Source organism: Microcaecilia unicolor, chromosome 5, assembly GCF_901765095.1.
Source record: "Microcaecilia unicolor chromosome 5, aMicUni1.1, whole genome shotgun sequence".
Lineage (NCBI taxonomy): Eukaryota > Metazoa > Chordata > Amphibia > Gymnophiona > Siphonopidae > Microcaecilia > Microcaecilia unicolor.
Genome location: NC_044035.1, coordinates 187,904,535 through 188,481,250, shown reverse-complemented (window position 1 = coordinate 188,481,250; position 576,716 = coordinate 187,904,535). Strand labels below are relative to the sequence as shown.

Genomic DNA, 576,716 nt, shown 5'->3' with positions numbered 1-576,716 from the left:
GAGATTGGAAGGTTTAGTTTTGGTGTGTTTATAGTGGTAAATTCATTCGTGTTGTATTGGGAGGTGAGTATCAGGCATTGAGTTTTTTCTGCATTTAATTTCAGACGAAATGCATCTGCCCATGTGTTCATGATGTGTAGACTTTGATTGATTTCGTTGTGGATTTCTTTGATGTCTTGTTTGAAAGGGATGTATATTGTTACATCATCAGCGTATATATATGGATTGAGGTTGTGGTTTGATAGGAGTTTTGCCAAAGGGATCATCATTAGGTTGAAAATGGTTGGTGAGAGGGGTGATCCTTGTGGTACTCCATATTCAGGTGTCCATGCAGTAGATGTGGTTGAATTTGATGTAACTTGATATGAACGCTGGGTTAGGAACCCCTTGAACCAGTTCAGGACATTTCCTCCTATGCCGAAATATTCAAGTATGTGTAATAGGATTCCGTGGTCAACCATATCGAAGGCACTTGACTTGTCGAATTGTAGGAGGAGTATATTGTTACTGGTAGCTATTATTTGTTTAAATTTAGTCATAAGGGTGACTAATACCGTTTCTGTGCTGTGATTTGATCGGAATCCTGATTGGGCATCATGCAGTATTGAGTGTTTGCTTAGATAGTTTGTGAGTTGTTTCGTTACCATTCCTTCAGTTATTTTGGTTATTAGTGGTATGGATGCTACTGGCCTGTAGTTGGTTATTTCGCTCATGCTTTTCTTTGTATCTTTAGGAATTGGAGTGAGTAATATTTTTCCTTTTTCTTTTGGGAAGAGTCCGTTTTGTAGCATGAAGTTTACGTGGTTCGTTAGGTCTACTATGAATTGTTGAGGAGCAGAGTTCATGAGGTTATTTGGGCAAATGTCTAGTTTGCAGTGGGATTTGGCATATCTTTTAAGTGTTTTAGAGATGAGGTCTTCTGATAGTAATTCGAATTCGGTCCAGGTTCTGTCTGCTGGATATGTTCCTTCTTCTGGATCTAGACAATCTAGAATTGTGGCATATTCAATAGGGCTAGTAGGTATTTTGAGTCGTAATTGTATGATTTTCTCCTTGAAGTATTTTGCAAGGTTGTCCACATCTGGTATGTCTTTACCGTTGTTTGTGACTGGTGTGGTGTCTAACAGTTTATTCACAAGGTTGAAGAGTTTATGTGTGTCTTTGTAGTTTGGTCCTATTATTGTTTTGTAATGTAGTCTTTTAGTCTGTTTTATGGTATATTTGTATTTTCTCCGAAGTAGTTTCCAGGCGTTTAGTGTTTGTTCGTCTCTCTTTTTGTTCCATGCGCGTTCTAGTTTCCTGACTTGTGTTTTAAGTTTTTTTCAGCTCTTCGGTGAACCATGGATTTGATTTTTTCCTGTGCGATGTTCTAGTTTGGAATGGGGCGATTTTGTCTAGTGTTGTTGTACATAAGTCGTCCCATTCTTGGAGGAATTGGATGGTGTCAGCATTTGTTGACCATTCGTTCTGGTAGATCTGTTGCCAGAATATTGTGGGGTCTATTTTTCCTCTCGTTTTGTATGTTGTTCGCTCATGTTTATTGGTTGTGTTTATGTATGTTTTTCGCCAGCAGAGATTACCTATTGATTACCTTTGGAAGTGGATTAACACAGCTACCACATCTCTCTATCTTAACTGTTGTAATCTGCCTTGGAAAGCCTGGTGTTATAAAGATGGGATATACTGAAATTAAATGGATGTAAAATGAAACTCTCCTTTCATGAGGGCACATGGCATCACATCTGCATCTGTGTTGTACAAAATCGTTCCGTTTCGAAAGTTCATTCTGTTTCTTCTGGGGTACCACAAGGATCGGTTTTATCACCAATTTTGTTTAATCTATACATTAGTCCTCTTTCATTACTTATCCAGTCTTTGGGTATTAGTTTATATTCGTACGCAGATGACTTTCTCTTGATCCATTATGTGAAACCATTGGACACTGAGTTAACACAAATTCAAAATTGTCTAGATGGCTAGTTGGCTTAAAAGACATCAATTAGTCTTAAATCCAGATAAGACTGTTACATCCTGGATAACAGGTCGTGAAGTAGTTCCTTCTGTAATACCTACACTGTTTAATAAACAGATACCAATGGTACAATCTTTTAGATATTTAGGAGTCATTATTGACTAAGCTCTATCATTTAATGAGCAAACGAGAAATATAAAATGCCCCAATCCATCCACCCTATCAGATTAACTGTTCACTCGTCCTCTAGCTTGTTCACTTGTCTTTAGATTGTTCTCTTGTCTTTTAGATTGTAAGCTCTTTGAGCAGGGACTGTCCTTTCAATGTTTGAATTGCACAGCGCTGCGTAACCCTAGTAGCGCTTTAGAAATGTTTGTTAGTTAGTTAGATAGTAAAGAAATCTTTTTATCATCTACGAAAACTGCGTTCAATTAGAAATTCGATCGACAAAGATTCGCTATGTACCCTAACATATGCATATATTATGACACGTCTGGATTATTGCAACATCATCTATGCAGGCCTTACTAAGATCAATATAAAACGGTTACAAATGATACAAAATACAGCAGCCCTTATTATTTGTAGGACTTCAAAATATGATAGGATTACACCTCTCTTATACCATCTTCACTGGCTCCCAGTTGAAGCCAGAATAAAATTTAAGATTCTCACTCTGACACATAAAGCCTTACATGTATTGACTCCATCATATTTAGCCAATCTCATTATACCATACTCTCCCATATGAACACTTCAATCACTGACAGATTGAGTGGAGGAGTGGCCTAGTGGTTAGGATTGTGGCCTAGTGGTTAGGATGGTGGATTTTGGTCCTGGGGAACTGAGGAACTGAGTTCAATTCCCACTTCAGGCACAGGCAGCTCCTTGTGACTCTGGGCAAGTCACTTAACCCTCCATTGCCCCATGTAAGCCACATTGAGCCTGCCATGAGTTGGAAAGTACAGGGTACAAATTTAATAAAAAATAATAGATTAGTAATTCCGTCACCCCAAAAGGCCAGATGGGAGTCTACCAGAACCTCAGCTTTCTTTTTTCTAGCCCCTTCATTTTGGAACTGTCTTCCACAAATTATTAGAATAGAAGAGTCCTATATTCACTTCCGTAAATTCCTGAAAACATATGTTTCAGAATACGTTCGACAATAATCTGGGATGAAAGGGAAAAACAGACAGAATGAATATGTATTAACTAGTAATATGTATAATTATATTTTTGGCATGGATGGTTGTCTATTGTCTACATACCTTTTAATATGGATGTTTTTTGTTTTGCTGTGCTTTTCTATCAAATTAATGGATTTCCTGTAAGTTTATAATATAAATTTTATTTTTTAAGATGTAAACCGTTCTGTTTTGCGAATGCAATAAGAAACGGTATAGTAAATAAATAAACGATAAAAATTTACATTTTAGATACACAAATGGATTATTAATTTTTTAGGCATGTTTCAGGGACAAGTGGTTTTATAAGTAAAAATAAACAGGGAGGTCACGTGGTGGTTTGAGGGAGGAAGTTGCGTCTTCCATCTCTCCGGGACACCCCCTCTCCCTTTTCACTTAAAAAGAACTTCAAAACGAGCAGGTTTACCCCCAACGCGAGACAAACACTGGCGGAACCGATGGATCACTTTGTGACCCGAGAAACGAGGGCAACGCCGAGCAGAATGGCGAAGGGCGGGGATGTGAAAAGCGGGCCTGGAGAAACCAAGATGGCGCCTAGTCCGTTCCCGGACCCACCTCCGCAGTTCCACCCGCAGCAGCTGCAACAACTCACTGAAGCAGTGAAGACAGCGCTCGACCCCCAGCTTTCCAAGCTATCAGAACAGCTAGCTGGAGTAGAATCACTACTAGGGGAGACAACGCGCCGAACGGGGGAACTGGAGGTACGAGTATCCGAGCTGGAAGACACGGCCACAGACGAGCAGAGAAATAAAAAACCTACAAACCGCACTGGCAGCACAAGCGCAGCACCTAGATGACATAGAAAACAGATCTAGAAGATCGAATCTGCGCCTGATAGGCATCCTGGAATCGATCCCAGATCGCAAGCTGTCCATGCAACTGGAGCGCTGGTTAAAATTGGAATTCGCGCTATCCGACAGCATTGGCCCCCTGTGCCTGGAGAGAGCACACAGGTTGGGCAGAAAGACCAGCGATGGCAACAGGCCCTTGGTAGTTATAATTAAAGTCCACAATTTCTTACATAAGGAAGAAATTCTAAGAGGCGGCCGGGCAAAATGGGACACTTTGACCTATGATGGCGTGGGAGTAAACATTTTTCAAGATTACTCCGCTGCATTGCAGGAGCGCAGGAGGGCTTTTGGCCCAGTGTGCCGACACTTGGCGGGGAAAAACCAAAGATTTATGCTGCTATATCCTGCCCGCCTCAAAGTTCTTATGGAAGGTGGGTGGAAGATGTTTCAGAGCCTAGAGGAAGCCCAAGATCTGCTACAGGGTGAGTCACCTCCAAATGCCTGACAGTATGGATGAAGGACACATTGGAGATTTGGAAGAGCCTAGAGGACCTGGACGGACATACTCGCTAGGAGGTGAACTGTAATGATCCCCTGCCCCGGGACTAGTGATGCCTGTAACAGGCAATGAAAGTACATGTATGACAAGGTTGAATGTGAGGATGAATGCGAAGGGTGGGGGAGGTTAGAAAATGGGGGGGAATTAAAAACTAGCTGAGTAGCACTGGGGCCAGGGGATAAGAGAAGTGGAGAGGGGGACCCGTAATCACAAGACTTCAGAATTCCTACTACATGGAGTAGGAAGGCTAGGGGCGGACAAGAGGGAGAAAGTAGAGGGGGAATGGGAAGGAAGGTTGAAGAGGGAGGGGGAGGGAAGAAGTAAGGGGGGAGGGAGGAGGGAGACATCAAGGAAAGAGAGCAACAGAAGTCAGATCACAGAACCTATAAGCACAGACACACAGCGCAACTCCAAAGTTATCACACTAGAGGGCAGCTCCAGGCGGGGACAAACAGACAGGGACAAGTAGGGAGCCGGGTGAGGTTGGGCACCCGAATCCCACCCATAATACATGAAGGAACCATGCAATCAGACAAAGATCAGAAACAGGGATGGTACGGGTGACTCGTGTGGTGTCCTGAAATGTAGGAGACATAGCTACACCAGTGAAAAGGGCTAAAATATTACAGGCTTTACAGAGACACAAGGCAGATGTGGCATGCCTCCAGGAAACGAGGCTCACAGAGGAAGAACATCGTAAACTACAAAGAGCATGGGTGGGGGAGGTGTTCTCTGCATCTGCAGAGGGCAGGAGGCGGGGTGTAGCGATATTAATTAGAAAAGGCATTGCAGCAAAAGCAGAACTTGTGGCTGCAGATATACAAGGGAGATATGTAGCAATACGTTTGTGGCTCCAGAATAGAGAATTCCTGGTGGTTTCACTGTACGGCCCAAATACCTATACACCCACATTTTTCCAATCTATAATAAAGCAGTGCACTGCGCATCCCTCGCTGAAACTGCTGGTGTGTGGCGACTTTAATCTGGTAGCAGACCCGGGGATAGACACCACTAGGCCCAGGGAAGCACCGCAAGGCGGGAGCGGAAAAAGGGCGCTCCCTGTGTTCATGCGCACTTTGAACTTAGTGGATGCATGGAGGGCCTTACACCCAGAAACACAAGACTACATGCATTTGTCTAGGGCGCACGGCACCAGCTCCAGAATAGATTATATTTTGGTGGATAGGCTGGCCTTCCCATGGGTACATAGCACAGGTATAGGACCTACAGAGATATCGGACCACGCGCTTATCTGGCTGGAAATAGAGGCTCCAGAGTATTACCAGCGTAGGGGGGTGGTGGAGATACCTGGGATATCTCTTGGGAAATAAGGAATTCACACAATATGTGAACACTAAGTGGGAGGACTATGAAAAGTACAATGGGCAACATGCGGACGACCCCAAGCTGTATTGGATGGCGTCTAAAGCGGTCATACGGGGAGACATAATAGCATATGTACAAGCAAGAAAGAAAAAAACAGGCCAGGGCGATTTTATACTTGGAGACTCAACTCCAGAAGGCCAAAAGAAAATATGCAAATGCCCTGACAACAGCAAATAAAGAACATTATCTAGCTGCACAGGCAGTGCATCTTTTCTAGCAAAAAAGGTGCCGGTACTTAAATGCTAGGCCACCCTTCAAGGGTGGGGTGATCACTGAGGGATCCACCCCACAATAGCCAGGCCCCCTGTAACCAGTCACAGAACCTATGACAAGGCAGAATTGGTGTATAGAGCCTGAGCTCTTTCATTAAAACTTGGGGTCCTTGGGTCAATTTTAGCAGACAATGGAAAAGGTGCTGGTACTCAGTACCCCCAAGTACCCCCACAAAAAAAGCCCTGCGCACAGGTGACACTCAATATCCTAATACACGAACAAACGTTGAAATCTCTCACATTTTACAAATGTAGACTACAGAGGTTTGGTAATAAAGGGGGCGCACTGCTAGCAAGGCTAGTGGACACCGGAAGAATGGGGAGAGTAATCACGGCGATACAGGACCCTAAGGGTGGACTAAAGCACAAGAGTGAGGACATAGGAAAAATTTTCCATGCCTACTTTAGTAACCTTTATGGGGGAACACCGAACAGGGACCGGGGATCTTTAGAACAATACTTCGAGCAGGTAGGTACCCCCAAGCTCCAAACACAGCACGTAACAATGTTAAATTGCCCCATCAAAGGAAAGAGATACAAGATACAATAAAAGCATTGGCCCTGAACTCGGCCCCAGGGCCAGATGGATTCATGGGAGAATATTATAAGATTTTGCCAAAGGTAGGATTGGAAGCGATGAGGAGATATCTGGAACAAACCATTCAGGACAGGAGATTCCCGCAACACACAAATGAAGCCCTGATCACGCTGATACACAAACCGGGGAAAGATGGAGTGTATCCAAGTTCTTACAGGCCCATTTCGTTGATTAATGTAGATGTCAAGATCTTGGCCCGTATCCTCGCTATACGCTTAGGACAACTCCTCCCTGACCTCATAGGAAAAGAACAAGTGGGCTTTGTAAAAAACGACAGGCAGAAAGTAATGTCAGACGCCTTTTGTTAGCAACGGCAAAGTGCCAGCAGGAAAAGGAATCAACACTGATTCTTAGTTTAGATGCCGAAAAGGCGTTTGACAAAGTAGAATGGGAATACTGTAGGGTGAAAATAAGTAATTAGGGCAATAATTATTCCCTGATAATACTTATTACAAGGTTCCTCGCTCAGTCTAGGGGATATTACTACTACTACTACTAACTAGCATTTCTAAAGCGCTACTAGGGTTACGCAGCGCTGTACAATTTAAACATAGAAGGACAGTCCCTGCTCAAAGAGCTTACAATCTAAAAGACAAGAGAACAATCTAAAGACAAGTGAACAATCTAGAGGACGAGTGAACAGTTAATCTGATAGGGTGGATAGATTGGGGCATTCTATATATCTCGAGCAGTTAGGCGCCGAAGGCAGCATTGAAGAGGTGAGTTTTAAGCAGAGATTTGAAGATGGGTAGGGAGGGGGCATGGCGTATGGGTAAAGGAAGATTGTTCCAGGCATAGGGTGAGGCAAGGCAGAATGAGCGGAGCCTGGAGTTGGCAGTGGTGGAGAAGGGTACTGAGAGAAGGGCTTTGTCCTGTGAGCGGAGGATACGGGCGGGAACATAGGGGGAGATGAGGGGGGAGAGGTAGTGAGGAGCCGCAGACTGAGTGCATTTGTAGGTAAGGAGGAGGAGCTTGAATTGTATGCGATATCTGATCGGAAGCCATTGAAGTGATTTGAGGAGAGGGGTGATATGAGTATATCGGTTTTGGGGGAATATAAGACGTGCCGCAGCGTTCTGAACTGATTGAATGGGGGGTAGATGGCTGAGTGGGAGGCCGGTGAGGAGTAAGTTGCAGTAATCAAGGCGAGAGGTAATGAGAGCGTGGACGAGAGTTCTGGTGGTGTGCTCAGAGAGGAAAGGGCGAATTTTGCTGATGTTGAAGAGGAAGAAGCGACAGGTCTTGGCAGTCTGTTGGATATGCGCAGAGAAGGAGAGGGAGGAGTCGAAGATGACTCCGAGGTTGCGGGCAGATGGGACAGGGAGGATGAGGGTGTTATCAACAGAGATAGAGAGTGGAGGAAGAGGAGAAGTGGGTTTAGGAGGAAAGACGAGGAGCTCGGTCTTGGACATGTTCAGCTTCAGGTGGCGGTTGGACATCCATGCCGCAATGTCGGATAAACAGGCCGATACCTTGGCCTGGGTCTCCGCGGTGATGTCAGGTGTGGAGAGGTATAGCTGGGTGTCATCAGCATAAAGATGATACTGAAAACCATGAGACGAGATCAGCGAGCCCAGGGAAGAGGTGTAGATTGAGAAGAGAAGGGGTCCAAGGACAGATCCCTGGGGAACTCCAACAGATAGTGGGATGGGAGTGGAGGAAGATCCATGGGAGTGTACCATGAAGGTGCGGTGGGAGAGAAAAGAGGAGAACCAGGAGAGGACAGGGCCTTGGAACCCAAAAGAGGACAGCGTGGCAAGAAGTAAATCATGGTTGACAGTGTCAAACGCGGCGGAAAGATCGAGGAGGATGAGGATGGAGTAGTGACCTCTGGATTTGGCCAGGAGCAGGTCATTGCAAACTTTAGAGAGTGCTGTTTCTGTCGAGTGCAGAGGGCGAAAACCGGATTGAAGTGGATCGAGGATGGCATGAGAGGAGAGAAAATCAAGGCAGCGGCTGTGAACGGCGCGCTCATGTATTTTGGAAAGGAAGGGTAAAAGAGAGATGGGGCGGTAGTTGGAGGGGCAGGTAGGGTCAAGTGAAGTTTTTTTGAGGAGAGGTGTGACAACGGCGTGCTTGAAGGTGTCAGGGACAGTTGCAGTGGAGAGAGAGAGGTTGAGGATGCGACAGATAGCGGGGGTGACAGTATGGGAGATGGTGTTGAGTAGGTTGGTGGGGATGGGATCAGAGGAACAGGTGGTGCATTTCGAGGAGGAAAGAAGGCGGGAAGTTTCATCCTCGGTGATCTCAGGACAAGAGGAGAAAGAGACCTGGGTAGGTTGGTTGAGGGAGAGGGTTAAAGGGTGAAGAGGAGGTGGTGGCTTGGTCGTGAACTCAAGGTTGATCTTTTGCACTTTGTCGCGGAAATAGTCGGCCAGTGATTGAGGAGAGAGAGAAGGGGGAGTAGGAGTGGGGGGGGCACTTTTAGGAGGGAGTTAAGGGTGGTGAAGAGACGACAAGGGTTGGAGCTGAGAGAATTGGTCAATTGGGTGTAATAGTCCTGTTTTGCACGGAATAGGGAGGAGTGGAGGGAGGATAGCATGAATTTGTAGTGGAGGAAGTCTGAAAGGGTACGAGATTTCCTCCAGAGGCGCTCAGCGGATCGGGTGCAGGAGCGAAGGTAACGGATGCAAGGAGTCAGCCAGGGCTGGGGATTGGTGCGCTTTGTGGGACGGGAGATGGATGGCGCGAGGGTGTCCAAAGCAGAGGAGAGAGCGGTATTGTAAGCGGAGACCGCTTTGTCGACAGTTTCGGAGGACGTGATGGAGGGGAGGAGATTAGAGATAGTAGATGATAAGGTGGAGGGGTCAATAGCCTGGAGGTTCCTGGAGGTGGTGGTTAAAGTTGGACGGGGTGGAGGGGGGGGGTGAAGAAGTGTGAATGTGATCAGGTGATGGTCGGAGAGAGGAAGAGCCGAGACGTGGAAATTAGAGGGTGAGCCGGAGGAGGAGAGGACGAGGTCAAGACAATGGCCGTCACGGTGAGTAGGGGTGGTGGAGCACAGCTGGAGGTTGAAGGAGGATGTTAGGGTGAGGAACTTAGAAGCATGGGGGTCGGATAGGTCTCCAAGAATGAGGGACGGAGATGAGGGGTCAAGAAAGACAGAGAGCCAAGCATCAAAGTCGGTAAGGAAGGAAGGGAAGGATTATCAGGGGGGCGGTAAATGACTGCCACTCTGAGTGGTAGCGGGTAGAATAGCCGGATGGAATGGGCTTCAAAGGATGAGAAGCAGTGAGACTGCGGTAGGTGGAGGGGTTGGAAACTACAGGAGGGTGAGAGTAGTAGCCCAACGCCTCCGCCGCGGCCAATTGGGCGGGGCGAGTGGGAGAAGAGATAGCCTCCATGGCAGAGGGCTGCAACTGAGGCAGAGTCTTCCGGGGAGATCCAGGTTTCGGTTAGGGCGAGCAATTGAAGGGAGCGAGAGATAAAGAGATCGTGGGTGAGAGACAGTTTGTTGCAGACTGAGTGGGCATTCCACAAGGCGCATGAGAAGGGGAGGGAGGAGGGGGGAAGGAGGGGAATAGAGACGAGATTGGAGACATCCCGGGATCGTTCGCAAGGATAGGACGGGGACAGGTGAGGGGGACCTGGATTAGGGTTAATGTCTCCCGTGGATAGCAGGAGGAGGAGCAAGAGAGTGCGGAGGAGGGTGGGGGAGGTCGGGCGACGAAGGCGACGAAGACGGGGTGTACTTAGGAGGAAAGGGGATGGGTTAATGGCAGGAAGGAAGTGCCGAAGGTTGAGAGCCAGGAAGGAGGAGGGGGACAAGAGGGATGGTGAGGTGAGGGATGGAGGTGAATAGGGTATTGCGGTGGCGGGCAGGGTGGGAGGGCAGCGGGTAGTTCTAATGGTAGACAGTGGGAGTGGGGGGGGGAAGAAGATTAGGAAGGGACAGGGCAAGGAAGAGAACATGGACAGGGGCCATAGGTGGTGACTGAGGTGTAACAGGTGACTATGTAGTGACTGAGGTGTTAAGCAGTTAACAGGTGTTAATGGGTGACTATGTAATGACTGAGGTATTAAGCAGATAGATAGGGCTTGAAGCTTGGTTTTGGGTTGGCGATTAGGTAAGTCAATGGCTGATAAGCTAGCAGGCAGGTAGGTAAGTTAATGGCTGAGAGGCTCGCAAGCAGGCAGGCAGGTTACTCAATGTGTTAACAGGCAGATGGATTGGAGCAAGCCGGAACAAGCTGAAACAAGCAGGAACAAGCCGGAACAGATGGACAAGCTGGAACAAGCAGGAACAGATGAACTGTGTCAGGATGAGCAGACGGACAAGCTGGGATCAGGAAGACTGGAATGAGCTGGGATCAGGAAGACTGGAACGAGCTGGAACACGCTGGAGCAGAAGAATTGGAGTAAGCAAGGAGAGGCTGGGTCAGGCAGGCTGGAACACACTGGAGCCGATGGACAGCAGGGGGAAGGCTGGATCGGCGGCTGGAACTAGCTGGACACGCTGGATCCGGTGGACTGGGGCAAGCCGGAAGAAGCTGAATCAGGCGGACTGGAACACACTGGAGCCGATAGACTGGAAGGATCAGGCGGGCTGGAACACGCTGGAGCCGATGGACTGGAACAAGCGAGGGAAGCTGGGTCAGGCGAACTGGAACAAACTGGGATCAGGAGTACTGGAACAAGCTTGGAGCGGATTGACTGGAGCAAGCAGGGATTGACTGGAACAAGCTGGAGTGGGCTGGATCAAGTTGGAATGGGCTGGAACAAGCTGGAGCATTAGAGCAGGAACGAGCTGGCACACGGGCTGGAACAAGCTGGAACAGGCTAGGCCAGATGGCAGGGCCGTGCCTAGGGTCTCTGGTGCCCCCCTGCAGACTATCGGTTGGCGCCCCCCCCCCTCCCCGTCCAGCAGAGCAGGAACAGAAGGGAGCAGGCAAGTAAGCCGGACCTCATGAAAAAATAGCACTGTAACATAGTAACATAGTAGATGACGGCAGAAAAAGACCTGCATGGTCCATCTAGTCTGCCCAAGATAAACTCATATCTTGAATTTGTACCTGACTTTTTCAGGGCACAGACCATATAAGTCTGCCCAGCAGTATTTCCTATCCCTCATTGATAAGTCTCTGACTCTAAAGTTTAGCAATTTCATTAAAGCAAAATGTATTTTCACATATCACATCCTATCCAAGGAGAATGTTTTATATATGTCACCCGTCTGTGGTAAAACTTCACACAGTATCAAAATACCTCTAATATGTAGTCGTGCCAGCCGAGGAAACTAACTGTGCTCAGCTCACAAGAGACAGAGTGAACATAAAATAAAACTTCATCCTTAAAAGATAATATCGGATGAATGCATGAAGGTGAATATGAATTCCTGTGAATGGAATCAATTTGATTTACAATAAATCCAGATACTACGCCCTCATATATATAACAAAAAATTATTTAAGTGGAATGGAATTATTTGACTGTACTGGTAAACAGAAAGAAATACTCTATTGCATTCTAATCTCCTTTGCACCAAAGGATATAATTCAGATCAAACATTTATCTCTGATCAACTATCTCGGATCAAATATTTATTACAGATCAAATATTAAGGTTTCCTTGCTTACAGTCACTTAAATCTACCTAGCCTTTATATAGCTTACAGGATTTAAACACTCTTAAACTGAAATTCACCCTTTTCTATTCTTCATAAACTTCAAGTAATCCTGAACTATTCAGATCCTTTTCTCACTAGATAAACTTCAATCGCCACCAATCTCTTTTCACTTATATTTTCTCATTTACCACAATCAGGCACTCTTTTATAACTTCAGTCAACAAACACGGGAAGTCACAGCTGGATGTCTCTCTTGGCAAAGGACAGCTCTCACTCTGTTCACTTCCCGGGCAGATTTCTTAACAGAAGCTGATCATCCAATCAGAGAGCTCTATTTGAATGCAGAATAACATACAGACACTCATGGGAATGTTTAGTGAAAAACACCGGACTAATTTGCATATGATTTAAACAAATCTGAGCATATGACAACCAAGTACAGACTCCCAGCACCTGAATTCTGCAATTAGATTTAAGGCAAATACTTTTAAAACTTATTTTTAGCACTTTTAAAATTTCAGGTTCTCTTTAATTTGAATGCTGTTTCAAGCTCTGAAACTCACCCTGACTGAGGAGCTATCCCCAAACCGAAGCATAAATAGCAATCTGGTTGTATTCTCACGTAATTTGAAGAGCGTGCCTGCCTCAATTAATACTGCTCCTTTGCATGAAAAGGGGAGGGCAGCGGAGATAGGAGAATCACAAGTTCAGGTGAAAGATTTTGCAAGTGAGCAGACGGACGGCAGGGCAGTGGCGCCCCTCGAAGGCAAGCGCCCCCCTGCGGCGCTTACCTCGCTTACCGCATCAGTACGGCCCTGCCAGATGGGCTGGTATAAGCTGGATCAGATGGACTGGCGCAAGTTGGAGCAGAAGACAGCGGCGCTGCAGGACTGGAACACGCTGGGACAAGCAGGTGCAGATGTACTGGAGCAAGTAGGAACAGACGGACTTGGACAAGCAGGTGCTTGCACCCTGCCAGTGTTTTGTTCACTGCCAAAGAACCAAAGCCACATCACAGATGATAATTATTATTATTTATTACAGGTAGAAAAATAAAACACTCTGCAATAGCTTATATGCAATATAATATCTCTTACTGATATGCACACTAACAAAATATATTGTCTAACTACACTCTGATTATCCTGAGACTACGTACAGTAATGATTAGAACAGTGCAAATGATATCCTAATGATCCTTATGAAAACATATCACATCTTATGCAAAATACACATTAGCAGCTGTCCCTGACCAAGAGCTGACATAAACCAGCCGTACTTAGATAAAACCACTGCCTAACCCCAGACTAGGAAATATATCACTGTGATCTTACCACGCTGTCCTGATGACGGCTTCAGATGAGACCGGAGCAGAATCTCCACAGGCGCTATCTCAGCTGTCTGTGTCTTAGATATAGTGCAGGTCTTACTCAGCAACCAAGCAGGTTTCCGTCGCTCCGTTGGTATTCAGAGCCAATATCTCTGCCACACGTATTTGCACCAGTTATGCAGGTCACAAGGTTGGTATCATACAGTCTCTAGCTCACCCCGAGCCTTGCTGGATTTCTCAGGTCCTTCACAGGTATTCCTCCTCCAAGGGTCTCCGACTAACTTCTCCCACTCTTCCAGCGTTCTTCCAGACCTCTCTGTCGGGTGATAGCCTGGACCAATTAGCCTCTCGTACAGTCCAGTGCATGGGCAAGAAGTGTTCTTTGTTTTGTGACCTTGGAGATGGTAACTTCTGGTGCCATGAGTATGACTCCCTTCCCAGCGTCTCAGAGATAGAAGGGGGATGGTTGGAACACAGAATGTCCTTGGCTTCAGCAAGCCTGTCAGTGATTTTCCACAAGCTGAAGCTGGATCTTGCTGACACAGAGATGTGCAGGTCAGAGGGTTGCAGCAGCCATCTTATTGTACCAAGATGTCATAGGCTTGTATAGGCCAAGATCAGCTCAGGCTAGATCACAGGGAAATACCCCTACAATACCTGTTCGGGCTGTTAACATATATGGGAGTCCAAGGGTGGTTTGGGGATGCGTTAACAGCACTGTACAATAAACCCCAAGCTGCAGTTCTGGTAAATGGAGTAAAGGGAGACCCCTTTGACATCCAACAGGGGACTAGACAGGGCTGCCCTCTGTCACCCCTCCTCTTTGTGCAGGGCCGTGCCAAGGGTCTCTGGTGCCCCCCTGCAGACTATCAGTTTGTGCCCCCCCCCCCCCGTCTCGCTTCTTCATTAGATGTTTCTCCATTGCTACCTGTCTTTCCTTTAGACTGAAAACTACAGGCCCAGCCAGACCTGACAAAAGGGTCTACCACACCCTTCAATGTCAAGCATATACTAGAAAACTGTAAATTAGCTTACACAGGAAAGCAGTTTAAAAAAATAAACACAATTCCTGCTGTTTCTTAACACTACTCTCCAGAGAAAGCACTGCCTTTATAAAGAGGCTTTTCAGTGGGACTTAGCCTATTAAAAACTATTAGCATAATTAGGAATGGCCAGCCCTTGTAAATGCAGAGACCTAAGCTTTGATTATGCATGTCCCTGTCTTTGTTACAGTGTGGGGGGGGGGGGGGGGTCTCTTCATCTCATTTACACAGTCTGACCTCCCTGGCTCACTGGGAGCCCAGTCTCTTGGAGACTGCTATACATTGCAAAATAAGATAGCAGATGTAAATTCTCAAAGTGGACATATTCCAAACACTAAAATTAAAATAAAACAGTTTTTTTCTACCTTTGTTGGCTGGTGACTTTCTTTTTCTGATCATGCTGGCCCAGTATCTGATTCTGTTGCTGGTATCTGTCCTCTTAACTCTGTTTCCAGGGCTTCCTTTCCACTGTATGTATCCCTCATTGATAAGTCTCTGACTCTAAAGTTTAGTAATTTCATTAAAGCAAAATGTATTTTCAAATATCACAAACTCTCCCTATCCAAGCAGAATGTTTTATATAAAAACAAACACACAAAAAAAAGCAATCAGATTTTTATTTACCAGCTATTCTACACTATACATCAGCTAAACTTCCTCAGCCAATTAAATGGATTTTAGCTGTAGCTATGATAATTATGTACACATCATTGCAGTCATGCCCTCCTCTCAATGTACATGCTAAAAAAACAAAAACTTTGAACCACTTACAGATAACAATTACACTATTTATATTTTATTTCTCCCCAGTCTCACTTGCACACCTGCCTCCAAACCTGTTCTCTTTAATTTGAATGTTGTTCCAGCTCACCCTGAATGAAAGTTGTTCACACACCAAGGCCATAAATAGCTGCTGGTTGTACTCTTTGAAGCAGCTTTAGCAGAGCAGCGTGTCTATCTCGGCTACCTTCACTTCCTGATGCGGGAAGGGCAGGGGAGAGAGGAGAATCACAACTGCAGGTAAAAGATTTTGCAAGTGAGTGGCGCCCTCTAGAGGTCCGCGCCCCCCTGCATTGCTTACCTCGCTTACCGTGTCAGCACGGCCCTGTCTTTGTCTTAGCAATGGAACCTTTACTTCGGGCTTTGAAGGCAGATGGAGGGGTGCGGGGGGTGTGGTCAAGGTCTTGGCATTCGCTGATGACTTACTTGTGATCACACAACAACCCAAGCAATCTATACCTAGGATTTTAGGGGTGATTCAGGACTTTGGGGCACTATCAGGTTACACACTGAATATTCAAAAGTCAAAGGCCTTGGAGGTGTTGCAGGGAGACTCCATCCGGCAAAACCTGACACTACCCATAGAGTGGGAAGCTGATGCCATCAAATACTTGGGAGTCCAGATACCTCAAGAGCTCTCTCAAGTGTATGATTGGAATGTGTGAAAGTTGTTACATGAAGCAAGAATGAGCTTGCAAATGTGGCAAGGGCTCCCCATATCACTCCTAGGAAGGATAGCTTTGTATAACATGGTGATAGTACCCAGATGGCTGTATGTATTTCAGACTCTCCCCCTATACCTGACAAAAGCAGACGAAAAGAAACTCAATAGGATGCTGCAGGTCTTTTTGTGGGCGAAGAAAAAACCTAGAATAGCGCTGACTACCTTACACCTCCCGGTGGAGTATGGAGGCTTGGGCCTGCTAAACATGCGCTACATGATGATAGCCAGTGGACTGAGACACTTGAATGATTGGCTTAGGGGCACAGTATACTTTATCCCCTCCGACCTTGAGATGAGGGAGACTGATCAGCGACACATCAGCTATATGTTGCACAGGAAAAGCAAGAGAAAGACCAATTTGTTAGCATCAGCGCAGCTTCTACTGGCAGCACAAGCGCCTTGGTGCTGGCTTTGTCGGCATCACAGATTTTCCACCTGTGTGACTCCTTACCTTCCAATCTGTGGCAACCCAGATTTCCCGCCAGGACAGATACATGTAGCCTTTGCATGCTGGAAAGATAAAGGGCTGGAATATTTGTTGCAGATGATAGATACAAATGGTAGAACTAAACCTTGGTCTGAACTCCAAGCACAGTTCGAGCTACCTCCATCGGATTGGTTCCATTATTACCAACTCAAACATTATATTGCCAGCCTACCACAAGTAGCGTTAGCAGAGGACTTGCAAGAAGAGCTGGGCTTGGCGCTCTCCCTGGGGGCGCAACAGAAAGTCCCATTGACATACTACCATAGACATTTAAAGGACATGGCAAAAGAGCCAGATTTTGTAACGCTGGCAAACCGATGGAGCGAGGAGTTGGGGACATAAATCACTGCAACTATGGTGCGGGAGCATCTGCTGGGATACCGCAAGAATACAGACCAAGTGAGATATTGGGAGATACAATTTAAGTTTACACTGAGAGAATACATCCCACCCAGATGAGCATTTCATATGGGACTCTTGCCGGATGGCGCATGCCCCAAGTGCAAAGCAGTAGAAGCAACGCTGGACCATATGTTTTGGAACTGCTCGAGGGTAAGGACATTTTGGACAGCACTGATTCAACAGATAGCTGCAATTTGGGCAATAAATTGGCGAGCAGAAGCGAAGCTCTTATTTGGCCTCCCAAGTGAGTGGGCCTCTGCCTAAGGGATGCCGTGCATTTGTCTCTCGGGCTATAATGGTGGCGAAGAAAATCATCCTGCTGGCATGGCTATCGGAGGAAGGGCCCACAGTATCCCAGTGGAGAGGCCAGATGATCCACTTATTACGGATGGAGAGAACGGGTCTCAAACACCGCAAACCATTGACCTCCACACTCTTTTGGAATTGTTGGACCCCATTCTGGATGACGCTGTCATCGCACGCCAAAGGACATATAATGAATATGTGATACGGAAACTGAAGCAAGAAAGTCTGCGCGTGAGGACTGTGAACTGAGAGAGTTGAAATATGGGAGGAAGGGGGGGGTGGGAGGGAGGGAGAGAAGCGGGGAAGGGGAGAAAATGGAAAATCCAGGGAGAGGAAGATGCTAGAATTACAAACTGAAAAGGCGGGAATAGAATTTTTTGATGTTAGCGATCAATCACTGAATTTGTAAGTAAAAGCTCAGATAGCATTCTCTGTTAGATAATTATGGTGACAAAGTTCCTGAAGGAAATGTTATTTTGTGCCTTCTCCAATAAAAATTATTGCAACATAAGTCAAAATAAACATAAATATTTTGTTTGATGCAGATCTCTCATTTGTTTAAGTATGGGCTATAAGCCATTGGTCCGTTGGTTTTCTTATATTTTGTTCTTGTGCTGACTTATACTGTGCCAAAACTGAAGACTCTTAACTCTTCTAAACTGTCGATAATAAAAGGAGCTCATTTTGAACACTATCCACCCTAAAAAGTTGTTTTCTGGCTGTACATGAGGAATTGTGATATTGAATAAATAAGCATTTGTTTGTGTCCCTAGTCATGCATTCAAAGGTTATATCATTCTTTCAAGATAGCCAGTTAATCGTTTAACTTATTAGTGGAACATAACCACAGAGGCATGGTATGGTTGCATTTTCAATGTGGTAATACTAGGGCCCAGCTAAGCAAAAGGTTATTTTGAGTTAGTCTTCACTGGACCAAACTTGCTTTCATTGTGCCGTCACCATTCCAGCTGGATAGGCAGTGTCTTAAAAGGTGGAAGACAAAGGATTTTTGTTTTATGTTTAAATTTGTTTATTAAAGTTTACAATATACACAAAAGGAAATAGCTAATACATAATACAACCTGTGACACAGTATCCAGTACAATTCAAGATAATACATCGCAAAGGGCCTTGTGTCTGATAGCCCCCTGCCTATATACCCTTCCTCTGTGAAACCCATCGTTACTTGCACACTGTGCATCTGAACCAGTCGTCTACTTAAGGGCGGCTTACTAAAAGAAGCTGTTACTTAGAAGATTTTTCATACAGAGATTGATATCTGCTAGCTTCAATTATTCGCCACTTTGTGGTACAAAGACTTTAAACATCTCAATATTTTAACAACATCTCAAAACAGTCGAAACTTGTCCCCCACCCAAACTGATATATCAGCCCTGCACCCAGTGAGTTGCAAACTTTATAACCTAGTGTTCCCTTTTCCCCCTTCCCCGCCCCCACCCCCCAAACTCCCTCCCCGCCCATTCCTAGTTAATCAAAGCCCAGTTGGGAATAACCTCAGGAGTCTCGAACAAACCTCTGTAGCATTTAACTGGTGTTAACAAGTAAACTTCTCCCCCTCGGGCTCAGCATTTGCAGATATGGGCCCATACTTGAAGAAATTGCCTTCTACGTTTGGCTGATGTTTTAGAGTCAGGAGCTTCCCATGAAGCCAAAAGATGTACTTGGTTTCTCCAATGCCAGTATGCAGGGTCTTCCGTGGAAGTCCAGTATTGCATAATACATTTGCGAGCCACCAGACTCAGTTTCCTACACAAAAGAGCCGCCGGCACCTTTAGGGGGGCAAAGGCCCTAGATTGGTCCAACAAAAATTGCCTTTCAGTTCCCTGGATTTTATTGCCCAGCTTTATAAAAAATCCACGGACACGCTGCCAAAATGTCCGCACCTTTGGGCATTGCCAGAAGGCATGGTAAAACGAGCCTGGGCCTCCGTCACATTTGGAGCAATTAGCACTCTCTGTCCTCTGCATATGAGCCAGCTGTATTTTGGTCATGTATCCCCGTAGGATCACCCTGTATCCGCACTCTCTCAGTCTTTCATCCATAACTAACTGTTGGATCCCCTTCAGTGAAGCTGCCACATCCCAGGACGCTAATGAAGTCCCAAGATCCTGCTCCCATTTAAGTTTAATATCTTCATATTGTTTTATTGGTCTACCGCGGACCAAGGCCCCATATAAGTCAGAAATCGCGTGTCTCTCTGAAGCCAGTTCAGCGAAGAACCCTCATATCTTTTCTCCTAAACGGCCCCCCAAGGCAGCCTGATTCAATGTCTGCTTATAGTGTTTAATTTGTATATAGGCAAACCGATTCCCCCAGTCAGATCCTATCTTGTCTTGTAAAACTTCATATGGTAATAATTCTCCATTCTCGTGCAGCAGGTGTTTCAATTTTGTAATGCCTCTCCATCCCCAGCCTCCAAATATCGAACTACCCATTCCAGCTTCGAATGCCATGTTGCCCACAATTGGGATTTGATCAGAGACGCTCGGATTTCCCCCCAATTGTCCAACCCACCACTGCCATGTCACTCGAAGGGGGTGGAGTAGTATGCTCCGTTTGAAATAAGGGGGTAGTGTATTACGCGGTAGATGACATAGGGCAATCATGTCATGCAGCGCAAAAAAGGCTCGCTTGAACGATGTGGGCTTATAATAATGCGTCTTGAGAAGCCAATCTCTCACATGCCGTAGTAGGCATGCTTGATTATATAAAAATAGGTCCGGGAAGCCTATGCCTCCTTGCTTCCAACCGCCTATTAACAAGTCTTGCCGTAATCTTGCCCTCTTGCCGGCCCAGCAAAACTGGCAGCACAATCGATTTACACATTTCAAATCTTTTTTTGACAAGCGGATGGGCAGGGTCTGTAAGACATATAGCCAGTGCGGAAAAATCACCATCTGAATCAAGTGTACTCGCCCCATCAAGGATAGTGGTAGCCCCCTCCAAGAGTCTAACTTTTGTCTGGTGTAGTCTAAAAGGGCTCTGACATTTCATTGATGTAAGTCTGTGGTGTTCATTGTGAGTCTAATCCCAAGGTATTTAAAGGATTGGTTTGCCCACCGTAAAGGAAAGTCATCCCCCCAATCCTCTCCGCACTCTAACGAGGATGCCAGGGCTTCGGACTTATCCAAGTTAATTCGAAAGCCCGCATAATCTTCGTACTCTTGGAAGGACTCTAGCAATGTTTCTAACGACACTTTCGGGGACGTGAGGTGTACCAAAAGATCGTCCGCAAACGCTGCAATTTTTTTTTTTGTGAGAAGTCTTTATTAAGCTTTCAAACTTTACAACAGAGCGCTTAAACAAACAATCTTCACACTGTTACATGGAAACCACAAGTAGTCTATATACCCAATGGTATGTTTCGCTGCCGCCCTCATTGTGTCAGCACTGTACCGTCTTAGACTTCAACAACTTTATTACATTTTAGCTGTTATTTTCCCCCACACACACCAAAAAAGAGAAAGAAAGAAAGAAAGAAAGAAAGAAAGAAAGAAAGAAAGAAAGAAAGAAAGAAAGAAAGAAAGAAAGAAAGAAAGAACATCCTCTCCAAAAACCCCTCCTTCCCCCCTCTATCCCAGTTCCCTCCCTTTAGCTTTACCTTTCTCTAGTCTTCCACACTCAATGACTGCATTCACTCTCTCAACTTAGTTAACTGCATTTACAAAGAACTGCCATATTGAACTCCATTGTCCTGTCCGATGTTGTCGTACTGCCAGGGCCGGTCTTAGGCCGAGGCGGCCGCATAGGGCCCCGCGCGGCACGCCTCAGTCAGCCTTGACCTAGTTTCGCCCGGGGATCGCCACCGCTCGTCTGAACTGCCCGCCCTCTTCTCTCCCCCACGATCGATCACCGATCCCTTTCCTTTCTCCAAAGACAAGCAGGCCGATATTCTCACAAGTGGGTGACGTCACGTCGGCCCCGGAGGATTTTAAAGCAAAATCTAAAAATCTCTTTTACGGCGTTCCGTCGCGCGAGCGACCGTACTGCGCATGTACGCACACATCTTCCCGCTCGCTGTGCGGACACGCTCTCAGTTTTTCTTTTTCCGCGTCTGAGGAGACACGGAGTTTGTTAGTGCTTCGTGTTTTCTTCAGGTCCTCGGAGTAAAATCTCTTTTTTTATTTATTTTTTTTTTTACCCTTTTGGGTGTTCTTTATTTTTTTCATTTGTACTTTTTCATGGCAGGCTCATTGTGGCTTATATATACAGGTACTTTTTGTACCTGGGGCAAGGAAAAGTTAAGTAATTGCCAGAGTCACAAGGGGCTGTGCCTGAAATGAAAACAAAGCATATAAGCTTCTCTTTTTCTTTTTTCTTATTAAAAGTGCTGGTAAATTGTTATCTGTGGGCTCTCTCTCGCCAGCAAAGTAAAACAAGCCCACATTTTTAGGATCCATTTATTAAAACTTAACAAATGGCTCTCGAGAGCTGTGAGAGCCTGCTTCAGCACACCACTGTCTTTAAGCCTCACAAGTGGTGAAGGTGTATGTCACAGGAGAAAAGCAGGAACCTAAACAGGTGCAACCCTGGTCAGTCACTGAATGGGCAACCTGGTGACACAAAATCAGTGGTGTAACCTTTGAAGTGAGTCTCCACCCGCCTCGGCGCCTCCTGCTCTGCAGGTCATTCGGGCGCATCGGCGGATGTGTCTTGGGCCGGATCATCTCCCTGAGAAGTGCAAGTAGTGTCTCAAAGACGAGACGTATGCTACTTGCCAGGGATGCCCAAAGGAGATCAATTTTGGAGTCCGACAGAGACCGATGCACGCTGGGTATAGTTATGCATCGAGTAGGTCTCCACCTGCCTCGGCGCCTCCTGCTTGGCAGGTCATTCGGGCGCATCAGCGGGTGTCAGTACCATCGGTGCCCAGAGCTTTGCTCCCTCTGTTATGGAGGTATCCGGGCTTCAGACATCAGTCGGTGCCGAGAGCGTTGCTCCCTCTGTTATGGAGGTATCCTGGCATCGGACGTCGATACACCGGTACCAGGTATCAATGGTGCCATCGGTACCGGGTATCATCGGTGCCATGGATACCATCGGTACCGGGTGTCATGGGTACCGTCGGTACAGAGTATCATCGGTACCATGGGTGCCGTCGGTACCGAGTATCATCGGTGCCATGGGTACCGTCGGTACCGAGGAGTGTCGGTACCAGGAACATTGGTACCATGGTCGGTGCCATGGGTCCCGTCGGTACCAGGTATCATCGGTACCATGGGTACCGAGTGTCATCGGTGCCATGGGTGCCGTCGGTACCAGGTATCATGGGCACCATCGGTATCGAGTATCATGGGTACCATCGGTACCAGGTATCATCGCCCATCGGTACCGAGTATCATGGGTACCATCGGTACCAGGTATCGTCGGTACCATGGATACCATGGGTATCAGGTATCATGGATACCGTCGGTACATGAGTACCATCGATACCAGATATCATGACCAGGTACCATCAGTGCCATGGGTGCCATTGGTACCAGGTGTCATGAGCACCGTTGGTACCATGTGTACCATCGGTACCGTCGGTGCTGTTGGTGCCGGATATCATGGGTACCATCGGTACCACATGTCATGGGTACCATCGGTACCAGGTATCATGGGTACCATCGATACCAGATATCATAACTATCATCGGTACCAAGTACCATGGGTACCATTGGTACCAGGGGTCATCGGTACCATGTGTACCATCGGTACCGTCGGTGCCATGGGTACTATCGGTACCATCGGTCACATCTCTGTTATGGAAGTCATCTGGCAGTCTGGTTTCGATTCCCTTGCATTTCCAGATTTTGTCCTTGGCTTTGGGACCATGGGTACCATTGGATGCCATTGGTGCTACCACCTCCTGCGGCATCTAGCTTTTCACCTGGGATTAGATCTCCTTCACCGATGCTGCCTCTGGTATGGGTGTTCGCAGCCTACTGGGGCAACTTCTCGACCCCGTCGTAGAACTTACCGCGCCTCCATATTGGACGCGTTTGGATCTGAGCTGCTCTGTTTGAGTAGTTAGCTCAATTCAATGATGGTTCATATGATGAACATGAAGGTCATGGGATTTTTTTCTGCTGAGAATCCTCTAGATCTTCTATCTGTCTTGACACATTACAGTGGAGATTGTGAATCAGCCCAAGGCCCCAGATGCTCGAGGTCCTGGACTATCCATCTTCACCTAAGTCTTCTGCCAGAGGATTCTGCTCTCAGAACAGATAGGAGTTCTAAGAACTTGCCTCGGTGGCCCCGGGGCCAGAGCATACATCCTTAACCTCTTTTGGGAGAATGGCGTACTAGGCTGGCATGATTGCGTCAAAAATCAACTCCTGCCAGATCTTTACGAGCATTCCCGCTGGCTAACCCTTTTCACCAGGTGGTCAGGTACCACACGGTGTGTCGCAGGTTCCTGTCCAGGGGCATTTTCGACACTTGTAATGTAACATCTAGATTTCTACTCTAGGTATAGTGATGCGCAGACTCTCATGACTGTGTCCCTCTCACCTGGAGGAGGGGACTCAGCAGAAATTTGTAGATATTCTGTGCATACACTTCCTCATCTCGATTTAAGAGAAGAGTAGTTTTCCTTGTGCCTTAAGGAATCGTACGTATACTCCTACTTCTTGACAGCCGGTTCAGGCTATGCCTCAGCACGCTCGTTATAGTCAACGGCGTGCACCTAACCAAGCCCCTGCAGTTATTCCGCAGAAACCAGGGACGGGTTTTTGACTGGCTCCAATTCAGCATAGCCTATATAAAAAATAAAAAATAAAAAAAACCGTACCGGCCAATCTGCCTGTCGGGGGGAAGTTTAAATTTTCTCCACCAAAGGTGACTTCTTTTAACCTCCAACCGGGGGGTTTTTCAAATAGTCCGGTTAGGATACATTGCTCTCCACATTGCTCCCCACATTGCCCTCCACATTGCTCATTGGGAGCTTAATCCTTTAGCTTCCATCACAAGTGGGTACTTGCGGAGGAACTCTCTGCCCTTCTCAGCGACGATGCAGTCGAGCCCGTTCCATCAGGGCAAAAAGGGTTGAGATTCTATTCCAGGTGCTTCCTTGTGGGTTGCGTCCCATCATAGACATCAAGGGCCTAAACAGATATTTGATTCAGGATGCTTTCCCTGGGCATCTTTCTTCCCATACTTCAGGAAATCGATTGCTTATGCTCTCTGGACTTACAGGATACTTATATCCACTTTGCGTCCAGAATATGTTTTTTCCTAGTGCCTGGCTGTTGTTGCAGCATATCTTCATAGACTGGGAGTGCATGTCTTCCCTTAAAACGATATTGTCCGTCTCAACGGATTACAGCACAGTAAATATTGAGACTTCTAGGCACATGGCTTCCACAGTTCACGTAACTCCCATGGCACTTTTACACATGACATCCGCTCAGTGCATCCTAGCTTCCCAGCGGTAATCCCTTTACAAGTGGTCAATTCTTTCCATTTTGATTCTGAGGCGTCCCGTCCAACTTACTCAGTCACAAAAGCTGCTGACAAAGGTTGCATCCCTCCTGGCAATTCAACCAAACAATCGGGTTGTGATGTACTCGATAACAAAGGAGTACTGGATCTTGCCCTCTGAGTCAGGCTGTCATGCAGATGTAGTGGTAGGCCTGCCAACGCGGCATGTTTCTCCAAGCCAATTATCTAGTTGCCGTAAACAGCAGTCTGGCCGACAGACTGAGCAGGATAATGCTACAGTCATGGTTGTTGGCATGGCTATAGCTCGTAAGTTCTTCGGGAAGTGAGATACCCCCTCAGTGGATCTTTTTGCTTCTTAGTCCAATCACAAAGTCCCTCACTTCTGTTCCAGGCTGCAGGTTCACGGCAGGTTAGCATCGGATGCCTTTCTCCTTCATTGGGGGACAGGCTTTCTGTATGCGTATTCTCCCATACATCTGGTCGAACAGACTTTGCTAATTCTCAAGCAAGATTGTGGAGCCATGATTCTGATTGCTCCCTTCTAGTTGCGTCAGATATGATTCCATCTTCTTCTGGAGTTGAAATGTTTTCCAGCTCTCATTACGCAGAACGAGGGGGCGCTGCTACATCCCAACCTCCAATCTCTGGCTCACACGGTCTGGAGGTTGAGAGTGTGGGTTTCGTTGAGTCTTCCAGAGAGTATCTCCTGACTCTTGCTTGCTTCCAGACAAGATTCCACAAAGAGGTGTTATTCTTTTTCATGGAAGAGGTTTGCCGTCTGGTGTGACAGCAAGGTCCTAGATCCTGCCTCTTGTCTTATACAGACCTTGCTTGAGTTTTTTCTACACCTGTCTGAGTCTGGTTTCAAGACCAATTCTGTCAGTGTTCATCTTCGTGCAATAAGGGCTTATCATCAACGTGTAGAAGGTTAGCCTTTAGCTGTCCACTTCATGGAAGGTTTACTTCTCCCCCAATAGTGAAAGAATTCCTTGTATGTGTCTAGGGGGGGGTAAATCCGTTGGGCTTAGCACCCCCAATAATTTTGAAAGTTGGCTCTTATGCTTCAGTCAAAGCCCCTATCACTCCTTATCCAGTATCTTGGGGTCTCAATGTCGTTTTTATCCAGCTGCTGCAAGCTCAATTCAGGCCACTGGATTTCTGCCATCTGAAGTATTGGACCTGGAAGGTCGTTTTCCTTGGTGGCTGTTCCTTCAACTCGTAAGGTCGGTGAGCTTCAGACTCTAGTAGCTCAAGCGCCTTACCTTACTTCTCATCTTAACAGAGTAGTTCTCCGCATGCAGACAAAGTTCTTACTGGCGCTGGTATCAGAGTACCAACTGATCCAGTCAATTGTCTTGTCAACATTCTTTCTCCCTCATCTTACAAGCCCTGGCGAAAGCATGCTGCGCACTTTTTACGTGGAGCGGATGAGCTCCCTCGGGCAGTCCGCCCAGTTGTTTATTTCTTTTAATGCCAGTTGCTGTCGGAAACCAACCATTTCTTCTTGGCTAGCAGATTGCATCTCCTTCGTTTTTGTCCAAGCTGGACTGACTCTAGAGGGCCATGTCACGGCTCACAAAAATTAGAGCCATGGCTGAGTCGGTGGCTCATCTAAAGATCAGTTACTATTGAAGAGATCTGCAAGGCGTGGCTAAACAGTAAGATAAAGGAAATCATTAGAGCCAAAAAACAATCCTTCAGAAAGTGGAGAAGAGAACCAACTGAAAGTAACAGGATAGATCATAAGGAATGCCAAGCCAAATGCAAAGCGGAGATAAGGAGGGCAAAAAAGGACTTTGAGAAGAAATTAGCGTTGGAAGCAAAAATACATAGTAAAAACTTTTTTAGATACATTAAAAGCAGGAAACCGGCCAAAGAGTCGGTTGGGCCGCTGGACGAAAATGGTGTTAAAGGGGCGATCAAGGAGGACAAAGCCGTAGCGGAGAAATTAAACGAATTCTTTGCTTCGGTCTTCACCGAGGAGGATTTGGGGGGGACACCGGTGCCGGAAAGAATATTTGAAGCGGGGGAATCGGAGAAACTAAACAAATTCTCTGTAACCTTGGAGGATGTAATGGGTCAGTTCAGCAAGCTGAAGAGTAGTAAATCACCGGGACCTGATGGTATTCATCCCAGAGTATTAATAGAACTAAAAAATGAACTTGCGGAGCTACTGTTAGAAATATGCAATCTGTCCCTAAAATCGAGTGTAATACCGGAAGACTGGAGGGTAGCCAATGTTACTCCGATTTTTAAGAAGGGTTCCAGAGGAGATCCGGGAAATTATAGACCGGTGAGTCTGACGTCGGTGCCGGGCAAGATGGTGGAGGCTATTATTAAGAATAAAATTGCAGAGCATATACAAAAACATGGACTGATGAGACAAAGTCAGCACGGATTTAGTGAAGGGAAGTCTTGCCTCACCAATCTAATGCATTTTTTTGAGGGGGTAAGCAAACATGTGGACAATGGGGAGCCGGTTGATATTGTATATCTGGATTTTCAGAAGGCGTTTGACAAAGTGCCGCACGAAAGACTCCTGAAGAAATTGCAGAGTCATGGAATCGGAGGTAGGGTATTATTATGGATTAAGAACTGGTTGAAAGATAGGAAGCAGAGAGTAGGATTGCGTGGCCAGTATTCTCAGTGGAGGAGGGTAGTTAGTGGGGTCCCGCAGGGGTCTGTGCTGGGTCCGTTGCTTTTTAATGTATTTATAAATGACCTAGAGATGGGAATAACTAGTGAGGTAATTAAATTCGCCGATGACACAAAATTATTCAGGGTCGTCAAGTCGCAGGAGGAATGTGAACGATTACAGGAGGACCTTGCGAGACTGGGAGAATGGGCGTGCAAGTGGCAGATGAAGTTCAATGTTGACAAGTGCAAAGTGATGCATGTGGGTAAGAGGAACCCGAATTATAGCTACGTCTTGCAAGGTTCCGCGTTAGGAGTTACGGATCAAGAAAGGGATCTGGGTGTCGTCGTCGATGATACGCTGAAACCTTCTGCTCAGTGTGCTGCTGCGGCTAGGAAAGCGAATAGAATGTTGGGTGTTATTAAGAAGGGTATGGAGTCCAGGTGTGCGGATGTTATAATGCCGTTGTATCGCTCCATGGTGCGACCGCACCTGGAGTATTGTGTTCAGTACTGGTCTCCGTATCTCAAAAAAGATATAGTAAAATTGGAAAAGGTACAGCGAAGGGCGACGAAAATGATAGTGGGGATGGGACGACTTTCCTATGAAGAGAGGCTGAGAAGGCTAGGGCTTTTCAGCTTGGAGAAGAGACGGCTGAGGGGAGATATGATAGAAGTGTATAAAATAATGAGTGGAATGGATCGGGTGGAGGTGAAGCGACTGTTCACGCTATCCAAAAATACTAGGACTAGAGGGCATGAGTTGAAGCTACAGTGTGGTAAATTTAAAACGAATCGGAGAAAATTTTTCTTCACCCAACGTGTAATTAGACTCTGGAATTCATTGCCGGAGAACGTGGTACGGGCGGTTAGCTTGACGGAGTTTAAAAAGGGGTTAGATAGATTCCTAAAGGACAAGTCCATAGACCGCTATTAAATGGACTGGAAAAATTCCTCATTTTTAGGTACAACTTGTCTGGAATGTTTTTACGTTTGGGGAGCGTGCCAGGTGCCCTTGACCTGGATTGGCCACTGTCGGTGACAGGATGCTGGGCTAGATGGACCTTTGGTCTTTCCCAGTATGGCACTACTTATGTACTTATGTACTAAGGCTGCGGTGTGGTCATCAGTCCACACATTCACATTTCACTACTGCCTTCAGCAGGATAGCCGACGCGACAGTCGGTTTGGGCAGTCGGGGCTGCAGAATCTGTTCGGGGTTTAGAATCCAACTCCACCCCCCTAGGCCCATTTTTATTCTGTTCCAGGCTGCACTCATTTAGATGTTTCTTCTTTTCAGGTCAATTTTTTATTCTGGCCTCGCCGTTGCGAGACTCAATTGACCACTGTTTGTTGTGTGGTGTAAGCCTGGAAGCTAGGGATACCCCACTTGTGAGAATATCAGCCTGCTTGTCTTTGGAGAAAGAGTAGTTACTTACCTGTAACAGGTGTTCTCCGAAGACAGCAGGCTGCATATTCTCACAAACCCTCCCACCTCCCCTTTTGGAGTTGTCTCCTTCATCTTTTGGATTTAACTGAGGGGCGTGTCCGCACAGCGAGTGGGAAGATGTGTGCGTACATGCGCAGTACGGTCGCTCGCGCGACGGAACGCCGTAAAAGAGATTTTTAGATTTTGCTTTAAAATCCTCCGGGGCCGACGTGACGTCACCCACTTGTGAGAATATGCAGCCTGCTGTCTTCGGAGAACACCTGTTACAGGTAAGTAACTACTCTTTTTCGCCTTTAAATTTACCTCCAGTCCGGCAGCGTCAGTGAAAGCGCTCCCAGCCAGTAAAAGCGTTTCTCTTCGCCGTGTCCCGCCTTCTTCTGACGTCATGACGTCAGAAGAAGGCGGGACACAGCGAAGAGAAGCGCTTTTACTGGCTGGGAGCGCTTTCACTGACGCTGCCGGACTGGAGGTAAATTTAAAAGCGAAAAAGGAAAGGGATCTTTGATCGATCGTGCATCGTGGGGGACAGAAGAGGGCAGGCAGGGGAAAGAGAGACATGGATGGGATGGCAGGGCTCAGGGAGAGAGGGGAATTGCTGGATACATGGGCGAATGGAGGGGGGGCAGGGGAGAGAGGAACAGATGGGAGGGCAGGGCCCAGGGAGAGGAGAAATTGCTGGAAATGGAGGGGAAGGGAGAGGGGACAATTACTGGATGTGGATGGAGAAGGGAAGGGCAGAGAGGGCCAAGGATGGACTTGGATGGGATGGCAAGGCCCAGGGAGAGAGGGGAATTGCTGGATACATGGGTGAATGGAGGGGGGCAGGGGAGAGAGGAACAAATGGGAGGGCAGGGCCCAGGGAGAGGAGAAATTGCTGGAAATGGAGGGGAAGGGAGAGGGGACAATTACTGGATGTGGATGGAGGAGGGAAGGGCAGAGAGGGCCATGGATGGACTTGGATGGGATGGCAGGGCCCAGGGAGAGAGGGGAATTGCTGGATACATGGGTGAATGGAGGGGGGCAGGGGAGAGAGGAACAGATGGGAGGGCAGGGCCCAGGGAGAGGAGAAATTGCTGGAAATGGAGGAGAGGGGAGAGAGGAGAATTGCTGGATGTGGATGGAGGAGGGAAGGGCAGAGAGGGCCAAGGATGGACTTGGATGGGATGGCAGGGCTAGGGTTACCATATGGCTCCAGAAAAAGGAGGACGGATTGAGCCAGCCGGGTTTTACTTCCATTGCTTTCCATTGAAAGCAATAGAAGTAAAACCCGGCTGGCTCAATTACTTCCATTGAAAGCAATTGCTTTCCATTGAAAGCAGTGGAAGTAAAACCCGGCTGGCTCAATCCGTCCTCCTTTTTCTGGAGCCATATGGTAACCCTAGGCAGGGCCCAGAGAGAGGAGAAATTGCTGGAAATGGAGGGGAGGGGAGAGAGGAGAATTGCTGGATGTGGATGGAGGAGGGAAGGGTAGAGAGGGCCAAGGATGGACTTGGATGGGATGGCAGGGCCCAGGGAGAGGAGAAATTGCTGGAAATGGAGTGGAGGGGAGAGAGGAGAAATGCTGGATGTGTATGGAGGGCAAATTGTTGAATTTAAGGGCTGGATCGGAACACTTTGAAGGCAGATGCTGAAACTGGAGAAAGGATAGGGACAGGGGGCTTCAGATGGTAGACAGAACACATAAGGACACAGGAGGATGGTGGACACGGTGAGAGAAAAAATATCAAACGGAAAGAAGACACTGCATAAAACAGAAGACACTGGGACCAAAGCGAATAGAAAAACTAAATGATCAGACAACAAAGGTAGAAAAAAAGTATTTTATTCAGAATTTATTAATTGGAATATGTCAGCTTTTAGAAATGTGCATCTGTGATATTTTGCATGTAAGTTTCAATTTTTCTAGTATTGCTGCATGCTGAGCCTGACTTCTTGAGGTAACTTTCCATTCAGTATTTTGCCTTCATATTTGTTGTGTCATGTGTTTTACATGTGTGATCAAGGTACAGTATCCTGCTAGCGTATAGTATTTGCAGCCCTTTTTTTTTTTCACAAGGTAGTGTATTGGTGTTATAGAGCCTGGTGTAATTACAGTTCTGCCTTTCCATGCATAAGGTTGTAGCTCGTCCTGTCCTTGGAATTAGTGCTGTTATGGTTCGGTAAGGTTCTGACTGTGTTTTTGCACAAGTTTGTGTATAGTGTTTTGCAGTGGAGAGATTGTGTGTCCGCACCTCTGACCCCCCGGGGTTATGAGAATTTGAACTACTAATTGTGGACTTGAATAATTTCTTGGAAGGGGGGGTTTCATGATAGCATTGTGCTTATTATTTCAATCAGTTTTTCTGTACAAGTTTAGCTTCATTTGTCTTTATTTGAAATGTCATAAATAAAAAATTTTTCTAAAAACTGAATAATCTTATCAATGGGCGGGGGCGGGGCTAGGATAGGGGCGGGGCTAGGATGGGGCCCCACCAAATTGGTCTGCATAGGGCCCCGCACTTGCTAAGACCGGCCCTGCGTACTGCTATGAGTCTTTCCATCTCACATACATATTTTAATTTGTTTTGCCATCTCATGACTGAGGGGACTGACTTTTGCTTCCAGTGCAACGTTACTGTCACTCGGGCCACTGCTGTAGCCTGTCTCAGCAGCTGCTGTTGGCAAAATGTCAGCCTACTTACTGGTGCAGAAAAAAGGAACACACCCGGCACCCAGGGTATCGGTCGACCCAACCAGCCTTGAAGCCTATTTTGCACTGCCTTCCAGAATGCTTTAACTTTAAGGCAACGCCACCATATATGCCCCATAGTTCCTCTCAATCCACATCCCCTCCAGCACAGCCCCTCTGTTGTAGGATAAATTCGCTAGAGCCGATCCGGAGTGAGATACCACCTATATAATACCTTCACTGCGTTCTCTTTAAGCGGTACATGTAATGAAACACCCAACACCCTTCTTTCTATACTCTCCCATTCTGCCTCCCCCATGTTCATACCTAGCTCCTTTTCCCACGCCCTCCTATGGCAACTATAATTTAGAGCCTGTGCGCTGACACATCTATATAGTCTCCCAATGAGACCTCGGGAGTCAGTCAATTTTTCACATATCTCTTCCAAGGGGATAGGATTTCGTGCAATGACCTCTCTAGTTGCTGCATTCCGGAGGAGATGCGACAACTGGCAATATGCATACTCGTCGCCCTCTACCCCGGGGAACCTTGCCTTTAGGGCCGCAAAAGTTAATACAGTATTATTATCATGCAATTGACCCCATCTTCGTATTCCCTCTGCGTACCACCGAGTAAAAACTCCTGTCGTGCGCCCAGGTAGGAACAAAGGGTTGTACGCAATTGGTGTAATGCGGGACAACACACACCGGCCCCCTGGAAACAGCTTGTCCCAGTAATAGAGGGTAACTTCCACCGAAGGGCACACTCTGTCTGTCATCGTACAAAAAGACCGTGGCAACCACATAAGTGCCCCCAGCGGTGTCTCTCCGAGGGAATGCTGTTCCAGGTGGACCCATTGTCGATCTGGGTAGTCTTGGTACCATTCTACCGCTGCCTTTCCATGGGCTGCCCTGTAGTACCAATGAATATTTGGGACACTCAGCCCTCCTCTCTTTTCTCTTGATATAATAGGGTTCGCGACAGCCTTGGATGCTTTCCAGCCCAGACGAAGCGCACTATACGATCCTGCAAGGAAGCAAGAAATTGCCTGGGAGCCTTCACAGGCAGCGCTTGAAATAGATATAAAAGGCGAGGCAGCACATTCATCTTAATGATAGCTATACGTCCAAACCAGAATACCTCTAGCTCTCCCCATCTCTCCATGTCCTCCGCAATTTTTTTTACCAACCCTTTATAGTTTGCCGGGAAAAGTTCTGATAGTGACTCAGTCAGATTTACCCCCAAGTATCTAATCTGTCCGCGGGCCCATCTGAACGGAAAGGAGGACTTCAAATCCGCTACCGTTTCCTCATCTATTGTTACATTCAGGGCCTCAGACTTTGACATGTTTACTTTAAACCCTGATACTTCTGAATATTCATCTATAAGTTGAATGAGCCGTGGAAAAGTAGTCAGGGGCTGAGTCGCATAGAGCAAGACATCGTCCGCATAGAGCGCCAGTTTGTGCGTTCTCTCCGCCACTTGGGCCCCTACCAGTGGCGTAGGAAGGGGGGGGCGGGAGGGACGGTCCGCCCCAGGTGCACGCGCTCGGGGGGTGCTGGCCTCGCTGGTTTCCTGCTCCCTCTGCCCCGGAACAGGTTACTTCCTGTTCCGGGGCAGAGAGAGCAGGGAACCAGTGGGGCCGACGCAGCTCCGAGTGACGTGCACTCGGGGCGGATCGGCCCTCCCGCAGGTAAGAATGCGGTCCGGGGGGGGGGGGTTGCGCTCCGGGGGGGGGTCACGCCGTGCTGCACGCCGCTACAGCACTGGCCCCTACAAACCCCGGATCCTGCCGGATCCGCGCAGCAAACGGCTCCATAACCATAGCAAAAAGTAGGGGGGATAAAGGGCACCCCTGCCTCGTGCCTCTATGCAATGTGAACAGTCCAGAATATTGTCCATTAATTTTAACACACGCTTTGGGTGAGCTATAAAACGCCCGTATCCAACTTATAAACTTCTCTCCAAAACCCAGAACCTCGAGCACCCTGTACATGAATGACCAGTGGACCCGGTCAAAGGCTTTCTCTGCATCTAGACTTAAGAGACACAGAGGCCTCCGGTTCCTCTTTGCCAGGTACATAAGATCAACTGTGCGTCTGATGTTGTCCATTGCCTTTCTATGTGCCACAAAACTCACTTGATCAGGGTGCACAAGAGTCGGAAGCAAGGGTGCCAACCTATTTGCAAACACCTTAGCCAATATTTTAACGTCTGCGTTGAGTACCGAAATCGGCCTATAGGAGCCACATTCGGTGTGGTCCTTACCTGGCTTTGGTATCACCACTATCCAAGCATCCCGCATTGTGAGGGGCTAAATTTCCCCGTCCTCAACCTGATTGAACAAGTCTGCAAGCAGCGGTGCTAACTCGGGGGCAAATTTCTTATAAAATTCATTAGGGAGACCATCTAACCCTGGAGACACAAGTCTCCAGGGTTAGATGGTCTCCCTAATGAATGGCAAGCTTCCTATAGCCTCCTGTATTTCCTGTGGGGTGACCTGTTTCTCCAACAGCTCCCTATGCTGTCTGGTCAGGAAGGGGAGTTTGCACTTTTGCAAAAACTCCTCTATCGCTTCAGCAGACGGGTTAATTTCCTGTTCATACAAAGCTTGATAATACTCCCCAAATCTTTGGCGGATCTTCTCGGCGGGAGTCAACAAGCCTCCTCTCCCATCCTGCACCTGATGAATCGTCCTATCCACTCTCTGTCTATGCAACTTTATAGCCAAGAGACGCCCTGCTTTATTAGTGAACTCATAAGAGTGCACCCCCTGTCTGGCCCGTATTAAGTCCAAGTGCTCCGAATATATGGCATCCAGCCTCATCCGCTCTTTACATAAATCTTGCCACACCTGCTGTGGCCTATTCACCTTATGTTGTTGCTCTAGTTTATGTATTTTTTCTAGACAAGCTTTTATCAACGCCTTCCGCGCCTTCGAACGTTTACTCGCCAACTGTAAAAAATATCCCCTGGACACCGCCTTCAAGACGTCCCACACTACATGCAAGGCAGGGCCTGAGTCGACATTAAGCTCCAGATATTCTTTTAGCATCTTTCTATACCCCTCTACCACTTCATCCTCCTGCAAAATGCTAGTATTTAGGATCCATCTCTTTTCTTTTAGTTCGGCCTGTATATTCGGCAAGGTTACCCACACTGGGGAGTGATCTGACAACGTCATACTGCCAATCCCAGCATCTGGCCCCCTTTCTACTAATGCAGTGTCCAAAAAGATATAATCAATTCTGGAGTATGAGTCATGCACTGGCGAATAGAATGTATAGTCCCTATCTGTTCTATGTGTCAGCCTCCACAGGTCCAATACCCCCAAGGAGTAAGCCAGCGACTCTAGCGCCTTCGCTTCTTTTTTTCCCATCCAGCCTTGCTGCCCCTGTTTGGTCTATCTCAGGACTTATAACTGCATTGAAGTCTCCCCCCAGTATGAGGGAACCTCTGACAAAAGTCACTAGAGAATTTCGAACCCTTGTGAAGAATTCCACCTGTCCACAATTGGGAGCATATATCATTGCTAATGTGATATCTACCTGATTCAGTGTTATGTGAAGGTAAAGAAAGCGGCCCCCCGGGTCTCGTTTAACCTGTGTGACCTGCACTGGTACAGAGGAGTGAATCAATATCGCTACCCCCCCCTTTTTCGTGGCCTCTGAGGAAGCGCAGTACAACTCTGAGTAACCAGGGCAGTGTAATAGATGTTCATGTTTACGCCGCAAGTGTGTCTCTTGCAGAAATACTATATGTGGTTGTAGCTGGTGCAATTCTCTAAACAGTTTCTGCCTCTTCTGAGGCATGTTCAGTCCCTTCACATTGTAAGATATAATCTTCAATTCATGACCCATTGTGTAACTTTGTTAAGTCATACTTCCAGGGCAGTTATCGGACCTCTTATGGTGCCCTTGTGAATGTCCCTCATATACATCATCAAGGTTAAGCTTGCACCCCCCCTCCCTCCCACCATCCCCCCAAAATTACACCACCCAGAGGCCCTGGACCTCTAGGTGGGATACAGGGAAGGTAATCACCCCACTCATGACACCCCAGCCCCCCTCCCGCCCCCCAACACCTCTCACAAATCTTTACAGTCTACTGTTACCATTCCTTACCATGTCCCCACTTTCAGCATTCATGGAAACTCCCGCAAGTATTATTGTCATACTCTACCATGTCAGCTCACTTCGTTTACAGCATACATACAGCTTTTTCTCTCTCCTTTCGCACAGCTCAGAAAAAACGTAATTTAATTGGAATGGTTACCCCAGTCCAAACTTGGTCCAGTTAACAAGTCCCGCTCATCGTAACCATTGTGTCCAAGACTCCGTTATTTACAGCATCTCGCCTCCTGTGCAGTGTAGTCCAATTCTCTCATCTCTTAGACTTGCCCCGTCGCGTGTTTCCTGGGACCCGTTGCCAGCCTTGAAGTTTAGCCCGTGTTGTTGCTGCCACTTCACCTGGCGGGGCCGATGTATTCACCAGGTCAGTGGCATGTAGTGCTTCCCAGGCCTTCTGTAGCGAGCGCACTCTATATTTGCTGCCCTTCAATGCAAAGTTCAGGGAGAAGGGAAATCCCCATCTATACTGCAGGTGATTTTTATTTAAGATCTCCAGTGCTGGTTTCACCTGGCGACTTTGTTGCAGGGTGTACTGTGACAGATCTTGATAAACCAGGACCTTGGCCCCTCCAAACTCGAGATTCTGTGCTCTCCGCGCACAGGACATTATCTGCTTTTTGACTTCATATTTATGAAAGCGCACTATGATGTCTCGCGCCTGCTGCTCCTTTCGTGCTCCCAAGGCTCTATGGGCTCTGTCAAGCTCCACCGGTTTTTCACCTGCCTCATGGCCCAGTAGCATAGCACACATAGTCTGTACTATCATCAGGACATCTTCCGTCTCTCCTCCTTCTGGAACGCCACGGAACCGAAGATTATTGCGGCGTCCTCTGTTTTCCAAATCATCTAACTTATAGGCAAGTTCTGAGTTCTTTTTTTCCAGTTCTTGCAGCATGCTATTATGTTTAATCAGGGACTCCGCCTGTTCCTCCAGCTTGAGTTCTGCCTCCCCCACCCTGCCCCCCAACTCATGGAGATCCGTGCTCAGGGTGTCCATACGCTCAAGAATTTCTTCCTTTGAGTGCTTGATCTCTTCTTGGATATTCGATAAGAATATGCGCAACTCAGTAGAAATACCTTTTTTGGAGGGCGGATTGCGCGTTTCAGCACCCGAAAGGGCTGAGTCAGAGTCAGATGGGGAGGCCCGATCCGAGGACTCTTGGCACTTAGCGGTCTTTCCCGCCATGCTTTTTTCTGACCGCTCGTTCTTCTTTTTGCGCGTCACGGGAGTTTTACTCATTGCAGCGTTTGCGAGAAGGGGAATTCAGCCAGTCCGTGTCAGCGTCTTTTTCCACCAAAAGCTACTTTTTAGTGCCGTTAAATGCTTGTTTTCGGCGTTAGGGGATGGAGCTGGGGACTAGGCAGCCATTTTGTCCAGTGACGTCACTTCCCCCCCCCCCCCCAAACGCTGCAATTTTAAATGTCTGTGTGCCCAGTTTCACTCCTTTGATCAAGGGGTTCTCCATAATGTCTCTAATAAGGGGGTCTAACACCAGGACGAAAAGAAGTGGAGATAGGGGACAGCCCTGCCGAGTCCCTCTCTTAATAGGAAAACTCAACGATTCCACCCCATTAACCCACATCGTGGCGCTCGGGTTGGCATATAAAGTTTGAATCGCCTCCACGAATCTGCCCGAGAAACCATAGCTTTCCAATGTGTCAAAAAGAAAGGCCCAATGCACCTTATCAAAAGCTTTCTCGGCGTCAAAGTTAATTAGAGTGACGCCAGACCATTGCACGTGCCATGTTCTAAGGATGTCAAAATCGCCCTCAAATTTTTACTTACTGCTCAGCCTCCCACAAAGCCCACTTGACTTTCATGTATGAGGCGGGACAGCAATCTTGCCAACCTATTGGCCAAGATTTTAGCCATCAACTTGGTGTCATAGTTCAGCAGAGATATGGGGCGGTATGATGTTGGTTCCATTGGGTCCCTCCCCGGTTTAAGCAGCACTACTATTTGCGCCTTATTCAGGTCATGTGGCATTGCCTTGGAATCTATCATGTGGTTTAAGAACCTGGTTAAATCTGGTATAATTCACGCCCCCCATCAATTTATAAAATTCTGCACGTAGACCATCTGGTCCAGGGGCTTTCAACAATGGGCTCTGGGCTATTACCATGTTCACCTCCTCCTCTGTAATTGGTTAAGGCAATCTCGCTCTCGTTGTGTAAGCCTAGGGAGATTGAGGTTATTCAAATACATCTGATTAGCGAGGCCTACAACTTCTGGGGGGGGCATAGAGATCTTTATAGAAAGCCTGGAAAATGTTGCAGATATCTTAATCTGAAGTTGTAGGGCTTCCCCCCTTCCCCCGAAGGGTAAGAATATTCCTATTTCCCCCCTTTGGTTTAAGGAGTTTGGCCAGCAATTTACCCGCTTTATTCCCATGTTTATAGAGCATGTAACGGTAGTAAATCTGCGATTTCTGAGCGCGCCCATGTAGGAGTTCGTTCAGTGCTGATTGTAGTTCGAGCACCTGCTGCTTATGGCTTGCCGCATGTGTCTCCCCAAACCGTTTCCTTGCGTAGCAGAGTTGTTTACTCAGTCTTAATATGTCTCGAACCCTTGAAGCCCGGACATAATGTGCGTGACTAATTATTTCCCCGCGGAGCACGGCCTTGGCTGCCTCCCAGAACAAGATCGAGTCGTTCTGATGTTCGTGATTGTGTGCAACATAACCCTCCCAGCTGGCTTGCAAACGTCCCTTTAATGTGGTGTCTGTATAAAGCTCTATGGGGAATTGCCACCTGTTGGCCCGTCTAACCTGGCCCCAGGGCTGCCACTCCACCCGAACCCACGCATGGTCTGACACCACATAGGGTCCAATCTCAGCTGTTGTAATTTCCCCAAACATCTGTCGTGAAACTAAGACATAGTCAATACGGGACTGAGTTGAGTGAGCCCGTGAAAGGTGGGTATAATCTTTCACACCCGAGTGAAGCACCCCCCAAACATCCGTCAGGTCTAACAGCTGGCTCAACTTCAATAAGCCTTTATTGTTGTAATAGGTCGCAGAGGTGCCTGGCACTGATTTATACAGAGAGGGGTCCCAGACCGCATTGAAGTCTCCACCCACTATGATCTCAGCATGTGGTTGCTTAAGGAGAAAATTAATCACAGGTTGAAAAAAACTTCTGTCATAATTGTTGGGAGCATAAATATTACATAGTAACAATTTTTGTTTGCCCACTATGTCCTCCAAAATGACATAATGCCCCACGGGATCCACTAGAAGTGGGCTTATCGCCATAGCGATGCCTTTGCGAAACTAAATTGCCACACCTCCCTTTTTCCCCTGCGCATGCGCTGCTACACAATCTCCCACCCACCAGGTGCAGAGTTTGGCATGTTCCACCTGAGACAAATGCGTCTCCTGCAGAAGAGCAATGTCTGTATGGTGCCTATTTAATTGTTGCAGAATCTTGGACCGTTTTATAGGCGAATTCACCCCACCTACATTCCAGGTTACGATTTGTACCATATTACTATTTTAAATGAGATGGTATTTATACCAAAGAACTGTGATGGTATTGAAGGGGGGCATCCCAGCCACTGCCCTCCCTCAATTCGTGTACTCCTATCTACTTGTTGGCCATAGACCTGAACCTGTACCCCCTTCAAGTCCTCTTCCCACCAGTGAGTCCCCCCACCAACTCTTACCTTCTTTCTTCAAAGTGCTCTGTGAGACCTGTCTCCCTGCGATTATTCCCTTATATCTTAAGCCTGAATCGGCTCCATCTACCCACCCTCCCAACCTACCCCGCCCCTCTAACCCTCTCCCAAGATCCCACCTCCCACTATCCCTTCCCCCCCCCCGACCCTTGTGACCGGACCCGCTAGCAGGGACCATCACTTCCTATGTCCCTCCCTCCTCCCTCCGAAAGCCATTACAGATTCCCAACAAATCCTAACCCATGTCGTTCAAAGACCAAACCGTCACTAGCAAAGGCCCTACGGCCACCTTGTGCCCCTGAACCGTGGAACATTAACCTTTAACTCTAACATATGAATAGTCTCTACTCAGTGCTTCCTTCCACAATTAAACCTCTGTGTCACTGTCCGTGCACTGTAGGAAACAAGCTTATATACCAACTCTCCCTCTCACAGTCACTCCTTGCTCCAGTCTGTCGCCAGCAGCTGATATCTAGGCTCCCCTCTCAGCGGTCCTCTGGTGTGGCTGCTTCCAACTGCTTTAAAAACTCCTGGGCTGCGCTTGCTGTTTCATAGATTTTAATTGCTCCGTTGTGAGTAATTCTCAGTTTTGCCAGATATTGCAGCGCAAAACGTATTTTCTTCTGAAACAGCCTGGAGCATATTGCCGAAAATTGGCACCATTTTGCTGCCACACCTGCAGAATAGTCTTGAAAATACCGGACTGGCAGCCCCTCAAACTCCAAAGATTTTCCTGCTCTAAGTCGCTGCAAAATTTCTTGTTTTTGCGCATAATCCAAGAATCTTAAAATGACTACTCTGGGCTTGCCAGATCCTGTGCCTTTCTGCCCCAACCGATGGGCCCTCTCAATGCGAATTGGACCCAGGGCTTCTGGGAGTTGTAGTTCCTTAACCAACCAACTGGCCAAAAAGGTCTCCAGGCCCCGCTCCTGTATACTTTCCGGAAGTCCCACCATATGAATATTATTTCTTCTGGACCTGTTCTCGAGGTCCTCGACTTTATCTTCAAGCGCCTGTAGCTTTTCCTGCATCTGATTTTGCACGCCTTCAATTACCGTGACGCGGTCTTCCACCTCGCTGACCCTCGATTGGAATGCAGCACAGTCCTTGGACAGATCCGTGAGTTGGGTCTGTACCCGTTCAAGCTTATTATCAATAGGGGCTAGCCGACGGTCCAAAAGATCGTCCATCACTACCGTCATCTCCGCAGTGATTTCCATGATCCATGTGGACGAGACCGTCGGGCCGGGCGGGCTTGCGGGCGGTGCCATTTTCTCTTCTCCTGCCCTGGCATGGAGTCTGTCTTTCGGGGCGCTTTTTGTCACCATGTCGTTACCAAAGAGCGTAGAAAAATAACCAGCAGACCGTGGGATCTTTGGTACTCTAGTTGTTGCGAGTTGGAGTCTTATTTGCACAATTTAAAGGTTTCGAAGGGAAGATAGGAGCTGGGGAGATCGATTTATTCAACCTCTCGCAGTCATGACGTCACCGGAAGTCTAGGAGTTTTGTTTTAATATTTTGTCTCACATTATCCCAAGCAAACTCGGATTCAATGTGACTTATGTTTGAAAATACAGTGACACAGAGAAATAGAATTCAGTTATATCATGGCAGCAAGTACATGGATATGTCTGAAACACTTAACAAAGATGAGATTACCATATATACCCAGCTGGGCATTTAAAAGTCTGTCCTTTAGACTTCCGGTTGGGCAATGGAGGAGTGAGGAAGCAAGACCTCGCTGCTCTGAAGCACCCGATAGAGTCAAGGAGAACAAATCAGCTGTTTTTCCTCCTGAAAAGCGATTGCAGCAGTTCAGAAATACACAAACAATACTAAAGAGTAAAGTGACAGCATCTCCCGACACGGATGGCTTCTAAAACAGTGCGGAAGGAGAGCCGCGAGAAGGGGCGAGGAGCGGAGACAAAGATGGTGGACAAGAGTCAGCCACCATCTCCCACTCCAAGCTCGCAGTGGGCGGCTGAGATCATCAGTAAGGTGACAGAGGCAGTAGAGCACTCGGTGGACGGCAAATTTCAGCAAATATTGGATAAACTTGACGGTATGGAGGAACGGTATGCGAACATGGCGGCAGACCTGCGAGAAGTACAGCAACATGTAGGAAACGTGGAAGACACGGTGCAAAGGTCAACCGAAGAAACTCCAGCATGGCACAAGTGCATCACGATGTTAGAAGAGAAGTTAGAAGATATTGAAAACCGCTCGAGGCGGAATAATTTGAGACTCATTGGACTTCCAGAGGCTTTGGGAGATAAAGATTTAAGGAGTTTCTTGGAGAAGTGGATCCCCGAGGCGGCTGAGCTTCCTGACCTGGCAAGAGACTTTCGCGTGGAACGGGCGCACAGGCTAGGCCCGAGACATGAGGGAGAGACTCGCCCAAGAGTGGTCATACTTAAAATACTTAACAATGCACATAAATTGCGGGTATTACAAGCAGCTCGAGGAGGCAAACAGCTGCGGTATCAAAACAACAAAATCCTTTGTTTCCAAGACTATTCCACGAAGGTGGCGTCCGCTCAGAAAGCATTTGTACCGATATTCGCGCCCAGTTATTTGAACATAAAGTATACTTTAGCTTGCTCTACCCAGCAAAGCTTAAAATCATAGACCAGGATCGGGCACATTTTTTTGAATGAGTGGAGGACACTAAGAGTTTCGTGGTGCAGCTGCTGAGTAGGAGATCGGAGCCTAAATGAGTAGTAAGCCGAGGTAAGCTGACATCGATGGACGGTGATATTTGTGAAGGGAAGACTGTGCTGGAAAGGATTGTTAAACTGACTGATTCCATGACTGATTGCATTTCGTGCAGACGGTAGCTTCTACAACAAAGGCAGACTTTCATCAGCTTTGGTTTTTTTTTTTTTTATTTTACTTGAAGAAGCAGACGGGAGGCTGCAGACGGGAGGCTGCCGTCCAGCGCTAAGTGTGACCAACATTAGCATGAATGAGGGAGCTGATGGACTGGAAGTTATCAGACTTGGAATGTGTAAATCATTAAAGATAAAAGAGGAGAAGGAGGGGAGGAATACGAGTACATAGCCATATTGTTAATTTTGTTAACTGTGTGAATGGTGCGATCACAGATGACGGTGCATGGGGATTTCAAAGGGCTTAGAGGATAATTAAGTAGGAAGAGTATGCGTGGTGGATTGAATGTAAGGGATGGAAACTGGAGGAATAAAGATTGCTTGGTTATGGGGTAATGGGGGAGAGGAATTGCTGAGTTGTGATTATACTAAGGGGAGGGTTTAATTGGTGCATGATGAAGGGGAGGATTTAAAAGTGAAGAGGGAGGGGCATTTGGCTATGTTTAGGATTATTATGCGGTAAATGATTTTCTCTGATGGTGGCTATAACACGTGATATATGGAAGGGAAGGTGGGAACACGGAGTTATATATGTTATATGGAAATGCATAATTGTATAGTAGGATTAGGTCTGGTGAAAAGAGATGGTTGGTGAAGAGTGGAAGGGGGAGACAGGTGTTTAGTAGGCAATGAGGAAGGGTGGCTTCAAGCCTAGATTTGGAAGAGTTCCGGGTAGTCTCCGGACTGATAAAGGGTAGAGGGAAAGGGGGGAGGGGGAGGGAGAGGGAGGAAGGGAAGTGAGGGGAGGGAGAGGGCCACGCTTGAAGTGCTAGAGGGAATACAATGGGATTTTGCTGGTTCAAAGGTATTTCACTTCATACTGGGGGGATGGAGGCTGGGACATTTCCTTGGTGTTGAGGTGACCGTAAGTGAAGCATTGGAATTTAAAGATCAATGGGGAAAGGAAGGTGTAGGTTGAAATGTTAGGATTAAAGTTTGTCACCTGGAACGTGGGCGGGATACATTCGCCTATGAAAAGACAAAAAATATTAAAAGCTTTAAGAGACAGGGGGGCCTCCGTTGCCTTTTTACAGGAGACACATCTTTCGGCGGTAGAGCACCAAAAACTGAAAAAATGGTGGGTTGGAACCATTTATGATGCACCGGCGGAGGGGAGGAGGGGGGGTGGTGATCTTAATAAGGAAGGGCCTACAGCTAGAAACAAAGCAAATCATTGCAGACCCCAAAGGCCGGTTTATTTTGCCTCAGTGGTTTTAGAACGCCAACAGATGCTGTTATGTAATTTATACGCCCCAAACGTGTTTGAGAGGGTTTTTTTTAAGAGGGTGATTAAACAGATTTTAGAGTTGGGAGACCTACCAATAGTGATGGGAGGCGCAGGGCCGGTCTTAGGGAGAGGCGATGCCGTCGGACCACAACAACCACCAACCAACCGCGGCTGCGCCATCAATCATCATAATCCGGTCCCGCTGCTCGCTTCTCCGGACTGCGATCATCGCTCGCTCACTCCAGCCTCCCCCCCCCCGCCAGATCCCGCCTCCCAGTCCCATCCCAGCCTGGGACAACGACGATGACGTCGACAACAGAGTTGCAAGCAAATTGCAGCAGCCCGCCCCGACCCAAGACAGACAGTTGCAGCAGCCACAGGCAGCATGACGGCTTCGCTCACCCAGCTTTTCCCTTCGCCTTCCTGCTCAATGTCCCGCCTTCTGATGATGAGATACTTCCTGTTTCCGCAAGGGCGGGCGGGAGTCATTGAGCGGGAAGGAGCTGGAGAGCGTGGTCGGACTGAGTGGGAGGTGAGCGGCCTGCAGCGATCGGGAAAAGGAGCTGGAGCCAGGGAGCGTCGTGGTCTGGTCGGAGGCAGAGACTAGTCTAGAGTAGAGGTGAGCAGCCATATGTGTCTTCAGTAAAAATAAATGCTGTAGTCAGTGTTAACCTTCAAAAGCCAGTCTTAGGTCACAAACAGATTCTCCTGTTACTAACGAGCCAGAATTTGCGAGAAAGAAAAACACAGCCTCTTAAGCCTAAAGGTGACATAAGCACCCCTTGAAACTGATAAAACTTGTCTGTCGCTTTTCTAATTTAATAATAAGAAATTGCTATTCATACAAGTGTAGATATTTGAAAAAACAGTCCCAAAGGAGACATGAGAAAATTATTTATTCACTGAGAGAGTGGTTAATATGCTTGTTGGAGACTTGGAGTAAGTAACCAACTCATGTTTTTGTCTTTTATTAATCTTATTTCTATTGTCTAATGTTAAACTTGTTTTTATGAAAACTTTTTACATGTATGCTTCTAAAAGCACAGTATGTAAAAAAGCAATCAAAAAAACAAGTACTTGGCTTTTAAATCATGCAGATGCTGCCAAATTCATGGCTGGCACACATACAGGTCACTTAAGGCACAACAGCTTTTATGGCGTTTCGGCACACCTTTATGCCTGCTTCTGGAATCTTCCTGCCATTTGTTTAAGTTCGCCAAAATCTAAAAATACCAAGAAATGGGCTGGCCTTGATGGGCAGACTGGATGGACCATGCAGGTCTTTATCTGCCGACATTTACTATGTTTCTATGAATATTTACCATACCACAGAGATTTTAGAGAAATATTAGTTTTGTCATTGGCCTTTGCATCAAAGCTTACATTATGTTGGTGAAATAGGTCTCCAAGTAGCCAAACATAGGTTACATCTTTTTTAGCTACTTGCCTCTCTGGTTTGATGGGTTACAGAGTAATAGGGGAATTTAAAAGTACTGGATCTTTTCTTAATTAATATTTTTCTTTTATTCTCCTTTGTTATGAGAATTGGAACTACTAATTGTAGTGGACTTGAGCGGAATAATTTCTGGGGAGGGGGGGGGTTTCATGATAGCATTGTGCTTATTGTTTCAATCAGTTGTTTTGTACAAGTTTAACTTCATTTGTCTTTATTTGAAATTTCATAAATAAAAAAATTTTCTTAAAATGGAATAATCTTATCAGTGGGGCTGAGCTAGGGTGGGGCTGGGCTATGGTAGGGCGGGGCTAGGATGGGGCCCCACCAAATTGATCTGCATAGGGCCCCGCACTTGCTAAGACCGGCCCTGCTACCAGTCTCGGACACCCTAAAAATTCTTGGAGTCACTATTGATCGACACCTGACACTTGAGAACCATGCGAAAAACATAACTTAAATATGTTTCACTCAATGTGGAAACTAAAAAGAATCAAACCATACTTTCCAAGGACTGTCTTCCGCAATCTGGTACAATCACTAGTACTCAGCCATCTGGACTACTGTAACTCACTTTACGCTGGTTGCAAAGAACAAATACTTTAAAAAACTCCAGACTGCCCAGAACACGGCAGCCACACTAATATTCGGCAAACCAAAATACGAAAGCGTGAAACCTTTACGTGAAAAACTAAACTGGCTCCCACTTAAAGAATGGATCACATTCAAGATCTGCACCCTAGTCCATAAAATCATCCACGGCGACGCTCCAGCTTACATGTCGGACCTAATAGACCTACCACCCAGGAACGCAAAGAAATCTTCTCGTACATTCCTCAATCTTCATCCCCCTAAGTGCAAAGGCCTGAAATACAAACTAATGCACTCATCTACCTTCTCCTACATGAGTACGCAGTTCTGGAACGCGTTGCCACGTCACCTGAAAACGGTCTATGAATTGACCAACTTCCTTAAAGCATTAAAAACTTATCTCTTTGACAAGATATATCACAATGAGCAACACATGTAACTGCACAACCCTTAATACATCCAGCATTATCTTATAATGCCTTTTGCTCTTACACTATCATGTATTTCATCTTCATGTAACCCAAAACACTCTGTAAAGCCAAATGTATACTCTCTTCTATTTCAGTATCCATGACGAATTGTAAGCCACATTGAGCCTGCAAAGAGGTGGGATAATGTGGGATACAAATGTAACAAATAAATAAATAAATAATCGCTTTCAAGTGAGTTGGAAGTGCATTCCACAGCTGCATACTCATATAGGAGAAGCTGGTCGCGTGTGTTAGTTTGTATTTTCCTCCTTTGCAGCTGGGGAAGAGGAGGTTGAGAAAGATGCGGGAAGATCTTTTAGCATTTAAGTACATAAGTACATAAGTAATGCCATACTGGGAAAAGACCAAGGGTACATCAAGCCCAGCATCTTGTCCACGACAGCGGCCAATCCAGGCCAAGGGCACCTGGCAAGCTTCCCAAACGTACAAACATTCTATACATGTTATTCCTGGAATTTTGGATTTTTCCAAGTCCGTTTAGTAGCGGTTTATGGACTTGTCCTTTAGGAAACCGTCCAACCCCTTTTTAAACTCTGCTAAGCTAACCGCCTTCACCACATTTTCCGGTAATGAATTCTAGAGTTTAATTACATGTTGGGTGAAGAAAACTTTTCTCCGATTTGTTTTAAATTTACTACACTGTAGTTTCATCGCATGCCCCCTAGTCCTAGTATTTTTGGAAAGCGTGAACAGACGCTTCACATCCACCTGTTCCACTCCACTCATTATTTTATATACCTCTATCATGTCTCCCCTCAGCCGTCTCTTCTCCAAGCTGAATAGCCCTAGCCTCCTTAGTCTTTCTTCATAGGGAAGTCGTCCCATCCCCGCTATAATTTTAGTCGCCCTTCGCTGCACCTTTTCCAATTCTACTATATCTTTCTTGAGATGCGGCGACCAGAATTGAACACAGTACTCAAGGTGCGGTCGCACCATGGAGCGATACAACGGCATTATAACATCCTCACACCTGTTTTCCATACCTTTCCTAATAATACCCAACATTCTATTCGCTTTCCTAGCCGCAGCAGCACACTGAGCAGAAGGTTTCAGTGTGTTATCGACGACGACACCCGGATCCCTTTCTTGGTCCGTAACTCCTAACGTGGAACCTTGCATGACGTAGCTATAATTCGGGTTCTTTTTTCCCACATGCATCACCTTGCACTTGCTCACATTAAACGTCATCTGCCATTTAGCCGCCCAGTCTCCCAGTCTCGTAAGGTCCTTTTGTAATTTTTCACAATCCTGACGCGAGTTAACGACTTTGAATAACTTTGTGTCATCAGCAAATTTAATTACCTCGCTAGTTACTCCCATCTCTAAATCATTTATAATATATTAAAAAGCAGCGGTCCTAGCACAGACCCCTGAGGAACCCCACTAACTACCCTTCTCCATTGTGAATACTGCCCATTTAACCCCACTCTCTGTTTCCTATCCTTTAACCAGTTTTTAATCCACAATAGGACATTTCCTCCTATCCCATGACCCTCCAATTTCCTCTGTAGCCTTTCATGAGGTACCTTGTCAAACGCCTTTTGAAAATCCAGATACACAATATCAACTGGCTCCCCTTTGTCCACATGTTTGTTTACTCCTTCAAAGAATTGAAGTAAATTGGTCAGGCAAGATTTCCCCACACAAAAGCCGTGCTGACTTGGTCTCAGTAATCCATGTCCTCGGATGTGCTCTGTAATTTTGTTTTTAATAATAGTCTCTACCATTTTCCCCGGCACCGACGTCAGACTCACCGGTCTATAATTTCCCGGATCTCCCCTGGAGCCTTTTTAAAAAATGGGCGTTACATTGGCCACCCTCCAATCTTCCGGTACCACGCTCGATTTTAAGGATAAGTTGCATATCACTAGCAGTAGCTCCGCAAGCTCATTTTTCAGTTCTATCAGTACTCTAGGGTGAATACCATCCGGTCCAGGAGATTTGCTACTCTTCAGTTTGCCGAACTGCCCCATTACGTCCTCCAGGTTTACCATGAAGTCAGTCAGTTTCTCCGACTCGTCCGCTTGAAATACCATTTCCGACACCGGTATCCCACCCAAATCTTCCTCGGTGAAGACCGAAGCAAAGAATTCATTCAGTCTCTCCGCTATGTCTTTGTCTTCTTTGATCGCCCCTTTTACCCCTCGGTCATCCAGCGGCCCAACCGATTCTTTTGCCGGCTTCCTGCTTTTAATATACCGAAAAAAAATTTTACAATGTTTTTTTGCCTCTAATGCTATCTTTTTTTCGTAATCCCTCTTGGCCTTCTTTATCTGCGCCTTGCATTTGCTTTGACACTCCTTATGCTGCTGCTTGTTATTTTCAGACGGTTCCTTCTTCCATTTTCTGAAGGCATTTCTTTTAGCCCTAATAGCTTCCTTCACCTCACTTTTCAACCAGGCCGGCTGTCTTTTGGAGTTCTGTCTTTCTTTTCTAATTTGCGGAATGTGTATGGCCTGGGCATCCAGGATGGTATTTTTGAACAGCGTCCATGCCTGTTGTACAGTTTTTACTCTCTCAGTTGCCCCCCTAAGTTTTTTTTTTACTGTTCTTCTCATTTTATCATAGTCTCCTTTTTTAAAGTTAAACGCTAACGTATTTGACTTTCTGTGTACAGTTACTTCAAGGTCGATATCAAAACTGATCATATTATGGTCACTGTTATCAAGCGGCCCCAGTACCATAACGTCCCTCACCAGATCATGCGCTCCACTAAGGACCAAGTCTAGAATTTTTCCTTCTCTCGTCGGCTCCTGCACCAGTTGCTCCATAAAGCTGTCCTTGATTTCATCAAGGAATTGTATCTCTGTAGCGTGTCCCGATGTTACATTTACCCAGTCTATATTTGGATAATTGAAGTCACCCATTATTATCACATTGCACATTTTGTTCGCGTCTCTGATTTCTTTTATCATTTCTGTGTCTACCTGCTCATCCTGGCGAGGCGGACGGTAGTACACTCCTATCACCGTTTTTTTCCCTTTTACACATGGAATTTCAACCCACAATGATTCAAAGGTGTGATTTGTGTCCTGCTGAATTTGTAATCTATCTGAGTCAAGGCTCTCATTAATATACAATGCTACCCCTCCACCAGTCCGGTCCACCCTATCACTACGATATACTTTGTACCCCGGTATGACAGTGTCCCACTGGTTATCCTCCTTCCACCAGGTCTCAGTAATGCCTATTATATCCAATTTTTCATTTAGTGCAATATATTCCAACTCTCCCATCTTATTTCTTAGACTCCTAGCATTTGCATATAGACATTTCTGGGTGGCAGGTCCATGAGGTCTAGCATGTAGGTTGGAGCATCTCCGTGAATGATTTTATGGACAATCGTGCAGATCTTGAACGCGATACATTCTTTAAGTGGGAGCCAGTGTAGTTTCTTTCTTAGGGGTTTCGCACTTTCATATTTTGTTTTACCAAAAATGAGTCTGGCAGCAGTGTTTTGGGCTGTTTGGAGTTTTCATATGGAGTGGAACATTTTCTTAGTTGTATTCTTCACATGATTTTCAAGTGTAAGATTTCAGTCGATGGTGACTCCCAGAATTTTCAAATTGTTTGCAACGGGGAGGGAGAGTTTTGGGGTGGTTATGGTGGTGAAGTTGTTTGTATTATGTTGTGAAGTGAGTATAAGACATTGTGTTTTTTCCGCGTTAAGAGTTAGCTGAAATGCATCCGCCCAGGAATGCATGATTTGGAAGCTTTGGTTGATTTCGTTGGTGATTTCTTTCAGGTCATGTTTGAAAGGGATGTAAATTGTGACATCGTCTGCATATATGTATGGGTTGAGATTATGGTTGTCTAATAGCTTGGCTAGGGGTATCATCATTAGGTTGAAGAGGGTTGGTGAAAGGGGAGATCCTTGGGGAACTCCGCATTCAGGTGACCATGGATTTGATATCTCTGCATTAGTTTTATTTATTTATTTATTGCATTTGTATCCCACATTTTCCCACCTTTTTGCAGGCTCAATGTGGCTTACAATACATCATGAATGGTGGACATATATTAGAAAATAGACATTTAATGTTACAGAAGGATCTTGGGCAGCATGATGAAGAAAAAACATGATAATAGTATAACAAGCAAGTATTATAAGACAATTCAGAATATATGTGGAGTAGTTGTGTATATTCACATTGGTTGGTCTTTGTGGTATGCCTTGTTAAAGAGATGGGTCTTCAGTATTTTGCGGAAGTTCATTAGTTCATAAATCGTTTTTAAGTTGCGTGGCAATGCGTTCCATAGCTGTGTACTCAAGTAGGTGAAGTTTGACGCGTGCATTAGTTTGTATTTTAGGCCTTTGCAGTTGGGGAAGTGAAGATTAAGGAATGTGCGGGATCACAGGCGCCCGGTATAAGAGGCTTGGGGAGGCTATGCCTCCCCAGCCACAGCAGGATTGATCAGCTGTTTCTATAGAAATGCTAAATAGTATTAGTAGTAGTTCTTCTGCGAGTCCTGCTGCTCTGGGGGTTTTAAATAGCAGCAGAAGCTGTCTCTAGCCTTGTGTATAACCAGTTGTAATCTGATTATCTTACTGCTGGGAGAGCAGAGCAGGGGGGTTGGCTGGAGGTGTCCTGGGTTGCCAGGGAGATATTTAACTAGGATCATGAATTCCTGCACATGAGCAGTTCACACCAAAGAGACTTGCACTGACCCCTGAAATTTTAAAAGTGCTAAAAATAAGTTTTAAAAGTATTTGCATTAAATCTAATTGCAGAATTTAAGTGCTAGGAAGTGGGATTGGTATGCTATGTACTCAAATTTGCTCAAGCCATATGCAAATTAGTCCATTTTTGGAGGTTCTCATTTGCATATTTATGGGTAAAAAATGTTGGAAATGTTTACAGCCTTAATGTTAGGGCATGGCTCTGATCAAAAATGTGAACTTTGATCCAAAAACGAAGGGTTTAGCTAGTGTTTTTGACTAAAAATTCCCATTAGAGTGTCTGTATGTTAATCTGCATTCAAATAGAGCTCTCTGATTGGATGAGCAGCTCCTGTTAGAAAATCTGCCCGGGAACAGAGAGGAGAGGAGAGAATCAATGGGTGGATGGGTATGGATGGCTGGAGGGGGGCAGGGGAGAGGAGAGAATCAATGGGTGGGTATGGATGGCTAGAGGGGGGGCAGGGGAGCGAGGACAAGAAATGAAGAAGAAAGGAAAGGAAGAGAGCTGGTAGCTGAAGAAAGAGAATCCCCCTGGAAAGAACTGGCTAAAACCTATGGATTTGTGATGGACTGTGTGCTCAAGGAAGAAAAACAGGCTGGGGTAAGAAGTCCCTAAAGCATTAGTGTTGGACTGTGTAGCCTCAGTACTTAGAGGAACTGTGTGCAAAGAAAGGACTGGGTGTCCAAGGAAGGAAGGACTGGGTATCCAAAGAAGAAGTAGGGCTGTGTGTCCCAGTACTGAGAAGCAGGCTGCAAAGCCTGGGGTTAGAAGTCCCCAAAGTATTGAGGTTAATGCTGAGCCCAGGAATCTGTGTGGGGTGGCTCAGTGTGAAGATATGTAAATGTATATATAAGCTAGAAGAACTGTGCCCAGGGGCTGGAATAAAGAATTGCCTGAATATGCTGTTGGTAAGACCTGTTTAATTTTGCCTCTGGAGAACCAGGTCACCCTGAGCGTGAAAGGATAACATGCTAATCTGCATATAATTTGCATACTGAGAACCAGCTCACCCTGAGTGAGAAAGGGGCCCAGGAGCTTGAGTTTAGATTGCTCAGGATGCTGGGAAAAGACTGTTTGGAATCCTGTTCAGAGGCCTGCTGGAAAGTGGGCGCAAAAGCCTCATCTTTACATGGTGCATCATATAGTTCCCCCACCCACCAGGTTTTCAACTTCTCATGTTCTTCCCTTGTAAAATGCAATTCCTGCAAAAATGCAATTGACACTTTTTTTATCATTCAACACTTTTAAACATTTTTTGTCTCTTAATCAGGAAATGAGTGCCCCCCCACATTCCATGTTATACACTGCAATGTTGTCATGTCACACCTCTCTCTGTTCTGTGTCTTACTTGCAAGACTTTATTTGCACTCTTTTTTTCTTGTGTACAGAGAGAGTGTCCCAGCCTCCACCCTCTCAGTCCCTATAGATTCCTCCTTCACTCTCCTTTGGGTCACCCCTAGGTACTCCCCCATACTTCTCCCTTTCCAACCCCATGCAACAGGAATTCCCCCCTCCACTCCCCCCACCCTACCTTCCTTCCACTCCCCCCACCCTTATCCACCTCCCCCTCTGTACCCACTTTCTGTCGCCTCTTGCCTAGTGGCATAACTTCCTGTTTTCCAAGGCTAAGGCGCCTCTTGTACAACTTTTTGCTCACCAAACCTCTTGCTTCTAAGACAAGTCCAACAAATATGTCCATACTGTTCATGTCCACTTTGGTCACACTCAATTCTCCTCGGTTCAACAGCCATACCAACCACTCTCTATGCTAGTTTTCATTTGGTAGGCAGTGGCCCTAGTAGTTCCCATGTCTCAGAACCAAAACAACAAAAATTACCAACTTCGCTTGAAACTTCAACTTCTTAACCTTGCAGGCTGCCAACTCTCCTTTCTCTGAGATGATCAAAGATTGCTGGTTCCATAAACTGTCAGTGGCATTCCTAGCGTGGATGGCACCCGGGGCGGATCGCCGATGCGCCCCCCCCCTGCGAAATGACACCTTCACCCCCCCTGGCAAAATGACACCCCCCGGGTGCACACCTCTGGGGGGGGGGGGGGTGCCACGGCGCACACCTGTGGGCTCCAACTTCATTAATTTCGCTCGTTCGCCTCAGCTCCCTCTGCCCCGGAACAGGAAGTAACCTGTTCCGGGGCAGAGGGAGCTGCAGTGAACGAGCGAAGTTCGCGAAGTTGGAGCCCACAGGTGCGCGCCGCAGCACCCCCCAGCAACGTGCACCCAGGGCGGACCGCCCCCACCACCACCCCCTTGGTACGCCACTGTAAACTGTATAACAATATCTCTGTGTTATGGTCTCATTGCCCTCTTGCAACTCTCAAGTATGCTTGCCTCTCCTTTACTGAACTCCTTCAATTCCTCAGCCTTCATGTCCTGTTGCAATCATTTGCTCAACATAAGAAGCTGCCTCCTCCACTTTCTCAAAATAGACCGTTTGTCCATTTTCCATCAATTTTTATGTTTCATAATTTTTATTAGTTTATATTAAACTTAAACAGAAATACACTGTTAAGTGAAAAACAGCCACAAGAAAACATTTTTTACATATTCCATTAGCATTACTCTTAAATGGCTTCCTTAGACCTCAAAAGAGTTGGGGGAATTAGAATAAGTGAAGACACCTCTGTATTAACAATTTCAATAAATTATAAGAAAATAATGACACCGCATTCTCAATCTACTATTTGTTATCTCTATCGTTGTTTTGAATCTAGGAACAACTTAAGCTGATCAGGAACATAAAGAACATATTTAGTGCTATTAAACCTCACAATACATTTACATGGATACACTAACAGAAAGGAACCTCCCAATTCCGTTGTTTTTAATCTCATTGAAAGAAACTGCTTTCGCTTTTGTTGAGTCACTTTTGTTACATCTGGGTACAACCATATTTTTTCTCCACCAAAATTGTGATTTGTTGTTTTAAAGTAAAGTCTCATTACAGCATTCAAATCCTGTTGAAAAAGAAAAGTCACCAACAAAGTCGCTCTTTCAGTGGCAGTTTCTATTGACTGTTCCAAAATCGCTGTTATATTTCCCACATCCAATTCGTGTCCGGGTTGAACCTTTGTTACCTCATCTGTTTTTTTAATCGTATTAGGTATGAAGTAAATTTTTTCTAATGGAGGAATCGCTTCTTGAGGATATTTTAAATTTTCTTTAAGAAATCTAGCAAATAAATCTTGGGGAGATACCCCATATAATTTAGGAAAATTAAGCAAGCGCAGGTTCAATCTCCTATTGTAATTTTCAATATTTTCAAGTTTTCTCCTAATATTCACATTATCTTTTATCACAGCAACTTTAAATTCATTAGTTTGTTCCACTTCCTTTTATAAACTCTCAATTTTCTGTGAAAAATCTTGTTTAGTCATTTCAACAGAGTCTTTCAGTTCTTGAATCTTATCACCTAGGGATTTTACCTCTCCAGATGAGTGTAAAAGGGTTTTTTCCATTTCTAGCAGTTTCAGCCATATTGTCCCCAGATTGATCTCCATTTCTTTCCCAGCAGATTTAGCTGTTATTGGTGAGTCAGTCACCCCACTAGGACCGCCAACTTCCACACTTCCAGTGTCCGTCGGTTTCTCCTGCCGACTCACTCCAACCGCTGGGCCTGGAGGGATCTTCGAGAACGGCGGGGGGGAAAGAGATGTTTCACATTCCGGCGAGAGTTCCGCTCCACCCGACTCTCTCGCCAAGGAGTCCACCCCGCTTACTGCATGAGAAAGAGCGGGGAAGAAGCGCTCCAGACCAGTTCTAGCTGGCGTGGACGTCCTGGTAGGTGGGGAAACTACCCGGACTGCTCCCTTTCTTTTAGAGTGAGGCATATTTCTCAGCGAAAACAAAAACTAGCAGGACTGGCTGGAGCGATCTCACTACACGTCCGCTCTCGGCGCCATCCATTTTCCATCAATTTAAGTTTAGCCGGATAAAGGAGGCTGAATCTATACTTGAGCCCGAATAGCTTGGTACACAATGGGGAAAACCTTTGCGCGCTGCCGACACTGCTGTGGAATAATCCTGGAAGCAGAGAATCTTTTTCCCCTTATAGTCTAGGTGCTTTCCATTACGCAATTCCTGAAGGATAAGCATTTGTGTGCATAGTTTAGTATCTTAAATATTACCAATCTGGGGCGGCCTGCATCCTCCCTTCTCTGGCCCAATCTGTGTGCTCTTTCAACTTTCAGCTGCGACCCCAGCTCCATGTTGCTAAGGGTTTCCGGCAGCCATTTCTCCAAAAATGTGCACAAGGACCTCTCAGGTAGAATTTCTGGTAGCCCCACTAGCCTCAAATTGTTCCTCCTTGAGCAGTTCTCAAGGTAATCAAGCTTCGCCTCCACCTCCGCGAGGCGTGCCTTGAGTCGTGGCTGCTCTTCCGAGACCTTTGCTATGTCGTCCTCTGCCTGCCCCACACGCTGTTGCACCGCTTGTAGCTCGGTGAACAACTGTGTGTGCCGCTCTGTCAGCCCCTCCAGTTTCTCCAGAATAAGCTGCAATTTGACTCCCACCGCTTGCTCGACCGCCGCCTTCACCTCTTCGGTGATTTCCGCTGCCCACAATGAGCTTGGTATGGTGATGCCGCGGCGTGGGTTTTTCCTTTTGCGTCTTGGCGAGTTATTTTTGCTGCCATCCACTCCGCCTCGATTTCTGCCGGCTGTCGTTATTGCGGAACTTCCCCGCTTGCTCCGGTGTGTGGGTTGAACGGGTTTGGGGTGGTATGAGTGCAGATTCCTTCAGGCGCCCCGGAGCAGTCCGTCTTCACATCCTCACTGCTCCATGCTTTCACCTGAAGTCTTCTCTCCTAGTCTTAAAAGGAAGAATGGTGTTGCTATTTTATTGGCTAGAGACTTGCAATTTTCTCTTACTATCACACAGACTCAGAAGGCAGGTGGGTTAATTTGGTGTTCAATATTCACACAAGAAAAAAGCAACACTGGGCCTTCAAGAGAGAGATAACAGCCGTCCTTTATAAGGACGGCTGTTATCTCTCGCTTGAAGGCCCAGTGTTGCTTTTTTTTGTGTGTGTGTATTGTATGCTTGTATGCTGCAAAACCCTCTCTTCTGTGCCGGTGTTGAATATTCAAAATGTTACTTATGCATTTATTAATGTGTATGGTCCTAATCTTGATTACCCACAATTTTTCAAGGACTTATCTCACCAGATTTCACTTCTTACTGTTGATCACATCATTATAGGAGGAGATATGAATATTCCTATAGACTATGTTCTTGATAGAAAATCAACAGTTAAATATAAAGTTACCAATTCTTACAAAGCTCTTCATGATCTAATAGCCCAATATGGCCTGATTGACGCTTGGAGATTGCTTCATCCAGACACATTGGATTATATGTTTTTCTCCAATCCTCATAAATCTTACTCAAGGTTTGACTATTGATTTCTACTCCTTGATACGCTGTCCTCACTTGGATTTCAGGGCTCTGTTCTTTCCTGGTTTTCTTCTTATCTCTCCCAGCGTACTTTTAGTGTATACTCTAGTGGATCCTCTTCTACTTCTATCCCACTGTCAGTTGGTGTACCTCAGGGATCTGTCCTGGGACCTCTTCTTTTCTCCATCTATACTTCTTCCCTTGGTACTCTGATCTCATCCCATGGTTTTCAGTATCATCTTTACGGTGATGACTCCCAGATCTACCTCTCCACACCAGAAATCTCAGCTGAAATCTAGGCCAAAGTATCAGCCTGCCTGTCTGACATTGCTGCCTGGATGTCTCAGCGCCATCTGAAACTAGACATGACCAAGACTGAGCTTCTTATCTTTCCCCCTAAACCAACCTCTCCTCCTCCCCCATTCTCTATTTCTGTGGATAACACTCCCATCCTTCCTGTCTCATCAGCTCGTAACCTTGGGGTCATCTTCAACTCCTCCCTCTCCTTCTCTGCACATATTCAACAGACTGCTAAAACCTGTTGTTTCTTTCTCTATAATATCAGCAAAATTCTCCCTTTCCTTTCCGAGCACACTACCAGAACCCTCATCCACACTCTTATCAGCTCTCGCTTAGACTATTGCAACTTGCTTCTCACAGGTCTCCCACTTAGCCATCTCTTTCCTCTTCAATCTGTTCAAAATTCTGCTGCACGACTAATATTCCGCCAGTGTCATTATGCTCATATTAGCACTAGTCACTTCACTGGCTTCCTATCCATTTCCGCATATAGTTCAAACTCCTCTTATTGACTTATAAGTGCATTCAATCTGCAGCTCCTCAGTACCTCTCCACTCTCATCTCTCCCTACATCCCTCCCCTGGAACTCCGTTCACTGGGTAAATCTCTCTTATCTGCACCCTTCTCCTCCACTGCTAGCTCCAGACTCCGTTCCTTTTATCTGGCTGCACCATATGCCTGGAATAGACTTCCTGAGCCGGTCCGTCAAGCTCCATCTCTGGCCGTCTTCAAATCTAAGCTAAAAGCCCACCTTTTTGATACGGCTTTTAACTGCTAACTCTTGTTCACTTGTTCAGAACCCTTATTTTATCATCCTGACTTTAATATTCCCTTATCTCTTGTTTGTCCTGTTTGTCTGACATAATTAGATTGTAAGCTCTGTCGAGCAGGAACTGTCTCTTCATGTTCAAGTGTACAGCGCTGCGTACGTCTAGTAGCGCTATAGAAATGATAAGTAGTAGTAGTAGTAAATCACTTTTTGACACTTTATCTACCTCATCTATTGAACCAATACATATTTCTGATCATGCTGCTATTACGTGTACTCTGAATATTAATTCTGTGATGCAGAAATCCACAATGTGGCACTTTAATTCATCTCTATTGCAGGAAGAAGCCTTTCTTCAGAAAATCACAGATCATACGGCAACGTTCTTTGACTTGAATTAACACCACAGATGTTTCTCCCTTAACAATATGGGACTCATATAAGGCATATATCCGGGGAGTCATTATTGCTCATTCCGCATTTATTCACAAGCAACGCAAGAATGAGATACTCCAACTTGAAAAAGAAATATCTTTGTCTGAACATCAGTATATGTTATCTGGTCTGGCGGAGGATCTTATTAAACTTCAGAAACTAAAATTTAACTTTAATAAAATACTAAGCTTAAAGGCAGGCATTCAACTCTCTACTCAATCTGCTGTTTACTTTGCTGGAATGAATAGAATTGGTACAATCTTGGCCAACTATCTGAAAGGAGCAAAGAAGAAAACTATGATCCATGCTATTAAAAAGTAAATGTTAAGTAGTAGTACTGTATTGACTAAGCAAAAAGACATTTTAAACCATTTTTTGGATTTTTATAAGGACACTAGTAAAAAGGCCCGTTTTGAAACGCAATGAAACGGGCGCTAGCAAGGGAAATTCCCACCCATCCTCCCTCCCTGCCGAGTTCCATACCCTCCCTCCCAAGTTGCAGACCCCCTCCCTCCCAGTTCAAGGCCCCCTTCACGCCCCTCCCATCAAGTTGAACCTCCCCCCTTGGTGTTACTGCCTGGCCCCCTCCCGTGGCACGACCCTATGGACACCACCCTTTCATTCGGAAAACCTCCCCCGAAGCCTGTGCGTACCTCTGCTGACAGTGGCGAACTTCTCTTCTTGGCTGCGGGGCGTTCCTTGTTGAATGAGCATCTGTTGAAGTTTCTGTGGAAAGGGTGGTGTCCAGAGGGTCGCGGCAGGGGGGTCCAGGGGGCAGTAACGCGGAGGGGGTGTGCTGCAATTGGAGGGAGGGGGGAGTGTGTAACTCGTTGGTAGGGGAGCATGTTTCCCTACTCCTGCCTTTCCATTGAGTTCCTTACATTCACCGTAATTGTTCCGCCCTCGACGTCATCACGTTCGACGCGAGGGTGTGACAGAGAGACATGGTCAGTGGAGAGGCTTCACCACCACAAAGTTACGAACCCTTCATGGAAGTGGGTGGAGCTTGGGGCTTCATTAGAACGTTGGGGTTGCGAATTATGTCCGGATGGGGCGTGGCTGAGGGTGGGTGTATGAGTGAGAGTGAGTGGTGCTGACAGGCTACAACAGTACAGGGCTTCAGTGTTTCCCTGCCACACAGTGAGCTTCAGAATTGGAGGTGAGAATTATTTATATAGAAGATATAATCTTCTCAGCATAAAGTCTCTTCTGAACAAATGAGCTCTTTATTACACTCTTTACAAGGTCCAAAACTTGATACGCAATCTCTCTCCAATCTGGATGCTGATATCTCCATACAGGAACTCAAAAAAGCAATTTCTTCATTGAAACTCAGAAAATCCCCTGGTAATGATGGTTTACTATAGAATATTATCAAAATTTTGCTTCTATATTAATGCCTAGGTTATTACATTTATATAATCATTGTATTAATAACAAAGAGTGTTCTCCCTCTATGTCAGAAGCTGTAATTATTCTCTTAGAAATACCAGGAAGGGATCCTCTTTTGGCTGGTAATTACCGTCCTATATCTTTGTTAAATTATGACTGTAAAATATTTGCAAAAGTATTGGCTAATAGGTTAACATCAGTAATTGGTCATTTAATTGCTCCTGAACAAAATGGTTTTGTGCCTAATACATATGGATCAGACAGTTCTAGAGTTTTTAGTCATATATTACACCTGTCTAAACAACTTGACATTCCAACTTGTGTAATTTCTTTAGACGCTGAAAAGGCGTTTGATTATGTTGAATGGACATTTTTACTCCAAGTTTTGAAATGGTTTAACTTTGGTAACCATTTTATTGATATTGTATCTGCTTTGTATTCATCACCGACTGCTAAACATTTGATAAATTCTTCACTTTCAGACTCGTTTCCTCTCTACAGAGGCACTAGGCAAGGATGCCCCTTATCACCTTTACTATTCCTCCTGGCATTAGAACCTCTTCTCATAGCTATTAAAAGTCAGCCAGAAATCCAGGGTGTTCCTGTTGGTAATACTTCAATTAAACTTTCTGCGTATGTGTCGCGTGCTCGAGGACCTTGGCATACTGTCAGGCTTCTTCCCCGGGAGCACTGGGTTCGTGAGCCCATGGGCCACTACCGTGGAGCGGCAGTGGCAGGCAAGATCACCTCCAAGGTAGAGATGAGACAAAACTGGACCGGAACCCCGGACTGGAGTTCTACACCGGACTACACGGAACTCGAACGCACCGGACGGGTGCGCACTGGAGTGGAGCCCGCTGGACTGGAAAACACTGGAGGGTCCCACAGGACTGGAACATACAGGAGTGAAACCCGCTGGACTGGAACACACTGGACCTAGGCTTCACCTACGCTTGACCACCTTTCCCCGAGGGTTGAGCCCTCAGGTTCTGGCAGCCGGTAGGACTTACAGGAAAACCCGGAACTGGAACTTGCAAGCAGGAACAGCAGGAATGAAGATCCAGGAGTGCCCCCTGGCACCTAGGCGCAGGCAAGGCCGACAGGCAGGGACTGTCCGGGTTCTGGCAGTCAGCAGGTTTAAACACAATGACTAGTAAACTGTACCTAGGCTAATAGAAACGCTATACCCAGGCAAACCAGTCATACACAAGAAACATACACAGAGCACACTCAGGAGACTTGAAAGCTATACACCAGCTAACAACAAAGCTGTGCCCAAGCTAACAAGTCATGCACTGGAAACAAACACAGAGCACTAGCAAAGCTATACACAGGCTAACAAGCCACACGGTGCCTAAGCTGGCTAGTCTAAACAAACACAGAGCACTAGCAAAGCTATACACAGGCTAACAAGCCCCACGGTGCCTAAGCTGGCTAGTCTAACACTAGGAACAAACACAGAGAACTAGCAAAGCTATACACAGGCTAACAAGCCAAACGGTGCCTAAGCTGGCTAGTCTAACCCTAGGAACAAACACAGAGAACTAGCAAAGCTATACACAGGCTAACAAGCCACACGGTGCCTTAGCTGGCTAGTCTAAACAAACACAGAGCACTAGCAAAGCTATACACAGGCTAACAAGCCACACGGTGCCTAAGCTATCTAGTCAAACATAGAAACTCACACAGAGCAAACACTGAAACAGTGTACAGAGCACTCTATACACCAGGGCCCTAAATGAAATGCAAAGGCCCGGGCTGTAGTCTCTAAGTGATTAATAAAGCCCTTCCACACCAGAGTCACAGCTGCAGCAATCACCTTGCATCCAAACAGAGGCTTGACACACAGAGAAGTCAGCCCAGCGGGAGCCATCTTGGATACTGGCATAGAGGAGGCGGCGGCAGCCATCTTGGAAAAGGCATAGCCCACACAGGTGAGGTTCAGTAGGGCAATCAGCACACAGAGCCAGAGAGAAACTAAGACAGAGACAGACACAGAGACAAGCAGAAGCCAGCACAGCCACTGACTCCCAGAAACAGGGTAAGTCTGAGGGTGGTCACGGTCACAGACGTAACAGTATGCAGATGATATCCTGTTGTATATCTCTAATCCAGAAACATCTCTTCCTTTTCTATACAATTTGTTGGAACACTTTGGTTCTCTTTCTGGATATAAAGTTAATTGGTCAAAAACTGAATTAATGCCCTTGAACATACATTGTAATAAATCACAAATGACAGCCTTCCCTATAATGGTGTCCAACTGAAATTAAATACCTAGGAGTCTTTTGGGGGGTCTCTTGGGAAGACACACTCAAAATCAATATGGATTTACTTTTGAAAAATACTAGAGACACCTGTACTATATGGTCTCCCTTGCATCTTAGTTGGTGGGGGAGAATTGGGACTATAAAAATGGTCATTGCTCCACGTATTCTGTATATAATCAGTATGCTTCCGTTCCAATTTCCTAAGTCATTTTTTTAAGGTTTTAGATAATATTATTTCTTCTTTTCTATGGAAAAATAAGCCTGCTTGAATTTCATTATCAAAATAACGTATGCCACGCCATTTAGGAGGTTTGAAATTGCCAGACTTCTTTTTATATCAACAGGCATTTTTACTAAAAGGAGTAGTAGCATGGCTTAATTGTTCTAGTGTGCCTGTTCCTGCATGGCTTCTTTTGGAACAAAATATGGCTCATCCTCTTTCATTAGACTTTCTACCTTTATTGTCATCTTCAGCCATAGTTACCTCATGGCCCATTATTGATGACACTCTTAAGGCTCTTATTTTTGTAGATTCTACTTGTGCAATATCCTTGTCCTCTTCTCAGATGGCATCACTTTGGAGCCATGTTCACATAAAAATTGGTTCTTCTTCTTTTATTTGGAAGGAGTGGATTTCCTGTGGAATATATTGTATAATTGATCTGTGTTCTGGCACTAATATTATCTCTTTTAAAGAGCTAATGCAAAAATTTCACCTGCCTCATACTCAATATTTTAGGTATTTACAATTGAAGTCTGCACTTGCCAAATGGCTGAGGAAGTATTATAATGCACAATTAAACCCTGGCATTTTTCATATATTTGACTCTATAACTAAAACGAAGGGAACAGCCTCACAATTTTATTCTGTACTCCTACCATCTAGTCACTTGAAAATTGTGGCTCTTCAAGATATATGGACAAGGGATACTAATCATGCCATGTCTGATAAGTTATGGAAATGATTTTGGATTAAATCTATGAAACCTATTGCTTCTGCCCCTATACTGCAATCTCTTTTCTTACTTTCACATAAAGCATTATGGACCCCAGTTAAACAACATAAGGTGGATTCTACATCTTCAAATTTGTGCTGGTCTTGTAATGGAGATATAGGTACATTAGAGCCTATGTGTTTTTCTTGCCTAGATCTTCAGGCAACTAACTGGGAAAACCTGCTGGGCCCAGTTCAGGGCTGACAGTTGCTCTTTCTATCAAAGTGGTAGAAGCAACTTCTTTTCCAGCAGCAGTATTATTTGGTAGAGCACAATTCCCGCAGAACCAGAACAGTTGCTCTTCCCCTACCCCTCCAATTTCAGAAATTACACTTCTTTTAGTCAGCCATGAGTGGTCCAAAAGCAGTTAAACTGTCCTTTAGGCAAGTGTTTATCTGCCCATGTGAACCTAGAAATAGACTAAAAAGAAAACGTTCTAGAAGGCTTCTGAGCTTCAGGGAGACCAGGGAGTTGAACAAACAGGTCACAGCATTGGGGGGCTGATACAAAAGCTAGCGCAGACGGGTAGCTTGCACTGTGCACAAGTTTCTGGATCCATGATGTGGAAAGGATTTTGCTTAGAAGCTAAGCCTGCATAAAACCTTGCATATGACACCAGTTCATGGCATATTAAAATGAATGGTATTCAGGCTATTTAGTTGTTCCACCCCAGTGTAGAAAAATGTGCAGAAAACCTTTAGGGCAAATACAATACGAATTTGAATGCCAAGTCTGAGAAACCATAGAAGCAGTAGCATCTGTCAGGATGTAATCTAACAATTCTGTGCATAGGTCTGAGCAGAAAAAGTTCTCTACATATATATATATATATATATATATATATATATATATATATATATATAAGTACATAAGTATTGCCATACTGGGATAGACCAAAGATCCATCAAGCCCAGCATCCTGTTTCCAACAGTGACCAATCCAGGTCACAAATACCCGGCAAGATCCCAAAAAAGTATAATACATTTTATGTTGCTTATCCTAGAAATAAGCAGTGGATTTTCCCCAAGTCCATTTTAATAATGGTCTATGGACTTTTCCTTTAGGAAGCCGTGCAAACCTTTTTTTAAACCCCGCTAAGCTAACCGCCTTTACCACATTCTCTGGTAACGAATTCCAGAGTGTAATTACATGTTGAGTGAAGAAATATTTTTTCTCTGATTCGTTTTAAATTTACTACTTTGTACCTTCATTGCATGCCCCCTAGCCCTAGTATTTTTGGAAAGAGTAAGCAAATGATTCACATCTACCCGTTCCACTCCACTCATTATTTTATAGACCTCTATCATATCTCCTCTCAGCCGTCTTTTCTCCAAGCTGAAGAGTCTTAGCCGCTTCAGCCTTTCCTCATAGGGACGTCGTCCCATCCCGTTTATCATTTTCATCGCCCTTCTGTATACCTTTTCTAATTCCACTATTGGGCTAATTTTCAAAAGATTAAAACGTCCAAAAAGTGGCATAAATCTGCATTTGGACATTTTTCTCACAAAAATGTCCAAACTGGTATTTTCAAAACCAATTCTTAGATGTTTTTTTATGAAGACCGTCAGAAGTGTTTTCAAATCACAAGGGGGCTTGTCAGGGGCATGTTAAGGGTGGGAATTGGGCTTTCCAAACACTTAGATGTTTTTCAGTCATAATGGAACAGAAGAAAACCACCCAAGACTAACACTAAGACGTTTTGAGCTACACCTGTTTTTTTTAACGAATAAGGCACAAAAAGTTGCCCTAAATGACCAGATGACCACTGAAGGGAATCAGGGGTGACTTCCCTTTACTCCCCCAGTGGTCACTAACTCGCTCCCATCCCCCCAAAATGATTAAAAACATTACTTGCCAGCATCTATGCGAACCTCAGATGTTATACTCGCATCTATGCCAACCTCAGATGTTATACTCGGGTCCATTAGAAAAGCATGCAGATCCCTGGAATAATCTAGTGTTGGGTGCACCTGTTACACTGTTACTACCTGTTACACTTACGGAGGAAACTATGAGCCCTTCAAAGCTCACCAGAAACCCACTGTACCCATATATAGGTGCCCCCTTCACCCGTAAGGGTTATGGTAGTGGTGTATAGTTGGGGTAGTGAGTTTTGGGTGGGTTTTGGGGAGCTCAGCAGACAAGGGAGCAATGGTGAAATGTGTACCTGGGTGCATTTTATGAAGTCCACTGCTGTGCCCACTCGGGTGCCCTATTGCTTTCCTGGGATGTCTGGGGGACCAGTCTACTAAAAATGCTGGTTCCTCCTACATCCCAATGGCTTGATTTTGTGCGTTTTGTACTTGGATGTTTTTTGTTTGAAAATGGACCAAAAATCAAATCTTCCAAATTACAAAATCTTGTTCAAAACAGTATTTTCGAAAACAAAAGATAGACGTTTTTGTTTTTTTAAAATGACCTTCTTCCCTATTCAGATTTTGGATGTTTTTTGCAAAACGTCCAAAGTTAGCTTAGACGTCAAATCGAAAATGTCCCTCTACATCTTTTTTGAGATGCGGTGACCAGAATTGAACACAATATTCGAGGTGCGGTCACACCATTGAGAGATACAAAGGCATTATAACGTCCTCATTTTTGTTTTCCATTCATTTCCTAATAATACCCAACATTCTATTTGTTTTCTTGGCTGCCGCAGCACACTGAACAGAGGGTTTCAACATATCAATGACAACGCCTAGATCCCTTTCTTGGTCGATGACTCCTAACATGGAACCTTGCATTACGTAGCTATAATTTGGATTCCTGTTTCCCACACGCATCACTTTTCACTTGCTCACATTAAACATCATCTGCCATTTAGACACCCAGCATTATCCCACATTATCCCAGCAACCTAAGTTCAATGTTTTTTTGTTTTTTTTTAAATATCTATTGAGTGATAGAGGCAAATACAGTGAAATATAAGGGGAAAAATACCAGGCCCCCACAACACATTGTTACTGAGAAAGAATTCACAAACGAAGGGTAGGATGACCGGCCCATACAAAGAACTGTGCACTTAAGTGGTACAAAAGCGAAGTCGCCTCTAATACATTTTTACTTTAACTATACAAAAGTGAAATTAAATAAAATAAGGTCCCCCCCTTCCCCCACTGCCCGTCCAGAATAAGATCAACAAGCATCATCTACTAAGCACTCTGTTGAGAGCGAAGAGAGTGCTCTACCCCACAAAATTAGAAAACTTAAGGGAGGTGAGCACCCAGCTGACCATCTCCCTCATAACAACATGCCAGTGGGCCATCGAAGGGGGTTCAGGATCTACCCAGGCCTGTAAAATGCATTTTTTAACTAACAAGGTGGCTAGCAGTATGAATTTACACTGGGCCTCTCCCAACCCCTGCTCTCGAAGAGAGGATACACTTCCCATCAGCACAGCTGTGTACCCCCATTCTACTGAGCACTGCAAATACATTCAATGGTACCCAATGCATCGGACCACAACAGGAGCAGCAAGGGACATTCCATAAAGGAGTGTAAAAACGTGCCCACGTGTCTCTTGCACATATTGCAGATGTCATTATCCCATAAACCCATGACCCTCCCTTTTTGTTTGGTGATGTGCACTCTGTACAAGATTTTATACTGAATATCCTGTAGTGCTCCGTTAGGGGTCACATGATAGAAATTCTCGAACACCTCCCCCAATCTCCTCTCTGTTATGGGTTCAGCTGTGTCCACACTCCAGACTCCATCAGCGACACCAGATAGGGGGCCCTCTTAGAGTCCTGTATCAGCTGATACCACTGTGACAACTTTTTAGACTAGGGGGCAGTTGCAGAAAAACTTGATCCAATTGTGAAGGCTACCTGCACCTTATGTCTACGCTCCACACTTAGCACATAATCCCTTACTTGAAGGCAAGCGAAAAATTGTGAGTTAGGGATTGCCCGTACACGCCTGACTTGTCCAAAAGAAGGGAAATCTGTCCCCCCACAACTGCCTTAAATGCCCCAGGTATCTACACCCCCTACCCTTCCACTGACTGAACACCGATGCCCCCAACCCAGCAGGGAAATCAGCATTGCTCATCAGTGTTAAAAATAGGCTGGACCCTTTAGACGCCCCTCCATGCTCCCCCTCCACCACATCCAAGCGCATTGAGACCCCACCTGGAGTATTGTGTTCAGTTTTGGAGGCTGTATCTTGCGAAGGATGTTAAAAAAATGGACGCGGTACAAAAGCTACGAGAATGGTATGGGATTTGCGTTACAAGACGTATGAGGAGAGACTTGTTGACCTGAACATGTATACAATGGAGAAAAGGAGAAACAGGGGTGATATGATACAGTCAGTCAAATATTTGAAAGGTATTAATCCGCAAACGAACCTTTTCCGGAGAGGGGAAGGCGGTAGAACGAGAGGACATGAAATGAGATTAAAGGGGGGCAGACTCAAGAAAAATGTCAGGAAGTATTTCTGGGCTGGAGGTTGGGAGGCGGGGATAGGGCTGGGCAGACTTATACGGTCTGTGCCAGAGCCAGTGGTGGGAAGCGGGACTGGTGGTTGGGAGGCGGGGATAGTGCTGGACAGACTTGTACAGTCTGTGCCAGAGCCGGGGTTGGGAGGCAGGGCTGGGGAGGTGAGGATAGTGCTGGGCAGACATATACGGTCTGTGCCTGTGCCAGAGCCGGTGGTTGGGAGGTGGGGCTGGTGGTTGGGAGGCGGGGATAGTGCGGGGCAGACTTATACGGTCTGTGCCCTGAAGAGCATAGGTACAAATCAAAGTAGGGTTTACACAAAAAGCAGCAAATATGAGTTATCTTGTTGGGCAGACTGGATGGACCGTGCAGGTCTTTTTCTGCCGTCGTCTACTATGTTACTATGTTCATGAAGAGAGTAGTGGATGCTTGGAATGCCCTCCTGCAGGAGGTGGTGGAAATGAAAATGGTAACGGAATTCAAACATGCGTGGGATAAACATAAAGGAATCCTGTTCCGAAGGAATGGATCCTCAGGAGCTTAGCCGAGATTGGGTGGCAGAGCCGGTGATGGGAGGCGGGGCTGGTGGTTGGGAGGCAGGGATAATGTTGAGCAGACTTATACGGTCTGTGCCAGAGCAGGTGGTGGGAGGCGGGACTGGTGGTTGGGAGGCGGGGATAATGCTGGGCAGACTTATACGGTCTGTGCCGGAACCGGTGGTGGTAGGCGGGGCTGGTGGTTGGGAGGCGGGAATAGTGCTGGGCAGACTTATACGGTCTGTGCCCTGAAGAGGACAGGTACAAATCAAGGTAGGGTATACACAAAAAGTAGCACATATAAGTTTATCTTGTTGGGCAGACTGGATGGACCATGCAGTCTTTTTCTGCCGTCATCTACTATGTACATTAGAGCATATGTGTTTTTCTTGCCTAGATCTTCAGGATTTCTGGTTATCAGTTTGGGACAGAATTTGTGCAATCTTTCATTTGAATCTCCCTCTTTCATTCCATGTTATAGTTTTTCATACTGCAGGGTTGAAACAAGCAGAAGTTAAGTGTAAATATAAATTATTTGATGCACTATTAGCGGCAGCAATCTCTACTATTATAAAAAATTTGAACATTCATAAACTGGTTTCTTTTTGCTTTTGGTGGGCTACTGTATGTATGACTTTTATATATGAAAAAATACTAGCTGAACGTACCAATTCTTTACCAGTATTTCATAAAACGTGGGAACAAGTAGTCAAATGTTGTCAAACTTCAACCGTGAATTAACTCCTTGATAAGTAAACCTGTCTGTTTTGTTCTTCTTTAACCGTCTGTAATGGCATTCTATATTTAAGGATATTGCATTGTATAGAACTTTTTATGACATCCTGGCTAGGACTGTGTTTCTTTTATTTGTATATTTTTTGAAAACGTAATAAATACAATTAAACTAAACCAAAAACAAAAAGACAGCAGAGTGCTCTGTAACATTGTGTTTAGGGTGTAAAATTCTTATGCATTGAAAGGGGCTTCACATAGAGATCCATTCATATTTCTCATGGCTCTGTTATTTATAAAAGAAATATATACAGTAACAGCCATTTCATGGATTGCACTTTTCACTACATTCAAGATCATTTTTAGATGACCTTTTAATTTGTCCTTGCCAAACAAAATAAGCAGTGAAAACTACACAAAATATCAGTATTTGTACAGAAAATAGAATTACATTTGTAGCCATTAACATTACCAGGGCTTTAAAAAAAAAAAAAAAAACTAAAAGAATTTATTTACTAGCCTGTTCTAGATACCTTTCAATCTTGAGCACAGCTGTCAAACAGGCCAGGTCTTCATTAGTAAGGTGAAAATATCTCAGGATATTATATTGGGTATTTTCTTTCTAAAAGATATAAAGTATTGAAAGGACTGGTGGTAATGACCCTTTCAATACACTTCAGCCCTGCTAATTCTGTTCATATGGAAACAGATCCAAATTAAGTGGGGTTAAATCCCTTCAAAACACCAAGGGTTCTTACTACTAGCTTGTTTTAGGATAAGAAAGCTGCCTCACTTGAACATAACAGTAAAATGTATGCTTTCTTTGATTATAGGAGTATAGTTGCCACAGATGTCATCTTCTTAATTACACCTTTACTCTCTTGCTTTCTCAATATTGAATGACATGCTTTTTAGCGAATTCAGGATGTTTCTGTAGGTGTTTCTTTGAGGAGAAGCTGAAGAAGTATCGCTCAGGTTCTGCCCACCCATTTCTCCCAAAGAATCCGAACCCAGATTTTATAGCCTTAACTTTAGCCCCAAAATTGGGTTCTTGAAACTTAGTTTCAAAAGATGAGACTTTTGAAAGGCCACGCTTTACCACTGCTGTATGTCCCACAAAACAGCTGGAACCAATTCAAACATGAAAACTGAAGAGAGTTCTCCCTTCCCCTAAAGTTTTTCCACTCAATAAAAACAGGTCAGTTTTCTTGAGTTTATAAAAAAAAAAAAATAATAATAATAAAATGGGACAACTCTGAGTGGGAACTTGAGTGCTGCCAAGTATCTTCAATAATTAGGAACAGAAAATAAAGAAATAAAGTTGACCAGTTTTCAGAGTCCCAAGATAGATGGGTATTGCCAATTCTGTGGGCGTAACAAGTATATCCAGGAATGCCCCCTCCCTTCAAAACCCCAAATTTCCTTTTCAACAAGATGTGGGGGATGCCCTGTATTCTGACGACTAGTTCTAGGATGTTGTTATTACCCTCACATGCCATGCTTCTTGCGGATGACGGCTACAGAGAGTTGCCGGTCCTTCTCGCGGATCTCCTCCCGCAACTTGACCTCGGTGACGCGCAGATGCCGAATGCTGGCTTTCATCTCTTTCATCTTAACTTCCATCAGGGCTATGATGTCGCGTTGCTCGTTCAGCTTGCGCAGTAGTTCCTCAGAGGTGGTACCCGATGAGAGCGAGTAGGAGTGGTCGGAAGCGGAGTCAAAAAAAGCCGGGTATCCATAACTCGCAGCTCCAGGATCATCCCGTACCAGCACCACCCGCAGGTGCTGGTGGGCGGCGGAAGATCCGGGCCCCTCGGGCACCCCAGCTCCTTCTACCTGCACTGTCAGGTCCATGGGCTTCGTGTCCTCACCCCCTCCACTGGCCGCCATCGCCTCGGCCTCGCCAGCCGTGACCTCCAGCTGCTCCCCGACATCCTCGCCGCCCTGTATGGTAGTGACGAGTACGGCTGCCGTGCAGCCACCCCCCGGGTGCAGTCGCGGCTTCCTTCCAGTCCCGACACTCCGCCGGGTTTTTTTCTCGTTTACTCCGCGCAGCGGGAAAATGGTAGGTACCCGCACGCTGTAGGTCTTACGGCCACCCGGAAAATGCAAGCTACAGACGCGGTGGCCCGTGGTGGGATGGAAAGTGCTGAAACAGCCACTGACACCGGCCCGAGACACATTCTTCAGCCACAGCCGCCGCAGCTCCGCGTCCTTTGGGAAGGTATAGAAGTGCAGCGCCTTGTCTCGGTGCGAGTTGCTGTAACAGCCGGGCACGCAGCAGGTGAAACCCGGCATAATGGCCCGGGCTCGGTGTTCACCACCGGTACCGCTGGGCGAATTTGGACCCACGCTCCTCCGTGGCGGAGAACGACAGAGCGGAACTACAATTCCTACAATCCTTCTACCACTTCCTTTTTCCGTAAAAAAACACAAGACGCAACTACAATTCCCACAAGGCCTATTTCCGGTTTCAATCTCGCTGTCTTTTGGCCGAGATTAATAACTGCGCGGCACTACTACTCCCACAAGGCAGTGCTTCTGTGTATGGCTGCTGGGCCTGGACGAAACGGTCAACCATCACAATAAAGAACTACATGTCCCACAATTCCCTTTGCCTTTTGTGTGGTTGATACAGAACAGAAATAGTCTAGACGCCAGTGGATCCCATTAAAATGCGAATTCCCCACCAAAGAAGTAGTGTGTAGGGTTGCCAACTAGATCCAGATTCGCCTGATTCCACTTGCAATGTGTCAGATCAAAAAAGTTACTATGAAAGGGTTAGTAGATAAATCCCATGCCATTAAGGTCTGGTTTAGACTAAATATGTTCAAGCCTCTTGTGGGCTAAGGCAGTTGTTTTCAAAATCTGACAGATAAAGTTCGTGAATGTGACACACTGAACCCTAAAATTCATAGCTGAACAAAAGTAAAATTCTAAATATTTCATTGTTAAAAATTATGCAAGGGAAATATACACTTTTTTTTTTCAAGTCTTGACTACTTTATCAGTGAGAAAACTAGGTGATATGTTGCATACACTTTTTTGGTAAGGGGTTGAATGGTAGGCAAATTCAAACTAAACTTAGTGTCAACATCAAAAAACTTAACCATTTTAGAGTCTATACAGAGCTTAGTGAAGGTGTTTCCCCTTACAGTTTCAAAAATGATGTAAGCCAGTTGTCGAAAGGCTTGACACGGCTGTGATTTGGCAGGCATGCCTTGGTCAAGAGCCTTATTTTATTGATCACATAAACAAAAGTGTAAAAATTACATAAGTACATAAGCATCGCCATGCCGGGACAGAGCAAGGGTCCATCGAACCCAGCACCCTGTCTCCGACAGCGGCCAAAAGAATAAACAATTTGTCCCGCCCATCCCAGAAATAGTGCTTCCATATCATCAAGCTGATCAATCCATAGACTGGTGGGTTGTGTCCATCTACCAGCAGGTGGAGATAGAGAGCAAACTTTTGCCTCCCTATATGTGGTCATGTGCTGCCGGAAACTCCTCAGTATGTTCTCTATCTCAGCAGGTGGTGGTCACACACAGCAGCAGCAGCTCTGGCTAGGCCTCCAAGCCTAATTTTTAGGTTTTGTTGAGTGCCTGGGGTTGAGGGCTCTTTTGAGCAAGTGCAAACCTGGTGGTGCCAGGTCCCTCCTTTTCTCCCCCCTCCCGCTGGCTCCGTTGAAAAAAAAAAAAAAAAAAATTTTAAACGTCTTTAAAGGCGTTTATTTCGACGTTTATTTAAGCGTCTATTGCAGCTACTCACTGGGACACCAGGTCGTTACAACTCGGAGCGGACAGCAGGTAATTTTTACCTTTTTATAGCGGGCGGGGGTTCCCCGATTCTTCTCCTCGTGGCACATGGCGTCGGAGGGCGAGGGCGCAAAGGGTCGCTCCCCGGGTCGCTTGAGCGCTTCTAGAGGGGATGCGGGGGTCTTAAAGCCTGATTCGCCCTTGTTGGGTGGCAGTTTCGTGACCGATGAATGTCCCGGTCCTTCCTCCGGCGTGGCGGTTTTTCCCGCCATAAACGCCCATCCCCCGCTCCTCGCCTCCGCCATTTTGGCCGGCCACGCGGCTCGGACGGCTTCTTCTTGGGCCGCCCTTGAGGTTGGAGACATTAATGCCATGAACGCCCTTAATTTGGGCGACGGCACAGAAGCGGCTAAAGTTAAGAGCCGTTCTTCCCGCGCGGCTCCTTCGCGGAGTTTCGCGCCGGACGCCATTTTGGATGCGCAGCAGGCCTCTCCCCCGCTGTTGCGAGCGCCGGTTGAGAGTGCGCCTAGGGCTGTTGCCCAGGCTGCGGAAGTGCACAGTCTGGGGGGTTTCTCCCCCGAGTTTGTTTTGCTGCTGCATCAGGCCTTCCTCATGCACAACGCTGCCCCCGCTCCCTCGTCTGGTAAAGAGGTTGAGGTTCCCAGAGGTAAACGCCCTCGGGTTGATTCCCAGGCCTTGGAGGAATTTGTCTCCTCCGATGTAGATGAGGGCAGCGTGTCTGAGGTCTCCCAACGGTCCTTTGCGGATTCCTTGGAGGAGACGGATCCCCGCTCGGATGGAGCGGATGACCCCTCTGCAGCGCGGCTTTTTCGCCCAGAGGATTTGCCCAACCTGTTGTTACAGGCCATGGACACTTTGAAGATTTCCTCTCCGGAGGACGTCTCTCCCTCAGCCCCTGTTGGCTCGGCCATTATGCTGGGGACGAAGCGCCCGCCTAGAACCTTCCACGTGCATGATGCCATGCACACCTTAATTTCGGCTCAATGGGATGTCCCAGAAGCGAGCCTTAAAGTGGCTAGGGCTATGTCCCGCCTCTATCCTTTGGCTGTGAGTGAACGTGAGGCCTATCTGTGGCCTACCGTGGATTCTTTAATCACTGCGGTGACTAAGAAAACGGCATTGCCGGTGGAAGGTGGCACGGCCCTAAAGGACGCCCAAGACAGGAGATTGGAGGCGGCCTTAAGGTCGTCCTTTGAGGCGGCTGCTTTAAGTTTGCAGGCCTCAGTTTGCGGCTCCTATGTGGCCAGGGCGTGCCTGACTATGGTGCAGCGGGCTTCCCCCTCGAATCATTCCTTGAGGGATGATTGGCCAGCCCTGGAATCGGGCTTAGCCTATTTGGCAGACTTGCTGTATGATGTCTTGAGAGCCTCAGCGAAAGGCATGGCTCAGACAGTCTCTGCGCGGCGGTGGCTTTGGCTGAAACATTGGTCTGCTGACCACGCCTCTAAATCCCGCCTGGCTAGGTTGCCTTTTAAAGGCAAGCTGCTCTTTGGGGTCGAGCTGGACAAAATCGTGACCGATCTCGGCACGTCTAAGGGCAAGAAGTTACCAGAGGTCAGGGCTCGGGCTAGTGCTCGTCCCGGTACCTCCAGAGGACGGTTTCAGGAAGCCCGTCGGTACCGCCCGGGCAGGTCGGGTTCTTCTGCCCCCTCTTCCTTTAAGAGGCATTTCTCCCCCAAGCAGCGTTCCTTTCGCAGAGACCGCCGTCCCGGAGGTGCTCCCTCCGGTCCTCCCCCAGGGTCTCGTACCCAATGACGGGGTCTTGGTCCACGCCCCAGTGCAGATTGGAGGACGGCTGTCCTCGTTTCTGGGCGAGTGGACCACAATAACTTCAGACGCTTGGGTGCTGGAAGTCATCAGAGACGGCTACAAGCTAGAGTTCTGCCGACCCTTAAGAGACGGGTTTGTACTCTCTCCCTGCAAGTCTCCGGTCAAAGCTGTGGCAGTGCAGCAGACTTTGGACAATCTGATCCGCCTGGGTGCGGTCGTTCCGGTGCCAGAAAGTCAGCTTGGCAAGGGGCGTTACTCCATTTACTTTGTGGTACCAAAGAAAGGAGGTTCTGTCCGGCCTATCCTCGACCTCAAAGGGGTCAATCGGGCCTTGAAAGTGCGGCACTTTCGCATGGAGACTCTCCGCTCTGTTATAGCGGCAGTGAAGGCAGGGGAGTACCTGGCTTCCTTGGACATCAAGGAAGCGTACCTGCATATTCCCATCTGGCCTCCTCATCAACGCTTTCTGCGTTTTGCAGTCCTAGGCCGACACTTCCAGTTCAGAGCCCTCCCATTCGGGTTGGCTACTGCTCCGCGGACCTTTTCCAAAGTAATGGTGGTCATAGCGGCCTTCCTGCGAAAGGAAGGAGTACAAGTCCATCCTTATCTGGACGACTGGTTGATCCGAGCCCCCCTCTTATGCAGAGTGCGGCAAAGCTGTGGACCGGGTAGTTGCTCTTTTGAGCTCCCTGGGATGGATCATCAACTGGGAGAAGAGCCAGCTGCGTCCGACTCAGTCCCTGGAGTATCTGGGAGTTCGATTCGACACCCAAGTGGGCAGAGTGTTCCTGCCAGACAATCGGATTGTCAAGCTTCAGGCTCAGGTGGACCAGTTCCTGGTAGCCTCTCCTCTTCGGGCTTGGGACTATGTGCAGCTGTTGGGCTCTATGACGGCCACGATGGAAGTGGTGCCCTGGGCCAGGGCTCATATGAGACCACTGCAACACTCTCTGCTGCAGCGCTGGACTCCGATGTCGGAGGATTATGCGGTGCGTCTTCCCTTGGATCCAGCAGTGCGCAAGGCGCTGAGCTGGTGGATGCAGACAGACAAGTTGTCTGCAGGAATGCCTCTGGTGACCCCAGAGTGGATGGTCGTCACGACGGACGCCTCATTGTCGGGCTGGGGAGCCCACTGCTTGGGAAGGACAGCGCAGGGGCTCTGGTCTCCTGCAGAGGCGAAGTGGTCTATCAACCTCCTGGAACTCAGAGCCATTCGGTTGGCGCTTTTGGAGTTCATCCCGGTACTGGTGCTGAAGCCTGTACGGGTACTGTCGGACAATGCCACGGCTGTGGCCTATGTCAACCGCCAGGGAGGTACCAAGAGCGCCCCTCTAGCCAAGGAGGCTATGAGTCTATGCCAGTGGGCGGAAGCGAACCTGGAACAGCTGTCAGCGGCCCACATTGCCGGAGTCATGAATGTCAAGGCGGACTTTCTCAGTCGCCATACCTTGGAGCCCGGAGAGTGGCAGCTATCTGCTCAGGCGTTCTTGGACATCACGAAGCGCTGGGGCCAGCCGAGCCTAGATCTGATGGCGTCATCGGCCAATTGCCAAGTGCCGCGCTTCTTCAGCAGAGGACGGGACCCTCGATCCCTGGGAGTAGATGCTCTTCTCCAACAATGGCCGACACAAGAGCTTCTCTATGTGTTCCCACCCTGGCCCATGTTGGGCAGGGTCCTAGACCGGGTGGCAAGACATCCCGGCAGGATAATCCTGGTGGGTCCGGATTGGCCCAGACGTCCCTGGTATGCGGACTTGATCAGGCTCTCAGTCGACGATCCTCTGCGGCTGCCAGTGGAGCAGGGCCTGTTACATCAGGGTCCCGTGGTGATGGAGGATCCCTCCCCCTTTGGTCTTACGGCCTGGCTATTGAGCGGCACCGTCTGAGGAAGAAGGGCTTCTCAGACAAGGTCATCGCCACTATGCTGAGAGCGAGGAAACGCTCTACTTCTACTGCTTACGCCAGGGTTTGGCGTATCTTTGCAGCGTGGTGTGAAGCAGGCTCACTTTCTCCCTTCACTGCTCCAATTTCTTCAGTGTTGGCGTTCCTGCAAGAAGGTCTGGACAAAGGCCTGTCGCTCAGTTCCCTTAAGGTCCAGGTAGCGGCTCTGGCTTGCTTCAGGGGCCGCCTGAAGGGTGCTTCCCTGGCTTCCCAGCCAGATGTGGTGCGCTTTCTCAAGGGAGTTAATCACCTGCGCCCTCCTCTGCACTCAGTGGTGCCTGCGTGGAATCTCAACCTGGTGCTAAGAGCATTGCAGAAGCCGCCGTTTGAACCCTTGTCGAGGGCATCTCTGAAAGACCTGACGTTGAAAGCAGTCTTTTTGGTGGCTATCACTTCAGCCAGAAGAGTTTCCGAGCTCCAGGCGCTCTCATGTCGAGAGCCTTTTCTGCAGTTCACTGAGGCAGGAGTGACTATTCGCACAGTGCCTTCCTTTCTGCCCAAGATTGTTTCTCGCTTCCATGTGAATCAGCAGCTCTGTCTCCCTTCCTTTCGTAGGGAGGACTACCCAGAGGAGTACTCTGCTCTTAAATATCTGGATGTGCGACGAGTCATCATCAGATACTTGGAAGTGACCAATGATTTCCGGAAATCGGATCATCTGTTTGTCCTGTTTGCAGGTCCTCGTAGGGGTCTGCAGGCTGCTAAGCCTACAGTGGCAAGATGGGTCAAGGAAGCCATTGCAGCGGCTTATGTGGCCGCAGGGAAGGTGCCGCCTATCCAGCTGAAGGCTCACTCCACAAGAGCTCAGGCGGCCTCGATGGCAGAGGCCGGTTCCGTCTCCTTGGAAGAGATATGCAAGGCGGCAACTTGGGCTTCGGCCCATACATTCTCCAAGCATTACCGCTTGACTGTGGCTGCTCGGGCGGAGGCCCGGTTTGGAGCTTCAGTGTTGCGGTCAGGGATTTCTATGTCCCGCCCTGGGTGAGTACTGCTTCGGTACATCCCACCAGTCTATGGATTGATCAGCTTGATGATATGGAAGGTAAAATTATGTATAATCATACCTGATAATTTTCTTTCCATTAATCATAGCTGATCAATCCATAGCCCCTCCCAGATATCTGTATTGTTTTATTCTGGTTGCATTTCAGGTTCAAGTTTACTCTTCAGTTACTTCAGAAGGACTTCGTGTTCAAGTTTTTTCACTTGGATTCTTCAAGAGTTAAGACGAGTTTGTGTTACAGTGAGCTGCTGCATTCCTCTCCCCTCCGTTTTACGGGGCTGGATTGAGACTTATAATTCTGCCGGCACTCCCTCCCGCTTCGTGCGGCTGTAGGGCAGTTTTGTACCCCTCCCGCTTCGGCGGTGTTCGGGTCAGTCAGCTCCTCCCGCGGTTGCGGTTGCAGGATAAGCCAGATCCCCCCGCATCGGCGGGTGTGGTGTCCCTCCCCCGCTCCGCGGGGATGAGCTGGACGGATTCCCCTCCCCCACTTGTGTGGGGATGAGCTGGGTTAATTCCCCTCCCCCGTTTCGGCGGTGGTGAGCTGGGCAGAGTGTCCCTTCGTGGGTGTAATTCTCTAAGTGCTGAGTCCTGTGGATGGAGCTTTGATATCGACATACTGAGGAGTTTCCGGCAGCACATGACCACATATAGGGAGGCAAAAGTTTGCTCTCTATCTCCACCTGCTGGTAGATGGACACAACCCACCAGTCTATGGATTGATCAGCTATGATTAATGGAAAGAAAATTATCAGGTATGATTATACATAATTTTACCATTATTCCCATGTCCATTCAATAACATTCTGTGGCCTTTTCCTCCAGGAAGCCGTCCAACCCTTTTTTAAAGTCCGCTAAGTCAACCGCCATAACCACTTTTTTCGGCAACGAATTCCAGAGTCTAACTACGCGTTGAGTGAAGAAAAATTTTCCTCTGATTTGTTTTAAATTTACTACACTGCAGCTTCATCACATGCCCCCTTGTCCTAGTATTTTTGGAAAGCGTAAACAGACGCTCCACATCGACTCGTTCCTTTCCACTCATTATCTTATAGACCTCTATCATATCTCTCCTCAGCCGCCTTTTCTCCAAGCTGAAGAGCCCCAGCCTCTTCAGCCTTTCCTCATAGGGAAGTAGTCCCATCCCCTGTATCATCTTTGTCGCCCTTCTCTGCACCTTTTCTAATTCCACCTATATCTTTTTTGAGGTGCAGCGACCAGAATTGAACACAATACTCGAGGTGCGGTTGCACCATGGAGCGATATGTCAGAATAATATCCTCATTTTTGTTTTCCATCCCTTTCCTAATAATACCGAACATTCTATTTGCTTTCCTAGCCACAGCAGCACATTGAGCAGAAGGTTTCAACGTATCATCAACGATGACACCTAGATCCCTTTCTCGGTCCGTGACTCCTAACACTGAACCCTGCATGACGTAGTTATAGTTTGGGTTCCTCTTTCCCACATGCATCACTTTGCACTTGTTCACATTAAACGTCATCTGCCATTTAGACTCCCAGTCTCCCAAGGTCCTCTTGTAATTTTTCACAATCTTCCCGCGATGTGACGTCTTTGAATAACTTTGTGTCATCAGCAAATTTGATTACCTCACTAGTTACCCCCATCTCTAGGTCATTTATAAATATGTTAAAAAGCAGAGGTCCCAGCACAGATCCCTAAGGGACCCCACTAACTACCCTTCTCCATTGCGAAAATTGACCCTACTCTCTGTTTCCTATCTTTCAACCAGTGTTTAATCCACAGTAAGACACTACCTCCGATCCCATGTCCCTCTAATTTCCTCTGTAGTCTTTCACAAGGGACCTTATCAAACGCCTTCTGAAAATCTAGATACACAATATCAACCGGCTCACCTTTGTCCACATGTTTGTTTACCCCTTCAAAGAAATGCAGCAGATTGGTGAGGCAAGACTTCACTAAATCCATGTTGACTTTGTCCCATTAGTCCATGCTTTTGAATGTGCTCTGTAATTTTGTTCTTGATAATAGTCTCTACCATTTTGCGGTTACACCCAGCACTGGGCTCTGAAATGCTCTGAGCCCAATACTGGGTATAACCGCTCGACATATCTTAGCTATATGTGTACTATATTTGTACCAGTCTTCATTTTTACACTTTTGTTTATATGGTCAATAAGATAAGAACATAACAACAGCCATACTGAGTCAGACCAATGGTCCATCTAGCCCAGTATCCTGTTTCCAACAGTGGCCAAGCCAGGTCACAAGTACCTAGCAGAAACCCAAATAGTGGCAACATTCCATGCTACCAGTCCCAAGGCAAGCAGTAGCTTCCCCATGTCTGTCTCACTAGCAGACTATGGACTTTTCCTCTTGGAAATTGGCCAAACCTTTTTTTAAATCCAGATACATTAACCGCTGTTACTACATCCTCTGGCAAAGAGTTCCAGAGCTTCACTATTCTTTGAGTGAAAAAATGTTTCCTCCTGTTTGTGGAGGAGTAGCATAATGGTTAATACAACGGACTTTGATCTTGGGGAAGTGGGTTCAATTCTCACTGCAGCTCCTTGTGGCTGGGCAAGTTACTTAAACCTCCATTGCTCCAGGTACAAAATAAGTGCCTGTATATGATATGTAAACTTCCTTGAATGTAACCACCGAAAGGCAGTATAATTATTTATTTATTTTTGAAGGAATTCACTCAAGGCGGTATACAGTAAGAATAAATCAAACATGAGCAATAGGCAATTACAGCAGTAAAAATATTCTAATAACAATACAAAGTATGGCATAGTACAGTGATGGGCAACCTTTTGAGCTTGGTGTGTCAAAATTCGCCAAAAAACCGAGCATAACTCGGGTGGTGTGTCACTTCGAGAAAAAAACCATAATTTCGCGATATTTATAGTTTAAATAACAAAAATGTATAATTGTAATATAAAACTGTATTTAATAAACCAAAAACTAATTATTTAACTTACCTACTTAGTGACTTCTTTGTTCATCTGTCAGTCGGTTTCTTTTGTTGGTCTTGATATTATTTAACTTGTGTGGGGTGCCGTGAACTAAGATAAGTGAGGGGGAGGGGGAATTCTTTAACTAATCTGCCTATTAGTGACTTTTTTGTTGCTGAATTTCATTGGCTAAATCTTCAATTGAAGGTTGGTATTTTGTACACTTCAAGCCCAAGCAAGCGCTACTAACTTCATCTGTCAATCTGTTTCTTTTGTTGGTTTTGATATTATTTAACGCTGAGAATAAGGTTTCACAAAAGTACGTAGAGGGAAAAATTGTGAGTAAAGCCATTGCTATATTTTTCAGGGTGCTAAAAGTGTCTGGTAATCGGATCCAGGCACTCCAAATTTCCTGGTAACTCAGATATTCTCTTAATAATTGCATTTTTATTCTGCATATCGTGAAATAGAACTGGTGCACATCTTAGGAGAGTTTCTTTAATAAATTCTCCCTCACTGAGTGCTTTTCCATGCTGAGCTATGGAGTGAGCAATGCTCAAACTTGCAGATGTTAAATTTGTAGAACCTTTTACAAATTTAAGGATGGACTTAGATTGGCTCTTATAAAAGTGTAGCTGCCTGGAAATGTATTCCTTCCGTTCATCCTCACTTTTTTTCAAGAGCTGGGAATGATTAGTTTCAAAATGTCTATTTATATTCCACGTTCTGCTTACTACCGTTTCAGTACATAGAACGCAAAATGATTTGCCATTTTTTTCTATAATGCCATACATCTCGGTCCATGTCTCTTGAAAGGGTCGGCTACTGCTACTACCACTTCCTTTACTTAACCTTGGTTTTTTATTTTTTGAGTTCTCCATCAGGGGGGCAGAGACAGAAGATAGAATTATAGATAGCCTGTTAGCCCTAACTAGCCTAACTGACCACCTTATGTAAATTAAGATGGCTGCCGCTATTTCTAATGGCGGGAAACGGCACCCATAGCACATGCCCTCGCCTCTCCCAGCCTCCCCCTCACCTATCTCAGTAATGGTGGTCAATTACAAATCCACGACACCCCAGAACAGTAGATTGGATGATGGTTGCTGGTAATGGTGATCACAGGGCCCTGAGAGATGCGTCCCCCACGGCATTCCGCTGCTCTCTGCTCCGCCGGCCGGAAGTGAGGAGCCGGGGCAGAGGGAGCAGCAGGGAGGGAGCCAATAGGAGCGCACACGGCACACCCCCAGCGGGTAAACATGCACCGGGTGATTTCGCCGGGGGGGGGAGGTCGCGCTGCACCGGGGGGGAGGGGGGGCGCATCGGCGATCCGCCCCGGGTGTCAGCAAGGAACTCCGCTGCTTCTCTGTATGCGGCCACATGCGGCCGCGTGTCACTGAAAATGGCTACGCGTGTCAGTACTGACACGCGTGTCATAGGTTCGCCATCAGGGGCATAGTATATTACTTACAATGTCAACACAATACGTAATAGAACATTTTTAATTGACAGTGTAGGGTATAAGCAAAGATGGAACATATAGATAGGCAAGAGAGTAAGAGGAGTTAGAAAATCAGGTGACTAATTTAAAGAAAGGTGCACTTGAGGTCAAAGAGATGGTTAAGTATTATCCCAGTTAGAGTAGACGTGAATAAACGTGTCCTGTTGCAGTATGCAGTGGCATAGGAAGGGGGGGGGGGGCGGGAGGGGCGGTCCGCCCCGGGTGCACGCGCTAGGGGGGTGCCGGCCCCGCTGGTTCCCTGCTCCCTCTGCCCCGGAACCGGTTACTTCCTGTTCCGAGGCAGAGAGAGCAGGGAACCAGCAGGGCCGACGCAGCTCCGAGTGACGTGCACTTGGGGCGGATCGGCCCTCCCGCAGGTAAGAATGCGGTCCGAGGGGGGGGGGTTGCGCTCCGGGGGGGGTCGCTCCGGAGGGGGGTGCACCGCAGAGGGGGAGGGTCGCACCGTGCTACACCCGGGGGGGGGGTGCGCAGCGGTGACCCACCCCGGGTGTCATTAGCCCTCGCTACGGCGCTGGCAGTATGTTCAGCCCAGGCCACTCCTTGTGTGTGACTGAGACTAACAAGTTAGTTACTTCTTCTATTAAAGGCCTGGTTGAAGAGCCAAGCTTTCACCTGCTTCCTGAAGTAGAGATAGCCTTGTGTTAAGCAGAGCTTTTCAGGCAATGCATTCCAGAGTGTGGGGGCTACTCCAGAGAAGGCTCACTTGCGGGTATCACATTGTGTAATGTCTTTTGGAGAGGGTGTGGTTAGCGAGAGGACCTTAGTGTCCTTGGAGGTGTGTAGAGGATCATCCTATTCTTCAGGTACTCGGCCATTTCCTTTAAGGGCCTTGAAGATCAGACTTATAGTTTTAAATGTAGCCCTGTATTGTACTGGCAGCCAATGAAGTTTTTACAAAAGTGGTGTGATTTGGTCATGTTGCTTGCAACATACATATAACATAGTAAATGACGGGAGATAAAGACCTGTACGGCCCATCCAGTCTGCCCAACAAGATAAACTCATTTTACATGGTATGTGCTACTTTATATGTATACCCGAGTTTGATTTGTCCTTGTCTTTCTCTGCTGCATTCTGAATCAACTGGAGCTGGTGCAGGCCCTTTGTAGTCAGACCATTGTATAGTGCATTGCAGTAATCCAGTCTTGATATTATCATGGCATGCACGACTGGGATAAGATTTATCTTCTCAATGTAAGGAGAGAGGCAGCATAGCTGTCGCAAATAGTAGAAGCAGCTCTTGAAGGTTGCTTGGATTTGGGGAATCAGAGTAAGTGTTGAATCTAACTGTATTCCAAGGTTCCTGACTTGTGATTTGAGGGGGAGTTTGTACTTCCCAAAAGAGATTTTGATGTCAGTTATATATCCACTTGTGTTAGGGGTAGGGTTACCATATTTGGTCCCCCAAAAAAAGAGGACACATGCCCTGCCCCACCACACCTGCCCATCCCCTTTCACACCCTCACACCGCCCCCTGTCACATTCCCCTTCCCCCTGTCACACACCCCATCAGCCCTTCTCCACTCCCCTCCCCGTCACCCCCCTTCCCTTACTCTACTGCCCTGGTGGTCTAGTGACCTCTTCTGGGCAGGAAAGAGCCCCCTCTTTGCTGCCCGGAGCGCTGCCCTGATCCTGTTGCTGATCTCGGCACCGATTCAAAATGGCCGCCGAGAGTTGAAGTCTCGCGAGGTTGCTTCAACTCTCGGCGGCCATTTTGAATCAGCGCCGAGATCAGCAACAGAATGCAGGGCAGCGCTCCGGGCAGGAAAGAGTGGGCTCTCCTGCCCCTAAGGTGGAAGAGGTCACTAGACCACCAGGGCAGTAGAGTAGTAAGTAAGGGGAGGGGAGGACCGGGAGGCTAGCATAGGATGGCCCGCCCGCCATCCTGCTCGTTTGTCCAGAAATCCGGACAAACAGGCAGATTGGCAAAACCCACCCGGTTGCCCGGACATGTCTTCAAAAAGAGGACATGTCCGGGTAAATCCGGACATATGGTAGCCCTAGTTAAGGGCCCAGAGAAGTTCGGTTTTACTTGGGTTCAGGCAAAGTTTATTGTGTTTAGCCCATTCTTGAACTGATGTTAGACAGGTAATCAGTTTATTCAGGGGTGTAGGTAAGTCAGGTTCAGTGGGTATGAGTAGCTGCATATCATCCGCGTAGATGTAGAACTGAGTGTCCATTGACCGAATCAGCTCAGCTAGTGACTTGAGGTAGATATTGAACAGAATAGGTGACAGTATTGATCCTTGTGGGAGCCCACAGGTCAGTGCCCATGGTGGTGATGTGTTGCTGCCAAACATTATGGATTGTTGCCTGTCTGATAGATAGGATCTGAACCAAGCAAGTACTGTTCCATTGATACCTATTTATGTCAGTTGTGCTAGCATGATATTATGATCTACAGTGTCAAAAGCTGCTGAGAAATCTAGCAGTACTAACACCAAGGCAAATCCCCTGTCTCAGTTTCTGTGAAGATCATCTAGTAGGGATAAGAGGACCATTTCTGTCCATGATCGGGTCTGAATGCAGATTGACATAGATATAGCCAGTTTCTCTCTTTAGACAATCATTGAGTTGAACACAGACTGTTTGTTCTGTAAGTTTCCCTAGAAATGGGATGTTGGATACTGACCGGTAATGTCAAGTTTGTCCTGGTCAAGATTGTTTTTCTTTAGCAAAGGGAAACCACTGCCCTTTTAATGCTATTGGTAGTTGCCCATTAGAAAGAGAGACGTTCACAATTTTTTTGGTGCTGTAGGGGCATTTCCCTGTGATCTTACATAAGCTGGTCTTGGCCTATACAAGCCTATATCTTGGTACAATAAGATGGCTGCTGCAACCCTCTGACCTGCACATCTCTGTGTCAGCAAGATCCTGCTTCAGCTTGTGGAAAATCACTGACAGACTTGCTGAAGCCAAGGACATTCTGTGTTCCAACCATCCCCCTTCTATCTCTGAGAAGCTGGGAAGGGAGTCATACTCATGGCACCAGAAGTTACCATCTCCAAGGTCACAAAACAAAGAACTCTTCTTGCCCATGCACTGGACTGTACGTGATGATAATTGGTCCGGGCTATCACCTGACCGGGAGGTGTGGAAGAACGCGGGAAGAGTGGGAGAAGTTAGTTAGTCGGAGACCCTCAGAGGAGGAGTACCTGGTAAGGACCTGAGAAATCCAACAAGGCTCGGGGTGAGCAAGAGACTGTATGATACCAACCTTGTGACCTGCATAACTGGTGCAAATACCTGTGGCAGAGATATTGGCTCTGAAAACCAACGGAGAGACGGAAACCTGCTTGCTTGCTGAGAAAGACCTGCACTACATCTAAGACACAGACAGCTGAGATAGCGTCTTTGGGAAAATCAGCTCTGGTCTCATCTGCAGCCGTCATCAGGACAGCGTGGTGAGATCACAGTGATATATTTCCTAGTTGGGGGTTAGGCAGTGGTTTTATCTAAGTACGACTGGTTTATGTCAGCTCTTGGTCAGGGAAAGCTACTAATGTGTATTTTGCATAAGATGTGATAAGTTTTCATAAGGATCATTAGGATATCATTTGTACTGTTCTAATCATTACTGTACGTAGTCTCAGGATAATCAGAGTGTAGTTAGACAATATATTTTGTTAGTGTGCATATCAGTAAGAGATATTATATTGCATATAAGCTATTGCAGAGTGTTTCTATTTTTCTCACCTATAATATATAATAATATATCATCTGTGACGTGGCTTCTGTTCTTTGGCGGGGAACAAAACACTGGCAGGGTGCCAGCACCAAGGTTCCTGTATAATATACCCCTAGGCTGAGCTAGGAACCTTGGAATAAGTAATCAGTGGGTAATTATTATCTTAAGTATTATCTATTTATACCCTACAAAATGAGGGCTTTCGTTCGGGGATGTCATTCAGTTGATAAAAGTTTAGACCTGTAGGTTTGTTCCTAGGCTGCACAAGTTTGAGCTTTGTTGTTTAAATTCTCTTACTGTGTGTGTTCACTGAAGGCTGTTGAAGCGTGCCGGACTCTGGTAGTCGTCAATCTGTTGCTTTTGCCAGATTTATGACCTGGCAGTGAACCAGGTTTTTTTTTTTTGTTTGTACTAGCTGTGTTAATTGCTAGCTGGTTTTTTTTCTTTCTTTCTTTCACTTTTTCCTGTCCATTCAGTGTCAGTATGGTTGCACCTAGCCATAGGCTCTCGCCTCTAGAAGTAGCAGTGTTTGATGCAATGGTAGCAGGGGGCCAGTCTAAAACCCTTACGGAGGGCTCTCTGAAGTCTATGTTGTCCTTATTTCGCAAAGAAGATGCATAAAGTTTCAAAGCATATGAGGCGGTCTTACAGGCCATATTGAAGGTAAAGCATAGATTGACTGTTCCAGTATTAGTGGAGCTCTCATGCACCCTGCTGGCCAAAATGGAAAGTGCAGGTTGTAATCGCTCTACATTGCAAAATGAAAACCAACAGTTGCGTACTGAAGTAGACGCCCTAAAGAAAGAAAGACTTGATTTACAGGCAACTGCTGAAAGTGGGGTGATTGAGAGTTCCCATGATCATGGTACATGCGCCGAATGTGTGGGCCTTAAAGACAAATGTGCTGCTTTAGAGAAAGACAGATTGCATTGGGAACAGACTGCCCAATCTTTACAGACTGATTTGAGGCTGAAAAATGATTCCCTGCTAAATCATATCAATTAGAGGAGGTGATACGAACTTTAAGTTTGCGAACAAAAGAAGTAAATCACATTCACTCCCGGCAACAGGAGGAGAAAGAAATGCATCAGGATATGATTTCTGCTTTGCGTAGGGAGTTACAACATGAGAAAGGGAGTCATAGCTTTGCTCAGCAGGCTTGGCACAAAGCCGAGGGAGAACTAGCGGAGTCCTGGGAGAAAAACAATTCGCTTTCACTGCAGTTCTCAGGCTTTGCAGGATGTGTATAAAAGCACTCAATCAGCATAAAGGAGACCTAGAGATGTTGCGGAAGGAGGTATGTGACTGGGTGGATGAGGCTACTGCTACACCCACGGAGTTGCAGGGTAAGGATGACGTGAGATCGCCCAGCCCTGTGCTAGAACAATTTTGCCTGCCTGAATGGGTCCCTTGTAATGAAATAGAGCAGGAGTCTAATCCTTTTCAGTTGACAGCGCCTCCCCGGTACAGTACTCTTGGTCTGCAGACCTTTGACAGCATACTGGAGCACAGGCTTCGCCCAGTCCGGTCACAGAACACTGTATCCCCCCATGAGAACACTGACAGTAGTAATCAGAGACTCCCACTAGTCAGGTCCCGGAATACTATGCCCACTGATGAGAGTCATGGTACAATTGGTCCTATGCTCCGCCCAGGAAGGGCACAGCACAATGCAACTCCTGATAAGGTCACTGGTACCATTGGGCCTATGCTCCGCCCAGGAAGGGCACAGCTTTCTGTCCTGCCTGATGATGTCACCAGGAACAGTGGGCCTGTGCCACACCTAAGGAGGTCACAGCCCTCTGCACTACCTGATGACATCAACAGTACACCCGCACCATCATTTTCATCCCCTACTGGTGAGCAGCGGTATTCCACTCAGACACTTAAAAATAACATTTTATCTAGGGAACAACACTCCCAAACAATGAAGACTATTCACACTATGATCAGACCTTTTAAGGAGTCTTCTAAGGTATCCATACATGCTTATTTGCGGTCAGTCCATGAAATCTTTAAGACTTTACAGGCCACTGCAGAGTCAGATAAACTGGCTTTACTTAAGTGGACGTTTGACAAAGAGTGTCAGGTGTACTTGGAGGCTATAGTGGAAGACAGCCCAGACCTGTTTACTGTGGAACAAGCTTTAAAGAAGCGATATGGTCTGTTTGCAGATGACACGGAAGCAAAACGGGCGGCCTATAATATGCTCTGCGGTCCCAAGGAGAGTCCGCGTGAGTGGGCCTTTCGCTTGAAGCAAGCCTTTTTCCAGGGGCAGGCCATACCAGACGCAAAGGATCTCGAATTTGGTGAATTCAGAAATCTTTTTCTGAAAGGGCTGCCTGAACGAGTGAGATTTCACTTGACGGGACAACAGAAAGAACCTTATTCCAAGCTTCTGAAACAGGCAGATGAGGTTTTTGATATGTGTCGCGCCCGGCCCACGGTGGAGACACCCAAACCCGCATCAAAGCATCGCAGCCCGGGGGCTCAACCCAGTGTTTGTGCAGTTACCTCCACCCTTTCACTGGAAAACAAGGTGCCAAGTCCGTCGACACAATCACGGCCTAACCATACTCAACCTCGCCAGCCAGGTGGTACCGCGCAACCTGCTGCACGTGAAGGACAACAAGAAGACCTGAATAAGAAGCATTTTAACAAAAGGCAGCGGGCTCAGGATAAGATCAGAAAGCAGCAAGCACAGATTGAGCAACTGTTGGCACAACTTCAATGAACAAATTCTGAAACCGCACCTCAGCCATCCTCTTCACAAAACAGAAGAGGCAACTTTTCAAAGAACAAGGAGAAGCCTTTCGGGCCACCCACGACTGGGCCTAGTGTCAACTCCGTTGAGGTGGAACCTTTGTCCATGCCTGAGGAAGACCAGGCATGACTAGGCTCGGATCCACCTACACCACCATCCATGCCCACAGTGCAGGTGGAAGCTGTGTCGGCTGTCAGTGATGAGTCTCCTGTGACCCAGGCTGATGTCCACCCCTCAAACTCGGAAGGGCCTCTATTATGTGACTCGATTAAGGAAACCAGGTACTTTATGGGTCAACTTACTCCTAAAGGTTACAGATATACCGTGGAGCTGTTGATTCAACAGACATTTTCCTGTCAGGGTCTGCTGGATACAGCCTCAGAGGTGACTTTGATTACCCAAAGCCTGTTTCAGAAACTCGAGGCATCTTTGGGGGGGGAGCGGGATGTGCTGAGTGTCACTCCATGCGATTTATCCCTAATGGCCTATGGCAACCAGAGCATTGGTACTGTGGGACAGGTTTGGCTTTCCTTACAGCTCGGTGAGATGAGTATCAAACACCCTGTCATCATTACCACCAGTGCTGCCGAAGAATTCTTAATTGGCAATGATCTGTTAAAAAGATTGCGGCCTGATTTGGATTATCACCATGAAGTCATCTGGGCTCAAGTCACAGGTCCCCTTCCATATGGGAAGGTATGGCATATGAGCAGAGTCAGTGGTTCCAGCTCTGTGGGGCTTAGGGATTCTCCGTGTCGAATTAATTTCCAGACTACAGAAGACCCTCTCACCTGGGAGATCCAGTTGAGTGGTGCACCATGGGGGGAAGTCCAGAATGCTGAAGTAATCCAAGTCCAGACAGATCGGATAGCTGACATCGTCATCCATGATGACAAGTTGGAGATTGTTTTGAATAACCCACCTACGACAAATGACTCTCCAGATGATGCTACAGACATACCTCAAGAGATCACGGCATCCTCTTCCAGTCATGAGACACCACATCCTCGCAGGTTGACTGCCATCCAGCAAAAGGATGATGCTTTCACCATTCCTGTTCGGATAGCTGGCATCCAAACAGTTCAGTCCACTTTGCTGTTGCCTAGCGATGTCTCCTTCATCAGTGACACTCTGTTCTTCCGTCTGCGCAAGTCTGTGCAACTTCACTTCAGTAAGTGTTCTTCCACTTTGGTGCAGGTACCTGGACAAGATGCCAAGACGCTCGTGGGAATGTGCAGTCTCCCTTTGACCATGGGACAGAAGACGTTCACACACCACTTCTCTATTGTGAAAGGCCTCCAACAGCCCTTATGCTTGGGCTCCGATTGCCTTGTGCGACTGGGAGTTTATGTGGATCTGGTGAACCTTGTCTTATGGAGTAGACTTGATGGCAGCCCCATGGAATCCGAGGTAACGCCTGTTAGCCTGAAGTCTGGACAGACCATACCCCAGGTCTGTGAAGTAGTCTGTGATAAAGATGTGATCATTCCGGCAAGAATGAGGGATTTTTCCATCAAGCTCCGTCTTGCACAGGGACAGCGTCTGTTGGACAAAATGGTGTACTTCAACCCTCATGCTCATTTTCGTGACCTAGGGTTGTCCATCGGTGTTCTGCCATGTTTGGAGGTATCTGATGCTCCTTTCCACTTGTTGGTCACCAATCCGCAATCAGATGAAGTTGTGTCTAAAGGAGACCCTTTTGGATTTCTGGTGGGAGAGTCTTTTCCTGATGTCGAGGTAAGTTTGCCTATTATTGGCAGGTTGCCCTCCACTTGGAACACCTGCCGGGGGGGAGGGGGGGGAGACAACTGACTGTCTGTTTATCTCTCCCAGAGGCCTCATATCTCTGGAGTTCATGTGGCCATATGATGCAATGGATTCACAGGTGCAGTTGGAAGACGACTTCTTGATTTTGTCCAGAAGGATGTCTCTACCCCAGAGGGCTAAAGTGGTGAATTCTATTGAAACCTCATCTCTGCAGGCGGACATTGAAGAACAAGTGGAAATTCCATCCAACCAACCTTTCTCAGAGTTTGATGCTATGGTCAAAGATCAAGTGGAACAGGCTGATGCGTGTACTACTGTCACAGAGAAGATGCAGTTGACTGAGTTGCTGTACAAATTCAAGGAACTTTTTGCTGTAGACTCATATGACTGTGGCCTTACAGACCTGCACGTCACCAGAGTGCCTACAGAACCAAATAATAAGCCTGTCTTTGTGCGCCAGTATAAGATTCCATTGGCTTCCTATGAATCTGTGCAAGAGATTCTCAATACCTTGGAGGCCAGGGGCATCATTAGGCAATGCAACAGCACATACAACTCCCCTCTGTGGCCCATTTTGAAAAAGAACAATAGTTGGAGAATTGCCTTGGACTACCGTCAGCTGAATAAGCGAGTACCGTTGTCCAGGTGGCCGATGGCTTCACTGGATCAGAGTCTTGCTACCATCAAGGAGGCTAAGTATTTCACCAGCTTAGACTTGGCATCAGGGTTTTGGACCGTACCTGTACATCCACATGATCAGTATAAACTGGCTTTCACCTTTGGGAAGAAACAGTACACGTGGAACAGAACGCCCTTTGGTTTTCTCAATTCACCGGCTGAATTCAACATCTTCCTACACAAAGCACTTCCAGATGCTGAAGCTCGAGGAACTGTAGTCTATGTGGATGATATTTTGATCAAAAGCACTACCTTTCAAGAACATTTGTCAGAGATTGAGCACGTTTTCAGACAGTTGACAAATGCTGGAGCTAAATTGACATTGGCCAAAGGACAATGGTGCAAGAAATCTCTGAATTACCTAGGGTATGAAATTTCTGCTGAGGGTCTGCGATCACAGAAGAAGTGAGCACAGGCCTTACAACAGCTGAAACAACCTACCAATCTCACAGAACTTCGTTCCTTTCTGGGAATATGCAATTACTCCCGACAGTTCATAAATGAGTATGCAGAGATCACCCGACCATTGGTCAAGTTATTGAAGAAGGATGTACCCTGGACTTGGGGTCCAGAGCAGGAATCTGCTATGCAGGAGCTGAAGGAGCAGCTCAGCCGCATTCCATGCCTCGCGTACCCTGAGGGGGGTCGTGAGTTCTACGTTGACCTGGGATACTCCAATCACTCTATGAGTGCTGTCTTGTATCAGAAATATGATTCTGATAAGCGGGTTGTGGCCTATGCCAGTAAAGGCCTATCCGACATGGAAAAGAAGTATTCAGACTGTGAGAAATCCTTATTGACCACGGTGTGGGCTCTGCAACATTTCCGGAGTTACATCCAAGGGGAGAAGCTAATCGTGGAAACTTGTCCTCAAATCGTTAGTTTCCTGGGTAGCGACCGAATCAAATCTGGTCGGGTGTCCAACAGCAGGATAGTCTCCTGGACATTGGCTCTTCAAGGATGGCCTCTAGAGGTAAAGTATGCTCAAAAACAGCGCAATGTAGTAGCCCAAGGTATGGCTGACCTGCATGACTGTGCAGGACATGATTCCTTTGCAGGTAATCCTGAAACAGATATCCCACTACCAGAGGTAGAACCTCATCGACACCACCTGTATGATGAGAAGATTTGTACTACCATGCCCAAAATCTATGTGGATGGTTGCGCCTACCGCCGTGACACAGACCATGAGTTGGTTGCAGGTGTGGGAGTGGTATGGAATCCAACCGTTCCTGAAGAGACTTTGAAGCACAGCTTGGGTTCACAGACAAATCAGTATGCTGAGATAGTTGCAACTTTGGTGGCAGTACAGTCTGCAGTTCAGAAAGGAATTAGGGAACTAGTCATCTGTACAGACTCCGATTATGTGAGACAGAACTTTGTCTCTCATCTACCCAACTGGAAGCAGAACAACATGCTAAACTCGAAAGGAAAACCGGTACATCATGGAAGTTTGATTCTGGCCTTAGATCGTCTGGTATGGGACCATGACATGACCATCTATTGGAAGAAGGTTAAGGGTCATGCCAAAGTTGATAGTCCTTACAAGATAGGGAATGACTTAGCAGACCAACTCGCCAAGGAAGGTGCACTCACAGGAGAATTATGGCAGTTCTCAGAGTCTGAGACATTGGCAGTTCATGCTGTCACTTGACAGCAAACAAAACAGTCGAATGAGACTCCCGTGTTCCAGTGGTGCAGTGAAGTCCCATCATTTGATCTTGTAATGGCTCAGAAAATAGATCCAGTAGTTGGAAAATTTTATGAGTACATCTAGAAACTGCAAGAACATCCGTTGACGGAAGGGGAGTGTCAAACTGAAGAAATGAGGATACTCTATGCATCCAAAGAGAAGTTTAAGATCCGACAGGACCTGCTTATTCGGACGAGTAAGCATGGCATTGAGCAATGGGTCGTACCTCAAGCATATCATGGCCTTATGTTGCAACATGCTCATGATGAACCATGTGCAGGACATAGAGGTGAAGGCATCACCTATGAGACCTTGAAGCAAGTTGCATATTGGCCCCACATGCGTCAGGATGTGCGGCTGTACACACGAGGTTGCCTGACCTGTTGTCGGTTCCAGCCATCTTCTCCATCCCATCGGGCACCCCTCAGGAAGAAGGGTATTGCTATGCCCTGGTCAGATATCCAGATTGATTGGGTTGGACCTGTGGTTCGATCCACCCGAGGCAACAAGTACATGCTTACTGTCACCTGCATGTTCACCAAGTGGGTGTAGTGCCTACCTGCACCCAATTGCACCGCTGAGACTACGGCTACCTTACTACTGAATCATGTGTTCAGCCGGTGGGGTTTGCCAATGCGAGTGGATTCAGACCAAGGTTCTCAGTTTACCGCAGAAGTGATCCAACACATGTGGAAGATGCTAGGAGTGAAGAGTAAACTACACATTGCCTACCGACCGCAGTCCTCAGGACAAGTGGAAAGAGCTAATCGTACCATCGTCACCATTCTGAAGAAGTATGTGTCATCTTCAGGTAAGGATTGGGACATGAAGTTACCATTGGTCCTCATGGCCATTCGTGCCACACCCCATCGTTCTACAGGAGTGTCACCTTTTGAGATGATGACAGGTAGGGAGATGATGTTACCAATTCATTTGCTTTACAGGACTAATGATGTGAACTTATCCAGTGCTACTTCCTCCCATGAGTATGTCACCCATCTGCAGCAGCATTTGCAAAGTGCCTTCGCCTTTGCCCAAAAGAACTTGGAAAGTAGTGCTAGAGGTAGAAAAACCTACTATGATCAAGGGACTACCTCCAAAGAATACCAAATTGGCAACAAGGTATTCTATTTCAATTTTGCCAGAAACAAGGTAAAAGAAAAGAAGTTTCTGCCCAGTTGGCATGGTCCTTTCCCTATAGTGGAAAAAGCTTCACCTGCGGCTTACCAAATTCGCCTCAGAAAAAATTCTCAAGGTGAAGATAACCTTAATTGGGTCCACATCAATCGGCTGAGACCATGTCATCCCCATCATTTGGTTCCAGATTCATGCATTGTTGAAATGACCCAAACTAACCATGAAGCAGAATAGCTTCGTCTCCTTTTGTTTTTCAGCTACAGAAAAAAACAGAATCTTGAAGATTCGGTGCAGTTGCCAAGCGTATTGATCCTGTTCTGTTCCTGATGTCGTTCTTCAAGATGTTCCTGACGCCCTGCTTCCTAATCCATTGGTGGTTTTAACATTCCTTCCCCTTGTTCCTCATGATTTCCATTGTTTAGTCATGACTGTTGGAGTTTTTCTTTTCCCAAGAATCATGCTTCTTGTTGGGGGGGAATTTGTTTGGTTTTATTTTTATTTCAACCGATCCAGTGTTCCTGAAAGTGAAGTTTTGGATATGTTGTTTGTTGTGGGACATTTCATTGACTTTCTTTTGAACTGTGCCCAAAGCTTATGTTTGAAGACATTCTTCATCATCACCATTACGTGGACCATTAGTGTTCCTGTGTGATGTCTTCTTGATGTGAGAAGTTGTCCTTTTACATCTCATCATTCATCAAGGTCCACAACCATTGACTTTGTTCTATTTTGTGGAGTTCAACCATGAGTAATTCTCCACGGTGCAACAGTTTTAGTCTACTATCATATTAAGGACTAATTCACTAATGCTTTTGCCACGCAGTTGATAATAGTATGATAATTGATTGTTGATTATATTTTCATGCGTTAGGACATAACTGCTAACACCCTATGATTTGTTCCTGTATTAATGATCTGCTGTTTTAGCATTTGAATTTACGTGTGAACATAAAGCCTTGATTCATGAAGTGCATTAATAGAGTGTTAGTATGAAGTTACTGACCTGTACAGTTCTTGCTTTATTTGGTCCTGACCATGAGTTTTGATGTCAACCTGTCTAGTTGTATTGCTAGTTAGGTTGGAGAAGGCATTTACTCCTTTGTAGTAAATTCCATCTCCAAGAGGGGGGGAATCTGTAGGGGTATTTCCCTGTGATCTTACATAAGCTGGTCTTGGCCTATACAAGCCTATAACATCTTGGTACAATAAGATGGCTGCTGCAACCCTCTGACCTGCACATCTCTGTGTCAGCAAGATCCAGCTTCAGCTTGTGGAAAATCACTGACAGGCTTGCTGAAGCCAAGGACATTCTGTGTTCCAATCATCCCCCTTCTATCTCTGAGAAGCTGGGAAGGGAGTCATACTCATGGCACCAGAAGTTACCAACTCCAAGGTCACAAAACAAAGAACTCTTCTTGCCCATGCACTGGACTGTACGTGATGATAATTGGTCCGGGCTATCACCTGACCGGGAGGTGTGGAAGAACGCGGGAAGAGTGGGAGAAGTTAGTTAGTCGGAGACCCTCGGAGGAGGAGTACCTGGTAAGGTCCTGAGAAATCCAACAAGGCTCGGGGTGAGCAAGAGACTGTATGATACGAACCTTGTGACCTGCATAACTGGTGCAAATACCTGTGGCAGAGATATTGGCTCTGAAAACCAACGGAGAGACGGAAACCTGCTTGCTTGCTGAGAAAGACCTGCACTACATCTAAGACACAGACAGCCCATCACTGGGCAGGGATGGGCGCCGCCATTTGCGGCGTCGAAGGAAGAGAAGGGAGGCAGGCTGCATCCCTCCTCCAACCAAGGTAGGGGGGCGGGCAGAGAGGGAGGGCGGGCGGTGGATGGAGTGACACCATCACACAGGGACCCTTGCCAATGCTGGGGGTTGGATTGGGGAGGGGGGACCAGTGGTCCAGCTGACCTCCAGCCCCCCTGTCACTGGAGGGGGCTTGGTCGGCGCCCACTGGACCACAAGGGACCATTTGCTGGGGGGTTGGGGGGGGGGCCTGGAGACCCACCGGATCTCCAGCCCTCCCTGAAACTGGGGGGGGGGGGACCGGAGGTCTGCCGGACCTCCAGCTCCCGTTGCTCGGGGCAGGGGTAGTCAGGGCCTGGTGGTCCCATGGACCTCCAGCCCCTGTGTTTGACAGGTTTGGGCTTTTGACAGCCCAGACCTGTCAAACAAGTGTGGGAGGATTGTGCTGAGCGCATGCTCAGGCACAATTCTCCAGCACTTCTACTCCACGATCAGAGATAATTGCGCTGCTTAAATTTGCATGCATTATCTCTGATCATAGGTCTAATAGCGCCCCGTGCTGTTCCAGCGCTATTTTAGAGCGCTGTTTGGAACAGCGCGGGGCTTTTGATCATCTCCCTGCTGGTGACTGAGAGCCTCCAGGAAATCTGCTCTCCCCTTCTCACAGCTGGGGGGAATTATATACTGATGGCGAAGCCAGGGAAACTGAGCTTCATCCTTCCCTCTCCCTCTAGTGGGGAAGGGAGTAACAGGCTCACCCTGCCTCGAGCCATTGCTCCCTCTGCTGGGGCTGGGAATCCATTCCATTTTTTAAGGACTACTCTCTTCTCTCATTCTTGCAAGGACTTCTGGGACCCGTAGTTCTGGGCTCAACTGCTTCACTGGGGAATCTCTGGGGCTTGCCTTGTCACAGTATATATATGTAACTATACAACTATAATATATCCTGAGAAAGGTTACCAACTAAGCAGCAGAATTAGACTACTGACCACAGGTCTTGTGCCAACCAGTCCTTCATAGGCAAAAACTTCACTAACTAAATCTGAGCCATAAGAGGAAAAGTCCTGAATCTCACCCTTGTGGTCAATAGGTTCTGTCCAGAAGGGGTGATGAATCAGCTCCTTCTATCCAGGATCAGTGGAGTTCACCTGAGAGCCTCGTCGGTCAGGTATTAGTCCAATGTCCTTGCACGGTGAGGTTTTGGTTACACAGTCTTTGGGAAAACTGCAGAGCTGCTTCTGAACTTAATTAACCTTGGCAGCTCTTAGCACAAGGAATTACAGTTCACAGGTTTTTAGGCAAATCATTCTCTAGCTCTTCTGAGAGAGATCCGGACACTATGCCATCTTCTGCTCTCCCACTCTTTCTCTCTCTCATGCCCAGATTTGGCATTCTTCTGGGTCCAGATGACACATATGGACCAATCACTAACCGTGTACCTCCGTCCACCAGATTACCCATGGTCATGACAAGATGTGCCTTGTGAGCTTCCAGTAAGAATATCTTACTAGACATAAGCCTGACAGTAGCAAACTCCCCTCCTTGGTTCACAGATGTTCCCAGAGACTCTGTCTCTGTAAGACATGCTCCTCCACACCTTCCCAGGAGATAAATTGGATGGCTAGTGCACATACACAACAGCCTGTCCTTGGATGGAGTCACTAGCACAGCTGCACAGCTGTGCAAAGAAGTAGTTTTCCTTTGTAGAAAGCTGGTAAATGTTGTATTCAGGCCTCAGACTGCAAAATCCATATTGGTTCAGCAGATATGGTTCAGGCCTACCCAGGCCTCAGACCAGCAAAGATGAGACCACAGGAAGAAAAACCCTATAGCTCCTCCCCTGGAGGTGGGATAACTACAAGGGAGTTGATTCCATCTCCAACCTAACTAACAATACAACTAGACAGGTTAGAGCCAGGACTCATGGTCAAGACTAAAGAGATGCATCAAAATATGAATATAACAGCAAACTCAAAAGTAACACTCTTTAAAATGAAAACTAGAAGGAAATACTTCAGTCAATCATTTAGCAATGTTCAAGAGTAATTTCATAAATGCTAATATAGCAAATAATGAATACCAGAACAAATAATTTGGCATTAGTACAATGTCTTAACACATAAAATTATAATCAAATCATATGGTACTACGTACTGCATGGCAAAAGCATCAGCAAGGATTAGTACTTAACATAAAACTGAAAACAGAGAAAGCACAGTGGAAAATTAAACAGAGGCATTCTCCATGAAATCGTGCAATCTCAATGGTGGTGGACTATGACGAATGATGTATAGATAGAAAACTTCCCGCATCAAAAAGACAGCAAACAAGAACAAGATGATCCACAAGGTGAGATGGGGATGACTACAAACATGATTCATCTTCAGATGTTGCTGATGATGTTTCTACCACACGTTTGCTCATCCCCACCTTTGCCATCTTGTGGATCATCTTTTGTTCCTGTTTGCTGTCTTTTTGAATCAGTATGTACCTGGAGGGTTTGAAACAGGTCATGCACAGAATCCAGATGTGCCTGTATAGATTTACTGGAACCTTCTTTAAATGGGACTATAATCGTTCTGAGTAACTTCATTATGTGTCTGCTTTTCCAGCGATAGTGGATCTCCCTCATGTGGCTGTTTGTGGGAGAGCTTCTCACCAGTAAGATCAGTAACCTATTAAGCAGATTTACAGACAATATTATTAAATACAGATGGCCGTGACTGTAATGGGCAGAGCATGGGATCAGGATTACTGTATATGTCAAAAGACATGCAGATGGATGAGACTAATGGATGGAGCATGGAATCCTGTTGGCTGCAATATGTCATCAGGGAAGGCAGAACTGGACTTTGCAGGTCATAGTGCTGGTTCTGATACACCCTAGAATGTACATGCAAACTTTAAGAACCAGTCTCCTCCTCCTTTCTGGGGCAACGATCAGCAAAAGTGACTGTTGAATGAGTAGAGACCTACTCAGAGGGTGCAGCCCGAGACTGCCTAACATACAATCCCTCAGAGAGAGAGGGCTGCTTATCAGAGACCCCTGGAAAAATGAAACCAGTGAATGTGAACTAGAGCTACTAGCAGACTCCATCTGCAATCAATTTAGTTCACCTTTTATACAATAGACGAAGGCCAGCCTGCCAAAACACGACTGTGTCAAGCCTTTCGACAATTGGCTTACATCATTTTTGAGGCAATAAAGACCTGATTATCTAGATTAACTTTGGTTTCCTCTGTTTTTTGTCCCATCACTCCTGACGGTTGACTTTATATGCATTTGTGAGGTTCGGAGTTTCTCCTTGTTGTTTCTTACAGTTTGTCATAGAGAGTAAATGGACATAGTTATCATTGAGTGAACCTGGCAAAAAAACACAGACCACTTGATGTTAGGAGCTGTTTAATTCATTAAAGCAGAACTTACCCAAGCAACCACTTGATCGGACAGAGAGGTGGCAGAACCAAAATAGCAGCAAGGGTCTTGTCACAGAGTACATGCATAGGCTCCATTGTATGTTGTGTCAGAGGAGACAGGACCAAAAGATGCTGAGCACACAGAGAAGTGGTAAAACTAGAGGACATAATTTGAGGTTGCGGGGTGGTAATCATAGAGGTAACATCAGGATATACTTTTCACGGACAGGGTGGTGGATGCCTGGAATGCCCTCCCAGTGGATATGGTGGAGTCAAAAACTGACAGCATTAAAAAATACATGGGATAAGCCACAAAGGATCACTAAATATCAAAACAACGCATCAACAGTTATGAGTTAATTTATGATGGGCAGGAGAGGTGCTTAGGTGGCAACTCCAGCAGTGGGGAAGTGAGCCCAGTGCTGGACAGACTTTTATAGTATGTGACCCATATATGGCCAGACAGATCAGAATGAGCTGGAATGAGCTTCAATTGCAACTTTTCAGTTGGGAACTAGGGCTAGTGCAGGGCAGACTTTTATGGTCTGAGCCCTGAAAATGGCACAGACAAATCAAGTATGTTTAATTTATACCACATTCATATTGTATGCAGTGAGGGCAGGTGTTGTTAAGGGGCGGTCCTCAGAACAATCAAAGCATGAGGGGGTTGGGAGTCATGGAAAACAGCACACAGACAGGAAACAAACAAGTGTTTATTACAAAATCATGAAATTAGAAACAGAAAATAATGGCAGATAAGGACGACATGGCCTATCTAGTATGCTCATCCATACCAGATACTATCCCTTCCTCTACCTCAGAGATCCAACATGCTTGTCCCATGCCCTCTTAAATTAAAATACAGGCTTCATCTTTACCACCTCCACCAGGAGGCTGTTCCATGCTTTCCATAAAGATCATTCCTAATAATATCCTTTTGCCTTCATCATATGTCCCGTCTGGTAGCTTTCTTCCAAAGTATATATATATTGAGTCTTTCCTTAGGTGCTTTATGAAAAAAAAAAGGTGTGGGCAAAATCTAAATAAATAAATAAAAGCCAATAACCATTTTAGTATTCATCCTCTGTTTATATCTTTTTGCAAGTGCAGTTTTCAGAGATGCACACAGTACTCTAAAATGGGGGTCTTAGAATGTTAAAAAGAACTAGATCAAGCACACCACCGGTAACATTGTTTTACTAGTAGTATGCTGCAGGGATTGATTCTTGATCTGATTCTTTTTAACATTTTTGTGAGTGATATTGCTGAAGGCTTGTCTGGCAAGGTTTACCTCTTTGCACATGACACCAAAATCTGCAATAGGGTAGACTCTCCCAATGGTGTGGATAGCATGGTAATGGTCTAAATTACATTCTCTCTCTCTCTCTCTCTCTCTCTCTCTCTCTCTATCTCTATCTATCTATCTATCTATCTATCTATCTATCTATCTATATATATATATATATATATTGTGAGGAATATGAGAGTGAGAGGGAGAATGAAGGCACGTGGAGGAATGAGGAGGCTCGAGAGGGAGGGAGACTGGGTAGAGAAAGGAAGGAGTCTTTTCCCCTGGGGGATTGGAGAAAAGGAAAAGATTTCAATCCCCAACAGCCCCAGAGGAGGTCAGGAGAAGAGCAAGAGAAGGGAGTTGGAAAAACCTGTCCCAGAGAGCCAGGATGAGGGAAGGAGTTCTGAACCTGCCCAATCAAGCAAATGGAGAACAGCTGAGCAATGGGTGTGGGGAGGAACCTATGGACTGGTAAGGGGAAGAAAAGGAGGAGGAACTAGAGCAAGAGGAGCCGATGGAGATTGCTGCTCTGACTAAACTGGAAGGAAAGGAGGTGAAACAGGAAAGGGCTGCTCGGGAGGAGAGCCATGTAGAAGAAGGGAAAAGGTGGCTATCCCACAAGGGGAGCTGAGAGAACAGGTTTACCATGGAAGGGTCATGCGGGTGGTGGTCAGGGTATAATGCTGCCCTGGTTGGGGAGAAACCCTTGCCACCCTTGGTTGATTTCTTTTGAAAGGGAGAGAAAAGGAGTGGTGGTTTTAGGCATAACTGCTATACATAAACTGCTGGGAGTTTGAACCCTTTCTGAACTGCTGTGTTTGGGGAATTGTTTTGCCTAACTGCTGACATGAACTGCTGGGGAGGGTTTGAACCCTTTCTGGAGCTACTGTGTTTGGAGAATTACTTTGCATACCTGCTATACATGAACTGCTGGGAGTCTGAGCCCTTTTTGAGCTACTCTGTTTGAAGAATTGCTTTGCATAACTGCTTTATATGAACTGCTGAGATTTTGGAACCTTTTGGATTTTTTTTTGTTTTGTTTTGATTACTATGCTGTTGAACTACTATGCTTCTTGAGAAATGCTGTGGTGGGAACTACCTTTGGAGGAGCAGTTGACACAAAGGGATTACAATAAAGTATAGTGATCTGACCTTGTGGATTGCTGTGTGCTCTTTAGCAGTGGATTACAGCACACAGCTCAGCTAAAGGGCTGAGGGACTCAAGAGTCTCCCGGTGCACAAGAGTCTCCCGGTGCAGGAGACTTTTCCAAGAGTCTCCCGGTGGTGGAGACCTTACAATATATATATATATATATATATATATATATATATATATATATATATATATTTGTCGGGTTCTTGAGGCAGAACCGGAATTCGTGAGCCCTTGAGCCACTGCCGAGGAGCGGCAGAGGCAGGCAAGACCACCCTGGAACTGGATACAAGGAAAAGCAGGACTGGAACTCTGGACTGGAGTAGAACTGAGGCAGGCAACTAGAACAGGCAGAACAGGAACAGCTTCACCTGCGCTTGACCACTGTTCCTCAGGAGTTGAGCTCCCAAGTGCGGGTGGCCAGCAGGACAGGGCAGGAACTGAAGACCCAGAGGACCCACCCTGGGTCTAGGATACACGAGGGAGGCTTGGCACAGAACTAGACTAGGACTGAAAGCTGCTACGCAGCCACTAAGCAAGAAACACAAGACAGACTGAGCAGACAGGATGTGCACAAAGACTTGGCAGGAGCAGGGGCTAGGGTATACATACAAGCTTGGCAGAAACAGGGTTCAGGATATACCCTAGCTAGGCAGAAGCAGGATAGAGGAAATACACATAAGCTGGGCAGAAGCAGGGGTCAGGACATACATACAAGCTTGGCTGAAGCGGGGTTCAAGATAAGCAGACAAGCTTGGCAAAAGCACACAGAGAGTATCAGGGTTCAGACTATAGTCAGAGATAGGCAGCAAGCAGAGAATATCTGGGTTCAGGCAATAGAGACAGGCAGCAAGCAGAGAATATCCGGGTTCAGGCAATAGTCATGGACAGGCAGCAGGCAGAGAATAAACCAGGCACTAGCAGAGGTCAGGGCAATGGCTGAAGCTTCAGGAGCTAACAACCACCAACAGGGAACAAACAAGGGCTGGAAGCTAAATAACTCCAAACAGAGACAGGGATCAAACAAAGGCTGAAGCTTCAGCAGCTCCCAACACAGACAGGGAACCCACAAAGGCTGAAGATTCAGTGGCTCCAAACACAGAGTGGAGCACCAGAAGGATTAGCAGTCCACAGACACACAAGCAGAGGGGCAGGAGCCCACACAGAAGGACTAGCAATCCACAGACACAAAAGCAGATGGGCAAGAGCCCCAGAGAAAGGCTATGAGGCAGTGCAACAATACACTCACTAACCTGACGACCTTTCGGCATAACAATGCAAAGGCCCTGAATGCCAGTACAGCAGTTCCTTATGAAGGCTCTCACTGATGATGTCACCTACAGCAGGGCGGAAGCAGGAAACACACTAACACCAGAGAGAGGCTTGACACACATAGGAAGGACAGACAGGAGCCATCTTGGAAGCTGGAACGGAGCAGATGGAAGCTATCTTAGATGCTGGCTCACCAGAGAGGCATAGCCCACACAGGTGAGGTCTAGTGAGGTAATCAGCACACAGAGAGACAAAACTAACAAAGAAACAGACAGAAGCCAGCACAGATGCTGACCCCCCGAAATAATGTAAGTCTGAGGGTGGTCACGGCCACAGACGTGACAATAATAATTCGCACCTCCAACGTTCTGAAGCTGACTCCGTGGCAGTGTGGCAGTGAAGCTGTGTAGTGTTCGTAGGGTTCGTAATCACCCCGCCCTCGAGGGAACTCTGTATAGTTGCTAGGGAAAGAAACGCAACGTCAGAAGGAGAAGGGACCAACCACAGGCCTCGCACTCGCTCTCAGTGCCCCGCCCTCGGAGTAAAAGGGAAGGATGCATATAATATTCATCCACTGGAAGTTTGTTCCCTCCCTCCGAGTTCCAGGGTCGTCATCCATCCCCCCTCCCTCCCAGTTCCAGCATCTCCCCTCCCTCCCTCCCAATTCCAGGGCCCCCCTCCCTCCCAGTTCCAGGCCCCCTCCCTCCAAATTTTTATGTTTCAACATTTTTATTAAGATCCAACTGACACAGTGCAAACATTACACCATTCACAAGAAATACAAACATAGGCTTGCAGTAAGTTCACACCCTCCAATACTATTCCATATTCTATGGGATTTTTTACATGTAAAGAACACTCAAGAGTAATTCAATGTAAATTTATGTTTTAGGTGTCATCCCCTTTTCCCCTATCCCCCTCCCCCCACCCCCCTCCCAAGAATCCATCCCCCACCCACATCAATGCAACTAAAGATTCTCCCGAAGGAGGCACTTTTACATCCAAATAATACATTGTATACCTTCCCCCCTCCCCCTCCGTTATGTTCTCCCTCCCCCCCCCCAAAAAAAAAAAAAATAATTATAAGCCGTTTAACACTGAACTGCGCGCGCGTGGAGTCAGAGACTGGATATAGGATCCCCAAGTCTCCAGAAACTGTGACCTCTTCTTCTGTGAGGGTCCCACCGCCCTTCGCTCATGCAATAGAAGACTGTGAAATCTGTTCCTCCAATGCCAAAAATCAGGTGGGTCCGCGGAGACCCACCCATGCATAATCACTTTTTTCCCCATCAAACAGGCCCTGCGAATCAGCTGCCTCGAGCCCCTCTTCTGGAAGGCAAAAAGCTCATATTTATCAAATAATATCCCCAGAGGCGTAAAACTTATTCGAGACTGTACCAACCCCTCCAGATATTCTATGATCTGATGCCAGTATTTTTGTGTGGCAGTGCAACCCCAAAGACAGTGGTACAGTGTGCCTTCCTGCCTCCGACACTTAGAGCAGAGTGGATCAGGCACCCCTCCCATCTTAAACAGCTGCGTCTTGGTCATATAAGCCCTGTGTAGGATTCGGAATTGGCATTCCCGCAGACTCGCATTTACTGAGATCTCCGGGATTCGGGACACCAACTTTGTGTAATCTAAAGTCAATCCGGGTCTCTGCATGTCACGGGCCCATCTAGTGGTGATTACTTCGGTCTGTCTCTGCGGGTCTATTACCCATAGAAGCTTATGTAGACTCGAAATTGAGGGCCGCTGTCCCGGGGTCTCCTTAAAGAACTCTCTGACTTTCCTCCCATGTCCACAATTCAACTGTTCCATGTTGAGAGACCGAATATAATGAGCTAATTGCTGGTATGCAAATTCATGACTGGCACTAATTCCTACCCCCAATGCTCCCAAGGTTAGAAGGCCACCCCTCGTCCCTAATACATGTTCTACCCTTGTTATTCCCAGTAGTGCCCATCTCCGAAATACCTGATTCTCAGATCCAGGCGTAAATGTTGGGTTTCCCTGCAACGGTAATAGATCAGATATATCCGCTCCCAAACCCCAGTACCTATTTAATTCCCGCCACACCTCCCTTATTGGTCTTAGCAACAAACTACCTCTAAATTGTGACGGTACCGAACTCTGCGGACCATGTAATAAATAGTGTAAGTGAAAGGGCGCAAAAAAAGCTTGCTCCAGTTTCCGCGGTGTATAATCATGTCTGTCCAGCAGCCAGTCACCCAAATGTCTTAGCAGACAAGCCTGATTATATTTTTGTATATCTGGCAGGCCAAAGCCCCCCACTTTCCAAGTGCCCATTAACAAATTCAGCGGCAGCTTAGACTTTTTCCCCCCCCAAACAAACTTTCGTAAGTGCTGGTTAAATTTTGTAATATCTTTATTTCGCAAACGCAGTGGAAGAACCTGCAGCATGTACAGCCATCTAGGGAACTCTGCCATGCGAAATAATTGGACTCTCCCATACAGCGACAGCGGCAGAATTGCCCATTTTTGTAGCCTAAGCTGCATATTCTCCAACAGCCGTGTATAATTAAGATTATAAAATTCCGTCGTCCTCATGGCTATCTGTACCCCCAGATATGTAAAACTCCCTTTGGCCCATTTTAAGGGGAACCCACTCCCCCACTCCGCCTTCACATCATCCCTTACCGTTAGTGCCAAAGACTTGGAAAAGTTGAGTTTGAATCCCGCATAATCCCCATATTCCTTAAACAATTCTAACAGTGCCTGTAGAGATTTCTTAGGGTCCGTGATGTGTACCAAAATATCATCCGCAAAAGCTGAAATCTTAAAGCCCATCTCTCTCCATTTTACTCCTGCAATTTCCGGATGCGACTCAATCTCTCGTACCAAGGGGTCCAAAGTCAGAACGAACAGCAATGGGGAGAGCGGACACCCCTGTCTTACCCCTCTTCGAACCTGGAATTCCCGTGATTTCTCTCCATTAATCCACAGGAATGCCCGAGGATCAACATACAACGCTCCCACCGCAGTGCGGAAAAAACCCTCGATGCCCACCCTCTGCATCACAGCAAATAAGAACTGCCACGCCACCCTATCAAAGGCCTTCTCTGCGTCAAAACTTATCAGCAGAGAAGGCCGTCCCTGTTCCTCCACCTTCTCCAAGGAAGCAATAAGGGCCCTCATGTTACTTACCACCGATCTACCCCTCACAAACCCCACTTGTGGCGGCGCTACCAAACTAGGGAGCACCCGCGCCAGTCTGTTAGCGAGAATTTTCGCGTACAATTTAGCATCGCAATTTAACAGCGAAATTGGTCTATAGGAACCCATATCTTCTGGGTTTTTCCCCGGTTTCAACAACACGATCATTTTTGCTTTGGTAAAAGACTCCGGGACCTTACCAGAAAGCGCTATGGAGTTAAACAGATTCAACAAAGGCGGAGCTACCTGTTCATACATCAGTTTGTAAAAGGCTATACTATAGCCATCCGGCCCTGGTGCCTTATGAATATCACTCTGTTGCAAAGCTAATATTAATTCCCCCTCCTCTATGGGGGCATTAAGAATTTCTTTCTGTGGTGTCGCCAACTCTGGCAGGTCAATATTATCCAGAAATAACATACTATCAGGTATTATATCTGTATCTGCTTCATACAGGTTTGCATAATAATTTCGAAAACTTTCGACTATGTCCTGCTCAAGCCTATGCACTCTACCATCCGGATTTTGCACCTGCAGGATCCGGGATATCCCCCTTGACCCTCTGGCAAACCGGCCCAACAAGTGCCCTGCCTTGTTCCCATACATAAACAACTGATGTTTATAATACATAGTCGATTTGTATGCCCTCTCCTGCAAGAGCTCATTTAATGCCCTCTGAGACTCCAAGTACACCAATTTCTGTTTCTCTGTCTGGACCCTCCCATAGCTCCGCCGCTGCACCCGAACCTCCCTTTCCAAGCGCAAGATCTCCTGATCCCTGTGCCTCCGTTTCCATGCTCTATATGCGATTATTTCTCCTCTCAGCACCGCCTTTGCGGCTTCCCAATACAACCCATGTTGTTCTATATGACCCTTATTGTGGAGTGCATATTCCCTCCACTTTCCCTGAAGATGTTCCTGAAATTTTGCATCTCGGTAAAGCTCAAATGGGAAGGACCACCCCCCATAACTCCTCTTACTCCCCGCTATTTCCAGTGTTACCCATACTGGTGAATTATCTGAAATTTCTCCTGGCCCAATCTCCGCTGCCACAGTTTTAGAGAAGAGTGACCTTGAAATGAATATATAATCAATCCTAGATGAAGATGAATGGGCTCTGGACAAGTGTGTGTAATCTCTACACCCCGGATGGAGCACCCTCCACACATCTATCAATTCAAGGGTAGTGCACAAAAACGGCAATCCCCTGGAATAGAATCTCTGCCCCAAGCCCCCCTGACTTGTCTTGTCCAATTTTGGGTCATAGACCATGTTAAAATCCCCCCCTAGGACCACCGGTCCCTGTTGGTAAGGGGCTAGCAGTGTCACGATTTCTGAATAAAATTTTTTATCATAGACATTGGGCGCATATATATTACAGAAAGTGTAGGAGGCCCCTCCCAACTCTGCCTCGACCAACACATATCTACCCACTGAACTTCTCTTTACTGTTTTGATATTTAATTTCAACCCCTTCCTGAATAGGATCAGTACTCCAGCCTTCTTTTTGTGTGCTGGGGATCCAATTACAGCTTCTACCCAGCCCTGCTTAAATTTATCCTGCTCTATGGAAGTCAAATGTGTTTCTTGAAGGAATGCTATGTCCACCGCATGGCGCCTCAGAGCCTGCTGAATTTTTTTCCTCTTTATGGGCGATGAGACCCCCCCCACATTCCAAGACATTAACTTAACCTGCCCCAGCGCTCCAAGTTAAGGCTTTTCTCAATTTGTTCAATTGTCTAATGTATGGAGAGAGCACCCCCCAGCCCTCAGGTACTCCCTCGTCTAGCCACCAGATGATCCTTTGCCTCCCCCCAGCGCACGCAGTCAGTCCACCATGAATATAAACTGTCCCAAAAACAAACCCCAAAAAACTCCAGAACTCCCCCCCTCGCCCTTCCCCTATTGTACCCCCCATTCTCACCAACCGTCCGGAGTCCTTCCGGAACACTTCCATTCTGGGCCTGAAGCCACCCTATTCTACTATATCCTACCCGCCTCCATCCCCCATCTTCCCCCCTCCCATATATAAGCGGCTGACAGTTCTCGCAGTCCAAATCTCATATCCCTCCATCCCAGCTCTCCTTCAATGCATTCGTAAGACATGACCCATGCATTGTTTATGAGAGAGCCATAGACACTTTCCCTCCACTGCCCTCCTATTCACTTCTATTCCACTCCTCCCAACCTCCTTCCCTGTCCCAACCTTTTGTATTCCCTCCGAACACATGCATACCACACCCCCTCAATTCATACTCATCCTCCTCAACCATCCATTTATCCTACATACAAGTAACTCTTTCCTATAATCCCCCCTATTCAGATCCTTAGGAGCCCCAACAAACATCTCTCCCCTACTTCTGTCTTTATCTTACAGGAGACCTGCGACAGCCTGAGACATACTCTAAGGACTTCCCTCCAGTCCCCTCCATCAAGAGAAAACCCTCAAGCTCAAGTCTAAATGGTTCATTACTTCCCAGGTTAATCAATCAATACAAACGCCCCACCACATTTTGCATCTGCTGCCTATAATAACTTCTTACGAATGTCCAGCTATACCAGCTTTTCCTCTTCCTGCGTTATCTCCCGATTTCCAGTGTCTCTTAAATCTCAGCTGCGCTCTTTTTGCAGGCTTGTAGTTTCTTATCATGTTGCTAACGACAGTTCCTGCCTATGGGAACTGCCGACCTTATCAGCTGCCTATTGTCTTAGCACTTCGGCAATTTGCTCCTTCACAGTCCACTGTCAGTTTAATGATTTCCTGGGCTCAAAATTCCCTAATTCAAGGTGGAAACAACTGCTTCAAACGAAACTTGGCATCAGGGTTCTCACCAAACTACAACTTAAATCAACTGTTGTCTCGAAGTTTAACTTACTAGTCCGTCTGTCTACTGCAGACTCAGCTGCTACCTCTCTGTTGTCTGCTCGCATGTCCAACGGTTCTGCTTTCACTCAGGTGCAGCTCTCTTTTTGACCACTTCCTCCAGATATCCATTAGCGTCTTCCACTCGTTCAAAAAATAACACCTTGTCTTGTTCCATAACTTTCAGTTTCGCTGGATACAAGAGGCTGAAACGAATCTTGTGTGCAAAAAGTGCTGAGCATGCTGGTACAAATGCCCTCCGAGCTGCAGCTACTTTGGTCGAATAGTCCTGAAAACAAAGGACTTTGTTGTTCTGATATTTCAGGTGGTTGCCTCCCCGCAGCGATTGTAAAATTTTTTGCTTGTGGGCATCATTAAGCACTTTAAGGATTATTACTCTGGGGCGAGTTTCAACTGCCCTTCGCGGCCCCAGCCTGTGTGCTCTCTCTATACGGAGCTCCCCCACCAGCTCCGGTAACTTCGCTGCTTCCGGTATCCATTTTTCAAGAAAACTTCTGAGGTCTCTCTCTCCCAGGGACTCCGGTAGACCTACCAACCGGAGGTTGTTCCGTCTTGCACGATTCTCAATGTCTTCTAACCGTTCCTCCAATTCTGTGACTCGTTTTAGCAGTGCGGGGGTATCACCCGTCAGCTTCTGCACCGTGTCTTCAACACTGCTGACTCGCTGCTGTACCTCCCGCAGGTCTGTCACGATGGTTGCGTATCTCTCCTCCATGCTGTTTAATTTGTCCAATATTTTTTGAAATTTGTCATCAACCGACAATTCCACTGCCTCCGACACTTCCCGTATAATCTCCGCTGCCCATTGCGAGCTCGGAGTCGGAGACGGCGGCTGGCTCTTGTCCGCCATTTTAGCCTCCGCTCCGCGCCCTTTCTCTCGGCTCTCTTTTTTCAGTGTCTTTGACGCCATACCTCTCGATTTCTCTCCTTTTGTGTATCTCGCTCTCCTTGTTCACTCTTAACCGCTTGCTAATTGCTTTTCGGGGGGATATCAGCTGACTCTGATCAATGGCTCTTTCGGGCGCTTCAGAGCAGTGAGTTAACGCGTCCTCACTCCTCCATAGCCCAACCGGAAGTCCTCCCTCCCTCCAAATTTTAAAAGTCATCCTGACTTACCTCGTGCGGTAAAAAGCGTGCAGTCTTGGCACTTACTTCAGTTTTCCCTTCTCTGTCTCTCAGCTCTGGTCTCGCCCTCATTTCCTGTTTCCGCAAGGGCGGGACCAGAGCTGAGAGACAGAGAAGGGAAAACTGAAGTAAGTGCCAAGACTGCACGCTTTTTACCGCTGCTGCCAGCCGCTGTAACCCCGACGAGGTAAGTCAGGATGACTTTTAAAATTAGGAGGGAGGGCGCCTGGAACTGGAAGGGAGGGAGGGACGACGACCCTGGAACTCGGAGGGAGGGACGATGACCCTGGAACTGGGAAGAAGGGAGGGAAGGAGAGAGGGGGGGACCCTGGAATTGGGAGGGAGGGAGGGGGACGCTGGAACTTCCCTTAAAAACATTAATGGCAGAAGGTGATTACCTTGCTAGCGCCCATTTCATTTCAATGAGAAATGGGCTTTTTTTTACTAGTGTGTATATATATATATAGATATATATATATTGTGAGGAGGCAGGAAACTACAAGGTCCAGAACGCACTGCAGCAGGAAGGGAAGCAGAGTCAAGGGAAGGACTCTAGGCAGGAGAGTGAGAAGCCAAGAGTTGATTGGGAAATTGAACCAGGTGTGAGAGGTTTTCAGGCAGCTTTATTAAGACAATGATGGAAAGCTGGAAGGAGATGGAAGCACTGGGGAAGCTCTCTGCTGAAAAGGTGACCGCTGCACTACCCTCTGAGAGGGAAAAGTAAATGCTTTTGTTTGGCTGTTTAAACTGTGAAAGGTTGAGGAACTGCTTTAAGTCTGAAAAGGGTTTAATTAGAAGAATCTGAGTAAATGCCTTTTGTTATGTTTGAGTTGAAGAAGAAATGTTTGAGTTAAGGAAGAAATAAGCCATGAAGCTTATGTTATGTTTCATCAATTTTTATTGGTGACATTTCTTGGCAATACAACAAAACTAGGTTTAAGCCAATGGCCAGTAACAAACGTTCATTGAGCAACAAAATGAGAGATACCTTCGTCAACCAGTTTTAATAACTTTGCTCCCTTCCCCCCAACCCTCCCACCTCCTTCAGTAGCACTGAGTCCAGCTAGGTCTAGCAATTGAATGTTAAGACTACTTATAATATAGACTCTAAAACTGTATATGACATGGCTATACTAACATTGGGCATGGTAAACAAACCCGCAAGCTACTAATCGTCTATGAATTCCATGAGGTTATCTCCTTGAACACCTTTAATAGCTTGGACTCAACCCTGAGTCCTATTACCAATGTTTATGTACCTTTCATGAGCCTTAAATGTGTGGACCCTTTTATCTATTATTAATTAACAGCTCGCTATGTCCATAAGTGTCCTACAGCACCCAATAGTTCTTGGGACACCTGTCCTCCCCTCCCCTCCCTCCCATACCCATACCCTCGTCTCCCCCTCCACCCTACCCTACCTCCCCCCATCCCAGAGCCCTGCTTTTGGAAATAAGAGATCTATCTACCCCATGGCAATCTGTTCAAAATTTGGCTGCTGCCCAAGGAGAAAGTGTGTCTAGGAACCTCCGCTGCCTCCCCGGAGACCCCCCGCTCCTCTGGCTTCCCAAGTCATCAGCTCATGCAGTTTATTCCTCCAATGCCAAAAGGCAGGCGGGTGATCCTGTGTCCAATAGAGTAAAATGCATTTCCTCCATAATATGCAGCCTTACACACCCATTGTTTGGTACCCTTGTTCCCGACAGACCATTGGCCTAAAGTACTGAATAGTGCTTTCTCAAAGGTTAAAACCATTCGGATCGCTTTTTATACTGGCCACGGAACCCCTTCTGAGAGCCATTAAACACTCAGGGGAGATCCCAGGGATTCGAGTAGGGGGAGAAACAATTAAGGCCTTGTCTTTCGCAGATGATCTCATGATTATTACTACTCAGCCGCAGGCTGCTTTGGGAAAGCTGCTGGATATGATTCAAGAATTTGGGAGAATGTCAGGCTTTACTTTAAATGTGCATAAATCTATAGGCCTTAGGGTTTTCCCTACAACTGAGGGCTCACAGGAATTGGGTACTCCTCTATCCTGGGCAGAGAGTAGAATTAAATACCTTGGCACGTATATAACCCAGGATATGACGAGATTATATCATGAGAATGTAACTCCCTTGATGGAGATGACTTGTCATAAGTTGAGGTTGTGGACAGACTATCCCCTGTCCCTATTAGGTAGAATAGCGCTGTATAATATCCTGCTGGTGCTGAAGTGGATATACATCTTTCAGACGCTGCCACTCTTCCTCAGGCCAGAAGACGAGAAGAAATTGAATAAACATCTACAATGTTTCTTGTGGAGAAGGAAACGGACTCGACTTTCTATTAAGACCCAGTGTGTCCCCGTGGAGCATGGAGGGTTGGGTTTGTTGAGCATTCGTTACCTTACTATAGCTAGTAACATGCGTCATATATCAGACTGGTTTCGATCAACCTCAGCCTTTTCTGCTACTACAACAGAGACGACACTCACACGGGACACTCATTCTAGTTGCCTGCTTCATGTGGGAGGGGGCCCACTCCCACCCATATTGACTGACTCGCATATTCTTCCTACAGCAAAAGCAACATGGAGGTGGATTTGTCGTCACCATCAGTTTTCAGCAAGAACGACTCCATTTATGGCAATTTGTGGTAACCCTAAATTCCCTCCAGGGAACATTTATCCTGCATTTGCTAGATGGCAGAGGAACAGGCTACTCTATTTAGTTCAGGTACTAACAGAGGAGGGCCAGATGTGATCGTTTGAGGAGTTACAAAACCAATTCATGTTACTGCCTTCTGATCGTTTCCACTATTACCAACTGAGGCACTATGTCCATAGCATTCCCTGGACAATGCTAACAGAAGACGTACAGGAGGAGCTGTCATCAGCCTTTTCTTTACAATCACAAACAAAGGTGCCAATGCGGATGCACCACAGACATATTAGAGACTCAGTACAGGAGCCTAATTACACAGCATTGGCGGAATCTTGGAGCGAGGAGCTGGCAGTGTCAGTGTCAAGGCCAACTCTTCAAGGCTTTGTTCTCAGTATCAAGAGCTCCTCAAAGTTGGTGTCGTATCGAGAGATAGATTATAAGTTTGCAATGCGGGCACATATGTCACCCCGAAGGGCATTCTATGTAGGAGTGTCTCCGGAGGGTGCGTGTCCTAAGTGTCTGGCCCAGGGCGCCACTTTGGGCCATATGTTTTGGTCCTGCCCAAGATAACAGCCTTTTGGACTAATCTCTTACATTATATTTCGACATTGTGGCACATGGAGGTGCACTCCCCTTCTATTGTTTGGACAACCATTATTGATCACCCCTATCCCAGCAGGATATAAAGGATTTGTGTGCAGATCAACAACAATAGCTAAATCAGTCATTTTGAAAGAATGGATCTCACCCAAAAGTCCTACAATCCAACAATGGCGCAGCAAAATGATTGACTATATGAAGTTTGAGTGGAGAGTGGCTAGGTCTGATTTGAGGTTTCCAGAATCAGCCTTTTTTCGTGTTTGGACACCCTTTTGGCATACGCTCACTCCGGCCGGGAAAGGGCACCTTATGAACATGTGAATCCCTGTGAGAGACCTAGTGTATATGTTTGCAACCGTGTATCTTACCATTAAGGGAGGGAGGGGAGGGGGGGGGGAGTTTGGGAGGGAGAAAATTGTGAGCATATTTCTTACATTTGGTAGAGTTGGTAGACATATGAGAGTTAAAAGTATTTACAGTCTAAGTTGCACTAGTCATTGAAGTAATCTCAATCTTGCATACTGTCTTCTGTTTCTTTATTATATTTACTATGCTGTGATTGACTACATGACTCACAATAAACAGAAATTGAAATAAATAAAACCATTCAGATTCCCAACACCTCGCTGAGATAACAAACAATGTTCATCCTAAACGAATGGATCCACCTACAGGACCAGAGGCCATGGTAAAGCGTAGCTTCTGCCCTTCCACATTTCCTACAATTCAATGACTCCGTTGCCCCCGCATGAAAGGCTTGTCTCTGAGAAAAGTATGCCCTATACACTGTCCGATAGTTGCATTCCTGTAACTCCGCACTAAACACCAGCTGTGGACCATGTCGAAGAGCTGCTAAAAGCATTTTCACTGAGATACGTCTACCGGATTCCTTGCTCCACTTTTCTGCCACCTTCGTCAGACCCTTCTCATGATCCAATCTATTAAGCGCCCCATGAAACCATCAAACCGAGATTTGCCCTGCAGCATCTCCTTCTAGTAACTCTCGCAGTCAGGGCCGTGCCTAGGGTCTCTGGCGCCCCCCTGCAGACTATCAGTTGGCGCCCCTCCCCCCGCAGACTATCAGTTGGCGGCGGCGCCCCCCCCCCCCCCCCCCCCGTGAAAATGATCGCTCACCACTTGCCACACTGACAGGAATTGTCAGCAATATTCTTAGAAACAGATTGCTATACATTGCAAAATAAGATAGCAGATGTAAATTCTCAAAGTGGACATATTCCAAACACTAAAATGAAAATAAAATGATTTTTTTCTACCTTTGTTGTCTGGTGACTTTCTTTTTCTGATCATGCTGGCCCAGTATCTGATTCTGCTGCTATCTGTCCTCTTAACTCCGTTTCCAGGGCTTCCTTTCCATTTATTTCTTTCCTTTCCTCCTTTCTTCTTCATTTCTGGTCCTCAGCTTCTGCCTATTTTCTTCATCCACGTGCAGTTTTTCTCCTCTCTTCCTTTTCCCTCATTTCATCTCCTTCATCTTTCTTCCCTCCCCTCTATGTCCAGCAATTTCTCCTCTCTCCCTGAGCCCTGCCCTCCCAATCCATGCCCATCCATGCTCCTCTGTCCCCTGCCCCCTCCATTCATCCCTATCCAGCAATTCCCCTCTCTCCCTGAGCCCTGCCCTCCCAATCCATGCCCATCCATGCTCCTCTGTCCCCTGCCCCCTCCATTCATCCCTATCCAGCAATTCCCCTCTCTCCCTGAGCCCTGCCCTCCCAATCCATGCCCATCTGTCCCCTGCCCCCTCCATTCATCCCTATCCAGCAATTCCCCTCTCTCCCTGAGCCCTGCCCTCCCAATCCATGCCCATCCATGCTCCTCTGTCCCCTGCCCCCTCCATTCATCCCTATCCAGCAATTCCCCTCTGTCCCTGAGCCCTGCCCTCCCAATCCATGCCCATCCATGCTCCTCTGTCCCCTGCCCCCTCCATTCATCCTTTTCCAGCAATTCCCCTCTCTCCCTTCCATGACCCCCCCTCGCATCCATGCTCTCGTCTCTCCCCTGCCCTCCCGCTCCCATTGTTCAACTGCCCGCCCTCTTCTCTCCCCCCAACATCCCTTTTCTTTTTTTTTCTTTTTAAATTTACCTCCGTAGCGGTTCCGGCAGCGTCAGTGAAGGAGGCAGCGCTCCCGATGTCGCTAGCCTTCCCTTCGCTGTGTTCCGCCTTCTTCTGACGTCATTTCCTTGACGTCAGAAGAAGGCAGAACACAGCGAAGGGAAGGCTAGCGATGTCGGGAGCGCCGCCTCCTTCACTGACGCTGTGCTGCCGGAACCGCTACGGAGGTACATTTAAAAAGGAAAAAAAAAGAAAGGGATGTTGGGGGGAGGGCGAGCGAGGTGAGCATGGTGCGGCGGCGCCCCCCAGAGGGAAGCGCTCCCTGCCATGCTTACCTCGCTTACCGTGTTGGCACGGCCCTGCTCGCAGTTGTCTACCAAACTTCGGCTGTAGGTTGTTCTTCGGCAGCGATTTGACATAATGTAGGAGTTGTTGGTAGGCCAACCAAGTAGAAAGGCCTTGCCCACATTGTCTTTCGAATTCCGCATAAGACATTAATTCTCCATCCTCTTGTACGAGACCCTCCAGACTAATTACTCCCTTTGCAGCCAAAGCTCGAAAGGTCCCGCTCTCATCTCCTGGCTGAAATTTTACATTCCCTTGTAAGGGAAGCCACACACTACTGCCCGGGTTTTGCCCCCACAGAGGGAGCACCGTTCTCCATAAACACCAAAGAGGATGAAGCAGTAGGCTACCTCGGTAACATTCAGGGATGTCTCCCCTTGCGACGTGCAGTAGCGCTGCTGGCTGCCAAGGCCGAAAAAAGGCTCTTTCCAGCCCTAAGTCAGTATTGGTGTTTGAACCCAGCAGCCAGTCCTTCAAGTGGCGTAGCAGACTTGCCTGATTGTACCGCCTCATGTCTGGAAGTCCCAGTCCTCCTCATTTCAGCGCCCCCACTAAATAAACTTAGATTTCCTACCCCCCCACCACCCAACAAAATTTTCCCACTATCCTCTGAAGCACTAGCAGATCTTTCCTAACTAACCACAGCGGCAGGATCTGGAACAAATACAACCATTTGGGAAAGACCATCATTCTATAAAGATGTATTTGGCCCATGAGGGTTAACGGCAAAGCCAACCATTGTGCCAGTTTCTCTTTCGTCTCCCTCATTAGGTTTGTAACATTGAGCTGGTATAACCATGCTGGATCTATAGGTAACCGGATTCCCAAGTACTTAAATGACTCGTTAGCCCAGCGCAGAGGGAACCCCTCCCCCCAGGATCGCTTTAATTGGTCCGAACTTGGCAACACTTCTGACTTCATGAGAAATCTCCATATTCCGCCAAGCTTTCCATGAGTGCTGGGAGAGATTGCTTTGGTTCTGTGACTAGGAGGAGGAGATCATCAGCAAACGCCGCTGATTTAAATGTGTATTCTCCCATTTCCACCCCCTTAATGTCTACATTATGTTGTATCTCCCGCAACAACGGATCCAAGGTCAACACAAAAAGCAGGGGGGACAGCGGGCACCCCTGTCTTGTCCCTCGTCTAATCGGGAACCATTCTGAGGCGACATCATTAGCGTATACCTGAGCCTTAGGATCTGCATATAATGTGCTCACCGCTTGATGAAACCATCCGTCTATTCCATAGGTCTGCAGGACCCCAAACATAAACCCCCAATCCACACAGTCGAACGCTTTTTCGGCGTCGAAACTGATGAGCAAAGCCTGCTTTCTTTCCGTACAAATAGTCTCTAACGCAGCCAAAATTCATCTCATGTTTTTTGCAATTACCCTACCTCTCGTGAACCCCACTTGAGGGTCCAATAACAGTGTGGGAATAGTTCTTGCCAGCCGATTAGCCAATATTTTTGCCAGGAACTTTACCTCCGTGTTAAGCAACTATATTGGACGATATGACTCAGGACAATCCGATGACTTCCCCGGTTTTAACAGTACTATTATTTTGGCTGCATTTAAATGTTCCGGGAGGTTCTTTTGTTGGACATAACTGTTAAAAACATCTGCCAGGACCTGGCTTATCTCCATCTGCAGCAACTTGAAAAACTCATTACGAAGTCCATCCGGACCTGGCCATTTACCAAGCGCACTTTGCTTGGTTACCCACCCAACCTCATCAGCTCCTATCGGTGCATTCAACTTTGCTAGCTCTGATGCCTCAATTTTTGGCAGTGTCATACTGGACAAGTACGTCTCACTATCTAACAAGGGTGGTTCATGAGTTTTATACAATTGGGCAAAAAACTCCTGAAGTACCTTATTAATGGCTTTATCCTTGTTCTGTCTGACCCCCTTAGAATCCACCAACGTTGACATTATTTTTGACCTGCCTACCCCACCTTTCGCTAACCTCGCCATTAAATGGCTTCCTTTATTTGCATATTTATAAAGCTGAAATTTGTAATATGCCCAAGATTTCTGAGCCCCTACCTGCAACAATTCACTCAATGCTTGCTGGGCTTCCAAAAGTTGTGTACGGACCCTCAGGGAGTGAGTCCCACCGTATTGCTGCCTAAGGATGGTCACCCTCTTTTCAAGGCGGAGGATCTCTCGGTTTCTCACTTTCTTTAGGAAACTGACGTACGATATAATCTCCCCCTTGAGCACCGCTTTGGCGGTTTCCCAAAATAAACTAGGATCAGCTCTATGCTGTGCATTAGTTTCCCGGAAATGCTGCCATATAGTAATCAAATACGGTAGAAAGTGACTGTCTTTATAAAGATGCGAAGGAAACCTCCATGTACCCCTCCGAAGACTAGAGGCATCCTCCTTCACAACCATCTCTACCCAGGCATGGTCCGAAATCATAATCGGCCCTATCTTAGTAACCTCCACTTGGGTTAAAAGTTCCCTAGAAATCAACAAATAGTCCAGCTGAGACATCGTAGAATATGCTCTGGACACATGTGTAAAGTCTTTCTCGAGCGGGTGCAGCGTTCGCCACACGTCTATTATACCCAAGGCAGTGCTCAGCAGGCTCACTCCTCTTATTGTCCTAGATAATTCTCTATCTGTTGGCTGAGATCTATCCAATCGAGGGTCTGCCACATCATTCAAATCTCCTCCCAAAATTATCGGCAGCTCTCCAAAATCAAGAATTTTACTGATTACCCTCTGATAAATCCATGGTCAAATACATTGGGGGCATAGATATTGCCTAATAACAGCGATTGATGTTCTAATATTACTGAAGCCAACACAAACCTACCATCCGGGTCTGCCACCACCTTCTTGACTTCTAAATGCAGTCCCTTCTTGAACAGGATCACCACACCTCCCCTCCTACCCACCACTGGTTCCTCCAGATAATCACCCACCCACCACTTTTTGAGCTTGGCGTGTTCTTCTGCCGACAGGTGGGTCTCCTGTAAAAAGGCAACAGAGGTCCCCCTATCCTTAAGCGTCTTCAATATCTTATGTTGCTTGATGGGGGAGTGGACTCCTCCTACATTCCAGGAAGTTATTACTAGTCCCTGCAAATTAACCTATCCCCCTACGGACTTCATGGACCGAAGTACTTAAATGTAGTTCCTTAATGGAAAGGCGTCCCAGCCCACACCTCTCCATCTCCAAAAGCAGCCAAGTCCCTATTCCTATGTCTCCCCTCTCCTCCAGCAGCGCTCTATCTCTCCCCCTCCCTCCCTCTAATCCCAAACCTTCCCCTCCCTCCTCCCCCTCTTCCCCCCCGTACACGTTCCACGCATCCAAAACCATTCCGGTCCTAGGCTCAAGGCACCCCCAACCTATGTTACCTTGCCTCCCTCCCACCCCCTCCATTTATATACCCGCACTCCCCTTGCTGAAACCCTTAAGCAACACTTATATTTAGTTAATACTGGCAGTCTCATTTACACTCTTACCAATCCCCACCTCTCCCAACACTACAAAAGACATTGTTTAGTCTAGAAAGTAGACGAGAGCAAAAGGAATAATAAATGACCATAAAAAGAAAAGAAAGAATAAGACAAGAGGAGGAAGAAATATGAGAGAATACATAACGGAAATTAAAGAGAAGAAGAGGAGTAAAAGAAAGAGAAGAAAAAAAAAAGAATGAGCATACATAGAATCGGTAAATCAGTCTGTCCATGTTCTGACTTTTCATATGCCTTTTGAAACTGCTGCTTCTTGGGTTAAAGATATTCTTAGTCAGCCGTCCGTCTTCATTCCTCGGCACCGATCCCAGAGCAGCTATTTTCAATATGGTCCACAACTGGGAACTTTTGTAGAGAGAAAATTCAAAGTCGTTTCAATGTCACTCTCTGCTTACTTCTGAATCAAAACAGAGCACAGCCGATGTCCATCCCGTCTGTCTATCAATCGGACCTCCTTTATCAGTTCCGACTCATTCCGGGCCACTAATCAGCCCGCTGCTCCAAGCCTCGTGTGGGAGATGAATTAACAGCCGCCATCTTTTCTGCAAAAAGCCGTGCCTCCTCTACTTGATCAAAGTACAGCGCCCATCCATTGTCCCACACACGCAGACAAGCTGGGTAAAGAAGGCTAAAGCGGCATTTCAGCTCGAACAATCTGGAGCATACTGGAACAAAGGCTCGTCGAGCTGCTGTCACCTTTGTAGAATAATCCTGAAAGCAGAGAATTTTTTAATTTTGATAGAGTAATTGTTTCCCGCCACGCAAAGCCTGCAGGATTCTCATTTTGTAAGTATAATTTAACACCCGAAAAATGGTGACTCTTGGGCGGTCTCTTTCTGTTGTCCTTTGTCCCAGTCTGTGTGCCCGTTCCACCCTGAAGTCTCCCGCAATTTCTGGGATTTCCACTGCCTCTGGGAGCCAAGTTTCCAGGAATTTCTGCATGTCTTTTTCTAACAAAGTCTCCGGTAGCCCAACTAGTCGTAGGTTATTCCTACGGAACCGATTTTCTAGGTCCTCTAGGTTTTCTTCGAGTTCCAGCAATCGTTTGGAAAGTTTGGGTTGTTCTACCGTAAACTGATGCAACTCCTCCTCCACTTGGCCCACGCGATCCTGTATCGCCTGTACATCCGTTGCAATTGCGACATACCTCTCCTTCATACTATCTAACTTGTCCAAAATCTTCTGGAGCTTTGAATCCATCGTTTGTTCCACTGCCGTTCTCATCTCCGCGATGATCTCTGCTGTCCATTGTGAACTTGGCATTGGGAAAGGCGGCGAACTCTTATCCACCATCTTTGGCTCCACTGACCGACTCTTCTCCCGGCTCTCCTTCTTCGCCGACTTAGTAGCCATTCACTCTAGATCCATCCTCTTCACTCAGTTCCGATGTCCCTCGCCTTTCTCAAACGTTATGGACTACGTTTTGTGGGGGAAAACGATGCGTGTAATAGCTGCTGATTTCTTGGGTACCTCGGAGCAGCGAGTCTCGGCAGCCTCACTCCTCCATAGCCCAACCGGAAGTCTGCCATGAAGCTTATGTTAAATGGCAACTAATAAAGCCTTTGGTTATAAGAAGCCTGGTGTTGATGAATATTTGTGAAAGGAGAAGAGGAGGCAGAGAGCTCCCCTGTGTGTGAGGCAGAGTCCTGGTGAATCACCGAGAAGTGTAGAGCCCAGCAGTGACTGTGTGTGAAGAAAGCTAAGCAGCGTCAGCCCTGGCTGGGTCCTGGAAGGATGACCAGCTCACAATATATATATATATATATATATATATATATATATATATATATAATTTTTATTTATTTATTGCACTTGTATCCCACATTTTCCCACCTATTTGCAGGCTCAATGTGGCTTACAAAGACCTGTTATGGCAGCACCATTCCAGGGTAGCAGATACAATTGGTGATACAAAAAAAAGATTAAGTCTGACATAAAGAACTAAGCAACAGTTATAGAAAGAAGACTTTCCGAATAAGGGTGGAGTGTTGGAGTGTTATAATTAAGCTAAGGATTCTCATGGTAGGCCTTGTTGAAGAGATAGGTTTTCAGAGATTTACGAAAGTTAGTTATTTCGTTAGTTATTTTCAAGTTAGTTGGTAGTGCGTTCCACAGCTTTGTGCTCATGTAGGAAAAACTGGACGCATGTGTTAGTTTGTATTTTAATCCTTTACAGCTGGGGAAGTGCAGATTAAGAAATGTGTGGGCAGATCTTTTAGCATTTCTGGGAGGTAGGTCCACAAGGTCTATCATGTAGGCCGGGGCATCTCCGTAAATGATTTGATGCACAATCGTGCAGATCTTGAACACGATACGTTCTTTAAGAGGGAGCCAGTGTAATTTCTCTCTTAGGGGTTTTGCACTTTCATATTTTGTTTTTCCAAATATGAGTCTGGCTGCAGTATTCTGGGCTGTTTGAAGTTTCTTGACAATCTTTGCATCCAGCGTATAGTGCATTGCAATAGTCTAGGTGACTTAGTACCATTGACTGTACCGGTTGCGAAAATGGATCTTGGGAAGAAAGGTTTTACTCTTTTGAGTTTCCACATGGAGTACAACATCTTCTTAGTTATATTCTTCACGTGGTTTTCGAGTGTGAGATTTCAATCAATGGTAACTCCAAGAATTTTCAGAGAGTTTGAGATGGGGAGGGAATAGTTTGGTGTGGTTATAGTGGTGAACTTACTTGTGTTATGTTGTGAGGTGAGTACAACACATTGTGTTTTTTTTCTGCTTTAAGTTTAAGCTGAAATGCATCCGCCCAGGAGTGCATGATTTGGAAGCTTTGGTTGATTTCATTGGTGAATTCCTTTAGATCATATTTGAACGGGATGTAGATCATGACATCATCTGCATAAATGTGAGGATTGAGGTTTTGATTGGCTAGCAGCTTGGCTAAGGGTATCATCATTAGGTTGAAGAGTGTTGGTGAGAAGGGGGATCCTTGAGGGACTCCACATTCAGGTGTCCATGGGGCTGATATGGCCGTGTTGGCTGTTACTTGGTATGATCTTGTGGTCAGGAATCCTCTAAACCAGTTAAGATCATTTCCTCCAACTCCAAAGTACTCTAGGATATGTAGTAATATTCCATGGTTGACCATGTCGAAGGAACTGGACATGTCAAATTGTAAGAGAATTATGTTGTTGTCACGTCTCTCGCAGAACCTCGGGGTTAGTGAGCCCTTGGGCCACGGCTGCGGGGCGGCAGCGGCAGGAGAATCACCCAAACACACACAAGGCAAAACAGACTTACCAGCAAATCCAGGACTGGAACTACCAGGCGGCGACTGCAGTCGAGGCAACTCAAGCTGGAGCAGGCAGAACAGGAATTCAGCCCAAACTTCACCTGTGCTTAGCCACCGTTCCTCAAGAGTTGAACCCCTGAGTGCAGGTGGCCGACAGGACTTACCAGACAGGGCTGGAAGGCAGAACTGCAGGAAACAGCAGCCGGCTGGCGAACAGCAGGAAACTTCCAGAAAACACACCAGGGTCCCAGGCAGGCAGCAAACAGCAGAATAAATCAGAGGACAAGCAGGGTCAAAGCCAGAATCAGAAAATATCACAGCAGCACTGCAACAAACTCTCACCTAAGGAAACTCCTCTGAGGACCTCTGTTGCAAGGCAAACTAGAGACCTTCCCAGGTGGTTAATAAAGGCAGCATACAAGGGAGTTCACCAAGTACGGGTACTGCTTAGTTCCAAAAAACTCCCAAAACAATCTGGAAGGCTGGAAGATCCAGACCGGACCAGCATATCTTCTGGAACATGGGAAACGGTAAACCATCAGTTCACAGCAGCTACCAGGTCTGACCACCGGGGGCCGAGGTGACTGAGAGCCAGGAACCTGGGCACCACCGTAACAGTTGTAGGCAGTTGCAATTGTTTGTTTACATTTATTAATTAAAGTCACTAGTACTGTTTCCGTGCTGTGGTTCGACCGAAATCCTGATTGAGACTCGTGAAGAATTGAGTATTTATTTAAGTAATTAGTAAGCTGTTTCGTCACTAAGCCCTCTATAAGTTTGGTTATCAGAGGAATAGATGCTACTGGCCTAATATGCAAGTTGGAACAATCTGATGGACTCAAAGCTCACACAAAAAGAAAAATGTGCTGTCCATTCCACCAGGTTGAACCCTCTGGTGCTGAAAGCCACCGAGGCCTGGGATGAGGAGCACAAGTACTCACAAAAAAGTCTCACAGCCAGGACTTAATTTGTTGATAAAATGGAAGTGGAACTGTGGAGCCAGGAGAGGCTTGGGTGGGCCAGGAGCAACAGGAGAAGAGGTGCTGAATTAGGGAATAGTGACTTGCTCTTTGCTCTGCTCCAGGCTCACTAGTTCTCCTCCTCTTCCCTGCAGGCTGCTTGGAAGGGAACCTGGGAGGTGTGACAAAGCTAGCACTCGGGGCCCCACAGAGAAGCAGCTAATCCCTGAACTACGGTTCCCAGAAGCCCTTGCAAGCAAGAGAGAGGAGGGTAGCCCCAAAAGGGTGGAACGGATTTCCAACCCCAGCAGGGGAGCAGTGGCTTAGTGCTAGGGGAGCCAGTTACTCCCTTCCCCACTAGAGGGAGAAGGGGAGGTGAAGCTCAGTCTCTTAGCTGCATCCCCGGTATATAATTCCCTCCAGCTGTGAGAGGGGGAGAGATTTCTGGGTGTCTCCCAGCAGGAGGGAGAGGAAACTGAGTGAGAGAGAAGCTGCCATGGAGTAGATGGAGGACAGAAAGGGCCTGCCACTGGAGCTTCCCTGGGGGGAAGAGTAAGCTGCCATGGAGTGGGAGAATGTAAATGTAGCCCTGTCCAGCACTTGAAGACAGTGTGAGAGGCCACAAGGGGTGTGGTGCTGTGAGGTAGGAGGAAAGCTGCCAGTCCTGTTTGGTACAGGGTCCTCCTGGGTGCTGTGAAGAGGACAGGGGCATTAAGTAGTGGTTTCCTTTGAAGAGACTGTTTGTGAAAGGGTTGAATTATTGGGATGTATAGAACAGCAGGCTGAACTTTGACTGAGCCCTTCTGAGAGAGAGGGGAGGTAGTGTAAAGGAAGTGGGCCTGAAATGTCAAGGAACTGAATGTTGGCTGGAATTGTGAACCCGGCCTGAACCCTGTTTGTGAACTGCATTTCAATTTTGAGAGTGGAACTGAATTGAGAATAAAGCACTTTAGTCCTAAGTCTGTATGACAGTCTGGTTCTTTGCTGGAAACCTGTGAGCCTAACCGGGCTGCCGGCCCCAACCCAGAGCGGAGGAAGCAGACCCCTTTACAGAGGGGATAGAGCATAATGCCCCTGCAGCATTGGAGTCTGAAAATAAGTGGTGGAACTGTGTTGCAGGCCATTTCCCCACAAATTAAGCCCTGCTCACAGTTGAAATTAAACTATACATAGCTGAAATCCAAATACCAGAGATGAGGGCTTCACAGGAGAATCTGAATCTATTGTGAAGAATCAAAAACTTCTTAAATCAAAGTGTACCTTTTTATGGAGAGACTGTTGTGGCATTGGCGCTCTCATAAGCTCCTTCTTAATCCCAATAAATCTATTGCCTCCTGGATCACGGGACAGTCCTTTAGTCCATTAGTATCCCCTTCTCTCTTTAAAATTCTACACAGTTTAGATTTATTTAAGTATTTAGGGGTTTTAATTGACCATCAGCTCTCTTTTTCCTAACACATGTCAGCAACTATCAAAGAATGTTTCGCAGGCCTTCTTCAGTTTTGGATAGATTTCACTTATTCACGCTTTAGATATTTAATGATTGGTATCTTTGGATGTATTTTGTTGATTCCACTACTCCTTTGTCTAATAGAATATCATGCCATAACACCAAACCATACAGAAATTTGAAATTGCAGATATTGTTTGTATTTCCTGTTCCTTCTGCAATTGTTTTCATGCTTCATCTTTATAATGCATCTTACACTTTCCCATTCTGGTTGTGGAGGGCCTTTGCTGCCTCCATACGACTTTCCCATCATGTTGTACTCAGTGGTTTCAGGGTAAGATTGTAGGGGGTAGTTTGCAGTACTTGGACCAAATGAACTCTTGGACTCTTTAAAGTATTCTTCTTTTGTGTTTTAACCAAAGAATCAAAGTTCCTTTAATGTGCCTTAGCTAAAGAATTTACATTTACTGCTTGAACTTGCTAACTAGTGCAAATTTGTTTGCTAGCAGAATACAGCAGTCAGATAACAATCAGTAGTAGTCAGCAGTTAAGGCTTGCAAGGGACAATTAGCTCTGTCAGTGCAGTCTCATGATCAGTGAACAGAAGCTGTATTGTGTGAATGTGCTGCAACAGTGTGATAAGCTACCATTGTGTAAAGTAACATTTCCTGTGAAACTAAGGAACTGACGTATATTTTCTGTGAAAACTACAGAACTACTAATGTGTATTGCGCATGCTTGTATGGAGACTTCTGATAATGGTATAAATGTGAGTGTCAGATGACACAGGGCATGCAGTATCCTGAGACTGGACTCAGTGCTGTGTCGGCTAGCTAATAAAGTTGTCTTGCTTTGGAAGTAATCGCCTTGGCCTCCTGATTCATTTGGAAAAGGTCCTGTTACATTTGGCGAGCCAGCCAGGAGGCGGGGCCGAGGATGAGGATATTTCCTCCCCTCCCTGTCAGTGGCACGGCTACTCCGGGACCGGCGGCCCCCTCCGGCGGGCCGGTGAGTGCGCACCGCTGAGTTCAGCGTCTGGCCGCCGCGAGAGGACTGCGCAGGGCGGGGGTGGCCTGCACAAGGGTTGCGTGATCCCAGCAAGACAACTTTTTGGGTCTCCGGAGATTTCTGAATCCTGCAGCGGAATCAGGCGAGTATACTCGGGGTAGCAGCTGACCGACCCGGTAAAGGGTCGAAGAGGGGCTTGATCACCCCCTTGCCAGTGCCGAGTAGGGACTAGGTCCCGAAACCCACTAGGCTCCGGGAAGACGGGTTTCCTGTTAAGTGTGCATGAGCTGTGGAGTGGGATGTGCCTAGATGGCTTGCTTGAGAGCCAGACGGGCTGTCTAGTAGCCTAGTAAATGTAACATGCATGAAGGTGTTAACAGACACACAGGCAACAAGCTTCCGTTGTATCTCTGCATGTAGAAAATGTATAAGAGACACAGGGGAAATTTTCCTCCTGTCAGGAATGCAGCCTTGATAGGTGTTTTTCCTACAGCTAATTCTGTCACGTTATGTTGAATTTCAACTGTGTGATTTACTGTGAGGTTGCATTTGCTGTACATTTACTGTGAGGTTTATAACAAAATAGGAGTTCAGGGACTTACGCCACCCCTGTTATTAATGATGAGAAGAGTGGCAAAGTAAAAGTCCCCATTCAAACAGGTTCAGAATGATATCATGTTCATTTACCGACAGGGCAACAACAGACCACTGAACTGTGATGACGCTGTCCTTGCCCAAGCATAAAATTAGAACTACATTTATATCAAGGGCCGTGTCTTGCCTCAGATAGCCCTCATGGTCAAGAAATTTATTAAAGGAAGAATAATAAAAGTTTCTCAGCCTGAAAGTGGTGAATGCACTATGTGCCAAGTAACTGTATCCAATGCATAGACTGGATCCAATTACAAATGGCCACCCAGGGAACTACTGTATAGGTTAAAATTCTATTGGGATGAGAAAGGTGTTTGCACAGCTCATATATAGTTCTGCCTGGCAGAACCGGTGCTCTTCGGCTCTCTATTTTTTCAATCATAGGCAGTCTGTCTCCATGTGTAACTGAGCAAGAGAGAGAGAGAACTTGTTTCCTCCCGCTTCTGCACAGATACATTCATTTTAAACAGACACTGCCTTCCTCTATGTGTGGGTGTGGAAAAGGTCCAGTTTGTGCTTTTCTTCAGGGACATATCAGCTGCCTGTAGCCATGTTCCCTTGCCTCTGATTAAGTACAATAACGGTTAGTGTTTTAAGAACCTTATGCAAGTCTTATGGGTCTCGCCAGCTGTGCAAATCACAGGATGCGATTGATGACTTGCTCCCTCTGCTGACCCTTGTGTGCATTACTTACATGCACCAGTTCGCATAGTAAAAACTTTAAATTGTGTTTTCCAGGACTTCATTCTCAAATTGAGCTATTCAACAACTGTTTGGCGATTGTATTGCATTAATATTTTCTTTTGCAGCCTGGTGTTTGATAATGTGATTTATGCAAGGAATCGTTTGTCTACTAAGGTATTCAATGTGTTTAATTCATCATGCTCGTGATAAACATATATCTGTGTTACTGTACCATCCAGAGATATTGCCCCCTTTTCCAGGGTAAAGGAATCTAGCCGAATGTTCAGATTAAGAAGTTGTTACCATTTTTTAATGTACCTTGAATGAGAATGCTTTGTGCTGCTATAGAACATTCTGGACACCTGCCTACTTTGCTGAAATCATCTTTGTTCTAATTTTTCTCCATAAATGAAATATGTCTCTCTCATGATTTTGGGCGGACACTTAAACCTGGTTATCCAGAGACATGAGATGTACCATGATAAAGATTTAAATGTGTGTTTTGAATTGTAGGGAATCACAGTGAAGAAGATGGAAGCAATTTCCCAGTCATTGAAAGGTTACTGAGATGTTTTAAGCTTGTAAAAGTTATTTATTGCCAGTGTGCAAGTTGTGTGAACTGTTTACATGTTGTGAATAATCACATGGCATGCATGTTTATGTGCTACGAAGGTACACTTAAGTTAGTTAGAAGGTCTGTGGAAGTGTTTGAACAGGACTATACTCTTTTGGGATAGGCCAGAATAGCAATTCATTTTATTCTGAATTACCTATCAAATAGAACCGAGTAAAGCATAAAATCTGAGTATAGAATTGAGTTAATGACATTTGGTTAAGGGTCTGACCAGATATTGAGTAAATTATTATCTTTTATGTCTTGAGGCCTAAACAGAGAACCTGCTGTGATTAATTGATTTATTGTTTGGAGTCCTCTTTCTTGTTCTTTCAGGTTCACCAAATTGTCCTCTCATCTTATTTGACAGCCAGGATGTGACATCATTTGAACTGTGATCACTGACAGCACTAGTCATTGCTGCCATTGTGTTACAGCCTGCTGTCTACCATTCCTGAAGCAGACCTGACCACCGCATTCTCCTATGTTCTCAGGATTGTTGCCTATTACTGCAATGAACCTTTTAGAATTGTAACCTTTATATCCTCATGCCTGTAAACAACTTTGTTAAGTTTGCACCATTGCTGGAAGGAGATTTTGGTTGAACTCATTTTGTTAGATAAACTGCTGAACTCTACTCCAGCATTTAAATTGGTGGTCAATATAGGAATATTGCTAAACATTTTCAATTGTAATGATTTCTTTTTTTGCTTACTAGGTATAAGCATCACCACTGATTGTTTCCTGTATGATATTGTTTCTAGGCATATTTCTATGGTATCTCATGTATTGTCTCATGTTGCAAACACAAGATACTAAAGTTCAAACCCACCGGCGAGGTGGAAGCCATTTTCGAATCCAATCCTGGGGAATTAGCTGTAAATGCCACCCCTATCTGGATTGAACTGAAACCTAATGCTCAAATTGTCAACCAAGGCCAATATAGCTTACCTTATGCCAGGGGCGTAGCTACGGGTGGGCCTGGATGGGCCCAGGCCCACCCAGTTTAGCCTCAGGCCCACCCAGAAGCAGATCCTTGCCGTGACCGTCTCCCACCCCTGCCGCAGCGCTTCATTTAATGTTGTCGGTGCTGCTGTTAGTTTCCCACCCCCCGCAGCAGCGCTTTACACTTTACCCGACGGCAACGCTACAGATGCAGTGCTGACGTCCGACGTCCTGCTCCGGGGCCTTCCACGCTGATGTAACTTCCTGTTACGGAGGCGGGACGCGGAAGGCCCCGGAGCAGGACGTTGGACGTCAGCGCTGCATCTGTAGCGTTGCCGTCGGTAAAGTGTAAAGCGCCGCCGCGGGGGTGGGAGAGGGTGAGGAAGTCAGTGGGGTGCTGCGTGCTGGCCCAGTAAGGGGAGGCAGGGAGGGGAGGGAACAGAAGGGTGCTGGACTTGCAAGGGTTGGAGGGAAGGGAGAGAGATTTTGGGATTTGAAGAGGGGAGGTTGGAGGGAAGGGAGAGAGGTTTTGGGATTTGCAGAAGGGAGGTTGGAGGGAAGGGAAGAGGTTTTTGATTTGCAGAGGGGAGGTTGGAAGGAAGGGGAGAGGTTTTGGGAATTTGCAGAGGGGAGGTTGGAGGGAAGGGAGAGAAGTTTTGGGATTTGCAGAGGGGAGGTTGGAGGGAAGGGAGAGAGTTTTTGGAATTTGCAGAAGGGAGGTTGGAGGGAAGGGAAGAGGTTTTTGATTTGCAGAGGGGAGGTTGGAAGGAAGGGGAGAGGTTTTGGAATTTGCAGAGGAGAGGTTGGAGGGAAGGGAGAGAAGTTTTGGGATTTGCAGAGGGGAGGTTGGAGGGAAGGGAAGAGGTTTTGGATTTGTAGAGGGGAGGTTGGCAGGAAGGAGAGAGAGAGGTTTTGGGATTTGCAGAGGGGAGGTTGGAAGGAAGGGGAGAGGTTTTGGATTTGCCGAGGGGAGGTTGGAGGGAAGGGGAGAGGTTTTGGATTTGCAGAGGGGAGGTTGGAGGGAAGGGAGAGGTTTTGGATATATAGGGGGGGGTGGAAGGAAGGGGAGAGGTGCTGGATATGCAGGGGGGTGGAGGGAAAGGGGAGAAGTGCTGGATATGCAGAGGGTTGAAGTGAAGGGGAGAGGTGCTGGACATGTATGGGAGTTGGATGAAAGGGAAAGAGGTGCTGAACATGTAGGGGGGCTGGATGAAAGGGAGAGATGCTGGACGTGTGTGTGTGGGGGGGGGGGGGCTGAAGGAAAGGTGCTGGATATGCAGATGATGATATGCAGAGGGAAGGGAGAGAGATGCAGGGAGAAAGAGCCAGATGCATAAGGGGAAGGAAAGAGAGGAAGAGAAGCTGGTTGGGGGTGGGATCAGCGAGGAGAGGAACACATTGGTGTGGAGGAGGGAGAAAGGGGACCTAGGGAAGTATACAGATACAGAAGGGAGATGATGGGCATTAGGTGGGAGCATGGGGACAGGGACACAAATGTGAGATGCTGTATGGGGATGGCACATGGGCACAGAGGGGTAATGCCTGACCAAGGGGGGGGATATAGAATAGAGATAAAATGCTGGACACTGGAGAGGGGGGGTATATGGACACGGGGGGGGGGGGAGGGGGAGAGATACCAGACAAGGGAGAGAATAGGAATGCAGAAGGGATATGCTGGGCATGGGGTGCATAGGTGCACAGAGGAATGATGATGGATGAGGGGATATGAACACAGGGGAGATACTGAACAAGGAAATATAGGAAAACAGAGATGGGAGATGGATGATGGACATGAAGAAAGAAGAAATGTCAAATAGGAGACCCTGGCAAGTGAGTTAAGAGAAGACAGAGGGAAGCAGAAACCAGAGACTGGGACCAATATGATTTGAGAAAAAATGACCAGACAACAAAAAGGTATAAAAAAATATTTTATTTTCAATGTTGTGAATATAATATGTTGGATTTGGAATGTACATCTTGCCAAAGTTGATGGTAAACATGGCTGGGGTCCAGGACAGAAATCTAGGAAAGGACCCCAAAGTCCATTACCAGGCTGCGCCTTCAGCTTCCAGCATGCAGGCTTTCTCTGGCCAAGGAACCAAGCACAATTGCCCTAGTTGCAATCCCTAACACCATCCCTGGCATGTGCCATCTTTATATTTTGCACAGGAGCAAGTGCCTTTCTTTCTTGTTTCTCTGGTGGTGTACTACATGCAAGGTCTAGTTTCTTGGGGTTTCCGTTTAATTTATATTTCTAGAGTTTGTGGTCACTTATTCTGTATTTGGCATTTGTGTCTTGTGTGTGTGACTGAGGTATTCTGTTAGCATGAAGTTTCAATGTAGCATTCTGTAGTAATTTGGCTTGTTCAGCTTTCCTGATAAATGTATTTGTATTTTAGGGCCCTACTATAATATTTAAGGCACTTCTTTTTCATAGGTAGGATCTTTGTTTTTGGAAGTTAGTGTTGGCATGGTAGATTTGCTCTAGGTTCTGAGTGACTTTTGTTTTATAGATTTTTTTAAGTTAATTTATAATATGTCTGTAATTGAGATTACACTAGAAAACAAAATTTCTTTATATGATGAGTTTTATGGAGAATTGTCCTTGCTGTGCTCTGTATCCATTGTTGGTGGACGGCCAGGAGGTTCTCTGGATGCAGAATGTGTTTGGCTTCAATACCATATATGTGTTGGAGGACCATGGCTCAGTGGGGCTGAATAGTGCAGTCTATTGTACTTCCCTTAGCTCTCAATTGGCCTGCAGCCACTGAAGCCTGCACTGCAACCCTCATTGAAGTTATGGGGAGTGGGGTAGGGACAGAGCATGGGTGCATCAGGTTTGCTGTTTTTTTCTTTTTCAAAAAAGTTGGCAACTCTAGTGCCCACCCATCCAACCTGTTGGCCCACCGAAAAATTGCCTTCTGGCTACGCCACTGCCTTATGCTGCTCGATACAGTATGCAATCACACTTACAGAAACTCATACAACAGGGAGTTTTGAAGTTGACCAGATCAGCTTGGAACACCCCATTACTGCCAGTCAAGAAACCAGGAACCTCCGAGTACCGACCTGTTCAGGATCTGAGGAAAGTCAACAACCAGGTCATGGACATAGTTGCTCTTGTACCCAACCCATACTCCATTCTGGCCCAAGTGCTAGCCCAAAACAGGTGGTACAGTGTCATAGACTTGAAGGATGCCTTCTTCTCTATACCTCTCGCTGCCGATAGTCAGCAGTTCTTTGCATTCACATGGGAAGAACAGACCGGAATTAAGCAACAATTTACCTGGACCCGATTACAGCAAGGCTTTAAGAATTCGCCCATTCTGTTTGGGGAACAACTCGCCCATGATCTGAAGACATACCAAACCGAGTATGGGCCTGTTGTCCAGTTCGTGGATGATTTGTTGATAGCCAGGGAAACGTACACTGATTGTGCAGTGGCAACTTTTTCCCTCCTGAAGACTCCGGAAGCGCAAGGATACCGAGCTAGTCGGAAGAAAGCGCAAATCTGTGAAATTGAGGTTGAGTACTTGGGATTTCGCCTTCGGGAAGGTACCCGGAGGCTCGGTACACCCCGTACTCAAGCTATTTATAACCAACCCATACCAACAAATAAGAAAGAACTGCAGGCATTACTGGGGGCAGTAGGATACTGTCGCATATGGATCATCAATTTCGCTGTTTTAACCCAAGACCTGTATGCCAAACTGAAAGGACCTGAACCCGAGGCCCAACCCTTCCAGTGGGAGAAACGCAAATTGAAGGCCCTAGATGATTTGAAGAAGGCCCTTGTATCCCCACCAGCACTGGGACTCCCAGATGTAGCAAAGCCTTTCCACCTGTTTGTAGATGAGAAGAAGGGCCTGGCACTTGGAGTGTTAACGCAGACAGTCGGTACTTGGCAACGACCAGTAGCATATCTTTCCAAAAGCGTGGACAATGTAGCAAAAGGCTGGCCGGGGTGTCTCCGAAGCATTGCTGCTGCTTGTTTGCTGATCCGAGAAGCCCATAAGCTCACTTTTGGCCAAACGTTACTTGTGACTACTCCACATACCATCCGTGGCTTGCTCGAGAGTCATGGGCCCCGTTGGATGACCAACTCTAGACTAGTCAAGTATCAGGCTCTTTTGTGCGAGAACCCAGAGGTGCAAATACAAGATACCACCAACCTAAATCCTGCAACTCTTCTGCCAGCCCCCAAACCAAGGCTGCACGATTGTGAAGAAGTAATGGGCACCATTTATACTAGCAGACCCGACCTTAAGGACTTCACTGCAGGTTCAAGGAAACCCAATTTGGATACATTGGACCAGAGTGAAACCGGCTGCTGCTCCATTGCAATTAGAAAGGTGGACCGTCCATACGCCTTCGGATTCCCCTCTGCGACTGACTCTGAAAAGGAGCCAATAACTCCGCTCCACCCGTATACACTGAAGTTCAGCGGATAACCCACAGTAACAGAACAGAACATCGGTAGCTCTTTTAGTCTTTTAGAATGGCCTGTTGAGCCTAGGGAGACGATAATTCTTGGCCATTTCCTTCACTGTGATCAAATAATCGCCCTTAAGTGCCTGACATTGGGGGCCTTCCTCTATAGTTACTCTCTTCCTTCAGCAGTATGTACTCAGACATGTGACAGTTGCACAGTTCCGGTTCGGAGTGGACCACATACAGGTGGTACCATGTTTGTTGCCCATACCTCTGTTCACAAAGATTGTTGGGTTGCCCCCCCCCACCTCCTGTACTGAAGACAAAAAAAAAATATATTGGATGGGGAACTCAAGCAACAAGCATATAGATTTAGCTCCGTATATTCAGGTGCATGTCACACATGTCCTAAGGGCAGAAAGAGTGTTTGTGCCACCTATGCCGGGCAATGGGGTTTGTCTGACGGGGGAGGGAAACAGGACATGGTACAAGAGTTATTTGTAAAGAAAGCTATTGTGCGGGTCACCCAGCCTGCCCTGTCCCCTGAGAAAAACCACAGCACTACTTGATATGAATCCGTTTCACAACTCACTTCTGATTTTGATGATGTTTTTAAGCAAGGAAAAAATTTGTTTATCAACCTCTCGTATAGGCCAGGCACTTAATGTGACCAACTGTTGGATTTGCGGGGGAGCCCTGATGGGAGAGTCTTGGCCCTGGCATGGTTCCCCCGTGACTCCGGAACAATTAGTGGCATGGAACTGGACTAACAAACCCACATATACGCAGCGGACGGGGAAATGGACTCTTAGCTCTCTCGTCATAGGCCATGAATGTATTTCCTGATACCCAGATGATATTTTCACCAGTCCAGTAGGAGACACTCCATGCATGTCCATCCTCAGTGTTAATGGTTCCCAGATACGTTACTGGCCGGCAGTTACCACATGGTACCCCAGTTCAATAGCTAATAGTTCGTGCTTACCTTACAACTTTACAAGTGCTATTAGACTCTTTAATTGTTCTGGAACTAACTTCAAGGAGTACCCCGGTTGAGAGGGCGATGGTATAACCCAGGTCACCGAGGTGCTCGTTTTTGGCAGGCGCCTGATGGGTTATTCTGGATATGTGGATACAATGCGTATGCCCGATTACCAGGCATCTGGTCGGGCTCTTGTACTATTGGGTTAATTTATCCTGGTTTCTTCTTACTACCTCATTCTGCAGCTACTAACCTAGGCACACCCCTATATGATGACTTGAATCATCGCACCCGCAGGTCCTTTCCTATAGGGAGAGAACAGAAATGGGGGTCTGATGAGTGGCCTCCAGAGCGGATTATAGAAATGTATGGACCCGCAACGTGGGCCCAAGATGGGACATGGGGATACCGAACTCCTATTTATATGCTGAACCGTATCATACATTTACAGGCGGTGGTAGAAGTTATCACTAACCATACAGCTGAAGCACTTGAACTCATTGCCAGGCAGCAAACCCAAATGTGAACTGCCATATATCAAAATCGTCTGGCGTTAGATTATCTTCTTGCTGAAGAGGGCGGGGTCTGTGGGAAGTGGAACACTTCCAATTGCTGCTTAAAAATTGATAACGGAGCAGCAGTAATGAACATAGCTACTGATATCCAGAAGCTTGCCCATGTCCCTGTCCAACGATGGACATCTATGTTAGGTGATAGTTGGTGGGACTCCCTGGTTGGGGGTACTTGGTGGAAGAAATTGTTATTTTTTGGCTTCTGCTTATTTGGAGGACTCGTCTTCTTGCCTTGCCTGATACCCTGCCTATTGTCCTGTGTCCGCCGGGCAATGGAGCATATCGCTGACTAAAGAGCGGCCCTGCAGATTATGTCATTACAGATGTATTCCCCTTTACCTTTAGCGGACTCTGATCATGGGTCCTACACTGCTGAGCCCTAAGCGTTACTTCGGTGGCAGGCATGAATGTGCACTTTGTTTTTGGTGTTCTGAACCTACATTGAGTACTAACTTTTCACTCTCTTACAGGAATCAACGCTCAACCATGGGAACTATGACCATCCATCTCGTTTCCTTTTGGACATGCTGTTTAATAAAGTTTGGCCATCTATCCCTTCCTTGGCGAAGTCCGGCTACAAAGGGGGGAGAGTCCAATAGGTGCCCTCTCGTCTCAACCTCGGTGAAGACACCAACGGCTAAGGCATGGGTCTTAGGGCCTGCACATGTACCACAACACTAATATTCTGCTTTCTTCCAGTTTCTTATAGATTCCCGATGGATTGACCGATCTATGGGATTTGGATGTGATACTTTTCACTTGGACAATTGATAAAGTATCAAAGGGGGGATTGTAGGGGGTAGTTTGCACTACTTGGACCAAATGAACTCTTGGACTCTTTAAAGTATTCTTCTTTTGTGTTTTAACCAAAGAATCAAAGTTCCTTTAATGTGCCTTAGCTAAAGAATTTACATTTACTGTTTGAACTTGCTAACTAGTGAAAACCTGTTTGCTAGCAGAATACAGCAGTCAGATAACAATCAGTAGTAGTCAGCAGTTAAGGCTTGCAAGGGACAATTAGCTCTGTCAGCGCAGTCTCATGATCAGTGAACAGAAGCTGTATTGTGTGAATGTGCTGTAACAGTGTGATAAGCTACCATTGTGTAAAGTAACATTTCCTGTGAAACTAAGGAACTGACGTATATTTTCTGTGAAAACTACAGAACTACTAATGTGTATTGTGCATGCTTGTATGGAGACTTCTGATAATGGTATAAATGTGAGTGTCAGATGACACAGGGCACGCAGTATCCTGAGACTGGACTCAGTGCTGTGTCGGCTAGCTAATAAAGTTGTCTTGCTTTGGAAGTAATCACCTTGGCCTCCTGATTCATTTGGAAAAGGTCCTGTTACAAGATGTGATGTTCCCAGATGTTGTTTTAAGACTTGACATCATTGAGTGGAGGCACTGAAAAATGCATATGTACTTTGAATAGTGTCAAAGAACTTGCAAACTTCAAGATATGCAGAGGCAACATCACTGACTATTAAGTTCAATGAATGTGAACTGTATGGGACACAATTATTATTATTATTAGCATTTGTATAGCGCTACCAGACACACGCAGCGCTGAACACCTGACACAAAGAGACAGTCCCTGCTCAATAGAGCTTACAAGCTAAAAATACAGACAGACAAGACAATTAAGAGCGAGGGAAGTACTGGGTGAGAAAGGAACAAGGGGAGGGCAATTGAGTAGTGGCTAGGAGCCAAAAGCAGTGGTGAAAAGGTGGGTTTTCAGCATAGATTTGAAAACAGGTATAGATGGAGCTAGACGTACAGGCTCAGGAAGTCTATTCCAGGCATAAGGTGCCGCAAGGGAAAAGGAACAAAGTCTGGAGTTAGCAGTGGAGGAGAAGGGGGACAACAAGAGAGATTTGTCCAGTGAGCGGAGTTCACGGGGAGGAATGTAGGGAGAGATGAGAGTGGAGAGGTAATGGGGGGCTGCAGAATGGATGCATTTAAAGGTCAGTAAGAGAAGTTTGAACTGTATGCGGAAGCGGACAGGGAGCCAGTGAAGTGACTTGAGGAGTGGGCTAGTGTGGGTATAACGATTTTGGCGGAAAGTAAGTCATGCTGCAGAATTTTGGACAGACTGGAGAGGAGAGAGATGGCTGAGTAGAAGACCAGTGAGAAGCAAATTGCAATAATCCAAGCGAGAGGTGACAATGGTTTGGATAAGGGTTCTGGTAACGTATTCAGAAAGGAAGGGGCGAATTTTGCTAATGTTGTAGATAAAGAAACGACAGGTTTTGGCGATCTGTTGAATATGCGCTGAGAAGAAGAGAGAGGAATCAAAGATGACTCCAAGGTTACGAGCCGAGGAGACAGGGAGGATGAGAGAGCCATTAACAGAGATAGAGAATGGGGGAAGAGGGGAGGTGGGTTTAGGGGGAAAAATGAGAAGTTCCGTTTTAGTCATGTTTAGCTTCAGATGGCGTTGAGACATCCAAACATAAATACTTCTGAAGCAAAATGCCAAGCAAAATACAAAATAACTTGCTATAAAAATAGATTATCACCAAAATATTGATAACTAGTGTAAAAGGCCCGTTTCTGACAGAAATGAAATGGGCGCTAGCAAGGTTTTCCTCGGAGTGTGTATGTTTGAGAGAGTGTGTGTGAGATTGACTGTGTGAGAGAGAGTGAATGTGCGAGTGTATGTGTGTGACAGAGAGAGAGAGTGAGACTGGGTGCGAGTGTGTCCATGAGAGGGAGAGTGTGTGTGTGAGAATCAGAGTGTGTGCCAGGGGCCCCTCCCTCCTCGTTCCAGGGTCCCCCCTCCATCCCTCCCTCCATCCCTCCGAGTTCCAGGGTCATCCCCCCCTCCGAGTTCCAGGGTCATCCCCCCCTCCCTCTGAGTTCCAGGGTTCCTTCTAGTTTCAGGGTCCCCCCATCTTCCCTCAGAGTTTGGGGGTCCGCACCCTCCCAGTTCCAGGGTCACCTTCCCTCCCTCCCAGTTCCATAGTTCCCCCTACCAGTTCCAGGGTCCCCCTACCAGTTCAAGGGTCCCTCCCCCTCCCTCCCAGTTCAACGGTCCTGTCCCCTCCCTTCCTCCGAGGTGCTTGGGGGAGGGGGTTGCTAGAGTTTAAAATTGCTGTTTCTACCAGGTAGAATATTTTTTAAAGCTGTTTTAGTGATATTTAATTTAGATTTCATGATATTCATATGTACAGATGGGTAGCTTTCAAATAAATTAAAAAGGTGTGCAGTAAGAAACCAAAACCAAAAACCTTTTGTCCTTTACCTTTTAAGGCACAGTTTATCCAGTAGAAACAGCTTTAGACGTGTTTCAGATGGAAGAAGAAAAAAAAAAAACGTCAATGTGGATCAGCAGCTCCTAGGTGTGCTTGGTTTTGAATGTATGGGAATGACGGCTGTGTTGGGGTGTGGAAACAGAGATTAACCAATGGGCTTCCTTGCTTACAGTGTAGTTGATTGGGTCACTTTCACTCGTGTGTAGTTATCGTCCTGCTGCATGGCTAGAGTCGGAGAGGAGAGGGGGTGCGACGGAACGGTGAGCGAGCGGCTGCGGGAGGGTGGGTGAGGGGGACTGTGGGCAGGGGGATGGGGTGCAACGGCGATTTGTTTGGTTTTGAGTGTATGGGAATGACGGCAGTGTTGTGGAGTGGAAACAGAGATTAACCAATGGGCTTCCTTGATTCTGAGTGTCAGTGCTCCGCCCTCGATGTCATCACGTTTGGCGCGAGGGTGGGGCAGACACTCATGGGCAAACCGGATATCTATGCCACTTCAAGTTTCCGGATTGAGGCTTCATTAGGACGTTGGAGGTGCGTTTTATATAGAGAGATGAAATATGATTATCCTAATGGACTAACTAAATGAGTGATTACACAACCAATCACAATACTGATATCTTAATAATTTTATGAGAACTTACACCACACGTCTTATGCAAAATACAGTTAGCAGCTAAATTCACAGACCATAAGTCATGACATAAAACCCATCTGTCTCAGACAAAAGCTAAGGACTAATTATCCCCATGACCATAGGTAGTAAATCCTGTTATCTCACCCTGCTGTCTGTGGCAGACTTCCAATGATAAAGAAGCGGATTCCTCCTCTGAGACTCAAACTGAAGCCTCAGCAAGTCTCTCAGTCTAGGAATAAGTCCAAGATCTGTATTCTGGATGCAGATGACATTCATTAGGTAAGGCCGTATATTGCAGCTGAGCTAGCCTTGTGAGCTTGTTACAAGGTATGCAGTTCATTGGTGTTTAGGAAATCAGTCTCTGGCTCTTTCCGAGCCTTCTATCCACCTGCAAGTCTTCTGGTCGTCTCCCCTCTCCTTCTCCTCTTCAGTCCAACCTTTGTCATCCATCGGTCAGATGATACCTGTGGACCAATCACAGACAGTTTAATAATGTCCAGCCAGCTTCATGGTCATGAAGCAAGCCTTTGTTGTAGTCATGAAACTGTTATCGATGGCATGCAAATCTCTCTGTCTGATCTCATACTACTGGAGCCATGTGTCTCTCTCCTCCAGTCTTCCCAGGAGATAACTGGGCTAGTTTGCAACAAAGAATATGTCCTTAGATGAAGTCATCTTGGAATGCTCAGCAGTAATTTTCCTTTTTGTAACCAAGCTGGATTCTGATGGTTACTGATGCATACAGGCCACAAGCTGTAAAATCCATATGGTACAGCAATGGCTGTATAGGCCAAGACCAGCAAAGGTGAGATCTCAGGTAAATACTCCTACAGCTCTACTCCTTTGTCTGCCTTATGCAAATTCCACTAGTAATAAGCCTCTTCCGAGCTCAGATGCAGTGTTTGCTGCTCCTCTCCCACAATTGTCATTTAACCTACAGTATAGGACTGAGCCCCTTTTGTAGACCTTTCAGTTCTGTCAAACAGCCACCTCCCCTCGGACAGGACTTTCACACACCATAACCTTATGGTCCTGTCCTCCACACCAGGCTGTTAGTCCAAGTCTTTCGCTAATTCAGTGTTTCTTTACACTGGTATCTACCACAAAGTACAAAAAAAAAATCTCATCTTTCTTGAGTTTATTCAGGTAAAAGCCTTCTTGGGTTTATCTTTTTTTTAGCTTTTTCCTTGGGGGTTATGCCCTGGGATTCTTAGGCTATTCTAATCAGCTTTTCTTGTTAACCACAGAACTCCCTTTTTCTCCTTGGGTCCCCTTCACTTCTGAATTTCTTCTCCTGGGAAGTGTATTTTTATGGGGTTGTTAATAGCTTCATCGCCCCCTTCAGAGCTCCTCTTCCTGCCTCTAGAAGGGCCTAGTACCTTTTTAACTAGGTCTACCTGTTAAAAGGGAAATGCCCTCTTCCTTTCTGACATGGGCTCTCCTACTCTTAATCCTACAAAGGGCCAGACCATTTCCTTCCAGCCTTCTGGCTTTTGTCATCTGTAAGGTAGAGTTCCCTCTAGTGGGACCTTTCAGGTCATTACACCAGCTGTTCACTGGGAGAGCTCCCTCTGGTGGCCTCTTCATGGCAGGGCATGTTCTATGCTTATCACAATTCTAATGCATGCAGTTGAAAAGGGGGTGTGGCCATGGAATGGGCAAGTTGTGGGCATTTAAAAAAACTATGTGCACTATTCTAGAATACACTCAATCTGCGCCTAGCTTAGACACAGGTATTTAGGCACACTATCCTCCACACCAGCTATGAGTGCCACACAACCACCTTCAAAACGTTCCAGGATGGGATTCAGAGCACCCCAGGCCAGTGGGACAGGTCCCCTTTTTCTCTCCTCATCCTTCCAATTAATGTGTTCCCCTCTCTCTACCCCCATCCTTCCATCCAGCATCTCCCCTCTCATCCAGAGTGTCCTCCCCTTACCTTCAGCTTCAATCTGTTCCCTCCTGCTGCTTCTTCCAAACTGTAGCACCAGTGGCAAACTAGAGGAAACACGTGCAGCAGATGCCTGAGCATGTGGTCCTGCACATGTTCCTTTTCATTTTGCTGCTGCTGCTGCCGCAGGTTGGAAGAAGCAACAGTGGTAGAGGGAGGGAGGCAAGACCAGTGGATAGGAAATGAGAGGAGAGCAGGAGCAATTTGCAAGCCAGCAAAGGTGCAAGCAGAGCCAGTGTAATTGAGCCTCTACACAACTGCACCTTGTGCAGCTGCACCACTTGCACAGCCTTGGGACAGCCCTGACCCAGCCAACCAGGTGGCCTGATTTTCAGAAGGTGGCAGGAATGAGTGACAGTGAGGAGAGCAGAAGCCCCACAGGGGAGAACTCAGACAATATACTTTCTGTTCCTGCAAGACTTCGGCCATGGACAATAGCTGGGGATGGGGGGGGGGGGGGGGGGGGAGGTGAATCCCAGAGGGGCTGTGGGAAGGGCAGGGGAAGGGACTGTCCTTCCATGTTAAATTGTACAGCGCTGCATAACCCTAGTAGCGCTTTAGAAATGTTAAGTAGTAGTAGTAGTAAGGGGGAAGTAAGGCTGTAAGCTAATAGCCGTGCTGTGGTGGCGTGTGTGTGTGTGTCTGCTGGTGGAAGGGGAGTTGGGGATGTCTGCTGGAGGAAGGGGATGTTTGCTGGAGGGAGGAGGTGGTGGTGGTGGGAAATATTAGACATGTGCACAAATACAGTAGAGTCTCCATTATCCGGCGTAACTAGGACTGGCCTGTTGTCAGATAAGTGAAAAGTCAGATAATACAGAAATCAATGGGAACCCCTCACAATGCAAGGAAAACATACTTTATGCAGGAAGAACAGGCATAGGATATCTTTAATTTAAAAATATTGTTTATTAACACTAATCAGCAATGAAAAAAATAAGAAAAATTGTACAGCAGGCAATTTGAGCACAAATACAGAGCAGCATACACAGCGCAGCAATTATACAACAGAAAATGTGAACAAAAATACAGTACTGCTATAGGTACAGAACCAAGCAAGGGAAACTATATTTATCAATTGCATATACAGAAATACAGAACCAAGCAGAGCCCCATTTCACAAGATCTCTGTGTTGTCTTCTCCAGTCAAAACCAGTGTGAAACAGAAATCAAGGCATCAGAACGGAAACTGGAAACCATCCGAATCCAAGAATGAGAGTAAGAATAAAGTGCTGTAAATGTAAATAAACAGGAATCCATTAGATGTATATACGGTACTGCATAAAACTCATTGTGCACAAGAATCTTACCATGGTTCCATTTCTGCGTACTCTCGATCTGTAGGTTCAATATAAACAGATGTCAAAATCTCTCCTTGTGGAAACCGAACCTTCGCATCCAGATATGAAATTGTTTATCACTAGTATATTCAAATTTAATAGTGGGGTGACAGGCATTAAGTTCTTGTACAAAAGCTTCCAGTATGGGTGATGTGAGTCTCAGCAAGAACCGGAAGCTTTTGTACAAGAATTTAATGCCCGTCACCCCACTATTAAATTTGAATGTTAAACCTATGGATTGTAACACACTGTTAAGATACGAGAGTATGCACCCTAAGTACATTAAAAATAGCTTGCCTGTCTCCCAGTTATCATCAGATCTGCGGTACCACTGGTCAATACAGTTGATGGCTGCTGATTTGAAACATAAGTTTAAGGAGCAGGGATATCCTCGTCAGGTTATCAATAAAGCATACAAAAGAACCCTTTAGAATAACCGGGATTTATTGCTGCAACATATTCTAAGGATTAGTTGGAATCCACTTCAGTATGCATACTAAAATATTCTAATTTGTCATCTTAAATTGCAGCTATCACTAAAAAAACATTGGGGGATTCTTGCAGTTCATGAGTGTTTAGCAGACAATCGTATGATTTTGTATGCCAGGAATGGGAACCAGGCTGCAACGGCATACCTAGGTTGGCTGCCACCCAGGGTGGGTCACCACTATGCCCCTCCCGGCGCATCACCCCCACCCCTTCCCCCTCTCAGCGCATAACCCCCTCCCTCTCCTCTAAAGCGCATCATCCTCACCACCTGGGGGTGCATGAAGCAGTCTCATGTCTGTTGGCTCCGCCACTCCTCTGCCCCAGAATAGGAAGTAACGTCAGAGGGGCAGGGCAACTCATGGAGCTGACAGCCGTGCGACTACTCCATGCACCCCCTTGCTGCCTGCACCTGGGGTGGACCACCCCCACCACCCCGCCCTTGATACGCTACTGCCAGGCTGATAAATTGTGTAAATCTGGTATTAGCTCTGTTAGTGAAAAGGCTTTAGCACAAAGTTTCAGAAGATGTGGAGTTTGCTCTGTTTGTGAGCATACTGTGGATGGTACCAGTTTTGCTTGGAAATAAGGACATAGGATGGTGAGATTGAGGGGCTGTACTTCATGCTACTACTACTACTATAAATCACTTTTATAGCACTACCCGTCGTACGCAGCGCTTTACAATTGAACATGAAGAAGAAAGACAGTCCCTGCTCCTCCTGAAACATGAGTTATCTGATAACTGTCCTTGTGACCGAGTATATATTGGACAAACGTCTAGACCATTTTGGACATGGATTATTGAACATCGATCCTGTGTGTTTTTAGTTAAGTTGGAAGCACCAATGGTATGCCATTATGTTCAATATAATAATGATTTTAAGGAATTAAGATACACTGTTATTGAACAATAAAGGATCTCTCCCAGAGATGGGGATGTTAAAAAATAGTTGTTCCAAAGGGAACAGTGTTTAATTTTTCAATTTAACACTATTGAACCCGCGGGTTTGAATTTTGCTATAGAATGGCAGCTGTTTTTTTTTTATTTTTATTTATTTTATTTTCAAATTTGTTTATTACGTTTCCAAATTGAAGTAACATTAAACATGTTAAGTACATTATCTCAGCTTAATATCTTCTCTAACATACATTGAAATATAGGTCTAGCTCTACCGATAGTCCTATAACACCACGACTTCTTGAATGACCTATATATCACTATCTCCAAGCTTAACAAGTTATCATCTACTACCAGTGCTTTTTTTGTAGAAAAAAAGGTGCCGGTACTCATTATGGGCGGGGTCACCACATATGGCTCCACCCCTATGTTAGCCACACCCACATTAACCACACCCCCTATACCAGCCATGGCGCATATAAACAGACATCATTGAAAATATTACAGTACTATAGGAGAAAAAAATAACGTGATTTGCTAAGTAGTAGTAGTAGTATACCCAGTGCAAAATAAGACAGCCAATGTAAATTCTCAAATTGGCCATATTACAAACACTAAAATGAAAATAAAATGATTTTTTTTCTACCTTTGTTGTCTGGTGACTGTTTTTCTTTCCATATTGGTCCCAGTCTGTGATTCTCCTTTCCTTTGTTTTCGCTTAACTCTTCTGTGCCATTTGTCATTTTTGTCTCCTTTTTCTTTGCTTTCTTCAATATTTTTCAGGCTCTCTCTCTGTCCAGATTTAATTCATTCTTACTATCCATTCTTTAATTTCCTTCATCTACCTGTGGCTTTTCATCTTTTCCTCACCCTTGTTCTCCCCATGCCCCTTCCTCTTATTCTCCAGTCTTTCTCTATTCCCCTTTTCCATCCAGCAGCTCTGCTTTCTCTCCCCATCCTTCCAGTGTCTCCCCTATTTCTTTCTGCATTCTTCCATCCAGCGTCTTCCCTCTTTCTTTCTTTCTGCATTCTTCCATCCAGCGTCTTCCCTCTTTCTCCCTATCCTTCCGTTTTCCCTCTCTCTCCCCATCCTTCCATCTGTTTTCCCTCTCTTTCCTCATCCTTCCATCTGTTTTTCCCTCTCTCCCCAATCCTTCCATCTGTGTTTTTCCCTCTCTCTCCCCATCCTTCCATCTGTTTTTCCCCTCTCCCCAATCCTTCCATCTGTTTTTCCCTCTTTCTCTCACTCCCCAATCCTTCCCTCTGTTGTTTTCCCTCTTTCTCTCTCTCCCCAGTCCTTCCCTTTGTTGTTTTCCCTCTTTCTCTCTCTCCCCAATCCTTCCATCTGTTTTTCTCCTCTCTCCCCAATCCTTCCATCTGTTTTTCCCTCTCTCTCCCCATCCTTCCATCTGTTTTTCCCTCTGTTTTTCTCCTCTCTCCCCAATCCTTCCATCTGTTTTTCCCTCTCTCTCCCCATCCTTCCATCTGTTTTCCCTCTCTCTCCCCAATCCTTCCCTCTGTTGTTTTCCCTCTCTCTCTTTCTCTCTCTCCCCCAATCCTTCCCTCTGTTGTTTTCCCTCTCTCTTTCTCTCTCTCCCCAATGCTTCCCTCTGTTGTTTTCCCTCTCTCTCTCTCCCCAATCCTTCCCTCTGTTGTTTTCCCTCTTTCTCTTTCTCCCCAATCCTTCCATCTGTTTTTCCCTCTTTCTCTCACTCCCCAATCCTTCCCTCTGTTGTTTTCCCTCTTTCTCTCTCTCCCCAGTCCTTCCCTTTGTTGTTTTCCCTCTTTCTCTCTCTCCCCAATCCTTCCATCTGTTTTTCTCCTCTCTCCCCAATCCTTCCATCTGTTTTTCCCTCTCTCTCCCCATCCTTCCATCTGTTTTTCCCTCTGTTTTCTCCTCTCTCCCCAATCCTTCCATCTGTTTTTCCCTCTCTCTCCCCATCCTTCCATCTGTTTTCCCTCTCTCTCCCCAATCCTTCCCTCTGTTGTTTTCCCTCTCTCTCTTTCTCTCTCTCCCCCAATCCTTCCCTCTGTTGTTTTCCCTCTCTCTTTCTCTCTCCCCCAATCCTTCCCTCTGTTGTTTTCCCTCTTTCTCTTTCTCCCCAATGCTTCCCTCTGTTGTTTTCCCTCTTTCTCTCTCTCCCCATCCTTCCATCTGTTTTTCCCTCTCTCTCCCCATCCTTCCATCTGTTTTCCCCTCTCTCCCCAATCCTTCCCTCTGTTGGTTTCCCTCTCCCTGCCACGTTTCCCGCGGCACCAGCCCCCAGCGGCCGCTACACAAAGAAAAAGATAAAAAAAAAACTTCAAACCTGGCTGAAACGCAGCACACCCTGGCACTGTAGACAGCCATTAGGCATTGGCTGTTGCCCCGCAGCCGCTCCTCCTCTTGCCTCTACGTCACTGCCCCTGGAGGAAGACCCCAGAGGAGCGCAGTGACGTAAGGCAAGAGGAGGAGCGGCTGCGGGGCAACAGCCAATGCCTAATGGCTGTCTACAGTGCCAGGGTGCTGCGTTTCAGCCAGGTTTGAAGTTTTTGTTTAATCTTTTTCTTTGTGTAGCGGCCGCTGCTGCTCAACAGGAGAAGCATCAGCGGCCGGAAATGGGGGCTGGCACTGCGTCCGTCACGGGGCGGGGGGAGCAAAAAAAAAAAGGTGCCGGTACGCCGTACCGTTGCGTACCGGCACAAAAAAAGCACTGTCTACTACTAACAAATGTAACTTCTACGTTCACTGTAACTATTTTCTTTCCCTTCCCTCCCCCTTCCCGCCCCAGAGTGATGTCCACTATTCTCATATGACCAAGTGACCATTTCTCACATGTTTAAGATATGTCCTCTACCTCCTGAAGGTATTGTCTGCCAAAATGGGGTCCATATTCAAAATAAATCTTTATCCGTAAATCTTCGATCCTCTTTATAATCTGCCAGCTTCTTTTCAAACCTCATATAGTCCATGAGTAATCCACGCCACTGCTGTAAAGTGGGCACTTTATTTGTAATCCACTCTGTAAGGATAAGCTTTTTCGCTGTCATTATAGCTCGAATGGTGAAGCCTTGAAAACCTGCCAAGGTCGGCCGGACTATTGCTGGCCGGCCGAACAACAGCAGCGGTCCTTTCTTCCAGGTGGCGCCCCACATTGTTGAAGTTGCTTTAATAACCTTGTTCCAAAATTGTTGAACTCTTGAGCATGTCCAGAACATGTGTCCCAATGTTGCTCCCTGGGCTCCACATTTGGAGCACGCACCATCTGGGAAGACTCCCATATGGAAGGCCCTCCTTGGTGATATGTAAGTTCTTAGTGTGAATTTGTATTCCATTTCACTATACAGGGCCATCTTTGACAATTTGTGTATTGAGTAGATATATTCCTGCAGTATCTGTGGACTTATGTTCGTTAACAGTTCCTCATTCCATGACTTGATCAGTTCTGAATAGTCCGGTTCTTCTGTCATGTCCCTTAAATGCCTACGGTGCATTGTCAGCGACACTCTGCCTTGTGATTGCAGTGAATATGCTGAGGAGATCTCTTCCTGCACATCCTCTGTGAGACATTCCCAAGGTAAGCTGTTTATGAAATGCTTTAATTGCCAATAATGGAACCAGTCGTCCTGCTCAAGTGAAAATTGGGATTGAAGCTCATCAAATGGTCTGATCCGCCCCTCTACCGTCAAGACTTGATGTACATACACGAATCCATTCTGTTGCCACCGTCTAAATCCACTATGCAGAGTTCCGGGCGGAAATTTCGGATTGTCACAAATGGCTTGAAATGGAGTAACTCTTCCAGAGAAGAGATGATGTCGACAAACCCACCTCCAGACCGCCTTTGCCATGGGAATTATATTTGATATTTGCAGAACTGGCGGTATTTGACCTCCTCCCACATGTAATAAGCAGCTGAAATGTACTCCTTGAGTTAGGTTTGTTTCTAGTTTAGTCTCTGAAAATTTGGAGGTGGACCTAAACCAATCTGAGATGTGCCGCATTCCACTTGCTACTGTGAGATATCTTATACTGAGCAACCCCATATGCAGGGTTTGTATCGAGAGCCGCGCTCTCCATCCTTTCCACAAAAATCTTTGTATATGACGGTTTAAATGATTTTCGTCTTCTCTTTTAAGGAAGAGAGGCAGAGTCTGAAATTTGTAAATCCACTATGGTGCTATCATCATGTTGTACAAGGCAATTCGCCCCATGAGGGACAGCGGGTAGTTCTCCCATAGTCTAAGCTTTAAGCAAGTTGTCTCAAGCAGAGGTTCAACATTTTCCCGATAGAGCCTTGTTAAATCCTGTGGAATTTGGGTTCCCAGATATTTGATTTTCCCTTCTACTCTGGTTATAGGGCATCCGCCCCTGTCTTGGTGGGCTCCACTTCTATATATATCCATCACTTGAGATTTTTTTGTATTTATAGTGAAGCCCGATACCTGCCCAAATTCCCTAGCCAGCCTTAGTAACTGATTTAAAGAGTCCAGCGGCTGGCCGGAAATTATCAACAGATCATCTGCGAAGGCTAGGGCTTTGACAATATCTCCTCCAACCTTCACCCCCGGGATCCCCTCATCTTTTTGAATGAGTCTCAAGAATGGTTCTAATGACAGGATAAACAGTGCCGGAGAAAGGGGGCAACCCTGCCTTGTGCCCCTGAGAATCCCAAATGGTTGTGCTCTGACCCCGTTGACTATCACTGATGCTGTTGGGCCTGCATACAAGGTTTGTATGGCTTTGTAGTACCAACCCCCAAACCCCATGTATCGTAGAACTTTAAACAAATAAGTCCATCCCACTTTGTCGAAAGCTTTCTCCGCATCAAGCGAGTACAAAGATGTTGTGGTTTCCATTAACTGCCCGGTTACCATAGCTAAAAGCAGTCTGTGGACATTTTTGGCTGCTTGTTGAGGCTTGACAGATCCCAATTGCTCTTCATCTACTATTCTGGGTAATATTTTTGCTAGACCGTTAGCGAGCAGCTTAGCCAGGATTTTGAGGTCCACATTTATTAAAGATATGGGCCTATAGGAATCTGCCTCATGTTCTGACCGCCCTGGCTTCAAAATCAGGGAGATCAAGGCTGAGTTTGCATGTGCTGGAAATTGCCCTTCCTTCACCACTTGTTCGTAAAAATCGCATATCACCGGATAGAAGGAATGAGGCATTATCTTATAAAATTCCCAGGAGTACCCATCCGGTCCTGGTGCAGATCCGAATGGTAGGGTCTTTATAATATCTTGAATCGCCTTTGCCTCTAAGGGAAGTTCTAAATCCGCCCGCTCCTTGTCTGTTAATCTTGGGAGCCCTGCCTTTTCTAATAGATTATGTATCTCTACCTCCTCAAGATCTTCTGGGGAACTATATAGCCTAGAGAAAAAGTTTGTCAGAATTTCTGCTATCTCCTCGCTCTTATTGTGAATATTCCCAGCTTCATCTCGGAGTGTCACTATTGGCTTACAAGGTCCCCATGCAGAGACTAAATTTGCCAGCATCGCTCTGGGCTTGTTTCCAAACCTATGAAATTTAAAGCGCTGATGTGCTAAGAATCTCTTTCCCCGTTCATGTAGTAATGCATTAAGTATCACTTGCAGTGCTCGAAGTTGCTCCCTGTTCCCCTGTGTTGGTTGCCTAATATATCGGGCCTTGGCTTTCCTTAGGCTTTGTTCTAGTCTCACTATTGCTATTGATTGCTTTTTATTTTTGGCATGAACAAAGGCAATAAGCTCACCTCTGAGAACTGCTTTGGCAGCACTCCAGAACAAGATTGGTCATTCCATATACTCCCTATTATTATGACCATAATCTTCCCATTTCTGACTAATGAATTTATGCAGTTCACTGTTTCTATAAAGATAACTAGGGAACCTCCATCTTCCACCCTGTTGATAAAATTGTGGTACCTCCACATCTATCCAGATCATAGAATGGTCCGATATCTCCTCCGGGCCTATCTCTGAGGAAAGCACCCAAGGGAATGCGGACTGTGCTATTAGTATATAATCTATTCTGGAGAGCGTTCCATGTGCTCTCGAGATGTGGGTAAAATCGCGCTCTCCAGGGTGTAAACTGCGCCATGTGTCTATCAAATTGAGGGAGCGCTGAAAAGAGGAGAGCGCGTGCGCCCGGGGCCCTCCCCTTGAGGCGACTCTCGGGTTCGAACAATCAGCACTAGGATCCACTACCAAGTTGAAATCTCCCAATACTAAGAGCTGCTCAGATTTATAGGGGAGGCAGAGCTGGGCAAGACTTGTGAGAAATTTTGAATTGTATGTATTGGGCCCATACACTCCCAGCAGTAAAATTTTTCTTTGTTGAATCCATAGCCTTACTAGGACATACCGCCCTTTCGGGTCTGCACACACTAGCTCTGATTTTGTACTTATCCCTTTCCTTATCAGCACTGCTACCCCTCCTCTGCGATCTCCGGAGGATGCTGCATACACCTCCCCCACCCACTGTCTCTTCAATTTGTTATGTTCTTCCTCTGTGAGTTATGTCTCCTGGAGACAGCCTATGTCTGCTTTATGTCTTTTGAGGCTTGATAGAATTTTTGCCCGTTTTATCGGAGTCGCTATGCCCCCCACGTTCGAAGAGGCAAATCGGATAGCTTTAATGTGTTTTAATCTGTGTACCACTACATTGCGACTGACACTGGTGTATCTGCCTCAGGTGCCCAGCCTCACCCAAGGTTCTATTTGATGGTTCTCTTGCCCGATTCTCCCTTAACTTGCTCGAGGACTCCCTAGATGGATCGTGAGATATGGCCTTTACTTGTTCCTTGCTCACCCTAATTCCCCCCCCCCCCCCGTTTCAATCCCTGCCCCCCTTGTACCTCCCTTCCCTCCCCTACCCCTGTACCCATCCCTTGTGTTCTTAGTCTATTCCACCCACCCAAATAGTGAAACCTAGAGTGATCAATGATGCGGGACTCCCCCCCCCCCCCAATCTTTGTGGTATTCATAGCTTCATACCCTGTACCTCCAAATAATTGCTACAGGCCTCAGTTGTTATTCCTGTTGGTTGCTGTAGGCCTCAAGTTTCTGTGGTTTGCTGCTGGTTGTCCTTGCTCTGATATATACAAAGTGCTGCTGCCATCCACTCTTGCGCTTCCTTTGGGGACAGAAATACATTCCACTTGCCCTGATGGTGGACTCGCAGCGTGGCTGGGTATGCTACCATAAATCTCTTTCCTGCCTCCACCAGTGCTGTGCAAATCGGGCCATAGGCTCGTCTCCTTTCTTGTAATGATGGAGAGTAATCCTGGTAAATTCTGACTGGCGAATCTTCATAAGACAAAGTATCTCGCTTCAGGCGTGCGCCCCTTAAAATTTCCACCTTGTGCACAATATTGTGGACTTTAAGCAGCACCATTCTAAGCTTCTGATTGTTGTCTGCTTTTCTTCCCACGCGGTGTGCGTGCTCCAGGCAGATGGGGCCTCTGCTATCCGACAATGCAAACTCTGTCTGCAGCCACTTTTCCAGCACTGAGGGCAACACGCGTTCCGATACTGTCTCTGGTATGCCTATTATTCTCAAATTGTCTCTTCGCGATCGATTTTCAAGTTCATTTATTTGCTGCGCTTGTTTATGTACCAGGCTCCTCAGGTCTTTGAGCTGCGTCGCTGTTCCGGCCCCTTCGTCTTCTATAGTGGAAACTCGCTGCTCTACGTCACCAGTGCGTCTTATAGTGTCTGCAAGTCGATTGTCCACTGCGGTCAATTTGCCTGCCAGCTGCTGCAACTGAGGTTCCAGGGCTAATTTCACTGCTTCTGTCAGTTGTTGTAATTGCAAAGCGGTAAACATCTGCGTCGGCGGCTCCGTTGGCGGACTCGCAGCCATTTTGGTTTCAGCGACGCGGGGCCTGTCCGCTTCTTTTTTAGCGCTTTTTGGCGGCATCTTTGATTCAGGACGCGTAACAAAGTTGTCCATACAATCTCATTTACCTCTCTCCTAAAACTTTTTTATTTTGGAGCGGGTCTTCAGTTAAATATGTCGGCAGGGGGGGTTCGTCCGAAGAGGAGAGCTATTCCACCTCCGCTCTCTTCAACACATCACGTGATCTCGGCAGCTGTTTTTTAAATAACTGGAAATAACATCTCTGCTGGTTACTGGTTGGATCTTGGGGTCTGTAGATGAAGGTATATACAGAGCCATCTTGTTGCCTTTCTAAATTCAGTTCTCCTCCTGATGCAGCAGTTAGGTGAAACAAGACTCTTGTTGAGGATTTGCAGTACATGTGGACCGCTTTGAATGGATTACAAACATCAGTTGATGGAAGAAATGTTTTGGGATCACTGCTGATGCACGCTGGGGCTACAGATAAGTGATTTTGCTTGGGCATTTTTTTCTAAGCTGTGTACACACGTCTTTTTGAGTAATATTTTGATGGTTTGAACTGAATTCTCTTTGTAACTGTGTGAAATTTTGTGCTCATAGTTAAAGCCTGCCTGGTTTTTTTGAATGGAACTTTTTTCTCCCTGTGAGGGCTCTGCCCTATTTATAACTCAGGCAGACAAGAGATATAAAGGTAAAAGTAAATGTTTTTATTCACCAGAGCCCTGGGACATGTTACCTCAGCCTGGCTTTGTCTTTTAAACTTCCCAAGTATTGACTTCGCCCCTCTTGGCTCATTTCCGCCCGGGACAGGATCAGTGTTCTTAAGGTGGCCCAGTTGAGAGCCTGCCATTACTAGGTCCACCTCCCGGGCAAAAAGTCTGCATTAGCCTGCTCTCAGCCCGCTGATGTTTCACTTGATAGTGAAAAGGTTGAAGGCTGAGGTATCACCACCTTACAAGTGCACTCAAATCCTTATGTTGAGCCATCCACTGCAGGGGTTGATGGTCAGTGACCAGCAGGAAGTTTTGGCCCAAGAGATAGTACTGGAACATTTCCAGGGCCCACTTGACTGCCAAAGCCTCCTTTTCAATGACTGCATAGTTCTTCTCTCATCAGCTTCTGGCTAATGTATGCCACTGAGTGTTCTTCTCCATTCACTTCCTGGGCCTGAACAGCCCCAAGCCCAACCTCTGACACATCAGTCTGTACGATAAAGGGCCAGTTAAAACCAGGCTGATCAGTACCATCTCTGAGCAAATAGCCTTCTTTAGAGTTTGGAAGGCCACCTCCAACTGTTCCGTCCACTGAGCCTGACATCGGTGCCGGGCAAAATGGTAGAGACTATTATAAAGAACAAAATTACAGAGCATATTCAAAAGCATGGATTAATGAGACAAAGCCAACATGGATTTAGTGAAGGGAAATCTTGCCTCACCAATCTACTACATTTCTTTGAAGGGGTGAACAAACATGTGGATAACGGAGATCCAGTTGGTATTGTGTATCTGGATTTTCAAAAGGCATTTGACAAAGTACCTCATGAAAGACTCCAGAAGAAATTAGAGCGTTAAGGGATATGAGGTAGTGTCCTATTGTGGATTAAAAACTGGTTAACGGATAGAAAACAGAGAGTAGGGTTAAATGGTCAGTATTCTCAATGGAGAAGGGTAGATAGTGGGGTTCACCAGGGGTCTCTGCTGGGACTGCTGTTTTTTTTAACATATTTATAAATGATCTAGAGATGGGAGTAACTAGTGAGGTAATTAAATTTGCTGATGACACAAAGTTATTAAAAGTTGTTAAATCGCGGGAGGATTGTGAAAAATTACAAGAGGACCTTACGAGACTGGGCGTCTAAATGGCAGATGATGTTTAAGCAAGTGCAAAGTGATGCATGTGGGAAAGAGGAACCCGAACTATAGCTACGTAATGCAAGGTTCCACGTTAGGAGTCATCGATAAAGAAATAGCGGGGTTTAAAAAAGATCTGGATGGCGGTGACTGTTTTCCAAGATGGCAATGGTATAGGAAACGTCAACAGACACGCTCCTAAGGTAGACCAACTATTGCTGGAACGAGCACCTTACCCCCTCCGTGTGATGGGAAAAAGGCGAGGAAAAGTTTGGGAGGCTCCCCTTGCCCCAAGCAGAACTCCTCAGCTCAAACAGACGACGTTGGACAGCTTTGCTGCAGTGCCTGTTTCCATGTCGGCTTCTACTCCCTCTGCTCGAGTCAGCGTTTCGTTGCTGAACAGCAGTGGAGACGGGGCTTCCCTGAGCCCTGTTGAACGTGTGGCGCCTCCTCAACCCGGAAGGGAAAACCTCCGGCTGAGCCCTGATACCTCGGACTGAAATAGTAAACAGAGTGATCAGGGAGGGAGCCTGTGGGAGAGAAGAGCTGGAGCAGACAGCCAAAGAGATTCAGAAATAACATCAATTCAACCAGTTTTGTCTAAAACTGTGAGTATTTTGGAACAGGCTGTGAAAGCCCCCCAACCGGCTGTTTTATTGGGAGAGATGTAAAACCTGCCGTAGTGACCTTAGAGTCACTCTGGGACTTGACTTTTACCACTCGGAATGCTTTACAAACTTTAATTTCTCAAAATACAGAGACAATTAAAGCACTATCAGAGACTGCATTGAACCAAGTACAAATTAATCTTTCTCAAACCTCCGAAGCAAAAAAACTGACTGAAAAAATTGAAAAATTGGAACTTTTCGAACAGGCTTCAATTAAGGAGAGAAATTTCTCCTTTAGGCGTTCGGAATATCTGGAAAATCAAGCCAAAAGACTGTCTCTTCGTTTTTTAAATTTTCCTAGATCACCTTTAATTTCACCAGTCCAAATGCTTAAAAAATATTTAGTAGAGATACTAGGAATGCAGGACACATCTTTGCTGCCCATAACTAGAGCATTTTACCTTCAATTAGATGTTAAATCATCTGAAAATGTACCTTTACGGGGGGCAATGAATTTAACTGCATTCCTGGAAACATCTCTTGAAGTAATTACACAGAGAACTACACTGCTTGCAACGTTTGCGTTACAAATGGATAGAGATGCAGTTCTCAAACTATCTCTAAGGCATTTAGATTCTGAGTTTATGGGTTCAAAGATAAGGGTCTTTCCAGATCTTTCCAGGGAAACGCAGAGGAGGCGTAAGAGGTTCCTACTGCTGCGGGCTAGAACAGTAGCAGTGGGAGCGGACTTCCTTCTGCGGTTTCCCTGTGTTTGTAGAGTAAAATTTCAGTCAAAACAATATCAATTCTTTGACCCAAAGAAGAATTTCTAATTAGCAAAGAAGAGGTTAGTGTACGAGTCTAATCCCATAGGTACCACTGTATAGCAGGCTAGAGTTAACCACTTGGAATGACGCTTCCTTAGCTATTTTGTGATGTAACCGCTTAAAATAAGCAGGATAATTTTATTTCCTTATCTTGGATCACTATTTAGTGTAATATTGTGGACGATAGTAAGAAGAAAAATTTCGACATTAGATGTAAGGTTACATGTGAATTACTTTTTCTTTTTGTTTATTGACACTCATAAAAATGAATTATGTTTGTTAAAAGCTATAAATAAAGAGTTAACAAAAAATAAAAAAGATCTGGATGGCTTCCTAAAGGGAAAAGTCCATAGACCATTATTAAATTGACTTGGGGAAAATCCACTGCTATTTCTGGGATAAGCAGCATAAAAAGTATTGAACTTTTTCGGGATCTTGCCAGGTATTTGTGACCTGGATTGGCCACTGTTGGAAACAGGATGCTGGGCTTGATGGACCTTTGGTCTGTCCCAGTGTAGCAATACTTATGTACAGTGTATCTTCTTGGAGGCCTTCTTCTGCAGGAGGCAGGTTAGCAGTTCTACTTTTTCAGCAAACCCGGGAATGAACCGGCAGTAATACCCCATGTTCCTGAGGAATGTTCATACTTGTCTCTTCATCTGGGGTACAGGCACCCAGTTGATTGCCTCTACTTTACGAATCAGAGGTCTTGCGTCCTTTCCTGACTGAGTACCTCAGATATTGGACTTCTTGCCCTCCCAAGAACCACCAGATTCACTGATAACCCAATGATCCACAGACTATCCAGTACTGCTTCTGCTTCTACTTGGATGAGATGGGTCCTCCAATTTTTACTGTAAAGGACAATGTTGTCTAAGTAGGCAGATGCTTAGCTTCCTTGGGGGTTCTTGCCGGGCTTCTGGGTTTTGATAGGGACACTGCCAGACTACTACCCCTGGTTCAGTAATAATATCATGAGTTGCCAAGTAGGTCTGGCCTGGCACTTTGGAAAACATATCTTCATTCTGGCACACCAACTGCTCCAGGTTGCTCTTCTGTGAGTCAGACAGCTGGTTACTAAATGAGACTTGCGAGGGTCTGGAATCTATTGGGACCTCCGGCTCAAAGTCTTCTCTTTGAACTAAGGCTGCCGTCATGGGGACCCAATTTTTGAAAAATTTGACGTGGAAGACCTTCGCCTTTTTCCTCTTGTCCAGTTGTGCCACCCTATAATTGATAGATCCTGTTTTTTCCACAACTTCATAAGGGTCTGGAATATATTGGGACCTCTGGCTCAAAGTCTTCGCTTTGAACTAAGGCTGCTATCATAGGGACCCACTTCTTCAACAATTTGACATGGAAGACCTTTGCCTTGTTCCTCTTGTCCAGTTGTGCTACCCTATAATTGACAGATCCTGTTTTTTCCAAACTTCATAAGGACCTTGCCACTTGTATAGCAGTTTACTTTTGGAAGAGGGTAAAAAGACTAGGACTCTATTCCCCAGCTGGAAGGTTCGTTGAATGGCCTTCTGGTTGTAAGCGCAGGCTTGACCCACTTGAGCCTTCTCCAGGCAAAGCTTGGCAGCCTCACCAGCTTTCATTAGTCTCTCCTACATTGTGAGCACATATTCAGCCAAGTTCCTCTCCGGGCTGGGTTCCTCTTCCAGTGCGTCTTGAACCACATCCAGGATTCCTCTAGGCCTTCTCCCATATAACAGTTCAAATGGACAGAATCCTTTTGAACTCTGGAGCACCTCCCGGATGGCAAACAGTATGTACAGGAGTAGAGAATTCCAGTTTTTCCCATCTTCGGTCACAAACTTTTTCAGCAATTTATTGAAGCGTTCCACCAGACCATCTGTCTGTGGATGGTACACCAATATCCATAAAAGTTTCACTGTCAGCAAGGCACAAACTTGCTTTATAACTCTGGATATAAAGGTAGTACCTTAGTCCATCAATATCTCTGCCAGATTCCCTATTCCGGAGAAGACTTCCCACAGCGCATTAGTCACTGGTTATTTTCATGTTATATGTAATGCAATGGCCTCTGGATAGCGAGTGGCATAAACCAAAATATCCAGAATATACTTGTGACCATGTGGTGCGTTCCAGGGGTCCTTGAAGTTCATTGCTATCTGTTCAAATGGGCTGTCAACAAGGGGCATGGGCATGAGAGGGGCAGGTGGGGCTACTCAGCTGGCAGGTGGGGCAGGATTGGCAAAAGAGCTCCATTTGCTTAAATACACCTGGCCACAAAAAACAGGCTAAAATCCATTCCCGAGTCTTTTCCTTCCCTAGGTGACCACCTAGCAGATGACTGTGGGCTAGCTGCATAACTTGCCTATGGTAGGGCTGGGGTGCTAACAGCTGTTCCCCCTCCAAGGTTTTCCTGGCCACCCTACACAGCAGGTCATTCTTTATCATTAAAGAGGGGACCACTACCTTAGCAAGGTCCTGGTTGCCCACAGGTTTCCCATCCACTGCAACAACCCTAGCTCAGGCTGCCCTAAGGGACTCATCCTCTGACTGCGCCCTTTTGAAACTCCCTGTAGCTCCCTCACTACTCCATTTGGGTAGACTATCCAAAAGGTTGAAGTTGTCCGACCTGTCATCTTCCTCTTGCTCCAGACCTCTGTCTATGGCAGCTCCCAGATTCAGAGAGCACCACAGTTTCTCTAACCACAACTGGTGGAGGGGCTTAACCAACTTTGGGTTTTCAATATATAACTCAGGGTCCTCTAGAAGGAAGATCTCAGGAAAAGACGACTCCTCCTTCTTTGGCCCATCGATCAGCCGGGCCCAAATGGTGCCAAAATTGGGAAAATCCTGGCCCAAAATCACTGCATAACGTAGCCAAGGCAAGACCGCCCCCACAGGTGTGTTACTGGACACTTGAACTGTCTGATACTGTCTTTGATCTCCATATACACGGGCCAGAGTCATATTCCGCTGGTAGTTCAGTTGTGACAGGTTGAGTACCTCTCTCTGGACAAAAGTCTAGGTCTAGGATATCCTCTTGCTTTAAACATCCATCATATACCTAGCCTGTTTCTTAAAAACCTTTGTCCTCTGAATAGTTTCTTTTTATACGTAACAACTGTGAAAAAGGAAGACTGTCCTTGAGATTTTTGGGATGAGAACTACTATATTTCAAAAGTGTGTTTCTATCTGTGGGCTTAGTATAAATGTCTGTTATGAACTTTTTACTCTTCTGTGTTACCTTAATATCCAAAAAAGTGATACACTTATATGAACATGACATTGTAAAATTAAGATGTTCATTGCATGAATTTAACCAATGGGTGAAGGACCTTAGAACTTTTTCAGTGCCAGTCCTATACCAACTGAAAATTGCAGATGCAAAGGAAGAGCACAAAAGCCAATCTCATTCAAACTTAGACATATATAAGTTGGACACTGATGGTGCTAAGGTTGTTTCCATTGCAATGCCTGAGATTTGTAAGTATAATTGTTCTTCAAAAAAGAAAATATATCTTTCATTGTTAATTTTGCCAATTTTAACATCTAAAGCCTCATCCTGAGGTATGGAGGTGTATAAAGAGGCAACATCCATGGTTACCATCAGAAAAGGATCCTCACTGAATTCTACTGCTTCCAAGATGTTCAAAAATGTACAGTGTCCCTAAAAGACTTCTACAAAACCTATACTTTTAAGAAAAAATCTATATATAGACAGAGGTTCCAATAGTAACTTATTATAGAAAATAATAGGTCTCCCAGGTGGATTAATTGCATCATTGTGTATTTTTGGCAAAAGATATAAAACGGGTATAGCTGGATGTTGTGTATTAAGAAACTTGTAATCCTTAAAAAATAAAGAACCTTGAGTCAGTCCTGTTTTTGTGATTTTACTAATCTGAGATTGCAACCTCTTGGTTGGATTGAGTGTCAGCTTCTGAAAAACAGTGTCATAATTTAATTGTCTTCATGCCTCCTGTTGGTACTTTTCTTTGTCTTGCACTACAATAACAACCCCTTTTACTGCATTTTTAATAATGATCGTATCATCCCTACTCAAACCTCTGAGTGAAGATCTATGCTTTTTGAACAAATTATCAACAAATATATATATTTTTTTAATTTATAGCAATTTAAATTCTTACAAGTATAACTTGCAATATGAAATACAGAGAAAAATTGAATATAAAAGAAAAAAAATTATTTAGAAAATATGCAACAAGTCTCTTCCTTAGATCTCAAGAAGTTTGGAAGGGGTGGTTTACGGATGAGGAGATCAAAGTGCAATAATAAAAACAAAAATTAGAAAACAGCCTAGCCTGAATAATCCCACCCTGTTAACTTAATCAGTTATTCCCTCAGCCTACTAGAAAGCCTCTTCATATCCAAAAAAAGTTTGGAGTTGTTCTGGTTCAAAGAAAAGATATTTATTACCCAAGAAACAAATTAGACATTTGCATGGATATGCCAGTAAAATGATGCTCCCAGAGCCCTTGTCTCCTCTCTAAGAGCAAGAAACAGCTTCCTTCTGTCCTGTGTAGCTTTTGTAACGTCTGGATATATCCATATTCTATGTCCACAAAATGGTTTTAAGGTATTTTTAAAATACAGTCTCATTACCAAATTTAGGTCTTGTTCAAATACAAACGAGACAATCAATGTCCCTCGCGTGGATACTTCTGTCAAAGAATCTTCTAATAAATCTTGAATTCCAGGTTCAATTTCATGTATTTGGAGCAAATTTCCAGAACCCACAGGCTCCACTCCATACCCTTTGCCTAGCTGTATAGCAAAGCTGCTTCTATGTGTGGTTTCCCTTTACCCTTTGCCTAGCTGTATAGCAGAGCTGCTTCTTTGTGTGGTTCCCCTTTACCCTTTGCTTGCTGTATCTGATGTTTGAATCTGAGTGGCTGTGTGGCACAGCTTTGCTTCTTTGTGTGGTTTCCCTTTACCCTTTGCTTGTTGTATCTGATGTTTGAATCTGAGTGGCTGTGTGGCACAGCCTTGCTTCTTTGTGTGGCTCCCCTTTACCCTTTGAGTGGCCGTATGGCCCAGCCTTGAGGTGCTTCTTTGTGTGGCTTCCTTTTCCCTTTGAGTGACCGTGTGTCTCTGCCTTGTGTTGGTTCGCTGTGTGGTCTGCCTTTTACCCTTTATGTACTGTATCTGTTTGGATCTTGTGAGGACTGTGCTTCATCTAAGCTGTTTAGCTTAAACTACCTCTGTGTGCTTTCTGTTTGAGTCCTCTCTGTGAGGTTTCTGTTTGAGTGGGTTGCTCTTTTGTTTAGCTGTGGCTTCTAGCACAGCACTGAGCTACCTTTCTGTGTGCTTTCTTTTGAGTACTGTGAGGTTTCTGTTTGAGTCTTAGTGGGTTGCTCTTTTGTTTAGCTGTGGCTACTAGCACAGCCCTGAGTGGCCTCTCTGTGTGGCACGAGTGGGCTGCTCTTCCGTTTAGCTGTGGCTACTAGCACAGCCCTGAGCTTCCTCTGTCTGGTTTCTGTTTGAGTGGGTGGTTTTTCCATTTAGCTGTGGTTACTAGCACAGCCCTGAGTTACCTCTCTGTATGGTTTTTGTTTGTTAGTTTGGGCTGCTCTTCCATATAGCTGTGGTTCCTAGCACAGCCCTGAGCTGCCTCCCTGTGTGGATTCCCTTTAACCTTTAACTTGCTGATCCTACTATGTGAGCCTCTATGGGTTACTCATTTGTCTAACGGTGCTTTCTGGCACAGTGTGAGCTATTTCTTTGTCTGTGGCTGTCTTTTTTCCTTCAGTTACTATATGCCTGTATGTAGGGTCTTTTGACCTCTTGTTTGTAGCTTTGTTTTGCGCAGCATGTGTGCACTGCTTGGTTATTATTTGCTTAGAGGGATTTCATTCTGTTTCTTTCCCCTTTCATTCTGTTTGTTTGGGTTCTAGTTCGGCCTTGAGGCCCATATGCTTGGACACTGTTACGTGTGGGTTCCAGTTTGGCCTTGCAGCTGATATAAGTGTTCTTCCTTTTGTTCATGGTTCCTGCTACAGCCAGGCTCCGTTTCTACCTTGTCTTTAGTTTGCACTGCTTGTTGTCTGTCTTGTGCCTTGTCTTGGGTTGTTCTTTTCGTGTCTGGATCCAGTTCTTGGTCTGCATTGTCTTGTCTGGATTCAACATCTGGCTCACCTCTGCTTTGTGCCTGTGCCATTTGAGAGGATTTGTCTGCTACAGCCCTGGCTGCACTTAAAGGGCTCACCATCCCTGAATCTGTGACACTCCAAGAGTCTGTGAAGTGAATGAGAAAATATCATCTGCGTAATAGTATGAAGACCGAAATCCTGAACTAAAGTAGTGAGTGGCCTAAGATAAATATTGAATAAAAGGGCTGACAAGACAGAGCCTTATGGGAAATTACATTTCAAGGGCTTCGAGGGAGATGATGAATCAGAGGTAAAATCTGTAAAGGATCTGACACAGATGTAAAAGGAGAATCAGCAGAGCACAATTCCTGCTAGGTCTATTTACACTCACATGTGCAAATCACACTCACAAATCTCCTAGCTGGATCTACAATCATATATTTTATTTCCACTACCAGGCCCCTGCGGAACAAGAAAATCACTCCAGCTTTCCTAGAGGGGACAAGGGAGTCTACAGAGTCACCAACCCACCACTTCTGTAATTTATGATGTGCTTCCCTCCCTAAATTTCTTTCCTGAAGCAGACCAATTGAGGCCTTTGTCCAATTCAAGGTCTGTAATATTTTATGTCTCTGCTACCAATTACCAGCTTATACCTCAAGCTACCAATATAGTGAAGATACTTATCTGTACCAGGTATTCTCCGAGGACAGCAGGCTGATTATTCTTACAGATGGGTGAACGATCTGCGTCACCCCAGGAACCAGCATAACGTATAGCAAAAAAATAAAAGTTTTGCTAGAGCTTTCTGGCATGTGTGCAGCACTGCACTGCATGGACTGTATTCCCACCCACTGTGCAACCAAACGCAAACACACACACAAACGCACAAACAAACACACACACAAACGCAAACACACACACACACAAACGCACACACACGCACAAACGCACACACACGCAAACACACATACACATAAACACACACGCAAACGCACACACACAAACAACCACACACAACCACAGAAAAACACACACACACAAAAAAACACACAAAACACACACACACAAACACACACAAATGCAAACACAGAAACACAAACACACAAACACACACACAAACAAACACACACACACACACACACAAACACATACAAACACACAAACAAACACACACACACAAACAGCCTCGACGGTGCACCTCTAAGTGCCCCCCCGCCGCATCGCCACAACAACCCGTGCAACGGGGCATCAGAAAGCCCCTACCCCCCTTCCCTCCTCGCCGCATCACCCAACCCCTCCCCCGCCGCTTCACCAAGCCCCTCCCCCCCACATCGACCGCCTCGCCACCCGCGACCGCTAATACAAACTCTGTCTGGCGGCTGCTGCTGCTTCTATTCAGCAGCAGCAGCCCGTACATAAAGAAAACAAACAAACAAAAAAACAACCTCCTAAAATGCACCTCCGTGGAGAACCATCTCACATTGGCTGACGTCTCTGCAGCCGCTTCTCCTCTCCCCTCAACGTCAGTGCCCCTGCCAGAAGACCCCTGAGAAACTCCGAGACGTCAGAGGGGAGAGGAGGAGCGCATGCTGAGACTTCAGCCAATGTGAGATGCTTCTCAATGGAGGTGCGTTTTAGGAGGATTTTTTTTTTTTGGTTTTCTTTATGTACGGGCTGCTGCTGCTGAATAGCAGAAGCAGCAGCCGCCGGACAGAGTTTGTATTAGCGGTTGCGGGTGGCGAGGGGGTTGATGAGGGGGGGAGGGGCTTGGTGATGTGCCACGGTGGGGGGGGGGGTCGGGTGATGTGCGAAGGGGGGGGACAAGGGGCTTTCTTTGGGTGCTGCGCCGGCTGGGGGGGGGAAGGGGGGGTCTCGCTGGACATGGGTGGCTGGAAGGAAGCAGGGGGAGGGGAGGGGAGGGTCACTGCACATGGGTGGCTGCAGGGGGGGGCAGGGAACAGGGAGATAGGGATGGGGCTCCACACACCACATGGCTGCCTGCAAGGGGGACAGGGGATACAGGACGGACACTGCAGGGCGGGTAGGGGGACAGAAGGGTTGGTGGTCATCAGGGGGGACAGGTGGGTCGATGGACATGGCTGGCCACAGGGGAGGAACTGGGAAAAAGGAGAGGAGTGTCCTCAGACATGGGTGGCTGCACAGGAGAGGAGGGTCGCTGGACATGGGTAGCTGCAGGGGGGGCAGGGGGACAGAAGGGTCGCTGGACATGGCTAGCTGCAGGGGGGACAGGGGAGAGAGGAGGGACACTGCACATGCATGCCTGCAGGGGGACAGGAGGGATGCTGAGGGGGGGTCCTGAGACCACATGGGTGGCTGCAGGGGGAGCAGGGGAGACAGGAAGGACGCAGCAGGGGGAGAGGAGGGTTGATGGGCATGGGTGGCTGCAGGGGGATGCTGGACATGGGTGGCTGCAGGGGGAACATGGGGAGAGGAGGGTCGCTGCACATGCCTGGCTGCAAGGGGGCAGGGGAGAGGGAGGGGGTGAGGGGGTTCCTCACACCACACACGCAGTCACTCATTCTCTGTCTGCCACATACACTCTCACTCACACACTCACTGTCTTTGTCCCTCTCTTTCACACAGTGTCACACAGAAACACAAACACTGTCTCTCACACACTCTCTCTCTCGCACAAACACATACACTCTGTCTCTCTCTCTCTCACATTCTCTCTCTGACACACACGCTACATCTCTCACACACGCTCTTTCTGAAACATACACTCCAAGGGAAACCTTGCTAGTGCCCGTTTCATTTCTAACAGAAACGGGCCTTTTTTACTAGTATATAATAACACAGATACAATAGTATAGTTCAAAATTTACCCATATTTTCTATTTAAGTATCAATATTTTGATTTGTATTAATATTAAACGTCATCAAGGATTTTTATACACTTGTATGTATGTATGTATGTGATATGTTTTTAAATATCTTTGTTTTTAACCGTCTTTCACATTTGTAATTAAATATACATAAAATGTTTTATATTGTGTTTGATTTTAGACCCCAGAAGAAGGCCGGTTGGCCGAAACACGGACTGTATTGGGTCCTAATAAACTTCTTTGGTGCCCTTACCCGTTGTGGTTTCCATCTGGTCTATTTTGGTTTTTCTCCCACTATCTTTGTTATTTTGGCTTTTTGCGGGAGATCTGGACCTTCTTTGTGTTGGTTTGACAGTTCTTATCCAGAATACCTAGCCTTACAGGTAATGCGGGGTTAAGAGAATGTCAATATCGGATCCTGCATAGGGCCTATCTCACAAAGGCTCAGATTTTCAAGATGGGAGGGGTACCTACGCCCTTGTGTGGGAAATGTGGGAGGGTCCCGGGGTCTTTTTTTCCATTGTCTGTGGGGGTGTTATAAGGTGAGAAGCTTCTGGAATTCCATTGTTCAATATCTAGAATCACTTCTTGGATCGAGAATCGTGTGCTCCCCGATAGGAATTTTGCTAGATAAGCATGAGTTGTTTATTTTACAGAGTGGAAAGGCACGTCAGCTGATCAGGAAAGCTTGTTTGATAGGCAAAAGGCTTATAATGAGTCAGTGGGTGGTGGATTCCCCCCCAGACATTTGGCACTGGAGAAACAAATTACATGAGCTTATGTTATTTGAAAGGAGGGGTGTGGATGGTTCCCCTAGGCGGCGGAGGCAGTTTCTGGACATTTGAGGGCCATATATTCACAGCTTGTCTGCCAAAGGGAGGAGTTTGGTGGTCAATTCCCTTTAGGGTTACAGTATTGAGTAGGCCAGTTTGGTCGTAAATTGTTGGGGGGCTGGACATCTCAGGGGGCGGAGAGGAAATGGATGGGGAGAGGGGGGAGGTTTTTTGTCATGTTAGTAGTGATTTTTGAGATTCAGCATGGTTACTTGTAATTGTGGAGTCTCTGGGATGGGGGGTAGGAGGGGAAGAGGTTGGGGGAGGGGAGGTTTATAAAAATTTGTAACAACTTTTGATGATAAGACAATTGTTTTGCTGTTCATCAGGTGCCAACATCTCCTTTTAGTCGTCTGGGTAAATTTGAGGAAGATATTTTAGTTTGCAAAGTATTGGCACTGATGTGTCTATCATAAAACTGCTGAAATAGAGCATTAAGGGGGTCAATACAACAGATATATTATTTTGCCCAGTTGAGAAAAGTTGCTCACGGTAGAGGCAATGAGTTTTTTAGTCTGGGATTCTCAGAAACAAGGTCCCCTTTGTAGGTTCATGTTGCTGTTATGTATGTTGCCTCATGTATACCTGATTTTATTTGTTTTGCTGCTGGTTCTTGTTGTATATCTTGAATGCTAATAATAGATTTAAATATAAAATGTTAACAGGTGGATATATAGCAGAGAGAGGAGCGGGAGGGGGGGGGGGGGGGGGGGAAATAACATGATAAAAGCTTGATGACTGTAAGTAGTAAACTGTTTTACCTATGTATTTATTTAGGATTGCATTGGTAACGTTGTAAAGCTCCCGGCCACTGGGTGATTCTGCAATGCAGCCCTCTGCTGGCTGGGGTCTCACTTGCCAGTCTCCTTGGAATTCCCTTGGCACCCAAGCCAAGCTACATACTGCAATTGACCAGGCAAACTGCTCAGCCACAGGCAATTCCAACCAAAGCAGTTCAAAACAACTTGTGGTAGATCCCTAGTAACTCCAGCCAAACAGCACAGAAGCAAACAGTTCAAAACAAAGGGGTTTCCTTTATCTTCCCCTCCTCAGGGTATTCTTGAACTAAGCCCCCTTGAGATTCTCTGGCACTTGGCTTTAGGGCAATCTGTAAGATACATGCCCTTCCTGTTTTCTACCCGGCCTCACTGGTCCCAGGCTCCTAAACAAGCCTCCAGCTGGTCTTCTCCCAGTCCCTTGCAAGCACCCACCTCTATATCTGGGGCTCCTGCCTTACTCAGGGTGACTGCTCGGGCATGCCTTCCTTCGGCTGGAAATCCTCCCCTGTCCAGTCCAGTGTGCCCCGGTCACCCCTCTGATCCACGGGCTGTGACCCCTCGCACTCTCCTGGAACTTCAACTAGGATTCTCCAGCCTTCACAGATATGCAAATGAGACAGTCATCAAAATGCAAATTCAGTCTATTAGACTATACTACAGTCTTGTGGAACTCACTTCTTTCCAGCCATTGGTCATCTAGCACAAGTTCTCTCACTGAGCCCATCTACTGTGGGGAACCTGGGTCTCAGTGTCTAACAGCCTCCACCCCTGGATAGGACACTCTTCACTCTCCACAACTTTAGCGTCCTATCCTCCACCCCACGGCTGTTAGTCCATTCTCATTAGCAATTGTCCATAACAATAGTACCCAGTTCCCTCCATCCATTCTATGTCCTTAGTCCAGTAAGTACCTTCTTGGTCTTTGCGGGTTCCTTCTTCCCTTTTTTCCAAGGCATCTCCTCTACTGGGCATCAGGCTTCTGGCTTCACTGGATTCCAGTAACTGGATCTAGGTCCCCATCTGTTCTCCCCCCCCTCCTCTTCAGGAGCTAGGGTTATATAGGGCTGCTAATAGCCCACCACACCCGTTCTGGAAGAGTCCAGAGCCTTCTGGATGCCCTTCTCTTAACAGGGAATCTCTACTACATAAACTCTGGTCCCCATGTTCAGGCCTTAGCCGGAGCTCCCTCTGCTAGCTCCTTCAGGTCATTACCCTGATGTCCCATTTGGCACTCCCCCTAGGGATCAGAACAGGGCATTTTCTCTATTTCTTGGAGGAGAGCGCCATCTAGCGGCCTCCTCAGGGTAGGGCAACCACTGTGTTTATCACAACGTTTAGAATGTGGATTTTGTTTTGCAATGTCATCAATAAAAACTGTTGAACATAAAATATGTTAAAAAGCAGTGGTCCCAGCAGAGACCCCTACAGAACCCCACTATCAACCTTCTCCATTGACAATACTAACCATTTAACCCTAATCTCTGTTTTCTATCTTTTAACCAGTTTTTAACCCACAATAGAACACTACCTCCTATCCCATCACTTCCCAATTTCCTCTGGAGTCTTTCATGAGGTACTCTGTTAAATGCCTTTTGAAAATCCAGATACACAATATTGATTGGCTCACCTTTATCCATAGTAGTAATAGTAGGTTGATAAGGCAAGATTTCCTTTCACTAAATCCATGGCTTTGTCTCATGCTCTGTAATTTAGTTCTTTATAATAGTCTCTACCATTTTGCCCGGCACCGACATCAGGCTCACCTGTCTGTAATTTCCCATATCACCTCTGGAACCCTTTTTAAAAACTGGCGATACATTAGCCACCCTCCAATCTTCTGGTACCACAAATTATATATTACTAACAATAGCTCTGCAAGTTCATTTTTCAATTCCATCAATACTCTGGGATGTATACCATCAGGTCCAGGAGATTTGCTACAGTTTGTCAAATTGTCCCATTACATCTTCCAAGTTTACATAGATTTAATTCAGTTTCACTGATTTGTCAGCATTGAATATCATTTCTGGCACCGATATTTCTCCCACATCTTCCTCAGTGAAGACCGAACCAAAGAATTAATTTAGGGCCCTGTTTATTTAGGTGTGCTAGCATTTATAGCTCGTGCTAAAAATTAGCACGCGCTGTGTAGACGGCCATAGGAATATTATGGGCATCTACATGGTTAGTGTGCGCTAATGCTTAGAGCGCACTAAAAATGCCTTATGCCCTTAGTGTGGCTTAGTAAACAGGGCCATTAATCTCTCTACTATGGTCTTGTCTTCCCTGAGTGCCCCTCTTACCCCTCGGTCATCTAGTGGTCCAACTGATTCTTTTCTTGGCTCTTGCTTTTAATATACCTAAAAAACATTTTTACTATATGTTTTTGCCTCCAACGCAATCTTCTTTTCAAAGTCTCTATTTGCGTACTTTATTAGTGCTTTGCATTTAACCATTCCTTATGCTGTTTCCTATTATTTTCAGTTGGATCCTTCTTCTATTTTCTGAAGGATTTTCTTTTAGCTCTAATAGCTTTCTTCAACTGACTTTTTAGCCATGCTAGCTGTTGTTTGGTCTTCCTTCCTCCTTTTTTAATACATGGAATATATTTGGCCTAAGCTTCCAGGATCGTATTTTTGAACAGCATCCACACCTGACGTAAATTTTTTTACCTTTGCAGCTGGTCCTCTAAGTTTTTGTTCACTGTTCTTCTCATTTTATCAGTCTCCTTTTTGAAAGTTAAATGCTAACATATTGGATTTCTGGCATGTACTTACTCCAGATCTTATATCAAATTGTCCAAGCACTATTACCTTCTGCACCAGATCATGCGCTCCACTAAAGACTAGGTCTAGAATTGTTCTTCTTGTTGCCTCCTGAACCAGCTGCTCAATAAAGCAGTCCTTGATTTCATCAAGGAATTTTACCTCTCTAGCATGCCCTGATGTTACATTTACCCAGTCAATATAGGGGTAATTGAAATCACCCATTATTATTGTGTTCCTCGTTTGCTAGCCTCCCTAATATCTGATAACATTTCTACATTGTCTGTTCATCCTGGTCATGTGGACGGTAGTACACTCCTCACTATTCTTTTTCCTCTTTAAACATGGAATTTCAATCCATAAGGATTCCAAGATGTGTTTTGTGTCCTGCAGAACTATTAGTCTATTTGATTCAAGGCCCTCCTTAACATATAATGCTACCCCTCCACCAATTTGATCTATCCTATCACTGCGATATAATTTGTATCCTGGTATAACAGTGTCCCACTGGTTATCCTCCTTCCACCAGGTTTCAGAGATGCCTATTATATCTATTTTTTCATTTAGTACAATATATTTGAAATCTCCCCTCTTATTTCTTAGGCTTCTGGCATTTGCATATAGATATTTCAAACTATTTTTGTTGTTCCTATTTACATCTTGCTCAGCAGCTGACAGTGATAATGTGAAATCTTGAAAATCTGTCTGTTTTTTTAGTTAAAGACACCTGGAGGTGTATTTTCAAAGCACTTAGACTTATAAAATTCCATAATAAGCAATGGAACTTTGTAAGTCTAAGTGCTTTGAAAATAAGCACCCTGGTGTACTAGGGTCTCTATTGCAAACTTGCTATCAAGATGCCCTATCTTCCCTGTTTCAGTGATATCTTTGAAAGATACCTTATTCCAAACCATGCACTTTTGAGCGACTGTTGGCCTTCACCCAGTTTCAAGTTTAAAAGCTGCTCTATCTCCTTCCCCAGAATGTTGCCCAGTTCCTAAATCTAAAACGCTCCTCCCTGCACAATCACCTAATCCTTGCACTGAGACTCCAGCGCTCTGCCTGTCTCTTGGACCCTGTGCATGGAATGGGGAGCATTTCTGAAAATGCTACCCTGGAGGATCTGGATTTCAACTTTCTACCTAGGAGTCTAGATTTGGCTTCCAGAACCTTCCTCCCACATTTTCCTATGTCATAGTACTTACATGTACTGAGACAGCTAGCTCCTCCCCAGAAGTATCTAAAATCCTATCTAGGTAACGGGTGAAGTCTGCCACCTTCACACCAGGCAGGCAGATGACCAGGCGATCCTCAAATCCATCAGCCACCCCACTATCTACATGCCCAATAATTGAATCATCAGCTACAACAGTCATCCTAACCCTTTCCTCCTGGGCAGAAGCTCCTGGAGACACATTCTCGGTGCGAGAGGATATTGCATCCCCTGGTAGTCTGGTCCTGGCTACCGGATTACTTCCAACTTCACAAGGGTGATGCTCTCCTTTTAGGAGACCTTCTTCCTCCAAGGCATAACAGGGGCTGCCAGACTGGAGGTGTAGGCCTCCTCTATGTACCTCTCTGTCTTCCTCAGCTTCTCCAAGTCTGATACTCTAGCCTCAAGAGAACGGACTTGTTCTCCAAGACCTAGGAGCTCTTTGCATTGAGCACACACATATAACCTCTCACCAACTGGGAGATAATCATACATGTGACACAGTACAGAAGACTGGATAGCACCCCTCTTGTTGCTGGACTGCTGTCTGCATCCTAGTATTATAGAGTGTCACGTTCCCAGGCTTTGGGCAACCAGGCATGAACTCTGGAACAACCTGAGCCCTTGGCCTACTGTCATCCAGTGGCAGCAGGAGGCAAAAACCTCCAAGCAAAACAGAGCAGGATTCAGGATGCACTTGGCTTGGCTAGAGTCAGATACTTGAACAAGCTTGGCTTGACTGGGCTGGAGCCAAATGCTGGAACGGACTTGGCTGTACTGGAACAAGCTTGGCTTGACTGGACTGGAACCAAATACTAGAATGGACTTTGCTTGGTTTCCCTGGAACCGGATGCTGGAACAAGCTTGGCTTGATAGGAGTGGAGCCAAATACTGGAATGGACTTGAATTGGCTTCACTGGAACCGGATACTGGAACAAGCTTGGCTTCACTGGAGTGGAACCAAATACTGGAACGAACTTTGGCTTCACTGGAACAGGATTCAAGATACTCAGGCAGGATTCAGGATTTACAAACAAGCTTGGCAGAAACAGGATTCAGGATACTTAAACAAGGCTGAGGCAAGCAGGGTAGGGCTGAAGCTACGGACAAACTGGGTAAAGGCAGACAAGCAGGGACAGAACCAAAGCTGAAGGCTTGCAAGGCTGAGGCAAGCAGGAAGGGAACCGAAGCTAAAGACTACCAGGGTAAAGACAGACAAACAACAGAACTAAGGCTGAAGCTAAGGTAGAAGGGACTAGAACAAACAAGGCAGACTAGGCTGGACACAAAGCCAGGGCAGCCGAGAGACTGGGCCGGGCCTGGGGCAAAGCCGCCCCCGGAGCCCCACCCCTGCTGCTCTCGCCGCCCTGCCCCCCCCCCGAGGTTGCCGCTGCCACTCCCCCCCACTCCCTCGAGGTTGCCACCACTCCCCCCCAAGATCGCCGCAGCCACTGCTCCCCCCTCCACCCCCCCCCGAGGTCACCACCGCCGCTCCTCCCCTCCGTCTACCACCGGGCCAGGCCCCCTGCATTGAAATTGCAGTCTCACCTCCGTGAAAACAGCGCTGCAAAGTAGCAGAACGCCTCCCTACGGCCCTCCTTGTGTCCCGCCCTCGCGGAAGTTACATCAGACGAGGGCGGGACACAGGGAGGGAAGGAGGGCTGAAGGGAGGCGTTCTGCTGCCTGCAGCGCTGCTTTCACGGAGGTGAGACTGCGATTTCATCATTTATCATTTATTCCTTTTATATACCGTTTCTTATTGCAATTGCAAAACAGAACGGTTTACATTAAAAAAATACATCCCATAACCAAACAAATAGGAACTCCAGTCAATAATAGGAAAGCACAGCAAACCAAAAAATAATAAGAACATCCTATATAATAAAACGCATCTCCAACATTCTGAAGCTGACTGCATGGCTGAGGCATTCCTGCTCTCTGTATCCATCTCCTGAATTGACATCACGTACTTCCGGGTTCGTCACAAGAAGAAGTGACCAACTACACGAGGCTTCTTGGCTTCAGAATGTTGGAGGTGCATTCTATTATGTTTCAACAATTTTTATTGATGACAAAACAGACAAATATCTCCAACAAGTGAAATGTGCATAAAGTCAAACATCAAGATTTGTTCCCCTATAACAGAACATTAATGTCAGTCATCAAACTTTATCTGTTATCTCCCCCCCCCTTAAAGTTCAACAATTTTTTATTAATGACAACATCAATGATATAAATGCACCATAAGTCAGCAAAAATTCTCCGGTACATTTGATTCTCTACAATAGAACTCCTCAGGTACATTCCATCCTTAAGTTTTAACATTTTGTTTCTCCCCCCTACTCCATTGATTGTACCCTATCAACAGTTCCTCCGTCCTATCCTACCTTACCTATCTTAGGAATCAGATGTATAGTCTTATGTGTGTGTGGTTGTAAGCAGCAGGATATTCTTTCTTATAGTGTGTAGTATCCCAGCAGATTCACAACGTATTAAGAATATGGCTTCTACCTTTCTGAGTTAGAGTCCCCAAGAGTGGGCCCCAAATACTAAGGAAGCGCTTTTTACGTTTGCAGGATCCTCTTGCTTCCCGTGCTTCCCAGGCCATCAGTTGATGTGCTTGGTTACGCCAATGCCAATATTCTGGTGGACTCTCTGACACCCAGACCTGCAGTATGCATTTCCTGGCTACTAAACTCAGCTTACGGCACAGCAATATCTTAACCGCTGACAAACCCCCGAATGACCCCAAACAGTCTAAGATTAACTGACAGGGGGTGCCTGTTATCTGTGTTGATAATATATAAGACAAAAATTCCACTACTCCTTGCCAAAATCTCTGTGTCTTTACACATTCCCAAAAGGCATGGTAAAATGTGTTTTCATGCTGTCCACATTTCAAACACACTGGTGAGTGAATCCCTCCTGACCGGAACAGTTGTGTTTGTGTAAAATATGCCCTATGGAGTGTCCTAAAAGCACATTCCCTATACCGGGCACCCGTAATTAATTTAGGAATCCCCTTAATTTGTCTGTCAATATCCCAACTGGTTAAATCTAATCCTAAATCTGCTTCCCACCTCTGCTGAAGCTGCGCCAGCCCTTCTCTCGGAATCAAGATCCATAATTTTCTGTGAATTCCCGAAATAGATGGAGTCTCAGGCGAAATCTAATCGTAAAAAGCCTGCACCTTTTCTCCCAGATTGACCTCTAGATTCTCCTTACCCAAGGACTTAACATAATGACGGATCTGATTATATGCAAATACATCCCCCCATCTCTGTTCAGCACGTGTTAAGGTGCATTCTATTAAATAAGATTGGTCAGTTCCTTGAAGCACAGCCAGAGCTCAGCGTCCTGCACAGTAACGCTCAGACACCAGAGAGGGGGGGGGGGGCTGACACCAGAGAGAGAGAGGGAGGGGGGCCTGAAACCAGAGAGGGGGGGGGAGGTATCTCTGTCACACACACGCTCTCTCTCTCTCTCACAGTCAATGTCTTTCTCTCTCTCACACACTGTATCACATTCACTCTCTATGTGTCACACAGTCACTCACACACTCTCTTGGTCTCATACACTCAGTCTCACAGACAGTCTGTGTCTCACACACTCTCTCTCTCTCGCACACACTGTATCTGTGTGAAACACACTCTCTCTCACACTGTCTCACATACTGTGACAAGGCTACATCCCTGATGTATAGAGTGAAGCAGCAAAACCATGAACTACATATCCCAGAATGCATTTCCAGTCCTAGCAGTGAGAGCCAGGGGATAGGCAAGCTGGCCATATACCATCTCTGACCACAAGAGGGAGGGTGAATGAAGGAGCCAGTTCCCTTGGACCCGCAATCAGTATATCATGGTGCCCACCTGTAATATGGAGGGGTGGGCTGAGAAGCAGGAGGATGATTGGATGGAAGAGGGAATTAATCAGCCTGAGCAGGGGAAGAAAGCAGAATGGAATGGGAGTTTGAGAGCTGAGGAAGGCAGCCCCTGAAGGTTTGGAAACCTACATGGATTTGGAATTTATTTTGGTTTAAAGCCTGTTTTTCTTTTGGGAGACCTGTTTGCTTTGGGGAAACCATGAATGGTGGGGGAATTACTAACCTGTTTTGAAACCTGATTATTTTGAGAACCTCTGAAGTTGGAAGGCTTGTTTATGAAGGAGGGCTGCCTGGTGGGAAGAGGGGTTCAGTTCAGGAGGAGAGAAGCAGTTGCAGGCTGAAAATCCTTGGGCAAGAGAGGTTCCTAAAGTACTGTTCAGTGCAGGAGGAGAGGAGCAGTGCAGGCTGAAAATCCTTGGGTAAGACAAGCAGGCTGAAATACCTTGGGTGGGAGGAAGGCCCAAAAGTATTGAACCTCCTGAAAGTAAAGGCTGCTGGGTGATTAAGTGTTTGTCTTGAGGGGAAATCCTGCTTGTGGGACAAGTACTATTTGTTTGCTACTGACTGGGACAAAAAAGCAGGGATTTCCAAAGGACTATTGCATTCCCCTCAGGGAAGGGGGCAAAGTCTTTGTGTAATTGGCTGATGTACTAAGCAAGGCAGAACAGCCCTGCCTGAGAAGCAAGTCTCTACTCTGGAGTGAAGTTTTGTTTATGAATCTGGAAAATAAAGGAATGTTTTGAAGTATTTCCTGGTGGCAGTTTTGTGAAGTTCTGGCTATTCATGGGAGGCAGCTTCCTCCCCCATACTGGAGCAGCGGGCCTGTTTACAATACGCACTTGCACACACTCTCATTCTCACACACACACACTTGCACCCAGACTCACTCTCTCACACATACACACTTGCACATTCACTCTCTCTCTCAGGGGGCAGAAGGTCGACAACGGAGGGCGGGTGGGACTGCGGCGCCGGGCCCCCCTTGGAGGCCCGGGCCTGTGGAATTTTGTCCCCCCTGCCCCCTCCCTCTCGACGGTTATGCACAAAACAGAATTAAGGCTAAAGGCAGAGGTGCACACAGGCACCACAATTAAGAAGACAAGACACAGAAGTGCCCACAGACAAGAACAAGGCAACAAGGATCTAGGCAGAAGTGCTCACAAGCACACATACTAACCTGGGGACCTTTGGCGTTGCAAAGGCCCTAAATGAAAGTGAACCTGGTGGAAGGAGGATAACCAGTGGGACACTGTCATACCGGGGTACAAATTATATCGTAGTGATAGGGTGAATCGGATTGGTGGAGGGGTAGCATTGTATATTAACGAGAGCCTTGAATCAAATAGATTGAAAATTCTGCAGGAAACAAAACACTCCTTGGAATCACTGTGGATTGAAATTCCATGTGCAAAGGGGAAAAGGATAGTGATAGGAGTGTACTACCGTCCGCCTGGCCAGGACGAACAGACGGATGCGGAAATGTTAAAGGAAATCAGGGACGCAAACAAACTGGGCAACACAATAATAATGGGGGATTTCAATTACCCGCATATAGACTGGGTTAATGTAACATCTGTACACGCAAGGGACATAAGATTTCTTGATGAAATCAAGGACAGCTTCATGGAACAGCTAGTTCAGGAGCCGACAAGAGAAGGAAAAATACTAGACTTAGTCCTTAGTGGTGCTCATGATCTAGTGCAGGGGGTAACGATACGAGGGCCGCTTGATAACAGTGATCATAATATGATCGGTTTTGATATTGGCATTGAAGGAAGTGAAACTAGGAAATCAAGTACGCTAGCGTTTAACTATAGAAAAGGTGATTACGACAAAATGAGAAAAATGGTGAAAAAAAGACTGAAAGGAGCAGCTCGCAGAGTAAAAAACTTGCATCAGGCGTGGATGCTGTTTAAAAACACCATCCTGGAGGTTCAGGACAAATATATTCCACGTATTAGAAAAAAGGGAAAAAAGACTAAACGTCAGCCGGCGTGGCTAAACAGTAAGATAAAGGAAATCATTAGAGCCAAAAAACAATCCTTCAGAAAGTGGAGAAGAGAACCAACTGAAAGTAACAGGATAGATCATAAGGAATGCCAAGCCAAATGCAAAGCGGAGATAAGGAGGGCAAAAAAGGACTTTGAGAAGAAATTAGCGTTGGAAGCAAAAATACATAGTAAAAATTTTTTTAGATACATTAAAAGCAGGAAACCGGTCAAAGAGTCGGTTGGGCCGCTGGACGAAAATGGTGTTAAAGGGGCGATCAAGGAGGACAAAGCCGTAGCGGAGAAATTAAATGAATTCTTTGCTTCGGTCTTCACCGAGGAGGATTTGGGGGGGACACCGGTGCCGGAAAGAATATTTGAAGCGGGGGAGTCGGAGAAACTAAACAAATTCTCTGTAACCTTGGAGGATGTAATGGGTCAGTTCAGCAAGCTGAAGAGTAGTAAATCACCGGGACCTGATGGTATTCATCCCAGAGTATTAATAGAACTAAAAAATGAACTTGCGGAGCTACTGTTAGAAATATGCAATCTGTCCCTAAAATCGAGTGTAGTACCGGAAGACTGGAGGGTAGCCAATGTTACTCCGATTTTTAAGAAGGGTTCCAGAGGAGATCCGGGAAATTATAGACCGGTGAGTCTGACGTCGGTGCCGGGCAAGATGGTGGAGGCTATTATTAAGAATAAAATTGCAGAGCATATACAAAAACATGGACTGATGAGACAAAGTCAGCACGGATTTAGTGAAGGGAAGTCTTGCCTCACCAATCTAATGCATTTTTTTGAGGGGGTAAGCAAACATGTGGACAATGGGGAGCCGGTTGATATTGTATATCTGGATTTTCAGAAGGCGTTTGACAAAGTGCCGCACGAAAGACTCCTGAAGAAATTGCAGAGTCATGGAATCGGAGGTAGGGTATTATTATGGATTAAGAACTGGTTGAAAGATAGGAAGCAGAGAGTAGGATTGCGTGGCCAATATTCTCAGTGGAGGAGGGTAGTTAGTGGGGTCCCGCAGGGGTCTGTGCTGGGTCCGTTGCTTTTTAATGTATTTATAAATGACCTAGAGATGGGAATAACTAGTGAGGTAATTAAATTCGCCGATGACACAAAATTATTCAGGGTCGTCAAGTCGCAGGAGGAATGTGAACGATTACAGGAGGACCTTGCGAGACTGGGAGAATGGGCGTGCAAGTAGCAGATGAAGTTCAATGTTGACAAGTGCAAAGTGATGCATGTGGGTAAGAGGAACCCGAATTATAGCTACGTCTTGCAAGGTTCCGCGTTAGGAGTTACGGATCAAGAAAGGGATCTGGGTGTCGTCGTCGATGATACGCTGAAACCTTCTGCTCAGTGTGCTGCTGCGGCTAGGAAAGCAAATAGAATGTTGGGTGTTATTAGGAAGGGTATGGAGTCCAGGTGTGCGGATGTTATAATGCCGTTGTATCGCTCCATGGTGCGACCGCACCTGGAGTATTGTGTTCAGTACTGGTCTCCGTATCTCAAAAAAGATATAGTAGAATTGGAAAAGGTACAGCGAAGGGCGACGAAAATGATAGTGGGGATGGGACGACTTTCCTATGAAGAGAGGCTGAGAAGGCTAGGGCTTTTCAGCTTGGAGAAGAGACGGCTGAGGGGAGATATGATAGAAGTGTATAAAATAATGAGTGGAATGGATCGGGTGGATGTGAAGCGACTGTTCACGCTATCCAAAAATAATAGGACTAGAGGGCATGAGTTGAAGCTACAGTGTGGTAAATTTAAAACGAATCGGAGAAAATTTTTCTTCACCCAACGTTTAATTAGACTCTGGAATTCGTTGCCGGAGAACGTGGTACGGGCGGTTAGCTTGACGGAGTTTAAAAAGGGGTTAGATAGATTCCTAAAGGACAAGTCCATAGACCGCTATTAAATGGACTTGGAAAAATTCCGCATTTTTAGGTATAACTTGTCTGGAATGTTTTTACGTTTGGGGAGCGTGCCAGGTGCCCTTGACCTGGATTGGCCACTGTCGGTGACAGGATGCTGGGCTAGATGGACCTTTGGTCTTTCCCAGTATGGCACTACTTATGTACTTATGTACTTATAACCACTTCCTTATAACAGGACAGAAACAGGAAATACACACTGAACACCGACGTGAGGCTTGGAACACAAAGGAAGTAGAAATCCTATACTCAACACCAAAGTTAGGCTTGGAACACACAGGACAAACACAACAATGCAGAAAAGAAGCCAGCTCATGAGCTGACCAGCAGACTAAGGTGAGTCAAAAGAGGGGTCACAGCCATAGTCGTGACATAGAGTTGTTTAATTAAAGCTTCTTAAGGCACTAGGGATATTAGATGAATATAAAAAGCCTTAAGATTATATGGTATAATGTGTAATTTTAGTGTCTGCTTCTCAGAAATTAATTAAATGTAATTAAAATTCTAATGAAAACAGTCCTCTTGTTATCCTATTTAGAATGACTATAAATGAAGACTGAACTAGACCCTGCTGTACCTTCTACAGGCTTTCTGTTACTGCTGTGTCAGAAAGTTCAAGTTTTAAAACTATGGGGAAAAGAATATGGAGACTAGTTAATAAAGTTTTATATTTAAAAAAATTTTGTCTTTATCAATAACCTACAATTCCTCTTTTAAACTCCAATCTTTAAGTTACCAAAACACAGAGCAAAATAATGTTCACTCACCCAGAGAAATGTCTTCTTCTCTCAGAGCTTCTCATAAAGGCATGGGGGCGCAAAAGCAAAAGTTGATCCTGGGTGTCACAACCTCTTGAACCCGCACTGCTCATTCCCACCCACTTGGATCCAGCTCTCATTCCCACAAGAAGAGCTAGATCCACCTGGATCCAGCACTAATTCCCACCAGAAGTGCAGTATGTACCCTGATTTAGCACTTCCTGTGGGGGTGGGACCCAGAAGAGAAGGCCAGAGCAACAAAAACATAAGCAAAATTCTCTGTGCAAATACCACAAGCAAACAAAACAAAGCAGAGAAAGTCCAGAGAAGAGGAGGTCTCAAGATCAACCACAAACTAAGTTTATTGAGAAATGAGCCGACTAGGCCAAGTTTCAGCACCCACAGGAATATATGGGTGTCTCTAGCGTTATCGCGCCTTAGAAAACAGGGCCTATAATGAATACATGTATATTTTAGATCAGCAAAATAAATGTATACATTGGATAAACAGATAGGAACAAAATATATACTATACAACATATGAAATCAACATAAAAAGTTTGTATAAATGCCTGTAAATGTAAGGATATATACGAATAAACTAGAGGACATAATAAAGAACAATAAAAATTTAAATAAAAAATAGTTCCCTGGCCTAGGGTGATACTTAAAAAACAAAATTAGAAACTAGACAAAATTGAAGCTGAAAACATCTAAAGCATCTTGTCAATGCAAAACTCTACTAAAATCACTGTATGAAACTGAATACTTTTCAAGCATATACTGATCAAATATGCAGATCAGCTTTAAACTCTAAACATTAAGACCCGTAGCTAAAATAAGATAAAGAGTAGTTACTTACCTGTAACAGGTGTTCTCCGAAGACAGCAGGCAATATATTCTCACATATGGGTGACGTCACGTCGGCTCGGAGGACTTTCTAGCAAAGTCCACATCAAAATCAAAAAATGTCCCCCGTCGCGCGGGCGGATGCAGTGCGCATGCGCGCGTCCGTTTTCCCGCCCGTCGCGAGGACACATTCCTCAGTTAATTTTCAAGAATTAGAGGAATACAACTCCAAAGGGGAGGTGGGAGGGTTGTGAGAATATATTGCCTGCTGTCTTCGGAGAACACCTGTTACAGGTAAGTAACTACTCTTTCTCCAAAGACAAGCAGGCCAATATTCTCACATATGGGTATCCCTAGCCCCCAGGCTCACTCAACATAACAAAGAATGGTCAATTGGGTCCCGCAACGGCGAGGACAAAAACAAAATTGACCTGAAACCAAACACAACTAACTGAGAGTGCAGCCTGGAACAGAATAAAAATGGGCCTAGGGGGGTGGAGTTGGATTCTAAACCCCAAACAGACTCTGCAGCACCGACTGCCCAAACCGACTGTCGCGTCGGCTATGCTGCTGAAGGCAGTAATGTGATGTGAATGTGTGGATTGAAGACCACGTCGCAGCCTTGCAAATCTCTTCAATGGTGGCTGACTTTAGATGAGCCAGTGACGCCGCCATGGCTCTAACATTATGAGCCGTGACATGGCCGTCAAAAGTCAGCCCAGCTTGGGCGTAAGAGAAGGAAATGCAATCTGCTAGCCAATTAGAAATGGTGCGTTTTCCGACAGCAACTCCCCTCTTATTGGGATTAAAAGAAATAAACAGATGGGCGGACTGTCTGAAGGGGCGTGTCCGCTCCACGTAACAGGCCAGTGCTCTTTTACAGTCCAAAGTGTGCAACTTGCTTTCGCCCGGGCTCATGTGAGGAGGGGGAAAAAATGTTGGCAAGACAATTGACTGGTTCAGATGGAACTCCGACACCACCTTCGGTAAAAACTTTGGGTGCGTGCGGAGAACTACTCTGTCATGATGAAAGACAAGGAAAGGTGCATGAACTACTAGGGCTTGAAACTCACTGACCCTACGAGCTGAAGTAACAGCCACCAAGAAAATGACCTTCAAGGTCAAGTACTTCAGATGACAGGAATCCAGTGGCTCGAAAGGAGTTGTCATCAGCTGGGTGAGAACGACATTGAGATCCCATGGCACTGGAGGAAGTTTGACAGGGGGCTTTGTCAAAAACAAACCTCTCATGAAACACATGACTAAAGGCTGTCCAGAGATAGGCAAACCATCTACATGTGAATGATAAGCACTGATTGCGCTAAGATGAACCTTGACCGAGTTGGTTTTAAGGCCAGACTCGGATAAATGCAGAAGGTACTCAAGCAAGGTCTGTGCAGGACAAGAGAAAGGATCTAGACCGTTGCTGTCACACCAGACGGCAAACCTCCTCCATTTAAAAGAGTAACACTTATGTGTGGAATCTTTTCTGGAAGCAAACAGGACTCTGGAGACACCCTCAGAGAGACCAAAAGAGGCAACCTCTAAGCTCGCAACATCCAGGCCGTGAGAGCTAGAGACCGGAGGTTGGGATGCAGAAGCACCCCCTCGTTCTGAGTAATGAGGGTTGGAAAACAGTCCAATCTCCATGGCTCCTCTGAAGAAAGTTCCAGAAGAAGGGGAAACCATATCTGACGGGGCCAAAAGGGCGCTATCAGAATCATGGTTCCCTGGTCTTGCTTGAGTTTCAGGAGAGTCTTCCCCACTAAAGGGATGGGAGGATACGCATATAGGAGTCCCGTCCCCCAAAAAAGGAGGAAGGCATCCGACGCTAGTCTGCCGTGGGCCTGAAGTCTGGAACAGAATTGAGGAACCTTGTGAGTGTCCTGGGAAGCAAAAAGATCTATCGATGGAGTGCCCCAAACTCGAAAGATCTTTTTGGCAATAGTCATGTTCAAGGACCACTCGTGAGGCTGCATAACTCTGCTCAGCCTGTCGGCCAGACTGTTGTTTACACCGGCTAGATAAGTGGCTTGGAGAAACATTCCGTTTTGACAGGCCCATAGCCACATCTGCACGGCCTCCTGACACAGAGGACGAGATCCGGTACCCCCTTGCTTGTTGGTGTAATACATTGCCACCTGATTGTCTGTCTGAATGAGAACAATTTTGTTGGCTAGCCGATCTCTGAAGGCCTTCAGGGCGTTCCAGATCGCTCGCAATTCCAGGAGATTGATCTGGAGATGCCTCTCCTGAAGAGACCAAGCTCCTTGAGTGTGAAGCCCATCTACATGCGCTCCCCACCCGAGGAGGGATGCATCCGTTGTCAGCACTTTTTGAGGCTGAGGAATTTGGAATGGGCGCCCCAAGACCAGATTGGATCGAATGGTCCACCAATTGAGGGAGTTGCGAAAATTGATGGACAGCCGGATAACATCCTCTAGATTCCCCGTGGCTTGAAACCACTGAGAAGCTAGGGTCCATTGAGCAGATCTCATGTGTAAACGTGCCATAGGTGTCACATGAACTGTGGAGGCCATGTGGCCAAGCAATCTCAACATCTGCCGAGCTGTGATCTGCTGAGATGCTTGCACTTTGGAAACCAGAGACAGAAGTCTGTCCGCTCTGGGTCCTGGGAGATAAGCACAAGCTGTCTTTGTGCACAACAGAGCTCCTATGAATTCCAATTTTTGAGCTGGGACGAGATGGGACTTGGGATAATTGATGACAAACCCCAGCATCTCTAGCACCTGAATAGTCATCCGCATGGACTGCAAAGTTTCTTGCGGGGAGGTGTTCTTCACCAGCCAATCGTCCAGATAAGGGAACACATGCACTCCCAGTCTGCGTAGCGACGCTGCCACAACTGCCAGGCACTTTGTAAATACCCTGGGTGCAGACGCCAAGCCAAAAGGCAAAACACAGTACTGAAAGTGCTGTGATCCCAGCCGAAATCGAAGATACTTCCTGTGAGTTGGAAGTATCAATATGTGAGTGTAAGCGTCCTTCAAGTCCAGAGAGCATAGCCAATCGTTTTCCTGAATCATGGGAAGAAGGGTGCCCAGGGAAAGCATCCTGAACTTTTCTCGGACCAGGAATTTGTTCAGGGCCCTTAGGTCTAGGATGGGACGCATCCCCCCTGTTTTCTTTTCCACAAGGAAGTACCTGGAATAGAATCCCAGCCCTTCTTGCCCTGGTGGAACGGGCTCGACCGCATTGGCGCTGAGAAGGGCGGAGAGTTCCTCTGCAAGTACCTGCTTGTGGTAGGAGCTGAAAGACTGAGCTCCTGGTGGGCAATTTGGAGGTTCGGAAATCAAATTGAGAGCGTACCCGGACCGGACTATTTGGAGAACCCACCGATCGGAGGTTAAGAGAGGCCACCTTTGGTGAAAAAATTTTAACCTCCCTCCGACCGGCAGATCGTTCGGCACAGGTACTTTGATTCCGGCTATGCTCTGCTGGAGCCAGTCAAAAACCCGTCCCTGGTTTTTGCTGGGGAGCTGCAGGGGCCTGCTTTGGTGCCCGCTGCTGATGAGAGCGAGCGGGCTGGGGTCGAGCCTGAACCGGCTGACGGGAATAAGAAGTGTACTTGCAGTTTCTAGAAACGAAAGGAGCACTTCTTCTTCCCTTAAAAAACTTCCTGGAAGTGGTTGCAGAAGGCGCCCGGCGGGAGAGAGAATCCATAGCGTTGTCACGCTGGTAGAGATGATCAATCATCTCTTCTACCTTCTCTCCGAAAAGGTGATCCCCCCGGCATGGGATATCTGCTATCTTCCACTGAGTTCGTTCCTCCAGGTTAGAGGCACGCAGCCATGAGAGCCTGCGCATCGCTATACCTTGAGCAGAGAAGCGAGATACCACATCGCAAGTGTCAAAAACGCCCCTGGACAGGAACTTGCGACACGCCTTCTGCTGCCTGATCACTTGACGAAAGGGTTCGGCTTTCTCCTCTGGGAGTGTATCTACCAAACTCTCAAGTTGCCTCACAGAGTTCCGCAAATGAATACTCGTGTAGAGTTGGTACGACTGGATCTTGGTGGCGAGCAGACCAGCCTGATACGCCTTTCTCCCAAAAGAGTCCAAAGTTCCATACTCCCGCCCCGGGGGCGCCGAGGAGAAGCTCCTGGAACTCTTGGCTCTTCTGAGAGCGGAATCCACCACCGCTGAATCATGAGACAATTGAGCCCGCATGAGGCTGGGTTCCCCGTGGATCCGGTATTGGGACTCAACTTTTTTGGGGACGGTTGGGCAAGAAAAAGGCTTCTCCCAGTTCCTCAGCATAAGTTCCTTGAGAATCTCATGAAAAGGAACTGTGGCAGAAGATGAAGGTGGAGATGGATAGTCCAGAACCTCAAGCATTTTTAGCTCTGGGCTCATCCACAATTTCCACGGGGAAGGGGATGGCCTCAGACATCTCCCGAACAAAAGATGAGAAAGACAAGCTCTCGGGAGGAGACAGCTGTCTTTGTGGCGAGGGAGTGGAGTCAGATGGAATGCCTTGAGAGTCCTCACCAGAGAACTCCCCATGCACTCCATCATCATCCTCTGATGAGGTATTGTCAGATGGGGCTAAAAGCTCAGACAGAGCCGCCCGGATCTGAGCCCGTCTCGACGAAGAGGCTTGACGGCCTCTATGACAATGCCGAGAAGTTGACGGTCCCTGAGACTCCGGAGAAGCTTCCTGCCCCGATGTCTCGGGAGAGCCAACTCGGGAAGTCAAAGACACCGGCACCGGAACCGGTGAAACAGACCTCACCACAGGCTGAAGGCCTGATGCATAAACATTCGGCACCGGCAATGTCGATACCTCCGACGCCGTCGGCACCGGTGCCTCTGAAATCATCGACACCGGCACCGCCGACGCCGTCGGCACCGACAACCTCGATGCCGATTGCCACTGCTGCATCATGTCCATAAAAAATGGAAACATGGCCTGCATACGCTCATCAAGAGCTGCTGCCGGAAGATGCTGAGGGGTCGGTTGAGGCATTGGAGGCAAAGTCTGCTGAGGTTGGGGAGTGGGGACTCGGCTGCCAGTGACCCCACGTGTCGGAACCTCAGTAATAGAGGGGGAGCGGTCCTCTCGGCACCGACGCTTCTCGGGTATCGAATGTATCGATGACCCGGAGCTCCCGGTGCCGTGACGCGAAGGAGACCGACGACGATGCCTCTTGGCCTTTGCCCGTCGTCGAGACTCCTCGGCACCGGAGAAGAGGACGTGGAATCCACACGTCTCTTCGGGGCCAGGTCCGATGCAGGACGGTCCCGGGGGGTCTGCAAAGCAGGAGGCGCCGAGATGGGTGGAGACCCACTCGATGCATCACTGCTCCCAGCATGCATCGGTCGAATGGCAGCCTGTCCCCGGTCTCCCGGTGCCGACGCTTCCTTCGACGTCAACCTCGACGACACCGGCTTCGAAGACATCGTCCTCGACGGCACCGACTTCACCGGCACCGACTTCAGTGGCGCCGATTTGGACGGCGCCAACTTAGACGACGTTGGGACGCCGAAGCACTGGGCCCAAAAATCTTCTCCCTTTGGGCATCTCGGGAGAGCAGTGTCCGCTTTTTCATAGCGAGACACAGTTTGCAGCCCTCCGAGCGGTGGTCCGGCCCAAGGCACTGAATACACCACGAGTGTGTGTCAGTGCCGGAGATGGCCCGATGACAGCGGGCACAAGGCTTGAAGCCGCTGGGCGTCTTCGATGACATCTCGGGAAAAACTGTCCCTGCCAAATCAAAAGACGCGATTGTGTCATTGAAAGAAAGGACACAATAAAAAAAGGGGAAAAACAAAAATAAATCCCGAACGAGCGATTTAAATAAAATCGCAGGCTAAAAGAAAGGAAACTTAATAAACGAAAAAACACTAATAAACACTAGTAAGGATACTTTTTTCACTGAATTCTTCACCTCCGGGCACAGCAACACGAAGACGAAAGTCGAGCTCCGTGTCACCTCAGACGTGGAGAAGAAAAAACTGAGGAATGTTCCCTCGCAACGGGCGGGAAAACGGACGCGCGCATGCGCACTGCATCCGCCCGCGCGATGGGGGACATTTTTTGATTTTGATGTGGACTTTGCTAGAAAGTCCTCCGGGCCGACGTGACGTCACCCATATGTGAGAATATTGGCCTGCTTGTCTTTGGAGAACCAAGGTTATGCACAATGGTAAAAACATATGAAAGCTCTTAGTTGTGCCTAAAAATGTATGCTCAAACGATACTATCCAAGAAGGAAAAAAAACAAACACTATGCTAACTCTGACACGATGCATATAGAAAGCATCTATACAATATGCAAATAAATGCTATAAATCATGAGGACAAAATAACACTGTGGCAGCCAGTCACACATCCACCTGATTTAAAACTCGAAATGCCCCAGAGAAGAAACTAATACAATTAGCCTACCAGCATTAAAGAAACCAAAGGCTGCCACCATCACGATACTGTGTAAAAAAAAACGCGCTAAGATGCATTCAACGTGTCATAAAAGACGCTCATAAAACGTTTGTTAACTAATTCAATAGACTGTAATTATTCAACTCAAAAGCACTCTACATTGTATATTTTTTTATTTTATTTAGTTTTCAATATGTTATCTGTGATTACGTATTTATTTATTTATTGTTTTATGTATGTTCACAGTAGTACTAGACCCATGACGAAATTGGCCAAGTCGGGTCATTTTCCACTAAACTTCGTTTGTGGTTGAACTTGAGAGACCTCCTCTTCTCTGGACTGTCTCTGCTTTGTTTTGTTCGCTAGAGAAGAATAGAGCAAGCTTAAAAAAGTGGTTGCAGTACATCACCCGCTACTTAAATATGCATCTTAAACTCTTTCAGGGTGTGTACACCTGAGCAAATTATCGATTCTCTTCGATTCAAATAATCCCAAAACTACTCCACACACTTCTAAGTACGTCAGTATCAGTAGCAAAAGCTCAGATATACTTTTCCATTCTCCATTCGTATTCCAACCCAGCATTACAAATTTCCACGGAAATCCTTTTAGGAGACAGCTGACCTTTTTTTATTTATTTTTTTTTTTGTTAAGGTACAGAGAGTCGGAGATAGGATCAATATAAAGTACAGGAAGGGTTGGAACAAGGGAGGTAAGGAGGTTAAAAGGATTGTTAATCTTGGAAATTTATTTGATGATATCAGTTTCAATGCTACTTGCACTGTATTTGTTCCTTTTCTGTCATCGATAAAAATGATTTAAACATAAACATTTCCACGGAGATACAGAACCTAAATGGAAATCACATGCTTGGGTCTTACCCTCACTCCAAAAAAGAGAGCGAGAAAGAGCATAAAACACTTCAGCCCGCAGTTTCCAACCCATCCCAATAAGCCTCTTCTTCTGTTCTTGCCCTTTTCCTGGAAGGAGAGTCAGTCAGTATGCAGGATGTAGTCCTCGGCTCCTTTCCCATTCTCTGCTTTCAGATTGGTCTCCATTGATAGAGGACTACAGTACCCGGCGTACCCTGCAGGGGAGGCGCACTCGCGCGCGCCAGGTGGTGGGTGGGAGGTGATAGAGTCGGGGCTCGCTCGCGCTCGCGATGCTTGCCGCCATAGTTGGAAAGTAGTTGGGTGTTGTCGTGCTGGGTAAGTAACTGGAGTTTAGTGTGCAGACTAAGCATGTTTTGTGTACGGAGAATCGATGGGAAGGGAAATAGTAGCAATATTAATATCTGCAATAAATGGGTAAAGGTGGGCGAGTTAAAGGTGCTTTTAGATTTTGTTATTGAATGAGCGGAGGAGGAGGTACTGCGGCCTGTGCTTCGATGGAAGGGGCGGGGGATGGGGACCTGGAGCACGTTTTATGTTGTGGGTTTTCAGAGTTATACTTGATCCCTGTAAGAAGGAGTCAGAACTTTTGTATTTTAGGTCAGGGCTGTGCAGTCCATCATACATCAACTTAGAATCAGTATACCCGGAGCGTGTGGAGTGTTCACTGTCTATTCTCATCTGAAGGAGTATTTTTGTCTTCCACTCGGGATTATGCTGGAGGGGGTCTTGGCCAACGTTTTGTCTTTTCTCTGGAATTGGAAAGAGGTTATTAGGACTTATGTTCAACTTTTTTTCTGGAGCTTTTTTATCCATGGGTTTCAACTTCTCAAAATGATTGGGGATGCTAATAAACACAAATTGCACTTCCGTGAAGGAGGTTGGTCGATATTGGGAATGTTTATTGAGCTGGTAGCTATTCTCTTATCAAAAATCTCTTTTTTCGTGTGTGGAACCTGATGAAGGGCAGATGGTGTTATGCTGCAGAAGGCAGGTATCCTTTCTCTTTGGGTAACAATCTGCCCTTCATCTGTATTGAGGGAGCAAGGGATATACCCAGCTTTCAGCGTTGCTGCAAGTTGCATTTAATAATTATAAGTTGGAATAGTTTGTTGGAATCTGGTGAAATGCATTCATATGACTGCAGATTTATGAAAGATTGAGTCCAGGCAAGCATTACTTATTTCTATAAGGTTGTAGCTTTGTTCAGTACTTGTACAGATTTGCATAGGAGTTTACTGTGCTTATTCTTGTTAGGGTATGTCAGATAGTACGTATGAGTGGAGGACTAGGCTACTAGGCAACAGGTTACAGCCCAGAAAAATCAGGGATCAAATCTTGTTTTTCCCACAGATGATCCATATGTCTTGGGTAAGGTACAAACTTGGGGCTAGATTTAGTAACATGAATGTATTGGGGTTTTTTAAAGGCCTATTTACCAACTAAGGGCATAAGGGAGGAGTAGCCTAGTGGTTAGAGCACCAGTCTTGTCATCCAGAGGTGGCCGTTTCAAATCCTACTGCTGTTCCTTGTGATCTTGGGGCAAGTCATTTAACTCTTTGTTGCCTCAGGTACAACATTAGATTGTGAGTCTTCCAGGGACAGAGAATGCTCAGTGTACTTGAATGTAACTCACCTTGAGCTACTACTGAAAAAGTTCTGAGCAAAATCTAAATAAATAATAACTTTAATGTATGTTATGATGTGATAGTGAATCAGACCCTTTGGCTATAAATCCTTATGTTCAAGGAATGTACTGCTGACTGTATCTCATCTTGAGCTTGGATTTGTAATAGAAGTAATTCCATCTAAAATCCAAGTGTTAAGAAACGTAGTACACATCAGGTCAAAATAGGATATAAATCCTGAAAGCTCAATGAAGAGGTGTGTGTATATATATATATATATATATATATATATATATACACACACACACACACACATACAGTGTAGTCCGCTTAAGTGCAAGGGTCTGGGACCAAAGAAATGTATGCAGTTAACCGGAGCAGGGTGGCTGCAGCTTCTTTGAGCTCCATCAGAAATCTGCCTGGGGGTGGCTCCTGGCTTGCCAGTTGTTAGCCGGGGTGTTAGAGGGTATTGCAGCTTCACTTTGAAGGCACATAGGTTAGCCCTTTCCCTGCCTTACCCATGCCCCCGTGGCTGTGGACATATTAGCTTGCTTTTCCCTGTCCTTTCCCACTCAGTGGATGCAGGCACATTGGTTCGCCTTTCCCTGCCTTTCCCACTCATCTGAGCCTCCGGAGTTCTTATTACCTCTGCTTTCCTCACAGCGTTAAAAAAAAAAAAAAAATGGAACAGCGGTTTTCCTTTGATTCTTCTATGGGACCGGAGCTGTGATACTCGGTCCGGTGAGGTAAGAGTGTTTTCTAACTCCTCCGGGGTGGGCCCGCGATCGGGGCGTTTTTGGCGCGAAACCGCCATTTTGAATTTTCCCGCCGTTTTTGGCGATGGCTGCAGAGACTGTAAAGCGCTGTTCCCGGTGTGGCAAGCGCAAATCAGCAGCGGGGCTCTGTAAATTGTGCTGTACAGGTGTAAGAGCCGGCCCGAGCATGGTGAGCGATGATTCTTCCCGCTCAGAGCTGGCAGCAGACGCCATTTTGAATTCTCTGCATGGCGCGGCCTCCGTAGAGACGGAGAGCCCTGAGCCCGGGGGGGGGGGGACCTCGAATTGAGGCTATTCAGGGAGCAGCTAGCCCCGGACAGGATCTGGGTGCCCAGGGCAAGTTTTTCTCCCCTGATTTTGTGTTATTATTGCATAAAGCATACATGCTGAAAAGAGCTCTCCCTCAAGGGTTGACTGAGGCCCCTTCTATTGTCCCCCCCGATGGATTCTGGCCTGGGACTGCCCGCTGAGGCTATTTTCCCTGATAATGGGCATAAAGAAAAGCGCAGAAGGGCTAATTCCCCTTCAGATTGTGGTGCACATCCTTCCCCCCCCCCCCCCGTGGTCGGGCTGTGAGGATTCGGAGAGTTCTGGCAGGCCTTCGTGGTCTGAGGAGCCAGAGTCAGGTGCAGAGTTACCACAGGACCTGGATGATCCCTCCGCGGTGAGGATTTTCCACCGTGATGAGCTGCCAGCGCTTATTTCAGATGCCCTACAGGTCCTTTCTATTGAAGAGCCTGACAGTGGCACGGCCTCCTCTGTGAATCCTAGGATGGCTAGTACCAAAAAGCCTGCTCGAGCCTTTCCTTTGAATGACTCTATCCAAGAGCTTATTTCCACTCAGTGGGCTGACCCCGAGGGACCTTTGAAAGTTTCCAGGGCTATGGGGCAATTATACCCTCTGTGTGAGGAGCATTTGGCTCGCTTTGCAATGCCTAAAGTAGATGTCCTAGTCACTGCGGTGACAAAGAGAACTACCCTCCCTGTGGAAGGAGGAGTTGCCCTCTTTCCAGACCGTAGGCTGGAAGCAGCACTTAAACGGTGCTTTGAAATTGCAGGTCTTACTGTTCGGGCGTCTGCATGCAGTTGTTATGCTGCTAGAGCCTGCCTGGCGTGGTTGCAACAGGCAGTGGAACAGCCCAGAGATGGAGCGGAGCCCTTCTCGGATGTGGCTCCGCGGCTGGAGTCGGCCTTGTCCTTTTTGGCTGATGCCCTTTATGATATTGTCAGAGCTTCGGCTAAACAAATGGCAGTAGCAGTGGCGGCTCGCTGTCTTATTTGGCTACAACATTGGGCAGCGGACATGGCCTCTAAGCAAAGGTTGGTGAAGTTGCCCTTTCAAGGCCTTCTCCTATTTGGTGAGGAGTTGGGAAAAAAAATTGTTAAAGGCCTGGGAGATCCTAAACCCCAGCGCTTGCCCGAAGATAGGCCGAGGCCTTCCTCCAAGGGCCAGGCGGTCCACTCCTCTTATAGACCTCGCTTCCGTGAAGCTAGAAGGTACCACCCGGGGCATTCTGCTGGGTTCACTTCTCGTGCCCGTTTTTCAGCAGAGGAGCTCCTTTCGCTCGGACAAGCGTTCTGCAGCCACCGGCTCTAGGCCTGGAGTTCAGGGGCGACCCTCTCAATGATGGTGCGTCGGCCCCCTCCTCGCTTCCTGTCATCGGAGGACGTCTTTCCCTCTTTGCCGAGGAGTGGGCCAATATTTCCTCAGATCAGTGGGTTCTGGTCCTGATCAGAGATGGCTACAGAATAGAATTCAACGCCCCAGTAAGAGACGTGTTTGTGGAGTCCCGATGCGGTTCTGCCGCCAAACGGGCGGCGGTAGAGGAGACTTTGCAACGTCTGACTCAGTTAGGGGCTGTGTCCCCGGTACCTCCCGCCGAACACGGCTACGGCCGATACTCCATCTACTTTGTGGTGCCGCGAAAAGGTGGGTCTTTTCACCCTATTCTGGACTTGAAAGAATTAAACAAGTCCCTGAGAGTGCGGCATTTCCAAATGGAAACCCTGCGCTCCGTCATTGCTGCGGTACAGCCAGGAGAGTTTCTCATGTCTCTAGACCTGAAAGAAGCTTACTTGCACATACCAATTTGGCCCCCGCACCAGAAGTTTCTGAGGTTTGCGGTGTTGGGAAAACATTTCCAGTTCCGGGCCTTGCCTTTTGGCCTCGCCACAGCTCCCCGAACCTTTTCGAAGGTAATGGTGGTAGTAGCTGCTTTGCTCAGGCGAGAAGGTATCAGGGTTCACCCGTACCTAGACGACTGGCTCATCAGAGCAGACTCTGTAACAGAGAGCTATCAGGCTACAGCCAGAGCGGTCTCAGTACTTCAATCTCTAGGCTGGGTCATCAATATGGCCAAAAGTCACCTGACCCCCTCGCAATCTCTAGAATATTTGGGGGCCAGGTTCGATACAGACTCGGGCTATGTATACCTACCCGAGCTAGGGCGGTGCAAGCTTCAGAATCAGGTCCGTCTGCTCCTGAGGATGCCCTGCCCGCTAGCTTGGGACATTGTCCAGCTGCTGGGATCGATGATAGCCACATTGGAAGTGGTGCCCTGGGTGAGAGCGCACCTGAGACCTCTACAGTATTCCTTACTTCAAAGATGGTCTCCAGTTTTTCAGGATTATCAATGCAGACTTTCTTGGCTCCCTGCGGCCCGACTCAGCATGAAGTGGTGGCTCTCAGACAGCATGCTGCGGTGAGGAATGCCGCTGGCGCTCCCCGATTGGTGTCTAGTAGTGACAGATGCCAGCCTGAAGGGCTGGGGTGCACGTTGCAAGGGGAAGCATGCCCAGGGTCCATGGACACCCGAGGAGTCGGAGTGGTCCATCAACCGCCTGGAGTTGAAAGCGGTGTTTCAGGCGCTTCTGGCTTTTCAAGTGATCCTGGAAGGATTGGCTGTCAGAGTGATGTCGGATAACACGACAGCAGTGGCCTACATAAATCGACAAGGCGGCACTCAGTGCAGAGCACTGGCCGCGCAGGCCGAACAGAGTTGCCACTGGGCCAAGCTGCATCTTCAGTTTCTGTCGGCAGCTCACATTGCAGGTCAGAGCAACGTGCAAGCCGATTATCTAAGCAGGCATCAGATCGATCCAGCAGAATGGGAACTAGCAGACAAAGTATTCCTGCAGGTATGTGCCTAATGGGGCAAGCCCGTGATGGATCTTATGGCGACAAGTTCAAATGCCAAAGTCCCGTGCTTCTTCAGCAGACGGAGAGATCCTCGCTCGGCAGGGTTGGATGCCTTGACTCAGCCCTGGCCTCCAGGCCTACTATATGTGTTCCCTCCGTGGCCCTTGATAGGGTGCGTGCTCCTGCAGATTCGGCTGCACCCAGGAGAAGTGGTCCTCATCGCCCCGGATTGGCCCAGGAGGCCTTGGTATGCGGACCTCCGACAGATGCTAGTGGAGGCTCCCCTTCCTTTACCTCTGGTACCGAACCTGTTGTCATGGAGGACGCCTGCCGCTTTGGTCTTATGGCGTGGCGATTGAGAGGGCGCAATTGAGGGACAAAGGCTATTCAAACACAGTCATTTCCACTCTCCTGCAGGCCCGCAAGCGTTCCACTTCCGTGGCTTATGCCAGGATTTGGCGCCAGTTTGAGTCTTGGTGTGCTTCAAAAGCGATCACACCCATGCGCGCTCCTGTCTCGCCGATTCTGGACTTTTTTGCAGGATGGTGTACAAATAGGCTTGGCCTATAATTCCATGCGGGTGCAAGTGGCAGCGTTGGCTTCCCTTCATGGTAAGGTTGAAGGCGTGTCTTTAGCTGCTCATCCAGATGTGGCACGGTTTCTTAGTGGGGTGCTTCGGCTCTGGCCTTCCGTGCGAGCACTCTGTCCAGCTTGGAACCTGGGGCTAGTTTTGAAGGCCCTGCAGGCTTCTCCTTTTGAGCCGCTTCGGCGAGCATCGGAGAAAGATTTGACACTAAAGGCCGTTTTTCTTGTGGCCATTACTTCGGCGAGACGGGTGTCAGAGCTCCAGGTGCTGTCCTGTAGAGACCCATTTCTGCAATTCTCAGAGTCCGGGGTCACGGTTCAGTCCGTGCCTTCCTTCATTCCTAAGGTGGTTTCAGCGTTTCACCTAAACCAGCCTATTTTCTTGCTCTCCTTTGATAAGGAGGAGTTTCCAGAATCTTTTGGGCAGTTGCACCTGTTGGATGTGCGCAGGACTCTGCTGCAGTATCTGCGAGTTACTATCTCTTTCAGGCTCTATGATCATCTGCTTGTTTTGCTATCAGGTCCTCGCAGAGTGTCTCCAGCGTCTAAAGCCACTATTGCCCTCTGGCTCAAAGAAACTATCTTTTCAGCTTATCTGTTTGCCAGCCGGTCTCCGCCTGTAGCCTTAAAGGCGCATTCTACCAGAGCGATTTCTTCTTCTTGGGCTGAAACTGGAGCACTCTCTCGTCAAGAGATATGCAGTGCAGCAACATGGGCCTCTAAGCTCTCTTTTGCCTGACTTTACAGGCTGGATGTGGCTGCTAGGAGGGATGTGCGTTTTGGAGCACAAGTGCTAGCGCGTGGTGTGACCTGTTCCCACCCTATATAGGGATTGCTTTGTTACATCCCATACGTAATGGCTTCATCTGCTTGATGACAAGGAAGGGAAAATTAGGTTCTTACCTTGGTAATTTTCTTTCCTTTAGTCATAGCAGATGAAGCCATGAGCCCTCCCTGTATGATTGTCTGCATGCTGTGAATCTGTTTCAGGTTCTGTTCTTGTTTCGTGAAGTTCCTTCCTTGGGAGATAGTTGGAAAACAGTCTTCAGGATTCATGTTCACTTATAGGAGATGAGTCCATTCCCTCCAGTTTATGTTTTGGAGGATGAGTTTATTCCCTCCAGGAGGATGTGTTCATTCCCTCCTTTTGAGTTCATGCCCTTGTTAAGGGGCCATCGTTCGCTGTGAGGAAAGTTCATGTTATTCCCATTGCAGTTTGCCATACTGCTTTGGAAGCTTCAAATACTGAAGAGGCAGTGGAGCTGGCTGGCCATGAGGCACTGTGAAAAGTTGAGTGCTCTCTATCTCCCCCTGCTGGTTGATGGACACAACCCATACGTAATGGCTTCATCTGCTATGACTAAAGGAAAGAAAATTACCAAGGTAAGAACCTAATTTTTCCACAGTACTGTTTATTATACGTACAGTATACAGTCTCCGTTAACTACATAACATAGTAACATAGTAGATGACGGCAGAAAAAGACCTGCACGGTCCATCTAGTCTGCCCAAGAAGATAAATTCATATGTGCTACTTTTTTATTTGTACTGTCCTTTTCAGTGCACAGACCGTATAAGTCTGGCCAGCCCTATCCCCGCCTCCCAACCACCAGCTCTGGCACAGACCGTATAAGTCTGCCCAGCACTATCCCCGCCACCCAACCACCAGCCCCGGAACAGACCGTATAAGTCTGCCCAGCACTAGTCCTGCCTCCCAACCACCAGCCCCAGCACAGACCGTATATGTCTGCCCAGCACTAGCCCCGCCTCCCAACCACCAGCTCTGCCACCCATTCTAGGCTAAGCTCCTGAGGATCCCTTCCTTCTGCACAGGATTCCTTTATGGTTATCCCACGCATGTTTGAATTCCGTTACCGTTTTCATCTCCACCATCTCCCGCGGGAGGGCATTCCAAGCATCCACCACCCTCTCCGTGAAAAAATACTTCCTGACATTCTTCTTGAGTCTGCCCCCCCTTCAATCTCATTTCATGCCCTCTCGTTCTACCGCCTTCCCATCTCCAGAAAAGGTTTGTTTGCGGATTAATACCTTTCAAATATTTGAACGTCTGTATCATATCACCCCTGTTCCTCCTTTCCTCCAGGGTATACATGTTCAGGTCCGCAAGTCTCTCTTCATACGTCTTGTAACGCAAATCCCATACCATCCTTGTAGCTTTTCTTTGCACCGCTTCAATTCTTTTTACATCCTTAGCAAGATACGGCCTCCAAAACTGAACACAATACTCCAGGTGGGGCCTCACCAACGACTTGTACAGGGGCATCAACACCTCTTTTTCTTCTGCTGGTCACACCTCTCTCTATACAGCCTAGTAACCTTCTAGCTACGGCCACCGCCTTGTCACAGTCACACTGTTTCATCGCCTTCAGATCCTCAGATACTATCACCCCAGGCTTATTTGAAGTAATCAGTTATAGTCCTCTGTACACTAATGGGTCTGTGAGTTCCATAGACTACGTCTGCCAGACGATAAAAACTGTCATAGCACTGACATCCAGTGGCCTCCAGATAGGCCCACACGGTGTTGAGACTCTCCAGCGCTCTTGCAAAAGTGACAGGTGGAGGTTGTTGAATTTCGTCAGCATGTGCCTCGCTGCTCATTTCATCCTCTGTTGCATCATCAGCCTGCGCTTATCCGACGTGCACTTAAATGGAGTGCACTGTATGTATGTATATGTATATATATATATATATATATATATATATATATATATATATATATATATATATATATACACACTCACACATATATGTGTGTGTGTGTACAGTGCATTTAAGTGCACGTCGGATAAGTGCATGCTCTATTTAACTGCATGCTGTACTTCGGTCCCGTTTTTGGCGCCATCAATTTCTATGGGGACAAACTTCGGTTTAGCGCCCCACTGATAAGTGCAAGATTCGCTTATATGCATGGTTTAAGACCGCTCCTCTGCAGGATAAACTCCGCATAAGCACACGCACGGAATATGGATGCCGATTGGCGCGTTACAAAGGGGCGGTAAATTTGAAATCTCGTTGGTTAACTGCCAGAGGCAGATTAAGTGAAAGAATGTTGTTAGAGTGTACACTGGAGTCGTTGTCGTCGTCGCGCAACTGTAAGACTTTAACACTGGCTGAACGAATAGAAGTTCTTAAAAAATTAGAACACAAACAAAGTCAAGCATCTATTGCTAAAGAAAATGGTGTCAATCCCAGTCAAATTTTGCGTGTCTTGAAGCAGAAAAACCAGCTTCTGGAAGACTGGCAAAACAATACAAATCCACACCGGAAACAAAAACGGGCAGGAAAAGCTGAGGAGGTAGAAGATGCTCTTCTTCGGTGGTTTTCTCAAGTAAGGAGCAGAGAGTTTCCTGTCAGTGGTCCATTGCTTATGGAGAAAGCTAATCAGCTAGCTCAAAGCCTTGGACTAACTGAATTCAAAGCCGCTGTTGGATGGTTGGAAAGATGGAAGGAAAGGAACAGCATAAAATTCAAGAAACAGCGTGGTGAGAAACAAGACGCTGATGACTTTGGTGCTGAAAATTAGGTTGTTTCCGTTCTTCCTACCATCTTGAACGAGTTTGCACCGCGTGACATTTTCAATGCTGACGAAAACGGTCTCTACTGGCGAGCGATTCCTTATGGAACACTTGCATTCAAACATGCCGAAACTACTGGAGGAAAAACGTTGAAGGACCGACTGACGATCCTCCTTTGCTGCAATATGTGAGAAGTTGGAACCCTTCGTCATTGGAAAGAGCAAACAGCCCCGTTGCTTCAAGAATGTTAAGCGACTTCCTGTGTCATATGAGGCTAATGCAAATGACTGGGGAAATTTGGAAGCAATGGCTAAAGAAGTTAGACACTAGAATCCGGGCACAAAAGCGTCAGATTTTGTTGCTTTGTGATAATTGTGCTGCACACAGTGATGATGTCAGGCTGTCTTAACGTCAAGGTGGTCTTCCTGCCACCAAACACTACCTCTCTGATCTAACCTGTGGATCAGGGCATAATAGCCAATTTCAAACAACATTATCGGGCTCTTGTGCTACGTCATCTGGTGAGTGTTATGGATGACCAGACTGCCAAGGATAAACGTGCTGTTGAACTGGCTCGTAATCTATCACTGTTGGATTCCCTACATATGCAGAAAAAAGCCTGGAATCATGTTACACAGGCAACCATTGTGAACTGCTACAAGCGGGCAAGCTTTAAGGATGTGGAGAGGGACGAAACAGATGCAGCTGTTGCAAACGCGTCAGATGAACAGGCTATTGACATCCCAGCCGGTGTTACTAAAGAGGAGTTTCATCACTACGTAGCTGTTGATTACGATCTACAAACAGCTGAAGACAGCACTGATGTGGAGATATGCGCCTACACGCAGGCAACAACAGCTGATGATGCAACAGATGAATAAATGAGCAGCGAGGCACATGCTGACAAAATTCAACAACCTCCTGTCACTTTTGTAAGAGCGCTGGAGAGTCTTAACACCGTGCAGGCCTATCTAGAGGCCACTGGATGTCAGTGCTATGACAATTTTTACCGTCTGGCAGACGTAGTCTATGGAACTCACAGACCCATTAGTGTACAGAGGACTATAACTGATTACTTCAAGTAAGCCTAACGTCAGTTAACGGAGACTGTATACTGAACGTATAATAAACAGTACTGTACATATGTTTATCAGATGTCAAGCTTCACTTTTGGGTCACAACGGTTAAGTGCACGCTCCTGTTCACTGCATGTATTTCTTTGGTCCCAGACCCTTGCACTTAAGCGGATTGCACAGCAGCCAGTTTGATATTTGGTGAAACACGATTCCAAAGCGCCACACCACTCCGTGAAAAACTGCACTGGCTTCCATTCAGAGAATACATCACTTTCAAAACCTGCACCCTGGTCCATAAGATTATCTACTGTGAAGTCCCAGGTTACATGATTTGACCTGATTAATCCCCCAACCAGAATTAGTACCAGTTCATCACGGACTTACCTGAATCTCCACTACCCAAATTGCAAAGGACTTAAATACAAGACAGCCCATGTGTTCAACTTGTCTTACATAAGCACACGACTGTGGAACGCACTGCCACAAGCTGTGAAAACAATCTACGATCACGTAAAATTCAGAAAATCATTAAAGACTCATCTATTCGGAAAGGCATACCCGACTGACCCAACTTAAATGCCTCAACTCTGCAACACTTCACTACCAAAGATCGTATTGGACATTATCAAACCCTCCTTACCTTTTAACCCCATGTGCCTGAATCTTATCTTCCCTATTCCACCATAACATCTTTTGCACTTATCCCCTACCGGACTTGGTGAATGCCTTTATGGTACTATGTAAGCCACATTGAACCTGCAAATAGGTGGGAAAATGTGGGATACAAATGTAACAAATAAATATCTTTATTTTCATGTGTTCAAATAGACTAACACAGCAACCAGCTACTTTATTAATTACAACAAACATGAGAGAGTTTTTAAGACTTGTCACCTTTAAAAGGTAGGCTTTTAAGTAGTATGCCTCGAATAGGGCCTTAACATTAATTTTTTTGTGTGTACTAGAAAAACTGAAGAGTTGATCTGCCTACTTAAGGAAGCCCTCCCAACACTAAAGATCTAATTTTCTAACTTTTATTATTCTGTATTGGGGGTGGAGAAGGGAGGAAAAACTCTTAACTGTTGTTGTGCATTAGACCTTAAATTGTATTTTAACATAACCCGTTAGACCATTTGCACTAAAAATTGCAATATTGGACTTTTTTTTTTATTTTTTTATTCTTTGTTTTAAAACCTTTCATCTTAGGGTTGCCCAAAGTTTCTGCTATCATTTTCCTTTCTTTTCTCACACATCGATTTACTGAGGTGTTTTTCTATGGGGATGAAGACCTTTTATTTATTTTTCTTATAAGTTGCCTGCTAGTTCTAGAGTTAGGCAGCTGATAATGAGCAGAGACGCTGTATCTGAACCCTACTCCTGTCTTGGTTCTTCCTGTTATCTTGTTTTGGGGGAGAATTGAGGAGAAGAGGGTAAGGTAGATGAGTCAACTAGTACAACCATTTTGTGAATCCTGGATATACATGGAGTGGAAGAATAGCCTAGTGCAGTGGTTTCCAAACCTGGTCCTGGAAGCACCCCAGCCAGTCAGGTTTTCAGCATATCCATAATGAATATTCATGAGAGAGATTTGCATATATTGCCTCCACTGCATGCAAATCTCTCTCTTATGAATATTCATTTTGGATATCTTGAAAACCTGACTGGCTGGGGTGCCTCCAGGACCAGGTTTGGGAACCACTGGCCTAGTGGTTAGTGCACCTGACAACTTGCAAAGCTAGTCGCTTAACCCTCCATTGCCTTAGGTATAAAATTAGGTTGTAAGTTATATTCAGGTATACCTGAATATTTACCTGAATATAACTTTCCTTGAGCTACTACTAGAAAAGATGTGAACTAAATAGAAATAAATAAAATAAGGGAAGTATTAGACAGTCCTCCCTTGGGAGCAAGGGAAGTTAAGATAAATATTTATTAAAACCGCTTATAATAGCATAGCATATAGCTAGATAGAGGGTGGGTGGGATCAGTACTGTTGCAGTAGGAATGGAACTAGGAAAGGTAAATATTTGGTAACTTAACTCAGAAATATTCATTACAAGTAAAAAACGCTCGTTTCTTACAGAAATGAAACGGGCGCTAGTAAGGTTTTCCTCAGAGTGTGTATGTTTGACAGAGTGTGTTTGACAGTGACTGTGTGTGAGAGTGTGTGTGTGTGACAGAGAGAGAGTGAGACTGTCTCCTCTATCCCCTGCCCCCCTCCAGCCATTCAGCGATTCTCCTCTCTCCCCTGCTCCCCCTCCAGGCTCTGAGCAATTCTCATCTCTCCCCTGCCCTCCCTCCAGGCACCCACCGAGTCTCCGTCACTCCTTTGAAAGCCCTGCCCGTGTGTAGCCTGCCCTTCGAGTTCTCCTCTCTCCCCTGCTCCCCCTCCAGGCACTGAGTGATTCTCCTCTCTCCCCTGCCCCCCCTGCAGGCACCCACCGAGTCTCCGTCACTCCTTTGAAAGCCCTGCCCGTCTGTAGCCTTCCCTTCAAATTCGTTCCCTCTGAACCCTGTCTTCTGACGTCATTTCCTCTTTCCACGAGGGCAGGACTCTGAGGGAACGAACTGGAAGGGAAGGCTACAGACGGACAGGGCTTTCAAAGGAGTGACGGAGACTCGGTGGGTGCCTTGGGGGGGGGGGGGGCAGGGGAGAGAGCAGAATTGCTGGGTGGCAATGACGGACCGGGCAGGCGGGTTGGCCGTTTTTTACAGACCGTTGATTAGTTCCTTGTTCTTGTGACGTTGCGGGACAGTGAGAGCCAATGAAACGCTGAGTTACAGACTTACGAACCCTACAGTGCCACGGAGTCAGCTTCAGAACGTTGGAGGTGCTTTTTATTTTATAGGATATTCTGTACAGTTAAGTGGTTGAAAGCTCTGTAATTTGTGCTAGTGGTGGTACATATAAGAATATAAGAGTTGTGCTACTGGGTAAGACCAAGGGTCTATCAAGCCCAGTATCCTGTTTCCAAAAGTGGTTATTCCAGGTCACAACTACCTGGATTGCATGTCCTTTAACTTAAAGGGTAAGCAGTGGCTTTCCCCCGGTCTGCTTTAATAATGGTTTATGGACCTTGTCTCCAGAAATTTGTCCAAATTTATTTTGCTCGAAAGTTAAGCTCTTGAACTTACTGCCAGAGGAAATAATAAAATTGATTGTTTTTCCTGTCTTTTTAAATGTGCTACTATGTAAATTTGAGTGTCTTTTGCTAAAGCTTAGCTTGAGAGGACCCATTTTATTTCTATGGGTCCTGCTGCAGATAACTCAAGCTAAGCTGTAGTAAAAGATCCCCTTTGTGCAGTGTTCCTTAGTATTTATACTTGAGAGTTGTGTAATATGTTTACCTGTTCCACTCCAATCAGGATTTTATAGACCTCTATCATATCTCCCCTCAACCTTTTCTTCATTGGGCCCTAGGCAAACATATATTTGTGGGCCCCGCCCCCCTGGATTTACTTTTCACCCCCCCCCCCCCCCAAACATTTCACTTTTTCAGAAGTAGCAGGAAAAAGCTCAGAGCCCATCTGTGGGCATGGTGGCAGTAATACTTTGAGCAGGAGGTCCCTGCAAGCACATACTTCAAATGGAGGGAGAGGCTTAGTGGTTAAGAGCAGGAGAGCTGCCAAGTTACCCAGTTCCAGGAATGAAATTCTGAACTAGCCCTGGATTTTTGCAACCCTATCCTGGTATATTATGGGACGTGAAGCCCTAATTTAACTTGATAGTATCAGGGACTACAAGTAACACACTTGAAACGGCATGTAAGTTCAACCACCACTTTGGCCAAAAAAGTCTTCCTCTTTGAGCTTAGTAACTTGGCAGCTCTGCAGTAGTGAGCCAAGAGCCAAAGAAATTGTGCAAGTCATTTTTACCTCCATTGCATCTGGTACAAAGCAGAGGTGCTAAGGGACAGTGTGTCTGAGGTGTATATTTACAAAGTTTCACGTGCAAGAAAAGTTTCAGAAATGGAAGTAGCAAAATAAAATATTTCACTTTCTTTGGTGTTTATGAAAGAACATAGACCAAGAAAAGGCAGTATTAGGACATCTTATAAGAACATATGCGTTGCCAGCACGCCCAGTATCCTGTTTCCAACAGTGGCCAATCCAGGCCACAAGTACCTGGCAAGATCCCAAAACAGTACAATACATTTTATGCTGCTTATCCTAGACATAAGCAGTGGATTTTCCCAAGTCCATCTTAATAATGGCTTAATGACTTTTCTTTTAGGAGGATAGCCAAACCTTTTTTTAAAACCCTGCTAAGCTAACTGCTTTTATCACATTCTCTGGCAATGAATTCCAGAGTTTAATTACACATTGAGTGAAGAAATATTTTCTCTGATTTGTTAAATTTACGATTCACGTCTACCTACTCCAGTTATTATTTTATACTAGTAAAAAAGGCCCGTTTCTGACAGAAATGAAACGGGCGCTAGCAAGGTTTTCCTCGGAGTGTGTATGTTTGAGAGAGTTTGTGTGAGAGTGACTATGTGAGAGAGACAGATTGAATATTTGTGGCTGCAAGTGTGTCTGTTAGAGAGTGTTTGTGTGTGAGATTGACAGTGTGTTTTGAGTGGATATGTGAGCCACAGCGAGAGTGTATGAGAGTGAGACAGTGTTTGAGAGTGACTGTGTGACACATAGTGAATGTGATCCAGTGTGAGACATAGCGTGTGTTGTAGACAGTGTTTGAGAGTGAGAGAGACACAGAGTGAGAGAACCCCCTCCGTCTGCCTGTGCCACTGTGTTGTCGCAGGATCCCTCATCTCTCTGTCTGGTCAGTGTTCCCCCCTCCTCCTCTTATGTCTCCCTGCTGCCCTCCTGTCAGGGCTGTGGATCCCCCTTCGTCTGTGCTGTGAGGACCCCCTCCCCCGCCTCCATCTGTGGTCTCTGGACCTCTTCCGGCCCTCATCCTCCCCCTCCTTGTGTCTGAAGTTTTGCTTAACAGACTTTTGGGGAGGTGGGGGGGGGGGCGCTGTGGACAGTACTGGGCAGGCACTGTAGTTTATGCAGTGCCAATGATGTTCAGCACTGACCACCCACATTGGTCACTGGGTTAAATTAGGACAGCTCAAAATTGCATAACTCTGATTCTCTTCAAAATCCCCTGATCCCCTCCTGCCACCCCCAAAAGCTCCTGCCCTTCCTATGCTTTCCCTCCAGCCAGCCAGACCCAACACCTCATCCCTCCATGGGCTGCCATATTGTTCTGTTTTGGGTGGGGGGGAGATCCTGCATAGCGCCTCCTCCACGCGATGCACCCCCCCCTGCCGCCATCCCACCCACCGCGATGCAGCCGGCTGCTGGCCTCCCACCCATCATCGCCATTGCACCCACCATCGCGTAGTTTTGCTGGCGGGGGACCCAAAATCCCGCCAGCAGAAGTCCTGTGTTGTCTGAGTCTGACTGACTCCAGCGATCTTCGGCGTTGGTAGCCTGTGCAGGGCGGGGTTGTGTGCGTCTGACGTCCTGCACTTGCAGGATGTCAGACGCACAGAAGCCCTGCCTGCAGAGGCTTGCAACGCTGAAGATCACGCAGTAGTCAGCAGACAGGACTTGTGCTGGCGGGGTTTCGTGTCCCCCGCCGGCAAAGCAACGTGACGGTGGGTGGCTTGTGGGGGGGGTTGCACCGCCTGCATTCTGCAGCTTTGGGGGTGGGGCAGCGTGGAGGGGCCATGTTGTTGCGCCGGGGGGGAGGGGGGGCGTCATTTTTGCTGCATGAGTGTCATTGCTCCGCCCCTGCGTCATCACGTTTGACGCGTGGGCGGGGCAGACATTTATGGAGCAAAAAAGTGGTCTCAGCCGCCTCACTTTCGAACGTTGGGAAAGTGAGGCTTCAATGGAACGTTGGAGGTACGTTTTATATAGAGAGATACCTCTGTCACATCTCCCCTCGGCCATCTTTTCTCCAAGCTGAAGAGCTCTAGCTGCTTCAGCCTTTCCTCAAAGGGAAATCATCCCATCCCCTTTATCATTTTCGTCCCCCTTCTCTGTACCTTTTCTAATCCACTATCTTTTTTTTTGAGATGCGGTGACCACAGTATTCAAGGTGCAGTCGCACCATGGAGAGATACAAAGGCATTATAACATCCTCATTTTTGTTTTCCATTCCTTTCCTAATAATACCTAACATTCTATTTGCTTTCTTTGCTGCCGCTGCATACTGAGCAGAGGGTTTCATCATAGCATCAATGATGACACCTAGATCCTGTTCCTGGTCGGTGACTCCTAATGTGGAACCTTGCATCACATAGCTCTATAATTCAGGTTCCTATCACTTTGCACTTGCTCACATTAAACGTCATCTGCCATTTGGATGCCCAGTCTCGTAAGGTCCTTCAATTTTTCACAATCCTCTTGGTGATTTAATAACTTTGTGTCATCAGCAAATTTAATTACCTCACTAGTTATTCCCATATCTAGATCATTTCATTTATAAATATGTTAAAAAGCAGCGGTCCCAGGGGAACCCCACTATCTACCCTTCTCCATTGAGAATACTGACCATTTAACTCTATTCTATTAAAAATGCTGAAAAATTATCTGTGGAATGTAGGATATTAATTCTATTTTGATAAAGTACTAAGGGACCCTTTTGCTAAGCTGTGTTAAGCAGCTAACTCGGCGTTATCACCGTGGTAGAATGCAGGTCTGTGCTACTCTGTGCTGGGCTAAACCAGGGGCTTGTGTGTTAAAAATGCTATGTTAGCTGTATCATGTGAGATTGGGTCGAGTGCGAGTGTGATAGGGGTGGGAGGAGGCGTCACAAGTGGTGGCTCTCATTCACCCTACATACTACTCCCTTAGTCTTTCAACAGTATATGCTGTTCTCCAAACACAGTCACAGAACCTTTCTCAAAGGTAGCACCAATAGCAGAACATGAGGAGTAACTTGTTTTAGTTATACAAATTGTTTTGAATATGTGAATGTCATCTTTAGATGAGGACCCTCCCCTCCCAGATGCTGGCTGCTTTGTACAATGACAGAACTGGTACTCCCACTGATTTTTTTTTTTTTTTTTTTAAGTCAGAATGACCCCTCTTTGAAAAATAGTGAAGACCACTGGTCTAAAGCGATAATAAAGCATGAAAGTATATATAGCTGCACAGATAATGTGATGATATAATTTTGAAGGGTAAGGGTAATGGCCTCTCTGATAGATTCAAAGCAGTTTACAATTATTATATGCAGGTACTTTCTGTCCCTAGTGGGCTCACAATCAAGTGTTTTGTACCTGGGGCAAATAAATTGCTACCTTTTGAAATATTGCACATTAAAATGTCTGTAAAGGAACATTATCTTTTGATTACGTCACAAGTCACATGAGCACTACCTTCAGTATTAACATCCTGTTGCATCAGAACATGCAGATGACAAAATGTTAACAGAAATTAGGGGAACTAGAAAATTTGGTAACACTATAAATAATGAGTGATTTCAAGTACCAATTCAGAAAAACCCTGTTGTACCCCAATATTGGCTGGATAAATGTCATGTCTGAAATACTAGGGAGGTAATGTTCCTAGATGAAATAAGTGACTGCTTCATTGAGCAGCTGGTTTAGGAACTAACAAGAGGGGAAGCTATTTTAGATTCAGTCCTTAGTGGAATGCAAGACTTGGTATGAGAGGTAACTTACTGCTTCTGCTGGGCAATAGTAATTGCAGGATCAAATTTAAATAACTGAACTGCAACAGCATTTAACTTTTAAAAGGGAAACTATGATAAAATAAGGAAAATGGTTTAAAAAAGCTAAAGGAGCATCTGCAAAAGTTATGAGTTTAAATCAAGCACGGATGTTATTTAAAAATACCATCTTCCTTGTCATCAGCAGCAGATGAATCCATTAACTGATGGGTTGTATCCGCCTACCAGGGCTGTGGAGTCGGAGTCGGCAGCAATATTGGGTACATTGAGTCGGAGTTGGCAAAAATGTACCGACTCCTCATACATTTGAATAAAGTACTTCTCTGCTGTGAATAACGCTTAGTACCTAGTTGTTTCACTAGTGTGAAGTCCAGCTGAACTATTTTGCTGGAGAGCTTCCCTCTGCTCAGTCTCCCTTTGCATTTACTGACCTGCTGTAGAGCACCTCCTCTCTGACCCCACAGTGAACTTAAGCTCAAGAGAAGATCATTCAGCACACACAGATAAGGCAGCAGAGAGACTCCACCCAACTTCCTCTCTCTCTGCAAGAAGAGCTTTATATTTTAGTGGAAGTGGCACACCATTCACAATGTCAAAAAGAATGTCGGGAAACATGACAAAGTCTGCTGTTTATGAACACTTTACAATATCAACAGATGGGAAACATTATGTATGTCAATGTATTATAGAAGATGATGATGGTGAAAAAGCATGTGATGCAAAAATTAGCAGTTTCAGTAGTTATGAAAAAAAATGCACCTACAAGAGCATCAAACACTTGCAGCGTTTCCATCCTAAAGTGTTAGAAGCTGTGAATGAGAAAGATAGCAATGAAAACATTCCATCTACTTCAGGGTCAATAAAAGATCAGAAATCTACTGGAGGCCAGACACAACTATCAAGATTTTTTACAGCTGACAAAGTTACTATAACAATGACACCAGAAAAATTCAAAAACCACATCATTGTTTTTTTATGTGTGTTTTTTTGTTTAAACTTTAGGATTAATGAATATTTATGGTTTCTTTAATAAATAAAATAAAAAGTCACAATGACATAGATTTTAAACCCAAACATTAACATGCAGCCTTGCATGCTGCACTCTTTCAGTCAACATGCAAAAAAAATACATATTAAAACTGAGGAGTCAGAGGTACCATAAACTGAGTCGGAGTCGAAGGATTTTTGTACCGACTCCACAGCCCTGCCGCCTACCAGCAGGTGTAGATAGAGAACACTGAAAAACCATAGTGCTTCTTGGACGGCTAGCCCCAACTGCCTTCAGTATTTCTCTATCTCCCAGCAGGTGTGGACGTAGCGTGATCAGCTCCTGGATTTCAGACTGCCTGGGCTGGCTCCTGTGCTTTGCCAGTTGAGCAGGAGTGTTGTGGCTGGTGGTGCCCACTTTAAAGGCATATAGGTTCGCCCTTTCCCTGCCTTACCCATTCCCTGCCTTACCTATTCGCCCCGCCTCCCGGAGTCTCTCTGTTGCTGCCTGCCTCCAACTTTCTTCACAGCATTAAAAAAAAAAAAGAGTGCGCTTTTACTGCGTGGCTGTTCTGAAGCTTTTTCCAGAGATTCTGGTTCTGTGCAGCTTGACCGGAGCTCGTTGACTCGGTCTTCTGAGGTGAGAGTGGTGCCCAGCTCCTCCGGGGAGGTCCCAAGGACGCCATTCCGAACGGGGTAAGTTTTGGTGCGAAGCCACCATTTTATTACTATATTTCCGTCCAGTTGGGCGATGGCTGCTGAGGGAGTTAAGCGCTGCTCTTGTTGTGGTAAACACAGATCAGCAGCGGGGCTGTGTAAAACGTGCTCCTTAGACGCTCATGCTAGTATGAGCATGGCGAGCCGCTTGATGGAGCTGGCAGCGGGCGCCATTTTGGAAGCACCGCATGTCTTGACCCTCGCGGTTGCGGAGGAGTCTGAGTGCAGGGAGACGCCTCATTTAGAGGCTGCTGGAGGAGCTCCTACATCCGTTTCTCCTAATTTTGAGGCGGAGGGCCAGGGTGAGTTTTTCTCCCCTGAGTTTGTGCTTTTAATGCATAAGGCGTTCATGCTGAAAAGAGCTCTGCCACAGGTGTTTGACACTGCGTTGCATCCTGGCTTCCCACCGGGGGCTGAGGACCCAGGAATGGCTTCAGATGTTATTTCCTCCCCCGAGTGTTGGAAACACGCTAAACATAGACGGGTAAATTCCCCATCTGAAAGTGACGCACCTCCTTTATCCCCCCCCGTGGTCGAGCTGTGGGAGTCTGAGGGGTCTGGCAGGCCCTCAGGGACAGATGATCCAGAGGAGGTTGTCTGTTTGTCACTGGATTTGGATGATCCCAATGCGGTCCGGATTTTCCACCTTGATGAGCTGCTAGCTCTTATTTCTGACGCCTTGCAGGCCCTCTCGATTTGATGATCCTGCTGAAGGTGAGGTCTCCTTTGTTAATCTTAGGATGGCAAGTACTAAGAAGCCTACTCAGGCCTTTCCGGTGCATGACTCCATCCAAGAGCTTATTTCTGCTCAATGGTCTGACCCTGATGGGCCGTTGAAAATGACCAGGACTATGGGTCAGCTTTACCCTCTGCGTGAGGAGCACTTGACCCCTTTGGGGATGCCTAAAGTGGATGCATTGGTCATGGCGGTGACAAAAAAAGACCACTCTCCCAGTAGAGGGAGGGGTCGCTTTGAAAGACATGCAGGACCGGCGACTGGAGTCCGCACTGAAGCGGTCCTTTGAAATTGTGGGCGTTGCCTTGAGGGCGTGTATTTGCAGTTCCTTTGCAGCCCGGACATGTCTTTCCTGGCTACAGCAGGCTGTGGAACAGCCTGCCGATGGTGCGAGGCCCCTTTCTGAGGTTTCCCCACGTATGGAGTCGGCCCTGTCATTTTTGGCTGATGCCCTTTATGATCTGGTCAGAGCTTCGGCTAAACAGATGTCTGTGGCGGTTTCTGCCCGCCGTCTTCTTTGGCTGCGGCATTGGGCGGCTGACATGGCTTCTAATCAAACGCTGGTGAGGTTACCCTTTCGGGGCCTCCTGTTATTTGGAGAGGAATTGGAGAAGATTGTGAAAGACCTGTGGGACTCTAAACCCCAGCGGTTACCTGAGGATAGGCCGAGGCCTTCTTCCAAAGGTTCTGTGTTTCCTTCCTCTTCCAGACCTTGCTTCCGTGAAGCTCGCAGGTATCGCCCAGAGCGCTCTGCTGGGTTTTCTCAATGTGCCCGTTTTCAGCAGAGGAACTCCTTTCGCTCGGACAAACGTTCCACAGAGGCCGGGTCAAGGCCAAGAGTTCAGGGGCGTCCACAATGATGGGATGCCGGTCCACTCCTCCATGCCTGCAATAGGAGGACGTCTTTCCCTCTTTCTAGAGGAGTGGACCAAGATTACCTCGGATCAGTGGGTCTTGGACCTGATCAGAGAAGGTAACTGACTGGAATTCGGTGCCCTGGTGAGAGACGTGTTGGTGGAGTCCCGATGCGGCACTGCCGTAAAACGGGCGGCGGTAGAGGAGACCTTACAAGTCTTGCTGCACCTCGGAGCGGTGGTCCCAGTGCCTACTGCTGAATGCGGCTGCGGTCACTACTCCATTAATTTTGTCGTGCCTTGAAAAGGCGGGTCTTTCAGACCGATCCTCGACTTACGAAGTCAATGAGGCCATCAGAGTACGACATTTTCGCATGGAAACCCTGCGATCCGTCATTGCGGCGGTTCAGCCAGGAGAGTTTCTCACGTCTCTGGACCTAAAAGAAGCATATTTGCACATTCCTATCTGGCCTTCACACCAGCGGTTCCTCCACTTTGCGGTGTTGGGAAAAAATTTCCAGTTTCAGGCCTTGCCTTTCGGCTTAGCAACAGCTCCCCATACCTTCTCCAAGGTAATGGTGGTCATAGCTGCCTGCCTCAGGCGAGAGGGTATCAGAGTTCACCCTTATCTCGACAACTGGCTCATCAGAGCAGATTCGGCAACTGAGAGTCGTCTTGCCATGCCAGAGTGGTGGCAGTCCTGCAGGCGCTAGGCTGGGTGGTCAATATACCCAAAAGTCACCTGACCCCCTCTCAGTCTCTCGAGTATTTGGGGGTCTGGTTCGACACGGCATCGGGGTTTGTCTTTCTCCCCGACCAAAGGTGGTGCAAGCTTCAGAATCAGGTATGTCTGCTCCTGCGGATGCCTCGCCCACGAGCTTGGGACTTTGTCCAGCTGCTGGGGTCGATGATGGCCACCTTGGAGGTGGTGCCTTGGGCGAGAGCGCATATGAGGCCTCTGTAGATTGCCCTGCTTCAACAATGGTCTCCGATGTCCCAGGAATATCAATGCAGACTAACGTTGCTCCCTGCGGCCCGGCTCAGTATGGAGTGGTGGCTCTCCGACAGGATGCTGCGCCAAGGAATGCCTCTTGCGCTTCCTTCTTGGTGCCTGGTGTTAACAGATGACAGCCTTCTAGGCTGGGGAGCGCATTGCCAGAGAAGCAATGCTCAGGGTCTGTGGACACCCGTGGAAGTGGGGTGGTCCATCAATCGCTTGGAACTGAGAGCAATATTCCAGGCTCTTATGGCCTTTCAAAAGACTCTGAAGGGGCTTGCTGTCCGGGTTCTGTCAGACAACACGATAGTGGTGGCATACATAAATTGTCAGGGAGGCACACAGTGCAGGGCCCTGACCACCCAGGCAGCTCAGATTTGCCACTGGGCCGAGCTACACCTGCAGCTTCTGTCGGCAGCTCACATAGCAGGTCAGAGCAACGTGCAAGCTGATTTTCTCAGCAGGCATCAAATCGACCAGGCGGAATGGGAACTGGCAGAAGAAGTTTTTCTTCAGATTTGTGCCAAATGGGGGACTCCCGGAATGGATCTAATGGCGTCAAGTGCAAACACCAAAGTACCTCACTTTTTCAGCAGAAGGAGAGATCCTCACTCGGCGGAGTTGGATGCTCTGGCTCAACCCTGGTCCTCGGAGCTCCTGTATGTGTTCCCTGCTTGGCCCTTGATTGGGCGAGTCCTACTGCGGATTCGACAGCACCGAGGTCTGGTGATTCTCATCGCTCCAGATTGTCCAAGGCGTCCGTGGTATACGGATCTCTACCGGATGTTGGTGGACGCTCCAGTGCATTTGCCCCTGGTGCCGAACCTGTTGGTTCAGGGTCCGGTGTCTATGGAGGATCCCTGCCGATTTGGTCTTGGCAATTGAGAGACAAGGGCTGCTCTAACAAGGTCATCTCCACTCTCTTGCAGGCCCGCAAGCGGTCCACCTCCGCAGCTTATGCTCGGATCTGGCACAAAGTTGAGACGTGGGGTGTTTCAAAGGCGATCACACCCACGCAGGCTACAGTCTCGACAGTGCTGGACTTTTTGCAGAAGGGCTTACAAAAAGGCCTAGTTTACAGTTCCCTGTGGGTGCAAGTGGCAGCATTATCATGCTATCGAGGGAAAGTCGCTGGCTTGTCCCTTGCTGCTTATCCAGACATTGCCCGATTTCTCAGAGGGGTGCTTAGACTCCGTCCTCCCGTCCGGTTGCCCTGTCCGGCCTGGAACCTGGGGCTGGTGTTGAGAGTCACATCCTTCTCCGAAGCTTGCTTAAGCAGCTCGAAGGGCGAACACTGAAGAGCCTTCAAGACAGTCTTTTTGGTGGCTGTTACATCGGCTAGACGCATATCTGAGCTGCAGGCGCTGTCCTGTCGGGACCCTTTTCTGCAATTCTCGGAGTCCGGAGTAACGGTACATACAGTGCCTTCCTTTCTGCCTAAGGTGGTTTCAGCATTTCCACCTGAACCAGCCCATTTTCTTCCTTCCTTTTCTAGGGAAGAGTTCCTGGACTCTTTTGGGCAGTTACATCTTCTGGATGTCCGCAGGGCGCTGTTGCGGTATCTACAGATGTCAAATGACTTCAGGACTTCTGATCGCCTTTTAGTCTTGATGTCAGGTCCTCGGCGTGGAGGCCCGGCGTCTAAGGCCACTATAGCCCGTTGACTCAAGGAAGTCATTTTTTCTGCGTATCTGCTTTCAGGTCGGTCTCCGCCTGAAGCGTTTAGGGTGCATTCCACGAGAGCGATTTCCTCCTCGTGGGCTGAAACGGGTGCACTCTCTCTTCAAGAGGTCTGTAGTGCGGCTACTTGGGCTTCTCAGCTCTCATTTGTCCGGCATTATAGGCTGGATGTTGCAGCGAAGCAGGACACTATTTTTGGAGCACAAGTGCTTGCTCGCGGTGTGGCCTGTTCCCACCCTAAGTAGGGATTGCTTTTGTACATCCCATCAGTTAATGGATTCATCTGCTGCTGATGACAAGGAAGGGAAAATTAGGTTCTTACCTTGGTAATTTTCTTTCCTTTAGTCACAGCAGATGAATCCATGATTCCTCCCTGTCTGACTTGTTTTTTTGTTCAGATCTTTCATGCAGATATAGATCTCATTGGGAGAAGTTGGATACCAGTTCTCAAAATTTCTACATGATTACTACTATTTAGCATTTCTATAGCGCTACAAGGCATACGCAGCGCTGCACAAACATAGAAGAAAGACAGTCCCTGCTCAAAGTGCTTACAATCCTGTTCTACTACAGGAGGTTGAGATCGTCCCGTCTTTGTATGGTTATGGCTCCTGTTCTGGGACGTTTGTTCGCTGTGAGGAAAGTTTATGTTATTATACCTTTATGGTTCATTCTGCTTTGGAAATCTCAAATACTGAAGGCAGTTGGGGCTAGCCGTCCAAGAGGCACTATGGTTTTTCAGTGTTCTCTATCTCCACCTGCTGGTAGGCGGATACAACCCATCAGTTAATGGATTCATCTGCTGTGACTAAAGGAAAGAAAATTACCAAGGTAAGAACCTAATTTTCCCTTGAAGCCCAGACCAGTTGAATTCCAAATATCAAAAAAGTGTTAGGAACGCCACACAACAGCAGACATGGTTAAAGGTGAGGTGAAAGAGGCTATTGAGCCAGTTCATGTAGCAGATCTAGATTTTCAGAAAGCTTTTAACAAAAGTTCCTCATGAGAGGCTCCTGAGTAAATTACAAAGCCATGGAATAGGAGGCAATTCTCTGTAGGAACTAGTTAAATGCTGGAAAACAGAAGGCAAAGGAGGAAGGTGAATACTGAAGTGGTGCAACGATCTGTACTGGGGCCAGTGCTTTTTAACATTTATAAATTATCTGGAAATGGAAATTACAAGTGAGGTAATCAAATTCATGGATGAGACAAAACTATTGAAGTACTAGTAAAAAAAGGCCTGTTTCTGTGAGAAATGAAACGGGCGCTAGCAAGGTTTTCCTCGGAGTGTATGTTTCAGAAAGAGTGTGTGCAAGAGATGGAGTGTGTGTGTGTGAGAGAGAAAGAGTGTGTCAGTGTTTGTGTGTGAGAGAGAGTGTGTGTAATGAAACAGGTGCTAGCAAGTGTGTGTGTTTGTGACAGAGAGAGAGTGTGTGCCAGGTGGCCCCCTTCCCTCCCTCTTGCCTGTGTGCCAGATGCAAGTGTGTATTTGTGACAGAGAGAGTTAGCGTGTGAGAGAGTGTGTTTATGAGAGAGAGAGTGTGTGTGTGGCAGTGACTGCGTGCCTGCCTGGCTGCCTGCCAAGGGGCTTCCATCCCTCTGGCTCTCTCCCCACCTCGTAGTTCTCCTGCAGCCCTCCCTGGCACTTGAGGCGTTCTTCGGTACTCCTTCCCCTGGCTGCTAGCACTGACATGTTTTCCAGCGAGCCTGCCTGCCTACCTGCTAAGGGGCCTCCCCCCCTGTTCCTCTCTCCCCACCTCGTACTCCTCCTGCACCCCTGCCTGCCACTTGATTGGTGTGATTCCGAACTCCTCCCCCTGCCTGCTAGCAGTGACAGGTTTTACCTCCTGCTCCTCCGGGCTTCCGTGCCTCTTGATCTGCGATCGTGGTTATTCGTTCCCCTGCCTGCTACACACCCACCTTCTCCTCCTCCGACCCTTCCTGTGTGTGGATCGTCGAGCCTCGTTACTCCTCCCCATGCCTGCTACACACTGACCTTTTGCTCCAAGCGGTTTGTTTGTTTTTGGAGGGTGGCAGCTTCGGGATCGCGGCATTGTGGTGAGCTGTTTGCACGGCATAGTCGGGAGGGCGGAGGAGGGCAGCATCGGGAGGGTGGAGGTGCCTCGTTGTTTTTTGGAGGGCGGGAACTTTGGGGTCCCGGCGGATCAGCTTTTCGGACGGCACTCCACCCCCAGCGTTGGTCGCTGTTTGTCACTGTGCGTCAGGGGGGGGTGGAGACTCTGCGTAGGTCGCTATTTGTGGGAGGGAGCGTCGGAGGGCGGTGGAACTGGCGATTGGCTGAGTGTCATAGCCCCGCCCGCAACGTCATCACGTTGTGATGCGAGGGCGGGGCAGACACTCATGGGATCTTGCAACTACAAATTTACATTTAGAATGTTGGGGTTGTGAATTATGTGTGGATGGGGCGTGGCTGAGGGAGGGGTCTATGAGTGAGAGTGAGTGGTGCTGACAGCCTGGAACACTACAGGGCTTCAGTGTTTCCCTGGCACACAGTGAGCTTCAGAACGTTGGAGGTGAGAATTATTTATATAGATATTGGAATTTTCTATCTCGCCTTACGGAATGCCATCAAAGTGGCTTACAATCTAATGACGGAAGTAGAGAATGTGAAAGTAGAAAGGAAAGGGAGAGAGACTACAATCAGTAGAAAAGTGGGGAAGGTAAAACACAATGTGTAGGCTCTAATGTCCTCTCCTGATCCCCAAGCAGACATGATGAGGAACAGGAAGGTGTCAGCAGTAAGTGTTGTTAAACAGATACGTCTTAAGTTCCTTTTATACTGGATGAGGGAAGTATGGAGCCGGAGAGGTATGGTTTTGTAATTGTGGTGCTTGTAAAATAGAGGCTCGAGTGTGTTCGTAATCAATTTGGATCATAGGAGGCTAGAAAACTGAGCATCCATATGACAGATTACATTTAACATGGACAAGTATAAAGTGATACACATTGGTAAGAATTAATTCCAATTATACCTACATGATGCTAGGTTCCACATTACTCACTACTTAGGGATTTTAGGAGTGATTGTAGACAATACACTGAGCTTTTCTACTCAGTGTGCAGCAGCAACCAAAAAAAAAAAGCAAACAGAATGGTAGGATTATTAAGCAAGGAACTGAGAATAAATCGAAGACCACTGTCATACCGAAACTTTCTTGAGTATTCTGTGCAGTTCTCATCACAACATCTCATAAAAAGATTTATTGGAACTGGAAAGGGTATAAAGGCAACTGAAATGATTAACGGGCTGGACTCTCTAGGCCATGCACTTGCGTGCCAAGTTGGGAGGGGGAACAAGTGCTTGGAAGTGGAAAAAGCAAACAGGTGTGTGACAGGGTGCCTAGAAAGAGAAGAAGATGAGTGCAAAGAAATTTTAAAAAATAAAGGGAGACCAATGGAAAAAAGTAAGAAAAAAACTACAAAAATAAGTCAAATAAGATTGAAAAAGGTGGTCCTGGCTCTTAAAATTTTGACTAGCATTTTACATTAAAAAAATTTTTTTTTTTAATTTCTTTACTGTCTAGCTATGCTGTTCTGCACAAGTGGATGTTATCCCCTCCTATTAGCAGATGGAAGTAGGGAAAAAGCTTGAGTTTCATCAGTGACCTCTTTGGTATTAGCTCTTGAAATAACCAGGATTTTCTCTACGTCAGCAGATGGTAGGTAGCAGTAACTTAGATGACGGCAGATAAAGACCTGTAAGTTCCATCTAGTCTGCCCAACATCATACATTCATAGCATAAGGTGTTATATGATACTACATATGTATACTTTGATCTTGATTTGTCCTTGCCCATTTTGTCCAGCTATGATCAGGGTACAGACCATAGAATTCTGCCTGGCACTGACTTTGCTTCCCAATTACTGTTGTTGCCATTTAATCAACGCTAAGCTTCTTTGTATCCATTCTTTCTAAACAAGGTTCCTTTGTGTTTATCCCACGTATTTTTGAATTCCGTTATTGTTTTCATTACCACCACCTCCCACGGGAGGGCATTCTAGTTATCTACCACTCTTTCCATGAAAAAGTACTTCCAGATATTATTCCTGAGTTGGGCCCCCTCAGGTTGTGCTGTCTGGTCCCTAGCCTAGCTCCCAGCTCTGCTGGTCTGCTTTGGTTGAACCTAAGGGTTGCTCCTGGGTTATCCAGTCCCCAGACCACATCTGTTCATGCGCAGAACTTTGCTCCACCGTCCCCCAGACATGCTTTTTAGTGTCCACTGTTTTGAGGCTGCATCCTATAGGACCCTGCCCTCAATCCCCCACCCTCTCTTTGCCTGCTCACTGTTTGGGTATTGTCCCCCTGGGCTCCTCTGCAGCTCCCAGTCAGTAAAACAAAGAAACAAAACAAAAAAAGCTTGGCTTAGCTTTATGGCCTGCAGCAAAGTTGTTGTTGTTGAAAAAAAAAATTGAAACCAAGGCTCAAATAGCCTTGTTAAAAAAATAACAAAAAAACAAAAACACCCAAACCCAAGGGCCAAGTCAGCTCAAGTGTCAGGGCAGGCTTTCATACACTGGCCATGTGGGTGGCTATGTCTATCCTTTGTGTGATGGGCCAGTTCTGACTTGAACGGCCCTGGGGCCCTGCTGGAGCTGCTGCTGCTTAACATAGTAACATAGTAAATGACGGCAGATAAAGACCTGTATGGTCCATCCAGTCTGCCCAACAAGATAAACTGCACTTTGTGGTTTTGGACCAAATTAAGGTGAATACGGGCGGGAGCGCCTAATATTTCATTGGGACACAGTTGTCCCACGTGGGTTAAACAAGGAGATAGAGTGGTTGAACATTTAGGATATATAAACACTGGGCTTCCGTAGTCAGTCATGCGTTACGGTGGGCGTACTTTGGGGCAGCCTTACCGGCAGACTGCAGGTTGTCGAGTGCCCAACCATCTTGAAGAGCCGATAAGTAAATGGTTAGTTTCCTTAGCGTCCCTCCGGACCGGACCAGGATTGGACTGATGGGTTGTGCTCGCCTACCAGCAGGTGGAGACTGAGAAAAAACTCTGACTCTAGAGAGCCAATAGGAGCCCTGGCCATGTGACCTTAGCCTCAGTATTTTCTCAGTCTCCCAGCAGGTAGGAAGTGAGCCCATTAGTCTCTCCTTTTCTCTTTAGATATTACAGATATTTGTGATAATTCTTCTGTGCCTGGAATCTTATTTAGAGGCTTGACAGGGTTTCCTTTCTCTTCTTTCTTTGACAGCCTCGGGGGTGTTAAACTCGGGTGTCTCGAGTCCACCCCCCTTCCTCCCCATCTCCCTGGCTTAGCAGGGAATGGCCGTCCCTTTCTCTGGAAAGGTGTACCGTCTTTGGGAGAGGCAGCCACTTTTAACAGGTAGCTGCTTTAAAAGAATTAAATCAAATAAAAGTAAATTCAAAGAAGCAGCCTTTCTTTCCCCAGACTTCTAACGATCAGGCAGCTCCAGTGTTTTATTATGATTGAGGGGTTATAAAAAAACAAACAGAAGAAAATAATTCAGTATCTGTGACTTTAAACAGCGATTTTTCTCGTCAGATTTAATTTCCTCCATTTTCTTGCGTTTTGGCGGCGGCAGTTTAAACAAATGAAAAAGAAAAAAAAAAAAAAAGAAAGGTGCGAACCGCGTAAGCGCGGCCACCTGTTTTTTCTGATATGGCTTAAAAGTTCAAACAGCTGCTGTCGGTCAGCGTCGCGCAGTTCACGCAGCCGGAACGTGTAAATTTTGCTCTCCCTTCAAGGTTTCTTCGGGTCCGGCGCTGCCTCCAGTTTTTTCGGGGCCTTTTTCGCCGGCTGTTGTTTCTTCGCCGTTCCACTGGGCTCCGCTTGTTCGGAGGTGTCGGGCGCGCTGTCGACGATCGCCACAGGGCCAGTGGAGCGAACGGCGGCCATTTTGTTTCTCCCTCCATCTTATCAGTCGGGGATCTCTCTGCTGAAGGTAAGGCTGCAGTTCATAGAGCAGTTCGGCTCCAAGATGTGTACACTTTTGTATGTGCTGAACGGCGTATTCTAAAATGCTCTTCACATCAGCAGGCAATATTTGGTTGAAAGGGGGCTCCTTTCATATATGGATATATAACAAGCTTTTCTTCTTTTAAATTTCTATGTATCACGGGGCTGTTAACACTAGTTTTTTCTGGTGCTCAGTCATTTTTCATTGCCTGGTGGAAAATCTACATCTTATCATAATATCATAATTCATTTCAAGCATTTTCCTCAATAGCTGTAGTATTATACAGTGTTTTAAGAACTTTAGAAACTTTCTCTATAGGCATAGAGTAAATTTCTGTCTTTCTCATTCCCTGGTGAATAGGACTACATTGTCTAAGAGTCAATTGATTGGTACTTTGCAATTCTGACCATAATATTAGTTCCTTTCAAGCATTTTACTCCATGCGTATGATGTTATATAGTGTTTTAAGAACTTAACAGACACTCTCAGTGGCTGTAGTGTTATACAGTGTTTTCTTTTTCCGACTTTAAGAAGCCTTCTCTAGAGGCATACAGTATATTGTTCAGATGCCATGGGGATATATCAGCTCTTTCATATTCTCTGAGGGACAGTCCTGTCTACCAAGCTCCCAGTCACTCAGCTGCCTTAGCAGGCATGCTTTATTCATGTCTTCCCTTCTTTTCCAACTGCCTTGAAGCCTCTCATTTTTCATTTTAGCTTTCTTCTGGTTTTTACAGGACATATGGTCACTTAGAGAATAAAGTCATCCTTTCACTTAAAGATAGTGGACGGTCCTCAAACCATCTACTCGTGTTTGTCTCTACTCTATCAGTTCAGCATTGGCAGATTATAAACATCCTGGTTTGGTCCAGTATGCCTATACATACCATCTGCTATCTCTTCCTCTTCCTTAGAGACCTGATGTTATATCAAGCTTTCTTGAATTCAGATACAGTCTTGTCTACACTGCCTTCACCAAGTGGCTGTGGCACAACTTCACTTTTTTCGTTACAGGTAATTTCCAAGTTTGTCCTTTTTCATTTTCATTCTATGCGCCTTCACTCCAGAGTGTTCTTTCAATTGGAAGGGGATTCACTCACTTCCTGTGTATTTATACCATAGGTACATAAATATGGTTATGCTGGGTAAGGCCTAAAGTCCATCAAGTCCAGCATTCATATCTAATGGGCATAGGTACATAAGTTTTGCCATTCTGGGGAAGCTCAAATGTCCACCTTTCTACAGCCAGAACAGCATTAAAGAAAAGAAAAAAAAAAAAAAAAAACCTCTCACGAGAGTATCGAACAGAAATCTCTGCTCCAAAAGCAAGGCTTTGCAGTAATTCTGCAAACTAACGCATACAATATTTGCCATGGCTGTTCACCACTAGGAACACCGGGGGACCTGGGCCTAGGTTCGGTGTTTTAACCTGAAACAAGCTCAACATTCATATCTATTGGGTGTGAGTCTGGTACTACTACTACTACTTAACATTTCTAGAGCGCTACTACGGTTACGCAGCACTGTACAAATTAACAAAGAAGGACGTTCCCTGCTCAAAGGAGCTTACAATCTACATCTCAGTGAGGGAGGACGCATGACCGTGGTACGTGGATTAGTGGTATGTGGATTAGGGAGATCCAAGAAATTACAGGCCGGTGAATCAGACGTTCATACTGGGACAATTTTTTCTGTCCGGAGCGTACTACCATAGCTGGTGGACTCCTATATTCAGAACTTTCTATATTCAGAACTTACCCAACTATGGAACGCCATAGAGATAGGGTTGGAGTTTGTAGCCCTATTTAACTGGTGTCCTTGGTCACCCTTCCTCTTCTCCTCAGGATCCAGAGAATGGCTAGTTTTTTGCTTATGCATTAACCGGTCATTTTCAGCAGTACTCTCTCTTCCGTTCTTTTATAGATCTAAGAGGATGTTCATTGCGCTCTTAGGGTCATTTCATTCTTACCTAGACGACTGCCTAATTGGAGAAAGTCTTATCAGCAGAGTTCTCAGGTCACGCACCGGGTGTTGCATTTCTTACAGTCTCTAGGTTGGGTGGTGATTGTAGCCAGGCCTCTCATTTGATCTCTCATTTGATCTCTCATCAGATATCTCTGATTTTCTCTTTGTTTAGTCAGGTTGGCTCACAGTCTTTTGTCTCCTCTGCAAACATCCCAGTTTATATTTTTCTTGGTGACCTTGGGCCTTCGGCCATTTCCTCGCTCTATTCTGCAGAATGCAATTTTACTTTCTAATGCCCAAGAAGGAATTTTCCTTCATCCTATTGCGAATCTCAGGGTCATCAATCGCACTATTTAAGTGTCATCTAGTTATCTCAAGAACCTTAGTTCTGTCATTGGGATGCTTCGTGCAGTACACTTTTTGGCAGAAGCTTGTTTGTATTTTTTTTCTGGGGGACCTCGGCAATTCGTTTTACCTTCGGGTGAATTTTGTTTTCCCTACTGACAAACAAGGCGGAGAGAGCTATGTTGGTCCTTGCCATGGCAATGGGTTATGTCATCCGCCAAGGAGGAGTTAAGAGTATACTCTTGAGTTTGTACTCATTTTTTCTTAGTTGTGTCACCCTGCATTTAGGTGAATGGACTCTCATTTTTTTTCAGCCTTACTTCCTCACTGCGACACTTCAGGGCTATCTTTTTTTGCCTTCAGGCTCACGAACATTTCTTGCTTCTTCCGTTCAGCAACAGTCTTGACGGAGACAGGGACAGATGCCAACGTCCAGCAGGGGTTTTTCAGCCTTCTTTATGCGTTTCTTCCATCATCTCGCTAGGTGTTTACGCAGAACCAAGGCACCCTTCTACATCCGGACCCCCAGTCACTCAAACTTATGGCGTGGTTACTGGGTCTGCAACATCTTTGATATTTTCGCAGGAAGTACTTCAAGTTTTAATTGCTTCCAGACAGAAATCTACATTAAAGTCCTATGAATCAAAGTGGCGACGGTTCACTCTGTGGTACTCCTCTCGCCACTTCATTCCACAAACAGTATCCATTTTGCATGTTTTGGAATATCTTCTGCATCTTGCAAAATCTTGTCTGTCTTACTCATCCATTAGAGTTCATTTGGCAGCTCTATCAGTGATGCATGATACTGTTGACAACCGCACGCTTATGCAGCATCCACTGTCAAAGCGGTTTCTTAAAGGAGTCCTGAACCTGTACCTCCCGCTTCGTCCACCAGCTAGGTGAACTAGGTGAACAGACTCTTAAAGTTCTGTTTTCTAGTAGCCATAACTTTTTCTATAAAGTTTTCCTCTTCAAGCAGTGTTTCCCAGTAGCCATTGCAGCAAGTAGATCTATGTGTGGAATACTTCTACGGTTGGTAACTTCTTTTCGGTTTGCTGTAGTTTAAAGTTTTCACCTTTCCCAATCGGTTTTTTCTTATTGGTTTTGTCCTTCTAGCCAGTAGGCGTAAAAGTTTTTCATTGTTTCTAACCCGCTATATCGCGAAGGATCAAGGAAATGAGAATGTCTATTTCTCTTCTCGCTGAGAGGGCAGTTCCACAGCGTATTACAACATATTCCACAACTTCAGAAGCGGGCTCTATTCTTACTATGGCGATTTTTGGTGCTCTCGGTGCACATTGGTAAGTTGGCAACTTAGTCCTAGTTTCATTTTATTTTGCTCATTGGGACACACTACATGTTGTCGCCAGGTGGCCTATGCAGCATGAACATTTCTCTGCAGTTTTCATAGGGTCCCTCCCTTCAGATTACTGCTTTGGTACTTCCCATCAGTCCAATCCTGGTCCGGTCCGGAGGGACGCTAAGGAAGGAGAAATTAGATCTTACCTGCTAATTTGCTTTCCTTTAGTCCCTCCGGACCGGACCAGGCCCCTCCCATGTTCTCTCTACTCTTTAGCTTCTTTTATTAAGTAGGAAGTGTATTCAGTAGGAAGTGTATTCATTCCTTTACGATTCGTGGAACAATACTATATATATACAGAACTTTACGTGGTCTATACCACTTCTCTGGTGGTTGCTGGTGAGCTCAATTGCTGGAATCTATCTATAAAACCTTAAATACGCCATACCACTTCTCTGGTGAGAGTTGTGGCTGAGCTCAGTTGCTGGAATATCTATAAAACCTTAAATATGATTTACCACTTTTCTGGTGAGAGTTGCTGGTAAGCTCAGTTGATGGAATATATATAAAATCTTAAGTGGGCCATACCACTTCTCTGGTGAGAGTTGCTGGTGAGCTATAAGACAAGTGAGCCATACCACTTCTCTGGTGAGAGTTGCTGGTGAGCTATAGTACAAGTGAGCCATACCACTTCTCTAGTGAGAGTTGCTGGTGAGCTGTAATACATATCGGGCCATACCACTTCTCTGGTGAGAGTTGCTGGTGAGCTCTGATACTTGGCATTGCCGAGTGCTTTGTGGCTGCTAGGATTCCATACGGCACAGAAGGTCTTTCTTTCTTTCCTGCTTTGTTATTCAAATACTGAGGCTAAGGTCACATGGCCAGGGCTCCTATTGGCTCTCTAGAGTCAGAGTTTTTTCTCAGTCTCCACCTGCTGGTAGGCGAGCACAACCCATCAGTCCAATCCTGGTCCGGTCCGGAGGGACTAAAGGAAAGCAAATTAGCAGGTAAGATCTAATTTCTCCTTTGTTTTTGTACATTTTAGATTGGTTTAAGTTTATGTGTGTAGGGAATGTAATTTGAATGCATTGTTATTCCACATAGAACGCAAGACCCCTGAAGACGCTATTTGATAGCGAAACATGATCCTGTCTGGTCCTTTTGTGGCTATTTGATTGCTTGGTGTATAATACCCTCTTCCTTGTCATCAAGCAGATGAAGCCATTACGTATGGGTTATGTCCATCAACCAGCAGGGGGGATAGAGAGCACTCAAACTTTCACAGTGCCCTCTTGGCCAGCTAGCTCCACTGCCTCTTCAGTATTCTCTATCTCCCTTAGCAGGGTGGCTGCAGCTTGTTCGAGCTCCAGAAAAATCTGCCGGGAGGTGGTTCCTGGCTTGCCAGTTGTTAACCGGGGTGTTGGAGTCTATAGCAACTTCACTTTAAAGGCACATAGGTTAGCCCTTTCCCTGCCTTACCCATACCTCTGTGGATGTGGACATATTGCCTTGCTTTCCCTGTCCTTACCCACCAACAGTGGATGCAGGCATATAGGTTCGCCCTTTCCCTGCCTTTCCCACTCATCTGAGCCTCCGGAGTCTTCAATACCTCTGCTTTCCTCACAGCTTAAAAAAAAAAAAGTTGCGTCGCGTTTCTAAACGCAGAGACGCTGGAACAGAGGTTTTTGACCTGATTTTCAGCAGGATTGTAGTTGTACACTAGATCCTTTGAGGTAAGAGTGTTTTCCAACTCCTCCAGGGTGGGCCCGCGATTGGGGCGATTTTGGCGCGAAACCGCCATGTTGGATTTTACCGCCTTTTTTTCGGCGATGGCTGCGGACAATGTAAAGCGCTGTTCCACTTGTGGCAAGTGCAAATCAGCAGCAGGGCTCTGTAAATCGTGCTGTACTGGCGTAGGAGCCGGCCCGAGCATGGCGAGCGATGTTTCTTCCCGCTCTGAGCTGGCAGCGGGCGCCATTTTGCTTACACCGCATGGCGCGGCCTCCGTGGACACGGAGAGACCTGAGCCGGGTGGGGCACTTCGAGATGAGGTTATTTCAGGAGTGGCTAGCACCGGACAGGATTTGGGTGCCCAGGGTGAGATTTTCTCCCCGGATTTTGTGCTTTTGCTGCATAAAGCATACATGATGAAAAGAGCCCTTCCTCAAGGGTCGCCTGAGGCTCCTCTGATTGCCCCCCCCCCCGATGGATTCTGGCCTGGGATTGCCCAGTGAGGTTTTTTTCCTGGATGCTTGGCCTAAAGATAAGTGCAGAAGGGTTAATTCCCCTTCAGATTGTGGTGCACCTTTCCCCCCCCCCCCCCCCCGTGGTCGGGGTGTGAGGATTCGGAGAACAGACGTTCTTGGTCTGAGGAACCAGAGTCAGGTGCGGATTTACAACAGGATCTGGATGATCCCTCTGCGGTGAGGATTTTCCACCGTGATGAGCTGCCAGCGCTTATTTCAGATACCCTGCAGGCCCTCTCGATTGAAGATCCTGACAGTGGCATGGCCTCTTCGGGTAATCCCAGGATGGCTAGTACCAAGAAAGCTGCTCGGGCCTTCCCTTTGCATGACTCCATCCTAGAGCTTGTTTCGGCTCAGTGGGCTGACCCCGAGGGACCTTTGAGAGTTTCCAGGGCTATGGGGCAGTTATACCCTCTGCGTGAGGGACATATGGCTCATTTTCAAATGCCTACAGTGGATGCCCTAGTCACTGCGGTGACAAAGAGAACTACCCTCCCTGTTGAAGGAGGTGTTGCCCTGAAGAATGTTCAAGACCGTAGGCTGGAAACAGCATTGAAACGGTCCTTTGAAATTGCAGGTCTCACTGTTCGGGCATCTGCATGCAGCTGTTATGCTGTGAGAGCCTGCCTAGCTTGGCTGCAACAGGCAGTGGCTCAGCCCGGAGATGGAGCGGAGCCCTTCTTGGATGTGGCTCCGCGCATGGAGGTGGCCTTGTCCTTTCTGGCTGATGCCCTTTATGACCTTGTCAGTAGCAGTGGCGGCTCGCCGTCGTCTGTGGCTACGACACTGGGCAGCGGACATGGCCTCTAAGCAAAAGTTGGTGAAGTTGCCTTTTCAAGGACTTCTCCTATTTGGTGAGGAGTTGGAGAAAATTGTGAAAGGCCTGGGTGATCCAAAACCCCAGCGCTTGCCCGAAGATAGGCAGAGGCCTTCCTCTAAGGGCCAGGCGGTCCACTCCTCATACAGACCTCGCTTTCGTGAAGCTAGAAGGTACCGCCCGGGGCGTTCTGCTGGGTTCACTTCACGTGCCCGTGGTCAGCAGAGGAACTCCTTTCGCTCGGACAAGCGTTCCGCAGCCGGTGGCTCAAGACCAGGAGTTCAGGGGTGACCCTCTCAATGATGGTGCGCCGGCCCTCTCCTCGATGCCTGTCATCGGAGGACGGCTTTCCCTCTTTGTCGAGGAGTGGGCCAAGATTTCCTCAGATCAGTGGGTTCTGGACCTGATCAGAGATGGATACAGAATAGAATTCAACGCCCCAGTAAGAGACATGTTTGTGGAGTCCCGATGCGGTTCTGCCGTCAAACGGGCGGCAGTGGAGGAGACTTTACAAGGTCTGATTCAGTTAGGGGCTGTGACCCCGGTGCCTCCCGCCGAGCAAGACTGCGGCCGATACTCCATCTACTTTGTGGTGCCGCGAAAAGGTGGGTCCTTTCACTCTATTCTGGACTTAAAAGAAGTGAACAAGTCCCTGAGAGTGCGGCATTTCCACATGGAATCCCTGCGCTCCGTCATTGCGGCGGTTCAGCCAGGAGAGTTTCTCACGTCTCTAGACCTGAAAGAAGCTTACTTGCACATACCGATTTGGCCCCCGCACCAGAAGTTTCTGAGGTTTGCGGTGTTGGGAAAACATTTCCAGTTCAGGGCCTTGCCTTTTGGCCTCGCCACAGCTCCCTGAACCTTTTCGAAGGTAATGGTGGTAGTAGCTGCTTTTCTCAGGCGAGAAGGTATCAGGGTTCACCCGTACCTAGACGACTGGCTCATCAGAGCAGACTCTGCAACAGAGAGCTTACAAGCTACAGCCAGAGTGGTCTCAGTACTGCAATCTCTAGGCTGGGTCATCAATATGGCCAAAAGTCACCTGTCCCCTTCACAATCTCTAGAGTTTTTGGGGGCCAGGTTCGACACAGTCTCGGGCTATGTGTTCCTACCCGAGCTAAGGCGGTGCAAGCTTCAGAATCAGGTCCGTCTGCTCCTGAGGATGCCCCGCCCGCGAGCTTGGGACATTGTCCAGCTGCTGGGATCGATGACAGCCACGATGAAGTGGTACCCTGGGCGAGAGCGCACCTGAGACCTCTACAGTATTCCCTACTCCGGAGATGGTATCCTATTTCTCAGGATTACCAATGCAGACTTACTTGGCTCCCTGCGGCCCGTCTCAGCATGGAGTGGTGGCTCTCGGATAGCATGCTGCGGCGAGGAATGCCGCTGACGCTCCCCGTTTGGTGCCTAGTGGTAACAGATGCCAGCCTGAAGGGCTGGGGCGCACACTGCAAGGGGAAGCATGCCCAGGGTCTATGGACACCCGAGGAGTCGGAGTGGTCCATCAACCGCCTAGAGTTTTAAGCGGTGTTTCAGGCGCTTCTGGCCTTTCAAGTGACCCTGGAAGGATTGGCTGTTAGAGTGATGTCGGACAACACGACAACAGTGGCCTATATAAATCGACAAGGCGGAACAAGGTGCAGAGCACTAGCCGCGCAGGCCGAACTGATTTGCCACTGGGCCGAGCTGCATCTTCAGTGTCTGTCGGCAGCTCATATTGCAGGTCAGAGCAATGTGCAGGCCGATTATCTGAGCAGGCATCAGATCGATCCAAAAGAATGGAATCTGGCAGCCGAAGTATTCCTGCAGATCTGTGCCAAATGGGGCAAGCCCTTGATGGATCTAATGGCGACAAGTGCCAATACCAAAGTCCCGTGCTTCTTCGGCAGACTGAGAGATCCTCGCTCGGCGGGGTTGGATGCCTTGGCTCAACCCTGGCCTCCAGGTCTACTTTATGTGTTTCCCCCATGGCCCTTGATAGGGCGCCTGCTCTTGCGGATTCGGCTGCACCCAGGAGAAGTGGTCCTCATCGCCCCGGATTGGCCAAGGAGACCTTGGTATGCAGACCTCCGACAGATGCTCCTGGAGGCTCCTCTGCCGTTACCTCTGGTACCGAACCTGTTGACTCAGGGACCGGTAGCCATGGAGGACGCCGGCCGCTTTGGTCTTACGGCATGGCTATTGAGAGGGCGCAATTGAGGGATAAAGGTTATTCCAATAAAGTTATTTCCACTCTCCTGCAAGCCCGCAAGCGGTCCACTTCCGTGGCTTATGCCAGGATTTGGTGCCTGTTTGAGTCTTGGTGTGCTTCCAGAGCCATTGCTCCAATGCGGGCTCCTGTCTCGCCGATTCTGGACTTTTTGCAGGAAGGTGTACAAAAAGGCTTGGCCTATAATTCCCTGCGGGTGCAGGTGGCAGCGTTGGCCTCCCTTCGTGGTAAGGTGGAAGGCGTGTCTTTGGCTGCTCACCCAGATGTGGCACGGTTTCTTAGAGGGGTGCTTCGGCTCCGACCTCCAGTGCGAACACCCTGTCCAGCTTGGAACCTGGAGCTAGTTTTGAAAACCCTGCAGGCATCTCCTTTTGAGCCGCTTCAGCGAGCATCGGAGAAAGATTTGACACTGAAGGCCGTTTTTCTGGTGGCCATTACCTCGGCGAGACGGGTGTCAGAGCTCCAGGCGCTGTCCTGTAGAGACCCTTTTCTGCAATTTTCAGAGTCCGGAGTCACGGTTCGGACCGTGCCTTCCTTTATACCTAAGGTGGTTTCAGCCTTTCACCTAAACCAGCCTATTTTCTTGCCCTCTTTTTCAGAGGAAGAGTTTCCAGAATCTTTTGGGCAGCTGCACCTTTTGGATGTGCGCAGGACTCTGCTGCAGTATCTGCGAGTTACTAACTCTTTCAGGACTTCTGATCATCTGTTTGTTTTGCTATCCGGTTCTCGCAGAGGGTCTCCAGCGTCTAAAGCCACTATTGCCCGCTGGCTCAAAGAAACTATCTTTTCAGCTTATCTGCTGGCCGGCAGGGTTCCGCCTGTAGCCTTTAAGGCACATTCTACTAGAGCGATTTCTTCCTCTTGGGCTGAAACTGGAGCACTCTCTCTTCCAGAGATATGCAGTGCAGCAACATGGGCTTCTAAGCTCTCCTTTGCCCGACATTACACGCTGGATGTGGCTGCCAGGAGGGATGCGCGTTTTGGAGCACAGGTGCTAGCGCGTGGTGTGGCTTGTTCCCACCCTATTTAGGGATTGCTTTGTTACATCCCATACGTAATGGCTTCATCTGCTTGATGACAAGGAAGGGAAAATTAGGTTCTTACTTTGGTAATTTTCTTTCCTTTAGTCATAGCAGATGAAGACATGAGCCCTCCCTGTATGATTGTCTGTATGCTGTGAATCTGTTTTTCAGGTTCTGTTCTAATTTCCTGAAGTTCCTTCCTTGGGAGAAAGTTGGAAAACAATCTTCAGGATTCATGTTCAGTTTAAATTTAAGAGGATGTGTTCATTCCCTCCAGCATGTTTTTTTTTGGAGGATGTGTTGATTCTCTCCAGGAGGTGCTCCAGTTCTATAAATAGGAGGATGAGTTCATTCCCTCCAGTGTGTTGGGAGGATGTGTGATTCCCTCCAGGAGGCGCGTGTGTTCCCCTCAACTTATACAATAAGGAGGATGAGTTTATTCCCTCCAGGAGGATGTGCATTCCCTCCTTTATGAGTTCATGCCCTTGTGATGGGCCATCGTTCGCTGTGAGGAAAACTCTTGTGATTCCCATTGCGGTTTGCCATACTGCTTTGGAAGCTTCAAATACTGAAGAGGCAGTGGAGCTAGCTGGCCAAGAGGGCACTGTGAAAGTTTGAGTGCTCTCTATCTCCCCTGCTGGTTGATGGACATAACCCATACGTAATGGCTTCATCTGCTATGACTAAAGGAAAGAAAATTACCAAGGTAAGAACCTAATTTTCCCTTTGGGGAACTCTTCGATTGGAAAATTAACAGTTGACATCATCTGGAAAGTGGAGGCCTTTGCCTCGACGGGTTGTCGAAGGTTTGGTGAACAGAGATACTTTATCAATATATACGGGTGTTTTCTGAGAATCTTCAAGTTCAATTTTACTTTTTAACAGTTTTTATTGATGATACTTCAATTACATACAGTCAATACTGTGAGCAACATAAACATGAATATGTAAACAACTAAACTAGTACAACAGCATCTCACTACTGGCTATGTCATCAAAAAAATCCCCCCCCCCTCTAGAAGCAAGGTATTACCCCCTCATCCCCGCCCCCCCCCCATTTTATCCCCTCTCTCCCTCTTCCCCCCCTCTTCTCCCCCCCTTCTTGGGACAGACATTGTTACTGCTTAAACACCAGGATTCAGGGTCACCATTTTGTGTTACTTGGTATATCACGTGGGAATGTGGGGATTCCCAAGATGATTCATAATGAAACTTCGTGCACGAGGTACCAGGGCATGTATGTAATTCCTCCAGACCAGGTAAAACTCTTTTTGTTTTTTGAACCGCTGGGAAACATCCCGCAGTTCCATCAACAACAAGGCATGGAGTCTATTACGCCACTTCCAAAATGTAGGAGCTTCCTGTTTAACCCAGTTGGTCATTATGCATTTTTTCCCTATTAAGCAGGCTTTATATATCATTAAATTATGATGGACAGCCCCCGCCCCTGTTATAACGTTTACTCCCAATAGGGCCTGTTCCGGTCTCAAGGGGATATCAACATGCTCCAGATGTCCCATGAACCTTAATATTTTTGTCCAAAACTGTTGGATCTCCAGACATTCCCAGAAAGCATGAAAAGATGTGCAAGGAGCCTGTCCACACTTCCCACATATGGGGGATTCTATCCCTCCCATACTATATAGCCGCATTTGGGACGTATATGCTCGAAATAACACTCTGCCTTGGCATTTCCGCAATTTTGCACTGGTTATGCGTTTCTGAATCTGTTTGAAACTACTCAACAACATGTGTGGCAAGATCTCCTTTTTAAGGTCTGCCGACCATTTCAGTGTGAGGTGAGTCATAGTTTTATGTGTTTCATTGTGCAAAAGCCTATGGTGGAGGAGCGAAATTGATGGAGCTTCCTCAGTAGGAGTGTCATATAGTTTGTCAATCTTGCTCGGCACATCCACTGCAAGGAATTGCCTGGGAATCCCTGCTATGTAATGGGAAAGCTGTTGGTATGGAAAAACATCCATCCCTGATATCTCTCCTTTATTTATTTATTTATTTATTTTCCCATCTATTTGCGGGCTCAGTGTGGCTTACAATACATTGTGAATGATGGAAATAGTTTGTTACAATGCGATTATAGGTTACATTGTGAAGAGTTATGGAAGACAAAGTTACATTGTGAAGAGTTATGGAAGACAAAGTCAAGTCAAAACATCTTTGGGGCATGGAAATTATGGAATGTGACATTGGGGAAATGATAGGATGGTCGAATAATAGCAAGAGGGCATTAGGGTATATATGACAACTTTATCTGTGGGTAGATTTTAGGTGTGGAGAGAATACAGGGGAAGAGAATTCAGAAGAGAGTGTATTGATGCATTTCTATTAGTATGTATGGAGTTCATGTGTTTTAGTCCTTGCAGTAAGTTTTTTCAAAGAGATAAGTCTTCAATCGTTTGCGGAAGTCGGTTAATTTGTAGATCGTTTTTAGGTTGCGTGGTAGTGTATTCCAGAATTGCGTGCTCATATAGGAGAAGGTTGATGCATGTAGTACTTTGTACTTTATGCCTTTGCACTTAGGGAAGTGGATGGAGATTGAGGAAAGTTCGGGATGATCTTTTGGCATTTCTGGGTGGCAGGTCTATTAAGTCTGACATGTATGCAGGGGCTTCACCGTGAATGATTTTGTGAACTAACGTGCATACTTTAAAGGTGATACGTTCCTTGAGTGGGAGCCAGTGTAGTTTCTCACGTAAGGGTGTTGCACTTTCGTATTTTGGTTTTCCGAAGATGAGTCTGGCTGCTGTATTCTGGGCTGTTTGAAGTTTTCTCAATATTTGTTCTTTGCAGCCTGCGTATAGTGAGTTGCAGTAGTCCAGATGACTGAGTACGAGTGATTGCACTAGGTTGCGGAAGACAGATCTTGGAAAGAATGATTTTATTCTTTTCAGTTTCCACATGGAGTAGAACATCTTTTTTGTTATGCTGTTCGCGTGAGTCTCAAGTGTTAAGTGGCGGTCGATAGTGACTCTAAGGATTTTTAAATTTTCTGATATTGGCAGATTTAGTTTAGGTGTGTTGATAGCGGTAAATTTCTTCGTGTTGTATTGGGAGGTAAGTATGAGGCATTGAGTTTTATCTGCGTTCAGTTTCAGTTGGAATGCATCTGCCCAAGTGTTCATGATGTGTAGACTTTGGTTGATTTCGTGGGAGATTTCATTAATGTCTTGTTTAAAAGGAGTATATATCCTATCCCTAATGTGTCCAGTCTCTTAAGTTTACCTGAAGAGTCTACCAGGTCCTGTATATTCTTAATCCCTTTTTGTCTCCAGGTTCGAAATCTTGAATTGTCCATACCGGGGAGAAAGGCTCCATTCCCTATTATAGGCAGTAGCCCGCTCTGATGTGGGTCAAATGCCCATTGGTGACTTAATTCTTTCCACAGCAATCTAAGTGGTTTAATCAGTACATTAGCTTTTATATTCTTCGGTAAAGAGGACTGGGTGGCCTGCACCACGTACAGGAGGCACAATGGGCGAACCCACAGTTCCTCCGCTTTTCGTGGTGTGCAATATGTTGTTCCTGTCAACCAGTCCCCCAAGTGCAGTATCAGACAAGCTCTGTTGTATCGTAATAAATTCAGAACCCCAAAGCCTCCTCTATCCCAAGTATCCAACATATTTTGCCATTTGATTTGTGGGCATCTCTTATTCCAAAAAAATTTGGAAAGCAGACCCATCAGTCTCCTCCAATCCGTTTTCAAAAAGTATAATGGCAAAATTTGAAAACAATATAGCCACCTGGGAAAGAGGACCATATTAAATAAGGAAATGCGTCCTAACAATGATATTGGCAGATTGGACCATCGTTCTAAATGGCACTTTGTATACTCAAATAATTTAGTTATATTCATCTTATAGATCCTTGAAGGATCTCCAGGTAATTGTATCCCCAGATAGGTGAACGAGTTACCTGTGCGTTTTAGGGGGCAGCTCAATCGAGACCATTCTTCATCCGTCATATGCAGAGGCTGAATTTCTGATTTATCTAAATTAAGACCAAAGCCTGAGAAATCTCCAAATTCCTTAATGGTTTCCAGGATCACTGGCAGCGATATATCTGGTTGCCTAAGGAGGACCAATAGGTCGTCCGCAAAAGCGGATATCTTAAAATGTTCGGAACCCAAATGTACCCCCATTATCTCCGGCGAGCCCATTATATCACGAATTAAGGGATCTATCACCAGCACAAACAAGAGGGGTGACAGAGGACATCCCTGCCTGGTGCCTCTTGCTATCTCAAAACGTCGGGATGTCACTCCATTTACCACCACCTCCGCCATGGGACTTCGGTACAATGTTTGGATGGCATCCCCAAAAAACCCCTCAATCCCATACGTTTTCAGCACTTCAAACATAAAATCCCATCGTACTCGGTCGAATGCTTTGTGAGCATCAAAACTAATCAGTACAGATGGGGTTTTTCCTAACTTTAACTGTTCCAGTGCCAGTAAGATTTTTTTCAGATTTTTCGCCACAGAGCGGTTTCTTATAAACCCTACCTGCTGGTCCAGTACCAAGTGGGGCAGAAATCTAGCTAATCTGTTGGACAGAATCTTAGCAAATAATTTAGCTTCATAAGAGATTAGAGAAATTGGGCGGTAGGATTCTGCTGGAGTTTAATTCTATCTGTGTCATCTGTAGTAATTTTTTGTGAGCTATCGATTGTGTTCTACCATAAAGTTGTCTTAATTTCCTCACTCTCAACTCTAATCTTAGCAATTCAGCCTCCCGCACTTTCTTTTTATGGGCAGAGTAGGATATAATGTGTCCTCGCAGCACAGCTTTAGCCGCTTCCCAGAAAATGATAGGGTTTGACTGAAAACATTCTCCATTAAACTCTACATATTCCTTCCACTTTTCCTTAACAAATAAGTGAAATTGAGAATCATAATAGAGGGCCCTGGGGAACCTCCACGAGAAAGGCCTCCCAGGTTCAACCTCCCATTGCAAAGTTACCCATATCGCGTGATCAGATATCTGGGTTGGGCCTATTTCTGCCGTCTTCAGGAGGTTCACCGTATTTTGCGATATCGGTAAATAATCTATGCGTGATTGTGTGCCATGGGCGCTCGATAAATGCGTATAGTCGCGTTCCCCCGGGTGTAACAATCGCCAGGAGTCCAACAGCTCCAAAGTCGAGCACACCCAGGGTACTCCTAGAGTAATTCACCGGCCCAATCCGGGAGGGGCCAGTGCTGTCCACCAAGGGGTCAAATATCTGATTAAAATCTCCTCCCATTATCACCGGCATCTGATCAAAACTTTGCACATGCCTATGGATCGTCTGGAAAAATTTTTTTATCGTATTGATTTGGGGCATAGATGTTAACCAAAAGCATTGGTCTATTACTCAGTGTAATTTGTTGAATGATATATCTACCTTGAGGGTCCTGGATTTTATGGTGCATTTCACACTGGAGCCCTTTTTTAAACAGTATAACCACTCCCGCTTTCTTATTTGACGTAGGACTGTCCACCAAATCTCCTACCCACCACCTGCACAGTTTTTTATGTTCCCCTGCATTCAAATGTGTTTCCTGCAGCATGGCTATATGTGCTTTTTGTTTATTCAGTGCCTGCAGGATCTTAGAGCGCTTAACCGGTGACGCTATTCCCCCCACGTTCCATGATACTATCTTAACTATTGCTAGCTATATGTGTATTCATTAAGCTAGATCTGATAGAATATTCCTCTATAAAGGAAGGATATCCCAAATCCTCCCTTCGGATTGTCAACTGTGACCCTTGAATCTCGTCGTCCTTGTCTGTATCTCCCAAGTTAAAGACTCTCTGATGTTCCAAGTGCCCATTTCTCCCTTTCCATCCCGCTTCCCAGCCCCCCTGCCCTCCCTCCCCCAACTCTCTTATCTCTATTACCCCCTTACCCAATACCCCCATTTAGTTCTATGTAGAACCCGTCACGTATAGGTACCCCACCCCCTCCCTTATTACTTTAGTTAGGGCCCCATGTTTAATAGTATGTCTAAAGATGATACCTGTTTCATAACATTATACCTTTTATACCCAGTCCGAGATTAGAGAGCTGTAGCCTTTATGATCATGAAAGTCCTCTCATGGGCTTGGCTGGGTTCAGTATTCTAGGATCGGTGATGGTCCAAGCGCTCCATTATACAATGTCTATTTAACTCACATTTCCTGAACCGATACTGGTCGCATATCACCCAACCGTCCCAATGTTCAGGATTCCGGAAAGTCTCTTGCTGCTGCTGCTTCATGTCCCTCGCACTCCCCAACTGGTTCCTTGATTAATCTGGTCTTCATCTTTTACTATGTAGAATGATGATGTGCAGTCTCATCCATGTAGTAATAACCGTGTATTCTTAGCGGTCTGTTATTCCATCTAACATTATTATAAGCTGAGGCTGTCTGTCGTTGAAATGTCTAATATTTCTCCCATTTAGTTTTTGATGACTTCCAGTCTCCTATTTCGTGGTCTTCTTTCACCAGGTTAGCTGCCAGTATTAATTCATTTCGGTATGTTAGGTGGCAACGTTTTCAGAAATTCTTTAGCTTGTTCCACAGTCTTGTAGGTTTTTTCCCCACCATCTTGATAAATCTTTAACTTGGCTGGGTATATCAAGAAGAATTTAATTTTTCGGTCGTATAACTCAGCGCATATTGGAGCAAATGCACGTCTCGCCGCCGCCACCGGGACCGAGTAATCTTGAAAACATAAGATTTTCCTGTTTTCATATTGTAGCATTTGTCCCGCCCGAATGGCCTTTAGAATTACTTATTTATGGCCATAGTTTAAGATCTTAAGGATGACCACTCTGGGTTTGTCTGCCGGTTGTCGTCGGGGCCGTATCCTGTGGGCTCGCTCAATGCGCAGAGGGTCCTGTAAATTGTTTAAGTGCAATGTCTCCGTAAGCCAGCGCTCCAGAAAAGTTACCAGCTCAGCGTCTTTCAGGCAAACCCACAAGGCGTAAGTTATTCCTCCTCGCGCGATTTTCTAGATTGTCTATTTTTTGTTCCAGCTCCTTTACTTTTTTAGTACTCGTCTCTCTGGGCCCCTCCGCCTCTTGCATGCGGTCCTCAATGTCGCTGACCCGTTGTTGCATGTGGTGGAGATCTAGGTGAAAGCCATCTAATCGTTCATGTGCTTCTTCCGCTCTGTCATACAGGGCTTGTAATTTTTTATCTAATGCTGCTTCCACTGCGGCCGTTACTTCTGCTGTAATTTCTGCGGTCCATGCGGAGCATACCGAGGAGCCTGGCAGTGTTGGGCTGTCCGCCATTTTAGGTTCTGGGGCCTTATTCTCTTTGTCTTTCTTCGGGATTCTGGCAGCCATTCCGCTATGGAGAAGTGATTGAGATCTTTGTCTTGTTCGCTCACCGGTCCGGTTTACCCCGAGAGGTTCGCTGCTCAAAATTGTTCGCCCAGGTGTCGTTTTCGCTGATAATTAAGCAAGGAAGTGTGGGAGCTCCGCTTTCAGCGACCGCTCTCCACCATGGTACCATGTGACTCTTTCAAGTTCAATTTTAAAGGACATTCCAATTTTGATGGAAAATATGACATTGAATTTATTGGACAGAAAACATTTTTTTCAACATTGAATGTTTCCATTTGGGAAAAATATAACATGACATAGAATTTTTGATGTTGAAAAAGTAGAGAGGTGTGGTAGCCGTGTTAAAGGTTATCAATAGAAATCAAACAAAATAAAACATGGGAAAGAAAATAAGATAACTTTTTTATTGGACATAGCTTAATACATTTCTTGATTAGCTTTCGAAGGTTGCCCTTCGTCAGATCGGAAATGAAATAGAAATTGAAAAAGAAATAATTATTGACATCCACTGAGATTATAGTCCTGTTATATCAATATGTGGTTTAAAGGTATGGATGAGTAGTGAGGATATGAGAGTATGTTTGGGTTGAATTGTGAGAGATTTTATAACAATGTGATAGATTGTAAGTAAAGTTTAGTTATTATTTAACAGTGAAATAAAAAAGTATTTGTTTGCAATATATATACAGTTGTTGATATTTTCACGATTTTACATGGTATGTGATACTTTGTGTACACCCGATTTGTCCTTGCCTTTCTCAGTGCACAGACTGTAGAAGTCTGCTTAGTACTGTTCTTATACCTGTGCCTGATCTCTGATCTTGGAAGTTCAGCAGGGTTGGGCCTGGCTGGTTTCTACTTGGATGGGAGACTGCCTGGGAATACCAGGAGCAGAAGAAGTGGAGAATTTTGATGTTTCCAGTCTTCCTGAAGAAGTGCTGCGGAACATTGAAGCTGACAGTTACTGGTGCATGAGCAAGTTGCTTGATGGCATTCAGGGAAAAATGGCTACCACTTGTCTCTTATTTTGATACGGTACAGAGATTACAGAGATAAGTACTAAAGTCCATCTGCTCCAGCTTGTCCCAGTCCGCCTAATCCGGCTTCTCCCTGCTTGTTCCGGTCCATCTGCTCCGGCTTGTGCCAGCCCGCCTAATCCAGCTTCTTCCTGCTTGTCCAGTCCATCTGCTCCAGTTTGTTCCAGTCCGCCCGATCCTGCTCTCCCTGCTTGCTCCAGTCCATCTGCTCCAGCCTGTTCCAGTCTGCCTGATCCAGCTTGTTCCAGCCCGCCTGATCCAGCTTCTCCCTGCTTGCTCCAGTCATTCTGCTCCAGCTTGTTCCAGTCTTCCTGATCCAGCTTCTCCCTGCTTGTTCCAGGCCTTCTGCTGCAGCTTGCTCCAGTCCGCCTGATCCAGCTTGTTCCAGTCCGTCTGCTCCAGCTTGTTCTAGTCAGCCAGCTCCTGCTCCAAACCATTCCAGCTTGTTCCAGTACTGCTGCTGTGCTCTCCACCGCACTCACCTGCTCCTGCCTGCCTGCTAGCCACTCAACCTGCCTACTAGCCAATCACTTGACTGACTGACTGCTCACCCTGAAACCTGCCTGCCTCCCAGCCCATCTTCCTACCAGCTCATCACTCCCCTGCCTGACTGCTCACCCTCACCTGCCTGTCTCCCAGCCCATCTACCTGCCCCGTGAACACCTCAGTCACTACTCATGGCCCCCCATTCACATTCTATTCCTTGCCCTGTCCCTCCCTAATCTTTTCCCTCTCCCACCACTGTATACCACACGATCTCACTGCCCATCCATGTCCTCTCCCGTCCTTCTCACTACTGCAATACCCTACCCACCCCTGTCCCCCACCACCTCACCATCCCTATTGTCCTCCTCCTCCTTCCTAGCTCTCAACCTTCAACACCTTCTTCCTGCCATGAACCCTTCCCCATTCCTCCTAAGCGCATCCTGTCTTCGTCACCCTACCTCCCCCACCCTTCTCCGCACTCTCTTGCTCCTTCTACTGCTATCCATGGGAGACATCAATCCCAACCCAGGTCTCCCACCACACCTGTCCTCGTCATCATCTCATCTATGCAAACGTTTCTGCGATATCTCCAATCTCATATCTATTCCCTTCCTCCCTCCCCTTCTCGTTCGCCCTGTGGAATGCCCGCTCGGTCTGCAACAAACTTTCCTTCACCCACGATCTCTTCATCTCCCATTCCTTTCAACTGCTCGCCCTAACTGAAACCTGGCTCACCCCTGACGACTCTGCCTCAATCGCGACCCTATGCCACGGAGGTTATCTTTTCTCCCATTCGCCCCGCCCAGTTGGCTGCGGTGGCGGTGTCGGCTACTACTTTCGCCCTTCTGCAGTTTTCAACCTCTCCTCCTACCTCAGTCTCACTGCTTCTCATCCTTTGAAGTTCACTCCATCTGTCTATTCTACCCGCTGCCACTCAGAGTTGCAGTCATTTACGGCCCCCCTGATAAGTCCCTCCCTTCCTTCCTTACCGACTTCGATGCCTGGCTCTCCGTTTTTCTTGAGCCCTCATCCCCATCCCTCATTCTTGGTGACTTCAACACTGATAACCCATCCGACTCATACGCTTCTCAGTTCCTCACTCTAACCTCCTCCTTCAACCTCCAACTGAGCTCCACCACCCCTACTCACCAATCTGGCTACTGTCTTGATCTCGTCCTCTCTTCTACTTGCTCACCCTCCAATTTCCGCGCATCAGCTCTTCCTCTCTCAGACCATCACCTGATCACATTCACACTTCATCACCCTCCCCCTCAATCTCGCCCAACACTAACTACTACGTCCAGGAATCTCCAGGCTGTTGACCCCCCCACCTTATCCTCTAGTATCTCTGATCTCCTCCCTTCCATCATGTCCTCCGAGTCTGTTGACAAAGCTGTCTCCACATATAATGCCACTCTCTCCTCTGCTCTAGACACCCTTGCACCATCCATCTCTTGTCCCACAAGGTGTACCAATCCCCAGTCCTGGCTGACCCCTTGCACCCAATACCTTCGCTCCTGCGCCCGTTCGGCTAAACGCCTCTGGAGGAAATCTTGCACCCATACTGATTTCATTCACTTCAAATTCATGCTGTCCTCCTTCCAGTCCTCCCTATTCCTCGCCAAACAGGACTATTACACCCAATTGACTAATTCCCTCAGCTCTAACCCTCGTCATCTCTTCGCCACCCTCAATTCCCTCCTCAAAGTGCCCTCCGCTTCCACCCCTCGCTCACTCTCTATCCAAATCTCTGGCTGACTGCTTTCGTGACAAGGTCCAGAAGATCAACCTCGAATTCACCACCAAACCTTCTCCTCCTCTTCATCCTATAACCCACTCGCTCAATCAACCAACCCAGGCCTCCTTCTCCTCTTTTCCTGATATCACCGAAGAGGAAACCGCTCATCTCCTCTCCTCCTCGAAATCCACCACCTGTTCCTCAGACCCCATCCCCACCAACTTACTTAACACCATCTCTCCTACTATCACCCCCCCTCCCCCCATCTGTTATATCCTCAACCTCTCTCTCTCCACTGCAACTGTCCCGGATACCTTCAAGCATGCTGTAGTCACACCACTCCTCAAGAAACCATCACTTGACCCTACCTGTCCCTCCAACTACTGCCCCATTTCCCTCCTACCCTTCCTCTCCAAGATACTTGAACGCCGTTCACAGCCGCTGCCTTGATTTTCTCTCCTCTCATGCCATCCTCGATCCGCTTCAATCCGGCTTTCGCCCCTACACTCGACAGAAACGGCACTATCTAAAGTCTGCAATGGACCTGTTCCTCGCCAGATCCAAAGGTCACTACTCCATCCTCATCCTCCTCGACCTATCCGCCGCTTTTGACACTGTCAATCACAACTTCTTGACACGCTGTCCTCTTTTGGGTTCCAGGGCTCTGTCCTCTCCTGGTTCTCCTCTTATCTCTCCCATTGTACCTTCAGAGTACACTCTCATGGTTCGTCCTCAACCACTATCCCGCTCTCTGTTGGAGTTCCTCAGGGATCTGTCCTTGGACCCCTTCTTTTTTCAATCTACACCTCTTCCCTGGGCTCCCTGATCTCATCTCATGGTTTCCACTATCATCTTTATGCTGATGACACCCAGCTTTATCTCTCCACACCAGACATCACTGCGGAAACCCAGGCCAAAGTATCGGCCTGCTTATCCGACATTGCTGCCTGGATGTCCAACCACCACCTGAAACTGAACATGGCCAAGACCAAACTTATTGTCTTCCCACCCAAGCCCACTTCTCCTCTCCCTTCACTCTCTATCTCAGTTGATAACACCCTCATCGTCCCCGTCTCATCTGCCCGCAACCTCGGTGTCATCTTCGACTCCTCCCGCTCCTTCTCTGCGCATATCCAGCAGATAACCAAGACCTGTCGCTTCTTTCTCTATAACATTAGCAAAATTCGCCCCTTCCTCTCTGAGCACACCACCCGAACTCTCATCCACTCTCTCATTACCTCTCGCCTTGACTACTGCAACCTACTCCTCACTGGCCTCCCACTTAGCCATCTATCCCCCCTTCAGTCCGTTCAGAACTCTGCTGCATGTCTTATCTTCCGCCTTGACTGATATTTATTTATTGCATTTGTATCCCACATTTTCCCACCTATTTGCGGGCTCATATCACCCCTCTCCTCAAGTCACTTCATTGGCTTCTGATCAGGTACCGCATACAGTTCAAGCTTCTCCTACTAACCTACAAATGCACTAGATCTGCAGCCCTTCCTTACCTCTCTACCCTGATCTCCCCTTATGTTCCTACCTGTAACCTCCGCTCTCAAGACAAATCCCTCCTTTCAGTACCCTTCTCCACCACCACCAACTCCAGGCTCCGCCCTTTCTGCCTCGCCTCACCCCATGCTTGGAATAAACTCCCTGAGCCCATACGCCAGGCCCCTTCCCTGCCCATTTTCAAATCATTGCTCAAAGCCCACCTCTTCAATGTCGCCTTCTGCACCTAACCACTACACCTCTACTCAGGAAATCTAGACTACCCCAACTTGACATTTTGTCCTTTAGATTGTAAGCTCCTTTGAGAAGGGACCGTCCTTCTTTGTTAATTTGTACAGCGCTGTGTAACCCTAGTAGCGCTGTAGAAATGTTAAGTAGTAGTAGTAGTAAGTTCTGAAACTAACATCGAAGCCCCTTAAAATTTACACTCCAGCCCATCCCTATCTATTCAGTCACGATCAGGATATAGACCGTAGAAGTCTGCCCATCTCCCGTTTTGTTTCCCAGTTACCGGCGTCGCAACCCAATCTCCACTACGATTCCATGGAACCATTCCTTCTAAACAGGATTCATTTGTGTTTATCCCACACATGTTTGAATTCCATTACCGTTTTCATCTCCACCACCTCCCGCGGGAGGGCATTCCACATCCACCACCCCTCTCCGTGAAAAAATGCTTCCTGCCATTAGTCCTGAGTCTGCCCCCCTTCAACCTCAATTCATGTCGTCTACTTCTACTGCCTTCCCGTCTCCGGAAAAGGTTCATTTGCGGATTAATACCTTTCAAATATTTGAACGTCTGTATCATGTTACTCCTGTTTCTCCTTTCCTCCAAGGTATACATGTTCAGGTCAGCAAGTCTCTCCTCGTACGGTTTGCAACGCAAATCCCATACTATTTTTGTAGCTTTTCTTTGCACCACTTCGTCTTTTTACATCTTTAGCAAGATACGGCCTCCAAAACTGAACACAATACTCCAAGTGGGGCCTCACCAACGACTTGTAGAGGGGCATCAACACCTCCTAATGGTTATGCCCCTCTCTATGCAGCCTAGCATCCTTCTGGCCACGGCCGTCACCTTGTCGCATTGTTTCTTCACCTTCAGATCCTCAGACACCAACACCCCAAGGTCTCTGTCCTGAGTCGAGCTTACTAATATCTTCCCTCCTATCCGGTATCTCTCTCTTGGGTTTATGCACCCCAAGTGCATCACTCTACACTTTTTGGCATTAAATTTTAACTAGTAAACCATCAAGTACTCACACTACAATTGCATTATTATAATTTTTTTTAATAAAAATTACTTTTTATTGTGCTATATCAATAAATCCACTTGCCTATCCCACAACAGGAAACCCCAGAACTCCTTGCATACCAGCCCAACAGATGCTCACACTCACTCACAACTACCATTTCCATATCATCAAGCTGATCAATCCATAGACTGGTGGTGGGTTGTGTCCATCTACCAGCAGGTGGAGATAGAGAGCAAAGCTTTTGCCTCCCTATATGTGGTCATGTGCTGCCGGAAACTCCTCAGTATGTTCTCTATCTCAGCAGGTGGTGGTCACACACAGCAGCAGCTCTGGCTAGGTCTCCAAGCCTAATTTTTAGGTTTTGTTGAGTACCTGGGGTTGAGGGCTCTTCTTGAGCAAGTGCAAACCTGGTGGCGCCAGGTCCCTCCTTTTCTCCCCCCTCCCGCTGGCTCCGTTAAAAAAAAAAAAAAAAATAAAATAAATTTTGGACGTCCTTAAGGGCATTTATTTCGACGTTTATTTAAACGTTTATTGCAGCTACTCACTGGGACACCAGGTCGTTACAGCTCGGAGCGAGAAGCAGGTAATTTTACCTTTTTATAGCGGGCAGGGGGTTCCCCGATCGATCTCCACGTGGCCTATGGCGTCGGAGGGCGAGGGCACGAAGAATCGCTCCCCGGACCGCGTGTGCGCTTCTAGCGGGGATGCGGGGGTTTTAAAGTCTGATTCGCCCTTGTCGGGTGTCAGTTTGGAGGCCGGTCAGTGTCCTGGGTCTTCCTCCGGTGCGGCGGTTTTTCCCGCCATAAACGCCCAACCCCCGCTGCTCGCCTCCGCCATCTTGGCCGGCCACTCTGCTCGGACGGCTTCTTCTTGGGCCGCCCTTGAGCTGGGAGACGTTCATGCCATGGCCGCCCTTGATTTGGGCGACGGCAAAAAAGCGGCTAAAGTTAAGCGCCGTTCTTCCCGCGCGGCTCCTTCGCGGAGTGTCGCGCCGGATGCCATCTTGGATGCGCAGCATGTTTCTCCCCTGCTCTTGCGAGCGCCGGTTGAGGGTGCGTCTAGGGCTGTGGCCCAGGCTGCTGAAATACACAGTCTGGGGGGTTTCTTCCCCGAGTTTATTTTGCTGCTGCATCAGGCCTTCCTTATGCAAAACGCTGCCCCTTGTCCGACAAAGGGGTTGAGGCCCCCGGAAGTAAACGCCCTCGGGTGGATTCCCAGGGCTTAGAGGACTTTGTCTCCTCTGATGTAGATGAGGGCAGCGTATCTGAGTTCTCCCAACGGTCCTTTGCGGATTCCTTGGAGGAGACGGATTCCCGCTCGGATGGAGCGGATGACCCCTCTGCAGCGCGGATCTTTCGCTCAGAGGATTTGCCCAACCTGTTACTGCAGGCCATGAGCATTTTGAAGATTTCCTCTCCAGAGGACGTCTCTCCCTCAGCCCCTGTTGGCTCCGCCATTATGCTGGGGACGAAGCGCCCGCCTAGAACCTTCCACGTGCATGATGCCATGCACACCTTAATTTCGGCTCAATGGGATGTCCCGGAAGCGAGCCTCAAAGTGGCTAGGGCTATGTCCCGCCTCTATCCTTTGCCTGAAAGTGAACGGGAAACCTTTATTTGGCCTACCATGGATTCTTTAATCACTGCGGTGACTAAGAAAACGGCGTTGCCGGTGGAAGGTGGCACGGCCCTAAAGGACGCCCAAGACAGAAAATTGGAGGCGGCCTTAAGGTCGTCCTTCGAGGCAGCTGCCTTAAGTTTGCAGGCCTCAGTTTGCGGCTCCTATGTGGCCAGGGCGTGCCTGACGATTGTGCAGCGGGCTTCCCCCTCGGATCCTTCCTTGAGGGCTGATTGGCCGGCCCTGGAATCGGGCTTGGCTTATTTGGCAGACTTACTGTATGATGTCTTGAGAGCCTCGGCTAAAGGTATGGCTCAGACAGTCTCTGCGCGGCGGTGGCTTTGGCTGAAACATTGGTCTGCTGACCACGCCTCTAAGTCCCGCCTGGCTAAGTTGCCTTTTAAAAGCAAGCTGCTCTTTGGGGTCGAGCTGGACAAAATTGTGACCGATCTCGGCACATCTAAGGGCAAGAGGTTACCAGAGGTCAGGGCTCGGGCCAGTGCTCGCCCCGGTATCTCCAGAGGACGGTTTCAGGAAGCCCGTCGGTACCACCCGGGCAAGTCGGGCTCCTCTGCCCCCTCTTCCTTCAAGAGGAATTTCTCCCCAAGCAGCATTCCTTTCGCAGAGACCGCCGTTCCGGAGGTGCGTCCTCCGGTCCTTCCCCAGGGTCTCGTACCCAATGACGGGGTCCTGGTCCATGGCCCAGTGCAGATTGGAGGACGCCTGTCCTCGTTTCTGGGCGAGTGGACCAGGGTAACTTCAGACGCTTGGGTGCTGGAAGTCATCAGAGACGGCTACAAGCTAGAGTTCTGCTGACCCATAAGAGACGGGTTTGTACTCTCTCCCTGCAAGTCTCCGGTCAAAGCTGTGGCAGTGCAGCAGACCTTGGACAATCTGATCCGCCTGGGTGCGGTCGTTCCGGTGCCAGAAAATCAGATTGGCAAGGGACGTTACTCCATTTACTTTGTGGTACCAAAGAAAGGAGGTTCTGTACGGCCTATCCTCGACCTCAAAGGGGTCAATCGGGCCTTGAAGTTCGGCACTTTCGCATGGAGACTCTCCGCTCTGTTATAGCGGCAGTGAAGGCAGGGGAGTTCCTGGCATCCTTGGACATCAAGGAAGCGTACTTGCATGTTCCCATCTGGCCTCCTCATCAACGCTTTCTGCATTTTGCAGTCCTGGGCCGACACTTCCAGTTCAGAGCCCTCCCGTTCGGGTTGGCTACTGCTCCGCGGACCTTCTCCAAAGTAATGGTGGTCATCGCGGCCTTCCTGCGAAATTAAGGAGTACAAGTCCATCCTTATCTGGACGACTGGTTGATCCAAGCCCCCTCTTATGCAGAGTGCGGCAAGGCTGTGGACCGGGTGATTGCTCTTTTGAGCTCCCTGGGGTGGATCATCAACTGGGAGAAAAGCCAGCTGCGCCCGACTCAGTCCCTGGAGTATCTGGGAGTTCGATTCGACACCCAAGTGGGCAGAGTGTTCCTGCCGGACAATCGGATTGTCAAACTTCAGGCTCAGGTGGACCAGTTCCTAGTAGCCTCTCCGCTTCGGGCTTGGGACTATGTGCAGCTGTTGGGCTCTATGATGGGCCACGATGGAGGTAGTGCCCTGGGCCAGGGCTCATATGAGACCACTACAACACTCTCTGCTGCAGCGCTGGACTCCGGTGTCAGAGGATTATGCTGTGCGCCTTCCCTTGGACCCAGCAGTGCGCAAGGCGCTGAGCTGGTGGCTGAAGACAGACAAGTTGTCTGCAGGGATGCCTCTTGTGACCCCGGAGTGGATTGTCGTCACGACGGACGCCTCTTTGACGGGCTGGGGAGCCCACTGCTTGGGAAGGACAGTGCAGGGGCTCTGGTCTCCTGCAGAGGCAAAGTGGTCTATCAACCTCCTGGAACTCAGAGCCATTCGGTTGGCGCTTTTGGATTTCCTCCCGGTACTGGCGTTGAAGCCAGTACGGGTCCTGTCGGACAATGCCACGGCTGTGGCCTATGTCAACCGCCAGGGAGGTACCAAGAGCGCCCCTCTAGCCAAGGAAGCCATGAATCTATGCCAGTGGGCGGAAGCGAACCTGGAACAGCTGTCAGCTGCCCACATTGCCGGAGTCATGAATGTCAAGGCGGACTTTCTCAGTCGCCATACCTTGGATCCCGGAGAGTGGCAGTTATCGGCTCAGGCGTTCTTGGACATCACGAAGCGCTGGGGCCAGCCGAGCCTAGATCTGATGGCGTCATCGGCCAATTGCCAAGTGCCGCGCTTTTTCAGCAGAGGACGGGACCCTCGATCCCTGGGAGTAGATGCTCTTCTCCAACAGTGGCCGACACAAGAGCTTCTCTATGTGTTCCCGCCGTGGCCCATGTTGGGCAGGGTACCAGACCGGGTGGCAAAGCATCCGGGCCGGATAATCCTGGTGGGTCCGGACTGGCCCAGACGTCCCTGGTATGCGGACTTGATCAGGCTCTCAGTGGACGACCCTCTGCGGCTGCCAGTGGAGCAGGGCCTGTTGCATCAGGGTCCCGTGGAGATGGAGGATCCCTCCCCCTTTGGTCTTACGGCCTGGCTATTGAGCGGCAGCGTCTGAGGAAGAAGGGCTTCTCAGACAAGGTCATCGCCACTATGCTGAGAGTGAGGGAGCACTCTACTTCTACTGCTTACGCCAGGGTTTGGCGTACCTTTGCAGCGTGGTGTGAAGCAGGCTCACTTTCTCCCTTCACTGCTCCAATTTCTTCAGTGCTGGCGTTCCTGCAAGAAGGTCTGGAGAAAGGCCTGTCGCTCAGTTCCCTTAAAGTCCAGGTAGCGGCTCTGGCTTGCTTCAGGGGCCGCCTGAAGGGTGCTTCCCTGGCTTCGCAGCCAGATGTGGTACGTTTTCTCAAGGGAGTTAATCACCTGCGCCCTCCTCTGCACTCAGTGGTGCCTGCGTGGAATCTCAACCTGGTGCTAAGAGCCTTGCAGAAGCCGCCTTTTGAACCCTTGTCGAGGGCATCTCTGAAAGACCTGACGTTGAAAGCAGTCTTTTTGGTGGCTATCACTTCAGCCAGAAGAGTTTCCGAGCTCCAGGCACTCTCATGTCGAGAGCCTTTTCTGCAGTTCACTGAGGCAGGAGTGACTATTCGCACAGTGCCTTCCTTCCTGCCCAAGATTGTTTCTCGCTTCCATGTGAATCAGCAGCTCTGTCTCCCTTCCTTTCGTAGGGAGGACTACCCAGAGGAATACTCTGCTCTCAAATATCTGGATGTGAGACGAGTCATCATCAGATACTTGGAAGTGACCAATGATTTCCGGAAATCGGATCATCTGTTTGTCCTGTTTGCAGGTCCTCGTAAGGGTCTGCAGGCTGCTAAGCCTACAGTGGCAAGATGGGTCAAGGAAGCCATTGCAGCGGCTTATGTGGCCGCGGGGAAGGTGCTGCCTATCCAGCTGAAGGCTCACTCCACTAGAGCTCAGGCGGCCTCGATGGCAGAGGCCGGGTCCGTCTCCTTGGAAGAGATTTGCAAGGCGGCAACTTGGGCATCGGCCCATACCTTCTCCAGGCATTACCGCTTGACTGTGGCTGCTCGGGCGGAGGCCCGGTTTGGAGCTTCAGTGTTGCGGTCAGGGATTTCTATGTCCCGCCCTGGGTGAGTACTGCTTCGGTACATCCCACCAGTCTATGGATTGATCAGCTTGATGATATGGAAGGTAAAATTATGTATCATACCTGATGATTTTCTTTCCATTAATCATAGCTGATCAATCCATAGCCCCTCCCAGATATCTGTACTGTTTATATTCTGGTTGCATTTCAGGTTCAAGTTTAGTCTTCAGTTCCTGTTCAGGAGGACTTCGTCTTCAAGTTTTTTCAATTGGATTCTTCAAGAGTTGAGACGAGTTTGTGTTACAGTGAGCTGCTGCATTCCTCTCCCCTCCGTTTTACGGGGCTGGATTGAGACCTAAATTCTGCCGGCGCTCCCTCCCGCTTCGTGCGGCTGTATGGCAGCTTTGTACCCCTCCCGCTTCGGCGGTGTTAGGGTCAGTCAGCTCCTCCCGCGGTTGCGGTTGCAGGATAAGCCAGATCCCCCCGCATCGGCGGGGTGGTGCCCCTCCCCCACTTGTGTGGGGATGAGCTGGACGGATTCCCCTCCCCCACTTGTGTGGGGATGAGCTGGGTTAATTCCCCTCCCCCGTTTCGGCGGTGGTGAGCTGGGCAGAGTGTCCCTTTGTGGGTGTAATTCTCTAAGTGCTGAGTCCTGCGGATGGAGCTTTGATATCGACATACTGAGGAGTTTCCGGCAGCACATGACCACATATAGGGAGGCAAAAGCTTTGCTCTCTATCTCCACCTGCTGGTAGATGGACACAACCCACCAGTCTATGGATTGATCAGCTATGATTAATGGAAAGAAAATTATCAGGTATGATACATAATTTTACCATTCATACATTCAGGTCTAATTAATAGTGATCACAATGATGTTAACAAATTATATTCAGAGTTTTAACATTCGTTCTTAATATGGTAACTTTAAATCCCTGTAGAGCCAAGCAGGACTCTATAGCTTGTGTTCCAATAGTGCAATGAGATGCTAAATAAAGAAGATGTTACATTCCTCTTGCCAATAAAACTGGTTGCTCTACAACACAGCCCCAGCGTCAGGCCAGAGCTAGGCTACTGGAGAAACCGGTGAAAATTCAAACATCAGTTTCTTCTTATATCATCCTGGTCCTCAATGCGAGACCGCATTTCGTCAAATTCTTCATCAGGAGAACCAAAGCAAGCAATCTGTTGAATGAACATTTCCGTGTCATCAACAGCAGATGAATCCATTAACTGATGGGTTGTATCCGCCTACCAGCAGGTGGAGATAGCACTGAAAAACCACAGTGACCTTGGACGGCTAGCCCCTTCTGCCTTCAGTATATCTCTATCTCCCAGCAGGTGTGGACGTCGCTTGATCAGCTCCTGGAATTCTGCCCGCGGTGGCTCCTGTGCTTTGCCAGTAGAGCGGGGGTGTTGTGGCTAGTGGTGCCCACTTTGAAGGCATACTTGGTTTTGTTCCCTGTCCCTGCCTTACCCACCCCCCCCCTTCTCCCAGAGTCCCTCGTTTGCTGCCTGCCTCCAACTTTCCTCACAGTGTAAAAAAAAAAAAAAAAAAGGGCGCGCTTTTACAGCGTGGCTGTTCTGAGGCTTTCTCCAGAGATTCTGGTTCAGTGCAGCTTGACCGGAGCTCGTTGACTCGGTCTTCTGAGGTGAGTGGTTCCCAGCTCCTCCGGGGAAGTTCCCGCGGACAGCGTTCTGTGCGGGGTAAGTTTTGGTGCGAAGTCGCCATTTATTTCTATATTTCCGTCCGGGCCGGCGATGGCTGCTGAAGGCGTTAAGTGCTGCTCCAGATGTGGTAAACGCAGGTCAGCAGCGGGGCTTTGCAGTACATGCTCCCTAGACGCTCGTGCTAGTACGGGCATGGAGAGCAGCAATTCTTCCCGCTCAGTGGAGCTGGCAGCGGGCGCCATTTTGGAAGCACCGCGTGTCTCGACCCTCGCGGTTGCGGAGCAGTCTGAGTGCAGGGGGGGCGCCTCATTCTGAGGCTGCTAGAGGAGCTCCTTCTTCCGCTTCTCCTAATTCGGGGGTGGAGGGCCAGGGTGAGTTTTTCTCCCCTGAATTTGTGCTGCTGATGCATAAGGCCTTTATGTTAAAAAGAACTCTGCTGGAGGCGTCTGACACTACGTTGCGGGCTGGATTCCCTTCAGGTTTTGATAGTCCAGTGTTGGCTTCTGAGTTTCCTGCTTCCCCCGAGCGTTGGACTGATGCTAAATGTAGTCGGGTAAATTCCCCGTCTGGCGGTGGCGCATCTCCTTTTTCCCCCTCTGGTTAGGCAGTGGGGAGTCTGAGGAGTCTGGTAGGTGCTCATGGACGGATGATCCAGATGAGGGTCCCTGTTTGCCACAGGATTTGGATGATCCTAAAGCGGTGCAGATTTTCCACCACGACGAGCTGCCAGCGCTCATTTCCGACGCCTTGCAGGCCCTTTCTATTGAAGATCCGGCCAAGGGCGATGCCTCCTCGGTTAATCCTAGGATGGCTAGTACCAAGAAGCCTTCTCGGGCTTTTCCTGTGCATGACTCCATCCAAGAGCTTATTTCAGCTCATTGGTCTGACCCTAATGGGCCTTTGAAGGTAGCCAGGGCTATGAGTCAGCTTTACCCTCTGGGTGAGAATCACTTAGCCCCTTTTGGGATGCCTAAAGTGGATGCGTTGTTCACGGCTGTGACTAAGAAGACCACTCTCCCGGTGGAGGGAGGGGTTGCTTTGAAAGATATGAGGACCGGCGGCTAGAATCCGCGCTGAAGCAGTCCTTTGAAATCTCGGGCCTTTCCTTAAGGACGGCAATTTGCAGTTCTATGCAGCCCGTGACTGTCTTTCCTGGTTACAGCAGGCGGTTGATCAGCCCGAGGATGGTGCAGGTTCCCTCTCTGAGGTTGGTCCGCATATGGAGTCTGCCCTGTCGTTTTTGGCTGATGCCTTTATGATCTGGTCAGAGCTTCGGCTAAGCAGATGTCTGTGGCGGTTTCTGCCCGCTGCCTTCTTTGGCTGCGGCATTGGGCGGTTGACATGGCCTCTAAGCAGAGGCTAGTGAGGTTACCCTTTTGGGGCCTTCTGTTATTTGGAGATGAATTGGAGAAGATTGTTAAAGACCTAGGGAACTCTAAATCCCAACGGTTACCTGAGGATAGGCCATGGCCTTTTTCCAAAAGTCTGGTTTTTCCCTCCTCTTCCAGGCCATGTTTCTGCGAAGCTCGCAGGTATCGCCCGGGGTGCTCTGCTGGGTTTTCTCAACGTGCCCGTTTTCAGCAGAGGAACTCCTTTCGCTCGGATATACGTTACGCAACGGCCGGCCAACGGCCAGGAGTTCAGGGGCATCCTCCACAATGACGGGACGCTGGTCCACTCGTCGATTCCTGCAGTTAGGGGGTCGTCTTTCCCTCTTCGTCGAGGAGTGGACCAAGATTACTTCGGATCAGTGGGTCTTGGACCTGATCAGAGAAGGCTACCGATTGGAATTTGGTGCCCCGGTGGGAGACGCTTTTTTGGAGTCCCGATGCAGCACTGCCGTCAAACGGGCGGCGGTAGAGGAGACCTAACAAGTCTTGCACCTCAGAGCGGTGATTCCGGTGCCTACCGCTGAATGCGGCTGCGGTCGCTACTCCATTTATTTTGTGGTCCCTCGGAAAGGCAGGTCTTTCAGACCGATCCTCGACTTACTAAGAGTCAACGAGGCCCTAAGAGTGCGACACTTTCACATGGAAACCCATTGCAGCGGTACAGCCAGGAGAGTTTCTCACATCTCTGGACCTAAAGGAAGCGTATCTGCACATTCCTGCTTGGCCTCCGCATCAGTGGTTTCTCCGGTTTGCAGTGTTGGGCCAACATTTCCAGTTTCGGGCCTTGCCTTTCGGCCTGCCCACAGCTCCCAATACCTTTTCAAAGGTGATGGTGGTGGTAGCTGCCTTTCTCAGGTGAGATGGTATCAGAGTTCACCCGTATTTAGACAACTGGCTCATCAGGGCAGATTCGGCAGACGAGAGCCGACTTGCCACGACCAGAGTTATAACTGTTCTTCAGACTCTGGGCTGGGTGATCAATTTGCCCAAAAGTCACCTGACCCCCTCTCAGTCTCTCGAGTATTTGGGGGTCCGGTTCGACCACAGGTGGTGCAAGCTTCAGAATCAGGTCCGTCTGCTCCTGCGGATGCCTCGCCCTCAAGCTTGGGACTTTGTTCAGCTCCTGGGGTCGATGACGGCCACCACGGAGGTGGTTCCCTGGGCGAGAGCTCACATGAGGCCGCTGCAGATTGCTATGCTTCAGCAATGGTCTCCGATCTCCCAGGAATACCAACGCAGACTATCGTGGCTCCCTGCGGCCCGGCATGTATGGATTGGTGGCTCTCCGACAGGATGCTGCGACAGGGGATGCCGCTTGCACTTCCTTCTTGGTGCTTGGTGATGATTGATGCCAGCCTTTCGGGCTGGGGAGCTCATTGCCAGGGAAGCTATGCTCAGGGTCAGTGGACACCCGTGAAAGCGGGATGGTCCATCAATTGCTTGGAATTGAGAGCGATATTTCAGGCTCTGCTGGCCTTTCAGAAGACTTTGCAAGGGCGTCCTGTCCGGGTGCTGTCGGACAACACAACAGCAGTGGCCTACATCAATCGTCAGGGCGGCACTCAGTGCAGGCCCCTGGCCGCGGAGACTGATCAGATTTTCTACTGGGCCAATCTCCACTTGGATCTGCTGTCCGCAGCTCACATAGCAGGTCAGAGCAACGTGCAAGCCGATTTCCTCAGCAGACATCAAATCGACCCGGTGGAATGGGAACTGGCAGAAGAAGTTTTTCTTCAGATCTGTGCCAAATGGGGGACTCCCGGTTTGGATCTAATGGTGTCAAGTGCAAACGCCAAAGTCCCTCGCTTTTTCAGTAGAAGGAGAGATCCTCGCTGGGTAGGATTGGATGCACTGGCTCAACCCTGGCCTCCTATATGTGTTCCCTCCTTGGCCCTTGATAGGGCGAGTCCTTCTGAGGATTCGACTGCATCAAGGATTGGTGATCCTCGTCGCTCCGGATTGGCCAAGGCGACCGTGGTACGCGGACCTTCGTCAAATGCTGGTGGAGCCTCCACTACCGTTGCCTCTAGTGCCGAACCCTGTTAGTTCAGGGGCCAGTGACTATGGAGGATCCCTGCCGATTTGGTCTTATGGCCTGGCTCTTGAGAGGGCGCAATTGAGAGACAAGGAGGCATATTTTCAAAGCACTTTGGGAGGCTAAGTTCCATAGGTTTCTATGGAACTTTGGGAGGCTAAGTGCTTTGTAAATGAGCCTCAAAGGCTACTCTAACAAGGTCATCTCCAGTCTCTTGCAGGCCCGCAAGCTGTCTACTTCTGCAGCTTACGCTCGGATCTGGCGCAAGTTTGAGGCGTGGTGTGGTTGAAAAGCGGTCACACCCACGCGGGCTACAGTCTCGTCGGTTCTGGATTTTTTGCATGATGGTACAAAAAGGCCTGGCTTACAATTCCCTGTGGGTTTAAGTGGCAGCGTTGGCATGCTTCCGAGGGAAAGTCTCTGGCTTGTACCTTGCTGCTCATCCGGACATTGTCCGATTTCTCAGAGGGGCGCTTCGGCTCCGTCCTCCTGTGCGGTCGCCGTGTCTGGCCTGGAACCTGGGGCTGGTGTTGAAGGCTCTTCAGCGTTCACCTTTCGAGCCGCTTAGGCGAGCTTCTGAGAAGGATGTGACTCTCAAGACAGTCTTTTTGGTGGCCATGACATCTGCTAGACACATATCTGAGCTCCAGGCTCTTTCATGTCGGGATCCTTTTTCTGCAGTTCTCGGAGTCAGGGTAACGTACGTACAGTGCCTTCCTTCCTGCCTAAGGTGGTTTCACCTGAACCAGCCCATTTTTCTACCTTCCTTCTCTAGGGAGGACTTTCCGGATTCCTTTGGGCAATTGCGTCTTTTGGATGTTTGCAGGGCTCTGTTGCAGTATCTACAAATGTCAAATGACTTCAGGACTTATGCTCATCTTTTTGTATTGTTGACAGGTCCTCGACGCGGGTGTACAGCCTCTAAGGCCACTATAGCATATCTTCTTTCAGGACGGTCTCCGCCTGAAGCGTTTGAAGCGCATTCCACGAGTGCGATTTCCTCCTCGTGGGCTGAAACAGGTGTCCTTTCTCTTCAAGAGATCTGTCATGCGCTACTTGGGCTTCTCAGCTCTCGTTTGTGTGGAATTACAGGCTGGATGTGGCAGCGAAGCAGGACGCGCATTTTGGTGAGCAGGTGCTTGCTCGTGGAGTTGCTTGTTCCCACCGTACGTAGGGAGTGCTTTTGTACATCCCATCAGTTAATGGATTCATCTGTTGATGACAAGGAAGGGAAAATTAGGTTCTTACCTTGGTAATTTTCTTTCCTTTAGTCACAGCAGATGAGTCCATGATCACTCCTTGTCTGACTTTGTTTTTGTTGTTCAGACCCTTCATGCAGATATCGTATCGCATCTGGAGGAGTTGAAGATCAGTTCTCAGAGTTTCTACATGCAGTTCTATTGCAGGAGGTTGAGAATGTCCCTCCTTTATTGGTTATTTCTCCGGTTCTGGGGCGTTTGTTCACTATGAGGAAAGTTCACGTTATTTTTACCTTTCTTTCTCACTCTGCTTTGGAAGTTTCATATACTGAAGGCAGAAGAGACTGGCGAGCACGCTTGCGTTTGGGCGGAAAGACAGTCAAGCATGCGCAATGCACGTGGATCATGCGAGAGCTAGCAAACTTCTGTTGCTAGGAAGATCTTCCGATCCTGGGGCTGCCGTGGACATCACCCAATCGTGAGAACAAGCAGCCTGCTTGTCCTTGGAGAAATTATAATCACAAATCAACTATATGTAGCTGCTTACCACTGGGACTGCTCTCCAAGTCTGGGTCACCAGATAATGCGTAGAAACATAATGCCGTATCTTGCTATGCATGGATTTAAATATCTACCCAGGTCCTGCCCTTTAATTGACGTCATGAATCTACAACCATTCAACCTCAAGATTTAAACCCCTCGGGGTTACCGTATTCCACTGGAATATGTATTGTTGTTCTATATTGAATAATTGGGAGGGGATTTGGCTGCTGCCCAATGGGAATCCAAGTCAGGGTTATCAGAGGATTGTATTTCTGAATTGCTTGGGGGGTACTAGATTGTTTTCAGACCTGTTACAACAACAAAATTGCAGGTGGGAAGAGATTTTTAGAACTAATAAAACTCTAGTGAGAACCGAGCTACACTCAGCGGCATTAATTGAATATTGCCATGCACAGCGAGTCCCACGAGGACTACGCATTAATAAGGAATCTAGATTTCTAGGTAATGAATAGTATGTCGCTAAGTGGAATTCGGTAATCACCCCGTTGTTCATTGGACCTCATGCTACTGACCATAGATGTTTTGCAGGAGGAAATAACCAGTCTAAAAGAGGAAATTCAAGTGAAAAGTGAGAGTATTAAGCAATTTTATGATAAATCTACATTTGAAAAACATTTAGAAGATCATAATTCTAAGATTGATCAATATCGGTGTCAACAAAGAGATCTTAAGATATCAAAATATAAACGTGACAAATATGTTTATACTAAGGGATTCGTTTACAGTTGGATGGATAAACATAGCAGAGGGCGTAAAAATCGGGCAGAGGGAGGAAGGAGGGTCAATTTTAAACTATCTTCTAGTGATTCATCAGGGGAAGATAATAATTGGCATGATAAAGGGCAACAACAAACTTTGTTTAAATCTGTTTATTATCAAAAAACTTCAAAAACATATACATTAATTCTGTCTGGTTACATCACCCAACGTGGATCATGTCTGTCCATACTTATCTAGTTCCAATAAAGTTTTGTACATTTCCTCCCCAGCTAACCCGCCTCCCTCCCCATTATCCCTCATGCCCCCTTCCCCTTTATTCCCTTTAGTCCTCAAACATTTATCCTCATTTCTTTATCCCTCTTACACCCAGTGTCAGTCACAAATGTCCAGCAGAAATACTCTCTTACTCATCACCTATTCAATAACCGACTCCGTTCAGCCTGTGTCATAGTGTTCAGAAATGGACTCCAGCATCGCTGCCATCCCTCAGCTTTGGCTGACGAGAAATCCTTAATAGCTATTCGCTCTGTACGTATCAAATTAATTATCCGTGGTCTCCATTGTTGAAGTGTGGGTTGTCTGTTGGATGTCCAATTCGCTAAGATGCATTGTTTCGTGATTATGATTGATTTCCTCAGAAAACCTTTCAACCCTTTTGGGCTTGTAGGTGGAAGTTTAAAACATCCAAACAGTATCCTGGCAACTTCTCTCCCATGTCACTTGCCACAATCCAGATATGTGAGCTGCCATCGTCTTCCAAATATTTTTATACCGGCACAGAGCCACACCATGTGGCCTAGTATTGCTCCTTCCACCCCGCATTTGGGCAGGACCCTCATGGTGAGGCCCCCATGTGGAATGCCCTTCTTGGAGCTATGTACATCTGCAACGCAAGTTTATATTGCACTTCCCAATGCATCATGTAAGGCGTAACCTAGCGGATGGACATTATGTGTTCTTTCAACTCAACTGCCGTCAACTCTATTGGTAAATCTTTTTTCCAATTTAGAGCTAGCTGTCCATAGTTTATCTCTGGAAGGGTGTCTTTGATGTGGCGATGATGGAAGGCCAGGGGAATCTGTACTTGTGCTTCTAAGGAGTATGCCGCTAACAGTTCTACTTGGACGTCTTCTGTTAGATCTGTCCAGGGGAGCGTTTTAATATAATGTTGCAATTGGTTATAATGAAAGATGTCTGTTGAGGGGATTAAATATTCTGCTTGCAACTCTGAAAAGGATTTAAGTTTCCCCTCCAGCGTCAAAACTTGTAAAAGATAGACCCATTGGTGTACAGAGGACTGTGGCTGATTACTTCAAGTAAGCCTAACGTCAGTTAACGGAGACTGTGTGCTGAGCGTATAATAAACAGTACTGTACATATGTTTATCAGATGTCAAGCTTCACTTTTGGGTCACAACGGTTAAGTGCACGCTCCTGTTCACTGCATGTATTTCTTTGGTCCCAGACCCTTGCACTTAAGCGGATTGCACAGCAGCCAGTTTGATATTTGGTGAAACACGATTCCAAAGCGCCACACCACTCCGTGAAAAACTGCACTGGCTTCCATTCAGAGAATACATCACTTTCAAAACCTGCACCCTGGTCCATAAGATTATCTACTGTGAAGTCCCAGGTTACATGATTTGACCTGATTAATCCCCCAACCAGAATTAGTACCAGTTCATCACGGACTTACCTGAATCTCCACTACCAAATTGCAAAGGACTTAATACAAGACAGCCCATGTGTTCAACTTGTCTTACATAAGCACACGACTGTGGAACGCACTGCCACAAGCTGTGAAAACAATCTACGATCACGTAAAATTCAGAAAATCATTAAAGACTCATCTATTCGGAAAGGCATACCCGACTGACCCAACTTAAATGCCTCAACTCTGCAACACTTCACTACCAAAGATCGTATTGGACATTATCAACCCTCCTTACCTTTTAACCCCACGTGCCTGAATCTTATCTTCCCTATCCACCATAACATCTTTTGCACTTATCCCCTACCGGACTTGGTGAATGCCTTTATGGTACTATGTAAGCCACATTGAACCTGCAAATAGGTGGGAAAATGTGGGATACAAATGTAACAAATAAAAATAAAATCCCTCGTCGTCTCCAGCTCGTAAAAGTTGGGTAGACGCATCCTGGTTGAAACCGTGGGTTTTGTGCAATAGAAAGAAATGGTGTCACTTTTGTGGAAAATTGGTGGAGCCGGCAAATCCACTGCCAAGTGGCTTTCGCAGCACTCATTATTCCTGTGGTTTTGAGAATATTTGGTATTTCTCCTCCTGCTGTATGTAGACAGTTACTAAAATGTGTTTGTGGGAGGAGTTGTAATTCCAAGTCAGTGTTAGAAAAATCCGATCGAGAGTGAAACCAATCATTGATGTGCCTCATGCCACTGGCGACAGTGATGCTTTTTCATACTGATTAGTCCCAAACCACCATATTACACCGGTGTGTGTAAAGTCTGGAGGGGCAAGCGTGCTCTTTTCCCTCTCCACAAAAATCGTCTTAACATGTTATGTAGCATTCTCTCCTCTCTGCGTTTTAACACCAACGGTAACATTTGAAATATATACAACCACTTGGGGATTATGAACATATTGTAAACTGCTATTCTGCCTAGTAGATTTAGTGGAAGAGATTCTCACCCACACAACCTCTGTCGTGTGTCCTTCAAAAGGGACTGAATGTTTTGCTTGTACATTTGTGTCAAGTCAGCTGGTATCAGCACTCCCAAGTACTTTAGCACCCCATTTGCCCTTTAGAAGGGGAACCCCCTTATTTCATGGGTTCCTGGGCCGCCACCCACAGCCATGGCCTGGGATTTGTCAAAGTTCAACGAAAAACCAGCCATACGCTTGAAAGTCTCCAACATTGTCAAAAGTAGCCCCACTGATCGCTGTACGCCTGAGATGACCACCAATAAGTCGTCCGCGTATGCTAAGGTCTTGATGTGGTGATCCCCTACCTGCACTCCCCTCACTGCCTCCGTGTTGCATATATGCCTGATCAAAGGTTCCAATGACAGCACAAATAGTAAGGGGGACAGTGGGCATCCCTGTCGTGTCCCTCGTTCTATATCAAACCCAGATGTCAGGATGCCATTAGCTAGTACCGCTGCTCGTGGGCGATCATACAGTGCTTTAATGGCCCTCTGGAACCAACCGCCAAATCCCATGTGCGTTAATGTCCGAAAAAGGAAGCCCCAGTTGACTCTGTCAAAAGCCTTTTCGGCATCTAAGCTTAACAACATAGCGGGACTCCCCCCCTCCAGACACTGCGCGATCGCCATCAGCAGCTTCCTGACGTTCCTGACAGAGTGACGAGATCTAATAAAGCCTGCCTGGTCTGGTCCTATCAGTCTAGGCAAGCCGCTCTGCTAAAATCTTTGCCAACAATTTCGTGTCAACGTTCAGCAAAGATATCGACCTATAAGACTCTGGTAACTCTTTTGGTTTATTTGGTTTAGGTATTAAAGTTATAGTTGCAGAGTTGGCATAAAGGAGGAATGTACTAGTATCTATAACTTCTTCAAAGTATGCAAGCAATGCCCCCAGGGCCCTGGGTGGCAGCATTTTGTAATATTCCCCTGAGAACCCGTCGGGACCGGGCGCTGAGTGCAACTTTAACTGTTTGATCGCAGCCTGTATCTCCTTAAGGGTCAACGGGGCGTTCAAGGACTCCGCCTCTAGCTCGGTTAGGGCTGGGAGGTCCGCCTGAGCAAGATAGTGTGCAATTATTTGCGTATCTTCCCCTGCTTCCCGGCTATATAAGGAAGCAAAATGGGCACTGAGAATCTGTGCGATCTTTGCTGGGTTGTTTGTTATCTTACCCGATTTATCTTTAAGTGCATCTATGGTTCTAGGGCCTCCCCAAGTTTTTATGACCCGAGCTAACATCCGCCCAGGCTTATTTCCATATCTATACAGTTCATATTTCCTGTATATTAGGGAATGTGTTTCTTTTTCATGCAATAGGGTATTAAGTGACACTTGGGTTGTCTTTAGGTTTTCTAACGTTTGTGCACTAGGGCATTGAATATGTGCTCATTTGGCTTTTTTCAATTGCTGTTCTAAGAGCAATATACTAGCGGCTGCCTGTTTTTTCCTTAAACTAACATAGGCGATTATATCTCCTCTGAGCACGGCCTTAGAGGCCGACCAAAACAATTCTGACCTATCTTCTTGTGTGATGATATTTAGCATATAGTCATTCCATTTCTCCAGCTTGTACTTCTGGAATTGTTGGTCTGTATACAGGTATGCTTGGAATCTCCAGTGTGCCCCCCCCCCCCCCCCTATTTTATCTGCGTTAGATTCCACTTCAATCCATATTAGGGAGTGATCCGAGATCTCTTCTGGGCCTATCACTGCCTTATGTACTTTATCAAACAAATTACGGGCAACAAGTATATAGTCCAGCCGGGCTTGTGTCCCATGAGCCCTAGAGCGATGCGTAAAATCTTTCTCAGTCTGGTGTAAGGCCCTCCATGCATCAACCAGGTCTAACGCTCTGAGCTGGCAGCGGATGCCATTTTGAATTTACCACATGGCGCGACCTCCGCTGAGACAGAGTCCTGAGCCCGGGGGGAGGCCTCGGAGTGAGGCTGATATGAGAGCTACTAGCCCCGGCAGAGATCCGTGTGCCCAGGGTGAGTTTTTCTCCCCTGATTTTGTCTTATTAATGCATAAAGCATACATGCTTAAAAGAGCTCTCCCACAAAGCCCTGCAGGGGCCTCTTCTAATGCCCCCCCCGGTGGATTCTAGCCTGGGTATGCCCTCTGAGGCGTTATTCCCTGATAATTGGCAGAATATGAAGCGCAGAAGGGCTCTTTCCCCTTCAGAGAGTGCTGCACCTCCATTTTCCCCCCCGTGGTCGGGCTGCGAGGATTCGGAGGACTCTGGCAGGCCTTCAATGGTCTGAGGAGCCAGAGTCTGGTGCAGAAGTGACTCAGGATCTGGACGATCCCTCCGCGGTGAGGATTTTCCACCGTGATGAGCTGCCAGCGCTTATTTCTGATGCCCTGCAGGCTCTCTCTATTGAGGACCCTGCCAGTGGCACAGCCTCCTCTGTGAATCCTAGGATGGCTAGTACCAAAAAGCCTGCTCGAGCCTTTCCTTTGCATGACTCCATCCAAGAGCTTATTTCGGCTCAATGGGCTGACCCCGAGGGACCTTTGAAAGTTTCCAGGGCTATGGGGCAATTATGCCCTCTGAGTGAGGAGCATATGGCTCGCTTTGCTATGCCTAAAGTGGATGCCCTAGTCACAGCTGTGACAAAGAACTACCCTCCCTGTTGAAGGAGGTGTTGCCCTGAAGGATATTCAAGACCGTAGACTGGAATCAGCACTTAAACGGTCATTTGAAATTGCAGGGTCTCACTATTCGGGCGTCTGCATGCAGTTGTTATGCTGCTAGAGCCTGCCTGGCTTGGTTGCAACAGGCAGTGGAACAGCCCGGTGATGGAGCGGAGCCCTTTTCAGATGTGGCTCCGCGGATGGAGTCGGCCTTGTCCTTCCTTGCTGACGCCCTTTATGATATTGTCAGAGCTTCGGCTAAACACATGGCAGTAGCAGTGGCGGCTCGCTGTCTTCTTTGGCTACGGCGTTGGGCGGCGGACATGGCCTCTAAGCAAAGGTTGGTGAAGTTGGCTTTTCAAGGCCTTCTCCTGTTGGTGAGGAGTTGGAGAAAATTGTGAAGGGCCTGGGTGAGGCTAACCTCAGCGCTTGCCCGAAGATAGGCCTCGGCCTCCTCTAAGGGTGCGGCGGTCCCACTCCTCTTATAGACCTCGCTTCCAGTGAAGCTCGAAGGTACCGCCCGGGGCGTTCTGCTGGGTTCACTTCTTGTGCCCGTTTTCAGCAGAGGAACTCCTTTCGCTCGGACAAACGTTCCACAGCCACTGGCTCAAGGCCTGGAGTTCAGGGGCGACCCTCTCAATGATGGTGCGCCGGCCCTCTCCTCGAGTCCTGTCATCAGAGGACGTCTTTCCCTCTTTGCCGAGGAGTGGTCCAACATTTCCTCAGATCAGTGGGTCTTGGACCTGATCAGAGACTGTTTCAGAATAGAATTCGACGCCCCTGTAAGCGACGTGTTTGTGGAGTCCCGATGCGGTTTCTGCCGCCAAACGGGCGGCGGTAGAGGAGATTTGCAAGGTCTGATTCAGATAAGGGCTGTGTCCCTGGTACCTCCCGCCGAACACGGCTGTGGCCGCTACTCCATCTACTTTTGTGGTGCCGCGAAAAGGAGGGTCTTTTGGCCCTATTCTGGACTTAAAAGAATTAAACAAGTCCCTGAGAGTGCGGCATTTTCACATGGAAATCCTGCGCTCCGTCATTGCGGCGGTACAGCCAGGAGAGTTTTCTCACGTCTCTGGACCTGAAAGAAGCTTACTTGCACATACCAATTTGGCCCCCGCGCCAGATGTTTCTGAGGTTTGCGGTGATGGGAAAGCATTTCCAGTTCCGGGCCTTGCCTTTTGGCCTCGCCACAGCTCCCCGCACCTTTTCGAAGGTTATGGTGGTAGTAGCTGCCTTTCTAAGGCGAGAGGGTATTCGGGTTCTCCCGTACCTGGACGACTGGCTCATTCGAGCAACCTCTGCTGCAGAGAGTCAGCATGTAACAGCCAGAGTGGTCTCAGTACTTCAATCTCTGGGCTGGGTCGTCAATTTGGCCAAAAGTCACATGACCCCCTTGCAGTCTCTAGAATATTTGGGGGCCAGGTTCGACATAGCCTCGGGGTATGTGTACCTACCCGAGCAAAGGCGGTGCAAGCATCAGAATCAGGTCCGTCTGCTCCTGAGAATGCCCCTCCCTGCGAGTTTGGGACATTGTCCGGCTGCTTGGATCGATGACGGCCACCATGGAACTGGTGCCCTGGGCGAGAGCGCACCTGAGACCTCTACAGTATGCTCTACTCCAAAGATGGTCTCCAGTATCTCAGGATTATCAATGCTGACTCTCTTGGCTCCCTGCAGCCCGACTCAGTATGGAGTGGTAGCTCTCAGACAGCATGCTGCGGCGAGGAATGCCGCTGGCGCTCCCCGATTGGTGCCTAGTGGTGACAGATGCCAGCCTGAAAGGCTGGGGTGCACATTGCAAGGGGAAGCATGCCCAGGGTCTATGGACACCCGAGGAGTCGGAGTGGTCCATCAACCGCCTAGAGTTGAAAGTGGTGTTTCAGGCGTTTCTGGCTTTTCAAGTGACCCTGGAAGGATTGGCTGTCAGAGTGATGTCGGACAACACGACAGCAGTGGCCTACATAAATCGACAAGGCGGCACTCAGTGCAGAGCTCTAGCCGCGCAGGCCGAACAAATTTGCCACTGGGCCGAGCTGCATCTACAGTTTCTGTCGGCTGCTCACATTGCAGGTCAGAGCAACGTGCAAGCTGATTATCTAAGCAGGCATCAGATCGATCCAGCGGAGTGGGAACTTGCAGACGAAGTATTCCTGCAGATATGTGCCAAGTGGGGCAAGCCCGTGATGGATCTAATGGCGACAAGCATCAATGCCAAAGTCCCGTGCTTTTTCAGCAGACGGAGAGATCCTCACTCGGCGGGGTTGGATGCCTTGGCTCAACCCTGGCCTCCGGGCCTACTGTATGTGCTCCCTCGCTGGCCCTTGATAGGGCGAGTGCTCCTGCGGATTCAGTGCATCCAGGAGAAGTGGTTCTTGTCGCCCTGGATTGGCTCAGGAGGCCTTGGTATGCGGACCTCCGACAGATGCTCGTAGAGGATCCCCTTCAGTTACCTCTGGTTCCCAACCTGTTGTCACAGGGTCCGGTGACCATGGAGGACGCCGGCCGATTTGGTCTTATGGCCTGGCGATTGAGAGGGCGCAATTGAGAGACAAAGGCTATTCCAATAAAGTAATTACCACTCTACTGCAAACCCGCAAGTGTTCCACTTCCGTGGCTTATGCCAGGATTTGGCGCCAGTTTGAAGCTGGTGTGCTTCCAAAGAGATCACACCCCTGCATGCTCCTGTCTCGCCGATTCTGGACTTTTTGCAGGATGGTGTACAAAAAGGCTTGGCCTATAATTCCCTGCGGGTGCAAGTGGCAGCGTTGGCCTCCCTGTGTGGCAAGGTTGAAGGTGTGTCTTTAGCTGCTCATCCAGATGTGGCACGGTTTCTTAGAGGGGTGCTTCGGCTCCGTCCTCCCGTGCGTGCACCTTGTCCAGCTTGGAACCTGGGGCTAGTGCTGAAAGCCCTTCAGGGTGCTCCCTTTGAACCGCTTCGGCGTGCTTCAGAGACAGATTTGACACTGAAGGCCATCTTTTTAGTGGCCATTACTTTGGCGAGACGAGTGTCAGAGCTCCAGGCGCGGTCCTGTAGAGACCCTTTTCTGCAATTTTCAGAGTCAGGGGTCACGGTTCGGACCGTGCCTTCCTTCTTGCCTAAGGTGGTTTCAGCGTTTCACCTAAACCAACCTATTTTCTTGCCCTCCTTTGTCAAGGAGGAGTTTCCAGAATCTTTTGGGTAATTGCACCTGTTGGACGTGCGCAGGACTCTGCTGCAGTATCTGCGAGTTACTAACTCTTTCAGGACCTCTGATCATCTGTTTGTTTTGCTATCAGGTCCTCGCAGAGGGTCTCCAGCGTCTAAAGCCACTGTTGCCCGCTGGCTCAAAGAATCTATCTTTTCAGCTTATTTGCTTGCTGGCCGGCCTCCGCCTGATGCCTTTAAGGCGCATTCCACTAGAGGAATTTCCTCTTCTTGGGCTGAAACTGGAGCACTCTCTCTTCAAGAGATTTGTAGTGCAGCAACGTGGGCTTCTAAGCTCTTTTGCCCAACATTACAGGCTGGATGTGGTTGCCAGGAGGGATGCACATTTTGGAGCGCAAGTGCTGGCGCGTGGTGTGGCTTGTTCCCACCCTATCTAGGGATTGCTTGATACATCCCATCTGTAATGGCTTCATCTGCTTGATGACAAGGAAGGGAAAATTAGGTTCTTACCGTGATAATTTTCTTTTCCTTTAGTCATAGCAGATGCAGCCATGATCCCTCCCTGTCTGATTGCTATCTGCTGTAAATCTATTTCAGGTTCTGTTCATGTTTCCTGGAGATTCCGTCCTTGGGAGAAAGTCGGAAAACAGTCTTCAGGATTCTTGTTCAATTAAAGGAGAATGACTTAATTCCCTCCAGTTTCATGTTTTGGAGGATGAGTTTATTCCCTCCGGGAGGATGAGTTTATTCCCTCCAGTTATGTCTCAGTGGAGGATGAGTTTATGCCCTCTGGGAGGATGTTTCATTCCCTCCATTCTGAGTTAATGCCCTTTGTTGTAGGGCCATCGTTCGCTGTGAGGAAAGCTCATGTTATTCCCATTGCGGTTTGACATACTGCTTTGGAAGCTTCAAATACTGAAGAGAGGCAGTGGAGCAAGCTGGTATGAGGCACTGAAAAAAGTGTGCTCTCTATCTCCCTCTGCTGGTTGATGGACACAACCCATCTGTAATGGCTGCATCTGCTATGACTAAAGGAAAGAAAATTATCACGGTAAGAACCTAATTTTCTCATGTTGCCCCTTGGTATCTTTAGTTAGTAGATAGGCCCTTCCTGAACAAGATGGCCACTCCGCCTCTTCTCCCTGGCGAGGGGCTGCTAAAGACTTCGCCTACCCAAGTTCTTCCCAATTTGGTATGTTCTCTATCAGAGAGGCGAGTCTCCTGCAGACATGCTACATCAGCGCCATGCCTGTTCAGGGCTTGCAGTATCTTAGCCCGTTTTATGGGAGAGGTAACCCCCCCCCCCCACATTCCATGTGACTATACGCACCGGCAGAATTTAACCACCGGGGGTGTTCTGGTGCACTTATTTGGGTTTTTATTTGGCCTCTCCATGTTAATTTTTTGTTTATCCGGCTGGGGAGTCTGCTCACCAAAGGCAAGCCTAAGACACAGTGTTTGGGTGTTCGGTGAGTGTGTTTTACTTTGAGTCTGCACTAGGGATATTAAGGAAAAGTCTGCCCTGTCCTTCTCCCCCGTCCCCCCCACTTCTCTCTCCTCTCCCTCCCCTCCCCCCTTCCCCCCCTACCCGTCCCCCCCACTATGGTATCCCGTGCTATCCACATGGACTACGTTGCCCACGAGAATGCAAAGGCCAGGCTTCCCACTATGGGACCCCCACCCCAGGTTAACTCTTTGACTTTGTCAACTTTAACATCATCATGAAACATTGAATCAACGTTTAACTAAACATTTATAACAACACTTCTTTCACATTCAGGTATCTTTCAATAGGTTATTATCTCTTAACATTTTCTCTGCCTCAGTTACCGTTTGAAAAGTCTGCCAACGTTCCTGCACGTACACTCTCAATTTGCAGGATACTGTAGTGCGAATTTGATCTTATTCGCCACTAACTGTGAGCAGATCGGGTGGAACTTTCTCCGTTGTTCTTGGACTGCTTGTGTATAGTCTTGAAAGATCAGTATTTTCTGGTCTTTATATTTCAAAGAATCTCTCCGCATTCTGAATCCTTGCAGAATTTCAATTTTGTGCTTGTAATTCAAAATCTTGGCAACCACTACTCTGGGACTGGCGTTCATCTCTGGTTTGCGTCCTACGTGATGTGTGCGCTCTATTACCAGCGATCCCGCTGAGGTCCGTGAGGCCAACTCCTTCGCCAGCCAGGCCTCGAGCCATACCTCTAAATTTCGCTCCGGAAGTTGTTCTGGGAGCCCAATTATTCGCACATTGTTCCTACGCGAACGGCCTTCTAAGTCTTCGAGCGTCATCTTTTGTTCTTGAAATTGTTGTTGTAGACTTCGCAGGTCAGGGCCATAGCCACGTGTATCATCTTCAAGCGTGGATACCCGCGTTCTAGGTCACTCGTGCCAGTCCCCAATCCATCCATCGCTGTCTGTAAGTGATCAAGTTTATCATTCAACGCAGTCCACTTTGGGGCCCATGCGCTCCGCGATCGCTGCTGTTAGTTGTGCCAGTTGCTGTTGTGTAAAGTTTGGCGCCGGTGTTGAATCCAGCGCGGTCTCCGCCATTTTCCCCTCCGCGCTACTCGCCTTGTTTTTTCCTTTGTTGGCGGGTCGCTGAGTCATTTCTGCTGGCGATTTCGTTAGGTATCTTTCCATATGCTTGTAGGCAACAGTTCCACAGTGTTTGGTAGTCCGAAAATGAGGGAATTAAGTTGTTTAAGGGGTGAGGGCCCCGGAGCTGAGACACCACGCTACCAGCTCAGCTCATAGCGTCACGTGACCTCAACAACAAACTTTAATGATGCAAAAGACTCTCAGGAGTCAGATAACATATTACCGGCTTCTTTTTTACGTCTTCCGATACAAGGACAGGAAATAGAAACCGAGTCCAAGATGGACACAGGAAAATTATCCATCAAATTGAACAAAACAAAGAAATAAGTAATGTGATTAATTTGTCAACAATTAAATTAACTCAGATCACAGGATGTGTTAATTAAGGGGCTTTCTTTCGTCCCGTTTACAAAATACGATGCATTTGCAACTCGTCAAGGTTTATATAAATTTTTTAGATAACTTCACTTGCGTCTGTTTTTTGGTAGCTCTCAATCTGAGGCTCATAATGAGCAGTTATTACCTCGTACGGGTGTAAAATCAAAATGGGTTCCCTCTGGCCCCCCAGACTCCTCTATTATGGCGTTCCAAAAACTGGTATTGAATGAGCTTAATAAAATAGAAGGAATAGTAGTCCCCATCATAGTAATTTATCTACGAGTCAACGCCGTAGTATTTATCAGCTGGCGAATAATCAAAAATAATTTTGAGGGCTGACAAGGGTGGGTCCACAGTGGTTATGGACAAACAGAAGTATATAACAGAGGGTTTGAGACAACTATTACAGAAGGAATATTATGATCAGATAGATTATGAGCCTAACGGATGAACTGAAAGAACGTATTAGAGATTATGTTGATATAGATGGTATAGATATAGATGGTATTTTCCTTGTCATCAAGCAGATGAATCCATTATGAGTGGGTTGTGTCCATCAACCAGCAGGGGGAGAGCACTGAAAAACCATAGTGCCTCATGGCCAGCTAGCTCCATCTGCCTCTTCAGTATTCTCTATCTCTCCCCAGCAGGGTGGACGCAGCTTATTCAGCTCCTTCAGAAAATCTGCCTGGGGTGGCTCCTGTGCTGTTGCCAGTTGTAGCAGGGGTGTTGTGGCTGGTGGTGCCCACTTTAAAGGCACATAGGTACGCCCTTTCCCTGCCTTACCCGGCCCCCCGATGTGGATGTAGACACATAGGTTAGCCCTGTCTCTGTCTTTGCCCAAGCTGTGGATGCAGGCACAAAGGTTCGCCCTTTCACTGCCTTTCCCACGCTACTGGTCCTCCGGAATGGAAAAAATTTGCCTCTTGCGCTGTTGCCTCTAACTTTCCTCACAGCGTTAAAAGAAAAAAAAAAAGTTGCGTCGCACTGTAGCGCTGTGATCCCAGAAAAGAGGTTTTCTTCTGATTGTGCAGCAGATCCGGAGCTCTGTGGACTTGGTCTGGGGAGGTAAGAGCATTTTGTAGCTTCTCCAGGGAGGGCCTGTGTTCGGGATGATTTTGGCGCAAATCCGCCATTTTGAAATTCCCGCCGTTTTCGGCGATGGCTGCGGAGGTTGTTAAGTGCTGTTCCCATTATGGCAAGCGCAGATCAGCAGCAGGGCTCTGTAAATCGTGCTCTTCTGACGTCAGAGCCAGCCCGAGCATGGCGAGCGAGGTTTCTTCCCGCTCCGTGGAGCTGGCAGCAGGTGCCATTTTGGAACAGCATGGCGCGACCCCGGCTGAGGTGGAGGGTTTTGAGCCTGGAGGGGAGCCTTGTATGGAGGCTAATATGAGAGCTATTACCCCCGGACTGGAACTGGGAGACCAGGGTGAGCCATTCTCCTCTGAGTTGTTTGCTGCTGCATAAAGCATTATGTTAAAAAGAGCTCTCCCGCAGGGGTCTCAATCGGCCCTGCTGCCTGTGTCCCCTCCAGTGGAGCCCGGCCTTGAATTGCTGTCAGGTGCGTTTTCCCCTGACAGGTGGCCGCAGGGCAAGCGCAGAAGGGTGGATTCCCCTTCAGAGAGTGGCGCACCCCCCTTTCCCCCCCTTGGCGGGATGTGAGGAGGTCTGAGGGGTCTGGCAGGCCCCTCGTGGTCTGGAGAGCCAGAGGAAGGTGCAAGATTGCCATTGGATCCAGATGATCCTTCCGCGGTGAGGATTTTCCACCGAGATGAGCTGCCAGTGCTAATTTCTAATGCATTGCAGGCCCTCTCTATTGAAGATCCTGCGAGTGCTGAAGTCTCCTCTGCTAATCCGAGGATGACAAGTACTAAGAAGCCTGCTCGAGCCTTTCCTTTGCACGACTCCATCCAAGAGCTTATTTCGGCTCAATGGGCTGACCTTGAGGGGCCTTTGAACGTTGCCAGGGCTATGGGGCAATTATACCCTCTAAGTGAGGAGCATTTGGCACGCCTAGCTGTGCCTAAAGTGGATGCCCTAGTCACGGCTGTGACAAAGAGAAACTACCCTCCCAGTTGAAGGAGGAGTTGCCCTGAAGGACATGCAGGATCGACGCCTTAAATCAGCTATAAAGCGGTCCTTTGAAATTTCAGGCCTATCCTGACGGGTGTCCTTCATGCAGCTGTTACGGTGCACGAGCCTGCCTCGCTTGGTTACAACAGGCAGTGGAACAGCCCGGAGATGGAGCGGAGCCCCTTGCGGAGGTGGCACCGTGGATGAAGTCGACCTTGCCTTTCTTGGCTGACGCCCTTTATGATCTGGTCAGTGCTTCGGCTAAGCAGATGGCTGTGGCGGTGTTGGCTCGCCGCCTGTTGTGGCTACGGCATTGGGCAGCTGATATGGCCTCTAAGCAAAGATTGGTGAAGTTGCCCTTTCAAGGCCTTCTCCTATTTGGTGAGGAGCTGGAGAACATTGTTAAAGGCCTAGGGGATGCTAAACCCCAGCGGTTTACCTGAGGATAGGCCGCGGCCTTCCTCCAAAGGGTCAGGCGGTTCCCTCTTCTTACAGACCTCGCTTCCGTGAAGCTAGAAGGTACCGCCCGGGGCGTTCTGCTGGGTTTACTTCACGTGCCCGTTTTCAGCAGAGGAACTCCTTTCGCTTGGACAAACGTTACGCAGCAGCTGGCTCAAGGCCTGGAGTTCAAGGGCGACCCTCTCAATGATGGTGCGCTGGCCCTCTCCTCATTCCCTGTTATAGGAGGACGACTTTGCCTCTTTCACGAAGAGTGGGCCAAGATTTCCTACGATCAGTGGGTTTTGGACCTGATCAGAGATGGCTACGGAATAGAATTCAGTGTCCCAGTGAGAGACGTGTTTGTGGAGTCCCAATGCGGTTCTGCCGCCAAAAGGGCGGCGGTAGAGGAGACCTTGCATGGCTTGATTCACATAGGGGCGGTGTCCCCGGTGCCTCCCGCTGAACACGGCTCTGGCTGTTACTCCATTTACTTTGTGGTGCCGCTGAAAGGAGGGTCTTTTCGGCCCATCCTAGACTTAAAGAAGTCAATAAGTCCCTGAGAGTGCGGCATTTTCACATGGAAACCCTGCGCTCCGTCATTGTAGCGGTACAGCCAGGAGAGTTTCTCATGTCTCTGGACCTGAAAGAAGCTTACTTGCACATTCCTATTTGGCCCCTGCACCAGAGGTTTCTGCGGTTTGCGGTGATGGGAAAACATTTCCAGTTTTCGGGCCTTGCCTTTTGGCCACGCCACAGCTCCCCAAACCTTTTCAAAGGTAATGGTGGTAGTAGCTGCTTTTCTCAGGCGAGAGGGTATCCGGGGTCACCCGTACCTAGATGACTGGCTCATTAGAGCAGACTCGACAGCGGAGAGTCATCAGATAACAGCCAGAGTGTCTCAGTACTTCAATCTCTGGGCTGGGTCGTCAATTTGGCCAAAAGTCACCTGACCCCCCTCTCAATCTCTAGAATATTTGGGGGCCAGGTTCGACATAGCCTCGGGATATGTGTACCTACCCGACCAAAGGCGGTGCAAGCTTCAGAACCAGGTCCGTCTGCTCCTGAGGATGCCTCGCCTGCGAGCTTGGCACATAGTCCAGCTGTTGGGGTCGATGATGGCCACTTTGGACGGCCATGGGCGAGAGCGCACCTGAGACCTCTGCAGTGTTCCCTGCTTCAACGATGGTCTCCAATATCTCAGGATTATCAATGCAGACTCACGTGGCTCCCTGCGGCCTGGCTCAGTATGGAGTGTTGGCTCTCAGACAGCATGCTGCGGCGAGGAATGCTGCTAGCACTCCTCGATTGGTGCCTGGTGCTAACAGATGCCAGCCTGAAGGGCTAGGGCGCACATTGCTGGGGAAGGAATGCCCAGGGTCTCTGCACACCCGAGGAGTCGGAGTGGTCCATCAATCGCTTGGAGTTGAAAGCGATATTCCAGGCGCTTCTGGCCTTTCAATTGACCCTGGAAGGATTGGCTGTCAGAGTTCTGTCGGACAACACGACAGCAGTGGCCTACATAAATCGACAAGGCGGCACTCAGTGTCAAGCACTGACCGCAGAGGCCGCTCAGATATGCCACTGGGCCGAGCTACATCTGCAGTTTCTGTCAGCAGCTCACATTGCAGGTCAGAGCAACGTGCAAGCCGATTATCTAAGCAGGCATCAAATCGACCCAGCGGAGTGGGAACTTGCAGACGAAGTATTCCTGCAGATCTGTGCCAAATGGGGGACGCCCGTAGCGGATCTTATGGCCTCAAGCGCAAATGCCAAAGTCCCGTGCTTTTACAGTAAACGGAGAGATCCTTGCTCGGCGGGGTTGGCTGCCTTGGCTGAACCCTGGCCTCAGGGCCTCCTGTATGTGTTCCCTCTGTGGCCCATAGGGCGAGTACCCCTGCGGATCAGCTACACCAAGGAGAGGTGGTTCTTTTTTTTTTTTTTTTTATAATTTGTAAAGTTTATTGAGAGCAAAATATCACAACTGCGTTATAACTTGACATAACATTACATTTCATGTAATAGTGTAACAATGCTCATCTACATTTTAAACAATTTTCCCCCCGTCCCTCCTCCACCCCACTCCCTCTCCCCTCAATCCCCCCCCCCTTAATCCTCAGGATGTCATACCGTTTTCTTCTTTCCCTTTATCTCTCAGTAGTTCCTGCATTCGTACCCATTCTTTTGCCTCAGAGTTGTATCTCCCTATTCTTTTATCTGTTAATTATCCAGTTCTATGAGCTCTCTCAACTTAACCTTCCAATCAGTCTTTGTGGGCCCCAATTTGCTTTTCCAATGGCGTGCTATAACCGTTTTCGCTGCTGCGAGCCCCATCCGTTTGACTCTTTGTTTGCCATTTTTGCCCTCTATGGATTTCCCCATCCAAGTAAGCACCATTAGATTCATGTGGGAAGGGAATTTCCAAAACTATTGATAGTTCTTCACAATCTCTTTCCAATACTCTTGTATCTGGGCAACACTCCCACCATATATGATAAAATGTACCCTTCCCTTTCCCCGCATCGCCAACATTCCGCAGAAGCCCCAGGGTACATTTTATTAATTTTGTCTGGTGTATAGTACCATCTGCTCAATATTTTATAAGCATTTTCTTTGATCAACACACATATTGATGTTTTCTTAACTTCTATCACACCTCCTCCATTCAGCCTCGCTTAAAGTCTGACCCATGTCTTGTTCCCATGCTTCCATAAAAGCATGTTTTCTAAAATCTTGGCCCCGAAGGTGTCCATATATCCTAGAAATTCCCTTGCCTGACACGTCTATCTCTCCCCACAAAATTTTCGAATTTCTCATGGTCTGCTGGTGGGTTGTTTGTCCATTTTTCTGATACAATGAAGTGTTTTAACTTGCAAATATGCATATTTATCTGTCTCTTGTAAATCATATTTCTTTTGGAGCTCCCCAATGTCCTCATGTGACCCCCATCCAGAAAATCACGAAATCTGATTAAACCTTTCTGAAACCATGTGGAGAAGACCCCCGATTCTTTCCCCACCGGGAATCCCTCCTCCTGCGTAATCCACGCATATGAGGATCTCTGTTGTCTCCCCCGTAATTTAGTTTTTAGGGTTCCCCAGAGAGTCAATAGATGTGGTTATAAATGGTTTAGTGTCATTTTCCCATAATTCTGTTCTGGGATGGAGGCCCATAGGAGACCCTCCAGGTATCCCTCTTTGACAAACACTTGCTCTAATGTGGTTATGTGTGACAGATCCACCTTACACCATTCTGCTATTTGTGTGATTTGTCCTGCCCAGTAATACCATTGCATGTTTGGCATTCTCTCCCTCCCTCCTGTACTCTTCCCCACATTATCCTCTTTGATAACCTAGCCGGTTTCCGACCCCAAGCAAATTTCCCTAGTTCTGATTGTAATCTTGTCAGCTCCCTGTTCGGTACTAGTATGGGTAATGTTTGAAACAAAAAGAGAAGTCTCGGTAGTATATTCATTTTTATTACTGCTATCCGCCCCCACCACGACAGCCACCCTGACCCCCATCTATTCAAGTCCCTCCTCACTGAACTAAGCAGGGGTTCATAATTCCAGGCATATAGATTCTTTAAATCTTTGGGAATTTTTATTCCTAGGTACCGGAAACCCAATTCCGTTATTTTAAAATTGCACCTTTCCTTCAAATAGGTGTATTCTGCCTCTGTTGTTGTAATGCCCATTATTTCGGATTTATCGTAATTTACTTTAAATCCTGCTTGCCTCCCGTAAGTTTCAAGCTCTTTAATTATGATAGGTAATGTGTGTATCGGTTGGCCCACATAGAATAGAATGTCATCTGCGAATAGTGCAATTTTATGTTCCTTTCCACCTAGTCTTATTCCCCTCACCGCACTCAAGGTTCGAATTCTCTGTGCCAGGGGTTCAATGGATAACGCAAACAATAGGGGTGAAAGCGGGCACCCCGGCGTGTCCCCCTCTGAATATGAAAAACTTCGGAGTATCCCCCATTTATCTTTAATCTTGCAATCGGTGATGATATAACCCTTTTATTCCATTCTATAAACGGTATTCCCATGCCCATTGCCCTCATTACCTCCCATAGATATTCCCACTCCACTCTATCAAACGCTTTCTCGGTGTCTATTGCCAGCAGCGTCAACGAATCTCCTCTTCTCTGAGCCCCCCATATAATATTCAATGTACGTCTAATATTATCAGCAACCTTTCTATTTAGTATAAATCCGGATTGGTCTGTGTGTATAAGTTGTGGCATTATACAGGCTAAACGATCAGCCATAACCTTTGCAAGAATTTTAACATCTATATTTAGTAATGATATAGGTCTATATGATCCACAACATGTTGGGTCCCTTCCCGGTTTTGGTAATACTGTAATACCCGCTATTTCATACTGCTAGGGAGCCCATTTCCTCCAAAATTCGCATTCCAACCCTCACCAATAATGGGGCTAAGTCCCTCCCAAATACTTTATAAAATTTCTGGGCTTCCGTTACTTTGTGAAGCCCTAACTCTCTTAATTGTCTTTGTATGTCCTCTTTGGAAGCTTTATCCCCAGCCTCGTATAATTTAGAATAGTATTGCACAAAGGCTTTCCTAATATCCTTAGCTTGGTATACCAGCCTATCCCCCTGTGTTTTTAGTTTAGTTATTAAACTCCTTGTCTGTTTTTGTCTTAAACTGCGTGCCAACATGGTTCCAGCTTTATTACTGAATTCAAAAAATTTTTGTTGCATCAGGGTCCTATGAAATTCCATCTTACTCATCTGTATTTTCCGGAGTTCCCCTCTACATTGTACTAATTCCCTGAGGGTTTTTGCATCTCCATCTAGTTGATGCTGCGTTTCTAATTGGGTTAATTTTATCCTAATTGACAATTCTGTTTCTTCTCTTTTTCTTTTCTTGTATGTGCCTTTTGCTATCAGATGCCCTCGAAGCACCGCCTTCAGTGCATCCCACAATATACCCTCTGACACGTCTCCCTTATCGTTATTTTGGAGGTAGTCTATTATTATTGTACGTATATCTTGACAATCTTTTTCATCTGCTATCAGAGATTCGTTTAGCCTCCACACCGTTTCCTTTCTCTCTATCTCTATTTTTCCCGCCAAAACCCATACTGGTGCGTGGTCTGATGTATGTATACTTTCTATGCCTGAGTCTTTCATGTCCCCCCATATTGATCTACTCCCCCAAATCGCATCTATCCGTGAGTATGATTTTTGGGCATGAGAATAAAAAGAGAATGTTTTTTGACCTGGGTGTTGTATCCTCCATATATCGACCAAGTCTAAATCCTTCATTAATTTGAGAAATTTCCCCCTATGTGTTCGTGTTCCCCTTTCTCTCCCCTGTGAGTGGTCCAATCTAGAGGCAGTCATGTTGTAGTCCCCTCCCATAATTATCTGTCCCCTGACAAATTTACTTAGGCCTAAGCCTAGTTTCGTGAAGAATGTTCCCTGCCCCTCATTTGGTGCATATACGTTGATGAAGGTAATTAAGTGGTTTCCTATCCTCCCTTTAATTGCTAAGCTTCTCCCATCCTCTCCTTTATATACGTCTTCTTGTACAAATCTTAAATGTTCATTAATGTGTATCGCCAACCCACCCGTCTTCCCTCCCTTGGGATTTGCCAACCTGGTTCCCTGCCCCAGTGTCTTATAGCTGATCAAATGTTCATCTTGTCTTTGGATATGGGTTTCCTGTAGCATTATCACATCCCACTTCAATCTTTTTAGTTCTTTAAGAACTATGCTTCTTTTCCCGGGATTATTCAAACCATTAACGTTCCAAGATCCTACCTTTATCCCCCTCCCCCCACCCTCCCGCCCCCCTCCCCCTCTGTTCCCCTCCCCCCCAGTGGGCTCCTGATTTTGGCCCTGGACTCTTCTGGCCAGTGCTACCCTGGAGGTAGTGCATCTGCGCCAGAAAGCTGCCCCCATACATTTACATCCTCTTTACCCTCCCCCTCCCCCTCCCCCGTTTACATCTCCATATCCACCCTCACCAAGCATTATTTATCATTTAACCAACTATATGCTCTTATATAACATACTACCACAGTTTCATTTAGCAGTCCTCTGATTAACTTTTCAGTCTTTCCTCTCAGTTCCGCCTCTAGGCTGGCTTTTTTCGGGGATCTGCTTTTTCTTCTCTCTTTCCGATTTTCCTCCAGCTTTGTTTTTCCGGGGTCTGCTGTCTTTGTTGTTGCCTTTGTACTCCTTCCTTATCCTGTGGAATGTCCGTGCAACCCATGTCTCTCAAGCTTTTCCAGGCTCCTTCCACCGTCTGAATTCGCCTCGACTTGGCACCCACCGTTACCAGAATTCCTCTTGGATATAGCCACCTGTATCGCAATCCTGCTTTTTGCAAATATGCTGTAATGTCTTTAAATTCTCTCCGTGCTTGCAGGGTTTTTTTTAGCCAAGTCTTGGAATATTTGTATTTTATTGTTTTCCCAGGTAATCTCTCCCATGGCACGTGCTTTGCGCCACACAGCTTCCTTGGTATTATAGTCGTGGAAGCAGGCTACTATGTCTCTAGGCCCCTCAGCTCTCTGTGGCCCTAAAGTCCGATGTGCTCTATCAATTCTGTGTTTGGCTGGGTTTGGTGGGTCATCACTTTCGCTGTCCAGATCTAGGATGAATGCACAGATTGCTTGTATTACTTTTGACACATCTTTATATGACTCATCTTCTGGTACTCCTTTGAAACGAAGATTGCATCGTCTAGACCTGTTTTCCAGGTCTTCTAGTTGCATTTCCAATGCTTCTCTGCTTTGGTTCTCTTTTTGTAGAGCTTGCTGCAGCTCTTTTACCTCCTCCTCCATTCCGTCCACTCTCTCCTCAGTTTCTGCAACTCGTTTCCCCATATCTCTCAATTCCTCCCGCAGCTCCCCTATTGCCGCCTGTATTCCTTTTCTGGTGTTCACCATTTCCGCTTTAAGTTCCTGAAACCAGCGTGAAACATCCAGTTTATCCATCTCTGGATTTTCTTCCATCAATTCCTCGTGCTCAGGGTCCGATTCGGAAACTCCGTCCGCCATTTTGAAACTTCGCGACGCTACTCTCGCGCCCGCGCTTTTCCCCGTTCCGGGGTTCTCTGCGGAGTATTTAAATTTGGCGAGTTTTTTCCGAGCTGCCATTGCTTCTGGCGTTTAGATTTCTGCTTGGTGAGGTTTTTCGCCGCGTTTTCGGGGTGGTAGGAACTGCTTTTTATTCTGGCTCTATCAGAGCTCGTTCTTTAGGCAGCCATTCAGCAGCGCTGACGTCACTTCCTCAAGGAGAGGTGGTTCTTATTGCCCCGGATTGGCCCAGGCGGCCGTGGTATGCAGACCTCCGGTGGATGCTGGTGGAGGCTCCCCTGCCGTTATCTCTGGTACCGAATCTGTTGTCACAGGGACCGGTAACCATGGAGGACGCCTGCCGCTTTGGTCTTATGGCATGGCTATTGAGAGGGCGCAATTGAGAGACAAGGGTTATTCCTGTAAAGTCATTTCCTGTCTCCTACAGGCCCGCAAGTGTTCCACTTCCGTGGCTTATGCCAGGATTTGGCGCCAATTTGGGGCTTGGTGTGCTTGTAAAGCGATCACACCCATGTGGGCTTCTGTTTCGCCGATACTTGACTTTTTGCAGGATGGTTTACAAAAAGGCCTTGCCTATAATTCCCTGCGTGTTCAAGTGGCAGCCTTAGCATGTTTTTGAGGGAAGGTCGCTGGCCTCTCTCTGGCTGCTTGTCCGGATGTGGCACGGTTTCTCAGTGGGGTGCTTCGGCTCCGTCCTCCCATGCGAGCTTCGTGCCCGGCCTGGAATCTAAGTACATAAGTAGTGCCATACTGGGAAAGACCAAAGGTCCATCTAGCCCAGCATCCTGTCACCGACAGTGGCCAATCCAGGTCAAGGGCACCTGGCACGCTCCCCAAACGTAAAAACATTCCAGACAAGTTATACCTAAAATGCGGAATTTTTCCAAGTCCATTTAATAGCGGTCTATGGACTTGTCCTTTAGGAATCTATCTAACCCCTTTTTAAACTCCGTCAAGCTAACCGCCCGTACCACGTTCTCCGGCAACGAATTCCAGAGTCTAATTACACGTTGGGTGAAGAAAAATTTTCTCCGATTCGTTTTAAATTTACCACACTGTAGCTTCAACTCATGCCCTCTAGTCCTAGTATTTTTGGATAGCGTGAACAGTCGCTTCACATCCACCCGATCCATTCCACTCATTATTTTATACACTTCTATCATATCTCCCTCAGCCGTCTCTTCTCCAAGCTGAAAAGCCCTAGCCTTCTCAGCCTCTCTTCATAGGAAAGTCGTCCCATCCCCACTATCATTTTCGTCGCCCTTCGCTGTACCTTTTCCAATTCTACTATATCTTTTTTGAGATACGGAGACCAGTACTGAACACAATACTCCAGGTGCGGTCGCACCATGGAGCGATACAACGGCATTATAACATCCGCACACCTGGACTCCATACCCTTCCTAATAACACCCAACATTCTATTCGCTTTCCTAGCCGCAGCAGCACATTGAGCAGAAGGTTTCAGCGTATCATCGACGACGACACCCAGATCCCTTTCTTGATCCGTAACTCCTAACGCGGAACCTTGCAAGACGTAGCTATAATTCGGGTTCCTCTTACCCACATGCATCACTTTGCACTTGTCAACATTGAACTTCATCTGCCACTTGCACGCCCATTCTCCCAGTCTCGCAAGGTCCTCCTGTAATTGTTCACATTCCTCCTGCGACTTGACGACCCTGAATAATTTTGTGTCATCGGCGAATTTAATTACCTCACTAGTTATTCCCATCTCTAGGTCATTTATAAATACATTAAAAAGCAACGGACCCAGCACAGACCCCTGCGGGACCCCACTAACTACCCTCCTCCACTGAGAATACTGGCCACGCAATCCTACTCTCTGCTTCCTATCTTTCAACCAGTTCTTAATCCATAATAATACCCTACCTCCGATTCCATGACTCTGCAATTTCTTCAGGAGTCTTTCGTGCGGCCCTTCGAGCCGCTTAGGCGAGCTTCGGAGAAGTATGTGACCCTAAAGGCGGTCTTTTTGGTGGCCATTGCATCGGCGAGATGGGTGTCTGAGCTCCAGGCGCTGTCCTGTCGACACCCATTTCTGCAATTCTCAAGAGTCCGGAGTTATGGTACGTATTGTGCCGTCCTTCATGCCTAAGTTGGTTTCAGCGTTTCACCTAAACCAGCCTATTTTCCTGCCCACCTTTTCTAAAGAGGAGTTTCCAGAATCCTTTGGGCAATTGCACCTCCTAGATGTGCGACGGGCTCTGTTGCAGTATCTGTGCATGTCAAATGCCTTTCGGACCTCTGACCATCTTTTTGTTCTTTTGTCAGGTCTGCGCAGAGGGTCTCCAGTGTCTAAAGCCACTATAGCCTGTTGGCTCAAGGAAGCTATTTTTTCAGCATATCTGCTGTCTGGTCGGCCTCCGCCTGAAGCCTTTAAGGCACATTCCAGAAGAGCGATTTCCTCTTCCTGGGCTGAAACTGGAGCAATCTCTCTTCAAGAGATATGTAGTGCAGCTACTTGGGTTTCTAAGCTCTTTTTTGCCCGACATTACAGGCTGGATGTGGCTGCCAGGAGAGACGTGCATTTTGGAGCACAAGTGCTGGCTTGTTCCCACCCTATCTAGGGATTGCTTTGATACATCCCACTAATGGATTCATCTGCTTGATGACAAGGAAGGGAAAATTAGGTTCTTACCTTGGTAATTTTCTTTCCTTTAGTCATAGCAGATGAATCCATGAGCCCTCCCTCAGTGGTTCATTATGTGATTGATCTTGGTTTTATGTTCAGTTTTTCCTGTAGATATGTCCCCTCATTGAGAGAAGTTGGAAACAGTCTTCAGGATTTCTGTTCTGTTACAGGAGGTTGAGTTCGTCCCGCCTTTGAATTACTGCTCCTGTTCATCCACTGTGAGGAAAGTTCATGTTGTTATATGTGGCGGTGTCACACTGTTTTGGAAGCTTCAAATACTGAAGAGGCAGATGGAGCTAGCTGGCCATGAGGCACTATGGTTTTTCAGTGCTCTCTATCTCCCCCTGCTGGTTGATGGACACAACCCACTCGTAATTGATTCATCTGCTATGACTAAAGGAAAGAAAATTACCAAGGTAAGAACCTAATTTTCCCTTGACCACTAAAGAACAAAGATATTTGTGTCATCCTAAACCTAAAACTCCTAACATTTACTTCATTCCGAAAGTCCATAAGTCCACAGTGGACCTCCCTGGATGCCCCATTGTGTGTAACCCTTGTCTAAATTTATTGATAATTTACTCCGTCCATTCGTTAGTAAGGCTAAATCATATGTGTGTGATGCTACTGATTTTATACAGATCTTGGATCAGATTGATTTGGAGGAGAATTACAAGGGAGACTTTTTTTTATGGTGGGACTAGATGTTGTTGCCCTTTACACAAATCTGCCACAGAATAAATTTATACAGGTGGCTTGTAAAGATCTAGAACAAATGTCCGTTTCAAAATTATAAAAGTTGACTATACGACAGTTATTAACATGGGTCATCTGTAATAATTATTTTGAATTTCAAAAAAACATTTTTGTCCAGAAACGAGGAGTAGCCATGGGAGCGACGGTGGCGCCCTCCCTGGCGTGTCTTTACATGACGGATTTTGAAATAAAAAAACTTATATACCTTCCTATGGCACAACAATGTGGTGCTATGGAGGAGGTATATATACGATTTTATTTTGTTCTGGCTGGGAACAGAAAATGACTTAAATTCATAGCTACTCTTAATGAAGCTGTTCCTCATGTGAAATTTACCTCACGAATAGCACAAAATGAGACTGAATTTTTGGACATTAAAATCAATAGATCAGAAGTTGGGGCGATGTCGACTACTATCTTTTGGAAGCCCACTGACAGGAACACCCTACTACATTATTCTAGTCATCATGTAGCGTTGAGGAAGGGTGTTCCTGTCTGACAATTCTTAAGATTGAGGCATTTATGTTCATCTTTAGAAGATTTTAAGATTCAGGCTCAACATATGACAGGTTTAGGCAACGTGGATACCCCAATGCATATTCTTAAGAGGGCATATAAAAGAGCACGATATGCCCATAGAGCCTAGTTGTTATCCCCTAAACAAACATCTAGGTCTAGATCTTTAGCATGTGTTCTTCCGTTTTCCCACCAGGCTCCCCAAATTGGACAGGTGATGCATAAATATTGGCACGTGTTAGCCGTCCATTCGGTGTTTATAGAACACCCCAAGGTGGCATATCGCCGTAAATAGTGAGAGTTGTATACTGTATCACATGTCCATGTGCAAAATATTACATTGGTCACACTAAAAGAAAATTAAAAAACAGGTTAGTGGAACACATTAGCAATCTGAAAAATATAAAAATGGAAGCTCCGTTGGTTTCCCATTGGACTAATCAGAAACATAAAATAGAAGAACAATGGAGAAGGGTAGTTAGTGGGGTTCCTCAGGGGTCTGTGCTAGGACCGCTGCTTTTTAATATATTTATAAATTATTTAGAGATGGGAGTAACTAGCAAGGTAATTAAATTTGCTGATGACACAAAGTTATTCAAAGTCGTTAAATCGCGACAGGATTGTGAAAAATTACAAGAGGACCTTACGAGACTGGGAGACTGGGCGGCTAAATGGCAGATGATGTTTAATGTGAGCAAGTGCAAGGTGATGCATGTGGGGAAAAAAGAACCCGAATTATAGCTACGTCATGCAAGGTTCCAAGTTAGGAGTTACGGACCAAGAAAGGGATCTGGGTGTCATCGTCGATAACACACTGAAACCTTCTGCTCAGTGTGCTGCTGCGGCTAAGAAAGCGAATAGAATGTTGGGTATTATTAGGAAAGGTATGGAAAACAGGTGTGAGGATGTTATAATGCCGTTGTATCGCTCCATGGTGTGACCGCACCTTGAGTATTGTGTTCAATTCTGGTCGCCGCATCTCAAGAAAGATATAGAAGAATTGGAAAAGGTACAGCGAAGGGCGACTAAAATGATAGCGGGGATGGGACGACTTCCCTATGAAGAAAGACTAAGGAGGCTAGGGCTATACAGCTTGGAGAAGAGACGGCTGAGGGGAGACATGATAGAGGTATATAAAATAATGAGTGGAGTGGAACAGGTGGATGTGAAGCGTCTGTTCACGCTTTCCAAAAATACTAGGACTAGGGGGCATGCGATGAAACTACAGTGTAGTAAATTTAAAACAAATCTGAGAGAATTTTTCTTCACCCAACGTGTAATTAAACTCTGGAATTCGTTGCCGGAGAAAGTGGTGAAGGCGGTTAGCTTAGCAGAGTTAAAAAGGGGTTGGACGGTTTCCTAAAGGACAAGTCCATAAACCGCTACTAAACGGACTTGGAAAACTCCAAAATTCCAGGAATAACATGTATAGAATGTTTGTACGTTTGGGAAGCTTGCCAGGTGCCCTTGGCCTGGATTGGCCGCTGTCGTGGCCAGGATGCTGGGCTCGATGGACCCTTGGTCTTTTCCCAGTATGGCATTACTTATGTACTTATGTACTTATGTAGATGTTTGGCATTAATACAAATTGCACCTTCAACCCGGGGAGAAGATGTGAGTGCCCAATTATTCAATATAGAACAATGATACATGTTCCAGTGGAATACAGTAGCCCCGAGGGGTTTAAATCTTGAGGTTGAATGGTTGTAGATTCATGACGTCAATTAAAGGGCAGGACCCGGGTAGATATTTAAATCCATGCGTAGCAAGATACGGCATTACGTTTCTACGCATTATCTGGTAACCCAGACTTGGAGAGCAGTCCCAGTGGTAAGCAGCTACATATAGTTGATTTGTGATTATAATTTATAAGAGAATATATATTCTCCGAGGACAAGCAGGCTGCTTGTTCTCACGATTGGGTGATGTCCACGGCAGCCCCAGGATCGGAAGATCTTCCTAGCAACAGAAGTTTGCTAGCTCTCGCGTGATCCACATGCATTGCGCATGCTCAACCGTCTTCCCGCTGAAACGCAAGCGTGCTCGCCAGTCTCTATTTTTCCACGGTTCAGAACGGACGTGTAGCACTCGTTCTCTGCCCCAGAGAGGCCCCCGCCGCGTTCTTCGCCTCGATTTTGCGCCTTTTTGGCTGTTTTCTTCACTCTCGTGTGTTCTCAAAAAAAAAAAAAAAAAAAAGTTTCCGCTACTTCGTAGTCGTTTTCCTCCGTAAGTTTTCTTTCTTTTGCGTAAGCGGCTTTTTTCGCCGCCCGTACGGGTCTTTTCCCCTTTTTGGTGCCTCTTTTTTTTCGGCATCATCGCGTTTGACCTCGCCGGCGCGATTTTTCCTCCCATGTCATCGAAGCCTGCCAGCGGCTTCAAGAAGTGCACGCGGTGCCACCGGACGATCTCGCTAACTGATAGACACGTTTCGTGTCTTTAGTGTCTCGGGGCTGGTCATCGCCCAGACGCCTGTACTTTGTGCCTCCAGCTCAAATAGAGGACTCAGGCGGCGAGATTGGCTCAGTGGAACATCTTGTTCGGAGCCTCGTCCGGTCTTTCGACGCCGAGGGAGCCAGCAGTACCGAGGTCATCGCCGGTATCGATGTCGGCATCGGAGGGAGCATCGTCGTCAGGAGCGCAGGTGATGGCTGTCCAGAGATCCCATGCTGGTAGCAGTGAGCCATCGAGTGGGTCTCCACCTGTCTCGAGGGCTCCTGCGGTGGAGGCCCCCTGGGACCAACATCCTTCGGACCCGGCCCCGAGGCGACGTTTGGATTCCACGTCGTCCTCTTCAGTACCGGGAGGTACCGCTGGCATGCTTCGAGTGAAGGCGAAGAAGCACCGCCATCAGTCACCTTCCCGCCACGGTACCTAGAGCTTCTGGTCACCAAAGGATTCGGTACCCGTGAAGCGTCGACGCTGGGAGGACCGCTCACCCTCCATACAAGAGGTGTCAATGCACTCTGCTCCAGACAGCCCGGTACCGCCTCCGTGCCCCAGGCAGGTTCTCAGCTCGTCGCTGGTACTGGCCCCACTGCCTTGCTCGACAGCCACTCTGGACGAGCGCCTCAGAGCCATACTTCCAGTAATTCTGGAAGGGCTGCTGCGACCTTCTGCTCCGGTACCGCCGGTGCCTGCGCTGGCGGTACCGTCGACAGATGCGGAGGTTGGCTCTCCGCCCGTGGTGCGGACTGCGACGCCGGTACCGCTTGCGGCATCGGCATCTGCTGCCACCCAGGAGGACTCCCCGCCGACGTCGCTGGAGGGAGCTTCGTCGCCGCCGGTGCGGGAGTCTTCCTCTCGGCACCGCCATCAAGGACCGGGTTCTTTGGCATCGAGACGGGCTCGGCTTCAGACTGAAATTCTTGAACTTGTTTCAGATACCGACGGTGAGGCCTCGTGGGGAGGCAGAGGAGGACACCAGGTATTTCTCGGATGAGGAGTTTTGTGGTCATCCCTCCGATCCCACTCCTTCGCCAGTGAGAAAGCTTTCTCCCCCTGAGAGTCTGTCTTTCTCGTCCTTTGGGAAATGTCTACGGCCATTCCCTTCCCAGTGGTTACTGAGGATGAGCCCAGGGCTGAGATGTTCGAGGTCCTGGACTATCCTTTACCACCTAAGGAGTCGTCCACTGTTCCCCTTCATAATGTCCTGAAGCAGACATTGTTGGCGAACTGGGCGAAACCTTTAAGTAACCCCCACATTCCCAATAAGGTTGAGTCCCAGTATCGGATCCATGGGGACCTGTTGATGAGGACTCAGTTGCCTCATGACTCTGGAGTTGTGGATTTGGCTCTCAAGAAAGCCAAGAGTAGTAGAGATTACGCTTCGGCGCCCCCGGAGCGTGAGTCTAAGACTAGACTCTTTTGGGAGGAAGGCCTGCCATTCTGCTATGCTCGTGTCCAGGATTCAGTCCTACCAGCTCTATATGAGCATCCACTTGCGGAACAAGGTGCGGCAACTGGCGGACTTGGTCAGTAAGCTCCTGGCGGACAGGCCAAGCCTTTTCAGGAGATGGTCAGGCAGCTGAAGGCGTGTAGGAAATTCCTGTCCATGGGTGCCTACGATTCTTTTGATGTAGTGTCCAGGGCCGCTGCCCAAGGTATAGTGATGCGCAGACTTTCATGACTGCGTGCCTCTGACCTGGAGAATAGAGTCCAGCAGCGGATAGCGGATGCTCCTTGCCGGGGGGATAACATTTTTGGTGAGCGCGTTGAACAGATGGTAGAACAGCTCCACCAGCGGGACACCGCATTCGACAAGCTCTCCCACCGGACGCCTTCAGCATCTACCTCTTCAGGTAGACATTTTTACGGGGGTCGGAAGAATTCTCCCTACGCTTACAATAATCACAGGTGCAATTCTCCTTCCTGCCAGCCTCAGGCTAAGCCCCAGCGTGCTCGTTCCCGTCAACAGTGTGCGACTCCACAGGCCCCTGCGGCTCCTCAGCAAAAGCAAGGGACAGGCTTTTGACTGGCTCCAGGTGAGCATAGCCGAGATAAAAGTGTCTTCCGGACGATCTTCCGGTCGGAGGGAGTTTAAAGTTTTTTCACCAAAGGTGGCCTCTTGTAACCTCTGACCAGTGGGTTCTTCAAATAGTCCAGCTAGGATACGCCCCCAATTTGATCTTGAAACCTCCAAATTGTCCTCCGGGAGCTCAGTCCTTCAGCTTCCAAAACAAGCAGGTACTTGCAGAGGAACTCTCCGCCCTTCTCAGCGCCAATGCGGTCGAGCCCGTGCCACCGGGGCAGGAAGGGCTGGGATTCTATTCCAGGTACTTTCTTGTGGAAAAGAAAACAGGGGGGATGCGTCCCATCCTAGACCTAAGGGCCATGAACAAATATCTGGTCCGAGAAAAATTCAGGATGTTTCCCTGGGCACCCTTCTTCCCATGATTCAGAAAAACGATTGGCTATGCTCTCTGGATTTTAAAGGACTCCTATACTCACATCCCGATACTGCCAGCTCACAGACAGTATCTTTGATTCCGTCTGGGAACACGGCACTTTCAGTACTGTATGCTTCCCTTTGGTCTCGCCTCTGCGGCCAGGGTGTTCACAAAGTGCCTGGTGGTAGTGGGACTGGGAGTGCATGTGTTCCCTTATCTCGATGATTGGCTGGTAAAGAACACCTCGGAGGCAGGAGCTCTACAGTCCATGCAGGTGACTATTCAACTCCTGGAGCTACTAGGGTTTGTGATAAATTATCCAAAGTCCCATCTTCTTACAGTTCAAAGACTAGAATTCATAGGAGCTCTGCTGGACTCCCAGACGGCTCACGTCTACCTCCCCGAGGCGAGGACAGACAATCTTCTGTCCCTTGTTTCCTGGGTGCGAGCGTCGCAGCAGATCACAGCTCGGCAGATGTTGAGATTGCTCGGCCACATGGCCTCCATAGTTCATGTGACTCCCATGACCCGTCTTCACATTCGATCAGCTCAATGGACCCTAGCTTCCCAGTGCTTTCAAGCTGCGGGAATCTAGAGGACGTGATCCAACTGGCCACGAGTTTTCTCACCTCCCTGCATTGTTGGACAATTCGCTCCAATTTGACCCTGGGCCGTCTCTTTCAAATTTCTCAGCCGCAAAAAGTGCTGACGACAAATGAGTGTCTCCAGGGGTGGGGAGCTCATGTCGATGGGGGCTTCACACTCAAGGGAGTTTGTTCCTCCAGGGGAAACAGGTTTTCAGATCAACCTCCTGGAGTTACGAGCGGTCTGGAACGCGCTAAAGGCTTTCAGAGATCGGCTGTCTCATCAAATTATTCAATAACTTCGGTTATTGGAAAAGTAATGGAAGCCATGCTGAAAGAAAGGATAGTGAATTTCCTGGAAGCCAATAAGTTGCAAGATCCGAGGCAACATGGTTTCACCAAAGGGAAATCGTGCCAAACGAATCTCATTGAATTCTTTGACTGGGTGACAGGAGAATTAAATCAAGGACGTGCTATGGACGTCATCTACTTAGATTTCAGCAAGGCTTTTGACACGGTTCCCCACAGGAGGCTCTTAAATAAACTAGACAGCCTGAAGATAGGACCCAAAGTGGTGAACTGGATTAGGAACTGGTTGACGGACAGACACCAGAGGGTGGTGGTAAATGGAGTTCGCTCGGAGGAGGGAAAGGTGAGTAGTGGAGTGCCTCAGGGATCGGTGCTGGGGCCGATTCTGTTCAATATATTTGTGAGTGACATAGCCGAAGGGTTACAAAATAAAGTTTGCCTTTTTGCGGATGACACCAAGATTTCCAACAGAGTGGACACCCCGGAGGGAGTGGAAAACATGAAAAAAGATCTGAAGAAGCTAGAAGAATGGTCTAACGTTTGGCAATTAAAATTCAATGCGAAGAAATGCAAAGTGATGCACTTAGGGAGTAGAAATCCAAGGGAGACGTATGTGTTAGGCGGGGAGAGGGATCTTGGGGTGATAGTATCTGAGGACCTGAAGGCGACGAAACAGTGCGACAAGGCGGTGGCCGTAGGTAGAAGATTGCTAGGCTGTATAGAGAGAGGAGTGACCAGCAGAAGAAAGGAGGTTTTAATGCCCCTGTATAAGACATTGGTGAGGCCCCACCTGGAGTATTGTGTTCAGTTTTGGAGGCTGTATCTTGCGAAGGATGTTAAAAAAATGGAAGCAGTGCAAAGAAAAGCTACGAGGATGGTATGGGATTTACATTCCAAGACGTATGAAGAGAGGCTTGCTGACCTGAACATGTACACCCTGGTGGAAAGGAGGAACAGGGGTGATATGATACAGACGTTCAAATATTTGAAAGGTATTAATCCGCAAACGAATCTTTTCCGGAGAGGGGAAGGCGGTAGAACGAGAGGACATGAAATGAGATTGAAGGGGGGCAGACTCAGGAAAGATGTCAGGAAGTATTTTTTCACGGAGAGGGTGGTGAACGCTTGGAATGCCCTCCCGCGGGAAGTGGTGGAGATGAAAACGGTAACGGAGTTCAAACATGCATGGGATATGCATAGAGGAATCCTGTGCAGAAGGAGTGGATCCTCAGAAGCTTAGCTGAAATTGGGTGGCGGAGCAGGTGGGGGGAAGAGGGGGTGGTGGTTGGGAAGCAAGGATAGGGGAGGGCAGACTTATACGGTCTGTACCGGAGGTGGGACTGGTGGTTGGGAGGCGGGAAATACTGCTGGGCAGACTTATATGGTCTGTGCCCTGAAAAGGACAGGTACAAATTCAATTCAAGGTAAGGTATACACATATGAGTTTTTCTTGGGCAGACTGGATGGACCATGCAGGTCTTTTTCTGCCGTCATCTACTATGTTACTATGTAAATTCAGACGGACAATCAGGTTGCTATGTACTACATCAACAAGCAGGGGGGCACCGGATCTCGCCCCCTGTGTCAGGAAGCCGTTAGGATGTGGCTTTGGGCTCGCCAGCACGGCATGTTTCTCCAAGCCACGTATCTGGCAGGCGTAAACAACAGTCTGGCCGACAGGTTGAGCAGGATAATGCAACCTCACGAGTGGTCTCTCAACTCGAAAGTAGTATGCAAGATCTTCCAAGTGTGGGGCACCCCCTTGGTAGATCTTTTTGCCACTCAGGCCAATCACAAGGTCCCTCAGTTCTGTTCCAGACTTCAGGCCCACGGCAGAGTAGCGTCGGATGCCTTTCTCCTTCATTGGGGGAACGGCCTCCTGTATGCGTATCCTCCCATACCCTTGGTAGGGAAGACTTTGCTGAAACTCAAGCAGGATCGTGGAACCATGATTCTGATCGCTCCATTCTGGCCATTTCAGATCTGATTCTCTCTTCTTCTGGAGTTGTCCTCAGAAGAACCGTGGAGATTGGAGTGTTTTCCAACCCTCATTACTCAGAACGAGGGGGCGCTTCTGTGTCCTAACCTCCAGTCCCTGACTCTCACGGCCTGGATGTTGAGAGCGTAGACTTCGCCTCCTTGGGTCTTTCTGAGGGTGTCTCCCGAGTCTTGCTTGCTTCCAGGAAAGATTCCACGAAGAGGTGTTATGCTTTCAAATGGAAGAGGTTTGCCATCTGGTGTGACAGCCAGGCCCTAGATCCTCGTTCTTGTCCTACACGGACCCTGCTTGAATGCCTTCTGCACTTGTCCAAGTCTGGTCTTAAGACCAACTCTGTAAGAGTTCATCTTAGTGCGATTAGTGCTTTCCATTACCGTGTAGAGGGTAAGCCTATCTCTGGACAGCCTTTAGTTGTTCGCTTCATGAGAGGTTTGCTTTTGTCAAAGCCCCCTATCAAGCCTCCTACAGTGTCATGGGATCTCAATGTTGTTCTCACCCAGCTGATGAAACCTCCTTTTGAGCCACTGAATGCTTTCCATCTGAAGTACTTGACCTAGAAGGTCATTTTCGTGGTGGCAGTCACTTCAGCTCATAGAGTCAGTGAGCTTCAGGCCTTAGTAGCTCATGCTCCTTATACCAAATTTCATCATAACAGAGTAGTCCTCCGCACTCACCCTAAGTTCTTGCCGAAGGTGGTGTCGGAGTTCCATCTTAACCAGTCAGTTGTCTTGCCAACATTCTTTCCCTGTCCTCATACCCGCCCTGCTGAACGTCAGTTGCACACATTGGACTGCAAGTGAGCATTGGCCTTCTATCTGGAGCGGACACAGCCCAACAGACAGTCCGCCCAATTGTTTGTTTCTTTTGACCCCAATAGAAGGGGAGTGGCTGTCGGGAAACGCACTATCTCAAATTGGCTAGCAGATTGCATTTCCTTCACTTATGCGCAGGCTGGGCTGACTCTTGAGGGCCATGTCACGGCTCACAATGTTAGAGCCATGGCAGCGTCAGTGGCCCACTTGAAATCAGCCACTATTGAAGAGATTTGCAAGGCTGCGACGTGGTCATCTGTCCACACATTCACATCTCATTATTGCCTCCAGCAGGATACCCGACGCGACAGTTGGTTCAGGCTGTAAAATCTGTTTGGGGTTTAGAATCCAACTCCACCCTCCTAGGCCTATTTTTTGTTCTGTTCCAGGCTGCACTCTGTTAGTTGTTACTGTTAGGTGAATCTCAGTTATGCCCTCGCTGTTGCGAGGTCCAATTGACTAATGTTTGTTGTTTTGAGTGAGCCTGGGGGCTAGGGATACCCCAATCGTGAGAACAAGCAGCCTGCTTGTCCTCGGAGAAAGCGAAGTTACTAACCTGTAGCAGGTATTCTCTGAGGACAGCAGGCTGATTGTTCTCACAAACCCGCCCGCCTCCCCTTTGGAGTTGGGTCTTCCCTTGTTTTTGCTATTTACTGGACTGACAAACACGCTCGCGTTCGGGTGGGAAGATGGTTGCGCATGCGCGATGCACGTGGATCACGCAAGAGCTAGCAAACTTATGTTGCTAGAAAGATCTTCCGATCCTGGGGCTGCCGTGGACGTCACCCAATTGTGAGAACAATCAGCCTGCTGTCCTCGGAGAATACCTGCTACAGGTTAGTAACCTCGCTTATTTGTAAGATGTGTGACGTTTAGAAATTTAGGTATATGTTCATTCAACAGATTGCTTGCTTTGGTTCTCCTGATGAAGAATTTGACGAAATGCGGTCTCGCATTGAGGACCAGGATGAGATAAAAAGAAACTGATGTTTGAATTTTCACTGGTTTCTCCAGTAGCCTAGCTCTGGCCCGACAGTGGGGCTGTGTTGTAGAGCAACCAGTTTTATTGGCGAGAGGAATGTAACGTCTTCTTTATTTAGCATCTCATTGCACTGTTCATTACATTGAAAGTATTGTGATCGGTGTTATACAGAGGACATGGACAATTAAGTATTTTTGGAACACAAGCTATAGAGTCCTGCTTGGCTCTACAGGGATTTAAAGTTACCATATTAAGAACAAATGTTAAAACTCTGAATATAATTTAACACTATTGTGATCATTATTAAGTAGACCTGAATGTATGAATATGGTAGTTGTGAGTGAGTGTGAGCATCTGTTGGGCTGGTATGCAAGGAGTTCTGGGGTTACCTGTTGTGGGATAGGCAAGTAGATTTATTGATATAGCACAATAAAAAGTCATTTTTATTAAAAAAAATAAAAATGCAATTGTAGTGCGAGTTATTGATGGTTTACTATTTGCAATATTGGTACTCCGGTTAATTAAAATTTTCCCTGATAGTATAGTAATTAAATTTTAACTGCCAGGCCCTCGACCATTCTTCTAACGTTCGGAGATCCCTTCTCATCGTTTCTACTCCCTCCAGGGTATCCATTCTATTGGCTATTTTTGTGTCATCCGCAAAAAGGCACACCTTTCCTTCCAACCCTTCAGCAAAATCTCTCACAAATATATTAACAGAATGGGCCTCAGCACCGACCCCTGAGGAACTCCACTGCTCACCTTCCTTTCCTCTGAGCGGATTCCATTTTCCACCACCCTCTGCTACTTGTCGGTCAACCAGTTTCTTATCCAGTTCACCACTTTCGGTCCTAAGTTCAACCCTTTCAGCTTATTCACGAGTCTTCTGTGGGAGACCGTATCAAAGGCTTTCCTGAAGTCCAAGTAGATTACATCTAGCGTACGTCCCTCATCCAGTTCTTGGGTTACCCAGTCAAAAATGTCAGTAAGATTCGTTTGGCAGGATTTCCCTTTGGTAAAGCCATGTTGCCTCGGTTCCTGTAACCCGTCGGCTTCTAGAAAGTTAACTATTTTTTCCTTCAGCAGCGACTCCATTATTTTTCCTACCACCGACATGAGACTTACTGGTCTGTAGTTTCCCACTTCTTCCCTGTCTCCACTTTTGTGAAGAGGGACCACATGAGCTTGTCTCCAATTTCGCGGAACCTCTCCCATCTCTAAAGATCTATTAAATAAATCTTTTAGAGGTTCTTCAGTATCCTGGGATGTATCCCATCCAGCCCAATATCTTTGTCCACCTTCAGATTCTCCAGCTGTTTATAAACTCTTTCTTCCGTAAACGGCGCAGTATGCACTCCATTCCTAGATGTTCCCTCTGCAGCCAAAAACGGTCCTTCTCCAGGATTTTCCGTGAACACCGAAGAGAAATAATTGTTTAGCACGTTCGTTTTGTCTTCATCATTTTCAACATAGCCATTCTCATTATCTTTCAGTCTCGCAATTCAATTTCTATCTCTTCTCGTTTCTCCAATATAGCTGAAAAAGGTCTTGTCACCTCTCTCTTTACATCTTTAGCCATTTTTTCTTTCGCTCGCGCTTTCGCTAGCCGTATTTCCCTCTTCGCTTCTTTCAGTTTAATCTGATAATCTTTTCCGTGATCCTCTTGTGTTCTTTTGTATTTCTTGTATTTATTTTTTCAGCTACTTGTTTGGAGTACCATATAGGCTTCCCGTTTCTCTTGTTTTTGTTTACTTTCCTCACAAAAAGATCAGTTACCATATTTATAGCAGCCTTTAGCTGGGACCACGGTTTTTCCACTTCTCCTACACCTTCCCACATCAACAGCTCCTTCAGGTATTCCCCCATTTTATCAAAATCAGTATGTCTGAAATCCAGTACTTTGAGTTTTGTGCGTCCGCCTTCTTCCTTATTTCAAACCATACGGTGTGATGATCACTATTACATATGTGGGCACCCACCCGGATGTTGGAAACACTATCTCCATTAGTGAGCACTAGATCCAGCATCGACCCTTTCCTCGTGGGTTCTGTCACCATTTGTCTGAGCAAGGCACTTTGACAGGTATCCACAATCTCCCTACTTTCCGATTCTGCAGACGGGACATTCCAGTCCACGTCAGACAAATTGAAATCTCCCAACAGTAGCACCTCCCCTTTCATACCAATCTTTTGAATATCTTCTATCAGATCCTTGTCTAACTTCTCCGTTTGCGCAGGAGGTCTATAGATAACTCCCGTGTGGATACAGGTTCCGTCTTCTCTTTCCAGGACAATCCATAAAGCAGCTTCTTTTCCCCAGGTTCCCCGCATTTCAGCTGCTCTGATATTGTCTCTCACAGAGCCACTCCTCCACCTCTTCGGTCCTCTCAATCCTTCCTAAAAAGATTATATTCCGGGACGGTCATATCCCATTCATGAGAATCGTTGAACCACGTCTCCGTAATAGCAACAATATCCAAGTTTTATTCAGACATCGGGGCTTGCAAGTCTTGAACCTTTTTTTTCTTAGACTACGAGCATTTGTGCACATAACTTTCCATGTGCTTAGTGAGTTTGGGTGGTTTTCTATATTTACATGACTTTTCTCTCTGCCATCATGTTTATTCTGGGGGTGACTTTCTTAAATCCCTTGTTTCCTTTTGTCACCCCTACCCTCTAGTTTAAATGTCTAGAAACATATTGTCTATCCTTTTTCCCATCACAGAAAGATGTAGCCCATCATTCCAGTACTGCCTGTTATTTTTCCACGTATTACATCATTCTCCTATGTATCTAAAACCTTCTTCTTTACACGAGCACTCAAGCCACTTATTGAATTCCTTTGTTTGCGTAGTCTTTCCTCTCTCCTCCCTCACATAGGAATTACTTCAGAATAAGCCACAGTCCGAACCAAAGATTTCAGTCCCTCCCCAAGCTTCTGGAACGCTCTCTGTGCTGTAAACTCGCTATTGTTGGCCAGGTCATTTGTTCCCAGGTGAATTACAACAGCGTTTGAAGCCTCGCTCTCTTCTTGGATCATTTTCAGTATTTGATCTGTACATCTTGTAGCTGAACATCCTGGAAGACATTTCACTATGTTGGAACCCCTGAACTGTGTTCCTAAGTTAATGCCTCTGATAATGCTTCTGCACCTCACTCCTTCTATGTTCAATTTACTTATACACCTAATTCCTCCTTTGTTAAATTTACTTATCCGTTAACCCCACTAATATTACGTATACTACAAATTGTGTGTGTATATATATATGTATTTTTTTTGTTTTGTTTTGTTACATTTGTACAATACAAACATTGTAGACATGAACAGTTTTATCCCATACATTTCTCCCTTCCCTCCCTCCCCCCCCCGCCCCCCCCATTATTCCAACTGTCCTGCTTGGGTTAAATGATGAAATCGAGACCACAGTTCAGAAGCTGGGTTGTACATGCCCACTCTTTTGTCCGTAAGCTGCTCAAATTCTCCAACTATGGAGAGTTTCAAAATCCAGTCCAGTTGTGATGGGGCCCTTTGCTTTTTCCAGTGCAAAGCAATAACGCTCTTAGCCGCTGTTAAGCACATCCTCTTAAGGCGCCTTTGCCATTTGTTACTTCTCCTATTACCTAGTCCTAGCAGACACCATTGCGGCGTACACTTGAACTGCTTATTCGTGTTTTCAGAGATTTTTTTCGTAACAAGTGTCCAAAATGGTCTCAGAAGTCGACAAGACCACCATATATGTAGAAAAGTCCCCTCCTCGTCACCGCATCTCCAGCAAAGTGAGGAGACCAGGGGAAACATGGCATGTAAACGCTGTGGAGTATAGTACCACCTTGTCAATACCTTAAAAGCATTTTCCTTTAACAATACACAGTTTGAAGCTTTTTTAACTTCTGTTACTATAGCTTTCCACTCATTTATCGTAAATTCCTGCTGGAGGTCATGTTCCCATTGTATCATGTAATTACATTTCTCAAAAGATCGACCTCTAATAAATTTGTACAACAGGGAGATAACTCGGCCCATTTTCCCCAAGGACCCCCACAAATTTTCTAATTCTTCATAATCTTCCGGATCCCTCCTCAACCACCCTTGCTGGCTCATGTAATGTTTGACTTGTAAATAGAAGAAACTATCCCCCGCCCCACCCCCACATTGTTCCTGGATCTCATCTAGCGGCCTTAACTCCCCAGCATCTAGAAGATCCCTAAAGCATAACAACCCCTCCTCCGCCCACCAGCCTGCAACCCGATGTTCCTTACCTGCTGGGAAAGCTGGTTCCCCCCCTATAAATGCTAATGTGGAGGTGTGTCTATTCTGCCAAAACCGTGTTCTAAAGGAGGCCCATAGAGACAACAAGTGTTTGACAAATGGGTTCGTTGTCATCGTTCCATATAGCCTCGTCTCCATTGAGGCCCAGAGAACTGATTTCAGATTGTGTCCCCTTACCATCCCTTGGTCTAATGTGGCCACCACCGATGGAGACTCTTGACTCCATGCCACTACAAACTTCACCTGCGCAGCCCAAAAATACCATTCCAAATTTGGCACACCCCTACCACCCAGGTCCACCGACCTCCACATCAATTTCTTATTTAATCTATGTGCTCTGCCCCCCCATATAAATTTCAAAATCTCTCTCTGTATCCTTTGTAGTTCTTTTTTAGGTATCTGTATGGGTAAGGTTTGAAACAGAAACAAGATTCTGGGCAAGATATTCATTTGTACTGAGGCCATTCTCCCCCACCAGGATAACCAAGTCCCTTTCCAACCCACCATGTCCCTACAAACCTGTTGAAATAAAGGATCATAATTAAGATGGTATAGTTGGCTCAGTTCCGAGGGTATCTGAACCCCTAGATACTTGATGCTCCTCTTATTAAGGCGAAACGAAAACCCCCTGATGACCTCGGAAAGTCGATCTTGTGATATAGACACCCCCAACACTTCAGATTTATCATAATTAATTTTATAACCCGAAATCTTACCAAATTGATTTAGCTCCTTTACTAGATTTGGAAGGGTCAGTAGAGGATTCATAACAAAAAAGAGGATGTCATCAGCAAATAGAGCCAACTTATGTTCTCTGCCAGCTACTGTAATTCCTTTTACATCTCTCATCTCCCTTATCTTTTGCGCCAATGGTTCAATCGCCAACGCAAATAACAAGGGAGACAACGGGCAGCTTTGCCTTGTCCCCCTCTTTACTTGAAAAGCTTCCGAATAGCCCCCATTCACCTTAATCCGCGCTATGGGTCTCTCATATAGTCGTTGTAACCATCCTATCAAGCCCTCCCCAAATCCCAGATGTTTCATGACCTCCCAAAGATAAGACCACTCCACCCTGTCGAAGGCCTTTTCAGCGTCTGTACTTAACAATACCAAAGGCCTCCCTCGCTGTTGGGCCTCCCAGACAAGATGGAGTGTTCGGCGTATATTATCAGCCACCTGTCTCCCCTCCACAAACCCTGATTGATCTGGGTGTATCAACTTTGGTAGTATCCCCCCCACTTTGGATAAAATCTTAACATCTAAATTGATTAATGAAATTGGTCTATATGACCCACAAACTGATGGATCTTTGCCTGGCTTCAGGATTAATGATATACCCGCTTCGTGCATACTGGTTGGGAGTGAGCAACCTCGAAAGCATGCATTACCCACTCTCATTAATAGGGGGCCCACCTCTCCAGCAAATATCTTATAAAACTTGGCAGAATACCCATCCACCCCCGGGGTTTTCCCCCCTTTAAGCCCTTTGATGACCTGTTTAATTTCTTCTATATGGAAGGGAGCCTCTAATTTTGCGCAATCAACCTCCGATAGCTTAGGCAGATGAAGATGACGCAGTACTCTTCTGATTTCGTCTTTTTCAACACCTAATTCACTAGTATACAATGTTTGATAAAATTGCAGAAATTGATCCCTGATATCCTTGTCTTTATACAGCAGCTGATCACCCTGTCCCTTAATTTTCGTGATCAGAGAGTCTCGCTGTCTGTGGCGCAAACAATTAGTTAACATCTTCCCCGATTTATTCCCAAACTCAAAGAACTTTTGCTGGAGGCGCTTTCGCATAAACTCCACCCTTTCTACTTGTATTTGATCCAGGACCCCCCTCCACTTGCGAACCTCCCGCAGCTCCTCCTCCGTACCCCCCTCATGATGTCGGTGTTCCCAATATGCTAACCTCTCCCTGGCCTCCAGTTCCTTAGCCTCCCTTTCTCGCTTTTTCCTAGCCCCCCATTTAATTAGGTGCCCCCGTACTACTGCCTTTAAAGCATCCCATAATGTTCCCTCCGAAACTATCCCTACATCATTCGTATTACAGTAATCTTTAATCACCTTACGGATGTCCTCACATACCTTTTTCTCTCCTAAAAGCCCCTCGTTGAGTCGCCAAAATCGCTGCCTATCCTCTACTCCCAACCCTTTCAGGTCTATTTCCACTGGGGCATGATCTGAGATGGAAATAGATCCCACATCTGCATCCTTAATATGTTCCCAGAATGAACGGCTACACCAGATCATATCAATCCTCGTATAGGAGCATTGAGAATGCGAAAAGTATGTATAAGCCTTCTGAGTCGGAATGAAAAAGTCTCCACACCTCCAGTAAATCCAGTGTCGAGGTAAGCGACTTCAGTCTCCGAGCATGGGACATATGTGGAGTGGTGGACCCCTTTGAATGATCACTAGAAGTGTTCCAAATGTTAAAATCTCCCCCCATAATCATTCCCCCCCTTTGAAAGTGAAGGAGCTCTTCCTTAATATGTGCAAAGAACTCTCCCTGTCCTGAATTGGGTGCATAAATATTTGCTATGGTCACAGCTATTCCATGCAGTCGCCCTCTAATTGCTAAGCATCGTCCCAAATCAGCTCTATAGATGGCTTCAATTTCAAATGCAACCCCTCGTCGAATATAGATGACTAATCCACCCACTTTACCCCCTCGTTTATCAAAGTGCATTATACATTCACTATATGCCCTCTGGTTTAAAAGATGGGCTTCCCTGCGCCTAATATGTGTCTCCTGCAACAGGGCTATATCCCAGCCACTTCTCCGTAGTTCCCGAAACACCAAATTTCTTTTCCTTTGTGAATTTAACCCATTCACGTTCCAAGACCCCACCCTCAACCCTCCCCGTCCCTGTCCCACCCCCCTTCGTTGCTGAGCGGTGTTGCTATCCGCCAGCTTAGAGACCTGAGGAAATAACCCCTCGCCAGAGCTGTCGCCTACAAACCTCCCTGTTTCTCCTTCCCCCCCTCCCCTAAAAACCTTTCGTTCCCCAGCCCCCAACATACAACAGAACTCTTTCACATATCAAAACAGTGCAGTGCGGTGAACAACCAACATTTCAACTCAAAACAGAGTATTTCAAATAAGAGCTTGCCTTGTGGCCTTTCTGGGCCCCATGCAGCTTGAAACTTTATCAAACTAGAACCGGCAGTCTCACATACTTCCCTTCAGGGCACTCTGTCCTTTTCAGGCCTCTGGGGACCAGATTTTTTACTGGGTCCCGCCTTCTGCCAAGAAGTTCCTCTCCGTCCGTTAGCTGCGGTTCCTGGGTTCCCTGTCTCGTCCTCTGGAGGCATGTTAGTACATCCCAGCTCTTTCAAGCATCTCCACGCTTCCCTCAATGTAACCACTCGCCTCGTCTGGCCCTCCACTGTGAATTGGAGGCCGAAAGGGAACACCCAGCGGTATCTGTAATTTGACTGCTGAAGATATTTTGTCAGATCCCGAAACTCCCTTCTTCTTTGCAGCGTCCCCAGAGCCAGATCCTGGAACACTAGTACTTTTTGATTGTCCCACGGGATCTCTCCCAGTTTGCGTGCTTTGCCCAAATCATGTCTTTAATCCGATAGTCCTTAAAGCATGCCACTATATCTCTGGGCTGCTTATCTCTTCGGGGTCCCAGACTCCTGTGCACTCTGTCCAGCAATATCACGGTTTCATCACCGGGTATTGGTGCCCCCTCAGCCGCTGCCATAATAGTTGCACAGATTTCTTTAACAACTCTGGCACAGTCCATATTCTCATCCGTTTCGGGGACCCCCTTAAATCTTAAATTCTTCCTCCTGGACCTATTCTCCAAGTCCTCAAGGTCCAGTTGCATTTTTTCTTTTTCTGCACGCAGTGTTTTAATTTCAGATTGTAGTTCCACTATGTCCCCCTCCACGTGCTCCAGCACCTTCTCTGCCTGCTCCACCCTGGATCCGATATCTCTCACCTCCTGTAATTCTTCTTATTGTTACTATGTAAGCCACAGTGAGCCTGCCATGTGTGGGAAAGCGCGGGGGTACAAATGTAATAAATATAACTAAAATAAAATAAAAATAATGGAGCAGTAATAATTTTCTGCTTTTCACAATTCTGTCATTATTTGGGGGATGTTCCTGGGGTTGTGCTGCTTTCATTGCCTCTAGTTCTAACACAATACTTCTTTTTTCACCATCATAATGATGCTTCCTTGTCACTTGCAGCAGATGAATCCAGGAACTAGTGGGTTAAGTCCGCCTACCAGCAGGTGTAGATAGAGGTAAACAAACTAAAGGCAGTGATGCCAGACGGTCAGCTCCTTCCTCAGTTAGTATGTCTCTATCTCAGCGGGTGGTGGACGGCTTTTTCTCCAGCTCCTGGGCCCAAGGCCTCTGAGGGTGCTCCTGGGCCGGTGGCCAGTTTTAGCCGGGGGTGGCGGACTGGTGGTGTCCCCTTTGGCAGCATATGCAGTTGCTGGGTCCCTGCTGCACCTCAAATTCCCTCTGAACAGGCTTTTGCTGTTCCTTTCCTTCCCTGTTTGTTTCTGCCTCCTCACTAAAAAAAAAAAAAAAAGAGAACCATAGAATTTATGTAAAAGAGAAACAGAGAAGCAAAGGGAAGTGTGTTTTTGCTGAGAGCAGGTTTGTGTTACTGCTGTCCTAGACCTGTTTTCTGTTGCCTGCTTCTATGAGCCTGCCTCAAAGTGGAGTCGGAGTTTTTTTTCTTCGGCTCAGCTGTCAGTTCCCGCGTTTTCCCGGTCCGGGGTAAGTCCTGCTGGGTTCCTGTTCGGGGACGGGCAATGGCAGCGGAGGCGGTAAAACGCTGTTCCCGATGCGGGAAATGGCGTTTGGCGGCGGGCCTTTGCAGCATGGGGTGTGCTGATTTGGCGGGACTCGATAGAGCGGTGCCCCCCCCCCCCAGAGTGTGCTTTCCCGCCCAGAGCTTGGTGATTCTCGCGCCATTTTGCGATCGGTCGCGGAGCCGGCTCCGGTAGTGGTTTTGGACAAAGCTTCTCCGCTGGTAGGAGAGTCGGGGGGGCCATCAGGCACTGTGGGCGGTGGTGCAGGTGCCATGGCTGTGACCTCTTCCGTTGCGGGGGGGGGGGTTTTCACCAGAGTTTATTTTGTTACTCCATCAGGCGTTTTTGTTGAAAAGGGCCTTGCCCCCCCCCCCCCCACGCATCTGCGACAGTTTCAGCCTTTGATTCTCTCAGGGGGTCTGGGGGTAACCAAGAGATTTTGGGTTTTTCCCCAGAGGATTTCTTTTCCCTTAAAAAGCCTAGGCTTTCTTTGGGGTCTGAGGAGGGGGCCTGCATATGGTCGCCTGCAGTTTCCTCCGTGGTGGCTCTCTCGGAGCAGACGGGGGTAGAGGACGTGAGGACGATGCCCTCACTGACCAACCGGTGAACTCTTCCGCCGTGAGGATTTTCCATAAGGAGGAGTTGTCCTCCTTTATCTCTCAGGCGCTGGAAGCCCTGAATATAGAGGACCTGAGGTTGCGGCTTCTCAGGCGGTCAACCCCAAGATGGCTAGTACCAGACGACCTTCTAAGGCCTTTCCGGTACATGAAGCTATTGAAGAGTTGATTTCGGCCCAGTGGGCAGATCCGGATGGGGGGCTGAAAGTAGCCAGGGCTATGGCCAGGCTGTATCCGGTTTCAGCGGACCGTTTAGAGCAGTTTGCTCTACCTAGGGTGGAGGTCCTGGTGACGGCGGTCACTAAGAAGACTACTCTTCTAGTGGCAGGTGGTGTGGCACTTAAGGATATGCAAGACAGACGGCGGCTAGAGGCCTCTTTAAAACGTGCCTTTGAGGTGGCCGCTTTGACACTTCAAGCTTCTGTTTGTAGTTCTTATGCGGCTAGAGCTTGTCTCAGTTGGCTACATTCTGTCATGGATTCAATTTTGGAGCCTGATATGCCAGGAACTCCTCAGATGTCGCTGATGGATAATGGGCTGGCGTACTTGGCGGATGCCTTGTATGATTTGGTCCGTGCTTCGGCCGAACTCATGGCCTTGACCGTTTCCTCTCGGCGTCTTCTGTGGCTCCCGTCATTGGGCCACAGATATGGCCTCGAAGCAACGGCTCATTAAATTGCCTTTCCGAGGGAAATTGCTTTTTGGGGAAGACCTAGAAAAGATTGTTAAAGATTTGGGGGGTTCCAAATCTCAGCGTCTTCCGGAGGATAGACCCAAATCTACTTCCAGGAAGGGAGCCTCGAGGTCACGTTTCAGAGAGACGCGACGGTATCGCCCGGGGCGGTCCAATGCAGCCTTTCAGTGTCCTCGTTTTGGGCAGCTTTCTTCCTTTCGCAATGAGAAGCGTCCGGCTGGACGCCCCTCTCGTCAGGGGGCTCCTTCTCGGGCCTCCCAATGATGGGTCGCAGGTCCACTCGGGAGGAGAGCAGATCAGTGGTCGGCTTCTCTGTTTCTTCCAGAGTGGGCCAGAATTACTTCGGACCAGTGGGTCCTCGATGTGGTGCGAGAAGGTTACAAGCTATAATTGTTCTCTCCTTCACAGACCAGTTTTTGTGGGTTCGTTACTTTTTCATGGAGACATTAAGGGCAGTTATTGCTGCTGTTCAACCAGGTAAGTTTTTGACGGCTCTCGATTTGAGGGAAGCTTTACCTGCACATTCCCATTTGGCAGCCCCATCAGAGATTTCTCAGATTTGCGGTGCTGGGTCAGCCAGTTTCGGGCCCTTCCTTTCGGAATGGCCACTGCCCTACGCACTTGTTTCAAGGTCATGGTAGTGGTGGCGGCGTTCCTGTTCAAGGAGGGGATTCGAGTGCATCCATAACACGACGACTGGCTGATTCGGGCGACGACAGAGGAGGAGACTCGAGTGGTCACTGAGTGATTGCGATGTTGTAATTCTTAGGTTGGGTGGTCAATATGGACAAGAGTCATCTAGTTCCTCCTACTCACGGGTCTGGAGTATCTTGGAGTGCAATTTGATACGAAGCGGGGGAAGGTGTTTCTTCCCGAGGGGCAAAGGATCAAATTACTTTCTCAGGTACTGACCTTATTGAGTCGTTGCGCTCCCCGAGTGTGGAACTATGTTCAGCTCCTCGATTCCATGACGGCGACCTTGGAGGTCATTCCATGGGCAAGAGCTCACATGCGGCCTCTTCAGAATTTCCTTTTGAGCAGATGGTCGCCGACGTCGCTAGATTGACGCCTTCCTTGGTCGAGCCGGGCCAAGCACAGTCTCGTGTGGTGGCTCTGGTCAGCCAATTTGCTGAAGGGTGTTTCCTTGTCATCAAGCAGATGAAGCCATTACGTATGGGTTGTGTCCATCAACCAGCAGGGGGAGATAGAGAGCACTCAATTTTTCACAGTGCCTCATGGCCAGCTAGCTCCACTGCCTCTTAAGTATTCTCTATCTCCCCAAGCAGGGTGGCTGCAGGTTCTTCGAGCTCCATCAAAAATCTGCCTGGGGGTGGCTCGTGGCTTGAAAGTTGTTAGCCGGGGTGTTAGAGGCTATAGCAGCTTCACTTTGAAGGCACATAGGTCAGCCCTTTCCCTGCCTTACCCATGCCCCCGTGGATGTGGACATATTAGCTTGCTTTTCCCTGTCCTTTCCCACTCAGTGGATGCAGGCACATTGGTTCGCCTTTCCCACCCTTTCCCACTTATCTGAGCCTCCGGAGTGTTTTTATTTACCTCTTTTGCCTCTGCTTTCCTCACAGTGTCAAAAAATGAATAAATAAATAAATAAATAAATAAAATCGCGTTGCGCTTTAGCACAGCGATCTTGGAAAAGAGGTTTTTTTCTTGAGATTCTTCTGCAGGACCGGAGCTCTGATACTCGGTCTAGTGAGGTAAGAGTGTTTTCTGACTCCTCCGGGGTGGGCCTGCGATCGGGGCATTTTTGGTTCGAACCGCCATTTTTGAATTTTGGATCCTGGCATTTTGGAGTTGGCTTTGCCTGTTTCTTATCCTCCTGATAAACGCAGAAGGGCTAATTCCCCTTCTGAGTGTGGCGCACCCCCCCCTTTTCCCCCCCGTAGTCGGGCTATGAGGATTCTGAGGGGTCTGGCAGAACAGAGTCGGGTGCAGAATTGCCACAGGAGCTTGATGATACGACTGCGGCGAGGATTTCCATCGCGAGGAGCTACCAGCGCTTATTTCAGATGCCTTACAGGCCCTCTCGATTGAAGACCCTGGGAGTGGCACAGCCTCCTCTGTTAATCCAAGGATGGCTAGTACCAGGAAGCCTGCTCGAGCCTTTCCTTTGCATGACTCCATCCAAGAGCTTATTCCCTATCATCAAGCCGATTAATCCATAGACTGGTGGGTTGTGTCCATCTACCAGCAGGTGGAGATAGAGAGCAATCGTTTGCCTCCCTATATGTGGTCATGTGCTGCCGGAAATTCCTCAGTATGTTCTCTAGCTCAGCAGGTGTGTGGTCACACAGCAGCAGCTCTGGCTAGGTCTCCAAGCCTAATTGTTTAGGTTTTGTTGAGTACCTGGGGTTGAGGGCTCTTCGTGAGCAAGTGCAAACCTGGTGGTGCCAGGTCCCTCCTTTTCTCCCCCCTCCTGCTGGCTCCGTAAAAAAAAAAAAAAAAAATTTTAAACGTTCAAAAAGGACGTCCATTCGCAGCTGCTCACTGGAACAAGTCATCGCTGCTCGGAGCAAGAAGCAGGTAATTTTTACCTTTTACTAGTGGGCAGGGGGTTCCCCGAAAGGTCTCCACGTGGCTATGGCCGCGGATGGCAAGGGCGCGAAAAGACGCTCCCCAGAACGCGTTCGCGCGCCTAGCGGGGAAGCGGGGGGATCGAAGGTAGAGTCGCCCTTTTTGGGCGCCCTTTCGGAACCGGGAGAGTTCACCGGTTTTTCCTCCGGCGCAGCGGCCTTTCCCGCCTTAGGCGTCCATCCCCCGCTGGCCGCCCTCCCGGTCGTGACCGGCCACGCGGCTCGGTTGGCTTCTTCTTGGGCCGCCCTCGAGATGGGAGACGTTAACAGCTTGGTCGCCCTTGAATCGGGCGACAGTAAGAAGTCGGCCAAATTAAAACGCCCTTCTTCCCGCGCTGCTCCTTCTCGGTGTTTCGCGCCAGACGCCATTTTGGACACGTAACACGCCTCTCCCCCGCTACTGGGAGCACAGATGGAGGGCGCCTCTAGGGCCGCGGCACAGGCTGGGGGGTTTCTCCCCTGAGTTCATTTTGCTGCTGCATCAGGCCTTTCTTATGCAGAACACTGCCCCTGCCCACCTCTCTGATCGGGGTGATGAGGCCTCTATGCTTTAGCGCCCTCGGGTGGATCTTCCACCCTCGGGGGACTCGGTCTCTTCTGATGTGGATGACGGCAGCGTTTCTGAGTTCTCCCAGAGATCCTTAGCGGAATCGATGGAAGAGACTGATCCCCGCTTGGATGGAGCGGACGACCCCTCTGCAGCGCGGCTTTTTCGCTCAGAGGATTTGCCCAACCTGCTTGTGCAGGCCATGAGCATTTTGAAGATTGCCTCTCCGGAGGAAGGCTCTCTCTCAGCCTCTACTGGCTCCGCCATTATGCTGGGAATGAAGCGCCCGCCTAGAACCTTCCACGTTCATGAAGCCATGCAGACCTTAATTTCAGCGCAATGGGATGCACCTGAGGCGAGCCTGAAAGTAGCCAGGGCTATGTCCCGCCTGTACCCCTTTCCTGAGGGGGAACGGGAAGCCTTTGTCTGGCCCATGGTAGATTCCTTAATCACTGCCGTGACTAAGAAAACGGCGCTGCCGGTGGAAGGTGGCACTGCCCTGAAGGACGCCCAAGACAGGAGAATGGAGGCGGCCTTAAAGTCGTCCTTTGAGGCGGCCGCCCTGAGTTTGCAAGCCTCGGTTTGCGGCTCCTATGTGGCTAGGGCGTGCCTGACTGTTTTGCAGCGGGCTTCCCCCTCAGACCCTTCCTGGAGGGCGGAATGGCTGACCCTGGAGTCGGGTCTGGCCTACTTGACAGACTTGCTGAATGATGTTTTGAGAGCCTCGGCCAAGGGCATGGCTCAGACAGTCTCTGCGCGGCGGTGGCTCTGGCTTAAGCACTGGTCTGCTGACCATGCCTCTAAATCTCGCCTAGCCAAGTTGCCTTTTAAAGGCAAGCTGCTGTTTGGGGACGAGCTGGACAAGATCGTGACGGAGCTCGGCACGTCCAAGGGCAAGAGGTTGCCGAAGGTCAGGACTCGGGCCGGCAGTGCCCGTCCTGGTTCCTCTAAGAGCCAATTTCAGGAAGCCCGTCGGTATCGCCTGGGCAAGTCGGCCTCCTCTGCCTCCGCTTCCTTCAAACGGAACTTCTCCCCCAAGCAGCATTCCTTTCGTAGGGACTGCCTTCCCGGAGGTTCGTACTCCGGCCCGCCCCCAGGGTCGCGTACCCAATGACGGGGACCTGGTCCATGGCCCAGTGCAGATAGGAGGAAGGTTGTCCTCGTTTCTGGGCGAGTGGACCAGGGTAACTTCAGACGCTTGGGTTCTGGAAGTCATCAGAGACGGCTACAAGCTAGAGTTCTGCCGACCCCTAAGAGATGGGTTTGTAAACTCTCCTTGCAAGTCTCAGGTCAAAGCAGCTGCCGTGCAGCAGACTTTGAGCAACCTGATCCGCCTGGGCGCGGTGGTCCCGGTGCCGGTAGATCAGCTTGGCAAGGGGCGCTACTCCATTTACTTTGTGGTGCCAAAGAAAGAAGGGTCTGCTCGGCCTATTCTCGACCTCAAGGGAGTCAATCAGGCCTTGAAAGTTCGGCACTTCCGGATGGAGACCCTCCGCTCCGTAATAGATGCGGTGAAAAAGGGAGAATTCCTGGCCTCCCTGGACATCAAGGAAGCTTACCTACATATTCCCATCTGGCCGCCTCATCTGCGCTTTCTGAGCTTTGCAGTGCTGGGCCGACACTTCCAGTTCAGAGCCCTCCCGTTCAGGTTGGCTACGGCCCCGCGGACCTTCTCCAAAGTAATGGTGGTCATCGCGGCCTTCCTCTGCAAGGAGGGAGTGCAAGTCCATCCCTGTCTGGACGACTGGCTGATCCGGGCCCCTTCCTATGCGGAGTGTGGGAGAGCTACAGACAGGGTCATTGTTCTTCTGAGCTCCCTGGGATGGATCATCAACTGGGAGAAAAGCCAGCTGCGCCCGACTCAGTCCCTGGAGTATCTGGGAGTTCAATTCGACACCCAAGTGGGCAGAGTGTTCCTGCCGGACAACCGGAGCGTCAAGCTTCAGACCCAGGTGGGCCAGTTCCTAGCCTCCTCTACTCTTCGAGCTTGGGACTATGTGCAGCTGTTGGGCTCCATGACGGCCACGATGGAGGTAGTGCCCTGGGCCAGGGCTCATATGAGACCACTACAGCACTCTCTTCTGCGGCGGTGGACTCCAGTCTCGGAGGATTACGCCGTACGCCTTCCTTTGGATCCAGCGGTGCGAAAGACGCTGAGCTGGTGGCTGAGGTCAGGCAACCTGTCCGCAGGAATGCCTCTTACGACCCCGGAGTGGGTTGTCGTCACGATGGACGCCTGCTTGACAGGCTGGGGAGCCCACTGCCTGGGACGGACAGCGCAGGGGCTCTGGTCTCCTGCAGAGACGAAATGGTCCATCAACCTCCTGGAGCTCCGAGCCATTTGGTTGGCGCTTCTAGAGTTTCTCCCGGTACTGGTGCTGAGGCCTGTACGGGTCCTGTCGGACAATGCACGGCTGTGGCCTATGTCAATCGCCAGGGAGGCACCAGGAGCGCTCCTCTAGCTAAGGAGGCCATGAAGCTATGCCTGTGGGCGGAAGCGAATCTGGAACAGCTGTCGGCGGCCCACATTGCGGGAGTCATGAATGTCAAGGCGGACTTTCTCAGTCGCCACACCTTGGATCCCGGAGAGTGGCAACTGTCTGCTCGGGCGTTCTGGGACATCACGAAACGCTGGGGCCGGCCGAGCCTGGATCTGATGGCGTCCTCGGCCAATTGCCAAGTGCCACGTTTTTTCAGCAGAGGACGGGACCCTCGATCTCTGGAAGTCGATGCTCTTCTCCAGCATTGGCCGGCACAGGAGCTTCTCTACGTGTTCCCGCCCTGTCCCATGATGGGCAGGGTGCTAGGCCGGGTGGCAAAGCATCCGGGCCGGGTGATCCTGGTGGGTCCAGATTGGCCCAGACGTCCCTGGTATGTGGACTTAGACTGTCGGTGGACAGCCCTCTGCGGCTGCCAGCGGAGCGGGGCCTCTTACATCAGGGTCCCATGGTGATGGAGGATCCCTCCCCCTTTGATCTTACGGCCTGGCTCTTGAGCGGAAGCGGCTGAGGAAGAAGGGCTTCTCAGACAAGGTCATCGCCACTATGCTGAGAGCGAGGAAGCGCTCTACTTCCACCACTTACGCCAGGTTTTGGCGTACCTTTGCGTCGTGGTACGAGGCAAGCTCTGTATCGCCCTTCACTGCTCCAATATCTTCAGTGTTGGCGTTCCTGCAAGAGGGGCTGGAGAAAGGCCTGTCGCTCAGTTTGCTGAAAGTCCAGGTGGCGGCTCAAGCTTGCTTCAGGGGTCGTCTGAAGGGGACTTCCCTGGCTTCCCAGCCGGATGTGGTACTCTTTCTCAAAGGAGTTAATCACCTGTGCCCCCCTCTGCACTTGATAGTGCCTACGTGGAATCTCAGTCTGGTGCTACGGACCTTGCAGAAGCCGCCCTTCGAGCCCTTGCCAAGGGCATCGCTGAAGGACCTGACGTTGAAAGCAGTCTTCCTGGTGGCTATCACATCAGCCAGAAGAGTTTCCGAGCTCCAGGCGCTCTCGTGTAGAGAACCGTTCCTGCAATTCACTGAGGCAGGAGTATCGACTCGCCCAGTGCCTTCCTTCCTGCCCAAGATTGTTTCTTGATTCCATATGAATCAGCAGCTTTACCTACCCTCCTTTCGTAGGGAGGATTACCCAGAGGAGTACCCTGCGCTCAAATACCTGGATGTTAGATGGGTCATCATCAGATACTTGGAAGTGACCAATGATTTCCGGAAGTCGGATCATCTGTTCGTGCTGTTCGCAGGCCCGCGTAAGGTTCTGCAGGCATCTAAGCCTACGGTGGCATGTTGGGTCAAGGAGAGATTGATCGGCTTGATGATAGGGAAGGTAAAATTATGTATCATACCTGATAATTTTCTTTCCCTTAATCATAGCCGATCAATCCATAGCCCCTCCCAGATATCTGTATTGTTTTTGTTCTGGTTTATTTTCAGGTTCAAGTTCAGTCTTCATTTCCTGGTCACGAGGACTTCGTGTTCAAGTTCTTCCAATTGAAGTCTCTTCGAGTTGAGACGATTTTGTGTTACAGTGAGCTGCTGCTTCCTATCCCCCCATTTCGGCGGTGGCTGGATTGATAACCAAATTATGCCGGAGCTCCCTCCCGCTTCTTGCGGCTGTAGGGTAGCTTTGTATCCCTCCCACTTCGGCGGTGTTATGGTAAGCCAGCTCCTCCCGCGGTTGCGGTAGCAGGATAAGCCAGTTCCCCCCGCGTCGGCGGGTGTGGTTTCCCGCCCACCGCCCCGGCGGTGGTGTGCTGGAATATTTCCCCTCCCCCGCTTCGGCGGTGGTGAGCTGGGCAGAGTGTCCCTTTGTGGGTGTAATTCTCTAAGTGCTGAGTCCTGCGGATGGAGCTTTGATATCGACATACTGAGGAATTTCCGGCAGCACATGACCACATATGGGGAGGCAAATGATTGCTCTCTATCTCCACCTGCTGGTAGATGGACACAACCCACCAGTCAATGGATTGATCGGCTATGATTAAGGGAAAGAAAATTATCAGGTATGATACATAATTTTACCTTTTGGCTCAATGGGCTGACCCCGAGGGACCTTGAAGGATCTACATATAGTCGTTCATAAAGGAGCTCATTGTGAACACTTTCCACCCTAAAAGGGTATTTTGTGGCTCTACATGAGAATTGTGATATTATGATCCCTTGTGTCATATTGTTGACGATCTGCATTTTCCGTATGGGTGGTATATTTGGTTTATTAGGGTCTGCCCAGTGTTATGGTACAGTAAGGTTTATGAGTGTGTTTTTGCACAAATTTGTGCATAGTGTTTTGCAGTTGAGCAATTGTGGTTAGTACATGCTTTGAGCAACCACTTTAGTCTTTGACATATGATAAATATTTAATGTCTGAATTTAATAAAAGGTATTAATTGTGACTTATTTGTACTTATTTTTTTTCTGTTGTCAGACAATTATGGATGTAAGCCCTGCTTCTGGCCCCACCCCTAACCCCGCCCCCTTTAGCCTCCCCAAACAGTTGGGCCACTGACCGCCTATGATATTGCCTCCTCCCTCAAAACACCCAGGGAGAATCTGCTACAGTACAAGGAGAAAAAATCCACAGACAGAATCCCCCTTGTAGTGACATACAATCCAGAGCTGGAAAAACTGAGGAAAATCATAAGAGATCTACAACCCATACTCCAGGAGGATGAATTACTGAAAGAGATATTCCCATCCCCACCAGTACTGGCCTGCCGACAGCCACCCAACTTAAAACACAAGCTAATCAGAAGTAAACTTCCATCACAGACTGAAAAGGAACAGAAGGGCACACGTCCCTGTAATTTATCCAGTTGCAAACTATGCCAAATATTTCACAGGACCCCAAAGTCATCCACAAAGGAAAGATATTCAACATAAAGGGATCTTTCACTTGCTCATCTTCCAAAGTGGTATATATCATTCAGTGTAAAAAATGTAACGAAGGATGCTATATTGGAGAAACAGGCCAGATGCTTAAGACAAGATTCAATTTACATAGACATCACATGAACAATACTGGTGCCAGTAGGGTTCCCACACCTGTTGGTCAACATTTTACAGGACCAGGACACTGTACCAGTGACTTCACAGTGAGAATCCTGAAAGGTAACTTTAAAACCATACAAGAACATAAGACCTTTGAAGTCAGAATGATTGAATATTTTAACACCCAACAGAAAGGACTTAACAAGGATCTGGGGTTCCTTGCCCATTATAAACCATAAAGCTGTATGTCTCTGTTGATCACCCCACCCCTCACCTATCCACACCCATCCTGTTAGAATATCAATGATACGCTTTGATGTCCCCATGCATACCTCCTACCCACCCCCATCCTCCCACCCTGTCAGACTGTCATAGTAATACTTGAATGTTTTCACTTATATACACTGTCAGCTAGCACATTTGCTTATTTCCGATCTGCCGAAGAAGGGCAACCTTCGAAAGCTAATCAAGAAATGTATTAAGTTATGCCCAATAAAAAAGATATCATCTTATTTTCTTTTCCATGTTTTATTTTGTTTGATTTCTATTGATAACCTTAAGAGTGGACTAACACGGCTACCACACTCCTCTACTCTACTCTTCTTGGGCTGAAACTGGAGCCCTCTCTCTTCAAGAGATATGCAGTGCAGCGACATGGGCTCTTAAGCTCTCATTTGCCCGACATTACAGGCTGAATGTGGCTGCCAGGAGGGATGCGCATTTTGGAGCACAAGTGCTGGCGCGTGGTGTGGCCTGTTCCCACTCTATCGAGGGATTGCTTTGATACATCCCATACGTAATGGATTCATCTGCTTGATGACAAGGAAAGGAAAATTAGGTTTTTACCTTGGTCATTTTCTTTCCGTTAGCAGATGAATCCATGAGCCCGCCCTGATTGATTGATTGATTGATTGATACTGTTTTGGGTTCAGTTTTTCCTGTAGATACGTTCCCTCATTGGGAGAAGTTGGAAAACAGTCTTCAGGATTTCTGTTCTGTTACAGGAGGTTGAGTTCGTCCCTCCTTTGAATTACTGCTCCTGTTCTGGGGCGTTCATTCGCTGTGAGGAAAGTTCATGTTATTCTACTTTGCGGTGTAACACTGCTTTGGAAGCTTCAAATACTGAGATGCAGATGGAGCTAGCTGGCCAAGAGGCACTATGGTTTTGCAGTGCTCTCTATCTCCCCGGTTGGTAGGTGGACACAACCCATTCGTAATGGATTCATCTGCTATGACTAAAGGAAAGAAAATTACCAAGGTAAGAACCTAATTTTCCCTTGCTGTGAGCTGCATGAGTTCCTCCTGCGTTAGCGGTTGCAGGGTATTTTTGGTATTTCTGAAGGCAAAGGAATACGATTTGTGATGATTTGAAGATCTACGTGGCTTTGGTATCGACAATACTGAGGTTTAGGTGGCTACACATGACCACATATAGTGAACCTCAGAAGTTCTCTCTAACTCCATCTGGTGGCATCCAGTCTCTGGATTGATCTGTCTGGACTAATAGGAAGAAAATTATCAGGTAAGAACTAATTTTACCTTGTATGTCTGATCAGTCTTACTGTCTGTGGGTAAAACTCGTTCCAGATGAGAACAGATGCTTTCTTTATGGTAAACTCATGTTATCACTACTCAGTTGCCTTTTTGTCTGCCAGTTCTAATCAATTTATTGCGTTATGACCTTGTCATTTTGTTTACTGCTTTTGTATAAATCAGAAGTTTCCCACAAACAGCATGCTAAAATGGTTTAATTCCTTCCTCATCAACGGGTAAAAAAAACCAGCAGTAAATAATGCAGATTAGCATGCTGTAAGCACACTTAGTAAATCTAGCCCCCCTGTTCTGACAGCTTACTAGTTTTAAAATAATTTTGTAGGGTTTTTATTTTCATCTGTCTGTCTAATTAATCACCTGAAGACCAGCTGTAACACAGGCTCTTTGCACTTGTCATTGGGTTTGTCAGGCATAGCTAATGCTTTCTTTCTCTCTGACTTAACAGTGTGTGGCTCTGACTGAGAATTCAGAATGGGAGATAAGCCAATTTGGGAACAGATTGGATCAAGCTTTGTGCAGCATTACTACCAGCTATTTGATAGTAACAGAACGGATTTAGGAGCAATATATGTAAGTACTCTTTTTAAGGAGTTTGATTGGAGTATTTTTCTTGTAATCTTTGCTGCATTCCTTTGTGGAGAGTCATATTTCAAACATTGAGCTAGTAAGACTGGGCTGACTGTGTCCCTTAAAATGAAGGCAGTACTCCCATATTCTCACTACATAAGTAAATTTTGTAGTAAATTCACTGTGGTGTAGAAATTAGTTGATCTTAAATGATTTCGCAAACCTAATTTGATGCAGTTTCAGGTGGCCCATGGTATGTCTAAGTGACATGATAAAGCCTTTTGTAAAAACAGGTGTCTTGTTTTCAGATCTTAACATCAACATTTACTGAATGATCTGGGAACAGCACTGTTCCTTAGCGTCCCTCAGGACCGACCCAGAGTGTAGCTGATGGGTTGTGCACACCTTCCATCAGGTGGAGACTGAAAACACTGACTCGAGAGAGAGCCAATAAGAGCCCTGACCAACTGTAACTAGACTCAGTATTAGGGGTTCGACAGGTTGTTAGCCAGCATTCACCTCTTCGAGGGAAGAGTGTGTACAGGCTTTGGGAGAGGCAGACACTATTTTGTAAAAGTAAGCTGATTAAAAAAAAAAAAAACCAAAACACGAGACTGGAGTCTCAGCTGAGCACTTTTAATTTCTAGGCGGCAACTAGCAGGGCAGCTTTTCTTCTGCCTCAGTTTGATTCGGCTCTTGTCTCTGTGGCTTGCTCTGTTTAAAAAAAAAAAACCCACGTAGCTGTTTTTTTTTTTTCCAGGAAGCGCCGTGGCTGAGAAACTAAATCTCTGCTCACTCTGTGAGCGGTGTGGCTTGGCCACGTCCTGAGTTTGTAAGTTTTGCTCCGCGGTGGATCCTTCATTGGAAGCTGGTCCCTCTAGGGCAGTTTAGGTGTCAGCTCCACGCAAGGCTATAGGAGATGAGAGCAGTGCAGCTGTTCAGACGTCTGGATTGGCGGGAAATGCCACCATTTTGCCTCAGATGGTTTTGGAAGGTAGATCTGCTGCTCCTCAGCCTCCTAGCTTAGAGCAAACAGTTTTGCCTCTTTCTATGCCCTCGGGGGACACTTGGGGGGGGGGGGCGGAGGGAGGTTTCCCACCAGAATTTGTTGTCCAAATGTACAAAGCTTTTTTGCTGCACAAGTCTAAGCCCCTTCCAGTTACTTTACCTCTCTCATTAGATTCTTTTGCCTTACCTGCTAAATGCCCCAGGGGAGCATGGAATCCCAGATGATGATCTGGTTTCTGAGCCACAGCATGATATGCCTGCCTTAGGGGCCAGATTTGTTGGGGGAGCATATTCATCCTGAAGAGCCCAGTGGCTTAGACCTCAAGGGAGCCTCCTTGCTCCAGGTTGAGGACCCTTCGGTAGTCAGAATTTTCAACAAAGAAGGATTTGCAGGAGCTTATTTCTTTGGTGCCATCTACCTTACGTTTTGAGGAGGAACAATCCCCAGTGGTAGAAAACCGTAAGGTAGATCTTTTAGTTAGGGGGATCAGAAAGCTAGGGAAAACTTTCCCTATGCATCAGGATATTTGGGATATTCAGGCTCAATGGGATACTTCTTTTAGGCTTGTTAAGTCTATGGTTCGCTTTTATCCTCTACCAGACGCGGATAAAGCTCTTCGTAAACCCCCATAAGTGGACGCGGCGGATGGGGGTACCGCTCTTAAGGATGTTCAAGATAGGCATATGGAGGCCCTTTTAAAGAGTGTCTTTGATGTCTCCGCCTTAGCAGTTCAGACAGCCATTTGTGGTTCCTTGGTCGCTAGGGCATGTTTCCATTGATCAAAGCGTGTTTTGGATAGATCTTTGGATGATTTGGCCTCAATAGATACTGAAGTAGCAAAACTGGAGATGGGGTCTGCCTTCCTAGCTGACTCCTTATTTGACCTGCTTAGGGTTTCATCAAAGGCTATGGCTTTGATTGTAGCAGCTAGACATTTGCTGTGGCTATGGTGGTGGGCCATGGACGCGGCTTCCAAGTCTAAATTGAGCAGATTTCCCTTCAGTTATCTTCTTTTTGGCAAAGTATTGGATAAGTTGGTTCGCAGTTCAGGAGAGGCAAAGGTGCCTCTGTTCCTTCAGGATAGACACAGAGGAGCGAGTTGTTCTACACTACCTGCTGGGGATGTGACCATGATTTTCAGCGATATTGGCCGTGAGAGTGTCTCCAGCGCAGAAATCTTGGTTCTTCCAGAGAACTCAGTCCTTTCGGGGTTCTCAAAAGGGGGGTAGAGAATTGGGAGCTTCCTTCCAGTCCCATTTTATTTTTTTTTGTTCAACTTCTTTATTAAGTTTTCAAATTTACAAGATAAACACTTATAAATCAGTAACCCAGCAATGTAATTACAGAGATTGCATTATTCCTTATATACAAAGGAAAATATTCCCAACTTCACTTAATTTTGCATTCTCTACAATAAGTATAAATGTAATAAACAATAAGGAAATATAACTTGCTTTCTTAGACCACAATCCTAGGTAGGGGTAAGGAGAAAACTATTTTAAGGAGAAATAAGGCATTTGTTACAGAAGTAAATGGCCTGGCTCATAAAACCCCTATTATTTATACTATTGCTTAATACTCCACAAACTCTATCTGGACAGTTTCTTACTATCTATGAATGCTTTAAGCTGATCTGGCTCAAAAAAGATGTATTTATTTCCCAGATATTTAATACAGCATTTGCATGGATAAGCTAACACAAATGTAGCACCCATTGTTTTAATCTCTTCTCTATAAGCTAGAAAAGCTTTCCTACAATCTTGTGTGGACCTAATCACATCTGGAAAAATCCAGATTTTTTGTCCGCAAAAAGTTCTATTTGAGTTCTTAAAATAGAGTCTAAGTAACGCCTTCGCGTCTTGCTCGAAGACAAACAATACCAAAAGCGTCCTTCGAGTAGGTACTTCTGACAAAGACTCTTCCAAAAAGGCCGCTTTCTGTCCCATTTTAGACCTCAAGGCGGTCAGTTGATCCTTTCAGGTAGCCTCTTTCCATATGGAGACCCTTTGGTCTGTCATAGTGGCGGTCAGATCAGGGGAATTTTTGACCGCGCTTGATTTGGTGGAGGCTTACCTGCATATTCCTATTCGACCACTTCATCAGTGTTATATTTGTTTCGCGGTACTGGGCAGACATTACCAATTTCATGCTCTTCCTTTTGGGCTCGCTACAGCTTCTCGCACCTTCAGCAAGATGATGGTGGTGGTGGCGGCTTCAGCTCTTTGGAAGGAAGGTATCTTAGTGCATCCCTACCTGGACGACTGGCTAATCAGGGCAAAGTCTTATCAGGAGAGCCTCCAAGTCACGAAGCAAGTAGTTCATTTTCTACAACCCCTAGGTTGGGTTGTCAATTTTCTCAAGAGCCGCCTTGTCCCCTCTAAGTCCCTCAACTTCCTAGGTGTTTCTTTCGACACAGCTCAGGGTCAAGTGTTTTTCCCTCAGAGCAGGATCTGCCTCAGATTCAAACATTCCTGCACAAGTCAATTCCCTGTGCAAAGGATTATTCTCAGGTGTTGGGCTCTATGGCAGCAACAATAGAGGCAGTCCCATGGGCCCGATCCCACACGAGGCCTCTGCAAAAGTCTCTTCTATCCAGATGGTCTCCGCAGAAGAATTTCCTTCTAGTGAAATTGCCTCTGAGAGCTCGGGAACGCAGCAGTCTACAATGGTGGCTACAGATGTCCAGTCTGTCCAAGGGAATGCCTCTGGACCCGCCACGGTGGACAGTGGTCACGACAGATGCCAGTCTCGAAGGTTGGGGAGCTCATTGTCTAGGTCGTTATGCTCAGGGTCTGTGGTCCCTCCAGGAGGCCTCCTCCTCAATCATTCTCTTGGAAACCAGGGCGATTCGGTTAGCATTGGAAGTGTTCCGCCCTTTCATCATAGGACACTAGTGCGCATTCTATCAGACAATGCTACAGTGGTAGCGTATGTCAAGAGGGAACGAGGAGTCATCTGTTGGAGTGGGAAGCAGCTCAGCTCATGGGATGGGTGGAGAGTCATCTGATCGCCATTTTGGCGTCCCACGTAGTGGGGGCATCAAATGCTCAGGCGGATTTTCTCAGCTGGCAAACGCTAGACCCAGGAGAGTGGGCTCATGGGACAAGAAGCTTTTCAAGCAGTCATGGATCTCTTGTCCTCTGATCTAAACGCAAAGGTACCTTAGTACTTCAGCCACAGGAGAGATCCCAAGGCAAACGGAGTGAATGCTCTTCTTCAGTCCTGGCCGGAGAGTCTTCTGTATGTCTTCCCTCTGTGGCCGCTTCTGGGTCATCTAATCCACAGAATCGAGATACACAGAGGTCTGGTAATTTTGATAGCTCCAGATTGGCCTCGCATGCCATGGTATTCCGATCTCGTGCGTCTTCTTGTCAGTCCTCCGCTCAGGCTCCCAGAGTTTCGCGGACTCTTGGTTCAGGGTCCGGTGGTTCATCCAGACCCAGCTTGATTTTGTCTTATGGCTTGGCCCTCGAGTGGGCTAGGTTGACGAAGTGCAGCTTCTCCACCAAGGTAATAGCTTCGGTCGCATCGTCGTTCTCCTTCACTTATATCAGAACTTGGAGAGTATTCGAAAAGTGGGGTTCCGATCGTGGCATTTCTCCGTTTCATGCTTCAGTGCCTGACATGTTGGATTTCTTACAGCAGGGCTTTGATAAGGGCTTGGCGCTAGCTTCTCTTAAGGTCCAGATAGCGGCGCTCTCGTGTTTAAAGGGGCGTTGGGGGTAAGGCTTTGTCTAGCCATCCGGATATTTCTCGATTCCTTCGGGGAGTGAACCTTCTGCGTCCTCCTCCTCAGGCTATCTTTCCTATTTGGGATTTGAATTTGGTCCTCTCTGGTGTTACCAGGACACCCTTTGAGCCCTTGGCTTCTTGCTTTCTGAAGGATTTGACACTTAATGGTATTTTTAGTGGCCATTGCCTCGGCTTGGAGGCTTTTTCTTGTAGATTTCCATTTCTGGAATTCTCTATGGAGTGGGTCGTTTTGTGTCCAGTTCCTTCCTTTTTGCCTAAAGTCTTGTCGTGGTTTCGTGTATCTCAGTCCGTGGTTTTGCCTGCTACAGGTTCTTTCTCGAGTTCCGAAGATCAACGCCGCTTGCAGTGTTTGGATGTCAGGCGAGTTTTGAAGCACTATGTAAAGGTGACTGAGTCCTTTAGATGTACGGATCGGCTGTTCTGTTTGTTCGGAGGGCCCCGGGGTGCAAAGGTCTGTTGGCATCTAAGCCTACTATTTCCAGGTGGCTTAAAGAGATGATTGCTTCTGCTTACCTTCTTTCCGAACAGTCTGTCCCTGAAGGTGTGAAGACTCATTCTACCAGCAGTCAAGCAGCATCTTGGACGGAGCATTTTCTGGTACCTGTAAGGCGGCTACAGTGGTGGAAATAAGTATTTGATCCCTTGCTGATTTTGTAAGTTTGCCCACTGACAAAGACATGAGCAGCCCATAATTGAAGGGTAGGTTATTGGTAACAGTGAGAGATAGCACATCACAAATTAAATCCGGAAAATCACATTGTGGAAAGTATATGAATTTATTTGCATTCTGCAGAGGGAAATAAGTATTTAATCCCTCTGGCAAACAAGACCTAATACTTGGTGGCAAAACCCTTGTTGGCAAGCACAGCGGTCAGACGTCTTCTGTAGTTGATGATGAGGTTTGCACACATGTCAGGAGGAATTTTGGTCCACTCCTCTTTGCAGATCATCTCTAAATCATTAAGAGTTCTGGGCTGTCGCTTGGCAACTCGCAGCTTCAGCTCCCTCCATAAGTTTTCAATGGGATTAAGGTCTGGTGACTGGCTAGGCCACTCCATGACCCTAATGTGCTTCTTCCTGAGCCACTCCTTTGTTGCCTTGGCTGTATGTTTTGGGTCATTGTCGTGCTGGAAGACCCAGCCACGACCCATTTTTAAGGCCCTGGCGGAGGGAAGGAGGTTGTCACTCAGAATTGTACGGTACATGGCCCCATCCATTCTCCCATTGATGCGGTGAAGTAGTCCTGTGCCCTTAGCAGAGAAACACCCCCAAAACATAACATTTCCACCTCCATGCTTGACAGTGGGGACGGTGTTCTTTGGGTCATAGGCAGCATTTCTCTTCCTCCAAACACGGCGAGTTGAGTTCATGCCAAAGAGCTCAATTTTTGTCTCATCTGACCACAGCACCTTCTCCCAATCACTCTCGGCATCATCCAGGTGTTCACTGGCAAACTTCAGACGGGCCGTCACATGTGCCTTCCGGAGCAGGGGGACCTTGCGGGCACTGCAGGATTGCAATCCGTTATGTCGTAATGTGTTACCAATGGTTTTCGTGGTGACAGTGGTCCCAGCCTGCCTTGAGATCATTGACAAGTTCCCCCCTTGTAGTTGTAGGCTGATTTCTAACCTTCCTCATGATCAAGGATACCCCACGAGGTGAGATTTTGCGTGGAGCCCCAGATCTTTGTCGATTGACAGTCATTTTGTACTTCTTCCATTTTCTTACTATGGCACCAACAGTTGTCTCCTTCTCGCCCAGCGTCTTACTGATGGTTTTGTAGCCCATTCCAGCCTTGTGCAGGTGTATGATCTTTTCCCTGACATCCTTAGACAGCTCCTTGCTCTTGGCCATTTTGTAGAGGTTAGAGTCTGACTGATTCACTGAGTCTGTGGACAGGTGTCTTTCATACAGGTGACCATTGCCGACAGCTGTCTGTCATGCAGGTAACGAGTTGATTTGGAGCATCTACCTGGTCTGTAGGGGCCAGATCTCTTACTGGTTGGTGGGGGATCAAATACTTATTTCCCTCTGCAGAATGCAAATAAATTCATATACTTTCCACAATGTGATTTTCCGGATTTAATTTGTGATGTGCTATCTCTCACTGTTACTAATAACCTACCCTTCAATTATGGGCTGCTCATGTCTTTGTCAGTGGGCAAACTTACAAAATCAGCAAGGGATCAAATACTTATTTCCACCACTGTATGTGGTCTTCCTTGAATTCTTTTTCGAAGCATTACCAATTGGACGTTCAGTGTCGCCAAGACGCTGTTTCTGGCCAGAGAGTTCTCATGGCGGATTGCTAGGGTGCCTCCCATAAGATACTGCTTTACTTCCCATCAGTTGCATTCTGGGCCTGTCTGGAGGGATGCTAAGGAAGGAGAAATTAGATCTTGCCTGCTAATTTGCTTTCCTTTAGTCCCTCCGGACCGGCCCAGATCCCTCCCTTTAGATTCTGACTGACTTAACATTTTCGTTTCTAGTAGCTTTGTCTCTTTTCTGGAGAGCTGGTTTGCTGTTTTTTCAGATTAAAAGAAAAAGAAAACCAAATTATAATTTCGTACCTGGTTGGTTCAGGCACATTATGCAAGAGATGTGTGCTTAATATTACTATGTCTGGGGTGGCTGCTCCAATTTCGCCGTGGCACAGAATAGACTTTCTTTATTCTTCGGTTTTGTTACGATAATACTGAGCCTAGTTATAGTTGGCCAGGGCTTTTATTGGCGCTCTCTAGAGTATTTTCAGTCTCCACTTGTTGGAATGCACGCACAACCCATCAGTTGCATTCTGGGCCGGTCCGGAGGGTCTAAAGGAAAGCAGATTAGCAGGTAAGATCTAATTTCTCCATTTGCAACTTGTATCCACCTGATTCTGGCCATTTAAATCACTTGTCTGTGGCTAACCATGGATATCAGCTGTGCTAGAAAATGACATGGGGGCAAAGTTTGTCCCCACCCCATCCCCGCAGGTTCTGTCCCCATCTCCACCCCATCCTCGCAGGCTCTGTCTCCTTCCTATTCCCGCAGGCCCTGTCCCCGCCCCTTCTGTTTTGATTCTGTCCTCTGCAGAAGCCTCGAACACCTATGATTTTATTAAAGTATAAAAAGGAACAATATGCTGTGCAACTGTTTATAAATCAGAAATAGAAAACTATAACAATGAGCAAATATAATAACCCCCCACCCTAATCCACCCTGATAAAATGTCCAGGGGTACAACATACAACCCGTTCTGTGTGCCGTAGCGGGGGAGAAATATGCCCTATGAAACACTGTTATGATTTTTTAAATCTGTGAATGAATAAGTCATCAACAGTCTAACTCCTGTCTTTCTGCAGTATCAGATGTCTTCTCAGATGATGTGACGGTAGCAGGAATGTACAGGATCCCCTATGCAAATTTTTCCAGTTGTGGCGAGCATGTTTGCTTGTTTTTCCAAAAAATCAAAATATTGTCTTCATCGCTCAAACATAAATAATGGTCCAGTTCATTAACAGGCTTCAAAGTAGAGAATGACATGGGGACAAAGTTTGTCCCTGTTCCTGTGGGCTCTGCCCCCCCTCCCCAGTCCCCATGTCATTCTCTAAGCAGCATTTAACCGGTTAGTGCTGCTGAATATTCACAGTTAGCACCTGAGCCAAAACAGACTAACTTGTGGGCATTCCAGGGGCGGAGTTGGCATTTATGTGGTTAAGTGCAGTGCAAATATTCAGCCTTTACCCGCATATAGTAACAGCTTAAGTTAAGCCGGCATAAATATAAGCGGTTCAATTTATGTGGTTAAGGGCTGAATATTGCCCTTAACTGCATTAGTTTTAATGGGCTAACATACAGCCAGATATTAAATGCCAGTGCCCAGACATGGCCCAGCATTGAATATCTGGGAATATAAGACATAAGCATCGCCACACTGGGACAGACCAAAGGTCCATCTAGCCCAGCACCCTGTCTCCGACAGTGGCCCATCCAGGTCACAATCACCCGACAAGATCCACGGAGCAAAGCATTTTTTTTTTGTTACATTTGTACCCCGCGCTTTCCCACTCATGGCAGGCTCAATGCGGCTTACATGGGGCAATGGAGGGTTAAGTGACTTGCCCAGAGTCACAAGGAGCTGCCTGTGCCTAAAGTGGGAATTGAACTCAGTTCCTCAGGACCAAAGTCCACCACCCTAACCACTAGGCCACTCCTCCACTTTCCATAGCATCCCACAGATCAATCCAGAGACTTATGGGTTATGTCCCTCTACAAGCAGGCAGAGATAGAGAGAACTTCAGAGGTTTACTATATGTGGTCATGTGCAGTCACCTTAACTTCAGTATTTTCTCTACCTAGCAGGTGGATGGTCATACCTGTGCAGCTACTACTACTACTATAAATCATTCTCCGAGGACAAGCAGGCTGCTTGTTCTCACTGATGGGTGACGTCCACGGCAGCCCCTCCAATCGGAAAACTTTAATAGCAAAGGCCTTTGCTAGTCCTCGCGCGCCGATGCGCACCGCGCATGCACGGCCGTCTTCCCGCCCGAACCGGCTCGTGTTCGTCAGTCTTCTTTTGTCCACGCTCGGGACGGTCGTGTTTTGCGACGTTTCGCGCCCCTCAAAGTTCCCTCGCGCGTCTTCGCTTTTTCGCTGAGAAAAAAAAGAAAAAAAAAATTAGAAGAGGACCTTTACGGTCTTTTCTCCTTTCCCGTGTTTCCAGCTTTTGCCCCGCGTAAGTTTCCTTTCGCTTTCGGGGTAGGCCTTTTTTGAGGCCTCAGTTCGGGTTTTTTCTCTCCCTGTTTTTGGTGCCTTTATCGCCATTACGAGTTTTGATTTCGCCGGCGTGATTTTTCCGCCCATGTCATCGAAGTCTCCCAGCAGCTTCAAGAAGTGCACCCAGTGCGCCCGGGTAATCTCGCTCACTGATAGGCACGCGTCGTGTCTTCAGTGTCTGGGGGCTGGGCACCGCCCGCAGGCCTGTAGTCTTTGCGCCCTTTTACAGAAGAGGACTCAGGTAGCGAGATTGGCCCAGTGGAACGTGTTGTTCTCGGGCTCTTCGTCGGCAACAGCACCGGGGGCATCGAGTGCATCGACATCGACAGCTTCAAGACCTTCGACCTCTGCATTGACTGCATTGAGGCATCGACCCTCTGCATCATCGGTACCGAGACATCGAAAGGCTGCGTCGGCGTCGGTAGTACCGGGACCTCCACTAGTGCTGATGTCGTCGGACGGTTGTGCTTCGACTGGAGTGCAGGTGAGGGCTGTCCATTCCCCTGCTGGTGGTGGTGAGCCTTCGGGTGGGTCTCCCCCTACCCTGAGGGCTCCTGCGGTACAGCCCCCCCGAGACCGGCCTTCTTCGGCCTCGGCCCCGAGGAAGCGACGGCTGGATTCTACGTCCTCCTCGTCGGTACCGGGAAGTTCCGGTGACATGCTTCGTTTGAAAAAGTCAAAGAAGCATCGACACCGGTCTCCTTCCCGCATCGGTACCGAGAGCTCTGGGTCGCCGAGGGAGTCGGCACCGGGAGGACCACTCACCCTCTGTTCAGGAGGTGTCGATGCGCTCCACCTTGGACAGCCCGGAACAGCCTCCACGCCCGGAACAGGCTCTGACCTCGACGCCTGCATCGGCTTCCTTGTCTTTCTCCACAGCCGCTCTGCACAAGAGTCTCCGGGCCGTTCTCCCAGAGATCCTGGGAGAGCTGTTGCGCCCTTCCCCTCCGGTACCTGGGGTGCTTGCACCACTGGTACCGTCGAGTGAGGCGCCGGCTGGCCCCTTGCCCGGGGTAAGGTCTCCGACATCGGTGCCGCTTGCGGTACCGACTGCGGTCGCCTCCCAGGAAGGCTCCCCGACGACATCGGTGGAGGGAGCTTCGCCGGTGCTGGCGAGGGAATCTATCTCTCGACGCTCCCACCGTGGCCGTGTTTCCACGGAGTCGAGTCGGGCACGGCTTCAGACACAGGTTCATGAACTTGTGTCTGATACCGATGGTGAGGCCTCGTGGGAGGAGGAGGAAGACATCAGATATTTCTCTGATGAGGAGTCTGATGGCCTTCCTTCTGATCCCACTCCCTCCCCTGAAAGGCAGCTTTCTCCTCCCGAGAGTCTGTCTTTTGCGGCCTTTGTCCGGGAGATGTCTACGGCCTTCCCCTTCCCGGTGGTTGTGGAGGATGAGCCCAGGGCTGAAATGTTTGAGCTCCTGGACTATCCTTCTCCACCTAAGGAAGCGTCCACAGTACCCATGCATCATGTCCTAAAAAAGACATTGCTGGCGAACTGGACCAAGCCTCTAAGTAATCCCCACATTCCCAAGAAGATCGAGTCCCAGTACCGGATCCATGGGGACCCAGAGCTGATGCGCACTCAGTTGCCTCACGACTCTGGTGTGGTGGATCTGGCCCTGAAGAAGGCTAAGAGTTCTAGGGAGCATGCTTCGGCGCCCCCGGGCAAGGACTCTAGAACCTTAGACTCCTTTGGGAGGAAGGCCTACCATTCTTCTATGCTCGTGGCCAAAATCCAGTCTTACCAGCTCTACACAAGCATACATATGCGGAACAATGTGCGGCAGTTGGCGGGCTTGGTTGATGCGCTCCCCCCTGAGCAAGCCAAGCCTTTTCAGGAGGTGGTCAGGCAGCTGAAGGCGTGCAGAAAATTCCTGGCCAGAGGGGTATAAGCTACCTTTGATGTTGCGTCCAGGGCCGCTGCTCAAGGTGTGGTGATGCGCAGACTCTCATGGCTGCGTGCCTCCTACCTGGAGAATAGGATCCAGCAGCGGATTGCGGACTCCCCTTGCCGAGCAGACAATATTTTTGGAGAGAAAGTCGAACAGGTGGTAGAGCAGCTCCACCAGCGGGATACCGCTTTCGACAAGTTCTCCCGCCGGCAGCCTTCAGCATCTACCTCCTCAGGTAGACGTTTTTATGGGGGAAGGAAGACTGTTCCCTACTCTTCTGGTAAGCGTAGGTACTATCTTCCTCGACAGCCTGCGGCCCAGGCTAAGCCCCAGCGCGCTCGCTCTTGTCAGCAGCGTGCGCCTCAGCAAGGCCCCACGGCTCCCCAGCAAAAGCAGGGGGCGAGCTTTTGACTGGCTCCAGCAGAGCATAGCCGACATCAACGTGTCAGTGCCGGGCGATCTGCCGGTCGGGGGGAGGTTGAAAGTTTTTCACCAAAGGTGGCCTCTCATAACCTCCGACCGTTGGGTTCTTCAAATAGTCCGGCAAGGATACACCCTCAATTTGGCCTCGAAGCCTCCAAATTACCCACCGCGAGCTCAATCCTACAGCTTCCAGCACAAGCAGGTACTTGCAGAGGAACTCTCCGCCCTTCTCAGCGCCAATGCGGTCGAGCCCGTGCCATCCAGGCAAGAAGGGCTGGGATTCTATTCCAGGTACTTCCTTGTGGAAAAGAAAACAGGGGGGATGCGTCCCATCCTAGACCTAAGGGCCCTGAACAAATATCTGGTCAAGGAAAAGTTCAGGATGCTTTCCCTGGGCACCCTTCTTCCCATGATTCAGGAAAACGACTGGCTATGCTCTCTGGACTTGAAGGACTCCTACACGCACATCCCGATACTGCCAGCTCACAGACAGTATCTGCGATTTCAGCTGGGCACACGTCACTTCCAGTACTGTGTGCTACCCTTTGGGCTCGCCTCTGCGCCCAGAATGTTCACGAAGTGCTTGGCTGTAGTAGCAGCGGCGCTTCGCAGGCTGGGAGTACACGTGTTCCCCTATCTCGACGATTGGCTGGTGAAGAACACATCCGAGGCAGGAGCTCTATAGTCCATGCAGATGACTATTCGCGTCCTGGAGCTACTGGGGTTTGTGATAAATTATCCAAAGTCCCATCTTCTCCCAGTACAGAGACTCGAATTCATAGGAGCTCTGCTGGATTCTCGGACGGCTCGTGCCTATCTCCCAGAGGCGAGAGCCAACAACTTGTCCCTCGTCTCGCGGGTGTGAGCATCCCAGCAGATCACAGCTCGGCAGATGTTGAGATTGCTCGGCCACATGGCCTCCACAGTTCATGTGACTCCCATGGCCCGCCTTCACATGCGATCTGCTCAATGGACCCTAGCTTCCCAGTGGTTTCAGGCTGCTGGGGATCTAGAAGACGTGATCCACCTGTCCACGAGTTTTCTCAACTCCCTGTATTGGTGGACGATTTGGTCCAATTTGACTCTGGGACGTCCTTTCCAAATTCCTCAGCCACAAAAAGTGCTGACTACGGATGCGTCTCTCCTGGGGTGGGGAGCTCATGTCGATGGGCTTCACAACCAAGGAAGCTGGTCCCTCCAGGAACGCGATCTACAGATCAATCTTCTGGAGTTACGAGCGGTCTGGAACGCTCTGAAGGCTTTCAGAGATTGGCTGGCCCACCAAATTATCCAAATTCAGACAGACAACCAGGTTGCCATGTATTACATCAACAAGCAGGGGGGCACCGGATCTCGCCCCCTGTGTCAGGAAGCCGTCAGCATGTGGCTCTGGGCTCGCCGTCACGGCATGGTGCTCCAAGCCACATATCTGGCAGGCGTAAACAACAGTCTGGCCGAAAGGTTGAGCAGGATTATGCAACCTCACGAGTGGTCGCTCAACTCCAGAGTAGTGCGCCAGATCTTCCAGGTGTGGGGCACCCCCTTGGTAGATCTCTTTGCATCTCGAGCCAACCACAAGGTCCCTCAGTTCTGTTCCAGACTTCAGGCCCATGGCAGGCTGGCATCGGATGCCTTCCTCCTGGACTGGGGGGAAGGTCTGCTGTATGCTTATCCTCCCATACCTCTGGTGGGGAAGACTTTGTTGAAACTCAAGCAAGACCGAGGCACCATGATTCTGATTGCTCCCTTTTGGCCGCGTCAGATCTGGTTCCCTCTTCTTCTGGAGTTGTCCTCCGAAGAACCGTGGAGATTGGAGTGTTTTCCGACCCTCATCACGCAGGACGAAGGGGCGCGTCTGCATCCCAACCTCCAGTCTCTGGCTCTCACGGCCTGGATGTTGAGAGCGTAGACTTTGCCTCTTTGGGTCTGTCGGAGGGTGTCTCCCGTATCTTACTTGCTTCCAGGAAAGATTCCACTAAGAGGAGTTACTTCTTTTTATGGAGGAGGTTTGCCGTCTGGTGTGACAGCAAGGCCCTAGATCCTCGCTCTTGTCCTACACAGACCCTGCTTGACTACCTTCTGCACTTGTCTGAGTCTGGTCTCAAGACCAACTCTGTAAGGGTTCACCTTAGTGCAATCAGTGCATACCATTACCGTGTGGAAGGTAAGCCGGTCTCAGGACAGCCTTTAGTTGTTCGCTTCATGAGAGGTTTGCTTTTGTCAAAGCCCCCCGTCAAACCTCCTACAGTGTCATGGGATCTCAATGTCGTTCTCACCCAGCTGATGAAACCTCCTTTTGAGCCACTGAACTCCTGCCATCTGAAGTACTTGACCTGAAGGTCATTTTGTTGGTGGCAGTTACTTCAGCTCGTAGAGTCAGTGAGCTTCAGGCCCTGGTAGCCCAGGCCCCTTACACCAAATTTCATCATAACAGAGTAGTCCTCCGCACTCACCCTAAGTTCTTGCCAAAGGTTGTGTCGTAGTTCCATCTGAACCAGTCAATTGTCTTGCCAACATTCTTTCCCCGTCCTCATTCCTGCCCTGCTGAACGTCAGCTGCACACATTGGACTGCAAGAGAGCATTGGCCTTCTATCTGGAGCGGACACAGCCCAACAGACAGTCCGCCCAATTGTTTGTTTCTTTTGATCCCAACAGGAGGGGAGTGGCTGTGGGGAAACGCACCATATCCAATTGGCTAGCAGATTGCATTTCCTTCACTTACGCCCAGGCTGGGCTGGCTCTTGAGGGTCATGTCACGGCTCATAATGTTAGAGCCATGGCAGCATCAGTGGCCCACTTGAAGTCAGCCACTATTGAAGAGATCTGCAAAGCTGCGACGTGGTCATCTGTCCACACATTCACATCTCATTACTGCCTGCAGCAGGATACCCGACGCGACAGGCGGTTCGGGCAGTCAGTGCTTCAGAATCTGTTCGGGGTTTAGAATCCAACTCCACCCCCCTAGGCCCATGTTTATTCTGTTCCAGGCTACACTCTCAGTTAGTTGGATAAATTGTTAGGTCAATCTCAGTTATGTCCTCGCCGTTGCGAGGCCCAATTGACCATGTTTGTTGTTTTGAGTGAGCCTGGGGGCTAGGGATACCCCATCAGTGAGAACAAGCAGCCTGCTTGTCCTCGGAGAAAGCGAATGCTACATACCTGTAGAAGGTATTCTCCGAGGACAGCAGGCTGATTGTTCTCACAAACCCATCCGCCTCCCCTTTGGAGTTGTGTCTTCCCTTGTTTTGTCTTGCTACATATGGGACTGATGAACACGAGCCGGTTCGGGCGGGAAGACGGCCGCGCATGCGCATCGGCGCGCGAGGACTAGCAAAGGCCTTTGCTAGTAAAGTTTTCCGATTGGAGGGGCTGCCGTGGACGTCACCCATCAGTGAGAACAATCAGCCTGCTGTCCTCGGAGAATACCTTCTACAGGTATGTAGCATTCGCTTTTCTATAGCGCTACCAGCCCTATGCAGCTCTGCGTTGATTGGCTCCTGGTCTGGTCCCCTGGGTCTAGTTGAGCTTCTGGAGTCTGAGGTGTCCCGGTCCTGGGACTTGGGTGCACACTGGTCCCTCCCTTCCTCCCCCATCAACCCCTCTTCTCTGCCAGACTGGGGTTTGTGGTTCTCACTCTCCTGACTTTAAAAGGAGTCTGAGGTTTCTTTTGCTCCGGCGTCCTCTCCTGCATTAAAAAATAAATAAATACTGTTTGAGCACTGTTTAAAAAAAAAAAAAAAAAATCTCAGTCTGAGATTTGCCCAGCACGGCAAGCTCATGCCGGTTTGCAGTACCGGCTGAATGGTGTGAGGACCGACTTGGCATGTGACAGCGATTCCCAAAAGAGTGAGTAGTCATTATCCTATCTGCGCCAGTGGGCAGAGCAAAAGCGGCTCCCAGTGTGGGAGCCACTGGGCTGCTGCAGTTTCCTGTGCTGGAGTTCCACTGTACAGCCCAACTCCGTGGAGCAGTGTGCTCCTTTCTTCCCAGCTCATTTTGGTGGACGCAGGGCACTTGTTTTCTTGGGTGTGCATGCGCGCTTGATGGCTCCATCTTCCTTGCCACTCCACATGGCAATGCTGAAGCCCAGCTCTCCCCTGGGGCCTGATCTGCTTGCGATTCAGTCAGTTTTGTATGTAGGCTTTTCAGAAATGTGACTGGGGAACTGGTGTGGATCACTCCCAGTTTCTTCATATTGGTTATTTAAGGGCTTCTAAGAAAGGAGGTTTGCAGACTCCTGTGGGAGTCCTCGCGTCTCCCACAGCTTTCCAGGGGCGAGGTTGGAGACCCATTAGTCCTCTGCAGCTGTTCTGTGGCAGCGAGAGCCTTAAGCTTGGAAAGTACTGACTATCTGAAAGTCTTCTGGTAGAGATGCCTGTTCTTCACTTGGTGATTTTCACTAAGAATATTTCTGGATTCTTTTTAATGAGGTTCAGGGTGTGTGTGCATCATTAATGGAAGGGAGAAAGGGATCAGGATTAGGGATCCTACTCTAGGTTTTTCCCTCTTTCCCTCTTCCCCTTTCTCAGAGCATGGCAGTACAGTTTATTTAGTAGTCAGGCTTAGGGCTGTTGACTCCATGTTTCTGTGAGAAATGTTACATTTTGAGGCTAGTGCAGGCCTCTCAGGTTTCTCTCTGTTTCCATGGCAATCCTGCACCCTCCGTGCTGCCCTGGTGGCATTTGCTGTGTGTGTACTGTTTACATCAAACTAGTTTTATTGAGGAGGGTGGCTGGCCTTTCAGCCTGAAGGTTACAGGTTCAAGGCTGGTTTTATCCATCCTATTAGTAACTGTGGGCTCAGCTAGATTTCCAGTGGGGCATATTTTATTTCATTCTCTCTTATTGCTTGCCTGGCCAAGTAGTTCTTACATGACTGGAACAGTTATTAGAACTCTACAGTACTAAAGATTGCCTTTCTCTCTCTCTCTTTGCTCACTGATACTGGCCACACCTTTGCATACTAGCCTCAGCTACCCCAGTATCTGCAGCGTACCCGGTACCTCTAATTGCTTCTGTGGTATTTTTGGCATCTTTTCATTGTATGGGGTACCTAAATTTCATGAGGAGTGGTCCAGGAGCTACTTCAGTGTAGAGGTAGCTTAATAGTCGTTGCAATCAGCTGAGAGTAAGCACTGAGCTCTAGGGGTACTGCTTCACGACCCACTGCAGCTTGCTGTCTGTAGTGCGCAATGGTGAAACAGCCATTTCCTTAGCCTCCCTCCAGACTGGCCCAGAAGGTGATTGATGGGTTGTGCACGCCTTCCAGCAGGTGGAGACTGAGAAAAAAAAAACTGTGACTCTAGAGTGACAATAAGAGCCCTTGCCAGACAGAGAAAGATCCAGTAATCTCAGTCTCCAGCAGGTGGAAGATGGTGAGTCCTTCAGTCTCATTCCTTTTTTTTCTAGTTTATTCTGTCTTAGTGATTTTGAACAATTTCTGTTTTCTGCTGAAAGATTCAGATTATTCTGTGCATTAAAAAAAACCTGCTTGTTAGGGGCTAAGGTCTGTGGGGGCCTCTGTTTGCCCCAGGGGTGCCACACTCGAGTAGGCGAGTCCCTCCCCCCTAGTCCTCCCTGAAGTAACAATATTTGGTGTCTATTTCTGCTGTTTTGTATAGCAGACTGTTGTCAGGAACAGTCTGACTGAAGTAACTTCCCTCCAGCTCTTAGTGTTAAGAACTGTTGAGGCAGGGAGAGGCAGCTACTTTAAACAAAGAAAATGTAAAAGAGTTTCAGCAATCCAGGCTTTGAGTCTGTGATTTCTGACAGCTTGACTGTTTTTTTTTTCTCTGACTGAAATTGAACAAGCAGGGCAGCTCCGGTTCTGTTTTTAGCGAGTTAGCGTTTTTACTTTTGTTTTCGTGCCGTTATTTTATATACCTAATCAGCTGTTCGCGATGTCGGAAAAGTTGCGGCGGTGTTCAGTTTGTCAGCGCCGGGGCCTCGCTGCGAGTGGTGTGTGCAAATTTTGTACGGCGGTAGACATTCAGCAGGAGCAGGGTGCAGGACTGTCTGTTTCGTCGGCGCCGATAGTTCCACTGTCGGGGGAGGGGGGTCCGATTTGAGTAGCGGTAAGGCGGTTGCGTCCCCCGCTCCCTCGTTAACGTTTTTGGCGAGAACGTCTGCCATTTTGGATGTGGCCCGCTCTGATGTGTCTCGGGATCCCCTGGTTTCGCTGCCAGCTGCTCCAGCTACGGTTTTCTCTCAGGGAGCAGCTGGTTTCCCTCCTGCCTTTGTAGTTCAGATGTATCAGGCATTTTTACTGCAGCAGTCTGCTCCTGCTGAACCTCCAGTAAGGAATTCTGTGGAGGTTCCTTCTGTGCCTGTGAAACGCTTCAAGCCTTCTGGGCAGGCAGAGGAGGATGATTTCTTTGAGCCTGAGCAGGAGTTCCCTGCTCTGGCAGAGGATTCTTGGTTACCTGAGGAGGATTTGTCTGAGGAATTTTATCATACAGGGGAGGCAGAGGCATCCCTTCCAGTGGGGGAGGATCTCTCAGTGGTCAGAATCTTTCATAAGGATGACCTTCAAGAGCTTATTTCCCAGGTTTCTTCTACTCTCCATTTTGAGAATGATGATAGTGCTGTGGCGGAACCTAGGAAGGTGGACTTGTTGATCAAGGGAATTCACAGCTCCGGTAGGTCTTTTCCCATGCATCAGGACATTAGGGATGTTGTCCAGGCTCAGTGGGAGCGCCCAGACTCTGGTTTTTGGCTTGCAAGGGCCATGAGCAGGGTTTACCCGGTTTCGGATTCCGATAAAGAGCTTTTGAGTTCCCCTGTAGTGGACGCAGTTGTCTCCGCGGTGACTAAGCGTAACACGGTGCCGGTAGATGGTGGCACAGCTCTGCGGGGGACCCTCAGGAGCGTCCGATTGAGACCCTCCTGAAGAATGCCTTTGTTGTTTCAGCTCTGGCGGTGCAGGCCGCTATTTGTGGTTCTCTGGTCGCAAGGGCGAGTTTTCATTGGTCCGAGAGGATTTTAGACCGTTCTTCAGTTGATCTTGCTGCTATTGATAATGACGTGGCTAAGCTGGAGATGGCTTCAGCTTTTTTGGTGGATGCTATGTATGATTTGCCGCTCGCCGTACTCTGTGGTTGGTCAGCGGATGCGGCCTCAAAGTCTAAACTTAGTAAGTTTCCCTTTAAGGGCTCCTTTTTGTTTGGTCCGGAGTTGGATAAGTTGGTAAGTAGCCTAGTAGAAGCTAAAGTTCCGCAGTTGCCAGAGGATCGGCCTAGAGGTTCAGGGCACGGACAGTTTTCAGCTCGTAGCAGAGGTCGTGATTTTCGTCGTTTTTCGTCCTACCAGAGGTTTTCAAGGCCCTCGGTCTAGATTCTTCCATAGGACTCAGTCCTTTCGGGGAGGTCGTCGGGGAGGTCGAGAGGCCGGGGGTTCTTTCTCCTCCGCCTCCTGGTTTCAACAATGAAGGTGTGCGGATCCAGCCTCTCAGCCAGGTCGGCGCTCAGTTGGCGCAGTTTTAAGAGAGGTAGGCCCAAATTACTTCAGATCAGTGGGTCTTAGAGGTTATTCGAGACGGGTACGCTTTAGAGGTTGCTCGTCCCTTGTCAGATGCCTTCCTGCAATCCCCTTGTCGGTCTCGCGTCAAGGCCGCTGTGGTCCAGTTTTCTCTTTGCAGGTTGCTGGATCTTCGAGCGATTGCTACGGTGCCGGCGGTGGAGAGGGGCCAGGGCTGTTATTCCATTTATTTTCTGGTGCCCAAAAAGGATGACTCCTTTCGTCCGATTTTAGATCTCATGGAGGTCAACCGAGCGCTCAGAGTGCCCTCGTTTCGGATGGAAACTCTTCGGTCTGTCACTGTGGCAGTGCGGGACGGAGAGTTTCTGACTTCCCTAGACCTTACAGAAGCCTATTTTCATATTCCCATTCGCCCGACTCAGCGGTTTCTAAGGTTTGCTATTCTGGGACATCATTTTCAGTTTTGAGCCCTTCCCTTCGGGCTTGCGACCGCTCCCCACACCTTTACCAAGGTCATGGTAGTTGTGGCGGCAGCTCTCAGAGCAGAAGGTATCTTAGTCCATCTGTATTTAGACGACTGGTTGATTCGGGCAAAGTCTTTCCACGAGAGCGTTCAGGTGATGGCTCGGATAGTCGAATTTTTGCAGCATCTAGGTTGGGTAGTCAATATGCAAAAGAGTCGTCTTCAGCCTTCTCAGTCCTTTGAGTATCTGGGAGTCCTCTTCAATACACAGCGGGGCTATATGTTTCTTCCGGCGGCTCGCGTACTGAAATTGCAGTCTCAGATTCGGCTTTTCTTGCTGAGGCCCAGTCCATCGGCAAGGGATTACCTTCAGGTGCTAGGGCTGATGGCGGTGGCAATAGAGACAGTGCCCTGGGCCAGAGCTCACATGAGGCCTCTGCAGAGGTCCCTCCTATCCAGGTGGTCGTCCCAGACCGGGTCGCTTCTTCACAGGCTGCCGCTGTCGTTGCTGGTGAAGGCCAGTCTGCGGTGGTGGCTTCGGGAGGCCAACTTGAGCAAAGGTATGCGTCTGGATCAGCCCGACTGGATAGTGGTAACGATGGATGCCAGTCTTCATAGCTGGGGAGCTCATTGTCAGGGGCAGGTGGCTCAAGGTCTGTGGTCCCTTCTGGAGTCCAGGTGCTTGATCAACTTGTTGGAAACCAGGGCAATCCATCTGGCGCTTCGGAGTTTTCTTCCGCTGCTCACCGGTCGGGCGGTGCGAGTCATGTCGGACAGTGCCACAGCGGTGTCATACATCAATCGGCAAGGAGGGACGAGGAGTCTTCCGTTGGAGCGGGAGGCGTCACTGCTTCTACGGTGGGCGGAAGTCAGTCTGGTGGCTCTCTCAGCGGCTCATGTAGCAGGGGTTCTAAACGTTCAGGCAGACTTTCTCAGTCGTCACATGCTCGATCCCGGGGAGTGGGTGCTCAGCGACATGGTGTTTCGGCTGTTGGTAGATCGCTGGGGCGTTCTCAAGATGGATCTGTTGGCGTCCGCGACCAGTGCAAAGTTGCCTCTGTTCTACAGTCGTCGCAGAGGTCCCAAAGCACCCGCAGTGGATGCTCTTCTTCAATCCTGGCCGGACGGGCTGCTGTATGCGTTTCTGCCTTGGCCTTTGATCGGGCGTCTGCTTCAGAAGGTAGAGAGTCACAAGGGTGCCTAATTCTGGTGGCGCCGGATTGGCTTCGCAGGCCATGGTATGCCTACCTTCGACGTCTTCTGGCCGATCTTCCCTGCAGGATTCCGGTCACGCAAGATCTGTTGTCGCAGGGTCCGGTCGTTCATCCGGATCCAGGTCGATTCTGTCTTACGGCATGGCTCTTGAGAGGGCTAGGTTGACTAAAAGAGGTCTCTCTGCTCTGGTCATTGCTACAATGCTGCGGTCTCGACGGCGTTCCACTTCTCTGAGTTACGTGCGTACTTGGAGGATTTTTGAGAGTTGGTGTACAGAGCGTAGCCTGTCGCCTTTTCGGGCTTCGGTGCCACAGATTTTGGAGCAAGGGTTTGACAAGGGGTTGGCCTTGTCTTCTCTTAAGATGCAGATTGCGGATTTGACGTGTTTTCGTGGTCGTATCAAAGGGAAGTCGTTGGCCAGTCATCCGGATGTCGTGCGTTTTCTCAGGGGAGTTAATCTTCTTCGTCCTCCCTCTCAATGTTGGTTTCCTCCTTGGGATCTGAATGTGGTGCTTTTGGTTCTTACCAAGCCCCCTTTTGAGCCTTTGGCGTCCTGTACTTTAAAGGATTTGACTCTTAAGACCGTGTTTTTGGTGGCCGTTGCTTCGGCTAGGCGAGTTTCTGAGCTGCAGGCGTTGTCTTGTAGGTCTCCGTTTTTGGAGTTCTGTCCCGATCGCGTAGTATTGCGACCGGTCCCATCCTTTCTTCCCAAGGTGGTATCTCTGTTTCATGTCTCTCAACCAGTTGTTCTGCTGGTGTTGGGTGCCTTCTGCGGTGTGGAGGAACAGCGGAGATTGAAGTGCTTGGATGTCAAATTTTTCTTGAAGCACTATATTAAGTCTGCTGATGAATTTCGCAGATCGGTTGTTCCTTTTGATTGGAGGTGCGCGTAAGGGGCTTATGGCATCTAAGCCTACTATTTATCGGTGGCTCAAGGAAATGATTGCTTCAGCCTATCTGGTTTCTGGGAAATCTGTTCCAGAGCATGTTAAGGCTCATTCGACGAGAGGTCAGGCAGCTTCGTGGGCGGAGCGTTGTCTGGTACCTCCAGAGGACATTTGTAGGGCGGCAACCTGGTCATCCCTGCAATCCTTTTCTAAGCACTACCGTTTAGACGTTCTCAGTCGTCGACGGGTGGCTTTTGGAGAGCGCGTATTGTCGGCGGGGCTGCTAGGGTCCCTCACATAATTGTACTGCTTTGTTACTTCCCATCACTCACATTCTGGGCCGGTCCAGAGGGAGGCTAAGGAAGGATAAATTAGGCCTTACCTGCTAATTTGCTTTCCTTTACTCCCTCCAGACCGGCCCAGATCCCTCCCTTCAGATATCGGATTTGTTTTTTCAAGGGTTAGTTGTTTGGTTGTTTGGAGCTGTGTTGCTGGTTTATTTTTTCGGATATGAATAAAGGAATAATAAATAAGAAGGCACATAAAGTTGTGGAAACAATACTGTCCAAACTTTGGCTGTTTGTTTCAGGCACTCACCCTTGGTTGGCAAGGTGCCGGTGGCTGCTCAGGTTTTTGGATGCACAGATTTAGGTGTTTTTTCTTTCTTCTGCTTTGGTACTCTATTACTGGATCTTTCTCTGTCTGGCAAGGGCTCTTATTAGCTCTCTAGAGTCACAGTTTTTTTCTCAGTCTCCACCTGCTGAAAGGCGTGCACAACCCATCAGTCACATTCTGGGCCGGTCCGGAGGGAGTAAAGGAAAGCAAATTAGCAGGTAAGGCCTAATTTATCCATTCTGCTACACCATCTGTCTCTGGTTCTCAGCCGCACTTGTTAGCTCCAATGCGCAGCAGTTATAGTGCACAGTCACACCAGCCAATTCTCATCTCTATCTGTAAGAAATTAGCGCTGGCTTAGGCATCGGACCTGGTAGAATGAGCTCTGTTTCAATCTCCAGGTCAACCTATGCCTGCTGCATCTTCCAATGATAGAGTCTCAGTTCACTCCTCAGGCAGGACTCTTGTACTGGTTTCAGGAGGAGTGGACCAAGATTACCTCAGCTCAGATGTGTCTTAGTTTTTCTATTACATAGTTACAATCTGGACTTCACTACAGATTTTTCTTGGAGTCTACATGCAAGCTCAAACACTGTTAGGCAGTTCTTGCCACCTTGCCAACGTTTCTTCCTTTAGGCATAGTCGAGTCTGTCCCCAGTTTATTTATTTATTTATTGTTCGCTTATATCCCACATTTTCCCACTCATGCAGGCACAATGTGGCTTACAAAACGTTAAATAAAATTACAAAATAGGAAACTTAGAAAAGTATACAAGGAGTAAGCAGGGGGAAAAGCATCTAACAGGGATAACTAGCAGGGTAGGGGTCAGGGAGGGTGCTTCAGTCAGTGGTATAAAGTGAGGAGTAGGTCTTGGCAAAGAAGTAGGTCTTCAACAACTTCTTGAAGAGGGCATGGTCCGCTTGAGTTTTGAGGTGTTGCGGGAGAGCATTCCAGTGCTTAGGGCTCCAATAGCGGAAGGACGAGGCGAAGATCTTCTTATACTTGACACCCTTACAGTTTGGGAAGTGGAGGTAGGAACGAGCAGCAGGATTGGCATTCCTGGGCGGAAGATCGATCAAGGGGTGCATATACTCCGGGGCAAGCCCATAGATGATTTTATGGGTCAAGGAGCAGAGTTTAAAGGCAATGCGCTCCTGTACAGGCAGCCAGTGTAATTTGAAACGCAAGGGTTCGGCATGTGCAAAGCGTCGCTCTCTTAGGATGAGTCTCGCGGCAGTGTTCTGAACTGTTTGGAACTTTTTCAACAGTGAGGCCTGGCAGCCCGCACAAAATTCCGCTGCAATAGTCCCAAGTGGGAGAGGACAAGCCAGTGAACAAGTGTGTGGAACAAATCTCTAGTAAGGAAGTATCTTATGCGCTGAAGCCTCCACATGACGTGAAACATTTTTTGGGTGACCAAGTGCACATGATTGTCCAGCTGGAGGTGTGTGTTCAGTTGTACTCCTAAAAGCCACAGGCTTGTGGCAATCGGAAGGGCAGAGCCCATTACTGGGAGCACTGTGTCAATTACTGGGGTGTGGATGGACGAGAGGATGAGACACTGTGTTTTGTCCTTGTTTAATTTGAAATGGAAGATCTGAGCCCAATGTTCTATGGTGGAGAAGCAGGCATCAATGAGGTGAACAATTTCCGACACTGTGGTGCGAAAGGGGATGTAGACTGTAATATCGTCGGCATAGATGAAAGGGTTGAGGTCCAGTTTTGCGAGAGCAGCAGCTAAAGGCATCAACATAATATTGAATAAAGCAGGTGAAAATGGAGAGCCCTGCGGAACCCCACAGGAGGCCTTCCACGGATCAGAAGTAACCGAGTTCACTGAGACCTGGTAAGTTCTTGTTGTTAAAAAGCCTGCAAACCAGTGTAAGACAGGACCTCCTATGCCAAAAGAATCCAGCAGATGAAGCAAGATTTCATGGTCCACCATATCAGAGGCACTAGTCATGTCAAATTGAAGCAGTAAAACCTTCCGTCCGATGGATAGCTCTCGTTTAAAGTTAGATAAGAGGGTGACCAGGACAGTCTCGGTGCTATATTGGGCTCAGAAACCAGACTGAGAGTGGTGTAGGACATCGAAAGCAGTCAGGAATTCGTTGAGCTGGACGTTGACCAGCTCCATTAACTTGGTAAGTAGGGGTATCAAAGCCACTGGGCGATGACTTCTGGTTTAATCTTTAGGTTCTTCAGAACGGGGGTGAGAAGGATATTACCATGGCCTGGCGGGAAAGATCCAGTACTTAACATGAAGTTGAGGTAATTAGTCAGATCTTCAACAAAACACTTCGGTGCAACTTTCAGGAGATGAGTCGGACAAACATCCAATCTGCAGGGTTTGTTAGAGAACTTAAGTAAAGCACTGGATACCTTGTCAAGTGATAGGTGGTTGAAGTTGGTCCAAATGCAATCAGCCGGGCAGACACCCGTTGGCATGGTCAAAGATTCCAGGAAGTCGTCCACATCAGAGAGGCAGCTAACAGTTGAAGACCGTAAGGTCAGGACTTTCTCATTGAAATAAGTTGCAAGTTGGGAAGCAGAAGGAAGATCAGCACTGGAGAATTCTAGAGTATGGGTGTCAAGGAAAGAGTTTATCAGCTGGTATATCTTTGTGGTGTCCCGGCCAGCAGACTGTATCGTAGTGGAAAAGCATTTTCGCTTTGCTTGCCGGATGGCATATTTATACCTGCGGTGACAGCTTTTCCAAGCACCCAGCGCAACATCCGATTTTCGTTTACGCCAAGTTCTTTCCAGACGTCTTGTCTCTGTTTTTAAGGCTCTGAGAACAGCCGAGAACCAGGGTGTAGAGTTGCAGATGTAGGAAGTCTTGAGATGGATAGGTGCAATATGATCCAGCACAACCTTGCAATGGTTTTCCCAGTCAGAGAGGTAGGTGGGCGTGGTTGGTTGCAAGTCCACGCCGCAACTATAAAGGGACTTCCAGAATAGGCTGGGGTCAGTGACGCCTCTAGTGTAATATTGTCGAATTTGACAGGGCTGGGGGAGGCCTGAGGTTTGCCAACGCAAAGAAAACTGCAACTTGAAGTGGTCCGACCAAGTTGTTGCATGCCAGCCAATATCATGTAGGGAAAAATTCTTACTGTCCAAGAATTTATGTGAGAGGAGATCTAGAGAATGGCCTTTACAGTGAGATGGACCAATTATAGGGCATTCAAGGTCGCAAAGGCGGAGAAAGTCTAGGAACTGGGACGTATCTGGAGAGGCAGGATTATCTAAATGAAGGTTGAGGTCACCCAGCAGGAGTATATTCGGGTTATTTAAGCAGATGTGCGAGATGAAATCCAGTAGCTCAGACTGACTGCTAGACAAGGTAACCGTGGGTCTGTAGAGCAGCGCACAGATTAAGTGGCCATGAAAGGAGGGGTGGTGAATCTTGACTGCTGCGATTTCTAGCGACGAAGAGATCAAATCCGAACTTGTGTCTACCGTGAGGTAGGAATGATAAATGAGTGCCAACCCCCACCACCTCTTTTGTCTGTTCTGTCCCAGTGGATGATCTTTTAGCCTTTCGGGCAGAGATCTAGCACGATGGGGTGGGTCTTTTGGTGTTCCAATCCAGGTTTCTGTGATGAACAGCATGAGCATCAGAGGAGATCAATCAAAATCAGCTCAGGTTTATTTACTACGGATCTGGCGTTTATGTAGCCCACTCGGAATGATTGGAATTGTGCTGGTTGTGCTCGCACGAGAGGAACAAGTGTATGACGATGTTGCATGTTGAGATGGGACAGAGGTGCAAACTAAGGTACAAAGCGAGGCTACGTACGGGATGAGAGACTCCTATGTCCAGAGATGAGTGGAATGTGAGCATAAGATGGTTCAGTGGCGGTCAGGACAGAGTGAAATAAGGCTAAGAGGTAGAGAATTTGAAATGGTCTCTATTCTATCCTCATCCTTCTCAATCTATCTGCTGCTTTTGACACTGTTGATCACAGCCTACTCCTTGATACGCTGTCCTCACTTGGATTTCAGGGCTCTGTTCTTTCCTGGTTTTCTTCTTATCTCTCCCAGCGTACCTTTAGTGTATACTCTAGTGGATCCTTTTCTACTTCTATCCCACTGTCAGTTGGTGTACCTCAGGAATCTGTCCTGGGACTTCTTCCCTTCTTCATCTATACTTTTTCCCTTGGTACTCTGATCTCATCCCATGGTTTTCAGTATCACCTTTACGCTGATGACTCCCAGATCTACCTCTCCACACCAGAAATCTCAGCCGAAATCCAGGCCAAAGTATCAGCCTGCCTGTCTGACATTGCTGCCTGGATGTCTCAGCGCCATCTGAAACTAAACATGACCAAGACTGAGCTTCTTATCTCCCCCCTAAACCAACCTCTCCTCCTCCCCATTCTCTATTTCTGTGGATAACACTCTCATCCTTCCTGTCTCATCAGCTCGTAACCTTAGGGCCATCTTCGACTCCTCCTCCTCTGCACATATTCAACAGACTGCTAAAACCTATCGTTTCTTTCTCTATAATATCAGCAAAATTCGCCCTTTCCTTTCTTTGCACACTACCAGAACCCTCATCCACACTCTTATCACCTCTCGCTTAGACTATTGCAACTTGCTTCTCACAGGTCTCCCACTTAGCCATCTCTCTCCTCTTCAATCTGTTCAAAATTATGCTGCACGACTAATACTCCGCCAGGGTCGTTATGCTCATATTAGCCCTCTCCTCAAGTCACTTCACTGGCTTCCTATCCGTTTCCGCATACAGTTCAAACTCCTCTTATTGACCTATAAGTGCATTCACTCTGCAGCTCCTCAGTACCTCTCCACTCTCATCTCTCCCTACATTCCTCCCCGGGAACTCTGTTCACTGGGTAAATCTCTCTTCTCTGCACCCTTCTTCTCCACTGCTAACTCCAGACTCTGTTCCTTTTATCTTGCTGCACCATATGCCTGGAATAGACTTCCTGAGCTGGTACGTCAAGCTCAATCTCTGACTGTCTTCAAATCTAAGCTAAAAGCCCACCTTTTTGATGCTGCTTTTAACTCCTAACCCTTGTTCAGAACCCTTATTTTATCATCCTCACTTTAACATTCCCTTATCTCTTGTTTGTCCTGTTTGTCTGTCCTAATTAGATTGTAAGCTCTGTCGAGCAGGGACTGTCTCTTCATGTTCAAGTGTACAGCGCTGCGTACGTCTAGTAGCGCTATAGAAATGATTAGTAGTAGTAGTAAATGTAGATGACAAGTACATGATTGATCCAGGAGATGGCAGTGCTAGAAGTGGGGTAGGGTTAAAATCCAGTTGTTGAATAACCGTCAGATAGCCAATGACATAATGAGTACAGTGCAGAGATGCGGGTAAGGTGACATCTGGCGAAAAAGAAGAAATGGATGCCCTCTGGTGTTGGTGGTTGAAACAGCAGATAGCAAATCCGCAGGTATGAAGGGCTGGAACTGGCTGGTGGGTGAAGTGCAGACCCCGATGACGATCAACTCAGAGTCACTGTAGTGGTGGAGTTGCAGGTTTTGCACCAGCCCTGGAGCTCTATTGGATGAGGGAGACCAGGGCAAAGGGCAGAGCAAAGGAGGAGAGGACAGTGGATGTTGCTGTTGTAGTGGAGAATACAGCAGGTCGGAGTAGCTATTGGCGAAGGAGCCTGTCTGCAGGCAGCAGAGTGCAGTATAAAAATCCTCTAAGATGCTGTTACAACTGGGATGTTTGTTGATCTGCCCCTTTAAAAGGAGAGGCCTGAAGGACGTTGACCCGATCAGCGTGGGAGTGCCCTGCAAACTGACGAGCTTGCGATCCCGCCCAAAACTCCGCCTCTGCCGCGAAGTTGTAGTTGAGGCTGTAGGAGCGGTGTTACTTAATCTCCTGCTGGGAAGTTATAATCAAACACTGGGCAAGTTGCGTGTTGCGATTTTGGTCGGAAGTGGTTCAGGATGCTGTCTAGTATCTGCAAGTTGCTTCCAACGGCTGCGGTAAGGGGCTGACTGTCGACGCGACCAGGCGGTTGGACCGGGCCCAGGTAAGGCAGTTGGCCTCTCCCGCTGCTGCTCCGATGCGTGGCAAACTGAGACAAACACGGAATTACACTGGGGAAAGCCGCGCGCTACAATTAATCCTGAAATCAAGCCAGGTCACCGCCTAATATCGCTACTTGCGTTGATGTTTGCGGGAGCCGGCGGGTTTTGAGTCCGTTATTCGGCGGCCATTTTGCAATTGGGGAATGGGAAGTTGTTCCCTTTGCTTTGTAGTTCTAACGAGGGAGCTTCCTTCCAGCCGAGTTTGGACATCATAAGAGTCTAGGGTGTTTACGGTTCAGCTTTTCACAATGGGAACCTTGCAGTGTGTAATAGTTCTGTCTGGTGAGGAGAGTTTCTAGCCTCCCTGGACCTCAAGGAAACTTACTTTCATATTCCCAGTGCTCCTTGCTGCAGAGGGATCTTAGTGATTTATGACCATCTCATTCAGCCTTTCCATGTTGCCGAGGACATTTTTGCAAGGTTGTCATGGTGGCAGCTTTCCTTCATGAGGATGGATTGCAGATTCAGCCATACCTCGTGACTGGCTGATTTGCGGCTCTCTCTATCAAGAGACTCTGCAAACTTCATCCAAGATACCTACTTGTCTTCAGTCCTTAGGATTGGTAATCAGTGTCACCAAGAGTCAGTTGTTTCCCTTACAAATCTTGCTTATCGGGGAGTGCTGTTCCATATAGGCTTGGGAAGTCCTTTCTTTCTTTCTTTTGCTCCTCAGCAACAGGTGCCAACCCAAGTCAGGTTTTACTTTCTCTACCAAGTCCAGGATATGGGAATAGGTTCAAGTTATGGGCACAAGGTTCTCTTTTTTGGACATTCCCCCATGGGCCTGAGTCGTATCAGACCACTTCAGGGATTCCTTCTCTGCTTTTGTCCCCATCTCTATGGTTCCGTTCAAGCCAACTTAGTCTCAATGGGTGATTTCAACACAGCTTTCTGCTGATACTTCAGTTCTGTCTCCCTGAAGGTGGCTATCTGCAGCTTGTAGTCAACTGCCTCCTCACTTGCCAGATGTAGTTCAGGCAGGCTTATTTGCCAGTTTTCTTCTATGATTTGTTTCGGATGTCAAATAAACAGACATTTGTGGCAGTCATAGCCTGCCATTTGATGTGGTTGCGCTGCTGGGTGGTGAATGCAGCTTCTAATGATGGCTGGTTCAGCTCACTTTTCAGGGCAGCTATTGTTTGAGGACTTCATGAAGTTGGTGGAAGACCTGGGTGACTTACAGACTCAGCGTCTTCCTGAGGACATGTCTACAAGTTCTTTTCGGTTGGGTCAGGCTCACCCTTATCTTTACGACACCAGGGCTATCGTCCTGGGCAGCCTAGTTTCTTTAGCAATCCAGTCCAGGCAGGTTCTCGGAACTCCCAACTTCATCCGATTGAGATCCTCTGGATTTCTACTGGTGACGGGCGCACAGTGCTGTCTTTTCTGCATACGGTGGTTTCTGCCTTCCATCCCTTTCCACCTTTTTCTCTTCCCGCTTCTTGGATATTCACCATATACTCCTATACTATTTGGAAGTGACCAGCGAGTTCCGTTGGTCAACTCTTTGCTTCTTGCTTTGCTCTGGACCATAGGAAGGTACCATAAGAAGGCTTGCCATTTTTAGATTGGCAGATGTGGGAATAGCGGTTTTGATGTCAGGAGGAGCAGACCTTTTGTAGAATAGGCGTCAGTGTGAAGCTGAAGAGCTGTTTCGCATAAGTGCCATTTTATTCAAAATCCATTTAGGGGAGCAGCTGCTCCCCTTGCACCCCACCTAGCTATGTCTCTGCATAGTGGGGCAGTGCCTGGGATGACCCACTGAGCAGAAGTGACTTCCTACATAGCCTTATGCACTGCTAAAGACTGTAGCGGTTTTCTAGTGCTCACCACTTTAAGATTAACAGATGAAGTGGTGGCAGGATCGGAAGCAGAGATATTCAGAACCTGGAGAGCCTTAGGTTTATAGGAAGGTGGCAACTCCTTACGAAACACCCACACTGCAGTAGGATCATCAGATTCCTGACCTGCTGAGCAGAAATGCCTCCCGGCATACCCTCATGTTGTCGTCTGGCTGGTCTCAAGAAAGGGAATCTGGCTTCAATTGCTGTAGTGGCTGTTGGCTAAGTGAGGCAATTTCTTCAGCTGGCCTCTGTATGGGACAGTCTCTCCTGTTGTGGGTGGCAGCGCTTTCTTCCAGAGCGCAGTTGACTTCCTTTTCCGTGTCCTGTCTGGCTTTCGTGGCTCCCCTTTGCAGTTCGGCCACTTGGTCTGCTGTCCTTCCTTTGCCAGGCTTTGCAGGCTTGGCGTGGCAGCGCTAGGCATTCCAGATTTGACGTGGCAGCGCATGTAACCGCTGCCTGTGGATTATTGCTCCGGTCTGCTGAGGTTCTAGTACCCCGCCCCACTTGAGGACTGCTTTGGTACATCCCACAAGTCTCTGGATTGATGTGTGGAACGCTATGGAAGGTAAAATTAGTTCTTACCTGATAATTTTCTTTCCATTAGTCCCAACAGATCAATCCAGAGGCCCGCCCTTTGTTGTTCTGGGTTGAGTGTTTTCTTCTAGTTGCCTCAGTTTCATCAGATTCCTTCATTTGATTTTTGGCTACAAAAAAGGCAAAACAAATCAAAACATAAAGGACACCTTCTGTTACCCTCCCGCAGGAGCGGTTGAGGAGCTTACATGGGCTTTATGCAGGCAGGAGAGGACTTCTTCTTCCTTCTTCCACTGCTTTGGTATCGACAATACTGAAGTTAAGGTGACTGCACATGACCACATATAGTAAACCTCTGAAGTTCTCTCTATCTCCGCCTGCTGGTAGAGGGACATAACCCACAAGTCTCTGGATTGATCTGTTGGGACTAATGGAAAGAAAATTATCAAGTAAGAACTAATTTTACCTTGTACTGCTTGTCCCAGGAATAGTGGATTTTTCCCTACGTCCATTTACATAGTAACATAGTAGATGACGGCAGAAAAAGACCTGCACGGTCCACCCAGTCTGCCCAACAAGATAAACTCACATGTGCCATTTTTTGTGTATACCTTACCTTGATTTGTACCTGTCTTTTTCAGGGCACAGATCATGTTGTAAAGAAAGAAACGACAGGTCTTGGCGGTCTGTTGGATATGAGCAGAGAAGGAGAGAGAAGAGTCAAAGATAACCCCAAGGTTTCGATCTGGGGAGACAGGGAGAATGAGAGAGCCATCAACAGAAATAGAAAATGGGGGGAGCGGGGAGGTGGGTTTGGGGGGAAAAATGAGAAGCTTGGTTTTGGTCATATTTAATTTCAGGTGGTGTTGAGACATCCAGACAACAATGCCAGACAAGCACGCTGAAACTTTGGTTTGGATGCAAGGTGAGATATCAGGGGTAGAAAGGTAGATTTGGGAGTCATCAGCATAGAGATGGTAGGAAATGCCATGGGATGAGGTTAATGAACCAAGGGAAGAAGTGTAGATAGATAAATTGCAAGATCCGAGACAACATGGTTTTACCAAAGGGAAATCATGCCAAACGAATCTCATTGAGTTCTTTGATTGGGTGACAGGAGAATTGAATCAGGGACGAACTATGGACGTAATCTACTTAGATTTCAGCAAAGCTTTTGACACGGTTCCCCACAGGAGGCTCTTAAATAAACTGGATGGGCTGAAGATAGGACCCGAAGTGGTGAACTGGATTAGGAACTGGTTGACGGACAGACGCCAGAGGGTGGTGGTGAATGGAATTCGCTCGGAGGAGGGAAAGGTGAGTAGTGGAGTGCCTCAGGGATCGGTGCTGGGGCTGATTCTGTTCAATATATTTGTGAGTGACATTGCCGAAGAGTTAGAAGGTACAGTTTGCCTATTTGCGGATGATACTAAGATCTGTAACAGAGTGGACACCCGGGAGGGAGTGGAAAACATGAAAAAGGATCTGAGGAAGCTAGAAGAATGGCAATTAAAATTCAATGCGAAGAAATGCAGTGTGATGCACTTAGGGAATAGAAATCCACGGGAGACGTATGTGTTAGGCGGGGAGAGTCTGATAGGTACGGACGGAGAGAGGGATCTTGGGGTGATAGTATCTGAGGATTTGAAGGCGACGAAACAGTGTGACAAGGCGGTGGCCCTAGCTAGAAGGTTGTTAGGCTGTATGTAGAGAGAGGTGTGACCAGCAGAAGAAAAGAGGTTTTAATACCCCTGTATAAGACGTTGGTGAGGCCCCACCTGGAGTATTGTGTTCAGTTTTGGAGGCCGTATATTGTAAAGGATGTAAAAAGAATTGAAGCGGTGCAAAGAAAAGCTACGAGAATGGTATGGGATTTGCGTTACAAGACGTATGAGGAGAGACTTGCTGAACTAAACATGTATACTCTGGAGGAAAGGAAAAAACAGGGGTGATATGATACAGATGTTCAAATATTTGAAAGGTATTAATCCGCAAACGAACCTTTTCCGTAGATGGGAAGGCGGTAGAACGAGAGGACATGAAATGAGATTGAAGGGGGGCAGACTCAAGAAAAATGTCAGGAAGTATTTTTTCACGGAGAGAGTAGTGGATGCTTGGAATCCCCTCCCGCGGGAGGTGGTGGAAATGAAAACGGTAACTGAATTCAAACATGCGTTGGATAAGTTTAAAGGAATCCTGTGCAGAAGGAATGGATCCTCAGGAGCTTAGTCAAGATCGGGAGGCGGGGCTGGTGGTTGGGAGGCGAGGATAGTGCTGGGCAGACTTATACGCTCTGTGCCAGAGCCGGTGGTGGGAGGCGGGACTGGTGGTTGGTAATCAGAGATAGTGCTGGGCAGACTTATACGTCTCATATAGTAAAAGCTACAAAGCTCCAAGATACTTTCACTTTCTGTATCCAAATCGTGCCTGTATCCAAATGGATACAGAAAGTGAAAGTGCCTTGGTGCTTTGTAGCTTTTACTATATGAGACGTGGGGTAAGGAATAATATATTGTAGAGGAATATATTCGAGTTATTCCCCAAGTTTTCCACGTCATCACTGTGACCCCTGACGCAGGTGCTAGTCACTGAAACACGGCCCGTGTCGGGTCTTTTTGTCAAGGCTCATTCATTAAAGAACTGTGTTCCATTTTTAAAGGCCCGTGGTGCTGTTTTTTTTGTTTGGACTTTAGTTTGTACTTCGTTCCCTCTCTCTTGTTACTACCAGGTGTACACCACAAGCTGCAAATAGCCACTAAACCAATGGACACCAGTAGCCAGATCAAACGAGAGCTGCACAGAGATGTCCCTCTACCCGCTAGATAGAGAGAATAATGAGGTTCAGCTGGATGCACAGGTCCACATATAGCAAACCTCGGAGGATCTCTCTGGCTCCACCTGCTGATGGACGGACGCAACCCACAAGTCTCTGGATTGATCTGTGGGACGCCATGGAATTGTGGGTTGTGCCCATCTACCAGCAGGTGGAGATGGAGTAAATTAGAACTTTGCCATACAAGGCTATTGTGCACTAGGCTCCATTTAGTATCTGTCTCTGAGCAGCAGTGGCTCTGTTTCCTTTGGTCTCCTGTTTACTTTCTGAGGTTTCTGTTGAGCTTCTGGAGAAAAGGCTTTATATGTTGGTCATTTTGATATAAAGCTGGTGGGGGCCAGATTCCTCCTCTCTCCCCTCCACAACTCTTGCCTCTTCAAACCTGAACCTGCAGTTTCTTTTTGTAGAGACTTTATTTGGGAAATATTCTCTGCCAGGGAATTTTACTGCAGTGCTTTATGGCTGGAGCCAGAAATCACCTGTTTCTTCACGTTGAGTTATTCAGATTTTACTTATGGCTGCAGAGTTATTTAAATGCTGTTCCTGGTGTGGAATAGGGCGAATTTATCTTGGCAGTGTGTTAGATCATCTGAAAGTGTATATTTAGTGTTCCCATATTCTTAAACCTTTCTTTTAGAGGGCTTGAGCCCCCTTTTTTGACAGAGGTTAGTTACCAAAAAACAAACCCTGAAAGTTTCCTTCAGTTGGTTTGTGGAAATCTTTTTATTAACCAGAACTCTATATTGACAGCATAGGTATTCCTTTTTTTCAGCACCGTAATAAAGGTGTTTGGTGTAAAGTTTAGCTTACTGCTATTGGTACCATATTTGTTAGGAGCTTAATCTACCATTCATCTTGAGTTTTGAAGCTGTTGACTGTGTTGCCATGTCTCTCCTGGTAACCATGAAAATGGGGACCTCTGTGCTGCCATGCTTTCTTGGAGTCTGCAAGTGCGGTTTTACAGAGCTTTGAGAGACAGAATAGCTCCTTCTAGAAGGTGACTGGCTTTGAAACCTGAAGGTCACAAGTTCAAGGCTGGTTCGGGTATAATAGAAGCTGTGGAACTTAGCTCTGTTTCAAGTGGGGTTTATTTTACTTCGCTCTCCCATATTCCTTGTTTTGACCAGCAGTTCATTGCATGGCTGGGACAGCTAGCACTATGCTTTAGTGCTAAAGGTTAGCTGTGTTGGTTTTCCACTGCAGCTCTGCTCTCTGGTATTGCACACTAATAGTGGACAAAGCTATTGCATTCTAGCTCTAGCCACCACTGTAAGCAGCACCAACACCAGCTGTATGCTGTAGTGTTGCTATGTACGTCTATTGCACTTAGCACCTTTTAATTGATTTTTTACATCAGTATCGCAGAACTAAAATTGGTCCAGGCTACAAAGATGCACATAAACTCTTCCAACTTGTAAACAATTTACTAAATACCACGCCGGTTACCTCCAACGATATAGATACCCCATCAGCAAACAACCTGGCCAGCTACTTCAAAGAGAAAATCATAAAACTACGATCTACGATACCCAGTAACACAATTCAGTATCCAAACCTCCTTGAGTGTCTAGACCCAATACATGGGGAATACCCAGCAGACCGATTATGGACCAACTTTGAAACGCTATCGATTGAAAATATCTCCCAACTACTCAAAAGGTACGCCAAATCGCACTGCAAACTAGACATCTGACCTAGCAACCTGATAAGAAGCGCCCCCCCCCCAACAATTTATAACAGACATCACGAGCCACTTGAATTACATGCTACAAAATGGTCTTTTCCCAAAGGATAAGGAAACATTTTACTTACTCCACTACCTAAAGACGCGAAGAAAAGTACTAATGACCTAACCAACTATCGCCCAGTAGCATCTATCCCGTTAATGACCAAACTTATGGAAGGTGCAGTGACGGAACAACTAACTGACCACCTAAATAAACACTCAATCTTGCACGAATCCTAATCAGGATTTTGATCGAATTACAGCACAGAAACAGTACTAGTTACCTTAATGAATAAATTTAAACAAGCTATTGCAACTGGCAATAACATACTCCTCCTACAATTTGATATGTCCAGTGCCTTCGACATGGTCAACCACGGAATACTACTACACATCCTGGGATACTTTGGAGTTGGAGGTAATGTTCTTAAATGGTTTAGAGGATTCCTGACAACTAGATCATACCAAGTAACAACTAATATGATGACATCAGACCCATGGATACCTGAATGCGGAGTCCCTCAAGGATCTCCCCTTTCACCAACCCTCTTTAACCTAATGATGATACCACTAGCCAAGCTATTAGACAATCAAAACCTTAACCCTACATATATGCTGATGATGTTACGATCTACATCCCATTCAAACAAGACCTAAAGGAAATCACCAACAAAATCAACCAAGCTTCCAAATCATGCATTCCTGGGCGGATGCATCCCAGCTAAAACTCATGCAGAAAAAACACAATGTCTTATACTCACATCACAACACAATACAAATTCACCACCATAACCCACCCCTAACTTCTCCCTCCCTATCTCAAACAATCTGAAAATCCTGGGAGTCACCAATTGACCGGAACCTCACACTCGAAAACCACGTGAAGAATACAACGAAGATGTTCCACTCCATGTGGAAACTTAGAGTAAAACCTTTCTTCCCAAGGGCCATCTTTCAAAACCTGATACAATCCCTAGTAATTAGCCACCTAGACTACTGCAACTCACTCCACGCTGGCTGTAAAGAACAGATCATCAAGAAACTCCAAACAGCCCAGAACACTGCAGCCAGACTTATATTTGGAGAAACTTAACGAACTTCCGCAAAGCTTTGAAAACCCATCTCTTTAATAAAGCTTACCACGAGAACCAATAATGACTAAAACACAACCCTTACACATTCTTTATCCAGAACGTCTCACTGTATAGCTGCATAACCTGATCCTCTTATCTTCTTTTATCCTTTATAACACCAATTGTATTTCTTCTCTGTTACGGCGATGCCATAACAGATCTCTGTAAGCCACATTGAGCCTGCAAATAGGTGGGAAAATGTGGGATACAAGTGCAATAAAATAAATTTCAGCCAGTGATGGTGCACAATGGCGCAAACCAGCCATATTCTACTATGTTATCTAGCTCTGGCTCTCAGCCACACCAGGAACCTCTGGTGCACAATGGCGCAAACAAGCCATATTCTACTACGCTATCTAGCTCTGGCTCTCAGCTGCACCAGCAACCTCTGGTGCACAGCCACACTGGCCAGTTCCTGACACTCTCACCTGAGAGATGGCTCTCGGCATTGGACAGCTGATGTGGCTTCTAAGGCACATTTAGAAAAGCTACCTTTTTAGAGGTAAACTGTTTGGGGAAGGTCTAGGGGTCTCCAAGTCTCGGGGATTGCCAAAGGACAATCCTAAAGGTTCTTTTAAATCCTCTCGGCCTTTTCTTTAGTTTTGTGAGGCCAAGTGCTACAGACCAGACAAATCTTACTCATCTTCCTTTTAGCGTTCGTGCTTCAAAACGAAGACAAACCTCTTTTCATGCTGACAGAACTCTGCTTCAAACTCCAGGTCTACCAATGTCTTCCGTGCCTCCCAATGTTGGGGTTTCATTTCACTCCTTGGATTTCATTGTAGGAGGATGCCTCTCTAGGTTCTACAAGGAGTGGACCAAAATTACTTTAGACCAGTGGGTCTTAGAAATAATAAAGCAGGGTTACCATCTGGAGAGCTTCCATTCCATCACAGACTTTTCTTTGGATCTCCATGCAAAGCTCCGGCCAAATATCAAGTGGTTTGAGACACCTTGTTAGCGGTTCTTTATTTAGGCACAGTAGAGTCTGTCCCCAGATGTGAGTGGGGAATGAAAAGATATTCCATTTACTTTGTAATTCCAAAGAAAAGGGGGTTTCTTACGCCTGGTTTTGGGCCTCAAAGTCAAGTGTTGAAGATTCAACTTTCAGAATGGAAACGATATGGTCTGTAATGGACAAATGCATTCCAACTAAAACTCAATACAGAAAAAACACACTGTCTCATCTCATCCCAATACAATACATAGAAACCCACAAACATAATCACCCCAGGATACACCCTCCCTGTCTCAGACAGCCTGAAAATTCTCGGAGTAACATTCGACCGTAACCTATCACTAGAGACCCAAGCAAAATCCACCATAAAGAAAATGTTTTTCTCAATGTGGAAACTTGAAACATATAAAACCATTCTTCCTGAGGGAAATATTTTGTAACCTGGTACAGTCCATGGTACTAAGCCAAGCAGATTACTGTAATGGAATCTATGCGGGATGCAAAGATCAAATCATAAAGAAACGTCAGACTGCCCAAAACACAGCAGCCAGGCTTATATTTGGAAAAAGACGTTTTGACAGCGCCAAACCACTCAGAGAAAAATTGCACTGGCTACCAATTAAAGAACGTATCCCTTTCAAAATCTGCACGACTGTTCATAAAATTATTTACGGCGAGGCACCGGGATACATGACAGGCCTCATCGACCTGCCAACCAGAAACACCACAAAATCTGCACGATCATACCTAAACCTCAACTACCCAAGCAGCAAAGGACTCAAATACAAATCCACCTATGCAACCAGCTTTTCCTACCTAAGCGCACAATAATGGAACGCATTGAGCCTGCATTGTGTGGGAAGTGCGGTACAAATGTAATAAATAATAAATTGCTAAAGCAGTAAAAACTAGCTCGACCACCTAAATTTTCGGAAAGCACGAAAGACAGACCCTGTTCATAAGAGCATACCCCACCGACCCAACATAAAAAATACCTGGTCATTTGCAACACAATATAACCAAAGACCGTAACGGACATTTTCTGACTCTTCTTTCCCCCTTCCCCTCTCTAACTTCCCCCCAGCTGCACCTGCCATACATGTAACTACCTTACATGTACCTCATTCCACTACAATATCACTTTGTATTCATTCAGACGGTAATCTGCTAACCGCCGTTACGGTTATATGTAAGCCACATTGAGCCTGCAAAAGGTGGGAAATGTGGGATACAAATGTAACAAATAAATAAAGTAATACCCTCAGCCAGCAGAATGATTTTCTAACCTTGCTGGATCTCAAGAAATCATACTTCCATATTCACGTTTAGCCTCCCCACAGAAGATTTCTCTCTTCCCATTGTTTCACCAGTAACTGGTGTGTTGTGTCTGTCTACCAGCAGGTGGAGATAGAGATTACAAACTGAAGTGAGTGATACTGGACGACCAGCCTCTCCATCAGCCAGTATAGCTCTATCTCCAGCAGGTGGTGGATGACTTCTCACCAGTTCCTGGATTCTTCTAGACTGGGGCTACTCCTGGGCCTTTTTTGGCCAGTTGAGTCTGGGGGTGTTTGGCAATGTCAAGCCATCCTTAGGGGCATACCTGTCTGGGTCCCTTTCTCATCCTGTCTCCCCTTGCCTCCCTTCAGGTTTTTTCTGGCTGTTCCCTTCCTCACGAATTAAAAAATAAATAAATAAGGGCAGCCAACGGGGAAAAAAAAGAGCAGAGTTGGGGCGCAACAGGAACTGCACACATATAGTGCTGCTGGTCAAGTTACCCTGTGGAGTGTGTGTTTGCCTGCTGGATCTTTTAGTAGCAGGTCTGTGGTTGGAAGGCATGTTTGCCTGGGCCGCTGGTGTGGGGTAAGTCCCTTTGATATCTTCTGCTGCTCTGGAACAGTCTTTTTTATGCTGATGGTGTGCATTTCATTTTGGCTCCCTCTCCTGACATGGCTCCCGCCTGTCAGCTGATGGCGGTTTCAGAGCTGATCCACAGTGTGCTGGAGGTCGCTGTTTCTCATGTGGGTCTTCCCTCTTTTTCGTTGATGGCTGCTGTGGGACTCCCTGCTTGGGGGGAGAGGGGACTCTAGGAAGACTTTCTTCCCATCGTTTGTCCTTCTTTTACGTCAAGCCTACATGTTGAAAAATTCTTTTCCTCCGACCCAGCTTCAGGCCCCGGCTATACCTTCAGCTAATAATGCTGAGTTTTTGGCCACTGTCCTTCTTAGTTTTCTTGGGGACCCTTCCCTAAAGTGAAGGAAATCTCCTCTTTTGGAGGTGGCATAGTTGGGGGCCTGGTTCCCCGTTTTCTTCCGTTGCTGTGTTCTTTGGGGACTCCTTCCGTCCCTCACGGGTGGATGACTTGAGGACGGAGAGTTGGTCGTCAGGAGGAACCTGACGACAACCCTATGGCTATCCATGTGTTCCGTATGGATGAACGTCGGCTCTATTTCTAATGTGTAGTTAGCTTTAAATATTGCGGATCTGAAGGCACAGGCTTTCTGCTTCGTTAATCCTAAAATGGCCAGCGCAAGAAAGCCTTCTAAGGAATTTCCAGTGCATGAGGCCATCCAGGAACTTATTTCAGCTCAACGGTCAGATCCTGACGGAACCCTCAATGTATCTAGAGCGATGTCTCGTCTTTATCCAGTTGTTGCGGACCAGTTTATTCTCCCTTCTGTGGATGCTTTGGTAATGACAGTTACCAAGAAGACCACACTTCCAGTAGAAGGGGACGTCGCTCTTAAGGATATGCAAGACCGCCGTCTGGAAACTTCTCTTAAGCGGCTTTTGAGGTTTCTGTGTTGGCACTCCAGGTCTCTAAATGGGGCCTCGTCAGAGAATTATAGGGCACTATCACTTCATTTTTCCTGGTGGCCATTCCTCTCCTTATTCCACCCAGCGCCTCCTGTCCTTTGACTGTTGCCTTCTCTACCTGTTTGACCACCCTTGATGATTAGCGACATAATCGCCCCCGAGTTTCTAAGAACCAAGATCTGTGGGCTTTTCTAGCTGTGAAACCATTCTCTAATGTTGTATTACAACACCTTGCTACACCTCTGCAATTCAGCAAAGACTATATACAAGACCAGGTGCAAAACACTTAAAATAAAAGCTCTAATATCAGAGATGTTTTCAAATGCAGTGCCCAGGTAAGCAAATAGATTTAACAGTTTTTAAAATGCAGTGGAACAAAAACAGGCAAAAGTTTAGAGAAACAGAATATAAATGCACAAATCACAGCACAAAGTGAGGATTAGCCAGGTAAATATAAGGAGGAGGGAATGCAGAAAATTTGGCTAATCTCAGACAGGTTTCAACCACAAGGTAGATCTCAAAAGACCACGTGTTGGGCCTTAGCTTCCCTATTTCAAAAGGCTAGCCAAACCTCTGCTTTTTAAATCTACCTACAAAAGACTAGATGGGGGAAGGGCAGGAGACTAGTTCAAAACACTTTAAGGAAATAAAAGTTCTAATATCGGAGATTTAACAGTTTTCAAATGCAGTGTTGCGGGGGAATTGGTCTACATGTCACTAATCAGGTTTGATGGTGTTCTAGAAAAATGGAAACTTCTGTCAGTGAATGCCTAGAAGGCATTTGACGTGGTAGTGTGAGAGAACGGACTTGGGGGTTCAAGCTTGTGGGTGAAGGCTTTTTATAAATACTCCTTAAGGCTTAGAGTGTGTGAAGGTGAATAACGAATACTCAAAATTTCCCCCTGAGTTGAGGAAGAAGACAGGGTTTCCCACTCTTTGCCTTACTGTTCATTCTGCGTATAGAACCCATGGCAGTGGTTAGAGCTAATCGAGATAGCAAACGAAGTAAGGTGAGGAAGGAGCAGTATAAGAGATCACTTTTTGCAGATATCTTCAGTGGGGCAATCTCTATTAACCTTATGAGTTATTACAGATTTGCAGTGTAAAAATTAGTGGTTTTAAAGCAAACGTTAGTAAGTCAGAAATGTTTATTTGATATACTGCTTTTAGGTAGAACCAAATCTTGAACATGTTTTTCAGAGCCAGGAGTGAATTAAATTAAGCTGAGCTTTGATTAGCATTGGGCAAAGGATAGCATTAGACATTTTTTTAAATTTCTCTTTATTAAGTTTCAATTATACATTTACATAAAATAAATGCAAGGAAAAAGGAGAAAAAAAAACTTATATCAACTATATAATTAATGGAAAAAAAATTATTACAATTTGTCCTCTATTGCGTCAAGATATAAGGAAATTAACAAGTAAGAAAAAAAATATCCTGTTAATTAACAGAAGAGAGATTAGAACACCCTTCCTGCCCAGTGGTTTCAGCTACCTGTAGGAGCATTCAAGGTTACTTCAACATTACCACTTTCTTTAACAGTAATAAACTGTAGCAATTTGACAGGATCAAAGAATACATAATGAACAGAATTCAAAGTAATTAGGCATCTACATGAGAATTTCAAAGTAAAAATGCCCCCTAGAGCCAGAATCCGTGACCGTAATCCAAGAAATTCCTTCCTCCTCCTCTGTGTAGATCTACTCAAATCAGGATAAACCTGAATCCTTGAGCCGAGAAATTGCTGTGAGATATGTCTAAAATATAACCTCAGTATATTATTTCTATCAGTCTCGAAGGCGAAAGTAACCAGTAAAGTTGTACGTTCAATGACCACCCCCAATGAGGTTTCCAATAATTCAGTTAAGTTTTGATCAGGATTTAAAGGTGTAGATGGTAATTTTAAACCAGAAATATAATAAGCTTTCACAATAGGAGGAAACAAATCTGTAGAAATGCCTAAGACTAATGAAAAATATTTTCGCAACATCTCTGTTGCGGGTATCAGAGGTGACTTCGGAAAATTCAAAAATCTTAGGTTATTTCGTCTTAGTTGATTTTCAAGATATTCAACTTTATTCCACATCGTATCCTTTTCAACAACAACAGACGCCATACAACTTTGAAGTTTTTTAGTCTCAGATTCATTTAACTCACTCTTTTTCTCTTGATTTTCCACCTTCTCACTCAAAACTCGATGTTGCTGTTTAACTTCGGCTATATCCGCCTTAAACGAATTTGAAGGTTGTAGCAATGTCGAGTTCAACGCCTGAATTGCGTCCCACAGGGTCTCCAATGTAACAACAGCTGGTCTTATCTGCCCACCAGGACTCACCGGAGAGGTTGCCGGAATGGGGGAAGGTGAGGAAACAACCTCACTCAAACTTCTACCCGATGGTAAATCTTCTGGCGCAGAAAAGCCAGCAGGGCCTCCTGTAGTCACTATCACTTCCGAGAGTGACTCACGAGCTGGCGTTAATCCTTCCCCGGGTCTTGGTGGAGCCGTTCGTAGAGGCAGACTCAAAGACGCCGTCTCTAAGCTAAGGTCTCTGAGCTGACTCGGAGAAACAACCAGGGTCGGTAGGTATGTTCCCTGCGCCTGAGCGCAAAAGGTCTCCAACGTCGTCTGTCGCAAAACAGGAACACCTCCGGGGCTCAAGGAGGCTTTAGCCCTGGTCTTTCCCTTTCTCTTCCCCATATCGGAGGATAAGAAAGACCGATTCGCGATGGAGATTCAAGAGCGCTCACGCAGCACCTCCTCTCACGGACGCCATCTTGACTCCAACATTAGACATTTAGGTTTACAATCCTATTCTCTGTTTAATCCTTTGAATTTTCTTTGGGGTGGGGGCGGGTGGGTTGCTTAAGAATTCCATTGGGATTGTATGTGTAACACGGAACATCGGAGTGTATATTGGTTGATGGTAAAGACTTGCACGGGATTTGCGGGAATCCCAAGGAACCCATGGGGTTCCTGGGGGAGGGGATGAAAGCAGTTCTGCGGGGTTCCCGTGGGGACGGAAACAGTTCCTGTGGAAGTGTACTCTGCATTTCTGCCGGCCTCTTACCTACCGAGTACCAAGTTCTTTGAGTGCTGTCTCCTCCTCCTCCTTGCTTTAACAGCACAGATGCGGAAAGTCTCTGTTGAGGAGGTGGTAGAGACACAAATGATGACAAAATTCAAAAAGGCGTGGGCTGAACACACAGGATCTCTAATTAGAAAATGGAAGTTTTAAAAGACCTAAACTTAAATGGCTGCATGTGTGTGGATGTGTTGAGTGACACTTAGATGAACTAGGGCCGATACCAGGCAGACTTGTAATGTCTGTTTCTTATATATGGCCATCTGGTTTGGGGTGGGCTGGAAAGGGCTTAGACAGCAACTTTACTGGCTGGAAGATTAGAACAGTGCTAGATAGACTTTTACGTTCTGTGTCCCACAAATGAGAAGACGAATAGGCTGGAGTGGGCTTCGAGGGCAACTCCAGCGGTTGGAACATAAGGATAGGGCCTGGTGGACTTGAGACCATAATCAAGTGTATAATATCACATTCATTGTTGATTTAATCATGAGTTGAGAATGAGTGTGACTATTGAGCAGACTGGATGGACCATTCAGGTTTTTATCTGCTGTCACTGTTACTGTTAATCCTCAGCTCTGTCACAGGCACAAGCATCAGATGTCACCTGACCTACTTTTGCGTGCATATGGTGACCTCTTAGCACACAGTACCAGTGAATCAGAGACAAATCTTACATGTGCACACCAGAGTGTTCCAAGTTCCAACTTCATTCCTTCCTTGCCTGCTGTGGCTCGAACCCAGAGAGAGACAGAGAGCCGACCAGAATTTTTTTTTTATGTACCATTAAATTCTTACGGGACTGAGTGGGGACAGGTTAAAGTCTTGTGGGGCTGGGTTAAATTCTTGCAGGGATGGGTAAGATTTCTGTCCATGTGCAATTCTCTAGTTGACGATTGGATTTCTATGGATGTTCCGTGCATTCATTTCAATATAGATGGGTTAAAGGGGGAGGGTGGGTGGAGGTTCAGGGTCAGGGCTGGATTGTTTAGTGTTTTTCTGCTCCGCCAGAGGACTGCAAGAACTATGGCCCCTCTGGCTTATGTGAAGTGTGTTTGAGAGTTCTGATTTAGGGTTTGGAATGCTTCTCTTTTCAAATTGGAGCTTGCACTCTTTTGCTGCTGTTAAAATGAGATGTCATCTGTATCCAGTCTTCTATTGTATATTGTTTCTTGATGTTTCTTGATGTTTTTTGTAATATGGTGCTTGTTTTTCAATAAAAAATATTTAAACATTAGGTTTACAAATTGCTGCTGACAGATATAAGATGTAATCTTTCAATTATGCTCCTTTGTCTCAAATAAGGATTTGGAAATGAGGGATAGGCTTAATCTGTCATGGCTGGACAGAATTGCAAGTATAAAGATTGTAGTGCCTTACAGACTGCTACCTTTTGTGGTTGTTACAGATAGCCCAGCATAGCATATTCCCTATCATCAAGCCGATCAATCCATAGACTGGTGGGTTGTGTCCATCTACCAGCAGGTGGAGATAGAGAGCAATCTTTTGCCTCCCTATATGTGGTCATATGCTACCAGAAATTCCTCAGTATGTTCTCTATCTCAGCAGGTGTGTGGTCACACAGCAGCAGCTCTGGCTAGGTCTCCAAGCCTAATTGTTTAGGTTTTGTTGAGTACCTGGGGTTGAGGGCTCTTCGTGAGCAAGTGCAAACCTGGTGGTGCCAGGTCCCTCCTTTTCTCCCCCCTCCCGTTGGCTCCGTTAAACAAAAAAAAAAAAATTTTTTTTAAACGTTCAAAAAGGACGTCCATTTGCAGCTGCTCACTGGAATAAGTCATTGTTGCTCGGAGCAAGAAGCAGGTAATTTTTACCTTTTACTAGCGGGCAGGGGGTTCCCCGAATGGTCTCCATGTGGCTATGGCTGCGGATGGCAAGGGCGCGAAAAGACGCTCCCCGGAACGCGTTCATGCGCCTAGCGCGGAAGCGGGGGGATCAAAGGTAGAGTCGCCCTTTTTGGGCGCCCTTTCGGAACCGGGAGAGTTCACCGGTTTTTCCTCCAGCGCGGCGGCCTTTCCCGCCTTAGGCGCCCATCCCCTGCTGGCCGCCCTCCCGGTTGTGACCGGCCACGCGGCTCGGTCGGCTTCTTCTTGGGCCGCCCTCGAGATGGGAGACGTTAACAGCTTGGTCGCCCTTGAATCGGGCAACAGTAAGAAGTCGGCGAAATTAAAACGCCCTTCTTCCCGCGCGGCTCCTTCTCGGAGTTTCGCGCCGGACACCATTTTTGACGCGCAACACGCCTCTCCCCCACTACTGGGAGCGCAGATGGAGGGCGCCTCTAGGGCCGCGGCACAGGCTGCAGAAATGCACAGGCTGGGGGGTTTCTCCCCTGAGTTCATTTTGCTGCTGCATCAAGCCTTTCTTATGTTGAACACTGCCCCTGCCCACCCCTCTGATCGGGGTGATGAGGCCTCTATGCTTAAGCGCCCTCGGGTGGATATTCCACCCTCGGTGGACTCGGTCTCCTCTGATGTGGATGACGGCAGCGTTTCTGAGTTCTCCCAGAGATCCTTAGCGGAATCGATGGAAGAGACTGATCCTCACTCGGATGGAGCGGGCGACCCCTCTGCAGCGCGGCTTTTTCGCTCAGAGGATTTGCCCAACCTGCTTGTGCAGGCCATGAGCATTTTGAAGATTGCCTCTCCGGAGGAAGGCTCTCTCTCAGCCTCTACTGGCTCCGCCATTATGCTGGGAATGAAGCGCCCGCCTAGAACCTTCCACGTTCATGAAGCCATGCAGACCTTAATTTCAGCGCAATGGGATGCCCCTGAGGCGAGCCTGAAAGTAGCCAGGGCTATGTCCCGTCTGTACCCCTCCCCTGAGGGGGAACGGGAAGCCTTTGTCTGGCCCACAGTAGATTCCTTAATCACTGCCGTGACTAAGAAAACGGCGCTGCCGGTAGATGGTGGCACTGCCCTGAAGGACGCCCAAGACAGGAGAATGGAGGCGGCCTTAAAGCCGTCCTTTGAGGCGGCCGCTCTGAGTTTGCAAGCCTCGGTTTGCGGCTCCTACGTGGCTAGGGCGTGCCTGAATGTTTTGCAGCGGGCTTCCCCCTCTGACCCTTCCTGGAGGGCGGAACGGCCGACCCTGGAGTCGGGTTTGGTTTACTTGGCAGACTTGCTGTGTGATGTTTTGAGAGCCTCGGCCAAGGGCATGGCTCAGACAGTCTCTGCGCGGCGGTGGCTCTGGCTTAAGCACTGGTCTGCTGACCATGCCTCTAATCTCGCCTAGCCAAGTTGCCTTTTAAAGGCAAGCTGCTGTTTGGGGACGAGCTGGACAAGATCGTGACGGAGCTCGGCATGTCCAAGGGCAAGAGGTTGCTGGAGGTCAGGGCTCTGGCCGACAGTGCCCGTCCTGGTCCCTCTAAGGGCCGATTCCAGGAAGCCCGTCGGTATCGCTCGGGCAAGTCAGCCTCCTCTGCCTCCGCTTCCTTCAAATGGAACTTCTCCCCCAAGCAGCATTCCTTTCGTAGGGACCACCGTCCCGGAGGTTCGTCCTCCGGCCCGCCCCCAGGGTCGCGTACCCAATGACGGGGACCTGGTCCATGGCCCAGTGCAGATAGGAGGAAGGTTGTCCTCGTTTCTGGGCAAGTGGACCAGGGTAACTTCAGATGCTTGGGTTCTGGAAGTCATCAGAGATGGCTACAAGCTAGAGTTCTGCCGACCCCTAAGAGATGGGTTTGTAAACTCTCCTTGCAAGTCTCAGGTCAAAGCAGCTGCTGTGCAGCAGACTTTGAGCAACCTGATCCGCCTGGGCGAGGTGGTCCCGGTGCCAGTAGATCAGCTTGGCAAGGGGCGCTACTCCATTTACTTTGTGGTGCCAAAGAAAGAAGGGTCTGCTCGGCCTATTCTCGACCTCAAAGGAGTCAATCAGGCCTTGAAAGTTCGGCACTTCCGGATGGAGACCCTCTGCTCCGTAATAGCTGCGGTGAAAAAGGGAGAATTCCTGGCCTCCCTGGACATCAAGGAGGCTTACCTACATATTCCCATCTGGCCGCCTCATCAGCGCTTTCTGCACTTTGCAGTGCTGGGCCGACACTTCCAGTTCAGAGCCCTCCCGTTCAGGTTGGATACGGCTCCGCGGACCTTCTCCAAAGTAATGGTGGTCATCGCGGCCTTCCTCCGCAAGGAGGGAGTGCAAGTCCATCCCTATCTGGACGACTGGCTGATCTGAGCCCCTTCCTATGCGGAGTGCGGGAGAGCTACAGACAGGGTCATTGCTCTTCTGAGCTCCCTGGGATGGATCATCAACTGGGAGAAAAGCCAGCTGCGCCCGACTCAGTCTCTGGAGTATCTGGGACTTCGATTCGACACCCAAGTGGGCAGAGTGTTCCTGCCGGACAACCGGAGCGTCAAGCTTCAGACCCAGGTGGGCCGGTTCCTAGCCTCCTCTACTGTTCGGGCTTGGGACTATGTGCAGCTGTTGGGCTCCATGACGGCCACGATGGAGGTAGTGCCCTGGGCCAGGGCTCATATGAGACCACTACAGCACTCTCTTCTGCGGCGGTGGACTCCAGTCTTGGAGGATTACGCGGTACGCCTTCCTTTGGATCCAGCGGTGCGAAGGCGCTGAGCTGGTGGCTGAGGCCAGGCAACCTGTCCGCAGGAATGCCTCTTACGACCCCGGAGTGGGTTGTCGTCACGACGGACACCTGCTTGACGGGCTGGGGAGCCCACTGCCTGGGACGGACAGCGCAGGGGCTCTGGTCTCCTGCAGAGACGAAATGGTCCATCAACCTCTTGGAGCTCCGAGCCATTCGATTGGCGCTTCTAGAGTTTCTCCCGGTACTGGTGCTGAGGCCTGTACGGGTCCTGTCGGACAATGCACGGCTGTGGCCTATGTCATTCGCCAGGGAGGTACCAGGAGCGCCCCGCTAGCCAAGGAGGCGATGAAGCTATGCCTGTGGGCGGAAGCGAATCTGGAACAGCTGTCGGCGGCCCACATTGCGGGAGTCATGAATGTCAAGGCGGACTTTCTCAGTCGCCATACCTTGGATCCCGGAGAGTGGCAACTGTCTGCTCGGGCGTTCTTGGACATCATGAAAAGCTGGGGCCGGCCGAGCCTGGATCTGATGGCGTCCTCGGCCAATTGCCAAGTGTCGCGTTTTTTCAGCAGAGGACGGTACCCTCGATCTCTGGAAGTCGATGCTCTTCTCCAGCATTGACCGGCACAGGAGCTTCTCTACGTGTTCCCGCCCTGGCCCATGATGGGCAGGGTGCTAGGCCGGGTGGCAAAGCATCCGGACGGGTGATCCTGGTGGGTCCGGATTGGCCCAGACGTCCCTGGTATGCGGACTTGGTCAGACTTTCGGTGGACTGCCCTCTGCGGCTACCAGCGGAGCGGGGCCTCTTACATCAGGGTCCCGTGGTGATGGAGGATCCCTCCCCCTTTGGTCTTACGGCCTGGCTATTGAGCGGAAGCGGCTGAAGAAGAAGGGCTTCTCAGACCAGGTCATCGCCACTATGCTGAGAGCGAGGAAGTGCTCTACTTCCACCGCTTTGGGTTTGGCATACATTTGCGTTGTGGTGCGAGGCAGGCTCTATATCGCCCTTCACTGCTCCAATATCTTCAGTGTTGGCATCCCTGCAAGAGGGGCTGGAGAAAGGCCTGTCGCTCAGTTTGCTGAAAGTCCAGGTGGTGGCTCTAGCTTGCTTCAGGGGTCGTCTGAAGGGGGCTTCCCTGGCTTCCCAGCTGGATGTGGTACGCTTTCTCAAAGGAGTTAATCACCTGCGCCCCCCTCTGCACTCGATAGTGCCTACGTGGAATCTCAATCTGGTACTAAGGACCTTGCAGAAGCCGCCCTTCGAGCTCTTGCCAAGGGCATTGCTGAAGGACCTGACGTTGAAAGCAGTCTTCCTGGTGGCTATCACATCAGCCAGAAGAGTTTCCGAGCTCCAGGCGCTCTCGTGTAGAGAACCGTTCCTGCGATTCACTGAGGCAGGAGTATCGATTCGCCCAGTGCCTTCCTTCCTGCCCAAGATTGTTTCTCGATTCCATGTGAATCAGCAGCTTTACCCTCCTTTCGTAGGGAGGATTACCCAGGGGAGTACCCTGCGCTCAAATACCTGGATGTTAGACGGGTCATCATCAGATACTTGGAAGTGACCAATGATTTCCGGAAGTCGGATCATCTGTTCGTGCTGTTCGCAGGCCCGCGTAAGGGTCTGCAGGCATCTAAGCCTACAGTGGCACGTTGGGTCAAGGAGACAATCGCGTCAGCTTATGTGGCGGCGGAGAAGATTCCGCCTATTCAGCTGAAGGCACACTCTACTGGAGCACAAGCAGCCTCGATGGCGGAGTCCAGATCTGTCTCCTTGGAAGAGATTTGCAGAGCGGCTACTTGGTCGTCGGCTCATACCTTCTCACGACATTACCGCTTGGATGTGGCTGCTCGGACCGAGGCCCAGTTTGGGGCTTCAGTGTTGTGTTCAGGGATTTCCATGTCCCGCCCTGGTTGAGTACTGCTTCGGTACATCCCACCAGTCTATGGATTGATCGGCTTGATGATAGGGAAGGTAAAATTATGTATCATACCTGATAATTTTCTTTCCCTTAATCATAGCCGATCAATCCATAGCCCCTCCCAGATATCTGTATTGTTTGTGTTCTGGTTATATTTCGGGTTCAAGTTCAGTCTTCATTGCCTGTTCACGAGGACTTCGTGTTCAAGTTCTTCCAATTGAAGTCTCTTCGAGTTGAGACGATTTTGTGTTACAGTGAGCTGCTGCTTCCTCTCCCCCTGTTTCGGCGGTGGCTGGATTGATAACTAAATTATGCCGGCGCTCCCTCCCGCTTCGGGCGGCTGTAGGGTAGCTTTGTATCCCTCCCGCTTCGGCTGTGCTAGGGCAAGCCAGCTCCTCCCGCGGTTGCGGTAGCAGGATAAGCCAGTTCCCCCCGCATCAGCGGGTGTGGTTTCCCGCCCATCGCCCCGGCGGTGGTGCGCTGGAATATTTCCCCTCCCCCGCTTCGGCGGTGGTGAGCTGGGCAGAGTGTCCCTTTGTGGGTGTAATTCTCTAAGTGCTGAGTCCTGCGGATGGAGCTTTGATATCGACATACTGAGGATTTTTCGGTATCACATGACCACATATAGGGAGGCAAAAGATTGCTCTCTATCTCCACCTGCTGGTAGATGAACACAACCCACCAGTCTATGGATTGATCGGCTATGATTAAGGGAAAGAAAATTATCAGGTATGATACATAATTTTACCATTCTGTTTATCTGGATGAAGGCATCTGATTATCTCATACCTTTTGCTCTAAAAGTTCTGATGTACTAGGTGTTCCTGATTTTTAGAAAATATTACTTGGCCTCCCAGTTATGTGCAGTGGTTGACTTAAACAATGGGTTTAAAAAGAACAGGTCCTTGGGAGATGGAGGATAATATCCTGTGTGTGGTTTCTTAGGGATGGCAGAGGCAGATGGGCACTGACAATCCCTATATACTACACACACTCGGAATTTGGAAGGATCAAAGGAAATGACTAGGAGAGGGTAAAACTGTTTGACTTAACATCTATCTGCTTTAGATGTGATTTTCCACCTGGAATAGCGCACTGCATTTAGGTACTGGGAGCAGAAGATTTTAATTTGGGCTATTGGGGTGAGTGGTAAAGTGTGAGGATTTGAAAGTTTGCGAACTCAGTACTCCCTGGATGTTAACAGCCACTTTAAATTTCAATTTCAAGACTTGGTGCATGAAACAACCAATTTGTATGTAAATGGGGAGGGGCTGAAGGGATTTGTTAAAAAGATCCCAGAAGGCAAGTTAAGGCTCATTTTACTTTTTGGTTATTCAGTATGAGAGAGAATGGATACAAGCTTTTATATCATTGGAATTTTACACCATATCAACTGAATAAAATATATCCCTCAGTACTGAATGTATTGGAAAGATTTGGGGAAAACAAAGAAGTGTTTCATGTTGTAAACAGGCCCGCTGCGCCAGTAGGGGGAGGAAGGAAGTCTCCTCCCCAGGATTAATCCCAGCTCCACACAGTGCCACCAACCAGATATTTTCAAATATTCTTTTCTTTTTCTTTTTGGTTTCCAAGTTACAGACAAAAAGCTTCAGTCCAGCCCTGAGTTAGGGCTGCCCCAGGCCGGGCTGTGCTGCCCCTCACCCAGCAATCCAAAGTCTCTGCCCTTTCTTGAAGGGCTGCAATAGTCCCCTTTGAAAATACCTCTTTTCAAAGTCCATATCACCAGCCGTGCTGGCCTCTAAGCAGGATTGTTCCCTCCTGTGCAACCAGGGTTTCCAGCTCCAACACAATCCTTACACCACAATCAGGAGCAGCTGGGGGAACCAGGCTTGTAACTCTTCCAGCCCTCTGCCCTCCCCACAGCAAACAGTTCTAATCAAAACAAGCTTCCTTACAGCAGGTTTATAAATCAAAACATCTTTTAAACTCATAAATTTCCACCTTCAGGTGCTACCTTCCTCAGGGCTCTCCAGCTCCCATTCCATCATGCTTTCTGCCTCTTGCTCAGCCTCCTTAACCCCCTCCTCCACCCAATCCAGCCAATCCTCCTCCTGCTTCTCACCCCACCCTTCCCTCTTACAGGTGGGAGGCATGATGTACTGATTACTGAGCCAAGGGAATTGAGCTTCTTCATTCTCCCTCCCTCTTGTGGTCAGAGTTGGTATATAGCCAGCTTGCCTATCCCTGGGGCTCCCCTTTCTGGGACGGGCAATGCATTCTGGGAGACGTAGTTCAGGGTTTTGTTTTCATTTTGTACCTCTGGGCTGTAGCCTTGTCACAATGTGGAGGATGTGTCCAGTTTTTCAAGAATATTGGGGTAAATATCAACAAAGTTTTAAAGACCTGAATTGAGGGCAATGCATGCTTGTTTTAAATGTATATGGACAAGAAGGAATGGGTATGGGTGTTATGCTATCACACACATTTTAATTTCTTGTAAAACATGTATAAGCCAGAAACTATTAAAGCAGTATACCTTCAGGTATAGTAGGTGTTTTCATTCCCTGAAGGACCCTCAATCTGAGTTTGTACACTCTGTTGACTCGACGGTACAAACTCAGATTGTATCATGGCTGACACAATGTTAAATGTGGAGGAGGTATCACAGAATTCTCCGAGGACAAGCAGGCTGCTTGTTTTCATTGATGGGTGACGTCCACGGAACCCCCTCCAATCGGAATCTTCACTAGCAAAGACGTTTGCTAGCCCTCGCGCGCCCATGCGCACCGCACATGCGCGACCGTCTTCCTGCCCGAACCGGCTCGTGTTCATCAGTCTTCTTTTGTCCGCGCTCGGGGGACGGTCATGTTTTGTCGCCGTTTCGTGCCCCTCAGAAGACCTCGTGCGTCTTTCGCGGTTTTTCTACTTTTTTCTCTATATTTGTTTAAAAAAAAAAAAAAGGATTCCCCTTTTTTTTCCCGTATTTCTAGCTTTTTCCCAGCGTAAGTATCCTTTCGCTTTCGGGAGCAGCCTTGTTGGCCGCCCGTATGGGTTTTTCCCCCTTTTTTTTCGGTGCCTATTGTCATCATTGCGGATTTTGATTTCGCCGGCGCGATTTTTCCACCCATGTCATCAAAGCCTTCCAGCAGCTTCAAGAAGTGCACCCAGTGCGCCCGGATAATCTCGCTCACTGATAGGCACGCTTCTTGTCTTCAGTGTCTGGGGGCTGGGCACCACCCGCAGGCCTGTAGTTTTTGTGCTCTTTTGCAGAAGAGGACTCGTGTAGCGAGATTAGCCCAGTGGAACGTTCTGTTCTCCGGCGCTTCGACGGCAACAGCATCTCGGGATTCGTCAAGTGCATCGGCGTCGGCAACACCGAAGTCTTCGGGGAGTGCATCGGCGTCGACAGCATCGAGACATATTCCTCCTGCATTGACGGTACCAAGACTTCGGAAGAGTGCGTCGGCGTCGGTGGTACCGGGACCCCCGCTAGTGCTGATGTCGTCGGACGGTGGTGCTTCGTCTGGAGTGCAGGTGAGGGCTGTCCATTCCCCTGCTGGTGGCGGTGAGCCTTCGGGTAGGTCTCCTCCTGCCCTGAGGGCTCCTGCGGTATAGCCCCCCCGGGATCGACCTTCTTCGGACCCGGCCCCAAGAAAGCAACGTCTGGATTCAACGTCCTCCTCATCGGTACCGGGGAGCTCCGGTGATATGCTTCGCTCGAAGAAGTCGAAGAAGCATCGTCACCGGTCACCTTCCCGACTTGGTACCGGGAGCTCTGGGTCGCCGAGGGAGTCGGCACCCAGCAGGCATCGGCACCGGGAGGACCGCTCACCCTCCATCCAGGAGGTGTCGGTGTGCTCTACCCCGGACAGCCCTGTACCGCCTCCGCGCCCGGAACAGATTTTGACCTCGACGCCTGCACCGGCTTCTCAGTCTTTCTCCACAGCCGCTCTGCACGAGAGTCTCTGGGCCGTTCTTCCAGGCATCCTGGAAGAGCTGTTACGCCCTTCCCCTCCGGTACCGGGGGTGCTTGCACCACTGGTGCCGTTGAGTGAGGCGACGGCTGGCCCTTTGACCGGGGTGAGGTCCCCGGTACCGGCTTCGGCTGCCTCCCGGGTGGACTCCCCGACGACGTCGGGGGAGGGAGCTTCGCCGCTGCCGGCCAGGGAGTCCACCTCTCGACGCTCCTGCCGTGGCCGTGTTTCCACGGAGTTGGAACGGGCGCGGCTTCAGACGCAGGTGCGTGAACTTGTGTCTGATACCGATGATGATGCCTCGTGGGAGGCGGAAGAGGACATCAGATATTTCTCTGACGAGGAGTCTGATGGCCTTCCTTCTGACCCCACTCCCTCCCCTGAAAGGCAGCTTTCTCCTCCCGAGAGTCTGTCTTTCTCGACCTTTGTCCGGGAGATGTCTACGGCCATCCCCTTCCCGGTGGTCGTGGAGGATGAGCCAAGGGCTGAGATGTTTGAGCTCTTGGACTATCCTTCTCCACCTAAGGAAGCGTCCACAGTACCCATGCATCATGTCCTAAAAAAGACATTGCTGGCGAACTGGACCAAGCCACTAACTTAATGCCCACATTCCCAAGAAGATCGAATCCCAGTATCGGATCCATGGGGACCCAGAGCTGATGCGCACTCAGTTGCCTCACGACTCTGGTGTGGTGGATCTGGCCCTGAAGAAGGCTAAGAGTTCTAGGAAGCATGCTTCGGCGCCCCTGGGCAAAGACCCCAGAACCTTAGACTCCTTTGGGAGGAAGGCCTATCATTCTTCCATGCTCGTGGCCAAGATTCAATCATACCAGCTCTACACGAGCATCCATATGCGGAACAGTGTGCGGCAGCTGGCGGACTTGGTGGACAAGCTCCCTTCTGAGTAAGCCAAACCGTTTCAGGAGGTGGTCAGGCAGCTGAAGGCATGTAGGAAATTCCTGGCCAGAGGGGTATTTGATACCTTTGATGTTGCGTCCAGGGCCGCTGCTCAAGGTGTGGTGATGCACAGACTCTCATGGCTGCGTGCCTCCGACCTGGAGAATAGGATCCAGCAGCGGATTGCGGACTCCCCTTGCCGAGCGGATAACATTTTTGGAGAAAAGGTCGAACAGGTGGTAGAACAGCTCCACCAGCGGGATAACGCTTTCGATAAATTCTCCCGCCGTCAGCCTTCAGCATCTACCTCATCAGGTAGACGTTTTTATGGGGGAAGGAGGGCTGTTCCCTACTCTTCTGGTAAGCGTAGGTACAATCCTCCTTCTCGACAGCCTGCGGCCCAGGCTAAGCCCCAGCGCGCTCGCTCTCGTCAGCAGCGTGCGCCTCAGCAAGGCCCCATAGCTCCCCAGCAAAAGCAGGGGGTGAGCTTTTGACTGGCTCCAGCAGAGCATAGCCGAGATCAAAGTGTCCGTGCCGGACGACCTGCCGGTCGGGGGGAGGTTGAAAGTTTTTCACCAAAGGTGGCCTCTTATAACCTCTGACCGTTGGGTTCTTCAAATAGTCCGGCAAGGATACTCCTTCAATTTGGCCTCCATGCCTCCAAATTGCACACCGGGATCTCAGTCTTTCAGCTTCCAGCACAAGCAGGTACTTGCAGAGGAACTCTCCGCCCTTCTCAGTGCCAATGCGGTCGAGCCCGTGCCACCGGGGAAAGAGGGGCTGGGATTCTATTCCATGTACTTCCTTGTGGAAAAGAAAACAGGGGGGATGCGTCCCATCCTAGACCTAAGGGCCCTGAACAAATATCTGGTCAAGGAAAAGTTCAGGATGCTTTCCATGGGCACCCTTCCTCCCATGATTCAGGAAAACGACTGGCTATGCTTTCTGTACTTGAAGGACGCCTACACGCACATCCCGATACTGCCAGCTCACAGACAGTATCTGCAATTTCAGCTGGGCACACATCACTTCCAGTACTGTGTGCTACCCTTTGGGCTCGCCTCTGCGCCCAGAGTGTTCACGAAGTGCTTGGCTGTAGTAGCAGCGGCGCTTCGCAGGCTGGGAGTACACGTGCTCCCCTATCTCGACGATTGGCTGGTGAAGAACACATCCGAGGCAGGAGCTCTATAGTCCATGCAGATGACTATTCGCCTCCTGGAGCTACTGGGGTTTGTGATAAATTATCCAAAGTCCCATCTTCTCCCAGTACAGAGACTCGAATTCATAGGAGCTCTGCTGGATTCTCGGACGGCTCGTGCCTATCTTCCGGAGACAAGGGCCAACAATCTGTTGTCCCTCGTCTCCCGGGTGCGAGCGTCCCAGCAGATCACAGCTCGGCAGATGTTGAGATTGCTCGGCCACATGGCCTCCACAGTTCATGTGACTCCCATGGCTCGTCTTCGCATGCGATCTGCTCAATGGTTTCAGGTTGCTGGGGATCTAGAGGACGTGATCCACCTGTCCACGAGTTTTCTCAAATCCCTGCACTTGTGGACGATTTGGTCCAATTTGACTCTGGGACGCCCTTTCCAAATTCCTCAGCTGCAAAAAGTGCTGACTACAGATGCGTCTCTCTTGGGGTGGGGAGCTCATGTCGATGGGCTTCACACCCAGGGAAGCTGGTCCCTCCAGGAACAAGGTCTACAGATCAATCTCCTGGAGTTGCGAGCAGTCTGGAACGCTCTGAAGGCTTTTAGAGATCGGCTGTCCCATCAAATTATCCAAATTCAGACAGACAACCAGGTTGCCATGTATTACATCAACAAGCAGGGGGGCACCGGATCTCGCCCCCTGTGTCAGGAAGCCGTCAGCATGTGGCTCTGGGCTCGCCGTCACGGCATGTTTCTCCAAGCCACATATCTGGCAGGCGTAAACAACAGTCTGGCCAACAGGTTGAGCAGGATTATGCAACCTCACGAATGGTCGCTCAACTCCAGAGTAGTGCGCCGGATCTTCCAAGTGTGGGGCACCCCCTTGGTGGATCTCTTCACATCTCAAGCCAACCACAAGGTCCCTCAGTTCTGTTCCAGACTTCAGGCCCACGGCCGACTGGCATCGGATGCCTTCCTCCTGGACTGGGGGGAAGGCCTGCTGTATGCTTATCCTCCCATACCTCTGATGGGGAAGACTTTGCTGAAACTCAAGCAAGACCGAGGCACCATGATTCTGATTGCTCCTTTTTGGCCGCGTCAGATCTGGTTCCCTCTTCTTCTGGAGTTGTCCTCCGAAGAACCGTGGAGATTGGAGTGTTTTCCGACCCTCATCACCCAGAACGAAGGGGCGCTTCTGCATCCCAACCTCCAGTCTCTGGCTCTCACGGCCTGGATGTTGAGAGCGTAGACTTTGCCTCTTTGGGTCTGTCGGAGGGTGTCTCCCGTGTCTTGCTTGCTTCTAGGAAAGATTCCACTAAGAGGAGTTACTTCTTTTTATGGAGGAGGTTTGCCGTCTGGTGTGACAGCAAGACCTTAGATCCTCGCTCTTGTCCTACACAGACCCTACTTGACTACCTTCTGCACTTGTCTGAGTCTGGTCTCAAGACCAACTCTGTAAGGGTTCACCTTAGCGCAATCAGTGCATACCATTACCGTGTGGAAGGTAAGCCGATCTCGGGACAGCCTTTAGTTGTTCGCTTTATGAGAGGTTTGCTTTTGTCAAAGCCCCCCATCAAACCTCCTACAGTGTCATGGGATCTCAATGTCGTTCTCACCCAGCTGATGAAACCTCCTTTTGAGCCACTGAATTCATGCCATCTGAAGTACTTGACCTGGAAGGTCATTTTGTTGGTGGCAGTAACTTCAGCTCGTAGAGTCAGTGAGCTTCAGGCCCTGGTAGCCCATGCTCCTTATACCAAATTTCATCATAATAGAGTAGTCCTCCGCACTCACCCTAAGTTCTTGCCGAAGGTGGTGTCGGAGTTCCATCTGAACCAGTCAATTGTCTTGCCAACATTCTTTCCCCGTCCGCATTCCTGTCCTGCTGAACGTCAGCTGCACACATTGGACTGCAAAAGAGCATTGGCCTTCTATCTGGAGCGGACACAGCCCAACAGACAGTCCGCCCAAATGTTTGTTTCTTTTGATTCCCAACAGGAGGGGAGTGGCTGTGGGGAAACGCACTTTATCAAATTGGCTAGCAAACTGCATTTCCTTCACTTACGCCCAGGCTGGGCTGGCTCTTGAGGGTCATGTCACGGCTCACAATGTTAGAGCCATGGCAGCGTCAGTGGCCCACTTGAAGTCAGCCACTGTTGAAGAGATTTGCAAGGCTGCGACGTGGTCATCTGTCCACACATTCACATCTCATTACTGCCTGCAGCAGGATACCCTACGCGACAGTCGGTTCGGGCAGTCAGTGCTTCAGAATCTGTTTGGGGTTTAGAATCCAACTCCACCCCCCTAGGCCCATTTTTTGTTCTGTTCCAGGCTACACTCTCAGTTAGTTGGATAAGTTGTTAGGTTAATCTCAGTTATGTCCTCGCTGTTGCGAGGCCCAATTGACCATGTTTGTTGTTTTGAGTGAGCCTGGGGGCTAGGGATACCCCAATCGTGAGAACAAGCAGCCTGCTTGTCCTCGGAGAAAGCGAATGCTGCATACCTGTAGAAGGTATTCTCCGAGGACAGCAGGCTGATTGTTCTCACAAACCCGCCCGCCTCCCCTTTGGCGTTGTGTCTTCCCTTGTCTTTGTCTTGCTACATACGGGACTGACGAACACGAGCCGGTTCGGGCGGGAAGACAGTCGCTCATGCGCGGTGCGCATGGGCGCGCGAGGGCTAGCAAACGGCTTTGCTAGTGAAGATTCCGATTGGAGGGGGTTCCGTGGACGTCACCCATCAGTGAGAATAATCAGCCTGCTGTCCTCGGAGAATACTTTCTACAGGTATGTAGCATTCGCTTTATACCGTGTGGAATATCTGTTCTCTTGATAAACTTGAATCTATTAGGAGGCATTGTATTAACAAATTCTTAAACGTCTGCAAGCATTACCTAAAATGGACCCTGAAATGTATTGATTTTTTTTTTTTTTTATTTGTATTATTTTATTGGTCACTATATGCTATTCCAATATGATTCTGTTGGTATGTATGGTTAAATGTTTCTGGCTTAAATATAAAGGTAGATGGAGGGGAGGAGAGATATTAAAGTGCTAATGTTAAAACTTGAACATTGGAAAGAGTATCAGCAGGGATAACGGAAACAACAAATCAGTACTGCTCATGCAAACACTTTATTGCATCATAAAGGACTTGTCTCAGTAAGGGCTTGACTCAACACCAACCGTGTTTTAGCTGTAGAGCCTGCTTCAGGAGTCTAAAGCTTGAGCCCGTAAAGGGTATTCTTTGATGGAGCAGTCTCTCGTATGAATCAACTCTAATTCAGTATGAGTACTTGCAATGAGAGATGCACTTCGGCACACACCGTGTCACTATTAATTTGGATAGCTTCTGTCAATCTTTAGACACCTGAAGCAGACGCTGCAGCTGAAACACAACTCATATTGAGTCAAGTCCTTTGTGATGCAATAAAGAATTTGTGTGATCAGAACTGGTGATTTGTTTCCGTTACCTTGCTGCTGCTCTTTTCATTGTTTGACCTGCGGAGGATGGTTTCTTCTTTTTTTTTTTTTTGCTTAAAGCTTGAACATTGGTATGTATTTAAAAAAAAATGTAACTTATAAAAAGAAATTATTCAAATTTTTTTTCTTGATGTATTCTAGATCGATTCCTCGTGTCTTACATGGGAAGGGCAGCAGTGTCAGGGTAAAGCTGCTATTGTTGAGAAGTTATCGGTAAGAAAAAAGGAAAATCAGTATTTATATTAGTGCACCAGAGCCTGCATTGTGTGGGAAAGCGCGGGGTACAAATGTAATAAATAAATAAAATAGTGGAAGTAACAAGTTATTGGATGACCCTTTTAAACCATACTCTATTACATAATGTATAAACATTTACTGCTCATTCTCTGATCTAACCCACTAACACTACCCCTTATGTATCTTAATTTTAATCTAATAAATAACTCCCAATATTAGAGTACTAATCCCCTCACACAGTTATACCAGTACAGTTCAATCCTGAATTGTACTATCTCCTGCTATTCCACAGCATATTGAGTCACTCTGAAGCACTGGTTTGAGTAATGCTTTCACTCTTGAAAACACAACTAGTCAGATGGTGCTTGAGGACTGGGTACACTGCTCTAGGATGCTCATGTTGAAGTTCAGCCTACCAGGTTATGGCTGTTGGTGACAAGATAGTACTCTGCCTTTTATACCCACTCCATTTAAGCACAGAGTTATGGTTTACAGCTTCCTGTGATGCTATTGTGTTTAAGTTCTTCTGTAGCACTGTTTCAGCCCATTGGAAACTGATTGAGCCACATTGGTGTTTGTACTTGTGGTGAAGCCACAGGGGTTCCCAAACTTGTATGTTTTCTTGCAAGATCTGAGAACATCATGAGTTTAGGCACTGTATGCCTTAAGTTAGCTGAAAGCTACATACTTAGAACAAGAGTTGAAAATCTTGGATGCCACAGCAAAATGCCGAGTTGCCGTGGGGACCTTGGACACAGTCCCTCTCATTCTATAAGAGGTTTCCTAAGCACCATTTTTGTGAATAGCACTAGAGTACCTAATAGCTGTTCCGTAATTACATGCTAAAATGACTTAATTGTAATTACAAGGGGAGCTTTCACGAGGAAGGGAAATGGGCATGTTGTAGGGAGGGCAGTTTATAGACTACTGTAAATTAACAAGCGTAAGTATCAAATTTGGGCATGTGCATTTAGTCCAGCCCATTGACCTGGTGTGAATGAGTGTACCTATAGTTGGGCACGCCATCATTTACACTGGTATTCTGTAAGAATATGAACATGGAGGAAAAGTCCATAATCTGCTATTGAGACAGACATGGGGAAGCCACTGCTTGCCCTGGAATTGGTAGCATGGAGTGTTGCTACTATTTGGGTTTCTGTCAGGTACTTGTGACTTGGATTGGAAACAGGTACTGGGTTAGATGGGCCATTGGGCTGACCTGGTATGATCTTATGGTAAGTGTTATAGACTAGACCCACAGCCTGTGCAAATACAGTGCCTAAATGTTGGAGATCTTTTTTTATAGAATTGCCTTCAGTTTGTCAAGCCATGAGACAATGGATATTTTTTGATAAGGCTTATAGAACAAATAGCTGATCTGATATTCTGTTGTCTTTTAATTCCAAATTAAACAAAACAGCTAAAGGACAAATGATAGTAAATTTAAATTGTGGAATAAATGAAAACATATAGCAACATCAAATGATTACAAGAAGAGAGAAATTGGTTATCAACAATGGGTTTATTTAAGACTTAATTTTACCACTAACTTGCACTATTTTAGCAAAGGTTATATTTTATGCAGCGAGACAGTTAAGTAATAACTGGGGTTAACAGATAACAGTAAAATAACACGGGGGAGAACCAAGTTGGCAGTTGAGTAGAATGGGGCTGAGAGAGCTCTTAGCTAGGTTTACATTTTCTTATCTACTGCCAACTTTACTTCTCAGTGCCTACATGAAGAGGGAAACAGAAGGTTTACCCTCTTAACCTGCCTGGCACCAAGCATCGTTCACAGTACCTGTTTCTGTGGGCTTCTCTGCTGTCGGGCTGAGGAAGGAGCCCTACAAGAATGAAATAGTATCATTGAGCCTGTCTGGACCACTTGCATCCCCCCTCCTTTGGGGATGGTGCAGGCGAAGCAAACTCACTTGGGGGACCTGGGAGCGTGTCTGGGTTATCTGAGTTGATGCACTATGCAGCTCCAGAAGTGATGCTAGTGGCGTCAATAGAGCATGCAGACATTGAGAGGTGTGCAATTGCTGGGAGACTGAGGAATGCCAGGACGGATCTGTAGTGGTAGGTTTTGAAGCAATAGTGAACCAGGCTGCTGTAGTTCTCCTTCAAACACTAATGAAAACGCTAGAGTCTGCCCAAGGTATGCTCCAGCTTAGTTGCTATATCTTTTTACAGTTTTGTAGATTAGTCTCTAGGTTAGACAACATGCTTCATGGATTTAAAAGGTAGAAAAAAAACAGAAGTTAATTATAATTACTCAGCAGGTGGGAGATTAGTTATGAGGAAGATAGAAAACCTGGAGAATCTTAACAGGGTTGAAACAGACAATAGATGAAGCAAGAGGCCTAGGTGTATCTGGGCTCCTGGATTCTTCTGAAATAGAGGCTGCTGGTAGATCTATCCTATTAGTCTCTTATTTTTCCTTTTTGGGGAAAGAGCATTTCCATATCATCAAGCAGATCAATCCATAGACTGGTGGGTTGTGTCCATCTACCAGCATGTGGAGATAGAGAGCAATCTTTTGCCTCTCTATATGTGGTCATGTGCTACCAGGAAATCATCAGTATTCTCTCTATCTAGCAGGTGTGTGGTCACACGCAGCAGCTCTGGCTTGGTCTCCACGCCTATTTACTTAGGCTTTGTTGAGTACCTGGGGTTGAGGGCTCTTCGTGAGCAAGTGCAAACATGGTGGTGCCAGGTCCCTCCTTTTCTCCCCACTCCCGCTGGCTCTGTTATTTATGTTTCAACGGTTTTTATTGATGACAAGTCAAAAAGTTCAAATCCACCTTAACATGGCGGCATCAATGCAGTTTTACAGAACTCAGCGATGTAACATTTCAAGAATACAGCATTGCGTACAGTCATCAAATTTTTATGTATAACTTTTATCCCCTCCCCCTTTTTACTGTACTCTATATTTAACTTTTATATTTCAACGGTTTTTATTGAAAACAGTGTACATTGTGTCAACATCAAATATTCAATATATACATTCAGTCATATCATTCCCTTCTAAACAACCAGCAAACAAATTGGACCTACTGTTTTCACTTTGTGTTCCTTTTCCCCCCCGTTCCCCCCCCCTTTCCCTAATCCCCCCTACTCCCTAACCTCCCCCCTCCCTTCCTGTTAACCCTCCTATTAACCTCCCTCCCCCCGGAAAACTCACAATCATCTTAAAGAGGAACTATCCCACTCACAACTTCAATATAGTGTCTACAGCACATTAAGCACAAAACTTTTACCCTTAGCTGATAGGGTATCTATATATTTTCCCCAGATCTTCAGAAACTGATTCTTTCGTTTTGGGGATCCCCTGGCTTCTCTGGCCTCCCACATCAGAAGCTGATGCACCATATTCCGCCAGTGCCAGAATTCTGGCACAGCCTCCGAGGTCCAATTTTGAAGTATGCATTTCTTTGCCAGAAGACATCCCTTACGAAAAAATAGTGTTTCCTCTGAAGTATTCCCTCTAAATGACCCATAGATATCCAGCAACATTTGTGAGGGGGTTCCTATTATTTCACAAGACAGCAGGTTTGACAGATAGTTGGCCACTCTAGACCAGAAGCCCTGTATGACTTCACAACTCCAAAATGCATGATAGAATGAGTTTTCTGTGATTTTACATCGTAAGCATATTGCATTTTGTGTTCCCCCACATTTTGCTAGTTGAACTTGTGTGAAGTAGGCTCTATGAAGTACCCGAAATGCACATTCCCGATATTGGGCTCCACTTACTAAATTTGCAATACCCTTCACTTGTCTGTTAATGTCCCAATTGGGGAGGGCTATTCCCAAATCTTTCTCCCACCGTTCTTTAACTATTTTCAAGTTTTTTTTCATCCCCACCGAACCTAATGCCTTATACACTTCCGAGACTGATGGCTCAGTATCCGAGATTTCCTCAAAGAATTCTTTCAACTTGGACCCTGATTTTTGTCTCAATTTCTCCCCATCTAGAGAATGTATAAAATGTTTCAGCTGGCAATAAGCAAAGGTGTCCCCCCATTGCATCGGCTCATTGCCCAGTATTTGTTCTCGCGATTTTATCTGCCCTTCCTCGCCCATTATATCTTCCAAATACATTATTCCTCTTTCCTCCCATCTTTTAAATGCTGGATTCTCCAAGCCTGACACAAATTTAGGGTTCCCCCGAATGGTCATTAATTCCGTGACTTCAGTGTCCACTTCCAGACATTTTCCCAGAAACTGCCACGCCTCACGTAGCGGCGTCAACAACAAACTGTGACTTAGATGTTTAGGGATCAAAGATCTCTCCACTTGCAACAATGACACCAAACGATATGGAGCATAGTATGCCTCTTCCATCTCTAGGGGGGTATAACTATTCGATTCAAAAAGCCAATCTCTAATATGTCTCAATAAACATGCCATATTATATAGTTTCATGTTAGGCAAGCCTAGTCCCCCCTGTGACCAACCCCCCCATAGCAGCTGGAATTTCATTTTCGCCTTTTTGTTCGCCCAACAAAATCTCATTACCAGTCTGTAGAACGTTTTCAGATCTTTGTTCAACAGCCTAAGGGGAAGGGTTTGCATGACGTATAGCCAGCGAGGAAGAATTACCATACGTATAAGCCCCAAACGACCTATCAAAGAAAGTGGCAAGGTTTCCCATTTTTCCAGCTGTTGTTTAGTTTGAGCCAAAAGTTGTTTTATATTAAGTTTATAAAGGTCCCTAGTCTTCGTTGATAGCAAGATTCCTAAATAGCGGAAGTGCCCCTTTGCCCATCGCAACGGGAACATCCCTGGCCAGGTTTTATTCATCTCTTCGTCCACAGCCAGTGCCTCTGACTTTTCCAGATTTAACTTAAGACCGGAGAAATCCCCAAATTCTTGCAATGCTTCTAATAAAGCTGGTAACGATGTCTCCGGTCTCGTGATCACAACTAACAAGTCATCAGCAAAGGCCGCCAATTTGAATTTTACCGTACCCAAGGTTACACCATGAATTTCTGCATTAGAATATACCTCTCTTATCAATGGGTCCAAATACAATGCAAACAATAACGGTGACAAGGGGCAACCTTGACGAGTTCCTCTCTCTATCCTCACATTTTCTGAACAATTACCATTCACCATCACTCTCGCTTTTGGTGAGGTGTAAAGAGAATTAACCGCTCCCAAAAACCATCCGTCAAATCCATATTTTCCCATTACTGTGAACAGAAACTCCCATTTCACACGATCAAAGGCCTTTTCCGCATCAAAGCTTACTACGAGTGCTGATCTATTTGCCTTACCAATCTGTTCCAAAGAGATTAGAATCCGCCTGAGATTCTTAGATACCACTCGACCTTTAACAAAACCCACCTGTGCTTCGTGCACCAGTCTTGGCAACACTCGACCCATTCTGTTTGCCAGTATCTTTGCAAAAATTTTAACTTCACAGTTTAATAATGATATGGGTCTGTAAGATTCAGGTAAAGTCACATCCCTCTTGGGTTTCGGGATTAATATGATACGTGCTATATTCAATTGGTCTGGCAGTGACCCCTTCACCACCCATTCATTATATGCTTCCACCATAGGTGGCAGAATGGTCTCTCCCATCAATTTATAAAACTCTATCTTCAAACCATCCGGTCCAGGAGTTTTCCCTGATTGACTACTTCCAATGGCCCATCCCACCTCATCACTAGATATAGGGGCATTGAGCTGATCTCTCTCCCCATCAGTCAGTCTCGGAGAATCCAGATTGTCCAAATATAAAGTACTGTCAAGGCCTGAATTATCCCTTTCTGCATATAATTGCTGATAGAAGTTCTGGAAAATATCTCGGATTTCCACGTCCGAATGGCATAGTTTACCTGTCTGATCTTTCAAAGCTGTTACTGTACGGGTAGCCTGTTTCCGAGCTATAAGTCGCGCCATCATCTTCCCACCTTTACCCCCAAATTTGTATAATTGAAATTTATAATAGGTTTGTGATTTCACCTCACGTTCATGGATCAGCGTATTCAGCATCACCTGTGCCCCTAGGAGCTCCTTTCTAGTATGAACGTTTGGAGTTTCACCAAATCTTTTCCGTAACGTACGAATCTGGGCCTCTAATCTCAAAATTTCTTTGTCCCTTGCTTTTTTAAAATGGCTGACATAACTGATCATTTCTCCTCTCAGGACAGCCTTGGCTGCTTCCCAATAAGAGGAGGCACTCTCAACTGAGTTTTCATTAGTAGCTTTATATTCATCCCATTTAGCCAACAATCCCTCTTTAAAGCCTATATCTTTGACTAAATAGCTCGGAAAAGACCACCATCTCATTTTCTCTTCCATCCCCGCTGGTTGCCACTTCACCCATACTTCTGCGTGGTCTGAAATAGCGTATGGTCCTATTCTCGACTCTCTAACCCCTCCCAGCAGTGATCGAGACATCAGTATATAATCTATCCTCGATTGGGTATTATGCGCCCTTGATATATGAGTATAGTCCCTATCTTGTGGATGTAACACTCTCCATACATCTAACAGGTCTAATACAGTGCAAAGATTGGGCAGCCCTCTCGAGGGCCAGTGTTTTAGCGTAGGAGGAGGCTGAGATTTATCCAGTTCTGGATCACACACCATGTTAAAGTCCCCTCCTAGGATTAATGGGATGGGGTCTACTGCAGTAAGTATGTCCACCAAACTTCTGTAAAATTGAGCCTCAAAGTGATTGGGAGCATATATGCTGCCTAATAGTACCTGCTGTCTTGCTATTATCACCTTACCAAAAACATAGCGCCCCTCTTGATCTTTAGTCACATCACTCATTTCTGTCACCAGCCCTTTCCTGATTAGAATAGCTACTCCTCCCTTTTTCCCTTTAGCTGGTGCGGCTACACACTGTCCTACCCACCACCTAGCCAGCTTTTCATGTTCTTTATCCGAGAGATGTGTTTCTTGTAAAAGAGCTATGTCAGCTTGAATTCTTTGCAGATATTTCAAAATTTTTGATCTTTTGATGGGTGAATTAATACCACCCACATTCCATGTTACAATTTTTATCATTTAAGGAACATAAAAGCATCCTATTTGCCATTGAAACCTTTTATCTTCTAAAAGAGGCCACCCCAGCCCATGACCCCTCTCAGTTACCTCTGTGTGCTGTAGGTTAGTGTGTTCCAATTCCTCTTTACCTCTGTAGTGTTTATATTTACCCTTTGAGTTTTCCATCTTATGACAATCTGAATCCCCTTCCCCTATAACTCCCCTTCTCCTCCCAGATCCCCCTCCCCATCCCCTTTTATTATCCCTGCTAATTCCCCCCAAGGAATTTAGTCACGTTTGACCCCCCCCCCTTGCTATTCCCCGCTCCTTAAACCGGTTTAACTTGTACTCTCATTTACATGTAAGAGCCTCTATATTCCCTTTAACTCCTTTTTCCCCAGATTTAAAGTTTACAGTTTTCCTATATATTATCCCGCAAAAATGCTCCAATCATGTGAACCTACTACAACTTCCTATAACTGTCAAACAATTTTACCATTTCAACCATTCTTTGATTATTCTCTCAGTTCTGTTAGCCTGCAATGAAGTGCAGAAGTATATAAAACCAAAACAGTTATCTGAACTCTCTTCCGCATATCATCATGTCTTCATCCATAGGCTTGGTTCCCAACTTTAACAGACTGTATTTCACCTCCCTGGTGTTGGGTCAATCAGCCGATCAGATAATTAAACCATTTGTTCTGTAATAACTCAGCAAAGCCGGAGGATTTAAATCTTGATCTCTTTAGACCTCTTATAGCAGTCCCTTTCTCTCCTGCTTCTCTCCAATCTATTTCTCCGAAGCCTGCTGGTCATTCTCACTAATATGTCCACTTCTATTATATTTCAGAGTTGCCAACATCCCAGTATAGTAACAAATATTACTTCTATGGAGCTCCAATTAGTTTCTCCATTGTCTTTTAATTCGCATCCCAATGCTCCTCTTTTGTTCAAGAGTCAGCAGCAGGTCATACTTCAAAACTTACTTAAATTATTCTGCGCATTGTAAATGTCCGCCGCTTGCCGCCAAAGGAAGCAATTCTTTACTTGAATAACTTTCAGTTGTAACATGTGCCTTTCTTTACCTTATTCATCTCTCGTCTGCAGCAGTTGTTTTACAAAGTCTTGTGCCGCTTGTGTTGTTTCATAGGTTTTCGTCGCAGACTGATGGGTTACCCGTAGTTTCGCCGGGTACAGCAAGGCAAATTTAACCTTATGTTGGATTAATTGGGAGCAAATTGGTGAAAAGCTCCTTCTCTTCGCCGCAACTGCCGCCGAGTAGTCCTGGAAGCAAAGGATTTTTTGGTTATTGTATTTAAGAGCCATACCTCCTCTCATAGCTTGCAATATCGCTGTTTTTTGAACAAAATTCAGGAAACGGCAGATAACTATCCTGGGTCTGGCGTCACCCGCTCTCTGCATCCCCATGCGGTGTGCTCTTTCAATTTGCAATGGGCCCAGCTCTGTGCTCAATTTTAGTTCTTTCATCAGCCATGTTTCAAGAAAAGTACGCAGTTCTTTATCGCTGATTTCTTCGGGGAGCCCCACGAAGCGTAAGTTATTACGTCGGGATCTATTTTCTAGATCCTCGAGTTTCTCAGCTTGATCTTCTACCAGCTTTTGAAGTTTAGCATATTTTTCTTCTACAACTCCCGTACGGTCTTCCAGGGCCCCCGTGCGCTGTTGATGCGCTACCAGGTCTTGGCTCAATTGCGCCATATGATTTTGTAATCCCTCCAGTTTTGAATTCAAGCCTTCCAACTTTTTATCTAGGATCGCCTCCATCGCGGTCGTCACCTCTCCCACAATCTCCGCTGCCCACGCCGACCCGACTGCAGAAGTTGGCGGGCTCGCTGGGGCCGCCATTTTGTCTTCCAGCGCTTTACTCTTGTCTCTGTCCTTTTTTAGCGATTTAGCCGTCATACCTGCTATCAATTTCTCTTTCGGCCGCAGAATCTTAATGTGTCAGCTTTCCGCTAGCAATTGTGGTTCACACCGCCTTGTTTCTGGAGTTAATTCGATGGGAATTACAAGGAGGTACCTGGAGCTAGTCTAGCCTCGACCGCTCCGGTACATAGCGTCACGTGACTCCTGGCTCTGTTATTTAAAAAAAAAAAAAAAAAAAAAAAAACTATCTTGAAGCAGAAAAGATTTTCCTTGCAGCTGCTCACTGGGACACAATTCGTTGCAGCTCGGAGCAAGAAGCAGGTAATTTTACCTTTTCCTAGCGGGCAGGGGGTTCCCCGAACGTTTCCCTCGTGGATCATGGCGTCGGATGGTAAGGGCGCGAAAAAGCGCTCCCCGGACCGCGATCGCGCGGCTAGTGGGGAGGCGCGGGGATCGGAGGCAGAGAAGCCGTTTTTGGGCGCCCTTCCAGACTTTGCTGGTTTAGCCGGTTTTTCCTCCGCTGGGGCGTCAGCGGCTTTTCCCGCCTCAGGCGCCCATCCCCTGATGTCCGCCTTTCCAACGTCGGCCGCCCATGCAGCTCGGACGGCCTCTGGTATGGCCGCCTTTGAGTTGGGCGGCGGTAAGAAGATGGCGAAGTTTAAGCGCCCTGCTTCCCGCACGGCTCCTTTGCGGAGTGACACGCCGGATGCCATTTTGGATGCGCAGCGCGCCTCTCCCCAGCTCTATGGAGTGGAGGTTGAGAGTTCCTCTAGGGCTGTGGCCCAGGTTGCAGAGGTGCACAAACAGGGGGTTTCTCACCCGAGTTAATTTTGTTGCTGCATCAGGCCTTTCAACTGCAAAACGGTGCTCCTGCTCCCCTGTCAGATATGGGGGAAGAGGCTTCCCTGATCAAGCGCTCTCGGGTGGATCTTCAGGTCTTGGGGGACTCTGTCTCCTCTGATGTAGATGAGGGCAGCGTTTCTGAGTTCTCCCAAAGGTCCCTTGGGGATTCTTTTGAGGAGGCTGATCCTCGCCCTGATGGGGGAGATGACCCCTCTGCAGCGCGGCTTTTTTGCTCAGAGGAATTGCCTAACCTGTTCAGGCTATGAGCATCTTGAGTATTTCCTCTCCGGAGGAAGGCCCTCCTTCAGCCTCGGCGGGTTCCGCTATTATGTTGGGAACCAAGCGCCCTTCCAGGACCTTCCACATCCATGAAGCCATGAAAACTCTAATTTCGGCTCAATGGGATTCTCCAGAGGCGAGCCTCAAGGTAGCCAGGGCCATGACTCGTCTGTACCCTCTGCCAGAGGGTGAACAGGAGGCCTTGCGCTGGCCGGCAGTGGACTCTCTAATCATTATGGTGATGAAAAAGACGGCTTTGCCGGTGGAAGGTGGCTCTGCCCTTAAGGATTCACAGGACAAGAAATTGGAAGCGGCAAAGTTAGCCTTTGAAGCGGCCGCCTTGAGTTTGCTTGGGTTCTAGAAGTTATCAGAGACGGCTACAAGTTGGAGTTCTGCCGGCCCCTGAGAGACGGGTTCGTGAACTCTCCCTGCAAGTCTCCCCTCAAAGTGGCAGCAGTTCAGCAGATTCTGGACAACTTGCTCCGCCTTGGGGCGATGGTCCCAGTGCCCATAGAGCGGCGTGGCACAGGACGTTACTCCATTTACTTTGTGGTGCCAAAGAAAGGAGGCTCTTCTCGGCCTATTCTCGACCTCAAGGGAGTCAATCGGGCCTTGCGAATACGGCATTTCAGTATGGAGACTCTCCGCTCCGTGATTGCTGCGATACAAGAAGGAGAATTCCTGGCGTCCTTGGACATCAAGGAAGCTTATCTGCACATTCCCATCTGGCTGCCTCTTCAGCGCTTCCTGCGCTTTGCAGTGCTGGGCCGGCACTTCCAGTTCAGAGCCCTCCCATTCAGGTTGGCTACGGCTCCGCGGACCTTCTTCAAAGTGATGGTGGTCATTGCGGCTTATCTCCGCAAGGAAGGAGTGCAAGTCCATCCCTACCTGGACGACTGGCTGATTCGAGCTCCCTCCTTTGCGGAGTGTGGGAGAGCGACGGACAGGGTCATTGCTCTTCTGAGCTCCCTGGGATGGATCATCAACTGGGAGAAAAGTCAGCTGCGCCCGTCTCAGTCCCTGGAGTATCTGGGTGTTCGGTTCGACACCCAAGTGGGCAGAGTGTTCCTGCCGGACAACCGGAGCCTCAAGCTTCAGGCCCAGCTGGGCCGGTTCCTAGCCTCCTCAGCTCCTTGGGCCTGGGATTATGTGCAACTGTTGGGCTCCATGACGGCCACGAAGGAGGTAGTGCCCTGGGCCAGGGCCCATATGATCCTCTACAGCACTCTCTCTTCTGCGGCGCTGGACTCCGGTTTCGGAGGATTACGCAGTTCGCCTTCCCTTGGACCCGGCGGTGAGAAGGGCGCTAAGTTGGTGGCTGATGTCAGACAAGTTGTCAGCCGGTATGCCTCTCACGTCCCCGGAGTGGATTGTCGTTACGACGGACGCCTGCTTGACGGGCTGGGGAGCCCACTGCCTAGGAAGGACAGTGCAGGGGTTATGGTCGCCGGCGGAGGCAAAGTGGTCCATCAACCTCTTGGAACTTCGGGCCATTCGGTTGGCGCTCCAAACGTTTCTTCAGGTACTGATACTGAAGCCAGTTCGAATCCTGTCGGACAATGCCACGGCCGTGGCCTATGTCAATCGCCAGGGAGGTACCAGGAGCCCCCCTCTAGCCAGGGAGATGCCAGTGGGCAGAGGCGAATCTGGACCAGCTGTTGGCGGCTCACATTGCGGGAGTCCTGAATGTCGAGGCGGACTTTCTCAGTCGCCATACCTTGGATCTAGGAGAGTGGCAACTGTCTGCTCGGGTGTTCTTGGAGATCACGAAGCGCTGGGGCATGCCGACCTTGGTTCTGATGGCGACCTCGGCCAATTGCCAAGTGCCACGGTTCTTCAGCAGAGGACGGGACCCTCGATCTCTGGGGGTCGATGCTCTTCTCCAGCAGTGGCCGGTACAGGAGCTTCTCTATGTGTTCCCGCCTTGGCCTATGCTGGGCAGAATTCTCGGCTGGGTGGCGAAACACCCAGGCCGGGTGGTTCTGGTGGGTCCAGACTGGCCCAGACGCCCTTGGTATGCGGACCTGATCCGGCTTTCCATAGACAGTCCTCTGCGGCTTCCAGCGGAGCTGGGCCTCTTACATCAGGGTCCCGTGGTGATGGAGGATCCCTCCCCCTTTGGTCTTATGGCCTGGCTCTTGAGCGGAAGTGGCTGAAGAAGCAGGGCTTCTCGGACAAGGTCATCGCCACTATGCTGAGAGCACGGAAGCGCTCTACTTCTACTGCGTACGCCAGGGTATGGCGTACCTTTGTATCATGGTGCAAGGCAGGATCCCTGTCGCCCTTCACGGCGCCAATTGCTTCAGTGTTGGCGTGCCTGCAAGAAGGTCTGGAGAAAGGCCTGTCGCGCAGGTCTCCTAAGGTCCAGGTAGCGGCTCTAGCTTGTTTCAGGGGTTGCCTGAAGGGTGCTTCCCTGGCTTCTCAGCCAGATGTGGTGCGTTTTCTCAAAGGGGTTAATCACCTACGCCCTCCTCTGCACTCAGTGGTGCCTACATGGAATCTCAATCTGGTGCTGCGGGCCTTGCAGAAGCCACCCTTTGAGCCATTATCAAGGCTGTCTCTGAAGGACCTGACGTTGAAAGCTGTCTTTTTGGTGGCAATCACTTCAGCCAGGAGGGTTTCCGAGCTCCAGGCGCTCTCATGTAGAAAGCCGTTCCTGTGGTTCTCGGAGGCAGGAGTGTCTATTCGCCCAGTGCCTTCCTTCCTGCCCAAGATTGTTTCTCACTTCCATGTGAATCAGCAGCTTTGTCTACCCTCCTTCCGTAGGGAGGATTATCCAGAGGAGTATCGTGCACTCAGATGCCTGGATGTTAGACGAGTTATCATCAGATACTTGGAAGTGACCAACGATTTCCGGAAGTCGGATCACCTGTTCGTGCTGTTCGTGGGCCCCCGTAGGGGTCTGCAGGCATCTAAACCTACCGTGGCACGTTGGGTCAAGGAAACGATTGCGTCGGCTTATGTGGCCGCAGGAAATGTGCCGCCTATCCAGCTGAAGGCTCATTCTACTAGAGCACAGGCGGCTTCGATGGCAGAGTCCAGGTCCGTTTCCTTGGAGAAGATTTGCAGATCAGCAACTTGGGCGTCGGCTCATACCTTCTCATGGCATTATTGCTTGGACGTGGCAGCACGGGCCGAGGCCCAGTTTGGAGCTTCAGAGTTGCGTTCTGGGATTTCCACGTCCCACCCTGGATGAGTACTGCTTGGGTACATCCCACCAGTCTATGGATTGAACTGCTTGATGATATGGAAGGTAAAATTATGTATCATACCTGATAACATAGTCCCTCCCACATATCTGTACTGTTGGTTCTAGTTCAGTTATATTTCAGGTTCAAGTTTAGACTTCAGTTCCTGTTCAGGAGGCCTGGCTTACAATTCCCTGTGGTTTCAAGTGGCAGCATTGGCATGCTATCGAGGGAAAGTCTCTGGCCATGTCCCTTGCTGTTCATCTGGACTTTGCCCGATTTCTCATAGGGGTGCTTAGGCTCCGTCCTCCCGTGCGGTCGCCTTTTATGGCCTGGAACCTGGGGCTGGTGTTGAAGGCTCTCCAGTTCACCCTTCAAGCCGCTTAAGCGAGCTTTGGCGAAGGATGTGACTCTCAAGACAGTTTTTTTGGTGGCCATGACATCGGCTAGACGCGTGTCTGAGCTTCAGGCGCTGTCCTGTCGGGACCCTTTTCTACAATTCTTGGGGTCCGGAGTAACGGTACGTATTGTGCCTTCTTCCTTCCTGCCTAAAGTGGTTTCAGCGTTTCACCTGAACCAGCCCATTTTTCTTTCTTCCTTTTCTAGGGAAGATTTCCAGGACTCCTTTGGGCAGTTACATCTTTTGGATGTCCGCAGGGCGCTGTTGCAGTATCCACAGATGTGAAATGACTTCAGGACTTCTGATCACCTTTTTGTATTGTTGACATGTTCTCGACGCGGGTGTCTGGCGTCTAAGGCCACTATAGCCCGTTGACTCATGGAAGTCATTTTTTCTGTGTATCTGCTTTCAGGCCGGTCTCCGCCTGAAGCATTTAGGGCCCATTCCACGAGAGCGATTTCCTCCTCATGGGCTGAAACGGGTGCACTCTCTTCAAGAGATCTGTAGTGCGGCTACTTGGGCTTCTCAGCTCTCATTTGTCCGGCATTACAGGCTGGATGTTGCAGCGAAGCAGGACGCGATTTTTGGAGCACAAGTGCTTGCTCGCGGTGTGGCCTGTTCCCACCCTACTTAGGGAGTGCTTTTGTACATCCCATCAGTTAATGGATTCATCTGCTGCTGATGACAAGGAAGGGAAAATTAGGTTCTTACCTTGGTAATTTTCTTTCCTTTAGTCACAGCAGATGAATCCATGATCCCTCCCTGTCTGACTTTGTTTTTTGTTCAGATCTTTCATGCAGATATATATCTCATTGGGAGAAGTTGGAAATCAGTTCTCAGAATTTCTACATGATGTTCTACTACAGGAGGTTGAGATCGTCCCTTCTTTGTATGGTTATAGCTCCTGTTCTGGGGCGTTTGTTCGCTGTGAGGAAAGTTTGTTATTCTACCTTTATGGTTCACTCTGCTTTGGAAATCTCAAATACTGAAGGCAGTTGGGGCTAGCCATCCAAGGGTCACTGTGATTTTTCAGTGTTCTCTATCTCCACCTGCTGGTAGGCGGATACAACCCATCAGTTAAAGGAAAGAAAATTACCAAGGTAAGAACCTAATTTTCCCGTGGTATAGAACGGGTAAAAGTGAATTTGGTTTTTTTTTCACTCTTTCAAAAAATACAAACAGTAGAGGACGCTCAATGATGTTGCATGGTAATACTTTTAAAACAAATAGGAAGTACATTTTTTTCACACAACAAATAGTTAAGCTCTGGATGTCATTGCCTGAGAATGTGGTTACAGCGGTTAGCGTGAAAAAGTTTAATAGTCTGCTATTGAGAGAGACACAGGTGTCCAGATAGGCTCAAAGAGAGAAGATTTTTGGAACCCTGTCTAAGTCCTCAACATTTTCATCAGCGTCAAAGACTACATTGGCATCAGGAGCATCGGTCCACGTGGCTGATTAGACTGTAGACACTAGGTGCAGTAGTGCGTTGAGTGGGTCTGCACCTGTCTTGATGCCGTCTGCTGGGGTGACATGAGGATTCGATGTCTTTATTGGTACTGAGGAGTCTTGATACTGAGCTTCGAGCAAAGTCTAAGAAGCATCGGTCGTCCTCGATGTATGGTGCCAGAAGCTCCGGGGCATCGAGGGATTTGGCACCCGAGAAGCATCGGCACTGGGAGGACCACTCCCCCTTCATTCAGCAGGTGCTGATGCATCGGTCGCCAAGCAGACAGGACCTGGCTCCCATCTCGACCCCAGCAATTCTGCAGCCTGTCTTTCAGCTGGCAAACCCAGCTTTTCCCGCTAGTTGTCCCTCAACGAGCATGTCTGGGTCCTGTTACCTGAACAGTTGGATAACCTTATTCAACATTGTGCATCGGTAGTGGGGTTGCTTGCGCCTACCCGTACTGCCTGTTGCAGCCTCGCTTGGCCCTCAGCCTGTGGTGTGGCCTTTGACGCCGGTGCCACGTGCAACCCCAGTGTTGATTGCCACCAAAGCTGGTACCCCCTCGACATTGGTGGAGGAAGCTTTACTGGAGTTGAGGTGGGAGCAGTCTACTTGATGCCCTTCTCTGAGACATGGAGGTTCTGTTCGACACTGATGAGGAATGCTCATGGAAGTCAGATGAGGATCCAAGGTATTTTTCCTCAGATGAGTCCTATGAAATCCCCTCTGAACCCTCCCCTCCGCTTGAAAGCAGAAAGTCTCCTCCGCAGAACCTTTCATTCCCTTTTTTTGTGAAGGAAATAGCTGATTCTATTCCATTTCGTTTGGAAGTGGGGGACGAGCCCATGGCTAAGATGCTCGAGGTTCTGGACTACATATCGCCTCCATGAGGCATTCAAGGAAGTCTTTGATAGTTTACTGCTATGGATTTACAGGCTGCTTCACTAACACAGACTACTCAGTAATTACTGTGGATTCTTTTGGATTCATATTAGGTAAATGAGACCTTTATTAGAGGTTCTAAAATCTACAATGATTAAGATATATACAATGATTAAATCATCTAACTAAAAGAAAGCTTTAAGACCGATGTATACATATTATACATACACCATCACTGGTCAGGAATTTTAGGCCCTTATCTCATCAGCCGGGAGGCCCGTTGCAGCGAAAGCCTGAAGTATCTTTATGACCAGGAACAGTCTTTTCTGCGCGATGCGTCCATCCACAGATAAGCTTCAGAGCTCTGCTGCAACAAGCCCCCTTTTTTTATTAAGCTAAAGCTTATTTTCAGAGCCAAGGAAAATTACAGGAATGTACATGAGGATGCAGTCACACGCTCTCTGTTCAGGTAAACAAACCACTGGCCGGGTGGCTTATCTCCTGAACTTCATGCATACCTTGCCTCCCTCCTGCACAAGCTGGCTTCAGAGATGTGCCTTACCTTCTACATTCCAACTTATTTTCACACAATCAATGTTAAACAATCATTTTTAAACAGAATTACTTCTAATCAACAATACAGACCCCAAATGCACTTGTTAGTCAAGGCAGATAGAGTTGAAAAGCAATCTCTTAAAATCCTTTTTATTACAGATAGAAACTGGGAGTTCCCTCTGTTGGTCCCTGTTCTACCCAAGAAGATAGAGCTCATGTATCAGATCCACAGTAGTCTGCTTTTAATAGGCCTCAGTTGCCTCAGAATTCAATGGTGGTAGAGTCTGCTCTCGAGAGCTAAGAGTACTAGAGACTATGCCTCAGTGTCCCCAGGCTGAGAAACTAGGACATTGGACTTTTGGGAGAAAGACGTTTCAGGCCTCAACTCTTGTGTGTGCCTTATCCAATCCTACCAGCTCTTTGAGTGTTTACATGCAGGATTCGGTGTGCAAGCTATTGAACTTGACACTCTCTCCCACCGGAGCAGGCCAAGTCAGTACGCCAGTTAGCCAAGCAACAGAAGGGTTGTGGAAAGTTCTTGGCCAGGGGAACCTATGACAAGTTTGACATAGCATCCAGGATCTCTTCTCAGAGTGTAGCAATGTGCAGACTCTCATGGCTGTATGTTTCTGACTTGGAACATTCTGTCCAGCAGAGGTTGGTGGATGCCTCAAGCCGAGGAAGATAACCTTTTTGGAGAGTATGTTGAGGAAGTTGCTGACCAGATCAAGAAACATACTGATACCATCTCTTCTCTCTCCCGCCAGAAGCCTTCTACGTCGGCCTCCTCGTCTAGGAGGCATGTTGACAAGTTGGGAAGGGGTGCCTACTACTCCCAGAAGCATAGGTACGCCACCTCCTCTTGCCAGCCTACTCAGGCTCAGCCCTAGCTCACTCGTTCTCGTCAGTAGCATGCGCCTAATGCCCATTCTGCTCCCCAGTCACAGCAAGGGATGAGCTTTTGACTGGTTCCAACTCTGTCAAGGTGTCTGTTCCGGATGACCTGATGGTTGGGGGGCTGACATTTTTCTATGAAAGGTGGCCCCTTATAACCTCTGACCGGTGGGTTCTGTAAATAGTCTCCTTCGGGTTGCCCTCAGTTGGCTTCAAAAACCTCCAAATTGCCCACCGAGAGCTCATCACCAGATCTCAGCACGTGCAGGTACTTGCGGAGGAACTCTCGCCCTTTTAAACTACCCCAAGTTCTATCTTCACCCTGCCCAGCGATTGGAGTTTATTGGAGCACTGCTCAATAGGCAGAAGGTTTGACTCTTTCTCCCCGAACCGAGAGCAGACACTCTAGTTACTCTGGCTTCTCAGGTTCGAACCTATCAGCAGGTCACGGCTCCATAGTTGTTGAGGCTGTTAGGCCACATGGCTTCCACAGTTTGTGACTCCCATGATGCGCCTTCACATGAGATCCGCTCAATGGACCATAGCCTCCCAGTGGTGCCAGACTATGGGGGAATCTAGAAAATGTCTTCTGAGTGTCTCCGGAGCTTGTTCATTCTCTGTTCTAGTGGACCATTCGATCCAATTTGACTCTGGGACTCCCATTCCAAATTTGTTAGCCTCAAGAGGGGCTGACAATGGATGCATCACTCCTAGGTTGGGGAGCTCATGTGATTGAGCTTCATACTCAAGGAGCTTGGTCCATCCAGGAAACAGGTCTTCAGATCAACCTCCTGGAGCTCCAGGCAATCTGGAATGCTCTAAAGTCTTTCATAGATCTGCTGTCTCATCAAGTTGTGCTCATTCAGACACAACCAGGTTGCAATGTATTTCACCAACAAGCAAGGGAGAACCCGATCTCACCATCTGTGTCAGGAGGCTATCTGGATGTGGTGCTGGGCTTGCTGTCATGGCATGTTCCTTCGGGCTACTTATCTTGCGGGCAGAAGCAAAGGTCTGGCCAACAGGCTGAATAAGATCATGCAATTGTATGAGTTGTCCCTCAATATAGGCGTTTCCTGCAAGATCTTCCGGGTATGGGGCACCCGTTCATTGGATCTCTTTGCCATTCACATCGATCACAAGGTCCCTTAGTTCTGTTCCAGACTTCAGGCCCACAGAAGGCTAGCTTCAGATGCCTTCCTCCTGCATTAGAGGAGAGGTCTTTCCACTTTTGGGAAAGGCTTTACTGAAACTCAAGCAAGACTGAGTGTTCATGATTTTGATCACCCCTTATTGGCCACGGTAGATCTGGTTTCCTCCTCTTCTGGAGGTATCCTCCAAAGAACCGTGGAGATTGGAGTTTTTTTCTGACCCTCATCACGCAGAATGAGGGATCTATTCTGCATCCCAACCTTCAGTCTCTAACCCTCACAGCCTGGATGTTGAGAGCCTAGAATGTGCTTCCTTGGGTCTCTTGGAGGGTGTTTTCTAGGTCTTGCTGGCTTCCAGGAAAGATTCCACTAAGCGGTTTTATTCTTTCAAATGGAGGAGGTTTGCCATCTGGTGTGAGGGCAAGGCCCTAGATCCTATTTCCTAGGGTTACCATATGCCCGGATTTACCTGGACATGTCCTCTTTTTGGGGACATGTCCGGGCAACCGGGTGGGTTTTACCAATCTACCTGTTTGACCAGATTTCTGGACAAACGGGCAGGCTGGTGGGCGGACAAACGGGCAGATTGCTAGCCTCCCCTCCTCTTACTTACTACTGGCCTGGTGGTCTAGTGACCTCTTCCACCTTTGGGGCAGGAAAGAGCTGCCCTGCATGCATCCTTCCTGTTGCTGATCTCGGCACCGATTCAAAATGGCTGCCGAGAGTTGGTGACCTGTAAGGGTTCACCTCAGTGCAATTAGTGTTTATCAACGTGTAGAGGGTAAGCCCATCTCTGGACAGCCTCTAGTTTGATTCATGAGAGGTTTGCTTTCGTTAGAGCTCCCTGTTAAACTTCCGCCTGTGTCATGGGATCTCATTCTCACCCAGCTGATGAAAGCTCCTTTCAAGCCACTGAATTCCTGCCATCTGAAATACTTGACCTGGAAGGTAATTTTCTTTGTTGCTGTTACTTCAGCTCATAGTCAGTGAGCTTTCAGGCCTTAGTAGTGGATGCACCTTATACTTAGTTTTATCACAACAGAGTTTTCCTCTGCACGCATCCTAAGTTCCTGCCTAAGGGTTTGTCGGAGTTCCATCTGAACTAGTCAATTGTCTTGCCAACATTCTTTCCCCAACCTCATTCCCATCCTGGCGAGAGCATCTTGCACAGCTTGGACTGTAAGTGAGAATTGGCCTATTATGTGGAACGGATGAGGCCCCACAGACAGTCTGCCCAACTCTTTGTCGCACAATCTCTAATTCCTTAGCATCCCTCCGGGCCGGACCAGGATTGGACTGATGGGTTGTGCTCGCCTACCAGCAGGTGGAGACTGAGAAAAAACTCTGACTCTAGAGAGCCAATAGGAGCCCTGGCCATGTGACCTTAGCCTCAGTATTTTCTCAGTCTCCCAGCAGGTAGGAAGTGAGCCCATTAGTCTCTCTCCTTTTCTCTTTAGATATTACAGATATTTGTGATAATTCTTCTGTGCCTGGAATCTTATTTAGAGGCTTGACAGGGTTTCCTTTCTCTTCTTTCTTTGACAGCCTCGGGGGTGTTAAACTCTGGTGTCTCGAGTCCACCCCCCTTCCTCCCCATCTCCCTGGCTTAGCAGGGAAGGGCCGTCCCTTTCTCTGGAAAGGTGTACCGTCTTTGGGAGAGGCAGCCACTTTTAACAGGTAGCTGCTTTAAAAGAATTAAATCAAATAAAAGTAAATTCAAAGAAGCAGCCTTTCTTTCCCCAGACTTCTAACGAGCAGGCAGCTCCAGTGTTTTATTATGATTGAGGGGTTATAAAAAAAAAAAAAAAAAAACCAAACAGAAGAAAATAATTCAGTATCTGTGACTTTAAACAGCGATTTTTCTCGTCAGATTTAATTTCCTCCATTTTCTTGCGTTTTGGCGGCGGCAGTTTAAACAAATGAAAAAAAAAAAAAAAAAGAAAGAAAGGTGCGAACCGCGTAAGCGCGGCCACCTGTTTTTTCCGATATGGCTTAAAAGTTCAAACAGCTGCTGTTGGTCAGCGTCGCGCAGTTCACGCAGCCGGAACATGTAAATTTTGCTCTCCCTTCAAGGTTTCTTCGGGTCCGGTGCTGCCTCCAGTTTTTTTTGGGGCCTTTTTCGCCGGCTGTTGTTTCTTCGCCGTTCCACTGGGCTCCGCTTGTTCGGAGGTGTCGGGCGCGCTGTCGACGATCGCCACAGGGCCAGTGGAGCGAACGGCGGCCATTTTGTTTCTCCCTCCATCTTATCAGTCGGGGATCTCTCTGCTGAAGGTAAGGCTGCAGTTCATAGAGCAGTTCGGCTCCAAGATGTGTACACTTTTGTATGTGCTAAACGGCGTATTCTAAAATCACATCAGCAGGCAATATTTGGTTGAAAGGGGGCTCCTTTCATATATGGATATATAACAAGCTTTTCTTCTTTTAAATTTCTATGTATCACGGGGCTGTTAACACTAGTTTTTTCTGGTGCTCGGTCATTTTTCATTGCCTGGTGGAAAATCTACATCTTATCATAATATCATAATTCATTTTCCTCAATAGCTGTAGTATTATACAGTGTTTTAAGAACTTTAGAAACTTTCTCTATAGGCATAGAGTAAATTTCTGTCTTTCTCATTCCCTGGTGAATAGGACTACATTGTCTAAGAGTCAATTGATTGGTACTTTGCAATTCTGACCATAATATCTTAGTTCCTTTCAAGCATTTTACTCCATGCGTATGATGTTATATAGTGTTTTAAGAACTTAACAGACACTCTCAATGGCTGTAGTGTTATACAGTGTTTTCTTTTTCCGACTTTAAGAAGCCTTCTCTAGAGGCATACAGTATATTGTTCAGATGCCATGGGGATATATCAGCTCTTTCATATTCTCTGAGGGACAGTCCTGTCTACCAAGCTCCCAGTCACTCAGCTGCCTTAGCAGGCATGCTTTATTCATGTCTTCCCTTCTTTTCCAACTGCCTTGAAGCCTCTCATTTTTCATTTTAGCTTTCTTCTGGTTTTTACAGGACATATGGTCACTTAGAGAATAAAGTCATCCTTTCACTTAAAGATAGTGGACGGTCCTCAAACCATCTACTCGTGTTTGTCTCTACTCTATCAGTTCAGCATTGGCAGATTATAAACATCCTGGTTTGGTCCAGTATGCCTATACATACCATCTGCTATGTCTTCCTCTTCCTTAGAGACCTGATGTTATATCAAGCTTTCTTGAATTCAGATACAGTCTTGTCTACACTGCCTTCACCAAGTGGCTGTGGCACAACTTCACTTTTTTCGTTACAGATAATTTCCAAGTTTGTCCTTTTTCATTTTCACTCCAGAGTGTTCTTTCAATTGGAAGGGGATTCACTCACTTCCTGTGTATTTATACCATAGGTACATAAGTATGGTTATGCTGGGTAAGGCCTAAAGTCCATCAAGTCCAGCATTCATATCTAATGGGCATAGGTACATAAGTTTGCCATTCTGGGGAAGCTCAAATGTCCACCTTTCTACAGCCAGAACAGCATTAAAGAAAAGAAAAAAAAACAAAAACAAAAAAAAACAACCTCTCACGAGAGTATCGAACAGAAATCTCTGCTCCAAAAGCAAGGCTTTGCAGTAATTCTGCAAACTAACGCATACAATATTTGCCATGGCTGTTCACCACTAGGAACACCAGGGACCCTGGGCCTAGGTTCGGTGTTTTAACCTGAAACAAGCTCAACATTCATATCTATTGGGTGTGAGTCTGGTACTACTACTACTACTTAACATTTCTAGAGCGCTACTAGGGTTACGCAGCGCTGTACAAATTAACAAAGAAGGACGTTCCCTGCTCAAAGGAGCTTACAATCTACATCTCAGTGAGGGAGGACGCATGACCGTGGTACGTGGATTAGTGGTATGTGGATTAGGGAGATCCAAGAAATTACAGGCCGGTGAATCGGACGTTCATACTGGGACAATTTTTTTCTGTCCGGAGCGTACTACCATAGCTGGTGGACTCCTATATTCAGAACTTTCTATATTCAGAACTTACCCAACTATGGAACGCCATAGAGATAGGGTTGGAGTTTGTAGCCCTATTTAACTGGTGTCCTTGGTCACCCTTCCTCTTCTCCTCAGGATCCAGAGAATGGCTAGTTTTTTGCTTATGCATTAACCGGTCATTTTCAGCAGTACTCTCTCTTCCGTTCTTTTATAGATCTAAGAGGATGTTCATTGCGCTCTTAGGGTCATTTCATTCTTACCTAGACGACTGCCTAATTGGAGAAAGTCTTATCAGCAGAGTTCTCAGGTCACGCACCGGGTGTTGCATTTCTTACAGTCTCTAGGTTGGGTGGTGATTGTAGCCAGGCCTCTCATTTGATCTCTCATTTGATCTCTCATCAGATATCTCTGATTTTCTCTTTGTTTAGTCAGGTTGGCGCACAGTCTTTTGTCTCCTCTGCAAACATCCCAGTTTATATTTTTCTTGGTGACCTTGGGCCTTCGGCCATTTCCTCGCTCTATTCTGCAGAATGCAATTTTACTTTCTAATGCCCAAGAAGGAATTTTCCTTCATCCTATTGCGAATCTCAGGGTCATCAATCGCACTATTTAAGTGTCATCTAGTTATCTCAAGAACCTTAGTTCTGTCATTGGGATGCTTCGTGCAGTACACTTTTTGGCAGAAGCTTGTTTGTATATATATATTTTTTTTTCTGGGGGACCTCAGCAATTCGTTTTACCTTCGGGTGAATTTTGTTTTCCCTACTGACAAACAAGACGGAGAGAGCTATGTTGGTCCTTGCCATGGCAATGGGTTATGTCATCCGCCAAGGAGGAGTTAAGAGTATACTCTTGAGTTTGTACTCATTTTTTCTTAGTTGTGTCACCCTGCATTTAGGTGAATGGACTCTCATTTTTTCAGCCTTACTTCCTCACTGCGACACTTCAGGGCTATCTCTTTTTGCCTTCAGGCTCACGAACATTTCTTGCTTCTTCCGTTCAGCAACAGTCTTGACGGAGACAGGGACAGATGCCAACGTCCAGCAGGGGTTTTTCAGCCTTCTTTATGCGTTTCTTCCATCATCTCACTAGGTGTTTACGCAGAACCAAGGCACCCTTCTACATCCGGACCCCCAGTCACTCAAACTTATGGCGTGGTTACTGGGTCTGCAACATCTTTGATATTTTCGCAGGAAGTACTTCAAGTTTTAATTGCTTCCAGACAGAAATCTACATTAAAGTCCTATGAATCAAAGTGGCGACGGTTCACTCTGTGGTACTCCTCTCGCCACTTCATTCCACAAACCGTATCCATTTTGCATGTTTTGGAATATCTTCTGCATCTTGCAAAATCTTGTCTGTCTTACTCATCCATTAGAGTTCATTTGGCAGCTCTATCAGTGATGCATGATACTGTTGACAACCGCACGCTTATGCAGCATCCACTGTCAAAGCGGTTTCTTAAAGGAGTCCTGCACCTGTACCTCCCGCTTCGTCCACCAGCTAGGTGAACTAGGTGAACAGACTCTTAAAGTTCTGTTTTCTAGTAGCCATAACTTTTTCTATAAAGTTTTCCTCTTCAAGCAGTGTTTCCCAGTAGCCATTGCAGCAAGTAGATCTATGTGTGGAATACTTCTACGGTTGGTAACTTCTTTTCGGTCTGCTGTAGTTTAAAGTTTTCACCTTTCCCAATCGGTTTTTTCTTATTGGTTTTGTCCTTCTAGCCAGTAGGCGTAAAAGTTTTTCATTGTTTCTAACCCGCTATATCACGAAGGATCAAGGAAATGAGAATGTCTATTTCTCTTCTCGCTGAGAGGGCAGTTCCACAGCGTATTACAACATATTCCACAACTTCAGAAGCGGGCTCTATTCTTACTATGGCGATTTTTGGTGCTCTCGGTGCACATTGCTAAGTTGGCAACTTAGTCCTAGTTTCATTTTATTTTGCTCATTGGGACACACTACATGTTAGTTGTCGCCAGGTGGCCTATGCAGTATGAACATTTCTCTGCAGTTTTCATAGGGTCCCTCCCTTCAGATTACTGCTTTGGTACTTCCCATCAGTCCAATCCTGGTCCGGTCCGGAGGGATGCTAAGGAAGGAGAAATTAGATCTTACCTGCTAATTTGCTTTCCTTTAGTCCCTCCGGACCGGACCAGGCCCTTCCCATGTTCTCTCTACTCTTTAGCTTCTTTTATTAAGTAGGAAGTGTATTCAGTAGGAAGTGTATTCATTCCTTTACGATTTGTGGAACAATACTATATATATACAGAACTTTACGTGGTCTATACCACTTCTCTGGTGGTTGCTGGTGAGCTCAATTGCTGGAATCTATCTATAAAACCTTAAATAAGCCATACCACTTCTCTGGTGAGAGTTGTGGCTGAGCTCAGTTGCTGGAATATCTATAAAACCTTAAATATGATTTACCACTTTTCTGGTGAGAGTTGCTGGTAAGCTCAGTTGATGGAATATATATAAAATCTTAAGTGGGCCATACCACTTCTCTGGTGAGAGTTGCTGGTGAGCTATAAGACAAGTGAGCCATACCACTTCTCTGGTGAGAGTTGCGGGTGAGCTATATTATACGTGAGCCATACCACTTCTCTGGGGAGAGTTGCTGGTGAGCTATATTACATGTGAGCCATATCGCTTCTCTGGTGAGAGTTGCGGGTGAGCTATATTATACGTGAGCCATACCACTTCTCTGGGGAGAGTTGCTGGTGAGCTATATTACATGTGAGCCATATCGCTTCTCTGGTAAGAGTTGCTGGTGAGCTATAGTACAAGTGAGCCATACCACTTCTCTAGTGAGAGTTGCTGGTGAGCTGTAATACATATTGGGCCATACCACTTCTCTGGTGAGAGTTGCTGGTGAGCTCTGATACTTGGCATTGCCGAGTGCTTTGTGGCTGCTAGGATTCCATACGGCACAGAAGGTCTTTCTGTCTTTCCTGCTTTGTTATTCAAATACTGAGGCTAAGGTCACATGGCCAGGGCTCCTATTGGCTCTCTAGAGTCAGAGTTTTTTCTCAGTCTCCACCTGCTGGTAGGCGAGCACAACCCATCAGTCCAATCCTGGTCCGGTCCGGAGGGACTAAAGGAAAGCAAATTAGCAGGTAAGATCTAATTTCTCCTTGGCTGGCAGATTGCATTTCTTTCACTTATACCCAGGCTGGGCTGACTCTAAAGGGTCACGTCAAGGCTCACAATGTCAGCGCCATGGCTGTGTCAGTAGCCCACTTGTGATCAGCCTCCATTGAAGAAATTTGCAAAGTTGCGACATGGTCTTCAGTCCACATATTCACATCTCATTACTGCCTTGGTCAGGATACCCGACGCAACAGTCGATTTGGGCAGTTTTGCAGAATCTATTTGGGGTCTAAAATCCATCTCCACCCCCCCCCCCCCCCAGGCCCATTTTATTCTGTTCCATTGCACTTTCCAAATACTCAGTTTGTGTATAGTCTTGGGTTAATCTGAGTTATGTCCTCACCGTTGCGAGACCCAATTGGCCAGTGTTTCTTGTTTTCGGTGAGCCTGGATGCTAAGGATACCCCAATTGTGAGAATTATGGTCTGCTTGTCCTCAGAGAAAGCGAAGATACTCCACTCAACTGCGCTTACTAAAGTCTCCAATGACCTATTACTGGCTAAATCCAGAGGTCAATATTCCATCCTCATTCTTCTTGATCTTTCCGCTGCTTTTGACACTGTCGATCACAGCATACTTCTCGATACCCTGTCCTCACTTGGATTCCAGGGCTCTGTCCTTTCCTGGTTCTCTTCCTACCTCTCCCTCCGCACCTTTAGTGTTCACTCTGGTGGATCCTCTTCTACTTCTATCCCTCTGCCTGTCGGCGTACCTCAGGGTTCTGTTCTTGGTCCCCTCCTCTTTTCTATCTACACTTCTTCCCTTGGTTCATTAATCTCATCCCTTGGCTTTTCCTACCATCTCTATGCTGATGACTCCCAAATCTACCTTTCTACCCCTGATATCTCACCTTGCATCCAAACCAAAGTTTCAGCGTGCTTGTCTGACATTGCTGTCTGGATGTCTCAACGCCACCTGAAATTAAATATGACCAAAACCGAGCTTCTCATTTCCCCCCCCCCAAACCCACCTCCCCGCTCCCCCCGTTTTCTATTTCTGTTGATGGCTCTCTCATTCTCCCTGTCTCCTCAGCTCGAAACCTTGGGGTCATCTTTGACTCTTCTCTCTCCTTCTCTGCTCATATCCAGCAGATTGCCAAGACCTGTCGTTTCTTTCTTTACAACATCCGTAAAATCCGCCCCTTTCTTTCCGAGCACTCTACCAAAACCCTCATCCACACCCTTGTCACCTCTCGTTTAGACTACTGCAATCTGCTTCTTGCTGGCCTCCCACTTAGTCACCTCTCCCCTCTCCAGTCGGTTCAAAACTCTGCTGCCCGTCTCATCTTCCGCCAGGGTCGCTTTACTCATACTACCCCTCTCCTCAAGACCCTTCACTGGCTCCCTATCCGTTTTGGCATCCTGTTCAAACTTCTTCTACTAACCTATAAATGTACTCACTCTGCTGCTCCCCAGTATCTCTCCACACTCGTCCTTCCCTACACCCCTTCCCGTGCACTCCGCTCCATGGATAAATCCTTCTTATCTGTTCCCTTCTCCACTACTGCCAACTCCAGACTTCGCGCCTTCTGTCTCGCTGCACCCTACGCCTGGAATAAACTTCCTGAGCCCCTACGTCTTGCCCCATCCTTGGCCACCTTTAAATCTAGACTGAAAGCCCACCTCTTTAACATTGCTTTTGACTCGTAACCACTCGCCTCCACCTACCCTCCTCTCTTCCTTCCCGTTCACATTAATTGATTTGATTTGCTTACTTTATTTATTTTTTGTCTATTAGATTGTAAGCTCTTTGAGCAGGGACTGTCTTTCTTCTATGTTTGTGCAGCACTGCGTATGCCTTGTAGCGTTATAGAAATGCTAAATAGTAGTAGTAGTACCTGTAGCAGGTATTCCCTGAGGACAGCAGGCCTTATATTCTCACAAACCCGCCCACCGTCCCTTGGCGTTATCTCCTATTTTTATTTTTTCTTGCTGTTAGCTGCAGTACTCGCGCATGTGCAGTGGAGCGTGTCTCACACTCCGCAAAGCTCTGTAAAGCTTGTTTTAAGCTCTGGACCAGGCAGTGCGGTGCCGCATTACCCAGTTGTGAGAATATAAGGACTGCAGCCCTTGGAGAATACCTGCTATATTCTGATATATTCAGGGTAGTGAGTGCCACTCTGTGGTGTTCTGCTTACTTAGCTATCATTGCAGCTGCAGTGGTTGATGGGGTATGGTTCCATCGCAAAAGGGATGTTCTGCTTGGGCAGCTGCATAGTGGATTGTACCAGGGAGCACCCAAGCTTAAATTGGTGATGTCACTGGTGTAATGCAGGTTTCTCTATCTCCAACTGCTGGTAGGAGAGGATAACACCCATCAGTGAAGAACAGTGTAGCTGACTAAAGTAAAGAAAATTTCAGTACAGCATAATTTCTCCTTAACTCATTGGGAAGCATGTATTTCATATTCTGGCAATGGTATAAGTCAGTGTAGCAGACTGTTAAAATGTTAATATTTTTCTCTGGCAATAAAAAGCACAGCGTCTACTGTGTACTCAGAATATACTGGGGAAACGTTCTGCCTGTGTGTGCAGTTGGATTGCCCTGATAATAGCATGTTATCTAACGCAGTGTATAATAGGTTTCAGAAGAAACCAGATTGAAATTTGGTTAGTCTTATATAATTAGTGTAACTTATTTCAGTATTTCCACATGTACAAGCATTTCTGAAATGAGATGAATGTATATGTTACAAGTGTATGCTTAATAGTAGAGCAGGGGTACGCAAATATGTTTTTATGCTGGGCCATATTTACTCTTTGCCTATACCAAGATACAGAGCAATCCCGTTTCATCATCTGTTTAGGGAGCAGGTGTCTGACCTAAAAAAAAATAAATTGAAACCTAGTCAATTACTCATGAAGTGAGAGATGCCAGCTTTGAGTCTATTATAGCTTTTTTTTTTTCTCCTTCTTTATAGGAGAAAAATGCTTAGTCAATCAGGCTTATTTGGCAGTTTAGCCATTTCTAAATTTCAAAGGTAAAAGGGAGAGAGGCAATAAATCTATATACTTTGTATGTGATTTGTTCCCCCCTTAGACTTACAGATATAGCGGGTTATAGATAAAGCTTTATTATTATTTTATTATTATTTAAGGATAGATCCAACCAAAGGAAAATAAATTGTAAAACATATCTAATACACTACACATCAAAGAAATTCCTACGCAGTGCTTTTCGACCCAGTCATTGGGGCACACCTAGCCAGTCAGATTTTCAGGATACCCACAATGAATATGCATGAGATGGTATGCAGATCTCTTGTGCATATTTATTGTGGAAATTCTGAAAACTTTACTGGCTAGGTGTGTCCGATGACCTGCTTGAGGAGTTCTGCCTTAACACAAAGGTATCCATATATTGCTTGTTTTTGCTAAGCCTACATCAAGGTTATACAATCTAAACAGAACTTAAGGCATAATTAAATGAATCCCCACCAGTTCTTGTCTTCAACCTAGGCAACACAACATTAAATGAAGTAAAAAACGGCTGCACACAGGAAATAGCATTGTCTACCTACATAGGTTCACAAACTAAGCCAAATATGTTTATGGAGAATAACATATAGCTTCTCATTTTGCTTGTCTTAATGTGAGACACTAGGAGTAGAGTTCGCCAGAGCTAATTGCTACTTTTTAAGACATGCATGGCATTGCAAGACTGCAACTAACTAATTTTTTCTACAAAGTATGAATGTGATCAATATTCCAATATCCTTATGGATATGTAAGATACAAGTGTCTTAACATGATATATACTGATGTGTGAGGTTTTTGGTTCCCCTCTCCTGATTTTCCCTGTTTTGAGTAGAGGAGTGGCCTAATGATTAGGTGCAGCGGTTTGCAGACCTGAGGAACTGGTTTAGATTCCCACTGCTGCCTAACAATTGGGGCAGTGGGTTGAGATCCTGGGGATTTGTGTTTGATTTCCATTGCCGCTCTTTGTGACCCTGGACAAGCCACTTTAACCCTTCATTGCCCCAGGTGCAAATAGATTGTGAGCCCATTTGGGACAGAAAGCGCCTGTACAGATATTGGTGTGAACCGCTGTAAGCCTATACTTGAGCGGAATATCAAAGGCAATAAATAAGTAGACAAGCGGAATGTCATTTCTCCCCAGATGGATGGCATCATCCAGCATAGCCCTGGTGCAGATGCTACCTACTGTTCAAGAACTTTATTAAAGCCTTTGGAAGCACTGCACTGCACATGCCTTCTCACCCGATGCATTTGTCAGCTTTCCTTTTAGTGGTAGTTTTGGTGCCTTTCCAGGTGGTGCACAGGGCCTTTTTTCATTTTTTTCTTCAGTTTTCATCCATTTTTTTTCCTGAGTATTGTTTCCTTTCATTTTTTTGTGGCTTCTTTCAGCCCTCTTAGGCTTGAGCACCTGGTTGAGTTTCATTTAACAAAAAAACAACAACAAAAGGCTGTTTGATTTTGCTTTGGCTACCTCCCCCCTCCCCACCGATATCACTTAAAGCTCCCATGGTTTTAAACAGTGTACTAGGTGCGGCAAGGCCATTTTCTGTGACTGATAAATAATTGGTGCTTGCCATGTCTAGGACCTGATCACATAGCCTCTAATTGTAATCTGTGTTCTAAAATGCAGAATAGGACTCGGTCAAGGCTCAGTGTGAGAAACATTTTAGTGCTTCTAAATCTGATCCATCGACTTACATTGATCCCTTTAGCAGATGGAGCTGCATTGGACACTAGGGCGCACCGGAATTGAGGAGGTCTTACCCTGCCTTGACATTGGGCGTCAGTAGGGCTCTATTGGACCTGATACTAAGGACACAGGATTCGACATAGTTCTTGTCGGCAACTAGAGATACTGATGTGCACTGGGCAAAGGCAAAGGAGGATCGACACCGGTCCTTCTTAAAGTATGGTGCCAGGTGTTCCGGGTTATGGACACAGAGGACTTCTCCCCTTCTGTTGAGTCAGTGCTGATGTTCCAGTGCACTTAATGTGGCATCCAAGATTTCTGCATTGGGTATTGGCATGCACAGACTCACTTGGCTGCACATCTTAGACCTAGAACACATGGTTCAGGAAAAGCAAGCAGACATTCCTTGCCGAGTTGATATTCTTTTTGGGGGCAAAGTGGAGAAGACAGCAGACCTCATCAAGAAAAGGACCGATACCATGATGTCCCTTTGACTCTTTTCTCAAAGGCATAGATATACTCCTTCCTAACTGTTACAGAAGGCGCTCTCCAAACCTAGGCAGCAGAGACCCCAGAAAGGCCAGCTAGCTCCTCAGTCAAAGCAAAGGACAAGCTTTTGATTTGCTCCAGGAGAGCATAGGTGCAATAAAAATGACAGTCCTGGACAGCCTTCAGGTAGGAGGGAGGCTAATTTTTTTCCATGAAAGATGGCTCCTTATAACCTCTGACCACTGAGTTCTTCAAAGATTCTGGGGAATGAGGGTTATGCCCTAAATTGGCATCAAGGTACCTCCACTTGCCCACCAAGAGCGTCCAGAATTCAGCTATCAGCACCAGGTGGTACTTGAAGAGGAACTCTTTTTTTTTTTTTCAACTTTAAAGTTTTTATTGACAAAATAACATTGTACAGCAAAATAACCAGATAACCGTCCATTAATATATATTATCATCCACAGCCCCCAAAAGGGGAAGTCATCTCTTACACCATCCTCTGGCAAAACTCAGTTCTCCAATACCAATATCTGTAACAACACTCTTATCCCAGATTCTCTCCCCCCCACCCCACCCTGATTATAGTAACATTCATATCACCAAATGCCCAACAATCCCATAACCCCAACTTGAAATCCCTCCCTCCCCAGACCCCTTCCCCCTTCCGAGCCCCCCTCTATCCCTCTCCCCCTCAAACCAAAGTAACTATAGTTTCTGATCTCCTGCCCTTAAACGATCCCACCCCCTTCTACATCGCAAGGATCCCACCCTTCTATATGTTGTCAAATACTCCATATGGGTTAAATGTCCTAATTTATCCTTCCACTCCTCCATCGTGGGAGCGCTCGGAGATTTCCACCTCAAAGCTATAAGACATTTGGCCGCCGCAAAACCCCATCTAAGCCATTTACTAACTTCCCAAGAATCCCTTTCATTATAGAAACCCAAAAGACACTCCCTGGGCTCACACACCAATGAGGTATTTGTCAACTTAACCAACCCTTTCACCACCCCGTGCCAAAACCCCACCACCCTATTGCAGGTCCACCAAATATGAAGAAAGTTTCCCTTATGTACCCCACATCGCCAACACCTATCCGATGCTTCTGGATACATCTTATGCAGTCTTTCCGAGGTGTAGTACCATCTAGTGAGAACTTTATAAGCATTCTCTTGTATCATATACAAGTATTATATACTTCTCCACAGATAACTTCCCATTCTCTCCCCGTAAATTTGCACTTCAAGTCTACTTCCCACTCCCCTTGAAACCCAAACTGTCTAGAATCACTTCCACGAAAAAATCTATCACAGATCACAGATATAGGTCTGGGAACCCGCTTCAAAATTATCCACAAATTTTCTAAACATTCCCTCTCTTGAATATTTGTCCCCCTCCACCCCATAGTCCCCCACAAAATGTTGCACATAAGCAAACCGATCCCCTTCTTGCAGATCATATCTAGCACACAATGTCGCAAAGCTCAGCAGTGTTCCTCCCTGCAAAACGGCCCTAAAATTTATCAACCCCTTACGTTCCCAATGCCCAATCTAGCATTTTCCCTACCCGCCCCAAATTTTGGTTCCCACCTCATGGGCGCCAAAGTAGAAACCCCTCCCTCCTGTCCCCATCTCTTCCTAACCACCCTCCACACTCCCAACAAGTGCCTCACATATGGATTAGACAACCCCGCCGGGGTCCCACCCTCCCATTCCATGGTCCATAAGTATGAGTGAAGCTCTCTCCCAGGGCTATAAGACCTTTCCACCTGACTTCCCAACTTCTGATTCTCACCCTCCCAATCCATAATCATCCGCACTTGCACCGCGTAATAATACCATTCAATATTAGGAACTGCTTTTCCCCCCCCCCCCTCTCAGGCTCCCCCCACAGCACACGGCGTCCTAATCTGGGATGTCTCCCATTCCAATTAAACTGCGTTACCAAGCTTTGTATCTGTTTAATAGCTCCTCGCGATAATTCTACCGGCAAAGCCTGAAACAGAAGCCATGGCAAAACATTCATCTTAATCACAGCCATGCGTCCCCACCAAGAAAGCCACAACCCCTTCCAACTAGACAGTTCAGATTTAATTTGGCCCACTATCTTGCCGTAATTAACATTGCTCACCCGATCTAGATCCCTCGGGATTTGAATCCCCAAATAGCGAAATTGGCCTCTAGTCCATTTAAAGAGAAATCTCCCACCCATTCTAGCTACTGCCCCTGGGGGTAATGATACGTCTAATATCTCGCTTTTATCCATATTAACCTTAAAACCCGCATATTCCTGAAATTTCTCCAGAATCTCCCAATATCTTAGGCAACGTTTGCTCTGGATCAACCACATACATTAGCACGTCATCAGCAAATAAAGCTATTCTGTGATCCCTCCCCCCAACCCGAATTCCTTTCAAGTCTGGGTGCTGTCGCAGGACTTCCGCCAATGGCTCCATATACATGGCAAACAAAAGAGGAGAAAGCGGGCACCCCTGCCTAGTCCCTCTCTTCACGGGAAAAATGTTTTGTATACCCCCCATTTATACGAATACAAGCTCTTGGCGCTGCATAGAAAGCCTCCAGCCACTTACAAAAATTCCTCCCCCAGGCCCATCCGCTCTAACACACCCCACAAAAATCCCCAACTAACCCTATCAAAAGCCTTTTCTGCATCGGTGGCCAACAAAATCATCTCCCTACCACCCCTCTGCGCTTCCCATATCAAATTCAAAGTTCGCCTAACATTGTCCCCAACCTGCCTTCCTGGGATAAACCCCGCCTGATCCACATTAATTAGCTTGGGAAGCACTCTAGCCAACCTATTTGCCAATACTTTCGCCACAATCTTCGCATCAACATTCAAAAGCGAAATAGGCCTATACGACCCGCAATTCCCTGGATCCTTCCCTGGCTTTGGTATAACCATCACCCCCGCCTCAGACATAGATCTGAGAAACCCTTCCCCCTCCAAAACCCCATTTCCCACCCTCACCAATAAATCACCCACTTCCTCTACATAGCATTTATAAAAATGCCCTGTATATCCATCTAATCCGGGGGCTTTCCCATTTGCCAACCTCTTGATCACTCCCTGCACCTCTTTCAAGCGAATGGGTTCTCCAATCCTAGCCTTCTCAGCCTCAGTCAACTGCTTCAGAGGAATCTTGTTCAAATACTGGGCCCAACTCTCCTCTCCAGCCCCCCCTTCTGCACTATACAATTTTCCATAATATGTCACAAAACATTCCCCTATCTCCCTAGCCGTATACTTCCAACCTCCCCCCCAATTTTTTGAATATTAGAACACCCCTTCCTAGCCTTCAAGTATCGAGCTAACATTTTACTAGACTTGCTTGCAAATTCAAAAAACTGTTGCTTCAATTTATATCGCATAAACTCCACCTTCTCCATCTGCATTTGCATCAGTTGGCCCCTCACCTCCCTTAATTCTTCCCACACTCTCACTCCTCACCATACCTCTTGTGCAACTGCTCCAAATAGAGCATCCGCTGCCTCAATTCCAGGGATCGCCTACCCCACTCCTGCTTCCTTCTAGCCCCACACTTTATCAAAAACCCCCACACCACCACCTTTAAGGCATCCCAAAGAATACCATCAGACACTTCCCCAGTATCATTAAACCCAGTATCATTAAAGCAATAGAGTTGGAACAAAAAGACATGAAGGTACCCAAAGTGAAAAGACACCCCCAAATCACTAATGTTGAAACACATACCAAGAAATATAGATGGAAAGCGATGGCCACAAATGCTCGTAGTCTAAGCAATAAAGTTCATGACCTTCAAGCCCTGATGTTGGAGGCAGACTTAGATGTTGTTGCAATCACAGAGACATGGCTCAACGGTTCCCACAAATGGGATACAAGCATACCAGGCTATAATCTATTTAGGAAGGATAGAGAGGGTCGTAAAGGTGGAGGAGTAGCTCTGTATGTGAGGAATGATATCATGGCGACTGAAATGACAGGGACCTGGGGAAAAGAAGAAGCGATATGGATCACCTTAAAAAGAGAGGATAGAACCTCGGTCCAAGTGGGTGTTGTCTACAGACCCCCGACACAATTAGAGGAACTAGATAAAGATATGATCGTAGATATTCAAAAATTAGGAAAGAAAAAAGAGGTTCTGTTGATGGGAGATTTCAATCTGCCGGATGTAGATTGGAAGGTTCCGTCTGCCAAATCGGAAAGAAGTAGAGAGATCGTGGATGCTTTCCAAAGTGCTCTGCTCAAACAGATGGTGACAGAACCCACGAGGGAGGGAGCGATGCTGGATCTGGTGCACACAAATGGGGATAGTGTGTCAAATGTCCGAGTGGGTGCACACCTGGGCAGCAGTGACCATCAAACGGTTTGGTTTGATATAACGGCTGAAGTGGAGGGCGGCCACTCTAAACTCAAAGTCCTGGATTTCAAGCGTGCTGACTTTAGTAAAATGGGGGAATACCTGAGGAAGGAGATTATGGGCTGGGAGGACGTACATGAAGTGGAAGGGCAGTGGTCCAGGCTGAAAGAAGTAATAAATAGGGCCACAGACCTTTATGTAAGGAGAGTAAATAAAAGCAAGAGAAAAAGGAAACTGATATGGTTCTCCAAGCAAGTGGCTGAGAAAATAAAGGCTAAAGAGTTAGCGTTCCAGAAATATAGAAAATCTCAAGAAGAGGAACACGGAGAGGAATACCGGACGAAACTGAAAGAAGTCAAGAGAGAGGTACGTCTGGCGAAGGTGCAAGCGGAAGAACAAATGGCTAGAAATGTAAGGAGGGGCGACAAAAATTTCTTCAGATATATTAGTGAAAGAAGAAGGACCAAAAAGGGAATTGTGAGACTAAAAGATACAGCGAACCGCTATGTAGATAATGATGAAGAAAAAGCCAATTTGCTAAATAGATACTTTTGTTCGGTTTTCACTGAAGAAAATCCTGGAGAAGGACCGCGAAGGACTGGCAAAAGTACACCTGAGAATGGAATGGATATAGCACCATTCATGGAAGAGAGTGTGTATCAACAGCTTGGAAAGCTAAAGGTGGACAAAGCAATGGGACCGGACGGGATCCATCCCAGAATATTGAGGGAGCTCAGAGAGGTTCTGGTGGGTCCTCTTAAAGATTTGTTTAATAAATCCTTGGAGACGGGAGAGGTTCCTAGGGACTGGAGAATGGCGGAGGTGGTCCCTCTTCACAAAAGTGGTGATAGGGAAGAAGCTGGAAACTACAGGCCGGTAAGCCTCACTTCGGTTATTGGAAAAGTAATGGAAGCCATGCTGAAGGAAAGGATAGTAAATTTCCTAGAAGCCAATAAGTTGCAAGATCCGAGACAACATGGTTTTACCAGAGGGAAATCGTGCCAAACGAATCTCATTGAATTCGTTGATTGGGTAACTGGAGAATTGAATCATCGACGTGCTATAGACGTAATCTACTTAGATTTTAGCAAAGCTTTTGACACGGTTCCCCACAGGAGGCTCTTAAATAAACTAGATGGGCTGAAGATAGGTCCCGAAGTGGTGAACTGGATTAGGAACTGGTTGACGGACAGACGCCAGAGGGTGGTGGTAAATGGAGTTCGCTCGGAGGAGGGAAAGGTGAGTAGTGGAGTGCCTCAGGGATCGGTGCTGGGGCCTATTCTGTTCAATATATTTGTGAGTGACATTGCCGAAGGGTTAGAAGGTAAAGCTTGCCTATTTGCGGATGATACTAAGATTTGCAACAGAGTGGACACCCGGGAGGGAGTGGAAAGCATGAAAAGGGATCTGAGGAAGCTAGAAGAATGGTCTAAGGTTTGGCAATTAAAATTCAATGCGAAGAAATGCAAAGTGATGCACTTAGGGAGTAGAAACCCACGAGAGCCTTATGTGTTAGGCGGGGAGAGTCTGATAGGTACTGAGGGGGGGAGAGGGATCTTGGGGTGATAGTATCCGAGGATCTGAAGGCGACGAAACAGTGTGACAAGGCAGTGGCCGTAGCGAGAAGGTTGCTAGGCTGTATAGAGAGAGGTGTGATCAGCAGAAGAAAGGAAGTGTTGATGCCCCTGTACAAGTTGTTGGTGAGGCCCCACCTGGAGTATTGTGTTCAGTTTTGGAGGCCGTACCTCGCGAAGGATGTTAAAATAATGGAAGCGGTGCAAAGAAAAGCTACGAGAATGGTATGGGATTTGCGTTCCAAGACGTATGAGGAGAGACTTGCTGACCTGAACATACCCTGGAGGAAAGGAGGAACAGGGGTGATATGATACAGACGTACAAATACTTGAATCTTTTCCGGAGATGGGAAGGCGGTAGAACGAGAGGACATGAAATGAGATTGAAGGGGGGCAGACTCAAAAAAGATGTCAGGAAGTATTTTTTTCACGGAGAGGGTGGTGGATGCTTGGAATGCCCTCCCACAGGAGTCTCCAATGACCTATTACTGGCTAAATCCAGAGGTCAATATTCCATCCTCATTCTTCTTGATCTTTCCGCTGCTTTTGACAACGTCGATCACAGCATACTTCTCGATACCCTGTCCTCACTTGGATTCCAGGGCTCTGTCCTTTCCTGGTTCTCTTCCTACCTCTCCCTCCGCACCTTTAGTGTTCACTCTGGTGGATCCTCTTCTACTTCTATCCCTCTGCCTGTCGGCATACCTCAGGGTTCTGTTCTTGGTCCCCTCCTCTTTTCTATCTACACTTCTTCCCTTGGTTCATTAATCTCATCCCATGGCTTTTCCTACCATCTCTATGCTGATGACTCCCAAATCTACCTTTCTACCCCTGATATCTCACCTTGCATCCAAAACAAAGTTTCAGCGTGCTTGTCTGACATTGCTGTCTGGATGTCTCAACGCCACCTGAAATTAAATATGACCAAAACCGAGCTTCTCATTTCCCTCCCCCCCCCCAAACCCACCTCCCCGCTCCCCCCGTTTTCTATTTCTGTTGATGGCTCTCTCATTCTCCCTGTCTCCTCAGCTCGAAACCTTGGGGTCATCTTTGACTCTTCTCTCTCCTTCTCTGCTCATATCCAGCAGATTGCCAAGACCTGTCGTTTCTTTCTTTACAACATCCGTAAAATCCGCCCCTTTCTTTCCGAGCACTCTACCAAAACCCTCATCCACACCCTTGTCACCTCTCGTTTAGACTACTGCAATCTGCTTCTTGCTGGCCTCCCACTTAGTCACCTCTCCCCTCTCCAGTCGGTTCAAAACTCTGCTGCCCGTCTCATCTTCCGCCAGGGTCGCTTTACTCATACTACCCCTCTCCTCAAGACCCTTCACTGGCTCCCTATCCGTTTTGGCATCCTGTTCAAACTTCTTCTACTAACCTATAAATGTACTCACTCTGCTGCTCCCCAGTATCTCTCCACACTCGTCCATCCCTACACCCCTTCCCGTGCACTCCGCTCCATGGATAAATCCTTCTTATCTGTTCCCTTCTCCACTACTGCCAACTCCAGACTTCGCACCTTTTGTCTCGCTGCACCCTACGCCTGGAATAAACTTCCTGAGCCCCTACGTCTTGCCCCATCCTTGGCCACCTTTAAATCTAGACTGAAAGCCCACCTCTTTAACATTGCTTTTGACTCGTAACCACTTGTAACCACTCGCCTCCACCTACCCTCCTCTCTTCCTTCCCGTTCACATTAATTGATTTGATTTGCTTACTTTATTTATTTTTTGTCTATTAGATTGTAAGCTCTTTGAGCAGGGACTGTCTTTCTTCTATGTTTGTGCAGCGCTGCGTATGCTTTGTAGCGCTATAGAAATGCTAAATAGTAGTAGTAGGTGGTGGAGGTGAAAACGGTAACGGAATTCAAACATGCGTGGGATGTGCATAAAGGAATCCTGTGCAGTAGGAATGGATCCTCAGAAGCTTAGCCAAAATTGGGTGGCGGAGCAGGTGGGGGAAGAGAGGTTGGTAGTTGGGAGGCGAGGATAGTGGAGGGCAGACTTATACGGTCTGTGCTAGAGCCGGAGGTGGGAGGCAGGACTGGTGGTTGGGAGGTGGGAAATACTGCTGGGCAGACTTGTATGGTCTGTGCCCTGAAAAAGGCAGGTACAAATCAAGGTAAGGTATACACATATGAGTTTATCTTGGATGGACCATGCAGGTCTTTTTCTGCCGTCATCTACTATGTTACTATGTATGTAACCGCCGATATTCCAAAATGGCCTTTCTTACATCCTCTCTAATTTCCTCATTACCCATTAAAGTTTCATTCAATCTCCAAATCCCTCTGCGACTCTCCAAACCCATGTCCTGTAATTTAACCCAACTTGGCGCATGATCCGAAACACTAATTGTTTCTATTTCCGCCTCTTCCACCAAGTGCCAGGCATTACAGTGAACCCATACCCCATCCAACCTGGAATATGTCTGCGCTGCATGCGAATAAAAGGTGTAGTCTCATTGTGAGCCATGCAACAGTCTCCAACAATCCACCACCTCCAACCCTTTCATCAGTTGCCCCAAGGCTTTTCTTCCTGACCCACTGTGAAAACCTCCCCCTTTAGAGTGATCCAGTCTAGCATCCGGGCCCAAATTAAAATCCCCCCCCCCCCCCCCCCCCACTATATGACCTCCCACAAAACCCAACAATTCCTCCTTTAGCTTCCGAAAAAATTTCCCCTGGTTCACATTTGGAGCATAAATATTAATCAGCGTAAGTTCCTTACCTTCTAACCTACCTCTAAGAGCCACACATCTCCCTTCCTTATCCTTAAACACCTTGTTTGTGACAAACCCACAATTTTGCCGAATTAAGATAGCTAGTCCCCCCACCTTCTTCACCTCCCCCTCCCCCCCCTAGTGTGCCACCACTTCTTGAAACTGCCTGCGACAAAGCATATGAGTATCCCTTGGTCGGAGATGAGTCTCCTGCAAAAATGTAATTTCCCATTTCAATCTCTCCAGTTCCTTAAACACTCTACTCCGCTTCCCATGATTGTTTAATCCATTCACATTCCATGTACCAACCACTAAAGATTTCCCCTTTCTCATCCTCTCCCCCCTCCCCCCCTCTTCTCCCCACAACCGCCCTCCCCCACCCTCCCTTCCCCCCCTCCAATATTGCCGGATTACTAACCCCAATCCAGCCACCTCTAAGGAAATGACTCACACACCCAGGGCCTAGTACATCCTTTATTAATAACCCAGTTCCTAACTGCCCTTTCTCCCCCCTCGTCCCCCACTATCTTTACCTTTTAAAGTCCCCCCCTCAATCCAACCCTTCTTTCACTGCCCCTCTCCCAGATCCCCTACTGCTATCCCCCTTACCCAACCCCAGTCCTCTTTTGCAAAATGTCCTTCATATGAAGTTCATCTCCTCCTTCTTTCTTCAAGAAATGGACTTCGCAGTTGTCTTCCCTCTCGTCCCCTCCTTCTGCCATCTCCTGGCCAAAGCCGAGTCTGTAACCCTTTCAGCCTTCTCCGTCCGATCCGGGAGTCCTTTACATCCCAATGCTCTCAAAGCTGACCATGCCTCCTCCGGGGTCTTGATCTTACGGGATTTCCCCTCCACTGTTAGCCACATAGCAAATGGAATCAGCCACTTGTACCTTATTCCTTTAGCTCTCATAAACACAGTAACTTCCCTGAAGGATCTCCGTTTCTGCAGAGTGCTCCAGGCCAAGTCCTGATACACTCCAATTTTGCAGTTCTTCCACGTAATTTCACCCTGTTGTCTCGCCTTTGCCAAAATCTTCTCCTTCATTGGGAAATTCCCAAAACATACCACAATGTCTCTCGGGAGAGAGTCTCGTTGGGGCCCCGGTGCCCTATGAGCCCTCTGAATTTGCAAATCAGACCTCTCACCTCCACCATCTGAATATAAAAGAAACTCACATAGCTCGTGAATCACAGCCGAGCAGTTAACAAAGATATCTGACTCCGGGATTCCCTTGAAATGCAAATTATTTCTTCGAGACTGTTTTCCTGGTCTTCCAACTGCTCCTGTATATTTAAAATATCTTCCTTCCCCTCTGTAAGCACTTGGCGCATCGAACTCAAATCAGTCTTGAGGGTCTCTACCTCCTCCTCCACCTCTCCAACTTGAGATCCCAAGTCCCTCAATTCTGCATGAATGTCTCTCATTGCCATGTGAATGTCTTTTCTCACTCCCGCAAAATCCTCCTTCAGTTTTTTGATCCATGCCTTAACACCACTGCACTCAGTCTCCCCCTGATCAGGATCTCTCACCTTCAATGCAACAGCCCTCCTTAGACCTTCTGCCCCCACCATCTGGGGCCCACTTCTCCTGGAGCATCTCTGCTCCCTCTGCTGCATAACTCCAGGCACCTCAGCAAATGCATGATAACTGCTGCTGCTGCTGCTGCCTCCTCCACACCCCCATCAGCTCTCACCTCCTCCATATCCACGGCAGACTCCAGGACCCTCCGCTCCACCTGAGCTCCGGCTGCTTGTCCTCAGACACCCTTCCTCCAGCATCCTCCAGCTCACACGCAATCTCTAATGTCCGTGAGTCTCCACTCCGCCACAAACTCGCCACGGACTTTCCTGCACCTCCTTCCGAGCTGCGCTGCTCCTCCGTGCCATCGGGCATCTCCGCCTGGTTTTCCGCCACTCCTTTCAGGCTCTCTGCAACCTCCATTGCAGCTGAGGTCTCTTTCCGCCTCGTGTTTGCCGGCGCTGCTCTCCAAGCCTGCCAATTTCGCCGCCGTTTTTCCTCCCGAAGTCGCCGTGAATTTATACTTTTCTAAACCCTTCTTCGGGGACATCTTCCGACTCTTAATCGCCCCTACTATCTCGGGAACATCCAAAGAACGGGCTTTATGCTCAGTTTCTCCCCTGTCCTGATGGAGCTCAATTTTCAAGCTGCCATCGGTGAGCGTGACGTCACTTCCTCTCCACTTGAAGAGGAACTCTTATCTTCTACAGGTCTATGCAGTTGAGCCTGTACTACCAAGGGAAGAAAGGAAGGTATTCTATTCCAAGTACTTCCTCATACCCAAAAGGACAAGGGGATTCTTCCAATCCTAGACCTAAGGGCCTTAAATATCTGGTGAAGAAAAGTTCAGGATGATTTCCTTGGGCACCCTGCTCCCCATGATTCAGGCAAAAGACTGGCTATTCAGGAGGCCTGTACCCACACACAGATATGTCCATATCACTGGAAGTATCTAAGATTTCTAGTGAGGAATCACTACCAGTATCATGCACTGCCCTTTGGCCTCGCCTTTGCTGCTCTTTTTACAAAATGCCTCGCTGTAGTTGTAGTGTATCTATTAGGACTGGGTGTGCACATGCTTCCTTACTTTAGACGATTGGCTGGTCAAGAGCACGTGCAAGGATGGAGCTCAGGAACCATGCAGAGAACAATGGGTGGTGGGTTTTCTAGGGTTCTTTAATAAACTACAGAAAGTCCCACCACCTCCTAGTTCAATAATTAGAGTTCATTGGAGCCTTGCTACACACGGTTGCAGCGTGGGCCTTCTTCCTGAAAGTCAGGGCAGAGGCATTGATAACCATCTCCCTGCAACACAGTCATAATAACATAGTAAGTGACGGCAGATAAAGGTGGTTCATCCAGTCTGCCCAACAGTCATATTCATTATCAGTTAAAGATTAAATCAGCAATGAACGTGATATTATATACTTAATCATGGTCTTTCTTTGGTGTTTCTGGGACATAGATCATAGAAGTTCGCCCGGCTCTGTCCTTATGTTCCAACTTGCATTGCCGTCAAAGCCCAGCCTATCTGAATCTATCATGTCAATTGCAGGACATAGACTGTAAAAGTCTGCCCAGCACTGTCCTCTCATTCCAAATTACTGGAGTCTCCATTGAAACTCTCCAGCCCACCCTAAACAGGATTGCTGTATGCGGGACATAGACCGTACATGCCAGCCCAACACCAGCCTTAGTTTGTACAGCCAGAACTGCCATCTAAGCAGTATTTGACATGCAAACACATATGCAGCCCTTTAAGTTTTGTTTTTTGTATACCATTCGTTTTCTAATTGGAGATCCTTTGTGTTCATACCAGGGGCGTAGCCACGGGTGGGCCTGGATGGGCCTAGGCCCACCCAGTTTGGGTTCAGGCCCACCCAGCAGCGGAGCGGAGGGAGCAGGCAGCGCTGATTCTGCTTCTGCCTCCTCTCTGACGGCAGCGTTTCCCAGACGCTGCCTACCGCGCCACGATCTACCTTCTCCCTCTGTCTCACTCTCAACAGCAGCGGTAGCGTCGCCATTCAAACACGCTACCTCCTGCTTCTAACCTGGAAGTGTCTCCTCTGCAGAGGAGACGCTTCCGGGTTAGAAGCAGGAGGTAGCGTGTTTGAATCGCTACCGCTGCTGTTGAGAGTGAGACAGAGGGAGGAGGTAGTTCGTGGCGGCGGTAGGCAGCGTCTGGGAAGTGCTGCCGTCAGAGAGAGGGCGGGCAGGTGGAATGGGAGGGAAGGATGCATGGGGTGAAGGAGAATCGCTGGACACATGGATGGGAGCGGGAGGGGAGAGTGGAGAGTCACGGGATGGATGGATGGAGGGTGGGGGTCAGGGGAGAGAGGACAATTGCTGGGGATGGATGGATGGAGGTGGGGGGCAGGGGAGAGAGGAGAATTGCTGGGGATGATGGATGGATGGAGGTGGGGGCAAGGGAGAGAGGAGAATTTCTGGGGATGGATGGATGGAAGTGTGGGGGTCAGGGGAGAGAGGAGAATTGCTGGGGATGGATGGATGGATGGAGGTGGGGGTCAGGGGAGAGAGGAGAATTGCTGGGGATGGGTGGATGGAGGTGGGGGGCAGGGGAGAGAGGAGAATTGCTGAGGATGGATGGAGAGAGGAGAATTGCTGGGGATGGATGGAGGTGGGGGGCAGGGGAGAGAGGAGAATAGCTGGGAATGGATGGATGGAGGGGACAGGGGCAAGAACAGAATTGCTGGGGATGGATGGATAGGGGACAGGGGAGAGAAGAGAATTGCTGGGTATGGATGGAGGGGAGAGGAGAGTTGCTGGACATGGGTGGATGGAGGAGAGGAAAGAGGAGAGAGGAAGGTTGCTGGACATGGGTGGATAAAGGGGAGGGCAGGGGGCAGAGGAGGGTTGCTGGACATGGATGGAGGGAAGGGCAGGAGAGAGGAGGCTGCTGGATATGGATGGAGGAGAGGGAAGGGAGAGAGAAGAAATGCTGGACATGGATGGAGGGGAGGGAAGAGTGAGGATGAGATGAGGGAAAAGGAAGAGAGGAGAAAATTGCACATGGATGATGAAAATAGGCAGAAGCTGGATCCACTGGACAGTCAAGTCTATGGAGAACCCAGAGCAAGAAATGAAGAAGAAAGGCGGAAAGTAAAGAAATAAATGGAAAGGAAGCCCTGGAAACGGAGTAAAGAAGACAGATAGCAGCAGAATCAGATACTGGGCCAGTATGATCAGAAAAAGAAAGTCACCAGACAGCAAAGGTAGAAAAAAATCATTTTATTTTCATTATAATGATTGGAACATGTCCACTTTGAGAATCAGGTGCTCAACATTAAAAGTTTATATTTATTTACTTATTTATGGCATTTTATCCCACATTAAACATGAATTAGATTGGAACCTGGGATCATTTAATGTTTTTTTTCCTGGAGAGAGTAATGCATTGCTTCCCCCACCCCTCAGGCTCTCTCCCTGGCTATAGCCAGCTCTGCAATTTTGAGGGGAGGTGCAAAGGTGGACGGGGGGGGGGGGGCGCAGAGGGGGACCGGGGAGAGAGCCTGTTGTTAAATATTTACCAGCACACCACTGTCTAGTGCCCACCCATCCAACCTGTTGGCCCACCCAAAAATTGACTTCTGGCTACGCCACTAGTTCATACCACGCTATTTGAATGCCACCATTGTTTTTTTTTCCTCCACCACCTGCCTCGGGAGGGCATTCCAGGCATCAACCACCTTTTCCATGAACCTTTCAAGTATTTAAACGTCTGTATCGTATCTCCCCTGTCATTCCTCTCCTCTAGGGTGTACGTATTCAGATTTTCTAGTCTCTTCTCATACATGTTTTGGTGCAAGCCCCATATCATTTTTGTCGCCTTCCTCTGGACCCCGTCAAGTCTTCTTACATCTTTAGCAAGATTCGGCCTCCAAAACTGAACAGTACTTCAGGTGGGGCCTCACCAGTGACTTATATAGATAGTCCACACAGGTTTGTTTCTTTTGACCCAAACAGGATGGGGGCAGCCGTTGGTAGACACTCTTTAGCCAATTGGCTGGCAGATTGTATCTCCTTTACTTATGCTCATGCTGGGCTGACTACTGGAGAGTCATGTCACAGCTCATAATGTCAGAGCCATGGCTGCATTGGTAGCTCACTTGAAGTCAGTCTCCATTGGAGATTTTCAAAGCTGCAGTGTGGTCATCGGGCCACACATTCACATCTCATTACTGCCTTCAGCCAGATTCCTGATGCAACAATCATTTTGGTCATACAGTTTTGTGGAATTAAGCCTGGAATCCAATTCCACCCTCCTAGGCCCATTTTTTTTAAGGTCAGTCTTTTGATTGAAATTTTACAACAATGTAACAATGCAAAACAAGATAATTCAAAACGCTGTGCATTACAGATCTTATATGAACTGGGTATCGGAATCATCAATATTAATAAAAGGTATTAACAATGAGTGCTAATAGAGACATTGCACAATATTAATGAAGAAGAATCAGTCATTCTCAAGATGTATCACAGAATTAAATTAAAGGATCCCAGACTTTTTTTTTTTTAAAGCAATCTAGATTATTTTGACATTCTACAATAATTCTTTAATATTGACCAAAATTGCAAATAGAGGACCACCAAAATTGGAAAAAATAAATTTGATTTTCCAATTGTGTATATTAGTAGTTAAACCAATAACTGAATGTCAAATTTCTTAACATTATCGTGAATTGAATAAGAGACGAGCAAATCTCAAGATAACATACATTTTACGATTAGTTATCAAGGAGATTTTGTTCCATGCTTCCTTCCAAAAGGCTAATGAATTCTATTGTATCTTTATTGCATGACCACCATAAACATTTCAGATTTGCCCTTGTATTGCTTAATTGGGGCCCATAATGTTTTGTTTGAGAGGAAATATGACTAATATTGGAGCAGAAGCCAAAGGCTTAATAAATTTTGGTCAAAAACCAAATTCATTTTTTAAAAATCTGGTAGGGGTTTCTGTTTTAAGGGACCAAATGTTATGTAATACAGAGGTATATGAATTCTGAAAGGCAAGTGTTTAAACTATAGATATGCTAAGCAGTTTTGCTTGGAAGTACCTAAAGTAAGAAGGATATTTGTGTATATCTGGGTGTGTTGATGTAAGCTTGTGAGAATACTTAAATTCAGAAATGGCTGTGTGAAGTTGTAAATACCTAAACTGTGAAGGTGGTAAATTTGTATTTATCTTGAAGATATTTAAACGTGGAAGTAGATTCTCTAAACATCTCCAACTTTATATTTCTAGACACCCAGACAGTATAGTGTCTGGAAAGTAGTTGTGTTTCCTTTATCTATAGACCCAAATTAATAATGCCCAAATAAATCTATAGACCCAAGTTCATAATGCCCAAATAATAAGAGAACTAACTACACCGAAAGGTATTGTCTAAAAAAAAATAGATTGCTTATTTCTCCGAGGACAAGCAAGCTGCTTGTCACGACTGGGTTGACATCCATGGCAGCCCCCACCAACCGGAACAAAACTTCGCGGGCGGTCCCGCACGCAGGGCACGCCCACCGCGCATGCGCGGCCGTCTTCCCGCCCGTGCGTGACCGTTCCCGCTCAGTCTTTTCTTTTCCGCGGTGGAGAGAGCCGCGTTCGTCTCTCTCTGTCAGCCCCGGAAACCGGATCGCGCTTTCGCCGCGAACTTTTTTCTTTTCGTTGTTCTCCGTTTTTCTCTTTCTTTTGTGTGAAAAAAAAACCGTTGAACTTTGTTTTTCCCTCGTCTTTTAGCGGGGGCGTCTCGTTGCGGCCTTGTGGCCGCGCGGTCGATTTATTTTCGAGGTGTGATTTTTACCGCCACCATCGACGACTTTGACTTCGCCGACGCGATTTTTCCGTGGATGTCCTCGAAGGTCCCGAGTGGATTTAAGAAGTGTGGTCGGTGCGGCCGGCATATCTCGCAGACCGACACCCACGCTTGGTGCCTCCAGTGCCTCGGGCCGGAGCACGATACCAAGACGTGCACCTTGTGTCTCGGTCTCCGGAAACGGACACAAGTAGCGAGGCAAGTTCTTCGGGACCGTCTTTTTGGAACTTGCGCCGGCCCCTCGACGTCGACGGCATCGGTATCGATGTCCACGAAATCGGCACCGACGGCATCGACCCCAGGAGCACAGGTCCCGTCGGCCCACCGGCTGTCCGGAGACGGCAGGGGTGAGAGGCCGCGTGGGCAATCGGCCCCGGTCACTCCCTCTACCCAGGGCCCTCGGGACCGAACCCTGTCGGACCCGATTCCTCGAGGCCGAGGAGGATCCACCTCCTCCTCTTCTGTCCCACCGAGCGCCGATGACGGGCACCGTAAAAAGGTGAAGAAACACCATCATCGGTCGCCCACGACGCATCCGGCTCCCGGCGCCAGGGATGAGTCGACGCCGAGGAAGCGGCAGCGTCGAGAGGAGAGGTCCCCCTCTGTCATGGAGGTATCAGCACGTCAGGGTGCCAGCACCGGTGCAGTCTCCTGGACCCGAGCAGCTTCCGGCACCGACACCTCTACCGGCCCCTTCGTCTTTCCCGACAGTGGGCCTGGACGAGTGCCTCTGAGCCATCCTTCCGGGGATCCTGGAAGGGCTGATGCGCCAGACTGTGCCGGCGCCGGGGGTGCTTGCGCCCTCGGCGCCGTTGATGGAGGCGCCGGCGTGCTGTAGCCCGGTGCTGAGGCCTTCGACGCCGCTTGCGGCGCTGGTCTCGACCGCCACGCAGGTGGAGTCCCCGTCAACGTCGATGGAGGGAGCTTCATCCCCGCCGGCGCGGGAGTCCATTGCTCGACGACGCCACCGAGGTCTCGGTGCCTCGACGTCGAGCCGGGCTCGGTTGAGGACTGAGCTGCAGGAGCTCATGTCCGACACCGAGGAAGAGGCCTCGTGGGGGGAGGAGGAGGACCCCAGATATTTCTCCTCAGAGGAGTCTGTGGGCTTTCCCTCCGACCCCACTCCTTCACCTGAGAGAAAGCTCTCGCCACCTGAGAGCCTCTCCTTTGCCTCCTTCGTCAGGGATATGTCTATTTGCATTCCCTTCCCCATGGTCTCTTTGGATGAGCCGAGGGCTGAGATGCTCGAGGTCCTCGACTATCCATCACCACCTAGAGAGTCCTCCACGGTGCCGTTGCACAATGTCCTCAAGGAGACACTGCTTCGGAAACTGGTTGAGACCGTTATCTAACCCCACCATCCCCAAGAAAGCGGAGTCCCAATACAGGATCCACTCGGACCCAGAGTTAATGCGGCCCCAATTGCCTCATGACTCGGCGGTCGTGGACTCTGCTCTCAAGAGGGCACGGAGTTCGAGGGATACCGCCTCGGCGCCCCCGGGGCGGGAATCTCGCACTCTGGACTCATTTGGGAGGAAGGCCTACCAATCTTCCATGCTCGTGACCCGCATCCAGTCTTACCAGCTCTACACGAGCATCCACATGCGGAATAATGTGAAGCAACTGGCGGACCTGGTCGATAAGCTCCCCCCGGAGCAGTCCAGGCCTTTTCAGGAGGTGGTCAGGCAGCTGAAGGCGTGCAGAAAGTTCCTGTCCAGGGGTATATATGACACCTGTGACATGGCATCTCGTGCTGTGGCCCAAGGTATAGTGATGTGCAGGCTCTCATGGCTGCGTGCCTCTGACTTGGACAACCGCACCCAGCAGAGACTGGCCGACGTCCCTTGCCGGGGGGATAATATTTTTGGTGAGAAGGTCGAGCAGTTGGTGGACCAACTACATCAGCGGGAAACCGCCCTTGACAAGCTCTCCCACCGGGCGCCTTCAGCATCCACCTCAGCAGGTGGACGTTTTTCCCAGGCCAGGCAGGCTGCGCCCTACGCCTACAACAAGCGTAGGTACACCCAGCCAGCCCGAAGGCCTCATCAGGCACAGGGACAGTCCCAGCGCGCTCGTTCCCGTCAACAGCGTGCGCCTAAGCAGCCCCCTGCGCCTCCACAGCAAAAGCCGGGGACGGGCTTTTGACTGGATCCATGGGAACATAGCCGCCATCAAAGTGTCCGTACCGGACGATCTGCCAGTCGGAGGGAGGTTAAAACTTTTTCACCAAAGGTGGCCTGTTATAACCTCCGACCAGTGGGTTCTCCAAATAGTGCGGTGCGGATACGCCCTGAATTTGGCCTCCCCTCCACCAAATTGTCCTCCGGGAGCTCAGTCCTTCAGCTCCCAGCACAAGCGAGTACTTGCAGAGGAACTCTCCGCCCTTCTCAGCGCCAATGCGGTCGAGCCCGTGCCACCCGGGCAGGAAGGGCAGGGATTCTATTCCAGGTACTTCCTTGTGGAAAAGAAAACAGGGGGGATGCGCCCCATCCTAGACCTGAGAGGCCTGAACAAATTCCTGGTCAAAGAAAAGTTCAGGATGCTTTCCTTGGGCACCCTTCTGCCAATGATTCAGAAAAACGATTGGCTATGTTCCCTGGATTTAAAGAACGCATACACTCACATCCCGATACTGCCAGCTCACAGACAGTATCTCAGATTCCGTCTGGGCGCACGGCACTTTCAGTATTGTGTGCTGCCCTTTGGGCTCGCCTCTACCCCACGGGTGTTCACCAAGTGCCTCGTGGTGGTTGCGGTGTATCTACGCAAGCTGGGAGTGCACGTGTTCCCATATCTCGACGATTGGCTGGTCAAGAACACCTCGGAGGCAGGAGCTCTCCGGTCCATGCAGTGCACTATTCACCTCCTGGAGCTGCTGGGGTTTGTGATAAATTACCCAAAGTCCCATCTCCAGCCAGCCCAATCTCTGGAATTCATAGGAGCTCTGCTGAATACTCAGACGGCTCGGGCTTTCCTTCCCGAAGCGAGGGCCAACAACCTCCTGTCCCTGGCTTCCCAGACCAGAGCATCGCAGCAGATCACAGCTCGGCAGATGTTGAGACTCCTAGGTCATATGGCCTCCACAGTTCATGTGACTCCCATGGCTCGTCTTCACATGAGATCTGCTCAATGGACCCTAGCTTCCCAGTGGTGCCAAAGCCACCGAGAATCTAGAAGATGCCATCCGCCTCTCCACCAGTTGCCGCACTTCACTGCACTGGATGGACCATTCGGATCAATTTGACCTGGGGACGCCCATTCCAAATTCCTCAGCCCACGAAAGTGCTGACGACGGATGCGTCTCTCCTGGGGTGGGGAGCTCATGTCGATGGGCTTCACACCCAAGGACTGTGGTCCCTCCAGGAAAAGGATCTGCAGATCAACCTCCTGGAGCTCCAAGCGGTTTGGAACGCACTGAAGGCTTTCAGAGATCGGCTGTCCTGTCAAATTATCCAAATTCGGACAGACAATCAGGTTGCAATGTATTACATCAACAAGCAGGGGGGCACCGGATCTCGCCCCTTGTGTCAGGAAGCCGTCGGGATGTGGCGTTGGGCTTGCCAGTTCGACATGCTTCTCCAAGCCACATACCTGGCAGGTGTAAACAACAGTCTGGCCGACAGACTGAGCAGAGTCATGCAACCGCACGAGTGGTCGCTCTATTCCAGAGTGGTACGCAAGATCTTCCGAGAGTGGGGCACCCCCTCGGTCGACCTTTTCGCCTCTCAGACCAACCACAAGCTGCCTCTGTTCTGTTCCAGACTACAGGCACACGGCAGGCTAGCGTCGGATGCCTTTCTCCTCCATTGGGGGACCGGCCTCCTGTATGCTTATCTTCCCATACCTTTGGTGGGGAAGACCTTACTGAAGCTCAAGCAAGACCACGGCACCATGATTCTGATAGCGCCGTTTTGGCCCCGCCAGATCTGGTTCCCTCTTCTTCTGGAGTTGTCCTCCGAGGAACCGTGGAGATTGGAGTGTTTTCCGACTCTCATCTCACAGAACGACGGAGCGCTTCTGCACCCCAACCTTCAGTCTCTGACTCTCACGGCCTGGATGTTGAGGGCGTAGACTTCGCTTCGTTGGGTCTTTCTGAGGGTGTCTCCCGTGTCTTGCTTGCCTCTAGAAAGGATTCCACTAAAAAGAGTTACTTTTTCAAGTGGAGGAGGTTTGTCGTCTGTTGTGAGAGCAAGGCCCTAGAACCTCGTTCTTGCCCTGCACAGAACCTGCTTGAATACCTTCTGCACTTATCAGAGTCTGGTCTCAAGACCAACTCAGTAAGGAATCACCTTAGTGCGATTAGTGCTTACCATTATCGTGTAGAGGGTAAAGCCATCTCTGGAGAATCTTTAGTCGTTCGATTCATGAGAGGCTTGCTTTTGTCAAGGCCCCCTGTCAAGCCTCCAGCAGTGTCATGGGATCTCAACGTCGTCCTCACCCAGCTGATGAAACCTCCTTTTGAGCCACTGAATTCATGCCATCTGAAGTACTTGACCTGGAAGGTCATTTTCTTGGTGGCAGTTACTTCAGCTCGTAGGGTCAGTGAGCTTCAAGCCCTGGTAGCTCATGCTCCGTATACTAAATTTCATCATAACAGAGTAGTGCTCCGCACTCACCCTAAGTTCCTGCCAAAGGTGGTGTCGGAGTTCCATCTTAACCAGTCAATTGTCTTGCCAACATTCTTTCCCAGACCGCATACCCGCCCTGCTAAACGTCAGTTGCACACATTGGACTGCAAGCGAGCGTTGGCCTTCTATTTGGAGCGGACACAGCCCCACAGACAGTCCGCCCAATTGTTTGTTTCTTTCGACCCCAATAGGAAAGGGGTCGCTGTCGGGAAACGCACCAACTCCAATTGGCTAGCAGATTGCATTTCCTTCACTTACGCCCAGGCTGGGCTGACTCTTGAGGGTCATGTCACGGCTCATAGTGTCAGAGCCATGGCAGCGTCGGTGGCCCACTTGAAGTCAGCCACTATTGAAGAGATTTGCAAGGCTGTGACGTGGTCATCTGTCCACACATTCACATCACATTACTGCCTCCAGCAGGATACCCGACGCGACAGTCGGTTCGGGCAGTCAGTGCTGCAGAATCTGTTTGGGGTTTAAATCCAACTCCACCCTCCAGGACCCGAATTTATTCTGGTCAGGCTGCACTCTCAGTTAGTTGTTCTTCGTAGGTCAATTTCTGTTATGCCCTCGCCGTTGCGAGGTTCAATTGACCTGGGTTCTTGTTTTGAGTGAGCCTGAGAGCTAGGGATACCCCAGTCGTGAGAACAAGCAGCCTGCTTGACCTCGGAGAAAGCGAATGATACATACCTGTAGCAGGTGTTCTCCGAGGACAGCAGGCTGATTGTTCTCACCTACCCTCCCTCCTCCCCTTTGGAGTTGCGTTTTGATCATTTGCTTGTCATTCAACTGAGCGGGAACGGTCGCGCACAGGCGGGAAGACGGCCGCGCATGCGCGGTGGGCGTGCCCTGCGTGTGGGACCGCCCGCAAAGTTTTGTTCCGGTTGGTGGGGGCTGCCGTTGACGTCAACCCAGTCGTGAGAACAATCAGCCTGCTGTCCTCGGAGAACACCTGCTACAGGTATGTATCATTCGCTTTACCATAGCATCAAGAACAGTGAAAAATTCAAGAATTACACATATGGTCTTATCATAGAGACTGCTCAGAGTAAATACACATAAATCCTTAAGCTAGGCATCTAGTGAGGCCAGCTAACCCCATAGCAGTATACAGCAATTATGTGGCAGCTATACAGCCTGAATGTTGATAAAGCCAGGTGTCCAGGAGGTGTCAGAGTGTTCCTTGTACAGGTCACACAAATGGCAGAGCAGGGCGCTAAACAACCCTTTGTCTTAGTTTTCAGCCCTTTTTATGTTGAAAGCACAGGCTGCAGCTGGGTCGTGATATGATCCCCTGGCCTTGTTGTCAATGCATGTTGTGGTTTGAGGTGCCACAGTATTGTCCCACTGGCACCACATTGAAGGGGCATTTTAACCATGAGGTCATAATTCAAGTAAATTAAGTGCTTTTTTTTAGATGGAAACTGCTGTCAGTTCTGTAGCCTTGGCCACATTAAGCTGGATCCTTCTATAGGCAATCTAAGGCCTATGAAGCAACGGACCTTGGCAGTGAAAGATGATGTTATCCAAAGTCTATATTCTAATATCAGGTTGGTAATGCTAGAAGGTGCCATGTATTCTATACGTTGAAATCTTTTTTTGTTGTGTTTCCAATAAATAAAACTAGAGTACAACACAAATCTCTTTAGACTTTATATATTCTAGACATATCAGTTATATACCCCAAGCTTACCCCCCTTCCAGACCCGCACATCCATAGGGTCCCCCTCAAGTTGCAGCAGGTAACATTTCCTGGTCAAGTGAATTAAAAATTTAACAGGTAACTACGGTAAAGACAGCCCAAAAAGTTCCCATATTTCTTGAAATTGTTGCCTTGGGCCATCATCCAGTGTATGAATTCCTTGATGTTCCATTCTTATTTGATGAAGCAGTAAAGAGTGCCAGCATTATAAAGTGGGACCCTGCTCTTCCAACCAAACTAGAAGAATCACTTTTACCCTAAACATAATAGCTTTACGAAGAAACTGCTTAAATCCAGGTGAAACAGGGCTGTCGTACAAGTATTGTCCAAAAAGCAGGAGAAGAGGACAAGAGACAGAGCAGTCCCACTAAGTTGTAACAGCAAGCAGTACTGATCAACAAAATTGGAGCACTTGAGAACAGGTATTAATTCTATATAACTTTGTTATATAGTGGCATGTAGTGCTGCATATAGTGCCTTTTGCTCCTGCATTCATCTAACCACATAGCAGCCGTCTTTGTTAAGAAGGCTTGAATCTGGAAATTTAAGGCTTCCTAAAGATTTGGGGAGTTTTAATTTCTGCAGTGATGTTCCAGCAGGTTTCCCTTTCCATAGAAATTTTGTTACTTATGAAAAAATGCTTTAGAAAACTGGAATGTTAAAATATGTACAGTATAGATTGTACAAGGGGCAAGAACCATGTTAAAATACGTACAGTGTAGATTGTACAAGGGGCAAGAACCATGTTAAAATACGTACAGTGTAGATTTACAAGGGGCAAGAACCATTCTTATTCCAATCTCTCACACCAGATCAAATGTAAAAGGGACCAATTAGAACTAGTCCTTAGTCTGTTGGGTTAGTTTAGCTATGTTAAATTTAAGAAGTTGTTCCATTGTTGGGGAAAATATATTCCTAAATATTTAATTTAGTTAAAACACCATCTAATAAGCATAGAGGAAATTTGAACTGTGACATAACACATTTAAAGGCTTTAACTCTGTTTTCGACCAATTAACAGTAAAACTTGAGAGAACCAACATTTTCTAATACTTAAAAAAGACAAGGTACTGAAGGTTCAGGGTTCAAGATGTTTAAAAGCACATCGTCCCCATAGGTGGACAGTTTGTTACTGTTAGCCTACAGATATTCCTTGAATTTCTTGGACTTCCCTTAAACTTATAAATAATGATTCTAAAGCTAAAATGAATAATAGGGGACATAATGGGCAACCTTGTCAAGTACCTCCAAATAAACGAAAGGGGGAAATGGGACTTGATTTATTTATTTATTTGGATTTTGCTCACACCTTTGCAACTATACTCAAAGTGGTTTACATATTGTATACAGGTGCTTATTTGTACCTGGGGCAATGGAGTGTTAAGGTACTTGCCCAGATTCACAAGGAGCTGCAGTGGGAATCGAACCCAGTTCCCCAGGATCAAAGTCCACTGCACTAACCACTAGGCTACTCCTCCACTAACGAAGAGATTTGTTAGTGGAATTAATATATGATCTGGCAGTAGGAGAGGAATATAATAGAGATCACATTTATAAAATTGTCACCAAAATTAGACCATTTTAATACTTGAAATAAAAAAGGCCATTCTACATAATGAAAGGCCTTTTCGGTGTCGAAGTAACACTGGCAGGAGTATGAAGATTTTTTGTGGTGTGAAGCACATGACTAAAGGCGCTAGTATTGTCCGTAAGCAGGTGATCTTTTTCAAATTCACTTTGGTCAGGAGCCTTAAGATCCAATTACTGAAACTAGACAGTCCTCTAAAATTTTTGCTCATATTTAGCAGTTGTAGTTAAGTAGTGATATTGGTATGTAATTACCTGCAAGCATTGGGTTCCTTTCTTGTTTGGGTAGTAAAACCAATAACTGGGTTATACAAATGGAGGAGCCAAGGTGCTATATTAGAAAAATGTTTATAAAAGTTTGCAGTGAATCCATTTCCTGGAGCTTTCCTAGACTTCAGTGAGGATGTAGCTTTTTGAATATCTGCATGTATTGGTCCACCCAGAGAAGATAAAGAATTTGGGTTTGTACAATTTAGTGATTTGTAAAAATGTTAAGTATAAATTTATTCATCAAAATCAACTAGCTCCATTTTTGTCCCAGGCTGCACCCTCACAACAGCATTATAAGATCTAGGTTAATTGATTCACAGTTGGCCTCGCCTGTTGCAATTCCCTGTTGTCCTCTGATGGTTATGGTGAGCCTGGTAACTAGGGATTCCTATCTGTGAGACGATAATGTGCTGCTTGTCCTCAGAAAGGGAAATTACCTGTAACAGGTGTTCTCCTAGAACAGCAGGACATACATTACATAGCCCTTCCACCTCCATGAGGAGTTAAATTCCTTCAGCTTTTTTACCATACTGCTGGTCCCGTGTGCTCATGTTAGGTAGGAAAGCACATGTGCAGTGATGCTAAAGGCTTTGAGAAATTTCTTGAATGCTAGATAGCATCCACACTGGAGCTTCATCGGATGATGTCATCCATCTGTGAGAATGTCTTGCTGTCCTCAGAGAACACCTTCTACAGGCGAGTAACTTCACTTCAGTGCGTATGTGTCATGCTGAATGGTTTATGATCTTTAAACAAGTGTAATATTATACAAAGGGAACCTGAGTAAACCCATAACACAATTTTTACGTAACTTTGTTCTTAATGAAGTAATTAATTATGTGTATCACCCCTTTGAAAATGTAACTGCCCCTTTAGTTACTCAATCAGCCATTTAACCTAATTTAATTGATAGAATCAGCTGATTGAACACATCCAGGCTTGATTACAGCCAGTCCTGTTGAATCTAAACATCACTATATATTGAACCCTTACCATGAGAGAGTAGTAGTCACCATAGATTTTCTACAATCAGATTTCTCCAGAAGAGACGAGGAAAACAAATTGTTGAAATACCAGTATGGATAGGGTTACAAAGCCATTTATAAAGCTCTGGGACTCCACTGAACCACAGTGAGAACCATTATGTCCAAATGGAGAAGATTTGAACAGTGGTAATCTTTCCAAAAGTGGCCAGCTGGCCAGAATTACTCTTAAGCACAGTGGCAACTCATCGGGAAAGTCACAAAACATCATGGGAGAGTAGTAAGGTGGAAACTGTTGCTATCCAAGAGTAACATGAATGCTTGCCTCACACTTAAAAAAAAAAAAAACTCACCTGGATGATCCCTCAAACCTTTTGGGTTAATATTTTATGAACAGATCAGACAAAAGTGTTAACTCTTTGGACAACACAGTCCCATTTATGTTTGGCATAAATCAAATAACAGTATTCCACAGTAAGAACATACCAACAGCAGTATATTATATTTTGTAATATCGGAAAACATTCAGCATGACACACGATAATAGGGAAAATCAGAAGGGGGTGGGGCAAAAGCATTCACATCACTATAGGTTGTTTGAAAGAATTTCCTATGGCTTTTTGCCCATCATATTGTCAGTGTCTTGTTTCCTTAGCATCCAGTTGCACCACTGTGCACAAGTGGGTTGAGTCCTCTTCCTACCATTAGATGGAAGTAGAGATGATTTCTTCCAGTGACCTCACCGGTATCAGAGCTGGTGCTCTCCAGAAAACTCCAGTATTTTCTCTTCTTCCAGCAGATGGTAGGTTGTGTGGGCTGATGTAACTGGTCCCAGGCCTAGCTTCTAGCCGTGCAGACTAAGGCTGTATAGCTTACTAGAGTCTAAAGACCTTGCTCCCAGGACTTTGGTCCAAGGACCTGCCATAGTAGAGCGTGAAGTTTGGCTCCATAGCTCCAAATCAACACCTCTGGGTAATAACTTGGTGTGGCTTTTGGCTCAGTGTCCAGGGGAGGAGGACCCTTGCCTTCAGGGGTCTCCATCCCCCCCTTCTGCTGCTTGTATCCTTTGAGATTGTCTTGTCTCCACCCCACCCCAGGCACCCTGCTGCTCCAGGCAACCATCTAACAAAAAATAATAATCTGGCTAGGCTGCCTGTTTTAGTCTTATTCCTCCGTTAGGGGATTAAAGCTGGTTTAAAAAAAGGAAATCGTACCACATCTGAGAGCTGAGGAGGGGGTGATTGCAGGAGACCAGTGAGCCTCAGGCTAGGGTTTAGGCTAGTCAAGGTGCGGGCTCATGCGTGCCAGTGCTACACAGCTGCAGCTCCTTTTCTCCACAGTGTGGTGGGCCATTTCCAAAGTCATAAATGTCCCTGAGAGTTGAGGGGATGTTGTGGGTGGCTTTCCTGCAGTCTTGATGCCTCTGGGCAGGAAGGGCAGCCATGTTAGTTCCTGCTACATTTTTTGTGCAGCAGAAGCAGTCTCAGCCCTCTTTGAGAGGATGGGGGCCAGTGGTCCTTCACCCGCTCCAGGGGCTTTGCTGCAGCAGGACCCCATTGGTACTGGCAGCTGACTAGCCCCTCTTAGCCTGGGTGACCTCTGGCATTGGGGCCCATATGGAAATGGCAGGCTTTCCTGGAGTCCAAGTGCAGGAGTGACCCGATGCCAGTGGGTAGTTCCTCGATCTCCAGCGGCAGCTGGGAGGGTGCAGGAGACCTCTTGGACTCTTGTCATTGGAAGACACTAGGTTGGGTACCTAGTGCCTTCCTCTAGAGGGAGCAAGAGCGCTTCCTGATGATCACCTGTTTTGGTAGGAGGAGCTTTCTTTCCTCATTGAATCAGTTTTGGAGGTTCTGGGCCTCCTCTGAGCATACTGAAGGAGACCCTATTCTGGAGGGTCTTACGGGGGTCCTACAAAGCACTTTCCACTCCTCAAATCATGCTGACATATATTGGAGGAGTGGGAGGCTCCAGAATGGAGTTTTCTGTGAGTCCAAGGTGCTATATGGGCTATACTCTCTCCCTTTGGAGGTGGTGGAGTATTGGTGGTTCCCCAGATTGGATGCTGTCATCACGGCTTTGACCAATATGACAGCCATCCCCTTGGAAGAGGCCCTCAAGGAGAGGCATGAAAACAAAGTGGAGCAGCAGTTCAAGCAGGTCTTCTCTAGTCCTGTGGGCATTCAGGCCATTTTATGTGGAGGCTACGTGGTGAGGACGATGTTGCGTTGATTATAGTGGCTACTGGAATCACAGGTGGTGGCTAGGCTGGAGTCGGACGCAACACTAGCACACAACTGTGGAACGCATTACCAAAAGCCTTAAAAGCTACTTACGATCACCTAAACTTCCGGAAAACACTAAAAGCTAACCTGTTTAAGAAGGCATATCCTGCCGATCCAACATAAATGCCTGATATCTGCAACACAACAAAACTAATGTACGTAATGGAAATAACACAACTCTTCCGTTATACGATGCCCTAATGTGGCAGTGCCACATAAACTTTATCTTACCACAACATCACTTTGTATTTGTTCACACCGGAGTCTGCAAATGCATCTCTGGTACTATGTAAGCCACATTGAGCCTTACACATAGGTGGGAAAATGTGGGATACAAATGCGATAAATAAACATTCCTGGCAGATGTCCTCTGCTGCAAGTGTCATCAGTGGCGGTGGCTAGGAGATGGCTCTGGTTTTACCACTGGGTGACTGATATTGCATTCAGGGAAAACCTGAGTCAACTCCCTTTTGAGGGTCATTTGCTTTCTAGGAAGGACTTGGAGAAGCTAGTCAGGGACCCGAGGGAGGCTTGCTCTCAGACTCCCTGAGTTGTGCCGGAAAGAAGGCCAGTGGGCCTTTTGCAGGGTGGAGGTGGTCTTTCACATGGGCTGATGCCAGGTGGGCCCCAGCCTCTTCAAGTTAGGGCCCTTTTGTGTCTCCAAGAAGTCAGGAGATTCAGGGACCCCTGCTTGATTTGTGTAATAGGAATTAATCATTTAATAGTGTGGAAGGATATTATCTTATCAAACAATTTTACATGATTCATCTGCAAATGCAAATGATGAAATATGCTACAGATTTTGTGCACCCATGCTTTGCTAAAGTGAATTTAGACCAAGTCTTATTCCCTTTCTCTGTCTCTTTTCTCTTTTACTTAATGGTCTTGTGATGTATACAGTTTGTGGTAATTTAGCACAGCAGCTGCTTGTGTGTGCCACTGGGAAAGTGGGTAACCAATATCCCGGTTCCATTCTATCAGTAGTAATTTTAATTATCCTACACAATTATCAGATCTTGGAATGTTTTATATTACAGAGAACAGTGAGGTATGTTAGAGGGTGTGCAAATTGAGAATTGCAGAATTTCTTTGACTAGTTCATCAACAAACCTGTGTGAATTCAATCAACAGGATTGGTCAATTGTAGCGGTTCAATTCCTTTATAAACCTCTTCAGTTTACAGATCTTTTATCTTTTTCCACAGTTTTAAATATGAGTGCTGTTATAAGAAGACTTTATAAAGGTTGTAGAAAGTCAAAAGAATTGCAGTTTATAATTAAACACAAATGCTGGATTTATATTTGGCACTTTTGATATCAAGACTTTTCTTGTCCACAGTGGTGTGTTTTTGAGTATGGCTTTTAAATGTGGCATAGATAATATTGCTCAAATGGAATATGAAGTAACGGTGAAATCTTATTTTGTAAGGTGATTGTGTACACACAAGTAGATTGTTTTGGGTGGAAGGGTTATGACAAAATTGCTATTTAGTTCCATTTTTTTTATTTTCTTGTAGAATCTTCCTTTTCAAAAAATCCAGCACAGCATCACAGCACAAGACCATCAGCCCACACCTGACAGTTGTATACTCAGTATGGTAGTGGGACAACTTAAGGTAATTTCTGAGATTGTATATTGTCATCCTTCCTCCACCCCTCTAGTGCTGAAATTACAGTAAATGATGGCAGCTAAAGACCTGTATGGTCCATCCAATCTGCTCAACAATTTTGCTGCAGCATAGGTTAATCACATGTTACACAAAATCAACATACAAAACAATGTGTTATCATATCCATCCCTATACCATACCTTATTTACAGGGTGGTCTAACCTGAGTCAGTTATTGAGATGGGCATGAAGGAAGCCAGTGCTTGCCCTGGGATTGGTAGCATGGAATGTTGCTACTAATTGGGTTTCTGCCATGTACTTGTGACTTGGATTGGCTACTGTTGTAAGCAAAATACTGGGCTAGATGGACAATTGGTCTAACCCAGTGTGGCTATTTTTATGTTCTTAACTTTAAGATTCTTTTCCAGAATAGTTATAATTTATTGTTCAGTTCTCATTTGTTAAGTGTGTGGATTCTGTGTCAAGGAAATAGTAGAAGGGTAAATATATTCAGCTTTACCTACTAGTCAAGTACAGAAAATTTCTCTGAATACCAGCAGGTTCACACGTCATACAAGTGGGTCATGGATTAAGTGTGGTACTAAGTGGAATGAAATTCAAGCGTTCTGGAAAAAGACCGTCTTTTCTCCATATTCTAGGGAGATGCTACACTGCTGCAGCTCCACAGTTTGTCTTTCATTTTTTCTATCAGTACAATCTGATGTTTCTTTCCTTCAATGTTCATTCTTTCCTTCTGGCCTCAGTCAGAAATTTAGTCCTTATACTGATTTTCATATATTTAAAAAATTGTATTTTTTTTACATTCTGCTGACATACCACACACCTCTCATGGTGTCACTTTCTGAAATTCCTTTTTGTGACATTTCTTTATCATGCTATATGTAGGCTAGTAATTTCAAATTCAGGAAGCTATCAGTGCTTCCCATTTGTCTTGGGAAAGACCAACACTGATGGCTCTGTGGTCTGTTCCAGGATGTCACTCAATGTGGTTCAGCCCTAGAATGATAGGCCCTATGCCTGCCTTGCTAGAAGTTACCTGTGGTGGTGAAAGCCTCTTTGGCAAAACCTGGCAACCAACACCTCTTCCTGAAGGAAGGCCCAAGAGCAAACCTTGATTTGCTGGAGCAAGCAAGCATCAGATCTTGAGTAAAGGATGTAAGTCGTTGATGCAGGGCTCTGGGAGCTCCCTCATGTTGGAGGTACTACGCAAGACACATCTAGAGATTAGCTGGCCTTCCATGTTGAAGCTGCACTTTTTTGCCTAGGACCTTTCTAGTGTCTGTTTTCCCTTGGGGTCATCAAATACATACTTTTGTCCTTATCCAAACGGTTCAAACAAGATTTGGAAAGGAGAATTTCACTGATAACACTGATTTCTCCTGAGCTCAAGTGCATCAAGCAACACATCAGCTTGTTTCTCATTGATACTTTTCTGGTATCAGTAGTGACTTGGCTTGGTGTTGGTCTAGGCCAGCTTCTCCACCATTCGTGAGACTCATTTTCCCTGGGTCGCTACTTTCTCCTGCAACCGTATTCCTAGAAAGAACTAACTAGAGATTGGTGCTGTGTTCTTCTAGGTGACTACAAGCTTGGAGCCTTTTACCTCAGTATATAGCAGACCAAAAATTTAAAGGAGTCTGTTTAAATAAAGAGTTTTGAAACCCTATCGATTGGATTTTTAACTGGAGTAGGTCTGGGACAAAGGTGCACTTGCCCCACTAAATGGCTGAAGGAATAGGCAGTTGGAGGCTAACCTGTAAGGGGGAATATGGTGTATAGTTGAAGGAAGAGCAGATTGAAATAAGCAACACTGTGTGGGAGAAGAGGAAGAGGGGTGAGTAGCAGAATGGATTAAGGCTATATGTAACTGGATAGGGGGACAGAGGAGAAACATGAAACAGCAGTATTGGGGACAGAGGTGAATGTGAGGGTGGAGTACAGGAGTAAATTACATAGCAAGTAAGCCATGGAGAGATGATCAAATCCTTGTTCAAACCATTGTGCTTGATTCAGGCACAAGAAAAATCCAGAGAACCTTTACGTGGTTGCAGTTCTGTCCATTTTCTCTCCCAGGGTATATGTAACATGTTGTAGAGAATTGTATACAATTTTAGTGCTGGTAAGAAAGATGGCAAGTATTGAATATCTAATTCAGGGAGGTACAGGATTTATTAAACATCTGTGCCCGCACCACTGTGTGACCAAATCTGCTTTTCCAAAAGGGCTACGAGTAATAAGACCCTATGTCTTGGATTCCTCAAGTCATGACTATAAAACCTTGAACCTTGTGATAGGCCAAACTTATCAAGGTTTGCCAAAGTACAATATAATTTCTTCCACGATTGAATATTTGCATCCTATTTTGGAAGTTAATGTAAAATTGACCGTCTCCCTTGGGGCAAAACAAATGTCACATCCTTGCAAGAAAGGGCAAAGAGGGTGAAAACCTCTAATCAGATAAGTGAGACTGCATCAAGAGTCTTTACAATGGCAGTTAACATTCAGACCCTCATGGCTTCAGGCCTTCATGAAAATATGCAAGAAAGGCTTGCAATGTGCCATGAAGCCAGGAGAATCCGTTTAGAAAAGAATACTGGCTTTTTAGGTCTAATTCTGACCTTAAAATGCTTCAGGCTCAATCCATTACCCCTTATGAGTTGATCCAGCATTTCAAAGGCACCAGATTGGTTTCTTGCAGCAGCAGCAGCAGCCCTTTTCTTAAAAGAACTCTTATCGGAACTGCATCTCAACCAAGACTTAACATTAAAAAGATCAAAAGAGCTTGAAACCCCACCACCCAGTCAAAATCAGAATTGGGTTTTAAACTGTGAATTCAAGGGAAGTAGCCAGTGTTCCAATCTCTGTGCTGGAATACCTCTCATGTGGGGTAAGGAAACTAAGGTTTTTCACTAATTGTTGGGCTTTTGTAATCTCATTTGGGTTCTCTGAACTAGAAATGGTGCTAATGATTTTTAAAAATCCTTCTAAGTTACTTCCCTCAATTTCTTTGAAGCTAGGATTTACTCAGATTGGAAACCTATTCCCTCTTAAAGGTTAGGACCCTGTAGAGTACAACTGATAAGCAAACTGACTACTCTGCACATAGGAGAATCTGGAAGAATCAAACGTTAAAGTAATAACAGAAGAGTTGGAAAGCAGGCAAAATGAGCCCCAAGCTACAGTAGCCCTAGCCTAGTTAGTCACCAGTTTTTGGGTAAAACAGTTATCACTCAAAGACCTGACAGATTATGTAAAAACTAGTAAGAAATGCCCGTTTCGGGAAAAAATGAAACGGGCGCTAGCAGGGTAATCCCCCCCATCCTCCCTCCCGAGTTCCAGACCCCCCTCCGTCCGTTCCTTCTGAGTTGCAACCCCCCCTCTCCCTTCCTTCGTCCCTCCCTCACTCAGTGACTCACTTGTTTGCGATTTAGCGATGAAAGTTCGCAGCGCTCTCGCCGCAACGCTGCTGTAACTGAATCTGTGTGAGTCGCACGTTGTGCCTTCGCCACCCCGCCCTCGACGTCATCGCGTTTTGACGTGAGGGCGGAGCTACAGACTGCAGTGCAGGCCAAACCGGATATCTTGGGCGCCTCATCCGGCTTGAGGCTTCATTGGAACGTTGGAGGTGCCTTTTATATATATAGATGTATCAGGCAGCCAACCATAACACATCAATGACTAATGACAGGAAGAACATTTTAAAGGAAGATCTGAGTAATGAGTAACAGCAGACCCATAACTGTCTACCATCTATCTATAAACTTTCCACTGTGTTGGATGCTGATAGAATATGTGATCATATTAATTGTAATAACATAATGTCACTAAAGTAGAAGTGCAATAAAAGGGGAAAATATGGACTCAAAGACCAATTAATGCTAAATAAAATTGCATGGCTAGTGCTAAGAAAAGCAGAAATCTCAAACCATGGATTGGCAATTGAAGGCCTTTGATAGCATCCCACATTCCTGGATAATAAGTGCCTTGAAATATACAAAATATAACCTGGATTGAATATGTACATCAAGTTTACTATCGAAATTTGGCAGACTATGCTCCATCTGAAATGTGATAAACGTTTGATTCCTATATCAAGATCAAGCAAGGGGTATTTCAGGGACACTCTCTATCGCTACTGTTGTTTTGTATGGCACTTAATCGATAGAGCACCTTATAAACACCTTGGGCTACAAATTTAGCCTTTAACCCTAAAGATGGTAGTACACTTTCTGTTTATAGAAGACTTGAAGCTTAGTACTTTTTGTAATCAATTAGCAGAATAGTTTTATGTAGTTGAAAGCTGCTCAGATGATATCAGAAGGCCTTGACTTGGATAAATGTACATAAACGTCCTTAAAGAAAAATTTGAGCAAAACTGAAAACAGCTGACTTCTGATGAACAGGAAGCTGAATATAAATATCTAGAAATAAAGGAAAGGTAGATAATGCAACACACATCACTGAGAGAAAAGATCAGTGAAGAATATTACAGGCTTATAAAATCAATATTGAAAAGTACATTAACATCGCAAAATAATCTTGGTATAGCTTGAGAAATATAGATGGGATTCTTAAAAATTTTGAAAAACTGGATGTGTATAAAAATCAATACGTGCCAAGGCTCTACATTTCCTGAGCTTTCAGAGAGATTATGCCTATAGAGATACTATCATAGGCCTCCAGTCAGTGGTGTGCTGGAGCCGGCTCGCAAGAGCCGGTTGTTAAATTTTCTTCCGGCTTGCGAGCCGGTTGTTGAAAATAGCGAGCCGGCTCTGGCTCTCCTCCCTCCCTCCGGATCCGCCTCACCGCCCGCTTGTTTTTTGAATTCTTCGGGGCAGGCAGTCTTGCCTGCCTGCTTCCAGCGCTCACTGGCCTCCCTTGCCGATTCACGCTTTAAAAATGGCTGCCGAGACGTCCAGAGGCGGCCTCGCGAGACTTCGGCTGAAGTCTCGGCGGCCATTTTGAAGTGCGAATTGGCAAGGGAGGACAGTCGGCGCTGGAAGCGGGCAGGCAAGATTGCCTGCCACGAAGAATTCAAAAAAACAAGCGGGCGGTGAGGGACTGGATCGGGAGGGAGGAGAAGAATTCGCGAAACAACTCGGGAGGGGGTGGCAGGGGGAAAAAGGGAGTCGCTGCTGTGCATGGGTGGATGGAGGGGGTCGCTGGACATGGGTGCATGCAGGGCAGGGGAAAGGAGGGTCACTGCTGGACATGGGTGCATGCAGGGGAGAGGAGGGTCACTGCTGGACATCTGGGTGCATGCAGGGCAGAGGAGGGTCGCTGGGAATGGGTGCATGCAGGGCAGGGGAGAGGAGGGTCACTGCTGGACATGGGTGCATGCAGGGCAGGGGAGAGGAGGGCACACTGCTGGACATGGGTGCATGCAGGGGAAAGGAGGGTCACTGCTGGGCATGGGTGCATGCAGGGGAGAGGAGGTTCACTGCTGGACATCTGGGTGCATGCAGGGCAGGGCAGAGGAGGGTCGCTGGGTATGGGTGCATGCAGGGCAGGGGAGAGGAGGGTCACTGCTGGACATGGGTGCATGCAGGGCAGGGGAAAGGAGGGTCACTGCTGGACATGGGTGCATGCAGGGCAGGGGAAAGAAGGGTCACTTGTGGACATCTGGGTGCATGCAGGGCAGAGGAGGGTCGCTGGGTATGGGTGCATGCAGGGCAGGGGAGAGAAGGGTCACTACTGGACATGGGTGCATGCAGGGCAGGGGAGAGGAGGGGAGAGAAGAGTGAGGAAGGAGATGAGATGAAGGAAAAGGAAGAGAGGAGAAAAACTGCACATGGATGAAAAAAATAGGCAGAAGCTGAGGAGCAGAAATGAAGAAGAAAGGAGGAAAGAAATAAATGGAAAGGAAGCCCTGGAAACGGAGTTAAGAGGACAGATAGCAGCAGAATCGGATACTGGGCCAGCATGATCAGAAAAACAGTCACCAGACAACAAAGGTAGAAAAAAAAATCATTTTATTTTCATTATAGTGTTTGGAATATGTTCACTTTGAGAATCAGGTGCTCAACATTAAAAGTTTATATTTATTTACTTATTTATGGCATTTTATCCCACATTAAACATGAATTAGATTGGAACCTGGGATCATTTCATTTTTTTTCCTAGAGAGAGTAATGCATTGTCCCCCCCCCCCCCCCCCCCGGCTATAGCCAGCTCTGCAATTGTGGGGGGGGGGGGGGGGGGGGGGGGGGGCGCCGAGGTGGACCGGGGAGAGAGCCTGTTAAAAATTTACCAGCACACCACTACCTCCAGTCCTACTTAACAGTGGCATTAGGTCCAAAAATGCAAAAATGATGCGCAATGGCCAGAAACAAAACCCACCTGGTCCGTGTGGATAAGTGCTGGCAGGTACTTGTTTAATTTGGTAGCCAATATATTAGCCAGGAGCTTGTTGTTGTGGTTCAGCAATGAAAATAGGCTTGTAAGAGCCCAATTAGTCTGGAGCCCTCCCTGGCTTGGGTAATACCACTATGTGATGGGTCAAGCTGAGTATCCCCTAGGAGGCCAGTGCACAAACATTTCAAGAGGGAGGTATCACATCACTTAATATCTTATAGAATTTGGGACCTAGCCCATCTGACTCGGGGGTTTTGGTCAACTTCAGTCTCTTAATAGCCATTCAGATCTCTTCCCTACATTTTGGTGCACTCAGAATCTCAGATTGGGGAAGTGTTAGGGATGGTAACTCCAGTCCCTCAAAGAAAGTAGAATGGGCTGCTGCATCTCCCAGATGTTTAGTGTATAGAGTCTTGTAAAAATTAAATTGTCTGGAGATGTCAGTGTGGGAGGTGTACAAAACCCCTTGTTTGAGTTTGCCTTGTCTAGGTGTCATTGTAGACAATACGCTGAAATATTTTGTCCAGTGTGTGGTGGCAGCCAAAAAGCAAACAAGATGCTAAGAATTATTAGGAAAGGGATGGTAAATAAGACCAAAAATACTATAATGCCTCTGTATTGCTCCATGGTGCAAACTCACCTTGAGTATTGCATTTAGTACTGGCCGCCGCATCTCAAGAAGGATATTTCAGAATTAGAAAAGATTCAAAGAAGAGTGACCAAAATGATAAAGGAGATGGAACTCCTCCCATATAAGGAAAAGCTAAAGAGGTTAGGCTCTTCAGCTTGGAAAAGAGAAGGCTGAGGGGGGATATGATTGAGGTCTATAAAATCCTGAGTGGTGTAGTAGAAGTGAATCATTTTTTTTTTCACTCTTTCTAAAAATACAAAGACCAGGGGGACGCTCAATGAAATTATATGGAAATGCTTTTAAAACAAATAGGAGGAAATATTTTTTCACTGAATGAATAGTTAAGCTCTGGAACTCTCTGCCAGAAGACGTAACAGCGGTTAGCGCATCTGGATTTAAATAAGGGACAAGTTTGTGGAGGAAAAGTCCATAGTCTGCTATTGAGACAGACATGGGGAAGTCACTGCTTGCCCTGGGATTGGTATTATGGAATGTTGCTACTAATTGGATTTCTGCAAGGTACTTTGGACCTGGATTGGCCACTGTTGTATGCAGGATACTGGGCTAGATGGACCGTAGTCTGACCCAGTATGGCTGTTCTTATGTTCTTGTTAATGCAGCAAGAAAAGTTTTCTATTTCTGAGGATAGAGATGGTCGTAAAGGTGGAGGAGTAGCTCTGTATGTGAGAAATGATATCGCAGCAATTGAAATGACGGACCTGGGGAAAGGAAGAAGCGATATGGATCACCTTAAAAAGAGATGATAGAACCTCTGTCCACATGGGTGTTGTCTACAGACCTCTGACACAATTGGAGGATCTAGATAAAGATCTAGTCACAGATATTCAAATGTTGGGAAAGAAGAGAGAGATGCTCTTGCTGGGAGATTTCAATCTACCGGATGTAGATTGGAAGGTTCCATCTGCGGAATCGGAAAGAAGTAGAGAGATTGTGGATGCTTTCCAAAGTGCTCTGCTCAGACAAATGGTGAGGGAAACCAACAGGGAGGGAGCGACGCTGGATCTGGTGCTTACAAATGGGGATAGTGTGTCAAGTGTCCGAGTGGGTGCCCACCTGGGCAGCAGTGACCATCAAACAGTTTGGTTTGATATGATAGCTGAAGTGGAGGGCGGCCACTCAAAACTCAAAGTCCTGGATTTCAAGCATGCTGTCTTTAGTAAAATGGGGGAATACCTGAGGAAGGAGCTGATGGGCTAGGAGGGCGTACGAGAAGTGGAAGGACAGTGGTCCAGGCTGAAAGAAGCTATAAATAGGGCCACAAACCTTTATGTAAGGAGAGTAAATAAAAGCAAGAGAAAAAGGAAACCGATATGGTTCTCCAAGCAAGTGGCTGAGAAAATAAAAGCAAAAGAGTTCCTGAAATACAGAAAAACTCAAGAAGAGGAACACGGAGAGGAATACCAGATGAAACTGAAAGAAGCCAAGAGAGAGATACGTCTGGTGAAAGCGCAAGCGGAAGAACAAATGGCTAGAAATGTAAGGAGGGGTGACAAAAATTTCTTCAGGTATATTAGTGAAAGGAGAATGACTAAAAAGGGAATTGTGAAACAGAAAGATGCTGCAAACCGATATGTAGATAGTGATGAAGAAAAAGCAAATTTGCTAAATAGATACTTTTGTTCTGTTTTCACAGAATAAAATCCTGGAGAAGGAGCATGATTGACTGACAAAAGTACATATGAGAATGGAGTGGATATAGCACCGTTCACGGAAGAGAGTGTGTATGAACAACTTGAAAATCTAAAGGTGAACAAAGCCATGGGACCGGACCGCATCCACCTCAGGATATTGAGGGAGCTCAGAGTGGTTCTGGCAGGTCCTCTTAAAGATTTGTTTAATAAATCCTTGGAGACGGGAGAGGTTCCGTGCGATTGGAGAACGGCGGAGGTGGTCCCTCTTCACAAAAGTGGGGATAGGGAAGAAGCTGGAAACTACAGGCCGGTAAGCCTCACTTCGGTTATTGGAAAAGTAATGGAAGCGATGCTGAAGGAAAGGATAGTGAATTTCCTGGAAGCTAATAAGTTGCAAGATTTGAGACAACATGGTTTTACCAAAGGGAAATCGTGCCAAACGAATCTCATTGAATTCTTTGACTGGGTGACCGGAGAATTGAATCATGGACGTGCTATAGACGTAATCGACTTAGATTTCACCAAAGCTTTTGACACAGTTCCCCACAGGAGGCTCTTGAATAAACCTGACAGGCTGAAAATAGGACCTGACGTGGTGAACTGGATTAGGAACTGGTTGACGGACAGACGCCAGAGGGTGGTGGTTAATGGAATTCGCTCGGATGAGGGAAAGGTGAGTAGTGGAATGCCTCAGGGATCGGTGCTGGTGCTGATTCTGTTCAATATATTTGTGAGTGACATTGCCGAAGGGTTAGAAGGAAAAGTTTACCTTTTTGCGGATGATACTAAGATTTGTATCTTAGTGGACACCTAGGAGGGAGTGGAAAGCATGAAAAAAGATCTGCAGAAGCTAGAAGAATGGTCTACGGTTTGGCAATTAAAATTCAACATGAAGAAATGCAGTGATGCACTTAGGGAGTAGAAATCCACGAGAGACGTATGTGCTAGGTGGTGAGAGTCTGATATGTAGAGAAGGGGAGAGGGATCTTGGGGTGATAGTATCTGAGGATCTGAAGGTGATGAAAGTGTGACAAGGCGGTGGCTGTAGCTAGAAGGTTGCTAGGCTGTATAGAGAGAGGTGTGACTAGCAGAAGAAAGGAGGTGTTGAAGCCCCTGTATAAGTTGTTGGTGAGGCCCCACCTGGAGTATTGTGTTCAGTTTTGGAGGCCGTATCTTGCTAAGGATGTAAAAAGAATTGAAGCGGTGCAAAGAAAAGCTACAAGTATGGTATGGCATTTGCGTTACAAGACGTATGAGGGAGAGACTTGCTGGCCTGAACATGTATACCCTGGAGGAAAGGAGAAACAGGGGTGATATGATACAGATGTTCAAATATTTGAAAGGTATAAATCTGCAAACGAACCTTTTCCGTAGATGGGAAGGCGGTAGAACTAGAGGACATGAAATGAGATTGAAGGGGGGCAGACTCAAGAAAAATGTCAGGAAGTATTTTTTCACAGAGAGAGTGGTGGATACTTGGAATGCCCTCCTGCGGGAGGTGGTGGAGATGAAAACGGTAACGGAATTCAAACATGCGTGGGATAAACATAAAGGAATCCTGTTCAGAAGGAATGGATCCTAGAAAGCTTAGCGGAGATTGGGTAGCAGAGCCAGTGGGGGGAGGCGGGGCTAGTGCTGGGCAGACTTCTATGTTCTGTGCCCTGAAAATGGCAGATACAAATCAAGGTCAGGTATATACATAAAGTAGCACATATGAGTTTATCTTGTTGGGCAGACTGGATGGACCATACAGGTCTTTCTCTGCCGTCATCTACTATGTTATTATAAGAGAGAACAGACCTTTCAGCTCTCATTTGCAAAATATTGATTTTGTCCTTCATCTCTTTTATATCTCCTAGTGTGTTGCTGTAGAAAGCTCCCTTTCCTTTTTTTTTTTAATCCTTTAGTGAGGCAGTATATGCCAAAATATGACCTCTCATAACAGCCTTACTCATAATTGCCCCGCCGGCCAGCTCTGGCTCTTGGCCTGACACTGAACAGTCAATGTGGCTTCTAATTCACCTTTAGCAAAGCTCCCTTTTACAGGTAAACTTCTGTTTGGGGAAGATCTAATGAAGTCAAAGACCTAGGGAACTCTTAAGTCTCTGAAATTTACATAAGTACATAAGCACTGCCACGCTGGGAAAAGACCAAAGGTCCATCAAGCCCAGCACTCTGTCTCTGACAGCGGCCAATCCAGGCCCCAAGAACCTGGCAAAAACCCAAAATTTAATAACGATCAATGGACTTTTCCTTCAGGAATCTGTCCAGACCCCCTTTAAACTCAGCAAGGCCAGCTGCCGTCACTACCTTCTCCGGCAATGAGTTCCAGAGTCTAACCACACGCTGAGTAAAGAAAAACTTTCTCCAATTTGTTTTAAACCTACCACATTCTAATTTCATCTTGTGTCCCCTAGTTCTATTATTGTTAGAAAGCGTAAACAAACGCCTCACATCTGTCCCCTCTACCCCATTCATTATTTTGTAGACCTTTATCATATCACCCCTCAGCCACCTTTTCTCCAGGCTAAAGAGTCCAGAGGATAAGCCTAAAGGTTCTTTTAAATCCTCTTGTCTTAGGTTTTATGAGGCCAAGTATATAGACCAGGCAAGTCTAACTCATCTTTCAGCTTTCCCGCTTCTAATGAGTACAATCAGCTTTTCATGCTGACAAAAAGAACTGTTTCAAACTCCAGGTCTGCCAATGTGTCCTGCACCTCCCAATGATGGGGTCTCATTTCACTCCTTGGATTTTATCATAGGAGGATATGAGAAGTGGATCAGAACTACCTCATAGCAATGGGTCTTTGGAATAATAAAGCAGGGTTACAAACTGCAGTTCTCCTATTCCATCTTAGACTTTTTTTTCTTGGAATCACCATGCAAAGCTCCAGCCAAATATCAAGCCGTTTGTTACACCTTGGAAACACTTTATTTAGGCGCAGTAGAAGCCTATCTCTAGATGTGAGTGGGAAATGGGAAGGTATTTCATTTACTTTGTAGTTCCAGAGAAAGGGGGTTCCTTTTGCCCAGTTGTGGACCTCAAGAGTCAATAGTGTGTTAAAGTTCAACATTTCAGAATGGAAACATTATGGTCTGTAATAGCTTCAGTCCAGCAGGGAGAGTTTCTAACCTCGCTGGATCTTATATTCACATTTGACCACCCCACAGAAGGTTTCTGCGATTGCCAATCCTCAGAGAATATTATCAATTTATGGCTATTTATTTATTTATTTATTTATTTTACAGCTTTTATATCCCACAATTTCCCACCACTGGCAGGCTCAATGTGGCTTACAGCATTTATTACAAATAGTGGAATACTATAGACGGAAAAGGATAGTCAGGGTGGAGGACAAGGATAAAGAAATGGGTCAGTCCATAAGGGCCGTGTCCTGAGGTCAGTGTGGTTGGACAGGTACGTTTGGGTATGCTTGCTCAAATAAGTAGGTCTTGAGTGACTTCCTGAAAGTCAGATGATCCTGAATCGTTTTCACTGATTTAGGCAGCGCATTCCACAAGTGTGTACTGACGTAGGAAAAGGTGGAAGCATACATGGTTTTATACTTCAGCTTAGAACACGCAGGGTAATGGAGGTTTAAGTAAGAACGGGCAGTTCTTAGTGAGTTTCTTGGTGGTAGGTGGATTAGGGCATCCATGTACACTGGGGCTGTTCCATAGAGAATCTTGTGGACTAGAGTACAGATTTTAAAAGTTATACGCTCTTTGACAGGAAGCTAGTGCAATTTCTCACGCAGTGGACTGGAGCAGGTGAACTTCGACACTCCATGAGTCTAGCTGCTGTGTTTTGGCCAATTGACCTTTCTATGGCACCAAGGACTGTCATGAAACACCTAACCACCTGCCTGGGTTACCCCGCGGCCACTTAGAGGGTCTGTCCCCAGCACAGCTCAGGTCCGCTTGCAACTGCTGCTTGTGCTCTACACTAGCACCCTCCTCCCACCGACTGGGTCACAACTGACTCTGGGCAAGTCTCCCTCTCTCAAATTATCCCTTGTGATTTCTGGGTTACTGGGACCACACTCCCAGTGGTTCCACAGTTGCCAGGAAGCACTCACAGACCCAACACACAATCCACTGGGATTCTTTATCAGTCCAGACAGAGAGGCAATAAACAAAATTATTTATTGTCTTAAAAATTGAACAGTGAACAAAAATGTGAATCAGCAGAACAATAACAGGTAACTGAAATATGGATCAATTATAACATTAACTAAACATTTGTGTACTGTCTCAACAGTACCTGGAAGATCAGGATACGTAACTGTTCAGAGCCGTAGCAAAGATCTCTCTCTCTCTTCTCCCAGGCTAAGACTGAAGCAACAGCCAGTACTACTGGGTAACATTTCAAACTCCAGGCCAATCAGAGCCCAGTCAACAAGTTTTAAAAGTATACTGCTCACAATACTGTAGATTCACTTCTTCACTGAGTGAAACTAAAAGAGTGTATTCACTTTTGTATAACAGCTTTAAACATAAACATTCACCACCTACTGGCCATACCAGAGAAATGCACCTCAGGACTCTTCCCAAAGGAGAAAGGAAACATTCTACTCACCCCATACCCAAAGATGCAAAGAAAAATGCAAGTGAACTATCCAACTATAGACCAGTAGCATCCATTCCCTTAATAACCAAAATAACAGACAGGATGGTAACCAAACAACTCACAGACTATCTAAACAAGTTCTCAATACTACACGACTCCCAGTCAGGATTTCGTTCTAATCACAGTACTGAAACAGTACTAATTATGCTCATGATGAAATTCAAACAAACGATTGCAACCGGCAAGAATATATTAACGACATGTCAAGCGCCTTTGACACGGTTGATCATGGAATCCTACTACATATCCTTGAATACTTCGGTATCAGAGGCAATGTTCTTAATTGGTTTAAAGGATTCCTAACCACACGTTCTTACCAAGTGACATCAAATTTGATCACATCAGCCGCATGGACACCTGAATGTGGAGTTCCACAGGGATCTCCCCTCTCACCGACTATATTCAACCTAATGATGACACCCTTGGCCAAACTACTATCAAACCAAAACCTCAACCCATACATTTACGCTGATGATGTAATGATCTACATCCCATTCAAACAAGACCTAAAAGAAATTTCCAACGACATCAACCAAAGTCTACATATCATGCACTCCTGGGCAGATGCCTTTCAGTTAAAACTCAACACAGAAAAAACCCAATGTCTAATACTCACCTCTCAACACAACACGAGCTAATTTACCACCATCAACACAACAAAATTTAAATCTACCAATTTCGGAAACACCGAAAATTCTTGGAGTTACCATTGATCGGCACCTAACACTTGAGAACCACGCGAAAAACACAACCAAAAAGATGTTCCATTCAATGTGGAAATTAAAAAGAGTAAGACCATTCTTCCCAAGGACTGTCTTCCGTAATCTGGTACAATCATTAGTACTCAGTCATCTAGATTACTGCAACTCACTCTATGCTGGCTGCAAAGAGCAAATACTCAAAAAAACTCCAAACAGCCCAGAACATGGCAGCCAGACTCATATTTGGAAAATCAAAATACGAAAGTGCAAAACCCCTATGAGAGAAGCTACACTGGCTCCCGCTCAAAGAACGCATCACGTTTAAAATATGTACCCTAGTACATAAAATCATCCATGGCGATGTCCCAGCCTACATGTCAGACCTGATAGACCTACCATCCAGGAATGCTAAAAAAAATCATTTCGCACATTCCTTAATCTTCATTTCCCCAACTGCAAAGGCCTAAAATACAAATTAATGCACGCATCAACCTTTTCCTATATGAGCACGCAATTCTGGAACTCATTGCCACTCAACCTAAAAGCGACCTATGAACTGACCAACTTCCGTAAACTACTAAAGACCCATCTCTTCGACAAGATATACCACAAAGACCAAAACATGTGAAACTCCCACATATATCCAGAAATGTTAATAATGCCTTCTGTTATATTACTATCATGTATTCCACTACCATGTAACTCAAAATCCTTCTGTAACACCAAATATCTACTCTTTTCTCTTTACCACTATCCATGATGTATTGTAAGCCACATTGAGCCTGCAAAGAGGTGGGATAATGTGGGATACAAATGCAATAAATAAAATAAAGGCAGTTGACAGGCTTAAAACACACTGTTTTGTCACAAGGACATTTTCCAAGGTCTCGTTAGTAATGGCAACATTGTTTTTGTTTGCAAGGATGGAATTTGGGTTCTTCCATATTTCGACAATTGGCTGATTTGCGCCTCTTCCTATGAAGAGTCTGCAAGTTTCATCCAAGGTAGTTGCTAGTCTTCAATTCTTAGGATGGGTAATCAATTTCACCAAGAGTCAGTTGTCTCCAGCACAAACCTTGGAGTATCTGAAATTTGACATTGGCTTAGGGAAGACATTTCTTTGTGTTGCTTGTCAGCAAAAGATCAACACCCAAGTCAGGAATCTACTTTTCTTTCCATGTACTATGTTTAGGTCTGGGCTTGATGGCGCCTACCTTGGAGGTTCTTTTATGGGCCAAGTTTCAGATGAGACCACTTCAACGGTCCCTTCTGTGCCATTTGGTCTCTGATACCTCATGATTACATTCGTCTCTCCAAGCCAAACTCATCCTTAATTGCTGGATTCTTTCTTCAAATCTTCAGCGTGGTCTTCCTCTGACAATTCAGGATTGGTTTGTAGTCACAACAGATGCCAGCTTATCAGGCTGGGGAGCTCATCTTCTTCACAGCCCAAGGCTGATCGAAGCCTCTTGTTCCATCAAGCCTTGCTTTCTTCTGCTCATCTTCAAGGGAAGCAGATGAGGATTCTCTCATAGAACATGATTGCGGTTTATGTCAACAGGCAAGTGTTCTCCTAGCCAGAGAAGCAGAGATTCTTTTCCGCTGGGTTGAGGTGCATATTCCTCTAATTTCAGCAGCTCATATTACAGAAACTCTGAATACTCAAATGGATTTTCTTAGAAGAGTTTCTGTGTTTCCAGGGAGGGGCAGTTATCGACAAAAGCATTTCATCTGATTACGTCATGTTGTGGAGTCCTGGAAATTAGATCTAATGGCACCCAGGAGGAATGCTGAAGTCTGAGATTCTTCAGCTATTGGAAGGACCCCAGTGTGAAGGGTCTGGATGCTCTTCAGTAGTGGCTAACAGACCACCCATGTGTGTTTTTTCTCTGTGGCCAATGATAATTTTGCATTACTCGTCATTCAGGGAGAATCATCTTTATAATTCCAGATTGACCAAGATGTCCTTGGCACACGGACCTGACGATCCTGGTAGCTCCAGATTGGCCAAGATTCCTTGGTACACGGCTGATGCAGTTGAACAGTGCTCCTCCTCTGTCTCTACCCATTTACAGAGGCCTTCTGATTCAGGGTCCAGTTCTGATGCTCAGTCCCTTACCATTTGGTCTTATGGCATGGCTCTTGAAAGGTCACGCCTAAGGAAGAAGGTTACTCAGAAGTCATTGCTATTCTTTTGGAAGCCAAAAATAAAATGTACTTCTACGTATAATTGAGTATGTAGAACCTTTGAATCCTGATGTTTGGAAAGAAACCTTGTCTCATCTAAAGTGTCACTGCCACAAATTCTAGCCTTCAAGAAGGACTTTCCCTCAATTCAATTTAGTCATAAATACATGTGTTGCCATAGTGGGACAGGTCCATCAAGCCCAGCATCCTGTTTCCAATAGTGGTCAATCCAGGTTACAAGTACCTGACAAGATCCCAAAATAGTGCATTACATTTTATGCTGCTTATCCTAGAAATAAGCAGTGGATTTCCCCCAAGTCCATTTTAATAGTGGCTTATAGACGTTTCTTTAAGGAAGCTATCCAAACCTTTTTTTAAACCCCACTAAGCTAACTGCTTTTACTATATTATCTGGCAACGAATTCCAGAATTTAATTACACGTTGAGTGATTTGTTTTAAATTTACTACTTTGTAGTCTCAAAGTTCAGGTAACGGCTTGCTTGTTTTCATGGTTGTGTTCAACAGTCCTTCATTGGCAGCGCATCCAGATGTGTGTTTCTTGTCAATCAGCTTAGGTCTCTCTCTAGATATGGAGCCTTAATCTTGTTCTAAAACGCATTTAAAAAAAAACCCTTTTAACCCTTACATATAACTACTCAAGAGCTCTTAGCTTGAAAACAGAAGGATCTCAGAGCTTCAAGCTTTATCTTGCAGAGAGCTTTCTGCATTTTACTGAAGCTGGGGTAACTATTTGTATGGTGCCTTACTTCTTAAAAGTAGTTTCTGTTTTTCATGTTAAGCTCTCAATTTGCCTTCCACTCAGCAAAGGGAGGAGGCTGTTTCCCCACCAAGTGGTGAAGACCAGCATCGGCGCCAGAAGCACAAATCAACGCTGGTACTCCAGAAGGGCCTGGTCGCTGAGAGTCCAAGCCCAAAAGTAGAGACACCTACATCCATTTGGATTCTACTCCCAGAACTGCTTCAACAGAAAACTCCAGACCAGGTTGTAGTTTAATACATTCCAAAAAATGATGTACTGTAGTACCCTTTCCTACTTCACACTTATCACAAACGTCAGTATCCCAGAGTCCCATAGATTTCCCTTTACTCTTTGAATTGTATGCATCATGCAAAATCTTAAATTGGGTCTTATGCAACCCTGCATTAGGAGTAAACTTAAAGGCCAGCCCAAAGCAGACAGACGGATCTTTACCAGTAATTTTCCCCCAAATTGGCACTCTATCTCTCCACTAGCTGATCAAGGAAAGGGGAAATTCGCTGTTCCTTACCCATTCTATACCACAGTGAGAGTTTGTTAGAAGAGACTGGCATCTGCATATGGAGGGCATCCAGCTGGGTAAAAACTGGGTAGCGATTCCCCATTCTCAGTGTTGAAGTTGGAGGTAGGAAAAAAAAGAAGTTAACGGGCAAATGCCACTTTGTTTTGGCAGTCCTAGAAAAAAGGCATACCTTCACCCAGCTGTAGAAGCTGACCCACATATCTGCAACCCCCTCTTCACCACGACTCCCAAATGGAGAAGTCCTCTTCTGCAGGGAAGTCGGGGTTCTGTGCAAATTCCAAAAACAGTGAAGCTCCTGTGCGTGCGCCCCCCCCCCAGTCTCGAAAGCCACCATTCCCATGCACTACGGAGCTGCCTCAGCACCCTTGGACTGAAGAACATTATAAACAGTGTAGGGAGAAGCCTCCTGGCGATAAATGACTCCGTGCGAAAGTCTTTTATGTAATGTTTTAGTATACTTGTTAAACTTTGTTTTATAAAGAGAGAAACTGTCTGATGAACTTCTCCGTACAGATAGCGTACAGATTCAGTAGTCCTCTTCTCAACTTATCGGTTTATAACAGTTGACTTCAAATCATATCTTTTGCATCTAGCAATTCACCAAAAGGAAAGAGGGAGGAACCTTGGAGGAAAATACCTCAAAAGAACACCCTCTTATTGTGGCACAGCCTATGTTACCCGGGAGCATTCACTCTCATCATCGGCTCAAATCCTCCACGTCCTTATGACTTTTCTATATTTTCAATTATACAAGTTTTCTCTTTTGTTCTTTTTTTTTTTTCTTTTTTTCTTATTATAAGCTGAACTTATCTTTGCGTGCTGTCCAGTGTTATCCAAGTGCCACAACCACCTATGGCCAGAGTTTCGAACCTTCTTCAGGGTTCGTGGCAGGTCTCACTTCTTTGTCTTATTGGGATCCTTCTCCTGCACCTTGGAGGCCCCCTTTTCTTCTTCCCCAGGCTCCTTTTCCTTCTAGCTTCCTGTAGGTCCCTTTGCCTCCTCCAGCTCCTCCTGATTACAGACATCAGAAGAAGCAGCAGCAGCATTTGACCCCTACTTCTATGGTTCTTAGCCTGTTGCTCTAATGATTAGGTTACACTAAGAATAAATCTGATCATTGTCCTGAAGTTCTGTTAAGATGATTTGGGGCCATTTTACTAAAGCACATAAGATTTTGCAGTTATTGCACCTTAGTATAATAAATTTATGTGCAGTAAGTGCACCTTTAATGCAGCAACTATTAGTGGTCCCACATTAAAAGATTTATTAGCACACAGTACCCTGGTCACAATTAGTGTGGATGCACTTAGTGCTCCCTATTTATGAGGCACCAAGTGGACCCATTTCTAACTACACAAGCTAGTATGTGGTATATACTGCGTGCTAACTGCGGTATACTCTCTGCCCATGCCCCACCTATTTACCACTGCCTAATACAATATACCCTTAACGTGTGCATTAGTGCATACTAATCATTGAAATAATGCTAAACTAATTACTTTGCAGTAATTCGCACATTATGTGCCTAATGCACTTTAGTTAAAAGCCCTTTTGTCTTGCTATTTCCCTTTCTTCCCAGGGATCTGTGTGCTGTACTTAATCTTTCTTTCTTCACTACTAGTTTTTGGTTGACATAAATATTGCAATAAAGGCCTTATTTTCCTATCTATTCAACAAGGATTCTGAGTACTACTTCAATAACACCTTCCATTTTTGTTCAAGGAGCAGGAGGCTATGCTGTGATTTTGACCAAGGGCTCTTGGTTTACAGTAGTGTTAAGAATATAAGAACAGCCATACAGGGTCAGACCAATGGTCCATCTAGCCCAGTATCCTGCTTCTAACAGTAGCCAATTCAGGTCACAAATACCTGGCAGAAACCGAAATAATAGCAGCATTCCATGCTACAAATCCCGGGCAAGCAGTGGCTTTCCCATGTTCCACCAGGAACTTGTTCAAACCTTTTTTAAACCCAGGTATTCTAACCGCCATTACCATATCCTCCGGCAATGAGTTCCAGAGCTTATCCCATGGACTCAGCATGTGTCTCATCTGCTTGATACACATCATTCTAGTGACAATATTGGACACATTTGCCCTTCCCTCCTGTTTTCCCTTTTCGTCCCATCCCCATCCTCCCCATTATTAGTTATGTAGGTTTTCTGTTGTATTAGCATAATATTACTGCATTGGCATCTGCCTCGGCATTGCACTGTAAGCCACATTGAGCCTGACGCTGTTGGGAAAATGTGGGGTACAAATGAGATAAATAAATAAATAAATAAATATACTCAGGGGCATTTCGAGATGTCCCTGTATGCAGTTCGTGTAGCCAGCAAAGCAGGGCCGCCACGTTGTAAAGGCGTAGGTCCGGTAGATTAATTCCCCCCTGCTCCCTGGCATGCTGAAGCTTGAGTACCCTATACGGGCTCTGCGGGCTGACCAGATAGAGGTCACCACTCCCCTTTATATATCGCCTCATCCTCTCTGGTGATCCATCTGGAGTGGGTAGAGTATCTTAGGTAAAAGGACTATTTTCACCAAATCCACTCTGCTCAAAAATGAGATTGGTAAATCCTTCCACTTATGATCGGCTAGCATCCACACGTTTCTGCACATTTTTTTTTTTATACATGATCACAAAGTCTAAATGTAAATATAGCCCCGAGTTCAAAGCTAAGGGAAAATTGACTAAGCATCTGCAAGGGTAAGCAGAGGACAGTGCCATGGCCTCCAATTCTCAAAATTAATCTTCAACCCAGAGATAGAGCCAAAATGCTGTATGAGTGCTACCAGTATAGAAACAGTCCGAGTTGCAATCTCCAAAAATATCAGCATATCATCAGCGAATAAATTGATTTTATATTCTTGGGCTCTCACCCTTATACCTTGCAAAGCACAGCGAGAGAACAAGCAATATTGGTGACAGAGGGCATCCCTGCTTTGTCCCCCTTTGCAATGTAAAAGAGGAGGTGAGCTGTCCATTTACTAAAGTTTGCGCCACTGGGTGGCTATACAGTGCACGAACTCCCGTGAGAAGTTTCTCCATAGTACCGAACTGGGGATGGACCCAAAATAAGTAATCCCAAAGGATTTTGTCGATCGCCTTTTTGGCATCCAACTAGTAATAATGGCATCCCCCGGTTTCCCCCCTTTTGCCTGTATCACACTCAGCACTCATAGAATATTCATGGATGCATATCTCCTGGGGCAAAATTCAGTTTGATCTTCATGGACTAACGTAGGTAGGACTTTCCCCAGATGGGATGCGATGATACTAGCTAAAAGTTTAAAGCCTTGATTTAAAAGGGAGATAGGGCAATAGGAACCCAGAAGTTATTTCTCTCTCCCCGGTATAGGGAGAACCACAACAGTTGCATGTGTTAAACTGCCCACACCCTGCCCTGTCATGCGCAGTGCTTGACAAACCACCTGGAAAGGGCCAGCAGTATGGTGGCCTAATATTTTATAGTATTCCAGCCCCAGCCCATCTGGTCCCAGAGCTTTCACTAATTTAAGGCACTTCAATGCTTGTTGTATCTTGGGCCCAGTTACCAGAGCATTGAGAATGAGCAACTGAGCTGGAGATAGAGCGGAGATCTCCAATCCCCTGAAAATCTCCTCCCTTCCTTTCACATCATATTGACCCTTTTGTAGAGTTTTATAAAAATCAACAAACGTGGATTGTATGTCCTCCTCCTTAGTTGCCAAAGTTCCTGAATTGTCCCTTATCTTCCTTGTCATCAAGCAGATGAATCCATTACGAGTGGGTTGTGTCCATCAACCAGCAGGTTGAGATAGAGAGTACTGAAAAACCATAGTGCCTCATGGCCAGCTAGCTCCATCTGCCTCTTCAGTATTCTCTATCTCCCCAGCAGGGTGGTTGCAGCTTGTTCAAGCTCCTTCAGAAAATCTGCCTGGGGTGGCGCCTGTGTTTTTGCCAGTTGTAGCAGGGGTGTTGTGGCTGATGGTGCCCACTTTAAAGGCAAATAGGTTAGCCCTTTCCCTGCCTTATCCGGCCCCCAATGTGGAAGTAGACAAATAGGCAAGCCCTGTCCCTGTCTTTGCCCACGCTGTGGATGCAGGCACATAGGTTCGCCCTTTCCCTGCCTTTCCCACGTTACTGATCCTCTGGAGTTGGAAATTTGCCTCTTTCGCTGTTGCCTCAAACTTTCCTCACAGTGTTTAAAAAAAAAAAAAAGGCGCGTCACGCTTTGGCGCTGCGATCCGAGAAAAGAGGTTTTCTTCTGATTGTGCAGCGTGACTGGAGCTCGGAGACTCGGTCTGGTGAGGTAAGAACATTTTGTAGCTCCTCCGGGGAGGGCCCGCGTTTGGGACGATTTTGGTGCAAATCCGCCATTTTGAATTTCCGCTGCTTTCGGCGATGGCTGCTGAGAAAGTTAAGCACTGTTCCGTTTGTGGCAAGCGCAAATCTGCAGCGGGGCTCTGTAAGGCGTGCTTTTCAGATGGTAGAGCCAGCCCGAGCATGGCGAGCGATGTTCCTTCCCGCTCCGTGGAGCTGGCAGCAGGTGCCATTTTGGAACAGCATGGCGCGTCCCCTGCTGAGGCGGAGGGGTTTGAGCCTGGAGGGGCACCACGTTTGGAGGCTGATAAAAGAGCTGTTTCCCCCGGACTAGAACCAGGAGGCCAGGGTGAGCCATTTTCCCCTGAATTTGTTTTATTGCTGCATAATGCGTACCTGTTAAAAAGAGCTCTTCCACAGGGGTCCCCTGCGTCCCTGCTTTCTGTATCCCCTCCAGTGGAGTCTGGCCTTGGATTACCGTCAGGTGCGTTTTTCCCTGACAGATGTCCGTAAGACAAGTGCAGAAGAGTGGATTCCCCTTCAGAGAATGGTTGGGATGTGAGGACTCTGAGGGGTCTGGCAGGCCTTCGTGGTCTGGAGAGCCAGAAGAAGGTGCAGGATTGCCACCGGATCCAGATGATTCCGCGGTGAGGATTTTCCACCGCGATGAGCTGCCAGCGCTTATTACTGATGCCTTGCAGTTCTTCTCTATAGAAGACCCTGGGAGTACTGAGACCTCCTCCGGTAATCCGAGGATGGCAAGTACTAAGAAGCCTGCTCGAGCCTTTCCTTTGCATGGCTCCATCCAAGAGCTTATCATGGCTCAATGGGCTGACCCCGAGGGGCCTTTGAAAGTCGCTAGGGCTATGGGGCAATTATACCCTCTAAGTGAGAAGCATTTGGCGTGCCTAAAGTGGAAGCCCTGTTCACGGCTGTGACAAAGAAAACTACCCTCCCAGTGGAAGGAGGAGTTGCCCTGAAAGACATGCAGGACCGTTGCATAGAGGCAGCTATGAAACGGTCCTTTGAAATTTCAGGCCTATCCTTACGGGCGTCTGCTTGCAGCTGCTACGCTGCCCGAGCCTGCCTCGCTTGGTTACAACAGGCAGTGGAACAGCCCAGAGATGGAGCGGAGCCCCTTGCGGAGGTGGCACCACGGATGGAGTCGGCCTTGTCATTTTTGGCTGACGCCCTTTATGATCTGGTCAGAGCTTCGGCTAAACAGATGGCTGTAGCGGTGGCGGCTCGCCATCTTCTGTGGCTACGGCATTGGGCAGCTGACATGGCCTCTAAGCAAAGGTTGGTGAAGTTGCCCTTTCAAGGCCTTCTCCTGTTTGGTGAGGAGTTGGAGAAAATTGTTAAAGGCCTGGGGGATGCCAAACCCCAGCGCTTACCCGAGGATAGGCCGCAGCCTTCTTCCAAGGGTCAGGCGGTTCCCTCCTCTTGCAGACCTCGCTTCCGTGAAGCTAGAAGGTACCACCCGGGGCGTTCTGCTGGGTTCACTTCGCGTGCCCGTTTTCAGCAGAGGAACTCCTTTCGCTCGGACAAACGTTCTGCAGCAGCAGGCTCAAGACCTGGAGTTCAAGGGCGACCCTCTCAATGATGGTACACCGGCCCCCTCCTCGATTCCTGTGATAGGAAGATGACTTTCCCTCTTTCTCAAGGAGTGGGCCAAGATAACCTCAGATCAGTGGGTCATGGACCTGATCAGAGAAGGCTACAGAATAGAATTCAATACCCCGATAAGAGACGTGTTTGTGGAGTCCCGATGCGGTTCTGCCACCAAACGGGCGGCGGTAGAGGAGACCTTGGAAGGCTTGATTCATATAGGGGCAGTTTCCCCGTGCCTCCCGCCAAATGCGGCTCTGGCCGTTACTCCATTTACTTTGTGGTGCCGCGAAAAGGAGGGTCTTTTCGGCCTATCCTAGACTTAAAAGAAGTCTACAAGTCTCTGAACGTGCGACATTTTCACATGGAAACCCTGCGCTCCGTCATAGCGGCAGGAGAGTTTCTCACGTCTCTGGACCTAAAAGAAGCTTACTTGCACATTCCAATTTGGCCCCCGCACCAGAGGTTTCTGCGTTTTGCGGTGATGGGAAAACATTTCCAGTTTCGGGCCTTGCCTTTTGGCCTCACCACAGCTCCCCAAACCTTTTCCAAGGTAATGGTGGTAGTACCTGCTTTTCTCAGTCGAGAGGGTTTTCGGGTTCACCCGTACCTAGACGACTGGCTCATCAGAGCAGACTCTGTAGAAGAGAGTCATCAGGTTACAGCCAGAGTGGTCTCAGTACTGCAGTCTCTGGGCTGGGTCGTCAATATAGCCAAAAGTCACCTGACCCCCTCTCAATCTCTAGAATATTTGGGGGTCCAGTTTGACACAGCCTTGGGGATGGTCTTCCTACCCGAGCAAAGGCGGTGCAAGCTTCAGAACCAGGTCCGTCTGCTCCTGAGGATGCCTCGCCCGCGAGCTTGGGACATAGTCCAGCTGTTGGGGTCAATGACAGCCACTTTGGAAGTGGTGCCTTGGGTGAGAGCGCACCTGAGACCTCTGCAATGTGCCCTGCTTCAACGGTGGTCTCCGATATCTCAGGATTATCAATGCAGACTCACGTGGCTCCCTGCGGCCCGACTCAATATGGAGTGGTGGCTCTCAGACAGCATGCTTCAGCGAGGAATGCCGCTAGCGCTCCCCGATTGGTGCCTGGTGGTAACAGATGCCAGCCTGAAGGGCTGGGGTGCACATTGCCGGGGAAGGCATGCCCAGGGTCTTTGGACACCCAAGCAGTCGGAGTGGTCCATCAATCGCTTGGAGTTGAAAGCGATTTTCCAGGCGCTTCTGGCCTTTCAATTGACCCTGGAAGGATTGGCTGTCAGAGTTCTGTCGGACAACACGACAGCAGTGGCCTACATAAATCGCCAAGAAGGCACTCAGTGCATAGCACTAGCAGCGCAGGCCGCGCAGATTTGCCACTGGACCGAGCTTCATCTGCAGTTTCTGTCAGCAGCTCATATTGCAGGTCAGAGCAACGTGCAAGCCGATTATCTGAGCAGGAATCAGATCGACCCAGCGGAGTGGGAACTTGCAGATATGTGCCAAATGGGGAAAGCCCGTAATGGATCTTATGGTGTCAAGCACAAACGCCAAAGTCCCATGTTTCTACAGCAGACGGAGAGATCCTCGCTCGGCAGAGTTGGATGCCTTGGCTCAACCCTGGCCTCAGGGCCTCCTGTATGTGTTCCCTTCGTGGCCCTTGATAGGGCGAGTACTCCTGAGGATTCGGCTCCACCAAGGAGAGGTGGTTCTCATTACCCCAGATTGGCCCAGGAGTCCGTGGTATGCGGACCTCCGGCGGATGCTGGTAGAGGATCCCCTGCCGTTGCCTCTGGTACCGAACCTGTTGTCACAGGGTCCGGTGACCATGGAGGACGCCTGCCGCTTTGGTCTTAAGGCATGGCTATTGAGAGGGCGCAATTGAGAGACAAGGGATATTCCAGTAAAGTCATTTCCACTCTCCTACAGGCCCGCAAGCGTTCCACTTCCGTGGCTTATGCCAGGATTTGGCAGCAGTTTGAGGCTTGGTGTGCTTCTAAAGCGATTACACCCATGTGGGCTTCTGTCTTGCCGATACTTGACTTTTTGCAGGATGGTTTACAAAAAGCCTTGGCCTATAATTCCCTGCGTGTTCAAGTGGCAGCCTTAGCATGTTTTCGAGGGAAGGTCGCTGGCCTCTCTCTGGCTGCTTGCCCAGATGTGACACGGTTTCTTAGAGGGGTGGTTCGGCTCCGTCCTCCCGTGCGGGTCCCGTGTCCAGCCTGGAACCTGGGGGTTAGTTTTAAAGGCCTTCAGTGTTCGCCCTTCGAGCCACTTAGGCGAGCTTCGGAGAAGGATGTGACCTTAAAGACGGTCTTTTTGGTGGCCATGACATTGGCGAGACGGGTATCTGAGCTCCAGGCGCTGTCCTGTCGAGACCCATTTCTGCAATTCTCAGAGTCTGGAGTAATGGTATGTACGGTGCCTTCCTTCATGCCTAAGGTGGTTTCAGCATTTCACCTAAACCAGCCTATTTTCCTGCCCTCTTGTTCTAAAGAGGAGTTTCTAGAAGCCTATGGGCAGTTGCACCTTCTGGATGTGCGAAGGGCTCTGTTGAAATATCTGCGCATGTCAAATGCCTTCAGGACCTTTGACCATCTTTTTGTTCTTTTGTCAGGTCCGCGCAGAAGGTTTCCAGCGTCTAAGGCCACTATAGCCCGTTGGCTCAAAGAAGCTATCTTTTCAGCATATCTGCTATCTGGCCGGCCTCCGCCTGAAGCCTTTAAGGCACATTCCACATGAGTGATTTCCTCTTCTTGGGCTGAAACTGGAGCACTCTCTCTTCAAGAGACATGTATTGCAGCTACTTGGGCTTCTAAGCTCTCATTTGCCCGACATTACAGGCTGGATGTGGCTGCCAAGAGAGACGCGCATTTTGGAGCACAAGTGCTGGTGCTTGGTGTGGCTTGTTCCCACCCTATCTAGGGATTGCTTTGATACATCCCACTTGTAATGGATTCATCTGCTTGATGACAAGGAAGGGAAAATCAGGTTCTTACCTTGGTAATTTTCTTTCCTTTAGTCATAGCAGATGAATCCATGAGCCCTCCCTCAGTGGTTCATTATATGTTTTATGTTACTTTTATGTTCAGTTTTTCCTGTAGATGTGTTCCCTCATTGGGAGAAGTTGGAAAACAGTCTTCAGGATTTCTGTTCTGTTACAGGAGGATGAGTTCATTCCCTCCAGGAGGATGAGTTCATTCTCTCCTTTGAATTATAGCTGCAGTTTTGGGGCGTTTATCCGCTGTGAGGAAAGTTCATTTTATTATGCTTTGCGGTGTAACACTGCTTTGGAAGCTTCAAATACTGAAGAGGCAGATGGAGCTAGCTGGCCATGAGGCACTATGGTTTTTCAGTGCTCTCTATCTCCCCCTGCTTGTTGATGGACACAACCCACTCGTAATGGATTCATCTGCTATGACTAAAGGAAAGAAAATTACCAAGGTAAGAACCTAATTTTCCCTTAGTAATCACTTGTTTAGAAGATCTGCTATGAATCGGGGTGGCCAAAAACCTATCCGCCTTGTTTCCCCATTTATGCAATTGATACTTATACAGCTGAATATCTCTCAAGGCCCTCTGATTTAAAATCAAATTGATCCGTTTTCTAATATCTGGGTATTCCTGTCAAACATTCTCTGGCTCTCCCCTTGCTAGCAGTGCTCTGGTAGAATGGGAGCCTTCATGCCATTGAAGGAGATCCTGTTCTTGTGCTTTTCTTTTTCAGGTAGTGTATTCTATAATTTTCCCCCGGAGTACAGCCTTTCCAGCCTCCCAATAAACCACTGGATAAACTTTGGATGGGTCGTTACCCTGAAATAATGATTCCACTCCTTCAAGAATTACTAGAGATCAGCATGCAGATAGAGCAAGGGGTTCATCCACAAGCCCCCCCCCCCCCCCCTGCTGTTTCTGAGCAGAAAAACCCCTCAAGCTCCCCTGAAGCTCACCCGCCCAGATCACATATCGCACATCTGGGTCTGAGATAATTTTTTGGCATAAGACGTCTACTTTTTTATGAATAAGGATCGCTACTCCCCACGGTCTACCATTATAAGCAGCAAATGCCAACTCTCCAACCCAATCTCTGTTTAGTTTGGTGGGTTTCCTGCATTAGTGGGATATCTGCCCGTAGGCATTTAACATAATTTAAAATTTTTGTGCGCATCCTGGGCGAGTGATCCCATCCACATTCAGAGTGGCAATGCCACCATTCAACCAAAGAGCTTACAGTGATGTACATCCCAACAGTCTTAAAGGCTGAGGACGGCATACCAGCTAAACCATCCCAGCCATTTTGAAACAGCCTCCCCAGCAGATTATTACCCTTTAGTAACCCCATCATGGACATAGAGATTTCCCCTCCCTCCCCACCTGTCCCGCTAAATGGAAAAATGAACAGTCCTGCTCCCCATACATCCCCCCCCTCCCCACAGACACACAGCTCAAGCACCTTCTCCCCAAACGTACCCTACCACACTCTCTCATAAAACATCTAGTACTCATTATCGCACACAACAACCCCATACAGCACTAAAACCCCCACAGTCCCTTAACAGAAAATGCCCTTCAGTCCCTTCCCCCCCGTGAAAACAGTATGATGTGTTAGAAAAATGTAATACAATCCCCAACTGAATCAAACTGTAAACATTTCCCCTTATTCTAGTGCGTCTAGCTTTCTAAAGTCATACCAGTACAATGAGAGAGCAAGCAAGGTAGTCTATTATAATATATCTGAGGCTCCAAGCATTTGGGAAAAGGCTATGTCCGAACATTTAGCCTTTTGCTTGACGCTTCCTTCCCAAGACCTGAGTCAAGGGCTCATAAGTAGGAATTGCAGCCAGAACACCCATCTTCATGCCCTAAGTCACAGGAGGCCTCACAAACTGAGAGCAAGACATGGACAAAAAGAAAAGAAAATCTTCCCATTGTCCCAGGAACTTAGGAGGGTGGTAACTGGTCTATGAAGGCACACAGCCAAGGTGAGATCCAGGGTGCTATTATTATGAACTAGTCTCACTCGAGCCAGGTACTGGAATGCAAATTTAATGCCTTTGTTGGACAACTGAGAACAAAAAGGTGCCAAGGCCTTCCGCTGCTCCGAGATGCAGAGCAAATAATCTTGAAACAAAAGCAGCATATATCCTTTGTAATCCAAGGAGCAATTATCCTATATAATAATTCTCACCTTCAACGTTTTAAAGTAGCTGCCTGTGTCCATGGTACCTTCAGCGTTCCTGAGCTAGACTCTGTAGTCAGGCTGATGTCACTCACTGCACGACACCGCACTCAATTACAAACGTCCTGGCGATGCCTGCACCCATGCTGCTACCCCCCCCCCCCCCTCCGAGTTTGGCCCCGCCGATCCCCCTCCGTGCACATGGACCCCCCCTCATATTCGAAGGCTGAAACCGGCGGCTGCAAGGGGAGCCGAAGGAGAACAGCGAAGAGCCTCTGCATGGATTACGACCACGCTTCTCGCTGCTGGTTCGGGCCCTGGGCTTTTCAGGAGACTGTAGGGAGAGACTGAATCTGACTGAGCCAGCAGCTGAGAAGAGGCATCCGGGAGGAGCAACCCGACGAAACACCAACCGGTACGCGTGAGGGCTTGGCCAGGGAGAGACCGATGTCGCACCACCACGCTGACTACGGAGGTCGCAGTAGGAGCAAACAGGGAAAAAGCAGGAGCCCCATAGACAGGGTGTAGAAGTGGCCAAGTGCCGTGGAGCACATGTTGTGCTTCCGTCTGGGCACCTAATCTCTACTTGAGCAGCACTCACACTGATGAACTCCGGACCTAGTCCACTGCTGCTGCCTCCAGCTGCTGACTGAGGAGTCTCTCTCTCTCTCTCTCTCTCCCTCTCTCACACACACACACACACAGCTACGGTGTTTAACATACACACTCCATCTCTTCACACTCCCCCCTTCCGAGTCTGGCCCCACCAATCCCACTCCGTGCATGTCGACCCACACCACTCCAAAATCGACACGTCCGCCCCTACCCCTCTGTCACACACGCACACAAACTTCCTTGTGATGCCTACACCTATGCTGCTACCCTCCCCACCCCTGACTGGCCCCGCCGATCCCCCTCTGTGCATATTGCCCCCTCGAAAATCACCTACTCCGCACCCCCACCCTCTCTCTGACTCACAGACACATTCTCTAACACACACACACTCTGTCGTTATCTCACACCCACAGTGAATCACTCTCTCTCTCACACAGCCTCGCTGTGTCTCTCTGTGACACACGCACACACAATCAATTGACATTCTGTCTTTCTCTCTCCCACACACTAAGTCGGCCCACACACACACACTCTGTCACAGTCTATCTCTCACACACACACACACACACACACACTATCTCTCTCACACAGTCTCACACACACACTCGCACATTCACTCTCTCTCTCTCACACACGGTCACTGTCAAACACACTCCGTCAAACATACACACTCAAAGGAAAATCTTGCTAGTGCCTGTTTCATTTCTTACAGAAACGGGCCTTTTTTTACTAGTGTTTGTATAAAACCAGTAACCGTGCATTTTTTTTTAACTCTTTATTTATAGCTTTTAACAAACATAATTCATCTTTATGAGTGTCAATACACAAAAAGAAAAAGTAATTCACATGTAACGTTACATCTAATGTCGAAATTTTCTTCTTACTATCGTCCACAATATTACACTAAATAGTGATCCAAGATAAGGAAATAAAATTATCCTGCTTATTTTAAGCGGTTACATCTCAAAATAGCTAAGGAAGCGTCGTTCCAAGTGGTTAACTCTAGTCTGCTATACAGTGGTGCATATGAGATTAGACTTGTACACTAACCTCTTCTTTGCTAATTAGAAATTCTTCTAACTGCTTTGGGTCAAAGAATTGATATTGTTTTGACTGAAATTTTACTCTACAAACACAGGGAAACCGCAGAATGAAATCCGCTCCCACTGCTACTGTTCTAGCCCGCAGCAGTAGGAACCTCTTACGCCTCCTCTGCGTTTCCCTGGAAAGATCTGGAAAGACCCTTATCTTTGAACCCATAAACTCAGAATCTAAATGCCTTAGAGATAGTTTGAGTACTGCATCTCTATCCATTTCTAACGCAAACGTTGCAAGCAGTGTAGTTCTCTGTGTAATTACTTCAAGAGATATTTCCAGGAATGCAGTTAAATTCATTGCCCCCTGTAAAGGTAAATTTTCAGATGATTTGACATCTAATTGAAGGTAAAATGCTCTAGTTATGGGCGGCAAAGATGTCTCCTGCATTCCTAGTATCTCTACTAAATATTTTTTAAGCATTTGGACTGGTGAAATTAAAGGTGATCTAGGAAAATTTAAAAAACAAAGAGACAGTCTTTTGGCTTGATTTTCCAGATATTCCAAACGCCTAAAGGAAAAATTTCTCTCCTTAATTGAAGCCTGTTCGAAAAGTTCCAATTTTTCAATTTTTTCAGTCAGTTTTTTTGCTTCGGAGGTTTGAGAAAAATTAATTTGTAGTTGGTTCAATGCAGTCTCTGATAGTGCTTTAATTGTCTCTGTATTTTGAGAAATTAAAGTTTGTAAAGCATTCTGAGTGGTAAAAGTCAAGTCCCAGAGTGACTCTAAGGTCACTACAGCAGGTTTTACTATTTCTCCCAATAAAACAGCCGGTTGGGGGGCTTTCACAGCCTGTTCCAAAATACTCACAGTTTTAAGCAAAACTGGTTGAATTGATGTTATTTCTGAATCTCTTTGGATGTTTGCTCCAGCTCTTCTCTCCCGCAGGCTCCCTCCCTGATCACTCTGTTTACCATTTCGGTCCGAGGTATCAGGGCTCAACAGGAGGTTTTTCCTTCCGGGTTGAGGGGGCGCCACATGTTCAACGGGGCTCAGGGAAGCCCCGTCTCCACTGCTGTTCAGCAACGAAGCGCTGACTCGAGCAGAGGGAGTAGAAGCCGACATGGAAACAGGCACTGCACCAAAGCTGTCCAACATCGTCTGTTTGAGCCGAGGAGTTCCGCTCGGGGCAAGGGGAGCCTCCCAAACTTTTCCTCGCCTTTTTCCCATCACACGGAGGGGGTAAGGTGCTCGTTCCAGCGATAGTCGGTCTGCCTTAGGAGCATGTTGTTGACGCTTCCTATACCGTCGCCATCTTGGGACTTTTTTTTCAGTAGTCCAGTAACCGTGCTTTAATGGCATAGTTCAGGTAATGGACAGTAATCGGGCACGGCCTGGTTGCATCCTCTCTTCTGTTCCCCACCCAGTGTGCTCTTTCCACGTGCACTGGGCCCATGATCTGGGGGAGCCCGACTGCTTCCGGTAACCAGCACTCCACTATTTCCACTAAATCTGCATATTTAAGGATCTGCGGAAGGCCTATGGTGCGTAAGTTGTTTCGCTGCCCCCCGATTCTCATGGTCCTCCACCCTCTGTAACAATTGCTTATATTGTGCTTCCAACAATCCCACTCTGTCCTCCTGGGTGGAGATTCGCTCCTCTGCCTGTTGCATGCACGCCACCTGGCCAGCCACCAAATCTTTCAGCTCTTTCATGGCAGCGTTCAGTTTAGCCATCTTATCATCCAAAAGCTGTGACATGTGTTGCATAGAGACCTGAACAGTGTCCTCAGGAGCGCGTGCTGCTGAGCCGCCATCTTGCACGTGCCACTCACATCCTACTCCCTGGTAAGACGAGCCAACCGAATCGGCATAACAGGTTTTCTCGGCACTCTGTGCTTCCGTTCTCACTGCAGAGTAGGTCTCCTTTGCATCAGACAAAATCAGATCTAGATAGGGGGTTCTAATCCATTGCAGGGGTGTGAAGAAAAGGTGGGGATTTGCGGATGAGGGAGCGAAGCTGAGCTTACAGGCGTCCGCTCAAGCAGCTGCCCATCTTGTGACCCCCAGAATTCTCCTCCTTGATGTAAAGAGGGTTCCTTTGCGCTATCATTCTTCCAGGACCCAAAAAGGGTTTGTGTGTCTCTAAGGCAATTATTGCACATTGGTTAAAGGACATGGTTTCTTCAACCTATTTATGGGCAGGGAAAAGGACTCCTGTAACATCTTCAAGCTAATTCTACTAGAGCACTTTTTACTTCCTTTGCAGAAGCCCACGGTTTTGTGGATGAAATTTGTAGGGCAGCCACATGGTCCATATCTCATACATTTTCAAAGCATCATCTGGATGTGGTAGCTAGAGCAGAGGCTTCCTTTGAAGCTTCTATTACAGAAGGGTATCACATTCCCTCCCAACTTGGGGACTACTTTTATACATCCCGCATGTATGGACTGACTTTGGAGGTGATGAGGAAGGAGAAATTAGTTCTTACTTTATTTCCTTTACTCCCAAAGGATCAGTCCAGATTCTTCCCTTCTCTAACACATTCTGCTTTATTGGGTTTTTTGTTTGTTCTACAAATTTTTTTTATAAATTTATTAAGGAGGCAGAAGTTCTACTTTGTCAAGTTTTTGCTGCCTAGCTTTTTTAATACTAAAGGGAACCTAATGCATAGCAGCTTTGAATGACAAAGTTCTAAATTATTCTCTGTCTCCCCTGCTGGTAGATGGGCATAACCCACAAGTCTGGACTGATCCTTTGGGACTAAAGAAAAGGAAATTAATGGGTAAAAACACTAATTTTTTTTCCTCATTAAAATTGTCACACCTCTTTTGCAGTTTAGTCGGTAAAAAGATCCCCTTTGTATCTTGTCTTATTGAGGGAAAGGGTTTTGGTAATAGGATTGATAAACACAAAAACTCTGTTCAGAATCTATATACCCCTAATGGGGAGTGGAAATTTCTTTCAAATTAGTATCAGCCCTTTGACATCATTGACTGGCCAAGAGAAAAGTACACGATATAGTGGGGAAAGCAACTTTTATAGTCCATGTGGGTTTACTTGTCTAGCTGATGTATTTCATAAGCGGAATGAGGGCTACAGAGTATACCTTGTTATTCTGGTAAATTTAATTTTTACTCCAGAATGGATGTCTTGTCCAAGCAGAATCAACTGCATTGCATCAAACAGCAATATATACCCAAATGTATTTTGTGATTTATGGAATAATATCAGTGAATGTTAAGCTTGTCACTAATGCATCTAGTTTTAGCCCCAAAAATGGCAAGCTAATGTGAATTTATTGCAGAACCAAGACTCTATTGAAAATCTTTGGAAAGAATGGTCCAATTATTTATGTACCAGTGGTCAAGAGGAGGTCTCCAAGTGCTTTGTGGGATGCTGGTAAAGCATTTGGAAAGTTTTAATTAGCTACCAACAAAAGAGAAAATGAAAAAGAAATAAAACTGATATCTGCTACAGGTAAAACAGCAACAGCAGCCTTGATTTGGAGGAGACAGTTAAACAAGAGTTCTCATTCCAAATAAAAATTAAGATATTGGAAATAGAATGAAATATTTACTGCATCCTTCCCAAGAATAATTTTTTTGGCTCAGGGTAATAGAGTAAAATACTGGCTTGGCAACATTAAAAAAAAAAAAAATCAGGAAGGCACATTGTCACATCTAACTCTGAAACATAGGTGCCGAGTCCGTGGGTGCTGTGGGTGCTCCAGCACCCCCAATATTTCACCCACCGGTAGTTCCCTTCGCCAGCCCAGAATTTTAAAAGTCTCTCCCTCCTCTGAGTTCCAGGGCCGTCCCCCCTCCTTCCAAGTGCCAGGCCCCCTCTCTCCGAATTTTAAAAGTCATCTTACCCTGGAACTCGGACGGAGGGAGGGGGCCTGGAACTCGGACAGAGGGAGGGGGGGACTGGAACAGGGAGAGAGGGACTGGAACTCGGAGGGAGGAGGGAAGAGAGGGAAGGGGAATGCATCACCTGTAAAAAAAAAAAAAAAAAAAATTTCAGCAGCCCCCCAATCATTTTGAAAAGTTGACTCCTATGCTCTGAAATAGAATTGTGTAAGAGTCTATCAAAATTTGTATAATTCTGAATATCAGGGGATCCTGGAGGAAATTAGATCATGCCTGAACGAGGTTTATCTTTTTAAAAAAAATTTGATTTATAAAGGATAAAAGGTTAACTGAATCATTTTGAGGCTGATGTAATTCATAAAGAGGAGAACTCCAAGAGTTTTTATTTTTATTTATTTATTGCATTTGTATCCCACATTTTCCCACCTCTTTGCAGGCTCAATGTGGCTTGCAATACATCATGAATAGTGGAAGCATATAGGAAAAGATACATTTAGCGTTATAGAAGGTTTTTGGGTAACATGATAATGATAGAACATAATAGTATTTTAACAAGTAAACATGATCATGATAAAACATTTTAGTATTTTACAAGCAAAAAATTGTAAGACAGTTCTGGATATTTGTATTGGGTTCATATTTGTTGGTCTTTGTGGTATGCCTTGCTAAAGAGATGGGTCTTTAGTAGTTTGCGGAAGTTAGTTAGTTCATAGAGTGTTTTTAAGTTGCGCGGTAGCGCGTTCCAGAATTGTATGCTTAGGTAGGAAAAGGTTGGCGCATGCATTAGTTTGTATTTTAGACCTTTACAGTTGGGGAAGTGAAGATTAAGGAATGTGCGGGATGATTTTTTGGCATTTCTGGGTGGTAGGTCTATCAGGTCTGACATGTAGGCTGGTGCGTCTCCGTGAATAATTTTGTGAACTAGGGTGCAAATTTTGAATGTGATACGTTCTTTGAATGGGAGCCAGTGTAGCTTTTCTCGTAGGGGTTTAGCACTTTCATATTTTGATTTGCCGAATATGAGTTTAGCTGCAGTATTCTGAGCTGTCTGAAGTTTTTTGATTATTTGCTCTTTGCAGCCAGCATAGAGTGCATTGCAGTAATCTAGATGACTGAGTACCATTGATTGTACCAGGTTGCGGAAGACGTTCCTTGGGAAGAAAGGTCTTCCTCTCTTTAATTTCCACATTGAGTGGCACATTTTCTTGGTAGTGTTTTCACGTGATTCTCAAGTGTTAGATGTCGATCAGTGGTAACTCCAAGAATTTTTAGGGTGTCCGAAATTGGAAGATTCAATTTTGGTGTGTTAATGGTAGTGAATTTGTTTGTGTTGTGTTGTGTTGCGAGGTGAGTATTAGGCATTGGGTTTTTTCTGCATTGAGTTTCAGTTGAAATGCATCCGCCCATGTGTGCATGATATGTAGGCTTTGGTTGATGTCATTGGAAATTTCCTTTAAATCTTGTTTGAATGGGATGTAGATCGTTACGTCATCTGCATATATGTACGGATTGAGGTTTTGGTTTGATAGTAGTTTTACCAAGGGGATCATCATTAAGTTGAATAAGGTCGGTGAGAGGGGGGATCCCTGTGGGACTCCGCATTCAGGTATCCATGTGGCTGAAGTAGTCGAGTTAGATGTCACTTGGTATGATCGTGTGGTTAGGAACCCCTTGAACCAATTGAGAACGTTGCCTCCAATTCCGAAATACTCGAGGATATGTAGTAGTATTCCGTGATTATGTGGTAGGTACTCTAATTATGATACGAAAATACTTGTCTAAATTCTATCCAATAGATTAGAAAATATTTGCCCCATTCGGTCTATGTGGATCAAACAGGGTTTATCAAGGGGTATCAGATAGATGATATTAGGTGATAAACATTTTGCATACATAGAGAGAGAGAAAGCACCACGTATTGCTGTAGATGCTGAAAAAGCATTTGATAGTAAAATAGAGGTTTCTTTTTGAGGTTTACAGCACTTGAATGCTGGAACAAATTTTCTGAATTGGATGCAGGCCTTATGTTGACCAAAAAGTGGTATATTGGTTAATGGGCAAATGTGTGGAGAATTCCATGGTGACCTAGACTGAAAAAGGAAAGTGTATTTAGCAACGTGGTCCCTAAGTTAAGAATATTCTATTGGAGCTGTATGTTATAGGTCATTTAAAAGAAAATGTAAAGTTTTTTTTTAATGTTTTTAAATAAGTCTTTCAAATAATTAGATAATTTTTTCTGAAATTTAAATCCTTTTTATTATCTCGGGTCAAGACTTAGTAAAATAAAGTTTAGAGGCACCCATCAGGGATATCTCTTATCTCCTTTTTGCTTTAGCCATAGAGCTCACTGCAGCACACATCAGAGGTCATGTGCTAGTTCAAGCAAGCAACTTGATGTCAGTCTTCTTGAGGAATTCACTTGTAAGTTCCTGAACTTTGGAGAGAGACTGATGTTTACTCGGTGCTCTCTGGCTTGAAGGTTAATGTTGACAAAACAATCTATATTGATGAATCTTTTTTTTTGGGGGGGGGGGGGCAGAGAAAAGAGACACTGGTTTAATTTCCCCCTTCATTATCATGAAAATGAGATATTTAGGAATACAAATTTCTAGTAATCCTGGTTTAAGCAGTTATACTCCCTTTTTTAAGAGAAATTCAAGTAGACCATGTTTATCCACTCCTACCCTAACTGAGATAATATTCTGACTTCATATGCAACTTTGTTTAAATTAGTCTCCTTATGTTCTAACTCCTATTATCTAGCTTATCTCTATGTTCATCTTGTTGACTAGAAAATGACACAGGGACACATGATTAACTGCGGGGACAGAGCCAGACCCAGAGCCCGTGGGGACAGGGACAGACTTATCCCCATGTCATTTTCTAAAAGCTTGAGACTAGCCTTAAACAGGCTGTTCCAACTAGGTGGAACAGCATCAATAAAATGCTAGTATCGGTATGTAAAAACTTAACACATATTGACAACTGGCAACTGAAGTCAATGATTTTTAAAAAACTGCAGAAGAGGTTATGTGATGCTGCGCTGATAAGCTGACGTGGTCGAGGAGAGGTCCTGGACCCCGACCGACCAAACAGCCTTTAAATACCTGCAAATATCAGTAATTACGGATTTTGAGTCGTATAGACCCGGGATTGGGAGAATAGCACCTGACGTGAGTGATCCCGATCTCGATGGCAGCTAAATCAGTGCGGAAACAAGGAGAGAAGTTGAGGGCGATGGAAACCCAAAAGATGTCGGAGGCAGAAAGCGGAGGCCTGAGCTCCGTGAGCTCCGCGTGGGTTGCAGAAATTGTGTCAGAAGTAACCCAAGCGTTAAATCAGACTTTAGATCAAAAGTTTCAGAGGATAACAGACAAACTTGAAACGCTGGATGGGAAAATGGAAGCACTGAAAGGTGAATTTGCAACGTCGTGTCAGAGACTGTCGGACCTGGAGGACCGGATGCAACAGATCACCTCTGACAAAGAAACCTTGCAATGGAGAGTAACAGAGTTGGAGACTAAACTGGATGACATCGAGAATGGATCCCGCAGGGTGAATCTTCGGTTGGTGGGACTGGAAGAAACTATCTCGGAAGGTGAACTACGGACTTTCCTAGAAGATTGGCGTACTAACACGCTGCAACTACGATCGACGACAGGCCCACTTCGAATTGAAAGGGCACATAGACTGGGTCCGAAGCGGCAAGGAAAGGCAAAGCTGAAAATAGTTATTTTCAAGTTATTGAACTATGTCCATAAAATGGAAATTCTCAGAGCGATCAGGGTGAAAGGCCCACTGAAATATGAAAACAAATCAATCCTTTGCTTCCAAGACTTTTCTTTGAGAGTCTCGCTTCTCCAAAGAGCATACTCACAGATCTGCTCTTCCCTACATCAGAGACACATGCAGTTCGCATTGCTGTACCCGGCCCGCCTAAAGATATTCTCAGATGGGAAGGCTACTTTCTTTGAAACACCAGAGGCGGCTCGCGAGTTTTTGAGCCAGCACACATCAACGCAAAGGGCCAATATGTAAAGTAGGGAGAGAGAGACGGATGGGACGGTCGACGGAGAGGACCTTCTTCGGGGATGCCTTAACTTTTTCACTTTGGAATGAGTGGTGCCAACAGAGAGGGGCAACCTTGCAGAGGTGATTGCTGATTGTGGGACCTTGTTGCAGGGAGACAAGAAGTGGCTGAATGGAACTGAACCAGAGAGCTAACCTGAACTGCAACAGATGAACCAGCGAAGGGTCCCCGCACCAGACTGAGATATATGGAATATACTTGCAGGGCACTCATGGCCACCGTTGACCCGGTCGAGGCTCTGATACTGCCCATGCGGACCCTCGGAACTATGAGATTTAACAGTTTTGCGCTGCACTTTGCGACCAGGGAATATATAGCTGACTGGACATGGATAAGCTGAGTGGCTCATAAAGATTCACCGTAATACCCGGTTACAGGTTGGAATGGGGATTAAATATAAATATACATGTAACACTATAAGGTATAAGAGGGAAGCTTCTGCCTTCTCTCCACTGATACAGCTCATGAAACTATAGGGTTCCTTTCTGCTTATGAACATCTAACTGTGAGTAATCATCTATGTTATTCAATAAAGGAACTTCAGAAAAGAACAAGAGATTTAGGTGTGTTGATGTGCTAGGGGTTTATACTTCAAGATATTGAGACTTATAGCTAGATAACTCTTAAGAAACAGCTATACAAGTCTCAAGAGACTTGACAGTAATAGTAGTAGGGATGAGATGGTTCGGTTTGGGGAGGGAGAAGTGGGAGGAAGGATGGGAAGTTGAATGGATGTGATTTTGTGGCCGCTTTAGGCGGGATGATAGCAGACCTAAACTTACGATCTAGAGATCAAAATGAAATGCGCAAAGGGGAGAGCGGATGTCTATATGGTTGCACCATTTCTGGGGGAGGGAATGTCAAGTTAATTAATAAGCTAATGTGTAATATTTACTGAAAAGTTATCTAAATATGTCACAGGGCCAAATATAAAGGTAGATATAGAGGAGAGAAGGATTGTAGTGAGGAAGTAATGGGCTGGCTGTTTGGAAGGGAGGGGAGGAGACTGTTTCTTGAGGTGACCTAATAGGCTTTGCCCAACACAGGCATGCTGTGGGTGGGCAAACCTCGCAAGAGGTTGTTAAAGAATTTAGGGGATAATGGGGGGAGGTTGGGATGGGAGATAGGCGGTGAGAGGGAGGGGCTGAGGGAGGGACATCAGAATATAGGGGGGGAGAGGGGAAGGAAGGTTTTCGACTCTTACGGGTCTGATGGGTGGGAGTGCCGCCGTGGCTCGGGGGGGGGGGGGCATTAGATGGGAAAGGGAGGGGTTGGAGGCTGGTCCGACTCTTCCATATGTAGAAGAGATGGATTTTTCAGGTTGGAAGGCCTCAGAGAGGGAGAGATGCGACCATTAAGATTTATCTCTTGGAATGTGAGCGGTGTAACGTCTCCGATTAAACGCCAAAAAATTCTGCAGCGTTTAAACCAGCAGAAGGCGGACATAGTATTTTTGCAGGAGACTCACCTGTCTTCGATGGAGCATGCTAAATTTAAGAGATGGTGAGTGGGACATTTGCTCGAAGCTCCAGCGCAAGATCGTAAGGCTGGAGTGCTGATCCTCTTTAGGAAGACGCTCAAAGTTCAAATGCAGGGCTGCTGGCAAGCAAAGGATGGTAGGTTTGTAATAGCTAAAGTATTGATCAACCAGCAGGCGCTGTTGTTGGCAAATGTGTATGCCCCCAATGTCTATAACCATGCCTTTTTTCGGTCGCTGGTCCATACTATTGCCAAACATGCGGGTGTCCTGGTGGTTCTGGGGGGAGTTCTGAATACGGTCCATGATCCCAGCTTGGATACATCAAGGGGTCAGCGGGCAGAAAGAGGGTTGAGATCACGGGGTATACCTATGCTTTGCGAGACCCTCGACTTAGTAGATGTGTGGAGGCTTCTACATTCAGATGACAGAGACTACACACTCATATATCGAGAGCCCACTCGTCTCAAGCACGGATTGATTATTGGTTGTTATCCAGGAATCTTTTCTCCCTGGTCCAGGAAGCGGGAATAGAGCCATACGGGGTCTCAGACCATGCCTATGTGTGGTGGACTATGAGGGCACAAGTAGGAAACGGTCGGAAGTTTAGCTGGCAATTCCCTGCATATCTGCTGAATGATAATGAATTTCGAGAACAGCAGTGGGCAGAATACCAACTAAATAATGCCGCCCACCGAGAAGACCCAATATTATTCTGGGAGACTGCTAAGGTGGTTTTAAGAGGGGTCATTATAGCTTATACGAGCTACAAAAGAAAGGTGAGGGATAGAGCGATAATACATTTAAGCCAACAGATAGGAGAGGCCCGTAGGCAGTGGGGAAGCAGGCATACTATTTACAATAAGGAACACTTGCTGGCGTTACAGGCCTCCCTTAATAGTTTACTACATGCTCGAGCAGTAAAACCTATGCAGTATTATAAATATCAGCTCTACCTACATGGCAATAAGCAGGGGAAGATGTTAGCCGGCTTGGTGAGGCGGAAACTGGGAAGCAAAAGATACTACAGATTGTGAGCCCTGGGGGAGACCTAGTACGATCGGATGAGGAAATAGCAGAAACTTTCTGCCACTATTATTGGGAGCTTTATGCTAACCCAACGGGGGATGAATTAGAGAACAAAGCATACTTAGAAGGGAGTGATCTACCAACTTTAAAGGCTTTGCAGCGATCTAGATTAAATCAAGAAATTACTGAAGAGGAAGGGGACGCCTTCTCTGCTCATCAGCCTTGATGCGGAGAAGGAGTTCGACAGAGTAAATTGGGACTTTATATTCACGGTTTTAGAGAGCTATGGATTTGATGGATTCTGGATTAAGGCGGTACAGGCATTGAATGAAGCGCCGCAGGCGGTAGTTTGGGTGAACGGGACAACATCGGACTCCCATCGCTATTCAACGGGGGACAAGGCAGGGGTGCCCGTTGTCACCCTTATTGTTTGTTTTGAGTATAGATCCTCTGATAAGGGAGATATTGTCGAATCCGGATATCCGAGGAGTGGAAATGGGAAGACAGGAATTTAAGATATTTTGCGGATGACCTGGTGCACTTGACCAATCCCGGAGAGTCTCTTTCTGCTCTGATGGATAGCATCGCTGAATTTGGAGACTTCTCGGACTTTAAATTGAATCTGGATAAATCCCTGGCTTTACCAACTGGTAGCTCAGTGAGGCGTCAATGGGAGGGGCAGTTTCCGTTGAAGTGGGCTTCACGATATTTTAAATATTTAGGTATCAAACTCCCTTACAAGACATTTTTGGTGCAGGATCTGAATGTATCACACCTGTTGGAGCAGACAGGACAGATTGTATCGCAATGGACGTCGCTACCTGTCTCCCTGTATGGCCGAATTCAATTGTTTCGTATGATCTTATTTCCCAGATGGCTGTACACATTACAAATATTACCGATCAGACTTATCAAGAAAGATATCGGTGCTTTAAATAGAATGGTTTCAAAATTTTGTTGGCAGGGAAAGAAGCCGAGGACCTCATTTAGACATTTGATAGGGACATGGCGACAGGGAGGCCTAGGTTTGCCGGATATGCAGATCTACAATTGAGCATGTCTGCTTCGTCACCTGGGAGACTGGGTTTTGGGAAGCCACATATACACACCTAGGAGGTTAGAACAGGCAATATTTGGCAAATGGAATGTTTTCTCTTTGGTTCACTGCCCAGCTGCAAACATTCCAGAGGAGGTGCAGGGCAATCTTCTCTTGAAGATGATCAGGGCATCGTAGAAATACCTGGTAACATTACTAGAGGGGAATCCGCAACAGTCGGACCAAATGCCCTTGATGGAGAAGGAAGATCTACAAAGACGATGGAGCCAAGATTTGGGAATACCAGCCGCATCAATTGACCTGACCCAACTAATAGGGCACATTCTGTCAGGATCGGTTAGTGCTGAGCTCCACGAATGTAATTTTCGAGTGTTGCATAGAGCATATTTCACACAGGAACGTCTTTTCAAGGTGGGAGGGATAGATTCTCCGATCTGCAAAAAGTGTAAGAAGTCAACTCTCTTATACATGCGTTCTGGGAGTGTACACAGATTCAGGCCTTTTGGAAGGAAGTGACCTATCTGGAAAGCTTGGGGGATGGACCACTTAAGCTAGTTCCCGCAGGATTTTTGTTGGACTGGTATGAAGATTTTGGGCCACATGACAAGTATTTTAAATTGTTGATTAGGAAGGTGGGAATGCTGGGCAAGAAAATCATGCTGGGGGTGTGGATCAGCGACCAAGCTCCATCGTACTGGCAATGGAGGAATAGGCTACATGCCCTGATGTTACTGGAATTACAATATGCCCGTTTGACACGCAAATGGAGGAAATTGTTCCTGGCAGTTTGGGATACCTACATCCAGTCCTTGTCCCACAGAGCCCGCAGCCTGGTGTTGAATTCAATTTAGTGAGAAGACCATAGTACATGAGAAGAGGGAGGACTTGGGGAAGATAGGGGCCACGTGACCTGGGGCGCTCTGCGCGCTTGGATGGTACAGAGTCGAACAGGTAGGTAGGGGGGAGAGGATTGGGGATAAATAAAGCTATAACTAGGAGGATATATGGTGATAGCGGGATAGAGAAGAGGGTAAGGACACCCATACCAGAGATAACGGATCTGTGAACAGACACCAGTATCCAGTTGAGCTGCAAAGAGAAGGATGCTGGAGGGGGGGGGAGTGGGAAGGAAGGGGGGGACTTGGATAACGGTTTGTTCTGTTTAATATGTGAGATGCACATTTGCAGCTTTGTATCTCTATATCTTGCTTGGGGTTTTTTTTTTTTTTTGCTATGTTCTGTTTATTTCATCATCATTAAAACTGTTGAAGTATAAAATAGAAGGGTGGGGTGGGGATAAAATGTTAAAAGTTTGATGACGGACTGTAGTAATTTGATCATACTGAGTACATTTTCATATTTGAGTTTCTGTATAATTAACATGTGGAATGTGTTTCTTTTGAAGTGTCATCAATAAAAACATTGAATCATAAAAAAAACTGCAGAAGCTGCTTATGGTCTAAATGAAGCACTGTTAAATGTCTTGTCTGTCTTTCATATGGCAACAAGAGTCTTGTCTGCTGATCAGACTCCTACCATCTGCAGTGGCCTTCCATCACGTGCCCAGTTGCTCAAGCATCTTTGTTACTGCAACAGATTTCCAACACTTTATTTATTTTATTTATTTTTATTTTAGTTACATTTGTACCCCGCGCTTTCCCACTCATGGCAGGCTCAATGCGGCTTACATATACAGGTACTTATTTGTACCTGGGGCAATGAAGGGTTAAGTGACTTGCCCAGAGTCACAAGGAGCTGTGCCTGAAGTGGGAATCGAACTCAGTTCCTCAGTTCCCCAGGACCAGAGTCCACCACCCTAACCACTAGACCACTCCTCCACAATATAAAAACACAGGCAACCAAACCTTTGGGACGGTTGCGCCAAAATCAGATCAAAATGAAAGGCTTGAGTCCAAAATCAACAACTCAGGGTCCTCCACAGCCCACATTCCCAGAAAGTGTCAAATCTGTGGATGTTAGCAGTTTTATGAGCAGCTTTTATCAAACATCTCTTTTGAAGACTGTTAATGAATTGGACAGTATGTTCAAGTGATGCAGGTGATAAGTTTTTATTTTTTTGTGTGTTATTTTTATTTCTTTAAAAAAAAACTTTTTTAAAACAAGCGAAAATGCTGGCCAAAACTGGGGATCTTGTGTATTCCTGTTACCAGCACAACTTCTGAAAGGCCAGATGTCTGTGCTTTGGGGGTGTGATAGGGAGAGAGCTGTTGAAGATCAGAAGGTGGCCCATGTGACCAGGGCCGGTCTTAGCAAGTGCAGGGCCCTATGCAGACCAATTTGGTGGGGCCCCATCCTGGGCCCGCTCCACCCCATTGATAAGATTATTCCATTTTTAGAAAAAAATTTTATTTATGAAATTTCAAATAAAGACAAATGAAGCTAAGCTTGTACAAAAAAACTGATTGAAATAATAAGCACAATGCTATCATGAAACCTCCCCTCAGAAATTATTCCGTTCAAGTCCATTGGAGGCAGGATGAGTGAGAGCGGAAGGATGAATGAAGTTAAGGGAGCACTGCAGCAAGGATGACTAAGGCTGTAATACAGGCTACTGGGGAGATGAGAGGCTTGGACATAAATATTGGGAAAGGATAACAGGATCTGGAGTGGGAGACCACTAAGGGAGGAAGATGGATGAGGATGTGTGGCAGCACTAGTGAGAGAATGAATGATACTGGGAGGGTGGAGGGTGACTGAGGTGTAGTGTGGAGTACACAGGTGAGACTTGGGGTGAACCCTGGGGAAGGATGAGGCATATGGGACCACTTAGGGGAGGATGAGTAAGGCTCAGAAGGAAGAATTAATAAAATTAAGGTGCAATGAAGAAGGGAGGTAAAAGATTATTAAAAAGGATATCTATGGGTAAGGTGGCCAGGAACTGAAAGGGGAAGAAGGCTCACTTGAAGCAAGGGTGGGTCCAGTGGTGTGCTGGAGCGGGCTCTCATGGGCTCACAATAGCCGTTTAAGTTTTTAAGAATTTTGGGAGCCAGTTGTTAAAGTAGGCCTCCCCATGGCTATTCTAACAACTGACTCCCAAAATGTAGGCTTGGGCCCCCTCCTGAATTCTCTTTTATTTATTTTTATTTATTTTATTTACGTCAATTTATATACCGTATCTTATTGCTACTGCAAGGCAGAACGGTTTACAATTTATAAAAAGAAGCAATACAATATGTACAGGTTGGACAAACATTAGAACTCCAGTCATTACAGGAAAGCACAGCAAACCCACAAACTAGCTACATAAGATGAAAAACAGTATAACTCATGATTTAGTAAACAGGAGAACACCACAAATACAAAATTAAATACATAATATAATCTACACAGGCAAACAATACAGTTTTGATTTAATATATGTTACAGATGCCCATTTATGACCTTTCTTCCATTATTCTAGATTCTGTTCTACATAATTGATAAAGTAGAAGGTTTTCAAAAGTTTCCGAAAATGAAAGTAAGATTTCTCAAGTCTGATCTCCTTTGGAAGGCCATTCCAAAGAGAGGGGGACAAATAGAAAAAAAGCCGAATTCCGTGTAGATTCCCATCTAGCCCTAGCGAGAGGAGGAATCACTAACCTGTTGTCTGTCAGAGATCTAAGGGTTCGTGTGGCAGTGTAAGGAATAGTTAGATTTGACAGATAGGATTTAGTGTATAAAAAGCCTTATGAGTCAAAGCTAAGGCTTTAAACTTAACTCTTGCTTCAACCGGAAGCCAATGCAGTTGATGTAGTAAAGGTGTTGCTCTGTCATCCCTCCGAGCCCTACAAATCATACGTGCTGCAGTATTCTGTATTCTTTGTAGTCGTTTCAAGCTAGCTTGAGTGATCCCTGCATATATGATATTACAATAATCTAAGCGTGAGGTAATATAGGCAGATGTCAACGTTTTAAGGGAATCCTTACTAATTGAATTCCTAACTGACCGAAGTCTCCTAAGATGGAAAAAAGATTTTTTCACTACGTCAGATATTTGTTCCTCAAAAGTCAGAGCACAATCGATTATAACCCCAAGGTATCTAAAGGATTTAACTGTAGGGATGTTCTGGCCAAATAGCATAGGTAACCACTGCTGGACATGTGCCCTGTCCTACTATCCAAGATGTTATAGTCTTATCTGGATTTAATACTAATTGATATTTTGTGAGCCAATCTGCCACTTTATCCAGACAGATTTGTAGCGGTGTAAGATCCATATTAGATGGATTAACATAATGAATAAGAAGAAAATCGTCCGCATAAGAATAAAAACTAATACCCATTGTTTGAATGAGAAGTGCCAAGGGACTGACATATAGATTAAACAGTAATGGGGACAGGACCGATCCCTGTGGAACCCCACATGGTAAATTGTATATTGTAGAGGACGATTGTTGCTGAACTACTTTAAATGAACATTCGGTAAGAAAAGATATAAACCATTTCATAATTGTCCCTGAAAGACCAATCTCACCTAATCTGTCAAGAAGTAGTTTATGATTAATTAAATCAAAAGCTGCAGATAGATCAAGTGAAACAACCAAGGCTATATAGCCATGCTCTAGTTTTGCATGAATCTCACTTAACAGCGAAGTCAGGATAGTCTCTGTGCTATGGCCTTTCCTAAAGCCCGATTGTCTAGGATGTAGCAAATTTTTGGAGTCCACATAAGTTTGCAATTGTCTGAACACTATTGTCTCTATCACTTTGGATAGGAACGGAAGATTAGAAACTGGTCTATAATTGTTGGGTGTTATAGGATCTAATGAGGGCTTCTTCAGAATAGGCTTTACTAGCGCCTCTTTGAGAGTAGCAGGGACTACCCCTTCAGAAAGACTCCGTACGATAATTAAATACATAAACTGTTGGATTTCTAACGTGTGGTTTTTCAACCATGCTGATGGTATAGGATCCAAGGAACTGTAAGTGGGTGAAAGACCTGCAACTAAAGTGTGCAATGATTCCACAGATGGGAGTTCAAAGTCTTGCCAGGGTACAGTTAGTTGTGAGTTTGGGGAGTTGTCAATATGACTGATCCCTGATACCCTTGAGAATTGGGCTCTTAGATTCTCAATTTTAGTGCTGAAAAACTGCCAGAGTTTCGGAATCAAGAGCAGGAGATTCTCTATTTTCACTAGTAGTAGTTGTCAAGCGTTTCATAATATGGAATAACTTTTTCTGTGAACTAGCGGCTTCCTTTATTTCTTTGGAGAAGTAGGTAGTTTTAGCAGCTTTTAGTTGTGTTAAATAATATTTTTGGCACTGCTTACATTTCTGTTTAAGTTCTATAGTTCTGTGCTTCCGCCATTGGCGTTCAGCTCTATGTATCTGTTGTTTACATAGTTTTAATCCTGGATGATACCATGGTTGAAACCGTTTTGTACTTTTAGTAATTATTCTTTCTGGTGCAATATCTTCAAGAGCTACCGATAAAACTTGATTCCATGTTCCAATTTGATCCTCTATAGGAAGTGTATCAAAATTCAGTGGGAACTTATCCGCTAGAGAAGGTAAAGATGACGTGTCAATTTTTTGTAGACTCCTTGTTTTAATATAGGTGGAATTGGTATTATATAACAACTGTGGTACAGATAAATAAAATTGAAGAAGATAATGATCAGACCATGATACCGGAGTTATTACAATTTTTGAACATCTGATTTCATCCAGTTTGTGTTGTTATCAAATCTAGTGTATGTCCAGCAGTATGGGTTGATCTATCCACATGTTTTATAAGATTAATATCCCGTAAAAAATTTTAAAATTTTACTGAGCGTGGATTAGATTGGTCATCTATATGGACATTAAAATCACCTAGTATTATAAGATTTGAAAACCTAATTGTGGCATCTGCAAGGGATTGATATATGTGGTCCCACCCCACTGCTGTAGTGGAAGGGGCACAGTAGCACAATAGTACATGAAAAGTGTAGCTAGCTGTACAGAATTTTAGCAGTAGAAGTTCAGAGTGTGAGAGTCTATGGTCATTGATTTCCTGAACCTTAAAATCAGACTTAAATATTATAGCCAGTCCACCACCTTTTCTCCCTGTACGTGACGAATAGCTAACCGAATACCCTGGGGGTAGACATTGAAAAAGGTAAGATTCTTCCCCTGATAAAAGCCATGTCTCAGTAATAGCAAATAAATCAAGCTGATGCAGTTTACAGAGATCTAAAATATAAGAGAACTTACTCTTGAGAGATCTACAATTAATTAAAGCTGTAGACAGCGAAGAAAAAGGAGGGGTAATATCGGGGACTCTGTTATTAGATAGTGCAACAGATGTTAGATAGCGTGAGCTATTAGACCTACTAGAATAGGCAGGTCTCTGATTAGTACGCAAACTCCAATGTACTGGAATATATGCTAAATCCTGCATACCTTTAGATGTTATCAGAGAAGATGGGTTGGTATTCCAGAGAATCAGCAGAATAAAAATAGGGAACATCATTAGTTCATTAGGAACCAAGGCCTTAGCCTCTACATAACTTAACTTTCCTAATTTAATTCCTAAAGCTCAAAAAGAATGAATGTTGTTCCAAAAAAAAGAGACAGCAAATGAGCTGCACCAAAGGGCCAAAAAACAGCTATATATCCCAGCGTCGCACACCCCAAGGAGCACATCTAAGGAGCGCACCTGCTCCTCAGGTGCGCTCCTCCGGCCCGCACCCGACGCGCACGCCCTTAGCGGCACGAGCGCCGTAGCTATTCAGTTTAAATGGAAAAGTACAACTTGCTTTTTTGATTGGAGGCAGAGTTTCGCGGGTCACGTGCACCCCGCCCAGAAATCGTCAGCAGGATAGCCCCGAGAAGGAAGGTAAAATCTAAACACATAAAAATAATAAAAACAAAATAAAAACACTTTTCTGAGTTGAAAACAGCTTAAACAGCTCTCAATGCAGTCCAATATCTTCAATAATCAGTTCTCAGCAGCACGAGCTGGCAGTGATGCTGGCCCCACCAGCCAAGTAAATAGACTGCTGCTGCTACCTGCTCCTTGTTTCTGACTCTGAGCATCAGGCTGGGACTTTTGATGCAAGTGCAAGAAGGTTCCATCATGCTGCTCAGAGCCAGAAACAAGCAGCAGAGAATGGTGGCAGTCCATTTATTGGCTGGTAGGGCTCGGCAAAGGTATGCCTAGCATGCCCGCACAAGGGGGGGGAGAGAGAGGCATGTATTCCCCCCTCCCCCCAAATTTCAGGGCTGGCTATGCCCGGAGAGAGAGCCCTTCTCTCCCATTCACACTGCCAGTGCCTGCACAACTCTCCACTCTCTCCTTCAAGACAACATTTTCTCCCTCCAGTCCCTAGTCCAAATCCTGTTCAGCCCACTGCCAATCTCTGAATCTCACTCACTCTTCTCTCCTCTGGACTTCCTTTCTCCCTCCAATCGCTGTTCTGCCATCCCCAGCTAAGGCCACTTTTTCTCCCTTCCATTCTCCTCCTCAGGCCTATAGTCCCCGAGTCCCTGCTGATCCGCTCACCCTCAGGTTTCTCCTCTCCCTGTCAATTCCTAGTGCCCATTCCATTTCCCCTCACCCTCAAACCTTGGCTCCTTTTTTCTCTCATCCTGCCATCACATTTTTCTCCCCCACCCCTTCACAATTCCCTATTTACCTCTTTACCAATCAGTGCAAATTGCAATCACCTGACCTGCCAACCCAAAGGTCCATGATCACATCAGGTCTTTTTCTCCTCAAGCCCCAGCCATCTCCACTCTCCCTTTACTGCCTGCCTCTTCTTTCTAATATCCCAATCCCATCATCACAAAAATCAATTTCAAGTCGCCTACCAGCACTCCAGAGGCAGCAGCCTTCTTCACACAGCACTCAGTAGAGATGGGCAGCGTCAACGACAATGGCTCACCTCACCACCTGCAGCTTTTCCCGCTCAGTGACTCCCGCCCTCGTGGTCCGTAAACAGGAAATATGCCATCAGAACTTCAGAAGGCAGGACATTGAGCGGGAAGCTGGAACCTGAGGTGAGCCATCTGTCCTTGTCGGGGGCGGGGCCGTCGCTGGCTGGGCCTGGCTCGCTAGCATCGCTAGATTTACTGCAGTTAGTTGGGGGAGGCGGGGACTCAGTCTCTCGGGAGCTGACGGCGGACCCAGTGATGATGATTATGCAGCGGCAGTCCGGCAGCGGAGGCGCGAGGCAAGGCACAGTTGAGGCGCACCGCGCGGGGCCCTATGCGGCCGCTTTGGTCGCCTCTGCCTAAGACCGGCCCTGCATGTGACACCAATTTCCAAGAGTGATCTGGGAAATGAAACAGGTAACGCTTATGTTGGTGCCAGGCAAAATGGTATGCAAATCGATCTCATGCATATTTATAGGGGAAATCCTGAAAACTCGACTGGGATGCAGTCTCGAAAACCAAGGTTGCCCACCCCTGCATTAGACCATCCACATTAGTGAGGTTCCGTCTTCCTACCAGCAGATTGAGGTAGGGAAAATGAGCTATTAAGTGACATCACTACTACTACTACTACTACTACTTAACATTTCTAGAGCGCTACTAGGGTTACGCAGCGCTGTACAATTTAACAAAGAGAGACAGTCCCTGCTCAAAGAGCTTACAATCTAATAGACAAGTGAACGGTCGGTCCGATAGGGGCAGTCAAATTGGGGCAGTCTGGATTCACTGAACGGTAAGGGTTAGGTGCCGAACGCAGCATTGAAGAGGTGGGCTTTAAGCAAAGACTTGAAGACGGGCAGGGAGGGGGCTTGGCGTAAGGGTTCAGGAAGGTTGTTCCAAGCATAGGGTGAGGCGAGGCAGAATGAGCGGAGCCTGGAGTTGGCGGTGGTGGAGAAGGGTACTGAGAGGAGGGATTTATCCTGTGAACGGAGGTTACGGGCGGGAACGTAAGGGGAGATGAGGGTAGAGAGGTAGTGAGGGGCAGCAGACTGAGTGCATTTGTAGGTAAGAAGGAGAAGCTTGAATTGAATGCGGTATCTGATCGGAAGCCAGTGAAGTGACCTGAGGAGAGGGGTGATATGAGTATATCGGTTCTGGCGGAATATGAGACGTGCAGCAGAGTTCTGAACAGACTGAAGGGGGGATAGATGGCTAAGTGGGAGGCCGGTGAGGAGTAAGTTGTAGTAGTCCAGGCGAGAGGTAATGAGAGCGTGGACGAGAGTTCGGGTGGTGTGTTCAGAGAGGAAAGGGCGAATTTTGCTGATGTTAAAGAGGAAGAAGCGACAGGTCTTGGCTATCTGCTGGATATGCGCAGAGAAGGAGAGAGAGGAGTCAAAGATGACTCCGAGGTTGCGGGCAGATGAGACGGGGAGGATGAGGGTGTTATCAACTGAGATAGAAAGTGGAGGAAGAGGAGAAGTGGGTTTTGGTGGAAAGACGATAAGCTCGGTCTTGGACATGTTCAGTTTCAGGTGGCGGTTGGACATCCAGGCAGCAATGTCGGATAAGCAGGCCGATACATTTGCCTGGGTCTCCGCGGTGATGTCTGGTGTGGAGAGATACAGTTGGGTGTCATCAGCATAGAGATGATACTGGAAACCATGAGATGAGATCAGGGAGCCCAGGGAAGAGGTGTAGATTGAGAAGAGAAGGGGTCCAAGGACCGATCCCTGGGGAACACCAACAGATAAGGGGATGGGGGTGGAGGAAGATCCATGAGAGTGAACTTTGAAGGTGCGGTGGGAGAGATAGGAGGAGAACCAGGAGAGGACAGAGCCCTGGAACCCAAATGAGGACAGTGTGGCAAGAAGTAAGTCATGATTGACAGTGTCAAAAGCGGCGGATAGATCCAGGAGGATGAGGATGGAGTAGTGGCCTCTGGATTTGGCAAGGAACAGGTCATTACAGACTTTAGAAAGTGCTGTTTCTGTCGAGTGAAGAGGGCGAAAACCGGATTGAAGCGGATCAAGGATGGCATGAGAGGAGAGAAAATCAAGGCAGCGGCTGTGGACTGCGCGCTCAAGTGTCTTGGAGAGGAAGGGTAGGAGGGAGATGGGGCGGTAGTTGGAGGGACAGGTAGGGTCTAGTGATGGTTTTTTGAGGAGTGGCGTGACTACAGCATGCTTGAAGGTGTCGGGGACAGTTGCAGTGGAGAGAGAGAGGTTGAGGATATGACAGATGGAGGGGGGTGATAGTAGGAGAGATGGTGTTAAGTAAGTTGGTGGGGATGGGATCAGAGGAACAAGTGGTGCATTTTGAGGAGGAAAGAAGGCGGGCGGTTTCCTCCTCGGAGATATCAGGAAAGGAGGAGAAGGAGGTCTGGGTTGGTTGGTTGAGGGAGAGGGTTGAAGGGTGAAGAGGAGGAGGTGGCTTGGTAGTGAACTCAAGGTTGATCTTTTGCACCTTGTCGCGGAAGTAGTCAGCCAGTGATTGAGGAGAGAGTGACGGGGGGGTGGGAGCGGAGGGCACTTTGAGGAGGGAGTTAAGGGTGGCAAAGAGACGACGAGGGTTAGAGCTGAGAGAATTAGTCAATTGGGTGTAATAGTCCTGTTTGGCAAGGAATAGTGAGGACTGGAAGGAGGATAGCATGAATTTGTAGTGAAGGAAATCTGAATGGGTGCGAGATTTCCTCCAGAGGCGTTCAGCAGATCGGGCGCAGGAGCGAAGGTAACGGATGCAAGGGGTCAGCCAGGGCTGGGGATTAGTACGCCTTGTGGGACGGGAGGTGGATGGTGCAAGGGTGTCCAGAGCAGAGGAGAGAGTGGCATTGTAAGCGGAGACAGCCTCGTCAACAGACTCGGAGGACATGATGGAGGGGAGGAGATTAGAAATACTAGATGATAAGGTGGGAGGGTCAATAATCTGGAGATTCCTGGAAGTAGTGGTTAATGTTGGGCGGGGCTGAGGGGGAGGGTGAAGAAGTGTGAAGGTGATCAGGTGATGATCAGAGACAGGAAGAGCTGAGGTGTGGAAATTGGAGGGTGAGCCGGAAGAGGAGAGGACGAGGTCAAGGCAATGGCCATCACGGTGAGTAGGGGTGGTGGAACATAGCTGGAGGTTGAAGGAGGATGTTAGAGTGAGGAACTGAGAAGCGTGAGAGTTGGACAGGTCATCAACGTGTATGTTGAAGTCTCCGAGAATGAGGGATGGAGATGAGGGTTCAATAAAAACAGAAAGCCAGGCATCGAAGTCGGTGAGGAAGGAAGGGAGGGATTTATCAGGGGGGCGGTAAATGACTGCCACTCTGAGTGGCAACGGGTAGAATAGACGGATGGAGTGGACTTCAAAGGATGAGAAGCAGTGAGACTGTGGTAGGAGGAGGGGTTGGAAGCTACAGGAGGGCGAGAGTAGTAACCCGACGCCTCCTCCACGGCCAACTAGGCGGGGAGTATGGGAGAAGAGATAGCCTCCATGGCATAGAGCCGCAACTGAGGCAGAGTCGTCAGGGGAGAGCCAGGTTTCAGTTAGGGCAAGCAGGTGAAGGGAATGAGAGATGAAGAGATCGTGGGTGAAGGGAAGTTTGTTGCAGACCGAGTGGGCATTCCACAGTGCACATGAGAAGGGGAGGGAAGAGGGGGGGAGGAGGGGAATAGATATGAGATTGGAGACATCCCGGAAACGTTTGCATGGATAGGACGAGGACAGGTGTGGGGGACCTGGATTGGGATTGATGTCTCCTGCGGATAGCAGGAGGAGGAGCAAGAGAGTGCGGAGGAGGGTGGGGGAGGTAGGGCGACGAAGGCGACGAAGACGGGATGCGCTTAGGAGGAATGGGGATGGGTTAATGGCAGGAAGGAAGTGTTGAAGGTTGAGAGCTAGGAAGGAGGAGGGGGACAGGAGAGATGGTGAGGTGGTGAGGGACGGGGGTGAGTAGGGTATTGCAGTAGTGAGCAAGATGGGAGAGGACATGGGTGGGCAGTGAGTTCCAGTGGTAGACAGCGGTAGGGGGAGGGGAAAAAGATTAGGAAGGGACAGGGCAAGGAAGAGAATGTGTAAAGGGGCCATAAGTAGTAACTGAGGTGTTACGGGTATATATGTAGTGACTGAGGTGTTAAGCGATAGATATAACGGCAGAGCTGGATTAGAGGCTTAAAACTGGAATGGTAGGCAGCAGGCAGGTAGGCACTGCCCAGTAAGAACAAGTCACACCCACTATGTTTGAAAAATGTGGGAGGAAAGGAGATGAAGAGCCTGAACACAGAGACAGAGCAGTTATCTGCAGGCAGATTAGGTTGCTTGGGAGGGTATATAAGAACTATCACCCTAGGGGTGGGTGGGAGGGATCTAAGTCTAAAATGTACAGACAGAGCTGCAGCACAGCCAGTTAATCTGTAAAAAAGGTGGATTTCTCAAGAAAAACTGGTATAGAAGGCTGCCCCTCTAACAGAGAATCAGGTCACACCCACTAAGTTTGAATTTGTGGGGGAGATTCAGAGACAGAGCTGCTAAGTCTAAAATGTACAGACAGAGCTGCAGCACAGCCAGTTAATCTGTAAAAAAGGTGGATTTCTCAAGAAAAACTGGTATAGAAGGCTGCCCCTCTAACAGAGAATCAGGTCACACCCACTAAGTTTGAATTTGTGGGGGAGATTCAGAGACAGAGCTGCTAAGTCTAAAATGTACAGACAGAGCTGCAGCACAGCCAGTTAATCTGTAAAAAAGGTGGATTTCTCAAGAAAAACTGGTATAGAAGGCTGCCCCTCTAACAGAGAATCAGGTCACACCCACTAAGTTTGAATTTGTGGGGGAGATTCAGAGACAGAGCTGCTAAGTCTAAAATGTACAGACAGAGCTGCAGCACAGCCAGTTAATCTGTAAAAAAGGTGGATTTCTCAAGAAAAACTGGTATAGAAGGCTGCCCCTCTAACAGAGAATCAGGTCACACCCACTAAGTTTGAATTTGTGGGGGAGATTCAGAGACAGAGCTGCTAAGTCTAAAATGTACAGACAGAGCTGCAGCACAGCCAGTTAATCTGTAAAAAAGGTGGATTTCTCAAGAAAAACTGGTATAGAAGGCTGCCCCTCTAACAGAGAATCAGGTCACACCCACTAAGTTTGAATTTGTGGGGGAGATTCAGAGACAGAGCTGCTAAGTCTAAAATGTACAGACAGAGCTGCAGCACAGCCAGTTAATCTGTAAAAGAACTGGCAGAGCCTGGAACCCTTCAGTATTTCTCTATCTCAAGCAGATGGTGTAGTTTGGACTGATGCAGTAAGTTTGCTTTTGGTAGGCCTGACTCCCTAGGGCACAGTCTATGGCCTGTGTTTTTCTTGTGGTCAAGTCCTTGGTCGTTGTTTGGGTTCAGGCCACAGTCCTTACCTCAGTTAAGCTCATAGGCTCTCACTTGATGAATCATGCTGACAGAAATCCACCTGGTGCTTTCCCAGTATCTGCAAGTTAGAAGCTCCTTCTGGAAGTTTGATACTCTCATTTTGTTTCAGGGGCTACATAAAGGGGAGGCTGCTTTTAAGTCCTCCATAGCAAAGTAGATTAAGTTAGCAATCAAGGCAGCATGATCTCTCAGAGAGTTGTTCCAGTTGGGCTCCACATTAATTCATGTAGTCCATGTGAGCACAAGTGACTTTGGCGAACATTTGTGAGGTGGTGACCTGCACTACAAGATTGATGTTCTGGCCAAGGGCAATGCTGCCTTTGGTAGATCATTGATGCAGGTAGCCTTATCTTCTCCCTCTCAGTTAAGCTATTGCTTTCTACATCCCATTGGTCTGGACTGGTCTAGCAAGATGAAAAGGAAGGTGAAATTTATTAGTACCTGTTAATTTCCTTTCTTTGCATTCTGCTAGACCATTCTAGGGTCCACCCTGGAAGACTATGGAGTTAGTGAATTTTTCTCTGGGCCGACTACTCATGGAGTTGTTTGCACATGATGCTAATCATGTTTCTAATCTAGCCAGTGTCTCTGCATGCCCTTCAGTTTTAGTTTCTATTTATTTATTTGTTGCATTTGTATCCCACCTATTTGCAGACTTAATGTGGCTTACAATACATCATGAATAGTGAGAGTACATGAGAAAGTATACCTTTAGTAATAGCATAGAATTTTTAGTAACATGATAATGATAGAACATGGAAATATTTTAACAAGCAAACATCTTAAGAGATATTTAAGAAATATATAAGAATTATAAAGAGAATGTACATTTAGTAATGGGTAACATGATAATGAAGAAACATGTTAGTACAGAAATTCGTATTTGTTGATCTTTGTTGTACGCCTTGTTGAAGAGATGGGTCTTCAGTAGACTTCAGAAGTTGGTTTGTTCATAGGTCGTTTTTAGGTTTCGCGGCAGCGCATTCCAGAATTATGTGCTCAGGTAGGAAAAGGTTGACGCATGCGTTAGTTTGTATTTAAGACCTTTACAACCTGGGAAATGAAGATTGAGGAATGTACAGGATGATTTTTTGGCATTTTTGGGTGGTAAGTCTATCAGGTCTGACATGTAGGCTGGTGCGTCTCCGTGAATAATTTTGTGAACTAGGGTGCAAATTTTGAACGTGATACGTTCTTTGAGTGGGAGCCAGTGCAGTTTTTCTCGTAGAGGTTTGGCGCTTTCGTATTTTGTTTTGCCGAATATGAGTCTAGCTGCGGTGTTCTGGGCTGTCTGAAGTTTTTTTTTATTTATTTATTTATTTATTTATTGCATTTGTATCCCACATTTTCCCACCTATTTGCGGGCTCAGTGTGGCTTACAATACATTGTGAATGATGGAAATACAGTGTGTTACAGTACGATTATGGGTTACATTGTGAGGAGTTATGGGAAGACAAAGTCAAGTCAAAAATCGTTAGGGCGTAGAAACCATGGGATGTTACAATGGGGAAAAGATAAGGCGATAGAACAATATCAAGAGAACATAGGGTATAACATTTTATCTGTGGGTGGAGATTGAAGTGTGGTGCTCTTTGCAGCCAGCGTAGAGTGCATTGCAGTAATCTAGATGACTGAGTACCATTGATTGTACCAGATTGCGGAAGACAGTTCTTGGGAAGAAAGGTCTTACTCTTTTTAGTTTCCACATTGAATGGAACATCTTCTTGGTTGTGTTTTTTGCATGACTCTCAAGTGTTAGGTATCCATCGATGGTAACTCCAAGAATTTTTAGGGTATCCGAAATTGGAAGATTCAGTTTTGGTGTGTCAATGGTGGTGAATTTATTCGTGTTGTATTGCAAGGTGAGTATTAGGCATTGGGTTTTTTCTGCATTGAGTTTCAACTTGAATGCGTCCGCCCATGTGTGCATGATGTGTAGGCTTTGGTTGATGTCATTGGAAATTTCCTTTAGATCTTGTTTAAATGGGATGTAGATCGTTAGTCGTCTGCGTATATGTATGGGTTAAGGTTTTGGTTTGCTAGTAGTTTCGCCAAAGGTATCATCATTAAGTTGAATAGAGTCAGTGAGAGGGGGGATCCTTGTGGTACTCCACATTCAGGTATCCATGTAGCTGATGGACCTCCTCTACTTGGGCTCCTAGCTCTGATATTACAGTGGATGTCATCAATTTTTGCCAGCACTTCCTCTTTCATTGTTCTAAATTCATTGGCTAGATCTGCAAAACATCATTGAAATTTTCTTCTTTATCCTACCAGCCATCTTACCACTGTCCAGGTGGTGCAGGTATCATGTTTGCTGGAAGTTGTGATGTTTAATTGTCGGGTTGGCAGAGCCTGGTAATTAGACTGCGATCAAGTCATCTGACATCACTTTCTCCATGTTGCCTACATTCTGTCCTAAAACCTCAGTCATCTCATTGATGTGAAAGGGAGCAACTACCATCAAGAAGAACTTAAGATATGTCTTTTAAGGCTACCTTACTGTGATGAAAATGAGTGTACATGACTAAAGGCTTCAAGAAGCTTATGGATCCTTCTGGCCAAGGTGACTGCCTCTATGTAAACTATATATCTCAGATACACATAGAGAAGGATTTCATTGGCTTTGGATACTTCCTCTTCATCTTTCTTTCATAGTTCTCATGTCTCCTTTTTATGTATATTGGTTAAATAGGAACTGTGAGAAGCTATGCATGCACAAAAGACGTCTAGTCTTTTTCCAAAAAGCGCTGCAGTTTTCTATTGGTATCACTACTACTATTTATCATTTCTATAGCGCTACAAGGCATACACAGCGCTGTACACCATACACAAAAAGACAGTCCCTGCTCAAAGAGCTTACAGTCACAGTTGCATAACCCATTTGTGTGTCTTGTGAACTGTTCAGAGCACCTGCTACAATAAGCAACCTTTTGTCTTTTGTAAAGCTTTATTACTGTTAGTACATTTGTGCTGTATTAATCTTATGGCGTTAAGTGTAATTTGAGCATAGAGCACAGCTATCAACTTTTTGTACTGCTGTCACCTGGTCTTATGGGGAGACTGTACTGTGAAGGTGGTGTCATATAGCCCTTGGGTTAATATGACATACCTTTGAAACTTTGACTTGAAGTAAAGATTACTTGTTTACCAAAAGGATTATGTCCTATTTTAATATATTGTAGCGTATTTATCACTGTTTTAAAATCATATTTGTTTTTACATTGATACAATTTTATATTGAGCTGATAAAAAAATTGGCAATGGTTTCTAGTTTTGCCTGTATGCTGGTATAAAAATTAAGTCCAAATAGTCTTAATCAAGTAGTTGTCTGATACTACTACTACTTAACATTTCTAAAGTGCTACTAGGGTTACGCAGCGCTGTACAGTTTAACAAATAAGGACAGTCCCTGCTCAGAGGAGCTTACAATCTAAAGGACAACATGTGCAGTCAGCTTACAATCTAGTGGACAACATGTGCAGACAGTCAGTTGGGGCAGTCTAGATTTCCTGGATAGAGGTAAAATGATTAGGTGCCGAAGGTGGCATTGAAGAGATGGGCTTTGAGTAAGGATTTGAAAATGGGCAGGGAGGGGGCTCTGCGTATGGGCTCAGAGAGTTTGTTCAAAGCATAGGGAGAGGCAAGGCAGAAAGGACGGAGCCTGAAGTTGGCGATGGTGGAGAAGGGAGCAGAGAGGAGGGATTTGTCCTGTGAGCGGAGGTTTCGGGTAGGAGCGTAAGGGGAGATAAGGGTAGAGAGGTAGTGAGGGGCTGCAGATTGAGTGCATTTATAGGTTAGTAGAAGAAGTTTGAGCTGTATGCGGTACCTGATTGGAAGCCAGTGAAGTGACTTGAGGGAGAGGGGTGATATGAGCATATTGGTCCAGGCGGAAGATAAGACGTGCAGCAGAGTTCTGAACGGATTGAAGGGGGGATAGGTGGCTAAGTGGGAGGCCAGTGAGGAGTAGGTTGCAATAGTCAAGGCGAGAGGTAATAAGAGAGTGGACGAGCGTTCAGGTGGTGTGCTCAGAGAGGAAAGGGCAAATTTTGCTGATGTTTTAGAGAAAGAAGCGACAAGTCTTGGCTATCTGCTGGATATGCGCGGAGAAGGAGAGGGAGGAGTCGAAGATGACTCCGAGGTTGCGGGCAGATGAGACGGGGAGGATGAGAGTGCCATCGACTGAGATAGAGAGTGGGGGGAGAGGAGATGTTGGTTTGGGTGGAAAGATAATAAGCTCTGTCTTGGACATGTTCAGTTTCAGGTGACGGACATCCAGGCAGCAATGTCCGATAAGCAGGCCGATATTTTGGCCTGGGTTTCCGCAGTGATGTCTGGTGTGGAGAGATAAAGCTTGGTGTCGTTGGCATAGAGATGATATTGGAAGCCATGAGATAAGATCAGCGAGCCCAGGGAAGAGGTGTAGATTGAAAAAAGAAGGGGTTCAAGGACAGATCCCTGAGGAACTCCAACAGAAAGCGAGATGGGGGTGGAGGAAGATCCATGAGAATGTACTCTGAAGGTACGGTGGGAGAGATAAGAGGAGAACCAGGAGAGGACAGAGCCCTGGAACCCAAATGAAGATAGTGTGGCAAGGAGTAAATTGTGATTGACAGTGTCAAATGCGGCAGATAGGTCGAGGAGGATGAGGATGGAGTAATGTCCTTTGGATTTGTCAAGGAACAGGTCATTACAGATTTTACGTTCAAGTATCTTGGAGAGGAAGGGTAGGAGGGAGATGGGGCGATAGTTGGAGGGGCAGGTAGGGTCAAGTGAAGGTTTTTTGAGGAGAGGTGTGACTACAGCATGCTTGAAGGTGTCCGGGATGGTTGCAGTGAAGAGAGAGAGGTTGAGGATATGACAGATTGAGGGGGTGACAGTAGGAGAGATGGTGTTAAGTAAGTTGGTGGGGATCGGGTCAGAGGAACAGGTGGTGCATTTCGAGGTGGAAGGTGGGCAGTTTCCTCTTCGGTGATATTACGAAAAGAGGAAAAGGAGGCCTGGGTTGGTTAGTTGTGGGAGTGGGTTAGAGGGTGAGGAGGAGGAGCTGGTTTGGTAGTAAATTCGAGGTTGATCTTTTGTACCTTATCGTGGCAGTAGTCAGCCAGAGTTTGAGGAGAGAGTGAGGGGCGGTGGGAGCGGAGGGCACTTTAAGGAGGGAGTTAAGGGTGGCGAAGAGACGACGAGGGTTGGAGCTGAGGGAATTAGTTAATTGGGTGTAATAGTCCTGTTTGGCAGGGAATAGGGAGGACTGGAAGGAGGATAGCATGAATTTGTAATGAATGAAGTTGGTATGGGTGCGAGATTTCCTCCAGAGGCGTTCTGCAGATCGGGTGCAGGAGCAAAGGTATCGGATGCAGGGGGTCAGCCAGGGTATGATGTAAGCGTTACTGTAATGGTTAAAACATTTAAGACCTCAACAACTGTGACTTCTTAGATCTCAGATTGGCCCAGGTATGCTGTTAAAAGCCTAGTGGTTCTCAAAATTGCTGGTCAGAAACAAGGTTTTAAACAGCAAGATTGCATGCTTTAAAAAAAAATCTGTACAGCTTTTTAATGAAAGCAGTATAAAGATTGCAAAATAAAGCACTGAACAGTGGACGATTGGCTTTGAGTAGCTAAATATTGAATCAGATTTATTGATGTCAACATTTATTGCAAGTGTGACATAAACAGAGCTCTGTTAAGGAATGTGCAACAGTCCAAGTAAGGGCAAAGTAGTGTGGCATTACAGCGCAGTCCTCTTTACTTGCTTTCCAGGCAAACATTAGAAAGCACTGAATTGCTCTGTTCTACTCTAATTATGGTTCTCAGAGGACAAGCAATCCTCATTATTCCCACATGTGGGTGTCATCATCCGAAGGAGTCCCTGTGCGGATGCTGAGTCGCTAGTACTAGAGAAGGTTCCAGCAGTGTCAGAGTCGCTAGTACTAGAGAACATTCCAGCAGTGTCCCACTGTACATGCGTTGGTACCTTCCCGCCCGACATTGAGTCTTTTTTTCCGCAGAGCTGAAAGGAGGTGTTTGTGTAGTCTTCTCATGCTGCTCTTTTCAAAACATTTTTACACTATCGCGAGTGCCTTCCCCTGTGGGTAATTATCTTTACATTTTTATTTTATTTTTAAAAAATTTCTCCTGTTTCCTTTCCTCATATTTTTTCTCTAGTTTTTTTTTTTTTTTTGCTTTTTTTGTTTTCCTTTATTTTTTGTGAGTATCTGCCTGGCTAGGGTGCCTCAATTTGAACTATCCCTTTTTTAATTGTTCAAGATTGAGTTTAATTTAGACAAACTTCTTTTTTCAATGTTTCAGAAGGCTCCCACTGTTTTGAAGCAGTGCACTAAAGGTTGCCGTGTTATTTTACTCATGGACCTGCACAACTGGTGCCTTGGGCCAGATCATGATCCCTCTGTTTGTAACCTTTGTCTTCATATGCCGGCCAGGACACAGAGTGTGATTGGCTGAACAGAAGAAGCTTTTTGGCTCTTTGAAGGCTGGACCATTGTCTTTGGAACTGGTGGCATCGACCTCCATGGCTGCTCCGACACCGGTAACTACTGGAAGTGCACCAGCATCGAGTGGGTCTCCACCTGCCTTGACACTGGGCGCTGTTAGGCCCTGGGACCCTTTGACATTGGGAGAGGAAGCAAGGGCTGCTCCTCCGAGCGTGGACGTCATTCCACTAGATTGAGACCGGTGCAGATTCGATCTCCTGATTCTCAAGAGGAAGCGGAGTCTGGAACCACTCATGGGTGTCGGATGAGGATCCACATTACTTCTCAGAGGAGGAATCATATGGTATCTCATCTGATCCCTCACCTCCTCCAGAGGCAGTCTTGTCTGGGAGATGTCTGCGGCCATCCCATTTACATTGGAGATGGAGGAGGAGCCCAGGGCAGAGATGTTATCTATCTTGGGCTAGAAGTTTCCTCCTAAGGAAGGGTCACTGTGCCATTGTACCCTATCCTTAAAGATGTATTGATGAGGAACTGGGAATCTCCCCTCTCAGTGCAGGTAGCACCCAAGAAGGTGGATAATGCAGTATTGTATCCAGAATGCTTACAGGTTTGAGAGGGCCCGGTTGCCTCACCACTCTTTGGTAGTCAGATCTGCTCTCAAATGAGCTAAGAGCTCTTGGTCTCATGCCTCTGCACCCCCGGAGTGAGAGGCCAGAACCTTAGACTCGTTTGGGAGGAAGACTTTTCAGACCTTGATGCTAGTTGCCCACGTCCAGTCCTACCAGCTCAACATGAGCCTTTACTTGGAGTCTCTAATAGTACACTTAATCTAGTGGATTCTCTCCCTGTGTGGAGCAGGCCGCCAAGCTTCACCAGCTGGCCAATAAGCAGATGGAGTGTTGGCATTATTTGGCCAGGGGCACATGACACTTTTTTGATATTGCCTCCAGACTTTCTGGAATGGGTGTGGGGATACACAGACTTTTATGACTACATGTCTTTGACCTTGCACAGTTTGTTCAGGAGAGGTTGGCAGATGTGCCCTGCCGATGGGACAACTTATTTGAAGAGAAAGTGGAAGCGGTAAGCACACTGATACTATCAACACTCTTTTTCAGAAACCTTCATCTGCATCTTCAAGAAGATCTTTGACTGGGCAGAGGCGCAGGTCCTACTACTCTCAGAGGTGTAGGTACCAGCCTTCTGCTTGGTCTACTCAGGTGATTCAAGGCCGCTGTCCCAGGCTTCGCTAGCCCTGTCCCCAGAAATCCCAGCCAGCTCTCCAGTCAAAGCAGGGCATGGGCTTTTGACTGGCTCCAGCAGAGCATAACCGTGCAAAGGGTAGCCATTCTGGACAACCTATGTGGGAGGGAGGCTCACATTTTGCCATCACAGGTGGCTCCTTAAAGCCTCCAACCAGTGGGTGTTTCAAATAGTCCGTTGTAGGTATGGCACCCTCCAAATTGGCATTGATGACCTCCAAATTGCCCATTAAGAGTGTCTTACATTAGCTCTCAGCAAAAGCAATTATTTGTAAAGGAAATCTTCGCCCTTCTGCATGCCTGAGCAGTCTACCAGGGGAGAAGGGGCCAGGGATTCTATTCCAGGTACTTTCTTCTGATCAGGAAAATGGGGTGGAATCTGGCCCATCCTAGACCTAAGGGCCCTGAACAAATTTCTGGTGAAAGAAAGGTTCAGGATGATTTCTCTGGGCACCCTACTTCCTCTCATTTGGGAAAACAATTGGCTATGCTCTCTGGACTTAAAGGATGCCTATACCCACATTTTGGTACTTCCCAGTCACAGGAGGTATTTGAATTTGAGTGGGGAAATGCCACTTACAGTATCGCGTTTTTGGCCTAGTGTCTGCCCCCAGAGTTTTCACCAAGTGCCTGGCAGTACTTGCAGCATGTCTACACAGACTTGGGAGTATGTTTTTCCTTGATTGTCTGGTCAAGAACACATCCCAGGAAGGGGCAATCAAGTCAATGCAGTTGACTATTTAGGTGCTAGAGCTACTGGGGTTTGTCTTAAATTATCCCAAGTCCTGTCTCCATCCAGTATGACAATTGGACTACATAGGGGCCCTGCTAGAGACAGTGTAAGCTCGGGCCTTCCTTCCTTTAATAGCAGATACCTTGGTAGCGCTTGCCTTGCACTTCCATAGCAGGTTTCAACTCGGCAAATGTTGAGACTGGTGGGCCACATGGCCTCCACAGTGTATGTCACTTCCATGGTGTGGCTCCATTTGAGAGAGGTCTAGTGGAACTTAGCTTCCCAGTGGTTGTTCGCTTACACCCTTCTCTTGTGAACAATCTGGTCCAATTTGGGACTTCCATTCCAAGTTCCACCGCATCAGAAGGTGTTGATACCAGATGAATCTAACCTAGATTGGGGAGCTCATGTGGATGGGCATCACACTCAGGATCAATGGTCCACTGAGGAGGCTCATCTTCGAATCAATCTCCTTGAGCTACAGGCCATTTGGAACACACTAAAGGCTTTCAGAGATTGACTCCAAAGCCATGTTATCCAAATTCAGACACAGCCAGTTTGTGAACAAGCAGGGCGGTACCGGATCCTACACCTTGTAGCAGTAGATGTGTGACAGTGGGCTCTCCTTCATGGGATGAGCCTCCGTTCCGTATACCTTTCCACCAAGAACTGCCTGGTGGACAGACTCAGCAGGATATTGCAAATGCATGAGTGGTTTCTCAACAAGGGCGTAGCCCAAAGGTCTTCCGAGAGTGCACCCCTTCTGTAGATCGTTTTGCTGCTCATCTCATCAACAAGGTCCCTCAGTTCTGCTCCAGGCTCAGTTCACATGGCAGACTAGTGCTGGATGCATTTCTCCTACATTGGGGAAGAGGACTTTTGTTTGCGTATTCTCCTGTACCTCTGATGGAGAAGACCTTACTGAAACTCAGGCAAAACCAAGGCACCATGATACTGATCAATCCTCATTGGCCACAACAGATATGGTTCCCTCTTATGGAGTTACCTTCAGAAGATCTGTGGAAATTGGACTGTTTTCCGACCCTCATCACGCAGAGTGAGGGGGTCCCTTCTGTGTCCCAACATCCAATCTCTGGCCCTCACAGATTGGATGTTGAGAACGTAGAACTCGAATCCCTCTGATTGCTTGAGGTCGTCTCCCATATCTTGCGGGCTTCCAGGAAAGACTCCACTAAGAGGTGTTACTAATTTAAATGGAAGAGGTTTGCCATCTGGTGTGAGGGCAAGGCCTTAGATCCCTTCTCTTGGCCTACACAAAAATTGCTTGAGTATCTCCTGTACCTCTTTGAGTCTGGTTTGAAAACCAACTCTGTAACAGTTCATCGTAGTTCAGTTGGTACGTATCAGCGTTTAGGAGTTGAGTCCATCTCTCTACAACCTTGAGTTGTTCAATTTTTGAGAGTTTTGTTGTTGACAAAGCCCCCTACCAAACCTCCAGTTGTATCATGAGATCTCAGCATAGTCCTCACCCAGCTGATGAAAGCTCCTTTTGAACCTCTGAGTAACTGCCATCTGAATTTTTTTGACCTGGAAAGTTGTATTTCTGGTGGTGGTCACTTCAACTCGCAGATTGATGGGCCGATGATCAGAAGCAAACGCAGGTGCTAGAGGCTGTTAGCGCCATACTGGCGCCTGCGTTTGCTACCACCCCATGATCAGAGCCCCCGAGCGTGTGAAACAACGCTCCCATGGGCTCTGAATGCAACTAGCATGCAAATGCATGCTAAACCTATTGATCCTCAATGATCAGCGACCAGCACACCAATGATTGACTCGGCCGCAGCAAACCCTATGCTAGCTTGGAACCGGCGTTAGGGTTTGCAGACCATTTGGGGAGGAATGGTGAGCCCTGTCCAGCATGTATTTGCATGCTAGCAGGAACCCCCCCCCCCCCCCCGACACAGGTTCATGGGGGGGCTGGAGATCCGGTGGGTCTCCAGACCCTTCTAACCCGCCCCCCCCCCCCCAGCATCCCTCCAATGTCCCTGGTGGCCCACTGGGCCGTGGGTCAATTCCCCCCCCCAACCTGGTGGTCTAGCAGCCCTTCCCCACCCCCCTATCTTCAGACCTCCAACCCCCATTTCGCTTTGCTCGGGGCAGGGGTAGTTGGGGTCTGGTAGTCCCATGGCTCTCCAGCCCCTGTGTTTGACAGGTCTGGGCTTTTGACAGCCCAGACCTGTCAAACAAGTGCGGGAGGATTGATCCTCTCCGCACTTCTACCCCATGATCAGAGAGAATTGCGTGCTTAAATTTGCATGCAATTATCTCTGATCATAGGTGCGGTAAAGCCCTGCGCTGTTCCAACACTATTTTTAGAGCACTGTTTGGAACATTGCGGGGCTTTTGGTCATTTGCCCATCAGTGAGCTGAAAGTCCTGATAGCTCAGGAGTGGCCTAGTGGTTAGAGCACTGGTCTTGCAATCCAGAGGGGGCCGGTTCAGATCCCGCTGCTGCTCCTTGTGATCTTGGGCAAGTCACTTAACCCTCCATTACCTCAGGTACAAACTTAGATTGTGAGCCCTCCTGGGACAGAGAAATATCCAGTGTACCTGAATGTAACTCACCTTAAACTACTAATGAAAAAGGTGTGAGCAAAATCCAAATAAATAAATATGTTCAGATTCATCACAACAGAGTAGTCCTCTGCATGCACCCCTTCCTGTGGTCATGTCGGAGTTTCATCTTAACCCGTCAATTGTTCTTCCAATATTTTTTCCCAGACCTCATGCCCATCCTAATGAAAGTGTACTACATACTTTGTTTAAATCATTTTTATTCATAACAACCAGCAATAAACAATGAAACACATTAACCACAAGTTTCTGTTTGTAATATCCTACTTACATTGTTGAAATTTCTAACTATCCTCCCTTTTCCTTCCCTTTTACCCTCCCACCCTGCCATATCAGGAATAAATCAAATGTTTAGAAGTTTACTTCTAACACTAGGAGACATCGTATTCCAGAAAGGGCTCCAGCAAGTTTGAAACTCTATGCCTCGTTCGGAGGCCATATCTCGTATGTCCATTCGTTCCAAACGCATCAGAATTATCATTCTTGTTCGCCATTGTTGAACTGTCGGATTTTTGTTGGTTATCCATTCAGCTAGTGTAACGCTGCCAATGTAACTTTATTCACAAAGCACCTGTAGCCCTTTGGTGCCGGTAGCTCAAGACGAGGTTGTCTGAACAAAAGCATTGAATCATAGTGCCACCGCGCCTTCCACCTGTGATATCACATTTTTCCAAAAATGCGTAATCTTTATACACCTCCAGAACATATGTCTCAATAACACTCCTCCTTGTCCACATTTAGTACAACATCCCTATGGAGACATTCCCATATGAAACGCTTTGCGTGGAAAGATGAACAAGCGAAGTGCAAATTTGTACCAAAGTTCCCAATGTGCCACAAACCTTGAGCGTTTATGGATTCCCAATATAAATGTCTTTTATTTGGTTATCTGAAAGTGAAATGTTAAGGTCCTGTGCCCATCGTTCCGACAGGTTTTTATAGTCCAACTCAGGAGCAGTATCTGTCGGTGATGGAAAGTCAATGGTACTCTCTGTTCTCCGAGGACAAGCAGGCTGCTTGTTCTCACTGATGGGTGACGTCCACGGCAGCCCCTCCAATCGGAAACTTCACTAGCAAAGGCCTTTGCTAGTCCTCGCGCGCCCATGCGCACCGCGTATGCGCGGCCGTCTTCCCGCCCGAACCGGCTCGTGTTCGTCAGTCTTCTTTTGTCCGCGCTCGGTACGGTCGTGTTTCGCCGTTCGTGCCCCGGAAAGTTGACCTCGCGTGTCGTTTTCGACTCGTTTCTTCTGAAAAAGTTGAGAAAGTGTTTCGGGAAGACCCTTTTTGGTTTTTCCCCTTCCCGTATTTCGAGCTTTTTGCCCCGGTAAGTTTTCTTTCGTCGTCGGGGTAGGCCTTAGTTAGGCCTCGGTCGAAATTTCCTTCGCCCTATTTTTGTGGTGCCAATTTTCGTCATTTCGAGTTTTGATCTCGCCGGCGTGATTTTTCCGCCCATGATATCAAAGTCTTCCAGCGGCTTCAAGAAGTGCACCCAGTGCGCCCGGGTAATCTCGCTCACTGATAGGCACGCTTCGTGTCTTTAGTGTCTGGGGGCTGGGCAGGCCTTTTACAAAAGCGGACTCAGCGAGGTTAGCCCAGTGGAACATTTTGTTCTCGGGCTCTTCGTCGGCATCGGCACCGGGGGTATCGAGTGCATCGACGTCTTCAGCGTCCAGACCTTCATCCTCGGCCACCAGTGCATCGAGTGTATCGAGGCATCGACCCTCTGCATCGGCGCTGAGACATCGGACGACTGTATTGACGTTGGTGGTACCGGGACCTCGTCTGCTGATGTCGTCGGACGGTGGTGCTTCGTCTGGAGTGCAGGTGAGGGCTCTCCATTCCCCTGCTAGTGGCGGTGAGCCTTCGGGTGGGTCTCCCCCTACCCTGAGGGCTCCTGCGGTACAGCCCCCCCGAGACCGACCCTCTTCGGTCTCAGCCCCGAGGAAGAGACGGTTGGATTCTACGTCCTCCTCGTCGGTGCCAGGAAGCGCCGGTGACGTGCTTCGCTCCAAAAAATCGAAGAAGCATCGACACCGGTCCCCATCCCGCGTCGGCACCGAGAGCTCTGGGTCACCGAGGTAGTCGGCACCTAGCAGGCATCGGCACCGAGAGGACCGCTCACCCTCTGTCCAAGAGGTGTCGATGCGCTCCACTCTGGACAGCCCGGAACAGCCTCCACGCCCGGAACAGACTCTGACATCGACGCCTGCATCGACCTCCATGCCTTTTTCTGCAGCCGCTCTGAACGAGAGCCTCCGGGCCGTTCTCCCAGAGATTCTGGGAGAGCTGTTGCGCCCTACCCCTCCGGTACCGGGGGTGCTTGCGCCACCGGTACCGTCGAGCGTGGCGCCGGCTGGCCCATCGCCCGGGATGAGGTCTCCGGCGTCAGTGCCGCGTGCGGTACCGACTGCGGTCGCCTCCCAGGAAGGCTCCCCGACTACGTCGGCGGAGGGAGCTTCGCCGGTGCGGGCGAGGGAGTCTACCTCTCGACGCTCCCACCGTGGCCGGGGTTCCACGGAGTCGAGCCGGGCACGGTTGTAGACACAGGTCCGTGAACTTGTGTCTGACACCGATGGTGAGGCCTCGTGGGAAGAAGAGGAAGACATCAGATATTTCTCTGACGAGGAGTCTGAGGGTCTTCCTTCTGATCCCACTCCCTCTCCTGAAAGACAGCTTTCTCCTCCCGAGAGTCTGTCTTTCGCTTCCTTTGTCCGGGAGATGTCTACGGCCATCCCCTTCCCGGTGGTTGTGGAGGACGAGCCCAGGGCTGAAATGTTTGAGCTCCTGGACTATCCTTCTCCACCTAAGGAAGCGTCCACAGTACCCATGCATCATGTCCTAAAAAAGACATTGCTGGCGAACTGGACCAAGCCATTAACTAACCCCCACATTCCCAAGAAGATTGAGTCCCAGTACCGGATCCATGGGGACCCAGAGCTGATGCGCACTCAGTTGCCTCACGACTCTGGAGTTGTGGATTTGGCCCTAAAGAAGGCCAAGAGTTCTAGGGAGCATGCTTCGGCGCCCCCGGGCAAGGACTCTAGAACCTTGGACTCCTTTGGGAGGAAGGCGTACCATTCTTCTATGCTTGTGGCCAAAATTCAGTCCTACCAGCTCTACACGAGCATACACATGCGGAACAATGTGCGGCAGTTGGCGGGCTTGGTGGATGCGCTCCCCCCTGAGCAAGCCAAGCCTTTTCAGGAGGTGGTCAGGCAGCTGAAGGCGTGCAGAAAATTCCTGGCCAGATGGGTGTATGATACCTTTGATGTTGCGTCCAGGGCCGCTGCTCAAGGTGTGGTGATGCGCAGACTCTCATAGCTGCGTGCCTCCGACCTGGAGAATAGAATCCAGCAGCGGATTGCGGACTCGCCTTGCCGTGCGGATAATATTTTTGGAGAGAAAGTCGAACAGGTGGTAGAGCAGCTCCACCAGCGGGACACCGCATTCGACAAGTTCTCCCGCCGGCAGCCTTCAGCCTCTACCTCTACAGGTAGAAGATTTTTTGGGGGAAGGAAGACTGTTCCCTACTCTTCTGGTAAGCGTAGGTACAATCCTCCTTCTCGACAGCCTGCGGCCCAGGCTAAGCCCCAGCGCGCTCGCTCTCGTCAGCAGCGTGCGCCTCAGCAAGGCCCCTCGGCTCCCCAGCAAAAGCAAGGGGCGAGCTTTTGACTGGCTCCAGCAGAGCATAGCCGACATCCAAGTGTCAGTGCCGGGCGACCTGCCAGTCGGAGGGAGGTTGAAAGCTTTTCACCAAAGGTGGCCTCTCATAACCTCCGACCAGTGTGTTCTTCAAATAGTCCGGCAAGGATACGCCCTCAATTTGGCCTCAAAACCTCCAAATTGTCCACCGGGAGCTCAGTCTTACAGCTTCCAGCACAAGTAGGTACTTGCAGAGGAACTCTCCGCCCTTCTCAGCGCCAATGCGGTCGAGCCCGTGCCATCCGGGCAGGAAGGGCTGGGATTCTATTCCAGGTACTTCCTTGTGGAAAAGAAAACAGGGGGGATGCGTCCCATCCTAGACCTAAGGGCCCTGAACAAATATCTGGTCAAAGAAAAGTTCAGGATGCTTTCCCTGGGCACCCTTCTTCCCATGATTCAGGAAAACTATTGGCTATGCTCTCTGGACTTGAAGGATGCCTACACACATATCCCGTTACTGCCAGCTCACAGACAGTGTCTGCGATTTCAGCTGGGCACACGTCACTTCCAGTACTGTGTGCTACCCTTTGGGCTCGCCTCTGCGCCCAGGGTGTTCACAAAGTGCTTAGCTGTAGTAGCAGCGGCACTTCGCAGGCTGGGGGTGCACGTGTTCCCATATCTCGACGATTGGCTGGTGAACAACACATCCGAGGCAGGAGCCCTGCATGCAGATGACTATTCGCCTCCTGGAGCTACTGGGGTTTGTGATAAATTACCCAAAGTCCCATCTTCTCCCTGTGCAGAAACTCGAATTCATAGGAGCTCTGCTGGATTCTCGGACGGCTCGCGCTTATCTCCCAGAGGCGAGAGCCAACAACTTGTTGTCCCTCGTCTCGCGGGTGCGAGCGTCACAGCAGATCACAGCTCGGCAGATGTTGAGATTGCTGGGCCACATGGCCTCCACAGTCCATGTGACTCCCATGGCCCGCCTTCACATGAGATCTGCCCAATGGACCCTAGCTTCCCAGTGGTTTCAGGCTGCTGGGGATCTAGAAGACGTGATCCACCTGTCCACGAGTTTTCTCAAATCCCTGTATTGGTGGACGATTTGGTCCAATTTGACTCTGGGACGTCCTTTCCAAATTCCTCAGCCACAAAAAGTGCTGACCACGGATGCGTCTCTCCTGGGATGGGGAGCTCATGTCGATGGGCTTCACACCCAAGGAAGCTGGTCTCTCCAGGAACGCGATCTACAGATCAATCTTCTGGAGTTACGAGCGGTCTGGAACGCTCTGAAGGCTTTCAGAGATCGGCTGTCCCACCAAATTATCCAAATTCAGACAGACAACCAGGTTGCCATGTATTATGTCAACAAGCAGGGGGGCACCGGATCTTGCCCCCTGTGTCAGGAAGCCGTCAGCATGTGGCTCTGGGCTCGCCGTCACGGCATGGTGCTCCAAGCCACATATCTGGCAGGCGTAAACAACAGTCTGGCCGACAGGTTGAGCAGGATTATGCAACCTCACGAGTGGTCGCTCAATTCCCGTGTAGTGCGGACAGATCTTTCAGGTGTGGGGCACCCCCTTGGTGGATCTCTCGCATCTCGAGCCAACCACAAAGTCCCTCAGTTCTGTTCCAGGCTTCAGGCCCACGGCAGACTGGCATCGGATGCCTTCCTCTTGGACTGGGGGAGGGTCTGCTGTATGCTTATCCTCCCATACCTCTGGTGGGAAGACTTTGTTGAAACTCAAGCAAGACCGAGGCACCATGATTCTGATTGCTCCTTTTTGGCCGCGTCAGATCTGGTTCCCTCTTCTTCTGGAGTTGTCCTCGAAGAACCGTGGAGATTGGAGTGTTTTCCGACCCTCATCACACAGGACGAAGAGCGCTTCTGCATCCCAACCTCCCGGTCCCTGGCTCTCACGGCCTGGATGTTGAGAGCGTAGACTTTGCTCTTTGGGTCTGTCAGAGGGTGTCTCCCGCATCTTGCTTGCTTCCAGGAAAGATTCCACTAAGAGGAGTTACTTCTTTCTATGGAGGAGGTTTGCCGTCTGGTGTGACAGCAAGGCCCTAGATCCTCGCTCTTGTCCTACACAGACCCTGCTTGAATACCTTCTGCACCTGTCTGAGTCTGGTCTCAAGACCAACTCTGTAAGGGTTCACCTTAGTGCAATCAGTGCATACCATTACCGTGTGGAAGGTAAGCCGATCTCAGGACAGCCTTTAGTTGTTCGCTTCATGAGAGGTTTGCTTTGTCAAAGCCCCCTGTCAAGCCTCCTACAGTGTCATGGGATCTCAATGTCGTTCTCACGCAGCTGATGAAACCTCCTTTTGAGCCACTGAATTCCTGCCATCTGAAGTACTTGACCTGGAAGGTCATTTTCTTGGTGGCAGTTACTTCAGCTCGTAGAGTCAGTGAGCTTCAGGCCCTGGTAGCCCAGGCTCCTTACACCAAATTTCATCATAACAGAGTAGTCCTCCGCTCTCACCCTAAGTTCTTGCCAAAGGTTGTGTCGGAGTTCCATCTGAACCAGTCAATTGTCTTGCCAACATTCTTTCCCCGTCCTCATTCCTGCCCTGCTGAACGTCAGCTGCACACATTGGACTGCAAGAGAGCATTGGCCTTCTATCTGGAGCGGACACAGCCCAACAGACAGTCCGCCCAATTGTTTGTTTCTTTTGATCCCAACAGGAGGGGAGTGGCTGTAGGAAAACGCACGATATCCAATTGGCTAGCAGATTGCATTTCCTTCACTTATGCCCAGGCTGGGCTGGCTCTTGAGGGTCATGTCACGGCTCATAATGTTAGAGCCATGGCAGCGTCGGTAGCCCACTTGAAGTCAGCCACTATTGAAGAGATTTGCAAAGCTGCGACGTGGTCATCTGTCCACCACTTCACATCTCATTACTGCCTGCAGCAGGATACCCGACGCGACGTCGGTTCGGGCAGTCAGTGCTCAGAATCTGTTCGGGGTTTAGAATCCAACTCACCCCCCCTAGGCCCATGTTTGTTCTGTTCCAGGCTGCACTCTCAGTTAGTTGGTAAATTTTTTAGGTCAATCTCAGTTATGTCCTCGCCGTTGCGAGGCCCAATTGACCTGGTTGTTGTTTTGAGTGAGCCTGGGGGTAGGGATACCCCATCAGTGAGAACAAGCAGCCTGCTTGTCCTCGGAGAAAGCGAATGCTACATACCTGTAGAAGGTATTCTCCGAGGACAGCAGGCTGATTGTTCTCACAAACCCGCCCGCCTCCCCTTGGAGTTGTGTCTTCCCTTGCTTTGTTTTGCTACATATGGGACTGACGAACACGAGCCGGTTCGGGCGGGAAGACGGCCGCGCATGCGCGCGCGAGGACTAGCAAAGGCCTTTGCTAGTGAAGTTTCCGATTGGAGGGGCTGCCGTGGACGTCACCCATCAGTGAGAACAATCAGCCTGCTGTCCTCGGAGAATACCTTCTACAGGTATGTAGCATTCGCTTTGTGCTTTAAAAGAAAACGCTGTGGAAAGCTCCTCCCGCACATCTTCTGTCAAGGATGTCCATGGGAGACTTCTGACATAGTGGTCCAGTTGTCAATAGTTCCAGCAGTCTCTGGCAGGAATATTATATTCTGTTTGTAATTCTTCAAATGATTTTATTTTTCCTTCCTCTGTTACCACATGCATCAAGTAAATGAGATCTTGTCTTTTCCACCATCTAAAGGCCGGGTAAATGTTACCTGAGGGGAACGCTGGATTACCACAAATAGGCAAAAATGGAGTCACTCGAGGTGAAAAGCTGTGCAGGTGTCAAATCCAGCGCCAAGTTGCTTTTGCTGCAGGCACAATACCCGAAACTTGTAAAGCCTTAGGGATCAGCCCACCAGCTGTATGTAGGAGACTACTGAAACTCACATGTGGAGACATCTGGAGCTCTAAATTTGTATTAGAATAGTCTGACATTAGTCTATACCAGTCATTGATATGTCGCATGCCACATGCTACTGTAACATATCGTGTATTAAGTAAACCTAGTCCCCCATATTCCACCGGGATGCACATCGTAGACAAGGGAAGGCGAGCTCTTTTTCCATTCCACCGGAATTTACGTGGCAATTTGTTCATTTGATTTTCATCAGATTTGGTTAGGTACATCGGCATCGTTTGAAAAACATACAACCACTTAGGTATAATGAACATGTTATACATTGCTATTTTCCCAAATAATGATATAGGCAAGGACCCCCAGGTTTTCAGTTTTAGTCTTGTAGCAGACAACAGAATTCTTACATTCATCTCATACAATTTTTTCAAGTCTGATGGTATATGCACCCCTAGGTACTTTAGAGATTCTGTAGCCCAATTGAGAGGAAAGGGTCTTCGCCATGTCCTTCTCACTGAGGGCAGTATTGGCAACACCCATGACTTGTTAAGATTCAATTTAAAACCTGAATATTGCCCATAATTTCTCAAATAAGACAACATATTTTTGAGGGATGTAGTGGAATCAGTCAGAACCAGGAGTAAGTCGTCTGCATACACTAGAATTTTAACCTGATCCTGCACCATTGTTACTCCCCTTATCTCGCTCGCTAATGTTATAGTACGCAACAGGGGTTCCAGGGCTAGGGTGAACAGAATAGGCGACAGGGGGCAGCCCTGCCTCGTGCCTTTTGCAATTTGAAACTCAGGCTCCTTTATCCCGTTTACCAGTAATGCTGCTCATGGGCCCTTGTACAGAGCCTTTATTGCCTCCAAACACCATCCCTGGGGGTCCTTGCCTACACACGGCCATTACCCCTTTTTCATAGCACTTTTGCAAGATAGAAGATTGCTGAAGGATCTCATTACCAGATTACTTCTACATTTCATTTCGACATCCATTATCTTCCACAATATCACAGATATTACAAGACCCCTGAGGCAGGCCTTTGTGCCGAAACACGGCTGTGTCGGGTCGTTTTTCAATAAAGTTTCCTCTTTGGACCTACCTCACCGGTTTGTTTCTGTGTCTGTATGAGCACAATTTGGTTGAACAGCTGATCTCTGAGAGCCTTTAGAATATTCCAGATTGCTCAGAGCTCCAAAAGATTGATGTGGAGATCTGACTCCTGAGCTGAGCAAGCATCCATCAGCACCTCCTGGGGCTTTGGAGTGGGATGCCTTTCCCACAGGCATGGAGCAGCTCCTCTTGACTCTAGTGCTGTCAGCCAAGACAGCACTTGCCAGAAAACAGTCAGTGCAAGTCCCTAAGATTAGTGATTTGAAAAGTATAAGTAGTGAGGTGAGAAGATATAAAATTATCTGCAGCCTGAAACAGGACAGATTGCAGGGTTATTACATATTCTCAGAGGACAAGCAGGCTGCTTGTTCTCACATATGGGTGACGTCCGACGGCAGCCCCAGGAACGGAATCTTCCTAGCAACAAAGTTTGCAGAGCCCTCGCGCGACCGTCTTCCCGCCCGAAACGCGAACGTGCCTCAGTCTCTTTTTTTTCCGCGGTCAGGGTAGCTGTTTTTCGCTGCTCTGTGCCCCAGAAAGAGCCTCACAGCTTGTTTTCGCTGTTTGTCTTCGCTTTTGCTCTTCGGGATTTTTTCCGTCGAGTTTTTTCTTTTTTGTTTAGTTTTAAAAAAAGAAAAAAGTTTCTTTTACTGCTTAGTGTTTGGCCTCTAAGTTTCCTTTCGCTTTCGTGTGCGGCCCTTTCGGCCACCCGTACAGGGTTTTCCCCTGGTTTTGGTGCTTTTTTTCGGCATCATCGCAAGTTTTGATTTCGCCAACGCGATTTTTTCGCTCATGTTCTCGAAGCCTGCCAGCGGCTTCAAGAAGTACACGCGATGCAACCGGACGATCTCGCTCACTGATCCGCACGTTTCGTGTCTTCAGTGTCTGGGGTCTGGTCATCGTCCCAACCCCTGCATTTTGTGTCTTCAACTCAAAAAGAGGACTCAGGCGGCGAGATCGGCTCAGTGGAAACCTGCTGTTCGGAGCCCCGTCCGGTTCTTCAAGGTTGGTAGCAGTACCGAGGTCATCGACGGCGGTATCGATGTCGGCGTCTGAGAGTGCATCGACGTCGGGAGCGCGCAGGTGATGGCTGTCCATAGGGCCCCCCATGCTGGTAGCAGTGAGCCATTGAGTGGGTCTCCACCTGCCTCGACGGCTCCTGCGGTACAGGGCCATCGGGACCGTCCTCTTTCGGACCCGTCCCCGAAGAGGCGTGTGGATTCCACGTCCTCGTCGGTACCGGAGGCTTCTGGTGAAGTGCTATGAGTGAAGGCGAAGAAGCATTGCCATCGGTTGCCTTCCCGCCACGGTACCGAGAGCTCCAGGGTGCCGAAGGATCCGGCACCCGCTAAGCATCAACACCGAGAGGACCGCTCCCCCCTCTATCCAGGAGGTGTCGATGCGCTTCTCCTCGGACAGCCCAGTACCGCCTCCCCTCCCCAGGCAGGTTCTGGCATCGTCTCCTGCACCGGCCTCTCAGCTTCTCTCGACAGATGCTCTTGACGAGCGCCTCCGAGCCATCCTTCCTGGGATCATGGAAGGACTGCTGCGATGGTGGATGCAGCGGCTGGCTCTCCACCTGTGGTGAGGTCGCCGGTGCCACGTGCGGTATCGGCTTCATCGGTGCCAGTGCTGCGTGCGGTGTCTGCTTCGGCGACCACCCAAGTTGACTCCCTGGCGTCGTCGATTGAGGGAGCTTCATCGCCACCGGTGCAGGAATCTTCTTCTCGACCCCGCCATCGAGGACGTAGTGCCTCGGCGTCGAGACGGGCTCGGATTCGGACTGCAGTCAGGGAGCTGGTGTCCGATACCGAGGGGGAGGACTCGTGGGAAGCAGAGGAAGACACCAGATATTTCTCTGACGAGGAGTGTTGTGGGCTTCCCTCTGATTCCACCCCTTCACCAGAGAGGAAGGTTTCTCCTCCTGAGAGCTTGTCCTTCTCCTCTTTTGTCCGGGAAATGTCTACGGTCATTCCCTTCCCAGTGGTTACTGATGATGAACCCAGGGCTGAGATATTCGAGGTCCTGGACTACCCTTCTCCACCTAAGGAATCATCCACTGTTCCTCTGCATAATGTCCTTAAACAGACATTGCTGACGAACTGGGCGAAACTCTTATCTAATCCCCACATTTTCAAAAAGATTGAGTCCCAGTATAGGATTCATGGGGACCCAGAGTTGATGAAGACCCAGTTGCCTCATGACTCTGGTGTTGTGGATTCTGCTCTCAAGAAAGCCAGGAGTTCTCGGGATTACGCCTCGAGTCGAGAACTCTAGACTCTTTTGGGAGGAAGGCCTATTATTCTGCTATGCTCGTGTCCAAGATTCAGTCGTACCAGCTCTACACGAACATCCACTTACGGAACAATGTGCGGCAGCTGGCGGACTTGGTTGAGAAGCTCCCATCAGAGCAGGCCAAGCCTTTTCAGGAGGTGGTCAGGCAGCTGAAGGCGTGTAGGAAATTCCTGTCCAGGGGTGCGTACGACACTTTTGATGTTGCGTCCAGGGCTGCTGCTCAAGGGATAGTGATGTGCAGACTCTCATGGCTGCGTGCCTCTGACCTGGAGAATCGAGTCCAGCAGCGGATTGCGGATGCTCCTTGCCGGGGGGATAACATTTTCGGTGAGAAAGTCGAACAAGTGGTCGAGCAGCTCCACCAGCGGGACACCGCATTCGACAAACTCTCCCACCGGACGCCTTCAGCATCTACCTAGTGGCCTAGTGGTTAGGGTGGTGGACTTTGGTCCTGAGGAACTGAGTTCAATTCCCACTTAAAGCACAGGCAGCTCCTTGTGACTCTGGGCAAGTCACTTAATCCTCCATTGCCCCATGTAAGCCGCATCGAGCCTGCCATGAGTGGGAAAGTGCGGGGTACAAATGTAACAAAAAAAAAAATACCTGTTTAGGTAGACGTTTTTATGGGGGAAGGAGGAATGTTCCCTATGCTTCTAATAGGCGTAGGTACAATCCACCTTCTCGCCAGCCTGCTCAGGCTAAGCCCCCAGCGCGCTCGTTCACGTCAACAGCGTGCACCTCAACAGGCCCCTGCAGCTCCCCAGCAAAAGCAAGGTAGGGGCTTTTGACTAGCTCCAGGCGAGCATAGCCGACATAAAAGTGTATGTGCCGGACAATCTACTGGTTGGGGGGAGTTAAAATTTTTTCACCAAAAGTGGCCTCTTGTAACCTTCGACCGGTGGGTTCTTCAAATAGTTCGGCTGGGATACTCCCTCAATTTGATATCAAAAACCTCCAAATTGCCCTCCAGGAGCTCAGTCTTTCAGCTCCCAGCACAGGCAGGTACTTGCAGAGGAACTCTCTGCCCTTCTCAGCGCCAATGCGGTCGAGCCCGTACCACCGGGGCAGGAAGGGCTGGGATTCTATTCCAGGTATTTTCTTGTGCAAAAGAAAACAGGGGGGGATGCGTCCCATCCTAGACCTAAGGGCCCTGAACAAATATCTGGTCCGAGAAAAGTTCAGGGTGCTTTCCCTGGGCACCTTTCTTCCAATGATTCAGGAAAACAATTGGCTATGCTTTTTGGACTTAAAGGATGCTTATACACACATCCCGATACTGCCAGCTCACAGGCAGTATCTTTTATTCCGTCTGGGAACGCAGCACTTTCAGTATTGTGTGCTGCCCTTTGGTCTCGCCTCTGCGCCCAGGGTGTTTACAAAATGCCTGGCGGTGGTTGCGGCGTCGCTGCGCAGATTGGGACTGCATGTGTTCCCTTATCTCGACGATTGGCTGGTGAAGAACATCTCACAGGCAGGAGCTCTACAGTCCATGCAGATGACTATTCAACTCCTGGAGCTACTAGGGTTTGTAATAAATAATCCAAAGTCCCACCTTCTTCCAGTTCAAAGACTAGAATTCATAGGAGCTCTGCTGGACTCTGACTGCTCATGCCTACCTCCCCGAGGTGAGGGCAGACAACCTTCTGGCTCTAGTTTCCTGGGTACGAGCGTCTCAGCAGATCACAGCTCGACAGATGTTGAGATTTCTCGGCCACATGGCCTCCACAGTTCATGTGACTCCCATGGCCCATCTTCAGATGAGATCAGCTCAATGGACCCTAGCTTCCTAGTGGTTTCAAGCTGCCGGGGATCTATAGGACGCGATCCAGCTGTCCACGGGGTTTCTCAAATCCCTTGTTTTGTGGACAATTCGATCCAATTGGACCTTGGGGCGTCCCTTTCAAATTCCTACTACTACTACTATTTAGCATTACTACTATTTAGCATTTCTATAGCGCTACAAGGCGTACGCAGCGCTGCACAAACATAGAAGAAAGACAGTCCCTGCTCAAAGAGCTTACAATCTAATAGACAAAAAATAAAGTAATCAAATCAAAAGGTGCTGACAATGGATGTGTCTCTCCTCGGGTGGGGAGCCCATGTCGATGGGCTTCACACTCAAGGACGTTGGTCCCTCCAGGAAACTGGTTTTCAGATCAATCTCCTGGAGTTGCGAGCGGTCTGGAACGCTCTAAAGGCTTTCAGAGATCGGCTGACCAAATTATTCAAATTCAGACAGACAATCAGGTTGCCATGTATTACATCAACAAGTAGGGGGGGCACCGGATCTCGTCCCCTGTGTCAGGAAGCCGTCCAGATGTGGCTTTGGGCTTGCCGTCACGGCATGTTTCTCCAAGCCACGTATCTGGAGGCGTAAACAACAGTCTGGCCAACAGGCTGAACAGGATAATGCAACCTCACGAGTGGTCGCTCAACTCGAGGGTAGTACGTCAGATCTTTCAAGCGTGGGGCACCCCCTTGGTCGATCTCTTTGCTGCTCAAACCAATCACAAGGACCCTGAGTTCTGTTCCAGACTTCAGGCCCACGACAGGCTAGCATTGGATGCATTTCTCCTTTATTGGGGGAAGGGTCTCCTGTATGTGTATCCTCCCATACCTTTGATGGGGAAGACTTTGCTGAAACTCAAGCAGGATCGCGGGACCATGATTCTGATTGCACCCTTCTGGCCATGCCAGATCTGGTTCCCTCTTCTTCTGGAGTTGTCCTCTGAAAAACCGTGGAGATTGGAGTGTTTTCCAACCCTCGTAACTCAGAACGAAGGGGCGCTTCTGCATCCCAACCTCCAGTCTCTGGCTCTCACGGCCTGGATGTTGAGAGCATAGACTTTGCCTCCTTGGGTCTGTTGGAGGGTGTCTCCCAAGTCTTGCTTGCTTCCAGGAAAGATTCCACTAAAAAATGTTACTCCTTTAAATGGAAGAGGTTTGTCGTCTGGTGTGACATCAAGGCCTTAGATCCTCGCTCTTGTCCTACACAGACCCTGCTTGAATACCTTCTGCACTTGTTGAGTCTGGTCTTAAGACCAACTCCGTAAGGGTTCATCTTAGTGAAATCAGTGCTTTTCAGTATCGTGTAGCAGGTAAGCCCGTCTCTGGACAGCCTTTAGTTGTTCGCTTCATGAGAGGTTTGCTTTTGTCAAAGCCCCCTGTCAAACCTCCACTAGTGTCATGGGATCTGAATGCCATTCTCACCCTGCTGATAAAACCTCCCTTTGAGCCACTGAATTCCTGCCATCTGAAGTACTTGACCTGGAAGGTCATTTTCTTGGTGCCTGTTACTTCAGCTCATAGAGTCAGTGAGCTCCAAGCCTTGGTAGCCCATGCTCCATATACTGAATTTCATCATAACATAGTCGTCCTCTGCACTCACCCTAAGTTCTTGCCCAAGGTGGTGTCGGAGTTCCATCTGAACCAGTCAGTTGTCTTGCCAACATTCTTTCCCCGTCCTCATACCCGCCCTGCTGAACGTCAGTTGCACACATTGGACTGCAAGCAAGCATTGGCCTTCTATCTGGAGCGGACAAGCCCATTCAGACAGTCCGCCCAAATGTTTGTTTCTTTTGATCCCAACAGAAGGGGAGTAGCTGTTGGGAAACGCACCATAGCCAATTGGCTAGCAGATTGCATTTCCTTCACTTACGCCCAAGCTGGGCTGACTCTTGAGGGTCATGTCACGGTTCACAGTGTTAGAGCCATGGCGGCGTCAGTGGCCCACTTGAAATCAGCCACTATTGAAGAGATTTGCAAGGCTGCAACGTGGTCATCAGTCCACACATTCACATCTCATTACTGCCTCCAGCAGGATACCTGATGCGACAGTCGATTTGGGCAGTCGGTGCTGCAGAATCTGTTTGGGGTCTAGAGTCCAACTCCACCCCCCTAGGCCCATTTTGGTTCTGTTCCAGGCTGCACTCTCAGATGTTATTTTCAGGTCAATCTATGTTATGTCCTCGCCGTTGCGAGGCCCAGTTGACCTGTTCGTTGTTTTGAGTGAGTCTGGGTGCTAGGGATACCTATATGTGAGAACAAGCAGCCTGCTTGTCCTCGGAGAAAGCGAAGTTACTTACCTGTAGCAGGTATTCTCCAAGGACAGCAGGCTGATTGTTCTCGCCAACCCGCCCACCTCCCCTTTGGAGTTGTATCTTTCCTTCCCTTTGCTTGTGATTTGACTAAGGCACGGTCGCGTTTCGGGCGGGAAGACGGTCGCGCATGCGCAAGGGCTCTGCAAACTTTGTTGCTAGGAAGATTCCGTTCCTGGGGCTGCCGTCGGACGTCACCCATATGTAAGAACAATCAGCCTGCTGTCCTCGGAGAATACCTGCTAGAGGTAAGTAAATTCGCTTTGCAGCAGTCAGGGGTTCTGTGGTGAGCGCAAAAAGTAGGAGGGACATAGGGCTACCCTACCTAACTCCCCTGAGCAAAGCAAATTCCACTGAGTGAATTCCTTTAACCAGGATATTACTATTGGGCTTAAGATATGCCTGCACCCACTTCCTGAAATTGCGCCCCAGTCCAACCTTTGACCCGGTCGAAAGCCTTTTCCACGTCCAACATCACCCCCATGGCCGTAGTCTCAAGTTCTTGGAGTTCTTAGATGATATCTATAACCCTGCACATATTATCCTCCAACTACCAGCCTTTCACGAATCCCGTTCGATGGGTTCTAATTAGTTTAAGCAGCAAAGTCTCCAGCCTGTTAGCCAGGAGCTTTGCAAAAAATTTCATGTTTGCATTAACCAATGCAATTGGTCTGTGACTGGAGCATAATGCTGGATTTTTCCCAGGTTTTAGGAGAGCCTGCCCATGCAGCACCTTGTTAAACACTCTTTGTTGCCAAGGGGCCACTTGTTGCAAAGCTTTGTAGAATTGCACAGGAAAGCCATTAACTCCCGAGGCCTTCCCAGAGGCTATACCCTTATTGGCCTCCAGTACTTCAGAGCCCTGTATTTCCTTATTAACCTAGGTCTTCTCAGACTCAGTTAAGTGCAGGAGCTGCATTGTTTAAAGTTAGTCATCTGTTTCTGCCCCTGTTGCCCCCCCCCCCTCTTCTGCATATATAATTTCTGATAAAATGCCTGGAATAACAACATAAGAACACAAGTATTGCCATACTGGGATAGACCAAAGGTCCATCAAGCCCAGTATCCTATTTCCAACAGCGGCCAATCCAGGTCACAAGTACCTGGCAAGATCTCAGAACCTCAAAACAGATTTTATGCTGCTTATCCTAGAATATATGCAGTGGATTTTCCCAAGTCCATCAAAATAATGGCTTATGAACTTTTCTTTTCAGAAATTATCTAAACCTTTCTTAAATCCTGCTAAGTTAACTGCATTTACCACATTCTGTGGCAAAGAATTCCAGAGTTTAATTACAAGTTGAGTGAAGAAATATTTTCTCCGATTCATTTTAAATGTACTACTTTGTAGCTTCTTTGTGTGCCCCCTAGTCCTAGTATTTTTGGAAATAGTAAACAAGTGATTTATATCTGCCTGTTCCACTGTACTCATTAATATACCTCTCATATCTCCCCTCAGCCATTTCTTCTCCAAGCTGAAGAGCCTTAGCCACTTTAGCCTTTCCTCATAGGGAAGTCGTCCCATCCCTTCTATCATTTGTCACCCTTCTCTGTACCTTTTCTAATTCCTCTAAATCTTTTTTTACATACAGTGACCAGAACTGCACCACAGTTCAGCTATACCTGAATTGGTTGCAATATTAGGCCCCGAGTGCCTTTCTAAATGGCTAACTCATCTCACTAAATTTCTTCTTTAACTGCCAAGCTAACAATCTCCCCTGCCTGGTTCCCATGCTCTATTAGTGGGCTTTAGTGCACTGTAGCTAATCTTCTATGTGTCTAATATTTATTTATTAGAATTTATTTACCGTCTTTTTGAAGGAATTCATTCAAGGCAGTGTATGGCAACAATAAGTCAAGCATAAGCAGTAGACAATTACAGCAGTAAAAATATTCAAACAATACACATAGTGTGCTACACAACAGTGTCAACACAATATGTAATAAAACATTTCCAGAGACAGCCTAGGGTTTAAGCAAAGATATAGCATATAGATAAGAGAGAGTAACAGGAGTAAGAAAATAAGGAGCTAGTTAAGAGAGTTGCAAATGAGGTCAGAAAGGTGCTTGAATGTTATCTTGGCTAGGGTAGGAGTGGATAAACATATCCTGCTATAAAATGTGCAGCCGGTGTCATTTACTACTCCCTTTAAAGGCCTGGTTGAAGTGCCAAGCTTTCACTTGCTTCCTGAAGTAGAGATAGTCTTGTGTTAAGCAAAGCCTTTCAGGGAGTGCATTCCAGAGCATGGGGGCTACTCCAGAGAAGGCTCTCTTCCAGGTATCACATAGTGTGATGTCCTTTGGAGACGGTGTGGTTAGGGAAGCTCCTTGGAAGGACCTTGGCGACCTTGAAGGTTTGTAGAGGGAGATCTGTTCTTCAATTACTTTGGCCATTTCCTTTAAGGGCCTTTTAGGTTAAACAGTTTTAAATTTGGCTCTCTATTGTACTGGAAGCCAGTGAAGTTTATGCAAAAATGGTGTGATTGGCCACATCACTTACAACCTTCTATTAGTCTTGCTGTTAGTCCTGTTGCTTGGCCTTCAGCGTCTCCAGAGAGGAGGTGGTACCCTGTTTATGTGGCCCCTGAAGGGCCACAATTTCTCTTACCAGCCTCTTTTTCTGACTAGCTGCTTGTCTTTTCTCTTGAGCTACCTTCTGTATTAAAATGTAGATATTTTACTTAAGTCGCAGAATATCCCCACTGATATCACCAATATCATTTAGATCATGGAAATCCGACCAGACCCTGCACAACCAAGCTTGGATCTCTGTTCTAAGCACATAGTAGTATTTGCCCTCCATTGCTTCCCAATTCCAACCCCTGTAGTTGCGAGCCATACCCTTGATACTATAGCATGGTTGGAAATGATAATAGGGTGGATCCAAAAGTCCTTCCAGCCATCAAGTTGTGGGCAAGTAAGTAATCTGTTCTAGAGCAGGATTGAAATCTGGCAGAATAATAGGTAGTGTCTATTTCCTGGGTTATTGTACTTCCATAAATCCATCAGCCCCCATTTGAGCATACATAGAGGCATATTTTCAAAGCACTTTGGGAGGCTAAGTTCCATAGGTTTCTATGGAACTTTGGGAGGCTAAGTGCTTTGAAAATGAGCCTGATAGTAACATAGTAGGTGACGGCAGAAAAAGACCTGTACGGTCCATCCAGTCTGCCCAACATGATAAACTCGTATGCGCTACTCTATATATGTATACCTGACCTTGATTTGTATCTACCACTTTCAGGACACAGACCGTAGAAGTCTGCCCAGTACTAGCCCCACCTCCCAATCTCCGCTAAGCTGAGGATCCATTCCTTCTGAACAGGATTCCTTTATGTTTATCCCATGCATTTTTTAATTCCGTTACCGTTTTCATCTCCACCACCTCCCGCGGGAGGGCATTCCAAGTATTCACCACTCTCTCCATGAAAAAATACTGCCTGACATTTTTCTTGAGTCTGCCCCCCTTCAATCTCATTTCATGTCCTCTAGTTCTACCGCCTTCCCATCTACTGTCATTTAAATATTTTACTTCATCCAGTCAAGAGCCCCCTGGAGAGGGTGATCTGTCAAGTATCTCCAAACCACAGTTCAGATCCCCCCCCTCCCCAATAGCAAAGTTTCTACTGTCTTAGGCACAACTGCAGCAAAGAGAGGGTCAAAATAATTAACTTCAAGGCCAGTGGGGGCATATATATTCAAGATAGTCAATTCCAGTTCAGCAATCCGCTCTATCACCCATATCGAACTCCCCTCGTATTTTCCAGTATCATACAGCACAAAGAGGAGTAATGTTTTAATTAAAATGACACCCCTTCCTTTTAGATCCTGTGGAGGAGCAGTACACCGAGCACCAACCCCCTTGCTTCAGCTTATCTGCTTCTTTAGCAGTCAGCTTGGTTTCTTGCAATAGAACTTTGTCAATGTGGGCATCCCTTAACTGCTTCAAAATTCTTTTACATTTTATGGGATCACCCACCCACCCACACACACACACACACACACACACACACATTCCTGGTGGTCATTTTAAATCCTTTACACCCTATCATCCACAGATTTTTAATTTTTCTTTCAAACAGGCCTCTTTCTGTGTTGTCTGAATCAGCATGTACCATTTCCAGTGAGTCCCCCTCCCTTCGCCAGAGACTCCAACCATACCCCAGCAATGTGTATCCCGGATTGCCCTAATACTACCTCCTCTCCCAGATATCTCCAAAAGCAGTCCTACTCCTTACTTTGAAGATCTTTACTAGCCAGAGGATTGATGGACTATAAACAGGGGTTAAATAGCCTAAAATACTTGTAAATTCTTAGTCTGAAGATAGTGTTCTGTGCTCAGAGGCTGAAGTAAGTCTATTGTGCTTGATTTGTTAAATATTTAGTTGGGAAATGTTTTCTTTATAGGCTACATAGACACACAGAGAATCTGTGACTGTGTGGTTTGTACTGGATTTTGTTTGCATTTTAAGAACTGGAAAAAATGAATTGCGTTTGCTGTGAAAATTGATCATGGAGATTTGTGTGCCATGAGCCATGATAAAAATGTTATAGGCCTTTGGTTTATAATTATAGCCATACTTTGTATATCTCTTTTATATACAGTAATGCAGTAGAGAAGCAACAGTACTTCCCAATAATGACCAAATTGCAAGGATTGGCAGTCATTGACAACATAAAGAAAGCTAAAGCACAATATTACAGCACATATGCGAACCCAGAACAGACTAAGACAAAAAAATATATAAAAACTCATAAACAACCTACTGAAAACCCAAGATGTACTGGCATCAACTGAAATACCACCTACTGCAGATAAGCCCGCACAATATTTTGAACACAAAATAGCAAAGACAATAATAATTCCTAGCATCCTGTTTGGACAAATTCCTGGAGGAAAAGTCCATAGTCTGCTATTGAAACAGACATGGGAAGCAACTGCTTGCCCTGGGATTTGTAGTATGAAGTGTTGCCACGATTTGGGTTTCTTCCAGGTACTTGTGACCTGGCTTGGCCACTGTTTGGAAAACAGGATACTCAGCTAGATGGACCATTGGTCTGACCCAGTATGGCTACTCTTATGTTCAAGATCAAACCTAAATAAACCACAAACATCCGTCACACACTTTTTACAAGAATGCAAAACAAATGACGTCCACACTGCGGCAGACAGAGTGTGGGCCTCCTTCAAATCACCCAAAACAAACGCAGTAAAGACATGACTGACAAAATATGCACATGCACACTGCCTGCTAGACAATTGCCCTAACTATATGATGAAAGACCAATCGGAATGCTTCAACAAATGTGTCATCAAACACATTGTATACATGTTTTCAAAAGGACATCGTACTCACCCCAATCCCTAAAAACACAACCACCAAGATCAGTGACATCACAAACTACAGACTGATAGCTTCAATACCATTACTGACCAAAACGATGGAGAGTCTGGTATTAGATTAACTAATGAATACATGACACAATTCTCAATCCTTCATAACTGCCAATCAGGTTTCAGACCACAACGCATCACTGAGATGGTCATAACTACCCTGATAATGAAGTTCAGAAGCTTAATATGCGAAGGACAGGATATATTACTACAATTTGATATGTCAAGTGTGTTCGACCTAGTAGATCACCCAACACTAATGGCCCTACTCGACAACATGGGAATAAGTGGTGCAGTGGCAGCATGGTTCAGTGGATTCCTAAGGACTAGATCCTACATTATAAAGATGTGAAATCGGACATCAGCTTCTCAGATCACGGAATGTGGGGTACCACAGGGATCCCCAATATCACCAATACTGTTCAATGTAATGATGGCACCACTCAGCAAGAATTGGAAGCAATGGGCTTCAATCCATTCATATGCACAGATAATGTCACCATCTACATACCTTTTAACAGCATCACTGAAATACTGGCCGAAGTCAAAACAGGCCTGGACTTTATGGAAAACTGGGCAACAACTTTCAAACTAAAAGAGACAAAACCAAATTCCTGGTTCTTTCCAGCCCACACAACCCCTCAGCTCACCAAATTGAAACAACTGAAAATATTGGGAATTATTCTAGATAACCATCTGTCACTGGACAATCAAATATCAGCATCAAAATGCTTCAGAACATTATGGAAACTGAGAAGGATAAGAGACTATTTTCCTAGACAATCATTCCAGATAATGGTACAATTGACAATATTATTACAGTTAGATTACTGTAATGCGGCATAGGTAGAGTGTAAGGAAAAAAACACCAAAATCATTACAAACTGTCCAAAACACAGCAGCAAGACTGATATTCAAAAGTCAAAATACAAAAGAGCTACCCCACTACTCACTATAGTGGCTGCCAATCAAGGCAAGACTACTCTTCAAAGCTAGCACCCTCATTTTCAGAATACTATTTGGAATGGATTGATCAAATTATCTCCAAGAAATACAAGCCCAGAAACCAGAAGCTACCTATTGAGATAGACATGGGAATCAACTGCTTGCCCTGGGATTTGTAGTAGGGAGTACTGCCACGATTTGGGTTTCTGCCATGTACTTGTGACCTGGCTTGCCACTGTTTGGAAAACAGGATACTGGGCTAGATGGACCATTGGTCTGACCAGTATGGCTACTCTTATGTTCTTATGTACCTACCCAACTGCAAAAACACAACTTAGAAAACCATCTACACATCAGGATTCAGCTACTTGGGCTCCAAATGGTGGAACTCAATACCAAAAGCCACCAAAAGTATCACTAACTATCTTCAGTTCAGAAAGGAACTGAAAACATATCTCTTCAAAATAATTCTATAGCTAACCAACGACATCAACCTGGGCAGATGCCTTTCAGTTAAAACTCAACGCAGAAAAAACCCAGTGTCTAATACCTCTCAACACAACACGAGCAAATTTACCACCATCAACATAACAAAATTAAATCTACCAATTTCGGAAACACCGAAACTTCTTGGAGTTACCATTGATTGGCACCTAACACTTGAGAACCACGCGAAAAACACAACCAAAAAGATGTTCCATTCAATGTGGAAATTAAAAAGAGTAAGACCATTCTTCCCAAGGACTGTCTTCCGTAATCTGGTACAATCATTAGTACTCAGTCATCTAGATTACTGCAACTTATTCTATGCTGGCTGCAAAGAGCAAATACTCAAAAAAAACTCCAAGCAGCCCATAACACGGCAGCCAGACTCATATTTGGAAAATCAAAATGCAAAAGTGCAAAACCCCTATGAGAGAAGCTACATTGGCTCCCACATCACGTTCAAAATATGTACCCTAGTACATAAAATCATCCATGGCGATGCCCCAGCCTACATGTCAGACCTGATAGACCTACCATCCAGGAATGCTAAAAAATCATCTCGCACATTCCTTAATCTTCATTTCCCCAACTGCAAAGGCCTAAAATACAAATTAATGCACGCATCAACCTTTTCCTATATGAGCACGCAATTCTGGAACGCATTGCCACTCAACCTAAAAGCGACCTATGAACTGACCAACTTCCGTAAACTACTAAAGACCCATCTCTTCAACAAGATATACCACAAAGACCAAAACATGTGAAACTCCCACATATATCCAGAAATGTTAATAATGCCTTCTGTTATATTACTATCATGTATTCCACTACCATGTAACCCCAAATCCTTCTGTAACACCAAATATCTACTCTTTTCTCTTTCCCACTATCCATGATGTATTGTAAGCCACATTGAGCCTGCAAAGAGGTGGGATACAAATGCAGCAAATAAATAAATAAGCTACAAATGTCCTCTTTAAGTTGCAGCTGTAAAATACTTCTGTAATTTTACCGTAAATTGTAAGCCACTTTGGACCGAAACTTGTTTTTGGATAACAATGGGATACAAGCAGGGGCGTATCTGCGTGGGGCCTCAGGGGCCTGGGCCCCCGCAGATTTTGCCCTGGACCCCCCTACCGCCATCAACCCTCCCCCGCTGCCGTTGCTTACTTTTGCTGGCGGGGGACCCCAACCCCCGCCAGCCGAGGTCCGCTTCCACCTGCCGCTGCCTTAAAAACTACTTCAGCTGGCGGGGGACCCCAAACCCCCGCCAGCTGCCCCAAGGTGTTTAAAGTTCATCTTTGGCCTCCGTGGCCGTGCTGCTGTTGATAGGAGCTGTTGAATCCACTTCGGAGTCTGACGTCGTTGTACGTGCTGCGACGTCAGACTCCGAAGTGGATTCAACAGCTCCTATCAACAGCAGCACGGCCACGGAGGCCGAAGATGAACTTTAAACACCTCTGGGCAGCTGGCAGGGGTTTGGGGTCCCCCGCCGGCTGAAGAAGTAGTTTTTAAGGCAGGTGGAAGCGGACCTCGGCTGGCGGGGGTTGGGGCTCCCCGCCAGCAAAGGTAAGCAACGGCAGCGGGGGAGGGTTGGCGGCGGGAGGGGGGTGGAGTTAGTCATTGGTGGCGGTGGGGGCTCTGACAATGGCGGGGGGGGGGGCTAAAATGTGCCCCCTCCCTCTGGCTCTGGCCCCCCCTACCGCCGGAGTCCAGATACGCCCCTGGATACAAGAATGCATAAATAAAATTTGGTCTAGTGTATCCACTGTCTGTGTTAGCGGAACAAAATATTGAAACCTGATTACAGATAGACTTCTTGTAATAACATAGATTCATTTGACTTCTTGAGAGAAAAATCGTTGATCTACGCTGCCATTTATAAAACACAGAATCTGCATTATCTCAGGAGGAGTAAGGGTGGGGGTGGGGGCACATAAATGAAAACTTCAGTAACTCTGAAACAGCCCTGTTAAAGTGGAAATTTTTTCCTTATGATCAGTACAGTTTGGGGAGATAGAATAAATAGATTTTTAATGTTTCACAATATGCTCTGATCTTTCATATCACAGGATGCTTTAGTACCTCGCATCAATACTCCCTTCAGTGGTGGGAGGGGCAGCTGAGACATGATGACTTCTTGGTTGGTTTAAAGTAGCAGCCAGCCAACCATCACTGAAGACCAAGAGTAGGATGCCTGCAGTACTGATCACTGCAGTTTTTTTTATAAAGAGAAACTGTGTAGATAGGCTTATCAGTAGAAGGTATGTTGGTTGTGAATTAAATTCTTTTTTTTTTTTTTAAGGAATGTGAATTTGAGTGGTGGCATGTTAATCTTGCATTTGACTTAATTACTAATGGCAACTAAATCTTACTATAATATGCATGGTTTACCACCTAAGTGTCTAGAATCGAATATTAGTAAAATATTTCTACCATAAAAAGGATGAATATTAAATTAATTTACATCATGAAATCTTACTAGAGAATCTCCAATTTTAAAGACATACTGAATGTAACATGCTTGTTAAGGTACAGGAGAAATCTTCAATATATAAAGTAATATAATTTTCCCCTCAGTAGGGACACCACCTTGTAGTGGTGGAGGGGCTTTGTATTTCAATGACTCAGAGGGCTATGCTGAAGGGTTACCCATATCAGACAGGTCTCTGAGGAGAAACCAGACAAAGAGTGTCCCAAACTAGGGAGAGTGGAAAGATGGTCACCTGAAGCTCGTACGCTCAACAGCCCAGCTGTCCTCTGAAGTTCTGTCTTTGTTTACTTGAAATTTCTTCTCTGCATTTACAGTTACCTTAACTGAGAGGAAGGGGACAATGGGGGGGTCAGCGTTTTATCCCCTGTGTAGCAAGTGTGGGACCGCTGTGCGACAAGCTGCCCACAGATGACTGGGTTGATGAGTCCTTTGATTAGCGCCGGCGAAGGAGCGTCGATGCTCTTGGACCTGGAAACAACTTCATCGCTCCCGAGTCATTTAACCACCATGTTCAAAGACGTGGAGGAGTGAGTTAGGAGTGTATGCTGAAACGGAAGTCGTTTACAGCTGAACCCGTGTCGGCGGTGCCACTCCTAAACCCGTAAGAGCTATCAGCATGCAGTTTTTGGCTCCCGTGGAGGTTACATTGAATATCATCTGGAAGGCGCTCCAGGACCTGACGGTGGTAGTAAATAATTTTGCTTCAGATTTAATCTTATTAGTGAGCCACATGGATAATCAAATCGAATTCCTTGAGAATGAAAAATTGATACAGCAAATGAAGCTCTACAGGAGTAGGAAACGGTTAAGATTTTGAAAATGATAATAGACCAGAAAAATTTGAACAAAATGAATATTATTACAGATGATTAATATCAAGATTGTTGTTTTCCCAGAGTTCCGGGTATGACTCCTAAAGTTTTTTCCTCTGAAATGATTCCTCTTAGTATATTAATTCAAAAGGAGTGTGAAGCCTGTGAAACTGGGATTACCTTAATCAGTGGGAATTGGATTAGAGATTCAAGTGTTTCTATTGTTGAATAATTTCTGGTTTTAAAAGAGAAAAAAAATGAAATCAGTTGTATTATTTCTACTAATATAGGACAATAAGTATGTTTCCAACAAAATTAATTGACTATACACCGTCTTGGGTTTGAAGAAGCCAACCAGACGATCAATGTGGAATAATGATTCAGATAAATAATAACTGGGGATAATCAGGTTAATACAACGTTTTCTTTGTTTACTGTTGTTTAATTGATCTCCTTGTCTTGTTTCACTCTCCCTATTTATTTTGTGGTCTAAGAAAGATAAAGATTGTATATAATCCAATCTAGTTGAGATTGTTTTCCTCTAATATTGTATTAATGTACAGTCATCTCTGTATTACTGTTTGCAAGTGACCCTTGTAAAATGAAAAATTATAAATAAATGATTTTAAAAAAAGTAATTAATTTTAATGCTTATAGTACCAATGTTTTTTTCTAGCTGCATCTATAGAGTTTTCCAGAGTTTTATTTACTCAGTTTTAATCAGTTTTGTTACATTCCACTCCATGTGATGGGAGTAGGGTTGGACAAGGATTACAAGGAAAGGGAAGAATGTGGTATTAAATATAAATTTGTGACTAGGGAAAATTGAGCCAAATCTGCATTCATTATTGACTTTGGAGTGGGTGGAATTTATCTCTACTGTTTGAGGAAAGGAAGGCAGCTTGTTAGTGAAGTATGCAATGTTAATATTGGAAATAGAGATGAAAATATGAAATAATTCATATAAGAGTAAATGGTAAAAGATGAATTGCACAGCATGTTTATTTTAAATGAGGTGGTGTAACTTGCATATGTAAGTGTTCATGAAAGTCAGGAAGGTTAAGTTTAAGTCGCTATCAGCTCAAAATAAATAGGTGGGATCTAAGCTGATATTCATTCTAATTCAAACACACAGGGGAATTCATCTTGGTATAATTGGTGGTATGGGGCGGGTCTTCAGCTAGGAGCGATTCCCAATTGCTCCTGCCCATCCTGCGCTGGCCTTAAAATGGTGCCCTTATCATACAACTACTGCAGGGGGGGGGGGGGGTCATTTCCATTTAAGAAAATATTTTCTTATATGGAAATATGACACCTAATGGTAGTCGCATAGTTTTGAAGCGACTGGGCTTCACTCCTGCCCAAAGACCTCCTGGACCACTGATGATACCAAATGATGGGGTGCTTGACCTTGTGGGGTTAGGCAGGATTTGGGAGGGGGGGACCATGATCTGGTGGCCCAGGAGCATCAGGCCCTGCAACATTGTGGCCCACTGCTTTGGGATGGTAAAACAACCCCAGCAAAAATCTAAGGTTATTTTACTATTTTACCTTGATTTTTGGGCCTTAACAGCATTTGAGATGTATCACTTGCAAGTCAAGTTAGTAATGAGATGCAAAACATGCATTTGCATATTTTGCACCTCATTACTACTTAACCCGCAACAACTTAAATGTGCTAAAGCTGCTTGTCCAAAAATACCACGACAATATTTGTCATGTTAATACACAAATAAAAACGACTTAAGGTCCTATTGCTGCTTGATGAATTCCCCCCCCCCCCCCCCATAGTGTCCTATGAAAGTTACTATTTTCTGTTTAACACAATACTAATGTGCAGTATTTTATAAGGGAAGTTTTACTGGATGCTCTTAGACATTGGTGCCCTTTTGAGCCTTTAAATCATATTAATCTTTGTTCATCTCTTGTATTGTTGATTTCTTGGTTGTATTTTTTTCAATCATATACATAAGAGCCATAGAACTCCTCTTTTGAGAATCTGATCATGGTTTTAATCTTTCTTGCAGGCAGATGAGGACCCAGTCATGGGATTCCACCAGCTGTTTCTATTAAAGAACATCAATGACGCATGGGTGTGCACCAATGATATATTCAGGCTAGCACTGCACAACTTTGGCTGAGTGTTTCCCAGTGCTGGACATGCTCTGTCCCGCTCTCCTTTCCCTCTTTATTGATACTGTTCACATCCACCGAGTGTTCCAAATATCATACACAAAGAAAAGAAGGAAGAATATCATGGACCATGCAAAGTGACCTGTGACTTCTGCCGCTCAGCCATATTTCCTGTGTGTCAGTTGATGGTATCCTTGTGCATGATCTTTGGAAGGGAACTTAGCCTGCATTCGACAAATAAGTTTGAGTTTTACCAGCATGCCTTGCGGAAAAAATAGCTGAAAAAGGGTTGTCTTTATTTTTTTTTCTCTTGCTTTTTTTATGTATCAACAAGATTTCTAGTAATCCAAAGAAGTGAGAATAAGGAATGAAAGCAGCAGTAGCCTCTGCATTCTAACAGCCCTGCACTTGGATCGGTTTGGATGTTTCAAATGCCACACAAAATAAAATCTAAGACGTTTCCTAATTGCTTAAATGTTTTTATTGGTACATAACTACAGTCCTAATCTCTTCTTCCTGTTTTTATTTTTTTAAAGTATGTTAGTGAGCAGAAATGATTAAACTAACCCTCCTTACACGTTCTTTATACCAGTACTTCTTTGAGAAAGAAGAAGTAAGCAGTCAATCAGCAAAGCTATGGCTGGTGAACTACCATAGCACATAGAAAAATGGTTTGATTATCTGGCACATCATGTTCTACACTGTAATGCAAACTTATTTGCAGCCTTGCATTTGCAGTAGAGGAAGACAATTCAATTTAAATACTAGCTTTTATTCCTATACAACAGTTTTATAAACAGGCAAGCATCCAGTTCTTGGATAATTATCTCTACAGCACAGTATGTCATGGAAACTTGTAGATAGGTAAAGTTACTACAGTGAAATCACACAGTGGTTGAGCCAAATGGTAAGTGCACAACATTGTTTGGGGGGAGGGGGGGGGGAATCATTGCAAACCTGTAGATATTCACTAGCAGTTGTGGGCCCAGGGGTTGTTTACACTTTATCATGTATCATGCACCTCTTACACATGTTTGTACATTCAGCACCAGTACTGCCTACATTTTACATCTGTTAATAATTTAAATGTTTTCTTTGAACAGTATTGCTGTTTTCAGGTTTTTATTCTACAGCGGTTTTCAATCTAATATAGTAGAAAAAAAGAAAAGACGAAAAAGAAAAAGTGAAATATAAACTAAAGGACGTGACACAATAATGGCAATAGGGATACAACTACACCATGATAGGAAAATTGGTAGGGTAAAACAGTAGGATTGCTCTGCAGCAATCAAGCCAACTCAGACCTGTCGCTCATAAATAGGTAGCATTATTGATAGGCATAAGTAAATAGGTAAGTTTTGAGATCTGTTATAAAATTTGATGGGGGTCGATACATTGTTTTTAATATTTGGTACTGGTTTTCCTTGAGACAGCAAAGCATTTACCTTAGATTACAGGAGTCTGTACAACATCAGTGTAGACTCAACAATTACAATTAGGTTACTAAAAGAGCTAGAGAGCAACCAGTTAATGAAGATCCAAGCCAGGTACTCGTAAATTAAAAGCTGGAATGATATGACTGGACAATGCATGTACAAGGCACTGAGCATGAAAGTAAGAGGGTGAAAAATGTTTCAATATATCTTGTTCTGTGTATAATAGATTTATCCATTAAAGCCAGAGACTTACCTTGTCTAGAAAATTAGATTTTATTAGCAGTGAATTAGGTTGATGAAGTATACAGTGTTAGCGCTACAGAAATGTAGTTTAGTCTGTGGTTACAGGGCACAGATTCTTTTGAGTTGCCTGACCTAAGTGACAGGTTTTACAATGGTGGAATTAACTACTTTTATGTCTAAATATGGGAAAAGATTACTACTATGATTAGTAGTGCTAAGTAGTATATGTACTATGTACTTTTACAATTTCTTTAGTATATCAGTAAGAGGTTTTAGTCATTTTTAGATTATTTATCAAGGGATAACTATTCATAGATAATTTCTAAGTGATCTGCCATCTGAAACTAAACATGACCAAGACTGAGCTTTTTATCTTTCCCCCTAAACCAGCCTCTCCTCTTCCCCCATTCTCTATCTCTGTGGATAACACTTTCATCCTTCCTATCTCATCAGCTCTTAACCTTGGGGTCATCTTCAACTCCTCTCTCTCCTCTGCACATATTAAACGGACTGTTAAAGCCTGTTGGTTCTTCCTCTATAATATCATCAAAATGTGTCCTTTCCTTTCTGAGCACACTACCAGAATCCTTATCCACACTTACCACCTCTCACAGGTCTCACACTAAGCCATCTCTCCCCCCCCCCCCCCCCCCTTCAATCTGTTCAAAATTCTGCTGGACAACTTGTATTCCATCAGTGTCGCTATGCTCATATTAACTCTCTCAAGTCACGTCATTGACTCCCTATCTGTTTCCGCATACAGTTCAGACTCCTCTTATTGACTTACAAGTGCATTCACTCTGCAGCTCCTCAGTACCTCTCCACTCTTATCTCTCTCTACATTCCTCCCCGGGAACTCTGTTCACAGGATAAATCTCTCTTATCTGCACCCTTCTCCTCCACTGCTAACTCCAGACTCCGTTCCTTTTATCTTGCTGTACCATATGCATGGAATAGACTTCCTGAGCCAGTACGTCAAGCTCCATCTCTGGCTGTCTTCAAATCTAGGCTAAAACCCACCTTTTTGATGCTGCTTTTAACTCCTAACCCTTGCTATCGTGTTCAGTACCCATATTTTATCATTCCCACCTTAGTAATTTATTTATTTATTGCATTTGTATCCCGCATTATCACACCTCTTTTTTTTTTTTAATTTATTTATTAAATTTCAAAATAATACATTCACAATAATAAATGTATAGAAATCAGGAAATACATCCAAAAGAATAAAGAACCATCCATTACATTTCCATGGATTTTCAAAAGAATATCTTTCTTACTTAGTCCACTATAAACGATCAAGATACAAGGTATTGATCATAGGAAACAAAAAGAGTAAAGAAACTCTTACAATAAACGTAAGGAGGACAGAATCACAAGTTTGCCTGCGGTTTCAGCTCCCTACTGGTGCCTCCGAGGCTTGAAGATCCCTGCTTTCTTTACTTATTAATAGGAGCTTCAATTTTTCTGGATCAAAAAAACATAATGAACATTACCAAAAGAAACAAGACATTATCCCACCTCTTTGCAGGCTCAATGTGGCTTACAATTCATCATGGATACTGGAACTAGAAGTATACATTTGGTTTTACAGAGGGTTTTGGGTTACATGATAGTGTTAAAGCAAAAGATAGTATAAAACACTTCTGGATAAATTAATGATTGTACAGTTACATGTGTTGATCTTTGTGGTATATCTTGTCGAAGAGATAGGTTTTCAATAGTTTGCGGAAATTGGTCAATTCATAGACAGTTTTCAAGTAGCGTGGCAGCGCGTTCCAGAGTTGCATGCTCATATAGGAAAAGGTAGATGCGTGCATTAATTTGTATTTCAGGCCTTTACACTTGGGAGGATGAAGATTGAGGAAAGTGTGAGAAGATGTTTTCTGCGTTTCTGGGTGGAAGTTCTATTAAGTCTGACATGTAGGCTGGGGCGTCACCATGGATTATTTTGTGGACTAAGGTACAGAGTTTGAACGTGATGCGTTCTTTGAGTGGGAGCTAGTGTAGTTTTTCTCGTAGGGGTTTTGCGCTTTCATATTTTGATTTGCCGAATATTAGTCTGGCTGCCGTGTTCTGGGCTGTCTGGAGTTTTTTAATTATTTGCTCTTTGCAGCCAGCGTAGAGTGAGTTACAGTAGTCCAAATGACTGAGTACCAATGATTGTCCCAGGTTGCGGAAGACATTCCTTGGAAAAAATGGCCTGATTCTTTTTAGTTTCCACATTGATTGGAACATCTTTTTAGTTATGTTTTTCGCATGATTCTCAAGTGTTAGATGTCGGTCAATGGTAACTCCAAGAATTTTTAGGGTATCTGAAACTGGTAGACTTGGTTTAGGTGTGTTGATGGTGGTGAATTTATTCTTACTGTATTGTGAGGTGAGTACTAGGCATTGAGTTTTTTCTGCATTTAGTTTCAGCTGAAATGCATCTGCCCAGGAATTCATAATGTGTAGGCTTTGGTTGATTTCATTGGAGATTTCCCTTAGGTCTTGTTTGAATGGGATGAAGATCGTTACATCATCGGCGTATATGTATGGGTTTAGATTCTGATTCGATAGTAGTTTGGCCAAAGGTGTCATCATTAGGTTGAATATAGTCGGTGAGAGGGGGGATCCCTGTGGAACTCCGCATTCAGGTGTCCATGTAGCTGATGTAGTCGAATTTGATGTCACTTGATATGAGCGTGTAGTTAGGAACCCCCTAAACCAATTGAGAACGTTGCCTCCAATTCCGAAGTATTTGAGGATGTGTAATAAAATTCCATGGTCAACCATGTCAAATGCGCTCGACATGTCGAATTGTAACAGTAGTATGTTGTTGCCGTTTGCTATCAGTTGTTTGAATCTGGTCATGAGCGTAACTAGTACGGTTTCAGTACTGTGATTAGAACTGAATCCTGACTGGGAATCGTGTAATATTGAGAATTTGTTTAGATACTCTGAGTTGTTTGGTCACCATACCTTCTGTTATTTTGGTAATTAAGGGAATGGATGCTACTGGTCTTATCCTTTATTTGTTCTGTTTGTCCTAATTAGATTGTAAGCTTTGTCGAGCAGGGACTGTCTCTTCATGTCCAGTGTACAGCGTTGCGTACATCTAGTAGAGCTATAGAAATAAGTATTAGTAGTATTAAAGCCTGGACTAATAATCTCCCTTCTTAATATAATTTAAAATTTGTTCCTCCTTTACAAGCATAATAGCCAATTCAAGGCAGATTAGTCATCTCGGCAATCACTATGAAATGCTGTTTATACTACACTGAAGCTTTATAATTCTACTTCATGTACCTTTACTATGGAACTTGGCTTTTGACTTCTGTTGAATTTGTACAAGTAAATACTCACTTTCCAGTGAGTAAGCCATTTCCAGAGCAGTAAGCCATTTATATTTGAAAGGTGTTTAAAATAAAAAATACATTCCAGTGACTTGTTTGCCCTAATCCATAGGGCTGTTTACCCTAGTATAGTGATGAGCATTAAACCCTGTAGTAGTGTATGAGCATTGTATTTGGGCTGTTTTTCACTGCTGTTTTATCTGTAGCTTGCATTAACTGTGTCCTGAACTAGTTTTTGTGTAGGAGTAGCTACTTTTTCATACATACCTGGGAGTGAACTTGGGTCAGGTTTAAATTTTAAGCATTTATAGAGAAGTATGGAGAGGAATAACTCCCATTCCTGCTCTCACACACAGTTATTGCTGGCCAGAGCCACCCCATTATCACCACTCACTTTCATATATATATATATGCATTGCTGAGATTTTTCCCCTGGTTCAAGTTAAAGTTCCAAATTCCATTTATTATTTGGTATACTGCAAATTATAGCAAAAACTATGCCGTTTACAAAATGATTAAAAATAAATTAGAGATGGGGAAGACAAAGATATTACCTGGACAAAGTACATAAAGGAAAACAGATGAGGGCAAAGTTACATCAGTAATTGAGGTAAGGGTAGAGAGCAAGGAACAAACAAAATAAATAAAATCGAGTAATGGTAGATGAAATCAAGTAAAATCAAATTAGAGCTGCACCCACCAGCTGGTAATGGTTGAAGGGAAGGCCTGTGGGAAAAGAGAAGTTTTAAGAGCACTTTTAAATTTCTAAAATGAAGGTTCAAGTCTAATCTAACCAAATATATCATGGCGATGGAACTGAAAGTAGGTTCTTTTGAGATGAACAAAGACCCCTTGATGGGGAATAGCAGATAAGATTAGTTAGAAATGGAGTACCCATTTGTTGAACCTGGTGAACAGTAATAAGAAACTTAGAGAATGCGATAAGGTATCAGAATCCAGTCTTCAGACAGAAACAAAGGTGTTACATGATCATTTTTTCCCCAAATATTAACTTGATCACTGTATTCTGAACTAGCTATAGTTGCCTGATCTGAGTGAGTGGGAGACCATAATATAGAGAATTGCAGGTGTCATCATATTGTCATTTTACCCTTTGCATATCTTGTAATGTATTATTTCTTTATTTCTAATTCTCATGAATTCCATTTACCTTAATCGAAATAATACTCTGTTCTTATTTCGCTAATGACGACTGGCATGGCGGCATAATGTAAGCCACATTGAGCCGGCAAAGAGGTGGGAAAATGTGGGATACAAATGCAGCAAATAAATAAATAAAATAAATCTGATGCAATGTAAAGAAACTCTTACTGACTACAGTAGAATTAATGATAAACCCAAGAATTTTCACAGATTCTTTTAAAGGAAAGAGAGTTCCATGAATACAGGGACACTGAAAAGTCTGCATAGACAGATTAGGAGATTGTAACTGGAAAAAAATGGTGTCAGATTTTGATGGATTAAGTTTTCAGTTGATTAGCATACAACCATTATGCAATTTTACCAAGGTTTGCTGGTTCATATTGAAGACTCTTACAGGTTCAAATCCCACTGCAGCTCCTTGTGATCTTGGGCAAGTCGCTTAACTCTCCATTGCCTCAGGTACAAACTTAGATTGTGAGCCCTCCTGGGACAGAGAAATATCCAGTGTACCTGAATGTAACTCACCTTGAGCTACTACTGAAAAAGGTGTGAACAAAATCAAAAAATAAATAAATAATAATAAGTGGAAACTTTATATTTCCTACTCAGTTTTTCACCGTGAGAATTGATCACTCTAATTGTTTATTTAATGGCGGGAAAGACCTCAAAAGTCCACGCTCGGCAGCAGACTAAATTTTTTCTAAGTGCTGGCACCTTTTGGACTTTAATATTATCATTGGTCCAAGATCTCTATATTTTTTGTGGTTTAAGTGATTTCTTAATATTTTAATCCTCATTGGCACCAAGGGACCATGATGCCAAACATCGAGTGAAAGCTGAGAAGCATCAGCATCTGTCCTTCTTGAGAGAGAGTGCAAGGGCTCTGAGGTGTCGGTGTCACCGTAATCCAAGAAATATTGGTGTCAGAAGGAGCACTCTCCCTCTTGCAGCAGTGCTGATGTGCCAGTCTCCCTGCAGCTGGGATCCTGCTTCCGATTCAACACTGGCAACTTCACAGACCATCTCCATACAGCTCCCCCAGCCTTCACCAAGGCCTGACCACAAACGGCTCAAGTTTGCTCCAGGAGACGCTCAGGCATCTTCTGCAGCAGAGCAGTGCAGAGGCATCTGAGGGTGCTTGTGCCAGCCATGGAAATGCTCTGGCCCATGCCCTGCTTGCTGGGCAGTTGTCAATGCTAGTGCCTCACTGTGCATTGGAGTCTGCACCACTCAATATGATGACCCTCTCTACGGGGAAGAAACATGCCCCGAAGTGACAGAGTAGAATCGTACCTCCAGTTGTCAGAGTATTTTGCTAAGTCTAATTTGGACTACAGTTGAGTGGCTTGAGGAAGAGCCAGAAGAGTTCTCACAAGAGAGGTGTCATGGCCTACCCTCAGACCCCTCCCCACCAAAGAAAATTCCCTCTAGAGGAGCTCTCCTTTACAGTTTTTTTTGCCGGAAATGTTAGATGCCATTTCATTTTTGTTTGAGTCTGAGGGTGCGCAGACCTTTACTACAATTTATCTCCTAACGAAGCTGTGACAGTGCCATTCACAGCATCCTCCAGGATGTACGGATGAAGAACTGGGAGACTGCAGGTGATCCTTAGAAGGACACACTATAGAGTTCAAAAGGCTCCTGGATTTAAGAAGGCCCGGTTGCCATCCCACTCCAAGATGGTTGAATCTGCTCTAAAAGGAGCCAGGAGTACCAAGACTCATGCCTTGCCTCCCCCGGGCAGAGGAGCTTGGATTCTGGATTCTTTTAGGAGGAAGGTTTTTCAGGCCTTAATGCTTATCACATGAATCCAGATCTGTCAGCTGTTGCACTGGAAGCAGGCTACTCAACTTTGCCAACTAGACTCCAAGCAGGAAGAGTGCAGAAAATTGCCTAGGGGCACTTTTGATGTGCCAAAAATCCCAGATGATGCTGAAGCCTTAGTAGGCCTCAGGAGCCACACACAAAAACAACAACTTAAAGTTGCAAAAGCTAAAGAAACTAAAGGGAAGGGGATAAAGTTGAATAAAACGACACTCCACTTTAGGTATTGGTATGCATAGACTCTCATGGCTACATATTTCTGATCTAGGGGAAGTTGGTGGATGTTCCATGCCAATAGGGTAGTCTTTTTGGGAGCAATGTGGAGTTAGTCAGTGACCTCATGAAGAAGCATGCTGACACCACCCAGTCCCCTCTCTTTGCTCCCTCCTTCTGCAGCCTTCACTTCTCAGAGGCCTTCTGGGGGCCCTAGAAGGGGTTTCTACTGCTCTCAAAGGCACAGGTTCAACCCTTCATCTTGTTCTCTGCACTAAACCCTGCTCCAGCGCTCTCAGCCTAGGCAGCAGTACCCTCAAAAGACTCGGCCAGCTCCCCAGTCTAAGGGATTGAGCTCTTGCCTGACTCCAGGAGAGCATAGCTGCCATCAAAGTATCTGTCACAGATGACCTTCCTGTGGGAAGGAGGCTGAGATTTTTCAAAGAAAGGTGTAACCTCAGATGTGTGGTTCTCCAAATAGTCTGAGTAGATTACACCCTCCACAGGTAAAGGAAACTTCCACATTTCCCACTGCGAGTGTCTTACCTCAGGTCTTAGCCCCAGGAAATGCCTTCTGAAGACCCATACAGTTGAACCTGTTCCACTAGGGGAAGTAGGGAAGGGATTCTATTCCAGGTACTTTCTTAGGCCTATAAAGATGAGAAGGATTTTGGCCCATCCTAGACCTTTGAGACCAACAAGTATTTGGTCAAAGTTCAGGATGATTTCCCTAGGTACCCTTATTCCCATGATTCAGAAAAACAATTGGTTATACTCTGGATGTAAAGCATGCTTACACCCACATTCAGATACATCCAAATCACAGGAAGTATTTCAGATTTTGGGTGGAGAAACACCACTAACAGTATTGTCTTGCAGTTTGGTCTTGCATCCATCCCCAGGATGTTTACCAAATGCCTTGCCATAGTCACAGCATCATTACACAGACTAGGAGTCTATATTTTTCCCTACGTGGTTAATTAGATGCTCAAGAGCACATTGTAAGAGGGCGTTCAAGAATGCATTCAGACGACTGGGTGTTGAAGTTACAAGGGTTCATTTTAAACAACCCCAAGTCCTATCTGCTCCCAGTCCAGTGATTGGAGTACTTAGGAGCCCTGCTAGACATGGTTCAGTGTCAGGCCTACCTGCCTAGGCATGTATAGATGCCCTCATCACTGTCACCTCTCAGATTCTGCGCAGCCAGCAGGTCACAGCTCATCAGATGACGAGGTTGTTAAGGCACATGGGCTCCACAGTTAATATTACCCCCATGGCGTGCCTCTATTTGCAGAGCACCCAACCTTGCTTCTCTGTGGTGTCAAGCTACAGGGAAACTTGCAGATGTCATTGTGGTTACCCCAGAGTTGGCCTAGTCCCTTCTCTAGACGATTCATAAGTACATAAGTATTGCCATACTGGGAAAGACCAAAGGTCCATCAAGCCCAGCATCCTGTTTCCAACAGTGGCCAATCCAGATCACAAATACCTGGCAAGATCCCAAAAAAGTACAAAACATTTTATACTGCTTATCCCAGAATAGTGGATTTTCCCCAAGTCCTGGCTTTTCCTTTAGGAAGCCGTCCAAATGTTTTTTTTTAACTCCGCTAAGCTAACCGCCTTTACCACATTCTCTGGCAACGAATTCCAGAGTTTAATTACACGTTGAGTGAAGAAAATTTTTCTCCGGGTTTTAAATTTACTACATTGCATCTTCATCACATGCCCCCTAGTCCTAGTATTTTTGGAAAGCGTGAACAGACGCTTCACATCTACCCGTTCAACTCCACTCATTATTTTATAGACCTCTGTCATATCGGTCATATCACCTGAGCCGCCTTTTCTCCAAGCTGAAGAGCCCTAGCTGCTTTAGCCTTTCCTCATAGGGAAGTCGTCCTATCCCCTTTATCGTTTTCGTCAACCTTCTCTGCACCTTTTCTAATTCCACTATATCTTTTTTGAGATACGGCGACCAGAATTGAACACAATATTCGAGGTGCGGTCGCACCATGGAGCGATACAAAGGCATTATAACATCCTCATTTTTGTTTTCCATTCCTTTCCTAATAATACCTAACATTCTATTTGCTTTCTTAGCAGCACACTGAGCAGGTTTCAACGTATCATCAATGACGACACCTAGATCCCTTTCTTGGTCCGTGACTCCTAATGTGGAACCTTGCATGGCGTAGCTATAATTCGGGTTCCTCTTTCCCACATGCATCACTTTGCACTTGCTCACATTAAACGTCATCTGCCATTTAGACTCCCAGTCTCGTAAGGTCCTCTTGTAATTTTTCACAATCCTCCCACGATTTAACAACTTTGAATAACTTTGTGTCATCAGCAAATTTAATTACCTCACTAGTTACTCCCATCTCTAGGTCATTTATAAATAAGTTAAAAAGCAGCAGTCCCAGCACAGACCCCTGGGAAACCCCACTAACTACCCTTCTCCATTGAGAATAATGACCATTTAACCCTACTCTCTGTTTTCTATCTTTTAACCAGTTTTTAATCCACAATAGAACCCTACCTCCTATCCCATGACTCTCCGGTTTCCTCTGGAGTCTTTCATGAGGTACTTTGTCAAACGCCTTCTGAAAATCCAGATACACAATATTAACCGGCTCACCTTTATCCACGTTTGTTCACCCCTTCAAAGAAATGTAGATTGGTGAGGCAAGATTTCCCTTCACTAAATCCATATTGACTTTGAGGCGATCTATTTTGGCGGCGGCACAACAGCTGGCCGGAACCGTATTATCGAAAAAGATGGCCGGCCATCTTTTTTTTTCAATAATACAGTTTAACCCGGCCAAATGCCAGAGTTCACCAGGTTTGAGATCGCCGGTTTTGTTTTTCAGCGATAATGGAAAAAAATGCCAAACCTGGCGAAATCCAAGGCATTTGGTCATGGGAGGAGCCAGCATTTGTAGTGCACTGGTCCCCCTGACATGCCAGGACACCAACCGGGCACCCTAGGGGGCTCTTCTAAAAATGTTTAAAAATACACAAATAGCTCCCAGGTGCATAGCTCCCTTACCTTGGGTGCTGAGCCCCCCCAAATCCCCCCAAACCCACTCCCCACAACTCTACACCAGTACCATAGCCCTTATGGGTGAAGGGGAGCACCTACATGTGGGTACAGTGGATTTGGGGGGGGGGGTTGGAGGGCTTAACATTTACCACCACAAGTGTAACAAGTAGGGTGGGGGGATGGACCTGGGTCTGCCTGCCTGAAGTGCACTGCACCCATTAAAAACTGCTCCAGGGGAGGGGGTCACGTGATGCTGTGAATAACAGCAGACGCACCTGGGATCGCTGCGAGGCCCGAACTCCCCCAAACACCTTGAAATTCGATGTTAAGCACCCAGATCGAGAGAGAAAAGGCTCAGAACGGTCCGAGAATTTATGGACAAATTTCTGACCTACTCGCAAACGCTGATGGCTGCTAAACCACCTCGCAGAGGTGCGGACAAGGCAAAATCGGGAGATGACAAAATGGCGCCTAACTCACCACCCAGGTCGGCCCAGGCAAATCTTACGGCGGAGCTGACGGAAGCCGTAGTTAAAGCATTAGACCCCCGGCTACAGCAGCTTTCCGAGCAAATTGCAGGAATTGCACAGTCCACAGCAGATCTACAACGGCGCACCGGAGAGATCGAGTGCAGAGTTTCGGATGCGGAAGACACGCTGCAGGAGTACAAAGATAAAGTGGACGGTATGGAGGCCATAATTAAAGCACAACATGATAAACTGGAGGAGCTGGAAAACAGGGCGAGGAGAGACAATCTCAGGTTTGTCAGCTTCCCGGAGTCGTTAGCGGAGGCGTCGCTGGCAAAGACCTTGGAGACCTGGCTAATTGCGCATTTCCCTGAAGTGGCCATACAAGGGGAGATAATGGACAGAGTACATCGGGTGGGCCCAGTGAGATCGGATGCCACGAAACCCAGAGTTGTAATAGCAAAATTTCATAGATATGCTCAAAAGGCACAGCTCCTAAGTTCCTTTAAAACTAAACGAGAGTCTGTGAAGTACGAGGGGCAACAAATCAGGATGTTCCAGGACTACTCGGCGGAACTTGCATCCAAGAGGAGGGCATTTTCAACTATATGCTCCCACCTGGTAGAAAAGAAGTATCGTTTTATGGTACAATTTCCAGCCATCCTAAAGATCCAGCATTTGAACCGCTGGCATGCATTCACAGAGGCAGCAGAGGCAGAAGAATGGGTGAAATCCCTGGAACCAGTGTGAAGACAGTATTCATTGCAGGTGTGTAGCCGGGAATGAAAAAAAAAAAAATTTTGGTTATAAGTTGGATGGTTTAAACATAAACATAAAGTTACACTGGGGAGAAGTCAACAGATGGGGGGGGGGGGGGGGGGAGACGGCTCTCAAACACCAGGTGAAGACCCGGACAGGCTAATCCCTCAGAGAGAGAGGGGAGCCTAGAGCGAGACAGGGGAGGGGAGGGGAGAGCTATGGGGGGGGGGGGAAGAAGATTACAGTAATTGTGGGAGTAGTGAGAGGTAGGGAAGAATATGAGGGGGAAAGGGGAGGGGGGAGGGAGCAAGGAAGAAGAACATTGGGAGTCGTAGTCAAAGAAGAAAAAAGTCAACCCGTATTGCGAATTAAGGGGCAGGAGAATGGCAGCGTAGAACCACGGGATGGGCTGGGCCCCTGGGGTAGCTTCTCAAAGGGAATCGATGGAAGATACAGAGAAGGAGCTAGGCACATAAGTCCACTTTACGAGTAATCTCCTGGAATGTTTCAGGCATAACGTCTCCCATCAAGAGGACCAAGATTTTAAATCAGCTTAAACATCATAAGGCCTCGATAGCCTGCATACAGGAGACTAAGTTAACAGACATAGAACATGAAAAGCTAAGGCAAAAATGGGTGGGAGAATGTTATTACTCGTCTTCGGGGGTTAAAAGAAGTGGGGTGGCGATTCTAATAAAAAAAGGCCTGATGTGTGGCTCTAAACTGATATATAAAGATAGGGAGGGGAGAGTGGTGCTGTTGAGTTTAAACGTACAGGGAATGCGGGTTTACCTGTGTGCGGTATATGCTGCTGCCACGTTTTACCAAACGCTGATTTCCTTGGGCCTCCAATACACGGACGCGCCATGGATATGGGCAGGCGATTTTAATAAAGTCATGGACCCACAATTAGACCGATCGGGAAGGAGAGAACTCGAGGAGAGGGCTAGTTTGCAGGAGCTGGGAACAGAGTTGGGATTGGTGGACCCCTGGAGGTTATTGCACCCAACCACCGCAGATTACACGCATCAATCAAAAGCCCATGGGACGTGGTCCAGACTGGATTATATCTTAGTGGACCAATCATTATTTTTTAGAATTGACCGAGCGGAGATAGGCCCCGCGGAAGTGTCAGATCATTCATTAATTAGGATAGATGTGGTACATGACATTCCCGGGGAGAAGGGCTATACATGGAGCTTCCCCTCTTTCCTTTATAAAGATGAAAGATTTGCTACGTACATTAGAGAGCAATGGGACCAGTATATAGCCACAAACGCAGAAACATGCACATCCCCAATAACACTATGGGAGGCCTCCAAAGCAGTGGTCAGAGGGGGGATAATAGCTTATATGAGTGCTAGGAAAAAACGGATAGCAGCAGGCATAATCAGCCTAGAGCAGGAGTTGAAGAGGGTAAAACATAAATGCATACAGCACCCAACAACTGAAAACCGAGATGCCTTAACGGCCACAACGGTGGCACTTAACTCCCTTATCCATGAACAGACCCAAAAACAGATGACAGGGAGCCGGTTACATTTTCATAGTTTTGGGAATAAGGCGGGTAGATTGTTGGCCAAAGTGGCACAAACACAGAGGCCTAAGAAACTGGTATCTTCTATTCTCCCCGGGAGGGGCCCACGGGTTCATAGTATAGAGGGAATCACAGAGGCCTTCCACAAGCATTTCACTAAGATGTACTCTAGAGGTGATAGCCCAGAGGAGCAACTAACCATTGACTATATAGTAGACTCTGGAATGCCCAAATTGACACAGATGGGGCGAGAATTGCTCTCCAGACCAATTCAGACCCAAGAGATTCAAACGGTGCTCAAAGCCCTCCCCTTGGGTTCAACCCCGGGTCCAGACGGATTCTCAGCTGAATACTACAAGATTTTGCCAGCACACTTTTGTGGGTCATTGGTAGAGTACTATGAGGCGGTGGTGCAGAGGGGCTCCTTCACTCTTGGAGAAAATGAAGCAATGATAACACTAATCCCCAAGCCGGGTAAACCGGAAGACCGAGTTGAGTCATACCGCCCAATATCACTTATTAACGTAGATTTAAAAATATTGGCCCGAGTACTGGCGGAACGGTTAGCACCTCAGCTGAAGGAGTTGATAGGGGAACACCAAGTGGGCTTTGTTAGGGGTAGACACTCAGGAATTAATGTGAGGAAGGTACTTCTGTCAATTGCCCAGAGTCAAGACACAAAGACCAAGATGCTGATGGCCAGTCTCGATGCAGAGAAAGCTTTTGATAAAGTTAATTGGGATTATCTGTTTCGAGTGCTAACATATGTTGGGGGGATGGCTGGTTTCTGAAAGCAGTTAAAACTCTATATGAAGGCCCCTCAGCGAAGATTCTAGTAAACGGGGTCAAATCTCCAAAAATTGAGGTACAGGCGGGCACAAGGCAAGGGATGCCCGTTATCCCCACTATTGTTTTTAATATACTTGGAGCCACTGTTGCGCATGATTGCAGTGGACCCAGACATAGAAGGGGTTCAGTTCCCGGGGCAGGTTGTGAAGGTACTAGCCTTTGCGGACGACCTATTTCTAACCTTGAAAAAGCCACAATCATCGTTACCGAGGCTGTTAATGACAATAGAGGAGTTTGGGTTCCATTCAGGGTTCACCTTGAATACCCAGAAATCCGTAGCCCTCCCTATAGGTCCAGAATTAGTAACAGAATGGGAGGGAATGTTTCCACTACAATGGGCACAGGGAGCGGTAACATATTTGGGGGTCCAAATCCCGGCTGACCTAAAAACACTTTACACCTTAAATATGGACAAAATGAAGAACAGAGTGGGGAAGAAACTTCATAACTGGCAAGCACTTCCCATCTCATTAATGGGACGAGTGGCTCTCTACAACATGATGCTGTTTCCTACATGGATTTACGCTTTCCAAATGCTGCCAACGTATCTGAGCGGGAAAGATGAGAGATGGTTACATAAACAACTCAATAAATATCTGTGGCAAGGCAAACGAGCGCGAATGTCCATCAAGCGAGTTATGCTTCCGCGAGATAAAGGAGGACTAGCCCTATTGGATCTGAGACTCTTCTCAACGGCGAGCTCAATGCGGCACCTCTCCGACTGGTTTCGGAGCAAGGAATACTTTACAAACACACAAACAGAGATACAATGGTTTCGACACCAACACTTTGCAAGTTGGTTGCATATGCCCTCAGACACCAAAAAGACTGTGGGGGCGGCGGCTCCAATTTTCCGACCTTTGCAACGGACGTGGAGATGGTTGACAAAGCATTATGCACTGACCACGGCGTCCTCACCATTATTACCAATTAGGGGCAACCCAGCATTCCCTGTGGGGGACACGTCCAAGATATTCAAGAATTGGGAGAAACATGGAGTTAGATACCTGTTCCATGTGGTGACAGAGCAAGGTACGATAAAGCCATTCGAAGATTTGTGCACAGAATTCAAGTTGGACAAGAAAGATACATTCGCATTTATGCAATTACGGCGCTATATTCAGTCCCTTCCCAGCTTAGCGCTGGAAGATGGGAGACATACAACATAATGTTGGGTCTGGATGATCAAACACGGATACCACTTAAGTGCTTTCACTGCCTTCTTCGGGAACATGTAAAGAAATATGACTATGACAAAGAAGCGAGACAGTGGACAGCAGATTTGGGAGTAACTGTTACAGCGGAACAGCTGGAAAATTGTGTACAAAGGACCTATAAATTGACTGAAAATGCATGTTGGCAAGAAACGCAATATAGGTTTATCCTACGCCTTTATGTATCACCACACAGGGCCTATAAAGCGACACTAAGAGACAATGATGACTGTGCAAAATGTGGTTTAGCAAATGCTCATCTAGGCCACATGTTTTGGTCATGCCAAAAGGTACATAAATTCTGGAAAGCTCTGGCAGAGCAGGTGTCAGACATGTGGAAAGTAAAATGGCACCACTCCCCGAGACAATTATTTCATAGATTTACAATACAAAGTCATAAACCGGCTGGCATGGAAACCTTTTTACAGAGGACAGTCTTATTGGGGAAAAAGGTGATCTTGCAAGTTTGGCTGTCTGCAGAAAGCCCAACGATATCACAGTGGAGAGCACTTATGATCCACATGTGTTCCCTAGAACGGAGAAGAATTACGGACTTAGCTTCCAAAAAAGGAGATGACTACTGTAAGATATGGGCCCCATTTTGGGAGACATTGACTGCAACGACAAAAAGTAGAATATTAAACTCTTGAAAGTAAGGGAAGGGAGGGAGGAGAAGGCGGGATAGAGGGAGGGGGAGGATAATAGGGGCGGAAGGGGGGAAAATAAAAAAGGAAAACGGGGAACTGTTTTGGTTGTAAGGACTGTTATTAATATTGTATTTTACATGTTTGTTCTAAGTTTCCTTGTGTACCGATGTGAATAAACAAGATTTATAAAAAAAAAAAACTGCTCCAGGGACTTGCATACTGCTTTCAGGGGGCTGGGTATGACATTTGAGGCTGGCATACAGGCTGGTAAAAAAAGGTTTTGATTTTTTTTCTTTTTAGTGTGGGAGGGGGTTGGTGACCACTGGGGGACTACAGGGAGGTTATCCCCCATTCCCTCTGATGGTCATCTGGTCAGTTGGGGCACCTTTTTGAGGCTTAGGCGTGAAAATAAAAGGACCAAGTAAACCCAGCAAAATACTGCTTAACGCCGCTTTTTTTTTCCATTATCTGCGAAAGCCAGCCATCTGGTAGCCACTCCCATGTCCCGCATTTGTTACGCCGCTGGCATGCCCCCTTGAACTTTCGGCGGCGCGGCGACAGGAAAGCGGCGATGGTGTCAAAAAAGCCGCTTTTAATTATACCGATTTCGCCGCTTTTGAGAGATTGCCGGCCATCTCCCGATTTATGTCGGAAGATCGCCGGCAATCACTTTCGAAAATAAGCCTGTTTCATTAATCCATGCTTTTGAATATGCTCTGTAATTTTGTTCTTAATAATAGTCTCTACCATTTTGCCTGGTACCAACGTCAGACTCACTGGTCTATAATTTCTCGGATCTCCTCTGGAAACTTTTTAAAAAATCGGCATTACATTGGCCACCCTCCAGTCTTCCAATACCACACTCGATTTTAAGGATAAATTACATATTTCTAACAATAGCTCTGCAAGCTCATTTTTCAGTTCTGTCAGTACTCTGGGATGAATATCATCCGGTCCAGGAGATTTGCTACTCTTCAGTTTGTAGAACTGCCCCATTACATGCTCCAGGTTTACAGAGAATTTATTAAGTTTCTCTGACTCGTCAGCTTCGATACCATTTCCGGCACCAGTATCCCACCCGAATCTTCCTCGGTGAAGACCGAAGCAAAGAATTCATTTAATCTCTCCACTACAGCTTTGTCTTCCCTGATTGCCCCTTTTACTCCTCGGTCATCTAGCGGTCCAACCGATTCTTTTGGCGGCTTCCTGCTTTTAATATACCTTAAAAAAAATTTTACTATGTGTTTTTGCGTCCAACACTTAATCTTTTTTTTTTTGAAGTCCCTCTTAGCCTTCCTTATCAGAGCTTTGCATTTGACTTGACATTCCTTATGCTGTTTCTTATTATTTTCAGTCGGTTCCTTCTTCCATTTTCTGAAGGATTTTCTTTTAGCTCTAATAGCTTCCTTCACCTCACTTTTTAACCATGCCGCTTGTCGTTTGGTCTTCCGTCCTCCTTTTTTTAATACGCAGAATATATTTGGCCTGGGCTTCCAGGATGGTGTTTTTGAACAGCATCCACGCCTGATGTTAATTTTTGACCCTCGTAGTCGCTCTTCTAAGTTTTCTTTTCACCGTTCTTCTCATTTTATCATAGTCTCCTTTTTTAAAGTTAAACGCTAATGTATTTGATTTCCAATTTATACTTACTTCAAAGTTATTATCAAATTCGATCATATTATGATCACTGTTATCAAGCAGCCCCAGCACCATTACCTCCCACACCAGATCATGCACTCCACTAAGGACTAGGTCTAGAAGTTTTCCTTCTCTCGTCGGCTCCTGTACCAGCTGCTCCATAAAGCTGTCCTTGATTTCATCAAGGAATTTTACCTCCCTAGCATGTCCCGATGTTACATTTACCCAGTCAATATCAGGGTAATTGAAATCACCCATTATTATTGTGTTGCCGAGTTTGTTTGCGTCCGTAATTTCCTTTAACATTTCTGCATCCGTCTGTTCATCCTGGCCAGGCGGACGGTAGTACACTCCTATCACTATCCTTTTCCCCTTTACACATGGAATTTCAATCCATAGTGATTCCAAGACGTGTTTTGTTTCCTGCAGAATTTTCAATCTATTTGATTCAAGGCTGTTGTTAATATACAATGCTACCCCTCCACCAAGTCGATCCACCCTATCACTACTATATAATTTGTACCTCGGTATGACAGTGTCCCACTGGTTATCCTCCTTCCACCAGGTCTCAGAGATGCCTATTATATCTAATTTTTCATTTAGTGCAATATATTCTAACTCTCCCATCTTATTTCTTAGGCTCCTGGCATTCGCATATAGACATTTCAAACTATGTTTGTTGTTCCTATTTACACCATGCTCAGTACTTGACAGTATTAATTTACAATCTTTTGTCTGATTTTTATTTTTCTCCGAGGACAAGCAGACTGCTTGTTCTCACTGATGGATGACATCCACGACAGCCCCTCCGAAAGGAAATCTTCCTAGCAACAAAGCTTGCTAGAGCCTTTGTGTGGGCGCGGCCATATTCCCATCCATCACGCAAGAGTCCCGCTTTAGTTCTTTTCTTTCCACGGTAAAAGAGAGACTGCTTGCGGTCTTTCTCCGTGTGCCCCTGAAAAGAGCCTTCATTACGCGGTCTTTTTCTGCTTTTTTGTTTTCGTGCTCTGTGGAGCTGTTTCTTTAAAAAAAAAAAAAAGAATATCTTTATTTTCTTAGTGTTTCCCTTCTAAGTTTCCTTTCGTTCCCGTCGTGACCCTCTTAGGCCGCACGTACGCGTTTCTCCTTTTTTGTGCCCTTTTGGCACCATCGAGAACTTTGACTTCGCCGCCGCTATTTTTCCGTCTATGACATCGTGAATTCCCAGCGACTTCAAGAAGTGCGGTCAATGCAACTGGGCAATCTCAGGTACCGATCCCCACTCGTTTTGTATCCAGTGCCTTGGGCCCGACCATCACCCAGACGCGTGTAAGTTGTGTCTTAGCCTTAAAAAGCAGACACAGGCATCGAGATTAGCTCGGCGGCACCATCTGTTTGGACCTTTGCCTGGGTCTTTGGCGTCAACGTCGACAGCGGTATCGAGGACGTCGTCGATGTTGGCACCGGAGATGGCATCGACATTGGGAGCGCAGGTAATGGCTATCCAAAGACCACCACACGCTGGGAGCAGTGAGCTATCGAGTGGGTCTTCACCTGCCTCGAAGGCTCCTGCTGTGCAGGCCCACCGGGACTGACCTCTTTCGGACCCGAACCTGAGGAGGCATGTGGATTCCACGTCCTCCTCGTCGGTACCGATGCCGTGCCTCGAGCGAAGGCTAAGAAGCATCGCCATTGGTCTGCTTCCAGACACGGTACCAGGAGCTCCGTGGCGTCGAAGGGTTCGGCACCCGAGAAGCGTCAACGCTGGGAGGATCGCTCGCCCTCCATTCAAGAGGTGTCTGTCTTCGGACAGCCCGGTACCGCCTCCCCATCCCTTGCAGATTCTGCCTTCGGCTCCTGCACCAGCCCGACAGCCTTTTCCGGCAGAGAGTCTGGACGAGCGCCTCCGAGCCATTCTCCCAGGTCTCCTGGAAAGCCTGCTGCGTCAGTCTGTTCCGGTACCGGGGGTGCTTTTGCCCTCTGTACCATTGATGGAAGCGGCAGCTGGCTCTGTGCCTGTGGTGCGGTCTCCGACGCCGGTACTGCTTAAGGCATCGGCTGGCATCCAGGTCGACTCCCCGTCGACATTGTTGGAGGGAGCTTCAGCGCTGCCAGCAAGGGAGTCAACTTCTCAACATCGTCATCGAGGAGGATGCCTCGTGGGAAGAAGAGGAGGATCCCAGGTATTTCTCTTCTGAGGACTCTTGTGGTCTTCCCTCTGATCCTACTCCTTCCCCAGAAAGAAAGCTTTCTCCCCCCCTGAGAGTCTTTCTTTCTATTCATTTGTCCAGGAAATGTCTGTGGGCATTCCCTTCCCTGTGGTGTATGTGGATGAGCCCAGGACTGAGATGCTCGAGGTCCTTGACTATCCTTCGCCACCTAAGGAGTCATCCACTGTCCCTCTGCATAATGTCCTTAAGGAGACATTGCTAAGGAACTGGATGAAACCACTAATCCCACCATCCCCAAGAAAGCTGAGTTCCAATATCAGGTTCACGGAGAACCAGAGTTGATGAGGACGCAGTTACCTCATGACTCTATGGTTGTGGATTCCGCTCTCAAGAGAGCCAAGAGTTCTAGAGATTTCGCTTCGGCGCCCCCGGGAAGAGAATCTAGAACTCTGGACTCTTTTGAGAAGAAGGCCTATCAGTCCTCTATGCTCATGTCCAAAATTCAGTCTTACCAGCTCTACATGAGTATTCACATGCAGAACAATGTGAAGCAACTGGGGGACTTGGTGGATAAGCTCCCTGTGGAGCTCACCAGACCTTTTCAGGAGATGGTCAGGCAGCTGAAGGCGTGTCGCAAATTTCTGTCCAGGGGTATTTACGATACTTTTGATGTTGCATCCAGATCCGCTGCTCAAGGTATAGTGATGGCTGCGTGTTTCTGACCTGGACAATCGAACCCAGCAGCGGCTTGCAGATCTTCCTTGCCAGGGGGATAATATTTTTGGCGAGAAAGTTGAGCAAGTGGTAGAGCAGCTCCACCAGCGGGAAACCACCCTTGACAAACTCTCCCATCGGACGCCTTCAGCATCTACCTCAACAGGTAGAAGGTTTTTCAGGGGAAGGAGGACTGCTCCCTATGCTCAGCCCCAGCGCGCTCATTCGCGTCAACAGCGTGCGCCCAGACAGGCCCCTGCAGCTCCCCAACAAAAGCAAGGGACGGGCTTTTGACTGGCTCCAGCTGAGCATAGCCGCCATAAAAGTACCTGTGCCGGACGATCTTCCAGTCGGGGGGAGGTTAAAATATTTTCACCAAAGGTGGCCTCTCGTAACCTCCGATCGGTGGGTTCTTCAATTAGTCCGGTCAGGGTACTCCCTCAATTTGATCGCCACACCTCCAAATTGCCCACCGGGAGCTCAGTCTTTCAGCTTCCAGCACAGGCAAGTACTTGCAGAGGAACTCTCCGCCCTTCTCAGCACCAATGCGGTCGAGCCTGTTCCACCAGGGCAAGAAGGGCTGGGATTCTATTCCAGGTACTTCCTTGTGCAAAAGAAAACGGGGGGGGGGGGGGGGGGGGGGGGGGGAATGCGTCCCATCCTAGACCTAAGGGCCCTGAACAAATATCTAGTCCGAGAAAAGTTCAGGATGGTTTCCATGGGCACCCTTCTTCCCATTATTCAGAAAAATGATTGGCTATGCTCTCTGGACTTAAAGGATGCTTATACACACATCCCGATACTTCCAGCATTTCGTCTGGGCACTCGACACTTCCAGTATTGTATGCTGCCCTTTGGGCTCTCCTCTGCGCCCAGGGTATTTACAAAATGCCTGGCGGTGGTTGCAGCATCGCTACACAGACTTGGGAGTGCATGTGTTCCCTCATCTCGACAATTGCTGATGAAGAACGCTTCGGAGGCAGGAGCCCTACAGTCTATGCAGATGACTATTCAACTGGAGCTACTCGGGTTTGTAATAAATTATCCATCTCCTTCCAGTTCAGAAACTAGAATTCATAGGAGCTCTGCTGGACTCACAGACGGCTCATACCTATCTCCTAGAGGCGAGGGCAGACAATCTTGTGTCTTTTGTTTCCATGGCCAGAGTGTCTCAGCAGATCACAGCTCGGCAGATGTTGAGACTTCTCGGCCATATGGCTTCCACAGTTCATGTGACTCCCATGGCTCGTCTTCACATGAGATCAGCTCAATGGACCCTAGCTTCTCAGTGGTATCAAGCCACAGGGGATCTAGAGGATGCGATCCGGCTGTCCACCGCTTTTCACAATTCCCAGCAATGGTGGACGATTCGATCTAATTTGGTCTTGGGACGTCCTTGCCAAATTCCTCAGCCACAAAAAGTGCTGACAATGGATTCATCCCTTCTTGGGTGGGGAGCCCATGTCAATGGGCTTCACACACAAGGAGTTTGGTCCCTCCAGGAAAGAAGTTTTCAAATCAACCTCCTGGAGTTGCGAGCGGTCTGGAACGCTCTAAAGGCTTTCAGAGATCGGCTGTCCTATCAAATCATTCAAATTCGGACAGACAATCAGGTTGCCATGTACTACATCAACAAGCGGGGGGGGGGGGGGGGCACCGGATCTTGCCCCCTGTGTCGGGAAGCTGTCCAGATGTGACTTTGGGCACGCCAGCACAGCATGTTTCTCCAAGCCACGTATCTGGAGGCGTAAAAAACAGTCTGGCCAACAGGCTGAGCAGGATAATGGAACCTCACGAGTGGTCTCTCAACTCGGGCATCGGACGCAAGATCTTCCGAGAGTGGGCACCCCCTCGGTGGATCTTTTTGCCACTCAGCTCAATCACAAGGTCCCTCAGTTCTATTCCAGACTTCAGGCTCATGGCAGACTAGCGTCAGATGCCTTTCTCCTGCATTGGGAGAAGGGCCTTCTGTATGCGTATCCTCCCATACTTCTTGTGAGGAAGACTTTGCTGAAACTCAAGCAAGATGGCGAACCATGATTCTGATTGCGCCCTTTTGACCGTGTCAGATTTGGTTCCCTCTTCTTCTGGAGTTGTCCTCCGAAGAACCGTGGAGATTGGAGTGTTTTCCAACCCTCAGAACGAAGGGGCACTTCTGCATCCCAACCTCCAGTCTCTGGCTCTCATGGCCTGGATCCTTGGGTCTTTCTGAGGGTGTCTCCCGAGTCTTGCTTCCAGGAAAGATTCCACAAAGAGGAGTTACTCTTTCAAATGGAGGAGGTTTGCGGTCTGGTGTGACAGCAAGGCCCTAGATCCTCGCTCTTGTCCTACGCAGACCCTGCGTGAATACCTTCTACACTTACCAGAGTCTGGTCTCAAGACCAACTCCGTAAGAGTTCATCTTAGTGCAATTAGTGCTTTTCATTATCATGTAGAGGGTAAGCCTATCTCTGCACAGCCTTTAGTTCACTTCATGAGAGGTTTGCTTTTGTCAAAGCCCCTGTCAAACCTCCACAAGTATCATGGGATCTCAATGTCGCCCTCATCCAGCTGATGAAGCCTCCTTTTGAGTCACTGGATTCCTGCCATCTGAAGTATTTGACCTGGAAAGTCATTTTCTTGGTGGCTGTTACTTCAGCTCGTAGAGTCAGTGAGCTTCAAGCCTTGGTAGCCCATGCTCCCTATACTAAATTTCATCATAACAGAGTAGTCCTCCGCACTCACCATAAGTTCTTACCGAAGTCAATTGTCTTGCCAACATTTTTTCCCCATCCTCATACCCGCCCTACTGAACGTCAGTTGCATACATTCGAGTGCAAGAAAGCATTGGCCTTCTTTGAGGAGCGGACAATCCCCTTCAGACAGTCCGCCCAAATGTTTTTCTTTCGATCCCAACAGGAAGGGAGTTGCTGTCGGAAAACGCACCATTTCCAATTGGCTAGCAGGTTGCATTTCCTTCACTTATGCCCAAGCTGGGCTGACTCTTGAGGGTCATGTCACGGCTCATAGTGTTAGAGCCATGGCAGCGTCAGTGGCCCACTTGAAGTCAGCTACTATAGAAGAGATTTGCAAGGCTGCGTTGTGGTCAACAGTCCACACATTCACATCTCATTACTGCCTCCAGGAGGATTCCCGACGCGACAGTCGGTTTGAGCAGTCGGTTCTGCAGAATTTGTTCAGGGTTTAGAATCCAACTCCACCCCCCTAGACCCATTTTGATTCTGTTTCAGGCTGCACTCTCTGATGTTTCTTCGTAGGTCAATCTTTGTTATGTCCTCGCCGTTGCGAGGGCCAATTGACCTTCTTTGTTGTTTTGAGTGAGCCTGGGTGCTAGGGATACCCCATCAGTGAGAACAAGCAGCCTGCTTGTCCTCGGAGAAAGCGAAGTTACTTTCCTGTAGCAGGTATTCTCCGAGGACAGCAGGCTGATTGTTCTCACAAACCCGCCCGCCTCCTCTTTGGCGTTGTCCTTTCCTTTGTTATTGCTTTATAATTTAACTAAAGCGGGACTCTCGCACGACAGGCAGGAAGATGGCCGCGCATGCGCGCGCTCAAAGGCTCTAGCAAGCTTTGTTGCTAGGAAGATTTCCATTCGGGGAGGCTGCCGTGGACGTCACCCATCAGTGAGAACAATCAGCCTGCTGTCCTCAGAGAATACCTGCTACAGGTATGTATCTTCGTTTTATTTAAGGACACCTAAACTACTACTTGTCCTTGGGGTTCCTGTTCCAAATTCCTCCCCACTAGAAGGTATTGACCATGGATGCATCCACACCCAGGGGACTTGGTGGCCAATGCACAAATGCACCCGTTAAATATGGGTGCCATGGGAAAAGTTACTGAGTCACAAACAGTTACCAGTGCGCAAAGGGGTGGCATACAAATGAGATGCATAGATCCCCTTCGTGCAGCAGTCACTGTTTGTGACTCGAAGCTGTCAAATGCAATTGACAGCTTGCCCAAACACAGAGTTTTTAGAGTTGGGGGGGCTCGAAAGCGAATCCACTGGAGTAGCGCTATAGTAATGATTAGTAGTAGTAGTCCAGGGGACCCCGCTCTCATGCCCCCCCCCCCCGTCCTTCACAGTAAATCTCTGGTGGACCTGAACCCACACACACCCACACCCTCTCCTGGGCTCCCCTCCCCCCCCCCCTGAGCAAAATATCCCTGATTTTGCTGGTGAACTCAAAACACCTCCTACTCACACACCCTCCCCACCCTATTACATACCTTAAAATGTTGAAGGTAAGAGCAACACCTCCCCTTTGCAAAATAGCAGGGGCTAGCCCCTGCCTGGTATATTCTGGAATTTTCTAGGAAGGGCTAAGCACCATATAAGGAATACAGAATGCACCGGGCAGGGTGCCACCATTTTGTGAAGGGCAGGCCCAAAGGGAGGAGCTGTTGTTCCTGCTCTCCTTCCTCCAGTGTTTTAAGGTATAGAATGGGGAGGGGAAGGGGGTCACTTGACCACTAGATAGATTTTTTTTCTTGGGTAGAGAGGCCTGAGAAGGGGTGCAGGGTCACCACCCAGGGACATTTTGTTCGGTGGGGGAGTCCACTTGGACCCTTGGGGGTTTCTTTGGAGAGGGGTCTGGTATGTGGGGAGGGGTGAGGTCGGGAAAACAAGCAACCTTTGCACCTGCTTGTCTTTCCCTCCTTTCCAATAGCTCCAGAGCTGCTGTAAAATCTAGATCATTAAAGCTAGGTGCTCTGTAGCATCACATGAAATCCTCATTGTAATACTAATGAGTTTTGTAATACATTTGCTTAGTGTTCTCGGTACATGTTAAAGCCACAGAAAATCCCCTTTGTGCATTTTTGAGGAAACAATTGTTATGTTTTATTGTATTTTGTATGTGGTTTGTTCCCCGCTTAGACTTTTATAGATATAACGGGTTATAAATAAAGTTTTATATTACTACTTACAAAATAACATTCAAACAGTCTAAAGCAAAATGCTGAAAACTTGGTAAGCTTTGTGCATTAGCGGAGGAGACGAAACTCCAAATCATTCTCCTGGAGCTATGGCCAATCTTTTACAGTAAAAGTTTTCAGAGGATGGCTTTTGAACCAAATTATACTAATTCAAACAATAAGTTATGTTGTATTATGTCAACAACCAGGGGGCATATGGGATTATATGCTTAGTGTCAGGAAGCAGTTTTCCCTATCAGAATATTGGGAGGATATGCATACAGGAGCCATTCCCCCAAATGAGGAAGGCAGGCATCCGCTAGTCTTCTGTGCAACCCGAGTCTGGAGCTGTACTGAGGGACCTTGTTGAGTGGCAGAAATATCCACAGAGCGGGTGCCTCACGGAAGATCTTGCGGGCCACGCCCATGCTGAGAGACCAGTTGGTTGTATTACCTTGCTCAGTCAGCCTACCGGACAGTTGTCTTTCCCCATCAGTAAAAAGAGGCCTGTTTCTTACAGAAATGAAACGGGCGCTAGCAAGGTTTTCCTTGGAGTTTGAGAGAGCATGTGTGTGAGAGCGAGAGAGTGAATGTGTGAGAGAGTGAGACTGTCTCCTCTGTCCTCTGCCCCCCTCCAGCCACTTAGCAATTTTTCTCCCCTGCTCCCCCTCCAGGCACCCAGCGATTCTCCTCTCTCCCCTTCCCCTTCCCCCTCCAGCCACCCAGCGATTCTCTTCTCTCCCCTGCCCCCCCATCCAGCCACCCAGTGATTCTCCTCTCTCCTTTGCCCCCCTCTCCAGCCACCCAGCGATTCTCCCCTGCTCCCCCCCTCCAGCCACCCAGCGATTCTCCTCTCTCCCTTGCCCCCCCAGGCACCCACCAAGTCTCCGTTGCTCCTTTGAAAGCCCTGCTCGTCTTTAGCCTTCCCTTCCAGTTCGTTCCCTCTGAGTCCCGCCTTCTGATGTCATTTCCTCTTTCCGCAAGGGCAGGACTCTGAGGGAATGAACTGGAAGGGAAAGCTACAGACGAGCAGGGCTTTCAAAGGAGCGACGGAGACTTGGTGGGTGCCTGGAGGGGGGGCAGGGGAGAGAGGAGAATCACTGGGTGGCAATGACGGACCGGGCAGGCGGGTTGGACGCTTTTTACAGACCGTTGATTGGTTCCTCGTTCTTGTGACATTGCAGGACAGTGAGAGCCAATGAAACACTGAGTTACAGACTTACGAACCAACCCTACAGTGCCACGGAGTCAGCTTCAGAACGTTGGAGGTGCTTTTTATTATATCGGATAATCACACAAAAGCAATTATTCTGGACTCGTTTGCTCAGGGATATGATAGTACCTAATTGGCCCTTAGATTCTGACTAGCTAGCTTACCAATGAAAGGAACAATGTGTGTGTGTATATACACACACACACAAAGATATAAAGTTAGCCAAATAACTGTATGGATAAGTGATAACTAATCACACCACTAATATCCTAAGGAGATTATGAGCACTTGCAAAATACATATTTAGCAGCTAGTACTACTACTTGACATTTCTAAAGCGCTACTAGGGTTACGCAGCGCTGTACAATTTAACATAGAAGGACAGTCCCTGTTCAAAGGAGCTTACAATCTAAAGGACAAATGTACAGTCAGTCAAATAGGGGCAGTCTAGATTTCCTGAAAGGTATAAAGGTTAGGTGCCGAAAGCAACATTGAAGAGGTGGGCTTTGAGCAAGGATTTGAAGATGGGTAGGGAGGGGGCTTGGCGTAAGGGCTCAGGAAGTTTATTCCAAGCATAGGGTGAGGCGAGGCAGAATGAGCGGAGCCTGGAGTTGGCGGTGGTGGAGAAGGGTACTGAGAGGAGGAATTTGTCCTGTAATTCACTGACCATCAGTCCTTAAAAACCAGTCTCACAGATAAAACCTGGACTAACTATTCCGACTGTAGGTAATAAATCCTGTTCTCACCTCACCATCCTTATTGCAGACTTCCAGTGGTAAAAAATCAGATTCCTCCATTGAGACTCAAGCTGAAGCACCAGTGAGTCTCTCAGTCCAGGAATAAAATCCAAGGTCTTTATTCTTATACTGATAGTCTTTCGGGTGAGGCCTAATATTGTAACTGAGCTGACCTTGTCAGTTTGTTACAAGGTATTGCACGCTTGTCCTTGGCTTTCCTCAGAGACAGGAGTAGCCTTCTGAAGGTCTCCTGGAGGGTGGACCCTCAACATCTTTCCCCTCCCCCCCCCCCCCCCCCCCCCCCAGGCAAGAAAATCTCTGGCTGCTAAATAAGTATTGGCCTTAATAAATGTTTATTCAAATAGCCAAAGAAGCCAATAAGTAATTATTGAAATATTAACATATTAATATGTGGCAAATTTATTTTAAAACAGAGTTTTCCCTGGGATCTATCAGTATGTCCTCCTGCTAGTGTAGACACACTGAGGCTCCTCATCCTCAGTTCTGTTTTCTCTTATATACCTTTTCTTCCTTTCTTTATTTTAATTACCCTTCCTGCATCTTTCCAGAACACATTTCGTTTTATGGTGGATCCTGGTCCAGCACCGTCTACCTTGTTTCATTGGTTCCTTTATTGCATGGACAGTTTAAGGCCTGTCATGTATATAAGCATAAGTTTTTATTAGATAATGGTTGACCTATGTCCCAGTTATGCATATTCACCATGATAGTACCCACACCCTTTTGCTGAAGCTCACCCAAACCCACTTCTCCTTATGATTGTTTATCTAGGTACTGCAGGTGTCCTTATAGGAGTCTCTGGCTCTTGGTTGCTGACAAGCAAGTTATCACAAGTTAGCGTAGGCCAAATGTCAAACCACAAATGTCTACAGCCTTAGAAGGGTAGTGATCAGGAAAAAAAAAACACATTTATAGCTGTCTTGCAATTTCAGGTCTGCTCTCAGCTCAAGAAATGTAAGATGGCTATACTAAAACAAAAAGCTAGAAATATGGAGGATTTGCACCTTTCCATGTCCTTTGTGATATACAGTTCACTGGTGTGTTTAGAAAATCAGTTTCTTGCTCCTCTCAGAGCCTCTATCCACCAACAAGTTTTCTGGTCTTCTCCTTTCTCTTCCTCCTCTTCAGTCCAACATTGGCATTTTTCTGGGTCAGATGATACCTATGGACCAATCACAAACAGCGTAATTCTATCCTGCAGAATTCATGGTCATGAAGAGTGGCCTTATTATTAGCAAAGAAACATCAGACAGCAACAATCCTCCCTGTCGATTCTTGTACTCCTGGAGCCTTCTGTCCCTGTGAGGTATGCTCATCCGCTCTTCCCAGGAGATAGCTGGAGGCTATTTTGCAGTAAACAATGTGTCCTTGGATGAAGTCATCATGGTATGCCCAGCAATAATTTTCCTTTGTGAAAAGCTGGTTTCTGATGGTTACAGATGTATTCAAGGCACAGGCTGTAGAATCCATATTGGTTATTTAGAATGGTTCGGGCTTGTATAGGCCCCAGACCAGCAAAGGTGAGATAGCAGGAAAATACCCCTACAGTACATGGCCCAGAGCACAATACTGTGACAGATGGTCCACTGCTATATCAATTTGGCACTTGATATAAATTATCAAACTCATGATCTCTTTTCTATATTTTAATTTAGTTGAAAAGTAAAATTATTAGCTTGTTTGAAATGTCTAAAATCACATTTCCCTGGGTTTTTAGCCTTTTTTTTTCTTTTTGCCTACCCCAAGCAGCCAGCATGGTTCAATGGTGATGTAGAAGAGAGGGTGAAAGTAGCCAAAAGATCTTCTTTCAGAAGATGGAGAACAAACCCTAATGAAGAAAACAGGGATGAGTTCAAGTGCTGTCAAGTTAAATGTGAAAAATAATCAGGCAGTCCAACCCCAACTTACAAAGGGAAAGGTGGAAATGGGATTTGATATACCGCCTTTCTGAGGTTTTTGCAACTATATTCAAAGTGGTTTACATATAATCAGGTACTTATTTTGTACTAGGGGCAATGGAGGGTTAAGTGACTTGCCCAGAATCACAAGGAGCTGCAGTGGGAATTGAACTTAGTTCCCCAGGATCAAAGTCCACTGCACTAACCACTAGGCTACTCCTCCACTCAAAAGAAGCTTGCTGTAGATGTAGAGTAAAAGTTTTTAGTATTAGTTCTTGAATGTGAAGCAAAAAGCCTATGAGGGGGTGGTTGAACTGCTGAACAACCAAGGAATAAAAAGTGCTTATGAAAAGGATAAAATAGAAGGGCTTAGTGTTTCTGCTTTTACTAAAGCTTAATGTGCTCTAAATCCCATAGGTGTAAAATCAGCTTCTTAGCTTTAAGTGCACACTAAGCTTTGGTAAAAGGGCCCCACAGTGACTTGTTTGCCTTGATCTTTCCTGAGTATGATAACTGGATTCACTCCCAAGGTAGAAATCTTTGATGGTGATTTAGTGCGACTAAAGCACATCACTTTAAATCTAGAAGATGTAATGGATCAAATTGACAGATTGAAGAGCAAGTCACCAGAGCTGGATGGCATTTGATATGGAAGGCATCTTTACTTGCCCCGAGCAACTTTGTTCATAGTTTTTTGTATGAGAAATTAAGTTTGAATGATTCTTGATGCAGGTATGTTTGCCAAAACATGGTGTCATGTCGAGTCTATCTGTGCCCAGTAGCATTCTGTGGGTCCATCTGTACTTGCGTCTCTTAGTGAATATTTTATCCTTTTTTTTTTTTTTTTTTGAGCCATGGATTCTTGTTGTTGGCCAGGTTTGGTCTTTTTATATACCAATAAATCTGTTTTTTAATCTTCTGGTGTCCTGTGTTTGATTGTGGATTCAGAAGATCGTTGGTCCAACCCCTACTCTTTAGTTCTTGACCTTGTACATGGGGGTATTTTTTCCCTTTTTTTTTTTTCTTTTTGTGCACTAATAGGAAAGCAGCATTTTGACCTGGTCTGAATAGGTTATGCAGGTCATAATCTCGTACTCCTATGGACGCCAGCCATCAAAAACTGAAGTTGATCTGAATGACCTCCCATTGAGGTAAGCAAGCTTATAACATTGAGTAAGGGGGTGGTTACACTCACAGAATGAACAAAAGACAACTGTTCACTGAAGAAAATGCTAAGCAGTGCAGAGAATATGCAGATGCTGTATGCAATTGCCACCAAACCAGGTGCAGACACACATTTCCTGACCAAAATTATGTGCATTTGAAGGCTCCTCGTTGGCAGAAGTTGTTATGATGTGGGAACCATTTGACAGGCTACAAAAGAATCTTCACTACATCTAGTGGTCCCAACAAAATATCTGTTGAAATGGCATCTGACAATTGTAAGCTCAGATAGTCATTTGATAGCATCCTTAAATAATCCTCTTGCAGATCACCTGGATTGCTATTTTACAGTTAGAGACACACTTGGCAGCAATATTGCTGGATTCAAGGCTAAAAGGTCATTTTAGATCTGATGGCAGTGGAAGGGTGGAACAGTTCCATACACAGACTGCAGACCTTGACAACAGATTAAGTTGTAGTTGAAGGGCAGCCAATTACCGAACCACCAACAAAATGTCCAAAATGAAAAGAATCGGAGGCAGATTTTTTTTTTTTAAGACTTAGAGCCAAGAAGCAACTTCATTGATTGTCAAAGTGATACGTACATATTGATCTTGGACAAGGCTCATCTCTTACTATCCACTGGCAACAGAGGTCCCATGTGTGGCCAAAACTGGTGTGTTCCCTGCTTTGAACTCCTGCCACCAGCATATCAAAATGTTCTTTTTCAGTTTGATAAATATAGAGGAATGTAGAATGGAACTGAGCTCTGGCTCTGTTGATGGGTTATCATTTTTACATAGTCTGAAATTATTTATTTTCTTGCAGTCCATGTTTAAAAAAATGTAGCTGATATTCAGCTAGCATCAGTTGGCACTTTTATGTCTGCCACCAGCTGTATTCCTGGATTTTCCAATGCCAGGACATTAATATCCAGTTGTATGTCGACCACTAAAACTTAAAGTGGTTAAGTGCAATATTCAGCCTTTACTGTATAAGATAGGACGTTTTATGTGGCCCAATTTATGCGGTTATCTTACCTGATTAAGGGCTGTATATCGGTTCTTAACTGCACAAGTACTAACTCTGCCCCTGGAATGCCAAGAAGTTAGCCAGTTTCAGATCAGGCACTAACCAGTTAAGTGCCACTAAATATTTGTGGATAGCTACAGACAAGCAATTTCAACAGCCAGGAGCCTCGCCTGGCCATTTAAATTGCTTCAACTACTGGGCAGAATATGTTTTTACTCGCATATTTAACAAAGTTATGCCTATTGTTTTGTGTTAAATTTTAACAAATTATAGAATGCATATAATGTTTTGTTTGACTTTACAAGATCTTTTCAATGCAGGTTGCATATTGGGATGATGTGTACGTGGAAAAGAATTGACGGGGGATGGTAAGCGGAAGGTTGCAGTGCTGGGTTTCTTTGATAGGAACTGCTACCCAAGAAAAGATCGTAGGCCTTATGATCTTTATGTGCCATTATTTTCTACATTTCTGTTGCATAAGCATCAGGAGTGGGCTGAGAGTACTCTAGGCCATGCAGCCCTTACTTTGAAGGGACTGTCTAATGGTTTGTTTAGGGGCAGAGACACCAAGGGTATTCTTCTTTACCATGTATGTAAGCACATGATATATATATACCATGATCTGGTCCATATATGTTATTTTCCATTTATGTTACTAAGTATGTATTGTGAACGATCCGTGCCGCTCTACCCCGGAGACTCCAGCTAGGGACCAGTATTCATGTCCAGCCTCATAGCCCCATTGTAATCCACAGGGCCGGACTTCAGGTAATCAAAGCTCCAAACGACAATCAGCAAGTTTTTATTTCCTTGGAGTTCACAGTTCAGCAGTTCCAAACAAAACAGGAATCCAAAACACAGCCCCACTGTTTTCCCTTCTCAGGGCATAAGCACAGCAGGGGTGAAAGCAACATAAACCCCACTGCTTCCAGAACTCAGTTTGTCCCACCTTAAACAGTCCTACAGTTCAGTGCTCCCCTCCCCCCCCCCTCTGGGGGGAAGAGTGTCTGCAGGCTGCAGTAAAAAAAAAAAACACAAAGAAAGACACCAAGGCTACCTGTCTTCTCAAGGTGCACTGGCAAACAGTCCCAAAAGAAAAAAAACAGCTTCCTTTTTGCTGTGAGCAGTTCACACAGGGGGAAACAATAATCCCTCCTCAAAACAGCACACTTTTTTACTCTGAACAGTTCAGTACTCCACAGTTACAAAAAAAAAAAAAACAGCCTGAACTCTCTCTGGGGAAATGCAAAGGGTCCCCCCTTTCTGGGTCACACCTTCAATATCACTGACCCTCCTCCCGCATGACCCTTCTTTCCCCGTTCAGCCCAGCTGCCATACCAAGAGGTCACCTGGTTTTTCAGCTTTTTCCCTACTGATTGAGCCCATGCTGCTATGTCCATTGGTTCCTCCAGGCTCTCCTCTCTCCCTCTCTCCTCAGTCTCTTGCCACTCCATGGGTTCCTCATCCCACCCACTTTTCAGCTGTTCCCCCTTTTCTTGATTACTCTCTGGAGACAACTCCCTAGCCTTGTCTAGGTTCTCCCCTGGAGGCTGCTGGGGGAAATAGTTTCTGTACCAGGGTTTTCCCCGGGGCTCCTGGGTAGTGTAGTCTTTCTCCCCCCTCCATTTTCCCGTGGGGAGAAACCCTTTTCTCTCTCTGTGGAAGTAGCAAGGACAAGGCTCTGTTCTGTCTCCCTTTTCTCTTGACCCTCCTCTCTTCTTCCTCTTCCATTTTATCCACCCCCTCGCCCTCCTCTTCACAGTATGCACCTTAACGTAATACCTTTTGTAATGCTCTTACCCGGAAATGGCAACCGCCATTACAGCAAATGTAAGCCACATTGAGCCTGCAAATTGGTGGGAAAATGTGGGATACAAATGCTACAAATAAATAAATAAATAAATAAGGGTGGCCCACCCCAATGCTGGATATTTACCATCGTAATGCTGGACGTTGAAGGCAATATGAGTGAGATTTTTCTCATGGGTCTTTCCAAGTCCTAAACCAGCTCTAGCATATATATGTTCTTAAATCTGACATATTCTAATTAATAGAAAATAATTGTTTTTTTTATTTGAAATTTACTACACAGTACTTAAAAAGAGTGACAAACAAACATCACAAAATCTACATCAATGAGGAGAAGAGAAAACCAAACAATCTAAGGAACACAATTTAACTTCTGTTCAGTAGCAGGCATATTATGAGTTTATACAAGTCCCTACAAAAGTCACTCGGGACCTGTATGACACAAATCTACCCTTCCATAACAGCACCAACGAGGACCTTCCTAGGAAAAGGCAGCATTGGAAATAATGTGGCGAGGCCAGAGCATCAATACACTAAGAATATTTTGCCTTGCTCACACCTGCAAACACAAATACAGGATAAGGGGCCCTTTCACTAAAGCTTAGCAAGTACTAATGGAATTAGCAGTGCAGCACTAAATGATGCAAGTCCTATTTTATACCTACGGGCCACAGGGCACTTAGTGCACACTAATTCCCATTAGCACATACTAAGCTTTAGTAAAAGGGCTCCTAAGAGTAGAAATATGTAAACAACAATTAGCTTGAAAGCTGAAGATGCCAGACTCTACATGCACCACACCAGAGAAACAGAAAATGTTACTGTCAGCATTCGTTGTTTAGGTATGGTCCCAGGTCCAGTCTGTAGAGGCAGTGGGTTCTCAATAATGCACAATCCACACGGGTTTGGATAGAAAGTATATTATATTTGCATATATATAGGCGCACAGCACTTAGTACAGATAAATATTACAATGCTGTATCTGTATTTTAACAGCTAATCTCCATAGTCTTTTCCACTTAGTTTTAAAAGCTTTGTACCACAGCATTAACAGATATAATCCAACAGGCACTGCAGGATCTAGTTTTAGTCTTCCCACCCACCCCTGGGACAATTCTTCATTTATAGTCAGTTATTGTAATTAGGGTAAACAAGCAAGGAGTGCTCTTACAGAGTTTTAAATACATTTCATTGCCATCTAAGAAGGAAACACTAAGTAAATCATACAATACACTATATAAACTAAAAGACACTTTCATATCAGACTAATATCCTTAATACTGTAGCAAGTTTTAAATTATTGAAAAACTCAAAAACACAAAGATGGAGTCAGCAGTCCAGCAGCAAGAGGGGTGCTATCTAGTCTTTTGCATTGAGTGTCACATGTATGATTATCTCCCAGTTGGTGAGATTCACGTGTGTGCCCGATGCAAAGAGCTCCTAGCTATTAGAGAACGTGTCCGTTCTCTTGAGGCTACAGTAGCAGAATTGGTGGAGCTGAGGGAGACAGAAAGGTACATAGAGGAGACCTATAGGGATGTTGTAGAGAAGTCCCACCTCCAGTCTAGTAGCCCTTGTGCTACCTTGGAGGAGGGAGGTCTCCTAGAAAGAGAGCATCACCCTGGTGAAGTAGGAAGTACTCCTGTAGCTAGGACCTGCCCACCAGGGGATATACTATCCTCTCGCACCGAGGATATGTCAACAAGTGCTGCCCGGGAGGGAAAGGTTAGGACAGCTGTTGTAGTTGGTGATTCGATCATTAGGCATATAGATAGCTGGGTGGCTGGCGGACGTGAGGATCGCCTGGTGACTTGCCTGCCTGGTGCGAAGGTGACAGACCTCACGTGTCACCTAGATAGGATTTTAGATAGTGCTGGGGAGGAGTCGGCTGTCTTGGTACAAGTGGGTATCAATGACGTAGGAAAATGTGGGAGAGAAGTTCTGGAAGCCAACTTTAGGCTCTTAGGTAGAAAGCTCAAATCCAGATCCTCTAGGGTAGCATTTTCTGACATGCTACCTGTTCCATGCGCAGGGCCAAAGAGACAGGCAGAGCTCCGGAGTCTCAATGCGTGGATGAGACGATGGTGCAGGAAGGAGGGTTTTAGATTTGTTAGGAACTGGGCAACATTCTGGGGAAGGGGGAGCCTATTGCGAAAGGATGGGCTCCACCTTAACCAGGGTGGGACCAGGCTGCCGGCATCGACATTTAAAAAGGAGATAGAGTGGCTTTTAAACTAGAAAAGGGGGGAAGGCCGACAGTCTCTCAAAAGCGCATGGTTTGGGTCTGTGATAAGGTATCTTGCAAGGATACCTCACAAACAGGGAAGACAGGGTTTCTGGATAGTGAGGTTGCACAACAGACCGTGGTAGGCCAGATGCCCTTAAATACAACTAAAGATCAGACAAAAGATGGCAAATCAATAGTGTCAAGTACTAAGCATCATACAAATAGGAACAACAAACATACTCTGAAATATCTATATGCAAATGCTAGGAGTCAAAGGAATAAGACGGGAGAGTTAGAATATATTGCACTAAATGAAAAATAGGATATAATAGGCATTACTGAGACCTGGTGGAAGGAGGACAACCAGTGGGACACTGTCATACCGGGGTACAAAGTGTATCATAGTGATAGGGTGGACCGGACTGGTGGAGGGGTAGCATTGTATATTAATGAGAGCCTTGACTCAGATAGATTACAAATTCAGGAGGACACAAATCACACCTTTGAATCATTGTGGGTTGAAATTCCATGTATAAAGGGAAAAGGACGGTGATAGGAGTGTACTACCGTCCGCCTCGCCAGGATGAGCAGGTAGACACAGAAATGATAAAAGAAATCAGAGACACAAACAAAATGGGCAATGTGATAATAATGGGTGACTTCAATTATCCAAATATAGACTGGGTAAATGTAACATCGGGACACGCTAGAGAGGTACAAATCCTTGATGAAATCAAGGACAGCTTTATGGAGCAGCTGGTGCAGGAGCCGACGAGAGAGGAAAAATTCTAGACTTGGTCCTTAGTGGAGCGCATGATCTGATGAGGGACGTTATGGTACTGGGGCCGCTTGATAACAGTGATCATAATATGATCAGGTTTTTTTGTATCATATTTTATTAAAGGTTTTCAAAATACAACAGAAAAGTATACACAAAAGCAAACAACACATAACAAAAAGAATGGAAAACAAAACACCATGGCTTCCAAGTGCAAATATATATACGTTCCAGGACAATACCTAGAGGCCAAGATCAAGTAGGGCTACGAGATGCCTGACAAAATAAGTCTAAGAACGGTAGAAAAAAAAATTAGGGGGACAACTGAGAGGGTAAAAACTGTACAACAGGCATGGATGCTGTTCAAAAATACCATCCTGGAGGCCCAGGCCAAACATATTCCACTAATTAGAAAAGAAAGACGGAACTCCAAAAGAGCCGCCTGGTTGAAAAATGAGGTGAAGGAAGCTATTAGGGCTAAAAGAAATGCCTTCAGAAAATGGAAGAAGGAACCATCTGAAAATAACAAGAAGCAGCATAAGGAGTGTCAAAGCAAATGCAAGGCGCAGATAAAGAAGGCCAAGAGGGATTATGAAAAAAAGATAGCATTAGAGGCAAAAAACATAGTAAAACATTTTTTCGGTATATTAAATGCAGGAAGCCGGCAAAAGAATCAGTTGGGCCGCTGGATGACTGAGGGGTAAAGGGGGCGATCAAGGAAGACAAAGACGTAGCGAAGAGATTGAATGAATTCTTTGCTTCGGTCTTCACCGAGGAAGATTTGGGTGGGATACCGGTGTCGGAAATGATATTTCAAGCGGACGAGTCAGAGAAACTTACTGACTTCACGGTAAACCTGGAGGACGTAATGGGGCAGTTCAACAAACTGAAGAGTAGCAAATCTCCTGGACCGGATGGGATTCATCCTAGAGTACTGATAGAACTGAAAAATGAGCTTGCGGAGCTATTGCTAGTGATAAGCAATTTATCCTTAAAGTCGAGCGTGGTACCAGAAGATTGGAGGGTGACCAAAGTAACACCCATTTTTTAAAAAGGTTCCAGGGGAGATCCGGGAAATTATAGACCAGTGAGTCTGACGTCGGTGCCGGGGAAAACGGTAGAGGCTATTATTAAAAACAAAATTACAGAGCACATCCGAGGACATGGATTACTGAGACCGAGTCAGCATGGCTTTTGTGTGGGGAAATCTTGCCTGACCAATTTACTTCAATTATTTGAAGGAGTAAACAAACATGTGGACAAAGGGGAGCCAGTTGATATTGTGTATCTGGATTTTCAAAAGGCGTTTGACAAGGTACCTCATGAAAGGCTACAGAGGAAATTGGAGGGTCATGGGATAGGAGGAAATGTCCTATTGTGGATTAAAAACTGGTTGAAGGATAGGAAACAGAGAGTGTGGTTAAATGGGCAGTATTCACAATGGAGAAGGGTAGTTAGTGGGGTTCCTCAGGGGTCTGTGCTAGGACCGCTGCTTTTTAATATATTTATAGATGATTTAGCGATGGGAGTAACTAGCAAGGTAATTAAATTTGCTGATGACACAAAGTTATTCAAAGTCGTTAACTCGCGACAAGATTGTGAAAAATTACAGAAGGACCTTACGAGACTGGGAGACTGGGCGGCTAAATGGCAGATGACGTTTAATGTGAGCAAGTGCAAGGTGATGCATGTGGGAAAAAAGAACCCGAATTATAGCTACGTCATGCAAGGTTCCACGTTAGGAGCTACCGACCAAGAAAGGGATCTGGGTGTCGTCGTCGATAATACACTGAAACCTTCTGCTCAGTGTGCTGCTGCGGCTCGGAAAGCAAATAGAATGTTGGGTATTATTAGGAAAGGTATGGAAAACAGGTGTGAGGATGTTATAATACCGTTATATCGCTCCATGGTGCGAACGCACCTTGAGTATTGTGTTCAATTCTGGTCGCCGCATCTCAAGAAAGATATAGTGGAATTGGAAAAGGTGCAGCGAAGGGCGACTAAAATGATAGCGGGGATGGGACGACTTCCCTGTGAGGAAAGGCTAAGGAAGCTGGGGCTTTTCAGCTTGGAGAAGAGATGGCCGAGGGGAGACATGATAGAGGTATATAAAATAATGAGTGGAGTGGAACAGGTGGATGTGAAGCGTCTGTTCACGCTTTCCAAAAATACTAGGACTAGGGGCCATGTGATGAAACTACAGTGTAGTAAATTTAAAACAAATCGGAGAAAATGTTTCTTCACCCAACGCGTAATTAAGCTCTGGAATTCATTGCCGGAGAACGTGGTGAAGGCGGTTAGCGTGATGGAGTTTAAAAAGGGGTTAGATGGTTTCCTAAAGGACACAATGGTTTTACTAAATGGACTTGGGAAGAATCCACAATTCCAGGAATAACATGTGTAGAGTGTTTGTACGTTTGGGAAGCTTGCCAGGTGCCCTTGGCCTGGATTGGCCGCTGTCGTGGACAGGATGCTGGGCTCGATGGACCCTTGGTACTTATGTACTTATGACCAGGAACCCAATATTTGAGGTGCAGTCGCACCATGGAGTGATACAAAGGCATTATAACGTCCTCATTTTTGTTTTCCATTCCTTTCCTAATAATACCTAACATTCTGTTTGCTTTCTTAGCCGCCGCTGCACACTGAGCAGAGGGTTTCAATGTATCATCAATGATGACGCCTAGATCCCTTTCCTGGTCGGTGACTCCTAATGTGGAATGCTGCATTACGTAGCTATAATTTGGGTTCCTCTTTCCCACATGCATCACTTTGCACTTGCTCACATTAAACGCCATCTGACATTTAGTCTCGTAAGGTCCTCTTGTAATTTTTCACAATTCTCTTGCGATTTAACAACTGAATAACTTTGTGTCTTCAGCAAATTTAATTACCTCACTAGTTACTCCCATCTTTAAATCATTTATAAATATGTTAAAACGCAGCAGTCCCAGCACAGACCCCTGGGGAACCCCACTATCTACAATGACCATTTAACCCTACTCTCTGTTTTCTATCTTTTAACCAGTTTTTAATCCACAATAGAACACTACCTCCTATCCCATGACTTTCCAATTTCCTCCGGAGTCTTTCATGAGGTACTTTGTCAAACGTCTTTTCAAAATCCAGATACACAATATCAACCAGCTCACCTTTATCCACATGTTTGTTCACCCCTTCAAAGAAATGTAATAGATTGGTGAGGCAAGATTTCCCTTCATTAAATCCATATTGTTTTTGTCTCATTAGTTCATGCTTTTGAATATGCTCTGTAATTTTGTTCTTTACTACTACTACTACTACTACTTAACATTTCTAGAGCGCTACAAGGGTTACGCAGCGCTGTACAAATTAACGAATAAGGACGGTCCCTGCTCAGAAGAGCTTACACTCTAAAAGACGAAATGTCAAGTTGGGGTAGATGAGATTTCCTGAGAAGAGATGAAGTGATTAGGTGCCGAAGGCGACATTGAAGAGGTGGGCTTTGAGCAATGAGTTGAAGATGGGTAGGGAGGGGGCCCGGCGTATGGGCTCAGGGAGTTTGTTCCAAGCATGGGGTGAGGCGAGGCAGAAAGGGCGAAGCCTAGAGTTGGCGGTGGTGGAGAAGGGTACTGAAAGGAGGGATTTGTCTTGAGAGCGGAGGTTACAGGTAGGGACGTAAGGGGAGATGAGGGTAGAGAGGTAAGGAGGGGCTGCAGATCGAGTGCATTTGTAGGTGAGTAGGAGAAGCTTGAACTGTATTCGGGATCTGATCGGAAGCCAGTGAAGTGACTTGAGGAGAGGGGTGATATGAGTATATCGGTTAAGGCGGAAGATAAGACATGCGGCAGAGTTCTGAATGGACTGAAGGGGGGATAGATGGCTAAGTGGGAGGCCGGTGAGGAGTAGGTTGCAGTAGTCAAGGTGAGAGGTAATGAGAGAGTGGATGAGAGTTTGGGTGGTGTGCTCGGAGAGGAAGGGGCAAATTTTGCTAATGTTATAGAGGAAGAAGCAACAGGTCTTGGCTATCTGCTGGATATGCGCAGAGAAGAAGAGGGAGGAGTCGAAGATGACACCGAGGTTGCGGGCAGATGAGACGGGGACGATGAGGGTGTTATCAACTGAGATAGAGAGTGAAGGGAGAGGAGAAGTGGGTTTAGGTGGGAAAACAATAAGTTCAGTCTTGGCCATGTTCAGTTTCAGGTGGCGGTTGGACATCCAGGCAGTAATGTCGGATAAGCAGGCCGATACCTTGGCCTGGGTTTCCGCAGTGATTTCTGGTGTGGAGAGATAAAGCTGGGTGTCGTCAGCATAAAGATGATAGTGGAAACCATGAGAAGAGATCAGGGAGCCTAAGGAAGAGGTGTAGATTGAGAAAAGAAGGGGCCCAAGGACAGAGCCTTTAGGAACTCCAACAGAGAGCGGCATAGGGGAGGAGGACGAACCATGAGAGTGTACTCTGAAGGTACGATGGGAGAGATAGGAGGAGAACCAGGAGAGGACAGAGCCCTGGAATCCAAAGGAGGACAGTGTGTCAAGAAGTAGGTTGTGATTGACAGTGCCGAAAGCGGCGGATAGGTCGAGGAGGATGAGGATGGAGTAGTGACCTTTGGATTTGGCGAGGAACAGGTCATTGCAGACCTTAGATAGTGCCGTTTCTGTCGAGTGTAGGGGGCGAAAGCCGGATTGGAGCGGATCGAGGATGGCATGAGTGGAGAGAAAATCAATGCAGTGGCTGTGAATGGCGGGTTCAAGTATCTTGGAGAGGAAGGGTAGGAGGGAAATGGGGCGGTAGTTGGAGGGACAGGTAGGGTCAAGTGATGGTTTTTTGAGGAGTGGTGTGACCATAGCATGCTTGAAGGTGTCCGGGACAGTTGCAGTGGAGAGAGAGGTTGAGGATATGACAGATGGTGGGGGTGATAGTAGGAGTGATGGTGATAAGTAAGTTGGTGGGGATGGGGTCTGAGGAACAGGTGGTGGATTTCGAGATGGAGAGGAGATGGGTGGTTTCCTCTTCGGTGATAGCAGGAAAAGAGGAGAAGGAGGCCTGGGTAGGTTGGTTGAGAGAGTGGGTTATAGGCTGAAGAGGAGTAGAAGGTTTGGTGGTGAATTCGAGGTTGATCTTCTGGACCTTGTCACGGAAGTAGTCGGCCAGAGATTGAGGAGAGAGTGAGGGGGGTGGGAGCGGAGGGCACTTTGAGGAGGGAATTGAGGGTGGCGAAGAGACGACGTGGGTTAGAGCTGAGGGAGTTAGTTAGTTGGGTGTAATAGTCCTGTTTAGCGAGGAATAGGGAGGATTGGAAGGAGGATAGCATGAATTTGAAGTGAATGAAGTCAGTATGGGCGCGAGATTTCCTCCAGAGGCGTTCAGCCAAACGGGCGCAGGAGCGAAGGTAACGGGTGCAAGGGGTCAGCCAGGGCTGGGGATTGGTACGCCTTGTGGGACGGGAGATGGACGGTGCAAGGGTGTCTAGAGCAGAGGAGAGAGTGGCATTGTAAGTGGAGACAGCTATGACAACAGATTTGGAGGACATGATGGAAGGGAGGAGATCAGAGATACTAGAGGATAAGGTGGGGGGGTCAACAGCCTGGAGATTTCTGGACGTAGTAGTTAGTGTTGGTCGAGATTGAGGGGGAGGGTGCTGAAGTGTGAATGTGATTAGGTGGTGGTCAGAGATAGGAAGAGCTGAAATGCAGAAATTGGACGGTGAGCAAGTAGATGAGAGGACAAGATCAAGACAGTGGCCAGATTTGTGAGTAGGGGTTGTGGGGCTCAGTTGGAGGTTGAAGGAGGAGGTAAGAGTGAGGAACTGAGAAACATAAGAGTCGGATGGGTTATCAGTGTGAATGTTGAAGTCACCAAGAATGAGGGATGGGGATGAGGGCTCAAGAAAAACGGAGAGCCAGGCATCGAAGTCGGTAAGGAAGGAAGGGAGGCATTTATCAGGGGGGGCGGTAGATGACTGCAACTCTGAGTGGCTGTGGGTGGAATAGACGGATTGAGTGAACTTCAAAGGATGAGAAGCAGTGAGACTGAGGTACGTGGAGAGGTTGAAAACTGCAGGAGGGCGAAAGTAGTAGCCCGACGCCGCCACCGCGGCCAGTTGGGCGGGGCGAATGGGAGAAAAGATAACCACCGTGGCATAGGGCTGCGATTGAGGCAGAGTCGTCAGGGGTGAGCCAGGTTTCAGTTAGGGCGAGCAGTTGAAGGGAATGGGAGATGAAGAGATCGTGGGTGAAGGGAAGTTTGTTGCAGATCGAGTGGGCGTTCCATAGGGCGCATGAGAAAGGGAGGGAGGAGGGGAATAGAGATGAGATTGGAGAAATCTTGGGGACGTTTGCATAGATGAGATGAGGACGAGGACAGGTGTGGGGGACCTGGGTTGGGATTGATGTCACCCGCGGATAGCAGGAGAAGGAGCAGGAGAGTGCGGAGAAGGGTGGGTGAGGAAGGGCAATGAAGGCGACGAAGACGGGATGCACTTAGGAGGAAAGGGGAAGGGTTCATGGCAGGAAGAAGGTGTTGAAGGTTAAGAGCTAGGAATGAGGAGGACGACAGTAGGGATGGTGAGTTGGTGGAGTACAGGGGTAGGTAGGGTATTGCAGTATTGAGCAGGACGGAAGAGGACAGGGATGGGTAGTGAGATCGTGTGGTATACAGCGGTGGGAGGGGGAAAAGATTAGGGAGGGACAGGGCAAGGAATAGGATGTGAATGGGGGCCATGAGTAGTGACTGAGGTGTTCACAGGGCAGGTGGGTGGGTGGGCTGGGAGACAGGCAGGTGAGGGTGAGCAGTTGGGCAGGGAGTGATGAGTTGGGAGTGATGAGTTGGTAGGAAGATGGGCTGGGATGAAGGCAGGTGTAAGGGTGGGTGGTAGTCAGTCAGTCAGGTGATTGGCTAGTAGGCAGGTTGAGTGGCAGGAGCAGGTGAGTGCAGTGGAGAGCACAGCAGCAGTACTGGAACAAGCTGGAATGGTTTGAAGTAGGAGCTGGCGGACTAGAACAAGCTAAAGCAGACAGACTGGAACAGGCTGGAACAAGCTAAAGCAGACGGACTGGAACAGGCTGAGTCAGGCAGTCTGGAAGCAAGCTGGTTGGAGCAGAAGGCCTGGAATAAGCAGGGAGAGGCTGGATCAGGCGGACTGGAACAAGCTGGAGCAGAATGACTGGAGCAAGCAGGGAGAAGATGGATCAAGTGGACTGGAACAAGTTGAAGCAGATGGACTGGAGCAAGCAGGGAGAGCAGGATCGGGTGGACTGGAACAAGCTAGATCAGGCGGACTGGAACAAGCAGGACGAAGCTGGAACAGGCGGACTGGAGCAAGCAGGAAGAAGCTGGAACAAGCGGACTGGAGCAGGCAGGAAGAAGCTGGTTCAGGCAGACTGGAGCACACAGGATGGACTGGAGCAGACAGGGAGAGCAGGATCTGGCAGACTGGAACAAGCTGGAACAGACGGACTGGAGCAAGCAGGAGGAAGCTGGAACAGGCGGACTGGAGCAAGCAGGAAGAAGCTGGAACAGGCGGGCTGGAGCAAGCAGGAAGAAGCTGGATCAGGTGATCAGGTGGACTGGAGCAAGCAGGGAGAAGCTGGATCAGGCAGACTGGAACAGGCAGGAAGAAGCTGGATCAGGCGAACTGGAGCAAGCAGGAAGAAGCTGGATCAGGCGGACTGAAGCAAGCAGGAAGAAGCTGGATCAGGCAGACTGGAACAAGCAGGAAGAGCTGGATCAGGCGGACTGGAACAAGCGGGCAGAAGCCGGATCAGGCGGACTGGAACAAGCAGGGAGAGCCGGACCAGGTGGACTTGGACAAGCAGGAAGAAGCTGGATCAGGCGGACTGGAGCAACAGGGAGAGACTGGATTGGGTGGCTGGAAGAGATGGACTGGACAGGCAGGGAAAAGCCGGGTTGGGAGACTGGAACAGGCCAGTGCCAGTGGAACTCTGCCTCACCTCGGCTTCTGTCTCTTACCCAGTCGGCCCGGTCGCTGGATGGGCGGGCTGGAACAAGCTGGGGCTGGTGGACTCTGCCTCCTCTCGGCCTCCTTAGCTCCTGTCCCACTCCTGTCGCACCCCGACACCACCGCAGGATGGGTCCCGGTCCCGTGGTCCGCGATCTTTATAATAGTCTCTCCCATTTTGCCCGGCACTGACGTCAGGCTCACCAGTCTATAATTTCACGGATCTCCTCTGGAATCTTTTAAAAAAATTGGCGTTATATTGGGCACCCTCCAATCTTCTGGAACCATGCTTGATTTTAGAGATAAGTTACGTATTATTAACAATAGTTCCACAAGTTCATTTTTCAATTCTTTCAGTACTCTGGGATGAATACCATCCAGTCCAGGAGATCTGCTACTCCTGAACCTGTCAAATTGCACCATTACATCCTCCATACTATCTATCCCTTCTGCTTCCATAGCGATCCTATGTGCCTATCCCATACTTGTATTCAGTGAGTCATCATTTCCATGACCTGCACAGGGAGGTAGTTCCACATATCCACCACCCTTTCACTAAAGAGTCATTGGGTACAGTATATTGAAAGCTCAGCCCATTGTGCTGTGGCTACTTAAAAAAAAAAGTGAAATATTAAGGATTATTCAAAAAGGAAAAGAGAAGGCCTCTTATCATGCTGCTACTCTTGCTTATTTTTTGGGGAGACAATTTGGATTAGAGATGTCTATAAAGGGGGTATTTTATAAATACTATTTGAGTTACTGAATAGATCTCCTATTTAAGAATTAGGAAGCATGTGTTAATTCTTTTGGGGTTCTGATATTTGTCTTTGGTGTTTATTTAATAGATTATCTTCGGTGGGTGGGGGAGGAAGCAGGAGGGTTATATATGGGAAAAGAAATTTGGAACACATTCAACAAAAAAGACACAAAAAGGAATAGAGAACAAAACTGAAAATTATAATTTTCTTCTTTATGGATCGTCACTGTAACTGCACCTTGAATATTGTGTGTAATTCTAGTCATCCTCTCTGAGAAGAATATAGCAGAACTAGAAAAGGTTCAGAAAAGAGTAACAAAAGTGATAGGGGTGGGGGTGCCCCCTTAGGAAGACAGGCTCCTGAGCTTAGGGTTACTTGGAGTAAAAATAACTGAGATGGGATATACTTGATAAAATAATCAATGTAATGGCATGCTTGAATAAGGAAAGGATGTTTAACTTTGCAAAACAAAAACAAGCAGACATTCTGTGAAATCAAAGGAGACAACTTGTAATTAAGCTGTGAAATCTGTTGCTAAAGGATGTGGCCAAGGTCCCTAACATAGTGAGCTGCAATAGATACATGGACACATTCCTGCAGATAAAGACATGAAAATTGGAAGCCAGGTAGACTTTAGGAGAGCCATTGCTCATGCTTGGATCAGCTGGTATTTGAGATCTGGATTGGCCATATTGTCAGAGATAGGAATTGATTTTGACAGGTGCCATGCCCATTTCAGCTCCGCCAGGCAATCAGTACTGAGGATCTGCCTTAGCCCTGCCCACTCTCCACCAAGCCGTGCCCACTTCCCACACCTTTTGATGATGATGCTGGATGTGATATCATAGCCTTGCCCCCAAACCCTCCTTTTTTATGGTCACATGTCATAACTCTACCCAAGGAGGAGGTAATCCACCGAGGTGGATGAACACTAACTCCCACGAAAACACAACAGTTAAAAGGAAGTGGGAAGTGGACCAGTGACTCCAGGGAAACAGGATACTGATGTATAAGGCACCACTTTATTCACAGACTCGACACAGTACTGTGTTTCGGCCACAGGCCTGCCTCAGGAGTCTAAACAATTTGTAAAAAAAAAAAATAATAATAATAATTAGTTAAAAATATACATGTAAAATGATCTAAAACATACAGAGAGATATTCTAAATCATACACAGAAACCTCTAAAATATTTTTAAGGAAAATACTAAAATGTTTTTCAAATGAAAATAGAAAAATTGAAAGCACCCCTCTAGTTACCCAATGGATAACAGCCAACCATGAAATCTCTGATCTCAAATTTTTGGTTTTCAAAGTACTACACCCTAATAGGAGAAGAGGAAACATTGACAATCAGCTCTTGAGAGAGGAACAGAAACTGATTTTTTAATTAAAAACCCTTGCTCCTGAAGGTCTCAACAACAAAATAGATTTTTCCGTCTATTTATGAAAGACATACAGACAACAAATGCTATAAATAAATTATGATAGATTTTTTGTTTCACAAGCTCATCTAAATTAACACTTCCATAACAACATTTTTGGGTATATAACCCTACAATATTATTATTCATATAATAAGTTTATGCGGAAGTTGGACCTTTTTTCTTTCAATGTACTTCATAGGTAGCAATATATTAATATATAATTAATACATATACAGTCAGATCATAATGTGTAAATATGCATTCCATAACATTTCATAAATAGTTCACTCATATATATTTTTTCATTATCTTTATTTTTTAATTTATTATTTTTAACTTTTTTATTTTTTATTTTTCATGTTCTATTTAATGTTTTTTTGTTAATATCATTTTTCATTTGTTATTTTTACATATTATATATGTTTTATGTTTTATTCCTCATTGTATATGCTCATATTTGTGAAAGAGTTCTTCCTTTCACAACTACCCATCTTTCATATCCATTCAATCTATATTCATGTATTTCATTTTTCTATGTATTTTACCTTACACGCAAATATGGTCCCTTTACAAATCAATATAGATGATCGATCCTATGAAACTCATCATGCACGCATACGTGTTTTTTTACAAATCAACATAGATGATCGATCCTATAAGCTGGAAGGCACTTGGTCGGCTCGTGCATGACATCTGTTTATTTATTTATTTGTTGCATTTGTAACCCACAATTTCCCACCTCTTTGCAGGCTCAATGTGGCTTACAATACATCATGGATAGTGGAAATGAGAAGAGAATGAACAATTGGTATTACAGAAGGATTTTGGGTTACATGATAATGATAAAGCATAGTAGTGAAATAGCAGTAAAGCATTATAAGACAGTTCTGGATACATGTGGGGTTTCACATGTTTTGTTCTTTGTGATATGTCTTGTTGAAAAGATAGGTCTTCAGTAGTTTGCGGAAGCTGGCTAGTTCAGTAATCGTTTTTAGGTTGCGCGGTAACGAGTTCCAGAATTGTGTGCTCATATAGGAAAAGGTTGATGCGTGCATTAGTTTATATTTTAGACCTTTACAGTTAGGGAAGTGAAGATTAAGGAATGTGTGGGCTGATTGTTTTGGCATTCCTGGGTGGTAGGTCTATCAGGTCTGACATGTAGGCTGGGGCATCACCATGAATGATTTTCCTGCTTATAATCGAAAGAGAAAAACGCCTATAGTGCGACCCAAATCGGGAGATAGACGTTTATCTCCCAAAAACGAATAAATCAGTATAATGGAAACAAAACTTTCAGTGCGTCCGTTTCGCTCGTATGCTCAGATACAAACGCCCAAATAAGGGGCGTGTCGGGGGCGGTGTTACGAGGTGGTCGTCTACAACGTATAACGGATAGCGAAGTGATTTTGGGTGGGCGGGAACATGGGAGTCATTGTTTAGACCCGAAATAAAAGCGACCAGAGCAAGGGGGAAATAGTCTTTAAACCCATTAGCGATTGTGTGGAGTTGGAGAGTGGCGAGATCAGTGTTGGGAGAGCTGAATTGTTGGTTGCAGAGAAAGCTGAGTGTGTAAAGTACCTGTTACGTTCGTCTGTGTGCCCTAGTCGGAACGTTGTCACCCTCACCCGCCTCATTTGTGTCTTACCTTTTGACTTTTCCTTACTCCTCCTCCTTGCTCTATCGGTCCCTTCCCCTCGCCGTATCCCTCTCCATTCACTGTTCCCACGTGTATATTGTATTCCCTGACCTCTGTTTGTCTCTGTGTTGCCTGTACTGTTTGGCGAGTGAGTGGCCAGAGGGCGTGGTGGCTGGCAGTGAGAGATCTGTGTGCTGTTCTTGTTTTACTACTAGTACTAATACTTGCACTGGTGGGGATATGGATGCAGTTAATGCACTGGTGGCTGGCATGGTAGAGGAAGAGGCCACACACCGCAGGAGGTATTCACGGCCCCGAGTGTTCAGGCCCCGCACCACCTTCCTACACCTCACTGACCAGCAGTGTCTAACAAGGTTCAGGTTTGATAGGGCGACCATTGTGCAGCTTTGTGAGCAGCTGAAACCCCTCCTTCAGCCCCAGACCCGTAGGAATAACCCCATCCCTGTCCACCTCAAAATCACTGCCTCTCTCTCTGTCCTGGCCACTGGGAGTTTTCAATCTGTATTAGCTGCTAACACAGGGCTCACCCAGGCTTCTATTTCATACTGTCTCACCCAGTTCCTGGATGCTTTTCTAACTCACGCCTCTCACTACATCACTTTCCCCCCCCCCCCCCCCAGGCCCTGCACAACAACATGGCTGCCTTCTATGCTGTTGCTAGATTCCCCTCGGTCATAGGTGTGATTGATTGCACACACGTAGCCCTCAGACCCCCCCAGGCACACAAAGCCACCTACAGAAACAGGAAGGCATTTCATTCTATGAACATGCAAGTTGTGTGTGATGCCCAGGGGGAAATATTAGACGTGTGTGCCAGGTACCCCGGTTCCACCCACGATGCCTACATCCTACAGCACTCGGGCATCTTCCGCAGTTGAGCTAGGGGAGTTCACTGGTGGATGGCTACTAGGTAAGTACAACATGGATGTACCTATACTATACCTCCTCCACTGGCCAACCCTCCACCCTGCCTTCCTCCACCTCACTCCACAACCCACTATCCTTATCCCCAGGGCCGTGCCGATGCGGTAAGCGAGGTAAGCGCCGCAGGGGGGCGCCCACCTCTGGAGGGTGCCGCCGCAGTGCTTACCCTCGCCCCGGCGCCCCAGCCCAATCGTCGACTTCGGATGTCCCTGCTGCCCTCACAAGCGTAGCGCTTTTGCGAGGCAGCTCGGGCTCTCCCTCCTTCCTTCCTTAGTTCCCGCTCTGGCTCCCCGATCAGCAGCCCCCCCCCCCCGCGTGTTTTAACCTTTACGCGATGTCAATCAATGAAGAACGCACACCAGATTCGTTTCCAGCTTCTCTCTTCACACAGTGTCCCGCCTTCAGCGTCAGCGATGATGCATTTCCTGTTCCCGCAAGGGCGGGACACTGTGTGAAGAGAGAAGCTGGAAACGAGTCTGGTGTGCGTTCTTCATTGATTGACATCGCGTAAAGGTTAAAACACGCGGGGGGGGGGGGGCTGCTGATCGGGGAGCCAGAGCGGGAACCAAGGAAGGAAGGAGGGAGAGCCAGAGCTGCCTCGCAAAAACGCTGCAGCCTGCCACATGTAGGGGGGAGGACAGGGGAGAGGAGAATTGTTGGCCATGTATGGATGCAGGGCAGGGAGAGAGAAGAAATCACTGGACAGGAGGGGAGAGGGCAGAGCAGGGGAGAGAATTGCTGACAGGCATGGATGGGAGGGCAGAGAGGCATGGATGGGAGGGCAGCAGCAGGGCCCAGGGAGAGGACAAATTGCTGGAAGGGGAGGGGAGAGAGGAGGATTGCTAGCTATGGATGCAGCAGGGAAGGGCAGAGAGGGACAAGGATGGACATGGGGGCCCAGGGAGAGGACAAATTGCTGGAAATGGAGGGGAGGGGAGAGAGGAGGATTGCTGGCTATGGATGGAGGAGGGAAGGGCAGAGAGGGACAAGGATGGACATGGGGGCCCAGGGAGAGGACAAATTGCTGGAAATGGAGGGGAGGAGGATTGCTGCCTATGGATGGAGGAGGAGGGAAGCGCAGAGAGGGACAAGGATGGACATGGGGGCCCAGGGAGAGGACAATTTGCTGGAAATGGAGGGGAGGGGAGAGAGGAGGATTGCTGGCTATGGAAGGAGGAGGGAAGGGCAGAGAGGGACAAGGATGGACATGGGGGCCCAGGGAGAGGACGGATTGCTGGCTATGGATGGAGGAGGAGGGAAGCGCAGAGAGGGACAAGGATGGACATGGGGGCCCAGGGAGAGGACAAATTGCTGGAAATGGAGGGGAGGGGAGAGAGGAGGATTGCTGGCTATGGATGGAGGAGGGAAGGGCAGAGAGGGACAAGGATGGACATGGGGGCCCAGGGAGAGGACAAATTGCTGGAAATGGAGGGGAGGGGAGAGAGGAGGATTGCTGGCTATGGATGGAGGAGGGAAGGGCAGAGAGGGACAAGGATGGACATGGGGGCCCAGGGAGAGGACGGATTGCTGGCTATGGATGGAGGAGGAGGGAAGCGCAGAGAGGGACAAGGATGGACACGGGGGCCCAGGGAGAGGACAAATTGCTGGAAATGGAGGGGAGGGGAGAGAGGAGGATTGCTGGCTATGGATGGAGGAGGGAAGGGCAGAGAGGGACAAGGATGGACATGGGGGCCCAGGGAGAGGACAAATTGCTGGAAATGGAGGGGAGGGGAGAGAGGAGGATTGCTGGCTATGGATGGAGGAGGGAAGGGCAGAGAGGGACAAGAATGGACATGGATGGGAGGGCAGGACCCAGGGAGAGAGAAGAAATTGCTGGAAATGGATATAGAGCAAGAAATGAAGAAGAAAGGAGGAAAGTAAAGAAATAAATGGAAAGGAAGCCCTGGAAATGGAGTTAAGAGGACAGATAGCAGCAGACTCAGATACTGGGCCAGCATGATCGGAAAAAGAAAGTCACCAGACAACAAAGGTAAAAAAAAAAATCATTTTATTTTCATTTTAGCGTTTGGAATATGTCCACTTTGAGAATTTACATCTGCTATCTTATTTGCAATGTATAGCAATTTGTTTCTAAGAATATTGCTGACAGTTCCTGTCAGTGTGGCAAGTGGTGAGCGATCATTTTCACCGGGGGGGGGGGGGGGGCGCCAACTGATAGTCTGCAGGGGGGCGCCAGAGACCCTAGGCACGGCCCTGCTTATCCCCCCTCCCCCCCCCGTTCCTGCTCCAAGCAATACACACTCATCTATCTCATTCTGTTTTTCTCCAAAGGTGACTGAGGCTACCCGCAGAGGACGTGGCTCATGACCCCCGTGGTGCACCCACAACCAGGGGCAGAAGAAACCTACAACAGGAGGCATCGGAGCACCCGGGGGATCATTGAGCGGACCTTTGGCTTGTTGAAAAACCGGTTCCGCTATCTGGACCGGTCTGGAGGAGAGCTGCTCTACAGTCCAGAAAAGGTGGCCAAGATCTTTGTGGCGTGCTGCATGCTGCACAGTTTGGCCCAGCGCAGAGGACAGGCCCTCCCAGAGGAGCCACAGCCACCAGAGGAGGCCCCAGATGAGCAGGAAGAGGAGCCCCCTCCACCCCCAGCCCACAGAGCAGAGCTTACTGCTTACCAGCTTGGCGTCAGAGCCAGACAAAGACTCATAGAAACAAGTTTTCTGTGAAAATAAGTGCACATTTATTTGTATTATTCACATAAGTGTTACCATCACACCCCCCACCACCACCCACCAACCCTCACCCTCCAGCATGTACCGTCACTTTCCCCGTCCCCCTCCCCCGTCCCCTCTTACCCCTCCCACGGACTTCCTTTGCAGCTGGTGCTGCTGGGGAAGTCTGTTCAGACTCCTCTGATGGGCTGCTCCCACTGTCCTCCTCCGTATCCACACAGCAGCCTGCGGCTTCGGCTGCGCTGTGGAAATCTGGCCACCTTGTTGGCTGTAGCCTGGCCACAGGACCCAGAAGGGGAGCTGGTTTGGTGGGTGCTGCACTAGTGGCTGCGGAGGCGGACGATCTCAACGCCCACCTCTTAGCTGGTGGTTGCTGCCCACTGGAGGAGGTGGATGGCAGGTCTTGCTGCAGCAGCACCGGTGGAGTAGGTGCTGTGACCTGAGGGCGCAGGCCTTCAATGCTGTGCTGCAGCTGTTGGAGTTGCTGGAGCACCTCCTGGTGGGCTTGGTGCTGCGCCTGGAGCACCTCCTGGTGGGCTTGGCGCTGCGCCTGCAGTGCCTCCCGCTGCAGCTCTAAGTTTTGCTGCCAGTACTCATCCAAGCGCACATTGTGCCGCAGCAAATCAGTGGCCAGCCGCAGTAGTTGCCTCCTTTGGCTGGATGGCCTCTGGCGAGGAGCTGGCCCCCTATATGCATCCTCCTCATCAGCAAAGTCAACTGGTGGTAGAGGTCCAGCCTCTGCTGGTGGTGCTGGTGCTGGTGGAGGTTGAGCCTCTACTGCTGGTTCTGCTGCTGCAGGTGGTGGAGGTACAGCCTCTACTGCTGCTGCAGCAGGTGGTGGAGGCAGAGGCTGTACTGCTGGTGCTGCAGGCGGTGGAGGTTGAGGCTGTACTGCTGCTGTAGGTGGTGGAGGTTGAGGCTGTCCTGCTGGTGTAGGTGGTGGAGGTTGAGGCTGTCCTGCTGGTGTAGGCCTTTGTTGGGATTGGAGGCCACTAGGGCCAGCCTCATCAGAGTCATCACCTGTATAGCACAAGGGTGAGGAAGTGTGTTGGTGAAAATAACTCACTTTTGTCTTTCAGCATTCATATACATTGCCCCACACTTCATGACCCAGCAAAGAGAGATGGTGAGGAGGAATGGAATTGACACCCATGTGAAAGACAGCACCACAGGCAGCTGGGTACAGGTGGTGGACAGACAGCCAAGAGAGGGACACTGCTCGCTCACAATTTTGTGGACAAGCTGTTTGTTGTATATTTGTTAAAGTGAAGGACATTTGAGCATGTCTTGTGTTACTACTGACTTGGTAGACTGCCTAGAACTGCTTTATGACCCCGATTACAGGCTCCTTGTTGCATGCATGTGGCCCACACTGACTAGAGCACAGAGGTGACAGAAGGAAATAGGCACAGTTTGGTGATGGGAAAATAGGAGGGAATAGGAAGGAAGGGCCCCAAAGTTGTGCCACAGTAGTAACCTACACACACCCATAGGAGCCAAGTGTAAAGTATTATTGGGGGTGCTAAGCCCAGTGCAAAGAACCCCTCCCTGGACACCTACATGATATTTCCTCAATATTGGGGGTGCTCAAACACCCACAGCACCCACAGAGTCTGCTCCTAGGACACACATTAATACTACCACTACTCAAATAGAGCTTACAATTTAATTAAGATGCACACACAGGACAAGTAAGAGGGAAGCCAATGACTACGGTAGGGATAGGGAGTAAGGGTACAGAGCAACTGAGTAGGGGTTAGGAGGTCAGGACACCATCATAAAGGTGGGCGTTTATTCCACATATGAAGACAGCCTGAGACACACCCTGGTGAAACTCCTCCCCCCACCTCCCTCCTCCTGCCCCCCCACTCCTCACCTCCCTCCCCCTGGCCCCAACTTGTATAACACAGTGTAGAGCAGCACAACAGATACCCCAACCTCATAATGGACAACCGACCTGAGCCCTCAGGCTGGGCCGAGGTGTCAAGGGACCCGATCCCGTGGATGCCCTCCTGGGGTAGGACAGCATGAACCATCAGCTCCATGGGGGTGAGGTTGGCTGTGTCATGTGATGCGGGATTGGCCCCAGCCTTCCTCCTCACATCCCTCCTCAGCTTGCGCCACTTCCGCTTACAGTCCTTGACGTCTCTCCCACAATGGAACACTGCATTCAGCCTGTCACGTACCGCCTCCCATTCCCGCTGCTTTGTGGTCACAGCCAGCCTCTGCCCTGTGGGAGCAAACAGATTGGCGTGCCTTTGCTCTATCTCCTGCAGCAGAAGCTCCACCTCTACATCACTAAAATTACCTTTCCGGGTTGGGGGCTGGCGTGGCGGCATTGTACCAATGGGGTTTCGAAAATATGGAGTGGGCATTTAAATCATCGCCAGGAACACCCATGTTGGACGGGGGATAGGCGTGTCTGATATGGACGCTTTAATTTCGATTACACAACAATTCCTAAACGTGCCCAGCTGAGGTAGCGATTTGAAGCGAGTGATTTCGATTATGGGTAGATAACTATGGGCATCCCCACCTGCCTTCCCCTTCTTGATTGCCATTTAACCCGTGATTTTATGCTTAGTTTCTACTTCTAGAAAAGGTTTCAGTTTAAAACTATGGGGAAAATGCCTATTTCTAGAGAAAATTTCAGTTTAAAACTATGGGAAAAGGGTTTGTACACTATGAGGGGCATAATTGAACGCGAACACCCATCTCCATGGGTGTCTATGTCCGAAATCGGGTACGTGAAGAAGCGGGACAGACCGTATTTTCGAAAAAAATGGGCGTCCATCTTTTGTTTCGAAAATACGGTTTGGACGGACCAAATGCCATCGATTTGGTCCTTTCTGAGCTGGGAGTTTTTTGGGTTTTTTTTGTGATAATGGAAAATAAAAACATCCAGCTCAGAAACGTCCTAATCCAAGCCATTTGGTCATGGGAGGGACAAATGTACCACACTGCCATAGCTCTTAGGGGTGAAGGGGGCAACTACATGTGGGTACAGTGGGTTTCAGAGGCCTCCCATTTACCACCACAAGTTTTTTGTTGTTGTTTTTGTTACATTTGTACCCCGCGCTTTCCCACTCATGGCAGGCTCAATGCGGCTTACATGGGGCAATGGAGGGTTAAGTGACTTGCCCAGAGTCACAAGGAGCTGCCTGTGCCTGCAGTGGGAATCAAACTCAGTTCCTCAGTTCCCCAGGACCAAAGTCCACCACCCTAACCACTAGGCCACTCCTCCACTCCATACAGGTGGGGGGGAGATGGGCCTGGGTCTGCCTGCCTGAAGTGCACTGCAGTACCCACTAAAAGTGCTCCAGGGACAGGACTTGTTGCTGCTGTATAACCTTGGCACACCAGTTGACACCTGAAGACTAATCTCGCTGAAAACGTCCTTTATTTGAATAAGCACCTTTACTCACAGTTAACTGCAGATCAGAGGTTGTGCCCCACTGGCAACGAGTCTCGCTGGTACTGAGATTATCAGTAGGTCCGAGCTGGCAGAATGGTGTACAATGCCCTCTTTTAGCAACATTCAAGGTAAGAACTAAGTGCTATAACATGGCTAACACATGAACAGGATCTAAAACTGGCTTACAAAAATGGCCACTACCTCATGGACTAACGGAATCAAAACAGGGCACACTCTGACCCAGTAAGCAGAGGGAAAAGCACCATGGGAGTAGAGCCTACCAACTACCAACATCGTGAGCATTTAACACAAGCTAGTGGAATCACGGAGCCCAATACCCTACACCCACCAGAATGCATTGCTGATGTGACTCTGCAATGCCCTTAACAGAAAAGGTGTCACACTCACCCGAGACCCACATCAGAACCAGGGAAAGGCTGTCAGAGGATAGAACACATTCTGCTGTCATGGAGGTGGGTATGGAATTTGAGGCTGGCATGCAGGCTGGGAAAAAAAGTTTGTAAAGTGAGTTTTTTTTGGTGGGAGGGGGTTAGTGACCACTGGGGAAGTCAGGGCAGGTGATCCCCGATTCCCTCCAGTGGTCATCTGGTCAGTTGGGGCACTTTTTTGGGACTTGTTTGCGAAAAAAAAGGTCCAAAAAAAGTGACCCAAAATCGCGGTTAAAAACACCTTTTTTTTTCGATTATCAGCTAAAGACGCCCATCTCTCGGCCGATAACCATGCCCCAGTCCAGCCTTCGCCACGCCTCTGACACGCCCCCGTCAACTTTACTCGTTCCTGCGATGGAGTGCAGTTGAAGACGCCCAAAATCGGCTTTCGATTATACCGATTTGGGCGCATGCAAGAGAAAGACGTCCATCTCCCGATTTAGGTTGGAATATGGGCATTTTTCTCTTTCGATTATAAGGTGGTATGGCAACTAGTTAATGATGCTTGCTTTTCTCTTCCTCTCTCTTTTTATTCCCCCCTTAATATAAACTAGGTCCTGCTAGCTTTTCCCTCTCTCTCTCTCTCTCTTTTTATTCCCCCTCAATACTAAACTAGATCCTGCAGTGCCTGTTAGATTCTATCTGTTAATGCTGTGGTACAAAGCTTTTAAAACTAAGTGGAAAAGACTATGGAGATTAGTTGTTAAAATTTGCTTTTTATATTTTTATTTTGCCTAACACTAACCTACAATTCCTCCTTTAAACCCCAATCTTTAAGTTCCCAAAGCACAAAGCAAAGTAGCGTTCACTTACCAGAGAAATGCCCTCTTCTCTCAGAACTTCTCAGAAAGAAAGTTCAGTGGGACCTTTCCTCTTTATATAGTTTTGAATCTAAGGGGCCTCTTTTAAACAGGCTCTTTGAAGCTGACTCAGCAACCTATGCAAGTATTCTACTTCCCCACACCTTAATTAACACTTAATTGATGTCGCTGGATGAGCTACCTCTCCAGCAGCCAAGGAACAGAAAATAACTGCCTTTTAGAACAAGAGTTTTTGGCTGTTTAGTTTCTACTTCTAGAAAAGGTTTCAGTTTAAAACTATGGG

General features: G+C 46.9%; 2 protein-coding genes across 2 annotated transcripts; one reads left to right on the top strand and one right to left on the bottom strand.

The window, feature by feature from the left end:
* Window positions 1-68,307: 68,307 nt before the first annotated feature.
* THAP11 (THAP domain containing 11) lies at window positions 68,308-70,442 on the bottom strand. Its single transcript, XM_030204929.1, has one exon. It carries the CDS (start codon window positions 70,335-70,337, stop codon window positions 69,528-69,530), a length of 810 nt encoding a protein of 269 aa, XP_030060789.1. The 5' UTR covers window positions 70,338-70,442; the 3' UTR covers window positions 68,308-69,527.
* A 114,231-nt stretch (window positions 70,443-184,673) lies between these two features.
* On the top strand, window positions 184,674-519,781 carry NUTF2 (nuclear transport factor 2). The gene is made up of 5 exons (XM_030203663.1): window positions 184,674-184,742; window positions 306,309-306,433; window positions 366,018-366,089; window positions 425,926-426,024; window positions 519,208-519,781. Exons 2-5 carry the CDS (start codon window positions 306,335-306,337, stop codon window positions 519,319-519,321), a joined length of 384 nt encoding a protein of 127 aa, XP_030059523.1. The 5' UTR covers window positions 184,674-184,742; window positions 306,309-306,334; the 3' UTR covers window positions 519,322-519,781.
* Window positions 519,782-576,716: the final 56,935 nt, after the last annotated feature.

Coding starts and splice junctions, on each gene's coding strand:
- THAP11 (XM_030204929.1), bottom strand. CDS start 70,337: ATGCCGGGTTTCACCTGCTGCGTGCCCGGCTGTTACAGCAACTCGCAC.
- NUTF2 (XM_030203663.1), top strand. CDS start 306,335: ATGGGAGATAAGCCAATTTGGGAACAGATTGGATCAAGCTTTGTGCAG. Junction 366,090..425,925: donor CTATTGTTGAGAAGTTATCG/GTAAGAAAAAAG, acceptor ATTTTCTTGTAG/AATCTTCCTTTTCAAAAAAT. Junction 426,025..519,207: donor TGGTAGTGGGACAACTTAAG/GTAATTTCTGAG, acceptor TCTTTCTTGCAG/GCAGATGAGGACCCAGTCAT.